This window comes from Bubalus kerabau, chromosome 8, assembly GCF_029407905.1.
Source record: "Bubalus kerabau isolate K-KA32 ecotype Philippines breed swamp buffalo chromosome 8, PCC_UOA_SB_1v2, whole genome shotgun sequence".
Lineage (NCBI taxonomy): Eukaryota > Metazoa > Chordata > Mammalia > Artiodactyla > Bovidae > Bubalus > Bubalus kerabau.
Window position 1 is genome coordinate 40,270,677 of NC_073631.1, and position 574,691 is coordinate 40,845,367.

General features: G+C 36.9%; 1 protein-coding gene and 1 long non-coding RNA gene across 3 annotated transcripts; one reads left to right on the top strand and one right to left on the bottom strand.

Annotated features, from left to right (window-relative positions):
• Nucleotides 1-88,747: 88,747 nt before the first annotated feature.
• PCLO (piccolo presynaptic cytomatrix protein) lies at nucleotides 88,748-485,559 on the top strand. Of its 2 annotated transcripts, XM_055590106.1 has the most exons (25): nucleotides 88,748-89,353; nucleotides 95,605-97,198; nucleotides 111,976-113,373; nucleotides 285,293-286,072; nucleotides 295,390-300,478; nucleotides 300,848-302,862; nucleotides 326,678-328,865; nucleotides 334,496-334,632; nucleotides 343,932-344,022; nucleotides 371,752-371,877; nucleotides 400,549-400,657; nucleotides 401,192-401,259; nucleotides 402,302-402,516; nucleotides 408,605-408,655; nucleotides 412,663-412,787; nucleotides 426,761-426,854; nucleotides 428,087-428,158; nucleotides 429,740-429,920; nucleotides 431,527-431,721; nucleotides 432,916-433,098; nucleotides 447,916-448,057; nucleotides 452,043-452,116; nucleotides 482,565-482,699; nucleotides 483,146-483,291; nucleotides 485,195-485,559. In XM_055590106.1, the coding sequence occupies exons 1-25, from the start codon at nucleotides 89,100-89,102 to the stop codon at nucleotides 485,333-485,335; spliced, it is 15,603 nt and encodes a 5,200-aa protein (XP_055446081.1). In that variant the 5' UTR covers nucleotides 88,748-89,099; the 3' UTR covers nucleotides 485,336-485,559. The 2 variants fall into 2 exon arrangements, with proteins under 2 accessions (XP_055446081.1, XP_055446082.1); XM_055590107.1 differs by lacking the exons at nucleotides 447,916-448,057; nucleotides 452,043-452,116; nucleotides 482,565-482,699; nucleotides 483,146-483,291; nucleotides 485,195-485,559 and having other exon boundaries at nucleotides 431,527-433,784.
• LOC129659055 (uncharacterized) lies at nucleotides 401,749-403,816 on the bottom strand. Its single transcript, XR_008717769.1, has 3 exons — nucleotides 403,781-403,816; nucleotides 403,419-403,494; nucleotides 401,749-402,482 (listed from the first exon to the last, which is right to left on the bottom strand). It is a non-coding gene; the product is annotated as an uncharacterized LOC129659055 (long non-coding RNA).
• Nucleotides 485,560-574,691: the final 89,132 nt, after the last annotated feature.

Sequence of the window (574,691 nt, forward strand, 5' to 3'; positions counted from 1 at the left end):
GGGCCACTGGGTCCTGCTCCATCAGTATCAGCTTGTGAGTGTCATTACTGATACCAGTGACAGTGGTGATTTACAACTTTTCTCAGAAACCTGGAGGGCTCTGTCATCAAGACTGGTTGTATAATAGGAATATGCCTATGGGCTATAAGAAAACCTAACTGAGACTCCATTTGAGCTTCCTGGTTTTCAGGTGTTTGGTACACATACCAGTGATTCCTGATGTATGAGTGAAAGTGTATCCAGAGTGATTTTTATGAAGGAAGATAGTTGGAGCTTACACTTCTAAATTGGAGCTTGGCCTCTCTAGATTCATTGCTGTAAGACAGCCATTAATTACAATGCATATCCTTATTTTAATGATGTTACTGAATTATACCATTTTCTTGTGATAAACTGTAGACTTGTAAACATCGCATCAGATCTTCTTTAGTGGTTGAGTACAGTCTTGTTAGCATGGATAATTTCAAAAGTTGTGATCATGTTGGTTAGCTTTCTGTGATTGTGGTTTTCATCTGGAGGCCTTGGGACTGTAGTTCTTCTTCTCTCTGTCCTCTGATGGATGAGGAGAAGAGGCTTGTACAAGCTTCCTGCACAGGAAGGAGAGACTGGCTGTGGGGACTGTTAACTAAAAACATAATTAAACCATAATTATTTAGAAATAAAAATGATGATTATGTAAAGGGACTGAAATGAACTATTGATACTAAAGGTTTTAGTATCAATTACTCATAATAAAACATTCCATTAGAACCTGGACATGGTAAGCATGAGCAACAGGAACTATCAAAATGGATTAAGAAAAACTTCCAACTGATAGCAAATTGGCTAAAAAATCTGATTCCAGTCTATGGTTATTTCTTTAAGCACAATTCAAAGCAGATGTAAGCTTAAATCTTTTAGTTGAGATTTGTCCTTTCAGGCAGGTGGGACTCCAACCAAAAAATCTTGAAAAGCTGCATTTTATAAATTAACTATGCCTATGAGACTAATTATAACTAAAATGACAGTTAAAGTGAGGAAAGTTGATAACAAAAGGGGGGAAAAGGCATGAACAAGAGGAACAATAGAGTAAAGCAATAAATCACCTCGTAGATCATTACAAGCACCTCTCTGATGAACCCAGAACTGCCTGTGAGTGTTTGAGGGTCTCCTGTGGAGGTGTGGGTCAACAGTGGCTTGCCGTGGGGACAGGGCCACTGGCAGCAGCAGTCGTGGGAGGTGGAGGCACATGTTGGTATGAGTCCTCTCGGAAGTTGCCAAAAGCCTTACCATACAGCCTTCAGACTCCAGGACTGGTGGCCTCAAACCATACAACTCACAAGGAGGGAGCACAGCCCCACCTATCAGCATAGAGTTAGATTAAAATTTTACTGATCATGGCCCTGCCCACCAGAGCAAGACCCAGTTTTCCCCACAGCCAGTCTCTCGTATCAGGAAGCTTGCACAAGCCTCTTCTCATCCATCAGAGGACAGAGAGAAGTGAGAACTACAGTCCTAAGGTCTCCAGATGAAAACCACAGTCACAGAAAGCTAACCAACATGATCACATGGATCAGAGTCTTGTGTAACTCAGTGAAGCTATAAGCCATGCCTTGCAGGGTCACCTAAGACATTTGGATCAGGGTGGAGAGTTCTGGCAAAATGTGATTCTTAGCGTAGAGCGTCTAAAACCCTTGGAATTCCCTAAGGGATGAGAACAAGCATTGTGTCTTTTGCTATGTTAATAAGGTGACTTTGGGAATGTCTAAGGATGGGTGCTGGTTGCCAGGAACATCATATAACTGAATGGTTAGGACTTTCGGTCCCACTCACCCTCACTCCAACCTCTAGGGAGAGGAAAGGAGCAGGAGATTGAGTTTAGTCACCAAAGGTTTAATCAGTCACACTGATGTGATTGCTGCTGCTAAGTCGCTTCAATAGTGTCTGACTATGTGAGACCCCATAGATGGCAGCCCACCAGGCTCCACCGTCCCTGGGATTCTCCAAGCAAGAACACTGGAGTGGGTTGCCATTTCCTTCTCCAATGCGTGAAAGTGAAAAGTGAAAGCAAAGTCACTCAGTCGTGTCTGACTCTTCATGACCCCATGGACCACAGCCTACCAGGCTCCTCCATCCATGGGATTCTCCAGGCAAGAGTACTGGAGTGGAGTGCCATTGCCTTCTCCTACTGATGTGAAGAAACCTCCATAAAAATCTGTCTGGGCGTGTGTAATTTCCTCAGTTCTGTCTCACAGCAAAGATTTGAAATGGGATCACTGTTACAGCTCCCTTATACCTCAGTTTTATTTGGCAAGCAAAGGATGGTACACTCTCAAGGCATGAGGGCAGGCTGACCCAAAGGGAAAGGCCCAATCTTGGCTCCTCTTTTTATATATTTTATCTCCTCCCCCTGAGCCTGCCCTGTGTAAATTGGGCTAGCCAGGAGAGCTGTTTGTTTCACCTGAGGTTCTAACACCGGTTCTCGGATATTCTTTTGTTCCATTTTCACAGGCTTTTCCCTTTCTTTGACTTTTAGCCACTGCCATTTTCCTATTCTAACTACCCAACATTCCCCCCCTCAAGAGATGGGAGGCCCAGTTATTTGGGAATAGGGGCATCGAGGTCCCTCTGTCTACTTTCTGTTGAGCTGAGACAGCAAGGGGCATTGGGCCTACCCCTTTTGCTAGTCTAAAGCTTCAGAGTCCTTATAGCGGTGTCTCTCTAATGATGAGCCATATTTTCCATGGTCAGGTGTAGTTTTATATATCCTTGTTGAACTGGCACTGTATGTTGTAGCTTGTTGACCTGGGCAGAGACAAAATGGGTTAGACAGTTGGTAATACATGGAGCAATCATAAACAGCATCAATATGGTGATAACAGGGATTCGGCAGGGTGTTAGCCAACTCCAAATTCCCCTTCACCAGGAGAAGGATCCCCCAAAGAGAGAAAGTAGTCACCCTGAGGACTCTCCAGCTCATTCTTTGAGATCCTGTAGGATCTGAATGATTTTCTTGAGGGCTGTGAGATTTTCTTTAACTTGGCTGGAGGTATTTACCCAGAAATGACACATCTCATTCAAGATCTCTCATGCCCCCCCTTGTTCAGGGATCAGGAGATCTATCTCCTGTCTATTTTGGAGTACAACCTCTGCCAAGCTGTGTTGGCTCTTTAGAGCTCTCCTGAGAAAGCTTATCCCCAGAAACTCAATTTTGGGGGTGTTCATTAGAATGACAGTCATTTGTAGTCCTGAATAGGTATCTGAGATCTCCCAGGCCCTCACAGGTGGATTGAACGTCCTCTTTTGTTTTCTTTCATGGCTTGACTCATGAGTAGTGACTCTAGGAGTTGTGTCCTGGTACCTTGACTGCTGTGGGGGTAGAAAGTATTACAGGGTTGGGGCCCTTCCATGTGGGCTGGAGCTGAGCCTTTGGGGACCCATCTTTCCAGACTTTAATTAGGACTTGAGTCCCTGGAGCATATAGTGGTGGCTCTTTAGAATTTTGGGGGTCTGGTTGACACCCCATAAATGCATATCTTGTTGGAATTGCTCAATGATCATGGTATAAGACCAGAGGGTCTGAGCCTCTGGATCTAGGAAGAGGTCATTGACATAAACGAAAGGTCTCTCATATAGCATCTCATAAGGACTAAGACCAACCTGTTCCTTAGGGGCAATATGGGTGCAGAGGAGAGCTATTGGTAAAGCCCCCTTTCTTCTGAGAGAGATCTCCTGGGTTATCTTTTATTATCACTGATTTTAAGAATTGGTTGGCTCTTTCTACTTTCCCTGAAGACTGAGGCCCCAGGCACAATGAAGGTAATAAGTGATGCCCAATGCTTTAGAAACCCCTTGGTTGACCTTAGAAGTAAATGATGTCCTGTTGTTACTTTGTAATGACCTGGGCAAACCAAATCTCGGAATGATTTCATGGAGCAGTTTACTACCTCCTCAGCCTTCTCAATCTGGGTGGGAAAGCCTTCAATCCATCCTGCGAATGTATCTATCATGACTAATAGGTATTTATACCCTTGAGAAATCTGGGTGAAGTCCATCTACCAGTCCTCTCCTGGGTAGGTCCCATGTTGTTGGATGGGCTGGGCCAGCTGGGGTCTTCGAGCTCCTTGGGAGTTGTTTAACTGGCAAGTGGGACAAGAGGAGACCACTTACCTTATAGTCACTTGGAGGCCTCTTCCTCTGAAGGATCTTTCAAGTCATCTTTGGAGGGCCTTCTCCCCTAAATGTGTGGTCTCACGTAAGGAGTTAACCAACTTCCATTGGAGGTTCCCAGGCAGAAAAAGGAGTCCCTCCTTTTGAAACCACCCCCTATGATCTTCTTGAAAGTCCTCACTCTTAGCTTTAAGATTCTCACCTTCCGTATATGGAGTTTATGGCAAATTAGTCTGTGGAACTAAAGTGGCAACCCCTATTAGGTCATTGTTCTGTAATGCTGCTCTCTTAGCTGTCTGATCATCTGCTAGGTTCCCTCATGCCACTTGTTGCTCCCTTTTTGATGTCCTTTACAATGGGAGACTGAAATCTCAGTGGGCAGATGGACTGTCTCCAAGAGCCTAAGAATTTAATCACCATACTTGATTGGGGACCCTCGGGTGATCAAGTGTCCTCTTTCTTTCCAAATAGCAGCATATGCATGTAGCACCAGAAAGGCATGCTTAGAGTCAGTGTAAATGGCTACTCTTTTTCCTTTTCCCAGCTCTAAAGCTCGAGTCAGAGCTATGAGCTCAGCCAATTGGGCTGAAGTACCTGGAGGCAAAGGCTGAGCCTCTATAGTCTCGAAATTAGAGACTACTGCATATCTGGCTCTTTCTTTTCTATCTAAGACAAAGTTGCTTCCATAAATGTACCAGATTTTCTTAGGATTGGTCAGAGGATCTTCTGACAATACCTTTCAAGGTTTTGTCCAATGGTCCAAAGTTTCTAGGCAAGAGTGAAAGGGGAGAGAGACCTTGGGGGTATGCAGGAGGGTGGCTGGGTTAAGAACCTCACAAGGGGATATAGTCAGGCCTGGATTTTCCATCAGCACTACTTGATATCTGAGGATCCTTTGATCAGACATCCATAAATGGCCTCTCCCATTCAGGAGTTGTTTCACCTGGTGGCTGGTAAAAATAGTTTGCCCTAAGAGAGAATTTTAAAGCATCTTCTGTCAGGACTGAAATAGCTGCAAGATTTCAAAGGCAGGGAGAGATCTCTTTCCAATAAGGGAGTAGGACACTCAGGGCCCACCAGAAACTGGTGGGAAAATATTCATCCATCCCAGCAACAAAAAAGTGCTCAGGTGAATCTTTCTGTAATTGTTTTTCCTATAGCACCCAAAATGGTACCTGTTTGGGAGGAGAAGGTCAGGAGGTCAGTAGGAGGTCAGGAGAGAGTAGGTAGCCCCTGTGACGACCAAGAAATTATCGGACCTACTTGCCACATCCAGTTGTACCCTTGGCTCCAGCCCCGTGATGGTTATCTGTGACAGGCGGGCTGGCTGGAGCGGGCCGCTTCAGTCCTGTTGAACCATCATGAGGGAAGGCTTGGCGCCTGACCTTGAGGCTGTTGGGTCCCGAGGGCAGAGTGATGCCCGTTGTCCCAATTGATGGCATTTGCAGCAAGCCATTTTAGGAGACTTGTCATGGTTTGGTCACTCTTTGGCCCAATGTCCCACCTGTCTACAGATTGTTTACCTCCTGCCTTGTCCTTCAAGGACTCAGGGTTTGCAATAGGGCTTCCCTGGAGGGTGGCCAGCATCCAGGCATACATTGTCTCTTTCCTTGTCTCCCTTTCCTGAGCCTTGGCCTCTCTCTCCTGTTCTCTGTTATAAAAGGTATTGGTAGCTGTCTGGACCATCTCATTTAAAGAGGCAGCAGGGTAGCTGTTGGGGCAGCAGAGGCAGCTACTTCTGTAGCTGTTGTAACTTTATCCTGATATCTGATATCTGATGCAAATTGGGACAGGAATTTGTCCTTTAAAGTCACCTGTCCCTTGTAAGAGTCTAAGTCCAAATTGGTAAACTTTTGCAGGGCCACTTTTAGACTTTCCAGAAAGACAATGGGGTTCTCATTGAACTCCTGAGTTATTGCTGAGACCAGACACAGTACCACAACTAATAGGCTTCCTTCTATTTCCATGGGTGACTTCCTTAGGGGTGAGTCTTTCTGAACCTTATCCTACCCAGTACTGTTGCAACCTGAGAGCTGGGCATTTCCAGGTCAGGGTGCAGATTCCCAGGCAGGTTGAGGTGTGACAACCTCCTGGAGATCGAATCCCCAGTCAGGTTGAGGCATGTCAGCCTCCTGGGACCCCCAGGATGGAGTTGGACATCAAGGTCTGACCAGTGCTGGGTAGGATTAAGGGGTTGTAATCTTAACTCATTGCTGATTTGTCCACCGTGGATGGGAATAGATACCATGATGTAAAGCACTCTAAGCCCGTGCCCTGAGACTGGGAACCTGGTGAAATAGCCATAAGCCTTATCCTCTATTGCTCTGAGGGAATGTAAGTCACTGGTTTCCTCCCCTAGTCCTCCATAAGAGCAGTTTAGGGTATTTCCAATGGTGAACATTACATTGTCATAAACCCACTTTAGGTAATAATAGAAGTAATGATGAAGTAGTGGGTTATCTGGTCCTGTTAGGGGCATTAAGAGTATTTTAATAATAAGCGGGTGGAGTGATGTTGCCTACATGGGGGCAGGGTCCTGGTTGTATGAGTTAGTAAGTGGCTTAAGAACAAATTGATAAGAGGCAACAGACCAGATGTTCCATAAAAGTGGAGTGGAGGTTTGATCTATGGGTATGTTTGTAACTTTAGGAGAGGGGTGGTAAGGGTTTAGACCCAAACGGCCCGCAGGGGTAACTCCAAACATGGCAAAAATTATCTCTGGAAGCCCAATTGCCCTTGAAGGGGTGCCACCAACAGATGGACTTCTAGCAGGCATTGTATGCCTGTCACCCACCTTAGTGGGTTCTCTGAGAAATTTTGTTGTTGCGCATGTTGTAGGAAACATGGAAGGTGAAGGCCTGAATATCTAGAGGGATTGGATATTATACAGTATTTCCCTCCCAAGGGCCAGCTGTTTTCTGGTTGTCCCTCCAGAAGATTGTAGAGGCAACACTGTGGGCCCAGACCAGGCTCAGGAAGAGTATTAAACAGGAGGGAAGAGGGCGGGGCACAACTTTTGAAAGAATGACATAGCCCAAGGGCACAACACAAACTGATCAAACCCAAATGGGTCCAAGATGGCAGACAAGCCAAAGCTAACCAAACGTTGATCCTCAATCTGCAAGCCAAATGACACAGTTCTGAGGCACTATCAAAAGACCAAGGAGTGGGTGGTTCCCCAATTGTTGGAATGATCCTCCTGCTCATTAACATATGAAATCACCCAGCCCACAAAAACTAACCACACATTTCATGGCTGCCACGTTCACCTTCTGTGATTGCACACACTCTGTGGACTGTGCTTCTCTTTGAATCTGAATAAATCTACCTCTTACCTATCTCTGTGTCTCTCGCTGAATTCTTTTTGCAATTAGACATCAAGAACCTGAGCTTCATTAGGTCCTGAAACCAGGCACCATGGGTTTTGGCAGGACTCAAGTCCCAGTTGAACACGACTGAGTTACTAAGCATAGCACAGAGTCCCTGCCACATGGGTTTGAGTCCCAATCTTAGGTAAACAGTTTCAAACACAACTTTCAGAAGTGGAAAGCTGATGACCTGCCCAACCAAACAGTGGCATAGATGAAGAGAGGAGCTGAAGGACAGGAGGGAAAAGCAGTGGGAAAAATGTGCCAAGGAATCCCCTTAATAACCTGCCAGGAAATCTGCTAAATACCTGACCTGTGCTCATAGTTTTCATTGGCCTGAACCTTGGCACAAAGAAAATTAAGGACAGAAGAATCCTCACCCACTTGGGCAAAAGCTACTAAGGTGCAGCAGATGGTGGAGCCTTTGGGGCACACTGGGGAGTAGCCCCTGCCAGAGTCCCTCAGTTGCACCCACTGCCACTCGCCTGTTTGCAGGGGGTTCCAGGAAACAAACGAGAGGTTATAAAGGAATTGAGATTTTGTAGCCATATGTCCTTCCAGCCGTAGGAGTGAGGACCTCCTACCTTAACCAGAGGTCTTCCGGAATCTGAGGCTGAGCCTTGTGAGTTTTCTGCTGAGTTTGTTTCTGCTTTCCTGGTTTTCAGCTAGGCTTCTTGTCACCTCAACTGTGCTGGGTTTCCTTCACGTTCAGCTTCCACCACATGAGCTTTTGCTAAGTTGGGCTTCTGCTGTGCTTGGTCTCCGCCTCACTGGGGCCGAGCTGAGGTTGTTTCAGCCAGGTTAAATCTGAGACAAGGCGCCAGCTATGTCAGCTGCTGCTGCTGCTGCTAAGTCGCTTCAGTCGTGTCCGACTCTGTGCAACCCCATAGACGGCAGCCCACCAGGCTCCCCCGTCCCTGGGATTAAGCGTCAGGGGAGTGTGTAATTTCCTCAGTTCTGTCTTGCCACAGCAAAGATTCAAAGTGGTGGACCAGTGTTACAGCTCTGTTCCAGCTTGGTTTTATTTGGCAAGTAAAAGATATTACCCCTCGAGCCGTGAATACGGGCTGACCCAAAAGGAGAGGCCCAATCTTGGCTCCTCTTTTTATATGTTTTGTCTCCTCCTCCTGAGCCTGCCCTATGTAAACTGGGCTAGCCAGGAGGGCTGTTTGTTTCACCTGAGGTTCTCAGTCTGGTTCTTGGATTTTCTTTTGTTCCATTTTCGCAGGCTTTTTCCTTTCTTTGTCTTTGAGCCACTGCCACTTTGGACTCCTTTTTCCTATTCTAACTACCTAACAAACCCAAAAGGACAGGGTTTGGAAAGCATCTGGATAGGTGAACACATGGAGATTTGGAAAGAGTGGCATGCTTTAAGAAAGCATACTCTGTGTATTTTCTCCCTCCCTTGTGCTCTGTATCTCTTCTATATCACTCTTCCTGAGCTATGTCCTTATATAATAAATTGGTCTAGTAAGTAAAATGTTTCTCTGAGTTCTCTGAGTTCTCCTCTAGCAAATTAATCAAACTCAAACCCAAACTGAGGGTCATGGAACCTCTGACCTATAGCTGGTAGGTCAGAAGCACAGGTGAAGGCCTGAACTTACAATTGATATCTGAAAAGTGGGGTTAGTGAGGAAAGACTTGTAGGACTAAACTTATGGATGTTATCTTTTCATAGATAATGTCAGAATTGAATTATAGGATAACCAGCTGGTATCAGAGAATTGCTTGATAGTATGGGGAAAAATCCTTATCTACTGAAAACTGGTGGTCGAAATTGTAATGGTCCTGGTTACATTACATTTCATTACAATTTGAATGGTCACAGAGATGCTCCCAGTTTATTGGGATGGATTAAGACAAGGGGACATCTTTTATATCCAAAGAAGTGCAATTGTCTTATCTCTCCCTTGTCATGTAGATGAACATGGATTCTGTCTTCCTGTGAGAAGGCTTGAGAAGGAGAACAAAGAAGTAAAGTATCCATATATTGCAACAAAGTAGAACCTCAAGCAAAATTTATATCATCCAGATTATCCTTCAGGATTTTGAAAAATAAGGACTCAGTGAAACCCTCAGGCATTACTATTCAGATGAATTGGTTTGTTTTGTTTTGTTTTTCTTCCCCCCAAGTGAAGGCAAAAAGATATTGGCTAGCTTCATCAACTGGAATACTAAAGAATGCACTGCATAAATCAATTACAATAAAAAATTTGTTTCCTGTGGGAATGAATGTTAGTAACCTATGAGATTTAGAGAAAACAGAATATCTAGGGATAATAATGCTATTTATTGTTCAGAGTTCCTGGAGAGACCTCTATACTCTGTTTTCTCACCAATAAAATGGGAATGCTTTTGAGGCTAGTATGAAGAATATGGTGCATTGAGCCCTGTAATCTTCTATTATGGGCTTTATGCCTTGATGGGTTTCTTTACTCATAGGATGTTGATTAATTCCAGGAATATGTTTTGAGGGATCTATGTGAAATTTAATGGGAGGTGTGCTGTGAATTTTGTCCATAAGCAGTGTGGTGACTGATTCAATAGAGACAAAATGATTACTGTTTTCAGAATCTGTTAATACTATCAGAGACCAAATAAACATTATATAATATGTCAAAGGGTCATTTAATTCACCGGGTGAGTTACTTTGATGATTACTATCAATTTCTAGAATTATTTCCCCCTTTTGGGAGAAAGAAATTCTGTCATAATTCTTCTCTAAGAATTCTCAGCCTAATAAATGGGTAGGGGCAGACAAAATAAGGAGAAAAGAGGTAGGGAGCTCTCAAAGGGTCTAAACAAAAGGGAATATGTTCAGAGACAGGAATCTCTTGAAACTCATTAGAGATTCCCATTATTTGAACTAGTTTAGTATTCTAATACAGGGTAGGGGTGGGGTGTTTTCACAGTGGGGCTGAGAACGAAGAATGTGGCACCAATGTCAGTTAGGACTGGAAGAGAGTCATCCCCAAGCTGGAAAAATGTTTCTCCAAGATGATTAAAAGGGAAAATTGGGAAGAGCCCTGTAGTTACTCAGAGCTCATCTTTAAAAATTGGGAAAATGTTGGAAAGAGATGGCTGAAGGTGTGGAAAGCATTTAAATTTGTAACAATCTCATTTCCAACATCCTGGATATTTTTAATAACAGCAGTAAGTAGGTGGTTTTGGTTTTATTCAGGGGTTTTCATTTGCTGAAGCTGAAAGCTAAAAATTGTGTCTGCCTTTCTTAAAGGTCACATCTAGAGAATGGAAAACTGATTTGCCAGGTTAACTAAATTTGGAGTGAACAGTTCCCCATTCTATTCTGATTTTTTCTTTTCTTTTCTTTTTTTTCTAGATGGGAAAGGTCCTGGTTCAGTTTCTTTTTAAACATAGGGTTAAAAACTGCCTAGGTTGACTCAACATCTGAAGGAAGACCAGAATTTTCTTTAAAAACAATCTGAGGTTGATATTCCTGAACAGGTTTGTCAGATTTTTGTGTGCAAGTCTGAATTTTGTTCCAATAACAGGCTTTAGAAAATCTCTAAGAATTTCTGGATATATAAAGTCTCATAGTGATTGTCTGTACCTGATCTTAAAAAAAAAGTTAGACTGATTTCCTGGTTATAATTCTGGAGATCTTTCAGGACTTTCCCAATTAATGGTTTTTATCCATTGCTGGTTCTGACCTTGACCAACAAGTACAGGAACTAGGTTATTAAGTTTGAATGTCTATATCAAATTCCTCAGTCAATCTGTGAGCATCTTCAGTTACTTTGGAAATGTCTTTGACCATTGCTAACAGTTGCAGGAGGAAAAGGGGACAACAGAGGATGAGATGGCTGGATGGCATCACTGACTCGATGGACATGAGTTTGGGTGAACTCTGGGAGTTGGTGATGGACAGGGAGGCCTGGCGTGCTGCAATTTATGGGGTCACAAAGAGTCGGACACGACTGAGCAACTGAACTGAACTGAACTGAACAGTTGAGTTTTAGTCCAGGGAGTATAAGAAATTAAGCTTATAGGTTCTCAGAAGACTTAATTAAAAAGACGTGGGTTCTGACAAGCTCAAAAGAGAAGGGAGTGGGGAGAATTTCAGAGAAAAGGAAAAGTTTGGTGAGAGAATTAGTATGGGTGACTTGTGGATATAGAGGAGGAAGATGGCGCAGGAGGTGGCATTGGGTCTAAGGAGCCGAGGGAGAGACAGGATGGCACTTGAGACAGAGCCTGAGATAAAGAAGGCAAGGAAGAACCCGAGGCTTTGGGGGCATTTTACATTTCTTTAATCATTTGTTTGTTTTAGCCTTAAAATCTTATTTTGCAGAGAGGCAATCTTACACTTCTGATAATGTTGGAAAGCCTCAAAATACCAATCAAAACAAGCTTCCATTCAGTTGTAGAAATTTTTGAGCTATTGTAGTCTAATGTGACTTTAAGAGAAGGATTTTTGAAGTTTCCCCATAATGGCCATTGATAGTCAAAGCTGCCTTTGGTCACGTAGTTGTGCTTCCATTTAGTTAGAAATGCACGTAGTGGAGGTTCTCTGTTGGCTCACTGGTAAAGAATCAGTCTGCCAATGCAGGAGACATGGGTTCCATCCCTGATCCAGGAAGATCCCACATGACGTGAAGGAACCAAGCCTGTGCAACTACTGAGCCTGTGCTCTAGAGCCCAGAAGCCACAACTGCTGAGGCCCTCTTGCCCTAGAACCTGTGCTCCACAACAAGAGAAGCCATCTCAGTGAGAAGCCCACGCACCACATCTAGAGAGTAGGTCCCACTCACTGCAACTAGAGGAAATCCCACATAGCAATGAAGACCCAGCACAGCCAAAAATTAAAAAAAAAAATTAATATATTTGAAAAAAGTACACATAAGAAAGGGCTGAAGTATTTAAACACAAAATCAGCCTTGAGTCCCTCTGGTGGTCAACTAGGATCACCATTAAGATAGCTAGGATCCCATTTCCTAGAGTAAAAAACAATTTTTCCTCTCAAGAACAATTTTCAAACAGCTTAAACAACCTACAGCACAAATGGCGTGATTCAAACAGCTTGCAAGCCTGTATACCAGCCCGTTGAAAGGAAACAGCTTCATCCCAGAAAATCTGGGTCAAAGGGTTTTGTAACCAGTTTCTAGAGACCAGCCCTTTCCAAACGAGTAGGCCAATGGCTAGATCAGCACACTTTCATTTGAAGCAGCCCTTTCCCAAAGAAATTGGGTCGAGGGCATTTTCAGCCAGCTTCCATTGAAATAATCTGATCTCAAGATCAGACCAAAGTACCAAATAAGTGTTCATCTACAGTACTTAACTAGAAGATGAAACCTTTAAATAAATCTCAAATAAAATCTGAAGTGAAGTGAAGTGAAGTGAAAGTTGCTCAGTCGTGTCTGACTCTTTGTGACCCCATGGACTACAGAGTCCATGGAATTCTCTAGGCCAGAATACTGGAGTGGGTAGCCTTTCCCTTCTCCAGGGGATCTTCCCAACCCAGGGATCGAACCCAGGTCTCCCACATTGCAAGTGGATTCTTTACCAACTGAGCCACAAGGGAAGATAAAACCTGGAGAGCTTCCAACACAAACAGGGCATAAACTCAGATCCAGGTGAAAGACTTACTTTCAGTCTCTAGGGTCAGCAAGGAAAGCAGTGAGTGACAATAGACTGAATTTGTGAGTTCTGCACATGTTCACTCACCAGCCTTGGAGCTGTAAGGAGTCTGTTCTGGTTCTACTATGGGCCACCAAAGTGTTGACCTGAAGTAAATAGACTGGCAGATATTTCTCCAGCAAAGATGGACATACTTGGGATCAGCAGAGAATATCAATCATGGTCTGCAACTTGGGCAAGCCACATGCAAGTCACTGCACAGCATGGGAAGGATACTTCTAAAAAAGGGAGAAGGAAATTGGAAGGGCTATAGTGAATAAAGAGTCTATGGTTTTTCATTGGCCAAGTCCTTGCCAGAAAAAATAGGTATGAGAGCTCCCCTCTTTGGTCTCTCAATTCCATTTAATTGGGGTTTCTGTTTGTTAACTTTTTTTTTTTTTTTTTTACAATATATTGCAAATGCTTCCAGACAGATTCAGTTCAGTTCAGTTCAGTTCAGTCACTCAGTCGTGTCCGACTCTTTGTGACCCCATGAATCGCAGCACGCCAGGCCTCCCTGTCCATCACCATCTCCCAGAGTTCACTCAAACTCACGTCCATCAAGTCGGTGATGCCATCCAGCCATCTCATCCTCTGTAGTCCCCTCTTCCTCCTGCCCCCAATCCCTCCCAGCATCAGATTCTTTTCCAATGAGTCAACTCTTTGCATGAGGTGGCCAAAGTACTGGAGTTTCAGCTTTAGCATCATTCCTTCCAAAGAAATCTCAGGGCTGATCTCCTTCAGAATGGACTGGTTGGATCTCCTTGCAGTCCGAGGGATTCTCAAGAGTCTTCTCCAACACCACAGTTCAAAAGCATCAGTTCTTCGGCACTCAGCCTTCTTCACAGTCCAACTCTCACATCCATACATGACCACAGGAAAAACCATAGCCTTGACTAGACGAACCTTTGTTGGCAAAGTAATGTCTCTGCTTTTGAATATGCTATCTAGGTTGGTCATAACTTTCCTTCCAAGGAGTAAGCGTCTTTTAATTTCATGGCTGCAGTCACCATCTGCAGTGATTTTGGAGCCCAGAAAAATAAAGTCTGACACTGTTTCCACTGTTTCCCCATCTATTTCCCATGAAGTGATGGGACCGCATGCCATGACCTTCGTTTTCTGAATGTTGAGCTTTAAGCCAACTTTTTCACTCTCCACTTTCACTTTCATCAAGAGGCTTTTTAGTTCTTCTTCGCTTTCTGCCATAAGGGTGGTGTCATCTGCATATCTGAGGTTATTGATATTTCTCCCAGAAATCTTGCTTGTGCTTCTTCCAGCCCAGCATTTCTCATGATGTACTCTGCATATAAGTTAAATAAGCAGGGTGACAATATACAGCCTTGATGTACTCCTTTTCCTATTTTGAACCAGACAGATTAGCCACAATAATTCCTAGGTTCTTGGTTCTCCCTTTAGTCTTTTACTATTTTCAGTTCTGTATGCAATTCCTCACCTAGAGATAATGTGTCAGCTTAAGTCTAGCCTTTCTATGCTCTTGCATCATTTCTGTCTGCTGCTTTACTTATCTCAAGGATGTTCCACTCCAAGTTCATTTAACGTCTTCCAGTTCTATCATTTTTGAGCACACATTATGTTTTGAAAGCTCTGTATCTGCATGAAGTCCTTAACTACTCACTGGTAGGAACCACCATTTTCAGAAAGCAAAAATACTGCAAGACTTCTGTCTCTGAAAATAGACTAGATACGTGGAGATAAACTCCTGGTATAAAACATCTAAATATCAAAAGGATAATTTTAAAAGCATGACTGAGAGAGAAGAAAAGTAAAGAATATAATGAAAAGTGAGCAATGGCAAGGTGCTAAGCCAGAAAATTAAGAAAGTGAAGAATACACATTGTCTTCTTTGAGAGAATGTAAGTATTCTTGGAGGCTGAGATAATGGATTTTAATGGAGTTGTTTCATGAAACACAGGCCTGAAAACAAGGCCTATGCCTATGTTAGACGCACTGCAATAAAGCCTTAGAAAAAGTCCTTCGTAAAATTCACACAGAGAGTTTGAAAGTTGAGACCCATCAATCAGAGGGACTTGGACTTTTCACAGATTCAGTTTCAATAAGTCATAAAACCAAGCTGTTTCAAGTTCAAGGTGATCCACTGTAAGTGAAATTCCTACTAATATTGCATCAGAGTCTTTACAGTGTGTTATCCACAGTATCCAAATTTTTCAATCAGTTATCAGTAGACATATAAGGGAAACAAGAACCAATCAATAAAAACCGAATCCAAGATGGCACAGATGTTTGACTTGGCAGACAAACTTCAAATTCTCTCATCTCTTTGTCTTGGTGTATCACATGAGTTTTGGAGCCAAGTCTCTTTTTTCCTGTAAAGCCATTTTATTGCTAGAATACCACTTTTATTAAAGGAAAAGTTCTGTACTCTCAAGAAGCAGCAATAAATTTGATTTGTTTGTAAAAGACTAGAGTACAGAGTGTATGATCACACTGAGGAATGAGGATTTTGAAAGCCCACTAGCAAAAAACCCCAAAAACATGAAACAGAGTTTATCCCCCAAATATTTTTGCACAGAAATAATTGGCTTAAGCAATATCCATTTTGTAAGATTGTTCAAGATGTTAAGTGAGTTTGTTGTTTAATTAATGAACCAGTCCTAACAGGAAATATGAGATCTATTGAACAGAAAGCATAACTTGTACTCATAGAGCATCTTAACAGTGTCATGCCCCCAGTTCACCATACACAGTGCAATGCAAGTCTGATGGCATTTGTGCCCACAATGTGGTTTGCATCACCTCAAATTTCTGAGACTTGGCCCTTTTGTAAGAAGACTGAGAGAGAGACAGAGTGAGGGAGTAAAGGAGACAGAGAGAAAGAGAAAGGAAACAGGAAAGGAGGAGGGGAAGAGAGAGGGAGTAGAGATGGTAAGAGAGGCTTTTTCTCTATATAAAGCAGCATCCCCCAACCTTTTAGGCACCAGGGACCAGTTTCACTGAAGACAATTTTTCCATAAATTGGGGGCATGGTGGGGATAGCTCAGGCAGTAAGGCGAGTGGTAGCAGATGAAGCTCTGCTCCTGACCTGCCGTTTACCTCCTACTATGAGGCCAAGACCAGTACTGGTCTGTGGAGGGAATTGGGGACCCCTGCTCTAAAGGTCAGAGAAGGCAATGGCACCCCACTCCAGTACTCTTGCCTAGAAAATCCCATGGATGGAGGAGCCTGGTAGGCTGCAGTCCATGGGGTCGCTAAGAGTTGGGCACGACTGAGCAACTTCACTTTCACTTTTCACTTTCATGCATTGGAGAAGGAAATGGCAACCCACTCCAGTGTTCTTGCCTGGAGAATCCCAGGGACGGGGGAGCCTGGTGGGCTGCCGTCTATGGGGTGGCATAGTCGGACACGACTGAAAGCACGCAGCAGCAGCAGCAGCTCTAAAGGTATAATGTGACAAATCCTATGCAGGGAATAGGAGGCCACAACTGTCCTGGAAGTGAGCAAAAACCTTTGAGGAAGAGGAAAAAGGCATCTCAATGTAAGCAGACAGCTTTGCGAGATATGCCTTAACATCTTTCCAGAGCAATTCTTTATCTTTAACTTCCAAGACTTGTTTACTATTCAATTATCCTTTCACCCATGCTGTCAGTAGTCTGCTCAGAAAGTCCAGATTGCACAGAATATGGAAATGACTCATGGAGAACTGTTTTCCTAACAAAGACTGGTTGCAAGTGAGTTGACCAATAGGTATCTAGTTAGGAATGTGCTTAGCATTTACGTTTCTACAATATTATCTAGATACAGATCACTCCAGTGGGGATGAAGAGGGTGAAGTAGATATTAGAAGCATATTTTACAGAAAACTTGCAAGACTTGGTTGAATAAATATTAAGGAAAATGCGAATGATGAGTTAAAATTAGTATGTACTTTCGGTTAGATGGTAGGAAAATTAATAGAAAACTTTTTCAATAGAGAGAATTAGGAATGGATTTGAATATAAGATGTCTGAAATGTTGCGAATAGAATTGGAGCAGCAAATCAGACTTCACTCTTTTAAGCACCGTTAGAGTTAAGGAACTTCTGAGGTGGAAGTGTATGGTGTACATAGGTGGAGAAGAGGATCTAGAAGGCAAAGACTTGTCAATGAAATAGAATAATAAAATAAAATTTGCTGAAACAATATAGGGTCATGTGTTCCAAAGAAGAGGCCATCCTGAGAAGCAGATTGCACATGGCACAAAGAATGCTGAGACAGATTATAAATAAAAGCTGTTTAACTTAGCAATAGGGAGGCCGTCAGCGACTATGTGACAAAATTTAATTAGAGTGACTGAGTCTGAAGCCAGTTACATGATTAGAGGAAGAGGTGAGTAGAAAAGAAATGAAAAGATAAATGCTTATAATTCCATTAAGCAGGGACCTCTCTCCAATTAGTATAAATGAAATAATTCCTCATGGTTCTGACATTTTTGGCTTTGCTTCTCCCTTTCTCTCAAGGGAAAGGCTACTCACTGCAGTATTCTGGCCTGGAGAATTCCATGGACTGTATAGTCCATGGTGTTGCAAAGAGTCGGACACAACTGAGCGACTTTCACTTTTCTTTCAGTGACTGCTTCTCCCTTACTCTCAATGACTTTACTCTGTTTCCCTCTGTGACCCCAAAATACGAGTGCATTTAGCAAACGTCTGTATTGAGTCAAAAGACCAGCATTTTCTTTAAATAGACTTACTGTGTTTTAGGATGAGCACTTCTGAGATTGTATCTGGTCTTCAAGATTATTTTTTATTAGTTGCATTATTAAAACAGTTACAATGAGCCACATTCCAGGACATGGTAATAGCCCCAGCAAACAAAAAATATACATTTCACATGAATTAGTTTTAAATATAATTTTACCTGCAAAAATATAAATATGAAGATACACACTTTTTATACTTTTCCTGTGACTGTTGCATTATTATATTTAAAATTTCTTAACTTTCACAAAAATGATTTCATGAGAATCTTCTGGTAACTTTTAGACATAGGAAAAATGAAGATTATCTGTGAGTGTAATTATTAAAAAATAACCCCTTATGTTGAAGCAGGGAATTAACATTCAGCCTGAAATTAAAAATCTAAACAGTTGATAAGTGGTAGCAGTGCCAGGCTAAAGTATTAAACAGCCATCTGGTCATCCCCTGGGGAGAGAGGAACATTAAAGTCTGTCTTGGCTCCATGCTTGGTTCTGTTCTTTACATTAATAAGTACTCTATCTTGATTCCTGAGAAATCTAATGATAAAGAAGTCTTGTCAAAAGCATTCAACTCCGCTTGCAGTTTAAAATTTTATTAAAATAACCAGCAAAACCTTTGTAATTCATTCAGATGTCAAAAATAAGTATAATATTTGGGTTTTCTCTGCCAACTAACCCATTCTGTCCAGCAAGTTTTCAGGAGGAAGTTCAAAAGGTTCCAATGTTTCTAGATTGGAAGAAACATAAAGAAGCACATTTCTATATGGCTATGTAATGCAGCTAAGTGATTTCCATGCAATTTTGCCCAGTTCTTTTGTCAAAATAAAAGAAAGCAGGAAAGGAACTGGCATCCATTATCATTAAAAAAATAAATGTTTTCTTCTGAACAATGGCATGTATTTTGTCTTCTAAATAGTGTCAGACTATTAAAGATATGTTACCCTTTAAGAAAAAAATTCCAAACAGATGTTATTTTATACATCACACTAGAAAAGATTTACACATAGTATGCCACTAATATTATTTCCATGAAGAATTTTGAGAGTAAATCATACATAATCTGAGTTTGTACAGAAGACATTTAGCAAGTCACTATGTCATGATTTAGTGAAAGGCAAAAGAGAAAAAGAAAGACATATCCATCTGAATGCAGAGTTCCAAAGAATAGAAAGGAGACATAAGAAAATTTCCTCAGTGATCAATGCAAAGAAATAGAGGAAAACAACAGAATGGGAAAGACTAGAGATCTCTTCAAGAAAATTAGAGATACCAAGGGAACATTTCATGCAAAGATGGGCACAATAAAGGACATAAATGATATGGACCTAACAAGAGCAGAAGATATTAAGAAGAGGTGGCAAGAATACACAGAAGAGCTACACAAAAATGATCTTAATGACCCAGATAGCCACGATGTTGTGATCACTCAACTAGAGCCAGATATCCTGGACTGCAAAGTCAAGTGGGCCTTAGGAAGCATCACGACCAACAAAGCTAGTGGAGGTGATGGAATTCCAGCTAAGCTATTTCAAATCCTAAAAGATGGTGCTGTGAAAATGCTGCACTCAATATGCCAGCAAATTTGGAAAACTCAGTAGTGACCACAGGACTGGAAAAGGATAGTTTTCATACCAATCTCAAAGAAAGGCAATGCCAAAGAATGTTCAAACTACTGCACAATTGCACTCCTCTCACATGCTAGCAAAGGAATGCTCAAAATTCTCAAAATTCAACACTGTGTGAACCGAGAACTTCCAGATGTTCAAGCTGGATTTAGAAAAGGCAGAGGGACCAGAGATCAAATTGCCAACATCTGTTGGATCATAGAATAAGCAAGAATATTCCCTGAAAACATCTACTTCTGCTTCATTGACTATGTAGATCCTTTGACTGTGTAGATCACAACAGACTGTGGACAATTCTTAAAAAGATGGAAATACCAGACCACCTTACCTGCCTCCTGAGAAACTTGTATGCAGGTCAAGAAGCAACAGTTAGAAATGGACATGGAACGACAGACTGGTTCCAAATTGGGAAAGAAGTACGTCAAGGCTGTATATTGTCATCCTGCTTATTTAACTTATATGTAGATTACATCATGCAAAATGCCACACTGGATGAAGGACAAGCTGGAATCAAGATTGCCAGGAGAAATATCAATAACCTTAGAAATGAAGATGACACCACCCATATGTCAGAAAGTGAAGAGGAACTAAAGAGCTTCTTGGTAAAAGTTAAAGAAGAGAGTGAAAAGGCTTGCTTGACTCAACATTCAAAAAATGAAGATCATGGCAAACAGATGGAGAAACAATGGAAACAGTGACAGACTTTATTTTCTTGGGGTCCAAAATCACTGCAGATGGTGATTGCAGCCATGAAATTAGAAGACACTTACTCCTTGGAAGAAAAGCTGCAAGAAGCCTAAACAGCCATATTAAAAAGTAGAGATTACTTTGCCAACAAAGGTCCATCTAGTCAAAGTTGTGGTTTTTCCAGTGGTTATGTATGGATATGAGAGACTGTAAAGAAAACTGAGCATTGAAGAATTGATGCTGTTGAACTGTGGTGTTGGAGAAGACTCTTGAGAGTCCCTTGGACTGCAAGGAGATCCAACCAGTCAATCCTAAAGGAAATCAGTCCTGAATATTCATTGGAAGGACTGATGCTGAAGCTGAAGCTTCAGTACTTTGGTCACCTGATGCAAAGAATTGACTCAGTGGGAAAGATCATGATGCTGGGAAAGATTGAAGGCAGGAGGAGAAGGGGTTGACAGAGGATGAGACGGTTGGATGGCATCACTGACTCAATGAACCTGAGTTTGCGCAAGCTCTGGGAGTTGGTGATGGACAGGGAAGCCTTGCTGCAGTCCATGGGATCTCAAAGAGTTGGACACAACAGAGCAACTGAAGTGAACTGACTGACGTCTCGTTACCACTAAGGTGGAAATCTCCCAATTATACATCTGTACTGCCTCAGGTCCATCAGATACTGTCAGAATCTTTCATAGTAGTTTGTGACAGCAGTCTAATGCCCATGGCTAACCCTGGTTTCTCTTCAGGCTTGGGAGCACTGCCATTGCCCGATTGTCAACTGGTAAGAAGTTAACTGGTATTGAAGGCAGGAGGAGAAGGGGACGACAGAGGAGGAGACGGTTGGATGATATTACCGACTCATTGGACATGAGTTTGAGTAAGAATTGGGATGCACAGGGAGGTCTGGCATGCTGCAGTCCATGGGGTCACAGAGTCAAACAAGACTGAGCGACTGAACTGAACTGAAAAAGTACTCATAGTAAGAGTTTGTGCTGAATAATTTTATTAATCAGGCTGCATTTTGTATGTTTTATACATATTAATTCATTTATTCTAAAACATCCTGACCTGTCCTTAACAATTTTTATAGGACAGTGGGGTACTTCTAAAACATGGAGATTATTTGCTCTGTCTCCTCAAATCACTATCTCCCTGGGTTTTTCTCTTCTTTCCCATAATCTGGAAACTCTCTCAAGGCAGTAAGCTAGGGCAGTCCATCCTAGGGATCTGTTTGTTTTCCTCTTCTAAAAGCTTTGTCTTTAAATGTCTAACATCTTGACACCTAGTGCTTTGTGGGGTTTTTTTTTTCTGCTTTTTGGTTATTTAAGACAATAGTGTAAACCTGATCCTTATCCTTCATCTTGATCAGAAATAGATGACCTCTTGAATTTTAAAAAGTATTGTAATCTCTGTTGTTATGGAATCAAAGATCTCCACTCAGTACCTAAACACACAAGACCACCACTCAATATCTAAAATAAAAAGATTGTTGAATTTATTGATTGTTTTTATGAAGGACAAATATACTAGTCAGATGCAGTGTCTCTGATCAGAACAGATGGTGATCTTATATGCAAAGTTTGGGGGAAAGTGTGAAATTTATAGTCAAGTTTCAAACCATTTTTGGTGGCTATGTGATCCCACTGGTATTGGATAATCAATTGTTACCTGGGAGAGTGAGAACTTCTATTTGTCATTGGATACACTGAAGTAGATAGCACTGAAATACAAAACAAAACAAAACAAAAAATTGAGAGCATTACTAGCTCATCAGAAACTCTACCTTGTGCTCTCACCCAGTTCCTCTTCCTCTCTTGAGAAAAGCTATTATTCTGACTTCTAACAACACAGATTAGCTTTGCCCATTTTTGCTCTTTACATAAATGGAATTAGTATACATTTTTTCTTCTTCTTCTTTTTTTTTTTTTTGCAGAACATTAGGTTTGTCTGGTCCTGTTCCCCCACACCCGCCCCGCCCAGAACATTAGGTTTGTAAGACTGAAATATATATGAAAGTAAAGGCAATGCCAAAGAATGCTCAAACTACCGCACAATTGCACTCATCTCACACACTAGTAAAGTAATGCTCAAAATTCTCCAAGCCAGGCTTCAGCAATATGTGAACTGTGAACTTCCTGATGTTCAAGCTGGTTTTAGAAAAGGCAGAGGAACCAGAGATCAAATTGCCAACATCCGCTGGATCATCGAAAAAGCAAGAGAGTTCCAGAAAAACATCTATTTCTGCTTTATTGACTATGCCAAAGCCTTTGACTGTGTAGATCACAATAAACTGTGGAAAATTCTGAGAGAGATGGGAATACCAGACCACCTGATCTGCCTCTTGAGAAATCTGTATGCAGGTCAGGAAGCAATAGTTAGAACTAGACATGGAACAACAGACTGGTTCCAAATAGGAAAAGGAGTACGTCAAGGCTGTATATTATCACCCTGTATATTTAACTTATATGCAGAGTACATCATGAGAAATGCTGGACTGGAAGAAACATAAGCTCGAATCAAGATTGCCAGGAGAAATATCAAAAACCTCAGATATGCAGACAACACCACCCTTATGGCAGAAAGTGAAGAAGAACTAAAAAGGCTCTTGATGAAAGTGAAAGTGGAGAGTGAAAAAGTTGGCTTAAAGCTCAACATTCAGAAAACGAAGGTCATGGCATGCGGTCCCATCACTTCATGGGAAATAGATGGGGAAACAGTGGAAACAGTGTCAGACTTTATTTTTTTGGGCTCCAAAATCACTGCAGATGGTGACTGCAGCCATGAGAGTAAAAGACGCTTTCTCCTTGGAAGGAAAGTTATGACCAACCTAGATAGCATATTCAAAAGCAGAGACATTACTTTGCCAACAAAGGTTTGTCTAGTCAAGGCTATGGTTTTTCCTGTGGTCATGTATGGATGTGAGAGTTGGACTGTGAAGAAGGCTGAGCGCCAAAGAACTGATGCTTTTGAACTGTGGTGTTGGAGAAGACTCTTGAGAATCCCTTGGACTGCAAGGAGATCCAACCAGTCCATTGTGAAGGAGATCAGCCCTGGGATTTCTTTGGAAGGAATGATGCTAAAGCTGAAACTCCAGTACTTTGGCCACCTCATGCGAAGAGTTGACTCATTGGAAAAGACTCTGATGCTGGGAGGGATTGGGGGCAAGAGGAGAAGGGGACAACAGAGGATGAGATGGCTGGATGGCATCACTGACTCGATGGATGTGAGTCTGAGTGAACTCCGGGAGTTGGTGATGGACAGGGAGGCCTGGCGTGCTGCGATTCATGGGGTGGCAAAGAGTCGGACACGACTGAGCGACTGATCTGATCTGATCTGATCTGAATAATGCTTTTGAGTGGGATTGTCGACTCATAGGGTATGCATATATTCCACTTTAGTAGATATTGCTAAACCTTTCTCTAACATGGCTGTGTAAATTCATACTCCCATCTGCATTCATGAGAATTTCAGTTTGTCAGGCGAGTGTATGTTCCTCAGTTCTGTCTCCTCACAACAAGGATTTGTAGTGACGGACATTAAAGCCCTCGGCGTGGCACAGCTCTCGGGTCTTGGACAGACCATGTCATAGCTCTCAGGTCTCGAACAGACCGTGTTACAGCCCTTAGACAAATCAGTGTTACAGCTCTGTGCTACAGTTCTATTTTATTTAGAAAATAGCAGGAAAATCCATCCTAGAGGTTTGATGGCATGTCGACCCAAAGATGCGAGGAGAACGCCCCAGCGCACAGGAGAGAGAAAGAGACCCCCAGCCCTTTGGCTCCTCTTTGTATATGTTTTTTTCTCCCCCTGGGCCTGCCCTTGTAAATTGGGCTAGCCAGGAGTGTTGTTTGTCCTACTTGAGGCCCTCACTCCAGTCCTCAGACCTTCCTTTGTTCTATTTTTGCAGGCTTTTCCCTTCCTTATCTTTTAGTCACCGCCATTCTGGACTCCTGTTTCCTAGTCTAACTACCTAACAAGTTGTTTCTCATCTTCACCAACATATGCTATTATCTGATACATGTGGTCATATCACATCATAATTTTAATTTTCTTTTCCCTGAAAAGAAAATTCATGAGTAATGAGATTGAACAGCTTTCTCCTGCTGATCAGTTACCAACTCTGTCCATCTATTGGATCCCAGTTCCTCAGAAACTAGGTTTATACCCTTTCAACAGGAGATGTGAGAATTATTCTCAAAGAAGTGTAACAGAAAATATTTAAAGATACTGTTATTGTGGTATTCTCCAATATAATCCAGTTATTGTCTACAGTGAAGCTATGTTTGACAAATCTGTCCATGCATACAAAGCTTCCACTCCATATTCTAAAGTGCAACTCTAGACAGCCAGAAGTCATTAAATATTTTAGAAACTTACCTACGTGAATATAGACCCAAATAAAAGAAATAATTTAGAAGCAATAACTTGTCAAATAAAAACATTTATTTTCTTAATAATATAAATGCTAGATACACGTTTAGCCAAAATTATGCTACAATTCTGTTGGGAGGATGTGTGTGCTGGTTGCATATTTGCAGTGGGTATGTGTGTGTGTACTGAGTATATGTAGTGCATGCAGGTGTATGGTGGGTGTGGAGCATTATGAAAATTATCTAAATTGTAAATATTATGAAAACAAAATATATGTGTATATATATTCATGTTTCCCCAGGAAATTCAATTGTGCAGGCAGTATTAAGAACCAAAGATGTCAGCTGAGTTAAAAGATCATTTCATAGTAGAAGGTTTTCTTAAAGAAAAATGACTACCTCATAAAATGGATTACAGCAGAACTCCAAGATCACCACATGTGCATCTAATACATGCAATACTTTCATATGATATAGTGGACATAATGTCCCTTGCAGTTGTCAGGCAGGAGTACTTAGGACTAGAAAGTCAATTTTCTCTTAAAATGCTGCTTGGTTTTTAAAACTTAAAATAGTGAAATTTCAAAATGATCACACCAGATTTTGGCTTAATATGAACATCTCTGGACTAGCTTCAGGAATCTGGCCATTTTCAATCATCCTGTTCATACGATGAATGTTGATGTAATATTTGGGGGTTTGTCTCTTTGTGATGTCTCACTGTCTTATCCAGAACATACAGTTCCCGTCCAACTGGTATTTCATTCTCTCCAGAACATTGGCTTTTAAAATGTGTTCTTATCTTGGGCGCTTACTGAGTGTGTGGCTCTTCACCATAATTAACCATATTTTTCACTGTAATTTACTTCATTTTTGTTAAATCTTATTTGTCAAATGAAATTTGTCAGCTAAATTTCAGATATTTCTTAACATGAAATTAACAGTCCCTTTTTTTAAACTCTTTTTCTGTCAGTGATTATTTCTTGGTTTGACAGTTAACCATTGTGAAAAAATCAAATACATAGAATAATGCAAATGAGTACATAAAACAATGTAAATAATGTATTGATGCACCAACCTCTAAAATTAAGCTATTACTTTATTTCAATGTTTTGTTTATTGTTTTCTTGTTTAATTTCTTTTATGGAAGTGAAAGGTTGTTGCTGAACCATGAAAAGATGCCGGGATTCTTGGCCTCCGGAGAATTCAATCTGGGGCCAGAGACAAGGCTTGATTGTTCAGGGCTTTTGTGTAATGAAGTTTTATTAAATTATAAAGGAGATAGAGAAAGCTTCTGACATAGACATCAGAAGAGGGCAGAAAGAATACTCATCTGCTAGTTTTTAGCTGGATGTTATGTAGTTACTAGCAGTCTGTTAATGAAAGAAAGGAATGTCTTAAAACTCAGAGAATGGCACCAGGCCCCTCATCCATAAGATGTATTTTGTGATAATCTTGGCACCAGATGAGTCATCCCAGGCCATAAAAAAGCTGACTTGAATCTTGTAGAAAGGCAAGTTACCATACAAATAGTTTCATTTACATAGATTAGGGTCTGAGTATTACATACTGGTTTGTCAAGTCAGTTCTGAGCCATTAGACGGAAGGACTTGAAGACAGAGTCTGGGGCAAATGCATAGTATATTAACATAGCTTACAACAAACATTTCCATAAGAAAAATACATTGGTTAACTCAAGATTTGAGTAAAAGTTAAGTTCAGGTGAAACCAGGTATCATTATGGCAACACAGTATTTTAAGAAAAATCTCTTTTAATTTTAATTTTTATTTTATTTTATTTTATTTTTAAAACTTTACATAATTGTATTAGTTTTGCCAAATATCAAAATGAATCTGCCACTCCTATATCTGTTGCATGATTACACTCATGTGGTAGTATACAAAAATATATTTTAGAATTATATAAAAAACTTTGGGGAAAGCAAAAAGGGAAAATGGGAGAAGAGACTTTAGCTACATCTATAGTATCTTACTTCTGAGAGGGTAACAGGCAGGAAGGCCAGGGGTCTCCAAACAGAGGAAATAGGTTGCAAGTATCAGACTTTTTTTTTTTTTAATCTCTCTCTTAAGCATCAGGAGGAAACAAACTAGTGATATTTAGATTTGTATAGAGAAGGGGAAAAAATATATCACTAGTTTGTTTCCTCCTGCTGCTTAAGAGAGAGATTAAAAAAAAAAAAGTCTGATACTTGCAACCTATTTCCTCTGTTTGGAGACCCCTGGCCTTCCTGCCTGTTACCCTCTCAGAAGTAAGATACTATAGATGTAGCTAAAGTCTCTTCTCCCATTTTCCCTTTTTGCTTTCCCCAAAGTTTTTTATATAATTCTAAAATATATTTTTGTATACTACCACATGAGTGTAATCATGCAACAGATATAGGATTTCAAGTAGTATACAAAGTTTTGCAACTGGGTTTCCACCATTACCACCAGATATAATGTGTACATGTTGATACATGTAGAACTAGTTCAGTTACTTTAATTGCCTTATAATAATCTATTGAATGAATAAAGTACAGTTTTTCCTGTTCTCCTGGGGAACAGTTCATTTTTTTAATTAGAAAATTACAATAATAAATACTTTTAAATAAATAAATAATAAATAAAATATTTTTTACAAATAGACACAATGCTTCTGGACTTCCCTGGTGGTTCAGTGGTTGGGATTTTTTGTTCCCACTGCAGGGTTCCCAGGTTTGATCCCTGGTCAGGGAAATAGACTCCACATGCCACAACTAAGAGTTTGCCTGCCACAGTTTAAAAAGATCCTACCTACATGACACAGCAAAGATCAGAGATCCCATGTGCTACGACTTAGACCTGTCACAGCCAAATAAATAATTAAAAAAACACACACACAAAAAACAAAAACAGTACTTCTATTAACATTCATAAAAATGTTTCTGTTCTAATTCAGCCACCCTATTCAATGCTTGGTGGCATCACACTGTGGCTTATAGGGCTCCCCAGGTGGCTCAGTGGGCTTCCCATGTGGCTCAGTGGTGAAAAATCCACCTACCAAGCAGGATATGTGGGTTCAATCCCTGGGTCAGGAAGATCCCCTGGAGAATGAAATAGCTACCCATTCCAGTATTCTTGCCTGAAGAATTCCATGGACAGAGGAGCCTGGTGGGATACAGTCCATGGGGTCCTAAAGAGTCAGGCACAACTTAGCAGCAACTAAACCACAAGAATGAGTAATACTCTACGTGCTTATTGACCATTCAGACAATTATCTTTTGTGAAGTGGCTATTCATGTCTTTTAACTGTTTATTACTGTTGGTGGTGATGGGTTACTTATTTTATCATTCATTTGTAGGAATTCTTTGAATCTGAATATGAACCCTTGTCAGATAGAGGTATTTGGAAGGTTTTCACTCTGTTGATAATGTTTCTGGTAACAAAATTTCTTAATGTTTATGAGATTCAGTTTATCAGTCTTTTTATGGTTTGTGCTTTCTGTCTCCTGTTTGGGACATCTTTCTTTTCCCTAAAGTCATGCACATATTCTCTGTTTTTTCTTGAAATGATTAATGCCTTTTCCCTCCACATGTAAGCTATGTGATTTATTTACTTATTTATTTTTTTTCTTACTGTGTAAGATAGGAGTCAAGATTGATTTTTTTCCCCATTCAGATATCAGTTCCTTTTATTGAAAAGACCATCTTTTCACCACGTGTTTGCATTGGTAATCTTATTATAGATCAGAAGATAACATATGTATACATTTCTTTCTGAACTCTATTCTGTTTCATTGATCTATTTCTCCTTAGAGAAACTGCATTATATGTATACCTTGATCTCAGGTAGTAAAATTCCTTGACCTTGTTCTTACTGATGGCCTTCGATATTTAATCTAGATCCTATGTATTATCATATAATACATATAAACAATTGTCATATAGTTTGTGTATGTGCATTTGTGTGTTTTCATCAGCTGAAAAATTTGGATCATACATATATATATATAATTATATAGTGTTATACATAAATATAATTTATAAATAGCATCATAAAGTATAAAATTATATAATAGTAAATATTTTATATATATTTGTATTTTTAATAGCTACTTGGAATGAATGCTATTGAAGTAGTTTCCTGTTTGTTTGAATTGTGTTCCATTTTTCTGTATAGTAACATTTGGTCATCCTATGGGCAAGGGGTTGTGACAGACTTTGCAACTTACATAGTTTCTGGATTCATTTTCTTCTATTTTTATAGAATAGGACATTTTCTTTAAAATGGTTCATTTTATGTCTTTTTCTCTTCTGATTTTTAGTATTATTTGTTTGAGAACTTTCTGTACATTCAACCTCTTTTTGCCCCTTCACCAATGCATTTCCAAGAAATATGGTGTCTTCCAAGATGCTTTCTCTCCCAGAAGTGTCTGGGACTGTCTTCCTGGGACTGTCACATCAGATCTTGTGCACTTTCCAAGACATTTCCCTTAGGTCCTTGTTATCCAGGGTATCATCTACCAGCTCTTGTAAATGATTCCAGTATTTTTTCTCATAGTCAGTCCTTTCCTTCGGATAATAAAGCCTAACTGATATTATGAGTTCCACCACTGCAGTCATCTGCTATACTTTCCTTTCTTTTGCCTAATCAGAATGCCAAAGTGTACCTTTCAAACAGTTCACTCCAAAATAACGTTACACATAGCATATCTATCTAGATGTCTTATTTCACAATGACCCATTTCATACTCCTCTCCACAGGGATCAGCGTAGGTTTATCTATTATTCAGGACTCCTATATAAATTAGGTCACTATGTCATTCTTTGGACTGATGGTGTTCATACATCAGAATACATAAGGATTACTCCAGCAGCTTTTAAAATACCATATCTGCCTCTAGTTTTTGGTCTGAAATGGTACCCAGTAATCCACTTTTTTAAGAAGCAAGTATTCTGAAACAGTTTGAATAAAAAGCAGTGTTTCTTGACAGTTCTTATATACTATATGATGAGATTTTCTAAGCCAGTGTCTCCTCGGCAATAATCATAACACCTTATACACCTTATAGTCTCTGAAATATCTTTAGCATCAAAATCAGCCCCTGATTTAAGAGAAGGACATATAAAAATAATTCTTTAGGCTCAAAATTATCTGCGGAAAAAATTCAGAATTTCTGCCAGCTAAATGCTCTCTGATCTCATTCCCAGAAATACTCCATGCTGAGAGTCTATTTTCTAAGGACTGATTTAAAAGAGATAAAGTATGATTCAGCAGGTTGTGCTACATGTTCTGAATTATCTGATTTTTCAAAGTTAACAATAGCATGGAGTTATATGATAGCTCATTTGTAATTACTGCTGCTGCTGCTAAGTCGCCTCAGTCGTGTCTGACTCTGTGCGGCCCCATAGACGGCAGCCCACCAGGCTCCCCTGTCCCTGGGACTCTCCAGGCAAGAACACTGGAGTGGGTTGCCATTTCCTTCTCCAATGCATGAAAGTGAAAAGTGAAAGTGAAGTCGCTCAGTCCTGTCCAACTCCTAGAGACCCCATGGACTGCAGCCCACCAGGCCCCTCCATCCATGGGACTTTCCAGGCAACAGTACTGGAGTGGGGTGCCATTGCCTTCTCCTAACTGAAAAAAAAATTGCTCATATCATTTTTAGAAGTCCACCAAGAATTATGACTCAAAAGAATCAAAAAAGGGCTTGGATATTTGAATGTCTTAGCTTAAAGATGTGGGTCATGTTATGATTATAAAATGTATCTCTTCCTTTACTTTAAAAAAAGCTATTTTTTTAAATAAGCTATTTTTTTACAAAAATCCTGCTAATCAGTTTTATGATACAAATTTATTTTTGTACTCATGAATGTAGTAATTTGCTTAAATACAAGCTTTAAAGGCAATTTGTCGTTGATACAGAGTAAGTTGTTTTCATAGAGAAATATGGCTATGTATATGTGCTGTTTTACCTCAAAGGAAAGTGTAGTTTAAATTCAAAGTTAAAAATCTTTAAAAAGGACTTGCCTATGAATTTTGTTCAAATAACTTTATTTTATTTTAAATTAAATTGTTCAGTCTATTTATTTTAGGTTACACTGGATCTTTGTAGCTGCAGGGCCTTTTTCTAGCTGTGGTAAGCAGGGGCTACTCTTTAGTGTGGTGAGCAGGCTTTATGCTGTGGTGGCCTCTCTTGTTGCAGAGCATGGGCTCCAGGGCTTGAGCTTCAGAAGTTGTGGCACACAGGCTTAGTAGCCCTGAGGCATGTGCTATTTTCCTGGAGCAGAGATCAAACCCATTTCCCCTGCATTGGCTGGTGGATTCTTAATGACCGCACCATCAGGGATATCCTCAACTAATTTTGAATATTAGTTGTGTTCATTTATAAGATGATACCAAATATAAGTTAATGCCATATTTTTCTAATTGGACAATCCCCCAAAATATTATGTTATAAATTCTTGTGGATCTAGATAAAATTATTTTTCACTTTTACAAATGTATTTAAAATCCTACTTATATATGCAATGCTTTTCAAATAACATTATTTCCATTTCTGTTCTTTATGAAACTAAAGTCTTCACACACAGTTTTGACACTGATACCTTTGATAATAACTAGAATCACTTTTGAACTCATCTAACAATTTCTAAAAACCTACTGCCTGTACTTCTGGCTGCCTAAATAGTTTAAAATGAGCATTTTTTGAATCAGCATAGAATGATAATTATTGGAAATTTTATACCAACCCAAGGCTATGATTTTTCCAGTAGTCATGTATGGACGTGAGAGTTGGACTGTGAAGAAAGCTGAGCACCAAAGAATTGACGCTTTTGAACTGTGGTGTTGGAGAAGACTCTTGAGAGTCCCTTGGACTGCAAGGAGATCCAACCAGTCTATTCTGAAGGAGATCAGCCCTGGGATTTCTTTGGAAGGAATGATGCTAAAGCTGAAACTCCAGTACTTTGGCCACCTCATGCGAAGAGTTGACTCATTGGAAAAGACTCTGATGCTGGGAGGGATTGTGGGCAGGAGGAGAAGGGGACGACAGAGGATGAGATGGCTGGATGGCATCACCAACTCGATGGACGTGAGTTTGAGTGAACTCCAGGAGTTGGTGATGGACAGGGAGGCCTGGCATGCTGTAATTCATGGGGTCGCAAAGAGTCGGACACGACTGAGCGACTGAACTGAACTGAATTACTTATTCGTATAACCTTAGGGTAGCTTGGGTTTTGGTTTTAACATTGTTTCCTGCGAGTATGTATTGATACTTCTAGAACATAGTACTTAATACATGGCTTTAGAAAGGATCTTTAAAAGGACTTTTTAATATCCATCACTTACAATGTGAGATCATAATTCTTAAAATTACTTGATCTGTGATAAAACCTCTTTTCCACTCTCTCTTTTTTTTTAATTTTATTTTATTTTTAAACTTTACATAATTGTATTAGTTTTGCCAAACTCTCTCTTAATCCACCAGATGTCCTCAATAAGCATTCAAAATACATCAACTAAGGTCATTGCAGCTTCCCTGGTGGCTCAGCAGTAAAGAATTTGACTTCAATGCGGGAGATGTAGGTTCAATCCCTGGTTCCAGAAGATCCACTGAGGAAGGAGACAGCAACCCACTCTGATATTCTTGCCTGGGAAATCCCATAGACAGAGGAGCCTAGTGGGCTAGAGTCCATGGGGACATAAAAGAATTGGATATGACTTAGTTACTAAAAACAACAAAAAGTCATTGCAGGTTAATGTATCATTCTCAAGCAGTACTTTAAAGTAATATATATATATATATATATATATATATATATATGAAAAATTCTTCTACAGTAGAGGCTGTATAAGGACTTAAATATAAAGCAGTTTCTTTCTCAGAGATTATTTTGGAAATGAAGTTTCCCAGTCATGTAATCTACATTTATTATTTGTACCACAATTCATTTCTTCTTAAGATGTTGGTAATATAGCATCAAATATATTTCAATATTTTAAGCTTCCTTAAATTAAAAAAAAAAGATAATTTAGTGCCTTACCTTAGTTTAGAAGTTAATATTATGCCTTTTGATAAGAAATAAGAAGGATTTTTTTTATTATCAGTCATTCAATGTAATATGTGAGAATTTCTTTAGCAATTTCCACTGCTGCTTATCAGGATGTCAGCCTGTAGTGTAGAAGGGGGTTTCTTGATAGCAGCTTGTAGAGGGACCACAACTCATAAAGATTAGGAAATCATCCTACTCTGGTTCTTCCTTGATCCATGCTGCCATCCCCAAAAGAAACAGCTTATATTTTAGATTTTTTTTTTTTTTTGGTAACACCAGTATCCAACTTGAACATTCAAATATTTGACTGTCTTTTTCTGTTCTTACCTGTAATTTTTTAATAATAAGTGAAACATTTTGTACTTTTTTCCAAGTATTTCAATGACTCTTCTTTCCTAGGGAGACTAATGACCATCTTGAGCTTTGTTCTTAATCAAAATATCAAATTGAATAGATAAAATTTTCATATGACTTTGCTTTTACATGCATGTAGAGCTGTCTAAATGAAGTTGGTATGAAAACTATACAGATTGGTACTGAATCCTTCAAAAGCATAGTAAAAGAATATTAGTACATTACCTGAAATTCTCTACAGAAATAAGTGATATGATAATAGTGTCAAACCAGACGCATATCTGTTACATAAAGAAAAGCTTCTCTTTCCATTTATCATTTTTTGACACTGCCAATGAGTCATAACTTAGCAAGCCACTGTATATAGAGGATGCCATGAATGTAAATATAATTTATTTCAAACACATTTCTTGTTCATTATTAAGTGTAAAACACAGAATTTTTCTTTGAATGGCTAACACATTTTATGACCATGTGTATTAAGATAGATAAATAGACCACTTATTTAAAGGTATCATGTTCAGCTTTTGGATGTACAGGCACAGTTAAAGCTTCAGGGTTTAAAGGACAAAAGTAGCCTACTGTAGTGAATTAAGTCCTTCACAGATTTCAATAGTACAATGATTATTTCAGGGATCATTTTAAATGTGTGTATTTAGTAATAATTTAACTACTCAAATCTATTTAACTAATCGAATTTAACTATTCAAGTAGTTAAAATATTACTAAATACACACTTCTACCTCTTTGGTGGGCTTCCCTGGTGGCTCAGATGGTAAAAAAATCTGCCTGCAATGTGGGAGACCTGAGTTGGATTCCTGGGTTGGGAAATCCCCTGGAGGAGGGCATGGCAAACCACTCCAATATTCTTGCCTGGAGAATCCCCATGGACAAAGGAGCCTGGTGGGCTACAGTCCATGGGGTTGCAAAGAGCCAGACACAACTAAACAACTAAGCATACATACATATACCTCTTTCGTATCTGTATTCTAGAAAAGCATGTCTGACTAAAATCCCAGAGAGAAAATGCACCACTCAGGTTTCCCTTCAGCACAGCAGAGAAAGACTTGTCTTTCCTGCTGTGAGTGTCAGTAGGCACCCTTCAACTGTCAGCCCTTCTGGGATTCTGTCAGCTGAATACCACATCACTCACATTCAGTGAATTGTGAATATGACGGTTCAAAGGGCCAGTCGTCTTCCCTCAACTCAATACAACTTTGGAGGACGTTTCGAGCACCAAATCTCCTTCCCTGAGGGATCCACTATGGCTGTGGCCACTGAGTCCTGCTTCTCTCCCCTTTCTTCAACAGATGTTGATCCCAATGTGCTGAGTTGCTCAGTTGTGTACAACTCTTTGCAACCCCGTGGATTGTAGCCACCAGGCTCCTCTGTTCATGGGATTTCTCAGGCAAGAAAACTGGAGTGGGTAGCCATTCTCTTCGCCTCGCCAGGGTATCTTCCCAACCCAGAGATCAAACCTGGGTCTCGTGCATTACAACAAATTCTTTACTGTCTGAGCTACCCATAATAAACATCCAACATGCTCAGTTCTTTCTCAGAATTTGTTTTCTGGTGAACTCAACTTGCGAGAAAAAAAAAAAAAAAAGTTGTGAGATGTATGATTATATAATTTATGAGAGAAAAATTCAGAGGAATAACCTATGTGACTTATATAGAGCAGTATAATGACATTTAAATAATCTAAATTATATAAATGCAAAGACTGTAGCTCACTTGTGAGAAATTGTGTTAGTATATATGCATATGTGTGCATGTGTGATGTAGTAGAGATGAATATTTTAGGTCTCTGGCAAAGTAAATTTTAAGAAATATTGTTTCCTCTGTCTTGTTAACTTACTGAAGTATCACTTTGTTCAGAGAAACACTATTTCTTATTCCAGGCAAAATACTTATTTTTCTTGCTTGTCTTTACTGTATAACATATTTCAGGTTTATGAGATAGAAGCAGCATCCTGCTCCCTTTCTTGTGAAATGGGAAAATAGGATTGGTGTGTCTCTTTTTATCACTGTTTACGCCTAGAGCCCCATTGTGCTATCTGGAGCTCAAGCATTCATCCATTGGCTATCAGGAGAAGGAAAAGAGGGCAAAGTTAGAGAGTCCCAGTATAGTGATCCTTACATCATTGAGTTGCTAAACTAGGCCTTGAATTAAATTTTAATCATAGGATGAATTTCTTGACTCTTAAGGATTATAAGAAAACCATGTTTTGTCATGAAATTTTAAAAATCAATAAATCCCTTTAGCTCTGTTTTAATGTATTAAGAATACATTAGATCATGGCATCTGGTTCCATCACTTCTCCATCACATAGAAGGGAAAACAGTGGAAACAGTGGCTGACTTTATTTTTGGGGTCTCCAAAATCACTGCAGATGGTGATTTCAGCCATGAAATTAAAAGATGCTTACTCCTTGGAAGAAAAGTTATGACCAACCTAGACAGCATATTAAAAAGAGACATTACTTTGTCAACAAAGGTCCATCTAGTCAAGGCTCTGGTTTTTCCAATGGTCATGTATGGATGTGAGAGTTGGACTGTGAAGAAAGCTGAGTGCCAAAGAATTGATGCTTTCAAACTGTGGTGTTGGAGAAGACTCTTGAGAGTCCCTTGGCCTGCAAGGAGATCCAACCAGTCCATTCTGAAGGAGATCAGCCCTGGGTGTTCTTTGGAAGGAATGATGCTAAAGCTGAAACTCCAGTACTTTGGCCACCTGATGCAAAGAGATGACTCATTGGAAAAGACTCTGATGCTGGGAACATTTGAGGGCAGGAGGAGAAGGGGACAACAGAGGATGAGATGGTTGGATGGCATCACTGAGTCAATGGACATGGGTTTGGGTGGACTCTGGGAGCTGGTGATGGAAAGGGAGGCCTGGCGTGCTGCAGTTCATGGGGTTACAAAGAGTCGGACATGATTGAGTGACTGAACTGAACTGAAAGCATCAATTTTTACATAAAGGATAAAGAGAGGAAAGTCAGTCTTAAGTTTTGGTGGGATATTGGGAATTAAAAGAGAGAGTGAGGAAGAGCAAGGATATTAGAAGTCAAAGCTCCCATCCTTCCTCATCCTCTGCCTCCTATACACCTCCAGTTGGGTGGTGTAGAGGTGCACAAATTTAACTGAGGGAGCACAGTGTGAGGGAGTCATCGGTCCTTAGGAAATATCTACTCTTCACATCAGCCATGTCAAAATGCCCCATCAGTACAGACATGAATGTGGCAGAAGAAAGTGGGTAACTAGATGAGTCTGAGTCTATGGCCATGGTTCCTCAAAGCTTATTTGGCATATTGAAAAGAATGGAGTTAAATCCCTGGCCTGGGATCCCTTTCTAGCCTTTAGTGATGGAGGCTCGGGATGCTCCTGGCAAAGAAAACAAGCAGGTACCTGGTCTAATCTTCTTGTAAACATGCTAATAGTACACCTGCTAGAAAATAAACCAGTATTTACCAGGAGTAGAATTTTATCTATTGAATTCTATTAGCAGATGTTCCTTGGTTTAGGATTGCTTATGGTAAACAAATATAGAATCTATGGATTTTTGAAATATGACTTCAAACAGTGTCCTGTAGGCTGTGAAAATACCTGGGTTTAAAATGGAACTGTTTGATAACCTATGATGCATATAAGGGACATCATATGAGAGGTTGACATGTGTATTTTATTAAAGACTTCATGTGTTATTCTGGGCCACAAAGCCCAGTTGTGTGACTGATGTGTGAAGAAGGGACCTGTGACCTAGTGTGTCTAGACTTCTCCCTTCTTCATCTGGTCCTGATTACTTGTATTATTGACATTATTAGTAAAACTTGACAGTGGATAAAATATCTGACTCTTGTATCAGCTGGATTTGACAACCTGATCTTTGTGTTAGCCCACATATACAGGGCCCTACATTGCCTTTGGCAGGCTTCCCAGGTGGCTCAGTGATAAAGAATCTCCCTGCAATGCAGGAGACATGGGTTCGATCCCTGAGTCAAGAAGATCCCCTAGAGAATGAAATAGCTACCCACTCTAGTATTCTTACCTGCGAAATCCCAAGGACAGAGGAGCCTGGCAGGCTACAGTCCACAGAGTTGCAAAGAGTCAGATACAATTCAGTGAGTGAGCATGCACACACACAAATTGTCCTTGAGACCTACAAAGTGCACAAAAGTGCCAAGGGGGTCAGGAAACTTCTAAAGACCTTACAATGGAAAAAAATACTATAGTTCTCAGGGAAAATATATTTGGTATAACCCTGGCAAAGTTAGTGTGAACCAATAATTTCAGTAGAATGAAGCTTTGTAAGAATGGAGAATCCCCACCCACCCCTGGCTCAATCTATTTCTTATATGGGCTTCCGCGGTAGCTCAGACAGTAAAGGATGTGCCTGCAGCGCAGGAGACCCGGGTTCTATCGCTGGGTCTAATATACTTACTGAATACACAGTAGGTTCCCAATACATGTATTAAATAAATGCATGATCCTATATATTTAATAATTTAAATGAACTTTTCAGGTAATTCACCCTCTACTTGAATGTCCCAGGTGTGTGCTCAGTCTTTAAACTCCCCTGTGCTCCTTTCTAGATGATGCCAATGAATATATGGTAGGAGTTTATGTAACCATCTAATGAAGGGGAGTAAAGGAGGTTACTGAATTAATGTTGGGGTCTTTTGAATCTACTGAGGTGTCTGCTGCAGTTAAAGTAGGAGCGATCTCAAGTTTCAGTGTCCTAGCATCAGATGTTGAGAGCTATAGTCCTAACTGTTTGCCTCCTTCCATAATGTCCTTAAATAAATTGGCTTCTTTGTTCACAGTCCATTCAGGCCCATGCTTACCCATTGGTCCTCACAAATTTCTTCACAAAGTTCCATGTTGGAACTTCTAGTTTCCTTGTACACATCACAGAAGTCCAAGAGCATTGCCTTAGTGTAATTTTATTTGGCTTTTAAAAACTTTCTTTTGGCTGTTTCTCCCATGCCTTTTTGCACATGGCATGATAGATACCTATATGCAGGTCAGGAAGCAACAGTTAGAACGGGACATGGAACAACAGACTGGTTCCAAATAGGAAAAGGAGTACATCAAGGCTGTATATTGTCACCCTGTTTATTTAACTTCTATGCAGAGTACATCATGAGAAACGCTGGGCTGGAAGAAGCACAAACTGGAATCAAGATTGCCGGGAGAAATATCAATAACCTCAGATATGCAAATGACACCACCCTTATGGCAAAAAATGAAGAGGAACTAAAGAGCCTCTTGATGAAAGTGAAAGAGGAGAGAGAAAAATTTGGCTTAAAGCTCAACATTCAGAAAACGAAGATCATGGCAACCTGTTCCATGACTTCATGGGAAATAGATGGGGAAACAGTAGAAACAGTATCAGACTTTATTTTTGGGGGCTCCAAAATCACTACAGATGGTGACTGCAGCCTTGAAATTAAAAGATGCTTACTCCTTGGAAGAAAAGTTAAGACCAACCTAGGTAGCATATTCAAAAGCAGAGACATTGCTTTGCCAACAAAGGTCCATCTAGTCAAGGCTATGGTTTTTCCAGTGGTCATGTATAGATGTGAGAGTTGGACTGTGAAGAAAGCTGAGCGCTGAAGAATTGATGCTTTTGAACTGTGGTGTTGGAGAAGACTCTTGAGAGTCCCTTGGGCTGAAAGGAGATCCAACCAGTCCATTCTAAAGGAGTTCAGCCCTGGGCGTTCTTTGGAAGGAATGATGCTAAAGCTGAAACTCCAGTACTTTGGCCACCTCATGCGAAGAGTTGACTCATTGGAAAACACTCTGATGCTGGGAGGGATTGGGGGCAAGAGGAGAAGGGGACGACAGAGGATGAGATGGCTGGATGGCATCACTGACTCGATGGACGTGAGTCTGAGTGAACTCCGGGAATTGGTGATGGACAGGGAGGCCTGGCGTGCTGCAATTCATGGGGTCACAAGGAGTAGGATATGACTGAGCAACTGAACTGAACTGATTACTAAAGCTCAAAATATGCAGGAAGTCAGGGGCTGTGCTGGGGGTTGTCTGCAGACCTCTGACTCTTCTCTCAAAGAAACACACCATTAATTATTATAGATGTGTCTAGGTTTTCTTGTAGTTAATTTGATCTCAACTTGGAAATCCCATTCTATAATTCCTTATTTTTCCTACTTGACTCTTCTTCTTCATGAACCTCTCAAGAGGGAAGGAGGTGTTTTTTGTTTTTTGTTTTTTTTTCTTTTGTGTGATATCCTGCTAGTGTCCTAGAAGCTAGACCTCCTGGATCAGCCATCACATAAGTCGTAACCATCTTGCAGCACTATGGAATAAAACCCATAATCTGAATTATCTAGGCTTGAATATAACATTTTTAATATTAAAGTAATTTAGAGACTGGTCTTTAAGTATTTTTTGGCATTGCTAGCCACTACCAAACTAAAGCTGTAGAGAAATTCATCCTCAGAACTCAAAGTTGACCAATGACCTTTTTGTTCTAGGTGGTCCCTATCTGTTCATTTTTAAATAATACACTATCTGATTAAAACTTGCCTTTGGAAGGTTGAAAGGGAACATGCTTTCGGAGCAAAACAAAATCAGTGTTTTAATACTTGCAAATTATTGCCTCTGTTACCCAGAATCAAAAAAGTCCTCCCACCTTCTCTTGTTTCCCTTCTGCTCTCCTCCACAAATCTGCTGCCTAAAATACACAGCAGCAGAAAATGGTGCTTGGCTCCCATTATAGATTGAAATTCAAAAAGATATTCAAGATACAAAAGAAGCTGATAGAGAAGCTAAGGAAAGTGGTGAATTAAGACATGGAAAAAAATTTGTTGGAGGGATATGAGGTATATAATAAATGACTACTCAAGTAGGAGGCCCCAGGTTGTATGTATAGGTGATCCAGGGGGATAGATCCTCCATCTAGACCAGAGATCTATTTACACAACTTAACAGACAAGGTCTCTTCCTCCACCTTTGATCAATGGCAGATACTTGATCCATCATCGCAGTAAACAACAGAAAAACACAGAGAGCAGATAGTGAAGGTTGGTGAGTGATCAGAGTTGATTAGTAGTGCTGGGTGAAATCTAACGTTTGAAAGGTGAGAAAATCAGTTAGTTCAGAGAAACAGAATGTAGGTAGGCAATGAGTTCGGGATAGTGGGTACAGACTGGTGAGCAAAGCATTGGGGGGAAATCGAGAAAATAAGAGGAAAAATGTAAGTGTTTATATTCCAATGACTATAAAATGAAGACAGAGAAGAACATAGTGGGGATTTAATCAAGTAGTTAAGAGCTTTTTGTGTGCAGCATTAGAAAGAGACGCATGTACAAATGAATTAATCTTCACTGTACTTACAGATAGAGTCACACAGGAACTGGTTAGGCCTATCCTGGGAAATGTCCAGGGAGAATTTGGGAGGGTTTGTGCTGCAAAGAAAGCAAAGTCTGAAAGTAACATATTTGAGTTTCGTTAGCCCTCCCACTGAGAAAGATGCTTTTGTGTGAGACAGGAAGACTACACAATTGCAGGGGAACCTTTGCTGGCTATCTAATAGTATGTATAGAAAACCAAGGATCAGCACAATTTGGGAAATTAACAGCATGAAATAGAAAGACCAAATATAGACAATCAGAACAAATGACATGGGAGAGAACGGATAATTTAGGGAACAAAGGAAAGAAATTTTGATTAGTGTTCTCAGAGGGATTATAGAGGATGCTGATTCTGAAAACAAGACCAGGCTTCTGAAAAAAGGACCAACCAGAGAAGAAGCAAAAGTTTGGGGAATATTAAAAATAGATCAAAAAGTTTTTTAAAAATCCATTAAAGGGCTGGATATTAGAAGTTAAATGACTATAGACAAATTGAATAATCTGGTAAGTAGAGTCAAAAAATGCTGCCTACCTTTCTAAAGAGAATGAAACCTTTCCACACCTTCCTTTAGAGTCACAGATGGAAACAGAACAGAAGATAGAAATAGGGAAAAATCAAAGAAATAAGAAAACTTTTCTTTCCTTGAAGAATAGCATATGTTTTCATATTGAAAGGATCTCTGTGAAATGAGCAACATAACTGAGAAAAACTAGCACTTATATGGGCCCTTGGAAAGTGTTACAACCCCAGGAATATAGAAAGTCATCTAAAATTTTTCTTTTTTATGGGGATAAAAGAATAAGTGGACTTCAGACAGTTCATCTTTAATAGTGGATACAGGGAGAAAAATGAAGTCTGTTTTCAAAATCCTAAAAACGGGTGAGGGAGAAACTTGAATTTATTATCCATGCAAATTGTCATTAATATACGAGGAAAATAAGTATATTTTTAGATGTATAAGGATGCTGATGTTGTGCCTACCATGTTCAGGTGGTGGTGGTGATGTGGTTTAGTCACTAAGTCGTGTCCAACTCTTTGAAGCCCCACATACTATCATCTGCCAGGCTCCTCTGTCCATGGAATTTCCTAGGCAAGAATGCCAGAGTAGGTTGCCATTTCCTTCTCCAGGGGATCTTCCCAAACCAGGGATTGAACCTGCATCTCCTACTTGGCTGGTGATTCTTTACCACTGAGCTACCTGGGAAGCCCACCATGTTCAGACCTTATCAAATCTTAAAAATTTGCTCAAGTGGGTAGTACTGTATGTCAAAAAGTAAGTTCAACAGTGGAGAGAATATAATTGTGAATTAGAAAAGAGAGTGATTATAAAGGAAACTTACCCTTTACTCTGTCTAAAGAGTTTCAGGTCAGGTCAGGTCAGTCGCTCAGTCATGTCCGACTTTGCAACCCCATGAATCACAGCACGCCAGGCCTCCCTGTCCATCACCAACTCACGGAGTTCACTCAACTCACGTCCATTGAGTCAGAAATGTCATCCAGCCATCTCATCCTCTGTCGTCCCCTTCTCCTCCTGCCCCCAATCCCTCCCAGCATCAGAGTCTTTTCCAATGAGGCAACTTTTTGCATGAGGTAGCCAAAGTACTGGAGTTTCTGCTTTAGCATCATTCCTTCCAAAGAACACCCAGGGCTGATCTCCTTCAGAATGGACTGGTTGGATCTCCTTGTAGTTCAAGGGACTCTCAAGAGTCTTCTCCAACACCACAGTTCAAAAACATCAGTTCTTCGGCACTCAGCTTTCTTCACAATCCAACTCTCACATCTATACATGACAACTGGAAAAACCATAGCCTTGACTAGATGGATCTTTGTCGGCAAAGTAATGTCTCTGTTTTCAATATTCTATCTAGGTTGGTCATAACTTTCCTTCCAAGGAGCAAGCATCTTTTAATTTCATGGCTGCAGTCACCATCTGCAGTGATTTTGGAGCCCCCCAAAATAAAGTCTGACACTGTTTCCACTGTTTCCCCATCTATTTCCCATGAAGTGATGGGACTGGATGCCATGATCTTCGTTTTCTGAATGTTGAACTTTAAGCCAACTTTTTCACTCTCCTCCTTTACTTTCATCAAGAGGCTTTTTAGTTTCTCTTTGCTTTCTGCCATAAGGGTGGTGTCATCTGCATATATGAGGTTATTATATTTCTCCTGGCAGTCTTGATTCCAGCTTGTGCTTCTTCCAGCCCAGCGTTTCTCATGATGTACTCTGCATATAAGTTAAATAAGCAGGGTGACAATATACAGCCTTGACATACTCCTTTTCCTCTTTGGAACAAGTCTGTTGTTCCATGTCCAGTTCTAACTGTTGCTTCCTGACCTTCATATAGGTTTCTCAAGAGGCAGGTCAGGTGGTCTGGTATTCCCATCTCTTTCAGAATTTTCCAGTTTATTGTCATCCACACAGTTTAGGAAGACACAAATTTCCAAAAATGAAAGTGATCATGTTAACTGGGAAGGCTTGTCTCTTTCATCTGTGATCATCAGAAAGTTAGATTGCTCAAACATGAAAGGTAGATGAATTTCAATAGGTCTTCCAGGCCTCTGAACAGAGGACATGGTTTGGAGTGTAACAAATGGAGCAGCAACACTTAAAGCAGTGTTGGACAACATTTGGAGATTAGAATGGAAATGTCCATAAGAATCAGAGGATTCTGGATGCTGAAATTAACAATGAACAAATCAAATGTTGGTTTTATCAACATTAGGAAGTTTAGGAACTTCCTAAACTAAACCACATCACTACCACCACCTGAACATGGTAGGCACAACATCAGCATCCTTAGACATCTAAACATATACTTAGTTTCCTCATATATTAATGATAATTTGCATGGATAATAATGTTGATTTTATTTTATTGTTTTTTGGGGCTCCAAAATCACTGCAGATGGTAATTGCAGCCATGAAATTAAAAGACCCTTACTCCTTGGATGGAAAGTTATGACCAACCTAGATAGCATATTCAAAAGCAGAGATATTACTTTGCCAACAAAGGTCCATCTAGTCAAGGCTATGGTTTTTCCTGTGGTCATGTATGGATGTGAGAGTTGGACTGTGAAGAAGGCTGAACACCGAAGAATTGATGCTTTTGAACTGTGGTGTTGGAGAAGACTCTTGAGAGTCCCTTGGAGTGCAAGGAGATCCAACCAGTCCATTCTGAAGGAGATCAGCCCTGGGATTTCTTTGGAAGGAATGATGCTAAAACTGAAACTCCAGTACTTTGGCCACCTCATGCTAAGAGTTTACTCATTGGAAAAGACTCTGATGCTGGGAGGGATTGGGGGCAGGAGGAGAAGGGGATGACAGAGGATGAGATGGCTGGATGGCATCACTGACTCGATGGACGTGAGTCTGAGTGAACTCCGGGAGTTGGTGATGGACAGGGAGGCCTGTCGTGCTGTGATTCATGGGGTCGCAAAGAGTCGGACACGACTGAGCAACTGATCTGATCTGATCTGATCTGATTGTTTCTATTAATTTAAAATAATAGAGTAGATATACAAATACAAGACAGAATTTTAATAACATACTTCAGCTGGCATGTGATGTGCAAAATTTGGTCTTACCTGTATGAAGAATATGTGTATGGGACCCTGATAAATAATAGTGTTACCTTGATAATGTAGCTTTGTGTTACCATGTACTATCATACCAATAGAAAGCCATAAGTGGAAACTTCCTAAAGATGTCTTTAAGAATGATTGCATGTTAGTCATTACCCAGTAGTGATGGGTTTCATTAGATTACATTGGTAGTAGCAACCTTACTTTGGTTGTGTGCCCACTTATAAATAGTCCATCAAACTTAACACCATGAAGGGGTGGTCCCAAGATGGCAGGGGAATAGGACAGGGAGACCACTTTCTCCCCCACCAATTCATCAAAAGATATTTGAATGCTGAGCAACTTCCACAAAACAACTTCTGAATGCTGGCGGAGGACACCAGGCACCCAGAAAGGCAGCCCATTCTCTTCAAAAGGTGTTAGGACAAAATATTAAAGACAGAAAGAGAGACAAAAGATTTAGGGATGGAGACCCATTCTGGGGAGGGAGTCATGAAAGAGAAGTTTCCAAACAGTAGGAAACCCTCTCAGAGGCAGGTCTGTGGAGAAAACAAACAAACAAACAAACAAAACCCACAGAATAGGCGCCTAACCGCAACTGCCAGTGGAGAAGTAGCCCAGAGGCTCGCATCCGCCACCAGCAAGCGGGGGCTAGACAGGGAGGCGCAGGCTACAGGATCAGTCCTTAGGGTAAGGACCAAGCCTGAATACCCTAAGGACAATCTGAGGGAGCTAACATGAGATAGCATCCCAAACTGTGGGATCACCAGAGAGGGAAAAAAAAAAGAGAGAGAGAACTTTTCCATGAAAGGCTCTAATTCTCAGCCTGGTCGCAGAACGAAGGATTGAGCGAATACCAAAGGAGAACTAGTCTGCTGTGTAGAGGCCCCTCCCCGCCATTGGAAACAGCAAGGCAGGTGTGTGACAGCCAGAGCTGGAAGGCAAAGGGCTGCTCCAATCTCAGCCCCAGAGACCAGCATCCTTCACCAAAATGTGAGCAGGCTCTCAGTTGCTCCCACATCTTCCTGAGATCCTGGACAGTTGACATCTGCAAGGGGGCTCGCAGCCTGAGATCAGCTCCCCAGAGGCGACACATGGCACACCTGAGGCGGTGCTCTCCCGGCACACCCGTGAGAACAAGCGGCCAGGACCGGGGAGGCGATTAAGATGCAGGGTCCACCTGGGACAGTGCACTTGCCAAGCACTTGGTCACCTGAGCTGCTTAGACCCGGGAAGGGCACAAAACGCATGTCCAACCAAGCCTGTGCCCTTGTGGAGTACCTGAGAACCTGAACCTGAGTGGCTTAGACCTGGGAAGTGCATGAAACACAGGGCCTGCTTTGGACAGTGCCCTGCAGAGCACCCTGGAGCCTGAGCAGTGTAGACCTGGAAAGCACATGCCGCTGTGAGCTGAGGCAAACCCAGTGTGGTCCATGCACTGGGAGCACTCCCCACATGTGCCAGCGATATTTGTTTGCAGTTTTCCTTCCTCCCCACAACACAACTGAACAAGTGAACCTAAATAAGTGACTACCATCGCCCCCTTGTGTCAGGGCGGAAATTAGACACTGGAGAGACTTGCAAACGGAGGAAGCCAAAATAAACAAAGAGGGAACCGCTCTGGAAGTGACAGGTACAACAGGTTAAAACCCTGTAGTTAACATTAAGTATTGGAGGGGGCCTATAGACCTTGAGGACAAGTACAAGCTGGAACAAGGAACTATCTGAAACTGAACTGACCCCACACTGCCCACAAGAGCTCCAGATAAATTCCTAGATATATTTTTACTATTATTACTTTTTAATTTAAATTCTTTATTACTCCTTTAATTTTCATTTTTATAAGCTACCATTACCTTGAAAAACAAGACCCTGTTTTTAAAGCAAATTTCATATCTATATTTTTTATAATTTTTGTGATTTATTTTGTATTTTCAATATTGTTTTTTTAAGAGTCTAACAATGGCACCCCACTCCAGTATTCTTGCCTGGAAAATCCCATGGACAGAGGAGCCTGGTAGGCTGCAGTCCATGAGGTCGCTGAGGGTTGGACACGACTGAGCGACTTCACTTTCACTTTTCACTTCCATGCATTGGAGAAGGAAATGGCAACCCACTCCAGTGTTCTTGCCTGGAGAATCCCAGGGATGGGGGAGCCTGGTGGGCTGCCGTCTCTTGGGTCGCACAGAGTCAGACATGACTGAAGCGACTCAGCAGCAGCAGCAGCAGCAACCTCTACTATAGATTTTTTAATCTGCTTTTTGGTATTTGTTATCAATTTTGTACCTTTCAGAATCTAATTTTCATTATCCATTTTCACTTAAGGGTGTGATTACTGGCTTGATTGCACTCTTCCCTTTTGACTTTCCATCTTCTCCTCCTGGTTTCTATCTCCCTCCTCACTCTTTTCCTCTCCATGTAACTCTGTGAACCTTTCTGACTGTCCCTTGCTGTGGAAAATTGTTTCACCATTAACCTAGATGTTTTATCACCTGTGCTGTATGGATGGCGAAGTCTTGAGGCTACTGCAAGAATAAGACTGAAAGCCAGAGACAGAAGGCTTAACTCCAAAACTTGAGAACACCAGAGAACTCCTGATTCTAGGGAATATTAATAGACAAGAGCTCATCCAAAAGCCTCCATACCTACACTGAGACTAAGCTCCACCCAAGAGCCAACAAGTTCCAGAGCAAGACATACCATGCTAATTCTCCAACAAAGCAGGAACACAGCTCTGAGCATTAAAAGACAGGCTGCCCAAAGTCACACCAAGCCCATAGATACCCCAAAACTCACTACTGGATACTTCATTGCACTCCAGAGAGAATAAATCCAGCTACACCCACCAGAACACAGACACAGTCTTCCCTAACCAGGAAACCTTGGCAAGCCAGACTAGTCCAACCCCACCCACAGGGAGTAGGCTCCACAATAAAGACAAACCACAAATTTCCAGCCTACAGAAAAGGCACCCCAAACACAGCAATCTAAACAAAATGAAAAGGCAGAGAAATAATCAACAGGTAAAGGAATATGATAAATGCCCACCAAACCAACCAAAAAAGGAGGAGATAGGGAGTCTACCTAAAAAAGAATTCAGAATAGTGACAGTAAAGATGATCCAAAATCTTAAAAACAAAATGGAATTACAGATAAATAGCCTGGAGACAAGGATTGAGAAGATGCAAGAAATGTTTGACAAGGACCTGAAGAGATAAAGAAGAGTCAATTAATAATGGATAATGTAATAACTGTGATCAAAAGCACTCTGGGGGGAACCAACAGTAGAATAATTGAGGCAGAAGATAGGATAAGTGAGGTGGAAGATAGAATAGTGGAAATAAATGAAGCAGAGAGGAAGAAACAAAGAAGAATTAAATGTTTTAAAATAATTAAAACAACTTCAGAGACCTCTGGGACAATGTTAAACACCCCAACATTCGAATCATAGGAATCCCAGAAGAAGACAAAAAGAAAGGGCATGAGAAAATACTTGAGGGGATAATAGTTGGAAACTTCCCCAAAATGGGGAAGGAAATAGCCACCCAAGTCCAAGAAATCCAGCGTCCCAACCAGGATAAACCCAAGACAAAACACCCCAAGACACATATTAATCAAACTAATGAACATCAAACACAAAGAGCAAATTAAAAGCAGCAAGGGGAAAGCAACAAATAACATACAAGGGGGCCCCCAAAAGGATAACAGCTGATCTTTCAATAGAAACTCTTCAGGCCAGAAGGGAATGCAGGATATACATAAAGTGGTGAAAGTGGAAAACCTACAAGCCAGATTACTATACTATCCCAGCAAGAATCTCATTCGAATACGCAAGAGAAACCAAAAGCTTTGCAGACAAGCAAAAGCTGAGAGAATTCAGCACCACCAAACCAGCTCTTCAACAAATGCTTAAGAATCTACTCTAGATAGGAAACACGGAGAAGGTTTATAAACTTGAACCCAAAACAACAAAGTAAATGGCAACAGCATCATACTTATCAATAATTAGCTTAAATGTGAATGGGTTGAATGTCACAAGCAAAAGCCAAAATTGGCTGAATGGATACACAAGCAAGATCCCTATATATGCTGTCTACAAGAGACCTACCTCAAACCAAGGGATACATACAGACTGAAGGTGAAAGGCTGTAAAAAAATATTTCATGCAAATGGAGATCAAAAGAAAACAGGAGTAGCAATACTCATATCAGATAAAATAGACTTTGAAATAAAGGTCGTGAAGAGAGACAAAGAAGGACACTACATAATATTCAGAGGAACAATCCAAGAGAAGGTATAACAATTATAAATATATATGCACTGAACATAGGAGCACCTCAATACGTAAGACAAATGCTAACAAGTATGAAAGGGGAAATTAACAACAGCACAATAATAGTGGGAGACTTTAATACCCCACAGGGGAGCCTGGAGGGCTGCCATCTCTGGGGTTGCACAGAGTCAGACACGACTGAAGTGACTTAGCAGCAGCAGCAGCACACCTGTGGATAGATCAACCAAACAGAAAATTAACAAGGAAACACAAACTTTAAATGATACAATGGACCAGTTAGACCTAATTGATATCTTTAGACATTTCACCCCCAAACAATGAATTTCACCTTTTTCTCAAGTGCACACGGAACATTGTCCAGGATACATCACATCTTGGGCCATAAATGTAGCCTCAGTAAATTCAAAAAAAGTTGAAATCATTTCAAGCATCTTTTCTGATCACAATGAGATAAGATTAGATGTCAACTACAGGGAAAAAGCTATTAAAAATACAAACATATGGAGGCTAAAAAACATGCTTCTGAATAACCGACAAATCATGGAAGAAAACACAAAGGAAACCAAAATATGTATAGAAACAAACAAAAATGAAAACACAACAACTCAAAACCTAAGGGATTCAGTAAAATCAATTTTAAGGGGAAGGTTCATAGCAATACAAGCTTACCTCAAGAAACAAGAGTAAATCAAATAAATAACCTAACTGTACACCTCAAGCAACTAGAAAAAGAAGAAATGAAGAACCCCAGGGTTAGTAGAAGGAAAGAAATCATAAAAATTAGGGCAGAAATAAATAAAAGAGAAAAAAAAGGAAGCTGTGTCAAAAATCAACAAAACTAAAATCTGGTTCTTTGAGAAGATGAATAAAATAGACAAACCATTAGCCAGACTCATAAAGAAAAAAAGGGAGAAGAATCAAATCAACAAAATTAGAAATGAAAGTGGAGAAATCACAACAGACAACACAGAAATACAAAGGATCATAAGAATTACTATCAGGAACTATACACCAATAAAATGGACAACTTGGAAGAAATGGACAAATTCTTAGAAAAGTATAACCTTCCAAAACTGAACCAGGAAGAAATAGAAAATCTTAACAGACCCATCACAAGCACAGAAATCAAAACTGTAATCAAAAATCCTCCAACAGGAAAAAGCCCAGGAACCAGATGGCTTCACAGGTGAATTCTACCAAAAATTTAAGAAGAGCTAACACCTGTCCTACTCAAACTCTTCCAGAAAATTGCAGAGGAAGGTAAAATCCCAAACTCATTCTATGAGGCTACCATCACCCTAATGCCAAAACAAGACAAAGATGCCAGAAAAAAGAAAACTACAGGTCAATATCACTGATATAGATTCAAAAATCCTCAACAAAATTCTAGTAAACAGAATCTGACAACATATTAAAAAGATCATACATCATGACCAAATGGGCTTTCTCCCAGGGATGCAAGGATTCTTCAATATTCACAAATCAATCAATGTGATACACAACATTAACAAATTGAAAGATAAAGTCCATATGATTATCTCAATAGATGCAGAGAAAGCCTTTGACAAAATTCAACACCCATTTATGATAAAAACTCTCCAGAAAGCAGGAATAGAAGGAACATATTTCAACATAATAAAAGCCATATATGATAAACCCACAGCAAACATTATCCTCAATGGTGAAAAATTGAAAGCATTTCCCCTAAAGTCAGGAACAAGACAAGGGTGCCCACTCTCACCACTACTATTTAACATAGTTTTGGAAGTTTTAGCCACAGCAATCAGAGAAGAAAAAGAAATAAGAGGAATCCAGATTGGAAAAGAAGTAAAACTCTCACTGTTTGCAGATGACATGATCCTCTACATAGAAAACCCTAAAGACACCACCAGAAAATTTCTAGAGCTAAACAATGAATATAGTAAGGTTGCAGGATATAAAGTCAATACACAGAAATCCCTGGCATTCCTATACACTAACAATGAGAAAACAGAAAGACAAATTAAGGAAACAATCCCATTCACCATTAAAATACTTAGGAATAAGTCTACCTAAAGAAACAAAAGACCTATATATAGAAAACTACAAAATACTGATGAAAGAAATCAAAGATGATACAAATAGATGGAGAAATATACCATGATAATGGATTGGAAGAATCAATATAGTGAAAATGAGTATACTACCCAAAGCAATCTATAGATTCAATACAATCCCTATCAAGCTACCAATGGTATTTTTCACAGAACTAGAATAAATAATTTCACAATTTGTATAGAAATATCAAAAAAACCTCGAATAGCCAAAGCAATCTTGAGAAAGAAGAATGGAACTGGAGGAACCAACCTGCCTGACTTCAGACTAAACTACAAAGCAATAGTCATCAAGGCAGTATGGTCCTGGCACAAAGACATAAATATAGATCATTGGAAGAAAGCCAAGAGATAAATCCATGCACCTATGGACACCTTATCTTTGACAAAGGAAGCAAAAATATACAATGGAGAAAGGACAATCTCTTTAACAAGTGGTGCTGGGAGAACTGGCCTACCGCCTGTAAAATAGTGAAACTAGAACACTTTCTAACACCATACACAAAAATAAAATCAAAATGAATTAAAGATCTAAATGTAAGACCAGAAAATATAAAACTCTTAGAAGAAAACATAGGCAAAACACTCTCTGACATAAATCACAGCAAGATCCTCTATGGCCCACCTCCTAGAGTATGGAAATAAAAGCAAAAATAAACAAATGGGACATAATTAAACTTAAAAGCTTTTGCACAATGAAGGAAACTATAAGCAAAGTGAAAAGACAGCCTTCAGAGTGGGAGAAAATAATAGCAAATGAAGCAACTGACAAAGAATTAATCTCAAAAATAAACAAACAGCTCATGCAGCTCAATACCAGAAAAATAAATGACCCAATCAAAAAATGGGCCAAAGAACTAAACAGACATTTCTCCAAAGAAGACATACAGATGGCTAACAAACACATGAAAAGATGATCAACATCACCCATTATCAGAGAAATGCAAATCAAAACTACAATGAGGTATCATCTCATGCAGGTCAGAATGGCTGCTATCAAAAAGTCTACAAACAATAAATGCTGGAGAGGGTGTGGAGAAAAGGGAACTCTCTTACACTGTTGATGGGAATACCAACTATTACAGCCACTATGGAGAACAGTGTGGAGATTCCTTAAAAAACTGAAAATAAAACTGCCATTCAGTTCAGTTCAGTTCAGTTCAGTCGCTCAGTCGTGTCTGACTCTTTGCGACCCCATGAATTGCAGCACGCCAGGCCTACCTGTCCATCACCAACTCCCGGAGTTCACTCAGACTCACATCCATTGAGTCAGTGATGCTATCCAGCAATCTCATCCTCTGTCATCCCCTTCTCCTCCTGCCCCCAATCCCTCCCAGCATCAGAGTCTTTTCCAATGAGTCAACTCTTCGCATGAGGAGGCCAAAGTACTGGAGTTTCAGCTTTAGCATCATTCCTTCCAATGAACACCCAGGGCTGATCTCCTTCAGAATGGACTGGTTGGATCTCCTTGCAGTCCAGGGGACTCTCAAGAGTCTTCTCCAACACCACAGTTCAAAAGCATCAATTCTTCGGTGCTCAGCCTTCTTCACAGTCCAACTCTCACATCCATATATGACCACTGGAAGAACCATAGCCTTGACTAGATGGACCTTTGTTGGCAAAGTAATGTCTCTGCTTTTGAATATGCTATCTAGGTTGGTCATGACTTTCCTTCCAAGGAGTAAGCATCTTTTAATTTCATGGCTGCAAATCACCATCTGCAGTGATTTTGGAGCCCCCCAAAATAAAGTCTGACACTGTTTCCACTGTTTCCCCATCTATTTCCCATGAAGTGATGGGACCAGATGCCATGATCTTTGTTTTCTGAATGTTGAGCTTTAAGCCAACTTTTTCACTCTCCTCTTTCACTTTCATCCAGAGGCTTTTTAGTTCCTCTTCACTTTCTGCCATAAGGGTGGTGTCATCTGCATATCTGAGGTTATTGATATTTCTCCTAGCAATCTTGATTCCAGTTTGTGTTTCTTCCAGTCCAGCGTTTCTCATGATGTACTCTGCATAGAAGTTAAATAAGCAGGGTGACAATATACAGCCTTGACGAACTCCTTTTCCTATTTGGAACCAGTCTGTTGTTCCATGTCCAGTTCTAACTGTTGCTTCCTGACCTGCATACAGATTTCTCAAGAGGCAGGTCAGGTGGTCTGGTATTCCCATCTCTCTCAGAATTTTCCACAGTTTATTGTGATCCACACAGTCAAAGTCTTTGGCATAGTCAATAAAGCAGAAATAGATGTTTTTCTGGAACTCTCTTGCTTTTTCAATGATCCAGCAGATGTTGGCAGTTTGATCTCTGGTTCCTCTGCCTTTTCTAAAACCAGTTTGAACATCTGGAAGTTCACAGTTCACATATTGCTGAAGCCTGGCTTGGAGAATTTTGAGCATTACTTTACTAGTGTGTGAGATGAGTGCAATTGTGCGGTAGTTGAGCATTTTTTGGCTTTGTATTTCTTTAGGATTGGAATGAAAACTGACCTTTTCCAGGCCTGTGGTCACTGCTGAGTTTTACAAATGTGCTGGCATATTGAGTGCAGCACTTTCACAGCATCATCTTTCAACCCAGCAATCCCTACTGCTGGGCATACACACTGAGGAAACAAGAATTAAAAGAGACACATGTACCCCAATGTTCATCGCAGCCCTGTTTACAATAGCTAGGACATGAGACAGCAAGAGAGACACAGATATAAAGAACAGACTTTTGGACTCTGTGGGAGAAGGTGAGGGTGGGATGATTTGAGAGAATAACATTGAAACATGTGTATTACCCTAGGTGAAATAGATCACCAGTCCAGGTTCGATGTACAAAACAGGGCACTCAAAGCTGGTGCACTGGGACAACCCAGTGGAATGGGATGGAGAGGAAGGTGGAAGGAGGGTTTGGAATGGGGAACACATGTACACCCATAGCTGGTTCATGTCAATGTATGGCAAAAACCACATTATTATAAAGTACTTAGCCTTCAATTAAAATAAATTAATTAATTAATTAAAAAAAACTTATCACTATAAGTGACATTACAGAGAACACTACAGAAAAGTATTTGCAAGTTTTAAAATCTACAATAAAGAGAATAAAATTTTTGTATAAAATTTCCTTTCCAAGTTTTCCTTTTCAGTTTTTGTCTAAAAACTGAAAGAAAGAAAGGAAGGAAGGAGGGTGCAGGGTAGAAACACCAAAAAAAAAAAAATTGTTCTTTATTCATTAAAGTAAAACATTTCTTCAAATTATAGGTCTTGCTCATTATCCTTAAGTGGCAAGGAGTAAAAATAGTTAATGTAGAAACTTATTTTTCTTCAAGAAAAAGCTGGATATTTTCTGTCATTGACCTTACTTTCTTTGTCATCTTGGGGCCTCTGTAAAGCTGATACCAAGTTGGATCTAGATATGCAAATGATTTATGGCAGAAATGCATGTAAAAGATGAATAGGGGAGAGAGCAATGGGAGACCCCTCAGATGGATGTGTCACTGATGCCTGACACTGGACACACGTGACAGGAGGAAGAGAAGGACGAATTGGGAAGGAGGAACTTTCTACTGCGGTGGAGCCAAAAAAAATCTTGGTCGGGCCTGTCTTTGAGCACTGGTTGCCCATTAGAGAAGTCCTGGGTACAGGCAGAAACGGGCCTGCTCTATACCGGTGTTGTTCCCAGTGAGTGGCCAGGAACCATCCAGTGCACATGTGGCCTTGGCAGTTTGAGCTGAGGAAAGTAAGAAAATGGCTGCTGGAGGCTGTCCTGTCAGCAGGTAGCCACCTTGCAGCACATTCTTTTGAAGAGAGTTCTGAGTCATGTGACTCCATAACTACACCAGTCAATAGGAAATATTTTCTCTTTGTATTTATCTGGCTGAATATTTATAACCTCATCCCTCTTTTGGTTCATTGCTGACAACATAGTGTACTGTAGCACCCAGCCAAAAGGGGGATTTAATGGAAGTGATGTTTTAGACTTCTGACTCATTTAACTTTAGCAATTTGGTGGCTATTTTAATGTGAAAAATGTGATTGATTTACAATTTTCAAACCTTTGTTTCCCATGCCTAGACAGAAATGCTTCTTCTTAACATGGGAATTTATTACCACACACATGTAGGAAGTAAATGGGGACTGACTGTGGTTGAGTTCCCTTAGCCCACATAATTACAGAAAAGCTGTTGAAAACAACTTCAGCCATGAAGTTGAAATAATTATTTTACCTTGATTAAGTCTTAAATTCTTTAGCTTAAAAACATATGGTATAATTTGATAGACGATTGCAATGGGGTTTATAATTGACAAACTTTATGAAGGACTATTAAGGAATATCTCTTTGGTAGAATTGCTGCAGGTTGTTGTAGGGGCTTTAATTTTAGGTAAAAGAAACTATGTATTATAAAAGAATTTATTACACAAGAGCTCTCAACTAAGGACAGTGAAAAATCTTGATGGACCTTAACAGAAAAGCCTATGAAGGTTAAAATACCCATTTAAATAACTTGGGATGATTTGATTTTTAATCATGGAGAAAGAATCAAGAATTGTTTTTTGGTCCAATAAGAGGTTAGCTCTGAGATATGAGAAAAACTACATAAAAATATTGAAACACAAAAATTTTTGCATGTACTTGGAGTATTTTAATTGTTAGACATAAAAATGGATAAGAATAGAGATATGATCGTTTCTGGACAGATGATTCAAAAACTTGTGCTATGCACATGTGAAAAGGATATCATCACAGAGGATATCTCTTTGTTTTCTTGGCAAATGGTGTGAATTTTTTGAGAAAAATATGTTCACTCATCTAGTATTTAGGTCTTAAGTCTTCATCAATATAATATTCAACAAGGTGTAGCCCATAATTCTCTCTCTGTTGCCCTGTTTTCCTCCTACCCTCAATCTTTCCCAGCATCAGGGTCTTTTTCCAAATGATGATGATAGTACTCTAAAATTTGGGGCGGTTGCGTTTTATGGACAAATTACTCAAAATGTTTACAGTATAACAACATGCTCTACCCACTGCAGGATTCTTACTCAGAGAATTCCATGGACAGAGGAGCCTGGTGGGCTACTATGACTCACAAAGAGTTAGACACAACTAAATGACTAACACTCCACCTTTCATAACAAAATGTGCATGTGATATGGGCTATACCTTTACCACTAATGGTAATTTCTTAGGTAAATAGTTAACTTATTACTACAAGATCATTTCGAATGGCAGAATTCATGAATTTTGTTAGACCACCTTTGTATTTTGAGATAAACAAATTAACTTTGAGATTAACAAAAAAATTATCTAAATATATCCCTACTACAGACTTATGAGCCACCAGGCTGGCTCAGACAGTAAAGAGTCTGCCTGCGGTGCAGGGACCAGGGTTCGACCCCTGGGTCAGGAAGATCCCCTGGAGAAGGAAATGGCAACCCACTCCAGGGTTCTTGTCTGGAAAATCCCATGGTTGGAGGAGCCTAGCAGGCTACAGTCCATGGGGTCGCAAAGAGTTGGACAGGACTGAGTGACTTCACTTTCACTTTCACAGACTTCTTTCTTTATTCTGCTTCCTGGTCAGTCAATCATGTACATGAAACTGTTAGAAGTAAGTCTTGTTTAGGGGCATGAAGAGATAAAAACAGGGAATTGACTGTGCTATCTAACTTATAATAGTTTCCAGTAGGTTTTTCATCTATTTTATAATGACAGTTAAAATATGATGTCCTTCTTGCTGTCTGTCTGGTTCACTAAACTGTAAGTTTTTTGAAGACAAGGACTCAGTTTTATATTTAATCACTGAATGATGTTACTTAACTGATTTTCTTGGCTGATGTATAACCTTAAAGAGTCTGTATTTTAATAATCTCAAACATATGAATTAATATTTATAAATATGAAATAACTAGGTTATTAAAATGGTCTAGAGAAACATTTGTTTAGATGATTACAATAGTTCACTAACTCTACTAAATCACAGTTTAAAATATCTATTTGGAAAATGACCAAATATTTTTCAAAATGTGGATTAACTCCCTCAACAAGAGAAGTCATATTAATGTAAGCATTTATTTTGTTAGGAATATCATTCTTAAATTTTCTCTAATTAAAAAAGAAATATTTTGGTAAGACTATTTAAATAAGTTGGGGTAAACAAATATATATATCCACCTCCTGTAACCATTTCTGCTAACAGCTGAAAGTATATCTTCTAAAATCTATTCACACTTAAAGTTGTTTTAAAAATCCAACAATAAAAGAAGATGTTGCACAACATATTGTTTTGCAAATTGTTAAAAAAAATCCTGATACATTTTGTCTTTTCTGACATTATTCATAACTCACTCTCATTCTCAGTTTTGCATGATATTATGTTTAATGAATTTTCATGATTTATTTTAATCAAATTCCTATTTAATGATTTATTGTTTAAATCTCATTTGGTTGAATGTAACTGACATCTGCATGGGGTTGGTTAAGGTAAAAGAATTAATTAGACTGCTCCTGAGATATCACATCTAATCCTAGGAAGAGCTAAAAGAGTCAAATCTAGGAAAATGAAAGGAGAGAACTACTAGCTTTGTTGGTCAGGGTTGCAAAGCAGCAGCGTGATTTATAGCACCCAATCTTCAATGGGCAGTTCTTCCAGAAAAGGGACTCACAAAACACCTGATAGGTGGTTTTTCACAATATTTAAATTGATTGCAATTCTTTAAATTGATTGCAATACTAATACAGGCAATATTATAATCACAGATGCAATGAACATCAGATCAATACCAGCTACATAATTTGCATGGCCCAGTGCAAGCAGAAAACATGAGGCATCTTGTTGAGATGTTAAAAGAATTTCAAAATGGATGACAAGGAAGCATTGACTAAGCCAGTTTCTAAACACAGAGTCCTCTGTGACAGTACAGATACATGCTCATGAAACTAGCCCTGGATCTGAACTGTCTGCCAGAATTACATAAGATATTTTTATAAATCTTACTAAAAATTGAAAAGTAAAGAACAATAAGTAAAATTCATATGAGTTAGTATGCATTTATCTGTCCTCTTCCAAAATTATTTTTCTACACAAGCTTGAAACCATTATACATAGGACACTTTTTCTAGCTATATAGGCTTCACAATGGAAAGTTAATATGGTAAAATAAAAATATTTTTCATTTAAAATTTAAAATTTTATTTTGCTCATGCAGGTCAAAGCATATTTATTCCTAGGAGTAATTATCTCCCCAGTTGAATTCTTATGTCATTATAAATCAATGTTGTCATTTGATAGTAAGTATAGGAGCAATTTTATGGTTGGTTTAGCCGATGAAATATTTAATAGTAAATTATTCAAGGCATGTGGATGTTCTATTGTTAGTAAATAAACACACCTGAGAAAACTAGTTCAATAATCTAGTTACGTTAGCTATTGTGTCTTTTAAATTCAGCCTATTTGTTGACAATCAGAGCTGTTTATTTTACTTGAAAGTCTTATATATCTGTAAATTAAAAGCAAATGTTTATGTAAATCTATGACGTGCTTCTGTTTATTAAAGACTGTTGTGGGGCCATAACTCAGCCAACATCTGGCTCCCCACACTCAAGAGTAGTAGCACACTGACATAGTGGGGAGCTATTAAATAAATGAAGGGCAGCAATCTGGAAACTGACTGAAAAAACGATTTCTAGAGGGTGAATAATTATCCTAATTATCTAGATTTGGAGGGATATGTGTGACTTTCTTTAAAGCATGGAAATTTTTTCAATAGCTTATTTTTAATAACAAAATTATTTTATTTGAATTTTCTTCAGAGAATCTTTGCCTCTTTGTTTTCTTTCCCATGAATTACATTCAGAATTCTCACTGAAAAGTAACAAGGTACTCGAAAGCAATAAATGAAATACTACTTGCTTAACAAGTTATACTTTTAATCAAGTTTAAGGAAATTATATGTAGTATATCTGAACCCTATATGCAATTTAAGTTATGGCAGTCTTATGTCATTTTTCAAAGCCGCTCTTGAGAGGCAAGCAAATTAATACAACTTTGAAAAGCTATATTTTCTCTTTGGTTAGTACAGTGTTTTCTAGATGTGGCTGCTCTCTATGGAGATTATTCATATGCAAAGAAAATTTAGTATAAGTAACAGCGGTTTTACAAAGAAAGAATGGTTTGGGAAAGTAATGAGAAAATAGAGAATTCACTAAGCCACACAACATGGAAACATTGGTGTAAATATTTTAATCAAAGATCTGAAGATCATTTAATTCAGGTATCATTCAGTTCTAGATCTTAGACAACAAAATATCACCTGTTGACTTAAAAATATAACATCATGTACAATCACTGTTTTTATACATAGAATCAGTTCATTGACACCTGGTTCATTGCTACTCCTTCCTTCCCCGGCTTCCCCTCACCACATATATATGTGTGTGAGCTCCTTAGCAGTGCATTAAGGACCCAAACCAAGGCTGCCTTGCATAGTTCCTGGAATATCAAGGTGCTAACAGCCTCTTTCTTTAAAGAAAACATTTTATAGCTGTTAATATAGAGGTTCAGCAAGGGTTAGGGACTTATCCAAAGGTGTGCAAACTATGTCTAACAAATAAATCTAGGGTCACTGCCCACTGTGTCTCACCAAGCTGTCCGCTAGTGTGGAAGTCTTGACAGTTAAACGGTTACCAGTATTATATATGAGTCGAGAAGATAGGAGCTCAACAGCACTAGAGGACTACCAAGCTATCGACCACATAAATTCTGCTCTAGAACATTGTTGTCAGTGTGGATTGAAATCTAAAACTGGTTTTTTTAATTTGCTAATTTGGATGAATATTTTTTTGAAACCTTCATTGAATGCTAAGTATTCCTTAGGTTTTTTTTTTTTTCTAAAGTTAAAGTTCTTTGTATTACCAAATGGAGTTGATATTTCAAAATTAGTTCACTTAATTTAACATAGTCAAGGTCCTAGGAGGTATGTCAGATTTGATTCAGATCATGTCAAGATCATGTCATGATTCAAGATCATGTCAGATTTGATTCAGAAATCTGAATTTAATAAAAAATAAGATAATCTCTAAAACTTCGTTGTATGATTCCAGACAGTATACAGTAGCTACTCTGTCACCAGCTTAGCAAATGTCAACACTTACCTAAATTTATTATGTGAAAGGCTTTTGACATCCTTTGAACCATACTTGAATTTATTATATTATGACAGTAGGAGAGTGTATAGTATACTCAACCACAGCATCATTTTGTACAAGTGTAAACTGAGGAGAAGAAATGGCCATCCACTCTAGTATTCTTGCCTGGGAAATCCCATGGACATTGCTGCCTGGAGGGCATGGGGTCACAAACAACTGGACATGACTTAGCGACTAAACAACAAACTGAGGTTTAAAGGTATAGTTTTGTGGTTAAGAGTGTGAGCTCTGGTTGTGGATGACCTGAGATTAGTCTCAACTCAACTACTTGAGTGGACATGGAGAAGCAAAGTAAACTCAATTTCCAAATCCATAAAGTAAGTCTCTGCTGCTGCTGCTAAGTCACTTCAGTCGTGTCTGACTCTGTGCGACCCCACAGACGTCAGCCCACCAGGCTCCCCCGTCCCTGGGATTCTCCAGGCAAGAACACTGGAGTGGGTTGCCATTTCCTTCTCCAATGCATGAAAGTGAAAAATGAAAGTGAAGTCGTTCAGTCGTGTCCAACTCTTAGTGACCCCATGGACTGCAGCCTACCAGGCTCCTCCGTCCATGGGATTTTCCAGGCAAGAGTACTGGAGTGGGTTGCCATTGCCTTCTCTGAAAGTAAGTCTCTAGTGAAGTTTAAATGACATAGTGGTTTGAATGTGGGAATCCTACACTAGTGCCCTAGGTTGGTTGGCTATTTCTCCTCCTCAGTGATTTGCACAGGTTACAGAGCAGAGCTAGGTTTTGAACCTTTGTGTTGAAGCCCGAGATTGACTGGGCTTCTCTGTTACCGCTACTTCTGTCCCCGTTGTCCCAAGATTCCCAACAGGATTATGTATCTCCAGACATTTGAGGAGCAGGTTTCTGAATACAGAATGAATCTCAGTCTCTTCATTAGAAAGGCACAGGATCTTATGGTCACATAAAACTGTGACCCTTCTATTTTTATTTTTTCTTTTATATATTAACCATTTTTCTTGAAATATATTTATTGACCATTTTTTATTGAAGTACAGTTAATTTACAATGTTTGTTAGTTTCAGATGTACATTCTATTATCCATGTATACACATATTCTTTTTCAGATTCTTTTTCCTTATAGGTTATTATGAAATATTAAGTAGAGTTCCTGTGCTATACAGTATGTTCTTGTTATTTATTTTATGTGTAAGTAGTGTGCATATGTTTAGGCACCCCACTCCAGTACTCTTGCCTGGAAAATCCCATGGATGGAGGAGCCTGGTGGGCTGCAGTCCAGTCCATGGGGTCGCTGAAGAGTCAGACAGGACTTCACTTTCACTTTTCACTTTCATGCATTGGAGAAGGAGATGGCAACCCGTTCCAGTGTTCTTTCCTGGAGAATCCCAGGGACGGGGGAGCCTGGTGGGCTGCCGTCTCTGGGGTTGCACAGAGTCGGACACAACTGACACGACTTAGCAGCAGCAGAAGCAATTTAGAAGCAGCAGCAGCAGCAGTGTGCATGTTAATCCCAGACTCCTAATTTATCCCTTCCCACTCTTTCCCCTTTGGTAACCATTAGTTTGCTTTCTATGTCTGCGGGTGTATTTGTTTTGTATGTAGGTTCACTTTTCTTCTTTTAATTGTTTTATCTGCTTGTAAATAAATGTATGACATAACAATATTGAAAATTCCTGTAAATTCTGGGCAAGGAAACAAGTTACCAAAGTCCACAAAATAAAGCACAGTCATTTAATCTAGAGCTCTATTCAGACTGGTTTGAAATATGACTGTGAACAACCAGAAAATCAGGCTTCTAACTTTGACATTGCAAAATACAGTTCTAAAAAGTATGTCTGATATCTTCTTACAACCCATTAAAAACAGGCATGTGATTTGATGACATCCTTGTTCATTTTTCAGTCTACTATAACTACATTTCTATTATATACTTAAGTAAAAGGATAATGAATATTTCTGACATAGCCATGTTTAAGTAACATATGCTTTTAGAAAAAAAATACATTTAACAGGTTAATTATACTGTATTGGGTAATGACTGAATGTGATATGATGGGATATGTATGAACTTTATAATTAATTATATGATTATTCATTGAGCAGATTTCCTTACAAATAATAACTGGAAGAGTAATCATGTATTCGAAGTTCATTTTATAAATTGTAGAGAAATTTTGTTTGAATAAAACAAACATGAATTTTACATTAAGGATTTATTTCATAATCCATATACAGTATTAAGAGAAAGAATGTATTAATTTGTTCCAGGGAGAATGTAGGGAGACTCGCTAGACCAATGTCTGTTTTACCTGCTTGTACTGAGAATATGCCATGAAAAGAATAATTATGCATCCAATCCTCTTTAGAAAGTTTCACTAAGGAAAATAAAAGTTTTGAATGTGTGAAACCACGGGAATTAATCATATGACATTTTTTCTGCTTATTAAAATATCCCATCTAAATAGAAAGACTTTTAAAAGGCAAGATTAGGAATCCTGCATACCTAGTATTAAGAGACTTGGTAACTAAATCTTAGGTATAGAAGAATGCTACTGACATCACTAAAGCCTTTTTTAATTGTGCTAATGATTTTTCATGCTCTAAATGTAGGAGGAATTAGTAGGAAGTACAGTTACTTATTGTAACTTGCTGTAAAAACAAGACCAGGAGCTGACTGTGGCTCAGATCATGAACTCCTTATTGCCAAACTAAGACTTAAATTGAAGAAAGTGGGGAAAACCACTAGACCATTCAGGTATGACCTAAATATTAATCCCTTATGATTATACAGTGGAAGTGAGAAATAGATTTAAGGGGCTAGATCTGGTAGAGTGCCTGATGAACTATGGATGGAAGTTCGTGACATTGTACAGGAGACAGGAAACAACACCATCACCAAGAAAAAGAAATGCAAAAAGCAAAATGGCTGTCTGAAGAGGCCTTACAAATAGCTGTGAAAAGCAGAGAAGTGAAAAGCAAAGGAGAAAAGAAAAGATATACCCATTTGAATGCAGAGTTCCAAAGAATATCAATAAGAGATAAGAAAGCCTTCCTCAGTGATCAGTGCAAAGAAATAGAGGAAAACAATAGAATGGGAAAGACTAGCGATCTCCGCAAGAAAATTAGAGATATCAAGGGAACATTTCATGCAAAGACGGGCTCAATAAAGGACAGAAATGGTATGGACCTAACAGAAGTAGAAGATATTAAGAAGAGGTGCAAAAATACATACGAGAACTGTACAAAAAGGATCTTCATGACCCAGACAATCACGATGGTGTGACCACTCACCTAGAGCCAGACATTTTGGAATGTGAAGTCAAGTGGACCTTAGGAAGCATCAATACAAACAAAGTGGAGGTGACAGAATTCCAGTTGAGCTATTTCAAATCCTAAAAGATGATGATGTGAAAGTGCTTCACTCAATATGCCAGGAAATTTGGAAAACTCAGCAGTGGCCACAGGACTAGAAATGGTCATACTCACTCCAATCCTAAAGAAAGGCAAGGCCAAAAAATGCTCAACTACCACACAATTGCACTCGTATCACATGCTAGCAAAGTAATGCTCAAAATATTCCAAGCCAGGCTTCAGCAATACATGAACCATGAACTTTCAAATGTTCAAGCTGGTTTTAGAAAAGGAAGAGGAACCAGAGATCAAATTGCAAACACCTGCTGGATTGTCAAAAAAGTAAGAGAGTTCCAGAAAAACATCTATTTCTGCTTTCTTGATTATGCCAATGCCTTTGACTGTATGGATCACAATAAGCTACGGAAAATTCTAAAAGAGATGCAAATACCAGACCACCTGACCTGCCTCTTGAGAAATCTGTATGCGGGTCAGGAAGCAACAGTTAGAACTGGAAATGGAACAACAGACTGGTTCCAATAGGAAAAGGAGTATGTCAAGGCTGTATATTGTCACCCTGATTATTTAACTTCTATGCAGAGTACATCATGAGAAATGCTGGACTGGAAGAAACACAAGCTGGAATCAAGATTGCTGGGAGAAATATCAATAACCTCAGATATGTAGATGACACCACCCTTATGGCAGAAAGCAAAGAAGAACTAAGAACCTCTTGATGAAAGTGAAAGAGGAGAGTGAAAAAATTGGCTTAAAGCTCAACATTCAGAAAACGAAGATCATGGCATCTGGTCCCATCACTTCATGGCAAATAGCGGGGAAACAGCAGAAACAGTGGCAGACTTTACTTTTGGGGGCTCCAAAATCACTGCAGATGGTGATTGCAGCCATGAAATTAAAAGACTCTTACTCCTTGGAAGGAAAGTTATGACCAACCTAGACAGCATATTAAAAAGCAGAGACATTACTTTGCCAACAAAGGTCCACTTAGTTAAGGCTATGGTTTTTCCAGTGGCCATATATGGATGTGAGAGTTGGACTGTGAAGAAAGCTGAGCACAGAAGAATTGATGTTTTTGAACTGTAGTGTTAGAGAAGACTCTTGAGAGTCCCTTGGACTGCAAGGAGATCCAACCAGTCCATCCTAAAGGAAATCAGTCCTGAGTGTTCATTGAAAGACTGATGTTGAAGCTGAGACTCCAATACTTTGACCACCTGATGCAAAGAGCGGACTCAGGAAAAGACCCTGATGCTGGAAAAGATTGAGGGCTGGAGGAGAAAGGGACGACAGAAGATGAGATGTTTGGATGGCATCACTGACTCATGGACATAAGTTTGGGTAAACTCCGGGAGTCCGTGATGGACAGGGAGGCATAGCATGCTGAAGTCCATGGGGTCTCAAAAAGTCGGACACGACTGAGCCACTGAACTGAACTGAAGAGCAATGCATTTCTAATATGAAATTTCTACTCATATGTATTCAGATAATTATAAATCTTTTGTAATGGTTAGTAATGAAAAAGTTACATTGAAAATCACATTAAGCTCAAAATTTTCATCAAATCACTAATTTAGTTATTAACCAGTCAGAAAAGTTTTTATTATAGAAATTGAGTTGTTTAACTTATTTGTGTATTTTATTTGTTAATATTTGATTTCAGAGATAAATAATATTTTATTTTTTTCTCTTAGCATAACCCTTGATGTGTCCCTTATTTTTAACAATAAATTCTAACATGAGAGACTGAGCCATTGGCATACATTTTTAAATCAACCTTCAAAATCTTTCCTTTTTTCCTCAAGGTCTTTTCTAGGGTACTCTATGAATGTTTCATAGTAGCTGGGCATAAAGAGGTTAAAAAACAGCTTCAATGACATGTGAGAAGGATGAGCAGGTAAGTTCCCATTTCCTAAAACTCTTAAGAGTAAGATGATTCAGCTGCTCTAAAGGAAGTGGTAGAGGACTATCCTAGAGTGTTACCAAAATCTCTCTATGATGATTTCACTCACTTTGTTTTCCATAATTCTAATTTATTCTACTGCTCCCTGGATCACCATGTTCTTCATGAGTCCTGGACATTCACTCCTCCTTGTCCAATTTTTTATTACATTTTCATCTACTCCTGGTATCTTTTTTCCCTTACATAGACCTCAACTTTATACTTATAAATGATTAATATAACTGTTAATAACTGCTAATATATTTGGTCAGTCAAAGTATTCATTTGGGTTTTTAAATAAGATCTTTGGCTAACCTAATATAAGCATGAACTTATTTAAGCGTGAACTAATATAAGCATGAACCTAATATAAGAGTGAACTTCCTGATGTTCAAGCTGGTTTTAGAAAAGGCAGAGGAACCAGAGATCAAATTGCCAACATCCGCTGGATCATCAAAAAATCAAGAGAGTTCCAGAAAAACATCTATTTCTGCTTTATTGACTATGCCAAAGCCTTTGACTGTGTGGATCACAATAAACAGTGGACAATTCTGAAAGAGATGGGAATACCAGACCACCTGACCTGCCTCTTGAGAAACCTGTATGCAGGTCAGGAAGCAACAGTTAGAACTGGACATGGAACAACAGACTGGTTGCAAATAGGAAAAGGAGTACGTCAAGGCTGTATATTGTCACCCTGCTTATTTAACTTATATGCAGAGTACATCATGAGAAACGCTGGACTGGAAGAAACATGATCTGGAATCAAGATTGCCGGGAGAAATATCAATAACCTCAGACATGCAGATGACACCACCCTTATGGCAGAAAGTGAAGAGGAACTAAAAAGCCTCTGGATGAAAGTGAAAGAGGAGAGTGAAAAAGTTGGCTTAAAGCTCAACAATCAGAAAACTAAGATCATGGCATGCGGTCCCATCACTTCATGGGAAATAGATGGGGAAACAGTGGAAACAGTGTCAGACTTTATTTTGGGGGGCTCCAAAATCACTACAGATGGTGACTGCAGCCATGAAATTAAAAGATGCTTACTCCTTGGAAGGAAAGTTATGACCAACCTAGATAGCATATTGAAAAGCAGAGACATTACTTTGCCAACAAAGGTCCATCTAGTCAAGGCTATGGTTTTTCCTGTGGTCAGGTATGGATGTGAGAGTTGGACTGTGAAGAAGGCTGAGCGCCGAAGAATTGATGCTTTTGAACTATGGTGTTGGAGAAGACTCTTGAGAGTCCCTTGGACTGCAAGGAGATCCAACCAGTCCCTTCTGAAGGAGATCGGCCCTGGGATTTCTTTGGAAGGAATGATGCTAAAGCTGAAACTCCAGTACTTTGACCACCTCATGCGAAGAGTTGACTCGTTGGAAAAGACTCTGATGCTGGGAGGGATTGGGGACAGGAGGAGAAGGGGATGACAGAGGATGAGATGGCGGGATGGCATCACTGACTCGATGGACGTGAGTCTGGGTCAACTCCGGGAGTTGGTGATGGACAGGGAGGCCTGGCGTGCTGCAATTCATGGGGTCGCAAAGAGTCGGACACCACTGAGTGACTGAACTGAACTGAATATAAGCATGCTTCTCCAGCTTAGTCGAGATTTAGACATTTTATTGGTAGCAGTTCACACACACACACACAAACAAGTTGTATTAAGATGCAACTGAAATGAGAACTGTTTGGGAATAAAGTTTAGGTAGAAGGGGACCTTGAAAAATGTCCCTCAAATTGTCTCCATACAAACAGCTCCCTTCTTTCCTGTTGACTAATAGGACTGGCTGTGACTTATATCAAAAAATAGTTATAATGCTTTCCTATAATATAAGAAAAAAAAGATGGAGGCAGGGTTCAGCTGTAACATTTCATCAGATTTTCTTTAACATTTAAACTCTGAAAGAATTTCAAGTAACTAAGTCAAAAAGTTCTAAACCTCCCAACAGGGCAGCTTCTAAACTCTCCTAGGAAGGTATCCTTTGATCCCTTGACTATAATTTTTCAAAGAAGATGACTCTCTAATTTCTCAGAGTAAAGAGTGCAAGTCTCACAACCATTAGTTTGAAAATATGCTTCCTAAAAAATGTTTGAAATTTAGCAATTTTCCCAAAGCTAATTCAAAACAAAACAGTTGTCCCAGGTAAAGCTCAGTGAAGCAGGATATTTTGATGCAGTCATTCCTATAAAGCCTTTATAAAAGGCAAACTGTGCTTCCCGGCCAAAACTCACTAAATTATTGATTGATTTATATTAAGAAATAAGACAGCTGTTGCCCTGCATCCTTATTTCCTTCCCAGTTTCATTCTCATACAGGAGAAATTTGGTTTTCTACTATGTTTTAAAATCTGAGCCCCATAGGGAAAGGTGAGAATGATGCCATCCTGTGGTTTATATTTTAAATGATGTTTGAGTAACACTATTAGGTATACACAAATCCAGACTGTTGTTGCAGAATCCGCTTGAGAAAGTGAGAATTTCACAACTGCTTAAATAAGAAATCTGCAGAAGGCATATTCTACAATGAAAAAGTAAAAGTGTTAGTCACTCAGTCATGTCTGACTCTTAGCAACCCCATGGACTGTAGCCTGCCAGGCTCCTCTGTCATGGAATTCTCCAGGGAAGAACACTGAAGTGAATAGCCATTGCCTTCTCTAGGGGGTCTTCCCAACCCAGGGATCAGGCCCGGGTCTCCTGCACTTCAGGCAAATTCTTTACTGTCTGAGCCACCAGGGAAGCACATATTTTGGGATAGAGTCAGTAAAAAGAGATTCCAGACTTCCTTGAAATTCAGAGTTTTTCTATGGGACATGGTAGAAAACTGTGTCAGATTATTGAACACTATCTGTTCATGGAAACTGTGTAGGTACATACATATCTACACCACTTCTTACCACTGCTCTTTCCAAACTGGTCCACGCACCACAATGTTTTACCCAGTTTTTTGAAGAACCTTCTAATTGGTCTCCCTGCTTCCATTTTGCTCACTGGAATTTATACACAGCAGGCAAAGTGATCTTGTTCAAATTTAAGTCACATAATGTCACTCCTTTGCTCACAATCCTCCACTGGATTTCCATCTCATCCATAGTAGTCTTCACAATCCAGGAGCTCCTTTGTGTCTGCAGCTCCTATTGTTTTTCTCACTGCATCTCTCACCGCCTCTCCTGCCTGCTCTGTCTGCCCTAACTGCTCTGGCCTCCGTGCTGCTCTGGAACGAGCAAGGCAGCCTGCTGACACAGGATTTTTGAATTTGCTTTTCCTGATTCAGATTCTCTTTCTCCAGTTACATGCATGGCTTGCTCCCTGACTTCCTTCAGATCTTTGCTTAAATACCTTCTCCTCGGTGAAGTTCTCCCTGGCTATCCCTGTTGGAATCCGTCCTTTCCTGTGAAAGTGGGGATTCGTCTTTCATTCATTCATTTATTCAGGAAATTGATTGCTTACTATGCTCAAGAAACTAGGGATAAGTAGACAAAAAATCCTGCATTCAAAGAGCTAATATTCTAAAGCATGGAGATGAAGCAAAATGAAATTAATGAATATGTATGTGTGTATGCATTGAGTGTATTGAGTGCATATCAGATGAGTTTTAAGAGGAAAAAAAGTGGGGAGAAAAGAGTGGAGGTAAAGGGTGCAATTTTACATAGTTAGATGTCTTTGAGCTAGACCTCTTATGCCAATATGCATTACTAACATAATAAAAATAATAAATTATAAAGGTAAACATTTTTTTTAACCTCCCTGGGGTGGGAGGTTAAAATCTTCCCAAGTTATCATTATGTATCAGTGTATATCTATGTTACTGAGAGGTGGTATGCTGCTGCTGCTGCTGCTGCTAAGTTGCTTCAGTCGTGTCCAAATCTGTGTGACCCCATAGATGGCAGCCCACCAGGCTCCACCATCTCTGGGATTCTCCAGGCAAGAACACTGAAGAGGTGGTATATAATAGTTTAAAGGTACATACTTTATAGTCCAGAAGACTGGATTGCCATGTCATCTCTTAAACTTGCTAGCCACATGAACTCAACCTACTTTACTTCATTACCTTACCTTCATACCTTCATCCTCATATTTCATCCCTCATTGTGGTGGTATCTACTGGATTTTTTTCTTTTCAATCTTCTCTAATTTTGAAATAATTTTAGACTTACAGATAAGTGAAAAATAGACACTTCTTATATATTCTTCACTGAGCTTCTGATGTTTGTCTTACAAAACCACCATATATATTGAAACTAAGAAATTAACATTGGTACGATACTATTAAGTAGACTGTAGATTTTATACAGATTTTACCAGTTTTTCCAGTATTCATTTTCTGGTTCAGTATCCAACTAGGATGCCATGCTGCATTTGGTTTTCACATTTCCTGAATTTCTTCCTGTCTGTAACAGCTTTTCAGTCTTTCATTATCTTTTTTGACCTTGATACTTTCGAAGATCATTGGCCAGATACTTTGCAGAATGTCAGTCAATATGGATTGATATCTGGTGTTTTCTCATAACTGGTTTGGGGTTGTCCCTTTTGGGTGAGAGTGCCACAAGTGATCATTCTCATCACTGCAACATGTTAGGCAGGACATGATTCTGATAGGTTATGGTATGTTAACTTCGACCATGTAGTATCTGCTGGGTTTCTCCATTGTAAAGTCACTGTTGTTCCTCCTTGTGATTAATAAATATTGGGAGGGAAATATATTGAGACTAAGAAAATATCCTGTTTCTTCTCAAACTTTTATCCGCCAAATTTAGCATCCATCGATAGATCTTGCCTGCATCATTGCTGTAGTACTTAAGTGGTAAATTTATAATTGATAGAGGTGTTCAGTGGTTTAAATAGGTTAAATAATAAAAGCATAGTAGATTCATAATAATGTTAACTACTTGTATTTTATCAACTAATATTGATATCAGATACTATGTATTGATAGCTTACTCTGTGTACTGTCCTATATATTTTATAAATATCACCTGCTTAATCATCACAGTAACTATATACAGAAAGCATAGTTTGTATCCAGATTTTATACAGAAAAAAAAAAAACTCGTTAAGCAAGAAAAACAAGAAAAGTCTTTTAGCTACTAAAATGAGAAAATATTTGTTGGGAATTTTCTATGCAGTCTGGAACTCAGAACAAAGGACATTGAAAGAATCACATCATTTCTATGGTGTTTTTACCAAAAATGTATAGCCCAAATGTGCTCATGAGAAAATGTCAAACTAAAATTGAGAGTCTGCAGAGTAACTGACCAGCACTCTTGAAAAGACACAGAAAGCCATTTTTGCAACCCTACCTCCTGAGGGTTTGATATTTGCTCACGATCACACAAAGTCAATGTAATCAGGAAACCTAATAATGAGAGATATGTCTGCCTTTGAGTTTCCAATAAAAAAAAAATCTTAATGCCATTAATAACCATGCAACTCTATTTACAAATTGAAACTAGTAAAACCAGTTTTGAGAAAGAAGCGAAATCTGAATAATGGTTTATTTAATATAAAAAGGAACTTTGACAATTTGTACCTTGCTTAAGAATGACCAACCTAGACAGCATATTAAAAAGCAGAGACATCAGTTTGCCAACAAAGGTCCCTCTAGTGAAGACTACAGTTTCTCCAGTGGTCATGTATAGATGTGAGAGTTGGACCATAAACAAAGTTGTGCGCTGAAGAATCGATGCTTTTGAACTGTGGTGTTGAAGACTCTTGAGAGTCCCTTGGACTGCAAGGAGATCCAACCAGTCAATCCTAAAGGAAATCAGTCCTGAATATCCATTGGAAGGACTGATGCTGACGGAAGCTCCAATACTTTGGCCACCTGATGCAAAGAACCGACTCATTGGAAAAGATCCTGATGCTGGGAAAGATTGAAGGCAGGAGGAGGAGGGGACGACCGAGGATGAGATGGTTGGATGGCATCCCTGACTCAATGAATATGAGTTTGCGCAAGCTCTGGGAGTTGGTGATGGACAGGGAAGCCTTGCTGCAGTCCATGGGATCTCAAAGAGTTGGACACAACAGAGCAACTGAAGTGAACTGACTGATGTCTCGTTACCACTAAGGTGGAAATCTCCCAAAGAGATCTATACATCTATACTGCCTGAGGTCCATCAGATACTGTCAGAATCTTTCACAGTAGTTTGTGACAGCAGTCTAATGCCCATGGCTAACTCTGGTTTCTCTTCAGGCTTGGGAGCACTGTCATTCCCTGATTGCTAACTGGTAAGAAGTTAACTGGTATTGAAGGTGGGAGGAGAAGGGGATGACAGAGAGGAGATGGTTGGATGGCATCACTGACGCAATGGATATAGGTTTGAGTAGGCTCCAGGAGATGATGATGAACAGGGAAGACACGTGCCTCAGTCCATTGGGTTGTAAAGAGCTGGACACGAGTGAGTGACTGAACTGAACTGAACCTCCTAAAATGAATAATATTTCAATCTGGAACATGATATATACCAGATGATTGTTTCAGAAAGTAATACAGTAAGCAGGGTTGCTTTCATGAAGGCTATGCATTTGAGAAGGTCCATGAAATTTGGGTAGGATTTGGATAGACTTGCATGGGAATAAGAATACAAGATCAGGGCATGCTTGCACTTCAGTGAAGAAAAGGGGTAATATGAGACATTTTGGAAGGGAAAGTGTTCATGTAGGAGACAAGGAGAAAATAAGTCAGTAAGAGTGTATTTGTTCTAGAGATTTTGCACTATATAATTTAACAACCTTCAGGAAAGGAAGGTGTCTCAAGTGACTCACATATTTTTTACTTGGGTCAGATTTTTTTTGGAAATAAGTTTAAAATGTGTTATGGACTTTAAAGGTTAACTAGAATTTTATTTTAATATCAATTTATGGCCAGATATATGACATGTTAATTTTTCAAATTATCTATAAGAGATTTAAAATATTGCTAACTTCTCCCCAAAGTTAGTAAGTCCTGCAGAATTATGAACTCCAGAGACTAGGGTTCATAAAAGAAGACAGTCAGTGTTAAGTTTTCACCTCAAACAGAGTTTTAGAAATAAGAAGATTTACATGGAAAACAAATTTGTGTCTGACATTTATTATTTTTAGAGGGAAATGTTCTGTGTGGCAAAAGGAAGAGATTCATTACCCAAAAAAATACCTCCAGACACTAAGTTAGGAGGCTGATATTTCTCTCTTATATTGCCATCACTGCTTTTCTACCTAAATGATCATTAATTGCAAATCTGACACATGCAGGTATAAGGGAAGTTCAATCTGTCACTACTTGTAATTCAAGCACACAAACAAATGTGGTCAAAGAAAAATCAATGGCGGAATCAGTAGACATGCAAAGGAGAAAATGTGGTTGATGTCTATAGTGTAATGCAGGTCTCGTTCCTTGTCTTTTAAAATTGTAGTTCACTTGACAGGTTTAAAATCAAATTAGGAATTTCATAAGCCCTAGCTAGTTAACTCTCGGAGAAGGCAATGGCACCCCACTCCAGTACTCTTGCCTGGAAAATCCATGGACAGAGGAGCCTGGTGGGCTGCAGTCCATGGGGTCGCTAAGAGTCGGGCACGACTGAGCGACTTCGCTTTCACTTTTCACTTTCATGCATTGGAGAAGGAAATGGCAACCCACTCCAGTGTTCTTGCCTGGAGAATTCCAGGGACGGGGAAGCCTGGTGGGCTGCTGTCTATGGGGTCACCCAGAGTCGGACACGACTGAAGCGACTTAGCAGCAGCAGCAGCAGCAGCTAGTTAACTCTAATTGGTAGAAAGATTATGTCCTCTTTTGGTAAGAAGTAGAAACTGTGGAATGGTCAAATACAAAATTTCTGTAAGAGGCAGGCTTGGAATATTAAACAACAAGTTAGATGGGAGCAAGTCTGAAGGAGAAACTGCCAGCCCATCACAGTCGGTTTTTGCCAAATAAGATTGGGTTCAGTGCTGTCAGTTTCATTTTTACCTGGAAGCAAGAAATCTGAACTTTTAAATGGGAAATCTCTCAATTAAAAAATGCATAAAAAATCACTGTGTGAGGAAGATAAAATATCTGCGGGCTACACTCAGTCCTCTAGTAATTGGCTTGTCATCATAGCCACTACTGGTAGAGGAAATGGTGTGTGGTCACCATTTCATCCTGACCTATGTCTGGATAAGGGTTCCTGAAGCTTCCCAAAGGTTCTTGCCAAAAACCCAATTCTCAAGATGAATGTAAGCATTTGTTCACTTCCTATTTTTTGTTTGCTTTCACTTAATTTGTTTTCATACTGGCTCTACCATGATAATAAATGTTTTATGAGCAAATTATAATAGTGTTGCCACAGTTTAAAAAAATTGTAAAAGATTTTAATAGCACATCTTCATGCACAGGGGCTTCCTTGGTGGCGCAGACATTAAAGAATCCGCCTGCAGTGCAGGGGACCCGGGTTTGATCCCTGGACTGGGACAATCCCCTGGAGAAGCGAATGGCAACCCACTCCAATATTCTTGCCTGGAGAATTCCATGGACAGAGGAGGCTAGTGGGCTACAATCCATGTCATCACAAAGAGTTGGACATGACTGAGTACTTAACACATACTTTATGCTTAACATTAGAGTTTATCAAGGTAGTATAAAAGTTTCTAATCTTAAAAACATAGTTAAATTATTTTTTGTTTTGTTTTGTCAATTATTTTATGACTACAATCAACTACTGCAAACCATTCTCAGTACAAAGCAACAGAAAATAGGTCCAAAGATCAAGGTACTCCCATAGCAAGGCTGAAGATTTCAGGCTCTGGCATCTGGAATTGAGGCTGAAGTCCTGGCTTTTGGATGAATTATGGTGTGCATGGCACAGTCCATGTTTTTAACCAGATTTGAACAGGTGAATGGCCGCTTGGCCCAGGTAGAAATAAAGTGTTTGATTTCATAACTACCAAAGTTCCTCTTCAGCTGCAGTGCTAAGTAGGGTTGTACTACTTGTCAAACTCTCTGTGGGTCACAACGTCCTCTCTGCTGTGTTTTCCCAACAGCCGAGTAGAGAAATCTGACATATCTGCCCTTTTGATTATGATTTTCAATCTTACATGGTTGCCATTGAACAGGGGCTGGCTGACCACAACAGTCTTTTGGGAAACTTTTTCATATTTAGCTTTGCTTGTCATGCCTTGAAGATTCTGTCCAACATTATGCTCATTATGCTCAGTAGAATGATTACTGGTTCTGGGCTCAAGATACTGAATTCCAGTTACACCCCTACTATAATCAAATAGATGTTATGTCTAAATGCTCACATTCTCTAAGCCAAAGCATTAAGTGCAGGGGAAAAATGAACTTTGGTGATACAACTTCCTTTCCCTGATTAACTTTATGCCACAGGATTTGAAAACGTTGAAACACCATCTTTCCCAGTGCTTATGTTAAAAACTACATGGGCTCTAAAATCAAAATATGTAGCATCCACATTCCCATCAATTTTCTTCTTTCTCTAATAGATTTGCCACTTCATTATTTTTAATGTGCATATGAATCACCTATGGATTTTGTTCAAGTACAGATCCTGATTCAGTAGTTCTGGAGTCAGGCTTGAGAGTCTGTCTTTCCACAGGCTCTTAGATGGTACTAATGTGGAAGGTCCAAGGACAACATGTTGACCAGAAATATCACAGACAGCTGGGCATCTCTTACTACTCAGTGTTTTGTTTTGTTTACCCTTTTTAGTTTCTTTTCCCATTCTTCTCATAAGCTACTCCAGTCTTGAGCTAGATTTCTCCAGCTACCCTGAAATAATCTAAATCTCAGAATCGGACTTCCTCTCTCCCAGGAAGGGCCAAAATTTTTAGAGGTCTAGGGTGAAAATCCCTTCCTCCAGATAAGATCTTTATATGCTTTTGCCTTCCACATAATGATCCTTATAGGCCACTTTAACATTGAAAACATAAAATTTGAGGCTTAAGTTTTCCTATGTAGCTTGGGGAATCGAAAGAGAGAAATGATCCTCTTCTAGTTCACCCCTGCCCTAAAGCCCTTTGGTGTTCCAGCTTATGATTGGGAGGCTCTTATGTCAGACCCTTCACCATATGTAGACTCGGGGCTTTTATTTCAGTCCTCACTGTACAAGGATGCTGAAAGGAAAGTTGAAATTTTTCTGAATCAGCAAATGCTCTCAGCCCTAAAGCAGCTTGCAGGTTCCCCTGTCCCTTGAGTTCAGGCCTGGTAATGCTTCACCATATTTTCAGATCTGTAGTGCATTTTAATATTCTTCTAAATGTATTTTTGTCCGACTTAGTTTTCTTCAGCAAGAGGACTTATCTAGATAATCTAGTTTGCCATTTTTGAAAATAAAATAAGCACTCTTATAATTACTTTAAAAAATATCTGTCTCTCCCTGCTACATGATACACTCTTTAGGCACAGGAAATAGGAAAGCTGCTTGAATCCTTTGTATCACACTGTATTTCTAGCATTAACACATAGTAGCTTATCAGACTGGTTGCTGAATAAAGGAAGTCTGCCCCACTGAGCAAAGCCAGGAGGTCATCACTAGCCAGTAAGGCAGGCAAGCAAGAAAGAAATGATTCCAAGCTGAGCTTCTTGGCCATGTAAAGCAAATGGGTGGGTTGTGAGGTATGACCTTGTTTCTGGTGCCACATCATCTTTTTTCAGAATGCATTTGAGAATGAAATGATACCTACAAAATGACTACAAAGAAACTATACTGTTCTCTTCAGAAGGAGCCTTTCTTTGTGGAAAATCTCTCTAGCAGCTTCTATTTGAGTCTACTATCTATGATTAAAAATAGACACCATTTCCTGCCAAGAGTGGCAAAGAAATCAATAAAAGACCATGATTGTCTATCTTGGAGTGTCATTTATTAGATTGATACAATTAGCTTTTTTCTTTGAAGAGATCAGATTTTGAATTTGTGATTGGTGTGTCTTTGGTCTTATGAGATGGATGCTGATAATAAAATGTGTGAAAAATTAAACTTCTCTAGTGGCAAGTGTAAATAAGTCAAGAGTTAAGCTGGAAACTGGCCCATTGATTCATTTCTGCAGTTTAACCACTTATAAAACAGACCTGTGATGCTTGTTGCAGTATGTATGGCTGTCAGATTTCAAAAGTTGGAGATCCCTGCAGTGAAGGCCATTAGGAAACATGAACTTACTACTATTACTGGCAGATTATGGACCATCTGCCAAAAGTAGACACTGATTTTTTTAAAAATATATATTAGTATGAAGTCGACTGGAGGAAGACATGGGAAGCCTCAGGCAGAACTGTATAAAATCCTTTCCACCCTCTGCTTGCTCATCAATAATTAACCTGGCCAATCTAGAGCTTGGTTGGAATAAAATTAAATGTTCCCTAAATGGCTCCTGAAATGGTGAACAATAAAATTCTTACCATTATTTGTGGCAAAGACATCTGTCATTAAATGCCAAATAAAACATGATAAATTGATAATGATAAAGACAACTTTTAAAATTAAATTATCCTAGAAAATCATAATGAGAAAGTTTTATTACTTCTTTTAAATATATTTTTCCCTATCCTTGGCTATATGGGATATTTCTTTTACAATTAAAATTCTATATGTAATTTTTAAATTATACTTTTTATTAAAGTATATGTATACTTCTAATATACTTAATGCATTAGCCAAGTTCCAAAAGTGGCCGCAAGACACACCATGTCATATAGACCCTTTAGCAGTGACTGGTTTTTCCGTGTAGAAATGGATGATATTTTAATTTAAGTAAAGAAAGCAGTAGTTATGAGATTCAGATTGAGGTAGGTTTGAATTTTCTCTTGTTATTTATTGGTTAATTGACCTTAAGAAATTGAAATAACTTTATTGAATTTCTATTTTTCACTTATAAAATGGACAAAACTGTAGTTAAATGACAAGACTATGAAAAGAATTAACTGAGATAAAAAATAGATAAAATACCTAAGAGAGTACCTTGGTAATATACTAAATATATTATTTATGGATTAAAAACTGTACCATTACAGATGAGGATTTCTTTATCTCATGAAAGTATTTCCTTACCCCCTGCCTTGTAGACATCCTCTGAAAAATAACCTAATGCATTTTTTGAATTATTCACTTTTTAACCTGAAGACTCCTTGCTAAGTAATGTATTTAATGACTGTTGGTTTGAGCATTCACTGTGTGCACTTTACTGACAGGATTGTAAAGAAACAAAAACATTGTTGCATCATTTCAAGACCTCAGTTCTGAAACAGTTAACCAAATAAAGGAAGAACTTATGTAAATAAATGTCAAATAGATAATAAGATTTTCAAATAATAATTGAGAACAATAGCAGTTTCATAACATGAAAAGATCTTATCATGATAAATGGCCCTTGAGCTTGGCCTTGAGAAATCCATTCATGTACAGAGGTGGGAGGACAATTTTGCCAGATTAAAAAAGAACAAAAACTGGAGGAGAGGCGAGCAGAGTGTTTTCAGGGGTCAGTGAAGCACCCAGATTTATCCGTCCTGCTCTTTCAAAAGAAAAATGGAACCATGATCACTGATGTGGAATGGATAAGAGGGGGATGTATTTTATTAATGTTAGTTTCTCCTGTATAGAATTACCTCTTGCTATCATGGTTTAGTTAAGATAATGCTGACTACTTTAAGATCCAAAATGAAAAATGTACTATGGTTCAAATATAATATATATATATTGTCTCCTCATTTACAAAACTGTCCAAGGAAAGTGTAGTTAGTAGTGGAAGGCAAAATTCCACACATGGTCATCAGGAAACCCTACTGGAGCCTACCTGACGGCCCTGTCATCTTCAACCCAAAAGCCTGCTCGAGTAGACCCGTTGTCTCCATCTCCACCAACCACAGGAGGTGGAACACCAGAATCGCTTTGGGCTAGGCCTGGAAGGAGCACATTTTCATTAGGTGCAGCTGCAAGAGACCTTGGCAACGGTGGCTTAACTACTTGCCCCAAAGAGGGAAAAACGGATATTGCCCCAAAGGGGAAAAAAAACATCCATCATCCTAATTTGAGATGTAAATAAAACCCATAAATAAATTATATCCTGTTCCCTCCCCCACCCCCATTTAAGCATGACTTTTCTGTGTATACAAAAAGCCTCTTAGTTTTAGTTTACCAGATTTTGGTGAATATTTCAAATTCATATTCTTCAGTAAGATGCTTCAATCTTACTTGATTCCCCCATTCAGACTTCTAGATTGAAGTGATTAATATTGCTTTTCCTTTAATTTGCTGTACCTTTCTAGCTCTACTATGCATTTTGAAAATGCAGTGGCCAGAACTGTATCTACATTCCAGATGCAGATACACTACCATTTTGAACAGAGTAAAGCTGTGTCTTTTACCTTTTTCTTCAAAATTTATTTCTGACGATGGCAACTATGCTGTGAATGCCTTTGACTGCAGCTTCAAAGAAAAGTCTACATTGATCCCCAAGTGCCTCTTTCTTATCTTCAGTCTTGTAATTCTGATACTAAAACCCACTCTCCTCTCAAAGCAGTAGTTCTCAACTCAGGCTGTATACCACAATCATCTGGGGAGCTTTAAAAAGTATGAATGCCACCCCCTTCCTCAACATTCTGCTTTAATTCGTTAAAAATGAGGTCTAGCTATTGATCTTTCTCAAAATGTCTGTGTAAGATCCTTTCAAGGCTGTGAACCATTGTTGTAAGAGTAGTTTTTCCAGTTAGACTTTACATATTGCTATTGAAATTTCCCTCTTCTTTTCCTCCTTATATACCAACAAGGGCAAAACTTTGCAGTTTTCTTCCGTTAGTTTGGAATGATCACATGGGAAAATTATGGGACTCTACAAACCATCATAAACCTTGTACTTCAGCATGTATGATAATACTGACTGAAACACAGATATCAGATGTCCTTTATCCTTCAGCTCCTGTGTATGCAAATAATATCTTATTGCAGATATGTGTGTGTGTGTGTGTGTGTGTGTGTATTTAGAGATAGTAATGTTTTCTTTAGAAGTTTTAGACAGTTTATCAAGGCTTCACCAGAGGTGCATTACTCAGGTTTTACACATGTATCCAAATCAGTAATGAATAATTTCCTTAAGTATGTAATAAAGAACATTCAACTTCCTTAGTTATATTTAATCTAGGAGTTATTCCTGGAAAGATAATGAACCTTACTGTGTATACTAAATTGATTCACCTATTTATGTATCATATTCCACTAATTGAAAGGCATTTATAAATAAAAATGTCAAGTCAAAGGAAATTATCAAATTCTTTGCCACTCTACATGGATTTGAAAAAAAATATACAATAACTGTTGTATAGTGCCCATATTTTTAGTGTTTCTCAGCTTGGATATAAAGCTTTGCATCTTTTTCTGTGCCATCTCTCACCTCTCAAAGAATCCATGTACAAATGCCTTAGAAACCTGGACTTTTCTGGAATTTATGTGAGAAACAAAGCTAGTACAGTGAGAACATTTCCATTTCTCCTTTCCTTAAAATAAGCGGCATCAAGTCCTTTCCTTCCCTTACGTGTTTCTCTACTTTTGTCTTCTAACCCATGCTCCTCAACCAATTCAAATTGCTCTCTCTTTATTCTGCAGAGTAATTCACATAAGCCCTAGCTGGTCTTCCAGAATGTCTGAACTCCAGTAGGCTAGATAAAAATAAGTATCCTTTAGTTGATGTGATCCCAACTCCTTTAGAAGTTAATGTGAATGTTAACAGGTCTTCCTGGATATATATTAAAGGCATAATTATGTAATGGGTAGTTTATGTATTATATTAACTCTATAAAATCCTAAAAATAACTTTGAACCTCTGATCCCAAGTGTTTAATTCAGGAATCTACACTTCTGTAATCTAGCCACCATTTTGAATGGGACCTTGAGTGTCCTCCACTTCTGGCAATTGCTCAAATAAATACATTGATCTTCCTTCAGATATTCTCATGAATAGGTTTTCCATCTTTTCATATAACTTTACATTATGGTAGCATTACCTAGTTAAAAAATCATCTTCCCACATATTTTCTTGTTTGAGCTTTTCACATTGCAAGCATGTAGGGCTGTTTTAGGGTTTATTGGGTGGCTCAGACAGTAAAGAATCTGCCTGCAATGTGGGAGACCTGGGTTCGATTTCTGGGTTGGGACGCTCCCCTGGAGGAGGGCATGACAACCCACTCCAGTATTCTTGCCTGGAGAATCCCCATGGAACAGAGGAGCCTGGTGGGCTACAGTCCATGGGGTTGCAAAGAGTCAGACACGACTGAGTGACTAAGCACAGCATACAGCAGGGCTATTTTATAGTTTAGAAGGGTAGAATTTGGAAATTTTTAACAAACAGCTCAAGTTCAACTGGACAGTAAATGGGGTAACAGTCAGTAGCATTTAAAGAGTAAAGGAAATACTGTTTATAATAGCCAGGACATGGAAGCAACCTAGATGTCCATCAGCAGATGAATGGATAAGAAAGCTATGGTACATATACACAATAGAGTATTACTCAGCCATTAAAAAGAATACATTTGAATCAGTTCTAATGAGGTGGATGAAACTGGAGCCTATTAGACAGAGTGAAGTAAGCCAGCAAGAAAAACACCAATACAGTATACTAACGCATATATATGGAATTTAGAAAGATGGTAACAATAACCCTGTGTACGAGACAGCAAAAGAGACACTGATGTATAGAACAGTCTTATGGACTCTGTGGGAGAGGGAGAGGGTGGGAAGATTTGGGAGAATGGCATTGAAACATGTAAAATATCATGTATGAAACGAGTTGCCAGTCCAGGTTCGATGCACGATACTGGATGCTTGGGGCTGGTGCACTGGGACGACCCAGAGGGATGGAATGGGGAGGGAGGAGGGAGGAGGGTTCAGGATGGGGAACACATGTATACCTGTGGCGGATTCATTTTGATATTTGGCAAAACTAATACAATTATGTAAAGTTTAAAAATAAAATAAAAAAAATAAAGAGTAAAGGAAATTGAGACATTATACATAATGCTATTGTATAAAAACTGGATGATCAATTAAGTAGTTTAACTACAATCCCCAAAACTTAATGACTTAAGATAATAATGATTATAATAACTATCATTTTGTCTCATGATGCTTAGGTTGATTGGGCAGTTCTTCCGGTTTCACGTGGTTCAATGGGGTGACTTGCTGGCAAAGTGCTCCCGAGGACTCCTAAAACCTTGGTTCAGATGGCTGGAGGTTTGGGCAGCTGGGCTTCTCTCCTTTATGGAGTCTATACCTTCTTGGCTTATTCCAAGCATGGAGGTCTCCTGGTATGAAAAGGGCCAGGTTGGAAGGCTAGTATGGGAAGTTACATGCCACTCCTACAGCATTCTTTTGGTAAAAATAAGGCAGGGGTTCATTTCAAGGGGTGAGGAAACAGACCCTACCTTTGATGGGACGTATGGCAATCCCACTGTAAAGGTCCATGGACACATGGAGATGTGATTTATTGAGGACCAGTGTTGTAACAATCTACAACAGCTGTGCTAATGTGCTTCTTAATTTACAAGTGCATTCACGTCTTTTCTGGTCTTTTCACAAAGACCCTGAGAGGTAGAATATTATCTTCTCTATTTTTACAGTTGACAAACCTCAAGTTCTGGAAAAAGTCAAAGATTTACTAACCCCAAAGTAAGTGTAAGATAGCAGAACAAGGATTTAAAGTCAGACATGGCCAATCCAAAAATCATAAAGTAAAGACATGTATACTCATCTGGATCTTTCAAAGAGTAAGTTCTGAATTTTAAAGCCCATTTATAAAATGGGTGAATAAGTAATACTGAATAATCTGTTATAACCTCATGACTTATTAATTTTCAGTTTACAAAGTAATACTATAAAGTGACATAGAAACTAATTTTATTCTTAATATTTTACACATTTTATGTCTATAAGAACATTTTTTTCAGGAAGATTTATTTTTAAAAATTTTTATTGGAATATAGTTGATTTAAAATTTTGAGTTAGTTTAGGGTATCCAGCAAAGTGAATCTGTTATACAAATACATATATTCACTTTTTAAAAGATTATTTTCCCATATAAGTCAGAGTATTGAGTAGAGTTCCCTGAACTATACATGCAGGCCTTATTAGTTATCTATTTTATACATAGTAGTGTGTATTTGTATATACATTTCCATTTTATACACAAATTGCATATATTTCCAAATTGTATTTATTTGGAAATGTATATATTTCCAAATTGTATTTGTCAATACATTTCCAATTTATTTCTCCTCTCCTATATACCACTCTGTAACCATAAGTTTGTTTTCTACGTCTGAGGTCTATTTCAGTTTCGTAGGTAAGTTCATTTGTAGCCCTTTTTCAGATTCCACATATAATCAATATCATATATTTGTCTTTCTCTGTCTCACTTATTTCACTCAGTATGACAATCTCTTGTTCCATCCATGTTGCTACAAATGACATTATTTTGCTCTGTTTTTTACTTTGGCCACCTGATGAGAAGAGCTGACTCATTGGAAAAGACCCTGATGCTGGGAAAGATTGAAGGCAGGAGGAGAAGGGGACAACAGAGGATGAGATAGCTGGATGGCATCACCAACTCGATGGACATGTGTTTGGATGAACTCTGGGAGTTGGTGATGGACAGGGAGGCCTGGCATGCCGCGGTACATGGGTCAAAAAGAGTCAGACATGACTGAGCAACTGAACTGAATATTCCATTTATATATATGTACCACATCTTCTTCATCCATTCCTCTGTTGATAGACATTTAGGTTACTTTCGTGTCTTGGCTTTTGTAAGCAGTGCTTCAGTGAACACGGGTGCATATATCCTTTCAGATTATGGTTTTCTCTGGATATATGCCCAGGAATGGGATTGCTGGATCATATGTTAGTTCTGTTTTGAGTTTTTAAGGAATCTCCATACTGGTCTCCATAGTGGTTACAACAATTTACATTACCACCAACAGTGTAAGAGGATTCCCTTTTCTCCAAACCTACAGGAACATATATTAAATACAAGCAACTTTCTCATCTAAATTATGGATTTACTTTGGAAAGAAGTATAAAGGGAAGGAAACTGCCTGATATTCCAGATGTCAGAATTCAAAAATATATTTGTCAAACTTTCCTCTAAAAGACTTCTCATGTTTTTTTCTCTCAAAATTGGGAAACCAATTCATAACCAACTGTAATCTCACTTGAATTTCTATCACTCTAGCTACAAATCTCATTTTAAAGCAGAGCTCACAAAAATGACTGAGCACAGCAATTGAGAAAGAACTCAACCATAACAAAAAATAAGGTTGTAACTTAAGCCACTGCATGTTCATCCTCCACTAAATTAACACAATCTTCTCTTGCCTTCTAATAGAGGGAACATTAATATATATATATATATATATATATATATATATATATATATATATATATATATCTGTGTGTGTCTATATAAAAATGTCGTATTTTCTATACTTCAGTTCAGTTCAGTTCAGTCACTCAGTCATGTCCGACTCTTTGCAACCCCATGAACTGAAGCACACCAGGCTTCCCTGTCCATCATCAACTCCCAGAGTCCACCCAAACCCATGTCCATTGACTCAGTGATGCCATCCAACCGTCTCATCCTCTGGCGTCCCCTTCTCCTCCTTCCCTCAAACTTTCCCAGCATCAGGGTCTTTTCAAATGAGTCATCTCTTTGCATCAGGTGGCCAAAGTACTGGAGTTTCAGCTTCAACATCAGTCCTTCCAATGAACACCCAGGACTGATCTCCTTTAGGATGGACTGGTTGGATCTCCTTGCAGTCCAAGGGACTCTCAAGAGTCTTCTCCAACACCACAGTTCAAAGGCATCAATTCTTCTGTGCTCAGATTTCTTTATAGTCCCACTCTCACATCCATACATGACCACTGGAAAAACAATAGCCTTGACTGGACAGACCTTTGTTGGCAAAGTAATGTCTCTGCTTTTTAATATGTTGTCTAGGTCATAACTTTCCTTCCAAGGACTAAGTGTCTTTTAATTTCATGGCTGCAATGACCATCTGCAGTGATTTTGGAGCCCAGAAAGATAAAGTCAGCCACTGTTTCCACTGTTTCCCCATCTATTTGCCATGAAATGATGGGACCGGATGCCATGATCTTAGTTTTCTGAATGTTGAGCTTTAAGCCAACTTTTTCACTCTCCTCTTTCACTTTCATCCAGAGGCTCTTTAGTTCTTCTTCGCTTTCTGCCATAAGGGTGGTGTCATCTGCATATCTGAGGTTATTGATATTTCTCCCAGCAATCTTGATTCCAGCTTGTGCTTCTTCCAGCCCAGTGTTTCTCATGATGTACTCTGCATAGAAGTTAAATAAGTAGGGTGACATATACAGCCTTGACATACTCCTTTCCCTCTTTGGAACTAGTCTGTTGTTCCATGTCCAGTTCTAACTGTTGCTTCCTGATCTGCATACAGGTTTCTCAAGAGGCAGGTCAGGTGGTCTGGTATTCCCGTCTCTTTCAGAATTTCCCACAGTTTATTGTGATCCACACAGTCAAAGCCTTTGGCATAGTCAATAAAGCAGAAATAGATGTTTTTCTGGAACTCTCTTGCTTTTTCAATGATCCAGCGGATGTTGGCAATTTGATCTCTGGTTCCTCTGCCTTTTCTAAAACCAGCTTGAACATCTGGAAGTTCATGGTTCATGTATTGCTGAAGCCTGGCTTGGAGAATTTTGAGCGTTCCTTTACTAGTGTGTGAGATGAGTGCAATTGTGCAGTAGTTTGAGCATTCTTTGGCATTGCCTTTCTTTGGGATTGGAATGAAAACTGACCTTTTCCAGTTCTGTGGCCACTGCTGCATTTTCCAAATTTGCTGGCATATTGAGTGCAGCACTTTTACAGCACCATCTTTCAGGATTTAAAAAAAGTGATTAGTAATAATTACCAGTGCTCTTACACCATAAAAACCCTATACATTCACTTTGGAAAATTTGGAAAATATAGAAAATTCTACAGAAAAAGTAAGATTACCTATGGTCTTGCCATTAAATATATATGGGTTGTGTTCACTGATTTGTTTCCTATTATTTCTATGCATTTTAATGGTTTCATTTTTTGCACATTTGAGTATGTAACTTTATGAAAATTTAACCCATGTACACTTTGAGAAATTTTCCATGTTATACTGAGCTATTTAAAAGCATTATTTTAAGCAAATATCTTCATAAAATACTTTCATCTAGCTGTACCAGATTCTACTTCTCTGTTTTTCTATATCAAGGAGTAATGACTGGTTTACTTTTTGTTGTTGTTGTTCAGTTGCTCAGTCGTGTCTGACTCTGCAATCCTATTGACTGCAGCATGCCAGGCTTCCCTGTCCTTCACTATTTCCCAGAATTTACTCAAACTCATGTCCATGGAATTGATGATGGCATTCAACCATCTCATCCTCTGTCACCTTCTTCTCCTCTCCAGTCTTTCCCAGCATCAGGGTCTTTTCCAGTGAGTCAGCTCTTCGTATCACATGGCCAGAGTATTGGAACTTCAGCTTCAGCATCAGTCCTTCCAATGAATATTCAGGGTTGATTTCCTTTAGACTGATTGGTTTAATCTCCTTGCTGTCCAAGGGACTCTTCAAGAGTCTTCTCCAGCACCACAGTTCAAAGGCATCAATTCTTTGACACTCAGCCTTCTTTATGTTCCAACTCTCACATCCATACATGACTACTGGAAAAAACATAGCTTTGACTATGCAGACCTTTGTTGGCAAAGTGATGTCTCTGCTTTTTACTTTATTGCTAGTGTAAATAATACTACAGTGAACTTTTTTCACAAAATCATTTTTATAGCTCAAATGATCCCTTTAGGACTGGTTTCCAAAAGTGTATCCTAGATTAAGAATCTTTTTAAGGTTCTTGATAAGTACTGCCAAATTATTTTCCAGAAAGGTTGAATCTATTTTTAAACTCAAATTTAGCTCACAAAACACTCACTAGCATTATTATATAGGTCTTAATAGGGAAATAATGGGCATATAATAAATAATCCAATACTCAGATTATGCTTGCTAGAATTTCATACACATACACTTTTTAAATAGGTTTTGTTAAAATTATATGGCTCTTAATTGTATAATAAATTTTTATAAACTAGTGAGACTACATGTTCTACTATATTTGATGAAGATTATTCTAACTTCAATTCTTGAGTCCCTTAACTTATTTGAGTTTTTCACATATAGATACAAGGTATATCTATTTTATTTTATCCCTGTTGAATGATATCTATAAGGACTTGGGTAGACTGGGCCACCCCATTCCAAGGAATCATGACCTACTTATGTTCAGTTGTTAACTCCCACATTTAGATTGATTAAATCTATTGAAATAGAAACTACCTGGAAAATTGAGACAAAAAAATTCAAAAATATCTCACTTTCTGGAGGTGAAAAATCATTTTAGAAAGATATTATGGTGGTATATAACAATGGAAGTTTTCAGAAACTGATTCATTTCATGACCTACCTATCAGGCTGAGTGAATGGGTGCTGAACTATCACTTGTTAAGTTAAATTGAGATTTGAATAAATGATCATTAGAGTAACTATATAATCAATAGGATGCAATAATCAACAGGAAGCTCCTCTGTGGACAGAGGAGCCTGAGGGGGCTAGAATTCATGGAATCACAAGGGTTGGACACAACTTAGCAACTACACTGCCAACCACCATTAGTTAATTTGCAGAATGAAAGTAATTATGATAGTTTTCTGAGTCAACAAAGAGAAACTCCATAAAGTTACCCAACAGCCTTTTTTTTTTTTTTTTTTTTTTTTACTTGTCATCCTCATCCCCTTAGAATTCTGAGGATTCACATAACAGGAATGCACCTGGATTCTGCTCTAGCATTTCTGTTTAAATCAGAAACACCTCTCAACTATTGATACAAGCAACTAAGTCCAAATAAAAGACTGAAAAAAGAAATGTTATTTGAAACTCAACAGTTATAAAGGTTACAAATGCAAAATCCTTTGAAAAAGTCAACAGCCAAAAAATTTCCCAGTGTCACCATTATATCTCTTATTTTCATAGTCCATTTAGTGGTCTCACCATATGTTCCATTTTCACATTTTCTGATGATATTTGCTCCTGGGAGACACAAGGGAAAGAGAAAGTCAATGCATATATTTGCTCAATAGGTTATAACATTCCCATCCTACAAATTACTGCCTATCAACATTACTTTGCATATTGATTATCAATTTTTATTTATTACTTTATAAATTCCATTTCATCTAAATTGACAGATAACATGAAGTTAACAATACATTTCCTTAGTTTAGATATTATTCTGAGGCTTCCCAGGTGGCTCAGTGGTAAAGAATCTGCCTGCCAATGCATAAGACACAGAAGATGCAGGCTACATCCCTGGGTCAGGTAGAGCATGAGAACCCACTCTAGTATTCTTGCCTACGAAATCCCATGCACAGAGGAGCTTTGACGCCTGTAGTCCATGGGGTCACAAAGAGTTGGTCACAACTGAGCACGCAGAGTTTGAAGGGGTATTTATCTTACCAGTTTAAGCCTGTGGTTTATGAGTCTGAATACATTTTATTCTCACAAAACTTGAGCATATTATGAGAAAATAGTCAGCATGTGAATCATCTCCTTCCTCACCTCCATCTAGAGTGTAACTGATTCCTAGGGCAGCCTGGGCTGTGAAGCAGTTACACATTTTGCCAGAGGAGGCATTATGATTCAGAATTGTATACCTAATTATCTCCTTTATTGAAGCAAACTCCTTCCCAGGAGGTATGACAGGGTGTATTTGCCCCCAAATCTAGCCACTAGAATGTCAGGTTGCCTCAGCTTGGTTTGTTTGTATTAAGTGTGAGCATTCTCTTCTTTATTTAAATGAATTATACTCTCTGCAGTTTTGACTTTAAAAGTCACTTCTTAGTATGTTAAATGTTGGTAGGAACTCAACCAATAATATCTAATCTGATGATTAGTCATCTTTCAAAGCAGTAAATTTAGTACAAGCAGTTACAACTGTGCCATTACTTAGTTTTGATATAAGTGGAATGCACAATAACAAGCTTATGATTATTACAAAACCTTGGAAGCTTTCTGAGCAGCTTATTTGTTTGCATATTTATTCCCAGTTGTTAGCTTTTGACTTTATTCTCAACAACTGGGACATTAAGTCCACTTTGTTAGGAAAGGTGGTTTGCAAAATTAGGGCTGCAGATCCAGGGCTAAACTCAAACAGTCCTGTCTAAAGAATGTATTAATAATAGCAAGAAAAAGAGTATGTGAGGGTTGGTGTGAAAGAGTGTTAGTTATACCTCTGCTGCTAACAAGTTCTGTGACTTTATACAAATTATTTTTTCTATTTGGGCCTACAGTTATAGAAAAAAGGGACTGAACTCATGTCCCCAAAATTCACACTATTGTAACATTTTAATATTCGACAATCTGGTTCTTAACTACAGTATCCTAACCACAATTTTCCCAAATCTTTACTTCTGCCTAGTCCCTTTAGGAAACAACACAGTATTCAAAAACATTACCTTCTTACTAATACTGTATCAAAATTCTAAAATAATTGTTCTGGGAAAGTTCTAAATGAAAAGGGCCAGTTTTAGCTCCATTGGGGAAATTTGCCCCAAAGGTATCAGAGGTTTCTTTAGTTAATCTCCAGCTACCTGAAAACATTTCTCTAGTTAATCTCTAGCTACCTGAAAACATTTCTTAGGGTCTTTTAAAAGCTTGCTTAAAAACAAACAAACTACAAATCCCATGAGTCAAAGATGGATTAGAAACGGACACCTCCCCTCCAAACCCTTCCCGGTTCCCTAGAATGTAGTCTGCTAAAACTCAGGTTGAGGCATCCTGAAATATGCCTGAAAGAAACGCCTGCTGTTTCATCCCGGTTTTTAATCTGTGCTCTAGCTTGGCTCCTTTAAATCGGTGCTGAGAAGGAGGAAGGAAAAGGAGCTACGCAGAGCGGGATGGGCGCGGGTGTGAGCATCACCTGTTCTGAAAGGGGCATGCGCACTGTGAGGGCGCGGACGAGGAGGCGGGGCGCGGTGGGAGGGGCCGACGGCGCCTGGCTGGCACCACTCAGATCTGCTTCTGCCCGGCTTGGGGCGCTGAGGCGGCGTCGGGAGTTGCCTTCTGCAAAGGTTGCCTGGCGTTGTCCAACATGGAGGAGGCACTGGCCTCGGGCATCACCTGCAAGAGGGACTAATCTCCGCCTGGCGTTCAGGGCAGCGGTGCCGGAGTTCCCGAGCCCAGGGACTCCGCCTGCACGCCCTGAGCCAGACCCCTGCTCTGGTTGCTCCTCCGGCGGCGGGTTTCCCGGCGGGGACGCAGCCCAAGGAGGGAGCGCGGCGGCTCCAGGTTTCCTTAAGCCATGGGCAACGAGGCGAGCTTGGAAGGGGAAGGGCTCCCCGAAGGGCTGGCGGCGGCTGCAGCGGCAGCAGCCGGAGGAGGGGCTGGCGGGGCGGGGAGCCCCTTGCACACCGTGATCCCGGCCGGCATGGAAGCGGATCTGAGCCAACTGAGCGAAGAGGAGAGGAGACAGATCGCTGCTGTCATGTCAAGGGCGCAGGGGCTGCCCAAAGGAAGCGTTACCCCGGCCGCTGCGGAGCCGCCTTCCATGCACAGGCACGCACAGCATGATGTATATGTTCGGGCATATATGTACAGCTTCTCGTGCACATATGTGCCTGCCCATATGTGCCATCACAGCAGTACATATATGTCGCTTCCGTTCATTTTAGTCTTCCTAATGGGGTGGCTATAAAGAGACCATAAGCATTCTGTTGGGTAGAATAAAAATGATGCATTACAGAGTTTCTAGTGGGATAGTCAAGGGTTGCATTTTTGGAACTGTGATTTTAGGTTGTGATTTCTGGCCTTTTGGAACCTTTTCCCTCTAGGGTGGCGTGGAGAGACGCCCTCCAGTGTTTTACTAATCTGGAAGTCTTCCATTAATACAGAACGGACGTGTTAGGCAATGGATAGAGCTGGGTGTTTACCTGTCTCTGTTTAAACCTCCTCAGTCATTTTGGGGTCTTTTTCTCTTTGAATAATATCTAAATATTTCTGTAACGATACCTTTAATTCCCTTAGAGGTGATTTGTCTTTCCTTCACACCCCACCCGCAGAGGAGAACAGGAGCTGTTTAGGTAGAAGGCATAGAATGAATACACCTTTTATATTCAATGAGAAACCCTAAATTATGTTATGATGTTAAACAGATGATTTGGTCACAGCAGTGCAGGTGCTGTACATGTATTTATGAATTAGCATATACTGTTTTCTAAACCACTGCTGTTTTATGTGGAAAAGGATCTTACAGTTTATGGAAGAATGTGTGAATTTGTGTTATCTTAAAATTAGTTTCCAGTACATACTTTTAAACACAGAGCAAATAACATCTTGCATAGGAAATTAAGAGCTGATTTGTAATATTAATGTATGCGTTTCCCCCTCTAGCTCGCTATTTTCCTACATGCCAATAAACTGGTTGTTTTCTAATTAGAGTACTTAGAGGGTATAATCACTGTGCCTGCCCTGCCTTTATTCTGTAAACAAACCCTTTAACTTCCCACCCTTTCTTACAGAACAGTTCTCTGACCATGGTCCTGAAACCACTCCTGCTTTATGGTAACCTAACAATTTTCATTAAAGATACTGGAATTATGAAAAATCTTGATGTAGGTGTAGGCTTTTATCCTCTTCTTCACAAAATAAATGCACTTTAACTTAGGAGCTATAAGTATATACATATAATTTTGTCAAGTAACTAATACAGGATAACTGTAAAATGTTTTATGGATGATGACAATATTTTTCACATAAAATCTTAAATGCATAAACTATATCAGCTAAAAACCCATTTTCTTGAAGGGAAACCCAACACTACTGGTAAAAACTGGCTTTTTCATATTTAAATGTTTTTCTGTATTTTTAAAATTAGTGATGTACTGGGCTATTCCTTTGGCATTAAGTCTTTCTTATACATTCCCTTAAGAATACAGTTTATGATATGTACTGTTTTTTTCTACTAATTAAAACCTGACTTAGAAAAAAATTGAATGTTCATATAGTAGATTTTTTTTAGGTTAATAATGAGGTACAGTACTTTTATTAACCTTTTAAAAACGTATGCCAGCTCTGCTGCAGTTTTTCCTAAGAGCCACAAGCAACAGGTTTAGCATGCTGGTTACAGATACCAGGAAAAGTGAGAACTTTGATTTCTAAATTCCTTACTTCTATTTAGAGGGTGGCTAAAAAATAATACTTCAGCCTATGAAAGTATAGTGTTTTATGCATTATTTGTATCAGGTAACATAATTTTAAAGCTCTCTACTGATAGTTTTGTTACTGTAGAATTCTTAGCAATAGATTTTCTGAGTCTAAACAGTTAGTGACAAAAGCTTCATTCAAATATATAAACAATATGTGCATGATTTTGGCAAACTGTTTACATTTTACTGAAAGATTTCTATAAAAATCGCTAAGTTTGGAGAGTTATTCCCACGTGTGATAACCAAATAAATACTTGGCTTATGATTTAGATTTTTAGAAACATATTAATTCAAGTATATATAAGAAATTATATCCAAATCATTTCACATTTTAGAAGGTTACATGATGTGAATTAGACATGATGGGGTTTTACTCTTTTTTTTTTTTTAAGAAATAAGGGTTCACAGCCCAAAGACCTTATCTGATTATTTTTAACTGACTCATAGCAAATTATATATATGATTCATAGTCATATATGCCTATGTTTCCTTGCCTCTAAATAAGACAATAATACTTATCTATCTTGTAGAGCCATTGTAAGGATCAATTAAAAATTTACAGGACCATTTCTGCTTGGATTTTAATTTGAAGTAAACTTATACATATAAAAAGTAGTAATATTGCTATCAGCAGTGAATGGCACTGGCAGTGATGGCTGCAGACAAGTTGTTGGTTAAACTATTCATTGTTGTGAGTTATTTTGATATATCTATATGTATATTCTTTTACATACAGAGAAGTCAGTGCAGCGTATTGGAAATCCTGCCCCTCATTGTCCCTACCGGGACTTAGGACTCCAGATCTCTATGACTAACTAGTTTTATAACCTTGAATTAATATCTTTGCCTCTTAAATCCTACTATCCTCTACAGTGTAAAAATGAATAGAGATTTCTAAAGTTGCTTATATTGCCATTATTATAAAATTTTATGACTCAACACTGTCAAGTGTCATTGCTTTTTGTGTTATATTTAAAAATCTTTTAGTATTCCAACTGCTTTTATAGTCTGACTCTTGAATGCATTTTTTTTCTTGTTTGTAGCTGAAACATTTTTTTCTGTTAATATGTGAAAGAAAAATTTGAATATGAGGATGCCAATAGTGAAATGAAAAAGAGAGGTTGTATAAAACTTGAAAAGTTAAAAGCTAGAAGTTAGAGCTTACAAATGAAATAGTCCTGGATTTTTTATTCATTGTTGATCCAGGGAAATGCAGTTTTATTACTTCTTCTACTCATTCTGTTTATACCTGCAGATGTGTCATATAGAGGAACTTTCCTGAAAAATACTTCCGATTAGTAGAATAGTGACAATTCTGACTGAATTGATTATTTTCCTTAGCATTCCTTGAGGCCTCCACTACTGGGTAGACACCTCCACAACTGTTTGTCTTCCTAGAGCAGCAAACTAAAATGAAAATGAAATATTTCCATTTATATCTCAGAAGACCAGTAGAAAAAGTTAAAGTGAAAAGGATTCAATAAACAGTAATCAACAGGGAAATAAAAACCTGATATGTTCATTCATTTGTTCTTTCACATTCATTCATCATTATATTATTATTATAATATATTATTATTATTATATTATTCATTGATTGATTCATCAAACACTAATACTCATCAACTAGTTACGAGCTTTGATTCTGGTGATGCAAAGATGAGTAAAACACTTTCTCTCCCTTGGAGCTCATGATCTAGTACACAAGAAACAGATTGCATTTTAATCATTCTTGTTTTTAACACAACTATTATACCCAACAAAAATTCATCAAAAGACCATAGTTAGCTAAGGCATCTTTTTTTTTTTTTTTTTGCTCAGTATTAAGCCTATATCTTCTCTTAATGATTATTTGTTTCTTACTTCCAGACATCCATATTTTATATTTATATTATCATAGCAACTAAAACTAAATTTAGTTTGTCTATCTGTATAGATGTTCTCTTACAGGGGGCTTCTATTACATAATACTGTTTAATATATATAAGACACATATGCAGTTATAACTTTTAATGCAGGCGGCTTGCTTAACTTTTGGTGTTTATTGTTATCACAGATATTTGGTACTCAACATTTATATTTTGTTTTGTATAAATGAATTAAGTGAAGCAATATCACAGAAACAATGATTATGTTTAATAGTATTTTCAGGGCTTCCCTGCTGGCTCAGATGGTAAAGCGTCTGCCTATAATGCGGGAGACCTGGGTTTGATCCCTGGGTTGGGAAGATCCCCTGGAGTAGGAAATGGCAACCCACTCTGCATAGTATAGTTAAGAATAGATTTTTAAGTACTCTGTTTAGCTATGGATTTCTTCAATAAAATGCCTAAATAATTCTTTATAGGATAATCTCTTAAGTTTGTGCCCCACAAGGGAGTGGTAAATTTTATTAATTGAATAAGTAATATTTCTAGAATAATGTGAAAATATAAACAGTGGAACTTTTAAAATATAATCGATTTTAGATTGTTTACCATGGCTCTTCAGCCAAACCTACTCCACTATTCTTGTCTGGAGAATTCCATGGACAGAGGAGCCTGGCAGGCTACAGTCCATGGGGTCACAAAGAGTTGGACGTGACTGAGCAGTTAACATTCTGCCTTTGTATGGAATGGAGCAAATGGATAATTTTAGTTCCTTTTTTAAGTACAGGCTTCAGAGACAAGTTTTTATAACTTTTTTACCTGGAGGAAATTTCCAGAACTAAGAGTTCTGTTTATTAATCTTTTATTAGAAAATAACTTTGTGGCATACGTTGCCATTTATAGTTTATTTTCTTCTGACTCGTTGCTATCTAGAAGTAATATGTCTGTGTCACTTCCTACCATGCCTTACTTTTTTTTTTGAACAGAGAAATTTTTATTACAGGGTCATGCAAAGAGATGGGTGGCTCATGCCTTAAGGACCCAAAAGTTACTAAAAGCTTTCCACAAAGCCCTTTTATAAGAAAGGTGAGGGAGGGACATGGTTAGTTGCTGCAGACTACTTGGTGTCAAATCCTTTGTTCTTGAAGTCAAGTCATGATCAGTCAACGATGTTCCTATAAATCACTACCAAATGAATGTTATTCTCTGTCATCCTGGTCGTAGCTAACAGAAGGCAGATCTCAGTTGTATGTCTTACATCTTGATCTATCCTCAGATTTCTGTGCCATTAGTTGAAATTAAAAAATGTAATTCATATTAAGTACCAGATGACCTGAAAAGAAAAAGTTATAGTCTGGTCTATTGGCAGGTAAATTTTTGACAAAACAAGTTAAAACCTATACAATGTTGTGATCATCTCGTATTTTAAGTGCTACTGAATCACTGTTTATCTCGTTTTCTTTTAATTAAAAAGAAATCTTTTTGAAAGTTAGAAGTTTACATATATCAAAATACAGCTTGATTTGTCCCATAATTCTGATGCAGCATGTTCTTATTACTTGCGACTTTATCAGTAAATAGCTTATTTGGAGACTAATATACTTGATAAAAGTATATATGAGAAAGAAGTATTTTAATTATTTAACCATCATTTAGAATTGATGTTTCCAATTTTTTTTTAAAAAAACCATCTTGTATATTTGTCTATGAGTTAAAAGAATTTTTGCAAATTACTTTTTAGTTTTTAAGTCATTGTCAATAATAATAGCTAATAATGGTAATAGTAAATGTTATAGAAGACATTAAGTAAGAGATCTTTATTTCTTTTCTTCCTCTGAGTAAAGTAACAGTACTTTTCAAAAGTGGGATGACAACCAGCTTGTTGCTCTTTGTATATCAAGCTGTGTCTCAGGATGCTTTAAACATCTTACTGTTACATTAAGGGACCTCAGATTAATAATGCAATTGGAAAAATAATTGAGTGATATAACACTATTTTTTCACAAGAAAGAAAGGTTTCTCAAAATTTTATAATTAAAGTAGGAATTCTTATTCTACAAATTTAATATGATAATATTTGATGGATATTACATTTTTGACAAAATAGGGTAAAATTGAGTAGATGATCAAGTTTCCAAAAACACCTAAAAACCTCCTTTACCAGATCGTTTGATGTCACATTGTGTGTCTTATGTAGCTAATGTAAATTCTAATATTAGAAAACAGTTGTTTTTAACAATGAATATTTTCACTTCTTGGTATGCTAGTGTTTGGGAGACTAACATTTTTTGACCATAACCTTTGCTTAAAAAGGATATATCCTGTGAACATGAATGTGTGAATGTACTGGAACATGTCTTTGCATGTTTTGTGAGTTAATATATTTGAACAGACTTTAAGTATGGCCAGATTCTATTCTTAACTATTAAGTGTAAATGTGAATTGTTTTTTGTTATAAGTAGTTTCTAACTAGATATTTTAATAGTTCATCACTTATAGTAGCAAGTATTGGATCTTTCCCCCTTCTCTTCACCTCCATGTTGAAAATCTGAACCCATGTAAAGAAAATAACAGACATTAAAAATCTTATGTTACTTACAGGATGATGTAAAAATGGATTTTAGTTATATTTATATGATCAAAATTTTGAAGATGTAAGAAAGTAACAGCTTTTTCATATAATTTTGAGTTGGTATAATTTCCATTATTTTTACTTCTGTTTGTTTCATTCTTCTAGGAAACAAGAGTTGGATAGTAGTCAACCTCCAAAGCAACCAGGAAAACCACCAGACCCTGGGCGTCCAATTCAGCCTGGTCTCAGTAAGAGTAGAACTACAGACACTCTGAGGTCAGAGCAGAAATTGCCTGGAAGAAGTCCTTCCACTATTAGCTTGAAAGAATCGAAATCCAGAACTGATTTTAAGGATGAGCACAAGTCTAGTGTGATGCCTGGCTTCCTCTCAGAGGTTAACCCTTTAAGTGCTGTCTCCTCTGTTGTAAATAAATTCAATCCTTTTGATTTGATATCAGACCCTGATGCCTCCCAGGAGGAAGCCTCCAAGAAACAAAAAATAGCTCAGAAGGAACAAGGAAAACCCGAGGGAGTCACAAAGCCTCCATCACAACAACAGTCTCCCAAGACAGTTCCTAAGCAGCCAGGACCTGTGAGGGCTCCGCTTCATCAGGAAGGTTCTCCAAAATCCGGATCCTCTCAGCCACCAGAAAAAAGTAAATTACAACCTCCAGAAACAGGAAAGCCAGCTCAGGGCTTCCCCCAGGCTCCTCAGACAGACCAGGCAAAATTGCCACTTCAGAGAGATGTATCTAGGCCTCAGACTAAACAGACAGACCCAGGAAGGGGTGAGTCAGCTAAACCCTCACTGCAGAGCCCCTCCAAGCCACCTATTCAGCAAGGAAGTCCTGGAAAATCTCCAGCCCAGCAGCCTGGACCTGAAAAACGTACCATACCACAGCCTGGGCCTGCAAAGCCTCTAGCTCAACAACTGGGAACAGCAAAGCCCCTGGCCCAAGCTCCAGGGGCAGCAAAATCCCTGGTTCACCAACCCGGGCCACAGTCTCCAGCTCAGCCGCCTGGGCCAGCAAAGCATCCTGCTCAGCAGGTTGGGACAACAAAGCCTCAGGCCCAGTTGTCCGGCCTAGGCAAGACGCCACCTCAACAGCCTGGCCCAACGAAACCCCCTCCTCAACAGCCGGGCCCAGTGAAGCCCCCTCCTCAACAGCTGGGCCCAGCGAAGCCCTCTCCTCAACAGCCTGGTCCAGCGAAACCCCCTCCTCAACAGCCTGGTCCACCGAAACCCCCTCCTCAACAGCCTGGTCCAGCGAAGCCCCCTCCTCAACAGCCTGGTCCAGCGAAGCCCCCTCCTCAACAGCTTGGTCCAGCAAAGCCCCCTCCTCAACAGCCAGGCCCAACGAAACCCCTTCCTCAACCTCCAGGTTCAGCAAAGCCCCCTCCTCAACAGCCAGGCCCAACGAAGCCCCCTTCTCAACAGCCTGGTCCAGCGAAGCCCCCTCCTCAACAGCCAGGACCTGCAAAGCCCCCTCCTCAACAGCCAGGACCTGCAAAGCCCTCAGCTCAGCAATCTACAAAACCAGTAAGCCAAACAGGAGCTGGGAAACCTCTGCAGCCACCAACGTTTCCATCTGCAGCACAGACTCCAGTACACGGCCTCCCTAAAACCATCTGCCCTCTTTGCAATACCACTGAACTTCTGTTGCATGTTCCAGAAAAGGCCAATTTTAACACGTGCACTGAGTGTCAGACCACTGTTTGTAGCCTCTGTGGTTTTAATCCCAATCCTCATTTAACTGAGGTAAGTTCAGTTTTTTCATGATGTTCATGCTCTTAAAACATATCACCGTCTTCCACAAACAGTGGTTAGTTTATCACTGATATGATAGGATGGCATTCTTTTTCTATGGTTCTTTTCTTCTTTTCCTCCTCCTTTCCTACTTTCCTCTTTTTCTTCTCTGCCAAATGTAAATTTGAGTTTTTTCAACGTTTCCTTCAGTAATAATATTTCTCTAAAACATTACTATAATTTCTGATAAATTTGACACATAAAGGAAGTATGAATTGATTGAAAAATGCAGAGCATTTACTCATTGCATTCTGGGTATAAAGTCCACACTGGGTATAAAGTCCACACTATTATTATAGTACATTAATATACTACATTAACTTTTAAATTCATGCTCCTACCTACCTATCATATAATACTCTTGATACGATAGTTTTATATGGGATCCCGTTTATGCTTGGAGAAAAAGCAGACAAGGTTTTTAGATTCTAAATACAATTTTAATATAAAACAATACATTTTTTCAAACTACACATCCGCTGCCAGTGATTTTTGCCATAATCTATGAGAGCATGCTTTCCTCTTTAGTTAGAATCATTCATAAAAGTATAAATCACATCATAAAATGAAGTCATTAGAGCAGATTCAACACTGATTGGTGTTTACATAGAAAGATCACAGTTTGTAATTCCAGGTCTTTGGGTAAACGTTCCTGGCAGACTGAGTCATGAACGGGCCAGTTGTGACACAAATGAGTTTAAGATTGTTCAATCAGATTCAGGTTAGAAAAGTTATTCTCAGCAAGCTAGTTAATGTTAACTTAGCACTTAAAGACCCTGGATAAAGTAGCATTTTAATAGGTAGAGATTTGGGTACCTTTTCAGGGAAGGCACACAAAACATAAAACTGCAGAAGAACTTAGAAATTCTCTGGAGTTAAGAAATAATACAGTGAAGTTGATATAATAATACAAACTAAGTGAGAATAAGAGGGGTTAGGATCCAAAAGAAGATGTTTTTAAAAGAAATGCAGTAGTCCCTACCCAATGAGAAAGCACAGAAACCATTTAGTCCATCTGGAGAACAGCTGTTGGTGGGCTGTGTGTGCATGGTGTCTGTGAACAGCCCAAGAAGGGATGGAGGCAGCAGTCATTGAAGGATTGTGTGATTTAAATATCTCCAAGAGTGGAGACTCACGTACTGTCATTCTAACTGAAATCCCTTTTCTGCTAAAAACAACAGTGATGATTATTGGTAGCTGTTAAGTTCATTTGGATACTTACTGTGATGAAAGATGATAATGATGTCCATTTAAAGTATGTCAACCTGTGATTTTTTGCCAAAGTATTCTTTTTACCAGAAGTCATATTGAGTACTCTACCATTTTAGGTAAGGGATTCTTTAATGGTAAAATTGGAATTAACAAGAACATTTATGTTATGGAGGAGATCAGATTATAAATAGTTTGTTTATATATATATTTGTAGCTTTTTTTCATATCTTAAACTTTTCTGCATTCTTTTCTTATTTTTTAAAAAATTTTATTAAAGTATAGTTGATGTATAAAATTGTTACAGGTGTACAACATATCGATTTACAAGTTTAAAGGTTATATTCCATTTATAATTATAAAGTGTTTGCTGTATTCTCCATGGTGTACAATATATTCATATGACTGACTTCATGTATAATAGTTTTATACTTCTTAATCCTTTACCCCCAAGCTGCCCCTCCCCCTTTTCTTCTGCCCACTAGCAACCACTGGTTTGTTCTCTATATCCGTGTGTCTGCTTCTTTTTTGTTATAGTCACTAGTTGTATTTCTTAGATTCTGTGTATAAGTGATAATCATACAGTATTCATCTTTCTCTATCAGACTTATTTCACTTAATGTTCTCCAAGTCCATCCAGATGGTTGCAAATGGCAAAATTTCATTCTTTCTTCTAGCTGAGTAGTATTCCATTGTATATATGTGTGTGTGTATGTATTTATAAATTTTGATGAAGATGTGTTTCTGCCCATAGTATACCATCTTCTTAGGAATGTGTAGTAATAGTGACTTCAAACAGTAGATGGTCATTTTATAAAATATTAGTCATGACTTTGTGACAGTTTGTAAGACAGAAACATGTACTTGGACCTTCAAGCTAAATATATTATTTGAGTACCTACCAAGTGGAAGGTATTTTACTATATGTGTGGTAGGATATAAAGATAAGTAAAACATAATATTGATCTCTACATGATTCAGGTATACTAGGTTGGATAATACATGCACAAGGAAATATAACATGTAGTCAAATAATAAAAGCTGTGAAACACATGAGCAAACATTATGGACTATAGGGCAGGAAGTGACATTAGGGTAGGAAGTCACCCATTCCAGTGGGTGAGATTAAGGACAGATTTGTGTAGAAAATGGCATTTGTGCTAGGTATGTAACAATGGATATTACTTCAACAGGTAAAGGATGTGAAAGGGAGTTATGATTTGGTCTAAGACCTAGAGCCAGAATAATGCAAAGTGTATTTAGAAAATTGGCATGGCTCTAGGTTGGCTGAAGTGATGGGGAGGAAATGAGCAATGAGATTGGAGAGAAGTTGAATTCAGATTTTGGCATTCCACATCAGTAGCAGTGAGCATTCTGCTTTTTGAAACTTACCTTAATTAATGTAGTCATATTTCAAATCCTTCATTAATTTTACAAATGTGTATCAAATGCCTAGTCGTGAAACACTGACACGTACTTTGATAGAATCAAGTATTTGTTAGATATGGTGTTTTCCTTCAATCAGAAAATAGAGGAAATAAAATTTGTAGATAAGAAAGGGGAAAAACAAATATATAAGAAAACTAATTTACTATAGGGCTTTACAGTTCACATAGTTCTTTCCTATTTATTTTATCAAAATTAAATTTCCAAGTAATTCTGTGGTTATATAGTCTGTTTTCTCTGTTATATTTTCTTAATTATAGAGAAAATTGGTTTTCAAGTGGTTATTATGGTTGCTTTACTTGTTAGGATCAACCTGATAGTAAATAACTAGAACCCAAACTAAATCTTCTGATTCCAAATCCATTTACTCATGGTAAGAAGAAAGAAAGGGCTATGATATCAAATGAATCCACAGTTATCCATGACTATCTGTAACAGTATCATAACTTTCTTCATGGAAATACAAGTATTTGACCTGGGAATGTGAAGAATGATAACTTGGACATATTTGACAGAAGCTTGGAATGTGGGGGCAGGTAGAAGATCTCAGTGGCTTAAAAAAAGAAAGCATCCCCATTATTAATGAGATGAGTGTGGGCAAATCATTTACACTTTCTCTATCAGTAACACCATATGAACAATAGAAACAATATGTTCTCTGCTGAACACAGTGAATTGTTAGGATTAACTGAACATTTGTATGAGAAGGTATTTTTCAATATATGAAGTTATTTTGAAGTTGTAATATTATCTGCCATGGATAATCTGATATTTTAAACAGAGTTGATTTTAAAAGTTTACCCTCAATTTATTTTCTACAGATACAATATTATAAATTGTTGGATTCTGTGATAGCAATCAAGAGCCATTTGATCTACAGTGTTAAAACATTTCATTTTAACTTTAATTTTCAAAAGGAAATGAAAAGAAGTAGCACTCCTCTCCTACCACAGAGTGATATAAAGAAGAAAACAAATAAAACATTTCTCAACCGGGAGTCAAATGCACTAAATCTATTACTCTCCTAGTAAAGCTGTCCTTAATTTGGACACTGACCCTCTGCCATCCTATTTTCTCGTATTCAATGGAGAAGCAGAACAGAAATAAATACAGAAAAAAACTTTGCTGATTACCCATTTTGAATGATGGAGACGTTCATTGTAAATGAGTGGTTTGGAGAGACTCACTTGACATTTTAGCAATACCACCACATGAAGGATATAGAGGAACTAGTGAAAAACAAAACAAAACACCTGACCTCAAAGGAGAGCATCTACTCAGGAAATAAAAAGAACTTGTAAAATTCGTATGATTCATATTCCATCAATAATTAGCATATTCCAATTTCATTGTGCTGACTTGAAGATAAAAATGGACCCAGTTGATGTTTTGGAAAAGAGAGACCCAGAATTTTCCCGTCAAATTATCTAGCTACTTAATTGAGGACGTACTATGTTTCAGGCACTTTCTGGACTGTCCTAGATATAAGAGTGAACAAAATAGCCAAAAAGTGTGTATTGGTCAGAGTGGCAAATAAAACGTATAGAGGGATGGATGGTAATAAGTATTACGGAGAAAAATGAAGTAGCAGAAGGTTATAACACAAACCAAGGGAAGGGGTTGGTGATGTATTGGCGAGGTCCCTTCATTCCCTGTCATTCGGGGATTAGCATGTGGGAGTTGATGGATGACTCAGGAATCTGGAATTTTTAGTGGTGACTAAAGGTCTAATTTATGTGTGTAGTTCTAACTGAGGCTGAGGGTTTGAAGGGGGCTAAATAAGGAAAGGGTGGGAATGTACCCAGAAATGTTTAGAGTTCTGAGATCCCCTCTCATTACTCTTCCCTGTGGGTTGTGGAGGCTGAGAGTAAGCATTTTATCTCCAGTACAGGGAGCTCTTTCTAAGCACCTTCCCATGGAATTGTAGACATTTTGAGGAGGTGGTTATCTGAAATTCTGAGGTTCCCTTGGGACTCTGAGAGCTCTGGGGCTCTAAGAGAAATATTTAAAAATTATGGAAATTATATCTAAGAGCTTATTATTTCTAAGAGTTCCAGCTTATTATTTCTAAGAAATTATATCGAAGAGTTTCAGAAAGAAAGAATCAAGGCTACGGAGTCAAGCTCTAGAAAAAAGGAAGTCTTCAGATTTTGATCCACCAGTAGTCAAGCATGATTAACAAAATGCCTGATAAATATATCCTGGTGAAATGATGTGATTTCCAAGGATAAGGAGAACATTTGAAAGACTTCTACAGAGAAAAAAAAAATATCATCTGCAAAAAGATGAAAAATAAAAAAAAAAAGATGAAAAATCAGGCATCAGTATAATAGTCATTATCAATACAGATGACAGCAGAGAGGGAACAATTTCTTTACATTTCTAGAGATTGTGATATGATGAATTCTCTAAGTAAGCAATCAAGAGGGGGTATGCGAGCAGCTTAAGAATTTTTTCATATTTAAGAGTCCATAAAAATCCTTAGCAGTCCATGTAAGTATATGTATACTTCCCTCATAGCTCAGTTGGTAAATCATCTATCTCCAATACTGGAGACCCGGGTTCGATTCCTGGGTCGGGAAGATACCCTGGAGAAGGAAATGGCAATTCACTCCAGTGTTCTTGCCTGGAGAATCCCATAGACAGAGGAGCCTGGCGGGCTCCAGTCAGTGGGATCTCAAGAGTCAGACACGACCTAAAGACTAAACCACCACACACGTGTACACAGGTGCACACATGTATATATCACAGTCACTTCTATTAAAATGGAAAATGAAGAGAGTGGGATGGAGTAGCTGACCCCAGAAATGAAGAAAACTAGAAAGACATTATCATTTTTTCGAAAATGTAATTGTATAATAGTAGTGGAATGTGAGATGATATTAGATGGTATTCAAATCAAAGTAAAATGCATTATTTAACTGTGTGTTAAAATATTTAATTAATATATCAATTATATTTTTTTGGACTTTGCTTAGTGATGTGAAAGTCGCTTAGCTGTGTCTGACTCTTTGCCACCCCAAGCACTATACAGTCCATGGAATTCCCCAGGCCAGAATACTGGAGTTGGTAGCCTTTCCCTTCTCCAGGGAATCTTCCCAACCCAGGAATCGAACCAGTGTCTCCTGCTTTGCAGGCGGATTCCTTACCAACCGAGCTATCAGGGAAGCCCTGTCATTGCTAAAGACAGTCCTAAAATAGGTGGTAATAAATAAGATTGTTTTTTGAAAAAATGTAGCTTTTAAAGGAGAAAATATACATCTTAAATTTATAAACCACAACTTATTATTTGATATTATAATGGCAGCTACAAGAAAACGTCAAAGCAAAAGTTGACACTGATCAATTCTAAAGAGTAAGACTTGGTGACCTAGAGACAGGCTTTTACTTTTAATGTCATATCTTTTTGTGTTATTTTTTAGCCTTATAAATCCATCTTATAATGAACACTTCAGTAATTTAAAATTTTCTCATTTATCACATGATTGGTTAAACAGTTTATATAAGGTGAAGGAAAGGGTAAATTAGATTTTCAATTTTCACATCTTTAGCCTTGGCATCTACTTGGTGAAATGACAAGAATTTTTAGTTCTAAATAACAGTGATGATTTAAAATGCTTTATGCCTGTCATGCCAAATTTGGTCAGTTTTTTTCATTTGTTCTTTGCTTGTCACAGCCATGACAAGCAAAAACTGGTACCATTTTTATATGAACCCAATAAAGATAAATACAAGTCCCTTGATTCTAAGCATAAAATTTTTATTTAATAGAAGATAAAGAATATTTTGGTTTTTTTGCTACTCTGTAATAATGCTTATGATACCTTTCATAGTATGTAATACAAAAATACCCTAACTATAAGAAACTTAATTTCTCTATCTAAAGTAGTTTTCTCATGAATTTAGAGGAATAGAAATAATAATTTAAAAATCTGTATTACTTAAATATGTTCACAAATGTCATGTTTGTTTAGCTCGCATTTTCCATGAGGTCCAGTGTACAGCATTTTCCTCATGACTTGGGTGTTCCTCATGTAAAATAAATATGTATTCCTCACGCTCTACCTGTAAGTTTAATCTTTAGCACCAAAGCCTCTTTTTCACTTGGAGCTTTTAAATTACGAGATGTTTCAGGTGTCCTTCTGCATGTCCAGCTTTTATATATACTAAGCCAATTGCTAAATATCACAACTAGTATGATGATCTGTATAGCTTAGTAAGAACAGATGTTCTGCCATGAAAGTAGATACCCACAACTAACAGAATCATTTACTGGATCAGTAAACTTAATACAGTGATGGGATAACTTGCTCATTGTTCATATCCCTTGAGAAAGCACACATACAGAACACTGTCTGTCCCCTGTTACCATATCTGAATTAGCTTAGATAAAAATGGACCCTTCACACATTTCAAAAGTACTGTATTGAAGGCAAGATGTAAAAAATCTATTCAGTTCAGTTTAGATGCTCAGTCATGTCCGACTCTTTGCAACCCCATGAACAGCAGCACGCCAGGCCTCCCTGTGCATCAGTAACTCCCGGAGTTTACCCAAACTCATGTCCATCGTGTCGGTGTTGTCATCCAGCCATCTCATCCTCTGTTGTTCCCTTCTCTTCCTGCCCCCAATCTCCGCCCGCTCCCCCCCCTCCCCGCCTCCCCCACCAGTATCAGGGTCTTTTCCAATGACTCAACTATTTGCATGAGGTGGCCAAAGTACTGGAGTTTCAGCTTCAACATCAGTCCTTCCAATGAACACCCAGGACTGATCTTCTTTAGGATGGACTGGCTGGATCTCCTTGCAGTCCAAGGGACTCTCAAGAGTCTTCTCCAACACCACAGTTCAACAGCGTCAAATCTTCAGCACTCAGCTTTCTTCACAGTTGAACTCTCACATCCATACATGACCACTGGAAAAACCATAGCCTTGACTAGACGAAATTTTGTTGGCAAAGTAATGTCTCTGCTTTTGAATATGCTATCTAGGTTGGTTATAACTTTCCTTCCAAGGAGTAAGGGTCTTTTAATTTCATGGCTGCAGTCACCATCTGCAGTGATTTTGGAGCCCAGAAAAATAAAGTCTGACACTGTTTCCCCATCTATTTCCCATGAAGTGATGGGACCAGATGCCATGAGCTTCATTTTTTGAATGTTGAACATTAAGCCAACATTTTCACTCTCCTCCTTCACTTTCATCAAGAGGCTTTTTAGTTTCTCTTCACTTTCTGCCATAAGGATGGTGTCATCTGCATATCTGAGGTTATTGATATTTCTCCCGGCAATCTTGATTCCAGCTTGTGCTTCTTCCAGTCCAGCGTTTCTCGTGATGTACTCTGCATAGAAGTTAAATAAGCAGGGTAACAATATACAGCCTTGACGTACTCCTTTTCCTATTTGGAACCAATCTGTTGTTCCATGTCCAGTTCTAACTGTTGCTTCCTGACCTGCATATAGGTTTCTCAAGAGGCAGGTCAGGTGGTCTTGTATTCCCATCTCTTTCAGAATTTTCCACAGTTTATTGTGATCCACACAGTCAAAGGCTTTGGCATAGTCAATAAAGCAGAAATAGATGTTTTTCTGGAACTCTCTTGCTTTTTCGATGATCCAGCGGATGTTGGCAATTTGATCTCTGGTTCCTCTGGGACGGCAGAGGATGAGATGGCTGGATGGCATCACGGACTCGATGGATGTGAGTTCAGTGAATTCTGGGAGTTGGTGATGGAAAGGGAGGCCTTGCGTGCTGCAATTCATGGGGTCGCAAAGAGTCGGACACGACTGAGCGACTGAACTGAACTGAAAATTTACTTGGTATCTAATACAGAGGTAAGAGTCATCATAAGAAGTGGTTACTTTTTTAAAGAGTATGTGAGGATAGGTGAAAAGAAGAATTAATTGGAAAAGAAAAGCAATATGTGGGTCTAAATGCTGTGGTTAAACTATAGTTGGGATAGTTGAGAAGGGGCCGACCTTATAATGGATAATGGAATACTAAGTTATAAGGCCGAGAAGTCATCGTGGATCATAAAGGTTAGGAAGCATTTAGGTAAATGGAGGAGGAGTACAAATTTTGAATCATAACTCATGTAAGAGATAATGAGAACACTGCCTTGATGGAGTAAATGATACATTTAGATATTACAGTTTGCAGAAAAGTTTAGTTGTGATGCATCGAGAAGTAAGGACCTAACAGATTTTAGTAGAAGGGCAGGATGAATGTATAATTGAAGAAAATATATTCATAATTTGAATAGTATGAGAACACTACAAATATAAATTCCTAATATTGCGTTCATCTTTTTGTTTTTTAGCTGACTTCAAAAAACTCTAAAGTTTCCTTATTTTTTAAAAATATTTATTGGATTATAGTTACTTTACAATATTGTGTGAGTCTGCTGTACATCAACGTGAATCAGCTGTACATATACATATATTCCCTCTTTTTTGGATCTCTTTCCCACTTAGGTCACCACAGAGCATTGAGTAGTGTTTGCTGTGCTATAAAATATTAGCTATCTATTTTATACATACTATCAATAGTCTATATAAAAACTATAGTGTATATATCCCAGTCTCCCAACTCATGCCACCTCCCCTTCCCCCCTTGGTATCCATACTTTTATTTTCTACATCTGTGTCTATTTCTGCTTTGTAAATAAGATCATCTATTCCACAATTTTCAGATTCTACATGCTATGTTGTTGAGCAGAGATTTCATTATAAACTTTATATAGATTTTGTGTTTAAAATTTTCAGTTCGGGGCACACTAAAGGGTGGATGTTAGTCACTATGCCTTCTGGACACTTTTTTTTTTTTTTGAGAAACTTGCATTCTCTTTTGACGCTAAATAGATTAATAGTAGTTCCAAGTAGGAATATGCTTTAATTCTGGAACCCCAACATTTGCCAACTCACCTTATTTGTTAGATGTATTGTGTTAACTATCTTGACTTATTATTAAAGACATACACGTAAAAATCAGTATCTATTTTTCAGTACTTTTTTGATAGTGGCACCAATAATTGAAGGTTTATGTGAAATTCACAATTAAACTTTCAAGTGGTACCTCTTGAAACATTTAATAATATTTTTATGATTATCCAGCAAAAGCCTTAGTCAGTGAAGTTTTATTACTATATTTTATATGACTCAGCTCTGATACATAACTCACCAGAAGGCTCAGAAAAAGGGAACCCTGGGAGATTGGATTTAACAGGGAGGTGTGTTAATAATTATCAGCATTCACCTTAGAATACACAGTGACCTCCGCAGAAATCCTGGTTGAGTCCTTTCTTACCCCTATTTATGTAGCATATTAAGTCAGAAGACTGAATGAACAATTTTATGCCTTTTTTGTTCCTTTCCATACAGCTAATTGAATTAGAGTAGTTCATTAAACAGTTGTGTCTCCAGTTCTTGAATTCCATTTATTCACTTGCTGTAAGCAATGTGGGGAAAGGAAGAAATGACAATTTTTTTTAATCATTTGTCATATAAAATCTAGAATTTAGGAATAGTTAAAGCATGGCATACTTATCTAACACAAATACTTTCATTTTAGTGCCTGTATATTGAAGGTAAGCTCTAATGTTCACATTGCAAAGAGACTTAAAAATTTACTGATAAAACCAATGCATCTAAAGAAATTGGTTGAAGGCAGGTTGAGGGGTAACTTGCAGGAAGAAAAGGTAAAAAAAGGATTCATGAAAGGCCAGATCAGAGACAGTGGCTTTGGAAATACTGATATAGTAGAAGGCTCCCCTGGTATTATTTATTGCCTTTCCCTATTTGTTGAATGGATGTGGGTGAATAGAGAAAGTAAGTACTATGCGTGTCAGGGAACCGGGAAGTCCTTTATGAAATGTTGGTGAAAGGCTTCTTCTCAGTTAGGCTTGTCCATGGATATTGTCTGACTTCTTTAGCATAGGGAAGAGGGATAAGGACTAAAGTCTTGTAAGATCCACATTCATGGCTGCAGTGGAATGAAGACCCAATGATGCAGAACTAGGGGAACTAGCTGTATTATAGTTATGGGTACCAAGTGGAATGGGCATCAGAGGTTTGAGCCAAGGATGGTAGTAAATTCGGGTTCGTCTCTGCTCATAGTTACAGATAAAAATGTAATTTTAGAAGTTAAACAAGACAGTAATTATCTCCAAGCCCTGAAAATATGTATGGTTAGCAGGCAAGTTAGTTATGGGTGTTCCTTCAGTTTGAATCAAAATGGGAATATATGGTCCATGGCCAAGGTATAGCATACGGAGAATGGCATGCCACCAGAAAATGAAGGCAGAAGCTTGTCATTCAGGCTAGATTAACAATGGGTATTAACAGAGTAAACACAGAAATATTGTAGCTTGAAGAGCATGAACATCTTAATTTATTTAATTCCGACAACCTCAAAAAATATTTGTGAACATCTATGATGATTAAAGGGGCTTCTCTGGTGGCTCAGAGGATAAAGTGTCTGCCTGCAATGCAGGAGACCTGGGTTCGATCCCTGGGTTGGGAAGATCCCCTGGAGAAGGAAATGGCAACCCACTCCAGTATTCTTGCCTGGAGAATCCCATGTACAGAGGAGCCTGGCGGGCTACAGTCCACAGAGTTGCAAAGAGTCGGACACGACTGAGTGACTTTACTCACTTATGATGACTGAAAGGTCAGACCATACACGTAGTGTTTATAATTGTTGCTGACAGTCTTTGGGGAGATATAGAGCTGGAGATATCAGAATTAGGTAAGTGCTAACATAAGGACAGTAACAAAACTATAGATTTTAATTTCCTGCAAAAAATGAACTATTCACAGCTATTGGAGAGTATTGAGTTTTGACGGGAGATAGAGTCAACCTCTTCTGTGGTGGTTTGTTTTAAACAGGTTAAATTTGGTGGAGATACAAAATATTTTGGAAATGGCAAGGGCCAAATGAGGGACAGTGGCTTTGGAAATATGAACAAGTGTGAAATTAACTTTCACAAGCAACACAGACCTTGAAGAGTAACTGAATATGCAGTAAAGATATTACAGGATTTTTAACTCAGATGACTGAGAGGGCAAAGGTGCTATTACTACTTGTAACTCTCCCTCTGTGCATTGTGGAATATTAGATGGTGATTCATGATGTTAATGTTGGGGTGAGTTGTGGACTTTGTCATTTTCTCAGTGTAATAAGAAAGATTTTTTGTTGTTGTTTTCAACTGAATCAGGCAATTGGAAACACTGCTGTGTTCAGTAGTAGATTAGGTTCTGCGATAAAACTCATTTCTATTTTCAACAGATTTGGCCAGTAGAATTAAAAAGAGGCTCTTTCTGAAAAACCCTAAGAGGATAAAAAGCTTTTCACATTGTGAAAGCTATAGACAATGATTTTAACCTGTATTTTCACAGTGAGGAGGAACATTGAGGGATCAGATGTCTTTTATGTGTTGTTTATCAAAGTGAAGAAAATGCGGTCATGAAAAGGACAAAAGTAGGGCCAGTGGAGTCTGTTCAGAAACACAGTGTGTTAAGAGCAAAGCAGAATTATGTCCCTATGAAAAAGCAATGACCTGTGTTTTCCACCCCTCTTTTCCTAAGTCCCCCCTTGTCTACATATTTAGAGTCTTGGTCATATACGTTTATAAACTACAAGGAAACATTTGCTTTTGGAATGAGGACAGTACAGAATATGTGTCCCAGTGTTGATATAAATCGTATATTAGATATGCCATGGTAGTGTTCTAATTTTGCAGTGGTTCAGAGATGGAGTGAAAGCCTACCAGCCAGCTGTGCATGAAGCTCCAGTGTTCACATGGCAAACAGACTTAAAATTTTACTGATAAAACCAAATGCATCCAAAGAAATTGGAAGGATGAGAGTTGAGAGAGAACTTTCAGAGGAAAGGAAAAGAGGACTTATGACAGTATCATCATCAGATACTTATTTTATAAGTAAAGAATTATCATTTTAATTATATTTTCTTCTTTCATCTTGTCCGACTGCATGATTATAAGGTGACATGGTATCATTTAAGATTGAAAACAAGTGAGAAAAAATAAATAGTAGAAGAGCAGAATTGACATTGGCATTAGGAGAGATGGTTGAGTGGATAGATGCATGTTTATGGAGAAATTTCCTTCCATCAAGAAAGGGACATGATGGAGTGGATTTCCTTACATTCAAGCTAACCCTTTAGTCATACAACTTATATTAGTAACAGTGGATTCATTATGTTTTGCAATTCAAATATCTGTATGTTTAAAAAGTTATTTTGTGAAATGCCTCAAACATATAAAAAGGTAAACATAAGTACTTAATACTCATATTGCAAATGAATGTAATAAAAACCCAAGTGCCTCTTAACCTGTAGGTAACAAATGTTTTAATTTTGCTTTTTGATTCAGATTTTTAAACAAATATAACTTGTCAGTTAGAGTTGAAAATCTCCTTCAACCTTCTCCAAACAAAAGTTTGCTTTCCATGAGATTATAAAATAAGCCCTGTTATACTGATACCTTAGGCTTCCCACGTGGTGTCAGTGGTAAAGAACTCAACTGCAAATGCAGGAGACATAAGAGATGCAGGTTCAACCCCTGGGTCAGGAAGATCCCCTAGAGGAGGGCATGGCAACCCACTACAGTATTCTTGCCTGGTGAATCCCATGGACAGAGGAGCCTGGCAGGCTATGGTCCATAGGGTCGCAAAGAGTTGGACACGACTGAAGCAACTTAGCACACATGCATACTGGTACCTGAGTTTAAATAATTTCAATATCCTTTCTTTAAATTTTAAATTCATTTTAATGATTCAGAAAAAGACACAGGAGTTTTGTTTTTTTTTTTAATTAACTGTTAACAGTGTAAACTGTCAAGTGGAAAAATAGTTTTTAAAAGTTAGGAATGCTTAGTTTAGTTTTTTTTACAAAAGGGAATTATTTCAAGTAAGAGTATGTTGTTTGCCCACCTAATACTTTACAATTTTGTATTCTAGAGAACTTTTTTGGTACTTATGCACCATATATTTAGTTTTGCATTGTGTAGAATTTTGAACAAAGAACTTCAGTGCTAAACTGGTAACATTGGTTACTTTGGGAGTTAAAGATTAGGTCGTATAAAATTTACCCTTCTAGATTACTTTGTTAATATTTAAAATTTTGTATAATGAGCGTATATTATTTTAGAATAAAATAGGTAAATGTTGAATATACATTTTTTAAGATTATCTTCTAAAATATATTAGTACCAATTTCACCTTCTCCTTTTAACAATAAATGTGATGTTAAAGAAGAAATGCATTTACACCTATACATGATATATACATATATATACACACACATAAATATATACATATATATACACACACAATGTGTGTCTCACACATATACATATCTCACCAGTCAGGTAAATATATTGTATACATATATTGCTCTTTCCATTTATAAAAATTATGAGGAAGTAACTTTTCTCTTTTTGATCATGCTATATCTATAATAATTTCAGGGGATGCCATTATTTTTTCTTTGTTTTCTTAAGAGAGAATGTTTTCTTTCTAACCCACAGTGATTAATAGTTATGATTTTCTCACATTTGATTATGTTGCCTTGGAGGGGAGATGTGATTCTCTTGCTAATTTAAGAAATTAGCAATGTGCTACTAATTTTGACAAGCATACTCTGGGTTATATAACTGAAACCTGTTTATGAGCCATCAACAGAGAAAATATCCAACATAACTGATTATGGAATCTAATATGTTATATTAATAATCATTTTATTTTATTGTACATGGTTTTCTATTTCTGGGAGTAATCAAACTTTGAGTAAATCAAAGGCAAAGAATAAAGCTAATGTTTACAAGAAAATTTTCTGTGTTAATTTTATATTGCTTAAAATAAAGTGCTTACATCTCTGAGTTTCATTAGTTATATTTTTGTATACTTAACTATATATAAATATATAAATTAACTAAAATTGTTTGATCTAGATTTTATGGTTTGCATGATGAGAGACATAATTTCAAAAGCTACCAATGCAGTTTTAAAAATGCTTTTGTTTCTACCTTGTTATTGCCTTACTGACTGTTATTTTATGTTACTTCTAGATGAAAGAGTGGCTCTGTTTAAACTGTCAGATGCAGAGAGCTCTAGGAGGTAACCTGGCTCCAATTCCATCATCACCCCAGCCCAAACCGAAGACTACCCCTGTTCCTGCATCAGCAGTGAGCAAGCCACCCACTCCGTCACAGCAGGTTTCTCCAAAGAAAGACACTACCCCCAAACAGGATGTCTCAAAGGTAGCTGAGTCTAAAAAGCCCCCACCACTAGTGAAACAACCAACCCTTCACAGTCCCCACCCAGTCACATCCCAGCAGCCTCCTGAGGCAGAGTCCTCATCCAAGCCAGTCCCTCCCAAAGAGCCTTCCGTCTCATCTGAACCGGCCAAGGTCTCCACGGCTGATGATAAACCAGAGCAGCCCAAGGCAGGAAAGCCAGCCACAGACATTGCGTCTTCATCATCAACAGCAACAAGACCGGACATTCCAAGCTCCAAAATACCATCAAAGGATCAAGAGAAAACAACTCCTCCTCTAAAACCAGACTCTGCCAAACCTTCTCAGAGTTTTCCACCAACAGGAGAAAAAGTTACCCCAGTAGATTCTAAAGTCATACCTCGACCTGCATCAGATACAAAAATTATTTCACATCCTGGACCTACTCCAGAGAGCAAAGATCAAAAACAAGTTGATCCAATTCAGAAAAAGGACGAACCCAAGAAAGCACAAACCAAAATGAGTCCTAAGCCAGACACCAAGCCGATGCCAAAAGGGGCACTGACACCCCAAGGTCCACGACCCCCCACTGGACAAACTGCCCCTCTATCTCCACAGCCCCCAAAGCCTCAGGAACAGTCGAGACGTTTTAGCCTAAATCTTGGAAGTATTACTGATGCCCCTAAATCACAGCCTACAACTCCTCAAGAAACAGTGACTGGGAAACTCTTTGGATTTGGAGCATCCATCTTTAGCCAGGCATCAAATCTGATCTCCACAGCAGGCCAGCCTGGGTCTCATTCACAGGGTGGGCCAGCGGCCCCAACAAAACAAGTCCCTCCTCCTTCACAACCACCTACTTCTCAAGGGCCACCCAAATCCACAGCACCGCCAGCACCTGCAAAGGTTCTACCTGTGAAAAAGGAAATCAAAGCTCCAGTAATTGAAAAACTAGAGCCCAAAGCTGAACAAGTTTCAACAGTAAAAAGAACAGAAACAGAAAAGAAGCCTCTGCCTACTAAGGACAGCAAACCTTCCACGGCTGAACCTCAAAAGGTTGTTCTTCCCCCCAAACTGGAAGAAACCCCCAAACCAGAATCAGCCTGTCCTCTCTGCAAAACTGAACTCAACATAAGTTCTAAGGATCCTGCTAACTTCAACACTTGCACTGAATGTAAGAAACAAGTGTGTAATCGCTGTGGATTTAACCCTACACCACACTTGACCGAGGTAAGCAATAGTGGTATCACATATGAATGTGAGTATATGGTGTTAATTCAGAAATGTTTTGGTAGTCAGTTTTCCTGGAAAAAAATACATTTCTGAGTAAATAAAAACTGATATTGTTATCTTTGAAGGAGCTTTAATTACTTATTAGGCTTATGCTTTCTTATTAAACATTCATGTAATTTATACTTTTCTGGCTTAATGTATCAAAAAGAAAGAAGATGAAATGAGCTGATAACTTAAAATAATGACTATCCCATTCTTTTATGAATTAACATCCTATGGTTTTCACCTGAAAACACAAAATAAGTATTGTAATTTACTGTTCCCACTGTCTCTCATCCTTCCAGTCTCTTTCATACATTAAAAAGAGAAGCTTGATTGATTGCAAACCCATAAACTACATGAGATCTGTTATTTTACAAAAGTTATGAGCTTAGTGTAAGTTAATAATTTTGTCTGCTAGAAAATATTGGTTCAAATATATAATACTTAGACTTTTTGTAATCCTGTTTAAGCTGTTATCTGGCATAAATATAATAGAGTACTTTATTAGGAACTGTGGAAAGAAAAAGGAATTATATGGATTTCAGTGACTAACGTTAAGGATTTTTTTTTTTTTTTAATGGGAAGACCAAAACACTTCTTCCACAGTGTAAAAAGCAGATAACAATTTTCTACCTAATATAGTTATAGAAGAATGAATCAATAAGCATTAAGACTGTGTTAAGGCTGTTAGAGTATTTGGATCTTAGGAGATTGAGGGGTTGAATGATTGCTGCTTAGGTAAGTAACAGTGATATTTTACTAAACATTTTGGGATTGAACTTAAATCATGCTCATTATATTTATGCAAATCAGTAATACTTAAGGATTATTTTATTTCCCCTCCTTGATTTTGTAATTTATTGGAATGCAAAAAAAAAAAATTGTATAGTTGGATTTAACAACTATACAAAAGAAGCTTTAGAGATTCTTGTTTTTGAGTTAAACTTTTTAACTTTTAAACTTTTTTCACTTTTGAAAATATTTGATTGCTTTGACATATTTAACACCATATAAAAGTATTGTCCCTATAGACTTAAGTTGATTTTTATCTTCTTTAACTGTGATGAATAATGTTAACCAGGATCTGTTTTAAAGGTAAAAAAAAAATATGGTTTCTCTCAGCACCTCTTGAATGGTTACAAGTGTAATTATTACTTACAGTATTTGGAATTCAGTGCAAGACCAAAACAACTTTAAATTTCTTCCATAGTGTTAGAATTGTTTTTCATTGTATATTTATGAAGAGGGGAATTTCAGTTTTTCCAGGACAATTGTATTAATTTCATACATTTGAGAAGTTGTACCTTTTAATGAAGAGCTTTATGATATCAGTATTTAAATGGGTATAAAACAAACTGCAACACTAAAAACTAAAATACCCTGAAGAAGTGTATTTTGTACACACTGAAGGAAGGGCTATAACGTGTGTATGTGTGTAAACACCTATATATGTGTATGCATTTGGGTCATAGTGATTGTTAGAATTCTGTAAGTGTTTGGAGGTGTGAAGTGAGAGTTCTTGAGAAGAGGGACAATAAATCTCTCAGGAAAATCTTTGATTTTCTGTGTTGGCAAATTATGTTTCAGAAGTGGTAATTTTGAAAGATTTCTTGAATCAATCAGAGAATTATTATCTAGGATGTGTGTGGAATTTCAATAGTTTGAAAATATAAGTGGTTTTAAGTTTTCAAATGGTGCATGAGAACTCTATTTTAAATACATCAGTGGAATTTAGATAATCTGTCATTGTTCAGATTGTTTTTTTCTTTGGCCATTTCTTTGAATGTGGAAGATCATATTTCAAAGGAGAGAAAAATATGATGTAACAAAAGCAGTTGACTCATGTTCTTGTCTCCACTTGACTGTGTTAATCTGAGGGAAGTTTTTAGCTGGTCTAAGACCTTAATGCCCTCTGATCTTTAGGTAAAGTCCTTGATGTCTAGCTACCCTGACATCAAGGGAGTGAATGAAGGTTACTGGAGTTAATCTGTGTTCCTATATGTAGCTCCTGCTCTTTCACCTAGAAGACTTTGGAGGACTGGCAGAAGAGACTGGTTGAAAAAGACACCCTGTGTTTGCATGTATGTGTGTGTATGTGTACATGTACTTGTATATTCAGGAAATTCTAAATTAAATGTATACGCTTTATTTGTTGTGCTGTCCCAGTGTTTATATTACTTACTAATCTCCCCTCATTTTGAATGGTTGGAAAATATCTCATCCTTGATCCTTGTTTCCTTGCTTTGTTTCTATGATTTCTTTGTTCTGCTTGTGATAATTTTCTTGTAATCCAGTATTTTCTGCTGGGCTGGCACTGTACTTTGATTCTAGTTTGAGAGAGCACATAGTAAAAATACTTAGAATTTAAGCCTACAATGCAGAGAAATGGTATTCCTCAAGAAAGAATTCAACTACATATTTCCATTTATTTTTCTAGTAAAGCACATATAACACAGTATGCAGCCTCTGCTTCTCCCCCTCCCTTCTTATGAGACAGGATGTCTTGTCCTCCTGATGCCTCTCTGCCCTCCCCTTCTGTTCTGTTTTAGTGGTGAGAAGAGCCGGTCCTGGTTTTTCATGGGTTGGAAACTATAAACAGTATCTCCCCACTTCGCCATCCATTCATCAAACACACCTGTCTCTAAGGTTGTTTGCTGTATGTCCTTCTCAGCATCTCCCACAGCACCCGAAGAGTGCCAAGGCTGCCTGCAGGGCCCTGGGGTGATGCCAGGCTTCAGCCTAAGCCTTATGGTTTAACTGTTCTGTGCCCAGTGTGTACACATAGTACTATCATCCATTAACCTCTGATAGTAAGGAATGGTTTTTAGGCTTTAATTTCTGCCAAATCAAGAAATATTTTGTCTTTGAAGGAGTTTTATGAGGCAGCAAGGCTTTCTGAAAGAGCTAGTCTTATAGAATTTGGAAGCATGTTGAGAAAAACAGTGTAAATTGGCAATAAAATTACCTAGTGAATTTTAATTATTCCGGGTCAGTTTAAGTGCAGAAAGAAGTCTACTCATAGTGGGTATTTTATTGTTTGTGTTGCTCTTTTGTAAAGGAAATTCTTACTATGAAAATACAACTTAAATTTGTTTCCACATGCTTCAAGGAGTCCTAGAGTCATATTTCTGCTTCCTTAGTAAGATAATTATGCATGGCTTGAATGAGGTTGAAATAGCCAGCATATATTTGTCACCAGGCAATAAATGGGCCTTTTGAGCTGATTAAGATCCAGTAATGTACCTGAGTTCCCTTTAGATCTTTACTCTGTAGCCAAGGAGACTTCTGCATTCTCTCTCAGACCCTCTCTTGTACCCTTCTCTCTCAGAAGGTCTGGTGGGGGTGTGCTTCATTTCTTAGTTTAGTAAACAGGTAATGTCTTTGTTTAACTTTAAAGACCATTGCTTAAAGTTTAAAAAATATATCTATTACTAAAATATTACAATTTTATAGTAATATCTATTACTAAAATAGATATATATACACATACACATACATACGTATATGAGCAAAAAAACTAAAAGAATGATCAGAACTCAATAAGGAGAAAATAATTCTACCAATAATCAGTTTTTAAAGAATTCCACGACAGAGATAAATACACATTCTGTGTAAAAATTTCTGGCATCCCAAGAAAAGAGGGACATCTGTTTGCACTTTATGGCTAACATAAGAGAACTGATAAGTTTGTAGAAATAAAATTTTTGCCTAATAGTCTTTAGAAGAAATTTGATATTACCTTTTTATTAAGTGATATCTAGTTGAAGAAAAATCCAAAAATGGGTTTAAAATAGAGATATTTTGGTAAAGAAATTGAAACAAAAAGTAGATTCTTCATTAGTCTTTTTATCTATGCATTTTTAAGTATTTAGCATTCTGCTCTATGTGGTAGTTCTATTAAGATATTCCATTTTTAATGTGATTAAACACTTCTTAAATATTATATAAAATGATTACATATTATTCAGTTCTATGGTTCTTTTGTTGTATGTTTTTTTCATACACATTGTCCTAGTATTAAGGACTTAATACCTTAGGTTTTTCATTTTTTGTTATGAAAAATAATAAACATTTATTTTAGGTTGTTTTCATTTTTTATTATAAATAAAGTGAATGTTTTGGAGTATAAATATTTGCATTTTAACTGTTTTTCAGAGAAAGCTTAGTGGTACTAAGGTTACTAAATCAAAGAATAAGAACCCTGAAGTTATCAAATTTTTTTTGGAAATATGATAGCAGTTGACATTACCACTAGCATCTGTGATGCCTTTCTGAATGCAGCCTCTCCAAATTTGAATACTATCATTTATAATAAAATTGGTTAATTTGGAAGTTTAAAAATGCTATCATATGATTCCTTTGATTTGTATCTCTTGGATTACCAGAACTTTTATTTATTTATTTTGTGTGTGTGTGTGTTGATTATACATTTTTTTAATTTAATTTTATTTAACTTTAAAATATTGTATTGGTTTTGCCATATATCAAAATGAATCTGCCACAGGTATACATGTGTTCCCCATCCTGAACCCTCCTCCCTCCTCCCTCCCCATACCATCCCTCTAGGTCATCCCAGTGCACCAGCCCCAAGCATCCAGTATCGTGCATCGAACCTGGACTGGCGACAAGTCGCCAGTCCAGGTTCGATGCACGATACTGGAATACATTGAAATATGTATAATATCATATATGAAACAGAACTTTTATTTAGATGTTAAATGTATAACAGTTCACTTCAGTTCAGTCACTCAGTCATGTCCGACTCTTTGCGACCCCATGAATCGCAGCATGCCAGGCCTCCCTGTCCATCACCAACTCCCAGAGTTCACTCAAACTCATGTCCATCGAGTCGGTGATGCCATCCAGCCATCTCATCCTCTGTCATCCCCTTTTCCTCCTGTCCCCAATCCTTCCCAGCATCAGAGTCTTTTCCAATGAGTCAACTCTTCACATGAGGTGGCCAAAGTACTGGAGTTTCAGCCTCAGCATCATTCCTTCCAAGGAAATCCCAGGGCTGATGTCCTTCAGAATGGACTGGTTGGATCTCCTTGCAGTCCAAGGGACTCTCAAGAGTCTTCTCCAACACCACAGTTCAAAAGCATCAATTCTTCAGCACTTAGCTTTCTTCACAGTCCAACTCTCACATCCATACATGACTACTGGAAAAACCATAGCCTTGACTAGACGGACCTTTGTTGACAAAGTAATGTCTCTGCTTTTTTTTTTTTTTTTTCTTCTACCTTGATTTATTTATTTTTTATTTTTTTAATATAAATTTATTTATTTTAATTGTAGGTTAATTACAATATTGTATTGGTTTTGCCATACATCAGTGTAAATCCGCCACAGGTATACACGTGTTCCCCATCCCGAACCCCCCTATCTCCCCGTACCATCCCTCTGGGTTGTCCCAGTGCACCAGCCCCAAGCAACCAGTATCATGCATCGAACTTGGACTGGTGATTCGTTTCATATATGATATTATACATGTTTCAATGCCATTCTCCCAAATCATCCCACTCTTTTCCTCTCTGCTTTGAATATACTATCTAGGTTAGTCATAACTTTCCTTCCAAGGAATAAGTGTCTTTTAATTTCATGGCTGCAGTCACCATCTGCAATGATTTTGGAGCCCAAAAAATAAAGTTTGACACTGTTTCCACTGTTTCCTCATCTATTTGCCATGAAGTGATGGGACCAGATGCTATGATCTTCATTTTCTGAATGTCGAGCTTTAAGCCAACCTTTTCACTCTCCTCCTTCACTTTCTTTTTTTTTTTTTTAATTTAATTTTATTTTTAAACTTTACATAACTGTGTTAGTTTTGCCAAATATCGGCTTTTGAGTTCCTCTTCACTTTCTGCCACGAGGGTGGTGTCATCTGCATATCTGAGGTTATTGATATTTCTCCTGGCAATCTTGATTCCAGCTTGTGCTTCTTCCAGTCCAGCGTTTCTCATGATGTACTCTGCATATAAGTTAAATAAACAGGGTGACAATATACAGCCTTGATGTACTCCTTTTCCTATTTGGAACCAGTCTGTTGTTCCGTGTCCACTTCTAACTGTTGCTTCCTGACCTGCATATAGGTATATAGATGGTTCTAATTACAATTCAGACATAACATTGTTCAGACATTGTAGGAAAAAGTAAACTGGTATTTGACTAATTCTATGTGACACCCTTCTCAGGTGGCACAGTGGTAAAGAATCCTCCTGCCAATGCAGGAGATTCAGGTTCGATCCCTTGGTTGGGAAGATCCCCTGGAGAAGGAAATAGCAAGCCACTCTAGTATTCTTGCCTATAAGGATTTTCATGGACAGAGGAGCCTGGCAGGCTACAGTCCATGGATCACAAAGAGTCAGATATGACTTAGTGACTAAACAACTACAATATGTGAAACACGTTGTATCAGGCATTTTTTCACAACAACCCTGTAGAGTAGATTTTAGAGCTGCTTTAGAGATCAGGAGAATGAAGATCAGACAGGTAGTTACCAAGCCACCGAGGTATCATTCAGAGGCTGAAACAATGCTTGATCCCCTAGACCATGTTTAAGTAACATGGAGAGGGAGATGGTGGTTCTTTAGTTGCTAAGTCGTGTCCGACTCTTATGACGTCATGGAGTAGCCTGCCAGGCTCTTCTGTCCCTGGGGAACTAGATAACAAATGTCATTTCTTCTGTGCTTGTATTGTGTCATTTGGTAATTACTAAGACTTTGATATCAACAAATTTGCTGAAATGTGCATCAAATCAGGTAACATTCGGGGCCCACAGAATACTGGTGGTTGTATTATATGGCTGAATTTAGAAGCATGTGTAGATTGAGAACTTCAGAAGCATAGAGGCTAGCATCATCCCTTTCTTTCTGCATAAGCCTTTCAACAACTTTTATTTAGGTGAAAGCATATGACTTAATCATGAAATGATGTCCCTGCTTTCATGTATAGCACACGTGAGGTCAGAAAAGATAGTTGCTCCAACTGTAAGAAATACTGTCAATATTATATTCCTGTCAATGCATGCAAAGACTTTACTCCATGAAAATAATGTAAGTGTTCCATTGGTGATAGTGGTGGTGATTAATCTTTGCTTCTACCAACATTTTTGTATAGCCTCCTTTGTTACATTCCCAGGAGTGGTATTGCTGGAGCATGGGTTTTATATACATATGCGTGTGTTAGTTAATTGTGTCTGACTCTTTGCAACTCCATGGACTATAGCCCTCCAGGTTCCTCTGTCCATGGAATTCTCCAGGCAAGACTACTGGAGTGGATTGCCATTGCCATGTATATGTATCTTAAACTGATTCTCCACCGTAGTTTTATCCATTTTTAGTTTGATTAACTTTGCATATATGCTACTGTTGTTCTAAAGATGCATTGCCTGATAAGATAGTCACTGGACAAACATGGCTATTGAGCACCATGGGTCAAATTACGATTAATCAAAGTACAAAAACCACATTAGATTTTGAAACTTTAGTATGGAAACTAAAATATCACACTGATAATTTTAATTTGGTTACTATTGTGTAAGACTTATCCTTAAATATTGCTGTTATGACTGCCTTTTCACATGTCACTTTGCAGTTGCGTATGCACGCACTACAGTATACTTCTATGTAGGATATATGTTTTTCTCTTTATACAAGAAAACACTATTACTATATTTATTGCTTCCAGAGCTTATTTTCTCTTTCAGAGCTTAATTTCCTCATATTATACAACATATCTGGTTCTCTTTCTGTGCTCTACTGAGCAAATAGTTCTTGGGGCTCTCATCATCAGGAGATAAACTACTGATACCTAGCCTGGCCCAGCCCAGCCTGATGATCACTGTTCTAGGCCCTGCTAATCATCAGTATGAGATATCAGTACTATTGATAAGTGTACTATGGTCCTACCAACCTTTAGGTCAAGATGTCTTTTCTACTGACTCTTCTGGTTTCCTCTATTCTATTTTTCCAAATATTTCCTCTATTCTTTTTTTCCCCCAGAACTCTTGGACCTGTTTATATTCTTCCTGTAGCTTTGGGTGAAAAATCATACATTTTGAGGTCAATTGCTTCTAGAAGTCTCAGCAATACATTATGTTAGAATTTGAATGTGTTGTCTGCTTTTTCTTCCTTCCATTTCTTCATGGCCATTCATTTTCTTTTAAAACTCTATTCCAATAATTTGTATTATAAAAGCATTATTCCTTATAACAATCCACAGAGTACTAAAGTATCTGAAGAAGCATGAAAAGCTTCCTCTTCCCCTTGTATGTCATGTTAATGCTTTAGTATCTCTTTAGCCTTTTTTTTTTTTGCTTTTTGTTTATTTATATAATGTTTATACAAACAGTGAAATGTAGACAGATTTCAGATCTTTGAAAAAAGTTTTATGAGTTTGTGTTTTCAGAAATAATGTATTTATTTTGAAATGAACATGTGTTCTTACTATACTTGTTTTCATTGAGTTTCTTTTTCACAAAATTTTGTACATTTGACATTCTTTCAAGTGAACTCTCATTGACTTGCCTAATTCTACTTATGAGGGAAATAACTCTGCAGAATCTCAATATTGATGCACATTCTCCTCATGAAAACTGAGAAATTTAAGATGTTTTGAGTTTCTATTAATGTGCAAACAAGGCCACAGTAAAACATCTACACATATATTTTCCCGTTATATCTTGATATATTAGATAAATTCCTTGAAACAGGTGGGCAAAGTTAAGACAAGTGATGTTTAACAGAGTTGCCATATTACCTTGTTTAAAAGAGTAGTAATCATAGTCCTGCCAACAAACTATTAGTGTGTCTAATTTCCACACTGACTAGTAGTCCATAATTATTGGTTTCAAGAGTCAGAAACTAAGCAGTATTGTTGTATAATATTAAATTTCCATGCCTATTTTGAGAGTAAACATTATATATGTGAACATCATGAGCTTATCAACTACTTGTATTTTTCCTTTTTGAAGTTGCCCATTTATACCCATTGGTCATATTTTCATGTGTCTATGTCTGTGTATTTCTTAAAATATTTTAAATTATTGAATTCTTTGTCATCTTATCTTGAAATGATTTTCCATATTGATCACTTGGGTTTTTTATGCAAAAAAAGTTTATGAAATTTTCTTCTGTACATGAAATTAAAAAAAAAAACTTATGCAATCAAATCTTTTAATTTTCCCTTGATTGCTTATTTTGCTAAAGAAGGCCTTTTCACATTTTTATTATAAAAATAGCCTTCTGCATTTATTCCTAAACATCTGTAGTTTTATTTTTTACTTCTAATCACATATTTATCTGTAATTCATTTTTTTTGGTACCATATGAGGTGAAGTGCCTAACTTTATATGTTCAAAATGTATAGCCACTTGCCTCTGTGTTATTTATTAAGCAGCAATTCATCATTTTCACTCTGGTTTTTCGTGTCATGTTTCACGTAATAAATTTCCATTAAGACACAGTTTGCTTTTCTAGATTCTTTCATTTGTACTGTTAGTTATATATCTAATTTAGAATATTAGTGCTTTATTATTTTTATTAGTATAGTTTTAATATTTAAAAATATTAAATATGCACAAAAACCTTAGCAAGAGTCTAGTAATATGGCATTGTCCTAGCTAGAATTTGACTTTACTGCTTACAAACTACTACTATTCTACTTATAAGCTAATAAACTAACTTGTTACAGTTTCATAGGTGCCACTAGTAGACACGACACTCCAAGGTCAGAGACAAAGAACGTTAATACTCATACCACAGGAGGCAGCATGAATGTCAGCATATTTGCATCCACTCTGCTTGTCCCCCACTCTTGGGGGATCACATGAGACATGGACCTAGATTGACATTACACATGCAGGTGTGAATCGCAGGTAAGGAGCACTGAGCTTGTGGAAGCCACCTCTTTTATGACAAGCAGTAGGCCAGTTTGCTCTTTGCCCTGTGGAGTTATTACCTGATCCCTAAGGTTTCCTGTTGCACACAGAAGTTGAAGAATGGCCAAGGTGAAGAGCAGCCAGGGTCTTGTATTGTTGGCAAAGCCTTTTACGGATGAAGGTGCAGGAGAGTCCCATTGAGGATTGTCTTTCCCAAAGGGATTAATAAACCAATGGTTTTAAAGCTTAAAATATTGTGAATTTCTCCTCCAAATAACATTAAATGTAGAAACCATGCAATGCAGGAGACCGGGTTTGATCCTTGAGTCAGGAAAATCCTCTGTAGAAGGAAATGGCAACGCACTTCAGTATTCTTGCCTGGAGAATTTCATGGACAGAGAAGCCTGGCAGGCTACAGTCCATGGGGTCACAAAGAGTCTAATGTGACTGAGCAACTAACACACACACACACACACACACGCACATAGAGACCATGTGTAGAAAAAAAGTGGAACTGTAGATAAAAGTGGAAGTATGCTGGTTGAGGCCAGCTTCCTCTGCTTAACTTGGGGCTGGAAGCTGCTCATTTGGCTGCCTCTCTTATTCTTGGACCTGATTCTTGCCTCTGATCTGAAACTCTCATGAAAAAAAGCTGCTTCTCAAACCTCATACTTTAAAAATGAAGCAAATTAGACTCAGGTAACTGAAGTTTTCTGCTTACAGTTGGGATCATACAGTAGTGCTTGTAGTACTAAATAAAAATAACCTTTTCATTGTTTGTCTTCTGCATCTCCTTTTAAAACTTCTTTCCTTTCTTAAACTTTGTAAACAAAAGAAACAGGAAAACTTCCTAAAACAAACAACTCAATTTTATATTCAAACAAGAATTGCTCTGGAAGAAAATACACACTCCATTATTTAATTTATATTAACATTTTCTTTCCATATTCTATGTAGGTTATATACCCCCCATATATTAATATGATTTAAAAATAAATTCAATGGCATTTCTACTACACAGAGTTGTGGGCCTGACTTTGAGATTACTCCTTGATTAAATTATAAAAATCAACCTAATCAGATTCAAAATAATTCTAATTATGACAGTCTGTAATAATTGAGACTGTTTTGTTTTAATGTTAATATTGGAAGATAATATGTGTGTATATATATACATGTATGTTGTTTTAGTTGCTAACTAAAGAGTCATGTCCGACTCTTCTGTGACCCCATAGACTGTAGCCCACCAGGCTCCTTTGTTGTGGGATTTTCCAGGCAAAAATGTTGGAATGGATTGCCATTTCCTTCTCCAGGAGACCTTCCAGATCCAGGGGTTGAACCCCTGTGATCAAGTCCACATCTCCTGCATTGCAGGTGGATTTCTTTACCACTGAGCCACCAACAAAGCCTGTATACATATGCCTGTGTACCTATTTTAGATCTAAAATTAGAAATTTCCCTGGGAAGAAATTAGGACTTAAAATACCATGGGGTTTAAGTTTGGGAAATAACATACATGAAGTGTTGTGTATTAACATGTAGAACTGTGAATTACATCTACCAAGTTTAAAAATGTATAAGGTCAGGTAGAAGTATGATCAGAAGAAATAAAAAATATGCCTTGCACATAGAAATAACCATTGGAATAAAAATAACCTCATATATCTGTGTGTGGAATGCCTAAACTTATATTTAAATACTTTTGTTTCTCTTTTGTATTTTTTAAAATTCCATGAGAAAAAAATGAACAATCAAATGTTTGAAGATATGTCATTTTAACTTATCAATTTGGTAAACCACAGAAAGAAGGGATACTCATTTAAAGCATTTTTAGTTTTTTTTCTTTATATGACCATGAGAAGGGTTTTATAACAGCTATTAAAGATCACAGGAAAGATGGTTATGAGTTTATCTTAATTGTTTTTAAATATTTAGATTAGATTTGTATTTACTTAGATTGCCATTTAAGCATGTCACAATAATTAAATTAATGAATTTCACCCAGTTTATCTCATTATTGCATAATTTATTAAATAGAATAATTTTTTTTCAACATACCACACATTGTCATTGCTTTCATCAGCTCAGAATACCATCACAGGCAGTTTTATTTTGCATCTGCTAAAAATAGAACCTTTCTACCTGAGCCACAGTTCTAAAGCAAAGCTAATTAAAGCATTCAGTAAACAATATACCTTTTCACTGAATAAATGGTATGCAGGAATGTCTGTCAATTTCTTTTGCTATTTACTCAGCTTTCTTGAAACTGTGGACTTCTGGCATCTATTAAGTGTCACGTATTTATTCTTACATTCTTGCTTAATTCATTGACATACTGCAATACATGAGTAACCAGTGGAAAAGTAACTACTCTTCACTTTAAAAAGAAAAACTCGTATTCATACAGAAGTATTACGTAAGTATTATCTAAGTATATGAAAATCTTAATAATAGACTTAAAGTCTTAAATAGAAGTGAAGTGTCAGCTGAGCCTCATAAAAAGAATCATCGTCGATTTAAAAGCCTCACTCATTTATGAAGTTCTAGATGACCTAGTGTCAGTGTTCTCAAGGCATTGTAATATAATGTAAAGATGTAAACTAAATGTCACACCTGACACATTCCAATAATACACCTGTTTGAATAATCTTCGATGAGTTTTTTTTTCTTTTTCAAAAATGCATTTTATGTGAGTCCCATAAGATGCTACCCTAAAAACATATCCCTCAAGAAAATTTGCAAATGCTTCATATTTAATCTCTTTTAAAGATATAAATTTCATATATTACTTCTATGACAAGCTTTTTTTATAAAGAACCTTGTTAAACCAAGTATTCAAAAATATTACCACATAGTCTTTTTACCTACTGGGCAGAACTAGTATTCTAAATGACACACATTGCTCAAGAAATAGTATTTTAAATAGATTTTAATTAATACCTTCATTTTCATATTCCTAGAATTCTTTATTTTGCTTCCAGAGACATAAATGACTCTGTGTAGGGAAGTTTTCCTACAAGGTGTGTGACACTCCCTTCACATTCAACATGCCCCATGTTGGAGTCATCCTTTTTTACCCCGTGTTCTTCTTCATGTGTTCCCTGTCAGACTGAAATGCATCACAAACCCAGAGAGTCATTTCAGACTTTTCCTTGTCTATCACTCACCCAGAATGGTAGCTTTCAACTATTGTCAGTTTTATTAATACTTGCTAAAAGGATCACTGTTCTTTCATCTTCTTCTTAGCCTCACCATGAGAGGCTTGTTTGAGCTCTTGTTTGTCATCTCTGCTAATGCAATAGGCCCAGAATATTTCATTTGGGGAAACTCAGTTTTTTGAATTTCATTCTCCTACAAGTTTCTGTATGTTTGTGCAGTTTCCTTTTTTGTCATGTTCTGCTGAATCCCTTAGACTTCTCTCGTGTAGGACTAAATGCCACAAACTGTATATACAAGTGTATACTTGGAATCCTCTTTGTACCTCAGTACTATGCATATGCCCTTCGCATGTGCCCCAGGATTCTCCACTTTCCCACATCTTTATCACCTGTCTGTTCTTTGAGATTCATCTCAGATACCTTTTCCTCCTGATTTCTGCTTCCGGCTATAATACTCCAGTCAGGCCTCTTAAATATTTTGCAGTTGTCTGTTCCTGTCGACCCATAGGACTGTGACTCCTGAGTACCATCAGTGCTATCAAAATACCATGCGGTGCTAGGCAATCAACACATGTTTGTTCAGGGAAGGAAACACAGAATTTAGGGAAAGGACACAGAGTAAAAGGCATGCTTTGTGTTAATAGCATCATAATCATAGTTAAAAATAGTGTGAAACTTTGTTATTTAGTTCTGTATTGGCTGCAAGTATTTTTAAAGCTCTCTTTAAAAGTTTACATACTAATATACATATATATATATATCTTTGCATATGTTCTTAAAGTACAGAAGTATTAGAAAGAAGATGAGCTTTTTCTGCATGAAAAAATAAGAAATTTCTATCTTAAAATTATTTATTTAAATAGTGAAGTTAACCTAGACCACTCTATTTAATACTGTAACCTGCCTCCCACCTCCCATAATGCAAAAATTCCTTGCCCTACTCTCTTTTTCTTCTGTCCATAGCACCTCCTACTTTGTTACATAATAGTTCATTATTAATTTACCATGTTTTTTAAAAATTATCTCTTTGCCTTACTAACTACAAGTTCTATGAGTACCAGTTCTTTGGCATACAGTAGACACAGATCCAGGTGATTGGCGTATAGTAGACTCTCATTAAATCTTTACCCAATGAATGTGTTCAGTTCAGTTCAGTTCAGTGGCTCAGTTGTGTCCAACTCTTTGCGACCCCATGAATCGCAGCATTCCAGGCCTTCCTGTCCATCACCAACTCCCAGAGTTCACTCAGACTCATGTCTGTTGAGTCGGTGATGCCATCCAGCCATCTCATCCTCCGTTGTCCCCTTCTACTCCTGCCCCCAATCCCTCCCAGCATCAGGGTCTTTTCCAATGAGTCAACTGTTCGCATGAGGTGGCCAAAGTATTGGAGTTTCAGCTTCAACATCAGTCCTTCCAATGAACACCCAAGACTGATCTCCTTTAGGATGGACTGGTTGGATCTCCTTGCAGTCCAAGGGACTCTCAAGAGTCTTCTCCAACACCACAGTTCAAAAGCATCAATTCTTCAGCGCTCAGCTTTCTTCACAGTCCAACTCTCACATCCATACATGGCTACTGGAAAAACCATAGCCTTGACTAGATGGACCTTTGTTGGCAAAGTAGTGTCTCTGCTTTTGAATATGCTATCTAGGTTGGTCATAACTTTCCTTCCAAGGAGTAAGCGTCTTTTAATTTCATGGCTGCGGTCACCATCTGCAGTAATTTTGGAGCCCCCAAAAATAAAGTCTGACACTGCTTCCACTGTTTCTCCATCTATTTCCCATGAAGTGATGGGACTGGATGCCATGATCTTCGTTTTCTGAATGTTGAGCTTTAAGCCAATCTTTTCACTCTCCTCTTTCACTTTCATCAAGAGGCTCTTTAGCTTCTCTTCACTTTCTGCCATAAGGGTGGTGTCATCTGCATGTCTGAGCTTATTGATATTTCTCCCAGCAATCTTGATTCCAGCTTGTGCTTCTTCCAGCCCAGCATTTCTCATGATGTATTCTGCATATAAGTTAAAGAAACAGGGTGACAATATACAGCCTTGACGTACTCCTTTCCCTCTTTGGAACCAGTCTGTTGTTCCATGTTCAGTTCTAACTGTTGCTTCCTGACCTGCATATAGGTTTCTCAAGAGGCAGGTCAGGTGGTCTTGTATTCCCATCTCTTTCAGAATTTCCCACAGTTTATTGTGATCCACACAGTCAAAGGCTTTAGCATAGTCAAGAAAGCAGAAATAGATGTTTTTCTGGAACTCTCTTGCTTTTTCCATGATCCAGCGGATGTTGGCAGTTTAATCTCTAGTTCCTCTGCCTTTTCTAAAACCAGCTTGAACAGTCCTATATATATGGTTACTACAGATGCAGTATCTGATACAATATCCAATACTTGGATATCGGTTCACAATGCTGAGATCTAGTCACCCTCATATCTGGCTAGCTGCAAATATTTTTAATGACTTTCTCACCTCAAGTTTTCCCACTATGCCTCATTGAAAAGAAGACAGATATACCACATATTTGGAAAACTTTCTAAATATAAAGTCTCATTAGAAAATTAAGTTCATAAGGGATAGTATATCTTCTGTTATGGCTGAAGATAAGTGAATAAAAGTGAGCTTCATGGGAAAGATCAATGAATTTGATGATCCACAGAGAGGCAGCATAGCAGGGTGTCAAGATGACGCTTATGCCACTTCCTAGTGACTTGGTTTGCTCACCTCTAGAATGGTAATGATGATGACAGGACCTACCTCATGGGGCTGCTGTGAAGATGAGAAGAGTGGATGTCTGTTAAGCTCTCGGAACAGTTCATGATGCTGCACTTGGTAAAGCTCAATAAATAATAGTTTTCTTCTCACATTTGGCCAATCTAGAAGGACTGTTATATCAACATGTCCTTTTTGCTGAATAGGCAAGATAAACATGATTCCTTTCTAAATGAAACTTCACTTCTAAGAAGAGTTAAGCTGCTTAATGAAATGTGGTTTTATGCTAAATAGCATTTGTGGGCCTTTACTGCAAGCTTGAAAGATTATTTCAAGTTATTTATATTACTTGGTAAAAAATAATGGGCCCTGACTAAAAGGAAACACATGCATTGCTGTGTTCTTTTATTTGTTGTCAACAGTGCTTTTATTTTTACTTTTTTACTTATTTAGTGAGAATTTCTCTGTGATTATGGAGTGTTAATATGAATTCATTCTTTACATATGAAAAGAAGCAAAGTATCTGTAAGATTTTTGAAAAGATTCTCATTGGGAGAAGCTATAGCATGAATTTTCTTAAAATGCGTATATTTGTAAAGCCTTAGAAAATTGCTGAGTGTATATTACCAACAAGAATATCTTAACATGAGAAATGCTTGCTGAAAATTATGGCCAAATGGCTTAATTCATGTCAACTGTGGCTGAGATTTATTTTCTTTCCTGATATTTAAACGAGTTCACATTTTTGTATTTGTAAAGAATTTGAATTAAATGAAGGCTTTATTTCAGATGATTTTTTACTAAATTAAGCCCAGTATCCAGAATTGTTATAATGATTTACCTTACTTCATAAAAAACAAGTGTGTATATCCTGATTAAAACACTCTGTCACCCTCAGGGAAATTATAAATATACTTTTTGACAGATAGAATGTTACTTAAGTTACACAGAAATAAGCAATCATATCATTTGTAGTTATAAAAATGATGTTATATACTCTATTTTTTTGTTAAAAATATGTAACATTGAAACGAAATCTAAATATAGAATCTATTTAAAGGTGACATTAGTCTAAAGTCAAGCCCTAAAGACTGTTTCTTTTCCTGCATGGGTATTAGTTTTCTATTGCTTTGTAACAAGTTGCCACAAACTTTGCAGCTTAAAACAATACTCATGGATTAGCTCACAGTTTTGTAGCTCAGAAGTTTGGTATGGCATAGTTGGCTTCTCAGAGCAGATCTTAAAAGACTAAATTAAGATGTTGGAAGGCCTGTGTTCTTATGTGGGGCTCTGCCAGAGAACCTGCTTCGAAGTTTGTTCAGGTTGGTTGCAGAATTCAATTCTTTGTGGTTGCAGGATGATGTCTCTGTTTCCTTAGCAGCTATCCCCTGGGGCCGCTGTTGGTTTTTGCAGGTTGATGGCCTTTCTTGTTTCAGAGCTTCTCCACCTTCAAAGCCAGTAACAAAGAATTTCACTCATGTGGAATTCATCTCACACTTTGTTTTTGGCTTGAAGAAGGACCCAGGCTTTCCCAAAAGATCACCTGGTTGAATTGAGCCTGACTGGGTATCATCTCATTAGATTTACTCAAAAGTCAACTGATTAGTAACCTAATCATTGAGAGATGCTCCATCATATGTACCATTTCCACCTATACTAAAGGGGAGGGGATTAAATAAGATGTGTAAACCAGACAGCAGAAACTTTAAGAGATCCTTCTTAGAATTCTGTGTAGCAAAGCAACTGAGTTATTGGACTTATAAAAGGTAGAATGTTTTGTAAAGAACACACCTATTTATTTGATTTTTGTCATGGAGCGTGGATACTTAATTATACATGGGTACTTAAGTGACATCTGCATGTAAAGCAGAATTGTTGTTGTTCAGTCACCAAGCCATGTCCAACTCACTGTGACCCCATGGAGCCCACCAGGCTCCCCTGTCCATCAGATTCTCCAGTCAAGGGTACTGGAGTGGATTGTCATTTCCTTCTCCAGGGGATCTTCCCAGATCAGGGATTAAATCCATGTCTATTGCATTGGCAGGTGGATTATTTACCTCTGAATCACCAGGGAAGTCCTAAAACAGAATTAATTTATCTCAAATCCCATTGCAGGAAGGAGAGTGAGTTAGAGCAGCTTCAGAAGTAATTTTTATGGTGTCAGCTCTCTTTGAAAGCCTTCCCCCATGAAAACAGTGGGGCTTCCCTTATGGCTCAGATGGTAAAGAATTCGCCTGCAATGTGGGAGACCTGGGTTCGATCCCTCGGTTGGAAAGATCCCCTGGAGGAGAGCATGGCAACCTACTCCAGTATTCTTGCCTGGAGAATACCCATGGACAGAGGAGCCTGGCAGGCTACAGTCCATGGGGTTGCAGAGTTGGACACTACTGAGCGACTAAGCATGCATGCGTGGAAATAGTAATGCATCGGACTTTTCCTTGGCAGTCCAGTGGTTCAGACTCTGCACCTCCACTGCAGGAAGCACGGGTCTTATTGCTGGTCAGAAACTAAGTGCTGCGTGGTGCATGCTACATGGTGTGGCCCGGAAAAAAAAAAAAAAAAAAAAGTAGAAATGCTTTATTCTATTTGGGATAGTAATGAGAGGTTTTTATTAATTTACAGTTTAATGCTTGACCTTATTTTGTAATCTTATTGTTAATTTATTAAGTGAACCAGATTACATAGAAAATAAGACTATAGAATTCCTTCTAGGGAAGGAGATGGACTACAGGACTTAGCACCTAGCTGGCTGTGTGGAAGTAGAAGGTAAACATGCCTCTATGGTTTTCATTCTGGGATGTTGAAGCAGCAATTGTAAAATCAAGTAAATATGTAATGTTCAATTACCAGAATGCTGATTTCAGAAGGTAGTTAGATTAGTCAATTTTAGCTCTCAGAAGACATTTAAGAGGTAGTTACCTTGTACTGGATATCATCAGAAGAGATATGATGTCAGAATCAGGAAACTGTTTTATAATGTTGAAGAAAAGAACACAGAAAAGCAGACATAGAGGACTGAGTGCTAGGAAAGACCAAAGTTTGTGGCAAAGGAGGAAAGGAGGCAAAACATAGCATCTTGAGTGATTCAGGAGAAGGGAAAAAGAGGGCATTTCTGAAGACAAGGTAAGAGATTTTTAAGAAGAACAAGTAATTAGGTACAAGCAATGTGGTGATAAAACTGACCTCCTGTGTTATAAATTTGTTAACATATCTTTTTTAAAAAGTCATATCAGAACCAAGGACTTCCCTGTTGGCTCAGACAGTAAAGTGTCTGCCTACAATGCGGGAGACCCGGGTTCAATCTCTAGGTCGGGAAGATCTCCTGGAGAAGGAAATAGCACCCCATTCCAGTACTCTTGCCTGGAAAATCCCATGGATGGAGGAGCCTGGTAGGCTACAGTCCATGGTGTCACAAAGAGTCGGACATGACTGAGTGACTTCACTCACTTCATTCAGAACCAAAGAGCATCTGTGTTCTGAGATATAGTTAATATTCCTTACTGTTTTACCAGACAGATAAATTAACAGATTTATGAAAAGAAAGCCCCAGTGCTTTACTGCACTATTTTCTTTAGTAGTAAAAGCAAACAAACCCCCCAAACAATAAACATCTACATTTCCAGCAATAGATATGGTTACATAGAAAAAACATGGCATGTTATAATTTACATAATACTTATTAAATACCAACTTGTGTGCCAGTAAGTTCCAAATGTAATGTAAGTTGCAGAATTTGCTTCCATATTAGGAAATCTGAATTCACCTGCAAGACCATCTTTCAAAATTGATGGAATGCTGTGAAACCATTGACATAATAACTGAATGCTATTTGGAGAAATCATGTATTTATGATACTAATTAAAATATGCTCTTGATTTTTTATTGTAATCATTTATAAAACTGTAAAGACCATTCTTATGTGAAAATAGGTGAATTGGAATGGTAGATTTACCAGGAATAAAAGTACCATATGACCTAGCAATCCCACTACTGGGCATGTACCCTGAGAAAACCATAATTATAAAAGACACAGGCACCCCAATGTTCATTGCAGCACTATTTGCAATAGTCAGGACATGGAAGCAACCTAGATGTCCATTGACAGATGAATGGGTAAAGAAGTTGTAGTACATATATACACTAGAATATTATTCAGCCATAAAAAGGAACAAATCTGAGTCAGTTCTAGTGAGGTGGATGAACCTAGAGCCTGTTATACAGAATGAAGTAAGTCAGAAAGAGAAAAACAAATATATATTAATGCATATATATGAAATCTAGAAAAATGCTATCGATGGACCTGTAGGGCAGCTACAGAGATGCAGACATAGACAACAGTTGTGGACACTGTAGGGGAAGGAGAGGGTGGGATGAATTAAGAGAGTAGTATGGAAACAAATATATTACCATATGTAAAATAGTGGGAATTTGCTGTATGATGCAGGGAGCTCAGAGCAGAGCTTTGTGACAACCTGGAGGGGTGGGAAGTGGGAGGGAGCTTCAAGATAGAGGGGGCATACGTATGTGTGTATGCCTGCTAAGTTACTTCAGTCATGTCCAACTCTGCAACCCTATGGGCTATAGCTCACCAGGCTCTTCTGTCCCTGGTGATTCTCTAGGCAAGAATTCTGGAGTGAATTGTAATGCCCTCCTCCAGGGGCTCTTCTCAATCCAGGAATCGAACTCTCATTGCTTATGACTCCTTCATTGACAGGCAAGTTCTTTACCACTTGTGCCACCTGGGAAGCCCAGACATGCATATACCTATGACTGATTCCTGTTGAGGAGTGGCAGAAAGCAACACAATGTTGTAAAGCAATTATGCTCCAGTTAGTTTTATTTTTTAAACAATTTTATAAAAGAATGGTAGATTTATCTTCATTTTTTCTTTAAATTTTTTGTCTTTAATCTTTTAAAAGTATATGGAGAGTCTATATAGCATCATGTGACAAAATCATCAGCTGAAACAGACATTCAAGCTGATACAATTTATTCATTATGAGTCCAGACAGCTAGAAAGATAAATTACATTAATATCAAAACCACAGAAAATAGAAATGAAAAGGAGCTGTAAGTTAGGGCTAGAGCTATTGAGAAAGTGTTCAAGGCCTATGGAAATTAGATTCACCCATTGGCAAGATAACTGAATAATCACTTCAGTTCAGTTGCTCAGTTGTGTCCGGCTTTTTGTGACCCCATGGACAGCAGCACACCAGGCTTCCCTGTCCATCACTGACTCCCAGAATTTACTCAAACTCATGTCCATTGAATCAGTGATGCCATCCAACCATCTCATCCTCTGTCGACCCCTTCTCCTCCCACCTTCAATCTTTCCCAGCATCAGGGTCTTTTCCTGTGAGTCAGTTCTTCACATCAGGTGGCCAAAGTATTGGAGTTTCAGCTTCAGCATCAGTCCTTCCAATGAATATTCAAGACTGGTTTCCTTTAGGATGGACTGGTTGGATCTCCTTGCAGTCCAAGGGACTCTCAAGAATCTTTTCCAACACCACAGCTCAAAAGTATCAATTCTTCCATGCTCAGCTTTCTTTATACTCCTACTGTCACATCCATGCATGACTACTGAATAACAAAAAGTTTCAAAAGATGAGAGTGGTTTGTTAGGGAGTGAATAGTGGTTCGAAAGTAGCAATGGAGAGTACAAAATATACAACTTGGGACTTCCCTATAGCTTAGATAGCAAAGAATCTGCCTGCAATGCAGGAGACCTGGGTTTGATCCCTGGGTCAAAAAAATCCCCTGGAGAAGGAAATGGCAATCCGCTCCAGTATTCTTGCCTGGAGAATTCCGTGGACAGAGGAGCTTGATGGGCTACAGTCCATGGGGTCGCACAGAGTCCAACATGACTAAGTGACTAACACAAGCACACACACACACCCACACACACCCCTGACTCCATCACACTCCCATGGGGATATTTTTGGGAATCCATCTAAGAAAAATGTATAATTATGGAAACACTGGCAATTAAGAAAAATAGAGGGAAAAGTTATAGGATTAAAACATGATTTGCTTGGGGTAATATTTCAAGTCTGTGAGAACTGCAGATACCTGTCTAGTCAACTGGGTGAGATATAAGGTTAAGGTCTTTGTATAGCTATGAATATGTGAGTTTGAGAGTTGTGGCAGGTAGATCTATAATTATTATTTATGAGCACAAAGAAGTGAGGGGATGAAAAGAAGTTCAGAGTACTAAGAACAAACTTTCACAGTAGTTACAATAATTACAGTAGAACCATTTCAAGTAACCACAGTTGTTCTAGGTCCAATAATTTAGCTGATAGAACCCTGATTCAGGTAAGAATTAATGAAGGAGGTTGGTTAATAAGCGTGGTCATATATAATAATCAATTCTCCCCATGTAAAAAGCTGAAGAGGAAGAATATATTTTGCAAAATTAAAACAACATAACTCTACCTAAAGTATTGAACATTTATCCCTTTCTGCCTTTATTTATTAAAGGACTACAGATGAGTAGAGTCTGTTTCACAATTATATACTTGAGTAAGTATTCATAAAATATTTTACATCTAATTTGAGTAGAATTTTTAAAAGGTAAAATTTGGGTATGAAATTGTATTTGATTTTTTACAGCACATATAGTGGTAAATGGAACTTTTAAAATGATAGTTTCATGTTAAACTTTCCTATGAAGGTATTTCTGTTTCTCTGATAAATGTCTTATGATTGATAGAATGATAGATAAGAAGGTAGAAAGATAGTGTATAGGCTAGGTTATCATTTGTGATGTGAAAAATGATCAAATAGTTATGGCTGCTGCTGCTGCTTCAGTCGTGTCCAACTCTGTGCAACCCCATGGATGGCAGCCCACCAAGCTCCCCCGTCCCTGGGATTCTCCAGGCAAAAACCCTGGAGTGGGTTGCCATTTCCTTCTCCAATGCATGAAAGTGAAAAGTGAAAGTGAAGTCACTCAGTCGTGTCCGACACTTCGTGACCTCATGGACTGCAGCCCACCAGGCTCCTCTGTCCAAGGGATTTTCCAGGCAAGAGTACTGGAGTAGGGTGCCATTGCCTTCTCCAAAATAATTATGGACTTAGGTTCTAATGTACAAAGAAGAGCAAAGGAAAATAAAATTCACAACTTTCTCTACTAATAGTAATTTTTACTTCTTTAGAATGAGGGACTGTTTTTTTAGAAATGAGTTTTTTCTCTCACTCTTACTATACATACCTACATGCACACATGCTATTTTACATAAATTATATTACTTTTAACTTGTCAAAGAATATCTGAAATCAATTATAATTTGAAACTTTAGTTATTTCTGTATATATATATAATATGAATAATATATATAATTTAATATATATAATACATATAATATATATTATTTACAGATCATTTTATTAATTTGCAAGTTATTTTTGTCTTCCAATGAATAACATTTCTAATGAATTTAACTGGGTATATCCATATACTTGAAAAACTGAAATAAAAACTAAAAGTTATTAATTTTAAAAATGATTAAGGATTGACTTTTTAATAGATAATTTAGAGTTAACATAATTTAGTTAGAGTTAATTTTAATTTAAGTTAATTAAATCTCACTTAAGGCCTAAATAAAGGAAGCATTATTGTATTTTGTGTATTTGACAAATGACAGAATAGTAGGCTTGGGTGAAATGGATTCATGTTAGTCTTGACTGAATATTAAATTTTGTTCTTCACAGCACTAATCTCCAGCAGGTGCTAAATGAAATTCATCCAGGCATGACTGTGGCAGTGTGAAACTACTCACGTCTAGCTGTGTTTTCTTCCTGTTCTCTTGGTCACTGACATAAGTCATAGGTGCATAGTTGCCTGGCTGATGATAGTACAGCTTCTTTAATAATTCCAGCAAACATCCACATATACTTGCAATTGATAGATAGTAAATTTCTTTCTTTTAAATATTGCTTGTATTATTTCTTTTCTTCAAAGTGGGATGGCTTTGGTAAGAAATATATTTAACTGAATTTCAGTGTCATTAGTTCAGTTCAGTCACTCAGTCATGTCCAACTCTTTGCGACCCCATGGACTGCAGCAGGCCAGACTTCCCTGTCCATCACCAACTCCCGGAGCTTACTCAAACTCATGTCCATTGATGCCATCCAACCATCTCATCCTCTATCGCCCCATTCTCCTCCCACCTTCAATCTTTCCCAGCATCAGAGTCTTTTCCAAGGAGTCAGTTCTTCACATTAGATGGCCAAAGTATTGGAGTTTCAGCTTCTGCATCAGCCCTTCAAATGAATATTCAGAACTGATTTCCTTTAGGATGGACTGGTTGGATCTCTTTGTAGTCCAAGGGACTCTCAAGAGTCTTCTCTAACACTACAGTTCAAAAGCATCAATTCTATGGCACTCAGCTTTCTTTATGCTCCAACTCTCACACATCCAAACATAACTACTGGAAAAACCATATGTTTGACTAGACAGACATTTGTTGGCAAAGTAATGTCTCTGCATTTTGACATGCTGTCTAGGTTGGTCATAGCTTTTCTTCCAAGGAGCAAACATCTTTTCATTTCATGGCTGCAATCACCATCTGCAGTGATTTTGGAGCCCCCCAAAATAAAGTCTCTCACTGTTTCCCCATCTGTTTGCCATGAAGTGATGGGATCGGATGCCATGATCTTAGTTTTCTAAATGTTGAGTTTTAAGCTAACTTTTTCCACTCTCCTCTTTCACTTTCATCAAGAGGCTCTTAGGTTCTTCGCTTTCTGCCATTAGGGTGATGTTATCTGCATATCTGCGGTTGTTATATTTTTCCGAGCAACCTTGATTCCAGCTTGTGCTTCATCCAGCCCAGCATTTCTCATGATGTACTCTGCATATAAGTTAAATAAGCAGGGTGACAATATACATCCTTGACATACTCCTTTCGCAATTTGGAACCAGTCTGTTGTTCTATGTCCAGTTCTAACAGTTGCTTCTTGACCTGCATACAGATTTCTCAGGAGGCAGGTAAGGTGGAATGGTATTCAGTGTCATGAATACATACAAATGATGATAAAATAAGTTAGTGAAATTTTTTGAAAAAGTATGGACTTCTAGAGAGTAATGACTAAGAATTTGATCTGTGAACTTTTAGTTCCTTGGTAACTTTTAGTCCTCGGTAACTTCTATTTGTTTTAATTACTGGCTAATATAAGTATAGAAGGTAATATTCACTCAGGATGGAACCTAAATCCCCAAAGAAGAATTTTAAATATTGACTTAGATTGAAAGAAGAAAACTAGGCTCCACTTGATATTAGATTGTTGTTTCTTCACCTAGTTATAGGCAAAATTCCACAGTACTGCAGCAAATGACTGCATACATTAATATGAACTGTGAAGGTTAACAAAAAGAAAAAATCACTTTGAGCACTTAAATCAGTGTATATACATACTGACCACTCCTTTTGTCTTTTCAAATGCAGTGTCTCTGTTTGATGCATGCCATTAGAGTATTTAGGTATATTAACTAACATGTGTTTAGTTCATCAGGTGTGACAGAAGCTGGTAACAATCCTCAGGCTAACAGATGATTTTTAACTGATTCTAAAAAGCTAGGTAAAGTGATAAATCACAGTAATAATAAACACATATGTGTAATAGATTAGATCATCTTGGTTAAAACAAAGTTAAATATTTTCCTTACAATATAGGATACTCAGAATTTTTAATGTGATAGGGTAATACAATAAAGGGATGTTAATGCTTTTCTCATACTTTCTTGACTATGTCTGGGGATTTATGCATGTTATTTGAGACATACTTTTGGAAAAATATTGACCTAGTTAAGTTTATCATAGTCTATTAGAATTGAATAACAATGCTAATTAAACATCTATATTTTCCTTTCTACTTGCATATTTTACTATTTCATATAAAATGAGGTTAAAATTTTAAATGCTTTGGAAGATTTTAGAAAAAAAAAAAGTAGGACATAGCATCTAGCCTCACAGATAATTTAGTCAAACTGGAAAACCTACATAAAAGACCCTTGAAATAGCTATAGCAGAAGTATGAAGAAAAAAAGAGAGGTTGTAAAAAATGTAAAGCAATGGTGGTTTTGATGAGCAGATCAAAGTATTGTCTTTGCCAGAGTGGAATTTGAGCTGTCTTTGAAATTTGGCAGTATTTTTGTGATGATATTTGTTGTGTTATTTTGGTTTTCCATAATCTGAACTTCCTTTCAGTTCGAGATCATGCTTTTTGGTTAATTTGGTGGGAAATGTTGCCTTGGCTGAAACTATAGATGAGGAAGGCCGATTATCCTTCTTCCTACTCCATGCAAGCTAAGGCTTATCTATTGGACTCTCTCCAGTGACTTGGCACCTGGAGGAATGCTAAGATGTGGCAATGTAGAATTCACACTTGGCTTTGGGGGTGGAGGTCAGCCATTACAGTGGTAGAGTTATGTTTGGTGGCAATGCCAGTGTGGCATTCTTACCTGGCTGCTTCTGCATTTTGACTCTGATTCTGGCTTCTGTTGCCTCATCTCCTCATTTTGTGATTTTAGACTGTTTCTCCAGTGTCCTGCTGATTTTATAAACTGAAACATATTATTCCACATAAAATCTTTTGGTGTATATATATGTGTGTGTGTATATATGTGTGTGTATATACATATATATATATATATATATATATTTGCCTGTTTGTCAGAGTTAGATGTTTGTTACTTGCAAAATCCTACTAATTCAACTTTAAAAGTTGAATTTGCAAGAAAGGTTTTATATTGTATTCTGTGGTACAAGTTCTGCAAAGACAAAGATGCAAATATTGTATGTGCATAGGGCTTTGTGGAACCAGGGAGGCAGGTAGATGGTGGGAAATCATTCATTAGTGCAGAGAATTCCAAACTGTCTTGGTTCATGGTACCTTTAATTCTCAGTAATTTTTTTCACAGGACCCCTAGGCCAAACAAAGTATCTAAAAGTTTCTTTTGTTAAGAAATTATTTTCAAAGAACATAATAATAAGTTCATGTGTTGTAAGATGAATGTTGCTGTGATTCTCATGAAAATTTAAAATACTTTTATTGCCCTTTGACTTCATCACAGCTTGCCAGAGTGCCTTAACACACATTTGGGAAACACGGGTCTAAAAGATTCTTGATATTTCACTTATTTTCTAATGCATGTTTCTCACTTTACTCTCGAAATATTCCTAAGGGATTTGCAGGTAGAAAAACTGAGGTTCACTAAAGTTAACTAATTTGACTGAAAGTGAAAGTCATTCAATCGTGCCTAACTCTCTGGGACGCCAGGGAATGTTAGTCAGTGGAATTCTCCAGGCCAGAATATTGGAGTGGATAGCCTTTCCCTTCTCCAGGGGATCTTCCCAACCCAGGGATCGAATCCAGGTCTCCCACATTGCAGGCAGATTCTTTACCAGCTGAGCCACAAGGGAAGCCCAAGAATACTGGAGTGGGTAGTCTATCCCTTCTCCGGTGGATCTTCCCAACCCAGGAATTGAACTGGGGTCTCCTGCATTGCAAGCAGGTTCTTTACCAACTGAGCTATCAGGGAAGCCCCTTAATTAATTTGACTGCTGCTGCTGCTAAGTTGCTTCAGTCATGTCCGACTCTGTGCGACCCCATAAACAGCAGCCCACCAGGCTCTGCTGTCCCTGGGATTCTCCAGGCAAGAACACTGGAGTGGGTTGCCATTTCCTTCTCCAATGTATGAAAGTGAAAAGTGAAAGTGAAGTCCCTCAGTCGTGTCAGACCCTCAGCGATCCCATGGACTGCAGCCTACCAGGCTCCTCCATCCATGGGATTTTCCAGGCAGGAGTACTGGAATGGGTTGCCATTGCTTTCTCCAAATTAATTTGACTAAAGATGTATAAATCACTAAGAGACTTTTGGGAATTGAACCCAAATCCTTATGTCCTTAAGTTATACTGACCATAGCACCTGGACTAGGGAGGGTGTATTTTTATAACCAAGACTATGGAAATGGAAAGTCTTCTAATAAAAATTGTTCAGAGATGTAATTGTCAGGATAAGGAGTTTGTACATTCCATAAGCATCGATACATTTTTTGTAATTGATCTTTTGCTTTCAAATGGTTCTAGGCCATGGATTCCCTAAATGTAAGGACTACATTCTTATCGTCATCATACTTCATACCATAGAACCTATCGTGTACTTGGTATATGCTTGCTTACTTTAAACTTCTATTTGAGTTGAAAATTGATATATAAAGGTTTACACTGATAAGATTTGTGCTATAATAGGAGCTACTGAAGACTAGTCTTGAATTTTGTTTCTTGACAGTTCATTTGCTCATTCACTTATTCAGCTGATAGGTATTTATTGAGTACCTTTCAAAATTCTTCATATTACTGAGAAGGTTGTATGTGTTGTCCAAGACCTAGAAGCCTTTTTCCAGGTCTGTGTTTTGACCTGTGCTATTAGTTATGTCATTCTTTTCTTGATATTAAATCAATAAAAATGTATAGTTTAATAAAATATTAAGAAGTTGATAAATAATCTGGAAGTCATAAGAATTTTTACTGTTTTGCTATGAACTTTAGGATATCCAATTCTAAATTCAGAAAAGAAGTGGATGTATTTTAAGGATAAAGTCAGCATCTTTCCATTGCTTATGAAAATATTAATAATTAGGGTTATGTAACTTCTGTAGTCAGGTGAAAAAGTTTTTCAGCCATGGTATGATTTTGTTTGGGTGCTTCATTAATAGTGTTATGACAATGAATGAAAGCTATCTTAGGTAAAACTAGGTGGAGCTTGGATGATATTTATATCTTAGTGAAGAATCTGGTTCATGGATTCATGTAAGAGAAAACAAACAGCAAGTGAAATATATGTGTATATTGTTAACATTGCCGAAATAATTTTTTTGTTTTGCTTGTGTCTCCTGAAGATATTTTCCTTTAAAACACAATTAGGTATAAGGCCAAATAAACCTTTTGAAGTTACTTATGTATTCAAGTATACACACACATTTCTAGCATATATATAACATGATCGAAACTAATTCTTTCTTGTCTTCTTTTATCTTCCTATAACTAACACTTAACAAGACATTTCCAGATAAATGGAAACTAAAATGTGTGGTTTCTTTTCCAGATTTCCTGTGCTGTTACCGTATTTTCTTAGAATGTGTGTTTGAGTGAACAAAAGGCTTTGAAATTGAGACTCTAAATGTGCCACTCAGTGAAGTAAATGATAACTAACTTCAAAAAAAATATTCTTGGCTCAAAGGGCACAATTCTTTAGATGAGTTTCTGGTATCCACTAGTACTTAAATATATTGGTAATCTTGAGGCTGTAATTTTATTTTTACTAAATATAGTAAATATATTTACTATATAAATATGGTATATAGCAACTGTTTTGTGACTTTATGATAAATAATGATGATGAGGAAGAATTTCTTGAATTTGGTGTTGCTTAATATCTTGTGGTTTAGTCTTTCTTGACTTTTGTATGACAGCATAATTAATACTGTTTTGAAACTTTAGGATCATCATTTTTTTCTGTTACAGTTTGATAAACAAGAAAGAACATAAAAATGAAATATTTATTATGGTTTGGCAGAGTCAGAAACTGACTTGCATTTAGTTGGGATTCCAGTGTTGAAAAAAAATTTCCAGGCTTTCTGTTCTATGGTGTTAAAACAAATCTCATAAACACTGGAATACCTAATGATTTGTACATAAATAGCTTTATTTTTTCCTTAAAATAGAGGTGGCTACTAGAGGAAGCAAGGAGATGATCTTTGAAGGTCTCTCTAGTGAAAATTTTATATTGTGCTTCTTATATTCTGGGCATTATTCTAAGCATTTTATCCACTCATTAAGGTTACTGGCTCTGTAAGTCTTAAAAAAAGATTTGTAGTAACAGAATTAAATTACTAGTGTTTTACAATAGGAGTTCCCACCACTCTAGGTTGTGAGGCGATACAAAATTAATACATTTGAAAATATGAGTTTCAAATGTAGTTAGCCATCAGCTTCTAACTCTAGCGAATAAAGTAGGCAAACACCATCTTGCCATGGCCGTTCCTCTATGAAAAATACAAATACAAGTGAATAAATGAACACTACTAAAACAGAGTGGTTCCCTGAAGGCTTTTTTGAGGTTGGATTGTTTTAGCTGAGACCGGTAAAGTGAGGCCTGTCAAGGGAATGGGGTAGGGCATGCAGGGCAGTTCAAGCAGTGGAGAGGGCCCCTGTAAAGGCCCGGATGTTCGAAGTGCTAGATAGTGATGTAGAGCAGACAGAACCAGAGGGAAGTGGCATGAGACGGCACTCTCCAGATTACAGAGGACTAATATTTGTAGATAACTTTCATAAATCAGTAAATTAATGCAAATTAAAAGTTTACCCTAGATTAACCTCCTTATATGTTTTCTGATATACTTCTTTTGTGAGTAAAAATAGAGATAGAATTATTAACTGGAATAGCAGAAGTTGCACTAAATTTGCTTCCTCTCATTTCTAGTGAGCAAAGGGTGATTTCTTTCCCTTTCATGTTTGTGGCAATTGTGAATTACTGTAATTTTTTTTTAAACCACAAGTAGTTTCTATAGTGTCCATGGAAGCATGAATGTGAATATCACTTCCCACACGTTTTCAGATAGAAATACATTGAGAACTTATTTTTTGGTGGGATTGTGATTCTTAAATCTCCTATCTTGAGCTCCTCAAACATCTCACTACAAATTAGATATTCCTTCACATTGCAATGCTTGCTTGTGCTAAATCTATCATACTCCTTGAAATGAATGATTTTAAAACAATTTTCAAATTAGGTAATATTTCAGATACAAAGAGAAATACCTAATGAACACCCCATCCAATCTTGTCTAATCTTAATACGCAGCCTTATTTGCTATACACAAAGCACCCCGTGTACTCCTCTTTGATTCTGTTATCAACCCTCACTTCTCAGAGAAAACTATGATCCTGTGTTTGCCATTTTTTTTTTTTACCTCAAATAGGATTTTATGTTTTCATTGTATATATATGTGATCATAAGCAATATAAAGTATTGTTTTGCACTTTAATCCATGAGGATACACGTGTCTCTGGTTCATTCATCTTAACTGTTGGCTGGCTTATATTGCATGGATGTTTTTTGAATATTTCATACAATTTATACATTCTCTTCATGATGAAAACAGTTACCTTGTTTCCAAGTTGAATTTTCTCTTAACCTCTGTCTTTGTTCATTGTTTTATTTTCCTCTTCATTATTTCTTCTCTCCAAGATTTTAAAATCTCTTCTTTTTAAAAAATTATTTTTGTGATGATAACATCATAGGCAAACATAAAAATATCTCTTAATTTTGAATTCATTTTTATTTTATTATTAAAATTGACTAGACTAGATTATACTTAGTATATCTTCTCAAAATCAATAATTCTTTTTATAACAATAGTAAGAAAAAGAATACCTGAATGGTCTAGTGGTTTTCCCTACTTTCTTCAATTTAAGTCTGACTTTGGCAATAAGGAGTTCATGATTTGAGCCACAGTCAGCTCCTGGTCTTGTTTTTGCTGACTGTATAGAGCTTTTCCATCTTTGGCTGCAAAGAATATAAGCAATCTGATTTCCGTATTGACCATCTGATGATGTCCATGTATAGAGTCTTCTTTTGTGCTGGTGGAAGTAGGTGTTTGCTATGACCAGTGCATACTCTTGGAAAAACTCTAACAGAAGCAGAAGATATTAAGAATAGGTGGCAAGAACACAGAAAAACTATACAAAAAATGTCTTCACAACCCAGATAATCACCATGGTATGATCACTCACCTAGAGCCAAACATCCTGGAATGTGAAGTCAAGCAGCCCTTAGGAATCATCACTATGAACAAAACTAGTAGAGGTGATGGAATTCCAGTTGAGCTATTTCAAATCCTAAAAGATGATGCTGTGCAAGTGCTGCACTCAATGTGCCAGCAAATCTGGAAAACTCAGCAGTGGCCACAGGACTGGAAAAGGTCAGTTTTCATTCCAATCCCAAAGAAAGGCAATGCCAAAGAATGCTCAAACTACCACACAAAAATGGCAGCCCACTCCAGTGTTCTTGCCTGGAGAATACCAGGGACAGGGGAGCCTCGTGGGCTTCCATCTATGGGGTCACACAGAGTCGGACATGACTGAAGCGTCTTAGCAGCAGCAGCAGCACTCATCTCACACGCTAGTAAAGTAATGCTCAAAGTTCTCCAAGCCAGGCTTCAGCAATACTTGAACCGTGAACTTCCAGATGTTCAAGCTGGTTTTAGAAAAGGCAGAGGAACCAGAGATAGAATTGACAACATTCATTGGATTATCGAAAAAGCAAGAGAGTTCCTGAAAAACATCTACTTCTGCTTTATTGACTATGCCAATGCTTTTGACTATGTAGATCACAACAAACTGTGAAAAATTCTGAAAGAAATGGGAATACCAGACTACCTTCCCTGCCCCCTGAGAAATCTGTACGCAGGTTAGGAAGCAACCGTTAGAACTGGGCATGGAACAACAGACTGGTTCCGAACAGGGAACGGAGTACATCAAGCCTGTATATTGTCACCCTGCTTATTTAACTTATATGCAGAGTAAATCATGAGAAATGCTGGACTGGATGAAGCACAAGCTGGAATCAAGATTGCCAGGAGAAATATCAATAACCTGAGATATGCAGATGACACCACACTTATGCCAGTAAGTGAAGAAGAACTAAAGAGCCTCTTGAAAATGAAAGAGGAGAGTGGAAAAGCTGACTGAAAGCTCAACATTCAGAAAATAAGATGATGGCATCCGGTCCCATCTGTTCATGGCAAATAGATGGGGAAACAGTGGAAACAGTGACAGACTTTGTTTCTGGGGCTCCAAAATCACTGCAGATGGTGACTGCAGCCATGGAATTAAAAGACGCTTGCTCCTTGGAAGAAAAGTTATAACCAACCTGGACAGCGTATTAAAAAGCAGAGACGTTACTTTGCCAACAAAGGTCCATCTAGTCAAAGCTATGGTTTTTCCAGTAGTTGTGTATGGAAGTTAGAGATGGAGTATAAAGAAAGCTGAGCACCGAAGAATTGATGCTTTTGAACTGTGGTGTTGGAGAAGACTCTTGAGAGCCCCTTGGACTGCAAGGAGATACAACCAGTCCATCTTAAAGAAATCAGTTCTGAATATTCACTGGAAGGAGTGATGCTGAAACTAAAACTCCAATACTTTGGCCACCTGATGTGAAGAACTGATTCATTTGAAAAGACCCTGATGCTGGGAAAGATTTAAGGCAGGAGGAGAAGGGGGTGACAGAGGATGAGATGGTTGGATGGCATCACCGACTCCATGGACATGAGTTTGAGTCAACTCTGGGAGCTGGTGATGGACAGGGAAGCCTGCAGTCCATGGGGTCACAAAGAGTCGGACACAACTGAGTGACTGAACGGAACTGAACTGAAGAAAAAGAATAACTATGTTTTATAAACCTGTAATCTTTACAAAGACAATGGTGGTGCGTTTTTCTGAGGATAGCCAATCAGTATTCCTTATTATCACCTTAAAAATTTTTCAATATAATAAAGATTTCAGATGCTATATTTTAATAGGCATATTCAATTTATGAATACTATATGATTATGTTTATAAGGCATTTAGTTGCTTAATAAAATTGAAAATGCCTTTTTGATATATGAATTAATAAAACATATGAGTTTTATTGAAATAGTAGTTTGTATCTTCTCTTCTACAAGAAACACCACACTCGTAACTCAGATGGATTAAGAAGCTGCTATACAGTGTGCAATCAGTAGTAAATAATTATTCTATGTGATTAGAAAAATCATAATAAACTATTTGAGGCTGAATTTACAAGACACATAACAATACTTCATTTCTAACAAAAGCTTCCCTCTCCAGTTCTTAAAGTACCAAATGCACTTCTTAGAACTGTTTCAGGTCTACTCATTTGCTTGATTAAAATCATTGTTCTTTTAGTTCTGAGTCACAAAAACTGGTGACATTATCTTCTCAGAAAATAAAGTGTGGGTTTGAGTTTTATTTGAGTTTTATCTTTTATCAGTGAAGCACTTAAATATCTGCTAAGAAATGTAAGATTTCAGGATAGTTCTGGGAAAGATGATCCCTAAATAAATAAACTTGAAATCTTTGAATGTGAGGTAGGATTGCCTCGTGATTGGCAAAGTTAATTTTAGAAGATTTATTCTTAGAAACAACAGATTTCAGCCATTACTGCATTGAAATGTCAGTTTCCTGTGCCAAAAGTAAGACATGTATCATTCAAATTATCCTTTACTTCCACATGTATTAGATAACTAACATCCATCAACAGTGTGCCAATTAGTAGTCTTTGTGTTGATAATTATATTTTCAATTTAAAGTTATATTTGCATACAGATATATTCTGTCTTGTGATTCAGAGTTCTAAAGGAAATTTAAGTAGGGTATTTAGCTTAACATTATGTAACACACATGAACGATTTCCTGTTTTATGTGGCGCAAGATAATAATCAAGGAAATAAACTATTGAGATGAGGAAAGATTTATCCGTGGATGTGATTTAAACTAAACCAAATCTGTCAAATAAAAGAGAGCTGAAAAAGTATGAAATTATTTAACTTTATGAAAGCAAAAGTAATATTTTAGCCAGAGATTAAAAATTTCCTGAGTTTTATAAGTAATAAATCTATATAGGTTTCAGTAAGAGATGTATTCAATGTATGTTGATTATGTGCTTACTTTAGAACAATTACCTTAGGCATAGTTTAAAATAATATTATGAGTATTGCTGTTTCAATTGTAGAATGTCAAAGATTTTTAAATAACTTGCTTGATATCACAAAGTGATAGAAATAGAATTCAAACCCAGATCTTTCTAACTCCAGAGTCTCATATTGTTTCCTTTGAGTCCTCAGTTTGTGTGTGTTCAGGGTGGGGCAAAGGGGCAGGGAAAGTTATATAAAAGTTAACAAACTGACTATTCCAATAAAATGCAGTACTTGACTGGAGCCAAATCACACGTGTAATTTACATTGAGTGGTGGATGACTCGAGTTTAGAATATGAAAAAGTTTTTGTACAATTATGATTTTTTCAGTTATGTAGATATTGATAAATATATGCCTCCTTACAGTGAAGTCGCTCAGTCGTGTCCAACTCTTTGCGACCCCATGGACTGTAGCCTACCATGCTCCTCCATCCATGGGATTTTCCAAGCAAGAGTACTGGAGTGGGTTGCCATTTCCTTCTCCAGAGGATCTTACTGACCCAGGGATCGAACCCTCATTGTAGGCAGACGGTTTACTGTCTGAACCACCATGGATGTCCTTGATATTGATAAATATATGCCTCCTTTTAGTTCAAAGTAAAATATGTAAATAATTCCAGTGGTTGACAAGTCTGATCCTAAAAGCATTTTGGAATCTGTAATTATCATAGCTAATAGCTATATCTGTTTCATAGGTAATATATGCTAAATAGGTTTATTTATTTATTTATTACATTTATTTATTGTATGTTTTTCTGCTTCAGTTCATGCTGAAATCAGTTGAGCTTTAGCATACCTAAAATATGTTCTTTTACTGTCTGATTTATATTTTACAGTTTAAAGAAGTAAGAATGAAAAGTGTCATTTGTTGTTGTACAGACTTGATATATTAGCAAGGTGATTATAGTTTTTTATTTTTTCTGAGACATTAAAAAGGAGCCAGTAAGTTCACATTCTACTGTACTTTAATTCATAAGATTATATTTCAATCCTGTGTGAATTTCATGTATAGATTTTAGATAGACTATTTCACATAAGAGTCAAGACATCAGTAATAGGTATGTACATATTGCTACATAGAACTAGCTTTTATTTCTTGAGTGCTAAGCAAAGTAGAATGTGACTTTGGTATATATTTATCTGACAAAATTTTTAAAAGAAAATTCATTCTTAACTCTAGAGCAAATTCTTGAACACTATGATGCCCCAAATGTGGACTCATTGTATATATATCATTGTCAACAGGAGCATAAATTTATAACCTTGTATTAAGAAAAAAATAATGCTAATGGTCTTGTGTGGTAACAGAATTTACCATGAGGCTAATGCCAGAGATGAGACAGATGACTTGCAGGTTCCTTTTTAAACATGACATCTGGATCAGCCCAGATATGAGCTTTTCTCTCTTCTGAGCTCTCAGAAAGTGCTGTCTTTGCTACATCAAAGACTTGGTTACATTTTCAAGATTGGTTCTTTGGTATTTACTTCAGAAGCATATCTAAATCTATCACTTGAAGGTCTCAATCCTTTTTTGACAACATACACAAATTTAATCTCTGAGCTACCCTCATACCTTGTATATTCCCTCCATAGTAGAATTCTGCTCAAGTCTAGAACAGAGATTCCATTCAGCTCAGAAACAAAACAATGATGGTTTCTGAATAAAAACAAAATTTTTGGTCCAGATGGGAATTTTGCTTATCACTGATTTTTGAAAAGAGTCTGACGCTTTCCATGGAACTTTATGATTTTCGTAGCAATGTTAAGGAGGCTGTTAATTCCCTCAGACACTGACAGTTACATAAAAGAGGGAAAAACACATCTTCCTCCTACTTTTCTTGGCTGCACAAGCAAGCAGAAATCACAGTACTCTAAGAAAGATAGTTTATTACTTAAAATAAATGGTAATAGAATGTTAAACATGATACTGTGTGTGCCTTTCTTGTGGAGTAGAAGAGAGGAGGATTTTTCAAATTACTTCTGGATCTAGCATGAAAGTCTAAATATAACTTCATCACCACCTTACTGTGCATCTGTAACCACACCTGACTGACATTTTTGTCTTCTAAGTACTGCTTCCGTGACATTCTTACATGCTGCTGTACAATAGCCTCTCCCCTACCAGAATATAAATTCAGTAGGGAGAAGAACCTTAATATCCTTTCCTTTTTTTTTAAATCCTGGGCAGAACAAGAGTGGACCTCTTTTTTGAAGAATAGATACCATTCCTGTTGTTGAAATAAACCAAAGTGAAATCTGTGTATGTCACCAAAGTTTAGAAAAACAAGCCTAGGGCTTTGTTGAGACACAGCTGTTGTGTTTGACACCATGGTGTCAGTATGTATGAACACAACTCCTCTGTCCTCATCCCTTACCTTCTGCGTTCAGTTGCATTGAACTTCAGGGACCTGCTTTGGATGCCCGGTGCTATAAAGACTGGTCAAATATTCTTCAGCCTCCATGCCACAGAAAATATGTGTGTGTGCTGTATAGGACTGTCAAGTAGAAAAAAAGGAAGAGATGGAGGGATAAATTAGAATAAAAACTGGAGTTTCCCCCTCATTTTTGGCAAAAGAACCTCTTAACTGATGTAATTGTGTTAATTTTGGTTATACAGTCAAAGAAGAATGTCTCAGAATAATCGAGTCACTGTTAAAAAACTTCCAACTATTTACTATTTCTTATCAACAGTTCAGAGTTAAGTTAGTTATTCACTGTTGGATAGTGAAATGTCAACATAGTTGTTATTGAGTGATCGTGGTCATAAAAATCCTAATATTGAGAAATAGAAGGGACATAGGTCGACTGATCCATCCATTTAATATTTCCTTCTGTTATTATGCTCTTTGCTTCTTCAGAGTGGAAATCTGAAGAGTGTAGAGGGTCGGAAATGAAAAGGCCCTACCTTTATCTCAAGATTATCTTAACTGAGCTCAAACTGTGATACCTATTTAATGATCTGCCTGTGTTTCTTTGATTACCTATACTGATCCCATATGACCCTCCTCTCCAGACATCCAAGTGAGAGGGACATCCTTCTCGGGTTCTCTTTGAATCCTATAGAACACTGGAAACTGTTTCTGATGGTTATGGTAAGACTTTTGTATAATTAATCCTGCCTTCTATCCTTGTAGAAGGGTTTGTTCTGATAAATGATGAGCTAAACCTCAAAGCTAGGGTTACAAAGGCATGGGGCATGCCCAAGTCAGTGTTAAATATAGTGCAAAGGGAAAAACTCATAGGATAATGTCTGTGGTCTTAGGAGACATACTAGTAGAAAGAATGCATGCTGTCTTTATATTCAGGATCCAGTTGTCACATTCTTCCATGGCTGTTCTATTTTATACCACTTCCTGTTATATCAGGAAAAAAAATATCAGAATTTTCCAGCCTTTGTCTCAATAACTGAAGAGAGTCTTTGCCTCAGTCCTTCCTTGAGGCATAAAAACAGATAATAGCAATTTAAAGCTGTGCCTCCCAAAAAATGAAGTCCAAGAAAAGTAATTTTAGCAAAATAGAGCCAGTTTTGTGAAAATAATTTTTATTCTATTAATCATATTCTATCTAGTTTTGTTCTTTGTTTTTCCATTAATAGTGAGTATCCAACTAAGTAGAATTACTGACTAGGTAAATTGCTGACAAGGAAAGGAATAACCAAGAAATAAAAAGAGGTATTACATAAATGAATTTTAATAACTGGAAAAATCTATTTTTATTGTTTAATAAAGTAAAAAAAATAGCTATAAAACAACACTAAAATGTCTGCTTATTGATGCCCCTATAAATGACAAAATATTATCTTCATAAAGTTACCCACACATTTTACTTTTAGTTAAAAGAATTCAAAACTATTGTAAAATGTGGTGAGTAAAATTTATATGTTTATGTATTGTCTTTTTGTTTTAGACTAGTTTTAATATTTAAAATGTATGAAGTAACTAAAGCATATAGTCAGTTGATATAAAGGTTATATTATGTATGAGAAATTCATAGTTTCTAAATACCATGTATTTACATATATGTGTGTGTGTGTGTGTGTACATGCACGTGTGTGTGCATGCAGTCACTCCAGTCATGTCCGACTCTTTGCATACCTGTGGACTATAGCCCATCAGGCTCCTCTGTCCATGGGGTTCTCTGGGCAAGAATCCTGGAGTGGGTTCCATATCCTCCTCCAGGGGATTTTCCCAGCCCAGAGACCAAATCCGGGTCTCCTGCAGCTCCTGCAGTAATGTCGATCCTTACTGCTGAGTCACCAGGGAATCCTATATGTATGTGTATATATTCATATGTAAAACATAAAATAAACAATTGTATTTAATATAGTAAGTGTAGTAGAGTTTAGTCTAGTGTGTGTTGTATGTGAATGTGAATGTTAAAGTCTCTCAGTCATGTCTGATTTTTTAGGACCCCATGGACTGTAGCCTGCTAGGCTCCTCTGTCCATGAAATTCTCCAGGCAAGAATACTGGAGTGAGGTTGCCATTTCGTTCTCCAGGGGATCCTCCCATCCCAGGGATCGAACCCAAGTCTCCCGCATTGCAAGCAGATTCTTTACCATTTGAGCTACCAGGGAATGATCTGTTGTATGAGTACCTTGAAAAAGATAGTATGCTTTCTAATAAACTTCCTCACAATGGCTTTAGTATGTTCACACTTCTAGCATTGTCTCAACCAATTTATGGATTTATTGACTATAGTAGAAGGAGGAAGAATGGTTAGGAGTATTTTATAAAGATTATATAATTTTTAGACCTGTATTTAATTAATATATACCTAAAACATTTGTAATCCTAGCAGACTTACAAGTACATTATACCTAGAGTAACCACCATTCTACTCTCTGCTTCTGTTCAACTATTTTAGGTTCTGATTATAATTTTCACATTGTATACATTATATATACATGATTTTATTTGTGAATTCTGTCTCAGTAGAGCTAGAAAAATTAATAAGTATTAATAAAAAAAGTTTTAAAAATTTCTGTTAACTGTAAGTCACAACATACTGTTTGCTTCTTTTATATTTTTTTTTTCAAGTTTTTTTTTTTTTTTTTTCCTTTCATAATTGTTGCTTGGAGCCTTCCTACCTCCAGCCAGATTTCTTGTATACTCCCTTTGTTTTTAATGCTTTGTTTGCTCTGGTCACCACTACTGTCCCTCCCACCCTTCCCTCTAAATGCCACCATCAGAACAAAGCATTGCAGGTAAACATACATGGCTTTCCTTTGTCTGTAGAAGATATTTGAAATTTATTAGCCTGATAGGTTGTCTATTATATTTCTATTTAATTTATATGCTTAGTATTTTTTGTAAGCTATTCAACTGATCTGATTTACCACCCCAACCTTCCAGGTGTACTTCATTGGCCTTCAGAGGTGTCTTGTGCTTTCCCACCTGTAGGCCTTTGTTCACACTCCTCTTGATGTCTTAAATTCTTCTCTATATCCTTCAAGACCCAACTTGAATCCCTCTTCTGTGCAATAATTGCAGACTAGTACAGCTCATCATTGCCTTTTCCTGTGCTGGTCTCCTAAAATCTATGTCACCTAAAAGACATAGCATTATATCAAGTCAGCAACAAAGTAAGGTGACATGTTTACTGGAACATGGGAGAATGTTTTCTCCAGAGAATGAAAGACAACTTCATCGGGATAACTGTCTCATTATGAGAATGTGGAAAGATGATCATGGGAAGAGGATAGGAGATACTGATGCTTTTATGGATACATGCTAAGGCAAACAATAGGAACAATTGCTTGGGACTATTTTTTATTTCCTTTATGCCATCCAAAGTTCTAATATTCAAAGATGTTCGACTGGTTTATTAGAATTCATGGTTATGACCTGTGGTTGTCACTTTTGTTAGACTATAAACTTGGGGGGCAAGAATTTAGCTTTCATATGCTGTCCAGCAAAAGACTTTATGTGTTCAGTTCAGTTCAGTTCAGTTGCTCAGTCGTGTCCGACTCTTTGCGACCCCATGAATCGCAGCACGCCAGGCCTCCCTGTCCATCACCAACTCCCGGAGTTCACTGAGACTCACGTCCATTGAGTCAGTGATGCCATCCAGCCATCTCATCCTCTGTCATCCCCTTCTCCTCCTGCCCCCAATCCCTCCCAGCATCAGAGTCTTTTCCAATGAGTCAACTCTTCACATAAGGTGGCCAAAGTACTGGAGTTTCAGCTTTAGCATCATTCCTTCCCAAGAAATCCCAGGGCTGATCTCCTTCAGAATGGACTGGTTGGATTTTCTTGCAGTCCAAGGGACTCTCAAGAGTCTTCTCCAACACCACAGTTCAAAAGCATCAATTCTTCGGCACTCAGCTTTCTTCACAGTCCAACTCTCACATCCATACATGACCACAGGAAAAGCCATAGCCTTGACTAGACGGACCTTTGTTGGCAAAGTAATGTCTCTGCTTTTGAATATGCTATCTAGGTTGGTCATAACTTTCCTTCCAAGGAGTAAGCGTCTTTTAACCTCATGGCTGCAGTCACCATCTGCAGTGATTTTGGAGCCCCAAAAAATAAAGCACATGCTTAACTAATTTCTATTTTAGTGATTTGATTATGAACAACACCATTTATATGGCTGTACGTGATGCACTTGAAAGAAGGTACCTTTTATACCTTGTATAAAAGGATGCAATATTTATCAAAAAGGATGGTATTTCTTCCCCAAATTAGATATCTACTTTTAAATAAATTACTTTCAAGGGTGGATATGAATGATCTTTATTCTGATTATTTTAATTATTAAATTAGTAAACATCCAGAGAAGCTTTGATTCTCCAGACAATTTAGGTCATGACATGTCCCTAACCCCCTTGAAATTAGAAGGATTGTATTTAAATTCATATGCAATATGGAGAGACATTTCCCTTAGCTTAATAAACCTAATCTGTCTGCCTTGCATTTACTTTTACAAATACCTTCATTCATTTCTTTAATAACAATGTGGAAATATGAGGCAATCTAAAATATCACTTTTTAATATTTATTTGGTTTTTTAATATTATTTTATCAGCAAATGATTAATCTGTGTCATTTATTACAAATACTGAGAGTGGGGGAAAGCATATTTATCAACCACCAAATAGTCAGAGCCGTGGAGAAATTTTTGTTTGTTAAACAAAGAAGAACTTTCCCACATCTCATGGAGCATAGTATGTATAGTAAAGATGTTGAATTTTTCATGTTATACCAGAGCAGTTTTCAAAAGATGATCATGCTCTTAAACTTCTGTTGTTTCTTGAAGTCATGAACTCCTTATTACCAAATTCAGACTTAAATTGAAAAAAGTAAGGAAAACCACTAGGCCATTCAGATATGACCTATTTCAAATCCCTTACTATTATACAGTAGAAGCTACGAATAGATTCAACAGATTTGATCTGATAGAAAGAGTGCCTGAAGAACTATGGATGGGGGTTCATGACATTGTACAGGAGGCAGTGATCAGGACCCTCCCCAAGAAAAAGAAATGCAAAAAAACAAAATGGTTGTCTGAGGAGGCCTTACAATTAGCTGTGAAAAGAACAGAAATGAAAGGCAAAGGAGAAAAGAAAAGATATACCCATTTTACTGCAGAGTTCCAAAGAATAGCCAGCAGAGATAAGAAAGCCTTCCTCAATGATCAATGCAAAGAAATAGAGGAAAACAATAGAATGGGAAAGATAAGAGATCTCTTCAAGAAAATGACAGATACCAAGGGAACATTTCATGCAAAGATGGGCACAAAAAAAAACCCAGAAATAGTATGGACCTAAAGAAGCAGAATATATCAAGAAGAGGTGGCAAGAATACACAGAAGGACTATACAAAAAATATCTTCATGACCCAGATAACCACCCAGAAGCAGACATCCTGGAATGTGATGTCATGTGGGCCTTAGGAAACATCATTACCAACAAAGCTAGTGGAGGTGATGGAATTCAGTTGAGCTAGTTCAAATCCTAAAAGATGATCCTGTGAAAGTGCTGCACTCAATATGCCAGCAAATTTGGAAAACTCATCTGTGGCCACAGGACTGGAAAAGGTCAGTTTTCATTCTAATCCCAAAGAAAGGCAATGCCAAAGAATGCTAAAACTACCGCACAATTGCACTCATCTAACAGATTAGCAAAGTAATGCTCAAAATTCTACAAGCCAGGCTTCAACAGTACATGAAACATGAACTTCCAGATATTCAAGCTAGTTTTAGAAAAGGCAGAGGAACCAGAGATCGAATTGCCATCATCCATTGGATCATCAAAAAAGCAAGAGAGTTCCAGAAGAACATCTAGTTCTGCTTCACTGACTATGCCAAAGCCTTTGACTGTGTGTATCACCACAAACTGTGGAAAATTCTTCAGGATATGGGAATACCAGTCCACCTGACCTGCCTCTTGAGAAATCTGTGTGCAGGTCAAGAAGCAACAGCTAGAACTGGACATGGAACAACAGACTGGTTCCAAAGAGGGAGAGGAGTACGTCAAGGCTGTATATTGTCACCCAGCTTATTTAATTTATATGCAGAGTATATCATGAAAAAGGCTGAGCTGGATGAAGCCCAAGCTGCAGTCAAGATTGCCAGGAGAAATATCATTAACCTGAGATATGCAGATGATGCCACCCTAATGGCAGAAAGTGAAGAAGAACTAAAGAGCCTCTTGATGAAAGTGAAAGAGGAGAGTGAAAAAGTTAGCTTAAAACTCGACATTCAGAAAACAAAGTTCATGGCATCCGGTCCCATCTATTCATGGCAAATAGATGGGGAAACATTGGAAACAGTGACAGACTTTATTTTGGGGGGCTCCAAAATCACTGCAGATGGTGACTGCAGCCATGAAATTAAAAAACACTTACTCCTTGGAAGAAAAGTTATGACCAACCTAGACAGCATATTAAAAAAGCAGAGTCATTACTTTGCCAACAAAATCCATCTAGTCAAAGCTATGGTTTTTCCAGTAGCCATGTATGGAAGTGAGAGTTGGAGTATAAAGAAAGCTGAATGTTATAGAATTGAGGCTTTTGATCTGTGGTGTTGGAGAAGACTCTTGAGAGTCCCTTGGACTGCAAGGAGATCCAACCAGTCCATCCTAAAGGAAATCAGTCCTGAATATTCATTGGAAGGACTGATGCTGAAGCTGAAACTCCAATACTTTGCCCACCTGATGGGAAGAACTGACTCATTTGAAAAGAGCCTGATGCTGTAAAAGATTGAAGGCAGGAGGAGAAGGGAATGTCAGTGGATGAGATGGTTGGATGGCATCACCGACTCGATGGACGTGAGTTTGAGTGAACTCCGGGAGTTGGTGATGGACAGGGAGGCGTGGAATGCTGCAATCCACAGGGTGTCAAAGAGTTGGACACAACTGCGTGACTGAACTGAGCTCAACTGAAGCATATATTTTTAATAAGAACAAACTTCTCCGTTCCACAGTTTTCTAAAGCAGTTTAAGTTTACGGTGTTGAAATATGAAATGTGTTATTTAGACCCAAGTCCATTTAGCCGTGTTATTCTGGGTCACAGTTTATAAACCATGGTGGTGAAAAAACAGGGATAAGCACTTCAGACTATGAAAAAAAAGTAGTTTTTAAGTACCAACGCTAACCAGGCCTTTGAGTTTACCTTTTTAAGTTTATTTATCTTGCTGTTTTACTTTTATTACCTTTAAAATAGTGACAATGTAAGTCAAATTCGAGGATATTGACCTGCTGAATTGCATTGACTGTTTTCCCTTTTTTTCCCATCATAGGCAATATGCAATCATAGCCAGCACAGGTAGCACATATATTCTGTCCCAGGCCCTGATACATAAGCTCACTACTAGTATTAACTCTTTCACCACTTACAGAACCCTTTGAGGTCCATAGTGCCTAATTCCCATTTTAAAGATAAGGAAACTGATTTAAAGGATTAGCTAACTAGTCCAAGTTACTCAATAGTACTTATCAGAATCAGATTTCAAATCCAATCACTCTCCTATAGTAACTCAGACAGCAACTAAATTTCTGCAGTGCAGAATGTGAACCTGCAATTGCCTATATTGATTTTGCCTTAGTTGCATCAGCTTAATCAGCAAGAAAAAGGAGATGTCAATCATACCAGCAACATTCCAGAGAGATGGTGTAAGGATCCTGTTAATTACTATATAGGAAAGCACTCTAAAACTTGTGTGTCAGTCTTTTCACAAATTAATAATGTATAAAGTTGGAGAGAATAGAGTTAGAAGTTTAAGATATATTCAATACCATTAATTTTTTTTTAAACAAATGTATCTGGGAGGGAAGTGATGTAGAACCCCTGCCATTTAAGGGTGTGTATTATTGATGGAGAGCAGATTTGTTTGGGGATTTTATAATGAGAATCTGATAAATTCTGTTAAGCCACACCAGAATCTACCTTTTTTTTCAAGTGATGATAAAACATATTCTGAAATATGCCATATCATGGGTCATAAAACAAATGTCAACAAATTCAGGAAAAATAAATAATATAGAGTATGTTTTTTGACCATGTGAAAACAAACTAACAATTAATATAAAAATGATGAAATATCTCCAAACATTTTGAAATTAAACAATACATATATAAGTAATTCATGTGTCAAAGTAGAAGCCTCAGGGAAACTTTTAAAAACACATAGTAATGAATATGAAAATATAGCATATCAGTGTTTATAGAACCTTTGTAATACTGAGTGCATGCTGGTACTGCTAGGGGAAAAAGTCAGAGTAGATCTCAGATCAGATTAGATCAATAACCTAAACTTGCACCTCAGGATTCAAGAATAATAGAGCAAAATAAACCCAAAACAAGAATAAGGGGGAAAAAAAAGAACAGAAATCCATGAGACTGAAAATAGAGAAAATGAAACCAAGACTTGTTACTTTTAAAGTAACTTTGTCAAGATTGACAAACCTTTAGCAAGACTGACAAGAGAGAAGAGACAAATTGCTGATAAAAGCAATGAAGCAGAGGATATCAATACAAATCATGCAGATACCAAAAAAGACAATAAAGGATTGATACAACTTCACACGTATAGATTTGATAACACTGACAGAATAGATTAATTCATCGAAAAGTACAACCAACCATAACTCATTCAATATAAAATAGATAATTTGAATAGCTGTTTAACTATTAAGGAAAATGAATTTTGCAATTTTGAAACTTTCAGAAAGGAAATTTCCAAGTCCAGATGGTTTCTCTGAGAACTTGAACAACAATTAACACCAATTCTAAACAGTCTTTTCCGGAAAGTATTACAGAAGGGAGTGCTTGCTAATTCATTTTGTGAAGTTAGTATTCAGTTCAGTTCAGTTCAGTCACTCTGTCATGTCTGACTCTTTGTGACCCCATGAATCGCAGCACACCAGGCCTCCCTGTCCATCACCAACTCCCGGAGTTCACTCAGACTCACGTCCATCGAGTCAGTGATGCCATCCAGCCATCTCATCCTCTGTCGTCCCTTCTCCTTCTGCCCCCAATCCCTCCCAGCTTCAGAGTCTTTTCCAATGAGTCAACTCTTCACATGAGGTAGCCAAAGTACTGGAGTTTCAGCTTTAGCATCAGTCCTTCCCAAGAAATCCCAGGGCTGATCTCCTTCAGAATGGACTGGTTGGATCTCCTTGCAGTCCAAGGGACTCTCAAGAGTCTTCTCCAACATCACAGTTCAAAAGCATCAGTTCTTCGGCGCTCAGCTTTCTTTATAGTCCAACTGTAACAGCCATACATGACCACTGGAAAAACCATAGCCTTGACTAGACGGACCTTTGTTGGCAAAGTAATGTCTCTGCTTTTCAATATGCTATCTAGGTTGGTCATAACTTTTCTTCCAAAGAGTAAGCGTCTTTTAATTTCATGGCTGCAGTCACCATCTGCACTGATTTTGGAGCCCCCCAAAATAAAGTCTGACACTGTTTCCACTGTTTCCCCATCTATTTCCCATGAAGTGATGGGACCGGATGCCATGATCTTCGTTTTCTGAATGTTGGGCTTTAAGCCAACTTTTTCACTCTCCTCTTTCACCTTCATCAAGAGGCTTTTCAGTTCCTCTTCACTTTCTGCCATAAAGGTGGTGTCATCTGCATATCTGAGGTTATTGATATTTCTCCCGGCAATCTTGATTCCAGCTTGGGCTTCTTCCAGTCCAGCGTTTCTCATGATGTACTCTGCATAGAAGTTAAATAAGCAGAGTGACAATATACAGCCTTGACGTTCTCCTTTTCCTTTTTGGAAACAGTCTGTTGTTCCATGTCCAGTTCTAACTGTTGCTTCCTGACCTGCATACAAATTTCTCAAGAGGCAGGTCAGGTGGTCTGGTATTCCCATCTATTTCAGAATTTTCCACAGTTTATTGTGATCCACACAGTCAAAGGCTTTGGCATAGTCAATAAAGCGGAAATAGATGTTTTTCTGGAACTCTCTTGCTTTTTCGATGATCCAGCGGATGTTGGCAATTTGGTCTCTGGTTCCTCTGCCTTTTCTAAAACCAGCTTGAACATCTGGAAGTTCACGGTACACGTATTGCTGAAGCCTGGCTTGGAGAATTTTGAGCATTACTTTACTAGCGTGTGAGATGAGTGCAATTGTACAGTAGTTTGAGCATTCTTTGGCATTGCCTTTCTTTGGGATTGAAGTGAAAACTGACCTTTTCCAGTCCTATGGCCACTCCTGAGTTTTTCAAATTTGCTGTCATATTACCCTACATCAAAACAAAATACAAGAAAATAAAATGACAAACCAATATACCTCATCAGTGTCCCCAGTGTAGACACTGAAATCCTTAAAAATATATTAACAAAAATAATTCAGCAACACATAAATAGGAATTATATCATCTGGAAAAAGTTTGACAGTCTTAAAGTAAGTAAACATGTAATCACTGTTGAACCCAATAGTTGTACTCTTGAGCCCTTAGTACAGTAAAATGAAAACTTATGGTCATACAATTATCTGTACACAAATATTTATAGTATTTTTTTCATAATAACCCCAAATGGGAAACAACCCAGATGTCCTTTAGTGCATAAATGGCTCAACAAACCATGATACATCATACCATTGAATATTCAGAAAATGTGAACACCAAAATCCAAAAGTTGGTACAAACAACCTGAATACATCTCCAGAGAATTATGCAAAACAACTCAAAATGTTCCATACTATATGATTCCATTCATATAACATTCTTGAAATGCCAGATTATAGAAATGGATAATGGATCCTCTTTTGCTTGGATTTGAATGTCCTGAACATTAGCCTGAGAATGTGCCCTTGGCTCTGTTTGAATGCTGTCAGTAGATTTGGGAATTAAATTTGGAGGCTGACCCCAGGCTAAGTGGTAAAATAGATAAATCCTATGTTTGATGCCACTCCACTTCCCTTTTCCTGAGCTTCTCCTTGTCCTAGTTCCTATTGTCTCTTTTTTCCCCAACCCTGTGAATCTTGGCTCTCAAGTGGTTGCCAACTCTGAGATATATGTGAATTAGAGATCATGGCTTATGGTGTTTCATCTTCAAGTGTGTTCAAGTTTAGTTGAGAACTCAAGACTGAAAAGCTTTAGGATTCTGATGGCAGATAATGAAGAGGGCCTTTTGCTCAGGAGGCCTCCATGGTGACTCAAATCATGTTAGAGGTGCAGCTGCCAACTCTGGGGTATCCTAAATTATTCCTGACCTAGTACCTTTCACATGTTGCATCAGAGTTTTCTAAGTTAATTTATTTTAAATGAATGCATTGCTTTATTCCCACATTCAAAGGTAATCTTCAATATCATATTAAATTCAGGTGGGGAGCAAAAAGATTTTTAACAAGCAAATAAGAAAATTGAAAGTGATGAGTTACATATTACTACAATTCAAGTGGTAACTTCAGAGTGATTTTCTATTACAGCATGTAGAAACTTCTGTCAATTTAAGTACATTTTCTGAAGTTGTTTTCTTCATTGAATCAAAAGCATTTGTTTTAATATGGCACATGGTTAAAATCTTCCAGATGTTTTTACAGGACTTGGTAGTACAATTGAATGGCTTTACTTCTTATATTATTGAAACACATTTTTCTTCAAGCTCTGGCCTTGTTTTTTCAAAATGTAAAATCAGTTGAGTATTTGTTACAAGCAAATCCAAGATCTATATTAGTAGCTGAGGAGCAGAAATGAAGAGAAGAAATTTTGTAGCAATTTCTTCCCAAGCAAAACTCACACAAATTGGCAGCTGATTAGAGGTTTTAGGTCTTGTAATCACTTCAGTCCTTACTTGTGAGATTATACCATTCTTATTCCATAATTCTCAAAATCAGAGTTTTATTCCTCCTAAGCCCTCATAATAGTGGCAAAGTACTAGGGGGAAAAGTCCATTTTCTTCAATTGGCTAGAGAGAATGATTCTATTTTCAGTTGCTATTTTTGTCTCATCATTCTTTTGATACTTTGAAATGAGAGTTGTTTTTCATTCAGATATTCAGTTGGCAAGTTATTTTCTAGCTTTCAGACATGAATTGGTATTAAAAAGATGAACTTTTTTTCTTTTTAAAATCTCTTCATTCTTCATTGTTTAGTGGTGAGGACTACATGTATATATGTATATTTGCACTCTTTTCAGAGTCAAGATTCTATATTAAAAAATATATATATTTTCTGGGGAACTAAAACTGAGTTACTTGAATCAGCCTATTTCATTGTTCATTAAACACCATTAGGCAAGTGACTTACATTATATACAGATTGTTTCTCTAATTGGTCACAAAAACATACTGTGAACATAAATTTATTCCTCATAAACTAAAATCTAACTGTCTGTGACTCCATTCCTGTGAAAGACAGGAGACAATGATAGGAGGGTAAAATATTTTGCATGTAGTATAGGGTTAATACAACTATTATTTATTTACTTGGATAAAAAAGCTATTTTCCTGAAAGCCTAACTAAATGCTCCAGTTCCAAGTTTATCAGAAAATACGGAAGTTTTTAAAACAGCTTTCAAGATATTTTAGTCTGAAAATAATTGTCTGTTTGTAGGCTGTCTTGGTTCCTCCGGAAATACATGTTTTTCCTTTGTACCCATCACAGGGCTCTGTGTGTTATTAAATTATGAGATTTTAGATCTGGGAAAGAACCTTAATGAAAAGCAAGTTCCTTTAATACTGAGGAAGCCAAGACTCACAGAGTTTAAATAGCATGCCTGGTTCGCACAGATTATTCAGAACTCCTGATTTGAGGCTGATGATATTTTATGTGAATGCAGAATGTTTATTGTTGGTGGAAGACTTTTTGGAATGTAGTCATGCTAGTGGCTTCCTAATTGATGAACTGTTTGAGGGGAATTAAATTTATATTGTTTGGGGAGGTGACAGATCAGTTCAGTTTAGTTCAGTTGCTCAGTCGTGTCCAACTCTTTGCAACCCCATGGACTGCTGCACGCTAGGCTTCCCTGTCCATCACCAACTCCTGGAGCTTACTCAAACTCATGTCCATGGAGTCAGAGATGCCATCCAACCATCTCATCCTCTGTCATCCCCTTCTCCTCCCACCTTCAGTCTTTCCCAGCATCAGGGTCTTTTCCAATGAGTCAGTTTTTTGCATCAGTTATTGGAGTTTCAGCTTCAGCATCAGTCCTTCCAATGAATATTCAGGACTGATTTCCTTTAGGATGAACTGGTTGGATCTCCTTTGGAGTCCAAGGGATTCTCAAGAGTCTTCTCCAACACTGCAGTTCAAAAGCATCAAATAAATGACACCTTTTAACTTTTTCTGCTTCCTAGATTTTCTAACTATGTGGATTTAAAAATCTTTGTCTTCAGCACATACCAACCAATAAATCTACATCAGTTTACATAGCTAGTGTCAATGGTTTTACTTTCTCTGTTAATTTGGGTAAGTTAGTTGCATGGTTTACATGAACACAAAGTTCTGAATATTCAGGAGCTGAAAGAACTACTGAATTCAGAGTAAAGTCCCTATACTCTGATCCTAACAAAGTGAGAGTAGGTGATATAGATGGCTAGGGGGCATTGAGGCAAGTCAGGGTAAATGACTGATGTGCTGTGGGACCCCGGCACACCAGGTTCAGCCTCAGTGATCTCCGGAGAGTACTCTTGTAAGGAGGGTCATGTAGCAGATTGGTTCGTGTAAATTGTTGAACTGGGGCATGCATGAACTGTACATCATTATTAGTGTATAGTTTTAGGATCTTTAGGCCAACTGTGGTAAGCATGCAAGGGAGACAAATGAGATTTCTTTCCTCTTCTTGGGCCAAGTTATTCTAGACGATTTCCCCAGTATGTTATAAAAAAGTTATAATGAATCAATTTCAAGGCAGAATGTCTGCTTTGGTCTCTCAAATCCCATTTTAGTGTGCTTTGTTGCTGTAGTTTTGATAGGGAAATAGGTATATCTCCATGGGTTGTCAACATAGGTTAAAGCCAGCCCAAACCTTATTCCTGGTGTTAATTGGAGATGTGCCAGTATGTGCAAAATTGGTTAAGAGGAATACATGAGTAAATACTTTAAAATCTCCTCAGTTATCTTTAAAGTGTATGTGTGTGAGAGAGATGATATTCTGGAAAACAAGAATAAACACAAATGTAACTATAACTCAGGGGTTACATTGAAATTGACAGTATTTTCTTGTCATAGTTAACAACATAACTGTACTTATGGGGCTTCTGGTCTTTGAAAAAATATGGTTTAATTCTTGGATGCTACAAAATGTAGACTTTAATTATTATTTAATATTAATTTGGTACCAGCATACCTTAACCATAAAATATGCAGAATGAGACATGGTACTTTTAAGTTGGGATGCCAATTAAAAGTAATATAATGTAAGGCAGTTGTGAGTTTTAATGAATTATTTCATTAGTATGTATTTGGAAAGATTCTCCCATTCTTCTACTACAGGGCCTCAAAGACTGACTGAACAATGGAGTTTTAAAACAGGTATTTCATTATATTAATTATATATTACTATATATAATTATATATATATATATATATATATATTTACCAGCTGAGCTTATAGCTTATAGCTCAGCTGGTAAAGAATCCACCTGCAATGTGGGAGACCTGGGTTCGATCCCTGGGTTGGGAAGATCCCATGGAAAAGGGAAAGGCTACCCACTCCAGTATTCTGGCCTGGAGAATTCCATGGACTGTATAGTCCATGGGGTCACAAAGAGTCGGACACGACTGAGTGACTTTGATCATCATTCATCGTCATCAATATATATATAATGTACATAATATAATGTTATAGCTATTCTTCTGGTCTCCTTCTAGGGTGCTTTCACACTACCTCCAATTCAGGCTCCCAAATTCATAAGTATATTTGATAGCAAACATAAAATTCACATTGTGCTATGCTTAGTTGCGTCCAACTCTTTGTGACCCCATGAACTGTAGCCTGCCAGGCTCCTCTGTCCATGGGGATTCTCCAGGCAAAAATATTGGAGTGAGTTACCATGCCCTCCTCTAGGGGATCTTCCTACCCCAGGGTTTGAACCCAGGTCTCCTGCATTGCAGGTGGGTTCTTTACTGTCTGAGCTACCAGGGAAGCCCATGAATACTGGAGTAGGTAGCCTATCTCTTCTCCACTCCAGGAGAGTGCCCTAACCCAGGAATTGAACCGGGGTCTCCTGCATTACAGGTGGATTATCTACCAGCTGAGCTACCATAGAAGCCCCAAATTCACCCTAGTAGCAAGAATATCATTATACATGGATTCCTGTCATTGAAAGTTTGGTCCCATGCCTTTTCAGGATCTGTAATTCACAAAGTTGAATATTTGGAAAAGAGTGTCTTAATTATTCTAATCTCTTCCTCCAGGCTTCATCCTTCCCCTTAACCAGGCTGCTCTGACTTATGTTCCTCCCATAGAGGAGGTTCTCATGTTAACCCTGCCCTACTCCTCTTTACAACTTGTTCTCAGGAAGAATTTGAAAATTATATTCGCCGGGACGGAGGAGCCTGGTGGGCTGCTATCTATGGGGTCGCACAGAGTCGGACACGACTGAAGTGACTTAGCAGCAGCAGCAGCAGCATATTCTTACAAGTGACTGATGAAAGTTAAATGTGCTCCTTACTTCTAAAGATCTTTTCTTTTTTAAAGAGAAGCAATTTGAAATCAAAGAAACACATCTTTATTGGTGGAATTTAAAGAATCTGTTCCAGTTGCTGGAAATACTTTTGAGGAGGTAGGATCATCACTAGCACTGTGTGAAATCGTGACATAGAACTGAATTTCTGCCTTCTCTACATGTAGACTTGGAGCACATACTTTTTCTTTTTATCATTTACTTTAACCTATTCACAAGAAACAGATGGAGTGATTTTCCATCTGATTAAAATGGTGGGATCCAGCTGTCACAAAGGTGATTATAATTTATCCATGCAAATTTCTCTGTCAACCTGGGAATAATCAGAAAACATACAGAAGTACAGGTTAACAAAGAGTTAGGGAAAACAGATTGTCCAGATTAATTTTGTATATGCTCTTTGGTATAGGAGACCTCATAATATTTAATTCTTTTTGCTCGATGTAAAGAGAAATGCTCAAAACACAAAAAGGCTAACATTTCATATCCACAGATAATTAACATTTTTGTTGAACTTTGCTCACTTTCTATACATACTGTTTAGTAAAACTGAGATTATATTTCATTTTGTGTGTTGCTTTTAAAACATTCAGGTATTTCTATGTTAATAAAGTTTTTAAGCATGATAGTTATTTATCATATTATTTAGTTATAACATACTTCACATTATAATAAATATATGATTGTTATTTATTTAAACTGCTTCTAATATAAGATAAACATATTTCTCATTAAAAAATGGTTGTTTCTAAGATTTTTAACATTCACCACATTAATTATCTGATTTATTTGTGTATAGAATATAAAATGAAATTATAGTGACTTTTTCAAATAGTTGATTGCATCTGTATTCATTTTAAAATAGCATTTTTTTTACCCAAATGATTTATGAAAATCCTTTATCATACATGAACATACATCAGACTTTTTGATTTTTTTCTCAATATTCTATTTTGTTCTTTTTGATACATTTGACTCTGTTATTCATGTTTAGTATAGGTTTTAGGAAACAGTAAATTAAATTAAAAATTAATATATTAACTAAACTATGGCTAGTTCAAATATCTAGATACTCACAAAGATCCATCTTGTCAAAGCTATGGTTTTTCCAGTAGTCATGTATGGATGTGAGAGTTGGACTATAAAGAAAGCTGAATGCCAAAGAATTGAACTGTGGTGTTGGAGAAGACTCTTGAGAGTCCCTTGGACAGCAAGGAGATCAAACCGGTCCATCCTAAAGGAAATCAGTCCTGAATATTAATTGGAAGGACTGATGCTGAAGCTGAAAACTCCAATACTTTGGCCACCTGATGCGAAGAACTGACTCATTGGAAAAGACCCTCATGCTGGGAAAGATTGAAGGTGGGAGAAGGGGACGACAGAGGATGAGATGGTTGGATGGCATCACTGACTCTATGGACATAAGTTTGAGCAAGCTCCAGGAGTTGGTGGTGGACAGGGAATCCTGGCATGCTGTAGTCTATGGGGTCACAAAAACTCGGGCATGACTGAGTGACTGAACTGAATTGAACCCTTTAGTAGCTCTAAATGATCTGTAATTGTAAGCCCATCACAATTTCACAGGAAAAATTGTAAATCTAAGTTAATGTATTTTCCCTGTCACTTCACAGCAGTAGATAGTAAAAAGTGGAAGCAGTGACAGATTTTATTTTCCTGGGCTCCAAAATCACTGTGGACGGTGTCTGAAGCCATGAAATTAAAAGGCGCTTGCTCCTTGGAAGGAAAGCTGCGACAAAGCTAGACATCATATTAAAAAGCAGGACATCATTTTGCTGACAAAGGTCCGTATAATCAAAGCTATTGTTTTTCCAGTAGTCATGTACGGATGTGAGAGTTGGACCATGAAGAAGGCTGAGTGCTGAAGATTTGATGCTGTTGAACTGTGGTATTGGAGAAGACTCCTAAGAGTCCCTTGGGCTGTAAGGAGATACAACCTGTCAATCCTGAACAAAATCAGTCCTGAATATTCATTGGAAGGACTGATACTGAAGCTGAAACTCAAACACTTTGGTTACCTGATGTGAAGAGCCAACTCATCGGATAAGACCTTGATGCTGGGAAAGATTGAGGCAAAAGGAGAAGTGCGCGGCAGAGAATGAGATGGTTAGATAGCATCACCAACTTAATGGACATGGAATCTAGGCAAACTCCAGGAGATAGGGAGATAGTGAAGGATAGGGAAGCCTGGCGTGCTACAGTCCATCGAGTTGCAAAGTGTCGGAGATGACTTAGTGACTGAACAAGAACATAGTGTATAAAGTATAGAACATATATACTGTGTATAGAAAATATGGTTGGATTTATTTAACAAAATTTTGCATAGTATGTGAATATAAAGGCATCAGTTTAAATTTTTTCATATTTTTATATTACTGATTTTCAAATAGTTGAATATAGGTCTTGCTGTTTTCCATTTTCACTCAAATGATCTGACACCATGGTGATATGATTCTCAGGCTTTTTAGGATCTACTGTGTAGGTTGTCTAAGCTCACTCAGTCATTGAATTCATCTTTACATTGCCAAATATATTGTTAAATTCCTGTATGAAATACATATACAAAATAATTTACCTCTCACTAATTATAAAATCCATATTTGTCCATCAAAGTAGTTTGAAAACATTGATTTATTATGGGTCCTGGGTTTGTAGTCCAAAGCTTATATGTGTGTGTATGTATGGTTTTCATTGAAAGAAAAGAATACAACATTGCAAAATGTGGAAATTTATCAGTTTTATCTTTTGTCAAATTTACCCTTTAAATCCTCAAAGTAAAAATCAATATAATGCAATATTTTAAGCCTGCATGTATTTCTAAGGATATCCAGAAGAGCATTTAAAAATATGTTAACTAATACTTAATGTTATCCTTATTAAAAATATAACTGGTACAGAGGTAAGAATGAATATATAAGATAGAAGGATGAATTAAGAAGCTAGGACTCATGATATTAGGGAGATCATTCAAATTACTTTGCAAAATAGATTTTTAAATTAGCTTTTATGATGAACAGTTTTGAATTCATCTGTAGGTATATTACTATATTTTGAAGAAAAATTAAGCACTGCATTAGTCATTACATGTAAAAAACGTTGTTGAATCCTCTCTCAGTCATATAGTTTCATTTAGCCTGAGTATGTACTAAAGAGGATATTATATACAGTGAGAAAACAGGTGCAGGCACTAACAAAAAAATGTGTATAAGCATGTGTAAGACCTCCCGAGACCAGCTAGTTATTTTACCTTCAAACTCAACCATGTTTAGAGAAACTTGAAGACTGGGGAGAAGTGCTGAAAGAGAAGTTTGTTTTTGTTCTTCTTCATCTTCATCAATGGTTCTATCAGAGTTATTTCTGCCTTCTGAATGGCAGCATGGTAAGATGGGAGCTGATTATTCATCACCAGTCCTATTTTTATTTCAGTTGACCTGGTTTAGAGATAAGAATAAAAATAATTTCTGGCTTATTTTTATGAGCCATTCTGCGGTTTTCATGTTAGGTTTAAGTTAGCACTGGTTAACAATTTTGATGAATATATTGCTGTAGCTTTTGTCAGTATTATTATGATGTTGCTTCATTGAAATTCAGAAATACATTTTTATTGTTTCCCTAATTATTATGCTATTTTCCTGTATATATGGCTATATTAGCAGCAATATATCAAGTGGCAATGCAAAATAATAATATTTGGCATTTAATTTGGTTTATATCTGTGTATTAACTTTGCCTCTGCTATTTGGCTTGAATTTAGAGAATTCTGATGAAAATCTTCCAAAAATTTGCTTTTTCTGATCATCTCCTATGTATTGTTTAACAGCAGTCATGGTTTTAAGTCAGCCTTATTAGTAAGATTTTATCTTTTACTTTGCTGGTACTAATTTATAAATACCAACTTCTATTAACTAGGTTTGCATTAACAATTAACGCTCACAAAATATGGAGTATTGTTTGACAATTATTTGGACAGACAGGATGGTTTTACACAAACTGCAAGATGAAATGTACTTTCTTGTGTCATTGAATGAAGTTCTCTTTTGGGCGTGCATCTTCACAATTTCTATTTTTAAAAAAATAGGTCAGTAAAGGTTAACTTAGGCTATTTTGGGAATAAATAAGAGTTGGCTCAGAGGTACCAACTTAAAATTCTGTTTGAAGATAACTCCTTTAAAGTAAAGGCTTGAGTGCTTTTTGTATCTTGCAAATCTCTTAGCTAAATGTCATCATTTTGATGTTTTAATAATGTATGTTTGCTGATTATAGGATAACAATGATAGGTTCAGTGTCCACTTATCTGATTATATTTGAGAAAATAAAGATTTATTTCTCTTTGTAGCCATTATTAGGAGGCATGTGAGATTCGAGAGCTCAGAGGGCAGGACAGAGCTTTTCCTGTGCCTGAGTGCTCGGAATGGCTGGGCACGGACTCCTGTAAAATCCATTACCCATCTTGACCTCTGACTGCCCAGTCTTCCTTTTCTGTCAACTGCTGAGGTAATTTGGATCTCTCCCACTAAGTTTTGAAAGCTATTGTGCTTTTTGGTTTACCAGCTCTGCCTCAAACATTTCCACCTGATGGATCTCATGAGCTGTGCTATTATCTCCTTCAGATAAATCTTTTTATCAGATGTTGGCTTCATATGAAAAATAGTAATCCATTTGGGAGACAGATTGATCAAGGTGCAGTTTAATTCTTTGTGAACTGGAATCTACTATAATCAGAACAAAAATGAAAAATTTCTCCTGGTGCTAACAAATAAGTGTTTTTATCTGGTTGAAACTTTGTCTAGGCTTGGTTGTCTTTTTTTTATAAAAATGCATCTATTCCTTATGCATTTTTTCATGGGCAGTGCTAATGAGTATTTGTTTCTTTTTTTTTTAATTTATTTTAATTGGAGGCTAATTACTTTACAATATTGTAGTGGTTTTTGCCATAATTAGCATGAATCAGCCATGGGTATACATGTGTTCCCCATCCTCTTTTTTAAATTTTATTGAAATATAATTGATTTATAGTGTTTGTTGATTTTCTGCTGTATAATAAAGTGATTCTGTTTCTGCTGTATAACGAAGTGATTCTTCTTCATATTCTTTTTCATTGTGGTTTATCACAGCATGTTGAATAGAGTTCCCTGTGCAATACAGTAGGATCTTATTGTTTATCCATTCTTTATATAATAGTTTTCATCTGCTAATCCCAAACTCCCAGTACTCTCCCCCAACCCTCATCCTTATGTATTTTTATCTGGAATTAGAGTTATCAGTTGTTTTTGTGTTTTATAACTTGGCATTGAGTCTGATAGGACCTGGTTCCAGCATCCACATTTCTATTTTTTTTTGATGGTGCAGACACTCAAAAAGCCCAACAATAACAGCCAGGAGTCAAAAATAAGATCCCCTTTGAAACTGAATGCTGTTGTAAATGACTAAAGGGTAGCCTTTTCCTATTCTGTCACTGATCCTTTGCAGTCACACAAGCTGGACAAGAGAAATTATAACAACAGAGTAGCAGAATTGGGGAGAGGTTGCATCTGTTATTAAAAGGTAGCAGGACTCTATAATGTAAAAATAAATGCTACTTCCTTGTTATATTCTATATATGAGATTCTGTAAAGTGGTCTCCTGTGTGAAGAATATAATCATATTTTAGTCCAAAGGAAGGAATATTAGATATCTTAAACTGTTAGTCATATGACACACACATACATGTATGCTCACCAATTAGTGTACTTTTAATTTTAAAATTATTATACTTTTAAGTAGTTTAAAGTATGTATCATGTTCTAGATATAGAAACAGTACATAAAAATACCTTGAGAGTAACCTCTCTTTACTATGTTTTATCTAGACTAGACTCAGATTCAAGAGCTGATTATTAAATAGCTCATTAGCAATAAGAAATTGACACATTCCCCAGTTTTTATTCATTGATGAATAGAGGAGTAGAAATATTAGAGATTTTTGTTTGTTTTGTTTTTACTTTTTTGTGTATTTGGCTTTGTTTTATTCTTTGACCAGAGGAAAATAACATTGAATAGGACACAAATATTTTACATGAAAGTTCTATAAAATTAATTTCTCAACCATTTACTTTTGAAGGATTATTCCTTGGATAAACCAATTGCATGGCAGGGGTAAATTGGAAGGGTATAAGAATCTGTAGATATTTCAGTATAAGCTCGTATAAGAGACTCATGAAAATTATGAGTTTTACAAAAGTCTGAGAAAATCTAGTTTAGACGTGTTTGCAGAGTCCCACTGAATAATGCAATCTTAGTGATATCTTATGCTAGATATTTGGAGAAGGCAGTGGCACCCCACTCCAGTACTCTTGCCTGGAAAATCCCAAGGACAGAGGAGCCTGGTAGGCTGCAGTCCATGGGGTCGCTAAGAGCCAGACACGCCTGAGCAACTTCACTTTCACTTTTCACTTTCATGCATTGGAGAAGGAAATGGCAACCCACTCCAGTGTTCTTGCCTGGAGAATCCCAGGGACGGGGGAGCCTGGTGCTGCCCTCTATGGGGTCGCACAGAGTTGGACACGACTGAAGCGACTTGCAGCAGCAGCATGCTACATATTAATTTTTAAAATTCAGGTTCTATAAATATTTTAATGTGTATTGCAAAACTATGGTTATGATGCATTCAAAATTATATCTGAGATTTAAAAATAGTTTTCTATTCAAAAAATTTCAACCACCTTTTGCTATCTGTTTTTCACTTTTAACTCTTAGCTCCCTGTGAACTACAAAAGATACGTCAAAAAAACAATCTCTTGGATATATCATATGTGTTTATTTACAAGGCATAAATTAGGCTTTTGTGTTAACATTTATAATCATTACAGTTTTCTAATTTAATAGAAGTTTATATATTCATATATACATATGCATTAGGATGATTTCCCAAAACTCTCTTGATACACCAGATTTTAACTTACAGAGAGAAAATCATGGTGACTTACTATTTTGACATGCAGGGTTTAAAAATGTGTTAAAATCTAATGATTATTTTAAAGTAATATACCACTTGAATTCTATCAATTAATATCATTTAATTTACTCTTGATGTAAACAGCATTTGTTATGTTTTAGAATCTTGTTTTTTATTTTACTGTTTATTATATTTTATGCAGCCATTTTATATTAAAAATGTGTGGAATGTACTTTAGAGCTGAGGCTTCTTTGGTGGAACAAAAGTTTAGGTCAACTAGGTGGAACCTGTTATAATTGAAGGGAGAACTGGTATCAAGGCTCACAAATGGACAAACAGCCTAGGAAGCTGACTGACTTCTCTTCCAAATCAATCAAGTTAATAACTGACAGAGAGCAAGAAGTATAGCCATTAGAAGCCTGGCTCTTAGTCCAGAAAAGCCCTTGATACTATTTCACACTCACTCTTGGGGATATCTTTTAATTTTTACTTGTCTTTTTGAAGTATTTTTTAGTTTTAATGAAAAAATGAATGGTATATTGATTTTTAATAATCTCTTTTCTAAGTATGTATGTTCTGTTAAATACCTGTAATTTTGGTAAGGATCTCTGATGGGTTCAAAATACCAACTTAGTGACATGATCAGTGAGCCGTTTCAGATGCAGCCTGTTCAGCTGTTTATTGGATTGATTCTATCTTTCTACTCGGGAGCACTTAGATTTTTGTCTTTCATTTCTTTAGGGAATATTCTGTGATCACCACCTTCTTAAAGTAGCTCACGATATCTGGTTATATTTAAGGTTGCAAGATATGAAAGTATTATTCTTTCATTACATGTGCTTGTTCCTTGTCTTTTTCCTGTGAATACACAAGTAGCAGATGTCAAAATGAGACGAAGTGTGTGTTTCAGGCAGTAGATTAATCGTTTTTTTTCCCCCCTTAGGTGGTGCTTCTTCTTTCAGAAGCATCATCTTTTGTTAGTTCTATGATTTTCAGATACCTAGTGACAGTTCATCTAATTTTCCCACATTGGCCTATGCCATTAAGCACTTAAACAAGAAATTGGTAAATTATTGGTCCATCAAGTTTCCCCATGGTCAAGGCTCTTATAGAATTTTTACATTGCTATGTGACTCAGATCGGTGGTCACTGTGTTGTGTTCTTTGACCATCATTCTAGGTCTTGGAGGTGTTCACACAGCTTATCCCAGCATCTTTTATGGGCCTATTCGCATGTAATTCATCCCTATTCTTACAAGATTTCTATCAGAGGTAATTTCATCTCATTAAAGTTAGTTCAATAATAAGACATCCGATGGGTGTCTCTCTGATCGCTTCTTGGTTCACAAAACTCCTTTCCACATATGATTCTAGGATGTACTAAATTTTTTGTGTACAGAAGGTTAGTTTTACTTGTGAAATTCTCTAGGAATGTTGACAATTCTAGGTGTTAAAATACCTACTAGAGATATCTCTCACTTTCTCTCCCTCCCTCTCTCTCCCCTCCTCTGAATTCTAAAATAAAAGTAATGAATGTGTTGGATGTATTCATAGAAATGTTATGAGGATATAATAGGAACATTATAAAACTAACGGATTGTCTTGAAATTCCATATAGTTTTCTTGCAATTTTAAAGAGCTAACCTAGGCATTTATCTGTTTATAATTGCAAGAAAACTAGACATATTGAGGAAACATAGGTCATTTATCCAGAATTATGTGTTTCATTTGTATTAAATAATATTCTAGATTTAATTCTCTATATCTAGTGCTTCCAGGATTGTATTGAGATTTAATAGTGGCAAGTTTAGAAACAAATATCTAAATGGGATTTGTTTTAATTACTAAGGTTTTTTTAATCTGTCATCTCCACATATAGTTTGATTTAATGATCATAATTTCAATAAATATTTTTCTATTATTGAATTATTTTTAAAGACTATAATTTATTTAAAAATAAAACTCCATTTCAGCTTTCAAAGTTATAATATCACAGTATCTGTGGTTGCATTCCAGTGTTACTGTGTTCTTCTTGAGTATTTTAGAATTAATATGTTTCATTAAATTCTTGTAGCAAAGTAACAGGATAAATACAGGGTAGCTACTTTGTTTGCATTAAAAATGTTCTTCCTTGGTAGTTGAATGGGGGAAAAGCTAAATGCCAGGCATAAAGTGTTTTTCTTCTCCAATATGGGCTTTTGTTCTCTTTATATTGTGATTTATTTTTGTTTACAGTTCTGTCTGCTTTGTACCAAGAGTGAATTCTCCAATGTAGAAAATAGTAATCTCTATGTACTTAATATCTAGCATAATGTCTGCTGCATGAAATATGCTCAACAAGTTCTTATTGGAGTGAGCCATGACTCAGGGCTGAGAAAATATTTGCTTTGTGTCATTTTGTGATGACTTTTAATTCATTCTGTGATACTTTTAATATAAATATAATTTAAATCAGTTTGTGAGATGCTCAAAAGTTTGGGCTAATTGATACCATCTTTAATTCTAAAATATTGCCCCATATACCATGGGGCTCAGAAGTTAGACTGACAGTATCCCTGCTTCCCAGTGATATTTCGTCTGTCATTGGGTGGTGGGGACTCTGTAGGCAGCGAAATTAAGTTGAAACCTTACTAGTTGTCTAGGTGAGTAGCAATAAAAATTAGAAATAGTGTGATGCAAATGGAAAGATACTAGACTGAAAAGAGATAGAGATGAAAATCTCAAGTGAATTTTGCAACTCATTTAATGTTGAAGAAGAAGGGAAGGTTAAGACAAGAATTATGGATTTCCAAGTCTGGGTAGTGGAAATCTTGGCATCCTTACCAGGGGAATCAAGGAATGGCTATGTAAGCAGACCTTTCTCATTAGTTTAAGGGAATTTGAATTTGAAGGAACAGCAAATGGAAAAATGTACAGAACAGGAGAAATACCAGAAAATTTGCAACTAAGGAGATGTGGCAAGATTTGGATATCAGATTTAACAGTTATAAAATGTTGTAGCTGAACAAGAACTGGAACAAAGCTTAATTTGGTAGCTGAAGAAAATGAATCTAAGGCGAATGAAGTAATATGGCCAAGGTCCCAGAGATCCTGTCAAAGTGAAGACTGTAATCCTCACCTCTTTTCTTAATACATTTCCCCCCTTTTTTACCTGCAAATTGAAAATATGTGTAGGAACAAATACCACATTTTTGGTGAGAAGTACAGTGAAAAGAGAGTCCAGAAGGCTATTTTAGATATGAAAAAGAGAAAAGGGACTACCAGAAATGTGGAATGATATTGTTTTAAAAATTAGGAAAGAAGGGGACTTTATCCTAACTTACTAGACTCTGGCAATTTTATGAAATCAATTTTTAAGTATTCAAGCTTAGACTGTGAAATATGTGTTCTTCGTAAAGTGTTGAAGTGCTTTACATAATTGAAATTCTCTAATGGATTTGAATTTTCTCATATGTTTCTCATAATAAGCCATTTTGATGAAAACCATAACAAAAAAAATCACAACATAACCTTTATAATGGACTTATATGAATCTAGAGAGCCATGATAAATTACTTATTGTTTTCTTTCTGAGAAAAGTTGTCCTAAACTTGTATATTAAGCTGTTATTTTAATTCACAAAAATTGACAAAATTAAAGAATTTAAAATATTAAAAAAAAATCACAAATGGATAATTCTCCATACAATATTTAAAAGGTTTCCTATTATGTTCCAGTAGGTCTTAGCAACCAGTTGCAGGATTATATTCTAAATGCAGGTTCAGCTCAGTTCAGTTCAATCGCTCAGTCGTGTCCGACTCTTTGTAACCCCATGAATCACAGCACGCCAGGCCTCCCTGTCCATCACCAGCTCCCGGAGTTCACTCAGACTCACGTCCATCAAGTCAGTGATGCCATCCAGCCATATATGCAATTATTGTGAATATTCTTTTAAAGTGTTTCTTTTACTCATTCCTTTTCCAGTAACAAAGCAAAAAAGTGTTATAGCCTTCATGTATTTCTTTGGAAATTAAAGTGGACAAAATATATATAGCTGTAACTTTTGTTCTTTCTCACTTGTGGGAAGCAATAGATTCCTGATATATTAATTAGTGATATCTCTTGATTGTTATTCAATTAAGAAACTTTTTGTCCCAAATAACTGTCCAAAGAGGGGGGGGGGGACGGAATAAGAGAAGGAAAGAGTAATTGCTTGAGATTAAAATAATTATTTCAGTCTGGGAAATGTGCCATTTGTTTTATTACTGGAAGAGTGATCAACTTAGAAAGAGTTGCCAAATCTTCCTTTCCTGAAGTTGATATATGGTTTCAGATGCAAGAAATACTTCTTTTTAATTTTTTTAAAATATAAATTTATTTAATTGGACGCTAAACTTTACAATATTGTATTGGTTTTGCCATACATCGACATGAATTCGCCACAGGTGTACAGGTGTTCCCCATCCTGAACACCCCTCCCACCTCCCTCCCCATACCATCCCTCTGGGTCATCCCAGTGCACCAGCCCCGAGCATCCTGTATCATGCATTGAACCTGGACTGGCGATTCGTTTCACATATGACATTCTTTTTTAAATGTTCAAAAAGTTTCTAGATTTAACTGTCCTTACATGGAAAGAAAATAATACCAAGCACAAAAATATGTAACTATTGTCACATTTTAGAAATATTTTAAAGTGATTTAAGAAGTTTTATGTAAAATCCAGTTAAAATATAGATATTACCAATAGTGATACTTGCCTTTGTACAGTTGAATAATCCAAGAGATGGGTAGGAAGATGACAGACATTATTAGAGTTTAATAGGAAGGTGGGGTTGAGTAATTCATGAGTAAGGGGCCAGGAAGCTATGCTCCATGATGAAATGGCTGAGTCAAACACAACTCCTGAATACCTGTTTTCTGGTCTGATTCTATCATCATTTCCTTGAATCAGTTTCTTTCATTATTTAAGATGTATATTGTCTATTTCTCCATAATAACTTTTAAATTTACATCTTAGAACAAGTATATATTTCACATAGTTGCTGAGAGTCAAGAATATAGGAATGAGGTGGTTCTTGCTCAAGACCTCTAATGAGATGCTTTCAAGCTATTGGCCAGGGCTTGAAGTTCCAGGCTCACTTATGTTACTACCAGCAGGAGACTTTAGTTCCTTACTCTGTAGGATCCTCCCTGGGGCTTCTCCCAATATGGCTTTCCCTAAAAAGAGGGATCAAAGAGAGAGCAACAGAAAGAAAACCCGAGATGGAAGCCATACTGTTTTCATGATCTAATCTTAGAAGTGACTTCCCTTTACTCCTGCTGTATCCTGTTTTTAGAAGTGAATCACTAAATGCAGCCCACACTCAAGGGGATGGGAATTAAGCTTCACCTCTTGGGTCATCAACAAATCAGTAGACAGACTTTAAAACCACCACAGCACTTGAGAATGTACTTCTCCATTCCCTCTTCTGTAGGGATCTTTTTCCTTCACTGGTTGTTTCTTATCTTCTGTCTGTATGTGTATGCATGTTTGTGTGTATTAAAATCTGTACAGTACTTGGTGAGTAACTCAGGATATAAGTAATGTTGACAGTGATGATGGTGACCATGACTATATATTCATTAAAAGCTTTCTGTCATAGTCACCGAACTAGGCCCTTAAGAATGAAGCATTTTCTTAATTGCCCAACAATCCTATAAAATAGATATTAGTACTCTTATTTTAGATAAACTAAAGCCCAGAAGTTAAGTGACTTGTTTTAAGTTGAATAAATTGTGAGTGGCAGTTTTAGAATCCAAACTCATTCTATGTGATAAAATATATGTATCTATAGGTAAATATACATATTTTACAGAGTTAATACTAATTTTGGAGAAGGCAAGGGCACCCCACCCCAGTACTCTTGCCTGGAAAATCCCATGGACGGAGGAGCCCAGTAGGCTGCAGTCCATGGGGTCGCAAAGAGTCGGACACGACTGGGCGACTTCACTTTCACTTTCATGCATTGGAGAAGGAAATGGCAACCCACTCCAGTGTTCTTGCCTGGAGAATCCCAGGGACGGGGGAGCCTGGTGGGCTGCCGTCTATGGGGTCACACTGAGTTGGACATGACTGAAGCAACTTAGCTGCAGCAATACTGATTTTACAAAGTTAATACTGATTTTAAATTTGTGATTCTTAAATAATACATATTTCATTTTAGAAAAGCTGATTTTCTTCACTTACCCTTTAACTGTGAGCAAACTGCAGGCTCTCTAGTATCTTTCCTTTCTTGCTAACTTGTTATCTATAGCTCTTGGATGTCAGGCCATTTTCTTCATCTCAAAGGGCCTAGTTTTAGGAAGAAATTCCTACTTGGTTGAATGTGGATATTATCTGGAAAATTAGCTGAGTTTTAGTTTTAACTGAAAAAAAATCCACAGTCATATATTATCTAACACTGCTGCAAGGAGAATTCTTAGTAGCTTTTATATAAACCTCTCTTTAAAATATCATCTCTTATTATATTACTTGTTAAACTTAGCAAAAGTAAACAAAAATTAATTTCATTAAAACATAGAGGGGAAATGCTCCTTAGTTTCAGATATGCACACAGAGTCTGTAAGATGTACCTCAGAAGGGTTCCTTATAAATCTTGCATATTGGTTCCTTTAATCTTTCCTTGCACAGGAGGGATATGTTGTATGAATCTTGAATCTCAATGTGATAGACCAACTTCCTACTGAATAGTCTTAGAGCAGAAGAAAAGATACAAAGATGGCACATCTTACTTGGAGAAGAAAACACAATATAACAAAGTGTGTCAAACAAGGAAAGGTACTGAAGAGTAACCAACACAAAGAAAGTTGGTGGCTTAACAGAAGGGTGCTGTGGCGTCAGGCCTCTACCTGACAGTGCTCAGCTGACCTGGAGGGAGCCTCCCTGCTGTGAGGCATTCTCTCTGGCTTAAGCTGGGGGATTCAGATTAAAACAAATTCTCTCGCTCCTCTCCTGTTTCTATTTCAATAGCTACTTCACAATGTGTGCCTGTGGGCACACAGAAGATGTCTGTCCACTGTGGACAGACACAAGAAAAATGAAAACAAAACAAAAACTCCTGCTGGAAAAGAAAAAAATAAATAACTCCCCGCTTTAAAATTTATTTTGAGGAATGTCTCAAGCAACCAATTACTTCAGAGAAAGTTTCTAAAATCTGAATAAAATTAAGAGTGAGAAACGAAGGGAAAGAAGCTCTAACTAGGAAAGCCCCTCAGTTATCTTTTCACAAGTAATCTCATTAATCCTTACATCAACTCAAAGAAGTGTTTAATAGCATGTTATTTTACATATTAGAAAGCTGAAGTGCAGAATACTTGTATATCTCATTTATGAAGAGCAGTGATTCAAACCAAATTTCATAGTTAAGGTCCAGAATATCTCCATTTTCCCTGCTCCCTCATCAAACATGCCTCAGAGCTGAGTTTAGTGTGGCATTTGAGAGAACACAGGTTGTATAACTGAAAATGTAGGGAGGTATATTTGGTTATTTATCAAGCATAATCCAAGTTCAAGAAGTTCAACAGATATTTCAATCATATAAATCCACTAGAAACCTAAGATTCTAAAATTCAGGTATTGACATGTTAAAAGAGTATAAAGATAATCTTAAATTTAACTGTTTGGAAATACAAATAAATTAAAATGGAACGTGAAAATGCAAATGAACAAGGGCCTAGTGTCTTTGGTACTGAGACTTTTTATTCAACTTGTGTTTCAAATTTGTGTGTGTCCATACATATCCATATGAGAGTATAATCATTTCTTCAATAAACAAGTGTTTAAATTCTATTAGGAGTTGGAAAAATGAAATGACCTTAAAAATGGAGAAATTGTATGGTAGGCATAGCAGATAAAATGTAGACATGAGGGCTAGAATGCAATATAATCAATATAAGAATCATAAAGTTTGACAAATCAGACTAACATTAACAAAGTTTGAGTAGTGACTCTTGAAGAGTTTTAAAAGTTTCAACAATTTATTCTTTCATCTATAGAGCTAAAAGTCATTGGGTTAGCAACCACTTTTCATAGAAGAGAAGTTGTACCAACTAGAACATTGTATTTATTCCCAAAAAGTGAAACTAATTCAGGAGACAGAAATCTTCAGAAGAAAATATAAGTGCAAAAGCAACATTCTCTTGATTAGTTCTGTCTCAGAAACATGGGTAAGGCAGGCCAGATACATTTAAGGAAATAGAACTTCCATCATAGTCTGCTGAAGGTATGATGGCAGAACAGACACAAGGAGATTATTAAACTTACCCTTTTTCACCATTGTTAGAGATAGCTTCTCATGACCAAATTTCATGTAACTATGACCCATTTTCAATGTAATTCACCTATAACTATTAATGTTCTGATTTTTGTGTATTTGTTCATTTATCTGGAACACAGGAAAAGCAAATGATAGAGTTGCTACTTTTATTTTTCTCTCTGTTGTATAATAGAGATAATTATAACTGTTTTATAATAATTACATCATAAATAACAATTATTATTTACTTCTAGCTAAACTTATCTCTGTCTTCATTTTATCTTTATATTTATCTAAAAATAATATACTTTCACAGTAAAATATAGTTGATAATAAAATGATATTGCATGGGACAGGAGTTCTCTTTTTTGACTCCCCGGTGTACAGTTGAAGTCTGGAATAGTCAACATTTTTGCTTATTTTTAGCTACATTTTAGGAAAATATTTTCTTAAGAACCCTTGAACTAAGTGTAAACAAACATCTTCAACAGCAAAATAACTTAGGGATTAATAGCCTTACTTCTTTGCTCTCTTTTGAGTAAAATAAAGTTCACCCTTCTGGCAGAAAGTGAAGAGGAACTAAAAAGCCTCTTGATGAAAGTGAAAGTGGAGAGTGAAAAAGTTGGCTTAAAGCTCAACATTCAGAAAATGAAGATCATGGCATCTGGTCCCATCACCTCATGGGAAATAGATGGGGAAACAGTGGAAACAGTGTCAGACTTTATTTTTCTGGGCTCCAAAATCACTGAAGATGGTGATTGCTGCCATGAAATTAAAAGACCTTACCCCTTGGAAGAAAAGTTATGACCAACCTAGATAGCATATTCAAAAGCAGAGACATTACTTTGCCAACAAATGTCCGTCTAGTCAAGGCTATGGTTTTTCCAGTGATCATCTATGGATGTGAGAGTTGGACTGTGAAGAAAGGTGAGTGCTGAAGAATTGACGCTTTTGAACTGTGGTGTTGGAGAAGACTCTTGAGAGTCCCTTGGACTGCAAGGAGATCCAACCAGTCCATTCTGAAGGACATCAGCCCTGGGATTTCTTTGGAAGGAATGATGTTGAAGCTGAAACTCCAGTACTTTGGCCACCTCATGTGAAGAGTTGACTCATTGGAAAAGACCCTGATGCTGGGAGGGATTGGGGGCAGGAGGAGAAGGGGACGACAGAGGATGAGATGGCTGGATGGCATCACTGACTCGATGGACGTGAGTCTGGGTGAACTCCGGGAGTTGGTGATGGACAGGGAGGCCTGGCGTGCTGCGATTCAAGGGGTTGCAAAGAGTCGGACATGACTGAGTGACTGAACTGACTGAAAGTTTAAAAGAACTCCACAAATTGTATATTTGATCCTCTTAGAATATTGGGACATTTTAAGAAAGTTTTGATTTTTTAAATTATTTAGCTAACAAACCACAGGAATATATTAATAGCAGGAGAATATAGCAAGAGAATTACATAGAAAATACTTTAAGTACAGTTAAGTACAAAAATTAAGTACAATATGGAAGAGAGTGAGTAGTGAGATGATTGTTGCTATGGGAAGCTTTTTTGGCCAGGAAGGAGGAAGCAGTCAACCAGTCTTCAAGTGCTTAAGTGTTGGCCTTGGAAATGGGAGACCAAATGGCTCAGGATGGTTGGTTTCCACCTACTTTCTTTCTAGGAGCCAAGAAATTGTAAGGATGATTGGCCGGAAGTAACTGATGTAAAATGATTCCAGTGACGGAAATGAAATGACGAAGATTCTGGAAAGGGCAAGGCAGTTGCATTCTGTGTTGCCAAAAGGATCCATTTCCCACCTTCTTAAGTTTCTTCTTCACTTTGGGAGAGTGGGGAAGAGAGTGAGTTAAAAAGGAAATTCTATTAATCATTTCGATTCTTTTTCCTTTTAACATCTCTCTGAGAGATCATGAATAGCCATGGCATTCAAGGAAAGACAAATTAACTTACACTTTTCTAACTGCTCCTACAAAGGTTTATTGAATGCTCCTGGCCTCAGAGCTTCGCTCTCCTTTCAGGGACACATCAATGGACAGTTTGCTCTCATTGACTCCTTTTGTCCCCATCCTATGCAATCTTGGCAGATTTTTCTGTATCAAGCAAAACTCTGACAGTGAACAATGACAAGGCATCCTTTGGTGAACACCTGTGATTTTGCAGGCCCCACACTGGGTGTTTGACAAACACTATCTTCTTTAATCATTAACAGCAACTCTGTGTGACAATGTGCTACGCTCATTATGAGCTGGTGCTGAAAACCAGGCAGCCGTTCAAACAAAATCCAAAATCCATAGCATGTCATTCAGGTGCTTCCTGTTTTTTTCCATTTATTGTTTTTTATTAATTTCCACTATTTCATTTCCTATTGTATTTTTTGTCAGATAAGTCTATTTCCTCATCCCTGGTAGCTCAGTCAGAAAAGAATCTTCCTGCAGTGCAGGAAACCTGGGTTTAATCCCTTCGTCAGAAAGATCCCCTGGAGTAGGACATGGCAAACCACTCCAGTATCCTTGCCTGGAAAATCCCATGGACAGAGGAGCCTGGTGGGCTGCAGTCCATAGGATCACAAAGAAGTTGGGCATGACTGAGCAGCTAACACTAACAATAAAGTGTATAAACTGTACCTCCCTACTCATATTTGTTCTATCTGTTCCCATGATATGGCATATCACTCAAAATATCATGATTTGACTGAGCCTTTCCTGAGTCTCTCTTATGGTACCTGCCAGTATCTCTCTTGCTGTGGTTATTATGCATGCAAATATACAACAAATAATACTGTGTTTATTCCATAAACTTCACTAGAAATTACTTCATAGCAAGGACTTTCTTTCATGGAACATGTTATTTACTTTTGTGTACCTTACCATTCCCATTGTAGGTGCTTGCTCATGGAAACCTCTTACTAAGTTTTCACTGAATGGGGTACCCACTATCTGCAAAGCACTTTCCTAATGTAAGGTATTATTCTATACACTGTGAAGGCAAGAGAGAGTATAAGGCAGAATCCGTATCCCAAAATACATTATGTTCTTTCAGTAAGTCAGATGTCATAAAGTACAACCAAATAAGTTGAATATCTCCAAAAGACATTTTATAAGTGCAAAAATGAAATAGATATTCAGGAAATTCAAAGGAGAGGATATATCACAATACCCTGGGTGGTCTGAAATGACCTCACTGAAAGGGCTGAACTTGAGATCAGTTTTTAAAAGTAAATCACATCTGAATAGATGGGGAAAGATGGTGTTCCAAATGACAGTAAAAGTCAGTAGTGGGAGTGATCCAATTATATTCAGGGATTAAAGAGAGCAGATTTGAGTTCTAGATTAAAGTCTTCAAACAGCATTCATACTTAGCTTCTTGAGTACTGGGCATTGGTCCAGGTTATTAATTTACATAGGAAGGCAATAGGGGATGATTATAAGTAGCTTTGGAATCAGATACTTAAGTCTGCCTTAGGAGATTTCCTTGGTATTTCTTTTATTAAGGGTTTTTTTCCTGCAAAATGGAGATAAAAAGAGTTCAAGTATATTGTTGCAAGGTTGAAGTTATAAAATGCATATAAAGTTATTAGAAGAAAATCTGACAAATAGCACTCCAATATGCAGAGAACATTAGCTTCCATTAGGTATTTGGGAGTATTAGCCTAGCAGTTTTATATGTTACAGTTTGGAAAGAGTAGTGATACTAGGCAGGGAATCTAGTTCAGTGTGAGAAAGCTAATGTAATCATACAGGATTGTGTATGAAAACTAAAGGTAAACAAATACCACCATTAAAGGAGAATGAAAATTGAGGGATTTGTATGGTGAGTATTATAGTAAAACTATCAACAAGGTTGGTATGGTGAACAGGGGTGACCTGAGGTGTCAAGGAAAATACAAAGTTTTGAGCTTGAACAAGAAAACCCAGGATCGTAGCACTGGTTAAAACAGAGAGAAATGGAAGTTGGATTTAAGATAGTTATGGGGTCGCATAGAGTCGGACACGACTGAAGCGACTTAGCAGCAGCAGCAGCAGCAGCAGCAGTATGGTATTAAATCTGATGTAGCCTCACACTCACAGGTCTCTCAATGAATGTCTGCTGTTGATGGGCAGGACTAGTGGGGTGTTCCACCTTCCCCTGGGTATTGGTGGAACTGTCTTTGCTTTTATTTAAATAAGGGTGATGCTGATCACACACAGTTGTTTTTTATATCCAATTTAGAGATCCTATCATGACAGAAAATGAAAGAAATGTAAATAAACTGATTATTGTCTCACTTCAACACTTCCCTTCAACCCAGACTGTTTGTTCAGTTTCTAATGACTATCATCTGTCCCTTTAATGTGAGCTTAAATACAATTTGCCTTGTACCCAGCGAGACACTGAGTATTATATTTCACAGTATTTTTATTTCACCCATGATGTAGCATATTGGTAAAAACAAATTATATTTTTTATCAGGAGCATTAGTTCTCCATAATTCTAAAATGGCCCCAGTTCTCTGAGAACTTTAGAATCAGATCCAGTTGCAGGTAGACCAGTTGTTTGTGTTTTATAAGGGTGTCATCAAGACAGTCTTCAAGATGGCCTGTGATGAATTGCACATGAAATCAAATCTATATTTGACATATTCAAACACATCCTTCTTAAAGCTTGTGCACATTTCTTTGCTAACCATAAACCTTATGCCATTTGGCACTTAGTCACCAAATGTCATATAGATTCTGATAACTTGAGTAAGGTCATGGAAAAGTCCTCTACCTTCTGTTCACTGTCAAATTAAAAATGCCAAATGTTTAAAATATATGACCTTGATGCCAGAATAGCCTCAAGTTCTCAAGAGTAGGATTGGATTAAGTCATTTTGTAGGTATTCAAAGTACCCTAAAACCTAGAGTGGACACAAATGATTAGAGAGTGAATCCTGAGTTGACTCAGGATCATCCTTACCTTTAAAGCTAATGGCTAATGACTGTGTTCAGTTGACGGGGCATGGGGGGGTAATACAGTTCACAGCTTAGCTGTGGAGGCAGAAGGGGTCTTATTTTCAGCAGGGAAATAAAAATGTACACCCAACTTCCAGAAAAACTGGAAGTTGTATGTTTGGTTAGCACGTGTAGTTAGAATGCCAATTCACCTATGGTAGGAAGAGTTTTCAGATAGTCCCTAAAATCTCTACCCCCAGTGCACATGCCTTGTATAATCTTGTTCCCTTGAGTGCAAGCTGGACTTGTGAACAAGATGGGTTCCACTCCCTTGATTGTATTATGCTATATGGCACATAATATCCTCATTTTATCAATAATTTATATTCTCATTTAATCCAAAATTAGTAAATCAGAAAAAACTTTGGGGAAATAAATGAAAACTTTCCAAAGTTGAATTTTAGACGTATTCAGATATAATAAACCGTGGACCAGCAGTTTGTGGTTGGCAGCAATAATTGTATTGCTCATAAAAAAAAATAATTAAAAAAGGGCTTCCCTAGTGGCTCAGGTGGTAAAGAATGTGCCTTCAATGCAGGAAACCCAGGTTCGATCCCTGGGTTGGGAAGATCCCCTGGAGAAGGGAATGGCAACCCACTCCAGTGTTCTTGCCTGGAGAATTCCATGCACAGAGGAGTCTGGAGAGGTCTATGGGGTCGCAAAGAGTCAGACACAACTGAGTGACTAACACTTTCACTTTCATAAAAAAAAGAAAAACTTTATGGTGATAGAATCATTGTGGAGCTGGACTCAGCAACCTTGACCAAAGGAACAAAAAAATAGTGGTTCAGTCCACCCTGTACCCACCATCTTGCCATAGATGACCTTTGTGCACCTAGGAGAAACACAGACCTTAGTACAATTGGAAGAATTGTGTGACTCTGTCCACCTCATTCCCCAGACAGGCCCTCCAAGAAAGTCGAACTTAGAGGATTGGGTGAGTTGCCTGTTGAGATCAGAAAAGAGAGAATGTTGTGTTGGAGGGTAGAATGATGATGTCACCAGAATGAGGGAAGGGCTGGGCAGTGGCTGGCAGCAGAGGGGCAGGCTGTGAAGAGCAGTCTGGGGCATGTTTCCAGCCCTTAACTGCTGGAAGCTGTAGGAACGAGCATGCAGTAATGAGCAGCAGGTCAGGTGGCATTTCTGGCAGAGCAACTGGCAATTACTTGGAGCATAGTCACAAACAGCAGCTTCAGCACCAGCCAGAGCCAAGCAGGAGCAGCATCCTGATTTTATTTCTAGGAGCATGTGGGGCACTTCTTCATGGGTAGGGCCACAGGTTGTGTGTTGGGCTTATGGAGAGAGTAGCTTAAAAGGGGACTGAAGTCCAACTGTTTCACCAGTGAAGGCTATCCAAGTTTGGGTTTGGATTTTTAAGGTGGTATTTGTAAACCTGCTATCTTTGCAGTGTAGAGGCCCTGGATTGTACTAGTTACCAGGTGATTTTATCAGGACACTTTATTCACATGTTTTTTGTTTCTATGCAGTTCTTTTCTTGCTATAGTGAAGAGGATTTAAATCGTAGTGCAGACGGTTTAAGCCACAGAAAACAAATTTTAATTGCAACTTTCTAGAAGCCGTACAAATCACTGGATCACTTTTATTTCTATTCATATTATCCCAAAGCCAAGAGAACAATGCTACTATCATCTTCTGAACCTCTCCTCTCATACTACTTTAGACTCAGCACATTTCTAAAGGTCTAAATGTTCCTTTATTTATTTTATGTTATTACATAGATTTTCTTTTTTTATCTCTTAGTATTCTGCTGCTATTTCTACTCTTCATTTAATGGGGGAAACTTGATTGCTGTTTCCTTCACTGACTTCTCTGACTTCTTTTCAAGATTTCCATCTTGATACTCCTTTCAGATGGCATAGTTCTTCACTTCCTAACTATTGATCTGAATCAATCCCATGATTCAGTGCTTATCTCAGTTCCATCTCTTTTACCCAGTGCATGCATGCATGCTAAGTCGCTTCAGTCAAGTCCGACTCTTTGTGACCCTATGGACCATAGCCCTCCTGGCTCCTCTGCTCGTGGTATTTTCTAGGCAAGAAAACTAGAGTGGATTGCCATGACCTCCTGCAGGGTATCTTCCTGACCCAGGGACTGAACCCAGCTGTCTTAGGTCTCCTGCATTGGCAGGCGGGTTCTGTTCTACTAGTGTGACCTGGGAAACCCAGTGGGTGTTAGTCACTCAGTCGTGTCCGACTCTTTGCGACCCCACGTACTGTGGCCCACCAGGCTCCTCTGTCCATGGAGTTGTCCAGGCAAGAAAACTGGAATGGTTGCCATTTTCTTCTCCAGGGGATCTTCCTGACTCAGGAATTGAACCCGGGTCTCCAGCATTGCAGGCACACTCTTTACCGACTGAGCCATCAGGGAAGCCCCTGGAAGCCCAATTGCTTATCAAACATGCATAATAGATTGATTAGATGTATCTCTGTCAAGAATGTATTTTAGGCCTTCTCTCATTTTTTTTTTTAATTTAAAAAAGTCAATCAATAGTTCCTCTTGTTAATGCTAACTTGAAAGTTTCTCATGGTTTTTTATTTTTGTGATCTATTCACTTCTGCCTTTTAAAACTGGAATTCCATACAGATCAATGTATGTTAACCAAACCATTCCTTTACTGACTGATCCCTTCTTATTTTAAAATTATAATATTGTATTTAAAATATTAAACATATAATTATTTAAATTATATGTCCTTTAATACATAGTTATTTACTACTATAGATGTGTATATATACACATCTGTCCACATATACACATACTCATATTTTCATAATTTTAAAGAAACTCTAGCTTATAAAACTGTTGATAATTATGCTTATAACAGAATGGAAGTAATGTTTAGGTCTTTCTAACCAGAGGTTGTTTATAGTTTACATCCTTTTAGAGACAGGAAGAAGTCTGCTATTTCTTAAGGTGGGAATGGTAATTTTGCTTATATGAGTATTGTTATTGTTCATGTTTGATAATGTTTGTTTTATAAATGCTAACATTTCATTATTCCTATCATATAATATCCAGGTAAGCCCATCACTGCCTATACACGTGTGACATTTGGAGAGTTGTTAAGAGGGCAGGCTCATCTTGAAGTTTTGACTCCATCCCTTGCTGATGATACAAATCAGGGCATATAACATAACTCTCCCCATCTCTCAGTTTCTTTATTTGTAAGTAGGAAATGATAATAAAGTACTCATGAGGCTTAAATAAATTAATTCATGTAATGTTCTTAGAATTGATGGTATGGTGAGGGAGGAGGGAAGAGGGTTCAGGATGGGGAACACATGTATACCTGTGGTGGAACTGTCAAATCTAAGTCACATGATCGTGGTTCAGAATATACTGCACTTTGAGTTTGCACTTGCAAAGACTGCCGTTTCCTTGGAGGTTACCTTAGGCAAATCACAGAAAAACAACAAACAGTAGATGCCTAAATCCTCAGTAGAACATAAGAGGCAGACTGTTCTGGTTTCAAACAACTTTGATTGTGAGAAAGTTCTTCCAAATAATGAATGCAAGTCTATATTCTTGGTGCTTCCATTCAGAGTTCTAAATTCTAGAGCTGTGTAAAGTAGACCCGAATCTTAAATATATGAGAAGACTTTTGCCAAGCTCCACCATTCATTTCATTAAAGTGGACTTCTCTAGTTAAGCCTCAGAAGCCCCAGACTGCTTGCTTTCTGTTTCCTCAAGACAGTTATTCATTCTCTTTGAAAATGGCAATAGATTCAGGATCCAGATTTTTGGTTTCTCATATTATTATAAAATCAAATTAGCTAATAATATTTTATTCAAAAAATTTAGAATACACTATCTGTATTCTTTTCAGTGTAAGATAATTTTCAAATCTTTCCTGTTTCAGTGACTTGTACATCATACTTTGAGTTTAATTATGTGAAAGCATAAAACATGCAAGTTGTAACTTTCTATTACAATCCTTAGTAAGTTCCAGATCTAATTTTATCTTTCAAGTAGAATATGCTGATTGAAGTTATATAGGTGTGGGATCCCAAGAAAAAAATTTTGAAATCTTAATGATAAGGTTGTGTGGCTTAATGATATAAACATTGGTGAGGTGTTGATGCACATAACATCTCTGTATCTATCGTCAGTTTATGGGATAAACAATCTGGAACTCATGCTAGAAGAATATTCATAGTAGCCCAAAGAAGCAGTTAAAAGGTGTTGAAAGAGAACTTTTATTATTTAAGAAATTATAAGACAGCACTGTAAGAAAGTTGTATGATCTGGACAGCAGTAAAAAGCAATGGACTTAATATCAAAATTTCTGGCTTTTTTGCACCCTTATGTTAACATTTTTGCTGAACTTTGTAAAATGAGGTGACTGGACTAGTGACTCCTGAGCTTGCTTTCAATCTTAATCTCTGTGGTTCTGAAGGCTTCACCTCCCTTTAGCTTGAGTTTGTATAGTTTGGGGATTATAATGATGTTTTAAGGCTGAGAACAGCCTCAGAATATGCATAAAAATGTAGGTAGGAGGTATATTCTCTGGTTAAGTCCCAAGGTAATAGTGGGCTTATAGTTATTTCTAACCACTCAGAACTGAACAGCTATATAAGGATAGGTGCTTTTCTCATTCTCATTCTATGTAGATAATTATTGACTAATCTGAATTACTTAATATTTGACTTAGCACAATTCTATATAAAAATATGTACTTTTTTTCTAAAAACATTTGAGTACAACTTAAACCCAAGATTTGAGAATTCTGATTTCATTTTCTGTCCTTCAGTATAGAAATAACAGATCCTTTTTTCCTTGTGAAATGTGGAGAAAGCCTTTCATGGAGCACACACTGTTGTAATGCAGTCACTCTCAGACTTTCTTTTTAATAAAGATCTCAGTGTTAGATTATGAAATGCAAGAGTAATGAAATCATGAATATCTAGTCCTCACTTGTATACCTGTGGCAGATTCATTTAGATATTTGGCAAAACCAATACAATAGTGTAAAGTTTAAAAATAAAATAAAATAAAAAAAAAGAAATACAAAGACAAAAAAAAATGATTTTGAGATTTAATCTGGAATGTAAGGGTCAGAAAACTACATTTTTTAATGTTCTTTCTTTTTAAATTAAAATATAGTTGATTTGCAATATTTTGTTAATTTCAGGCATACAGAAAAGTGATTTAGTTATTTATATATGCACATATACTTCTGATTCTTTTCCATTATAGATTATTATAAGATTATTGAATATAGTTCCTTGTTTTATACATTAAATCCTTGTTGTTTATCTACTTTATGTTATATGTGTCTGTTGATTCTATACTTCGTTTCCTTTTCCCTTTGGCAACCATAAGTTTGTTTTCTATGTCTGTGAGTCTGTTGCTGTTTTAGAAAAAAAGTTCATTTGTAATATTTCATAAGTGATATCATATAATATTTGTATTTCTCTATCTGGCTTCACTCATGGTGATTTCTAAGTCCATCCATGTGCCTGTAAATGGCAGTATTTCATTCCTATTTATGGCCAAGTAATATTCCTGTGTGTTTGTGTGTGTGTGTGTGTGTGTTTATGTACGCCTTCTTTATCCGGCCATGATGTACACTTAGGTTGCTTCTGTGTCTTAGCTATTGTAAATAATGCTGCTATGAACATTGGGTGCAATAATTTTTTTTATTAGAGTTTTCTTCAGATATATGTCCAGGATCAGATGGTAGCTCTGTTTTTGGTTTTTAAGAAATGACCATATTATTTTCCATAGTGGTTGCACCACTTTACATTTCTACCAACAATGTAGAAGCGATCTCTCCTCCATACTCTATCCAGCATTTATTATTTGTAGATTTTTTTATGATGACCAGTGTAAAGTGATACCTCATTGTAGTTTTGATTTGCATTTCTCTAATAATTGGTGATAATGAATGTCTTTTCATGTGCCTATTGGTTATGTGTTTCTCTTCTTTGGAGAAATGTCTGTTTAGGTCTTCTGCCCATTTATTGATTGAAAGTCACATTTTTAATTAACACTCTAAGTGATTATGATTTAGAAGCCCCATACTCTGAAAAAATACTGTTAAACTTCCCTAGATGGTGAATACAAATTTAGATTGCTCCCTGGTTTCAAATTCACTGCCTGTAAACTATTATATTAAAATATATGTGTGTCAATTGTAACACCTACCCAAGAGAAAGTACATGTTTTCTCACACATGACTTGAAGCATTTCAGTGACTCAACTTCTACAAACATATAATAGCATTTGTATGTGTGTATGTCAGTCACTCAGTTGTGTCCGATTTTTTGCGACCCAATGGACTGTGTCCCACCAGGCTCCTCTGTCTGTGGAATTCTCAAGGCAAGAATGAATACTGGAGTGGGTAGCCATTCCCTTCTCCAGGGGATTTTCCCAACCCAAGAATCAAACCCAGATCTCTTGCCTTGCAGACAGTTTCTTTACCATCTGAGCCACCAGGGAAGCCTAAATATAAATTTGAAAGAAATACTTTATTCACTTTGAATTATCTTTATGTGTTACCATTAATTTTTCCTTGTTGTGTAGAATCAGAACTAAGTAAAACATGTTACAGAGTACTTCTAAACCCCACATTTCTTTTAAATATTCAACAATCCTGTTATTGTTTTCCAGAAAATTCACAAATTTATAAAAGCATTTATATCTGCTGACAGCCTTTTTCACCCTTCATGCCTTCAAATAATTGACTTTGACAGCTTTGCAAATGCCTGCCTTTCAAAAACAAACCCAACAGTGTCTATCCGATGGAGATAATCATAAAAAATCCAGATACACAATGGAAATGCAATGTTGGGAGAAATATATCAACTAAATAATTTTATGCTCATGAATTAAGATTACAATGATTTTTCAGAGGCTCCCTTAGTTCCCCCAAATAAAAGACTTACAATTTTTTAAAAATTTTTTCATAAAGGCTATAGTGAGTCTCCTCAACTGAAATCAATAAGTAATTGTGACAGAATGTCACAGACCATTAAGGATCTCATTCTAAAATTCTTCTCTAGGCCCTTTCTTCTCCACATTCCCTGACTACCCAATGGGTAGGAAGGTGTCCCATTTATTCCAAATTTTTGTGGCCCTCTTTAGGGTTTGAATGTATTTGGGGACGATTAGTGTTAATGGGGGGAAATAGTGTTCAAAAAAGGTCAATATTTTTATTAGCAAACAAACACTCTTTACTGTATTTATGAAATTATGGTGATCATGCAATAAATGCTGAAATCTTCAGGAGACTTTTAGGCTTGGGAGTATTGCATTTACAACTATGATAGTTATAGTTGGCTTTTTTAGCAAATGAAAATAGGATACTGTGTTTAAAAAATCAAATGTGGAAGTGCAGTTGGAAACAATTAAAAATGTTCAGATTTGTCAATTTGCACTTTCATTACTGTGCTTTGGCTGTAACAGTTAAATTCCCTTTGAGGTATTGTACGTACTTATGAAGCTGGTCGACTGATTCAACAAAAATTTAATTCCCAAGCATGAAATCCCTCCTCATTGGCAATTCTTCTATGTTAGCGCACACTTGCCTGCCAATTATTTGTATGAGAATTGTACTCAGTTTTGAGCCAATTGACCTTTGATTTTATGTGGATGAGCTATTATGTAAATTTTAACCTTGATGTTGCTTCCTGGCCACGAGGGAGAATTTTTTGCTCAGCCATTTGGTTCTTTTATATCTGGTTTAATGCTTGATTCCTTGAGTCCTACCTTAGAATTAATATCATTTTTATTTTAATTTGTTTTAAAATAATGTCTGTCAAAATTTATTAAGCATTTCAAAGAATGCTGCAATATTAAAGAAAAATACTTGTGAAAGATTTGATTATTTGGGGGCCTATATGTCTTATGTCATTCCTTGAAAAGGAAGACATAAGGGATGGGGAAGAAACTTTTATCTTTAGGAACTTGGTTGGATTTGCAATATTAGTATGAACTTTATTGTATAGACGCACATCCAGGACTTGGCTTTGCAGCTTTCCTTTTTGCATAGATCTCCTAAAAATTGATTTTACCTATGGTAGAAAGTTTTCTTAAAGTGAAAAGTTAGTCACTCAGTCATGTCTGACTCTTTATTCACACATGGACTATAACCTACCGGGCTCGTCTCTCCATGAAAGTCTCCAGGCAAGAATCCTTGAGTGGGTTACCATTCCCTTCTCCAGGGGATCTTCTCAACCTAGGAACTGAACTCAGGTCTCCTGCATTGCAGGCGGATTCTCTACCATCTGAGCCACCAGGGAAGGTCTTCTCTTGTCTCAGTAGCTTAGAATAATTTGTTATACCTGAACTTGCAAATATTTTTATAGACATTCTGAATCATGTAAAATGTCATGTTTCCCTCTTGGCAGTATTGATTGAAAATTCTAGAGCCAAAATTAAGATTATCCTGTGATTCTCTAATGATATTCACAGACCTGCTGGGTTACAAGCTTAATGTTTCTCTTCCTTTTAGGATGCATAGTGAATGGGTCCATGAAAATTGTGTTCATTTTATACCTATCACCTTGATTTCTATTATAAATCTTTTGGTTTTTTAATTCAATTTTTTTTTCTTCAAGTATAGTTGATGTACAATATTGTGTTAGTTTCAGGTGTACAGCAGAGTGATTCATTTATATGTATATTCTTATAAATCTTTAATTACCTCACTGGATTGGACAAAAAGCACTAATCAGAGACCCTGCAATAATAATTCAGCTCTTCCGTCCTCCCCCATGCCTTCCAAAATTACTTTTAGAATTATTAAAGTATTTTTTAGCAAAAAAGCTTAGCATAGAAAAAATTTAACTCCCTGTATTGTAGTTTCTTTCGGAGAAGGCAATGGCACCCCACTCCAGTACTCTTGCCTGGAAAGTCCCATGGACAGAGGATCCTGTTAGGCTGCAATCCATAGGGTCGCTAAGAGTCGGACACGACTGAGCGACTTCACTTTCACTTTTCGCTTTCATGCATTGGAGAAGGAAATGGCAGCCCACTCCAGTGTTCTTGCCTGGAGAATGCCAGGGACGGGGGAGCCTGGTGGGCTGCCGTCTATGGGGTCGCGCAGAGTTGGACACGACTGAAGTGACTTAGCATAGCATAGATTCTACACTGCATGTTTTTCTCATTTTAAATGGAGATGTATTTTATAATTTGGTTAAAATTTATTTGACACTTCCTTTTCTTTCTCTGGGATATATAAAGTTGTTATTGTTGTTTAGTTGCTAAGTCATGTCTGACTCTTTGTGACCCTGTGGACTGCAGCCCTCTAGGTTCCTCTGTCCATGGAATTTTTCAGACAAGAATACTAGAGTGACTTGCCATTTCCTTCTCCAGGAGATCTTTCCAGACCAGGGATCAAACACACGTTTCCTGCATTGGCAGGCGGGTTCTTTACCACTGAGCCACCAGGGAAGCCCTATACGTGAAGTAGTATAGTTTTAATATAGATGCTGTCTTAGATTCAATGAAATAAACCATTACAGTGGTATTGTAGCTTAGGGAATGCTTATTAGATTGAAAAGAACAGTTATTGAAAACTCAAAATGACTGGGTAGGTTTAAAAGGAATTCCCAGACTTAAATACATATTCAGAAAACTAAAACTTAGCTCTATTTCTTATTTTCTTATGAGACTCACTAATCTTTTATTTTCTCTTTGTGTAAATGATCTTACCAGAATAATATCAGCCATAATTAATCTTCTGTTTCTTCTTCCTTTCATCGCTTCTTACTACCCTCTTACCTTCCATCCTTCTCTCCATTCATTCATTTCTCCACTCTTGTTTGTCAATATTCATAAACATTTTACATTCTAATGACTTGCTACTGGTTAAGATATAATTTTGAGCTCAGTATAATCCTTGATGTCAAGATGTTTATATTGATTTGCAAGACAGATAGAAAAATGACATATAATATTTTACAGGAGTGTTATATAGAGGAAGGTATGTTATTTGTCAGAGTAGGGTGAGAATGGAAATGATTTGCTGAAGATTAATTAGGATCGGAAAGGATAAGAAAAAAAATTGGAGTGAAAAAAAAAGATGCAGTGTGCCATAGGAAGAGGAAATGGCATTGAAGAATAGGGAATGCACAGAAAACTAAGCAGTGTAGGAGGACTGAATATTGAATGTAAATTAGTAATGTTGGCAGCAGAGGCCAAAGAGGTAATAAGACCAGATCATGAAGGACCCTATACATTTTCCTGGGGAAAATGCCATCCAGAACTTTTTCTGTATAGCAAGTGTGCATCCAATTTGAGAATTATTTCTAGGACATTATTTGCCTTTGAAAAAACGACTCAGGCAGCAGCAGGGAGGAATAATAAGTATAAGTGTTAAACTGAAGTCTGAGAGGCCAATCTGAAGGATAATATAATAGATTAGATGACATGAATAATACAGAAAAGTAAATAGAGGAGGGTTAACTGTAAAGCTAATTACATGATACAGTTGAAAAGATCTGATGACCACTGATCTATGTGGAGTCCAGTTGAGAGAAAGGAATCAAGACCATTCCTGTTTGTAGCTGGTACAATTGGACTCAAGGCTGTCTAACATTCAACAAGATAGAGGCGTAACAGGCAGAGCAATTGAACTCGGTGAAATGATTTTACATTCGTTTGGAGTCATGGTAATTTTTTAACACCTCTGGGACATCCATTAAGTATTTTGCAAACAGGAGTTAGAGACAATGTACCAGATATGTAGCATGCATTAGAGAAGGCAATGGCAACCCACTCCAGTACTCTTGCCTGGAAAACCCCATAGATGGAGGAACCTGGTAGGCTGCAGTCCATGGGGTCGCTGAGTTGGACATGACTAAAGCGACTTAGCAGCAGCAGCATGCATAGTATCATTTAAATATCAATATTATTCTAAGTCAGACTGTCAGTGTTCCCTTATTTTACATACACATTGGTAGTCTTAGAGAGGTTAAGTAATACTTGAGTTCAGTTTTCTAGAAAGTAGTGAAGATGGTGTTGAATTTCAAAGTTTCTAACTCTAGAGCCTGTGTGTTTTTTGATTATTTGTTGTTTTGTTTTTTAAGATTTTCTTTTTATAGAAGATTTTAAGGTCCACAGAAAATTTGAGAAGGTACTGAGATTTTCCTTATAGTCTCTGCCCTAATCCATGCAAAGCCTCCCCCATTTTGAGTATTCCCCACCAGAGAGGTACATTTGTTACAATCAAATCTACTTTGACACAAATTATTATAGTTACTTAAAGCCCTTAGTTTGCATTAGAGTTTACTCTTGGTATTGTACTTTCTGTGGTTTGAAAAATGGGCTTCCCTGGTGGCTCAGTTGGTAAAGAATCTGCTTGCAATGCAGGAAATCTTGGTTCAATCCCTGGGTTGGGAAGATCCCCTGGAGAAGGGAATGGCAACCCACCCCAGTATTCTTGCCTGGAGAATTCCATCCATAGAGGAGCCTGGTGGGGCTACAGTCCATGGGGTCTGATAGACTCTGACAAGACTGAGCAATCAGCACTTCCATAATGACATGTATCAGTTATTATGGTGTCATAAAGAGAATTTCAATTACTGTAAAACTCTTCTGAGCTCTCCTCATTTATCCTTCACAGCACCACCTCCAGACAGCCACTTACCATTTTACTGTCTCCATCAGTTTGGTTCAGTTCAGTTCAGTTCAGCCACTCAGTCATGTCTGACTCTTTGCAGCCCCATGGACTACAGCACGCCAGGATTCCCTGTCCATCACCAACTCCTGGAGCTTGCTCAAACTCATGTCCATCGAGTCAGTGATGCCATCCAACCATCTCATTCTCTGTTGTCCCCTTCTCTTCCTGCCCTCAGTCTTTCCCAGAATTAGGGTCTTTTCCAGTAAATCACTTCTTTGCATCAGGTGTCCAGAGTATTGGAGGTTCTGCTTCAGCATCAGTCCTTCCAATAAATATTCAGGACTGATTTCCTTTAGGATGGACTGGTTTGATATCCTTGCAGTCCAAGGGGCTCTCAAGAGTCTTCTCCAACACTGCATTTCAAAAGCATCAGTTCTTCAGCACTCAGCTTTCTTTATAGTCCGACTCTCACATCCGTACATGACCACTGGAAAAACCATAGCTTTGACTAGATGGACCTTTGTCGGCAAAGTAATGTCTCTGCTTTTTAATATGCTGTCTAGGTTGGTCATAGCTTTTCTTCCAAGGAGCAAGTATCTTTTAATTTCATGGCTGCTGTCGCCATCTGCAGTGATTTTGGGGCCCAAGAATTCCTGTGTCCATAGTTTTGTATTTTCCAGTTGGAATTGTATAGTTGGAATTAAGTTGGAATCATGTAATTGTAGCCTTTTCGCATTGACTTCTTTCACTTAGTAATATAGATTTAAGGTTTCTCCATGTCTTTTCATGATTTGATGGCTTACTTCTCTTTGACACTGGGTATTATATATTCCATGTGTGGCTATGCCACTGTTTATTTATCCATTCATCTACTGAATGACATCTTGGTTGCTTCCAAGTTTGAGCAGTTATGAATAAAGCTGCTATAAATGTCTGTGTGCAGATTTTTGGGGTGGACATAAGTTTTCAGCTCATTTGGATAAATACCAAGGAGTGAAGTTGCTGGATTATATAGTAAGAGTATATTTAGTTTTGTAAGAAAACACCAAACTGTCTTCCAAAGTGGCTGTACCATTCTGCATTCCCACTAACAATAAAAGTTCCTATTGCTTTACATCCTCACCAGCATTTGGTCTTGTCAGTGTTTTGAATTTTGTTGTTTTTTTTTAATAAGTACACTTTATTTTTAGAGCAATTTTAGATTTTAAAAAACTATCTGAAATTACATAGAGTTCCCATATTCCCTATCTCAGTTTTCCTACCGTCCTGGTGCCCCAAGTTTCCCCTATAAATGTCTTCCATTATTGTGGTATACTTGTTACAATTGATATATCAATGATAATACATTGTTTTTCTGTCATGAAACTTAATCTGGGTGTTGTATCTAAAAAGTCATCTCAAAATTGAAGATTACCTTATTATCTCCTTTGTTATCATCTAGGAGTTTTATCATTTTGGATTTTACATTTAGGCCTTTGATCTCCATCAGTTCAGTTACTCAGTTGTGTCCGACTCTGTGACCCCCATGGACGGCAGCAGGCCAGGCTTCCCTATCCATCACCAGCTCCCAGAGCTTGCTCAAGCTCACGTCCACTGTCAGTGATGCCATCCACCCATCTCATCCTCTTAATTACCTTCTCTTCCTGTCCTCAATCTCTTCCCGTCCTCAATCTCTTCCCGCATCAGGGTCTTTTCTAATGAGTCAGTTCTTCGCATCAAGTGGCCAAAGTACTGGAGGTTCTGCTTCAGCATAAGTCCTTCCAATGAACTACTTTAAGTTAATTTTTGTGAAGGCTGTAAGGTCAGGATCTAGGTTCATTTCTTACATGGAGATATTCACCTGCTTTAGCACAAGTTATTGAAAAGACTATTCTTTCTCTATTGAATTATTATAACACTTCTTGCATCATATTATCAGACCCTAAAATGCCTTTGTATTGCATTCTGTGAGGTCAGCATTTTTCTTTTATACATTTCATCATTCATGTTGTCTCTGCCAGATTCCATCAAATATTAGAGAGTGACAGAGAAAACTGGAAGTTTCTCATTTTCTTCGTGTTCCTAAAGATGTGAACTTGATGACTCCAAGTGAAATTAAGATAGTGAGTCGTCAGCAGCAGGTAGCTAAGTCAGCTTCATCAAAATACCGAAGGGTACTTTATTGTCATTTGGGAGGACAATCAACCATGACTGTGCCACCTGTTCTAAGAGCTTCCATATGCAAAATACTTAAGTTCCTCAACTGTATTAAAGTTTAAGGTAAGAAATGTGTTATGATTAAAATGTAAGTGACATGTTAGATAGTCAACTAAGTGAATTACAGTCATATCAGAATGGTTTTCTCAACTGTCATTGGAAAAAGCAGACAGAAATATGTCAAGTTCTGCAATACTATGTTCTTTAAGTCATAAGCAGCAGCAGCAGCAGGGTGAGAATGAAGGGTATAGAGAATGTAAAAGCTATCATAAATAAAGGAGGTTGTAAGAATCTCAGAATGTTTCACAAGCTCATAATTCTACATCTAAGAATACTCTGCTATTCACCTACTTAACTGTCTTCTTTGGGAAATACTGCTTTGCTATTAAATAAATTTGCCAAACTGCCTGTGGTTATAGTGTGAAATGGGGGAAGAAAGAAGAAGAAAATATTTTAATTATCTCATAGTTTCAGGAATGTTTTGCTTTCTGGGTGACCTGGGGGCGGGGGATGAAAACCCCAACTAGACTTGGAAGTACCTGACATTGTTTTGGAGCAGAGGATTTTTTTAAAGAAAGAATCTAATTCAACAATAGATTCCTCTTTCTGTTCCAGGTAGCAAGATAACTTATTCTGGGGAATCAAAACTGGTCTTTCCTTGTAGGTACTATCTGCACTATAGATGAAGAACTCAAGCAAACAGCAACATGTTAAGGAACAAGTTATATACAGTTTTCTTTTATGAATCTTATGGACAGATGGCATGGATATAGTGTTATAAGAATGCTAAATACCACATTGCTTATAATCCCAAAGCAATCTAAAATTTAGATTTGAAATAAAGGTAGGAACACAATATAGATACATCTAAAACATCAAAGTAACAAGGAAATATGTGATTCAGTGCTAAAATAAGTGGTTTAGATCATAAAAATAAACTATCAAAATTCAGAAAAGGAAGACATCCCATGGAACGTGATGTGGACCCTGGACTCTGGAACAATATTTGGTTGGGTGGCCTGGTCCTCTCATAAAATATGTTGCTTCAATTCTTGTTATTACCTAAAAGAATTCAATTTAATTCTTGCCACAGTTCTTTTGTGCGTGTGTTCACTGAGGGGTGTATCTGTGTGTGTGTTTTGGGGAGATGAATGGAAGTCAGGCAAACTTGGGTTAATATCATGAAGCAGCTAGTTTTTACATGTGACATTGAGAAAATTAAGTTCTCTAACTCTCATTTTTTCTTATAAGGAGTGAAAGATTTCTTCAAAGGATTTTTTTATTAGGTACAGTGATGTTTAAGTATTTAACATAGTACCTAGAAAATAGTAAATCCCTAATAAATGGGAATTTATTTGTGCTAAAAAAGTTTTAGCACAAAAGTATTTGTGCTAAAAAAGTTCAAGATAGCGATTATTTATATGATTGTGGATTCTTTATTAGTGATCTATCATTATTAATATAAATACCAAGGCAAATGAATTCTGAACTCAATTTGCAAGTCAACTTGACTCTGATAGCGTAAAATATTTTTGGCATCTTCAAAATCAGCAAATATTCACTGGACCTTATAAAAGATAAGGTCATTAATATCTTGATTTCTAATAATGTGTTATATTTAACTTAAGGTGGAAACTGTCTATAGTGCTCCTTTGTAAATTTAATCATATATATTTTCTGATGTTAACAAATGTCATTTCTATACATATACATTCTTTTTTTGTAGATAATAAGCAATTCTTTCATAATCTCTTTCATGTTGAAAATATAGTCACGTAAACACACATTGCTCATTATCATTCTTTCTGAAGATTATAATCATGTTATCTGACAAAAAAAGTAAACAAATGTGATTTATGTAATAGGAAGTTTCTTTGTCCTGCTTTTCTGATTTGGTTTATATATTTTATATATAAGCCCTATATTTAGAGTTTGAGCTGTTTCTATTTTTGCTTTTGCTTAGTACTCAGAGTGAAGTTTTGGTAGCTCCCAAGGTGACAGCTTGGGCTTCCCTGATAGTTCAGTTGGTAAAGAATCCACCTGCAATGAAGGAGACCTGGGTTTGATTCCTGGGTTGGGAAGATCTCCTGGAGAAGTCATAGGCTACGCACTCCAGTATCCTTGGGCTTCCCTTCTGGCTCAGCTGGTAAATAATTTGCCCACAATGCGAGAGACCAGGGTTCAATCCCTGGAGAAGTGAAAGGCTACCCACTCCAGAATTCTGGCTGGAGAATTCCATGGACTGGATAGTCCCTGGGTTTGCAAAGAGTTGGAGATGGCTAAGCAACTTTCACTTTCAACATGAGAAAGCATGTACTTAGCTGGAGCAGCTTTTAAATAAATAACTAGTTATTTTTATTGCTTTAGTGCTGCTTGGACAAGTTTGTTGTCTCACATTGATTTTTCTTCTTATTTTTAAAATAATTGCTCCTGAGAAAAATACAGCCATCCTCTTGCTGTTCCATATTTGTCAACATGTTAAAGCATCAGTTCAGTTCAGTTCAGTTCAGTCACTCAGTCGTTCGTGTCCGACTCTTTGCAACCCCATAGACTGCAGCACACCAGGACTCCCTGTCCATCACCAACTCCTGGAGTTTACTCAAACCCATGTCCATTGAGTCAGTGATGCCATCTAACCATCTCATTCTCTCTCTGTCATCCCCTTCTGCTCCTGTCTTCAATCTTTCCCAGCATCAGGGTCTTTTCAAATGTCAGCTCTTCGCCTCAGGTGGCCAAAGTATTGTAGTGTCAGCTTCAACATCAGTCTTTCCAATGAACATTCAGGACTGATTGCCTTTAGGATGGACTGGTTGGATCTCCTTGCATAGAGATCCAACTCTATGATTTTACTCTATGTTAAGCACAGAGTATAACAAATGCCAAAGATAGCCAGCACACTCATGCTTAAAAATTGATGTCTCAGACACAGAATCAAAAACCTAAGTTGTAAACACACACTTATGTCTGGGGCCATGTATATTCCTTTCTGGAAAGGAGTATTTTTATACAGAATTAATAAGAATGATGGAGAAGGCAATGGCAACCCACTCCAGCACTCTTGCCTGGAAAATCCCATGGACAGAGGAGCCTGGTGGGCTGCAGTCCATGGGGTTGCAAAGAGTCGGACACAACTGAGTGACTTCCCTTTCACTTTTCACTTTCCTGCATTGGAGAAGGAAATGGCAACCCACTCCAGTGTTCTTGCCTGGAGAATCCCAGGGACGGGGGAGCCTGGTGGGCTGCCCTCTATGGGGTTGCACAGAGTTGGACACGACTGAAGCAACTTAGCAGCAGCAACAGCAATAAGAATGAAATAAGAAATCAGGAAATATGGGTGTGAATTCATAGTCTGTGATTTATATTTCAAATCTGGACATATTCAATATTAATATATAAAAATAAAAAAAGCCTAATTTATGAATTTTAAAAGTTATTTAGATAATAGTGTTTATGAAATGCTTTTAGACTCTCCTATTAGGAAAAACTTTTGAGAACTAGAATTATTATCATTCCTTGGAAGATGCTGTTTCTTAAAAATTAGCATTCCTTTACCTATTTATATAATGCAAAGCAGCATAGTAAGTATACATAGAACATACAGTGTATGCATCTGTATTAATTTATGGAGTTTCACATGGGAAATATGAAGAAGGTAACAATGGTATACTTAGTAATTTAGAAATTCAGATAGGCACTATCTTGACTGAATTGTGCCCCCTGCTACCCTCAAATTCATATGTTGAAATCCACGCCTCTAGTACTCTAGAGAGTGACTGTATTAAGAGATTAGACTTTTAAAAAGGTAATTAGATTAAAATGGGGTCAAATGACTGGTGTCCTTATGAGAAGATGTTGGGAAAACACAAACTGAGGAGGGACTAAGTGAGGCCACAGCAAGAAGGTGGCCATCAGCAGATCAAAGGGAGAGGCCTCAGAAGAAACCAAGCCTGTCATTCCCTTGGTCTTGAACTTCTAGCCTCCATAACTGACCAAATAAGCTACTGTTGTTTAAGCCACCAAGTCAAGGTTATTTTGTTACAGCAGCCCTAGGAAACTAATACAGATAGATACCTATGTATCATAGTATTAGTATTTTGGTTCTTAGAATTCCCCCCTGGTAGTATTCCTCCTGAGAAAGGTCTGCCTCGATTGGAATATTGGACAGTTATAATAACCATCATTTCCGTGAATGAGTCAAAGAACATTATTGCTTGAGGTCATCATCTCTCTAGACTTCTAGGAGATTCATTGCCTATGGGCTAGGTGGAAGAAAAATATATTAAACTGTAATTTACTGAATTATTTTTGTGTTCAACAGTCTGGAGGATATAATGATAGTCACTGATGTATCTAAAGAGCATACAAGCTAGTGGTGGGGATAAGCTCTAAAGACAAATAGCTACAATATAATAAACCTGTACTCCATGCTGTAAGAAAGGTCCATGCAGATATAGAAAGTTCTGAGGAAAAGAAAACCCTTAGTCATTTGTACTATCTGTTCCAGAGAGCAGATTAAGGAAGTCTCCTCCTTTGAGCTGTGGGCATTTTAGCTGAATTGTAGAGAAGGCAATGGCACTCCACTCCAGTACTCTTGCCTGGAAAATCCCATGGATGGAGGAGCCTGGTGGGCTGCAGTCCATGGGATCGCTAAGAGTCAGACACGACTAAGCGACTTCACTTTCACTTTTCACTTTCATGCACTGGAGAAGGAAATGGCAACCCACTCCAGTGTTCTTGCCTGGAGAATCCCAGATATGGGGGTGCCTGGTGGGCTGCCATCTATGGGGTTGCACAGAGTCGGACACAACTGAAGCGACTTAGCAGCAGCAGCAGAGGAGGAGTAGAATGTTTGACAGAGGGTTTTTAAGGGTTTTCAAGATCTTTCTGTGTTGTTGGGTGTTGTCATTATAGACATGCCTGAACTGGCTAAGTCTGCTCCTGCCCCTAAAAAGGGCTCTAAAAAAGCTGTGACCAAGGCCCAGAAGAAGGACGGCAAGAAGTGCAAGTGCAGCCGCAAGGAGAGCTACTCAATGTACATGTAGAAGGTGCTAAAGCAAGTCCATCCGGACACCGGCATCTCGTCCAAGGCCATGGGAATCATGAACTCCTTCATCAACGACATTTTCGAGCGCATAGCTGGCGAGGCATCACGCCTGGTGCATTACAACAAGCGCTCGACTATCACATCCAGGGAGATCCAGACCGCCGTGCGCTTGCTGCTACCTGGGGAGCTGGCCAAGCACCCCGTGTCCAAGGGCACTAAGGCTGTCACCAAGTATACCAGCTCCAAGTAAATATAATATGCCTAGCCGCTGTTAACGGAGAAGGCAATGGCACCCCACTCCAGTACTTTTGCCTGGAAAATCCCATGGACGGAAGGCCTGGTGGGCTGTCGTCCATGGGGTGGCTAAGAGTCGGACACAACTGAGCGACTTCACTTTCACTTTCACTTTTAAGAGTAAACCACATTTTATGTATTAACATTGCATAAGCAACTCACTTATGCATTGAAATTAATTCATGGAAAAAGTAGTCTCACTTTTCTCTCCATCCCTAATGTAACAGCATAAGCCTTTTACTGTTATTTTCCTTTTCTTACGTACTGACTTTTCTCTACAAAAGAATATAGGTTGGACTTGAGAAGAAAGTAGATGGTTTAGCCGTCTAAGAACTATTGGCCTAGTATATTAGCTCAGCAGGAAGCTAAATGATGCAATTAAGGTTGAATTGCATCACGCATAGCTTTGCTTCAGAATCATCAGGCCCTGCTCATGTTAAATAACTGCTTTGCTGTTAGATTTGAAAGCTACCATCAGTTATAAGAAACAGTGAATCCTAGGAGTATATGTGGTTTTACAAATATTTTCATTGTGCAGTGTGGTTAGGAAAATTGTTTTAGTTCCATCATTGTTGCTTTTAGCTGGAGCCATGTTAAGTGACAAAAGAAACATTTACCAAAACTTTGAGTTTCAGTCATCCTCTCCAACGAAACCCCACCATTTTAGGCAAGGAATTAGAGTGCATACAGTGTTGTGAAGCTTATTTTTTAGACACGGAAGCAATATCAATATTTGACCACTTCTTATTCTTTTCATACATGTAACCTGTGCAATTTTGTGTTCCAAATTATCAATCAGTAAAATAGTTTTTATACTTCTCCCATTTTATAGAGACTGGTCTTTATTTGTTTTTCTTTATTAATGATCATGCAGCAGGTTCATGTCATACATCATGCAAAAGAAATGTTTAGGGGTCATTTTAATTTTGGTGGTAAGATACACATTTATAATTTACTTTGGCTTAATAATTCTTGTTAAATTATTAAGCATTCAAATAATCAGTTAGTACTTTACTGATCATCTGCTGTATAAAAAGTACTAGGTATTTAACTACTTAGTTTTCTATTTTATAGTTATCAAAACTCTTCAATTTGAAATAACTATGTTATTTACTCAAAATACTTATAGTTGCACACTGTAGGTATATTCATGATATAAAGATATAAGGTTAGAAGATGAAATAATAAAGTTGACTTAAGGCTATATTTTCTGCTTCATGTGAGGAAAATCAAGGTTTCAGTTTCTCTTCTGGAATTGGAAATAAAACCTTTAGCTAAAAATGGATTTGTATGCAGTGCGGATTTGCAGCTGTTTTTGCTGTGCCAGACTTCTGTTCACACCAGTCACAGTCTGAATCTTTAAATTGCTGTTAGAAGTTTTGGGGGCTCCATAGATGCATGTAGTCTGATGTGTGGGATGCAAACGAAAATTGAGGGCAGTTCAAATGGTACATGAGAGAGAAACAAGTCCCACTTCAGTTCTCTGTTAATTTCTCATTTGCAAAACTTATATAAGAAGTTGCCTTATGACTTTTAAATGTAATCTTTTGGCAATTTTTATGCCTTTTTGGAATGCAGTAGGGCACACAGAATCAAATATCCAATACATTTTTCCTGCTGACGATTTTGAAATAATGTCATTTCATACCAGCTTATTTATTGTGTGTCTCTTCAGTACGCAAGAGCTATAAAGGAACAAAACTCAATCAAGTATAATTCTGCATTCAAGGAGCATATATATACTGAAGGTCAAAGAAAATGCAAAGGACTGGAAATCAGATTCCATATATGTATATTTTAACTTCCTTGACTTCTGTGACTCTCTTAAGGTTTTCTCTAGAACTTCAACTTCATTAATTTTAAGAAAGTTGTTGTAAGTTGGGGCAGAATTTGCTCTACCATCCCCAGGGGCTATTTGACAGTCTGCAGACATTTTTGATTGTCACAACTGGGTAAGGGATGCTACTGAACCTAGTGAGTAGAGGCTAAGGACAGCACTCAGCATCCTGCAATGCAGAGAACAGCACCTCTACAACAATTGTGCAGCCCAGAATGTCAATAGGATCGAGTTTACCTGTTTTAAGGAAATAAGTAACTTGAAACAACAGAGTATGACATAGACCATTATTTCCAGTTCTGCCATCTGTTCTGCTTTGAGTGCTCAGTCATCTTAAACAAGTCATTTCCCTACTCTTATTTAGTTCCCCTATAGTGAAGTGAATATTTTGATTATATTATATATCAAGAGCCCTAAGTCTTAAATCTTGCAAAATTCATCTCTACTTTCTCATATTTTGAGAGGGAAAGACATGGGGGTTATTTTAAAAGCTCATTTAAGTTATTCAATTTATAATCATTTTAAAGTTACAGTTGTGCCTAATATATATTCATCAGTGCAGAGATGCCAATGTGATTCACATCAGTCACATTTCCATACACTGCTGCTGCTGCTGCTAAGTCACTTCAGTCGTGTCCGACTCTGTGCAACCCCATAGACGGCAGCCCACCGTCCACCAGGCTCCCCCGTCCCTGGGATTCTCCAGGCAAGAGTACTGGAGTGGGTTGCCACTTCCTTCTCCAGTGCATGAAAGTGAAAAGTGAAGGTGAACTAGCAGTGAACTATTTGGAAAAAAACATGAAGAAAATAATCTCATTTCCAATAGCAACAAAAAGGATAAAATACTTAGAATAAATTAAATCAAGGAGGTGAAAGATCTATAAACTGAAAACTACAAAACATTGATGAATGTAATCAAAGAAGACACAAATAAATATGTTGTATCCTGTTTTCACAGATTAGAAGAATTAATACTGTTAAAACTGTTCGTTCTATGCAAAAAAATCTACAGATTCAAATGTGGTCTCTATCAAAATTCCAAGGACATTTTTTACAGAAATAGAAAAAAGAAATCCTGAAATTTGCATGAAACCACCAAAAACCCCAAATAGCTAAAGCAATCTTTAGCATAAAGAATGATGCTTGTCCGTGGTGCCAATAAAACCAGTAATTAACATAAGACAGTTTATGGGTTAAAAAATATTTATCTATATTTTAATATAGGTAGTGAATTACAAGTTAGGTAGCTTTTATTTATTTTGGGGGATTTTAAAAAATGTTGGAGTATAGAGTTGATTTACAATGTTGTGTTTGTTTCAGGTGTACAAATTCATACATAATATAGATATTCTTTTTCAGATTCTTTTCCCATATTGGTTATTACAGAATGTTGAGTATTTCCTGTCCTGTACAGTACTTCTTTCTTAGTTATCTATTTTATATAGGGCAGTTTATGTGTGTTAATCCCATGCTCCTAACTTGTCCCTACCACCCACATTTCCCTTTTGGTAACCCTAAGTTTGTTTTAACTCTGTAAGTTTGTTACATTTTCCTAAATAAGTTCATTTATATCACTTTTTAGAATTAGATTCCATATATCAATGATATTGTATAATATTTGACTTTCTCTGTCTGACTTTTCACTTAGTATGATAATCTCCGTGTCTACCCATGTTGCTGCAAATGGCATTATTTCATTATTTTATGTGGCTGTATGATATTCTGTCATATATATGTACCACATCTTCTTTATCCATTCCTCTGTTGATGGACATTTAGGCTGCTTCCATGTCTTGCCTATTGTAAATAGTACTGCAGTGAACATTGGGATACATGTGTCTTTTCAAATTATGGTTTTCTCTGGGCATATGCACAAGAGTGGAAGTACTGGTCTGTATGGTGGTTCTAAGGTAGTTTTTAAATAGAAATAAAGAGTGTGACATCATTTTGATAGGTGCAACTCACTTTAGATTTTTGGATGATTCATTTTGAGGGAATATCATGAAAGAAGTCAGAGGAAACTGGGGCCCCCGGATATGCTTTTTCTTTTTTCTTTGCCATGACACAAGTCAGAATTGACATCCTATTTATAAAAGTTAAAACATCCTATTTATGAATTAGAAGTATGATTTTAAAAGTAACTGCTTCTTTCCCTTTGGTCTATTCCTGACCAAAGTCTCTTGCTAATCCTTCTTGCTAGCCATCAGAAACAAGTAGAGAGCTACTTCTGATGACCATTAAGCTTGGTTCTCTAGCTCACAAAATCTAAAAAGAAAATTATATTTCAGTAAGAATCTGTCCAACCTTTCAAACCAGTTTCTATCTAAATGGTATCAACACTTACAGCATCACATACTTTGATCTTATGATATGGTAATAGACTGAGTAGATATTGGAAAATCTTCTAATAAGAAAATGATATGGAAGAAAGCTGTTTTAAAAGGATATTTGCAAGCCAGGCTGCTGTCAATAACATGCATTATTGACATAGGCTTCATGTGGCCTGGCAACCTGTTATAGTTTGATTACAGACAGACTTGCTGAACTGTCAAAAAAAAAAGATTTGATTTGTCAATAAATAATCAATGTTTTTTTCACTTTTGAGTTTCCTTTATTTTTTTTTTTTTTCTCTTTTCATTTTTATTGTTACAAATATTTTCTTTTTTTTTTTTTTTTTTTTTAGTGAAGTTTTTATTTTTATTTATTTATTTTTTTATTTTATTTTTAAACTTTACATAACTGTATTAGATTTGCCAAATATCAAAATGAATCCGCCACAGGTTTACATGTGTTCCCCATCCTGAACCCTCCTCCCTCCTCCCTCCCCATTCCATCCCTCTGGGTCGTCCCAGTGCACCAGCCCCAAGCATCCAGTATCGTGCATCGAACCTGGACTGGCAACTCATTTCATACATGATATTTTACATGTTTCAATGCCATTCTCCCAAATCTTCCCACCCTCTCCCTCTCCCACAGAGTCCATAAGACTGTTCTATACATCGGTGTCTCTTTTGCTCCTTTAAAAAAAAAAAAAATTTTTTTTTCCATTTAGTTTTCTTCAACTCTGGTGGAATAGCGCCAGAGTTGAATATCAAATTTGTTACTCTTCATTTCTTATTACTGTTTAACCAGTATTGCACTGACCCCGTGAATCATCAATGCCAGACCAGGAGGTAACTTTGGAAAAAGGACACCATGCCCATAAAGTTATCTGGCCATGAAAAAGCAGCCTTGGAGCTAGGAAGCAGTAGGGGACAGGTCGGAAGCAATTACAGTAGTAATGGCAGTAGGAACAATGTAATTAGCAGCTGTTTCAAGGGTAGTAATTTGCAGGCATATGACAATGGAGAGTTGGTATCTCAGAGAACTTCATACACCCTCACCACGCCACCAAAATGTTCACTGTCCTATATTCATATTAAGGCAGCCATGACAAGTAGGGCTGTGCACTGGAGCCTTTAGGAGAATCAGTCGCTATGTTTCAAGTCATCCCCACAATACATTTCAGATTATTATATATTGTTGTAACAATATTGCATATGAGAACTAGTGCTTATGTAGTAACAAAAGGAGGTGGAGGTAGAGGGGAGGTGAAACCCATACAGGAAGAGCAGGTGAACCATACAAGTATCATGGTCAAGAAATAGATGATTGTCTAACCCAGATTATTTGGCAGTCATCCTTCAGGGGATTTAGCAACATATGCAAATACAGAGGTTTTCTAAGTGTGGGCTCTAGACAGACCTTGTCAGCATTTCTAGGGAACTTTTTAGAATTGCAAATCCCTTCCTCTGGAGACATACTGAATCAGAAATTTGTGGGATAGGATTCAGTAATTTGTATTTTATCTAGTCTTTCAGGTCGTTCTGATGAATAGTAAAGTTGGCAAATCACTGTACTAAGATGTTTTGTAAGATTTGAGGGTCACCTCACAGACTGGATATTAAACATATCCAATGTTTAATATGTTTTGGAAGCAGTGGGATATGACAGCAGTTGGCAGTGAGTCTCAGAAGGAAAGGAGTTAGGACTGAATCTCCGTTCCCAACAAAAAATGGCATATTGGGTAGGAAGGCATGCATTTCAATACATAGTTATAAATGCATACTTATAATGCATTTATAATTTATATAATATTTATATATATTTATAATACATAGTTATATATATGTATTTATATATATATATTTATAATACATAGTTATAAATGCAGTAAACAGAGTGAAATTAAAATGTTCAGACTCCAAATAGAGAGATATAACCTTTAATAAGCTAGACTCCTTATGCATCACTTCTGTCATCTCAAAATCAGTTTAATAATAGGAGTGATAGCCTTGTAGAGTTGCTTTGAATATTAACTGAGTTAGAGACCAAAACCAGAATGTCTGTCACATAGTAAGAGTAGAATTGATGTTAACTAACATCATGATTTTTATATTATTAAAACTGTGACTTAAGAATTGAAAGTGAAGTCACTCAGTCGTATCAACTCTCTGCGACCCCATGGATGGTAGCTTGCCAGGTTCCTCTGTCCATGGAATTCTCCAGGCCAGAATACTGGAGTGGGTAGCCATTCCTTTTTCAGGGTATTTCCCCAACCCAGGGGTTTGTGATTACTAAATTATAATTTTCTAAAGGCTAAAAACATGGCTCTTGTGTAATATAAAATAAACGTGTCAAAGATTTTTTTTTAATTCATTAATGAAGTAACAGGTAAAATGTCAAAATTGAGTTCAAAAGATGTTTTGAAGGATGCAGTTTATATAATCTGTCAAGAATGCTGAAATTTTTCTAATAGATGTAAAACTGGATGATATCCTACAGAGCAATATATTGTAATGTTTGGAGTTATCATTTTTGACAGACTAAAATCAATTGCATCTCTCCTGGACAATAGTTATTTACATTATTATAGACCTGAATCATTTGCATTACTCTCACAGAAGGATCATTTGAATTGATACCAATTTTGTATAAGATAGCCTCTACACCTACAAAATTATAAAAGAGTCTATCAATAGAGAGTCTTTGATATACAAAGATGTACCCCCACACTTCTCAAAAAGAACATGCAGTAATTGATTTTACCTGTTTTCCAATTCTGGAATAATTTTTATTGATGGATGTCTCACAAGAAACAGTGCAAAAGCCAACCTATTGGAATTGATTTACAGGAACAAGGCAGAACCAGAAACAAAAGTGATATGGCAGTACTTCTAAATCCTGGGCCCACAGATAGCGGTAAAACAACAATAACAAAACAACTCTGAACATTACAGAGTCTTGTGGCCAGAGAGTCTGAGTGAACATTACAGCCTCTAAAAATATATACATTATGAAGAGAAATGCACCCTTAATTTGAAAAATATTTTCATTACAACTAGTCAGGAAACCAGCTGGGACATTATCCTCAGGTGTATGAAACATTTACTTATTCCAAGTAAAACTGTAACCAAAGATATAAGATAAATAAGGATATTATGGTGGTATAGCATTCAGTGCATTTTTCTACAAATAGAATGAGCAATTTGAGACAAAAACCTCAGCAAGAGGCTTTAAATTCTTATCCCATGTTACCTAGAAATACTTGTGGATGCTGTTAAGTACAGTAGGTAGTCCATTTATGTAATTAAGTCACCAGTATATATAGTTTACTTTGAACAGTGATTTTAATACAGCATATACACAAAGAAGAAAACGGAGAAGTACTCTTGCCTGGAAAATCCCATGGATGGAGGAGCCTGGTAGGCTGTAATCCATGGGGTCGCAAAGAGTCGGACACGATTGAGCGACTTCACTTTCACTTTATACACAAAGATTAGACTGATAAATGTGGTATGTTAGAGACTTGGCGGAGGAGAAGCACTACTTAAATTAGGAGATGAGTGGCAGTTTGCTTGTAAAATGTTCCCATAATGCATCATTATGGGAAAGTTATATCTGATTGTTCTTTTTTCTCAAAAGTGTTTTGGAGACAAAAATCTTGGCTCTTCGGGAAAAAATATAAGAAAATGTATTTTTAAATGTTTTCTGATTTTCTGTCATGGAATGAAACGACACATGAAACTAAGATATACTTTTGACTTTTTTCTTAGCTCTCTTGGACTCAGTTTCAATTTATAAGTGTTCAGATTAAACTTATTTAACAAATGTTTATTAAGCAACTTGAATAAGGCTATATGCTATGCACTGAAAACAAGAAAAATATAAATATGATACTGTTTTTTCTAGGAATTTATATTGTATCTGAGAATGAACTAAATATGACTTTAAATAAGGGGGAAAAGAATGTGATAAAATAAAAAATAGTCCAGGTGAGCAATGGCATTACAGCAGGAATATTTTGAGGAATTTGAACATATAGTGGCAAGAGATAGGTCTATGAACAGAGGAAACAAAAATTGAAAAATAAAGGGTAAAAAGTGGCTAAAGTGAAGTGCAAAGCATCATGTGTTTTCAAAAAAGAAAGATTGTACTAGTATGGAATGGTAGTTCATCAGCAAAGGCCTCATGAAGAAAGGACTGTTTAAGTTGGGCATTGAGTGATACATAGACTCTAAGTGGTAGGTGATGGAGGAAATTCAAGGTGTAAGAAGAAACCAGTGCCTCTATATATAGATAGGAACATTTAGATAGTGCTTGAACAATAGGTTACACATACAGAAACGGCATAATAATAGTGATACCATTTGTTTAGGTGGTGTCATACTGTATCCAACTTTCCAAATGCTATTTTGTTTCATCTTCACCTATTAGGCAAAATCTTAACTGTCATCTTTGGATAAGTAAGCAGTGGAGCCAAAATCAGATAGCTCGTGGGGAGTTGGACTGGTATTCTTAAAGTCATTCTGATTGGCTTTAACCCTGTGCTTCCCCCTCGCTCAGCTGCATCTCAGGCATTTGTAGTGTTACAGATGTTAAAATTTCATGATTTGACTCTAGATTATTGGATATAGGGCTTAAAACTAACACAAAAAAAATGTAGTCTAAATAAATGCCATTGTTTCATGCCTGGGTGATTTGGAATATGGTAGCACTGTTAATGAGAAGATTTTTCATGTGGGCATGGTCAAAAGTTATTAGTAGACATGCAAGAAGTTATATCAGATTAGAAAAGGATTTCTCTCTGGTGGAGAGGTCTGAGCTCAAGATAGAGAGGGAAAAAGTAATAAGGGAACAAAATCTTGGAGAACATTCATGTTAAAAATAGAAGAGAAACCAATAGAGAGTGACGATAAGAGGGCCTGGGGAGCCTTGTGTTTTTTTTTCAATAGAAAGAGAAGGAAAAGAGAGTTTGAAGAAGGAGTAATGGGGAAATGTCCAGTACTTGGAGGATAAATGAATTTGTTGATTGAGATACTGACAAAGACTCAAGACACTAGTTAGAGCTGTGCAGCAAAAATAAAAGCATATTGAAAGAGGAATTGGAGTGAATGGCAGGTAGACAAGTGGATGCAAGGGGCATGAGTGAAGAAGGTAAAACAGATCTACTGCATGTCTTAAGTTGATGCCTTGATTTTAGTAGGTAAGAAAAATCAAGGTAAAGACCTTACACTGTTTAAACAACCACATAATAAACCCTGCCACTGAAATGAAGCAAGTAGCTAACTAAATATGAAAACGCTTGGTAGTACAACAAAGAAGAGTGATATATCAGGCATAGCCCTGTAAAGGATATAAGTAAAGGAAGAATGATTGAGAGTTTGTATAAATGTGATAAAAAGCCTACTTAATGTTGGTGATTATCTTTAAAGGGACTTACTTTTTATGTGGATCTGACATAGCCAGCATTTGTGTGTGTGACAAAGAAAGAGGTTGTCTCGAAGTCTCATTCCTTGATGTAGTTTTTTATCCCTTATATAGCTGTTAGATGATTCTTAAAAAAAAAAAAATACAGGTCTTTTGTGTTTAGGATGTGATTCTAATGACTATTCAGAATGCCTTTGCATTTGTTCAAAGATTCCATCTTAAATTTACCATTTCCTTTCTCCTAGTAATTTGGTATGTTGTTAGTGAGGCTGTGACATGGTGCCCACATGGCATCTGGGATGTTAGACACTAACAAAGGAGGATACCTGGAACAAAATTTAAAATGGTAGCTTTTGCCTTGTTGTTTAAAAGTTTCTAAGATCTTTGATCTAACTACTTAGAGACTCTTAAGTAAAAGCCCCTTAGATCCTTTCAGTCTGGTGGTAAAACACCCTTGTCATGCTCAGAGCCCCAGACTGCTGAGGGAAGATTATAGTTGCCTGTTTCTAACAGTGTGATATGAAATAGATGTTTGGAACATGCATGTGATATATGTCTAAATTTCAGTTGATCAGACGTTGCTAAATCGATACAGTAATGAGCTGTAAATTTGATTTACAAAGCCCTTTCAAAGTACTTTCCTCACTGTAGCTCTGTCGTTAGAGCAGTTGCTCTTGTCCTTGTTTGAGTCAGTATGAACATTGCAGCTGGAGGAACTAAGATCCCACAGCCCGTCAGAGCACGGCTGGGAATGGATTCCTGCAGGGCAGTGTCTTCTGGAGCCATATGGAAGCCTGAAGGAGGGAAAAAAAAAATTGTGCCCCTATACATTCCATGGGATTGCAAAAAGTTGGACATGACTGAGAGACTAACACTTTCATTTCACATACACTTATTTAAATGCCTTCCAGTTTTTTGAACAAAGTGTAAAAAATATAAAAACTATATACCAAAAAAAAAAAAGTGTATATGTAAAGCCCGGCCCTGCCCATTGGATTTGCATACCATTATGTTTTCATAAACCCATCCTTTGTAAAGTCAGGAGTAGACCTGAGTAGCCTGTTGCAGACCGGGATCCCTTGGGCTGATTGGAACCACCACCACTTCCATTGTACAATAATGCAAGGTCATGAACAACAACCAACTGTCTTTAATGTTTTTATATTTTATTCATCATAGACTTTTTTGCACTGCTTTTGATTTTTAAAAATATCACATAAGTTCTGGGCTTTTCCAGGCCCCTCTAACCTCCAGTGTATTCTGCACTTACCTCATTCTAATCACAGCCCTGCAGCAATGTTTCTTCTGTTCAGCTTCTCTGCAGCGTAAATTGCATGAAAGCAAAAGGTTCAAAGAAACAGAGGCAGAATAAATCAAGGGCAAAAGATTGATACACAGTTGTTTTAGGAGATAGCTAACATTTCAAAGACTGTTCCAGGTGGACTGGCTTGTCCATGCCTGTGTTGTTGTTGTTCAGTCGCTTAGTCATGTCTCACGCTTTGCAACCCCATGAACTGCAGCACGCCAGGCCTCCCTGTCCATCACCAACTCTGGGAGCTTGCTCAAACTTATGTCCATCAAGTGGGTGATGCCATCCAACCATCTCATCCTCTGTCATCCCCTCGTCTGCCTTCAATCTCTCCCAGCATCAGGGTCTTTTCCAGTGAGTCAGCTTTTCCATCAGGTGGCAAAGTATTGGGAGTTTCAGCTTCAGAACCAGTCCTTCCAATGAATACTCAGGGTTAATTTCCTGTAGGATTGACTGGTTTGATCACCTTGCAGTCCAAGGGACTCTTGAGTCTTCTTCAGTATCACAGTTTGAAAGCATCAGTGCCTTTGCTAGTGACATTTTATATAGCTGCCATAGCTTTTTCCTCTCACTTTGATGAAATTCAAGCACTTTTTTCAAGTCCCAGATCAAAGGTACATCCTCTGTAGAGCTTTTTTCATAATCAGACAAGATTAATTATTTGTAACTCTCTGCTATATACACAGATCCCTGTACAGATCCCAACTGTTGGGCTTATCAAATTGTAGTTTTAAATGTCAGTCTCACACCATCAATTGTGAGACTCTTAAAGCTGAGCTGAGCCTTTTCTTATCTGAGTCTGTTATCATTAACATTTCACATGGTGTCTGACCCACAGCTAGTGAGCAATAATGATCATGGAGTGGCAGAATGGTCATGGTGAGTCAACTCTCAGGGATTACTCCACAGGCAGCTTTTCTGTTCCTTTAGTTTGATATGCATTCCAGAAAATAAAATTTCCAGGAATGCTTATTGAAATGTTAAGATTGGTAAACTATAATATTCTTAGGCACCATTGATTCTTTATCAGTGGTGTGAAGAAATTAGAGAGTTATTCATTTTACTCCCCACCTGTCCCACTCTGGCACAAGTTATGCTAACTTGTTAAAAGCTTTGTCACAAACAGTATTAAGCTTTCCTTAATCTGGAAACCAAGATACATCTCTTTTTCTTTTTTCCAAATGAAATCATTGCTGCTGAAACTTTAATCATTTATCTTGTTACTCAGGGGCACAATCTTTTGTGCTAAAGCAGTTAGGAACTAATACTTAGTACTTTTATGTAGTGATCAGTTTCAGATTCAAAGATATGCCCTATAACTTGAATTTCCAGTCAGAATCTGGCTTGTGAATAGGCTGTGTGAGTAAGGTTTCCGTGGGAAGGTGTATTGAGCAAACCAATAGAATATGTAATAGAATTCTAAATATATTTTAACCACCTTGCCTTCTTGTTCATTTCAAATTGCTTCTGGATTGTCATGGTGTCAATAATAATGCCATAAATAGCTCTATAATATTTTACTTTAAAGAATAATAACTTTTTAATTTTGCTCTTACATTAATTTTTACATTATAATCTGCAAAACCAATACATGAATAGATTTGGAAATTATAAGTTAACTTGTCTGTTTACTAAGATCAGCTTTTTATATGCCATCAATGAATCATGTTTAAAAATTGACATGGCTTATGATAATAAATTTTATAGGTCAAACTAGCTAGCAGTTACAGATTTTGAAAGTGATTTTGTGACTTGGTATATACATGTGATATTTACTTCAAACCAAATAATAAAAATAGGGCCACGTGTCAAATTAGCTTTCTAGTTTTCAACATTTGTTCATAAAAGTTTGAGGAAACAAATAAGAAATACCTTTCTTAAAAATACCTATATCTTACAAATAAGATACAAGATATATAGCCATATATTCAAGTTTTTCAGTTCATTTTTGCCAGCGGCACTAAGGAGCTAGTGTGTGTTTTTTACATAAGGCAAATAAATGTGCTATGAGCTTTTCCAATTGAAAGAATTTGTTCTGTGCAGGCTTAAAACAGACCTGCAGCTAAAGTCAAGTCTAAAAGATGGATATTTCTATTTTGAAAGAAAATCTGGAATCTGACAATAAAAAGTATATAAAACATGAATGATTTGTTTTGATTTATACAACAAATATTTATTGTTTACCCATATATATCTTTTACATATTTATGGAACATAGGATTTACAACAATATTGATGGTGATCCTTAAAATAATCCTATGGGCTTCCAGTGAAGACTCTTGATCCTGAAGAATAATATTGTGGTATATTTTGATCTTTTGTAACATTGCCATTTTTTTTCAGCTACCTTTTCAGAAGTCACCTTGCTTTTTGAAGTAAATCATTGCATATATGATTGACAATTATGTTATATACAGAATTAAAACTTTTAGTTTATATAATTTTATTTTGCTAGAATGCCGACAGGTCCGTATAAACAACTCTATACTGCACATGCTGTAATTCTTTGAAATCTTTAAGAGATCCTTATAAATATATTTTATTTTTCTTATCTGGTGATAGAGATTATAATTTTACCTTTATATATTAACTTATTAGGAAAATTAAATAAAATATGCCAAAGCACTTAAAATGAAGCACCATAAAATTAAGATACCTATTCTTAATCATAATATTATTTTATCTTGTTTTAATGCATGCTAATCTTGTTTCAAATATGCAGAATTGTTTTTATTTCTATGGTGTGATAATTATATCAGGAAATGCATGTGGAAGAGGGGAGGAAAGGAAGGGAGAGGAAAGCAGGGAGGGGAAAGAGAGGGAGTGGGTATCTATTGAATTTGTATTATATTTAGTGTGTTTGGTTTTTCCAGTATGTTTACTCATTTTATTTTTGATATTGATTTAAACAGTATTTTTATCTCTCTTATATAGATGAAAAACTGAAGAACATAAACTTTACATAACTTTTCCAGGATCACATTGCCAGTAAATGATGATATCAGTTTAGATCTAGGACTCTGACCAGTGGCTTCTGGCTCTGTTAAGTCTTCTCATTGTCACATTCAACATGACATTCCTTAGTAACTGTTATACACTCTCAGCAAATTCTTCACCTCTATGAAATATGAAATGTAATAGAATGCAACAGTACAGGAAGCATGAATTTCTTTTTAAATGCTTGCTTCTTTCAAAGAAATCAATCACATAAGCACTTAAGGATCAAACTGGATCTGAGTGATTAAAGTTCTTCTTTGGATGTGCGCCATTTATTTAACAATTTTTCTGTGAAGGGCTATGCTAATGCTTTCCAGGTTGTGAATAATTAAATAAGATGCATTACCTAGGTTAGTTTAAGAGACCTAATTTAAAAGTTCTAACTACTCAGCAGTGGCCACAGGACTGGAAAAGGTCAGTTTTCATTCCAATCCCAAAGAAAGGCAATGCCAAAGAATGCTCAAACTACTACACAATTGCACTTATTTCACATGCTAGTAAAGTAATGCTCAAAATTCTCCAAGCCAGGCTTCAGCAATATGTGAACCGTGAACTTCCAGATGTTCAAGCTGGTTTTAGAAAAGGCAGAGGAACCAGAGATCAAATTGCCAACATCCACTGGATCATGGAAAAAGCAAGAGAGTTCCAGAAAAGCATCTATTTCTGCTTTATTGACTGTGCCAAAGCCTTTGACTGTGTGGATCACAATAAACTGTGGAAAATTCTGAAAGAGATGGGAATACCAGACCACCTGACCTGCCTCTTGAGAAACCTATATGCATGTCCGGAAGCAACAGTTAGAACTGGACATCGAACAACAGATTGGTTCCAAATAGGAAAAGGAGTACGTCAGCGCTGTATATTGTCACCCTGCTTAATTAACTTCTATGCAGAGTACATCATGAGAAACACTGGGCTAGAAGAAGCACAAGCTGGAATCAAGATTGCCAGAAGAAATATCAATAACCTCAGATATGCAGATGACACCACCCTTATGGCAGAAAGTGAAGAGGAACTAAAAAGCCTCTTGATGAAAGTGAAAGAGGAGAGTGAAAAAGTTGGCTTAATCATGGCATCTGGTCCCATCACTTCATGGGAAATAGATGGGGAAACAGTGAAAACACTGTCAGACTTTATTTTTTGGGGCTCCAAAATCACTGCATTTGGTGATTGCAGCCATGAAATTAAAAGACACTTACTTGGAAGGAAAGTTATGACCAACCTAGATAGCATATTCAAAAGCAGAGACATTACTTTGCCAACAAAGATCCGTCTAGTCAAGGCTATGGTTTTTCCAGCGGTCATGTATGGATGTGAGAGTTGGACTGTGAGGAAAGCTGAGCGCTGAAGAATTGATACTTTTGAACTGTGGTGTTGGAGAAGACATGAGAGTCCCTTGCACTGCAAGGAGATCCAACCAGTCCATTCTAAAGGAGATCGGTCCTGGGCGTTCTCTGGAAGGAATGATGCTAAAACTGAAACTCCAATACTTTGGCCACCTCATGTGAAGTGTTGACTCATTGGAAAAGACTCTGATGCTGGGAGGGATTGGGGGCAGGAGGAGAAGGGGACGACAGAGAATGAGATGGCTGGATGGCATCACCGACTCAATGGACGTGAGTTTGAGTGAACTCCAGGAGATGGTGATGGACAGGGAGGCCTGGCGTGCTGCAATTCATTGGGTCGCAAAGAGTCGGACAGGACTGAGTGACTGAACTGAACTGAACTGAATTCATCTAAGAAGATTTGAAACTGAGATTATCATATTACCCTTCCTCTTTTAGATTCTTTCTCATTTACTTCTGAGAGCTACTCATCTCCTAAGTGTTTTTAACTGATGGTGACTTTGAAACACTCTAAGATCATTCTAAAGTACTTCCTTTCTCTGTCTCTTTTAAAATAAGACATTGTATCTTTCTGGTATTTAAATGTTTTTACTGATGCATGTCTTTTCCCAATCTGAATGATTTTCTAGCTATGATATATTGTATAGAAATAGTGATTTGGAATATATTTAAGGAAAAAAACACCCGGCTTCTTAGAGAGTAATAAGGGCCATGTAGTACCTAGTGTCTAAGGGCTTCTTGAGTGGCTCAGACGGTAAAGAATCTGCCTACAATGCAGGAGACCTGGTTTCAATCCCTGGGTCAGGAAGATACCCTGGAGAAAGGCATGGCAACCCACTCCAGTATTCTGCTGGAGAATCTCATAAACAGAGGAGCCTGGCAGGCTATTGTCCATGGAGTTGGACACAAATAAAGTGATTTAGCATGCACAGTACCTAGTGTTTAGAAATTTATACAGGAAAAATGTGACATTGGTTCTCCCACATGATAGCTTTCTATATGTCTATAGTTCGTCAGGTTTTTATATGGTTCTGTCTGTTCACTTAAAAGAGTAATTGATGAGGAACACTTGTCCTTTGAGCTCTTCTGGCAAAATAAATCTGCCTACCAAGAATGTGCCAACCAGTGATATTCCGTGTATGCACACATGCTCAGTCATGTCTGACTTTTTGCAAACCGTAGACTATAGCCCACCAGGCTTCTCTGTCCATGGGATTTTTCAGGCAAGAATACTGGAGCAGGTTGTCCTTTTCTATTCCAGGGCATCTTCCCAACCCAGGAATCCAACCTGCATCTCTTGTGTCTCTTGCATTGGCAGGTGAACTCTTTACCACTGAGCCACCTGGGAAGCCTGATATTCCATGTGTAGCTTTACATTAATTTGTATTTCTCTTACAATTAAATCATGATATGAAGCATTCATGATTTAAAGAAAGCTGATTACAATAAATTAAATGTAATATATTAGATTATAAAATATAGAATTTACATACTTTTTCCTAAATAGGTTTAAAATCAAAACAAAAGAACTTAGTTCTTTATTTCTGCTCCACTTCCTGCCTCACTCTACTCTAAAAGATTTAAAATTCATGTAGTCTACTTAAGCTAAAATAGCTATAAACAAAATAGCTTATTTAGTTTATAAGCAAAACAGTACACACATATGTTGAGGTAAGTAAAAACCCTAAGATTTTTTAACAATTTACATAGAAACTTTGATTCGTTTATTTATTTGCATATTCATTCATATATAAATAATTGATTCCAGGAACATTTATTGGAGTTATATTCCAGGCAAGAATACTGGAGTGGGTAGCCATTTCCTTCTCCAGGGGTTCTTACTGACCAGGGTTCAAGCCCAAGTCTCCTGTGTTGGCAGGCAGATTCTTTACCACTGAGCCACCAGGGAAATCCCATGTTCCATTGTAGGTGTTGTCAAACAAGAGTAAGCAGGAGCTTTCACCTCCTTTGGAGAAGGCAATGGCAACCCACTCCAGTACTCTTGCCTGGAAAATCCCATGGATGGAGGAGCCTGGTAGGCTGCAGTCCATGGGGTCACTAAGAGTTGGGCACTTTGCGACTTCACTTTCGCTTTCACCTCCTTACTGTGTGCCAGCCCTTTTCATTAATTCCATCTCTTTTATTTCACCTTCCAAAGTTGTATTTTCTTCCTAACTCAAACTTTCAAAAAGGAGTTTCCCTCTAATATGCATTCTAATAGAATTCTAAAGAAGGTAATGTTTAAAATGTAGAATACTTTCAATGTTGCCATCAATTGTTTGAAGTTGTAGAATACTTCACTAAGTACACTCCAGTTATCCCCTGGTGTATAGGCGTCCAACCTGAGTTTCTAAAATGAAAGGGAAATTAGTACTATTCTTAAAATACCCATTAATATTTAATATGTATATACTTTCAGGATGATTTTTAGACCCCTACTTAAAATAGGGTTTATAATATTCTTAATATGTACCATATTAGGTACATTCTAAACTAGGTAATTCTGTAACATGTATTACAGCTCAAATGCCAAAATACACAAACTCTTTCAACATATTATCGCAGTTGAACATTTTTTATACTTACTGTTTTTTCTGGTTAAAATAGAAAATTTTATATTTTACAACTTTTACATTTTATCTTTTTTACTTAACAGAGTTGTATGGTAAACATTTTTCTATGGTACCAAAAATACTTTGTAAACATTTTGATGCATAAATTTTATGTCAGTATGTGACAGTTCATGGAGGCCTCGGATTGCTTCCAACTTAGCATTTTTGTAAATAATACTGCTATAAATTTTATGCATTTTGAGGTGTTTCATTAGGAAAGATTCTTATAAATGGAGAGTAAATTCATTTCTAATACAGCATCCCCATTTGAGAGTGCTACTTTGGATTTATTTCTTAGCTTTCTGAAGAATGTTGTCAAGTATTTTTCCCATGAAAATCTAATAGTTAACACTATATCATAATTCTTCATGTATTACATAGTGTATTTCTGTGTCATCATGTAGGAATTATAACTGAGTCGTTTATAGTTTGCTTTTGTAATGTCTGTTTTCTTTGAAAATGTGTAACTTTTTAAAATTTGGTGATGCAAAAGAGTAATCTGATTTTGTACTGTAAATGTAATGTGTGCTTTATTAATGCCTCAAGAAAATTATACTATAATAATAATTAAAAAATAAGAAATCTATGTATACCTCTTTGCACTGATTTTTCTTGGAATTCAGTGAACCCATCTTCATAACCTAGTCCTGTTTCTGCTCTGGAAACATATTGGCAAATGTGTCCAATTGTTATTTTGGTTTTATTCTCTAGAGAACTTGCAATTCTTTCATGTCTTTTCATTGTCTGCCTCCATTTTTCTTTCTTTGTCCTATTCCATTACATTCAAGTAAAGTTCTCCACATTTTTCTTAATGTTTATAGTCTTCTTTTCTAATCTCAAAATATAGTTTAATTTTATGAGTATATTATTTAACTTTAGTTCTTCCTTTGCTTACCCATTCCCACAACCTTATAGAAGATACACTTTCATTTCTAAATCCCCCCTCCTACTTATGCATGAAAGGCATTTTAACATTGTATTAAAATGGCTAAATTGTTTTCTAATTATTTTCTCTGAGTCTTTGTAAATTATTTTTAGATACCTATTTTTCTTCCAAGTCATCAGACAGATTTTCACCTTTCTTGTTCTCCTCTTCACAGAGTCAAAGGTTCTTCCTAAAGGGAATAGAGTATGTGTCACACTTTATTTCTACTTTAATCTCATCTCCAAAGAGTACTGTTTATTCCTAACATGGTGTAAGCCAACAAGTAAAGCACTTGAATTGCTCTGGCCTCTGCTCTCTACCCTGGGATTGCTGGTTAAATCTTTCCGGCAGCCTGAAAGGAAAGTTGATCTGATTTCTCTCAGCCTTCCAATATCTAAAGTACTTTTCAGCTAAGCTCCTGCCCACCTGGATTCTTCTCATTCTGTCTACCCTGTATAACACTTAGATGCATTTTCTTTATGTCATGCTTTACATTTTTCTACTCTGAATCCTGCAGTGATTCCTGTCTTGTTTATGGATGACCTCATGCGCCTGGCATGCAGGACCCTCCATAACACACCTATTTCTCCAACATCAACTTAATTCAACATTACTACCCTCTCTCAATTCCATGGATTGTCCAAAAAATAACTTTTCTTTGAAGCCAGCATCAGAAGACCCATTCTGTAATGGTCCAGACTTCTGTATTTGCTTCTTGGCATAAGCTTCCTAGATAAACAGAAATAAAAATTAAACCATCATTTAAAACACATGTATACCTGTGGCGAATTCATTTTGATATATGGCAAAACCAATACAATATTGTAAAATTAGAAAATAAAATTAAATTAAAAAAAAACAATCAAAAAATAAACAGCCCCCTTTATTCCTTCTTTTAAAACATCTACACATGAACTGAGTTCTTAGAGCAATTGAAATCACGTTTTTAATCTTGCTTCCTTCAACATTGATTCTAATTTCAGGTTCCCATTTTCACACAAATTTTTTTCTCTTTTTCCTCAACCTATGTGTTTTATTTTATTTTATTGTGACATTTCCGGATTTTGGCAGCAGTGCTAATTCTTAGTCAGTCCATCTGTTGTTGGGCCTCTGTTAGTGGGTGTCCAACCTTGTGTCATGTCCTTTCTACAGGAGGAACTCGGTGAGCTGGTGGGAAGGGCGTCCCCCTCCTCCCTGTGTTTGATTTTCCACCCAGGCTGTGCACTGCCATGAAAACAAAGCAGGAGCTGGTCCTTGGGCACTGCCAATTTGCTGCATTTTTTTCAGGAAATAGACATAAGAATGTGTGACATTTAAAAAATTAAGAAGAGTCTGTGATGAACAATTGTGTGAAGGAAAGATGTCTTAACCTTGGCTTTTGGCCATGCGAAAAAGCATATGTTCTTTAGGGTAAAATAAAAGAGTTATAGTCTAGAATCATTTCTAAATACCTGCACTGTTGTGAGATGAAAACAAACTTTAAAAAAAAGAACTAATTCATAATGTGGCAGAAAATTGTAATATATTTCAGTGCTAAGGAAATGGAAAGATAATAATTATGCCTCATTTAATTACTTCAAAATGGTGCATTTATGGGTAACACTATTTTTATCTTTCTTGATTTTCACAATAAAAAATTAAAATGATAATTTGTTTTAGACCATTGCCTATACCATCTGTTTATATCAGGAAGCAGTATCTTATTTACAAATCTCACTATTGTTAATAATAAATCTGTTTATTTCTAAAATATAGTCTTATTTCAGAGATACAAAGTGTTATGTTTTATATATATTTTACATAGAAATAGATGAGAATGTGTGGCTCTTTGGAGAGTATTTGTGCAGATGAATATGAGAAAGAAACTCCTGTTGAGGTCAGTTTTCACGAGGAAGAGGTTAACAGACCACCCAAGAGTGTGATTTTTTAATTTAGATTGGGAGCCCAGACATTTAATGTTCATGGGGTTTAGAACTGGTAGGGAATTTAGAGATACTGATGTATGCCCACCAAACTCACAGAAATTATAATGTCAATTGATAGATCCTATGAGAAGCAGTGTAATATAGTGGTTAAGAAAGATCAAAGACTGAACGAGTCAGATCGCCTGGCTCTGAATCTTGTCTCTGTGGCTTACTGACTGTGTAATCTCAAGCAATAATCATTACCCCTCTGTGCCTCAGTTTCCTCTTCTGCAAAACAAGGATAGTATCTGGGCATAGTTCATAGGATTGTTGTGATGGTTTAAAGAGTTAATTCAGGTAAAACATTTAGGATAGTGTCTGACGCATAGTAATTGCTTAAAATATGTTCCCTACTATAATCGTTTACTGTGAGAAATGCAACTAAAAAGTACAGTTGCATCCTTTTTCTGGCATTTTCCCCTTACTTTCATGTGGGAAGCTACCAGAGAAGCTGTAAGACAATCCAGCCTTTGCTGTTTTAAGCAAGAGATTAGGACAAAGATGTTAGTTGAAGAATTTAACCATCTAGTGCATTTAGTTGGAGAAGGCAATGGCAACCCACTCCAGTCCTTTTGCCTGGAGAATCCAATGGAGGGAGGAGCCTGGTGGGCTACAGTCCATGAGGACACGACTGAGCGAGTTCACTTCCTCTTTCTTTCAGTGCCTTTAGTAGGAAGAGGTAACCTGGTATATCCCTTAGGGAAGGAAATGGCAATCCACTGCAGTATTCCTGCCTGGGGAATCCCATGGAGAAAGGAGCCTGGTGGGCTACAGTGCATGGGGTCCGGAAGAGTCAGACACGACTTAGTGACTAAACAACAATAATCCTGATATATTCACCTTCACAAAGGGTGTAGTTTTGCCTCAGAGAACCAAAGAGTTGGTCAGTCTATGGGACAGGATTCTTCCCAGTTGGTGCTGAGATGAGTACTGTTAATTTTGAGCCTTTGCTATTCTCCTTTTTCTGTTTGCAATATTAAACAGCCATTCCCTCCCCTCCCATATGACTCACACATTCTTTTTATATTTATGATACTTTCAGGAAATTTTGCTCTAAGGACTTCACAAAGAAAGAATTGTATTCATTAATTCATTATGTACTGATTTTATAGTTAAACCTTAGCAGGTGGGACCTGTATTTATTTCCAAGTTCTTTTTTCTTTAATTGACATATAGTTGATGTGCTGCTGCTGCTAAGTCGCTTCAGTCCGACTCTGTGCAACCCCGTAGACAGCAGCCCACCAGGCTCCCCCGTCCCTGGGATTCTCCAGGCAAGAACACTGGAGTGGGTTGCCATTTCCTTCTCCAATGCATGAAAGTGAAAGTGAAGTCACTCAGTCATGTCCGACTCTTCGCGACCCCATGGACTGTAGCTCACCAGGCTCCTCCGTCCATGGGATTCTCCAGGCAAGAGTACTGGAGTGGGGTGCCATTGCTTTCTCCATACAGGTGTACAACACAGAGATTCACAATATTTTTGAAGATTATAGTCCATTTATAGTTATTTTAGAATATTGGCTATATTCCCTGTGTTGTACAATATATCCATGTTGTTTGTTTTATACATGATGGTTTGTATCTCTTAATCTTCTGGACCTCTGTTGCCCCTCCTCCCTTCTCTCTCCCAACTGGTAACTACTAGTTTGTTCTTTACATCTGTAAGTAGATTTCTTGTTATGTTCATTAGTTCATTGTATTTTTAAGATTCCACATATAGGTGAAAAGTCTTTCTCTGACTTATTTCACTTTGCTTAATGCCCTCCAAGTCCATCTGTGTTGTTTCAAATGGGAAAATTTTCTTCTCTTTGGGGCTGAGTAGTATTCCATTGTATATCTAGATTCCACGTATTCTTTATCCATTTGTCTGTTAATTGATACTTAGCTTGCTTCCATATCAACTCCAAGTTCTTGAGGAGAGTTTATTTTTATCATCCCACGTTCTCTATTCAGTACAATGTAAGTGCATAGTTAATCATTTTTGTAAATTCCTGGCAACTCATAAGTACTTCTGTTGAATTTTATAGTAAATCAAGTTAGACTTTTAATTGAAGACCTTTCCAGGCATGACTTGACTTCTCATTTATATAACCCATTCTGGCATTTTTTTCTTTTTTTTTATTGCTAATTTGTTTTGCTTTTTATCTCATATCTTCCTCTTCCTTTCTAGAAAGATAGTAAATTTCTTAAGAGACTGTTTAATACTAATGCCTTTCTTCACAGTGTCAGGCATAAAGCTAGACACAGAATCAATGTTTAATAACTATTTGATTGTTCTCCATGAAACCGTGGATTGTTTCTTCCTGCTTTGCAGGTACTAGTGGTATGGTATGTCAAAACTGACACAAGAATTGCTATACTACAAAGGATACAAGAACAACAGCAACAAAACTTATGACATGTTATGTTTAATAACATACTATGAATATCTAATATATATTTCAAAAGAATGCTTTTATAGTATTTATTACACTGTTTTCCAAAATTAATTTTCCAAATTATTGTTTTCCAAAAACATTAAGTGAATTGTAAATTTGTTGTTACCAATGTTCCATTTTAAATCCATTATAAGACTCTAGAAATATAGTCTCAGAAGTTTCATTTCCATCTATTGTTCTTCATGTAGAAAGTTTGAAAACTTTTTTTTTTAATTTGGATTGGTTAGAACCCAGAAAAAATATCAGGGTCCCCACTGTAAAATCTTCTGAAGCAAGGATGTACCTTACTGAGTATATGGTCAGGCCACTCAAGCTGGCTATTCTCTTATTATCTGTACATTACCCTGACCAAAGTGCATGCTTCACCTATATATCTTAGGCACTTGACTGACCTTCCTACATACTTGTCCCAGACCCCAGCTCATGATTGTTCCTATCAAAGGGGACAGTGAGGGGCGTGCCACTTTATCGGTTTCCCTGGTAATTAATGAGCTCACCTGGTATCAGTTCCCCTATAACTAATGATCTCTCCCCCACTGCACCCCTTACCTCCAGGAACAAAGACTGCCATCATGTCCCTCATGTGTCCATTGCACGCAATGGGATGCCACTCAGGAAACTTGCTTCAGACATGTAAGCACCCACATCGATTAAACCATTGATGTGTCTGTTGCTGACTCTGGATTCTTTCTACTTTTTAAAGCTGGACAAGTACAGGCATTGTAGGTCTGTGGGGTTCAGCCCATGACTAAGGTTGATGTCTCTGGCATCAGGGTTCCAGCTTCTGATTTGAAAAGCATCCATAAAGGTCATTTCAGTTCAGTTCAGTTCAGTTGCTCAGTCGTGTCCGACTCTTTGCAACCCCATGAATCACAGCATACCAAGCCTCCCTGTCCATCACCAACTCTGGAACTCTGGGAGTTCACTCAAACTCACATCCATCGAGTCGGTGATGCCATCCAGCCATCTCATCCTCTGCCGTCCCCTTCTCCTCCTGCCCCCAACCCCTCCCAGCATCAGAGTCTTTTCCAGTGAGTCAGCTCTTCGCATGAGGTGGCCAAAGAACTGGAGTTTTAGCTTCAGCATCATTCCTTCCAAAGAACACCCAGGGCTAATCTCCTTCAGAATGGACTGGTTGGATCTCCTTGCAGTCCAAGGGACTCTCAAGAGTCTTCTCCAACACCACAGTTCAAAAGCATCAATTCTTCAGTGCTCAGCTTTCTTCACAGTCCAACTCTCGCATCCATACATGACTACTGGAAAAACCATAGCCTTGACTAGATGGACCTTTGTTGGTAAAGTAATGTCTCTGCTTTTCAATATGCTATCTAGGTTGGTCATAACTTTCCTTCCAAGGAGTAAGCGTCTTTTAATTTCACGGCTGCAGTCACCATCTGCAGTGATTTTGGAGCCCCCCAAAATAAAGTCTGACACTGTTTCCACTGTTTCCCCATCTATTTCCCATGAAGTGATGGGACCAGATGCCATGATCTTCATTTTCTGAATGTTGAGCTTTAAGTCAACTCTTTCACTCTCCACTTTCACTTTCATCAGGAGGCTTTTTAGTTCCTCTTCACTTTCTGCCATAAGGGTGGTGTCATCTGCATATCTGAGGTTATTGATATTTCTCCCGACAATCTTGATTCCAGCTTGTGCTTCCTCCAGCCCAGCATTTCTCATGATATACTCTGCATAGAAGTTAAATAAGCAGGGTGACAATATACAGCCTTGACGTACTCCTTTTCCTATTTGGAACCAGTCTTTTGTTCCATGTTCGGTTCTAACTGTTCCTTCCTGACCTGCATATAAGTTTCTCAAGAGGCAGGTCAGGTGGTCTGGTATTCCCATCTCTTGAAGAATTTTCCACAGTTTATTGTGAGCCACACAGTCAAAGGCTTTGGCATAGTCAATAAAGCAGAAATAGATGTTTTTCTGGAACTCTTGCTTTTTCGATGATCCAGCGGATGTTGGCAGTTTGATCTCTGATTCCTCTGCCTTTTCTAAAACCAGCTTGAACATCTGGAAGTTCCCTAGTAGTAAACAGATACACCCCTTGTCACATACGGTTGTGAGAGCTGGACTGTAATGAAGGTGGAGCGCTGAAGAATTGATGCCTTCAAACTGTGGTGCTGGAGAAGACTCCTGAGAGTCTCTTGGACTACAAGGAGATCAAACCAGTCAGTCTTAAATGGAAATCAACCATGAATACTCATTGGAAGGACTGATGCTGAAGCTAGTACTTTGGGCTCTTGATACAAAGAGCAGACTCACTGGAAAAGACCCTGATGCTGGGAAAGATTGAGCACAGAAGGAAAAGAGGGCATCAGAGGATGAGATGGCAGGTTGGCATCAATGATGCAATAGACATGAACTTGGGCAAACTTTGGGAGATGGTGAGGAACAGAGAGGCCTGGTATGCTGCAGTCCATTGGGGTTGCAAAGAGTCGGACATGACTGGGCAACTGAACAACAGATACACCTTGTGGTATACATTGTGCTAGGCTTCTGTGCCTGTGCTTTTAATTTTATCCTCATGACAACCACAAGACAGCCATAGTCTTACCACTTTGAAGAGCCTTGGGCGTATAACAATTAAAAGATTAAACTGCTTATGATCACATAGAGGGTGTTTGCTATGATCAGTGCGTTCTCTTGCCAAAACTTGATTAGCCTTTGCCCTGCTTCATTCTGTACTCCAAGGCCAAATTTGCCTTTTACTACAGACATTTGACTTCCTACTTTTGCATTCCAGTCCCCTGTAATGAAAAGGACATCTTTTTGAGGTGTTAGTTTTAGAAGGTCTTGTAGGTCTTCATAGAACTGTTCAACTTCAGCTTCTTCAGCATTACTTGTTGGGGCATAGACTTGAATTACTGTAATATTGAATGGTTTGCCTTGGAAACAAGCAGAGATCATTCTGTTGTTTTTGAGACTGCATCCAAGTACTGCATTTCGGACTCTTTTGTTGGCTCTATGATGGCTACTGCATTTCTTCTAAGGGATTCTTGCCTTAGAAGATAGATATAATGGTCATCTGAATTATATTCACCCATACCAGTCTTTTTCAGTTCACTGATTCCTAAAATGTCTATGTTCACTCTTGCCATCTCCTGTTTGACCACTTCCAATTTACTCTGATTCATGGACCTAACATTCCAGGTTACTATGCAATATTTGTCTTTACTGCATCAGATCATGGCATCTGGTGCCATCACTTCATGGCAGATAGATGGGGAAACAATGGAAAAAGTGATAGACTTTATTTTGGGGGGGCTCCAAAATCACTACAGATGGTGACTGAAGCCATGAAATAAAAAGATGCTTGCTCGTTGGAAGAAAAGTTATGACCAACCTAGACAGCATATTAAAAAGCAGAGACATTACTTTGCCAACAAAGGTCCATCTAGTCAAGGCTATGGTTTTTCCAGTAGTCATGTATGGATGCGAGAGTTGGACTGTGAAGAAAGCTGAGTGCTGAAGAATTGATGCTTTTGAACTGTGGTGTTGGAGAAGGCTCTTGAGAATCTCTTGGACTGAAAGGAGATTCAACCAGTCCATCCTAAAGGACATCAGTCCTGAATATTCGTTGGAAGGACTGATGCTGAAGCTGAAACTCCAATACTTTGGCCACCTGATGGGAAGAACTAACTCATTGGAAAAGACCCTGATGCTGGGAAAGATTGAAGGCAGGAAGAAATGGAGACAAAACAGAGGATGAGATGGTTGGATGGCATCACCGACTTGATGGACATGAGTTGGAGTAAACTCTAGCAGTTGGTGATGGACAGGAGGCCTGGCGTGCTGCAGTCCATGGGGTCGCAGAGAGTTGAACATGACTGAGTGACTGAACTGAACGGATCACATAGAGAATACGTTCTGGAGCAAATATTCTAAGCTGATTTTTGTTATTGTTTTAAACTTCAGTGCTTAAGTTTATCTTTGCCATTTTTCTTATCTACTGGAATCAAATTTTAAATATTTGACTTGTTCACTTCTACTTCATCTATTTAAAAGCTTAAAATACCTATGTTTATTAGTGAAGACTGATTCTTGTTAGAGAATCAGTTAGAAGACTGATTCTTATCTCTTGTTAGAAATTCCACTTATTTTAAATTCTTTCTGAGATCATGAGTTTTCACTGAATCAAGAATTTGAAGTTATATAACTCAAATTTTATTCTCGAGCTGGTCATTCCATCAAGTTGAGAATGTGCTTGAGGTAATGTTAGACATTGGTTTTTCAGGGTTAATATTTGTTTAGGTCTAGTGTTTGAGCTAATTCTGAAATAAGCAAATGTTCCTTAATATTATAAGGGAAAGTTGTGAAGACTGCATTTTAGTAGAATCCAACTAGTTCATCCTCTGAGTTTATCTTCACCTTTGCTTGCCTTTGATTAGGTTATTTTATATCTTCACAGAGCTATAAGTTAAGTTGTTGAAACCTGAGAGTAATATAAATAACTCCTAATTCCTGTCCATAGAAAAGAATTATTTCCTCTCAGTTATTTATCTCAATGTAGATAATGATCAGCAGTTTTGTATCAATTAGTAAACTCATTTCAGCATATTCTTTCTGACTATAAATATATGGTACTCTGAGTTCCCTTTTGAACCAGTTTTAACATGTTAATTAAGTCATTCATTAACAAGCTAATTAAAATCATTGATAAGTGTTCACTTTACATCTCTTATGAGAATGATTTTAGCAGCTTTTATTTTGAAAATTTAAAACTATCTTTTTCTACTGCACTTTGTTTCTGCCTCTGGTTCACCTGTAAGTGTCTAATGAAGTGTGTGTATGTATATGTGTATGGAAGCGTGTGCATGCATACTCAGTTTTGTCCTACTCTTTGCAATCCCATAGACTGTAGCCCACTGGGCTCCTCTGTTCATTGAATTTTCCAGGTAGGAATACTGGAGTGGGTGGCCATTTCCTATTCCAGGTGATCTTCCCAACCTAGAGATCAAACCCTTTTCTCTTGTGTCTGCTGTATTGGGGGCAGATTCTTTACCATTGCACAGTTATGTCTCCCAACACTGCACTGAATTTCACATCTTTTCGTGATTTATAACTGTTAAGAGGCTAGTAAGCAGAAAGAAAAATCCAGGAATATGAGGAGCTATTCAAGCGATGAGAACTTGTATGTTACCAAAATTCCTTACTCTACTAAATTCATATTTTAATATAAGATGGGGATTCCCTGGTGGCTCAGACAGTAAAGAATATGCCTGCAATGCAGGAGACCTGGTTCTCTCCCTGGGTCAGGAAGATCCCCTGGAGAAGGGAATGGCAACCCGCTCCAGTATTCTTGCCTGGAGAATTCCATGGACAAAGGCATCTGGCAGGCTACAGTCCATGGGGCACAATGAGTTGGACACAACTGACCGGCTAACACTCACTTTCACACTAGTATAAGATAAATTTACATGCACACACATGCACACATATATATAATATTTGTACTTCAGAAATGATATTTTAAATGGTATAAGAATTTCCCCCGCAGGCTGGTTTATTATAAAGAGACAAGACACTGAGTGAACATTATCAAGGAGGAAGAGAAAACAGTTTCTAAAATTTGCCTAAAAACCATAATATATTAGAAGGCATATTGATTTCATGAGGCATCATACCACAATATACTATAGTTTAGCAAAGAGAATGTATTGTTAAATCCTGAAATACTTCATTTATATACATATTGTTAAGTGGTGAGATAAAATAGATTACTTGGGTGTTTTGAGTTCTCAACTTATATCAGATCCCTGCATGAAATGTACTCTCTTACCATCATAGAATATTTCACATGTGACTGTTTTTTTTATTTTCATAAATGGCATGTTCCTGTTTATTTATACTTTCTATCTGGAAAATACATGCAAACTGAAGACGGAAGTATAAGAAAACTGACCAACAAGCTACAATACTAAGAGGAGGAAGCATGGGATGAAGGATGAGCATTGAATTCATAGCTAATTTGAAACCCTTCAGCCTTTCTGTAGTAGTGGGACAGCGTGGAAAAGATGACTTTCCTTCTCTGCCTTGGCTCAACTCCAATATGATCTTGTAAACATAAAACTCATTTTGATGGGATGTTGAAAGGAAATATCCATAAGTGAATAGATTGTATTTTATATAAAACTAGAGTTTAACCTTGAGGTGGGATCTAGTGGCCAAGAACCAATCAATAGGGTGTTGTTTTGCTTTATTTTTCTTGAATTATTCTATATTGGTCCCCACAGTGTTTGTTTTTAGAGTGGTTGTAATTATGAATATTTAAACTGCAAGGAGTTTCATATAGAAATCAGAATTTCTGGATTCTCTTTACAAATGTGTTTCAGGCGGCTCTGGGCTAATTCCTTAAGATAACAGTTGGTAAGCTCTCAGCAGTTATTTCCCTCCTTATTTAGAACCCAAATTTTCTAGTTCACAAGAGCCCATACCACTTCCTATTATATCCCTAAACATATCCATAAAACTTCATTATGCTGACATGTTTTTTTCTGTGCCTGATTTGCTTTACTTGTTTGTGTTTTCTGCCTGGACACTTTGAATCTTTGAATTTGCAAACTGTAACTTGTTAAGTGTGAGTTTTTGAATATTGTGACTGACATGCTTTTCTCTGATTCTCAGTGCCTGGCAGAGTCTGTAACTCAGGAGATTCCCAGTGTTTTTTGAATGAATGCTTTCAGTTCAGTTCAGTCACGCAGTATGAACTACTATTGTAATTTTCAGTGCTATCTCTAATCTAGGGATACAGAAACTAATCTAGGGATCTTTAAAGTGCATATCAACCACTATTGATTTGTGGTTGTTTGGCTTTTTAATCTGGTTTAAAGTGAGACAAAAATTTAGTCATGTTTGGGTTTTAAGAAGTCAAGTTTAGAAGAGGTAAATCAGTCATTTAAAACTAAATTTGAAAGATGTATCTTAAATTCTCTTGAACTTTGTTTTTTCAGCTTTAATATTATGTCATACTTTTACATTGTTCAGTGAATTTTTTTGTCTTGTTCTCTGTTATTTAGTAAGTTCCTCAAAATAAAAACATAAAATAAGATTGGTAGAGAATAAAAATACTCTTTAATCTATTCCCAGTATAGAATTTATCCAAGTGTCTGACAAATGCCAAATTAAACAAATAAAATAATGACAAAAATGTTATACAAAAAGTCATATAGAAACAAGAATATAATAGCTATAGATATTTAGGAAAATAATATAAAATTTAGCTAATATACATCTGCATATAAAACATACCGAGTTAATTTTTATAAGTTAAAGATGTTTCTTTTTAAATTGGATACATTTTACATGGTGCCATGGGGAAGATAAGATAAATAAAAGATAAACATTAAAGTGATAAAGCAAATGAGGCTATTAGGAAGAAGATATTAATGACAGAAAATTAAAGATAAAAAAACAACAATGTAGTCAAAAATATAAATTGAGATATAGCAGGAAAAACTTAAAGATTTAAAGTTTGTTGTAGATTTAAAGAGAAAATATGGTTTACTTTTCTTATTTAAAGTATTTGAATATATGGACATACTAATCTTTATATTTTTATTCTTGTATTTTTATATTCTGAAGCCAGAGTATGCTAGGTCCTGTCCTAGGAGCTGAAAAGTAAGACCTAACGGTAAATTCTTCATTGGATAAATTCTTCAAGGATAAAATTCTTCATCCCTGAAAAAGCAAATAGAATATACCATAATATCAGTTTTATAAGACAAGTGTCAGAATTATGCTCAAGAAATTTATGATCAAAAGGGATCACAATTCACTATGTGGAGGCAAGCATCAGGGATAGTTTCAAAGAAGATGCTAAGGCTCCCAGATGCATAGGCTAAGGGTATTAAGCCAGAAAGAAGAGTGTGTAGAGCTGAAACTGTAAAGAGAGAAAATGATATGTTTGAAGTATGGCAAGTATTTGTGTGGGTCTAAATTGGAGTGTGAAGTGAGAGAGGGTGGTAAGAGATAAGGTTGGATAAGATGTAGGGCAAATGATTGAAGGATTTCTTGGACCAAATATTTGGGGATTTATTCTTTACATGGTAGAAGCATGTTCATGCATTGTGGGAGGAGAGTAACATGATAATATTATTGCTTTGACTATATCACTGAGGTACTGTATGAAAGGTAGGTGGTTTGAGCTGCAGATGAGTGATTAACTGGATGAGAGAAGGAAATGGCAACCCACTCCAGTATTCTTGCCTGGAGAATCCCAGGGACGGGGGAGCCTGGTGGGCTGCCGTCTATGGGGTCGCATAGAGTCGGACACGACTGAAGCGACTTAGCAGCAGCAGCAGCAGGGAGAAAAGTAAGGAAGAATGGTGGTGGGGGTACAAGTAAATCAACATTTAGGAAGCAGAATTATCATTTTAGATGGACAAAATATTAATGTTTGTTTAGCCACTAAATCATGTCTGACTCTACGACCCCGTGGATTGTAGCCCGCCAGGCTCCTCTGTCCTTGGAATTTCCCAAGCAAGAATATTGGAGTGGGTTGCCATTTCCTTCTCCCAAATTGTATTGGTACTTAAAAAATGATATTTTCCATTTTTCTATAATTGCATGTCAATCAGCTCTTACATAAATTTTTAATGTAATCTGAATTTTTACTTTAAAAATTAACATTTGTTTTCAGTCTATATTATTTCAGCTGCAGGTAGTTGCTTATACTGAGAAGCCATTTGATTTGATAGAAGCTGTATATTCTTTTTACATTATCAAATGTTGTAGTAATCTCTCAAAATAGTATAAAGTTGGAAAGGATTTTATTATGTGCTTTCAGATCATAGAATGAAAAATGTCTTTGAAAAGAAAGCTATTACCTCTTTTCTATTACACTTAAACCATTTATCTAAAGTTTATAGAATTTATAATTAAATAGAAATTGGAATTCAGAAATTAAATAATTAAATAGAAAGTGGAAATTTTTGTCACAGATGGGATAAATAACCTGCCCACAGATTACAGAGAAAGCATGCCGACTTTGAGCTGCTGTCCTTCTCTAGTGTCAATTTCACAGTACTAAAATGACTTGTTCAAATTATTATTTTCTGTCTTTATATTAAACATTGTGCCATTGAGTTTATTTACTGCTAGTGAAATTATTTATCCCTGAAAATGTTCAGATATTACATAATATTCTAAGTCTGTGGTTGATCCATTAGTTGCTAGTCCAGGAGCTAAGAATGGAGGCAAGAAGGAACCAGTAGACATTATATTTAGAAATTTTAAAATATCTTTTACAGTACCCACTGAAAATGCTATTTTAAGATAAGTTAAAATGATTGTATAAAGGTGATTTTTCTTCTGTATGGGATATTTCTAGATATAGAAATTGTTATAGATATGAATTTTTGTCTTAGCCTTTGTATAAATATCTCAGAAAATTGTAGTCTGGACTCCCCCCAAATCAGTTTTTGAAATATAAAAATCTTAAGAATTTAAAATGCTACCTAATGCTTTTACTTAACGTTGGAATCTGTTTTATATAACAGAGGAGTAGCCATTGTGGTTCTGATTGAATAGTTCCAAGTGACAAGCTATTTTTTAAGGTCACATTCTACATTTTTATTAATCATTGCATATATACTTTTAGGGGGCCATTTTTCTTAACTCCTTTTAAATAATTAGATCCTTTTTTATTTCATTCCTTCCCCTCTCTTTCTTAATATATAAAATGATAGTATCCTGTAGTAAAAGTTTCAAATTTATATAATGTAAGAAACACTACTAAAATTAGGCAGATATTAGCATTTTCCTATACCTTTGAATATGAGTCACACATAGAATAAAATGTTACATATCTATTGAAGTAAATCCTATGTGTATGTTTGTGTGTATATGTGTTATAAATTATTTACATATGGACTCATGAGTTTTATTAATGTTGGATTGGATTGTATTGTGGTCAAATGACATCATTTGCATGATCTTGGTTGCTTGCTGTTTACTGATATTTGCCTTGTATCTTGACATCTAGTCACTTTTTATAAATAACCAATTCTGATTTAAAAAAATATTAATTTTCTTATTTTTGAGTATGGATCATACATCTCATCATTAGATCACACTTGTTCAGTTTTAGTAATTTTTTGGTCAGCTTGAGCTATCAGCAGCTAAGAAGATAGTTAAAATTTCTACCCCATGATTGTGAATTTTCCCATCTTTTCTCCTTTTTTTATTTGTAAGCCAGTATACCATTGGCTTACAACATTATATTAGTTCAGGCATGTATAGCAGTGATTTCAATATTTTTATATATTCTCCATTGAAAGTTATTCCTAGAATGTCGACATTCACTCTTACCATCTCCTGTTTGACCACTTCCAATTTGCCTTGATTCATGGACCTTACATTCAGGTTCCTATGCAATATTGCTCTTTACAGCATCGGACCTTGCTTCCACTACCAGTCACATCCACAACTAGGTATTGTTTTGGCTTTGGCCCCATCCCTTCATTCTTTCTGGAGTTATTTCTCCACTGATCTCCAGTAGCATATTGGGCATCCACCAACCCGGGGAGTTCCCCTTTCAATATCCTATCATTTTGTCTTTTCATACTGTTCATGGGGTTCTCAAGGCAAGAATACGGAAGTGGTTTGCCATTCCCTTCTCCAGTGGACCACATTCTGTCAGACCTCTCCAGCATGACCCTCCCATCTTGGGTAGCCCCACACAGCATGGCTTAGTTTCATTGAGTTAGACAAGGCTGTGGTCCATGTAATCAGATTGGCTAGTTTTCTGTGATTATGGTTTCAGTGTGTCTGCCCTCTGATGCCCTCTCACAACACATACTGTTTTACTTGGGTTTCTCTTACCTTGGATGTGGGGTATCTCTTCACGGCTGCTCCAGCAAAGCACAGCTGCTGCTCTTTACCTTGGACCTGGAACGGGTGAATTTAACTCAGATGACCATTATATCTACTACTATGGGCAGGAATCCCTTAGAAGAAATGGAGTAGCCATCATGGTCAACAAAAGAGTCCGAAATGCAATTACTTGGATGCAATCTCAAAAACGACAAAGTGATCTCTGTTCGTTTCCAAGGCAAACCATTCAATATCACAGTAATCCAAGACTATGCCCCAACCAGTAATGCTGAAGAAGCTGAAGTTGAACAGTTCCATGAAGACCTACAAGACCTCCTGGAATTAACACCCAAAAAAGATGTCCTTTTCATTATAGGGGACTGGAATGCAAAAGTAGAAAGCCAAGAAACACCTAGAGTAACAGGCAAATTTGGCCTTGGAGTATGGAATGAAGCAGGGTAAAGACTAACTCAAAAACTAGAGTTTTGCCGAGAGAACGCACTGGTCATAGCAAACACTCTCTTCCAACAACACAAGAGAAGACTCCACACATGGACATCACCAGATGGTCAACACTGAATCAGATTGATTATATTCTTTGCAGCCAAAGATGGAGAAGCTCTATACAGTCAGCAAAAACAAGACCAGGAGATGAATGTGGCTCAGATCATGAACTCCTTATTGCCAAATTCAGACTTAAATTGAAAAAAGTGGGGAAAACCACTATACCATTCAGGCATGACCTAAATCAAATCCGTTATGATTATACAGTGCAAGTGAGAAATAGATTTAAGGGACTGGATCTGATAGATAGAGTGCCTGATGAACTATGGAATGAGATTCGTGACATTGTACAGGAGACAGGGATCAAGACCATCCCCATGGGAAATAAATGCAAAAAAGCAAAATGGCTCTCTGGAGAGGCCTTACAAATAGCTGTGAAAAGAAGAGAAGCAAAGAGCAAAGGAGAAAAGGAAAGATATAAGCATCTGCATACAGAGTTCCAAAGAATAGCAAGAAGAGATAAGAAAGCCTTCCTCAGCAATCAATGGAAAGAAATAGAGGAAAACAACAGAATGGGAAAGACTAGAGATCTCTTCAAGAAAATTAGAGATACCAAGGGAACATTTCATGCAAAGGTGGGCTCGATAAAGGGCAGAAATGGCATGGACCTAACAGAAGCAGAAGATATTAAGAAGAGGTGGCAAGAATACACAGAAGAACTGTACAAAAAAGATCTTCATGACCAAGATATCACAATGGTATGATCACTGATGTAGAGCCAGACATCCTGGAATGTGAAGTCAAGTGGGCCTTAGAAAACATCACTATGAACAAAGCTAGTGGAGGTGATGGAATTCCAGTTGAGCTATTTCAAATCTGGAAAGATGATGCTGTGAAAGTGCCACACTCAATATGCCAGCAAATTTGGAAAACTCAGCAGTGGCCACAGGACTGGAAAAGGTCAATTTTCATTCCAATCCCAAAGAAAGGCAATGCCAAAGAATGCTCAAACTACTACACAATTGCACTCATCTCACACGCTAGTAAAGTAATGCTCAAAATTCTCCAAGCCAGGCTTCAGCAGTACGTGAACCATGAACTTCCAGATGTTCAAGCTGGATTTAGAAAAGGCAGAGGAACCAGATATCAAATTGCCAACATCAGCTTGACCATTGAAAATGCAAGAGAGTTCCAGAAAAATATCTACTTCTGCTTTATTGACTATGCCAAAGCCTTTGACTGTGTGGATCACAATAAACTGTGGAAAATTCTGAAAGAGATTGGAATACCAGACCACCTGACCTCCTCTTGAGAAACCTATATGCATGTCCGGAAGCAACAGTTAGAACTGGACATGGAACAACAGACTGGTTCCAAATAGGAAAAGGAGTATGTCAAGGCTGTATATTGTCACCCTGCTTATTTAACTTCTATGCAGAGTACGTCATGAGAAACGCTGGGCTGGAAGAAGCACAAGCTGGAATCAAGATTGCCAGGAGAAATATCAATAACCTCAGATATGCAGATGACACCACCCTTATGGCAGAAAGTGAAGAGAAACTAAAAAGCCTCTTGATGAAAGTGAAAGAGGAGAGTGAAAAAGTTGGCTTAAAGCTCAACATTCAGAAAACTAAGATCATGGCATCTGGTCCCATCACTTCATGGGAAATAGATGGGGCAACAGTGAAAACAGTGTCAGACTTTATTTTGGGGGGCTCCAAAATCACTGCAGATGGTGACTGCAGCCATGAAATTAAAAGACGCTTACTCCTTGGAAGGAAAGTTATGACCAAACTAGATAGCATATTGAAAAACAGAGACATTACTTTGCCAACAAAGATCCGTCTAGTCAAGGCTATGGTTTTTCCAGTGGTCATCTATGGATGTGAGAGTTGGACTGTGAAGAAGGCTGAGTGCCACAGAATTGATGCTTTTGAACTGTGGTGTTGGAGAAGACTCTTGAGAGTCCCTTGGACTGCAAGGAAATCCAACCAGTCCATTCTAAAGGAGATCAGTCCTGGGTATTCATTGGAAGGACTGATGCTAAAGCTGAAGCTCCAATACTTTGGCCACCTCATGTGAAGAGTTGACTCATTGGAAAAGACCCTGATGCTTTCAGGGACTGGGGGCAGGAGGAGAAGGGAATGACAGTGGATGAGATGGCTGGATGGCATCACCGACACAATGGACATGAATTTGAGTGAACTCCGGGAGTTGGTGATGGACAGGGAGGCCTGGCGTGCTGTGAATCATGGGGTTGCAAAGAGTCAGACACGACTGAGTGACTGAACTGAACTCAACTGAAATGAACTGATTGAAAGTTATTACAAAATAATAGCTATTAATATGATAATTGTCTCTACTGTACAATATATCCTTGTATCTATTTTTATACATGGTGATTTGTATCTCTTAATCCCATTGTTCTATCCTGCTCTTTCCTCCTTTCCCCAACCTGTAACCACTAGTTTGTTTGCTATATCTGTGAGTCTACTTCTGTTTTGCTATATACATGTTTTATTTTTTGATTCCACATAAAAATGATATCACACAGTATTTGTCTCTCTCTAACTTATTTAACTCAGCATAATATTCTCTAGGCCCATTGATGTTGCTGCAAATGGTAGAATTTCATTCTTTTTATGGCTGAGTAATATTCCATTGTACATATACCCCACATCTTTGTCCATTTGTCTGTTGATGGATACTTGGCTTACTTCTCTACCTTGGCCATTGTAAATGTAGCTGCTATGAACATTGTGGTACATACAATTTTTAAAAGTTTTTTTTTTTCATTTTTCTTCACATATATAACCAGGAATGAAATTGCTGAATTGTACAGTGATTCTATTTTTAGTTTTTTGAAGAACAACCATACTGTTTCCATAGTGATTGCACCAATTTACATTCCTACCAACAGCATTTAAGGATTCCCTTTTCTCCATATCCTCACCAGCAGTTGTAAACTTTTTGATGATGGATATTCTGACAGATGTGAGATGGTATCTCATTGGTAAATGATTGGTAGATTATTGTTTTTATTTTCATTTTCTGGTAATTAACAATCTTACGCATCTTTTCACATGCCTTAATATTTTAAGGTTTTGCTGTGTGTATTTTGAGTCTCTGTTATTTGTTATATGTAAATTCAAAATTGTTATTTATTCATGAAAAGCTTTCTCTTGGCACTGGTATATAATGAGATTATTGTTAAGGTCTCTATTGTTATAGCTTCACAGGCATTTGTTCACTTGATGCTTGATAAAGATTTTTTCCATCCCATTCTTTCTATGCATTTTATTTTGAGTGTGCATCTTATCGAGAGATAAACAGGCTTCATTTTATTTGTTTTTAAATCAGACACAGCTATCTGCATTTAGTTATATAACAGAGCATTAATTAGTCATGATGAATTTTATATGTATGCTAGTGATTATTTTTTCATTATAATATGATATTCCTTCCAATAATTAGTATTCTTTACCGTGGCAGGAACAGCTGCTGCTGCTGCTAAGTCGCGTCAGTCCTGTCCGACTCTGTGTGACTCCATAGATGGCAGCCCACCAGGCTCCCCCGTCCCTGGGATTCTCTAGGCAAGAACACTCGAGTGGGGTGCCATTTCCTTCTCCAATGCATGAAAATGAAAAGTGAAAGTGAAGTCGCTCAGTCTTGTCCAACTCTTAGCAACCCCATGGACTGCAGCCCACCAGGCTCCTCCGTCCATGGAATTGTCCAGGCAAGAGTACTGGAGTGGGGTGCCATTGCCTTCTGATTATTTCACTTTGTGCAATCACACATCTCAGAATCTTCTTACCTAAAACTCCACTAATGTACAATAGGACCATGGTTTCCAGGCTTTTAAAAATCACAAAATATTAAAATTAAAGAGAAGATAGTGTGTCTGAAGTAAATCCGTCAGTTTTTTTTTTTATTTTGTCACCTATAGTCATAGAAAAAAGGAAAAGAAAAAACCTTACTAAATGCTGTCATTATTTTAAAAGGTATGAATATTGTTAAAATCAAAAATGTAGGAAGGACATAATCTCAAAATAGTATCCTCTAGTTGAAAAGTTTGGCTTTATGAAAAATTAACAACTTTAAAATTTTGTTTTCATTATGCCGGAAACAGGTTAAAAGTGGGTAATGAGTTGACAGTAAGCCATGGACCAGTGAATTGATAGCTCTTTAACACTGTTTTGTTGGTTTGCTCCTTCTGTTTCCTTTGTTTTTCCTTATTTTTCTCCTGCTTATGAAAAGCATCATTACTTGGCTGGTTTTCTCTTATAACTAATAGAAAGTGAAGTCAAGTTATGTGTTTGCCCAACTGCTTCAGAGGTAAAAGCTTCCTGTTACTCTCTTAACTGTCATCATCATCATTATCAAATCAGAATTGGTACCGTTGAGGAAAACAACTAAATATTGTTATAACTCTTTATTAAGATCTTGATGATGATCACTGTACTTACTCCTACAACAGTTCCATAAATTAGGTATTATGTTCCATTTTACAGATGAAGAACCTGAGGTTTAGAGAAGTTAACAAGTTGCTTACACTCACTTAGAATGTGGTAGAGCCTGGAATTTGAAATCAAGAGGTATCTGAATCCAGTAACTATGTCCTTTCCAAATTTGCTCTACTGTCTTCTTCTACTGAATGCAAATACATTCCACTAAATATAGGTATGTGTCTGTGAATCACTCATCTGAGAAATTAACCTATTTAATCCTGCCTCATTATATTGGTGAATGACTTGAAACATATTCTTTTGGAAAGATAGTAAAATGATATTTCATAGCATGGGACACTAGAAGTTCCATGGGCTTTTCAATCATATTAACCATATATGTGATGGTTAATTTTATATGTTAGCTTGACTAGGTCACAGTAGCAAGATATTTCATCTTTCACCATCCTGGATGTTAACATGAAAGTGTTTTTAGATGAGATTAACATTAATAGCGCACTTCCCTGGTGGCTCAGCAGTAAAGAATATACCTGCTAGTGCAGGAGACAGAGGTTCGATCCTTGGGTCAGGAAAGATCCCCTGGAAAGGAAATGGCAACCCAGTATCCTTGCCTGGGAAATCCCATGGACAGAGGAGCTTGGCAGATTACAAGCCCATGAGGTCTCAAAGAGTCAGACAAGACTTAGCAAATGAACAGCAACAGCATTAATAGCAGTAGACTGTGAGGAAACCAGCTTAGTCTGTATAGTATTGGTAGTCCTCATCCAATCAGAGAAGACTAAAGTCTCCTAAGGAAGAGCACATTCTGCCTTTAGGCTACTTTGGAAGTCAAGAAACACCACCTCTTCCCTGGGACTTCAGTCTGCTGGCTTGCGCAGCAGGTTTCAGGCCTGCCATCTTCTTTAATAGTGTGGACCAATTCTTTAAGGTAAATCAGTCTCTCTCTCTCTCTCTCTCTCTCTCTCTCTCTCTCTCTCTTTCTCTCTCTCTCTCTCCCTCCCTCACTCCCTCCCTCCCTCTCCCTCCCTCCCTCTCCCTCCACTTCTCCTTCCTCTCCTCATTCTTCCTTTCCCTTTCTCTCCCTCATACTCTCTAATATCTAATACACACACACACTCACACACACACACACACACACACACAGAGTCATATTCTGTTGGTTCTCGTTGGTTGTTTTCTTGAAGACCTCTACGTGACTGAGAGTATGGTCTTTTGAGCCAATCACTCAAATTCTTTGAACCTTAATTTCCTCATATGCAAAAAGGAATTATTTGTGATTATTGAATAACTTAATACATGTGAATTATTTACACTAAATGTGATTACAGTATTTCATACATATCAGCTAATTTTTTTGTTTGTTTTCTTCCGAGTACTTTAACAAAGCCATTTTCTGCCTTGACTTCTAGAAATCTCAGGCAAATGATGTAAGCTTAATCCCTGTGACTCCACTCGACTTGAGTTTATTGTTTTCCTTTCTTCTCCCCTTGTTTTTCACTGTTTCTTTTTTATTTTTTGGTCCTGTGTTGATTATACAGTTTTTTTCATGTTTTGCTTTGGTGTTATTCTGAATCATATTAAGTTCTGAAAGATTCTCAGTGATCTTTCAGAACTTAATATGATTCAGAATAACTGTATTCCTACACAAAGAATCCATCAACTCTGGGTCTTGCCCTCAACTCCCACAGCTTCCCTGAGGAAGGATTTCTTCATGACTACTTATTTAGGCATTTTCCTAGAAAGCATAAGTTAGGGCCCTTCTCTCCCCATCTCCTTTCACTATTCTTCTTAAACTTCTTTTAAACTTTTTTACCACCTGAAGCTAAGAAATCTTTTCATAGTCACAAAGAAATTCTTTATTCTTAAGTTTTAATGTTTTCCTATCTGATGTACTCCCTATACAATGCTGCACACACCAAACATATTCTCCTTTATAAGTTGAAGTTTAGGAAAACACCAATTCAGAGACTACTAGGAAACTAATTTTCTTAAACATGTCCTACCTCTTCCCCATGGCACTCAGTACATGATTAAACCATCTATGGAAATAAAAGGGGAAATTCCATGAGAAAATGGTATTTCAAAAATAACAGCATTTTATCTACAGAGAATATATATCTGATCATTTTTATAAATGTTTTACCTTGTTGGCATTAATGGATTTAATTAAGAAACTAAATATATTCAAATTTTGTTTAAATTTATATGTAAAATGTATAGATCACAGTTAAAAAGCATTAGTTTTTTCTTTTATCAAGAATGCTATATTGTGATTTGAATAAATGATATCATCATAAGGACTAGGAGTATATGCAAATAATTTTAAGTTCTCTAACATATTTTGAAATAAATTTGATTTCAGTATATTATTTGTCTGCCATTAAAGAAAATGGTAGAAGCTTTGAATAGAGGTAATTGATCAGGAAATCCAAGCATTTTCTTTTGAGTTTCTGTACCTCATTGGTTTGCTTTTTGCCCTAAAATTTTTTGCCTTTCTACAAAGAAGAAAAACCTACGCCTTCACCATATAGAAACTAACAGTAATCCCGTTTTTTATTTTTTCATTTAGGAGGATCTATATGTAATTTAGAATTTCAGCCCCTTGAGAAGTACATGCTCCAATAAGAAAACCCTAACTCATCCCATTCAGTATTACACATGGTTTTGTGATAACCCTAAAAACACAATTTAAGAGCTTCCTTGGTGAAACCTGGAAATATTTTCAGTATGTAATAATTGAAAATGGTTAAATGATGTTGATTTTCATAGTAAAATACTATATTGCTATATTTAATGATGTAAGCAAAGATATTAATAAATAGCCTTGTATGCACTTATATTATGAGGTTAAATGAAAGTAGTAGGAAAAACTATATGCAGCAAGTGAGTATATAACTCCTAAATAGTTGATTGATAGATACAGATAAAGTAAATGAGTAATGTATGAGGTCAACTGTATTAAAGCAGAAAAGATTGGAATAAAACAGAAAAAATGATTGAAATAAAAATAGAAAAATATATTGGAATGAAATATAACAAATTACAAGTTCATTTGATTTTTTTTAATCTTCCTTCTAAATTTTCAGTAGAGCCTTGTTTATTGTCTTTAAAATATTAACAGACATTTGTGCTATTTCTTTAGTCTTCTGTCAGAATTGTTAATAATTAAGAGAAACCACCAAACTTCTCAGAAACAAAGGAATAGTAAGATAAGAGACCAGGATAACCTAAATATTGTGTAAAGTCTTTAGTAAAAAGAAAACTGTATAAATAGTGTGTGTGTGTGACTGTGCATGTGTGTGTGTAACCATTCATTTTGCATAGGTATATTATCTACTAAACTTAATTTTTAAGTAATTGATAATGTACTATCTCCAAGTTTTTAAAAACTGTTACATGCCATCTACCATTAGCACATAACATGTGAATGAGTTTACTCTCATTTTATTTTTCTCCTTTTAACACCCACCTTTCATATCTAAGAAGAATAACTGTCTGAATGGGAAGAAAAGCCATGGGGAGGAATAGGCAGGTTCATATCCTCTTTTTAAATTTCATTTTTAAACATTAAAAACATATAAATGTATAAAACAGTTCTGATTATTGGTTGAAACTAATAGATTTCAATATACTGGATGTGAAAACACATATCTGCAACCTTCTTTGTATTAGGATTTTTTCCCTATGAAATTCTAGCATATTCTAGCTTACATCAGCATTATTTAAAATTGTACTTCATTTGCTACTACCTGATAAAGTATTACCAGGCAGAGTTCTGTTCAATACTTGACATTTAATAATAGACTTAATAATATAAGGCCAATATGTCAACCCTAAGTTTTTGCTCTTTTTTTTCTACACACACCAATATGTCTGGCATGTTATTGCCAGTAGTTTTGGAAAAGACTATGTATGTATTACCTCTTTTAACCACAAAGACTCGTGTGATAAGAAACTAAGACAGTTGACTATTTCTCCAAAAATCAAGTCAGTAGTATTTGAAAAAAAAAACAAAAATTTTACTTTGTGTAATATCTCTCCTAGATTATTGGCCACTTTATAATTCTATCTGTAAATCCCCATCAAATTTCCTCAAAATTTTCATCTGCTAAAGTTGATTGATATTTTAAAGTGGGCCACAAATTACTATGTATTATGAATCACCAGTTATAGGATATGTTTAATTTAAATGAAATGGAATACACTTCTGGGTTTTTTTGTATGCATACCTCTTTTGGTATAATATGTATACATATAGATAGCTCATATATATTATATAAAAGTAAGAATATTTTTACTGTTGACCTGTTGCTCTGCCCTTGCAAATTTCCATTTGCCTCTATGAAACATCACAGGCTTATTTAAGGGAATAAATTTCTAGAGCTAATGAAATTCTCAAGTGATCAAAAATGATATTGCAATAATTTGATGGAATATGCCCCATATTAGTTTCTTTAAATCATGCGTTATTGATCAGTCACCCAGTCATGTCTGACTCTTTGTGACCCCCATGGACTACAGCATGCCAGGCCTCCGTGTCTCTCACCATCTCCTAGAGCCCAAGTTCATGTTCATTTATACTCATGAACTGTATGAAAGGCCAAAATCATATGTTAGTAGAGGTTTATTCAAATTTTAATTTGAAAAGTAACACATAGTTTTTCACCAACCCAGTCCCATTTTACATGTAAGAAAATTGAACTTTAAGTTAAATGTACTTTAAATTTTGGTTCTAAAATAATTTAACTCATTTGAATGGATTTTATTCAGGATTTTGTGTTATACATTTGTTTAAAGAACAACACCTGGTTTAGATCTACATTTTAATACTAATAAGTGAAAGTGAAGTCACTCAGTCGTGTCCGACTCTGTGACCCCATGGACTGTAGCCTACCAGGCTCCTCTGTTCATGAGATTTTCCAGGCAAGGGTACTGGAATGGGTTGCCATTAATACTAATAGTAAAATGGAAAATCAGATAAATTAGAATAGGAATTATATTAGTAATTGAAATACAGTAGAGTTAAAAGAATCATTCCTGTGTGTGCCAGTGAAGCTCTCTGTTCACTCAAATATTGTGCAATATATAAGGGGGAAAAAGTTGCTTGTTTAGAACAATTATATTTGGACTTATAAAATAGTGCCATATCTTGTTAATTATGACAGAGCATATTCCTAATTATTTTCATGTATATTTAAATACATATTTGAGAAGAAAGCTATTATAAATCACATATGAATGAATCCATTTGCAGAGAGTGCATACAAAAATCTTTGTAAGTTATTATGGGATTTGATGACAGATTTAAAAGCAAAAACAACCTTTATTTTTCTGATTCCAGTAATCCTCTCACTTGTAGAGTTCTTATGTTTTTTTCTCCTTCTTCCTTCTCAAATATACTCATAACATAATGTGTGACTTTATTAAGTAACTGTAAGAAAAATGTAGTCTCATCAAAATGACTTGCCCTGAATTTATGGTGTATTGGTAGTCAGAATATGAAAAAGTAAGTGAGAAATATGAAGACATTGGTTAAGTATTACATACTGTTTCTTTCAAAGATAACACAAAATGAATACTCTTTTCTAACCTTAACAGACTTTATTCAGACATACAAAAATGTAAAAAGTACACTTGAAAACAGATAGACAACAGTTATTATTATCTCTAGTTTTTAAGTACCTGGCTAAAATGCAGAATGATTGTTTAAGTAACTGTACTGGGCATATTCTATATTTAATAAGTAAAAAACATCAACTTTCTTCTATTATCCATTCTTAAAATGGAGAGTTTTATTTCTCCTGTATTTTGTTTATAATATTTTATTATAGTTCTTGATAATATGTGCACTTTTGGGTTCATGTTGGTTTATTGCACATACATTGACAATTTTAATCAAATATTTGCTTAAGATGTTTTATGAATCTGTGATAGTGAACACTACAGAAAGCAAGTCCAAAAAGACAGCCCTGTCTGCTGAACATATGCCCTTATTCAGCTAATTAGCAGTCACAAGATAATATTGGTACATCACACAGAACCCCAGTTTGGCCAAATACCAAGACACACTTCTCCCCAGCAGCTGGGCATATTAAATAACCACACTGCAGGGGCTTAGCACAGTATAATCCTGTGTTAGCCTCGGGTCAAATTTTTCTAAAACTTTTTCAAACTAAATAGCATTGAAGTTGCTTAAAGAAATGTTAATCTAATGATTCTTCCTGCTTCTCGTAAATAGGCTCTAGAACTGAAACAGAACATCAGAAAGCCATCTGCCTGGACACTATAATCTTGCCTTTTCTGCCTCCAGGCAGTTGTTATCATTAACAATTATAATTGTTTTTCCTAAACTGAACTTTTATCACTATACCATCAGCATTTATTGAGGACATTTCTGTACATATGGTTATGTAATGGGTCAGTGCATGCTCATTGTGAGGATCCATTTCTGGTCTCTTGCAACATTAGCTGGACTTAAATAGTTTCAGTCAGTTATCATAGGGAGAAGCTCCAGGTTTAGGAAAGGAGAGATAGTAACAGTAAATCATTGTAATATTCTTGCAACTTTATCAGTAAAAAGTATTTTCAGCTTCATTCTTGATTTTATACAACATGCTAAGATTATGTCAATTTAATACATGTTGTGTGCTCAAGCATATTTTTCAAATTAAAATGTAATTAAATTTATCACTTAAAATAACACCTGTTATGATAATTAGAATTCCAAAACAGCTTCAAAGGTAGCAAGAGGCATGCACAGACTTTACAGTTTTTTTCAGGGATGAAGGGTCCAAAAATATGTTCTGCTCACAAAGAGAAAAAATATATAGGGCTAAATGTAACTAAGTGAGCAGGAACTTTGATAGCAGGTTGGGAAGACACAATAAACAATCATGTTTAAGTTCATAGGAGAGGCCTTACTATTCAGTCTAGGGTCTTCCCTGGTAGTTCAGATGGTAAAGAATCTGCCTGCAACCCAGGAAACCTGAGTTCAAGCCCAGGGTCAGGAAGATCCCCTGGAGAAGGGAATGGCTACCCGCCACAGTATTCTTTTTTATTTTTTTAAATTTTATTTTATTTTTAAACTTTACATAATTGTATTAGTTTTGCCAAATATCAAAATGAATCCGCCACAGGTATATATGTGTTCCCCATCCTGAACCCTCCTCCCTCCTCCCTCCCCATACCATCCCTCTGGGTCGTCCCAGTGCACCAGCCCCAAGCATCCAGTATCGTGCATCGAACCTGGACTGGCAACTCGTTTCATACATGATATTTTACATGTTTCAATGCCATTCTCCCAAATCTTCCCACCCTCTCCCTCTCTCACAGAGTCCATAAGACTGTTCTATACATCAGTGTCTCTTTTGCTGTCTCCTACACAGGGTTATTGTTACCATCTTTCTAAATTCCATATATATGCGTTAGTATACTGTATTGATGTTTTTCTTTCTGGCTTACTTCACTCTGTATAATAGGCTCCAGTTTCATCCGCCTCATTAGAACTGATTCAAATGTATTCTTTTTAATGGCTGAGTAATACTCCATTGTGTATATGTACCACAGCTTTCTTATCCATTCATTTGCTGATGGGCATCTAGGTTGCTTCCATGTCCTGGCTATTATAAACAGTGCTGCGATGAACATTGGGGTACTCGTGTCTCTTTCCCTTCTGGTTTCCTCAGTGTGTATGCCCAGCAGTGGGATTGTTGGATCATAAGGCAGTTCTATTTCCAGTTTTTGAAGGAATCTCCACACTGTTCTCCATAGTGGCTGTACTAGTTTGCATTCCCACCAACAGTGTAAGAGGGTTCCCTTTTCTCCACACCCTCTCCAGCATTTATTACTTGTAGACTTTAGGATCGCAGCCATTCTGACTGGTGTGAAATGGTACCTCATAGTGGTTTTGATTTGCATTTCTCTGATAATGAGTGATGTTGAGCATCTTTTCATGTGTTTGTTAGCCATCTGTATGTCTTCTTTGGAGAAATGTCTATTTAGTTCTTTGGCCCATTTTTTGATTGGGTCATTTATTTTTCTGGAGTTGAGCTGTAGGAGTTGCTTGTATATTCTTGAGATTAGTTATTTGTCAGTTGCTTCATTTGCTATTATCTTCTCCCATTCTGAAGGCTGTCTTTTCACTTTGCTAATAGTTTCCTTTGATGTGCAGAAGCTTTTAAGGTTAATTAGGTCCCATTTGTTTATTTTTGCTTTTATTTCCAATATTCTGGGAGGTGGGTCATAGAGGATCCTGCTGTGATGTATGTCAGAGAGTGTTTTGCCTATGTTCTCCTCTAGGAGTTTTATAGTTCCTGGTCTTACATTTAGATCTTTAATCCATTTTGAGTTTATTTTTGTGTATGGTGTTAGAAAGTGTTCTAGTTTCATTCTTTTACAAGTGGTTGACCAGAGTTCCCAGCACCACTTGTTAAAGAGATTGTCTTTAATCCATTGTATATTCTTGCCTCCTTTGTCAAAGATAAGGTGTCCACATGTGCGTGGATTTATCTCTGGGCTTTCTGTTTTGTTCCATTGATCTATATTTCTGTCTTTGTGCCAGTACCATACTGTCTTGATAACTGTGGCTTTGTAGTAGAGCCTGAAGTCTGGTAGGTTGATTCCTCCAGTTCCATTCTTCTTTCTCAAGATCACTTTGGCTATTCGAGGTTTTTTGTATTTCCATACAAATTGTGAAATTATTTGTTCTAGCTCTGTGAAGAATGCTGTTGGTAGCTTGATAGGGATTGCATTGAATCTATAGATTGCTTTGGGTAGTATACTCATTTTCACTATATTGATTCTTCCAATCCATGAACACGGTATATTTCTCCATCTGTTAGTGTCCTCTTTGATTTCTTTCACCAGCGTTTTATAGTTTTCTATATATAGGTCTTTAGTTTCTTTAGGTAGATATATTCCTAAGTATTTTATTCTTTCCGTTGCAATGGTGAATGGAATTGTTTCCTTAATTTCTCTTTCTGTTTTCTCATTATTAGTGTATAGGAATGCAAGGGATTTCTGTGTGTTGATTTTATATCCTGCAACTTTACTATAGTCATTGATTAGTTCTAGTAATTTTCTGATGGAGTCTTTAGGATTTTCTATGTAGAGGATCTTGTCATCTGCAAACAGTGAGAGCTTTACTTCTTCTTTTCCAATTTGGATTCCTTTTATTTCTTTTTCTGCTCTGATTGCTGTGGCCAAAACTTCCAAAACTATGTTGAATAGTAATGGTGAAAGTGGGCACCCTTGTCTTGTTCCTGACTTTAGAGGAAATGCTTTCAATTTTTCACCATTGAGGATAATGTTTGCTGTGGGTTTGTCATATATAGCTTTTATTATGTTGAGGTATGTTCCTTCTATTCCTGCTTTCTGGAGAGTTTTTATCATAAATGGATGTTGAATTTTGTCAAAGGCTTTCTCTGCATCTATTGAGATAATCATATGGTTTTTATTTTTCAATTTGTTAATGTGGTGTATTACATTGATTGATTTGCAGATATTGAAGAATCCTTGCATCCCTGGGATAAAGCCCACTTGGTCATGGTGTATGATCTTTTTAATGTGTTGTTGGATTCTGATTGCTAGAATTTTGTTAAGGATTTTTGCATCTATGGTCATCAGTGATATTGGCCTGTAGTTTTCTTTTTTTGTGGGATCTTTGTCAGGTTTTGGTATTAGGGTGATGGTGGCCTCATAGAATGAGTTTGGAAGTTTACCATCCTCTGCAATTTTCTGGAAGAGTTTGAGCAGGATAGGTGTTAGCTCTTCTCTAAATTTTTGGTAGAATTCAGCTGTGAAGCTGTCTGGACCTGGGCTTTTGTTTGCTGGAAGATTTTTGATTACAGTTTCAATTTCCGTGCTTGTGATGGGTCTGTTAAGATTTTCTATTTCTTCCTGGTCGAGTTTTGGAAAGTTGTACTTTTCTAAGAATTTGTCCATTTCTTCCATGTTGTCCATTTTATTGGCATATAATTGTTGATAGTACTCTCTTATGATCCTTTGTATTTCTGTGTTGTCTGTTGTAATCTCTCTGATTTCATTTCTAATTTTATTGATTTGATTTTTTTTTCCTTTGTTTCTTGATGAGTCTGGCTAATGGTTTGTCAATTTTATTTATCCTTTCAAAAAAACAGCTTTTGGCTTTGTTGATTTTTGCTATGGTCTCTTTTGTTTCTTTTGCATTTATTTCTGCTCTAAGTTTTAAGATTTCTTTCCTTCTACTAACCCTAGGGTTCTTCATTTCTTCCTTTTCTAGTTGCTTTAGGTGTAGAGTTAGGTTATTTATTTGACTTTTTTCTTGTTTCTTGAGGTGTGCCTGTATTGCTATGAACTTTCCCCTTAGGACTGCTTTTACCGTGTCCCACAGGTTTTGGGTTATTGTGTTTTCATTTTCATTCGTTTCTATGCAAATTTTGATTTCTTTTTTGATTTCTTCTGTGATTTGTTGGTTATTCAGCAGCGTGTTGTTCAGCCTCCATATGTTGGAATTTTTAATAGTTTTTCTCTTGTAATTGAGATCTAATCTTACTGCATTGTGGTCAGAAAAGATGCTTGGAATGATTTCTATTTTTTTGAATTTACCAAGGCTAGCTTTATGGCCCAGGATGTGATCTATCCTGGAGAAGGTTCCATGTGCTCTTGAGAAAAAGGTGAAATTCATTGTTTTGGGATGAAATGTCCTATAGATATCAATTAGGTCTAACTGGTCTATTGTATCGTTTAAAGTTTGTGTTTCCTTGTTAATTTTCTGTTTAGTTGATCTATCCATAGGTGTGAGTGGGGTATTAAAGTCTCCCACTATTATTGTGTTATTGTTAATTTCTCCTTTCATACTTGTTAGCATTTGTCTTACATACTGTGGTGCTCCTGTGTTGGGTGCATATATATTTATAATTGTTATATCTTCTTGGATTGATCCTTTGATCATTATGTAGTGACCATCTTTGTCTCTTTTCACAGTCTTTGTTTTAAAGTCTATTTTATCTGATATGAGTATTGCTACTCCTGCTTTCTTTTGGTCCCTATTTGCATGGAAAATCTTTTTCCAGCCCTTCACTTTCAGTCTGTATGTGTCCCCTGTTTTGAGGTGGGTCTCTTGTAGACAACATATGTAGGGGTCTTGTTTTTGTATCCATTCAGCCAGTGTTTGTCTTTTGGTTGGGGCATTCAACCCATTTATGTTTAAGGTAATTACTGATAAGTATGATCCTGTTGCCATTTACTTTATTGTTTTGGGTTCGAATTTATACACCATTTTTGTGTTTCCTGTCTAGAGAATATCCTTTAGTATTTGTTGGAGAGCTGGTTTGGTGGTGCAGAATTCTCTGAGCTTTTGCTTGTCTGAAAAGCTTTTGATTTCTCCTTCATACTTGAATGAGATCCTTGCTGGGTACAATAATCTGGGCTGTAGGTTATTTTCTTTCATCATTTTAAGTATGTCTTGCCATTCCCTCCTGGCTTGAAGAGTTTCTATTGAAAGATCAGCTGTTATCCTTATGGGTATTCCCTTGTGTGTTATTTGTTGTTTTTCCCTTGCTGCTTTTAATATTTGTTCTTTGTGTTTGATCTTTGTTAATTTGATTAATATGTGTCTTGGGGTGTTTCGCCTTGGGTTTATCCTGTTTGGGACTCTTTGGGTTTCTTGGACTTGGGTGATTATTTCCTTCCCCATTTTAGGGAAGTTTTCAACTATTATCTCCTCAAGTATTTTCTCATGGTCTTTCTTTTTGTCTTCTTCTTCTGGGACCCCTATGATTCGAATGTTGTAGCGTTTAATATTGTCCTGGAGGTCTCTGAGATTGTCCTCATTTCTTTTAATTCGTTTTTCTTTTATCCTCTCTGATTCATTTATTTCTACCATTCTATCTTCTAATTCACTAATCCTATCTTCTGCCTCTGTTATTCTACTATTTGTTGCCTCCAGAGTGTTTTTAATTTCACTTATTGCATTATTCATTATATATTGAGTATTTTTTATTTCTTCTAAGTCCTTGTTAAACCTTTCTTGCATCTTCTCAATCCTTGCCTCCAGGCTATTTATCTGTGATTCCATTTTAATTTCAAGATTTTGGATCAATTTCACTATCATTATCCGGAATTCTTTATCAGGTAGATTCCCTATCTCTTCCTCTTTGGTTTGGTTTGGTGGGCATTTATCCTGTTCCTTTATCTGCTGGGTATTCCTCTGTCTCTTCATCTTGTTTAAATTGCTGAGTTTGGGGTGTCCTTTCTGTATTCTGGCAGTTTGTGGAGTTCTCTTTATTGTGGCGTTTCCTCACTGTGTGTGGGTTTGTACAGGCGGCTTGTCAAGGTTTCCTGGTTAGGGAAGCTTGTGTCGATGTTCTGGTGAATGGAGCTGTATTTCTTCTCTCTGGAGTGTAATGAAATGTCCAGTAATGAGTTATGAGATGTCTATGGTTTTGGGGTGACTTTGGGCAGCCTGTATCTTGAAGCTCAGGGCTGTGTTCCTTTGTTGCTGGAGAATTTGCTTGGTATGTCTTTCCCTGGAACTTGTTGGCCCTTGTGTGGTGCTTGGTTTCAGTGTCGGTATGGAGGCGTTTGATGAGCTCCTGTCAATTAATGTTCCTTGGAGTCAGGAGTTCCCTGGAGTCAGGGTTTGGACTTAAGCCTCCTACTTCCAGTTATCGGTCTTATTTTTACAGTAGTTTCAAAACTTCTCCTTCTGTACAGCACTATTAATAAAACATCTACGTTAAAGATGAAAAGTTTCTCCACTGTGAGGGTCACTCAGAGAGGTTCACAGCGTTACATGGAGAAGAGAAGAGGGAGGAAGGAGTTAGAGGTGACCCAAATGAGATGAGGTGGAATCAATATTGGAGAAGAGTGGGCTAGCCAGTAGTCACTTTCTTATGTGCACTCCACAACTGGACCGCTCAGAGATGTTCATGGAGTTATACAGAGAAGAGAAGAAGGAGGCAGGAGACAGAGGTGGCCAGAAGGATAAAAGGGGGAAATGAAGAGGAGGGAGACACATCCAGCCAGTAATCAGTTCCCTAAGTGTTCTCCACCGTCTGGAACACACAGAAATTCACAGAGTTGGGTAGAGTAGAGAGGGGTTAGGGAGGAGATACAGGCGACCTGGTGGAGAAAACGGAGAGTCCAAAGGGAGAGAGAGCAGTCAAGCCAGTAATCTCGTTCCCTAGTGAAAAATGGGTCCTGAAGATTGGGTTCTTAAAGGTACAAAATTGGTAACAAATACATAAAAGCAAAAATTAAAAATCTAGAGTAGAGTTTGGAATTTCAAAAATGCGATGTTAATGAAAAGAAGAAGGAAAAGAAAGAGAGAAAAAACGAACAAAGAAAAACAAACAAGGTCGCAAAAATTATAAAGAAACTACAGATACAAAATTGATAACTAATACCAAAAAGCAAAAATTAAAAATCTAGAGTAGAGTTTGGAATTTCAAAAATACAATGTTAAAAAAAAAAAGAAGAAGAAAAATAAAGAGAGAAAACAAACAAACCAACAAAAACAATGTTGCAAAAATTATAAAGAAAATACAGGTACAAAATTGATATCAAATACCAAAAAGCATAAATTAAAAATCTTGAGTAGAGTTTGGAATTGCAGATATACAATGTTATATAAAAGAAGAAGAGAAAGAAACAGAGGGAAAAAAAGAAAAAAAAAGTCACAGAAATTATAAAAAAAACTATAGGTACAAAATTGATAACATATACCAAAAGGCTAAAATTAAAAATCTAGAGTAGAGTTTGGAATTTCAAAAATACGATGTTAAAGAAAAGAAGAAGAAAAAGAGAGAAAAAACGAACAAAGAAAAACAAACAAGGTCGCGAAAATTATAAAGAAACTACAGGTACAAAATTGATAACTAATACCAAAAAGCAAAAGTTAAAAATCTAGAGTAGAGTTTGGAATTTCAAAAATACAATGTTAAAAAAAAGAAGAAGAAAAATAAAGAGAGAAAACAAACAAACCAACAAAACAATGTTGCAAAAATTATAAAGAAAATACAGGTACAAAATTGATATCAAATACCAAAGAGCATAAATTAAAAATCTTGAGTAGAGTTTGGAATTGCAGATATACGATGTTATACAAAAGAAGAAGAGAAAGAAACAGAGGAAAAAAAAAGTCACAGAAATTATGAAAAAAACTATAGGTACAAAATTGATAACATATACCAAAAGGCTAAAATTAAAAATCTAGAGTAGAGTTTGGAATTTCAAAAATACAATGTTAAAGAAAAGAAGAAAAAGAAAAAAAAAAAACAACACGGTCAAAAAATTATAAAATATATATATGAAGTTTGCTGAAGAAGAAAAACAAATAGGGTCTTTTTTTTTTGCAAAGTAATAGTTATAAAAGTGAAAATTAAAATAGAGGACTTTAAATTTAAAAAAAAATTAAAAAAAAAAGAAAGAAAGATTGATCGTAAAAATAGTAAAAATATATCTAGGTCTTTCTCTGGTTTTGTTGTGAGTATTGTGGGTTCAGTTCATTTTTGGCTAGTTCCTTGGTCCGACTTGTATTTCTCAAGATCTATAGGCCTCTTCCTATGTAGTCCGTAGTAACCACAGGGTTTTAATCTATGGCCTGTAGCTTCCAAGGCGTTTCCCTCTGTTATAGCTTCTTCTGTTTGCTGGTCTCTTCAGTGTCTGGTTCCCGCCCTGACACAAAGGGGACGGTGGAGGACACTTTTTTTTTTTTTTTAGGCTCACTTGTTCAGCCGCGCTGTGGGGAGGGAGGGAAGGATGCTGCAAACAGCTAACACTGGCGTGCGCTCGCAGTGCCTCAGCCACACTGGGTCTGCCCCTGCTCACGGCGCGTGTAGCCTCCCTGCCCACAGTGCTCGGGCTCTAGGTTGTTCCGCCGGGCACAATCAGAGGCCGGCCCTGGGCTGAGCTCCCAGGTCCAAGCTGCTCAGGTTCAGGCACTCGGGTAGTCCTCAGAGGTGCACACTCGGTTGGGCCTGCCTTTTGTGCTCTTCCAGATCCGAGCAGCTCAGGTGATGAGGTGTTTGGCGGGCGCCAATGCTGCGACTTATCGCCTCCCCGCCACTCGGTTATCTGGGTGTAAAACCGGCACACCTTCTCAGGCAGATGTTGACTATCCAGACCCCCAAGAAGTTTTAGTTAGCAAAGAAGCCTGCTTACAGTTTTATAGATAGTGTCTCTCTGGGGCTGCGATTGCCCCCTTCCGGCTCTGGCTGCCTGTCACCGGAGGGGGAAGGTCTGCAGCCGGCTATCTCTGTTCAGTCCTTTGTTCTGTGCGCAGGCCTGGCGGTGTCTTAGGTTAGGGCTGGCTTTTCACGTGGTAGATATTCCACAGTCTGGTTTGCTAGCCCAAATTAGTTCGCTCAGATAGCGCTCAGGACATTCCGCCCGATTCTTACTCTAAGCGACACAGCCCGCGCTGCGCTTCCCTGCCCAGCCCCCGCTTGCTAATGCCGTGTGCAGGCGTCTGCGCTGCTTCTCCACTGGGGGAGTTACCGTAGGGCTCACAATCTGCGATTTTTAATTATTTATTTTTTTTCTCCCTTTTATGTTGCCCTCTGTGCTTCCAAAGCTCGGCACAGATTCGGCAGTGAGAAGGTTTCCTAGTGTTTGGAAACTTCTCTCTTTTTAATACTCCCTTCCTGGGACGGAACTCCATCCCTCCCTCTTTTGTCTCTTTTTTTGTCTTTTATATTTTTTCCTACCTCCTTTCGAAGAGTTGGGTTGCTTTTCTGGGTGCCTGATGTCCTCTGCCAGCATTCAGAAGTTGTTTTGTGGAATTTACTCGACGTTTAAATGCTCTCTTGATGAATTGGTGGGGGAGAAAGTGTTCTCCCCGTCCTACTCCTCCACCATCTTGGCTCCTCCCCCACCACAGTATTCTTACCTGGAGTATTCCATGGACAGATGAGCCTGGCGGTCTACAGTCCATGGGGTCACAAAGTGTCAGACACAACTGAACAACTAACACCTTTTCATTCAGTCTAAGAGGATAAAATCATTAGTTGTTTTTATAACTGATGTGATAAAATTACCTTGACTTTTATGCAGAAACAAACAGAACTTATCACCCAAGTGCATTTGGAAAAATGATTCTTCTGAAATAAGAATTGATTGCATCTTTAGCAGTACTGTTTCCTTCATTTCACTCTTTTGCCCAAGATCGCATTCATATGTGCAATGTGATGATACATTTTACTAACTGTAATTGTTTTAAATAATTAATAATATATATGTATCCTAATATAAACATACACATTTAAAAGTTTGGCACTGTGTACTGAAATGTAGCTTTCAGTTAGATCTGTAGTATTTATGCCATGCTATATTGATATATTATTTATAAAAATATTAATATATAGTATTTAGTTTTCCTAATTTCTAAGAAATCAAATAGGGAATCAATAGAATGTGAAGTAAGCATTATAAGCTAAATATGAAGTAGAATATTATTGATATGAAGTATATTTAACTCAGTAAAACCAGAGAGAATATATAGAGATATCTTTTTTAAATCCTATACTTTTGTTGATTGTTATACAAAGATATTTTTAAAACCTAAATCAACTCCTAATAATATATATATATGTGTGTGTGTGTGTATTTAGATGTGTATGTGTGTGTGTGTTAAGCCAAAAAAATCAAAGAGTAGTTTTAGGATTTCCTTAAAACTTCACAGTATAAAATGAGTATAACATTACATTATGATTAACAAATAATATTTTTTTATTAAAGTCAAGAGATTCTCTGAGATTGATGTGAATAAAGAATATATATAATTCCATTAAGAGCATATTTTTTAAATAACCACGAAAGTAATTTTAGGACAATTACAAGTTTATAGACAGCTTACAGATTACCAAGTAACTTTTACCTCGCTATTTTCAAGAGTAAATCAGGAAATTATTGGTAAATAGCATAGGTATGAGTATGATTGTTTTGCAGAAAGAAAATGAAAATATAGAAAGATTAGCTTTTAAAAATCTCATATATTATAAAAGCACATTTTAAATTTTATTATTTTGTTAAAATTTTTATTTAGATCTCCTTTGTATCACTATAAATGGCAGTGTGGAGGCTAGAAGTCAGTTGTGGATCCTGAACTTGTAACAGTTCAGTCAATTAAATATTTTGAAATTCTGTTTTAAGTGCATGGATTGTATCAGAAATTAGTAGTGGTAAAATACAATCAAAATGTTGCATGCCTTAATTTATGAGAAGCTATATATTGGTTAATATTAATTCTATAAATATGCATCTCAATGCTAAATAGCCGGTGTACTTTTATAATATATAATATACACTTTAAGCTAAATGTCAAATTTATGTTTTGCTTTTCTTTTTAAAATCAATGATGCTTTAATATCTGATGTTTGAAATACTTTTTTAGCTTGATCTTCAGAGTAAAGGGTCTATTTTAGGACACATATAATATGGGTATAAGACAACTTATGGAAATACAGGAGAGCAAAATTTGCATTTATTGACATAGTATATATCATAACTTTTGTTTTCAGTAGAAGTGTATATTTAATCACTGGTAAAGCAGTTGTTCACTGTCAGTTATGCAGACCACTTTAGAAAAATCAAAACAATTATTGTAAAAATGAGAGGAACAAAGCAAACAAGAAGGATATATAGAGAGTACTTGGTTCAATTATTAAAAAAGAAAGAGCTAAAAAACATGTCTGTCAATCTTTTTGCAATCTATTATTTAACCTCAGTGCAATATTTGCCAGTGTTACCTATCATTTCCTTGAAGTTCTTACCTTTCTTCCCTTGAGTTTAATAAAACTGCAACTTTCATAAATGATGCTTTTTACTATGCTTTGCTGGTTTTTCTTCCAGTCTCAATGGAGCTCTTCTCCAAGAATCTGCCCTCCGTTTTCTTCTTTTCCATATCATCCCTAGGAAATAGCACCTCTAACTCTGGTTTGTTGGTGGTTTAGTCGCTAAGTTGTATCTGACTCTTGTGACCCCTTGGATGACAGCCCACCAGGCTCTTCTGTCAATGGGATTTCTCAGGCAAGAATACTGAGTGCCATTTGGCAGTGACACAAATAACAATACTGGTTGCTATTTCCTTCTCCAAGGGATCTTCCCTACCCAGGGATTGAACCCAGGTCTCCCACATTGCAGGGAGATTTTCTACCATCTGAGCCACCAGGGAAGCCCTATAACTTTTGTTTAAGTATTCTTTATATTCTTTAAGATCTAAGTCTACAGCTGAGATTTAGATCTGATATCTGCCACTTGTAACTTTAGATATCGAGCACCATGTTACTTCTTAGTTTCTATGTTTGATTTTTTTCATCTGTATAATGAACATAATTATAGATAGCTCAGATGGTAAAGAATTTGCCTACAATGCAGGAGACCTGTGTGGGGAAGATCCCCTGGAGAAGGGAATGGCAACCCACCCTCATATTCTTGCCTTGAGAATCCCATGGACAGACAATGGGGTTGCAAAGAGTCAGACATGACTGATCAACTAATAGTTCACAAGAGTTACAAGAATTAAATGAAATATGTGTATTCATGTTCTCCCAGAACCTGTTTCCCTCCATTTTTAAAACATTTATACTTGTAGATTAGTTTTTCTTAACTACATCAATTCTCTCATTCGATTTCTTCTGTCGCCACCCTAGTCAACTGTGTAGGCTTGTAACCTCTGCATGGCACTGTAATTCCTTCAGGGCAACTTGTCCTCTTCAAATAAATACAAGTAGCCTAGGGAGGAAGTTACATGCTAAATGGAAATATGTTAAAAAATGGGAATTCTATATTATAGTTCTGTTTTTTACCCAAAGTGCACTATGCACACTTAAAAACACAGAAAGCAGTATTTTTTCTCAGGGTAGATTTATTAGGTTCTTTGCAAGATGACATATTCAATCATGCCACTTTTGACTCAGAAGTATTCATTTGATTCAGCTGAGCATTTTAGGCAGTGAGGCTTACAGCTAACTTCCCCATATAGCAGTTCTGCCTCTGCTGTGTTCAAAAGGCCTTAGAACAACTTGTGATCCTGGCATCACCACTGCAACATTGATTCTGGCAGCAATATGAGCAGGTGTGAAAACTAAACATCGCATGTATGTCTGGCCAAACCTTTTCCCTTTTTCTTTCTCTGTTCCTCCCTTCACCTCGGCTCACCTCTGGTGTCACATTCTTACTGTCTGAGAAACACCGAGCAGACTTGATGAGATGAAAATGAAATTCTAGGCAACAGGGATTGACTGAAGTGTCATGGGCTTTTAAACGTGGCTAAGGTATACAGACTCGGGTAGGTCCCCAGGTAGGTCGGTGGTCTTTCTAGTCAATGCTGGTTGTGAGGTTGCAACCTGGACTCTTGTAGGGTCCATTAGTAAATTCCTCTGTTCTTTAGCAGTATAAAAAAAAGAACAATTGTATTTATAATCTTTATTTAAAAGCTGGTATTGCCACCTCATGCAAAGAGTTGACTCATTGGAAAAGACTCTGATGCTGGGAGGGATTGGGGGCAGGAGGAGAAGGGGACGACAGAGGATGAGATGGCTGGATGGCATCACTGACTTGATGGACGTGAGTCTGAGTGAACTCTGGGAGTTGGTGATGGACAGGGAGGCCTGGCGTGCTGCGATTCATGGGGTCGAAAAGAGTGGGACATGACTGAGCAACTGAACTGAACTGATTCACTTTCTGTTATTATATATCCATTAAATTCTAGTGTAGTTCTAGGAATACTGGTGTTTTCATTCCATGAATGAACAGGATAATGGTAATGTTTTTGATGCCTAATATTTAGTAATATTGATATCTTTGCCAGTGTGACTTTCCATACTATCTAGTATCCCGATCTCAATCCCTCATCACCACATATCATCCTTACTAGCCCTAGCACCAGAGACAAGCACATGCGAAAGTTAAACATACCTGAAACGTCTTTCCTTCCCTAGGTCCCATGAGTAACTATAATGAGTCTTCAGATATAGATGGGCTACCTCTGCCTGTTTGCTGGCAGCAAGATAACGCTGAGCAAAAGACTGAACTATGAATGTCTTGAAGGTATAATACACGTTATTGGCATATTGTTGAGTACCAGATAGTGAAACAGATGAGTAATATTTTACATAAGGAATTAGAGAAACTAAACCACTCTCTGCTTCCTTCCTTTGACATTCTGATTTATATTTGCATTGCTGTATTTAAAATATTTTTCTAGTAGAGTGATAGTTAAATAAAATACATCCTTAAAAATATTTAATAAAATCAGAAGGAGAACAAGATGGCAGAGGAGTAGGTGGACGTGGAGTATATCTCTCTCCATGGATACATCAGGAATACACCTTCAGACACAAAAGTGCATGCACAACACCAGCTGAGAGCAAACAGGAGTACCTGACCAATGGAAAAGAATATATAGAACCACACAAAACTCGGTAGGACAAAGGAACCAGGGGGGAAAACAGGAGTGTTAGTAGGACTGGACCTGCCCTTGGACAGAGGGGGAACTGAAGCAGGGGTCCAGTCCCCACATCGGGGCAATTGTCTGAGTCAGAGGAGAAACATTTAAGGCTGAGAGTGAAACAGCTAATCTGTGGCAGCCTAAATGGAATGAGAATCAGACAGTCCTTGCTGCAGCCATACATAGCCCGGACAGGGATGCAAGTCTCCTGGAAGGTGCAGCAGCTGGGAGCGGGAGTTTAGGGATTGTGGAGCAATCCCAGGGCGAGGACTGCTGTTGACTGCAGAGAGATGGATCGAGGGAATGTTAGGGAGGAGATTGTGGTGGTAAATGCCTGTGGAGGAAAGTCGGGCAGCCATGGAAGCAAGGTGATACTGCTGAGTCACGCCTAGGGGGTGGAGCCATCACCATAGCCTCTCTTTCCCCACATGCCAGCATCAGCAGCTGAGCAATAGGGACGCTGGCCCATCAAACATCTGATGCACTGAACTACAGAGTAGGACCCCAGCCAGGGGGTCCCCTCTATGTGCCTGATGCACCGAACAACAGAGAAGGGCCCCAGGCAAGGGAACCCTTTAAGTGCCTGAATGGGCAGAGCTATGGAGAAAGATAGGCCAAAGAGGCCTTCTGATCCCCAGCTGCAAAAGGCTTGAGAAAAGACTCTGATAGGTCCATAAGTCCTGTGGCGGTGGCTAACACTTAGTGCTAACAGGGTACCTGCAAGCCAAGCAGCTGTGCCACCTTCACTCTTAACTCACTGGGGCAAAAAAAAAAAAAAAAAAAAAAAAACTGCCACAGGCAAAAAAAGTCTTGTGGCTATGCACACAGGATCACTTTGGTAGTGTCTGACTCTTTGCAACCCTGTAGACTGTGGCCTGCCAGGCTTCTCTGTCAGGGCTGGGAGTTTTCCAGGCAAGAATAAAGGAGTGTATGGGCTAATCAGATCAGATCAGTTGCTCAGTCGTGTCCGACTCTTTGTGACCCCATGAATCGCAGCACGCCAGGCCTCCCTGTCCATCACCAACTCCCGGAGTTCACTCAGACTCACATCCATCGAATCAGTGATGCCATCCAGCCATCTCATCCTCTGTCGTCCCCTTCTGCTCCTGCCCCCAATCCCTCCCAGCATCAGAGTCTTTTCCAATGAGTCAACTCTTCACATGAGGTGGCCAAAGTACTGGAGTTTCAGCTTTAGCATCATTCCTTCCAAAGAAATTCTAGGGCTGATCTCCTTCAGAATGGACTGGTTGGATCTCCTTGCAGTCCAAGGGACTCTCAAGAGTCTTCTCCAACACCACAGTTCAAAAGCATCGATTCTTCGGCACTCAGCCTTCTTCACAGTCCAACTCTCACATCCATACATGACCACAGGAAAAACCATAGCCTTGACTAGACGAACCTTTATTGGCAAAGTAATGTCTCTGCTTTTGAACATGCCATCTAGGTTGGTCATAACTTTCCTTCCAAGGAGTAAGCGTCTTTTAATTTCATGGCGGCAGTCACCATCTGCAATGATTTTGGATCCCAGAAAAATAAAGTCTGACACTGTCTCCACTGTTTCCCCATCTATTTCCCATGAAGTGGTGGGACTGGATGCCATGATCTTCGTTTTCTGAATGTTGAGCTTTAAGCCAGCTTTTTCACTCTCCACTTTCACTTTCATCAAGAGGCTTTTGAGTTCCTCTTCACTTTCTGCCATAAGGGTGGTGTCATCTGCATATCTGAGGTTATTGATATTTCTCCCGGCAATCTTGATTCCAGTTTGTGTTTCTTCCAGTCCAGCGTTTCTCATGATGTACTCTGCATATAAGTTAAATAAACAGGGTGGCAGTATACAGCCTTGATGAGCTCCTTTTCCTATTTGGAACCAGTCTGTTGTTCCATGTCCAGTTCTAACTGTTGCTTCCTGACCTGCATACAGATTTCTCAAGAGGCAAATCAGGTGGTCTGGTATTCCCATCTCTTTCAGAATTTTCCACAGTTTATTGTGATCCACACAGTCAAAGGCTTTGGCATAGTCAATAAAGCAGAAATAGATGTTTTTCTGGAACTCTCTTGCTTTTCTATTATCCAGCAGATGTTGGCAATTTGATCTCTGGTTCCTCTGCCTTTTCTAAAACCAGCTTGAACATCAGGAAGTACACGGTTCACATATTGCTGAAGCCTGGCTTGAAGAATTTTGAGCATTACTTTACTAGCGTGTGAGATGAGTGCAATTGTGTGGTAGTTTGAGCTTTCTTTGCCATTGCCTTTCTTTGGGATTGGAATGAAAACTACCTTTTCCAGTCCTGTGGCCACTGCTGAGTTCCAAATTTTCTGGCATATTGAGTGCAGCACTGGTTGCCATACCTTTCTACACCACCTGACCTGCCTCCTGAGAAATCTGCTTGCAGGTCAGGAAGCAAAGTTAGAACAGGACATGGAGCAACAGACTGGTTCCAAATCAGGAAAGGAGTACTTCAAGGCTGTATATTGTCACCCTGATTATTTAACTTATATGCAGAGTCATCATGAGAAATGCTGGACTGGATGAAGCACAAACTGGAATCAAGATTGCTGGGAGAAATATCAATAACCTCAGATATACAGATGACACCACATTTGTGGCAGAAAGTGAGAAAGAATTAAAGAGCTTTTTGATGAAAGTGAAAGAGGTGAGTGGAAAAGTTGGCTTAAAACTCAACATTCAGCAAACTAACATCATGGCATCTGGTCCCATCACTTCATGGCAAATAGATGGGAAAACAATGGAAAAAGTGATAGATTTTATTTTCTTGGGCTCCAAAATCACTGCAGATGGTGACTGTAGCCATGAAATTAAAAGACGCTTGCTCCTCAGAAGAACAGTTATGACCAACCTAGACAGCATATTAAAAAGCAGAGACATTACTTTGCCAACGAAAGTCTGTCTGGTCAAAGCTATAGCTTTTCTAGTAGTCATGTATGGATGTGAGAGTTATACTATAAAGAAGGCTGAGCACCAAAGAATTGATGCTTTTGAACTGTGGTGTTTGAGAAGACTTTTGAGAGTTCCTTGGACAGCAAGGACATTCAACCAGTCCATCCTAAAGGAAATTAGTCCTGAATATTCATTGGAAGGACTGATGCTGAAGCTGAAACTCCAAAACTTTGACCACCTGATGCGAAGAACTGACTCATTTGAAAAGACCCTGATGCTGGGAAGGATTGAAGGCAGAAGGAAAAGGGGGTGACAGGATGAGATGGTTGGATGGCATCACCAACTCAATGGGCATGAGTTTGAGTAAACTTCAGGAGTTGGTGATGGACAGGGAATCCTGGTGTACTGCAATCCATGGAGTTGCAAAGAGTCGGACACAACTGAGCGACTGAACTGAACTGAACTGAATACCCGTCTACAGCACTATATTTTCTGCTGCTCTAGCCACCAACTCCTCTGAATACCTGATGCTGCCAGAACCCCTGCAACCCAAACAACTATACCACCTCCACACCTGACCCTCACAGGGCAAACCCAAATCCTCTGGAACAGCCTCAGGAGCAAACCCCAGTGGAAGACCCACATGTAGAGGTGGAAATAAATTCACAATTGAAACCCAGGGGCACTGTGCCTAAGGAGGAAGACTGAAAACCTTCCCACCAGCTGTAAAAGCTACAGATTAAATCTACATAATCAACAAGGCAGACACTGTGTCTATGGAATATATAAAAGGTCATTTGAGAGCTCCCACAAAAGAAAATGCACTAGTTCTGATCGTTGTGGACATTGGAGGCTAGAACAGACAGGAGTAGGACCAGATTATAATCTGAGCTGCTCCCACAGCAGGTCCAGAGATCAGCACAGTATTGGAGGGCACCCTAGGGAGGTGAGGTGGACTGTGACTCCCAGCGAGAGAAAGGACTCTGACAGCAGTAACCGAAGTAAAACATTTATTATTGTGTTTTGACTTGTTTTGGATTTTTTTCTTTTTTTCCCCCTCCACCCGCCCCCCCCCACCCTGCCCCCCACCCTGGCCTGTTGTAGTTGTCAATTTTATTGACACTATGATATCTAATTTAGCTTTTGAGCTATTTTTTTTTCAGTCACATTTCCTATAGTTGTTATAAGCCTCTGCCTCTGCATTGGGCTTTTGCAGGTCTGTGGAGTTTTTCTTTTTTTAATTTAAATTTTTAATTTTTTAAACTTACCATTTCTTCTGCATTTATTCCTTCGTTTGCTTTTCCTACTTTTCTTTTCCCCTTGCAGTTCATCTTTAATGTATATAAATCTTCTTTATCTATCTCTATAAGCTTTGCATATCTATTCTTTCTTTCTTTTCTTTCCTCTTAACACATTTCTTAGTTTTGTTTTCATTGCTTTATTCCCCAATTGGCACCTTGCTTTAATTTTGTTTTCCTATTTGTGCTTTAGTTAGTTTTGTTCTGGTAGATATAATTCTTGGTTTCCTTTGTTCACAGGGTTAATCTATTGTACTTTATTTTTGTTGGACTGTTTTGATTTTCCTTATGAGTGTATATGTATATGTGTTTATTCAGTCACACTTTTTATTGTTATAAACCTCTGCCTCTACCTGGGGCTTTTGCAGTTCTGTGGCGTTTTCCTTTTTTTGTTTGTTTGTTTTCTTCTTCCTTTTTTTATTCTTCTTTTTTTTATAATTTTAATTGTTAAAAACTATTATATATTTTCTACATTTATTCCTTTGTTTGCATTTCCTATTGTTATTTTCCCCTTGCAGTTAATCTTTAATGTATATAAATCTTCTTTATCTCTATTTTAACTTTGCATATCTATTCTTTCTTTCTTTCCTTTCCTTTCAACATATTTGTTCATTTTATTTTCATTGCTTTATTCCCCACTTGGCATCTTGCTGTTGTTTTGTTTTCCAGTTTGTGCTTTAGTTAGTTTTGTTCTTAACTGGTAAATATAATTTTTTATTTCCTTTCTTTGCCAGGTCAATGTACTGTACTTTATTTTTGTTGGACTGTTTTGACTTTGCTCATGGGTGTATATGTGTATGTGCATATTCCATTATTGTAATTATTATTTGCCTGATTTTGTAACTGCCATTTGTCTGGGGTTCATCGTTGGTTTCTTATTTGGGGATATTTGTTTTAATCTCACTTAATGCCATAACAAACCACTTGTGGAATCTTCATTCCTGACCACAGATCAAGCCCTGAGCCTTTGGAATGGGAGCACTGACTCCAAAACCCTAGACTACCAGAGAACTAACCCTAGGGAATATTAAATAGTGAGAACTCACACAAAGGAAACCACTTAAATATAAGACCCAGCATCACCCAACCACCAGTAGCACCTTGTGCAGGACACCTCATCTAAACAACAAACAAAACAAAAATACATACCAAATCATCAGCAGACAGGATTATGACCTCACTCAGCCTTGACCATCAGAGGAAAAACAAACAAATACACACACCAAAAACAAACAAACAAATGAAATACAAAAACAAACAAACAAACCTAAGCTCAGCACAAATCTCACCCTATGCAAACCACTGGACCAACCTCAAGAGGGCAGAAAACCAAAAGGAAGAAAGAAGTCAACCTCGAAGCCTGGGAAAACGAGATCTCAAACACAATAAGTTAAAAAAACAATGAAAGGCAGAGAAATACTAAAACAAATGAAGGGACACACTGAAAACACAGAAGTCCAAGTAAATAAAGAGGAAATAAGCAAACTACCTGAAAAAGAATTCACAATAATGATAGTAAAGATGATCAAAAACCTTGAAAACAAAATGGAGAAAATGCAATAATGAATTAACAAAGACCTAGAAGAATTAAAGAATAAACATAAAAAACACAATTTCTGAAATTAAAAATACTCTAGAAGGAATCAATAGCAGAATGTCTGAAGCAGAAAACGAATCAGTGAGCTGGAAGATAAAATGGTGGAAATAACTTCTGAAGAGCAGAATAAAGTAAAAAGAATGAAAAGAACTGAGGATAGTCTCAGAGACCTCTGGACAAGATCAGACGCACCAACATTTGAATTACAGAGGTCCCGGAAGGAAAAAAAAGAAAGGGTATGAGAAAATTTTTGAAGAGATTATAATTGAAAGTTTCCCCAACATGGAAAAGGAAATAATCAAGTCCAAATGGAACAGAGAGTCCCATACAGGTTAAACTCAAGGAGAAACATGCTAAGACACATGCTAATCAAACTAACAAAGACTGAGCACAAAGAAAGAATATTAAAAGCAGCAAGGGAGGAGCAACAAGTAACATACAACAGAAACCCCATACACTTAACAGCTGATCTTTCAGCAGAAACGCTGCAGGCCAGAAAGGAATGACGGGATATATTTAAAGTACTGAAAAGGAAAAATCTACAACCAAGATTTCTGTACTTGGAAAGGATCTCTTTAAAAACTGATGGAGAAATCAAAAGCTTTTCAGACAAGCAAAAGTTAAGAGAATTCAGTACCACCAAACTAGCTTTACAACAAATGTTAAAGGGACTTAAATAGTCAAGAAATACAAGAAAAGAAAAAATATCTACAAAATCAATGCCAAACAACTGAGAAAATGGCAATAGGAATATATATCAATAATTACTTTAAATGTAAATGGACTAAATGCTCCAACCCAAAGACACAGAGTGGGTGAATGCATACAAAAACAAGACCCATATATATGCTGTCTACAAGAAACCCACTTCAGGCCTAAAGACACATATATACTGAAAGTCAGAGGATGGAAAAATGTATTACATGCAGATGGGAAGCAAAAGAAAGCTGGAGTAGCAGTCCTCATATCAGACAAAACAGACCTTAAAATAAAGGAAGGAAGGACATTACATAATGATCAAGAGATTAATCCAAGAGGAAGACATAACAATTATAAATGTCTATGCACCCAACATAGGAGTACCTCAGTACATAAGACTGACAGACATAAAAGGAGAAATTGATAGTAACACAATAATAGTAGGAGATTTTAACACCCCACTCACAGCAATGGACAGATCATCAAAGTAGAAAATTAATAAGGAAATACAAGTCTTAAATGATACATTAGATGAGATGGATCTCATTGATATCTTCAGGACATTCCATCCAAATGCAGAAGAATACACCTTTTTTTCAAGTGCACATGGAACATTCTCCAGGTTAGACCACATCTTGGGTCACAAATCAAACCTCAGTAAATTTAAGAAAATTGAAATCAAATCAAATCATATCTTCTCCAACCACAACACTATGAGATTAGATATCAATTACAAGAAGAAAACTGTAAGAAACACACACACAGATTAAACAACACATTTCTAAATAACCAACAGGTTACTGAAGAAATCAAAAAGGAAATCAAAAAATTTCTATAAACAAATGACAATGAAAATACAACAACTCAAAACCTATGCAATGCAGAAAAAGCAGTTCTAAGAGGGAAGTTTATAGCAATACAATCCTACCTCAAGAAACAAGAAAAACATCAAATAGACAACCTAACTTTACAGCTAAAACAACTGCAAAAAGAAGAACCAGGAAAAAAAAAAATGAAAATTAGTAGAAGGATAGAAATCATAAAGATCCGAGCAGAAATGAAAGAAACAATAGTAAAAATTGCTAAACTAAAAGCTGGTTCTTTGAGACAATAAACAAGATTGACAAACCTTTAGCCAGACTCATTAAGAAGAAAAAAAAAAAGAAGAATCAAATCAACAAAATTAGAAATGAAAAAGGGGAGGTTACAACAGACAATTCAGAAATACAAAGGATTATAAGAAGCTATGATGAACAACTATATGGCAATAAAATGGATAATCTAGCAGAAATGGACAGATTCTTAGAAAAGTTCAATCTACCAAGACTGAACAGAGAAGAAATAGAAATTATGAACAACCCAATTACAAACACTGAAATTGAAGCTGTGATCAGAAATCTCCCAAAAAGCAAAAGCCCAGTACCAGATGGCATCACAGGAGAATTTTAGCAAACACTTGCTACTGCTACTGCTAAGTCGCTTCAGTCATGTCCGACTCTGTGCGACCCCAGAGATGGCAGCCCACCAGGCTACCCCATCCCTGGGATTCTCCAGGCAAGGACACTGGAGTGGCTTGCCATTTCCTTCTCCAATGCATGAAAGTGAAAAAGTGAAAGTGAAGTCGCTCAGTCGTGTCTGACTCTTAGCGACCCCATGGACTGCAGCCTACCAGGCTCATCCACCCATGGGATTTTCCAGGCAAGAGTACTGGAGTGGGTTGCCATTGCCTTCTCCTATCAAACACTTAGAGGAAAGCTAATGCCTATCCTTCTAAAACTCTTTCAAAAAATTTCAGAGGAAGGAGCACTTCCAAACTCATTCCATGAAGCCAACATCACCCTGATACCAAAACCAGACAAAGACAACAACAAAAAAAGAAAACTACAGGCCAGTATCACTAATGAACATAGATGCAAAAATCCTCAACAAAATTTTAGCAAACAGAATTCAGCAACACCTCAAAAAGCTCATACACCATGATCAAGTTGGGTTTATTCCAGGGATGCAAGTATTCTTCAATATACACAAATCAATCAATGTGATATACCATGTTGAAAAGTTGAAAGATAAAAATCATATGATAATCTCAATAGAAGTATAAAAAGCCTTTGACAAAATTCAGTACCCATTTATGATTAAAACTCTTAAAAAAAATGAGTATAGAGAAACCTTCCTCAACATAGTAAAGCCCATATATGATAAACCTACAGCAAACCTTATTCTCAATGGTGAAAAACTAAAAGCATTCCTGCTAAGAGCAGGAACAAGACAAAGGTGTCCACTTTCACCACAGTTATTCAACATAGTTTTGGAAATCCTAGCTACAGCAATCATAGAAGAAAAAGAAATAAAAGGAATCCAGATCAGAAAAGAAGAAGTAAAGCCTTCACTATTTGCAGATGACGTGATACAGTACATAGAGAGAGCTAAAGATAGTATCCAAAAATCACTAGAGCTAATCAGTGAATTTAGCAAAGTTGCAGGATACAAAATGAATACACAGAAATCACTTGCATTTCTATATACTAACAATGAAAATCAGAAAGAGCAATTAAGGAATTAATCCCATTCACCATTGCAACAGAAAGAATTAAATATCCAGGAATAAACTTACTTAAGGAGACAAAAGAACTGTACACAGAAAATTATAAGACACTAATGAAAGAAATCAAAGATGACATAAACAGATGGAAGGATATTCCATGTTCCTGATAGGAAGAATCAATATTGTGAAAATGACTATACTACCAAATGCAATCTACAGATTCAATGCAGTCCCTATAAATTACCAATGGCGTATTTCACAGAACTGGAACAAAAAATTTCACAATTCATATGGAAACACAAAAGACCCCAAATAGCCAAAGCATTCTTGAGAAAGAAGAATGGATCTGAGGAATCAACCTTTCTGACTTCACATTATACTACAAAGCTACAGTCATCAAGACAGTATGGTACTGGCACAAAAACAGAAATATAGACCAATGGAACAAGATCCAAAGTGCATAAATAAATCCATACACCTATGGGTACCTTATTTTTGACAAAGGAGCCAAGAATATGCAATGGGGCAAAGATAGCCTCTTCAATAAATGGTGCTGGAAAAACTGGAGAGCTGCATGTGAAAGAATGAAGTTAGAATACTACCTAACACCATACACAATGATAAACTCAAAATGGATTAAAGACCTAAATGTAAGACCAGAAGCTATAAAACTGTTAGAGGAAAACACAGACAGAACACTTGATGACATAAATCCAAGCAAGATCCTCTATGACCCACCTCCTACAGTAATGGAAATAAAAACAAAAGTAAACAAGTTGGACCTGATTATGCTTAAAAGCTTTTGCACAACAAAGGAAACTGTAAGCAAAGTGAAAAGACAACTCTCAGAGTGGGAGAAAATAATAGCAAATGAAACAACTGACGAAGGATTAATTTCCAAAATATACAAGCAGCTCATACAATTCAGAGCCAGAAAAACAAACAACCCAAGGAAAAAGTGGGAAAAAGACCTAAACAGACATTTCTCCAAAGAAGACATACAGATGGCCAACAAAAACATGAAAAGATACTCAACATTGCTCATTATTCAGTTCAGTTCAGTTCAGTTCAGTCGCTCAGTCGTGTCTCATTCTTTGCGACCCCATGAATCGGAGCACGCCAGGCCTCCCTGTCCATCACCAACTCCCGGAGCTCACTCAAACTCACGTCCATCGAGTCCGTGATGCCATCCAGCCATCCAGCCATCCTCTGTCGTTCCCTTTTCCTCCTGCCCCCAATCCCTCCCAGCATCAGAGTATTTTCCAATGAGTCAACTCTTCACATGAGGTGGCCAAAGTACTGGAGTTTCAGCTTTAGCATCATTCCTTCCAAAGAACACCCAGGGCTGATCTCCTTCAGAATGGACTGGTTGGATCTCCTTTCAGTCCAAGGGACTCTCAAGAGTCTTCTCCAACACCACAGTTCAAAAGCATCAATTCTTCAGTGCTCAGCTTTCTTCACAGTCCAACTCTCACATCCATACATGACCACTGGAAAAACCATAGCCTTGACTAAACCGACCTTTGTTGGCAAAGTAATGTCTCTGCTTTTCAATATGCTATCTAGGTTGGTCATAACTTTCCTTCCCAGGAGTAAGCGTCTTTTAATTTCACGGCTGCAGTCACCATCTGCAGTGATTTTGGAGCCCAAAAACATTAAGTCGAACGCTGTTTCCACATCTATTTCCCATGAAGTGATGGGACCAGATGCCGTGATCTTCGTTTTCTGAAAGTTGAGCTTTAAGCCAACACTTTCACTCTCCTCTTTCACTTTCATCAAGAGGCTTTTCAGTTCCTCTTCACTTTCTGCCATAAGGGTGGTGCCATCTGCATATCTGAGGTTATTGATATGTCTTCCAGCAATCTTGATTCCAGCTTGTGCTTCCTCCAGCCCAGCATTTCTCATCATGTACTCTGCATATAAGTTAAATAAGCAGGGTGACAATATACAGCCTTGACATACTCCTTTTCCTATTTGGAACCAGTCTGTTGTTCCATGTCCAGTTCTAACTGTTGCTTCCTGACCTGCATACAGGTTTCTCAAGAGGCAGGTCAGGTGGTCTGGTATTCCCATCTCTTTCAGAATTTTCCACAGTTTATTGTGATCCACACAGTCAAAGGCTTTGGCATAGTCAATAAAGCAGAAGTAGATGCTTTTCTGGAACTCATTTTGAGAGAAATGCAAATTAAACTACAATGAGATATTACCTCACACTGGTCGGAATGGCTATCATCAAAAAGTCTACAAACAATAAATGCTGGAGAGGGTATGGAGAAAGGGGAATGCTCTTGCACTATTGGTGGGAATGTAAATTGATACAGCCACTATGGAAGATGGTATGGAGATTCCTTAAAAAACTAGGAATAAAACCACCATATGACCCAGCAATTCCACTCCTAGGCATATACCCTGAGGAAACCAAAATTGAAAGGGACACATGTATCCCATTGTTCATTGCAACCCTATTTATAATAGCTAGAACATGGAAGCAACCTAGATGTCCATCGACAGATGAATGGATAAAGAAGTTCTGGTATATATACACAATAGAATATTAATTGGCCATAAAAGGGAATGCATTTGAGTCAGTTCCGATGAGGTGGATGAACCAAGAACCTATTATACAGAGTGAAGTGAGTCACAAAGAGAAAGATAAATACTGTATTCTAACACTTATATACAAAATCTAGAAGAAAGGTACTGAAGAACTTATTTACAGGTCAGCAATGGAGAAATAGACATAGGGAATAGACTTATGGACATGGGGAGAGGGGAGGAGAGAGTGAGATGTATGGAAAGAGTAACATGGAAACTTACATACCATATGTAAAATAGATAGCCAACAGGAATTTGCTCTATGGCTCAGGAACTCACACATGGGCTCTGTATCAACCTAGAGGGATGGGATGGGGAGGGGAATGGGAGGGAGGTTCAAAAGGGAGGGTATATATGTATACCTATGGCTGATTCATGATGAGGTTTGACAGAAAACAAAAAAATTCTATAAAGTAATTATCCTTCAATAAAAAATAAAATAATAAAATAAGAATATTTAATAATCAATGATTGTTTCAAACCATTCAAAAATTTCCCATGGACAGGCAGGCATTCCTATAAAAAAAGAAAGAGATGTATATGTATATATTTATGTGTATTTGTTTTTTTAATATAAATGGATCTCAGGTTCAACATATTAGACCTCAATCTTAAAGTCTACGAGTGGCTATGGGACAAAGAACAACTTAAATGACTTGCTTTAAAACAGATCCTTCTGGTCACTGCCATATTGAGGAACTAAGTCTTTCTTAAATGTTTGTTTGATTTTGATGTTTTTTATTTATGCCTACTAATTTCAGCCTACACTGTAACAGATAATTATCATCCAGGTGTGAATTGTGTTTGTACTGTCCTTAAAGATTTGGTCTATTTTCCTGTTTTCCATATCTATCTGGCCTGTCATAGGCCACAGTAAATTCTACTCCATTTAGGTTGCTACCTTCCTAATCCTCATTTTATCATCTTACCTTAATTACATCACTTGACTGAATGAGGAGTTATATTTGATTTTATATTATAATGTACTTAAGGGAAGAGAATCCTGGGAAACACAGCTCAGCTTAGAAAAGTTTACATCTTGCAGAATCAACACATTGATTCTTCCCTGCACAAAGAACTTCCAGTACTGCACCATGTTCTGCTGCATTGTATTGATATGAGGGTTTAACACCCATCACCTGTTTTCATTCTCTGTTATCCAGTGGTATAAGTCCTATTCCTGTACATTTCAGGCTCCCTAGCCTGTGAGATTATTCTGTCTTTGAATATTATATTCACAATGATGCTTATGTTTAAAATTGGGATTTATTTTTTATTTATCTTGTAAAATGCTTGATAAAGTTTTATTCAGCTGTGCTAAGTCACTGTCATGTCCGGCTCCCCACGACCCCATAGACTGCAGCCCACCAGGTTCCTCCCTTTATTCAGCTATCGTATGCTTTAAATAACCTGTCTTCCAAATGTGTGTAACTTTGTAATTTTAACATACATAAAACGACTGTATTGAGGTGTATTAAAAATCTTCAAAATAAATCTTATTTTGAAATTCAGTCACACATTTCCTGAAGGGCTGACTAGTGACTAAGTTACACTAAAAAGGAATTTTTTTCATTGATGTAATTATTCACACATACAAAGCAAATAAACACCTCTTGTAATAAATAATAAAATAAACTCTATAAAAGCAGAGGGATAAGAACTGATTAAAAACCTAAATTTGGTATCCATATAAATGATAAATATTTAAACTGTTGCTTATTTTCTATGTTAACCATATAAATATCAACCTAAAGTGTAGTACACTAGAACGATTAATCACAAATAGAAATGCCATGAATCTGCAGGTAAGTTTTATTGAGACTTCCATTTTTTCTAGAGCTGAATTAGCTAAAGTCAACATAAATATGTATGATTACTCTTAACTTCAGTTTATTATTGGTTACCAGTGACAAACCAGCTGTGTCCTTAGAGTTGTCTTTTATACACTTTTAACAGGATACTTGATCACACTGGAAGGTGATCAGGTATACTAATGTTTCTGATTGAACCCAAATCAGGTAACTTACTTAAGTCAAAAACAGTTTTAGTGAGGTCATTCTCTCTCTCTCTCTCTTTGTGTCTCTCTCTCACCAGTTAGAAAAAAAAAGAGAGGAAGAAAGGGAGGGAGGTAGAAAAGGATAGAAAAGAAAAAGAAGAAAGGAAGGAAGATATTGTAAGGAAATTAACCCTGTTTAGTTCTTTTATATTTAATATAAAATACATATTTATTTTCATATATTTCTGAAAGGAAACTAAGCCCCTGATTTCCCTCAACAAGTTCTGTCAAAACTGTATTACTGTAATTATTCAGAAGTATTTTAATTAGTGCATGTGTATTTATATATTATTTATGTAATGGTATTTAAAACGCTGAACACTCAGATTACTTTCTTAGTTTAGGAAAATACTTATTAATTGTAGTGAAAAGGTGACTAGAAAAACGATCCTGCTTTATTCAAAGAAAAATGGACACAGAAAAATGTCAATCAAAGTGTGCAATTATAATCCCAATAATTTTATTTTATAATTTTAAACCCTGGTATAGTATACATGATTTTAGTTGGCATCTTGCTATTTATGGAAATGTTTGTTAATATAGCTTTACATTATACAAAAATGTACATTATATAGAAATTTACAGCAAAAGAGTTAAAATAGACTTCATGCATTTAGATATGGGATTGGGGGGCAGGTCTTACAGATGTAAACATAAAAGTAGAGATGGATAGGACATGCTGCTGCTGCTAAGTTGCTTCAGTCGTGTCCAACTCTATGTGACCCCATAGACGGCAGCCCACCAGACTCCCCCGTCCCTGGGATTCTCCAGGCAAGAACACTGGAGTGGGTTGCCATTTCCTTCTCCAGATAAGGACATGACCACTGATCAATTTAGACCTAAGAATGATAACCCCTATATAGGTTCCTGATTGTACAGATTTTCTACTAGGTTTCATTATTGATTTTCTACCCTACATATCAGTAATTCCATTGAAAATTGATATTTAAATCATCTACTTGGTTTTTTTCTTAGTTTTCATGTAAATATTAATATTCTAATACATTCTGAGAAAGTTCTTATATCTACATATGAAGTAAATGAGGAAGAGCCTCAGCCAGTCAGTTATATATATTGACTATGAGTTACTCTTATTTCAGTGATTATAAAAGGAACAAAAGTAATCCCATTCATTTTTTGGAGGGACAAAGTAATAGAAATATCACAAACACATTATTGCACACACTTGCAAATGCAGTCTTATAAATGATTACAAGTTTTTAATATCCTGACTTTGTAGTCTGAACAATTTATTGTGTAAGCTGAAGGAAAAAAAGTGAATCCACCATGAACTCAATCATTTTCCCTTTTAAAAGTAACAAAAGTAACTAAATTAGAGATTTAATAAGCAAAAAATCTGATTTTTAGAATGTCAAGTTGAAGAGTGTGTGGGCCTTGGGTAAATAAAACACCCTAATGCCAAGACTGTAGGGGGCATAGATAAAAGTGACAAGTTGCAGATGATGTTGTTCGCCAATTTGTGGATTTGTCAGTAAGTAAAATAGTGACTTCTAAACAAGTTATCAGTGTAATTATTTCTCAGCTTTAAAAAAAAAATAACATTCTGGATGACAAACAGATAAGCAGACCAGCAAAAATATGTGTAAATTTTTTGTTGTTGACTCAGAAGCTTCATGGTAGCCAGGAAAGTCAATGGCATTATAGTAGCAATCCCCTTGATTACTTGGTTTTCCTTTACAGAATTTTAAGTGGGGTCACTCAGGATCTACTTAAACACTTCTATTGACAAAAAGTTTATGAGTTTCTGAATCAATCTAGTTGATTCTTTAATGAAAAATTCATATTAAGATAATATTAAGATTTCTCTGACACAAATATGATTGCTCATGTAGATTTGGGGACCATCACTTCTCTACCATTTAAAGTCTAATATCAGACTTTCAACCTGCTGCAGGTCTTATTATCATGCTTCAGAAAAAATACTTAGAAAAATAAATAGGCAAGCCTGAAGTTCTGAGATTTTCCTTAATGGTATTGTTGCTATAGTTACAGCTGAAATGTTATATAAAGCAAATTGCTTATTGATAGAAAAATGCTGAGTAGCACAGCAGAATCCCTTTTTTGGGTAAAACTGCCTTCATTTCCTACTCTTCTCTTAAGATTAAATGGTTTTTTAGAGTGTTGTTTTGAAGCCCTGATGATTTGATGTTAAAATAAATGTATTTTATTAACATGTACTAGGTGGCAAGTGGATATATTTTAATGCATTGTGATCAAAATGGAGTTATTTTTCATATACTTTCTCAGAATTGTTCCTATTTGGATGTGAATTTTGATATTCTGGATATTAACATTAAGGCGCTAAAAAAATGTGATTGGTTTCATAGTATAAATATATATAAATGACATATACAAATACATCCTTCTGAATTTAATACATTTAATAATAATATAGATGAAATAGAAACTTTCATTATATTTATGCCATTAGAAGATACTTACAGTATACTGAAAATAAAATATATTTTTAAAACACAGGAATCCAAAGGGAAATGGTCTGAGAGCATCCATAATAATGACTAGTATGTTTATAAAAAGCCTCCATAGGATCTATTTGTTCTATTTTTCTATGTAATAGACTCAGTAATATAATAGATATGCCTTCAATTTATATGCATATATAATATACAATACATCATATTGTATATAATATACATCTTCTGATTGTCTCACTGTCTTTATAAGGAAGTAGCTCAGAGATAAAACCATAACAGTTGGTATTTAACCTTAAGGCAAAATGGGATTAGTCATGTGTGTCACTGCTCTAACTGCTACAGAAAGAGTTAGTTCTATGGCAAGATCTTTTCAGTTATTAAAACTCATATGTGGCAGTGATATATTATGAATTTTAATATCATTTTAGAAATCTTAACTCTTCAGATTGCTACTGAACTAGGAACATTATGAATATTAAATAATGTTGTATCTAATCATGTATGGCTATTGAGAAACTAAGATTGTAGGTACATATTTTTGAGCCCAGAAAATTCATACTTTTAATTAGGTTCCTGAATACAGTGATTTAAAAAAAGTCTTTGGGATTATTTGTGACTAAAAAAAGCAAAAAAGAAATAATTGTGAAAACCAGATTTTTACATTTTCTTATGTGGTTGTAGAGTATTTTTCCAAAATGTTTTTTTTAAAGAAAATTTTTCTAGTAATTGTGTTTATATGTAATGATGATTGAATAATGATGACCTGTATTGTCCTAAATGAATTTTCTTGTGAAAATTAGTTTTTACTCATTTTCTTCTTTGTCAGAATTTGATCGCTTTTGCTTTTCTCATTTCTAGTTTGGATTTTACCCTAATCTCTGCCTTTTTCTATCTTTTCTTTTAATAAACAAAATTTAAATTTACATGTTTAAAGAAATACATAATTTTTGATGCAACTAATAGTGTTTTTTTTTCTTTTCAATCCTTTATTGAATTTATAACTTCCTCTGCTTGCTGAATTTGTTGGTACTCTAATTTGGGTTCTAAGGGCTTCCCTGGTGTCTCAGAGGTAAAGAATCCGCCTGCCACTGCAGAAGACACGGGTTCAATCCCCTGGTTGGGAAGATCCCCTGTAAAAGGAAATCGCAACTCACACCAGTATTTGTGCCTGGGAAATCCCATGGATAGAGAAGCCTGGTAGGCTATTGTCCATGGGGTTGCAAAGAGTGACACAACTTAGCAACTAAACAACAATCTGAGTTCTAGGGCTGCAGAAAGAAGAGACACACATGTGAGACCACCAGTTCAACGTTTCTAATTGGTGAAAAATTACTCTGTGTGATTTATAATTTATCGAATTCCTTATGTTGTAAATGAATTCATCAGATAATCCTTTTAAACCATAGTATCCTTTCCATCTTCCTTAGTTTTTTCCCCTGCATATTATACTTATATTTAACTCATATCTTTTATCTTCTACTTGAGTGTGAGTTCATGATTGAATAAGCCTTGCATATATAATTTCCCCAGGGTATATGTACTCCATAGATAAAAATAGGCTGGATATCTACAGAATAGCTATATAAGTGAATGTTGTTGTCATAGTTATTTGACATAATACTAGCATCAGTTTCTGAATTAATTTGGTGACAAAGTGTAAGTTAAAAAAAAAATGAGCTTGGCTTTACGATATTCTTCAAAATGCAAATCAATCATGTAACCAAGAGACCAAGTGTGGCAACATCATGTTAAAATTAATTACAGACAGTAACAATTAAAGATACTGGGTGTAGGGAATTCCCTTACAGTCCAGTGGTTAGCATTCCATGCTTTCACTGCAGAAGGCCCAAGTTTAAGCCTTGGTCAGGGAACAAGACCTCTCAAGCTGCATGAACAGACCAAAAAACAAAAAAGATACTAGGTTTAACTGAATCGGGATGGGAATTTGAGCAAAACAGAGATTTGAACCAGCCAATGAGGCTCTCAACAGGTCATTTTTCTCTTAGACTAGTGATATTGCCTTTGCCTTTGATTTTAGTAGGGGTGGGTTATCACTGCTTGTAGGTTTATCAGACATTTTAAATCCGGAAAATGAAGTGTTTTATGTGACATAGTAGATTAAATAGATGAAAACCTTTATCCTCTCATGTAAATTTTCAAATGTATGAAAATAATGAGTATACTACCTTGAAGTAATCACTCTATTTTCTCAACAGATTTTCCTTTAAGTGAGAGCTGTGTACCATTTTGGTATCACATACTGTTAATATAACTAGCAAGAGATGACAACTTTGTAAGAATAATTTGTCCCTAAAACTCAAATAAAGTTATCATGCTTTTATAATTGATAAGAATTTCCAAACATGTATTTCTGGAATGTTAAAAATGTCCTAACTTATTTACATTTGGACCTGCCCTGACAGGAATGCATAGCACACACCTGCATTTGGCTTTTAGAATCCATACGACAAAATAGCACAATGGTACAGCTATTTGTGTCTATTTTTGTTTTTTAAAATGTCAGTCTCTGAATGAAAATATTGTAAGATATGACCCCACCAAGGAGTGGTTTTTAAAACCACAACACTGATTAAGATTGATTTTCTGTTGACATTATGGAAGTACCTCCTCTAGGGATTCTTCAACACAACGACTGGAACTTTTAGAATTGGACATAAGGATCAAATCAGTTTCTTTCATAAGACTTTGTATAAAGTTACTATATAGAGAAGCCACAACTCACTTTATTGCTGCTTAGAGTTGAAATTAAGAAAGAAATTGGTACTAGATGATCATAACACACAAAGTAAAGTGACCCATAATACATACTAATGTTTTACAGACAGCATTTTATCTGAAATTAAATAACTGACTTAGGTCCTTACTGTTTTAGATAATCAAGTAACAATTATAACAGCTTACAAGTTGCAAAACAGTCATTATTATTAAGCAACATTTTTGTTTCTTTAAAGAAATTGAAAACTGAAGAAATGAATCTTAGTTGTCTAATAATATTCTAGGACAATAGTGATTTTTGTCTCTAAATAATTGAAGTTATGCTACTGGAAAGAATGATCCAATATGAAGAGCAATTTGAAATTACCTCTCAGAAAACAGTACAACATATGATCACAATATTGTTTACGTGACTCTCCACCTGTGTACTTTAAAGGATAGGCATTCATTAAATGATAACAGTTAGAAGCTACATGTATAACCTTAATTTCTTACATTTTAATAGGTATAATGTAAGAAAAAGCACACCATACATCAATAAGGAGGAAATTCTGCAACATTATCCATCTAGCAATCTCTCTCCCATGTGATCATTTATGTGTGTTATGAGAGGATATTTCTGTCTTTAGTTTGCAAAAGAATTCATCAATTTATTTAAAAGGTGGATTCTCCTTCTCCTATCCCAGGTTTCTGCTAAAATTATATTGGTACAGTTACTAAAATTTGTATGAGTAAGGACTACTTCAGGAGATTTGGCTCAGGTGGCCCATGGATTCCACTTAGGAACAGAAGTAGTATAAAGTACTATGTTAGTTAGCAATTGAGAAAACTGGGGGAAAAGATATCAAACAGTTTTAATTTGTGAATGCTTCTTGACACAGTTGCATAAAAAGTGTGATTATTATTAAAAATAACATTTTTTAATCTTAAATCAGATGGAGAATTATATACATGTGATTTTTGGAACTTCTACGTGTGCCTTGTCATCTTCTGCTCTGGTAGATAGAATTACATTTGATCCAAAACAAAAGATAGGAGATTATAGGCTAAGTGTTTTAAAACTTACTATTAATTGGCTGTGAAAAGAAAACTACTGTAATTTAATAGCTTTTGAAAAAATTTATGATAGGAACACTAATTTTGAAGGTATGAAGCTTAAAAACATTTGTATTTAGAACAAATGCAGATTTTTCTTTTTTTTACCAAAACAGTCATATTTCCCTGGTCTGTCTTTGATGCGGGCTTCCCTAGCGGCTCAGTGGTAAAGAATCCGCCTGCAATGCAAGAGACCTGGGTTCAATGCCTGGTGTATTTGATCCCTGGAAAAGGAAATGGCACTCCACTCCAGTATTCTTGCCTGGGAAATCCCATAGAGCCTGGAAGGTTACACTCCATGGGCTTGCAAAAGTCAGTTAGGACTTAGCAACTAAACATTTCTGATACATTTTTTATTTTCTTTTTATGATGAGACCAATTAGATGCTAATCCCTAAGGATTCCTCCTATTCTTTAGATTTCAGGCAGTCTTTTTGCAATGCTCTTTTAAAAGTCAGTTCTATTGATCCAGAAAACAATGACCTACCTTCTCCAGATATAAAAAAGCAGCCAGAAATTGTCAAGTGCTCATCTTGGTAAATGTACCAAAGCAGATGTATTATAATATAGTTAATCTTTTAATTTTACTTTATTTACAGATTCAAGAATGGCTTTGTTTAAATTGCCAAACCCAGAGAGCAATATCAGGACAGCTGGGAGACATGGGCAAAATGCCTCCTACACAGGCAGAACCAAAAGCCTCACCTATGCCTGTCCCTGCAGAACAACCATTTCAGGAAACAGCAACGCCTGCCCCAGTAAAAGTGAAAAAGAAGGAGCAAGAAGAAAAACCTGAAACTGAAAAAACCATTTCAGAAAAGGTAAAAGAAACACCTTCAGGTGAAAAAATTCCCCCTAAGGAAACCATAGATCAAATCCGAGAGGAGAGTAAAGGAGAGAAAGACAAAACTTCAGCCCCTCAAGAAAAAAAGTCACCACCTGAAGACAAAAAGCCACCTTCTGAAGACAAAAAGCCACCTTCTGAAGACAAAAAGCCACTCCCTGAAGAAAAAAAGCCACCTCTTGAAGAAAAAAAACCAACCCCTAAAGACAAAAAGCCGGCTCTTGAAGACAAAAAGCCGGCTCTTGAAGACAAAAAGTTAGCCCCAGGAACGAAAGCATTGGTTCTAGAGGAAGAACAGAAACATGACTTACTTAAAACTCAAGTACAAATTGCTGAAGTAAAATCTGAAGGCAGAGTGCCTCCAGAAGCAGTGGAAGAAAAGAAACCGCAACTGATGGAGACGGAAGATTTACCAGCCAGCGCACCTCGGCGTTTGCCTAAAGAAGATGATGGGATGACTCAAAAAATAAAAGTACAGCCACAGGCACCAGGCATGACAAAGCCTGATCGGACGGAATCTGGAAAGGAAAAAACAGTAAGTTATGTTTCTTACCTCATTTTGCAGTTTTACGCCTGTAATTTACTAATGTCTACCTAAATGTACACCAAATGCTTAATGGTGATTTTGTAAGTAAAAGCTTTCAATTAGTAGCATTTTCAAAAAGAGTCAGTAGCATTCAGAAAAAAATACTAACATGAAATCAGTATCCCCCTTTCACGTGAAATAATGTTTGTCTTGAAATTTTTATTTACTTAGCCACTTGGTTAAGCAAAACTCAACAACTTTCTTCTCACTTGAAAATATTTTAAGATGTTTTCAATGATAAAATGATAAAATAATTGTGATTTTTTAAAAAGTACAGCCAAAATTCAGAAGAAACATTTTTTTGAAGTTATTTTAGTATTGGGTGTATGCAATATAATGTATTTAGTTCAGAGTTTTATTCAGTTTGTTAAATATTGAAGGTTTATTTATAATCCAAGCATAATCTGGAATACATATTATTCTTTATATATTCTTTTTCATTTTCTTTAATGGAAACTTTTAAGGGTTAATTGTCCATCCTAACCCAGTTTAGTTGTTGTTTTGTTTATAGTTTTAACACACGGTTACTAATTCATCTCTGGTATATGGTACATAACTCATAAAATAAATCCTGGGCTTCCTTTGTTATTAATTCATACGTTTATCAGAGCTAGAGAAAACAGATGCCTGTGTATTCTCATTCTAATGGCTAGATCTAACTCCCCCCACCCGCACCCACTGCTTCTTCTAGCTAACCACTTTGAAGAAATAGATTCTTTTTACTATTTCTTTTCTTGTGAAGCTGTCCTTGACTTTCATGACTCTTCCCTTTTTGTTCTCTTTTTTGTCTTTCTGATTGTGCTTTATGAGTTCTACTTTGACTATCTCTCTGACTTTCTCTTTTCCCATCTCTATGTAATGAGGTTTTTCTTTGAATTCTGTCTTCTTTCCTCTCAGGGGAGCCACATGAACATTTGTTTCCTGTTTCCTAAATCTTGTTGTGTACCATCTGTCTCTCTTGAGTGTTGGACCTGCATTTTCAAGTACTGAGTAGATCATTTCACTTCAGAAACCCATGGTAAAGTGGAACTCAGTGTGTTCATATCATATCCAACTCTGTAGAAGCAGTTTCTGTTTCTGATAATGGCTTCATCATTCATCAGGTCTTTAGTCTCCCAGTCGCTAATCTTTAGGGTAGTCTGAGGTTTCTTCTTACACACTGGGCTCTCCACATCACGCTTCTGTCTCTCTGCTCCTATTCCTAAGGACGATATCCTACTTATGGCCTTCATAATCTTATATCAATGACTTGAGGAATGTAATTACTAATCAATAGGCCTTCTATTTTTCCTTTCTCTAGTATATAATTATCAAATTATTATTTTCCAGAGTTCAGACAGTATAACTCTGTCACTCAGATATTTCTAATGATTCTCTATTTGGTTTTAATTTAAATAAGAAGTATCCAAATATTTTGTTGATGCTACTTTTTATTTTACAAATTCATTACTTTTAATCATCTCTACTTTTCTTTAACAACCTCAGTATGTATATACTTATTTCTAAATTAAACCTGTGCACTATATTTTCAATATAGATATTCACAAAAATATAAAAAAATCAGTGAAATAAGCTAAATCACCGTTTTTATTATGTTTATTAAATATAGATACACTTGATCATAGTGAAGTATAATTAATAATAATATTTTAGAGAGTGTTGACTGTGCTTTGATGTTTGAAAATCTTGTAAAATGTTTTAATAAGAGCTCTTTGAAATTCAGCTTCTAAGTTATTTATTTTGATATTTTGACATTTAGTGTTGATGACTCTCTAAAATAAAAAAGATAGTCCACAGAATATATCAGAAATGAAAGAAATGTATTAAAGACAGTACTTTCCAAATCTTGCTACCTGTTTTCTAGGTTTGGAATTGAAAACTATTTTTTTTTAAGTTGTGGAATTTCCATAAATAAATGTTAATCTAACTTGATACCAGTCATTTACTCCTGTTATCACAAAATGTGGTGTTCTAAAATGTTTTTTTTTTTTAGCAAATGGGTTGAAAACCCACTGGAGTTCTTTATCTACAAAGTTTATAAACAGATTAAAATATTCTGTCTAAAGTTTGTTTGAAAAGGCAAACATGACAACTTTTTAAAATGATATGTCATTTTATCTAGCATAATCATGTGATGCTTTCCAGTTATCTATCTTCAAAGGATTAGGTACACATCATGATTCTCTTGAAGAGACAGCTTGTGTTTATTTTTTTCTGCATATACTTTCTAGTTATCATACTGATAATCAGAGTTTACTTTCTTCCTAACTATATAACATGTAGCATATTACTAATCACCATTTGTTGTCACCAAAATGTTCAACCACTTTGGGGTTCTTCTACTTTTCTCAAAAAAAAGAAAAAAATCTTTAAAATCTACAACTTTTTAAATTAATTTCTCATGAGATAATCAGCAAACCTCTATGGATAAAATAAATTCTTAGTTATTCTTTATCTCAATACAAAATATTAAAGATATTATTCAAAATATAAAGGTCTCATTACAATATGTACCACATCTGTAAAATCCTGAAGTACTCTGCAATACTGGCTTACTTGTAAAAGATGCAGTAAATGAATTTTGCATGCACTGCTATCTCTGTAACCTTATCCTTTTTTTTTGTAAATTTATTTATTTTAATTGGAGGCTAATTACTTTACAGTATTATAGTGGTTTTTGCCATACATTGACATGAATCAGCCATGGGTGTACATGTGTCCCCTATCCTGAACTTAAAAAATAATTCCAGAGTAGCACTGAAACATATACATTACTATATGTAAAATAGATAACCAGTGGAAATTTGCTGTGTGACACAAGGAACTCAACCCAGTTCTCTGTGACAACCGAGAGGTCTGGGATGGAGTGGAAGGTGAGAGGGGAGTTCAGGGTGGAGAGGACATATGTTTAGCTATGGCTGACTCATGCTGATGTATGGCAGAAACCAACACAACGTTGAAAAGTAATTATCCTCCAATTAAAATAAAGAAATTAAAAATAATAATAATTCCAATCAAAAGAACCACTCCTCAGAATTTAACATACAGTTTTTTTCATTAATATAGATACACCTTTTAAAACAAATCACTCAGTATTGAACCACTTAGTAGCTCACAGTAGTAATGTTGCTATTGAAACAGAAATCATCAATATTATAAACTGAGCATGTTAGAAACATCTGCACTTTGATTTTATTGCCAAACCTTTTGCTATTTACTTTGTGCTAATAATTTCCCCCAAACCTTCCACAGTCATTTCTTTCTTCTTTGCAGTGACACTGGCTAACAAAGAAATGCAGTTTGATTTGTCACCCTATTATTTTCTATGTGTTATTTCAGCCATATTTCCATGGCAGGAAAATCAAGTTTCCCCAAGTGTTACATGATTTTTTTGTCTTTTCCTATTCGATAAGACAGCAGCTCAAAAGAAGATTTTAAGTGTTTATTTCAACTTGTTGAATATTTGTTAAGTACTGGAATGATTATTTGCCAAAAATACTAGAAGTCTGTGATAGTGTTATAGGATCACTTGCTGAAATTAGCCAGCACGTGATGTGTTGAAGCAAGGTTTGTTAATAGCAATAGCATATGCAATATAGATATCAAATAGTTTTCCTAGTTATGGCACATTTTTGACTAACTGTGTCAGATCTGATTTAACTTGATCATCACAGCTTTCACCTTAACATGTTGCTGATGAAAAACTGATAACAATATGAAGAGTGTCAGCTTCTTTATAAATATGCTTGTGTGTTTTCAATGTTATTAACATTATCTTTAACACATGATTTTTTGTGAGAATATCTTGTCTACCACTTACCTATTACAGGAACGTTGGTTTGCTTGAAATTAGGTAATAAAAACTACAACTGAACAATAAGCTTCAATTTAAAGGTGAGCAAATAAAGTAACTGCCTTGCTATGAATTTTTACAGTATAACTCCCAGTTTTCTCCCAGGATTCTTCAGAGAACATATGACCAACTGACATAAGAAATCAAAGAATGCTGGTGTCAATCTATTTATTAAACATTTGTAAAATATGATTTCTATTTGGGGTTTAAAAAGACACAAAAAATCCTACGTATTTACTTCCTAAAAGTATTTACATTTTGCATACCTGGCCTTAACTGAGAACTTCTGCCTAAATACTTAAGTTGGCTTTCCCAGCCCTTTGGACTGTGGCTCCACCCTAACTTGCCAGCAACCTAGTATTCCCCCATCAATGAGAGGTTGAGAAACAGCCAAGAATGCCTTTGTGTGAATCCCAAAGGTGGCTTGTGCCCTCTTCCTTCTGAACCTGAATTCAGTTCTTCTCTGTGCACTGGTGCTGTTTTCCTGTCGGAAAAATCCCACCCGGACCTCTCCCTTGTGGCAATCACTTCTCCTACTGTTCAAACACTCTATAATGATTACTTTTAAATTGCTTTTTATTTTAAATCATAATAATAGTCAATTTATCTCTCACTGTGTTCTGAGCACTGTCTTAGGTGCCTTATCACTTAGTCCACATAACTATTGATGAGTTAAATATTTTATCTGTTTTAAAGAGGAGGAAACTAAATTTGTTATGCTCTAGATCACAAGGCTGAGAAGCAGCAAAGCTAAGATTATAGTCCAGTTCTGCTTATAAAGGCTAGGCTCCTAAATACTATACATAATTCTGCCTCCCCATGACACTTGTCGCACACTGCCTTTTCATTATTATAATTATTCAACTCCCTTAGCAATTCCCCCTCTAATCCCAGACACTTTGTATATTTTTTTACTTTGCCTATATGTTGACATTATTTTATTTATTCATTTGTCACGTGCATCATTTATATTGTTACAGTATGTTGTTTGCATTTCTTTATTGCCACATCATTTTGTCGCTCCACTCATTCCTGTCTTTCAAAATGTGTTAGTCAAATGGAATTAAAATGTATCCTGAAATATAATAAATACTTTGAAAGGTATATTCTTCTTTGTTTTTTTTAGTTTAATATTTAAAAATTATATGTTACACTGAAACAGAATACTGCTTGTCTGCATTTGATATATTACATTGAAAAGTTACAGCTCTCTTGATTTAAAAAAAGAGAAAATTCAAACATCCTTTAGCATAAACTTTTATTTCTAGTTAAAATGACCCAGGAGTTAGTATTTAAGTTATATATAGCCATGGTATATAAAGACAGCATAATTGTATAGGATGGAAAATGATGAGGTTTTCTGCAGTGAAAAGGATTCCCATGTATGCGGGACTATCCAATTTTCTCCCCAAGTCCAGTAAATTTGTGGATTTAATTTTGTTTACACTGTTCAGAATATTCAGACTAGCGATCCATTTTGACAAAACATTGTATAACTGATTAAAGATTATTCATCTGCTGTTTTCCTTTGGCCTGTTAAACTTAAATAACTTGGAGGACATTAAGCAAAAACTTAATATTGCTTCCTTTCTTTGTACAGTCTTATATTTAACCAAGAATTCAGTTCATAACTCCAATAAAAGCTTTTTAAAAAAAAAAAACCTTCCATTTGCCTTCGACATGGAAGCCTAAGAGTTTAACATCTCTGAAAAGGGCAAAACTAAGTTTGGCAGTACAAAAATGTCTTGATACTAGAGAAGGCCTCAAGATACAATGCCATGGGAAGGTTTCAAGTGATTCTTAATTCTTCACTGCCTCTCTCTGACCAGTCTTCAAGTGAATAAAGGGCAGTGGAATATTGAAAGGAAAAGTAATCTTCACTTTCTGCTTTGGGTTAGTAAGAAAATATGAATCTTCATTTCTTAAAATTTTGAATAGTTGTTTCATATACAAAGACTACAAAGACTCAATTACAGAATTTTATACATGGAGAAAAAGTGCAACATATATGAAAAATAAAAGTCAGTGAAATAGAGTCTAATGTTAAATGTACTTAGAAAAATACAGTGAAAATGTGTTCCTCAGGGAACTGAAAAATAACATTGCAATTTTCTTTTAAAAAGTGTGCTTAAATTATGAACACTTAACTTCCCACTGACTTCTCAATCTAAGATTGAGGACTATAAAGGGATTATACCTGGAATTTTATTCTTATGTAATAATTTTAGAGATCATTCTGGATTGTATTTGTGTTGCATGTAATAAATTAAATGCATAATTCCAACTCCTATCAATTCAAATGACAAAAATAATGAGTAAATATGAAAACTCAGTGATATTTAACCACATATGTATATATGTGTTACATATATAATCTATGCATATACTTTAGAATCATTTGAATCTATTCATTTTATTAAATCTTAATGTTCCTAAATTGCTTAATGTTCTTCTCAGTAAAAAGCATACAGCCACACATTTTTGAAGCAACTAAAGGAAAACTCCTAAGGTTTTAGTCCTAGGGAATTAGAAATTTGAAAGAAAATAAGCCTCCTTCACATGACTCCTTTCATCACAGTCTTCTGGAGTTACAGTACTTCAAATATTAATTTGAAGTTTGAATAATTAGAGAAAATCAGACCAAACTTACACACTATGCTGTATATTCTTCTCTTAGTACTGGATACTCTTTCTTTTTTGATCAAATTATTCCCTCCTTAAGACATGTACTCATAAAGCAAGAGTTGGTGGTGTTAAATCTATAATTGACCAGTTAACCTACATGGATACAAATTCCACTATAACTTTAACCCAGATATCTCACAAACAAGAGTGAATAGCCACAGAAAGGATAAGCGGATGGAGAGATAAGCACCTCATTATGCTGATCTCTTGCCTGTAAAGTCCCATGGACGGAGGAGCCTGGTGGGCTGCAGTCCATGGGCTTGCGAAGAGTCCGACACAACTGAGCGACTTCACTTTCATTTTTCACTTTCATGCATTGGAGAAGGAAATGGCAACCCACTCCAGTGTTCTTGCCTGGAGAGTCCCAGGGACGGGGGAGCCTGGTGGGCTGCCGTCTACGGGGTCGCACAGAGTCGGACACGACTGAAGTGACTTAGCATAGCATAGCATAGCATGCTGATCTCTATATGTGAAGAACAACTGTTTTATTGTTTTTGTAGCAGCAGATGAAAAGAGGAATGTACAGGTTTCTTAAAGAGGCAAAGGGGTTAGTTGGTGTGTGATCTGATAGTACACTATTAGTAATGGAGCAGAAGGTTACTCACCTCTGCCAGGAAGTTTACATTTATGCTAGTCAGTATGACAGAAATTGACACTGTGAGTTTTTTCAGTGATCGTGGTATAAGGACATGACCAATTTTTCTTTCTAAACAATTCAGCCAAATGCTCTTTGATCACCTAACTTGATTTCCTTATTAAACACTCCAGACACTTTATCTTAGACCCACAGACCTGTAGAACAGCATCTTTGCAGACATATTCCACCTTATAATATGGAGAGGAAGTCAGTTAGGTGAAAAATCATCATAGCATCATCATAGGTAAATGATGATTGAATCTCATGAGGAATATAGAGGAAAGAAACCAGGAGGGAGAAGTTGGTAGAACATAACACTGAGAAAAGAAGGAAAGCATGAACACATCCAGAAGGGCATATAAGGGGGATTGTAGGGTAGGGATTTTGATATTTATGCATTTCAGTCTTCTGTCCAGTGTATCTTAATTTCCTTTGTTATGTTGTGTATGTCTGATCCAAATCTTATTTTTGTAAAATGCCAATAGAGCCTTCAGAATTCATTGTATAAAATTAAAATCATTCTTTATTATACTCAATAAATTGTTATATATAATCATAGTTGCATTTCCTCCTTATATGTATACTTTTATTACATTGTTATGTATTATAATATGTGCAGACTCACAATAAAGAACACAAATTACACCATCAAAATTATATTATGAAGGATCATTTTCTTGACTTTTTTTTCACAAGGAGCTTAGGTCCCCACCCCTGTGGTTATGTTAGTTAGTGAAAGGTGGAAATATAGGAAAGAAAGATGTAGAAAGCATACTGGATGCAAAATGTTGTGCTCTGGTATTGTGTGAGATGTGAGCAGTCACAATGGAGATCCCTAGAAAAACCATCTAGAAAATTTATGAGAACACTGCTTCACCTGTGATTACCTGTTCAATTTGTAGCTCTTAAGAGAAATGAACTAGTTAGTTGGGTGCTTGTCAGCCCAACTACTATGATCTCACAATGGCAGATAAGTATTCCTTTTCTAGAAAGACATCAAAAATGGTCCAGAGAAGTTAATTTGTAGTAATCCAAAGGGCAGGCATTGTTTTTTGCTTAAAAGTTGTGAAGAATGTATCAGACTATCTTTTTTAATTGTCATGTTTTAAATTCTGCAAAAGCATTTTACCCTATAATATGCTCAAGATACATCTTTATCCATAAAGACAGATATTGAAATGGAAATGAATGTAAAATGACTAGGGTAAGGTGAAGGTAAAATTTCAAGTATATTCAAGTCTGTAGACATTTATAAATAATATTTATTAAATTTCTTTGAGATGGGATGCTGAAGATATGATCTAATAACTGTAGAAAAATAACAGGTATTTCTCTTTGGCTAAAGCTTTCAGTCAGACCAATGATCACATAGCTTTTTTGAATTTTACAATTGCTAAACATTCATTTCAAGTGATACAGAGCTTAACAATTGTGATATAGAGATTAGCAATATTGATATAGAGATTAACAGTCATACCAAGTGAAATATAGCATTTTACATCTTTCAGAGTGTCTTTAAAAGGCAATGCCTTTTTGACCTCTCTATCTCAAAAAAATAAATAAATAAATAAAATCCTTTGCAGTAGGTGAGATGAATATTATTATGGTCATGTTACCTGCTTATTTCTGTTAAGTAAATATATCCCATACAGTTTATAGCCAAGTACAAAGCCCATTCTCTGATTCTTTGTTTGCCTATCCTAATAATCCAAAAGTATTAATTATGTTAAGAGAAACTTACTAAAAATTTCCTTTGGCCATTTGACTTCTTACCCAAATTAAATGTACTGAGAAAGATAATCATGTTTTTGAAGGAAAATGGTTTTGAGATATACAATGATATATCAATGAAATAAAATAAGTTGTGCTTGAGAACTGACATTTGATTAAACTTTAGTTAAATGAAAACTAACCTTAATATGTATCAACTATTTTTATTTTCTGTGCTCATAGATTTTTTTTAAAAATACTGTTATATAGTTGAAAAAGTCCTATAATTTCTCCTCAGTAATACTTATTTGAGAGTAATGGGGAGGCTGTGTTATTAGTTTACCCATGTTAAGTTTTCCTGTATCTTTTCCTCCCTGCTAGGAAAAGGAAGATGACAAATCAGACACTTCAAGTTCTCAGCAGCCGAAAAGCCCACAAGGTCTTAGTGACACAGGATATTCTTCTGATGGAATATCAAGTTCACTTGGTGAAATTCCAAGTCTTATTCCCAGTGATGAAAAGGATTTGCTCAAGGGACTCAAAAAGGACTCCTTTTCACAAGAAAGCAGCCCTTCCAGCCCCTCAGATTTGGCTAAGTTAGAAAGTACAGTCCTATCTATTTTAGAAGCTCAGGCAAGTACACTTGTTGAAGAAAAGTCAGAAAAGAAAACACAGCCCCATGAGGTTTCTCCTGAGCAGCCTAAGGACCAGCAGAAAACTCAGAGTTTAGTGGAAAAACTGGAATCTACAGTTTCAGAGGAGGAGCTCAAAGAGAGTCAAGAAGAAGGAGACACTTTTAAAAAAGAGAGCCAACAAGACATTCCTTCCAGAAAGGACCAAGAAAAGCCTGAATTTGTGGACGAGTTGGCTACAAGGAGACAGCCTTATGATTCAATTGAAGACAGTAGTGAGAGCGAAAACTCACCTGTTCCGCAAAGAAAAGGGAGGACTAGTGTTGGCTCATCAAGCAGTGATGAGTATAAACAGGAAGACAGCCAAGGATCAGGGGAAGAGGAGGACTTCATTCGAAAGCAAATCATAGAAATGAGTGCTGATGAAGATGTTTCAGATTCTGAAGACGATGAGTTCATTAGGAACCAGCTCAAAGAGATTAGCAGTAGTATAGAAAGCCAGAAGAAGGAAGAAACCAGAGGGAAGGGGAAAGGAACAGGAGGGAAACACAGGCGACTGACTCGAAAAAGTAGTGCAAGCTTTGATGACGATGCAGGAAGACGCCATTCCTGGCATGATGAAGATGATGAGACCTTTGATGAAAGTCCTGAGCTTAAATACAGAGAAACTAAAAGTCAGGAGAGTGAAGAACTTGTAGTTGCCGGAGGAGGAGGACTCCGTCGATTTAAAACAATTGAACTCAACAGCACGATAGCCGATAAATACTCTGCAGAGTCATCACAGAAAAAAACAGCTTTGTATTTTGATGACGAGCCAGAATTAGAAATGGAAAGCCTGACAGACTCTCCAGAAGATCGATCAAGGGGGGAAGGATCTTCTAGTCTTCATGCTTCCAGCTTCACTCCTGGCACATCCCCTACATCCGTTTCTTCTCTTGATGAAGACAGTGATAGTAGTCCAAGTCACAAAAAAGGAGAGAGCAAACAACAACGCAAAGCTCGACATAGATCACATGGCCCTCTTTTACCTACCATTGAAGATTCTTCAGAGGAAGAAGAATTGAGAGAAGAAGAAGAATTATTGAAGGAGCAAGAAAAGCAACGGGAATTAGAACAGCAGCAAAGAAAGAGTTCTAGTAAGAAATCAAAGAAAGACAAAGATGAACTTCGAGCTCAGAGAAGGAGGGAAAGACCAAAGACACCACCCAGTAATCTCTCTCCCATCGAAGACGCGTCTCCAACAGAAGAATTACGTCAGGCTGCAGAAATGGAGGAGCTCCATCGATCTTCATGTTCTGAATATTCACCTAGCATAGAGTCAGACCCAGAAGGCTTTGAAATAAGCCCAGAAAAAATAATCGAAGTACAAAAAGTTTATAAATTGCCCACAGCTGTGTCTTTATACTCACCGACAGATGAGCAATCTATTATGCAGAAAGAAGGTGGCCAAAAGGCATTAAAAAGTGCTGAGGAGATGTATGAAGAAATGATGCATAAAAGCCAGAAATATAAAGCTTTTCCAGCTGCAAATGAACGAGATGAAATGTTTGAAAAAGAGCCTTTGTATGGTGGGATGCTAATAGAAGATTATATTTATGAGTCTTTAGTAGAAGACACATACAATGGTTCAGTTGACAGCAGTCTGCTCACAAGGCAAGAAGAAGAAAATGGATTTTTGCAGCAGAGAGGGAGAGAGCAAAAAATGAGACTTCCAGAACAGATTTATGAAGATCCCATGCAGAAAATCACAGACCTCCAGAAAGAGTTTTATGAGTTAGAAAATTTACATGCTGTTTTGCCTCAAGAAGACATCGTTTCAAGTTCTTTTATCATCCCAGAAAGTCATGAGATTGTCGATCTGGGTAGTATGGTAACTTCTACCAGTGAAGAAAAAAAATTATTAGATGCTGATGCTGCCTATGAAGAACTCATGAAAAGACAACAGATGCAGTTAACACCTGGATCTAGTCCAACCCAGCCCCTCATCAGAGATGATATGACAGAGTCCACTGTGGACTTTGATAGGGTACCTGATGCATCTTTGACATCAAGTGTTCTCTCTGGAGCATCTCTTACAGATTCAACCAGCAGCACAACACTCTCCATCCCAGATGTTAAAATAACCCAACATTTTTCAGCAGAAGAAATTGAGGATGAATATGTGACTGATTATACAAGAGAAATTCAAGAGATAATTGCTCATGAATCACTGATTTTGACCTATTCTGAACCTTCAGAATGTGCTACATCAGTGCCACCCTCTGACACACCCTCTCTCACATCATCTGTTTCTTCAGTTTGTACCACAGATAGCTCCTCACCCATTACTACCCTGGATAGCATGACCACAGTTTATACTGAGCCAGTGGACATTGTAGCTAAATTTGAAGATGCTGAGGAAATTTCTTCATCAACATATTTCCCAGGCAGCATTATTGACTATCCAGAAGACATAAATATACCTTTAGATCAGACAACCATACAGGATGGTAGAACTAGTAAAGATCACATTGTGATTTCCTTATCTGATATAGAACCTTCTCTCATAGAATCTGTAGGAACTAAACTCGGGGGGCTAATTGCTGACACTGTTTCTACTGACTTATCTATATCTGAAAAAGATGCAGCGAAGAAGGCCAGAAAGGAAACAGGGGATGGACTTATTCTGGAAGTTTTGGAAGCTTATAGAGATAGTAGGAAGGAGTCTGAGGCTGAACTGACAGAAATTAGCTTACCTGACACTGTGTTTGATCAGACACCTTCTTCTGTAAAAACTCTAACAATGAAGGAGCAGGTTTCAACGACATGCTTTTTACCTGAAGAGGTTTTGGGTCAAGCAAAACCTGCATCTCAGCTACCATCTGGCACTCCTCCCATTTTCTCTCTTCCAACTAAAACTCGTCCATTCCTTCGAAGTTCTTCTTTGGACGTATCAGCCCAACCCCCTCCTCCTCCTCCTCCCCCTCCTCCACCTCCTCCCCCTCCCCCTCCTCCTCCTCCCCCACCTCTTCCTCCACCAACCTCACCTAAACCAACTATTCATCCTAGAAAAAAGTTAGCGGTTACAGCTCCAGTGAGTGCAACTACAGCAGCTACATCTCTAGTAGATTCTGTTACTACAGTGGAGACCACGTCTGCTCCCAGAAGTGATGGGTTACCTATGACAAAAGTGTATACCACTGCACCTCCTCCTGTTCCTCCTAAGCCATCTTTAATTCCATCTGGACTTGTATTTACACATAGACCCGAACCAAGCAAACCTCCACTTGCTCCTAAACCAGCAGTTCCTCAACCTCCAATCACTACCCCAAAACTAACAGATACATACCCCAAACCAACAGGTCTACCTTTAACTACAAGTATGACATTAAATTTAGTGACATCAGCAGACTATAAATTGCCTTCCCCTACCTCTCCACTTTCCCCTCACTCTAACAAGTCCTCGCCAAGATTTTCCAAGTCTCTTATGGAAACTTATGTGGTTATCACATTGCCATCTGAACCTGGCACTCCAACAGATTCTTCACCTAGTCAAGCTATTACCAGTTGGCCATTGGGATCACCCCCCAAAGATCTGATTTCCATGGAACCAGTATTTTCTGTAGTTCCTCCTATGACAGCTGCGGAAATATCAACTTCTTCACAACAGAGCCTGTACATCTCCAGAGCTTTGGAGACCTTTGCTGCTATCCCGGTCACAACACTGTCTTCATTTCAAGCAACTTCAGCTTCAGTTACACAGTTTCACCCAACTGAAGTTTCCAAGGCTGAGGTTCCAACAGCAAGAAGTACAGTCCCTAGTGTTGGTCTCAGCAGTGTCTCTATATCCTTTCCTCCAGAACCTCTTGCTCTAGATCACCTCCGTTTAGAGAAGCAGCAGCATAAAGAAGATGTCCAGTTGCAACTTGTTGGTGATGCCATTGACCTGCGTACAGTACCCAAAGTAGATGTTAAAGTAACTGAAAAATGTATGGATCTTTCTGCCTCTGCAGTGGATGTGAAGAGGCAGACCACAACAAGTGAAATGTATGGGAGACAAATTAGTGCTGTCCAACCCTCAATTATAAATCTCAGTGCAACTTCATCAGGCGTGACTCCTATATCCCTGGTTACCGAGACAGTGACTGTTGTTACGTGCACAGCTACTGCAAGTTACACCACAGGCACAGAAAGCCTAGTGGGTCTAGAACTTGCAACAGCAGCACCACTCCAGCTTACTACATCAAAGCATGTGGAGCCACTATACAGAGTACCAAGTGGCCAGACCTTTCCTACAATTAGGGAGGAAGCACCAATAAACTTATCTTTAAGTACTTCTGCACACCCAGTGACATCAGCTCCTACAAAACCTGTTACCGCACCTCCTGTTGGTGTCACAAATGGATGGACTGATAGCTCCACATCCCAGAGCATCACTGATGGGGAAGTAGTGGATCTCAGTACCTCCAAAACTCATAGAACAGTTGTAACAATGGATGAAGCTTCTTCAAATGTGGTGACTAAAATAATAGAAGATGATGAAAAACCTGTTGATCTGACCGCAGGAAGAAGAGCCGTGTGCTGTGATGTGGTTTATAAGTTACCCTTTGGAAGAAGCTGCACAGCACAGCAGCCTGCAACCACTCTTCCTGAAGATCGTTTTGGTTATAGGGATGATCACTATCAATATGATCGATCAGGGCCATATGGTTATAGAGGGATTGGGGGAATGAAACCTTCCATGTCTGACACTAATTTAGCAGAAGCTGGACATTTTTTCTATAAAAGTAAGAATGCTTTTGATTATTCTGGAGGAACTGATGCAGCAGTAGATCTTACTTCAGGGAGAATTACTACAGGTCAGTATGATGTAGCAACAGACCTTTCTTTGAAATATCATGGTGTTCCTCATCTCATTTCAGGATGACAATGTGGTCTTATTTCCAATTTTGTTATTTTTTATCTTTCTTTGGATGTTTTGGCAATATATTTTGGAGTACATGGGCATTTTTGTTTCTCCACTTTTTTTTTTAAATTTGTTCCACCCAAAGTCGCCTGCATGTGCCTGCATGTTCAACATTGCTTTTATTCTGCACCTGAGTAGGTTAATAACCTGTGGATTTGCATGCAGTCCTGTTCATTATGTTCTTCAAGACTGAGAGGGCTTTCCAACCCCAAAAACATCATTCATTCTAGGAACTGGACTATAACTCTCCCCTGTATTTCAGGTGAGGTAATGGATTATTCAAGCAAGACTACAGGTCCATATCCAGAAACTCGACAAGTCATTTCAGGAGTTGGGATTAGTACCCCACAGTATTCCACAGCAAGAATGACTCCACCTCCAGGACCCCAGTATGGTGTGGGCAGTGTTTTGAGGTCGTCTAATGGGGTTGTCTATTCTTCAGTAGCAACTCCAATTCCTTCCACGTTTGCTATCACCACACAGCCTGGCTCCATTTTCAGCACCACCATGAGGGATTTATCTGGTGTGCACACAAATGATGCCGTGACTTCCTTGTCCGCCCTGCACCAAAGCCAGCCCATGCCTAGATCCTATTTCCTAACAACTGGTGCATCTGAAACAGACATTGAAGTCACTGGTATTGATATCAGTGCCAGTTTGCAGACTATCACTATGGAGACTCTCACAGCTGAGACAATAGACTCAGTTCCCACCCTGACCACAGCGTCTGAAGTATTTTCTGAAGTGGTGGGAGAGGAAAGTGCGCTTTTAATCATCCCCGAGGAAGATAAGCAACAACAACAGCTAGACTTGGAGCGTGAGCTCTTGGAACTGGAAAAGATCAAGCAACAGCGTTTTGCTGAGGAGTTGGAGTGGGAACGGCAGGAGATTCAAAGGTTCCGAGAACAGGAAAAGATCATGGTTCAAAAGAAGCTGGAGGAGCTGCAGTCAATGAAGCAGCACCTCCTCTATCAGCAAGAAGAGGAGCGGCAAGCCCAGTTCATGATGAGGCAGGAGACGTTAGCGCAGCAACAGTTGCAGCTGGAACAGATCCAACAGCTGCAGCAACAGCTTCACCAGCAGCTGGAGGAGCAGAAGATTCGCCAGGTCTACCAGTATAACTATGACCCTTCTGGAACTGCCTCTCCACAGACCACTGCAGACCAGGCCATCCTGGAAGGTCAGTATGTTGCCCCAGAAGGTGGTCAGTTCTGGGCAACCGAAGATGCAACCACCACAGCCTCAGCTGTGGTGGCAATTGAAATACCACAGAGCCAGGGATGGTACACAGTTCAGTCTGATGGGGTGACTCAGTACATTGCCCCACCTGGCATCCTGAGTACTGTTTCAGAAATACCTCTGACAGATGTAATCGTCAAAGAGGAGAAACAACCCAAGAAGAGAAGTTCTGGAGCTAAAGTCCGTGGCCAGTACGACGAGATGGGGGAAAATCTGGCAGATGACCCCCGCTGCTTTAAAAAGATAGTGGACAGTGGGGTACAGACTGATGATGAAGATTCAGCAGATCGGAGTTATGTGAGTAGGAGAAGGAGAACTAAAAAGAGTGTTGATACAAGTGTCCAAACGGATGACGAAGATCAGGATGAATGGGACATGCCTACTAGATCTAGGAGGAAAGCTCGTGTAGGGAAATATGGTGACAGCCCTGCAGAGGCGGACAAGGCCAAAGCCCCTTCCAAAGTCTCCAGCATAGCCGTTCAAACAGTAGCAGAGATATCTGTGCAAACTGAACCAGTTGGAACCATAAGAACACCTTCGATACGGGCACGCGTGGATGCCAAGGTAGAAATAATTAAACACATTTCAGCACCTGAAAAGACTTACAAAGGGGGCAGTTTAGGATGTCAAACAGAAGCAGATTCAGACACACAAAGTCCTCAATATCTGAGTGCCACCTCTCCACCCAAAGACAAGAAACGCCCAACACCTTTAGAAATTGGTTATTCATCTCACCTCCGGGCAGATTCCACACTACAGCTGGCTCCTTCCCCACCCAAATCTCCAAAAGTCCTTTATTCTCCCATCTCACCACTTTCACCAGGCAAAGCCTTAGAATCAGCCTTTGTACCTTATGAGAAACCCCTCCCTGATGATATAAGTCCACAAAAAGTACTGCATCCAGATATGGCTAAAGTTCCCCCAGCAAGTCCTAAGACAGCCAAGATGATGCAGCGCTCCATGTCTGACCCCAAGCCTCTGAGTCCAACAGCAGACGAAAGTTCCAGGGCTCCTTTTCAGTATACCGAGGGCTACACGGTAAGAGTGCTTCTTTTCAGTTAGAAGACAATGGCTGAGTTGATGTTAACTGTGTGTTTGCAGAGTTTAGGAGGCCGTGACACTCCTGGTACCTAATTCTAAATTTCAGTGAGGACTATTTCATTAGAAAATTTAGGGCGGGGGCGGGGGGAGGTGGGGAGTGGTAAGCAGAAAAGTATACATCCATGTAGAAATACAAAGAAAAAAAAAGACAAAATGAGAAAAGTGTGCATTATTTTGTGATAAATGAGATTGAACATTTTGTTCTAATTTTGAAATCTCCCAAGTGTCAATTGTAGGCTGATTTCAGTGAATATAACTAATATTCATATATGATAGAATAAGTATTGAATAAATAGATAAGGCAAAGGATGACCAAAAATTTAAACCCATGGATACTGGAATTCTTAGTGGGAGGATCCTTGAAGATCATTTAATCAATCTATTCTTCCTTCTGCCAGAATGTTAATCTTTGCTGCTCAAAATAAAGCATTTCTAGGACATAAAGTACCCACTCCAGTGTTCTTGCCTGAAGAATCACAGGGACGGGGGAGCCTGGTGGGCTGCCATCTATGGGGTCGCACAGAGTCGAACACGACTGAAGCGACTTAGCAGCAGCAGCAGCAGCAGCAGGGTATAAAGTGTAGTTTAACCTTCATAGTTCATCCACGCTTATTTTGTTTCTGGCAATTTTCTGAATCTAATGTCAGGTAAGCCTTAATCTTAGTGCTTACAGAAGAAAAATTAATTTTTATGTTTCTTCAAATAGGTTTAATTGTTAATTATTTAAGTTTAATAATTTGAGTGTACTTAAAATATGCTTCAAAGTGAAAGGAACATATATAGGAATGTTGGACATATTTGTGAAGATCTCTGTAACTGGGAACAAGGAATGTTAATAATCAGGTAAAAAGCAGGTTATCTACTTCAAGAAAACCTAATATGTATCATTAGAAGGTTATTAATAAAGTAATAGTTCTATTGAAAACAAGATTTATGTTTATATTAAAAGTTCCCCTAATTACACTGCTTTCTAAACTCTAGATCTTAAAACCCTGAAGCTTTTAAATAGGTTTTTCTGAGAAATTACTGTATTGCGACTGACCCAAATGTGTTTAACACTGGCTGTGGGCTGAAAAATGTGCCATTATATGTAACTGTAAGCCAATTTTTAGGTATATAGGCATATTAATAGTTATACTAATAAATTAAAATTCTTATCTAAGTGTTCCAGTTTCGTAGGGGCATTTTGTTATTATGGACTTTCTCAAAAAGAGTGTATAAACTGTCTTCATTGGGGGGGATAGAGGTCATAAATTTTTTTTTTAATTTACTTATCATAACTTGTAAGTCAGGGAACCACTTCTACATTAAGATTTCATTCAGTTTCTGTGTATGGCTTTGTTTCTAGAAATAAATATATTGAGAGAAATATTTTTAACTTAGTTGTAATGTATAGGTATTTATTTTTACATCAGTGACCTATGAATTCACCTAAAGAGTTATCTAGAAATCTTTGAAAATACATTTTTAGCAGTATTTTAAAGTTATACTCAAGACTTCTGTCACAGAAAGAACAGCCTTCTCCACGTGGTGTATTGACCATTAATTTAACATTTCACCCTATACTCTTAATTCAAATGAACACAGGTATAGAAGAGATTCAGGGTGTCAATATTTTTCCTCACAGTATTCTCTTGGGTTTTAGAAGTATGAAATGAAAGATACAATGGGTTGTATGTATTGTATTATTGATTGTAATGGTGATGTTTTTTAACTATCTAATCCTAGAAGAAGTTGGATAGAATTACCAAATAATACTCTGAGCCTGAAAAATCCTAAGTGTATTGAGCTTTGGAACACAACCCAGTAGTTCCTTTTTCTAAGTGGTCACACTCAGTGCAGGCTTCAATATGGAATAATTGTATACCAACTCAAAAATACTGTTTTATTCCATGTGTAAGGTAGACCATTTTATATACAGGCAGTGTTCTTAGCACTTTAGATACTCTGATTTAAGACAGGAATTTTATAATTTATTTCTTGGAAAATTTCTAAACATTCCTTGTGTTCATTTTAAACTAAAACCAGTCTCTCAATTATAAACACAAATTACTAAATATTAGTTGTACTGAAAAGAATAATCTAAGTGATATTCATGGTGATGCAAGTTTGTTTAGCTCAGTAATTTCCATATTGTTAATTTTCTCAAACCAATAAAATTGAAAAAAAAAATTATACCATCCAATCAACATTGAGACAACATAGTAACACATATAATTCAACATGAAAGATCAGTTTTATACAGCAAGACATTCTGTAGTCAGTTCTCTTCCTGAAAGTACCAAGAAATGTTTCAAGGGAGGAAGTTCTCAAACAGGAAGGTGAGATCTCTGTTGGACCATGAAGAACAAAATGGAAGTCATTCTAGAGGAAACAGATATACAAGGGTTCAGACTGATGAACAGACAGAAAACAAAGAGGAGGAGAAAAGGATTTACTGTAAATGAAAGATAAGTAAGGGACAGGTGCCAGGGGATCTAATTTGCTGAGTTCAGGTTTGGTTTTACTTCCCTTGCCTGTGGGGAGCCTAACCCAACCCACCATCATTTTTTATTTACACTATGTCCTAGGCCCTGGACTCCTCCACTCTTGCCTTCCTTACTGCTACTGCTGCTAAGTCGCTTCAGTCGTGTCTGACTCTGTGCGACCTCATACACGGCAGCCCACCGGGCTCCCCCGTCCCTGGGATTTCTCCAGGCAAGAACACTGGAGTGGGTTGCCATTTCCTTCTCCAATGCATGAAAGTGAAAAGTAAAAGTGAAGTCGCTCAGTCATGTCCAACTCTTTGTGACCCCATAGACTGCAGTCTACAAGGCTCCTCTGTCCATGGGATTTTCCAGGCAAGAGTACTGGAGTGGGGTGCCATTGCCTTCTCTGGCCTTCCTTACAGTCTGTTCTCTAAACTGCACCTCTAAACTGATTTTCTAAAGTTTACATCAGATTATTTCACACACTCTCAAGTAGATTCTCAGAAATTCATCAGGGTATATTAGAGATATCTTAGCAAGGACCCTTGTGATCTGGTCTCTGCTTGTCTCACAGCCTCATTGGTCACTCTCCACATTTACCACTCCTTCTCACTCTGCTCCAACCACTGACCTTGCTGGTCTTTGGGTATGCTTCATCCCCACCCAGGAAGCCTGTTAGGAGCTGTCTCTCCCCAGATGGTTGTCTGACTCACTCCTGTGTACAGATTTCTGGTTAAATTTCACTTCCACAGAAAAGCTCTCCTTACTTCAGTCTCTAAATAAACCTATCACCTTGAATTCCTGCACCCTCCAAACATGTATATTAATGTGTTAGTACATATTTAATCAAATCATCTACTCTATCCTGTAGAACATAACCTCTACAAAAGCAGGAACTTTGTTTTGTTAGCTGCTATAATCCAAGAGCCTAGAACAGCACCCAACACAAAGCAAGCCTTCAATATTTGTTGAATAAATGTATTAAAGGAAGGATTGCATGGAAGCAGTGGGTTAAGACATGCATTAAAAGACTCCAGCTGGTTACCTTTCCATTATCACAGTCTAGACCCATCCTGGAGAAGGCAATGGCAACCCACTCCAGTGTTCTTGCCTGCAGAATCCCAGGGATGGTGGAGCCTGTTGGGCTGCCGTCTATGGGGTCGCACAGAGTCAGACATGACTGAAGTGACTTAGCAGACCCATTCTAGCAAGTCCTTTTGATAATCTGTACTGATACTTCCTATACTTAAAGTGTTAGTTCCACTTTGGTTTCATATAGATATTTGCACCGCTGAGCACAAGTTAAACAGTATTTAGCTATTAGACAGTCCAGATGCCTTACAGATGAACAAAGCCCAGAGTAGGCTAGTGCCTTTATCATGATTCCTTAATGAACCTGTAACCTGGCCAACTAATACAGTGTTTCAGGTTTAAAAATAAAATAAAATTTAAAAAAATAAATAAAAAGAATGCTCAACTTGCACTTCGCAGTTATTCTCTATTTGTCTCTTCTGAGGCTTATGGGACATTTTCTGATTTTGTTGTTTTTGTTTGTTTTTTGCTAATTCAGTACCATGCTTTGTGTCTGTCTTTTTATCTTGTCATTTCCTCTGTTCTCCCCCAAATTCTAATTTAAACCCCTGTCAATAAGGTTTATTCATTTTTTAGCTTGCTTGCATTCTCTCATTATCACATTCATCCATTCATTGGTCTTTTTTAAACACTGTGGTAAACTCTGTAAAACATACAGGATAAGGCAGAGTTCATGCCTGACCTCCCACCACTGTGATCATTTTGTTCTCCTTGCCCCACTGTTGTATTCATTTGCTAGGGCTCTTGTAATAAGGTACCACAAACTCGGTAAGTTAAGCCACAAAAATGTGCTGTCACACTTCTAGAGGCTATAAGTCCAAAATCATGGTGTGAGCAGGGTTCGTTCTTTCTGTTGCAGGCCTCTCCTAGCTTCTGCTAGCCTCCAGCATTCTTTGTCTTACAGAAGGTGGTCTGCCTGTGTCTCTTTATATTGTCTTCCCTCTCTGTATGGCTGTCTCTACGTCCAAATTTCCCCTCTTATCAGACGCTGGTCTTATTGATTAGGTCAGCACTAAAGATCTGTTTTAACTTGATTACCTGTAAATATCTTGTGTCTGAGTGGTTTCACATTCTGAGGTACTAAGGATCAGCACTCCAACAAAGCTTGGTGTTTTTGTTTTGCTTTGTTTTTTAACCAATGAGACACATCAAAGCACTGTTTTGCCCTTTTCGTTTCTTCATAGGCAAATGTGGACTGTTCTGTGGTTTGTTTGCTTTTGGTCCTCTTTCCATATGCAGTTATTTTTTTCTTAGCAGCTATCTCACAAGTTTATGGGAGACCTTTCATTATTACAAAATTCTTCCATATGAATAAAATCTCTTTCCCTGGAGTTTCCAAACATTTGTCTTAATTCTGAAATTTGGAACATCAGAGATTTAAATTTATTCCTTTCCCACTCTGTAGGAATCCAAGCATCTGAGATCCTTTAACTGATAGAGTTTTTCCATCATGGAATTGTAGTTACACTTTTGACACAGAAATTCCAAGCCAGGAGCCTGTATCATCTGGTTAGTGTTTCACTGGCACTTTGAGTTCATGCTTAACCCTAAGATATCTTATATATTTAATTGTTTAAATTAGCAAGAATTAACATAAAATCATAAAATAGTACACAGTGGGCCTAACTGGTGCAAGGAGTCATCTGACATATTTTCATTGAGTTATGTAATATTCCCCTATGTCTGCCAGAGGTGAACTGTATCTCTTTTCCAGACTTTGTCATTTTGCTATCAAAGTCACAGCCCCCAAGCTAAATTCTATTTTTGGCAACTTTATATAACCAAACACTTTTATCATGTAGTCTTCTTCCTTTTACAAATATAAAATTTTAACTCTGCGTAAAGATGAAAAAAAAATTGCCACCTTTTTCCTTGAGTTTTTCTGTTCGCTCCTCAGAAAAATTCCCAAAAGATACAACTAAAATATTCAGAAATGTACTCCTTCTCATGGGGTTGAGCTAGCTATTTAGATACCACTTGAAAATAATGTATTTTCATTCTAATTTAGAAAAAGCACAAAAAGAAATAAGCTTTTTGATTAAAAACAGTATGCACACAAAGATTTATTTCTAATTTGTATCAGTGAAACTCTTCAATTAAAATGTTTTATGGGAGCCAAATAGTTAAAAATGAGTGACCACTAGTATAGAGTTATCAAACCATCTGTAATGATTGAAAGTAACACAACCTTCCCATCCCAAGTCTGGCAATTGCAGATATCCAGTAACCTTGATTCCCTTTCCTCATGCAGGAACATTTGGCGATTTCTCTGTTTCCTCAGCAAAAACTTATTATCATTAAAGACCTTTACTTTATGGGATAGTAGAAAAAAATTCTTAAATCTCGTAGTAACTATTTGTCTTTCCTAGTTTATGGAGTATATAATGGTGCTACTCTAGGGATATTAGATTCCTGTTCTTTATAGCCATTTTAAATTTATTCCTTTTGGGTATTGAGGCCATTCTTACGTGACTAGTTGAAAACCACCTACCTTTCTAACACTCTGATCCTCACGCCCTTTGTGGTTTTCTCCATATCACATATTGTCAAAAGTACAGTGTCTTTTCCTTTATTATTTCATTTATTGTCTTTGCTTCCCTAACCAGAATTTATGAGTGGGGATTTTTGTTTTACATGATCACATTTTTATGTTTATTATACCCAGAAAAATGCCTGGCTCACAGTAGGTTCTCTACAACAATATATTAATATGATGAATCAAAAAAATGAACAGACCACTTTTTCCATCAAACTTCTTTTAATTTAGGTGAATTCACCAATTCCTCACTCCCACTTAAAACAAAACAACACCAAAAAAAAAAAAAAGAAAGCAAAACAAATAAATGAGATTTGATTCATACTTTCACTATACCTTTTGTGGAGTTGAGTTTTTCCTTCTGCTTTCTCCTTCTACATTTTTCTTCTTTTGATAAAAAGATGACAGTACACTTTCTAAAATATATTTCAATCCAGCATTTGTGTGTGTGGTGGGGGGAGAAGCAATTATCTCTAGCATCACATGTATGAAATTTTCATAAACCAGAGCAACAAAATGTGTTCCTCATGCCCTTTTTCTTTCACACAGCTCGGTTCAGCCGCTGAGTTGTGTCTTGCATTTTATGACCCCATGGACTGCAGCACACCAGGCTTCCCTGTTCATCACTAACTCCCGAAGCTTGCTCAGACACATATCCTTCAACTCAGTGATGCCATCCAACCGTCTCATCCTCTGTCATCCCCTTCTCCTCCTGCCTTCAATCTTTCCCAACATCGGGGTCTTTTCAAATGAGTCAGTTCTTCCCATCAGGTGGTCAAAGTATTGGAGTTTTGGCTTCAGCATCAGTCCTTCCAATGAATATGCAGGACTGATTTCCTTAGGATGGACTGGTTGGATCTCCTTGCTGTCCAAGGGACTCTCAAGAGTCTTTTCTAACACCACAGTTCAAAAGCATCAATTCTTGGGGCTCAGCTTTCTTTATAGTCCAACTCTCACATCCATACATGACTACTGGAAAAACCATAGCTTTGACTAGATGGACCTTTGTTGGCAAAATAATGTCTCTGCTTTTTAATATGCTGTGTAGGTTGGTCATATCTTTTCTTCCAAGGAGCAAGTGTCTTTTAGTTTCATAGCTGCAGTCACCATCTGCAGTGATTTTGGAGCCCAAGAAAATAGTCTGTCACTGTTTCCATTGTTTCCCCATAAATTTGCCATAAAGTGATGGGACCAGATGCCATGATCTTAGTTTTCTGAAAGTTCACTTTCAAGCCAGCTTTTCCACTCTCCTCTTTCACTTTCATCAAGAGGCTCTTTAGTTCTTCTTCTTCTTCCGTAAGGGTGGTGTCATTGAGAATGAGGTTACTGATATTTCTCCCGGCACTCTTGACTCCAGTTTGTGCTTCATCCACCCGGCATTTTGCATAATGTACTCTGCTTCCATTGTGGCTCAGCTGGTAAGATATCTGCCTGCAGTGCAGGAGACCTGGGTTCAATCCCTGGGTTGGGAAGATTCCCTGGAGAAGAGAAAGGCTATCCACTCCAGTATTCTGGCCTGGAGAATTCTATGGACTGTACAGTCCATGGGGGTCACAAAGAATTGGACATGACTGAGCAACTTTCCCTTTCACTTTTAAGCAGGGTGACAGTATACAACCTTGACTACTCCTTTCCCTATTTGGAACCAGTCTGTTGTTCCTTGTTCAGTTCTAACTGTTGCTTCTTGACCTGCATACAGATTTCTCAGGAGGCAGGTAAGATAATCTGGTATTCCCATCTCTTTAAGAATTTTCTACAGTTTGTTGTGATCTACACAGTCAATGGTTTTGGCTTAGTACTTTTACACAGTGAGACTTTTTGCATCATGACCCCAAATGATCAAGAACACCAAAAAAGAAAATGTAGAATGTTCTCTACAAAATCAGGAGAGAAAGTAACAGCCATTGAAAGACCTAGCAGTGTACTCTCAAAGAATTTTTTCAGAGCTAGACATATCCTTTACAATTTATCTGTCTTAAAAAAAGATTTTTCTATCAAAAAAGAAATATATTTCAGAAATAGCACATGTTTTATCAGTAGTGATACATGCAACTTTTTGCACTAAAATAAGCTACATTTAAAATGTTTCACCTTTATCGGGTCTTAAAAATACAAAACCTGCCAAGTGTTACAGCTGATTTTTCCTACCCTCAGACTTGTTGAACAATTTTAGAACTTTTTGGTAATAGGCAAATTCCTTATTAAAATATTTTTGTTCCAGAGTTTAAGCCAGGATCCTATTGCAAAGCAGATGGTATTCATGAGCTGATTTTTACAAGAATATGTTTTGCTTCACTGATTGCTGTTTTGATAGCTATTTTTAAGATTTTTGGAACCCTTTAATGTCTATTTCAGAGAGTAATTTCCATAACCTAAATTGAGAAATTTTATTTCTGTCAATTTTATTTCTGTCAGAATGTACAGATTTAAGAAACAATGACTGTGATGGCCAAATGTGATTTGAAGAATAATATTTTTTAGTGGTTGTTTTTCATTATTCTCTTTGGAAAGCAACATAAATCAGTCTATTAAAACTGAGTTTGATGAAATAAGCTATTTTATAAAGGTACTATTTACATACATGAGAGAAAAGGTACTCATTTATTAAAGACAGGCTTTCTAAATAGTAGTTCAGTTGAGTTCAGTCACTCAGTCGTGTCTGACTCTTTGCGACCCCATGGACTGCAGCACACCAGGCTTCCTTCCATGCTTCCCTGTCCATCACCAACTCCTGGACAGAGCTTATGCAAACTCATGCCCATTGAGTCTGTGATGCCGTCCAACCATCTCATCCTCCCTCTTCCCCTTCTTCTCCCACCTTCAATCTTTTCCAGCATCAGGGTATTTTCAAGTGAGTCAGTTCTTCACATCAGGAGACCAGACTTTGGAGCTTCAGCATCAGTCCTTCCAATGAATATTCAGGACTGATTTCCTTTAGGATGGACTGGTTGGATCTCCTTGCAGTCCAAGGCACTTTCAAGAGTCTTCTCCAACACCATAGGTCGAAAGCATCAATTATTCAGCACTCAGCTTTCTTTATAGCCCCACTCTCACATCCATACATGACTACCAGAAAAAACACAGCTTTGACTAGATGGACCTTTGTTTGCCAAGTAATGTCTCTGCTTTATAATATGCTGTCTAAGTTGGTCATAGCTTTTCTTCCAAGGAGCAAGCGTCTTTTAGTTTCATAGCTGCAGTCACCATCTGCAGTGATTTTGGAGCCCAAGAAAATAAAATCTGTCACTGTTTCCATTGTTTCCCCATCAATTTGCCATGAAGTGATGGGACCAGATGCCATGATCTTAGTTTTCTGAAAGTTCACTTTCAAGCCAGCTTTTCCACTCTCCTCTTTCACTTTCATCAACAGGCTCTTTAGTTCTTCCTTGCTTTCAGCCATAAGGATAATGTCATCTGCATATCTGAGGTTATTGATATTTCTCCTGGCAATCTTGATTCCAGCTTGTGCTTCATCCAGTCCAGCATTTCTCATGATGTAATCTGAATATAAATTAAATAAGCAGAGTGACAATATATAGCCTTGATGTACTCCTTTTCCTATTTGGAACCAATCTGTTGTTCCATGTCCAGTTCTTTTTGACCTGTTGCTTTTTGACCTGCATACAGATTTCTCAGGAGGCAGGTAAGGTGGTCTGGTATTTCCATCTCTCTAAGAATTTTCCACAGTTTGTTGTAATCCACACAGTCAAGGCTTTGGCATAGTCAATAAAGCAGAAGTAGATGTTTTTCTGGAACTGTCTCACTTTTTCAGTGATCCAACAAATGTTGGCAACTTGATCTCTGGTTCCTCTGCCTTTCTAAAGCCAGCTTGAACATCTGGAAGCTCATGGTTTACATACTGTTGAAGCCTGTCTTGGAGAATTTTGAGCATTACTTTGCCAGCGTGTGAGATGAGTGCAATTGTGTGGTAGTTAGAGCATTCTTTGCCATTGCCTTTCTTTGGAATTGGAATGAACACTGACCTTTTCCAGTCCTATGGCCACTGCTGAGTTTTCCAAATTGGCTGGCATATTGAGTGCAGAACTTTCACGGCATCATCTTTAAGATTTGAACTAGCTCAACTGGAATTCCATCACCTTCACTAGCTTTGTAGTGATGCTTCCTAAGGCTCACTTGACTTCACATTCCAGGACGTCTGGCTCTAGGTGAGTGATCACACCATCGTGATTATCTGGGTCTTAAGGTCTTTTTTGTATAGTTTTTCTGTGTATTCTTGCAACCTCTTCTTAATATCTTCTTCTTCTGTTAGGACCATAACATTTCTGCCTATCTTTCCATAAAATGTTCCTTTGGTATCTGTCATTTCCTTAAAGAAATCTTTAATTGTTCCCATTCTGTTGTTTTCCTCTATTTCTTTACATTAATCACTGAGGAAGGCTTTCTTATCTCTCCTTGCTATTCTTTGGAAATCTGCATTCAGATGGGTATATCTTTCCTTTTCTCCTTTGCCTTTCATTTCTCTTCTTTTCAAAGCTATTTGTAAGGCCTCTTCAGACAACCATTTTGCCTTTTTGTATTGCTTTTTCTTGGGGAAGGTCTTGATCCCTGTCTCCTGTACAATGTCACAAACCTCTGTCCGTAGTTCATCAGGCACTCTATCAGACCTAATCCCTTAAATCTATTTCTCACTTCGACTGTATAATCATAAGGAATTTGATTTAAGTCATACCTGAATGGTCTAGTGGTTTTCCCTACTTTCTTCAATTTAAGTCTAAATTTGGCAATAAGGAGTTCATGATCTGAGCCACAGTCAGCTCACAGTCTTGTTTTTGCTGACTGTATAGAGCTTCTCCATCTTTGGCTGCAAAGAATATAATCAATCTGATTTTGGTATTGATCATCTGGTGATTTCCATATGTAGAGTCTTCTCTTGTGTTGTTAGAAGTGGGTGTTTGCTCTGACCATTGCATTCTCTTGGCAAAACTGAATAGCCTTTGCCCTGCTTCATTCCATACTCCAAGGCCAAATTTGCCTGTTACTCCAGGTATTTCTTGACTTCCTACTTTTGCATTCCAGTCCCCTATAATGAAAAGGACATCTTTTTTGGGTGTTAGTTCTAGAAGGTCTTGTAGATCTTCATAGAACCGTTCAACTTCAGCTTCTTCAGCATTATTGGTTCGGGGCATAGACTTGGATTACTGTGATATTGAATGGCTTGCCTTGGAAACAAGCAGAGATCATTCTGTCATTTTTGAGATTGCATCCAAGTACTGCATTTCAGACTCTTTTGTTAACTGTGATGGCTACTGCATTTCTTCTAAGGGATTCTTGCACACAGAAATAGATATAATGGTCATCTGAGTTAAATTCTAAATAGTAGAAGCCTCATTTTTTTCTATAGTTCTTACTGCTTTATTGCTAGTATACTTTTTTTGCCATAGTTCCTCTCTATGATTAAAATCTTGAATTATTATTATATGTTATTATGCTATATTATTATAAAATAGGAAATAATATTAAAGTATTTTTCAAAAAATAACTAAGATAATACTTTACAGTAATTAACTATTAGGGTTTGGTAAAAATCAAAATGACTTCATATATGTAGACAAATGTCTGTGAAAACCAGAAATCTTTTTAATTGATCTCTTCAATTTGGTGTTTAATAGTTAACCTTTGCTATTTCACCGTGATTAATATATTAGGATTAACTTCAAAACAAATGTTTTCAGACTGAAGGGTGAAAAAATCGTATTATTTGTGTTATAGTTTCTTAACATCTACATTTCAAAATATGTAAATAAGCATAATTATAAGATACATATATATGTTCTTAATGTTCAGTAAAAGACCTTGGATGAAAATTAGCCCTAAATATTAGGATATATTGGTTTAATACAGGGAAGGTCTGAATTAATAGAGCATTGATTATTACTGACCCAGTTTAAGAACACAGAGCATCATTTAATTAGCTTCCTAAGTATTTTATCATAATATTCTTGATTCAGTAGACTACTTATTTTGAATAATTATGCTGTTTATAACTGACTACATAAAGCTACATGCATATTCTCAAAAATATATCCCCTCCCAGTGAACAGGTATGCACTTTCATATATTTGTTTATGTTTTTTAAAATTACTACTTATTTAGGATGCTTTAATCTGCCACGTGTGCTGTTGCTGAAATAAAAAACAAGCAACTAAAGTATAATATAAAAATTTGGAAAAGTTTTGAGGTATAATGTAGATAGTGACATCAAAATGTATTGTAATAGTTGCTTGACTTTTTCTTAACATTATGTTCAACATAAAATACATGTTCATAATAGAAATATATGCCTACATACATATACATATATGCATAAACTAGTTAATACTTTTATACCCTTGTATAACTAATAAAATATTTTCACATGCAGTTGCCTGGCACAAATCCAAACCATTTATTTCTGTAGATTTTACATTTATTTTATTCGTATTTTAAAAATGATAAATCTGAAGTTAGGTAAATATTCTTTGAACCTGCCCATATCCACCCAACATTAATTTCATTTGTAGCAAATGCATTTTCTTCTTTTAACAGGGTTTTTCTTTTTGATCCTCTGTCTTGAATGGTGCATAGAATTTGAATTAAGAAAGCAAAGCACCAGAACAAGCAGAGTGAGGTGAATTGAAACTTAAAAGAACTGTTTAGTTAACTGAGGTAGCTTAGTCTAAAGCTATAAACAATAAAAGGAATTTTTATGTATTTTATTTTCTCCTTAAGAACAGTTTGCTGGAGATTCAAATTAAAGCAGTTAAGAAAAGTGATAGTTGAACACAATGTAAGAAACCCTAGAGCTAACTTATAGAACTGCTGTCTCTATTTTTTTGGTTGAAAAAATGTTATGAAATGGCAAATAAAAGCTTACCTTCATAAAGAACAGTAAATAACCCTTATGAGGGAGTAAGCAGTCAGTCACAGGAGAAGAGTTGAAGCTAAAAGAGAGTATACTCATCATTCTCCTCCTCTTTCCTCAAGTGAAAGAAAAAAATATAGACTAAGTCACTCTTAATAAGTTGGACTGAATTTTAATTTCTAATCTAGAAAGTGGTGTATTTTGACATGATGGGGACAAGGCAAGTACCCACTGTTTTTTTTAATAAAACTCAGCACTAATCACATAGCTCAGTCTCCAGGCATAGAGGCTACTTTTAAAGGGTTAGTCATTAATTTACTTTTTAGAAGGTCGAACTAAAATCAAGATTTAAAGTACTTACTAGTACTAATTGTAGAGAGTTTCATGATAATTCATAAAAGACCCACATCACAACATTAATTCTCCTTTTGACATAAATAAATGTGCATTAATTCATTCAGTGTGAAACAGGAATTAAAATGATAGAAATATTTCTAATAAAATAATATTGAGTTTAGAAAAAGTTTATTTGCTTTCACCCAGTTCTCCCATTTATGGCATGAGCTGATACCTATAAATACTCACTCAAATGCACATCAGTAACCCCAGGTTTTCTTAATAATCCATTTGGAAAATCATCTAATCGCCATCAAAGTATGCCTCTATTCTCATATAACTTAATTTATAGAATTGAAAAGTTAACCTCTTAAAACTATAACATTTAGTAAAAATATTGTATTTATGAAAGTCCATCCATGAGATTTATCATCTTAGATGACTGTATGTTTCTTGACACTTACTTAATCCAATTGCCATCCTTTATCAGTTAGTTCTTAATAGCATTTTCTAAAGAACCAAATACTTCTCCAGTTTGTACAGAAGGACCATGGTCCTACTTTCCAAGGAAATTTTGTTAATTTAATTTAATTTGAAGGAAGCTATTTTGTGACATAGCTTTATGAAGAAGATCTGTTTTTATTTACTGCGAGTATGTTTAGATAAAAGCAACTCTGAACTGTTTTAATATCATGTTCCAAGGTTTTCTAGGCCAAGGATAATCAATCAATGAGAGAGGAATAAAAAACAATAATAGTGATTTCTATGATTTTGTGGTTAGATATTTCAAGAGTCTAAACATAAAATATCTTTATTATCTCAATATAATTTAGTAAAGACTGTGCCACTGTTAAAAGGATCATTATATTCCTCGTGGCTTTAGATAAGTAGTTATTGAATCATTCCTCAAATTGCTAGTGATCTGAAGCTCTGGAAAACGTATAATAGTAATCAATCTTCATTTTAATACTCCATGTACAGAATGTAGTATAATTAGAGATTTACATTTTAAAGCATTTGAAATACAGTTAATTTTGTTATGATGAGAGGTTGCCAATGAGAGATTCAAATGAGGAGGTATTTTATAGAAGTGTTGGAATCACTCCAGTCCCTCTTTGTGGATCAGCAATTTGTTCTCAAAATGAAATAAGTCATGGGCAGACAATATTATAATATTTAGCATGCTGAATGGAGGGAGGAAGAGATGTGTCTTGCTTTTTAATATATATTTATTAATATGTTTTAGGATAAGTTTCCATGTTAATTCTTGGAAATTTGTATTAACTTGATTATTCTACTTCAGATTGCTCGCATAAACTATTAACACATTTTCTGGTAAAGGGATGTAGTCATTATCTCTTGATAGCATATTAGAACTGTAAATGATTTTGCCCTTGAAGAAGGAATCAATGTTAGATAGTTTTTCTTAGCATTCCATATTCTAGTCCAGCAGCACATACAGAAGTTAAATGGTATAGAAATGAGAAAATAGGAAGTATCTGTGTTTATTTTCCAGTGATTTGATCAGATTTTAATTCTTATGCTATCATGTTTTCATAACCTTTAGGTTAAACAAATGCTGTTAAATTACTTTTTTGTTTCTCTTTATGCTCACTGGTTACCATACCTTCTTTCTGCTTAGCTAAGAACATATAGGCAAAATATGTTTTGCTGCCCCAATAAATTTTTGAAGTAGTAACTATAAGAAGAGAGATTTTAAGCCTAGTAATGATTGGATGTTGAGAGATTAAAAGGAAAAAAAAAAAAGGAGGTCATTAGTACCTTTAAGCATTTTGTTTTCTCCTAGGAAAGTGATCAAGAAAATACAATTTTGGATGAAGCAAAAAACTAGCTTAGAAATATATCTGTAGCACACAGCAGTGTGTTTTTCCAATGAAAAAGTAAAATCTAGAAATGACAAAGATAGATAAATGGGAGGGATAGAGGGTAGAAGTGGGGAGGGAGAAATACTTGCACACACATATGTCTAAAAACTGATCACCTTAAAAACTGCTAAGAGGGCTTTCTAGAATACCTTATACTGATTTTAGGAGAAAAGAAATTAATCTGTTTGGGACATTCCAGAAAATAGAAACAATACGTGTTGCCCAGACTGACATCTCTAATGCTTCTGTCCAGTGAGGTAGAAACTAGTTTTCTGCTTGGCTGCCCAGCCCAAGAGCAATGACTTTCAGAAGAAAACAAGACAAACTGGGACAAGAGGTGCATTAAGGCAAAGCGGAAGATGTCTCATGATATATTGAGTGCCACTTTCACAGTATTAATTGGAGAACATTTTTGTCTCTACTACTGGACTTTAAGAAGTAACTTGTGTGTGTGACTTTTAAATATATTCATTTACTTTGTTTTTATTTTCTGACTGTTAAGTTCTTGTGATTTAGTTTCTTGCTTTTTTGATGCTACTAGAATATTACAACAATTAAGGAAGAAGTACTTTTAAAAAACAATTTCAAGTATATTCACAAATGGTAAATTCTCTCCCATGGCCATAGAGTCAAGACTGTTTATTGTTAAAGGTGTCTATATTTTTTTCAATCATTCAGTGATATTTTCAAAGCAATGATGATACTGCTCATTTAGCATTTGATTCATAGAAATAGTTATTAAATTGTTCCACACTACTTTAGTTGAAGAAATTTGATGGCTTTGTTTGTATGTGCCAGGCATTGTGCCATATTGCAATGACTAGTGGATTTTAGATGTTTTATCAGTGTTCAAAGTATTTTTCCAAAATGGTATCATTTAGAATTTCATTTTTCACAGGTCACTCCATGTTATTTTTAATTTTCCTTGTATATCTTCAGTTCAGTTCAGTTCAGTCGCTTAGTTGTGTCCGACTCTTTGCGACCCCATGAATCGCAGCACGCCAGGCCTCCCTGTCCATCACCAACTCCCGGAGTTCACTCAGACTCTACGTCCATCGAGTCAGTGATGCCATCCAACCATCTCATCCTCTGTCGTCCCCTTCTCCTCCTGCCCCCAATCCCTCCCAGCATCAGAGTCTTTTCCAATGAGTCAACTCTTCGCATGAGGTGGCCAGAGTACTGGAGTTTCAAAGCAGTAGAAATAACTGAGCCCTGGCACTCAACATTTAGAATCTATTTTAGCTCTATGTAGGGGTGGGGGTGGAATGTTAAAAATGAGTCTATTTGGGGAATACATTATTAATGATACAATGCATTGAACAGAATGCTGAATATTTTATATTCAACTGCTATTTTGTCTCCAAACTGGAAATTATAGATAGTAGGGTAGAGAGACCCCTTAACGGTGAATTAATGCTTTCATTGGCATTTCAGAGAGTGAAACTCTCCTTATAAGAGCTATTTTGTTTGAAGGGACAAATATCCTAGACATTTCATCTACCTTCCTAATACTTAAAAGGCACAGACATTTATAGAAAGATATTTATACTCTAATGAGAAGGAATGACCAGGTACAGAACAGAAGTAAAAGTATCAGAGAACTTATAATATGTATAAGTAGTATTCTTCTTCCAAAGACAAAGACTTATCTCATAATCAAGTAAATACAGGCCGTGAGTGAGAATTCCAATAAGGCGAGACAAATGACTCTGAGAGCAATTTCTATCCTCCAGTTCTGTATATTATACTGCACAGTTGAAGGACAGTCTTACTCATAATCTCAGTCAGTACAGTAAACAATAAACATGCACTTAGTTTTTTGCACTCAGCTATCAGATATGTGTTTCTGGTTTTTGTTGTTACTGTTTTGATTCTTGTTTTCTTAAATTATTTTTAAGATGGAAAGGATTTATCAATTTTGTTGAGGTCATTTATCCAGTTGATTTCCCTTAGTGATTCGGGTAATTAATTTCTCAAACTAGATAACTGTTGTTTCCTCTAAAGTTTGTAATCCCTTTTTAATTACACCATTGATCTTTTGAACTCAAAATAGCAAGCAACGTTTAACAAAGTTCTAGCATTTACATAATTTTTCATTCAGACTAGGAATTCCGTATCCTCTGATTTTTCCTTAGTTATTGCACCTGCGGAAAATTTCCCAAGATTTTTACGAGGTTAAGCTAGAAAAATTAATCTTCTGCACTGAAAGAGACATTCTCATTAATAGTTTTAAGCATCATTTTTTTTTCTCCATGTTCTCTAATAAAACTGTGTTTTTTAAATCTTGGTTGAATATCTTCTGAGTATTTATTCATGTTAATCCAAAAGGTGCGAATCATCCTATCTAATAAAGGGATTGATTTTAGGATCATAATTGATAACAAGGCAAAATCTAATATGTTCCTCTCCTTATTAATTTGCTTAGATTGTTATCATAGCCTAGAATATCTTTTTCTTTCACCCTTTATCCAAGGAGCTCTATTTTTCAAGTTGTCATCCAAGTTTCTGCTTTTTCCATTCAGACAAAGACACTAAAACGTACAAATACCAGCATTCTCTATAAGCTAAATAACAATAGATTAGGGATCTCGTTCTGAAGATACCATCTTGTATGTCCTGTGACATCTATGATTTTTCAACCAGTGACTGTTTTGCCTCTGTCTTCCCCTAGAGATATCTGACATTGTATAGTGGCATTTTTGATTGACAGGACTAGAATAGGATGTGCTGAGTGGGTAGAGGCCAGAATTGCCACTAAACATTCTACAGTTCACAAAACAGCCCTCCCACTCCCAATATAGAATCATCTAGAAAGAAATGTCAGTAGTGCCAAGGTTAAGAAAGATTCATTACTTACATTGATGCTGGGCCATGAGTAGTCATAGTCTGCATGCAGATCCCTAACAAATTGCCTGACTATTTTTATTGTTACAGCCAAAAGTTGGCAACTGTGTCAAAGGATAATGTAAAATGCTTTGCTGAAGTCCTGTGAGATTGTATCTCCTGTTTCTATGTTATCCATGTGGACTGCCACATTATGATTGGAGGAAATTAAACTGGGCTCTTACAGTTTTCTCTTTAGCAGAGCTATGATGTGTGCCACCCAGTACACTGCATTCCAAGTCATCAACAGTGATTGCACACTTAGAGTTTGATGGTTTTCCTGGTAGTTAACATATTAGAGTTGATTTAAACAGTATGTAATAACCAGGGTTCCCTTTTCCACCAGTAAGAAAAAAGGAAATGGATGAGTGGAGACCTTAATATAGATAAATTTTCAAGGGTTTTATATATTATATATATACATACACATATAAAATACATATTATATATAGCATTTATATTATGTATCACCTATGAATTATATTCTCTCTCTTTATATATATATATATATACACACTGGTGTGTAGGCTTCCCTGGTGGCTCAGATGGTAAAGAATTTGCCTACAATGTAGAAGACATGGGATTGATCCCTGGGTTGAGAAGATCCCCTGGAGAAGGGAATGGCTACCCACTCCAGTATTCTTGCCTGGAGAATTCCATGGACAGTAGAGCCTGGCAAGCTACAGTCCAAGGGATCGCAAAGAGTTGTACACACCTGAGTGACTTTCACTTTCATTTGTGTGTATATATAAATTATATATATATATATGTTTGGTTTTTGCTTCTCCATTTTTCCTCTTTCTGTTTGCATTCAATGACTCTATGTATTACCATCTCACAGAAACTAATGCCTCACCAGGCTGAAGTGCATTTCATCTATCATATAAGATGCATGGTATCAATGGGCCCCTCCAAGAAGTGTTGTTTAAAATATCTTCAGACAGCAAACTTATGCTGGAGTTTGTTTGCTTCCTATCACTATTGCGATTGAAATTAATTTTTCTTCAAGTCTTTTTAAACCTCTATTCTATTCTTAGGACTTCCTTTCCTTTCCCTTGGTGTATTATTTACACAAGTATTTTTAAATATTTGTTTTTAGTACAATTATTTTTCAGATTAAGGGCACCAGATCTGTTTGAAAACTTTGACCAGGCTAGTCATCACGGCAAGAAAATCTTATTAAACACCAAGATTTTTCTAGATTGTTATTATTGTCTCTAATCATGACCTGCAACTGCATCATCCTTAATCATGATAAACTTGTTTTGATACATCTCTTGATCTTTTCTAAGCAATTGCATTGTTTCAGTTCTCTACTTTAGAGTTCTCTACTCTTATTTTGGGCTTCCCAGGTGGTGCTAGTGGTAAAGAATCCACCTGTCAGTGCAGGAGAAGCAAGAGACATAGGTTTGATCCCTGGGTTAGGAAGATCCCCTGGAATAGGAAATGGCAACCTGCTCCCGTATTCCTGCATGAAAAATTCCATGAACAGAGAAGGATGGCGGGCTACAATCCATGGGGTCACAAAGAGTTGGACACCCTGAGCATGCACTCTTATTTTACATTATATTGATTAGAATTAGTCATTTTAGAAGTTATTATCTAGAAAGGCTGTTCTTTTTAAATTATAAGTTAGCAAGACAAAACTTTAAATTCTCTATTTTATTTCTCTCTGTTCTCTAGAATAATAACTAATTTAGGCCCTTTACTTGTTTTAAATGATTTAGTGAAAGTCACTCTGTCATGTCTGACTCTTTGTGACCCCACGTGCTGTAGCCTGCCAGGCTCCTCTGTCCACGGAATTCTCCAAGCCAGGGATCAAACCCAGGTCTCCCACATTGCAGATGGATTCATTACCATCTGAGCTACCAGGGAAGCCCGATTTACTCCTTAGACAAACTGATAATGTAACAATAATCTCAACATATAGGAAAACTGAGTCCCAGGGAGTTTAAGCAACTTGCTGAAGTTCTCACAGCTGGTAATGGCAGGGCCAGGATTGAAACTGAGTCTAGCCTGAGAGACTAAGCTTACAATCACATTACATTTCCTGTCATTTGGGAGGAATGTAGCTAAAATCTTGACAAGTCTCCAAAGGCAATGGCACCCCACTCCAGTACTCTTGCCTGGAAAGTCCCATGGATGGAGGAGCCTGGTAGGCTGCAGTCAATGGGGTCTCTAAGAGTCAGACACGACTGAGCGACTTCACTTGCACGTTTCACTTTCAGGCATTGGAGAAGGAAATGGCAACCCACTCCAGTGTTCTTGTCTGGAGAATCCCAGGGATGGGGGAGCCTGGTGGCTGCCATCTATGGGGTCACACAGAGTCGAACACGACTGAAGTGACTTAGCAGCAGCAGTAGAGAACAACAAAGCTATTTTGCCTTGTGGAGACTGAGTGCTTAGCTAAGCTAGCTCATTAAGTATTGGATTGGCCAAAAAGCTTGTTTGGGTTTTTCCATAAGATGGTGTGAAAAATTCAAACAAACTTTTTGGCCAATCCAATGTCTAGCTACTACCAACCAACTTTGTCACTTGTTTCTATGACTCACATCCCTGGCACACAAAATATTGATAAACAGAAGTCATGTATCATTAAATATTTGCAACCCTGAAGGAAAATTAGAAATCCCTAATACCTGGAATGTTTCTTTAACCTAGGATTATATTTTGAAAATAACCAAAGACTGAGGTTGACTAAGCTCACTCTGTCAAGTGAGAACTATAAACTGTTAAACATATATTAAGGTAAATTATATACACGAATGAGCAATCAACAGTAAGAACTAATATCAGTTTCTAGTTTAGTTCATTATAACCATTACTCTTAACATAGTTGTCTTTTTTGCAGTTCCTCATACTTTTATCTTTCTGGTGATTTCATATATACTCTCATCCCACACAGTGAATTCAGGGAAATTCATTTCTTGATTCAGAGTTTAAAAGTAATTGAACTGGTTCTTGTTTTATCTTTTCATTTATTTATTCTTTCATTTAATGTTTGTGTGTGTGTATATATATATGCACCCATTTAATGGGTGCCTTCAGTATTTTTAAAAATTAATTTTCAAAGTGTGTGTGTTCGCCTCAGAAATTTCTTTCATTCTCTCTCTTCGTTCCATTGCATTGTTACCTTCTCTGTTCTGTGTGCTTTCTCTCTGCCAGGATCCACTTTTTGTGTTACATTAGTTAGTGGGTATTTTTAACCTCCTTTGGTGGGAAATCCTTACTTTGAAATGCTATGCTATTACAATTTCAGAGTAACACAGTGAAACTTTCTTTTTCAAACCATTTCACAACCACAATCATGTAGTACAGATGAACATTTTAAACTTGAAAATTCTTATCCAGATACCAAATCTACTAAATGCAACTCAAGGAAAAGAAATGGTCATTAATTTCAGTCTCCTATTGAATTCCATGATATTCAAAGAACCAAAAAGGTTATTGTGAAAAAACTTTTTTAAAAAATAGAAAACATATATATGTTAGTATTAGGGGAAATTATTAAATAATTATTCATTTATTTACTATTATGGTCAGCACACTCATTTTTTTGCAAAGAAACAGTTTTTTAAATATTTAGAATGTGAATTTATCAAACATCCATAGTTTTCTGTAGAAATGAGAGGATTATGCAAGGAAATGATATGTAATGGATGCCTTATAGTAAGTTCAGAATTGCATGTGGCTCAGTGGTAAGGAATCTGCCTGCCAATGCACTCGATCCCTAGGTTGGGATGATCCCCTGGAGTAGGAAATGGTAATACACTCCAGTTTTTTTGCAGAAAAAATTCCATGGACAGGGGAGCCGGTGGGCTACAGTCCATGGGGGTCACAAAAGAGTTGGCCATGACTTAGCAACTAAAGAACAACTACAGTATGTACCAAACATTTTGCACAGAGGTCTCATTGATTGTTAATAACAGCTCTATGACTTGATTGTAGTAAGTAAAATTAAAAGAAATAAGGATGAGAGAGAATAAATAACACACCAAACAGCTGCTTTTGAGATTCCATTGCCCATATTCCTCAAGATCTCTGTGAGAAGCAAGCTACAGTTTCAAAAACCATACTTGAAAGGCTTATGATGTTTAGTAATTGTGAATTTCATTCAATATTTTAAATTTCAGAAATACATTTAAACCTTTGACCTTTATGATATTGCTTCTGAATATTATTTCTGTTAAACAATGAGGGTAGGTAAGTGGAGAAGACAAAAAAAAAAAAATGACAACAGAGAACAGACTTTAAAACACCTAAGGAAATAAATTTGGAAATAGTAAAAAGACAGTGGAAGTACAGGTCTTGAATGAATATATGTTTTTTTGGTTTTTAATACTTGGTGATTGGGTGAAAGGGAAGAATTAATGTCTTTGGATTATTAGTACGAAAAAGCAAAAAAAGAAGAATTTTGTAAAGAATATGCAACTAGAAGGCCAAAAACCTGAGATCTAGTTGGGGGAATATGCTACTAAATGCTTGGGTAGCTTTGAGTATATCAGTTTAATGATAGTCAAAATGATCTCATGTCTTCCGATATTAAATGATTCTCAAGACCAGTGATTCTTAGAATGCGTTATGACAAATTAACCAAATAAAATGGAAAATATCTGACAGTTTACCTATATGCTTTCTCTGATATTTTTTAAAGATTTCAGCGTGTTTATTTAAATAATTTTATTTATTTATTTATTGGCTATGCTGGATCTTTGTTGCTGCTCAGGCTTTTCTCTAGGTGTAGTGTGCACTCTTCTCATTTAGGCAGTTTCTCTTATTGTAGAGCACGGGCTTTAAGGCACAAAGGCTCAGTAGTTGCGGTCCTGGGTTCAGAACACAGGCTCAGTAGTTGTAGTGCATGGGCTTAGTTGCTCTGTGGCATGTGGGGTCTTCCCAGACCAGGGATTGAACCCATGTCTCCTTCGTTGGCAGGCACATTCTTTACCATTGAGCCACCCAGAAAACCCTCAATGAATTTTTGTACTGTTTGTGGTCACTTCCTTTTGCTTCATATGGTAGTTAATAAAGCATATTAATAAGAAGCTAAAATCACCAAAGAATAGCAACATTGAAAAAAAATTGATTCACATTGTTACAAAAATATTCAAAGAGTAAATAGGAAATTAGTTCAGGTAACTCTTATGGGAGGGAAAAAAGATAGTGGAGAATGAGAGGATTTCATTTCAAAACATTTCATGATTGGTTTAGGACTGACAGACACTTCAAGGGGTGAAAGAGGAATGGTGAGACAGAAGCAAACAATTCTCTTGACAATGAGTATCTTCAACTAATATAACTTAAATTTTAGATAGTTAACACAAATACTCTGGGCATACCTTCAGTAAGTAATAATATGTATAGTAAATATGATGAAAAATTAGTTTTTAGAGTTCTTCCAAGAGTCTAAGTAAAATATAAGCCTGCCTAGCAATGCACTTTGTGCCTGATTTCAAAACTCATTTCTAATGTTAGGTAAGTTGTAATGTGTATCAATTTACTAAGAAGGGGAAAATTATTTCTCAGTTAACTGTTTGTGACTGATACTTGCAATTATAGGTACAATTTTATTATGTGCTCAAAGCTAAAACATATATGAAATCATCTTTATTTAAATGTAAATTATGGGTTTTTTGACCTTTAACTTTTTTCCTTGATAGTTAAGTATTGTATTTTATTTACTTAATTTTAGGCAAAAGGTTCTCAAACCGCAACAACCTCTGGCACTCAGAAAAAAGTGAAGAGAACTCTGCCAAACCCACCACCTGAAGAGACCTCCACAGGAACTCAGTCAGCCTTTAGCACAATGGGCACAGTCTCCAGGAGAAGGATCTGCAGAACCAATACGATGGCCCGAGCCAAGATTCTCCAGGATATAGACAGAGAGCTTGATCTTGTGGAGAGGGAATCTGCCAAGCTTAGGAAGAAACAAGCAGAACTTGATGAGGAAGAAAAGGAGATTGATGCTAAGTTACGGTACCTAGAAATGGGGATTAACAGGAGGAAAGAAGCCTTATTAAAGGAGAGAGAAAAGAGAGAGAGAGCCTATCTCCAGGGAGTAGCTGAGGATCGTGATTACATGTCCGACAGTGAGGTCAGCAGCACCAGACCAACCCGAATTGAAAGTCAGCATGCCATCGAGCGACCAAGAACTGCTCCCCAAACTGAATTCAACCAGTTTATTCCACCACAAACCCAAACAGAATCTCAGCTTGTCCCTCCTACCAGTCCTTATACCCAGTACCAATACTCTTCCCCTGCTCTTCCTACTCAAGCACCCACCCCATACACCCAACAATCCCACTTTCAGCAACAGACTCTGTACCATCAGGAAGTTTCACCTTATCAGACTCAGCCAACCTTCCAAGCTGTGGCAACAATGTCTTTCACACCTCAAGCTCAACCTACACCAACCCCACAACCTTCTTATCAGTTACCATCACAGATGATGGTGATACAACAAAAGCCACGGCAAACTGCATTATATTTGGAGCCCAAGATAACTTCAAACTATGAGGTGATTCGCAACCAACCCCTGATGATAGCACCTGTTTCTACTGATAATACATATGCTGTTTCCCATCTTGGTAGTAAGTACAACAGCTTAGATTTGAGAATAGGATTGGAGGAAAGAAGTAGCATGGCAAGCAGTCCAATATCAAGCATATCTGCAGATTCTTTCTATGCAGATATTGACCATCATACTTCACGAAATTATGTCTTAATTGATGACATGGGTGAGATTACCAAAGGAACAGCAGCTCTAAGCACTGCGTTTAGCCTTCATGAAAAAGATCTGTCAAAAACAGACCGTCTCCTCCGAACCACTGAGACACGTAGGTCTCAAGAAGTGACAGATTTCCTAGCACCTCTGCAGACTTCGTCCAGATTGCATAGCTACGTGAAAGCAGAGGAGGACCCAATGGAGGATCCTTATGAGTTAAAGCTTCTGAAACAACAGATTAAACAAGAATTCCGTAGAGGAGCAGAGAGCTTAGATCACCTTGCTGGTCTTTCCCATTATTACCATGCCGATACTAGTTACAGACATTTTCCAAAATCTGAAAAGTACAGCATTAGTAGACTCACACTTGAAAAACAAGCAGCAAAACAACTACCAGCTGCCATACTGTATCAAAAGCAATCAAAGCATAAGAAATCACTAATTGACCCTAAAATGTCAAAATTCTCACCTATTCAAGAAAGTAGAGACCTTGAACCTGATTATTCGAGCTATATGACTTCAAGCACTTCATCTATTGGTGGCATTTCTTCCAGAGCAAGGCTTCTTCAAGATGATATTACTTTTGGCCTCAGAAAAAATATTACAGACCAACAAAAATTTATGGGATCATCTCTTGGCACAGGACTGGGCACCTTAGGAAATACCATACGGTCAGCTCTGCAGGATGAAGCAGATAAGGCATACAGCAGTGGCAGCAGGTCCAGACCTTCTTCCAGACCTTCCTCTGTCTATGGGCTAGATTTATCAATTAAAAGAGATTCTTCTAGCTCTTCTCTAAGACTGAAAGCTCAAGAGGCTGAAGCTCTAGATGTTTCCTTTAGTCATGCATCACCTTCTGGGAGAACTAAGCCTACTAGTTTGCCTATTAGCCAGAGTAGAGGAAGAATACCAATTGTGGCCCAGAATTCTGAAGAGGAAAGTCCACTCAGTCCTGTTGGACAGCCAATGGGAATGGCCAGGGCTGCTGCTGGACCCCTGCCACCAATATCTGCAGACACCAGGGACCAGTTCGGATCCAGTCACTCTTTGCCTGAAGTTCAGCAACACATGAGAGAAGAATCACGGACTCGAGGCTACGACCGTGACATAGCATTCATCATGGATGACTTCCAACATGCCATGTCAGACAGTGAAGGTAAATTGGGCCTCAAACTACCTTGCTACTCTCAAAACTCAAACTCTTATTTTTCTGCATGTTTGATTTTCCTTCTCCAAGAATGTATTCTATTTTTCTTGGTGTGTCTTTTGCATGTTTACTTCAGTTTTATTTCTTGTAAATGGAAATTCTATCTTGTGTATAGATTTCATAGCATGCTCTTTATTTCTTTTTAATTTATCCTTTTATCGTTGTTTCTTGATTATTTGATTTTTGGGGTGTCTACTTTTCCAAAATCATTATCAAATAATTGTGTCAATAAAATATGGTCATCCTTTAAATCTATAGTTGGAAAGTTTTTTGTTGTATGTTTCTTTTGTTTTCAAAAGTTATTTTTAAAGTTATTAGTTTCTTTCAGTTTGTGAAATGATTAAGGTTTTGAGCCACTGAGTATTCCACTAGACTTTGTAGTAGAAAATTATTTATCATTTGTGAGATCAGTGTTTGTTAATTCAGAGAATGTTTTCTTGAGAACGTTCAGGTGAGTCCCTAATGTTAGCATAATGTACAGTTTTATAATCTACTAAATAAAAGGCTTGTATTTTAATTTCTCTCTCATTGTGAATGCCATAGTTGACAAACATTGTACATTGTACATTTTGTATTACATACTAAAACCTTAGTACCTAATATGATATTGACAGTAAACAACAGTATTAGCCATATGCTGGTCAATATGTATGAAGCACTGTTTAGATCTTAAAATTTGAACTTTGTACATTGCTTTTGTGAATTTAGGTATTTGAGCTGAAGCTTTCCTTGTATGTTCAGTTAGCCTTTTCCATGGGTTTCCTTTTTGCATTATTTCATATTTTTTTGCACTAAATTGTTTTACTAGTTTTTCATATAGAACAAGTGATATATGGCAAGTACATACTTAACTAAAAACTTTATGGTGATTTTTTATTAAATCATATAGAACCAAAAGGATTTTAGAAAATGACCTGACCAAGTCTAAATTAGAGGAAAAGATTGAAGAGGTAAAGAAATGTGACATTTTGCCCATGCCAAGAGTACTTATTACTCTTGGTTCTTTTTTTCCTTCTCTCTCCATGGTTTACATTTGAATATAAGTGTGGCTTGACTCCTAAAAATAAAATATTTCTCATCCAATAAAAATGTATTACTTCATGACTTTGGAGATGGAAAAGCTCTAAGCTAACATCTCTTCTTTTAAATCTAACATTTTCCCTGGGGGCTTGCAGGAAAATATATTTTCACAAAAAGGATTTTCTTTCTTCTGTATCTCGATACCAGTGTGATATTAGAAGTTTAAGTGTAGGTTAGATCAGGACAAAAGTAACCACTGGATCTAAAGGAGAAGAGACTGCTTTTCCTAGTGAAATTCCAATAGACCAGTTACTTTCTGATTTGTTTTATTCTCTATGAGCTGTTGAATTGACCATTTTTATTGATGATTAGCCAATTAAATAAAACACTATTTTTTTTACTTTAGCCAGTTGTTTAAATCAACCATCATAGTTAAGTAAGAGTTATATGGAAACTCTTTTTTTCACAGTCCACATTTAACACACATTATATATGTATATAAATATATAGATATATAATGACTTCTACAGAAGAATAGAAAGGCTCATCAATAATACTATCTGTAAAATAGCAAAATAGAATAAAAACTAACAGGTCAATCATAAAACTAAACACCAAAGGCTTTGTATGCATGATGTACATTTATCTGGAGAGAATTTGACAAATTCATTTATTCAATCATAGATTCTGCCATCATGCTGCAAGACATACAAATGTTTCTAGATATTCTGAAGTATGACAGTTATTTACATACAACCATGTAAAAATAACCAAATTTTTCTCATTTATATGTTAGGATGATATGTACTCATAGTCATCAAAGACTATGAGAAACTTGCTTTGATAAAATATCAAAACACATCAAAAAATACTTATCAAAACATTTGTTAAGTATTGGAAAGATCAGATTTGAAAAAGCATGTTAATCTCCAGCAAATTGTTTAAACTAATTTGGATGAGACATCGTGCAGCACCCAAAATTAAGAAATGTGTAAAGAGGACACCAGAGAAGGAAACAAAATGAAACTTACATGAAGTTAAATTGAGTTAAAATGTTATTTTTAAATTAAGCAGATAGGAAATGTAGTCATGAAAAAGTCATGTTGGTACATAATTATACAAAGAAAACTATAACAAATTGAATTATATATGTAATATTATCTGTGTGAATTGTAGTGATGTGTTTTTAAATGTTCTGTATTTTCTTTGTGTTTGTATCTCATAAACGTATTACTTTTTCTTCTGGTGAACAGTGCTCTGCTCTTTTCTTTTTTTAAATCTTGGGATCCATGAGTAATTAAGAAAAAAGTAAAAAATATTTTTCCCAATCACATAACATATGACATTATAAACTCATGAAGTGTTAGAGATTTTTTTAAATAAAAGTTTGCCACATATATACTATATCTATGTTTGAGTGATACTAAAACAACCTTGAAATATATAACATTCCAGCAGGCTACTTAGTATCATGTAAACAAAGCAAATTTAACTGATTTCAGATTTATTCAGATTTATTGTGTGCTTTCTCTGAATTGAATCAAACTCTTGGTTATAGACAATATATATTTCAGATGTATTCTATATGACTCCAGGTAATTTTGAAATACCTCATCCGAGGTAAAATCTAGGTAGATATAATTTTTTTTTTCTTTTTAATTAATCTGTATTTATTACAGCTTTTAAAGCAGAATGTGACTTGAGGTAGGCACAATTGATGTTGCTTAATAGTTATGACCATCAGCCTAAACTCTACAACTTAATATTCATTCCTGGTTAAGAACAGAACAGGAAGACTAGAGTAGATTGGAGAAAAACTAAACTAGAAACAATCATTATATTTCTGCAACCACAAATAATTTGTTGAAAACATTCTTTTAAAATATACTCATGTTTAAAAAAAATGCATCAGTACATACAGTCTTAAAAAAAATTCCAAGGAATATTTTATACAGAATAGAATTGGACTCCAAAACAGCTTACTTGCATTTTACATTTAAGAGAAGAAGATATCAATAGCCTAAAACAAGGGGATGCTAATCTTCAGTGAATTATTTAATTTGGAAAATGTTGTTATTATTGTAAAATTTCATTTTTAAAATTTGGATCTACCATGGCAGATCTGACAATTGCAATTACAAACATTTAGCATTTATGTCCAACTTGCTATTGGGCTTCCCAGGTGACCCTAGTGGTTAAGAACTTATCTGTCAGTTCAGGAGATGGAAGAGACTTGGGTTCAATCCCTCAGATGGCAAAATTCCCTGGAGAGGGGCATGGAACCCCACTCCAGTATTGTTACCTGGAGAATCCCATGGACAGAGTAGCCTAGCAGGCTACAATCCATAGGGCTGCCAAGATTCAGACGCGATTGAAGCAACCTAGCACACACCAACTTTCTATAAATGGTGAATATGGAATTCGATTTAAGAGAAGACTTACTTAATCTAGTTTCTCTTGATTGATAAATTCCTATGAGAAGCAAGGTAGCTATCCTAACTTAGTTACATATAGAGTTATTATAAACATAACAGACAAAGTATGTCATCAGTATTGGAAATAAATTGACAAAATGTATATCAAGTTGAAATTCTGCCTTATTTGTATAGACACAGCCAAGGAAACATTTTAGAAGATTTTTTATTTTAAGTGCAATTAGCAAAGTATATATTCAAGTGATATCAGGTATAGTATCCAAGGTAGTCATTTATTAAAATCAGTATAGACAATTTTTATGAGAAATGTTATTAAAATATATAAAAATAATATAAAATATTAGTGTGTTTGGTGATCATCTAATAAGTTTTAGACACTAATGATTAAATAATGGATTTGTTTTGTTTACTTATCAAAATTATATTGAATATATCTTTCATAAATTTAGTCCCTTGGTGTCAAGGGAAAACTTGAAAAACCATAGTAAATACCAAATAGACTGTGAGAAAAGACTGTGTAACTGTTAATGAGGTTTATTCGACAAGTATTTTAAAATGTACTTATAATAATTAGGATATTTAACTTTCTTTAGTTGATGACTAATTTTCCTATGTGCCACTCATTTCCCAAATACTTTATTAACATTGTGGCATTTGCAAGGCATTGGTTTTAGTATTAAGGGAGAACAAAAAAACAGAAGACATGAGGCTTACCTTCAAGCAGCTTAGAGTCTTAATAGGGGAGACCAGACAAGTACATATACAACCACAAACCAGGTATGTACCATTGTATTGCCTCAAATCTAAGACTGACTAAATTATGACACATTGTCTATCATTCTGTGTTTATTGAGAGAAAGTTCTGTGGTTAATCAGTGGCATTGACCAAGACCACAGGAGGTGTAGAGGTGAGTAATGCTGTATATGCTGTGGTTTTGCCAGCCCTGCCAGTAAAGAACTAATGGATATTGCTTGGGAAAAAGTGAAAGTAGTGAAAGAGAAGTCAGTGATGCAGACAGAAAGAGAACTGTAATGAGGTTGAGAGGAATACTCAATAGTACGGCATTATCGAAATCAGTTTCAAGAAGATGTAGACTGATAGCATCATCAACAGATCTTTCAGGATAATACCTGAGAAGAGATGCTCCATCTGCCATTTAGGAAGTAACAGTGTACTTCCAGAGACTATTAATTAGGGATCCTTTTACAATGCATAAAACTTTCTATGAAGGCAAATTCTATATAATAGGTAAATAATGATTTGGGATCACTAGATAAGAACTTTAAAATGTCTTTTAAAGTACTAAGAATTTAAAGGGATGAAAAAATTTAAATAGTAGTTATATACTCAAATATAATTATATTTTCAAAAAAGTATTTTAAGATATTAAGCTTTGTCACATTGTAAGTACAGAAAGCAGCCTACCAACTCTTTTAATTCCTAGATCTATGATCCCACAAAAAATAATTGTTTAATTTTTAATGAAAAATTCTAGTAGATATATTTTAAAAATTAGGCTACCAGATGATTATGGCACACATGTTCCTAGCACTGATACCTAGGATCCTCCTAAAAATAAATATTTTCATCTAGTTATGAATGTCATAGATGTGTCATGTTTTCAAAAGATGCTCAATTGATGTCCAAATCTAGCAGCCACATATTGGTACTGGGTTAATATGATAGTGGAAAAATAATTGAATCTTCTGTATCCAAGAAATGTGTTTTCCTTAGATTTTGGTGATATATAGTAGGGAGAAGTGAGGAGGTGGACTGATGGACTGAAGTTGAATAGAATGACTTTTGAGAAATATTCATTTGTTCATTTATTTATTCAATCACTATCTAAATTTATTTTTTCACCTGATTTAAATGTTAATTTTGTCTTACTTTGCTCTGAAAAGTTGACAGGTAGCACATGGGTTTTTTTCTAGGTTATTCCCTCATATAGAATTTTTAACATAATGCAGGAAATGATATTTCTGATCCCACTGGGAATTGGGTTTGAAATGCATGAATGGTTAATAAGCCCCAAAGCATGTTGGTACTGCAGATCATCTACTGCCCTCTATCATCTGTATTAGTTGGAGTTGCAATGTTTGATATTTCCTTGGTCTCCAAAGCCTATCACCTCCGTCGTGAAGAAACAGATTGGTTTGACAAACCCAGAGAGTCTCGTTTGGACAATGGACATGGTCTAGATCGAAAACTGCCAGAAAGATTGGTCCACTCTAGACCACTCAGTCAACACCAAGAGCAAGTAAGTGCTATATTGAGCAATGTCTTTTAGATTTCTCAAAAAAAAAAAGACTCATTTCACCCTAGAATGGTCTCAGTTATCCCAAAATACACAGGACTTTGATCAATCAAGCTCACAAATGACTTTTTTTTTTCAGTATATTAAGGTGGTAATTGCCTTACTTCATCAGCCATGACTGATTGACACTGAAGCATAGCTGTGATGCTTCTTACCAGGCAATTTAAGTGATTTTTTGCCTCTAACAGACAATTAAGCCATATAGCCTACCCAACACTGCCATGCAAAGAAAATGCATGAAACTCCTGAAGAGCTTACAGAATATAGGGTAAAATAGACTTGGATAACTTCAAGGCTTTCCATTAGAATATGCCCAGCTGTCAAGAAATAGCAAATAAGAAGATGACCAAACCAAGCAGCTGGGAACAGAGAAGGCTTCACCTGGGAATAAGGGAACTGATGTTATATGGAAGTGTTATATGGAAGTCTTTTACGTTCATTATTGGATTTTATATTCAGAACAACTTTCATAAAGTAGATTTTATTAGTTAATATCTATAGATTAAAAAAAAACTAAGGGATACTATTAACTATTACATAAATATAATACCATAACCCATGATCTTATTCACTTTAGAATAAAAGAGATGATGTTTTAAATTGAACCTTGATAGATACCAGGGAGATTAACAGTTGGATAACCTGAGGGAGATTCCTCTGCTAGGTCACTGACCTTAAATCAGTTGCCTTAATGGATCAGGTATTTGCAGGTATTTGTATTCATTATGATCATTAAGATACTCACAAAAGAGATAGTTACTTATATCATGTACATTAATTCTTTTATCATCCTGTCTGATTAATGATTAATTGATAAGCTGACAACTATATTTGAACAAAAAAGAACCATATGAATTTACTATAATATAATTCAGTATTTGTCATGTTAAGGAATAAAAGAAAACAAGATTTTTTCATGTAAAAGTGCTGTCTAAAAGATAGGATCTATGGTCATAGATTTGATTTTTTCCTAAGCAATTTCAGTTTTTTTTAGACAAATTTCTAACTGATAAAATATTTTCTCAATTTTATTGTGCTCTTCTAGACGTTCTCATACTTTATAGAAATCTGTTATCCTCTGTTTATTGTAAATATTCTAGATCTAAAATAGATCTAGCTAGGAAATGAGAAAATTTAAAAATTAGAATCATTCTGAATGTGTTTAAAACTTTTAGTTTATCTCTTATTTACAATTACCAAAATAGTCAATTTGTCAACTGAAAATAACTTCCTTGAATTATTTTTTATTATAGGAATCTCTCTGTAATGACTTTTTTGTTGTGCCTTACTCATCTTGTTTGTTTCTCTGAAGTTTAGTATTTCCCACAAACCAAGATCAACATAATGAAAATACAGATCCTTTTAAGGAATCCTGATAGGATGAAATATAAAAACTGAGGAGCTAAAAACATAACTTTGATAGAGTTATTTCCCAACACTTCTGAGTATCCAGAGTAGTCTTGTCCACCTAATTTATCCAACTAATATTCTACAGGATATATTTTAAAATAATCAGTGTCCATCCCCCAAAATTATATTCTAGAATTCTATCTTATTATATGTAAATGAAACATAAATATTCCTAATGAGTTTTTTGTTCATAATTATCTGTTACTAACATCTACAGAATTTATGATTTGATTCACTGAAGACATAACACATTATATTTGAATTTATAAGTATAGAGCAATATAATACCAAAATTAAACAGAGAGGCTATATTTGAGAATGATTTAATGAATTTTTCTTTGTTTAATAACATAGAAAATGTAAGACTCCTTGTAAATTTAATAATGTGTATCTCATTGCTAAAAATTATTTTCACATTTATATTTTGTTATCTAAGCTGTGAAGTGAAAGTTGCTCAGTCATGTCCAACTCTTTGTGACCCAATGGACTATACGTTCCATGGAATTCTCCCGGCCAGAATACTGGAGTGGGTACACCCCTTTCCCCTCTCCAGGGGACCTTTCCAACCCAGGAATCAAACCCTGGTCTCCTGCATTGCAGGCAGATTCTTTACTAGAAAGCCACAAGGGAAACCCAAGAATACTGGAATGGGTAGCCTATCCCTTCTACAGGGGATCATCCCAAACCAGGAATTGATTGCAGGCTCATTCTTTACCAAATGAGCTATCAGGGAAGCCCTTTTAACATATAAACAAAAAATTATGTAATACTCAAAACTTAAAAACATGTAGAATTATAAATTAATCATAAAACAAACAGCCATATAGCCACCACACAAAGAAAGGGAGTGTTTTCTTCCCTTTGAAATCTACAAAGGGGATTGTAATTTTTCACATTGTAATTTTCCCCTTTCCAGATTGTAATTTTCAGCCTCTCTCAAACAAGTAGTGAATATATTGACTTTTGTGTCAGTAATTTATTTTTCTTTATAAATTTCTCTATGTGAAAGCTACATAAGAGATGACATGTTTTAATTACATTTAAATGAAGTTCATGCTTTTTTGTCTTAATATTTATCTTCAAATACTCTCTTCCTATCAAAATTATGTTTTGTTATAGAAAGAATAACAAAGTATCATTCTTGTTTTAGTCATTTATTTAGGGTAAGTGTTGTTTCTGCCAGATAAAAATAGGGACAAGGCCAGAGGATAGGACTGATGTCAATTAATCGCCCTGTTCCTTTCCCCAAGAGCAAGGTTTCTAACATCATAGTCTTTGGATAATTCCCCTTTGACAGAAATATCACTTGTATGCTGCCCAGAAAAAGGGTTCTTCTCTGTTTATAAATATTTCAAAAGAAATTATGAATGCTCCCTTTCTTTCTTTGTGTGGTGGTTATATAGATGTTTGTTTTATTAGTTTATAATTCTACATATTTTTCAGTTTTGAGTATTGCATAGTTTTTTTTTTTGCTTATATGTTAGGTAAAACATATAAACACTAATGTATCTGCTTTAAAAATTATTTAACGTAAAACATAGGTTAGAGAGATAGCAGACTCTGTCTGACTTTAGACTCAAAGTCATTTGAATTATAAAGCCAAATCTGCATAAAGCAAATCTCTATGTGTTTCCTTTTGTATGTTTAACCTCCACACTATTCAGTAGGAATTCAACTCTGCTTTGTGAATTGAAGAGATCACCTGACCTCTTTCTTTTTTTCCTCAGTCACTTCATCAATAAATAGAACTAATACCATTCACAGCATCATTGCAAAGGTCAAAATTTCTCTACTAGGACACAATGCGTTCATTCTGCACTAATGCCCGAGCCTTGTGCACTTCCCATGTGACTGCTATACTGAGGTACCTCGGGCTCCTTTGAAAGAGTCAGTCTTTCTTTATTCTGGGCTTTTGAATGTCTTGTTTCCTCTTCCTGAGCATTCTTCCTCCTCTTTTCTCTTGACTTAACGCTGTTCATCACTCAGGGCTCCATGTGCATGCCTCATCTTGCAAAAAGCCTTCTCTGACATTATCACCACCATCTCCCCACAGATGTTCTTTCTTTGTGCTACAGGAGCACTCCATGCATTGTGTCTTGGGCTGTGAACTTTTAGAGAGCAAGCGCTCCCTATACCATCCACCATGGTGTTTATTCTGTGCCTAACACAGGGCTTGATACTCTGTCTGCTACATCTAGCATACAAGGTATTTAAATAAGGGAAAGAATGAATGTCTGTATAAATACAAGATATGTTAACACAAGAGTTGCTGTTTCATAAATATAAAGGGCCAGTTCATGAACATAATTTCTTTTGAAATACTTGTAAGTTGGGTACATCTTTCCTTTTCTCCTTTGCCTTTCACTTCTCATTTCTCAGCTATAAGGCCTCTTCAGACAACCTCTTTGCCTTCTTGCATTTCTTTTTCTTGGGGATGAATTTGGTCACCGTCTCCTGTACTGTGTCATGAACCTCCGTCCACAGTTCTTCAGGCACTCTGTCTACCAGATCTAATCCTTTGAATCTCTTTGTCACCTCCACTGTATGATCATAAGGGATTTGATTTAGGTCATACCTAAATGGTCTAATGGCTTTCCCTAGTTTCTTCAATTTCAGTCTGAATTTTTCAATAAGCAGCTCATGATCTGAGCCACAGTCAGCTCCAGGTCTTATTTTTGCTGACTGTATAGAACTTCTCCATCTTTGGCTGCAAAGAATATAATCAGTCTGATTTCGGTATTGACCATCTGGTGATGTCCATGTGTCGAGTCGTCTCTTGTGTTGTTGGAAGAGGGTGTTTACTATGACCAGAGTATTCTCTTGGCACAACTGTTAGCCTTTGCCCTGCTTCATTCTGTACTCCAAGGCCAAACTTGCCTGTTACTCCAGGTATCTCTCAACTTTCTGCTTTTGCATTCCAATCCCCTATGACCAAAAGGACATCTTTTTTGGGTATTAGTTCTAGAAGTTCTTATAGGTCTTCAGAGAACCATTAGACTTCAGCTTCTTTGGCATTAATGGTTGGGGCATAGACTTGGATTACTGAGATGCAGAATGGTTTGCCTTGGAAATGAACCAAGATCATTCTATTGATTTTGTGATTACACCATAATATACGTAATGTTAATGAATTACCTATACTAACAAAGCAAATTTGAGTTATATCTGATAGTTTTAAGATTTTCAGTTCACATAATTTAAAATGGAGATTGTTAATGCAGATAGAAGAGTAAGAAAGGAGAGGATGAAGCAAAGTAGAAGAAGGAGAAACGATGAAGAGAGGGAAAGTAAGGAGTCTGGGAGAGAAAGTAAAAGAGAGTGAGACAAAAGAGGGTAGAGTAAGGAAGAAAAAAGGAAAATGCACACTCTTTTGTCATGAACATATACAAGATTCACAATGTTTTACAAAGCCATTGTTATTAATAGTACGAATTATCTAGATTGATTATATGGACCATGATATTTTTATAATCATGCAAATGATATTTTAGTTTTACTTTGCAGAATTCATATAAGATTTTTGGACTTGACAAGATTCTGCTGTTGTCTGGGGACAATTTTTTTGTTCATCAGAGGCCTGATTAAGCTTATTCTTTCCTAAAGAGAATAAAACCTAAAGGCTGGCATTGTTTACATTTTTCAGTGCATTTTTCTTTGAAAATCCACAATTCTAGCAATTTTAAAGATGAATTTTTCAGAGGCACATTAAAATAACATGAATATTCCAGAGAATTTTTCTTCACAAAACAAACACCCTTTTATTGTAAATTCTAGTTAATGTATTATCTTCAGTTCAGTTCAGTTCAGTCGCTCAGTCATGTCCGACTCTTAGCAACCCCATGAATCGCAGCACGCCAGGCCTCCCTGTCCATCACCAACTCCCAGAGTTCACCCAGACTCACGTCCATCGAGTCAGTGATGCCATCCAGCCAGCTCATCCTCTGTCGTCCCCTTCTTCTCCTGCCCCCAATCCCTCCCAGCATCAGAGTCTTTTCCAATGAGTCAACTCTTCGCATGAGGTGGCCAAAGTACTGGAGTTTCAGCTTTAGCATCATTCCTTCCAAAGAAATCCCAGGGCTGATCTCCTTCAGAATGGACTGGTTGGATCTCCTTGCAGTCCAAGGGACTCTCAAGAGTCTTCTCCAACACCACAGTTCAAAAGCATCAATTCTTTGGCACTCAGCCTTCTTCACAGTCCAACTCTCACATCCATACATGACCACAGGAAAAACCATAGCCTTGACTAGATGAACCTTTGTTGGCAAAGTAATGTCTCTGTTTTGAATATGCTATCTAGGTTGGTCATAACTTTCCTTCCAAGGAGTAAGCGTCTTTTGATTTCATGGCTGCAGTCACCATCTGCAGTGATTTTGGAGCCCCCCAAAATAAAGTCTGACACTGTTTCCCCATCTATTTCCCATGAAGGGATGGGACCAGATGCCATGATCTTAGCTTTCTGAACGTTGAGCTTTAAGCCAACTTTTTCACTCTCCACTTTCATCAAGAGGCTTTGTAGTTCCTCTTCACTTTGTGCCATAAGGGTGGTGTCATCTGCATATCTGAGGTTATTGATATTTCTCCTGGCAGTATTGATTCCAGCTTGTGCTTCTTCCAGCCCAGCGTTTCTCATCATGTACTCTGCATATAAGTTAAATAAGCAGAGTGACAATATACAGCCTTGACGTACTCCTTTTCCTATTTGGAACCAGTCTGTTGTTCCATGTCCAGTTCTAACTGTTGCTTCCTTACCTGCATACAGATTTCTCAAGAGGCAGGTCAGGTGGTCTGGTATTCCCATCTCTTTCAGAATTTTCCACTGTTTATTGTGATCCACACAGTCAAAGGCTTTGGCATAGTCAATAAAGCAGAAATAGATGTTTTTTCTGGAACTCTCTTGCTTTTTCCATGATCTAGCGGATGTTGGCAATTTGATCTCTGGCTCCTCTGCCTTTTCTAAAACCAGCTTGAACATCAGGAAGTTCACGGTTCACATATTGCTGAAGCCTGGCTTGGAGAATTTTGAGCATTACTTTACTAGCGTGTGAGATGAATGCAACTGTGCGGTAGTTTGAGCATTCTTTGGCATTGCCTTTCTTTGGGATTGGAATGAAAACTGACCTTTTCCAGTCCTGTGGCCACTGCTGAGTTTTCCAAATTTGCTGGCATATTGAGTGCAGCACTTTCACAGCATCATCTTTCAGGATTTGAAATAGCTCTACTGGAATTCCTTCATCTCCACTAGCTTTGTTTGTAGTGATGCTTTCTAAGGCCCACTTGACTTCACATTCCAGAATGTCTGGCTCTAGGTCAGTGATCACACCATCATGATTATCAGGGTTGTGAAGATCTTTTTTGTACAGTTCTTCTGTGTATTCTTGCCACCTCTTCTTGATATCTTCTGCTTCTGTTAGGTCCATACCATTTCTGTCCTTTATCAAGCCCATCTTTGCATAATATGTTCCCTTGGTATCTCTAATTTTCTTGAAGAAATCTCTAGTCGTTCCCATTCTGTTGTTTTCCTCTATTTCTTTGCATTGATCTCTGAGGAAGGCTTTCTTATCTCTCCTTGCTATTCTTTGGAAATCTGCATTCAGATGTTTATATCTTTCCTTTTCTCCTTTGCTTTTTGCTTCTCTTCTTTTCACAGCTATTTGTAAGGCCTCCCCAGACAGCCATTTTGCTTTTTTGCATTTCTTTTCCATGGGGATGGTCTTGATCCCTGTCTCTGTACAATGTCACGAACCTCATTCCATAGTTCAACAGGCACTCTATCTATCAGAGTGCCTCTGAAATAGAAATAGATCTAGGCCCTTAAATCTATTTCTCACTTCCACTGTATAATCATAAGGGATTTGATTTAGGTCATACCTGACTGGTCTAGTGGTTTTCCCCACTTTCTTCAATTTCAGTCTGAATTTGGTAATCACGACTTCATGATCTGAGCCACAGTCAGCTCCCGGTCTTGTTTTTGCTGACTGTATAGAGTTTCTCCATCTTTGGCTGCAAAGAATATAATCAATCTGATTTTGGTGTTGACCATCTTGTGATGTCCATGTACAGAGTCTTCTCCTGTGTTGGTGGAAGAGGGTGTTTGCTATGACCAGTGCATTTTCTTGGCAAAACTCTATTAGTCTTTGCCCTTCTTCATTCCCTATTCCAAGGCCAAATTTGCCTGTTACTCCAGGTGTTTCTTGACTTCCTACTTTTGCATTCCGGTCCCCTATCATGAAAAGGACATCTATTTTGGGTGTTAGTTCTAAAAGGTCTTGTAGGTCTTCATAGAACTGTTCAACTTCAGCTTCTTCAGCATTACTGGTTGGGGCATAGACTTGGATTACTGTGATATTGAATGGTTTGCCTTGGAAACGAACAGAGATCATTCTGTCGTTTTTGAGATTGCATCCAAGTACTGCATTTTGGACTCTTTTGTTGCCCATGATAGCTACTCCATTTCTTCTGAGGGATTCCTGCCCACAGTAGTAGATATAATGGTCATCTGAGTTAAATTCACCCATTCCAGTCCATTTTAGTTTGCTGATTCCTAGAATGTCGACATTCACTCTTGCCATCTCTTGTTTGACCACTTCCAATTTGCCTTGATTCATGGACCTGACATTCCAGGTTCCTATGCAATATTGCTCTTTACAGCCTCAGACCTTGTTTCTATCACCAGTCACATCCACAGCTGGGTATTGTTTTTGCTTTGGCTCCATCCCTTCATTCTTTCTGGAGTTATTTCTCCACTGATCTCCAGTAGCATATTGGGCACCTACTGACCTGGGGAGTTCCTCTTTCAGTATCCTATCATTTTGCCTTTTCATACATTATCTTAGTAAACCCAAACACTACCTAAACACATTCTGAAATGGGTAGTATTAAATGTCTCTTTACTAAACCTTGTTTTATCTAATTCTAGTTAAAAATTCTCCAAAAGTGATGAATACAAGATTTCATACTATTAAAATCCTATTAATATAGTTTTATAAAGATTTTACTATTTCCGTCTTTCATTATTTCACAAATCTCTTTTGAAAGCCTAATTCCATAAAATATATAGCTGAAGTTTGCATTTGCTAATTTCCTTTATTTCCAAAATCTCATTTTGTCAGGTGGAAACACCGATAACACAGTCTATAGTATTCTCATATTCAAGTCTCAGTAATGAGAATTGAAATCCCAGCCTTGTAACAAAGGCATTGAATGTTGTTTCTTCTAACTGAAGGAGTGTCAGAATTAAATGAGAAATAATACCTTTGCATACAAAGAAGGCTTCAGAAAATAATAAATGAGCAAAGACTTTATTTATTTATGCAGAATTAGTCTCAGCATCAGGTATATCCTAAAACTTCTGGCAAATGTGCTCAGCAGAAGCAAAATTCCACAATGATATCAACATAACAGAAATATGCATTCCTGGTACAGTGATAGAGATGCAGAGTAGGAGGATCTTTGTCTTTTCTCCCTTTGAGCTTGATGGCTGAAAATTAAAAATGCCTTTCTATTTCTAGGCTGTCCAAAAACAAAATCAGCAGAGGTCGATTTTCCATATACATTCTCTATGTAATACCATAGTAATAGATATCCTTATGTGTTAACATATGCTTATTGATTTTCCAAACCCAACAAATCAGTTTGCAAGAGAAACTGGTTGTAAACATGAAGACTATAATAAACTCAGAAAACAGTATATCATTATTTGGTATTAAATGCTTAAAATTGTCATCTTTTGAGAATCTTGTTTTCATTGGTTGAATCACTGTAGTTTGAAGAAAGATAATTATGTATATTGCCCTTTAACATTGCTTTTTCACTATATCTTATGTATGTCTTAGATTATACAGATGGATGGGAAAACTGTTCACTACATCTTTCCACATGCAAGGATAAAAATAACAAGAGACTCTAAGGATCACACAGTTTCAGGTAAAAGAAATCAAATAATCTGGTCCTTTTTACTTTAATGTCTGGTTGAGGTATGTATTTGAATTTGTTTAGGTGACATTAAATTTTTTTTTTTAATGAGGATTTTTTTTAATTTATTTTATTTTTAAACTTTACAAAATTGTATTAGTTTTGCCAAATATCAAAATGAATCCTCACAGGTATACATGTGTTCCCCATCCTGAACCCTCCTCCCTCCTCCCTCCCCATACCATCCCTCTGGTGACATTAAATTTAAGAAAATGCATTTTTCTGTCAAAAACTGTCTATTGGAAATTTTCAAAAAATAATCAGGCTATATATTTAAATATAAAAAAATAATGCCATAATTATTAATATGATACATTACTAAATGATTTATATTTAGATCATTCTATATCTTCATTTTTGATGTGCATAATGGTAAATGCTCCATAATTATTGCACTGTTGAGTAATATGGTCATAGGACCATAAAACATTCTTACACAGAAACTAACTTAAATTTTACTAAGGAATAAATTCCCTTATACCTTGTAAACTTGAACATTATCAGTTTTGCTCAGTTTTTGTTTATTTGTTTGTGTTCTTCTTTAAATTAACCATATGACAGAAAATTTAAACTTGTTATTTTGAAAAAAACTTTGGACTCTCAGAAAATAGAATGATCAGTTCTTTTGCCCACTCTTTACCCAGTTTTACTAATGTTAACATCTAACCACAAAAAGTGATCAAAACCAGAAATCAACATTAATATGATGGTATTAAAATATCTACAAGCCTTATCCAAATTTTGAGTTTCCCAACTGACCCACTAATTTTTTTCTGGTCCAGGATCTAATCCAAATCTCAGATTGCATTTAGATTATTAAAAGTTCTCTTGTTTATATCTGTGAGGTAGAAGTATAAATTTTTTGAAAGTTAATAAATTTTCAGAGTATGCATATTACCTGTTTTCTCACTCAAGTACATTTTCTGTGTTAAATAGACACTGTATATCAACAGAAAATATTCATCAATACATATGAATATATGTCAATGGCATATCTACCATAGCATATATGTTACTTTTTTTTTTCTTTAAGAACTGATATAACAGAGGACAAAAAGTGGTATTTCTTCAGTGTACTTGCTGTTGTTCTTTGCAGATTTTAGACCCTACGGTTTTAGAACAGGTTTTGATTTGAGCAACTTTTTTCCCTTTATTTTCATAGAGAATGAATTGATTAGGAGTGCAATGTTCTCCTTTTAAGATAGGATAGTTTTTCTTCTGCCAGAGACAGATATTTCAAACTTTCATAATTTTATTACATGCAAACTGTATTTTAAGTACTGATGAACAGTCCAGAGGTGAGTCTTAAAATCCAGGGACTCTTTTTGTAGAAATAATTACTTGCTGCAAGCTATTTCAGTTCCCTCCAGCTCATAAAGCAAAACAACATACTTTCTAGCAATGCCAAAATTATGTTTTTCAGCAAAAATCTTCAAACAATTTTTTCTAAATCACCAGGGCTCTATGTCAATATGTTTTCTATTTGTATTAATATTCTGTGTCAAAGTAATTATCCCTTCAACCTTATCATTTTTCTTTTGCAACTTATATCGTTTTTTTTTTTTTTGCTACAGTTAGGGGAAATTTTTGTTTTATTTTACTACAATTAGGAAAAAATTATAATTTTATTTTAAAATATAAGAATAATAGAAATCAGAGCTATTGACTTGTTATAATTATTCTAGTCTGAAAATTTGTTTCTTCTATATGTAGACTTTGCAAAATGAGAAAAGAGGATTATAGTTTTGCATTATATACTAGTAATGTATATTATTATCTCTATGCATGCTCCTTTTCAATGGCACCCCACTCCAGTACTCTTGCCTGGAAAATCCCATGGATGGAGGAGCCTGGTAGGCTGTAGTCCATGGGGTCGCCAAGAGTCGGACACGACTGAGCGACTTCCCTTTCACTTTTCACTTTCATGCATTGGAGAAGGAAATGGCAACCCACTCCAGTATTCTTGCCTGGAGAATCCCAGGGATGGGGGAGCCTGGTGGGCTGCCGTCTATGGGGTCGCACAGAGTTGGACACGACTGAAGTGACTTAGCAGCAGCAAAATAATAATAAACATACTTATTACATTTATCCTGCGTTGCTTCTGAATGTATTTTCTTTGTATCCCAAAGTAGCCTGATCTCATTCTAAACTAAATTTTTTAGAACAATTTGTATTGTCTTCAAATAAATCTTAAGTGCTTCAAAGGGGTTTAAATACATGTATATGGGACTTCCCTGGTAGCTTGTGGGAGGAGGGTTCAGGATCGGGAACACGTGTGCACCCGTGGCGGATTCATGTTGATGTATGGCAAAACAAATACGATATTGTAAAGTAATTAGCCTCCGATTAAAATAAATAAATTTATCTTAAAAAAAAAAGAATCTGCCTAAAATGTGGGAGACCCAGGTTCATTCCCTTGGTCAGGAAGATCCCCTGAAGAAGGGAGTTGCTACCCACTCCAGTATTCTTGCCTGGAGAATCCAATGGACAGAGGTTTCTGGTGGGCTATAGTCCTGGGGGTTGCAGAGTCTGACATGACTGAGCCACTAACAATTTCACACACAAAAAAATTTATATGCAAGATTAGAGCAAGAAATGGCAATATTTGCCAAACAGCATCTAGCAGTTTGAAGTTAGTGGCAGACAAACCCTGGCATAGAAAATTTATACTCCTGGCTAATCTCTGTTATTTGCTGGTCTACCAAAAGCTTAGTTTGAGTGACTAAATATTTGATGATCCTAAGATTTTACTGTTTTTCTAGCTATCATGTCATTTTTATGTTAATATTTTCATGAAAAAATGGAGTATGTTTTTTAGAGATGCATACTAAAATATTTACAGATGAAACAATGTCTTGTGTGGAGTTTGCTTCACAATTAGCTATGTAGAAAGTGGTGAAGAAATAGATGGAACAGAATTGACATAATTTGATTACTTTGGAGCTGAACGATTAACTACACTGGGTTTATTACAGCCTTGTCACTACTTTTTTATATGTATGAAACTTTGCATAACAGAAAATAGTTATGTTAGGTAGTTAGAACAGGAAAAAGGAATCCAGAATGGTGGTGGCTAAAAGACAAGGAAAGGAAAAGCCCGTGAAAATTGAACAAAGGAGGTTTGAGGACTGGAGTGAGGACCTCAGGTAAAACAAACAGCACTCCTGGGGAACACTGTTTGTTCTACCTGAGGTCCTCACTCTGGTCTTCAGACCTTCCTTTGTTCTATTTTTGCAAGCTTCTTCCTTCCTTGTCTTTTAGCCACCACCAATCTAGACTCCTTTTTCCTGTTCTAACTACCTAACAGTTAAATTCCTGTTTGTCTCTCATGTTTAGAGAAAAACAGCAGTGCCCAGTGGCTTCGTCAATAGGGAAAAAGCTATCTAAGCTAATAATTTAACTGCCTTTGTAAAACAAGATGAGGATATAATCAAGGAAGGAGAAAAGAGTAAATTGTAGTATTTCTGCTGTCCCAAACAGAGGGGGAAATGTCATTAGTGAATTTTCATTTTTGTTATAAAAGCTCATTGAAAGGAGAAATAAAATATATCTTTTATAGTGTTTTAATAGACCATTCTGTGTCTAACCTTAAATTATTTTATAAGAATTGTATGAAACATGGACACTTCACAGAAAAAAACATATTTCTATTGATACTTATTGAAAGCAAAATAATTTCAAAATATTAACAACATACAGAAATAGAAAAAAAAATTTTTTTAATTCTTTCTACTATATGGCTGTCAGAGTGTTAAGCTGAGAACCCTCAGGGTTCTTAAGATTGTTTCAGGGGGTTTTCAAGGTCAAAATTATTTTCATAGTAATGCTAAAGGTAACATTTACCTTTTGCACTCTCATTTTTCTGTGAATATACAGTAGATTTTTTCAGAGATTACATGATGTGTGACATCCCAACAGATTGTATACAGAGCAGATAAGAGAATTCAACTGTCTTCTATTTAATTCAAATCAAACATTTTTGCAAAAATGTAAAACAATACCACCTTTCTCTTAAATGTTTTGTTTTTAAAATGCATTTTAAAAAATGATTTGTTTTAACATGGAATGAGTTTATTAATACTTTAAATTCTTTAATAAATAAATTCAGTTTTAGTCTATATATAAAAAATATACAAAATTATAACTGATATAAACGATAGCTCTTTGAGGTCCTCAATAATGTTAAAAATATAAATGGCTCCTTGATGCCAAAATGTTTGTGAAATACTTCTCTAAGAATCTTTATAGAATAAGTGAAAAAAATTCTAAGCTTTTTTTCCTTCCTATACAAAAACTTATTAAAATAAATTATATTTTATAACTGCTTTTAAACTCATATTAAGTACATTTTAAATTTTTATTCATTAATATTCATTCACAGAACACCCGTAGTGTGATTTATATTGTATTAGTTGCTGGGTTACTAGAATGAATCCAGCAAAGACCTTGATATACAGGTTATTCACGCTTTAATAGGAGAATCTGAAATGTGAATAAAACTCCAATACTTTGGCCACCTGATGCAAAGAGCTGACTCACTGGAAAAGACTCACTGGGAAAGATTGAGGGCAGGAGGAGAAGGGGATGACAGAGGATGAGTTGGTTGAATGGCATCTCCAACTCAATGGATGTGGGTTTGGGTGGACTCCAGGAGTTGGTGATGGACAGGGAGGCCTGGCGTGCTGTGGTTCATGGGGTCGCAAAGAGTCGGACACGACTGAGCGACTGAACTGAACTGAACTATAGTAAAACTTAAGGAACAATTGAGACAAAGTAAGGGAATTTACAAAACTCGATTGTTCATAGACATCTGTGTATATGTATAGGTGTGTGCACACATACACATGTGTACCTTTTTTTATACTATTTTATGATGTATGCAGAGGGAAATACATGCATACAGTCTTCTGTTAAGTGGTCAGTAACTTTAAGCAAATAGATCATTTAATTTTGACTGTAAACTTCAAAGATATACTTATAGGTGCTGATCAACAACTGTACAACGGTTCTGAAAACCTTCAGTCACCCAAGCACAAAGCAGTGAAATGGATAAAATAGGACATGAGTTTTAGAATCAGAAAGTCCTGAATTGGAGTTCAGCTCTATCACTTATTTAAATTTTGAGAATGAGTACACTCATCCTTAAAATAAGATCAGCTCTCTATATCTCACATAATTGCAAGTGAACCTGACACAAAATCTTATCCTTAGTGTACAATCAAAAGAATGTTATTTTCTCTTAGAAATTATCAGAAAAAAGATAAAATGTAATACTCAAGAAGTGAGTCTCTTTCTTTTTTATTTAGAACTCCATCTTAACATCTTCAGAAACACAGCTGTTCAAAACAAGTCAGAGAAATTCTTCTGAATTTAAAAAGGATATTTGCTTATATTAAAGTTCCATAATGGACTGGCTCCATCTGCAAGGTTAGAAAGACGAATTAGGAAGTGTAATAGTGAAGAACATTAAGAATGGTTAGTTTCAAAAGATAGCAGGGTCTTCTCTGGATATAGTGGCTCATTTTCTGTACCTCTTTAGGCCACCATCTTCATAAGCTTTTAGAAACAAGAAACAAATGTAACAGATCTCACTGGATCTGAGTTGGTAGGAATACCAAATGTGGACAGCCCTTTTAAAATTATTATTTTAACAATTTATTGTGGTATGGGGCATCCCTGATGGCTCAGATGGTAAAGCATCTGCCTGCAATGGCTGAGACCAGGGCTTGATCCCTGGGTCGGGAAGATCCCCTGGAGAAGGAAATGGCAACCCACTCCAGTACTCTTGCCTGGAAAGTTCCATGGACGGAACTTGGTGGTATAACTTATATCGTGAATGTGCATGTTATAAATGACTTTTATAAATTTGTGGAGTTGTGTGACTGTCAGGACAATCTTGTTTTGGAACATTTCAAACACTACAAAAAGTTCCCTTGAGTGTGATAGCAATAGCCACTTCCAGCATTCCTCTCCTGGCCACAGGGCAGGAAGTTTACTTTCTGTCTCTGAGACTACCCTTTCTGGGTTCTTCATATAAATTAAATTGTACAGTTTCAGTTTTGACATCTGACCCCTTTCAATTACCAGTACTTTTTAGGTTTATATATGTTGTAGCGTGTATCAGATGTTTGTTCTTTTCATTGTTAAGAAGTACTCCATTGTTTGAATTCTCTATATTTATTTATCCATTGGGTTTTTTGTGGTTTCACTTAAAATTTGCCCACAAGTTTTACTTTGAACATATGATATTTTTGTATGATGTCCTAGAAATGGAATTGCTCAGTTACATGGTGAGTTTCTTTTTAACTATTTAAGAAGTTGCCAGATAGTTTTCCAAGGTGAAGGTACCATATTCTATTCTTACCAACAGTGTCTAAGGATTCTACTTTCTCTATGCCTTTGCCAGCACTTGGTAATGTCTGTCTTTTGGGATGAGTGTGGATGATAGTGTGTTGTTTTAACTTGAATTTTCCTAATGACCTATGATGAGAGTGAAAGTGAAAGTTGCTCAGTTGTGTCCAACTCTTTGCGACCCAGTGGGCTATACAGTCCATGGAATTCTCCAGACCAGAGTACTGGAGTGGGCAACCTTTCCCTTCTCCAGGGGATCTCCCCAAACCGGGAATCAAACCCAGGTCTCCTGCATTGCAGGCAGATTCTTTACCAGCTGAGCCACCAGGGAAGCCCAAGAATACTGCATGGAATTCTCCAGACTAGAGTACTGGAGTGGGCAACCTTTCCCTTCTCCAGGAGATCTTCCCAACCCAGGAATCAAACCAGGTTCTCCTGCATTACTGGCGGATTCTTTACCAACTGAGCTATGAGCGTATTTTTAGGTGGTTAAAGTCAAAGCATACATATTCTTTGGTAAAATATTTATTAAGAATTTTTTTCCATTATTCATTTGGATTCTTTGTCTTCATACAGAGTTGTAAGATTTCTTTATATATTTTGAATGTGTCTCTTATAAATTACATGGAGTGCATCTATTTCCTTCTAGTTTTTGTCTTGTCTTTTTATTTTCTTAAAGGTGTATTTTAAAGGAAAAATTTACATTTTAATAGAATTCAATTTATTGTTATTTTTAGTTTGTGAACCATGCTGCTGATAGTGTATTAAGAACTATTCCGAGGTCAAAAAGATTTTCTCTGAGAGGTTTTATACCAGAAAATTTCTCTTATATTTATATACTTTAAAAATTCAGGTCAGTTACCTATTTTGTACCTATTTGTGTATATGGTATGATGTTGATATCCAAGTTCATTTTTTTGAACCACTAATGAATATTTAGTTGTACAAGCACCTTTCGTTAAAGAAAACAAATCCCCCATTGAATTGCCTTGGTTTCTTTATCAAAAATCCATCTACCATTAATACAAGAATTTATTTCTGGAATCTCAATTCTGTTCTGTTTGATTAAATGCCTAACTGTTACACTCTTTTGTGTACTCTGTAGCTTCATATTAAGTTTTGAAATATAATAATATAATTACTCCAAATTTTTTTTAAATTGTTTGGCTACTCTAGATTCTTTTAATTTCCACATTTTTTAGTATCAACTTACTGGGATTATTATAGGGGCCACATTGAAACTACAGATCAATTTGAAAAGAACTGCTATCTTACCAACCCTGAATCTTCTAATTCATGTATGTGTAATATTTCTACCTTTACTGAGGCATCCTTTAATTTTTCAGTACAGTTTTATAGTTTCCAGTACAAAACTAGAATTTCTTTGTTTAATGTCTTCCAAATTATTCTGTTCTTCTTGGTGCTATTGAGAATGGAATTGGTTTTTTTAACAGCTTTATTGAGATATAATTTCCATCTTATAAGTTTCACTCATGATGAGTATAAGATTCAATGATTTTTTTTGCCTTTTTTTAAGCTTTTTATTTTATATTGTAGTATAGCCAGTTAACAATGTAGTGACAGTTTCAGGTGGACGCAAAAGGACTCGGCCATATGTACACATGTATCCAAGAATGGAATTGCTTTCTTAATTTCAGTTTGAGATTATTCACTACCATTTTATAAAAATGCATTTGATTTTTGTACATTGACCTTTTAGTTTATAATCTTACTAGTGTTTTTAGTTCTGATAGGTTTTTTTTGTTGTTGTTGTTTTGTGTGTGGAATCCTTAGGGTTTTCTACAAGCAAGATTATGTTGTCTACAAATAAAGACAGCTTTACTTCTTCCATTCCAATGGGGATACATTTGTATAAATTTCTTGTCCTTATTGTACTTTCTAAAACCTGTGGTATAATACTGAGCAGAGTAGTGAGAGGAGACATCCCTGCTTTGTTCCTGAAGAACATCAGTGACTAGTTGTGAGTGATGCAGGGATTCTACCCTAAGCCTGCCTGTTATAGAATCCCTTCCTCTTCCCCTCTAAAACTCATTGGAAGGATTTTTATTGGCCTAAAATTTCAGAAAGGTGAGCAGAAGTATTTAAGAACAGCTTGTAAAGCAAACACTAGCTGATGAGACTGCACTTTCTTCTCTTCACAAATGGAACTCTCAAATCCTGGCAATATGAAGAGGTATTGAATGAATTATGTTTTCATATTTGAAAGAGGATAAAGAGTTTACATACATGCATACATACCCTCATATTCATTCTGGTTTATATTTCAATAATTTTTTAATGGAAATGGTTACATTTGTGACAATGACCTTATTTACATAGCTTAGGGTTAGGGTCATTATATTGTCCCAATATGCAACCAAAGAAATTATGGCTCTAAAATCCTAAGAAAGGAAATGAAAATCTCAATTAAGTTAGAAAGATATGAACATAGTTATATTGTTCACTGTACTCTTGCATATTTTTTCCTTTGCTTCTGAAATAATTTGAAACTATAACCAATTCCACCAAATACTGATACCATTCTTCTTTTTCTTTCTTACTAACAAGTGTTTGCAATGAAAACCCACAAATTTAAAGTAGAGGTGATTTAGATAGATAGTTGCATTCAGACTCTAGATGGAACCTTCAGATGGTAATAATAGTTCTATCTTGTTTAGTCTTTCTTGAAGATATCATATTATAATCAGCAGATTAGTTTAGAAAAATACCCCCATGGAATATATTCCATAGTCAATAAAAATACTGGAACAAAAATTTAGCTACCTTTTATAACTGTTAAACTTACTTGAAAAATTTTCCAAATAATATAGAATTACAGAAAGCACAATTAAAATAAACAAATCTTTCACTTTCCCACTGTAAAAGTAAATAGCTCATGTTGAATGTAAACTCAACCTCAACCTAGATATGAGGCAGATATGCAAAAAGCCTGGGGTAACAATTCTACTTCCAAGAATTTGCAAGATATTTGAAGAAGTAGAGCTAATCCATAGTGAACATTGAATACATGAGATTGTCTCTTGAAAGTTAAAATAAGTCACAAACCATGGGTACATGTACGTACACACAATTTTTATACTACGTATCTTCATTTGTTCAAAGAATATATTAATGGGAGATAGAGACTATATCTTTCCCCATTTTCTCATGAAGATTTTCATTTCTCTTTCTTCTTAAAAATCTAAAAGGCAAATCTCCCATCTGGTCTTCTAAATACATGTATCATTTTCAACTCTCTTCTTTGTATGTGTATGTGAAATGACTATGTGTGTGTCATGTATATATAGATAGCTGGATGGATGGATGGATGAATAGATAGAGAGATCCTCAGTAAATTATAGGAGTAGTGAAAACTATAAAGATAAAAATGAAAACTGTCATAATCTGAAAATTTACACTCTCTTTCTTTCCTTTCTTCTTTATACCCAGGTACACACAGTAAATGTTAGGAGCATATTGTAAAGTAGTTTACATACGTATTTTGTATATAGGTATAAAAAAGAATACCCAGGTGTGGATGTGACTGGTGGTAAAAGCAAGGTCTGATGCTGTAAAGAGCAATATTGCATAGGAACCTGGAATGTCAGGTCCATGAATCAAGGCAAATTGGAAGTGGTCAAACAAGAGATGGCAAGAGTGAATGTCGACATTCTAGGAATCAGCAAACTGAAATGGACTGGAATGGGTGAATTTAACTCAGATGACCATTGTATCTACTACTGCGGGCAGGAATCCCCTCAGAAGAAATGGAGTAGCCATCATGGGCAACAAGAGTCCAAAATGCAGTACTTGGATGCAGTCTCAAAAACGACAGAATGATCTCTGTTCGTTTCCAAGGCAAACCATTCAATATCACAGTAATCCAAGTCTATGCCCCAACCAGTAACGCTGAAGAAGCTGAAGTTGAACAGTTCTATGAAGACCTACAAGACCTTTTATTTTATTTTATTTTATTTTTAATTTTATTTTATTTTTAAACTTTACATAATTGTATTAGTTTTGCCAAATATCAAAATGAATCTGCCACAGGTATACATGTGTTCCCCATCCTGAACCCTCCTCCCTCCTCCCTCCCCATTCCATCCCTCTGGGTCGTCCCAGTGCACCAGCCCCAAGCATCCAGTATCGTGCATTGAACCTAGACTGTTAGAACTAACACCCAAAATAGATGTCCTTTTCATGATAGGGGACCGGAATGCAAAAGTAGGAAGTCAAGAAACACCTGGAGTAACAGGCAAATTTGGCCTTGGAATAGGGAATGAAGAAGGGCAAAGACTAATAGAGTTTTGCCAAAAAAATGCACTGGTCATAACAAACACCCTCTTCCAACAACACAAGAGAAGACTCTGTACATGGACATCACCAGATGGTCAACACCGAAATCAGATTGATTATATTCTTTGCAGCCAAAGATGGAGAAGCTCTATACAGTCAGCAAAAACAAGACCAGGAGCTGACTGTGGCTCAGACCATGAACTCCTTATTGCCAAATTCAGACTTAAATTGAAGTAGGGAAAACCACTAGACCATTCAGGTATGACCTAAATCAAATCCCTTATGATTATACAGTGGAAGTGAGAAATAGATTTAAGGGCCTAGATCTGATAGATAGAGTGCCTGATGAACTATGGAATGAGGTCGTGACATTGTACAGGAGACAGGGATCAAGACCATCCCCATGGAAAAGAAATGCAAAAAAGCAAAATGGCTGTCTGGGGAGGCCTTACAAATAGCTGTGAAAAGAAGAGAAACAAAAAGCAAAGGAGAAAAGGAAAGATATAAACATCTGAATGCAGAGTTCCAAAGAATAGCAAGAAGAGGTAAGAAAGCCTTCTCCAGCAATCAATGGAAAGAAATAGAGGAAAACAACAGAATGGGAAAGACTAGAGATCTCTTCAAGAAAATCAGAGATACCAAAGGAACATTTCATGCAAAGATGGGCTCGATAAAGGACAGAAATGGTATGGACCTAACAGAAGCAGAAGATATTAAGAAGAGATGGCAAGAATACACAGAAGAACTGTACAAAAAAAGATCTTCATGACCCAGATAATCATGATGGTGTGATCACTCACCTAGAGCCAGACATCCTGGAATGTGAAGTCAAGTGGGCCTTAGAAAGCATCACACATGTAAACCTGTGGCGGATTCATTTGGATATATGGCAAAACCAATACAATATTGTAAAGTTAAAAAATAAAATTAAATTTAAAAAAAAGAAAGCATCACTACGAACAAAGCTAGTGGAGGTGATAGAATTCCAGTTGAGCTATTCCAAATCCTGAAAGATGATGCTGTGAAAGTGCTGCACTCAGTATGCCAGCAAATTTGGAAAACTCAGCAGTGGCCACAGGACTGGAAAAGGTCAGTTTTCATTCCAATCCCAAAGAATGCTCAAACTACCACACAGTTGCACTCATCTCACATGCTAGTAAAGTAATGCTCAAAATTCTCAAGCCAGGCTTCAGTAATATGTGAACTGTGAACTTCCTGATGTTCAAGCTGGTTTTAGAAAAGGCAGAGGAACCAGAGATCAAATTGCCAACATCTGCTGGACCATGGAAAAAGCAAGAGAGTTCCAGAAAAGCATATATTTCTGCTTTGTTGACTATGCCAAAGCCTTTGACTGTGTGGATCACAATAAACTGGAAAATTCTTCAAGAGATGGGAATACCAGACCACCTGTTCTGCCTCTTGAGAAATTTGTATGCAGGTCAGGAAGCAACAGTTAGAACTGGACATGGAACAACAGACTGGTTCCAAATAGGAAAAGGAGTACGTCAAGTCTGTATATCGTCACCCTGCTTATTTAACTTCTATGGAGAGTACATCATGAGAAACGCTGGACTGGAAGAAACACAAGCTGGAATCAAGATTGCTGGGAAAAATATTAATAACCTCAGATATGCAGATGACACCACCCTTATGGCACAAAGTGAAGAGGAACTGAAAAGCCTCTTGATGAAAGTGAAAGAGGAGAGTGAAAAAGTTGGCTTAAAGCTCAACATTCAGAAAACGAAGATCATGGCATCCAGCCCCATCACTTCATGGAAAATAGATGGGGAAACAGTGGAAACAGTGTCAGACTTTATTTTTCTGGGCTCCAAAATCACTGCAGATGGCGACTGCAGCCATGAAATTAAAAGACGCTTACTCCTTGGAAGGAAAGTTATGACCAACCTAGATAGCATATTGAAAAGCAGAGACATTACTTTGCCAACAAAGGTCCGTCTAGTCAAGGCTATGGTTTTTCCTGTGGTCATGTATGGATGTGAGAGTTGGACTGTGAAGAAGGCTGAGCGCCGAAGAATTGATTCTTTTGAACTGTGTTGTTGGACAAGACTCTTGAGAGTCCCTTGGACTGCAAGGAGATCCAACCAGTCCATTCTGAAGGAGATCAGCCCTGGGATTTCTTTGGAAGGAATGGTGCTAAAGCGGAAACTCCAGTACTTTGGCCACCTCATGCGAAGAGTTGACTCATTGAAAAAGACTCTGATGCTGGGAGGGATTGGGGGCAAGAGAAGAAGGGGACGACAGAGGATGAGATGGCTGGATGGCATCACTGACTCAATGGACGTGAGTCTGAGAGAACTCTGGGAGTTGGTGATGGACAGGGAGGCCTGGCGTGCTGCGATTCATGGGGTCGCAAAGAGTCGGACACGACTGAGCGACTGATCTGATCTGATCTGATAAATTACCTAACAAAGACGTTTTCCTGTCACATCAAAAGATCTTCATAAGATAAATTTAATTATTTTTATTATATTTATAGATATTTAATCATCTATATCCACCATTCCTCAGTTGCTAAACATTTGTGCTGACTTCCCATTTTCAATATTATAAACAATACTACAATAGTGAGTTAAGTCGCTCAGTTGTGTCTGACTCTTTGTGACCCTGTGGACTGTAGCCTAGCAGGCTCCTCTGTACATGTGATTTCCCAGGCAATAGTCCTGGAGTGGATTGCCATTTCCTTCTCCAGGGGATCTTCCCAACCCTGGGATTGAACCCGGGTCTCCCGCATTGTAGACAGACGCTTTATCGTCTGTGCCACCAGGGAAGTCCCCTTTTCAATATTATAAACAATACTACAATACCACAGTGAAAAAATGCTGCCATGATGTTCTTTATTTCCCTAAAATATAGAGGCCATATCAGGGTTGTACTCGGGAATAGAATAAACAGTTCTGCAAGGACAGCATTTCAGTATCAAAGTTGGAGTGCCCCCTGGTTCTTTCAGGAAGATGTGATTGGCTTGGTTGAATAATTGTATAGACTTGGAGGAAACTGAGTCCCACCTGCTCAGGGATAAGCAGAAATTGGACTAGATCCCCTTGATGAAAAGTGGAGGTATGAATCGCTCAGTCATATCTGCCTCTTTGCAACCCCATGAACTTTAGCCCACCCAGGCTGCTCTGTCCATGGGGATTCTCCAGGCAAAAATATTGTTGTGGGTTACCATTATGTCTCCAGAGGATCTTCTCAACCTAGGGATTGAACCGGGGTCTCGGGCAGATTCTTTACCATCTAAGCCACCAGGGAAGCCCAGATCACTTTATAAGGAGTGCTATTTGGTGAGGGATCTTTATATCCACCAGAGAGGGAAGGGAGTTTTATGATTAGATCATTAAGAACCTACTAATTAAACTAGATAATGAGGCTGCATATAATATTGAGTCTTGATTTTAGCCATTAGCCCTGATTAGTGTTTTTTATTTCTTTTCAATGATTTTATCATTTCAGAAAGTGGGTTATTTTGAGGGGTTTTTTGTTCTATTTTTTTTTTTTTTTGGCTTATGTTATTTTTTAAAATTTTGTTTTGCTAAAACAGAGTACAAAAAGGGATCAAAGTTAGGAGCAGGTCATAAAAGGAATAAGAGTTAGAGCCAGATCATATTAAATAATCCTGAATTTAATTTGACGGGTAATATGAGCACCAATGGAGAAGGCAATGGCACCCCACTCCAGTACTGTTGCCTGGAAAATCCCATGGATGGAGGAGCCTGGTAGGCTGCAGTCCATGGGGTCGCTAAGAGTCGGACACAACTGAGGGACTTCACTTTCACTTTCCACTTTCCACTTTCATGCATTGGAGAAGGAAATGGCAACCCACTCCAGTGTTCTTGCCTGGAGAATCCCAGGGATGGGGGAGCCTGGTGGGCTGCCATCTATGGGGTCGCACAGAGTCGGACACAACTGAAACGACTTAGCAGCATGAGCACCAATGAAATCACTGAAGCTTCTTTTTGAGATTTTTTTAATGGTTTTGTCTGGTTCAAAGCTGAATTCTGAAAAAAACTTAACCATGATGAAATAAGGTACACCAATTTTTTTAAAAAACATTCTGTAATCTTTATTTGAGATTGCACTCCTGTGCTCACATGTGGTATATCAAATAAAGGGGAACTGCAAAAAGCAAAGGAGAAAAGGAAAGATATATCCATTTGAGTACAGAGTTCCAAAGAATAGCAAGAAGAGAAAAGAAAGCCTTCCTTAGTGATCAGTGCAAGGAAATAGAGGAAAACAATAGAATGGGAAAGATTAGAGGTCTCTTCAAGAAAATTAGAGATACCAAGGGAACATTTCATACAAAGGTGGGCTCGATAAAGGGGAGAAATGGCATGGACCTAACAGAAGCAGAAGATATTAACAAGAGGTGACTAGAATAAACAGAAGAACTGTACAAAAAAGATCCAGATGATCACGATGGTGTGATCACTCACCTAAAACCAGACATTCTGGAATGTGAAGTCAAGTGGGCCGTAGGAAGCATCACTATGAACAAAGCTAGTGGAAATGATAGAATTCCAATTGAGCTAGTTCAAATCCTAAAAGATAATGCTGGGAAAGTGCTGCACTCAATATGCCAGCAAATTTGGAAAACTCAGCAGTGACCACAGGACTAGAAAAGGTCAGTTTTCATTCCAATCCCAAAGAAAGGCAATGGCAAAGAATGTTCAAACTACCACACAATTGCATTCATCTCAGTTCAGTTCAGTTCAGTCGCTCACACATGCTAGCAAATTAATGCTCAACATTTTCCAAGCCAGGCTTCAGCAATATAAGAACTGTGAACTTCCAGATGTTCAAGCTGGTTTTAGAAAAGGCAGAGGAACCAGAGATCAAATTGCTTAACATTGGCTGGATCATCAAAAAAGCAAGTGAGTTCCAGGAAAAAACATCTATATCTGCTTTATGACTATGCCAAAGCCTTTGACTGTGTGGATCACAATAAACAGTGGAAAATTCTTCAAGAGATGGGAATACCAGACCACCTGACCTGCCTCTTGAGAAATCTGTATGCAGGTCAGGAAGCAACAGTTAGAACTGGACATGGGACAACAGACTGGTTCCAAATAGGAAAAGGAGTATGTATATTGTCAAGGCTGTATATTGTCACCCTGCTTATTTAACTTCTATGCAGAGTACATCATGAGAAATGATGTACTAGGCTGGAGGAAGCACAAGCTGGAATCAAGATTGCCGGGAGAAATACAAATAATCTCAGATATCGGATGACACCACCCTTATGGCAGAAAGTAAGAAGAACTAAAGAGCCTCTTGATGTAAGTGAAAGAGAGTGGAAAAGCTGGCTTAAAGCTCAACATTTAGAAAACTAAGATCATGGCATCCAGCCCCATCACTTCATGGCAAATAGATGGGAAAACAGTGGAAACTGACTTTATTTCAATGGCTGACTTTATTTTGGGAGGGAGTCCAAAAATCACTGCAGATGGTGACTGCAAACATGAAATTAAAAGACGCTTACTCCTGGGAAGGAAAGTTATGACCAACCTAGACAACATATTAAAAAGCAGAGACATTACTTTGCTAACAAAGGTCCATCTAGTCAAGGCTATGGTTTTTCCAGTAATCATGTATGGATGTGAGCATTGGACTATAAAGAAAGCTGAGTGCTGAAGCATTGAGGCTTTTGAACTGTGGTGTTGGAGAAGACTCTTGAGAGTCCCTTGGACTGCAAGGAAATCCAGCCAGTCCATCCTAAAGGAGATCAGTCCAGAGTGTTCATTGGAAGGACTCATGTTGAAGCTAAAACTCCAATATTTTGGCCACCTCATGCGAAGAGGTGACTCATTGAAAAGACCCTGATGTTGGGAAAGATTGAAGACAGGAGGAGAAGGGGACGACAGAGGATAGGATGGTTGGATGGCATCACCGACTCAATGGACATGAGTTTGGGTAAACTCCGGGAGTTGGTGATGGACAGGGAGGCCTGGCGTGCTACAGTCCATGGGGTCGCAAAGAGTGGGACACAACTGAGTGACTGAAATGAACTGAGACAAAAATGTGGTGAACTCTACTTCATGCAGTTAGATAAATTGTAGGTAACACACCCTTAACATGTTTCCTACATTGTTTAGGAACACTTAATGAGAAAACATTTTTTTTAAGGTCAGGTGTTTGAAAGTTATGACACTTATTTCATTTGTTCTGTTTCTTGTGGAACACCAAGAGAAAGTATCCATTGTCACTTTGAGAACATATGTTTTTCATCCTAAATGCTGCAAGTTCTGCGAAACTGAACAGATTCTAGCAAGCGGGTCTTGACCCCAAATTTCTCCCTTCCCATTCAGAATGGCTTTTTCTCTTTTACTTTTATTAACTGTCCAAATATGTTGTAAATATATGATATAAATTCTTATTGTAAGCCCCTCAAAGTATCTTAGAAATAAACAGAGTATACAACTATAGAAAAAATCATATTTGAATAGAATCTCTTCTAAAATCATTTCTTCCTCATATATTTCAGTGAAAACTTGCATTCATTTCCTCAGTGACAAAGAAAGTATTTACTGTTCGACTAGTTCCTCATTCACATCATCACTTTTCCTGACATCTGTCAAGATAAATATTGCTTGTAGAAATGGGTTCCTGCCATTAAGTGACATTAATGGCTGTGCTTTTAACTGGGGATGGAGGAACACATTTTTCTGTTTTCCTTAATAAATAAAAGTAAAGGAATTAATAATTGATTCTGTAAGGAGAGGGTAAAGACATTCAAGATGTTTAACCTACAGGTTAAGGAGGGTAATTTGGTGATGTTAATACTAAATATAAGTATATATATATATATATATATATATATATATATCATATGATTTCATCTTGGAAAGTGGATAATAAGAAATGAGATTCAATTAAAAGAGAAAAGACTTCTAGAATATTTTCTAAAATTATCTTCTAGAATTTTTTTGACAATTAGAGTGATGAGCAAAGGTATATAGAAAGAACAAGAATGTGGGACTCAGGAAGAAAAAGGGGCTCTAACCTTGGTTGTTTTACTTACTAGCCAACCTAGCCAAATTTCTAACCTCCTGTAGTCTCAGCTGCTTTGTCCTAAAATGGTATGGACAGTGCCTAACATGGAAAGTTATAGAGATGATTTAAAAATGCAAAGGAAAAACTCTAGAAATGTTAGTTACTTTTTTCCCTTCTATCCCTGAAGATGTTACCGAAGAGACTGAAAACAAGTAATACAATACATATAATATTGGTACAAAGTAGAAACACCAAATAGTGTTCATTAGTTCAAAGTCATATATTTTGAAACATACAACTAAAAGTTCCATAAATCTTATGCAGTAGAAAACTAGATGAAATAAAAGCAGCTCACGTATTGATTAAAGCACAATTTCAGAGGAATGTTTATTCTTAGCCTGGCCACCTAATACCGTATAATATTTATTCTTAATTTCAGATAGTATTATAATAACAGTTTTTAAAAATAGAGTAATGAATATAACCAAAGTAATTATATTAAATAACTCTTTAGTAAAAAATATTCCCTAACATATACTGGATGGTAGAATCTGTTGAACTGTGTTGAATACCTCTTTTACTAAAGCAAATGATTTTGATTAGACCAGGTTTAGCCTGTAGCACAAAAATAATCTGGATACCTGGATTTTATTTATAGTACCCCTAAAGTGACTCGGCAAATTCAGAACTTTTCTCTCCAAATCAGTTTTTCAACTACTCCCCCAAATAATGCTGATTATAATATAATTATGTTATCAGGCCTGTGTATACATCATTCTTTATAGATTTTCATAGTAAGATATATAAGTATTAATATTATGTATTCATTTAATAGATATATATGACATAGTAACACAAATGCTAAAATACAAAACGATAAAATCTTTAATACTGAAAAGGTAACAATTTCACCTTTGTAATGGCTGATAAAGGTATAAATAAGTCATAGACATTTATACATCAATAGAAAAATGGAAACTTTAGTGACAAAACAAGCAGAGACTTTCCCAAGTGATCACTTACAACTTCAGATTGAATGCTATTTAAAACATATGCACTACCATATGTAGATGATCTAGTGGGAAGTTGCTGTATAACACCAGGAGCTCAACCCCATATTCTGTGACAACCTGTAGGGGTGGGATGGAGGGTGGTGGGAAGGTTCAAGAGGGAAGGGATATATGTATACTTACAGCTAATTCACCCATCATTTCATGGGAAATAGATGGGGAAACAGTGAAAACAGTGTCAGACTTTATTTTCTGGGCTTCAAAATCACTGCAGATGGTGACTGCAGCCATGAAATTAAAAGATACTTACTCCTTGGAAGGAAAGTTATGACTGACCTAGACAGCATATTGAAAAGCAGAGACATTACTTAGCCAACAAAGGTCCGTCTAGTCAAGGCTATGGTTTTTCCTGTGGTCATGTATGGATGTGAGAGTTGGACTGTGAAGAAACTGAGCACCGAAGAATTGATGCTTTTGAACTGTGGTGTTGGACAAGACTCTTGAGAGTCCCTCGGACTGCAAGGAGATCCAACCAGTCCATTCTAAAGGAGATCAGTCCTGGGTGTTCTTTGGAAGGACCAATGCTAAAGCTGAAACTCCAGTACTTTGGCCACCTCATGTGAAGAGTTGACTCATTGGAAAAGACTCTGATGGTGGGAGGGATTGGGGGCAGGAGGAAAAGGAGACGACAGAGGATGAAATGGCTGGATGGCATCACCGACTCAATGGACATGAGTTTGAGTGAACTCTGGGAGTTGGTGATGGACAGGGAGGCCTGGCATGCTGCAATTCATGGGGTCGCAAAGAGTCGGACACGACTGAGTGACTGAACTGAACTGAACAGCTAATTCACAGTCTTGTACGGCAGAAACCAACACAACATTGTAAAGCAATTATCCTCCAATTAAAAATAAATTTAAAAACATTAAATGCTGCCATTTAATCCACAAGCTGCCTAAACCCAAAATGTTTCCTCTCCTAGGTATTGACTGACAGATACTGACTCCCCAACATTTTTTACATCCTGGTAGTTTCTCCTTTTAATGGCCTAATTGTAAGGTCTCTCTTCACTCTCCCCTCTGCAACTGAATGAGAAAGGGAAGGGCTTTGTATGCAGCTCCCCAACCCATCCTTTCTCATCCCACACCAGGTCCCCTGGCCCTAGCCTAACAGGAGACTCATCTCTAACCCATTCATTTGGAGTGTGGGCTCCACTCTAGCATTACCGTATATTAGGTGTTGTCTTGAGCAGTTAACCTCACAAAATCTTATTTTATTCATGTAGAATAGAGGGTTTCCTTTTTGTTATTTTTAATTTTAAGATTCATTGTGTTAATATAATTTTACAGACATTTTCTAAGAACAGAGTACAATACAAATCTATTATTTTTAAGATCACTGTAACTGATTCATTAGCCCTCATTTTAGTTCAGTCGCTCAATCATGTCCGACTTTTTGTGACACCATGGATTGCAGCACGCCAGGCATTAAGCCCTATGTAGAGAAAATTAGACACTTCAGAGTTTCAAAACTGAAAATTAGACACTTCAGTTTTCATCCATTCATGATTCATTCATTTACAAATTTAGTGTAGCCTAGATGCCATGTACTTGCTACACACATTATACTAGAACCCCAGCGATGCAGAACTGATACACAGAGCTCTTCCTCTTCATTTATGAAGGACAACAGGCTTTCTGCTCATAGCCTATTTTCCCTTTATCTCCTACCCTCTATCGCTGCTCAATCACTGTGGTTAAGTACTATAAGCACAACTATTCCACTGGTTTTGCTACCAAGATAATATCCCTATATATTGTGTGCACAGAAAACTCAGAATGCAGCTTTCATATTGGTATTAATTTCTGTTGATGAATAACAAGTTCGATTCAATTCAGTTCAGTCGCTCAGTCATGTCCGACTCTTTGCGACCCCATGAATTGCAGCATGCCAGGCCTCCCTGTCCATCACCAACTCCTGGAGTTCACTCAGACTCACATCCATGGAGTCAGTGATGCCATCCAGCCATCTCATCCTCTGTCGTCCCCTTCTCCTCCTGCCCCCAATCCCTCCCAGCATCAGAGTCTTTTCCAGTGAGTCAGCTCTTCGCATGAGGTGGCCAAAGTACTGGAGTTTCAGCTTTAGCATCATTCCTTCCAAAGAAATCCCAAGGCTGATCTCCTTCAGAATGGACTGGTTGAATCTCCTTGCAGTCCATGCCTTAAAACAACACACATTTAGTACTCAATGTTTTTGTAGTTCAAGAATCTCAAGCATGGCTTAACTAGGTCCCCGGGTCAGGAATTCACATAGCTGCAATCAGTGTGTTGTCTGAGAAGGCGGTCATCATGATAACTCTGTTTAACATTCATCACCAAACATAGTTACAAAATTTTTTTCTTGTGATAAAAACTTTTAAGATCTACTCTCAGCAACTATCAAACATGTAAGCTAAAATAAAGAAAAAAACTCTGTGTGAACGAAATGTCCTTTTGATGTGGAAGTCCTGAAAATTTTTTTGGTGAGAATTATTTCTGAAGCATTTCAGAAAGAGGAAATCCTATGCCCTCTTAGTAAAAATACTTTATCAGTTCATACATCATCTGACATTTGAAAGATGTTGCTTAACAAACTCAGAATACCAGTGTCTTTTGAGGTATCATTGTTGTTTAATCGCTCAGTCATGTCCAACTCTTTGCAACCCCATGAACTATATATATAGCCTGCAAAGCTCCTCTGTCCATGGGATTTCCCAGGCAAGAATACTGGAGTGGGTTGCCATTTCCTTCTGCAAGGGATCTTCCCAATCCAGGTATCAAACCCGGGTCTCTAAAGTGCATTCTTTACCACTGTGCCACTTTTGACTTATATCCATGACTTATCTTCCTTATTTCCCATGCCAATGGCCATTTCAGTCCTATGGCAGGTCAACTTGGACCTATCTCATCCAGGATGGTCTAAGTGTGAATAGCATTTTTTACATGCTTTGAAGCCCATGCAACATTTTTACCTTAATATTATTCAAATTACATTAAAAAAAGACAAGTGGTGAACTTTTGTTCATACAAATGTGAAATACAATATTCACTTCAAATTATTTATGAATCTTTACATATTTAAAAGTAGGAAAGAAGATTTTATACAGTAATTGGCTGAATTTTAAAAAAAACTAATGGTTGAAGAGCTGAGTTTGTAATTTGCAAACTGAGTTTGCAAATTGCAAATTTGTCCAGACTTACAGTTGGATTATATTTGGCATGAATATGGCGTTTCCATTTTGAATTTTCTGGAAACAGTCAAGTATGGATTGTTAATAATGCAATTGATGAGCTTTGTTGTGTTTGTAGAAATGTTTTCTTATAATGAACAAAAGTAAGTAAAGTTAAAGAACAAATAGTGAAATATTCTTTAGGTCTTTGTTTTCAAATGTTAATGAATTAATATAGCATTTGATAAGATGCAAAGGAAATCATTATGGTTTTTTAATGTAATTTGATTTTTCTAAATATTTTCTTGGATAATTTATAATAGTAGGTACAACAGCCTTATGCAAGAGTATAATTAAGATGAACTATAAAAATAGATTTAATTGAACTATCCTTTGTGTATTTTTCATTATCCTTAGTATATCATTAGCATTGATTATTTATTGTTTTTGTTGTTCAGTCGCTAAGTCATTTCCAACTCTTTGTAACCCTGTGAACTGCAGCACATCAGGCTTCTCTGTCCGTTATTATCCCCTTGAATTTCATCAAACTCAGGTCCATTGAGTTGGTGATGCCATCCAACCATCTCATCTTCTGTCACTCCCTTCTCCTTTTGCCCTCAATTTTTCCTGGCATCAGGGTATTTTCCAATGAGTCAGATCTTCACATCAGGTGCCCAAAGTATAGGAGTTTCAGCTTCAGCATCTGTCCTTCCAATGAATATATTCATATTAATATAGACAATATATTTATATAGACAATCTTTCTTCTTCTTCAGCCCAACTAATTATATGACTAAACTAAGCAGTATATCTTTGTTCTGTAATAACTTTATTATGAATAATAAATTATTGATGTAAAGACTACTATTCATAAGATAGTATGTTTATTGATGAAAATTTTCCTTTTCCTTGATGCTTAAATATAGCACATGATAGTGATGAAATGAAACAAGTATTGTAATTTTGCCCACATTCAGCACTCTAATTATAACATCATGATATTTTCATGTTATTTAATAATGGAAATGAAAACATTTTTATAATACCTTAAATATCAGAGCATTTAATGTAACATTGATAAACATATAAAAGTAAGGTAGATTTAAACTGCAAATTTAAATTCAAATGTGAGGATGTTTCCTTAGTATGCTCATGTTTATTTTATGTACAGCTTACTTTTTTATTTTTTCATTTCAATTTATTGAGGTACAATGGGCTTATAACATTATAAGATATTTAAGGTGTACATCATGGTGATTTATGAATACATTGTGTTGTGGTTGCTTATAGATTTCCCTTTAAGACTTCCTTAACCACATTTATGCTTATATGTTATAAAATTACTGTAACTTTGATGATCTCTTTTACTAAAGCTCCCATGTTCTTTACGTAATTGTTGGCCTCTCTTCTCTGCCATACTGTGAGCTAAAGAGCAAAACCAGTGTACTTTCATGGCTTCTGAGGAAATATTTTAGCAATGTTTCTAGATGGAATAGAAACAGAGAGGGAAATAAGTTTATGTTGTTAAAAATTTGTAAAAGTTAAAACCAATAGTATCACTTATCAAGGACCACTTAGATTTAAGCATGTCAGGTTAAAAACTAATTTTGCCTCTTAGGCTTATAAAATTATTTTATTGACATTCTGCTTTTTAGATATGAGCTGATGTGTTTTATTTTTATAGAAGTGTTTTTGTTTTTCTGTCTATATTCATAAAATATCAAAGTATAACCATAGAAATGGTAAATAAAAATATCTAGATTTACATTCTTAGAAATTATATAAATTAAATTCATACTCATGGCATCCAAATTAGGATACAGGCAACTACTGTAAAATAAACAATGTTTTCCTTTAGGTCTTTTTATTTTTTAACTTGCTTTTCTTTCACAAACTTTTAATATTTCTATGTTACTTTATTGTATACATGAAAATCAATAGCAGTCAACACAGCAGGATCAAGAAGAAGAAAAGTAACTTTTGAAAATTGCTATGTATTAGAAGTGGTTTCTATATACATTGATCCTTGAACAATATGTGTTTGAACTGCATGGGTTCATTTAAATGGAGATTTTTTTTCAATAGTAAATATATAATGCTACACAATCCACAGTTGGTTGAATCCAGGGATATGGAACTGAGTACACAGAGAAACCTTGTATACAAAGGGCTGAGTATAAGTTTATGAGGATTTTCAACTGCACAGAGGGTCAGCACCTCAACCCCCAGGTTGTGGAAGGGTCAACTGTCTATCAAATCTCATTTTTCACAGTATTTTCATGGCTATGCATTACTCCCATTTTACCAAAGACACTGATTTGTAAACTATATTTAAAAAGTGTCAAATTCATTAGCATGAAACTGTATTTTACAAAATTAAATAATTATTGTGGATATAGTTGTAAGTTCCTATTATAGATCCTTTACTACAGGATTTTAGAATGTACTCAGTCACTAAAAATCAAATGGCACTAAGAACCCAACTACTTATCTTCAAGACAATGTCATTTTTCAAAATGAAAGCATAATCAGTTTTTTTAAGTAGTCACATGTTAATTAATAGATTCTGAAATTCTACTTTTTAGCTATACATTTACAAGGTATAACAATTCTGTTTGTACAGAATTATTTTTATGAACTGTATTTATATGGTATTGTTTCCGTTTTTTAATTTAAATATATTTTTTAAAATTTTAGTGTTGGGTTGGTTTCTGCCATATAACAGTTTTTAAGCTTAAAAAGAAATAAGAGGTGCCATGAGCACTTTACTATACCCTACTATGCTCTGCTATCATCTAGCATAAATATTGATATAAAACTTGGTCTTGAAAATATGCCTTTACTCTAAAGAAATCTCATCAATCATCTTTTGGGATCCCAGATTGACCATGTCTTAAAATTGATACAGATATATTGACCACATTAGAAATTCAGTATAGGTATCTGTTTTATGAAATATTTAACAAGTGATGAATTGCAACTTGTGAGTGATTCAACCATGAAAAATAAAGCCAAATCTTAGATTAAGAATCTGTTTTTATTTTTTCTGGACAAATTCCATAGGAAAATCCTTTAAATATGACCAGCTATTTTTAAATCCTCATTTTGTAATTTCTAAAATGGCTTAACACTATATATATACACACATATATATATAAAATAATTGAATAAATAGTGGCTAATTACTTTTCTTCATCTTCTACTCTTTCTTAGTATCTATCTAACATCTTATTGTAGAATCAGTCCTGGTGAATCTTTAAATGCTAATGTCTAAGAAATCAACTTTTGTTGAGACTGAAAGTCATATATAATACATGCTCTATGTCATATAGTAAATGCTCATCTTCACTGATCCAGTTATGTTCAGTTTGGATCCTCAATTAATCTCTAAGAACAGGAACACTGAGCTAAGAAACTTGTGACAGAAAAGCTCCACAAGTGGGGCCACAGAGAGCTAGGATCTTATTTAACTCTCACCCTTGGCAACCCTTTGTAGAAATATGCAGTTAACTTGTTTTGTTTTTGTTTTGAGGCTAAATCTTCAGAACACTTGCTCTGGTGAAAAAGCAGGTCTCGGGATGAGAGTGGGGAGTGGGGTACTAGGGGAAAAGAGGGAGAGTAGGAAGGGGGAAAGGGGAGGAAGGATGAAAGGGAGGGAGGAGGAAGGAAGAAAAGGAACGAGTAAATTCATTTGGAAGGATCATGTCACCTGGAAATAAACAGTATTTTACCAAAATACACCTCTACTAGATAAATAAAGAAGCAGTCCAGTGTCATCCACCTCATTAGAACTGATTCAAATGTATTCTTTTTAATGGCTGATTAATACTCCATTGTGTACATGTTCCGCAGCTTTCTTATCCATTCATCTACTGATGGACATCTAGGTTGCTTCCATGTCCTGGCTATTATAAACAGTGCTGAGATGACCCTGTATTGCGAGACAGCAAAAAAGACACTAGAACAGTCTTTTGGACTCTGTAGGAGAGGGAGAGGGTGGGATGATTTGGGAGAATGGCATTGAAACATGTATAATATCATATAATAAACGAATCACCAGTCCAGGTTCGATGCAGGATACAGGATGCTTGGGGCTGGTGCACTGGGATGACCCAGAGGGATGGTATGGGGAGGGAAGTGAGAGGGAGGTTCAGGATTGGGAACACGTGTACACCCGTGGCGGATTCATGTTGATGTATGGCAAAACCAATACAATACTGTAAAGTAATTAGCCTCCAATTAAAATAAATAAATTTTAAAAAAAGCAGTGCATAATTCAGCTACTGCTTGTTGAATGTTTGAATTGTGTTGATGCTAACTGATGCTGCTGCTGTTGGTGCTGCTAAGTCGCTTCAGTCGTGTCCGACTCTGTGCGACGCCATAGAGGGCAGCCCACCAGGCTCCCCCGTCCCTGGGATTCTCCAGGCAAGAACACTGGGGTGGGTTGCCATGACCTTCTCCAGTGCATGAAAGTGAAAAGTGAAAGTGAAGTTGCTCAGTCGTGTCCGACTCTTAGTGACCCCATGGACTGCAGCCTACCAGGCTCCTCCACCCATGGGATTTTCCAGGCAAGAGTACTGAAGTGGGGGCCATTGCCTTCTCCGGTTGATGCTAACTAGAGGGATTCTTTTTGAGGAGTTAAGTAGGAAAGTAATAGGATTTGGAAGAGACCTGGCTTTTAATTTTAGAGATTTTGAAAGAGTTGGAAATGGTATTTCAATCACTGAATGAAATGTTTAATTAATTGTGTCTTCAATGGATGCTTGGGGCTAGTGCACTGGGACGACCCAGAGGGATGGTATGGGGAGGGAGGAGGGAGGAGGGTTCAGGGTGGGGAACACATGTATACCTGTGGTGGATTCATTTTGATATTTGGCAAAACTAATACAATTATGTAAAGTTTAAAAATAAAATAAAATTTGAAAAAAAAAATTAAAAAAAAGGAGAATTCTGCTTTCTTTTAGTGCTTTCATTTTAAAATCTTCTTGACATTTGTAACAAAAATATGTGAAGCTGTATACACTAGCTGTTTTTTAGTTTACTCTTTTAAAATAAACTTAAAATGTCAACAGTTTATTTGATTCAATTAGATCTCTCATAATGATCATCACTTCTCAGCCTTTTGGCTAAGATCAAGTATAGTGTGTAGATTTCTCATAATAATCATTTTCCATCTTTTATCTGCGTCGCTAATTATAGAAAAATCTGTTCTGTGGAATAAGGAACAGTTTACCAAGTTGCTCATCAGTAAAGAATGCTTTTATTATCCCTGTATTAAGTGCCATATTAATGCACAAACAATATTAGTTTCTGAATTAAGGCTGAAATGTGAATAATAATTCATAAGTTATGATCATGGTTTCACTTTATCAGTTGGAGTCATTTATGTCTTCTCAATTTATGATAGCCATTACTTCCTTTTTGTAAGTTAAATGCTCATCAATTTCATAAATGAATTTTTTGCTCTGAAATTATTTATACTGGGAACATCGTCATATAAAATTCTTGCAACATATATGATCAAAATGGACAAAACTTTATTATATTATTGAATATGGCTGAAATAAAAAATAAAAATTATTTGTTAATGTCAGATTAATCATTATAGATCCTACCAGATCTCAGATAATTCTCTTTCCTATCAACTACTATGAAATCATAATATTGTTCTTTTGTTATTAGTGTCCAGTTCCAATATTCATTTGGGGTTAACTTCTACATATCAGAACCCATTTTTTCTGCACCTTATCACTTGTGGTAACTGTTGTCCTTTCTTATTGCTAATAATTTGCTAACTTTTCCATACAGGTAACGGATTAGGAATTAGAATTGTGGGTGGTAAAGAAATCCCTGGACATAGCGGAGAAATTGGAGCCTATATTGCCAAGATTCTTCCTGGGGGAAGTGCCGAACAGACAGGGAAACTTGTGGAAGGTAAGAATAAGGATTTCAGAGTAAATTAAAATGAATGTGCTCATATTAAACATATCTTAATTTGATCTGAAAGTTTTCTCTTCTTTTACTGTCTAGGAAAACCTCTCTTTGTGGTTAAAGGTGACATTGTGGTATAGTAAAGGAAGATATGTCCACCACTGTATTTATTTTATTTTCAATTGCATTGTCCTTTTGCATTGCGGAGTATCTTGTTTAAGAAACAGTAATTAGTCAAGATTTTTTTACTGACTGGGACAATATACATTTAAAAAGTACTTTGATTAAAGGGACTAGTGATTCATAAACACCAAGAAAAATCATATTGAAATCAATGCCATAAAAACATCAGATGATTTGATACCTGCTAAAGTCAGGTCAACAAACTGTGGATGACCCACAGGCCAAATCCATCCGCTGTTTGTTTCTGTAAGCATCGTTTTATTGCAATACGGCAAGAATTGTTAATTTACATGTTGAGCATGAGTATTTCCCACTGCACAAACAGTACTGCATTCACAACAAACTATATGATTTGCAAAGCCTAAATATATTCTCTCTGACCCTTTAGAGAAAAAAAAAATTGTCAAATCCTATGTTAGGTACTATTCTATTCAACTTATTACATCATAAGTATTAAAATAATGAACTTTACAAGTCTATATAGTGGGCCATAAAATGATCTTACTTTTAATTTCAGTAAAATGTTACCTTGAGTCTCAAGATGATGTGGTCATTTACATTTTCAAAATTCCAACATAGAGATAGCTTACAAGATTTCAGTGATACTATTTGTCATGAATATTTTTATCATAAAACAGTAGTTTTATCGTAAATCATTTTTTTTGTTTTTATCCTAAATTAGATGCTTATTTAGAAAGTGTTTTGCTGTCACTTCATAATTTAATGTTGCCTGTTATTGTTTAAAACTTAATCATGTTAAAATTATTCACTGCCATATTCTTAAATATATTGGAACCTACCAAAAAGTCCCTGGATATTCTGACAGACTATTAGAATAAACTCAGACTTGAGGCAGTATTTATTTATCACAGTGCTCTGCTGAAACCAGCTTGACCAACTCACTGCGAGAAGCTTTGCACATCTCTTCCCAGCTTCACTTTGTGTCATCATGTTGATAGCTTGAATTGGCCATGGTGAGAGTATTTAAACATGAAAATAGACAAATGCTATAAATCAAACCTTTTTGTTCATTTAGTTGGTTATTGATTTTCAGAAAGCTAGTTTACCAGGATATTGCCAAATATATAACTGGAAGTATATTATTTAAAATATTCTAATTATATTCATACAATAGCAAAAATTGGGAGGGCTAGCTAAATGAAAAAGAAGACTATATGAATCAAAACATAACCATTAGGAACAAACACTGGATCTGTATGAATTTTCAATGACTGTAATCCTATCATGCCTAATACTATTCTCTTGGTACTACAGTCTAGGTAAGATACAAAGGTTGAGGCCCATTTGTAAGTATGGGCATGATATGTTTACTTTCAGATAGCATACTTCAGAAAGAAATGAATATGCTGTTTTTCTTTTAGAATAAAATTTGCAACTTAGTAACTGTGCCTAATATAGTTTGACAAAGATACTTGGATAATTTAAAGATAAAATAGAACAGTCTTATGGACTCTGAGAGAGAGGGAGAGGGTGGGGAGATTTGGGAGAATGGCATTGAAACATGTAAAATATCATGTATGAAACGAGTTGCCAGTCCAGGTTCGATGCACGATACTGGATGCTTGGGGCTGGTGCACTGGGACGACCCAGAGGGATGGAATGGGGAGGGAGGAGGGATGAGGGTTCAGGATGGGGAACACATGTATATCTGTGGCAGATTCATTTTGATATTTGGCAAAACTAATACAATTATGTAAAGTTTAAAAATAAAATAAAATTTAAAAAATAAATAAATAAATAAATAAAAAATAAATAAAGATAAAATTTCATAACCTTTGTCTTAACAACATGAAAATCACCAAATGCTACAAACCAGGATGGTTTTAAGTACAGTTTCAATGAAGTACTCTATGTTGAAGTGACTCTGTCTGTATTTGGTAGCTTATGTGGCTATTTTTAAATTCATGCACCTAAATTAAAAATAGATGTAATGCAAACTCATTCAAGAAAGAAAACTGAAATGAACCTAAAATTACATTTGTGATTTTATAAACTCAGAGACTGCCATTAAAGTCCTCATGTTTTTTTGGAACTGAGAGTTTTGCAGGTTGTTTCATTTGTTTAAGTGGGAACTCATTAAAAGCTATGTGCATATGACTTGGGATTCCCTAGTGGCTCAGAAAAGAATCTGCCTGCAAGGCAAGAGATCCGGGTTTGATCCCTAGGTCAGGAAGATCCCCTGTGACTTAAGATTTTACTTGTATTAATTGTATTATTTATTAATTCTCCCAAAGTTTTACCAAGGTGCCAAGCCAGGCCTTTCTGAGTATACATCCTCTTTAGAGTTCAGTTTTTGCATAACTCATAGCCATAATTTGCTATTTATGATTTCCAGATTTACTTTATTTTCTCATAAAACATAAATCTTTAATACAGTTCTTGGTAGTATTTCTATTAGATTCATGATGATATTGGATTGGCCAAAAAGTTTGTGTTTTTTCCATTAGATGTTATGGGAAAACAAATGAACTTTCTGGCCAGCCTAATATCTTAACTGTCAAAATAAATACTGTATTTGAAACATTAAATATTCTGAGGAGTGATTTTGACATATAAAGGGCTTTCCTGGTGGCTCAGATGGTAAAGAATCTGCCTGCAATGCAGGAGAGCTGGCTTCAGTTAGGGTTGGGAAGATCCCCTGGAGAAGGGAATGGCAACCCACTCCAATATTCTTATCTGGGGAATTCCATGGACATAGGAGCCCTAGTGGGCCATAGTCTATGGGGTCGCAAAGCGTCTGACATGACTGAGTGACTACACTTTCACTTCTGACATAGGATAAGTCATTTACTTTCTCCTATCCAAAGCTATACCTGTGTTCTATGCCACCAGGCTAAAATGATAAAGATTCATTGTTGTTGTTGTTGTTTTTTCAGTCTACAAATGAACTGACTAGAAGGCTATCAGTCCAAGTTAGTATCTACAGACTTACTTTGTTGAGACCAGTCTATTTTCTGACTTTAGTATGTGTGCATGTGCTCAGTGCCATCTGATTCTTTATGACCCCATGGACTTGCAGCCCACCAGCCTCCTCTGTTCATGAGACTTTCCAGGCAAGAATATTAGAGTGGGTTGGCATTTCCCTCTCCAGGGAATCTCTCCAATCCAGGGATTGAACCTGAATCTCTTGCCTCTTCTGCATTGGCAGGCAAATTCTTTACTACCAGCACCACCTGGGATGGCCCTATAATTTGTTTTGTCTACAATTATGTGTTTCATTCATATGTGATATCCTTAGGGAACTCAGCCTCAAGCTGGAATAGATGATCAAAAAATTTCAGAGCAGTAGATTCATTGAAACAGTACTCTTATTTTTATGCCTGATGTGAAATATTATAATAATACCAATTCTCTCTCACTGGAGTTTTGGATTTTTTTTAATTTTTAAAATTGTGTTCATGAATGTTAATTTTTAAAGATTTATTTATTGAAGAGATTGAATTTGGTTAATTTGCCACAGTTTGAAGTTAATTCTTTTCTAAGGAATATTATATGTGTATATGTGTGTGTGAGTGTGTGTGCATAAATAGATGGATGAAATGTTTTTTGTGTTTATGTAATTTAGTTTCTCCATTTTTATGATGAATTCCAGGTGGACATAGGAATTGATTTGATCTCTCCCTGATATGTCTTTCTTTCACATTCTGTATACAGAAGTATATAGACAGTCTTTATGACTCAAATTTGTCTTCCAGTTGATTTAAAATGTGAATGACAATTGATTGACTATAGAATTTTTAGACTGTACTTTTTACCACTCCAAAATATAAAGCTACTGTTCACAGTTTAACTGTCTATTGTTTTCTCTAAATTTGGTCATTTTTCCTATCATAAGTTGTTCAGACTTTTCATGGTTTGACATGTTGACTGACACTCAGAGACATGGACTCTGTGTTGATTTTTCAAATCTCCTCTACTTTATTCTCTGAACTTATGCATTTAAAATATACTGATCGATGATGTAGATTTCTTAATGTTCATATTCTGAAAGTACCCACTTATGTAACTAAATTATTAAATGGAAGAGAAAAAAGTAACCCTAGTATGTTTTCTGAATCACTACTCTGTTTATTTCTTTGAAAAAAGATTTTGATTCAACCTTTTTAAAAAAATCTTTCTGAACAAGGTTGTCTATCATGTTAAATAATGTAAAAGAATTTTATGGTTCAGAATCCTGAGAATTAGCAATAATTTTATTGCAAAATACTTAGGCTATATTCAAGAAATTGGTTTTAAAACACTCCTAATATTACCTCATGTGCCTTAAAATTTAAAAAAACATGCAATAGAAAATATTACTTTAATTTAAAATTTCCTGAACCAATATTTTAGTCAACAGTAGTTTTCTGAAAGAACTCAGGCAGTCAGGTACTTGAAGGATCCTAATCATTCAAAATCTTAAAATTTATCTCCCAGAAACATTTAGTAAACATTCTTAAACAACTACTAGACAAAGAATGATCTTTTTCTGCCTATTATCCTGTTTTTTCACACATAAGTTCAGTCTTTGTTCTGTTGAGAAAATGAAGACAAAAGATCTAGCAGATTAAGTTACAAATCTAATTAAGTTTCTAGAGTGCCAGATTTGCTATTTGCTTTAAGATTAAAATGTTAACAGTTTTAGATCAACAATGTTGGAGCCGTGAAATGCTCACCAGTATTGGGGTTTTAGATAGTGTATAGTTTTCTAATTTTGGTCTTTTTTTTTTTAATTGGAGGATAAATGCTTTACAATATGCTGGTTTCTGCAGTAAAACAATGAGAATGAGTCATAATCCAGGCACACACAGGCACACACACACACACACACACACACACATTTATCCCTTCCCTATTGAGCTGCCCTCCCTGGTCCTTCTTACCCCTCTCCTCCTCCTTTCCCACCCCTCCAGGCTATCACAAGACACTGGGCTGGGCTCCGCATGTTATATAGCAGCTTCCCGCTAGTTATCTGTTTTACATACAATAGAGTATATATGTCAATGCCACTTTCTCTGTTTCTCCTATCCTCTCCTTTCCCTGGGCTTCCCTTGTGACTCAGCTGGTAAAGAATCCACCTGCAATTCTGGAGACCTGGGTTCAATCCCTGGGTTGGGAAGATCCCCTGGAGAAGGGAATGGCTACCTGTTGTGTCCACAAGTTCATTCTCTTCATCTGCATCTCCATTCCTACCCTGCATATAGGTTCATGATATTGTTTCTTTTTTAATTAGTTTGAGCACTTAAAAGTATACTAAATATATGGACTTTGAAAGTATATTTATAACTTGCCACTTTATATCTCAATCCTTAGGCAAGTGATTATAAACCTTATGTATATTAAATAACAATACAGAGTTCCATATAATCAACACTATGATTAACAGCCTCAAAGAATTAGAGGCTTCTTCAGTAATAAACTTACTTTTCTGCGGGCTATTTTACCTATTGAAACCTACATATCATTGAAGTTTTAGGAAGTTTTGAACTCATGGCATGATTTAAAAATGGCATTTTCTTTAAAAATAAATCTTAGAGAATAGCAAGGAAAAATAAGAAAGCCATCTTAAGTGAACAATGCAAAAAGTAGAGGGAAACAATAGAATGGGAAAGACTAGAGATCTCTTCAAGAAAATTGGAGATACCAAGGGAACATTTTCATGCAAAGATGAGCACAATAAAGGACAGACATGGCAAGGACCTAACAGAAACAGAAGAGATTAAGAGAGGTAGCAATAATACACAGAACTATACCAAAAAGTTCTTAATGACCCAGATAACTGTGATGGTGTGGTCACTCACCTAGAGCCAGACATCTGGAGTGTGAAGTCAAGTGGGCCTTAGGAAGCATCACTGTGAATAAAGCTAGCAGAGGTGATGGAATTCCAGTTGAGCTACTTCATATCCTAAAAGATGATGCTATTAATGTGCTACACTCAATATGCCAGTAAATTTGAAAAACTCAGCAATAGCCACAGGACTTTAAAAGTTCAGTTTTCATTCCAATCCCAAGGAAAGGCAATGCCAAAGAATGTTCAAACTACCATGCAATTGGACTTATTCCATATGCTAGCAAAGTAATGCTCAAACTCTTTAAGGTAGGCTTTGCTTCGATAGTACATGAACTAAGAACTTCCAGATGTACAAGCTGGATTTAAAAAAGGGCAGAGGAACCAGAGATCAACTTGCATTATCTGCTGGATCATAAAAAAAGCAATAAAATTCCAAAAAATGTCTACTTCTGCTATATTAACTATACTAAAGCCTTTGACTGTGTAGATAACGACAAACTGTGGAAAATTCTAAAAGAGATGGGAATACCAGACCACCTTACCTGCCTCTTAAGAAACCTGCATGCGGGTCAAGCAACAATTAGAACCAGACATGGAACAATGGACTGGTTCCAGATTGGGAAGGGAGTACATCAAGGCTGTATATTGTCACACTGTTTGTTTGACTTCTGTGTAGAGTGCAAGACTCACAAGCTGGAATCAAGCTTGGGAGAAATACCATCAACAGATAATCAGATGATACTACTCTAATGACAGAAAGCAAAGAGGAACTAAAGAGCCTCTTGATGAGGGTGAAAGAGGAGACTGACAAAGCTGCCTTAAAACTCAGTGTTCAAAAAACTAAGATCATGGTTCCCATAATATCATGGCAAATAGATGGGAAAACAGTGGAAACAGTAACAGATTTAATTTTCTTGGGCTCCAGAATCACTACAGATTGTGACTACAGCCACTAAATTAAAAGACGCTTGCTCCTTGGACGAAAAAGCTATGACAAACATAGCGTATTAAAAAAGCAGAGACATCACTTTGCTGACAAAGGTCCATATAGTCAAAGCTATGGTTTTTCCAGTAGTCGTATATGGATGTGAGATTTGGACGTAAAGGAGGTGGAGCACCCAGGAATTAATGCTTTCTAACTGTGGTGCTGGAAAACACTATTGATAGTCCCTTGGACAGCAAGGAAATCAAACCAGTCAATCGTAAAGGAAATCAACCATGAATATTCATTGAGTGGAATGATACTGAAGCTGAAGCCCTAATATTTTGGCCTTCTGATGCGAAATGTCAACTGATTGGAAAAGAACCTGATGTTGGGAAAGATTGAGGGCAAAAGGAGAAGGGGCAACAGAGGATGACATGGTTGGATGGCATCACCAACTCAATGGACGTGAGTTGGAGCAAATTCCAGGAGATGGGGAAAGACAAGGAAACCTGATGTGCTGCTGGTCATAGAGTCACAAAGAGTCAGACATGAATTAGCAACTGAACAATAAAAACAACTTTATGTATCTTCACAGATCAAAGTTCCAACCATCTCCAAATTTGAGGAGTCTATAACACAATTGTCAGTATTTTATGAACAGGCACAGACTTTGTTCATTTTTTATCTGATAAAGACCAAGTTCAGTTCTTTATGTTCAATACTATTTGTGCCTCTTATCTCTTTTGTCCTTTGACATGGAGTTCTTTTTTCTCCATACCCAGTGCTCAACACAGGTGCCTCATAAAATATTTCAAGCAATATATGTAGAAATGAGTAATGAAGAATTCCTTTTTAATTACAAAATTTGGTACTCACTAATATATCACTTCATACAAGGTTATGTGAAGCAAAAAAAAAATGATATTGAGTTGGCCAAAATGTTCATCCAGGTTTTTCCATAAGATGTTACAGAAAATGAACATTTTGACCAACCCAGTACGTGTACTTACACTCTTACTACTGGTAAAGAATCATGTACATTTAGAACAGCATCTATATTTGTTAGCACAACTTTTGATTATCTTTTAAGAAAGGAAGATCAAAATAGATAGTTTCCTCTGGGCACATGTTCTTATAACTGTGGACTTAGGTGCTCATAAATTTATACATGTTTGCTCTCTCTTTTTTTTTTTTTTCTCTTAGTTTTTATTTGCCCTGAATTTAAATTCAGGTCTCTGGAGTGGAAGTGGGTAATTGGATGGTTCCTGATAGAGAAAAACCTCTCCCAATCTGGAAAATGCAGCACCCTTTCCCTCTGGTGGGTTCTTCTCCAGTCCAGAATCTCCCAATTATCACGTTGGCCCTCTGATGGAGAGAGGGTGAAGGGCACAAAACAGATGAGTTTTAAATTCGAAGTTAAAATCCTAACTCAAAATAACAAGTCCTACGTGGAAGTGTTTGCTGCCTGACACATCTCTTTCTGATTTATTTGCACTTAAATGGTGAGCTTTCAATCCTGGAAAATTTTACTGAAGCAACTCAGTGGCTGCATTTCTCTGTTACATGGTGAAAACAGAAAGTCAGAGTTTGATGTTTACTAATTCATTGAAAATGGATGTGATTTTCCTTAGTCTGAGCTTCTTCCACAATCAGGAAAATTGCTTTGATAGATTTGCCTTTTAAGATTCCTCATGTAGTGGGGTACACAGCTCAACATCCATATCTTCTGTTCTGCCTTCCCTCATGGGAGTGGGGTAGGGGAGCTTCTTCACATTCTGGTTTGATGTATGCAATATAACACTTAATTAGGTACCAGCCTGCAATTTTTGTTGCAAATGTTTGAGCATACAAAAAAAGCTATAGAGAGTAGTATGATAAACACACATGTATTCATCAGACTGTTTTAAGTCTCAATGTTTTGCCTTTTTGCTTCATATTTTTAGGAGAAATAAGTATCTATAAATCAATGAAAGCCTCCTGTAGTTACCTCTCCTCTTCCAAACCTCTTACTAACCCAAAATATATCACGACAGTATGAGAATACCCTTCACTTGCTTTAATTTATTTTTATGTATGCATTCATAAAGTTTATAAGGATTCATTTTGCTAGTTTATGAAATTTTTATAGAAATGATAGCTTACTGTACATGAATTTTTGCCCCTTTTTTTAGTCCCAACATTTATGAGATTTATATAATGTGGTATGTGTAGCCGTAGTTGTTTATTTTAACTGCAGGGCAGAAGATTTTTAAGGAAAGAAAAATTCATTTTTATTATTTTTAAAATATTTTTATTGGGTGTAGTGAATTTACAATGTTGTGTTCATTTCAGGTGTACAACAAAGTGAAACTCTTATAGATTATCTACTCTTTTTTAGATTCTTTTCATATAAAGGCCATTACAGAGTACTGAGTAGAGTTTCCTGTGCTACACAATAGGTCCTTATTAGTTATATATTTTATATGTATAGTAGTATGTATGTGTCAGTCCCAATCTTCCAGTTTATTCACCCCCACCCTCTGATAGCCATAAGTTTATTATCTACATCAGTAACTCTATTTCTGTTTTGTAGATAACTTCATTTGTAGTACAGGGCAGAATTCTATTACTATATGGCTCAACAATGTTTAAATAGTCTCTGGTTATGTATATTACATATGAGGTTTTGATTTTTTGTGTATATTTCAAACAACGCTGTAATTGATTTTCTGAAATCCTTTCCTTTTCCTTTTGCACATATGCAGAAGTTTCTTCTACAGGTTCATTTTCTGGGTGATAATAACTCATATTGATAAATAATGTAAGAGAATATTACGTTGTTTCTTCAACTGTAGCTGATTTTTCCAAATTGTTCTCCAAAGTGTTATACCACTTTTACATTCATCTTTAGTAATTTAGGGTTCTTATTCCTTTATATTCTTGTTCCTCTTACTCTGAGTTTTCTTTTTCAAATACAATATAAAATGATAGCCCATTGTGTTCTTCATTTGCTTGCCTTCAGTAATATTGAATGTGATAGTATTTTATTAATCTTATTACCTTTGGGGTTTTCCTCATCTGTGATTTGCTTGTTTCTTTGGCTTATTCTTTATTGAATTGTTTGTGTATTTTTAAATGAATTTCAGAGAATCTTTATATATTCTGGTTATAAGCATTTGTCGAGTAGGTAGCTGAGTATGTGGCTTGTTTCTTTTGTTTCTTTAGTGTCTGTCTTTTTTTTAAGTTGAAACTGAAACGTAGTCGGCTTATCATTTTGTTTCTCTTTAGCAGTATAAACATTCTATATTATTTGGGAAATTCTCCTTGCTCCGAAGTCCTCAAATATTAGCCTGTATTTTTTTCTAAAACTTTTAAAATCTCACTTTTTATATAATGCCCTTATAGATGTAGAATCAGGTGTTTTTAATCTATCTGTGGTCTCTGAAATTTTAGTTTTCTCCCCCATCAGTATGGATAATCAGTTGCCTGTGCACAATTTATTAAACAGTGTAGCCTTGTTCCACTGATCTACAATACCCATCTGTCATATATTGATTTTTTTATACATGTGTGGGTCTTTTATAATATCTTTGTTCTATGAGATATTGGTCTCTTTGTCTATCCCTACATCAGTGTCACGCTGTTTTAATTATGATGCCTTTATTTTAAGTCCTAACATATGGTAGGTAATCTACCATACTGCTATTCAAAATCAACTTGGGACAGTTCTTGAACTTTGATCTTGCATATGCATTCTAGAACTGGCTTGTTAGTTTCCAGGAAGATCTCTGTTGAAATTTGATAGTAATTATATTGAAGGTATAAATTAATGTAGCAAAAAATTTTATATTGAGTCTTATGTATTTGAGTTTTCCATGGGCTCTCCATGCAGGACCTTTGCTCTTCTTAGAGATTTAATCATTGTGTTCTGAATCAATACAATAAGTTAGGACATTTAAAGAAATTAATATATAACAATTGTTAAACTTATTGAAAAGTTGTATCATTTTATATTAACCTATTACAATATTGTGTCTCCAGAAAAAAGAGTGAAAAATACAAATAAAAATTTGTTTAGGAAGTATAATGGGACAGACCTAATCCTTTATATGCATGTTGTTGGTTCTGAGTTTTATTTAATCACTGGACTTCTGATCTTATTCTCCAAATGATTTTTCCCATAGTATTGTGTATCATAACATCATAATTGTGAAATACATTACCTGTGTAATACTTTTCATATGTCAACAGTTTCCATAAGAGAACAGTAAATCTATAAGAACTAAACATCTTTTAGCCATTGAACCAAAAGCAGTTATTTGTTTATATTGATAGATTGTCCAACTGAAAATTAATTGAAGTATTTTGAAGATAAATTGTATCTTGATTTTTGATAATAAAATCATATTTGTTTGGAGAATGCTGTTTGAAGCTAAGATAGGAATATATGTTAAGTAGGAAGACAGTGTTAAGTTCTAAATGTAGCTTCAAGAAACTTCTTTTTTTTTTTTTTCTCATTAAACTTAAGAAACTTCTTAATAATCAATAGAGGTATAGACTAGGAGAGCAAAAGTTTAAAACCAATAATATTCAATGTTTGCTTATGGATTTAGCCAGAGATATATGGAAAATTAGCTTCTGCAGGCTGCTAGGCCTGTAAAAAAATGAGTTTATCTCAGTTTGTTCATATCCTATTCTGTGAGGAAATGTACCTGTGGTATAAATTCTAATTCATGGATATTTCCAAATTCTCAGTTTCTAGTTGTCTCAGTGAAGGGGATTTGATTCATCTAGCTAGCTCCTTTTAAAGGTGAATCGGTGTGGTTTCTGGCAAAAAAGAAAAATATTGTTGGGTGTATGTTTGAGAATTAGAAATTGGAGTGGAGATGATGTTAGCTGTTTTTGGCATGTGGTTTTGATTTTAGAAGTTGGCCTCTGGAATTCCCTGTACTGAAGAAGTCTATGGTAGGAGAACTAATTTCAGTAGAGGACACACTCCTGTGTGACTTAAAGGAGAATGTTCCGAGGCAAGAAAGTCTCTATTTCTGCTTATGCTTTTTTGGCATATGTTACAGATGGCATGGCAGTGATCAAGGTTGGAGAACAAGAAACACACCACACAGATGAGTGAGCTTCCTTGTACTTGTTCCAGGGGGATTACCAGGTATGGATTGGTCGTTAGCATGAGACTTCTCAGAATTCCTACAAGATAGTATGTCAGGTACACACAGCACAAGATCACATTTCTTGTTGATTCAAAGGTTTTTCTAAAAAAAATTTAAAAATTAGGAAACTATCTTCTGGGAAGAAAAAACACAAATTGTGGATACCTGGATGGGTAGGTTATAATATACTATTTTGAAGATGCAGTGATATCATACTTACATAATAATGATTAGCTGTATTGACTAGATAAAGCAAGGCATTTCTCTTCTTTATCCATTTATTTGGAAACTAATCAGAAGGAATTGTGTTTGAGTCAATACTTCTGATACGGACACAAAGAAAATGAAATAATTGCCCCTTTTCACATTTTTTGGTATGTACAATACTCCATATCCTAATTTGATTAGTTTATCAATAAGAGTGGTATGCCTTGAAATACACGTGTATGTTCAAGTGACACTGTTTAACCATGAACAATTGTCTCTGTTCTTAAATTTCTGGATTTGTCTAATCAGTATATCATAATTGGTTACATTTTATCTGGGTTTGAACTTGGAGTGGTTATTTTGGAAGTAAGGGTGCTGAACTCTGCTTAATACCTATACTGTACCTTCAGACAGCCAATGCCTTAGCATCTTTATTACATAAAGAGAATGTTTTTATTTATTTTTTTAATTTTATTTTATTTTTAAACTTTACATAATTGTATTAGTTTTGCAGAGAATGTTTTTAGAGTCAAAGACATCAGGATTTAGATTGAGCTCTAGCACTTACTGCCTGGAAAATTTGTTTAACTTTTAGTACCTTGTTATTCTCAGTTGGGAAATTGGCATAATAATAGTGTCTGCCATATTGTTATCAGCAAAAATAATATATCAGAAACATTTAATATAGTGTTTGTCACAGTGTTTCGCAGAAGTAGAGGTACTTATTTTGAAAACCTTTGATGGTAAGAGGAGCCTGTGCTATTAAACTTGAATTCGATCCCCTCTATCTGTATGTGCATAGATAATTGACCATATTCAGGTCTGAGCTCTGAACTGAGCTTAGAACACTCCTAATAGACAGAGCACAGACTTGAAGTCAGAAGACTGAATTAACACCATCCTCATGTTGCTAGGCAAGTTGTTTATGTTCTTTGAATCTCCTTTTATCTCATCTGTATGGGTTGGTATTTCAACTAGGAGGCTTCACGACCTATCTCACCAGGTTAACTGAAAGTATAAAAGGAGCTGATACGTTTTTTGTGCTTAAGCGAGTGCTTTGTTAACTATAAATAACTAGACTAGCTGAAGAAGCTATTTTGTTGAAGGTAGACAAAAATCTTTTCATAGATGACGGTTAATCATACAAAGTTCAGGCTTCCTGTAAGAGGGAGCATTGATCTGCTAGAGGTATCTGCTATAATAGAAAATCATTTTAGGTATCCAATCTGAATAATTTTTTTTTAATTTAATGCCTGAAGTGATTAAGTCACGTCTCATGTAAATATCAGAGAAGGCAATGGCAACCCACTCCAGTACTCTTGCCTGGAAAATCCCATGGACGAAGAAGCCTGGTAGGCCAGTCGTGAAGAGTCGGACACAACTGAGTGACTTCACTTTCACTTTTTACTTTCATGCATTGGAGAAGGAAATGGCAACCCACTCCAGTGTTCTTTTCTGGAGAATTCCAGGGACGGGGGAGCCTGGTGGGCTTCCATCTATGGGGTTGCACAGAGTCAGACATGACTGAGGTGACTTAGCAGCAGCAGCAGCAGCATACTGAGTTATACTGAGTGTTGGAAGAAAATTGAATTGCTTTTATTTTCTCTCAAACTACTTTTGTTTGCTTTTACTCCCTAGTTTTTACTAGATCCCATTACTGTCAGATATGGTGCTTGAGTTTTCTAAGTTCTAGCATATATGTATATATGTGTATAAATTTAATATATAATTATGTGTGTGTGTTTAAATATATGCTCTGTAGAGCAACCTCTCTTGGTCCTATGAGATGTAAATGAAGAAAATATAGAACATACATTTTAGTAGGTGAAACTGAAATTAACAAACCTATTCATAAGTATCACATAATAAGTGCTGAGGAGAAAAAGATAACCAGGAGGATGCATACACCATAGGGTGGGGTTGCAATTTCAGATGGAATGGTCAGGGAAAGGTTCACCAAGAAGGCAAAAACTGAGGAAAGCCCCCAAGGAGAGGAAGGAGTCAGCTTACAGTTATTGGTCTTACAGGCAGAGGAAAGAAAAGGGCAAAAGCTCAGAGCAAGAGCTTACCTGGTATGTGCCAGGAACAGTAAGACCACATTGAGGTCAGCATGGCTGGCACTGGGTGAGGATGTGACAGAATATAACAGGAGGTGTGGGCAGGAAAGTAATGGTGGTAACAGAGCAACAGAAGTAGCAGACTAGAATCTTGTAGGTCAGTGTAAGGACTTCAGCCTCTATTAATGTCAAATGAGAAGGCACTGGGCCGACACAAGCTGAATGACGTTTAAATAAAATCATTCCGACTGCTATAAGGATAATAGTTTGAAGGAGTAAAGACTAGGAAAGAGAGCAGTTAGGAAGCTACAGAAATAATCCAGGCATGAAATGTGGCTGTTCAGACCAAAGATGGGAACAGAGGACTTGGGGATAAATGATGCTATATCATGTATCTATAAATACTAATACAACATGTATATTAAATTTCAGCTCAGTGAAAATGACCTCAATATGTTTATTCATTTGTTCCCATACAGAGTATTCAAATTTCACAAGCCAAAAGGTACTATAAGCCCAAGTTTTTTTAAAAGTTAAGTTTTTAAAAAACTTAAATCGCTACATAATGTAAGAAACCTACAGAGCATTTAACATTCAAGTCTTAATCTTATTTTAATTAATACAATAAGTATACATTCTTTAATAGACATCATACAACTTAAAATGTGTAATTGTGTAGTTCTACAGGTGGCATTTCAAATGTTTTTTATTCCTATCACTTTCAAATTGTATCTCACTAAGAGCCACAGTTTTTAATGTTTATGATGAAAACTCATTCTGTAATGCATTTTTATATATGAAAATTATGTGTCTATCAATATCTACTTAGGTGTTGGAGAGGAACAAAAATGAATAAAATCTCTCAGTCTTTTATTTTTTTTATTTAAATAATAGGTTATACTCAGTCTTTTATTGAACTTAAATAGTTTATATTAATGAATTGTGAAAAATGGATTTAAATACTATACTTGAATAACTGATTCTCAGCAATTCCATGTTTTCCTCATCAAAGTATTTTCTGATGATTATGTTAGATATAAAAATGTATAATCCTATCTTCTGCTGAAATTTTGAATTCTTATCTTCTTCAGCAGTCTCCCCATTTCCAGTCTGTCTCTGCCTTCATTCATTCATTCAGTAAACACATGTACAGATGTAGAAATTCACAGGACAGCAGCGGAGACAGTTACACAAATGCATAATGTAAAATAAAGTGTTTTGAGTGTAACAATAGAAATATGTACAAGAGAAAACATGAAAGAGACTGACATTAACATACAAACTGCAGACAGTTATTGAAATGAGAATTTTAAGGCAAATTTTTATTATGTCTTCCATTAGCCTGAGTTTAATGTAATTTACCATGGCTTTCATAACTTATGCCAATCCATTATAATTTATTTTTATACATCACCTTTCTCATTTCTAAGCTTAAGACTGGAGCTGTAATCTTGTTTACTTTTATGAGCATGTGTTCTTGATGCCCCTACTTTTAAGTAGGAGAAATCATGATAGAAATCATGATTAATGATATGACCCAGCATCTCTCTAGTCCTGTCTTTGACACATACAGTACTTTTATCATAAATAAGTACATTTATTCATATTGATTATGCACATAAATCTATGGTTATTAGCTATAAAAATAGCCAAAATCTTATAAGTAGATATTCTGTATGTTTTAAACAAAAATGCTACTAATATTCTTGGGCTTAGATGAAGAGTCAGGAGTCTTGCCTTTTGAACTACCACTCAATGTAATTTCTAAAGATCTGTAAAAACAAGGATAGTTACATTTATTCTACATATTTTACTGAATAGCTGTAAAGTTTAAATGAGGATAAGTGGTCAAAATAACTTTAAAAAAAAATCCCATATTGGTGTGATTAACTTAAGTGAAATGGGTCTAATTTTATTCCTTTTGATCAAAAAAGACTTCTTTATTCCTATTAAACAAAAAAGTTTTGTTTAATTTATCTAAAATATATTGCCATTATATTTATCTAAAATATATTACCATTATCATGTTTGCTTCTGACTTAGGGGAAGTAATTTCTCTATGTAAATTTTAAAGAGCTGGAGGGAAATAATTGAGTTTTGTTCTCTATCATTTGGCAGATATTGCTGTTAACGTGTTGTCTTCTTAGACAACTTTGGTTCATTAGTGGAAAATTCAATTGTTGTAATATGTTTTATATACTAATAATATATATTAAAATTACATTCTGTTTACTAAAAGTGATTGAGAACTTTTTAAACAGAATTCTACCATTGAATGTTATGTATTTAACATTCATCAAGCCAAAGTGAATTATTTGCTAATTCTTCTTCATGATATAAATAATAAAATATTGGCATTTCTTATGAAGTAACACATAATTCATTTTCTTTTTTTAAAGTTTCTCTCATGGTGATAAAATGGTTATTATTGTTTGAAATGACTCCTCTGTTTTATTTCTACCCCTTAAGTCTTTAAATGATAAAAGAACTTCTGTAATTTAAAGTTCACTTTTTAGGTTTTGATTATCCCATTCATAATAATTCTGTAGTATCTTTGGCTCAAAATAAGAAACATATGAAATCCACATTTGTATGCACAAAAATTGATCATGCGATATTTCTAGTGATGAGTACTTAGGTTATGATTTTTTTTGATTCCTTCTGTGAAAAAAAAGTATTTTTTTATACTCTATAATAAGTATATTGGAATCTCTTTTGCTCTTCAATTTTGATTAGGGGATCTCATTTTAGAACTTTAATTTTCAAAATATAAATTTCTTTCTGTCTGATTTTGCACATGATTTAAAGTTACAACTTAGAAATCAAAGTTCTGCATATTTTATCTGTTTCTATAACATTCATAATGTTATGAAACATTCATAATGTTATGAAATAGAATTTGTATCTTATATATATATGTATTCTTGGTGGAGATGATTTTTTTGCAACTGGTTTAAATATTTCTTGTGTTTATTAGGAAACACTTTACCAAATATAAATTGATGATATTTTGTGTTAAACTCCATTCTCTGAGTAGTGGGATATATTTAAATAACTTTATAAATGGAATAATACAGAATACATGAATACCAAAAAAGATTAAGAACATAAAGTTAAAATCCTTGATGTTTCACTAGGGATACTTAAAGCAGAGGAGGCACCAGTTAAGAAAAGCATCTCTCATGCACAATTGTGTGACTTAACCTAGCTTCCTATAACCATTTAACCCAACTCTGTGTCTCTATATAATCATGCTTGCATTTTGGATTAATCTGTTACTGTTAGCTGGTCATGGTATTTGATGATATTAATCTGTTCATGCCATTTAATTAGAAAATAAATAGAAAACATCTACTCTGAGTATTTTGACAAAATAAATTGGGAAATTAAATGGAGAAAAGTTTTTAATTTATGAACTGCAACCTGATTTAAATGAGATGTTAGCATCATGTACCTATCATTGGATATCTCCATGCTGCTGCTGCTGCTGCTAAGTCACTTCAGTCATGTCCGACTCTGTGCGACCCCATTGACGGCAGCCCACCAGGCTCCCCCGTCCCTGGGATTCTCCAGGCAAGAACACTGGAGTGGGTTGCCATTTCCTTCTCCAATGCATGAAAGTGAAAAGTGAAAGTGAAGTCGCTCAGTTGTCATGTGTTATATTATTTTGGAGAGGATATATCAAATTTCAATACCTATAAACTGTTTCCTCCCTTATTCCGCCACATTCTATTTAAGTCTATATGAAGTAACATATCTAATTCTAAACACCTTAAACTGTAGCCACAGAGTAACTTTGGCATCAATACCAAACCTTCCAGGAAATACTGAGCTGGAATAATAGATTATGTTAATAATCATAGTGATTAGAAAAAGAATTCTATAATGATAACCTTCTTCAAGTTGAACCCACAAATCATGGCTAAATACATTTCCCTTTTTACCTTAATTCTGTCTAAAAAGCATGATTTTGCAACACCATCCTAGTGTATAATAAGCACATTACATTTTCTGTAAATCAAATGTGATCAATTCCAATCTTTCTTTCATCTACTGTTGAAAAATTGAATCACATTTATTATTTGATGCTTCTCTCCCCATGAGCGCTGGAGAAATTCCCAGTGAGGGTCTTACACATTCTAGAACAATGAAGGTTGGATCCCTGTACATTGACCTGCACCACAGAGAGAGTGGTGATCTAGCCAGCCCACTTCCTTGAGTGGGTGGTGCCCTTATACTATGACCAAATTTTCATGAAAGTAATTCTGTCTAATCTGAGCCACCAAATCTAAGGTCAGCTTTTCTAAAGGCACCACATAGAAATTTCTCTTTGAAGTAATGCCATCTTCCCTGGATAATATAAGCAAATAGAATGCTGCTCCCTACTGCCTTTGCAACCTCCAACCACCATTGTTAGGGGAGATCTTCTCCCTACAACTCTTTACCTCCCATTCTTTTTATTCATCCTACATTCTTTTTTTCCCCTTTTTAAAATTGCACTTACTACTTTTAACATGAGGCCTAATCTCTTCATGGTTTTTAACATAACATTTAGATAACAATACAGTATTGATATCTAAAGGCACAATGTTATTTCTCAGATATCTAAAGCTTATTTGTCTTGCAAAGCTGAGCTTTCATACAAGTTAATTAGAAATTCCCCATTTCCATTCTATTCTTTGCTCCTATGAGTTTGACTGTTTTAGATACATCATCCAGATGGAATCATGCAGTATTTATCCTCCTGTGACTGGGTTTAATTCATTTAGCATGATATTGTCAAGATTTATCCATGCCTCATATTACAAATTTCCTGAATTCAGGAGCAATAAAGGCCAAATAATATTCTTTAGTATTTCTAAACCGTGTTTTTCTTTATTGATTTATCTGTTAATAGATATTTAGGTTATTTCCACATTTGAGCTATTGTGTATAGCACTGCAGAGAATGTGGGAATGCTGATATCTCTTTAAGATCATCATTTCAATTCTTTTGAATAAATCTCCAGCAGTAGGATTGCTAAATCATGTGGTAATGCTATTTTCAACTTTTAGGAAACTTCAGACTGTTTTCCATAGTGGCTACACCATTTTGCAATGTAACCACCAGAATATACTAGTTCCAATTCCTTCACTTCCTTACCAACACAGAGTCGGACACAACTGAAGTGACTTAGCAGTAGCAGCAGTAGCAGCAGTATATTCTGGTGGGCTATGACATAGTTTTAGTTAGCATAATTTGAATGAGTTTTCTTATTTACTGATACTAGCATTGGCCTGAGAGACAGTTAAACAGAGTTCCTATTTGCATTGCTGCTGCTGCTGCTGCTAAGTCACTTCAGTCGTGTCCAACTCTGTGCGACCCCATAGATGGCAGCCCACCAGGCTCCCCTGTCCCTGGGATTCTCCAGGCAAGAACACTGGAGTGGGTTGCCATTTCCTTCTCCAATGCATGCAAGTGAAAACTGAAAGTGAAGTCACTCAGTCGTGTCCAACTCCTAGCAACCCAATGAACTGCAGCCTACCAGGCTCCTCCGTCCATGAGGTTTTCCAGGCAAGAGTACTGGAGTGGGTGCCATTGCCTCTCCATTACCATTAAGTAAATATGTGGTGTTAGAAAAGTCATATCACTTCATGTTTTACTTCTCAATTGTAAAAAAAACTAAAACTACTATATCTAACAGGATCTTGCTTGCTTTATAATGAGTCTATGAAATAGTTGTGGCATGTTTTTACAAGACATTTTATTCATGCAATCCTCTTTCAGTGACCCTGGTCAATAATAAATTGACCAGTAATACTGCAAAGGAGGTGATAATCTGTTTTCTTTAAAAATTTTGTATGAATGGAGCTAAATCTGTTTTACACCTATAAGTGTAGAAGTCATTAATTCACAATACTTTCAGTAGACACAGAAATAGGAAAAAAAAATGTGAGTAAACTCAGTTTAACAGTTCAGTTCAGTTGCTTAGTCATGTCCAACTCTTTGCGACCCCATGAACCTCAGCACGCCAGGCCTCCCTGTCCATCACCAACTCCTGGAGTCCACCCAAACCCATGTCCATCGAGTCGGTAATGCCATCCAACCATCTCATCCTCTGTCGTCCCCTTCTCCTCCTGCTCTCAATCTTTCCCAGCATCAGGGTCTTTTCCAGTGGTAGTCTTTGATATTTCTTAGATAACTTTTCACATTCAAAATGTGACAATTTTGTAATGTAGATGTTAATTTCATTTGAGAACTTTTGTATGAAAGCCATACTTTCCTGATTTTTTAAGTGTTCAGGTATATGGTATTGAACATCTTGTTATAGATTAGGGCTTCTCCTTTGACCTGTATATTCAGGAAACTATATTCAATTTTTTTTTACCTTTACCTCCCTTCATTCTTTCTTCCCTTTCCTCTTTTCTCTTTGTCCACCTTTTTTTCATTCTTTATGTTAACATATGTTTTGTCGTGAGTCGTGTCCAACTCATTTGCAGCCCAATAGACTTTACCCAATGTTAATATATAAATAGGCTAAAACATTAAATGTAGTTTTGAAAGTAATAAAATATATCTATCTATGCATTTCACTTATATTAACATGGCCTAACTTGAAAATGCGTAAATAACTAGTGTAACTGATGGGATAACTTACTGGACTCCTGAAACTCACTTGCGTGGTTTCTTTGCTATTTAGAAAGCCAAGACAAATAAGCAGTTCAGCTGAGTTTTTCCTGCTGCCGCTAGTTTATCGAGAATTCATGAGCACAGATGTCCAAATTTAGGAAACTAATCTAGAGTCATAGTTAATAATATCAGTGGAAAAGGGGAAAAATATATAGAAATTTTGAATTAATTGTTTGGGGTTTTTTTTCTATTTTTTTTGTTTGTTTTTTTACTCAGCTATATCATATTCTTATCATAGCACATCAACCCCAACCCCACTGGTTCTCATTAGGTTTCCACCTACCTTGTGTGTGTGTAGGGGGCTGTTTGTTTGTTTATTCATTTATTAATTCATTTGTTTAATATCATTTTCTTTACCTATCTGTTCTTACCTCCATGAGCAACCATTATAATTTATGTAATGTCTGTTTATTATTTGTATAATGTATAATGTTAATTTGTGTGGGATATCATCTTAATGAACGTAAATGTCATTGCCCTTAGATCAGATCCTGTTTCTCACATGTTTTGTAAGTCAGATGCTTTTAAGATGGATCCATCTTTTCGTATTAACAACTGGTATGATTTCTTTCTTAAGACTGCTAAGTTTTTCCATCGTAAATATTTAGTGCATTCTCATTGTCCATTTTTCCTGATGCTACCACCTCCCCATAAATCAAAACTCAAGAAGTTTTTTGGGTCCTAGGGTGTACATGTGCTTTATTTAACAACATTCTGCCACATTGTACTCTAGAGTGGTTGCATTTATCTGCATTCCCAATAAAATAATTACATGCTTGTAAATTGTAAACAAGCAGTTGTATTTTTCATCCAGAAATAGTCATAGTATTCTCAGATCATACAGTGGTGATAAAGCTAAACTATGTACTATGTCATGATCCCCTAATCCCATATTCTGGTCAGCACACTGTATTCTCTGGCTTTCAAACATTTTTGGGTATAGTGAGACTTAAGTAATACATCACTATTGCTTTCATTTATACTTTCTAATCTCTCATGAGTCTAGGTTTTTCTTTATATACTTAAAATACTTTAGAATTTCCTTCTCTGTGATTCATCTTCATCTTGCTAATTGCCAATATTTCTGTTTTTTTTCTACTAGATTATTATTTTTATTACTTTTTATAACAGCATAAAACAATAGATACAAAGGTGATAAATTGTGTAGTACCTGCCACTTAAATATTTGTGGAATAGATAAATAAAAATCATGAACTTTTGTGTGATATATATTTTGATATACCTTAATCTATAAAATTTTGATAGGTAATATAATAATTTTAATCCAGTAGTGATAAATATTGATATAAATAGTGATAAATATCACTAAAACTAGTGATAATATAGAGTGTTTTATGGTGACTGATTTTTTTTAATTCAAAAATTTCTTATTAAATTTTGGGGGTTTTAATTACCAAAGTGTAAGATTTTAAGAAGTTAATTTTCTCATTACTCATACAAATCAAAAATCAGATTATCCTAGCATTCATATTAAAAGTTATTAGAATAGGCGCTTTCTATGGATATAATTCGGAGAAGGTAATGGCACCCCACTCCAGTACTCTTGTCTAGAAAATCCCATGGGCGAAGGAGCCTGGTGGGCTGCAGTCCATGGGGTTGCTAAGAGTCGGACATGATTGAGTGACCTCACTTTCACTTTTTCCTTTCATACATTGGAAAGGAAATGGCAACCCACTCCAGTGTTCTTGCCTGGAGAATCCCAGGGACAGGGGGGCCTGGTGGGCTGCCATCTATAGGGTCACACAGAGTCGGACACGACTGAAGTGACTTAGCAGCAGCAGCAGCAGCAGCATGGATATAATTGAAGTACCATCTGTACAGTCTCAAACTTGAATAACTGGTTTGCATACACATTGATATAATTTAAAGGAAATGTGTTTGCTCACAATGCTAAACAGTAGATAAAACCATTCATGTGTTCACTATCTTCTAGGAATTATTTCAAAACCAAAGTCAGAGTAAAAAGTTTCCTTAACGTTGAATATGCCTACATTCAAATCAATTAAGTGATAAAATACTATTTTAGTGAACTTCTGTGTAGTATGATCAAATAATTTTTGCATGCATTTTAAAATAGTTTCTAGGACCTTACAATTAAAGTATTTTCAAGAGAATGTGCAGGTGTCCAGTGGTTAAGACTTCACACTTCCATTCTAGGGGATGCAGGTTCGATCCCTGGTCAGAGAGCTAGGATCCCACAAGCCAGGTGGCACATCCAAAGAAAATAATTTTCAAAACTATTATAAAACACAACAACCCAAAACCTGTGGGACACGGTAAAAGCAGTCCTAAGGGGAAAGTTCATAGCAATACAGGCACACCTCAAGAAACAAGAAAAAAGTCAAATAAATAACCTAACTCTACACCTAAAGCAACTAGAAAAGGAAGAAATGAAGAACCCCAGGGTTAGTAGAAGGAAAGAAATCTTAAAAATTAGAGCAGAAATAAATGCAAAAGAAACAAAAGAGACCATAGCAAAAATCAACAAAACCAAAAGCTGGTTCTTTGAAAGGATAAATAAAATTGACAAACCATTAGCCAGACTCATCAAGAAACAAAGGGAGAAAAATCAAATCAATAAAATTAGAAATGAAAATGGAGAGATCACAACAGACAACACAGAGATACAAAGGATCATAAGAGACTACTATCAACAATTATATGCCAATAAAATGGACAACGAGGAAGAAATGGACAAATTCTTAGAAAAGTACAACTTTCCAAAACTCGATCAGGAAGAAATAGAAAATCTTAACAGACCCATCACAAGCACGGAAATTGAAACTGTAATCAAAAATCTTCCAGCAAACAAAAGCCCAGGTCCAGATGGCTTCACAGCTGAATTCTACCAAAAATTTAGAGAAGAGCTAACACCTATCCTGCTCAAACTCTACCAGAAAATTGCAGAGGATGGTAAATTTCCAAACTCATTCTATGAGGCCACCATCACCCTAATACCAAAACCTGACAAAGATCCCACAAAAAAAGAAAACTACAGGCCAATATCACTGATGAACATAGATGCAAAAATCCTTAACAAAATTCTAGCAATCAGAATCCAACAACACATTAAAAAGATCATACACCATGACCAAGTGGGCTTTATCCCAGGGATGCAAGGATTCTTCAATATCCGCAAATCAATCAATGTAATACACCACATTAACAAATTGAAAAATAAAAACCATATGATTATCTCAATAGATGCAGAGAAAGCCTTTGACAAAATTCAACATCCATTTATGATAAAAACTCTCCAGAAAGCAGGAATAGAAGGAACATACCTCAACATAATCAAAGCTATATATGACAAACCCACAGCAAACATTATCCTCAATGGTGAAAAATTGAAAGCATTTCCTCTAAAGTCAGGAACAAGACAAGGGTGCCCACTTTCACCATTACTATTCAACATAGTTTTGGAAGTTTTGGCCACAGCAATCAGAGCAGAAAAAGAAATAAAAGGAATCCAAATTGGAAAAGAAGAAGTAAAGCTCTCACTGTTTGCAGATGACATGATCCTCTACATAGAAAACCCTAAAGACTCCACCAGAAAATTACTAGAACTAATCAATGACTATAGTAAAGTTGCAGGATATAAAATCAACACACAGAAATCCCTTGCATTCCTATACACTAATAATGAGAAAACAGAAAGAGAAATTAAGGAAACAATTCCATTCACCATTGCAACGGAAAGAATAAAATACTTAGGAATATATCTACCTAAAGAATCTAAAGACCTATATATAGAAAACTATAAAACACTGGTGAAAGAAATCAAAGAGGACACTAACAGATGGAGAAATATACCATGTTCATGGATTGGAAGAATCAATGTAGTGAAAATGAGTATACTACCCAAAGCAATCTATAGATTCAATGCAATCCCTATCAAGCTACCAACAACATTCTTCACAGAGCTAGAACAAATAATTTCACAATTTGTATGGAAAAACAAAAAACCTCGAATAGCCAAAGCGATCTTGAGAAAGAAGAATGGAACTGGAGGAATCAACCTACCTGACTTCAGGCTCTACTACAAAGCCACAGTTATCAAGACAGTATGGTACTGGCACAAAGACAGAAATATAGATCAATGGAACAAAATAGAAAGCCCAGAGATAAATCCACGCACATATGGACACCTTATCTTCGACAAAGGAGGCAAGAATATACAATGGATTAAAGACAATCTCTTTAACAAGTGGTGCTGGGAACTCTGGTCAACCACTTGTAAAAGAATGAAACTAGAACACTTTCTAACACCATACACAAAAATAAACTCAAAATGGATTAAAGATCTAAACGTAAGACCAGAAACTATAAAACTCCTAGAGGAGAACATAGGCAAAACACTCTCTGACATACATCACAGCAGGATCCTCTATGACCCACCTCCCAGAATATTGGAAATAAAAGCAAAAATAAACAAATGGGACCTAATTAACCTTAAAAGCTTCTGCACATCAAAGGAAACTATTAGCAAGGTGAAAAGACAGCCTTCAGAATGGGAGAAGATAATAGCAAATGAAGCAACTGACAAACAACTAATCTCGAGAATATACAAGCAACTCCTACAGCTCAACTCCAGAAAAATAAATGACCCAATCAAAAAATGGGCCAAAGAACTACATAGACATTTCTCCAAAGAAGACATACAGATGGCTAACAAACACATGAAAAGATGCTCAACATCACTCATTATCAAATCAAAACCACTATGAGGTACCATTTCACACCAGTCAGAATGGCTGCAATCCAAAAGTCTACAAGTAATAAATACTGGAGAGGGTGTGGAGAAAAGGGAACCCTCTTACACTGTTGGTGGGAATGCAAACTAGTACAGCCACTATGGAGAACAGTGTGGAGATTCCTTAAAAAACTGGAAATAGACCTGCCTTATGATCCAGCAATCCCACTGCTGGGCATACACACTGAGGAAACCAGAAGGGAAAGAGACACGAGTACCCCAATGTTCATCGCAGCACTGTTTATAATAGCCAGGACATGGAAGCAACCTAGATGTCCATCAGCAGATGAATGGATAAGCAAGCTGTGGTACATATACACAATGGAGTATTACACAGCCATTAAAAAGAATACATTTGAATCAGTTCTAATGAGGTGGATGAAACTGGAGCCTATTATACAGAGTGAAGTAAGCCAGAAAGAAAAACACCAATACAGTATACTAACGCATATATATGGAATTTAGAAAGATGGTAACAATAACCCTGTGTACGAGACAGCAAAAGAGACACTGATGTATAGAACAGTCTTATGGACTCTGTGGGAGAGGGAGAGGGTGGGAAGATTTGGGAGAATGGCATTGAAACATGTAAAATATCATGTATGAAATGAGTTGCCAGTCCAGGTTCGATGCACGATACTGGATGCTTGGGGCTGGTGCACTGGGACAACCCAGAGGGATGGAATGGGGAGGGAGGAGGGAGGAGGGTTCAGGATGGGGAACACATGTAAACCTGTGGCGGATTCATTTTGATATTTGGCAAATCTAATACAGTTATGTAAAGTTTAAAAATAAAATAAAATTAAAAAAAAAAACTATTATATATTTGAAGACACATACTTAATTATTTTTATTCTTACAACTTCTAAAATCATTTTATGAATTTAAAAGGAGTGATTTGTATACTCGTTGATTTTCCTGTGATTCTTGTAGAATTTGTAGGAAGTTGGAGAGACAGAGGAAAGCGAAGTTGTTATTAAGTAACTATGTTCAAGTAGTCCCATTCCCTATAGATTTCATACTCACCATGAAACCAAAACTAAAAGAATTGGCAAAATCTTTTGGACTGCAGTACTGCACCAGTGCTAGTGGGAGACTACTGGGGCAAAGAAGGTTCAACGGGTATATCTTGAGACTGAGAAGATCGTGTAGTTCATGATCTTCGGTATGTATCTAGGTAACATGCTAGTTATCGCTGTATTTTTTCATTAGTTTTATTAATGAGTCTAAACAGCTTTTTCTTTTTTACAACTAGAAGCATTTTTCATTTCACTGAATAACTACATTGTATGAATTTGCCCCTTTAAAATGTGAAAAACTAACAGGTAAATTCAAAACAGGAAGCAAGAAGGTTATGCAGCTATTTCCTTTAATAGAATTTGTTCCTGCAGAAAAGTGGCAATGCAATTTCTGGATTATGACACCATTAATTTGTTTCAATTCAGAATCATCTGGTTATAAATGTACTCTTTCTTGTGACTAAAAGAAGTGTTTTTCAGTGTGTTTTGCCACTTTCAGTGCTAAATTTTTATTTAGAGGTATTATCGCACTCTTTTATGTAATTTTTCTCATTTTATGTGTACAACAGCCTGGGATTGTTGAAATAAACCTAAGGCCCATCTGAAGATAAAGTTTCCTTGGAGTAAGTTATAGAAAAGTCATCATTCTTGTTTGTGTTATTGTAGGCATTTTTATGGACTTCTTTTGCCATTTCTCAATGGTAAAAGAACTTCCCTTACTTGTTACCAATGTATATCAAAATCATTAAAACTTTAAAGACTCAATCATGCCATGTTTAGAATTTCCCGTGCAAGCCAATAGTGAACAATAGGGAATTTCACATTGGCATCTATGAAGCTCATTGAAAACCTAATTGTTCAACAAGTATTTCTTTTTAAATGATGTTCTAGCCATGGCAGGTATTTTTCCTCAGGTAAAGCTGGTAGCATTCACAAATATCTGGCACTATAACTTGGGTAGTTTCACTGAATTTATAAGTAGCTCACATAGCTACATAATATGACCATGTGATTTGTGCTAAACATGCACCCTAAATTATTTGACAGCTCATATAAAAGGGACCAAAAAAACTAAATGTAAAATATTGAAATACTAATAATGTTGCTACTTTTTTTCTGTGAAAATTATCTTTCTAGAAAAAGAGGAAATACAAAATGCTCTGTGACCAGTCCAGCAACATAATTTACAGGACCCAGAGCAAAATGAAAATGTAGGGCTCTTTGTTCAAACAGTATTAAGAATTTCAAGATGGCAGCAGCAAAGATTAAACCAAGTATGGGGCCCTTCTGCGCATAGAGCATACACACACCCATGACGCTGCCCTCTATATAACATCTGTTTCTTCTACTTAGGACTGTCTTGCATGTAGTGAAGTAACAGACACTTAATTGAAATCTTTTTTATCTGAGCAGAGTTGAGGCTATAACAATTTCTTAAAGGAAGCTTCACAACAAAATCCTAACAATTTTTTCTACCACTCCTATTCCATAATATAATAGGAGTTTACACTTTTCTAGTTGCTTGCTGCACATAGAAAATAATATATTGGTGTTTACAATTATTTCTTCCCCATAAAAAATTGGTTTAGTCAAGAATGTTTTCTTCATAACAGTGTGAACAAAATGCATGGGTTTGATAATATTTAATTGTTTTTAAGAGCAACATTTTGCATGTTGTATTAGATGCATTTTATATGTTCAGGTAAGTTGATGAAATCAAGCTACATATGGTTTTGGTATTTATGTTCCAGAGAACTCTGAACTGATGTTCTCTGAAATGGCGTGCTCAGTTGAATGGCTGCTGAAGTGGTTTTTAAATGCAAAGCAATGTCTTCTGTGCCCTGTGGACCCAGATGAGACATAGCATGCCTTTTTTTTATTTTATACTTGAATTTTTCTTTTTAGGCATGCAAGTATTGGAGTGGAATGGAATTCCTTTAACTTCTAAAACATATGAAGAAGTGCAGAGTATCATTAGTCAGCAAAATGGGGAAGCAGAAATATGTGTAAGACTGTGAGTTTTTCCCCATCTTTTTGTTTCCATTTTTTTGGCTATTCATGGCTCTTTTAATTTAAAATTGTTAAGGTGGAACCTTTGCCAGTCAGAAAGATTTCTGGTAATTAGAAAATAAAGTGAATGCAAGTTTATAGATGTCTTGTGTTCAGAATCAAAGTCTAAAGCACAGAAAGAATTCAGCTAATTTTGTTTCTTATTATGTCCCCTTTCATGATTTTCTTGAAACATGCATCATTTAAATGAAAGCTTAAACCCATTTAGATTTCATGGATTTGTACAGTATTTCAAAATGAACTTATATTTAATCCATAAAGATTTCACCTTAAATAATCATTTTTATCAGCTGACTTTTAATAGCATTGCAAATATATATTTGGTTAGAAGGGTGAGCATGCTTTGAAATTGCTTTATATCATTAACCACTTCTCATTTACCTACTGAAAAAAATACTCAGCGTAGTTGGGAAAAGGGACCTTTTGTCTCAGACGTCCTCAATTGCTTTCTTAATTTTTTTTTTGTTTTAATTTTTAGGGACCTCAATATGCTGTCAGATTCTGAAAATCCCCAGCACCTAGAACTCCATGAACCACCAAAAGCTGGTAGGTGAAAGCAGTCTGCTTCCAAGTGTGGTGAAGATGGAGATGGAGAAGCAGTCGTAGAGGCAGATGGAGCTGTAGATGAGGATATAGACACAATCACAGATAGAGGCAAAAATAAATGTATAGACATATGAATGTTTATATATTTATGTAATAGTATGAAAATTGGAAGCATTGTAGTTTCATTTTAGTATTCTAGGGAAACACATATATACATGTTAGAACCATTAAAGAAATTCACATGAAATTCTTGCTGTGTGAATTCACATTTGGAATTCTTTAAAATTAAATTCATCATATGAAAGTAATTCATGGAGTCATTTATTTTGGGTCCTATATACTTTTTGGATAATACTAGATTCTTTTTAGCATAGCTGAGTTTTGGAACCCTACTGAAACATTTGATTGCCTTTTATAATAAATAAAAATCAATATAATATATAAGTACACAGTAAAGTAGATTTAACTCTTTCTTAGATAGCAGATATAGTCTATAAATTTAGCTCATTTATAAGATTAAATATATTGTTGTTCCATGTTCAATAAATATTTACCAAGCACTTCCTATGCTATAGCCAATATCTCTAAGAGTCTGGGTTATGGCACTAAACAGAGCAGACCAAAACCTGTAGAAATTTTCATATGTCTGTAAATGTAAATATATTCTTTGAAATTTCCCCTTAGAAAAATAGATATATAAGATTGCAAGAAATAAAAACAACCGATCATAGAAATTAAATTCCAGTGAATAAAAGAGTATTTTGTCATATATTCAGTTCTCTGTATAAAACATTTACAAGCATTTTTCTAATGATATAATAGGAACCTCAAATTTCCTCTGTAATTCAGTACTCTTTTTCTCTGAACCTTCTAGACTTCCTGAGAAATAGATTTATAAAGGTACACTTGTATGTATTTTCTTTTTAATTTAAATTGTTTTACATAACATTTTGACTTTGTCATCTAGAACTCAGATCTAAGTTCCCTGGTATTAAGTACCTATGAAACTGAGAATATGTGAAGCCATTTGGTTTTGTTGCAGTGGATAAAGCGAAATCCCCAGGGGTTGATCCCAAGCAGTTGGCAGCAGAGCTCCAGAAGGTCTCACTGCAGCAGTCACCACTGGTTCTGTCATCTGTTGTTGAAAAGGGATCTCACGTTCATTCAGGTCCTACATCAGCAGGATCCAGTTCCGTTCCCAGTCCTGGGCAGCCAGGGTCACCCTCAGTGAGCAAAAAGAAACACAGCAGCAGCAAGGTGAGAAATGCCCAATGCAGCCTCTAAACTGCTTATTTTCTACTCCTTATTCAAATTAGGAGATGGGAAATATAGTATCATGTCCTAAAGGTGTTTCTCATGTAATTTCTCCTTTCCTATCAATCTGCTGAAACAAACAAAAAAGGTTTCCATATCTCAGTATAAAACTGATCAAGATGTATCAACATGATGTGTTTCTCTCTTAAAGTATTGTGGCAGTTATTATGAGGGACTTGAAAAAAAAATTCATCTGATGCTTCCTGTTCTTTTTCTATGTGGCTGTTACATAAATCTGAACCTCTTTGTGTATCAAATATAGTCATTGTATCTTTTTGGAAACACAAGGTATAATTACATTATATTTTGTAATTTAAATAAATAGTAAAAAAGACTATGAAATGAGGATAATTTAGGACAACAAGAAACAAAGAAACCCAGTAATACAGTATTGCTATTTTGAAATGTATCCAATTCCATACTAATAAATTTTCTCTTCATGCAGTTCTTCAGTTAGAATAAATGTTTCTAACAGTATTATTTTAGAGTTACTGGGGAATTAAAAGAAAACATAAATTAATTTTAACTTAATAGGATCAGGTGATAATATAGACAATTTGTAATTTTCCCCCCATAGATTGGATTATTAATAGAGAAACTCTCTTCATGATTGATAAATACATTTAAAGGGTTTTTTGTTTGTTTAAACATAAAGGTTTTTCCTTATGTGGTGAAATATATATAGGAAGGACAGGCTATGGTTGGATAAGTTGACTGGACTTCAGAAAATAAAGTTTTTTACGGTTTCATGAGGAATAAGTTCAAAGATAGACTCAATTTCAAAATAAATTTTAACACAACTATATTTTACCACATGCAATTATGTATTAATTTTGAAGAATTACCTCATGGAGGTGCCCTGTCTCCAAAGTTACAGGCTGATATCATTTTCCGATTTCTCAGTATCTCCACACAGATGACCTAAAGACATGACAAATTCTGCTAACAAAGTTTTCACACCAAACACAATAAATTCTATAAGTCTGTCATCCAGATATTTTTTTTATTTCAGCATTTGACATCACCATCCTCCCAGAAAATTAAGTCGAAATATAAAAGCACCGTCTCATCTTTTCTTTTGACTCATTGAATCCTAGTGCTCTGAATTCTAGTTTTTTGATGTCTCTAATAATTTTCTGTCTTTTCTGAACTTGCCAATTTCATTTAGTAAAGCATTATTCTTTTTTAACTGCAGTATTGCACTTACTGCTAGTCACTCCGCTCACCAGTCTCTCTTCCTCCCTCTTAATCTACCCTCCAACTATGGATCTGTGACACAGTGATTGGATTAGGTCCCTATCCTGTTTAAAATTCATCCCTGCTACCTGGAATGTCAGCTTCCCTGCCTCTACCTGGGGAAGGGAGATGTTCCTTGGAAGATTATCACAGTAAACTTAATGTTGTCAGATCTTTACAATAGCCTTGCTACTAAGTACTCTATTTCTTAGGGTTATCAACTCATTCTACTTTCCAAAGACATTTTTAGATGCCACCTTCAGTACCATGAGTCATAATTTGTATGCAAGATACAAAGATGGGTAAAATCCATCCCTGTATACTATGTAGACCAGTGGTTCTTAAAGCCTGCTCAGTCCAGTAGTATCAGCATCAGGCAAGAACTTATTAAAAATGCAAATTCTTGATCCTACCATTATGCCTTCTGAATCAGAAGCTCCAGGGATAAAACCAAGCAACCTGAGTTTTAATAAGTTCTCCAAGTGAGTGTGATACCCCTTGAAGTTTAAGAAGTACTAATTTAAGTATAGATGAAGGATGATATATAAACAAATTCAGTAAAGCTATAATGTTGGTGGTCATTAAAAACTGCAGAGGGCACTGGGACAATGGGGTTAGGAAAGCTGGCATTTAGCTAATGAACCCGTTTGGTAAAGGGGAAAAAGAAACCAACATTGAAGAAGAGAATGCACCACCAAAAAAAAAAAATGAGAAACAGAAAATTGTATGCTTAAGTCATGGTATACAAAAGATATAGGGATAATAAATAGAGGAGAAGCCTAGATAATTGTAAATTGAAAGACATTATATGCCATGCCTTGCTTTTACTCTACAATCTGCAGAAAATGAAGAGTCAATGATAAACAAAAATAACAGAAACCCTTCCTCTACGAAGCCTTTCCATATTCTAATCCTTCCTTAGAGTCATCGTTCTCTCTTCCTTCCCTCCCTCCAAAGTGCCAGATGCTTTATGTATCCAGTAAAACAATTTGTATCTTGATTATGGTTACTTGTTTGCTTATTTTACCCTCCTAAATGGGCTGCACACTCATTAAGAACCAAAAGCCATTTCTTATTTTCTTTATAGCTCCCTAAGCACGTAGCAGAGTAGCTTGCATAGACCATAACAAAATAAATTAAAATTAAATTAAAACATCAATGGTACCTGTGAGTCTTTATAATATTATGGGAGTAAAAAATAGAGGTTTTTTTTTTTCATGTGAACTTTTTTGGTAATGATTGCAAGATGAACACAGGTATTATAGGTATTATAGAACAGGTATTATAGGACACAGGTATTATAGGACAAATATCAGGGAAATGATACTGACACGTTTTATGATATGTGGTAATTCTTTTCTATGCCAAGAATGTGACCTGTGTAGTTTTACAGAGGTTTTGCTGAAACAGCTATAGAGCTTCACTGTCCATGACAGTGGCTGCTAGCCACCTGTGGCAAGTGAACACTTCAGATGTTCTAGTCCTAATTGAGATATGCTGTATATGTGAATTATACAACAGATTTTAAAGACTTAGTATAAAAAAACATGTAAAATAGCTCATTACATTTTTTATATTGATTTCATGGTGAAATGATAGTATTTCTAATAAATTGCATCAAATAAAATATGTCAGTAGAAATTAATTGCACAGGACTTTCCTGATGGTCCAGTGGCTAAAACTTCGTGCTCCCAATGCAGGGGGCCCAGGTTTGACCCCTGGTCAGGGAACTAGACCCCACATGCCACAACTAAAGAGCCAACATACCCAACTAAACCATCCGCATGCTACCGATGCGGTGCAGCTAAGACCTGGTGCAGTCAAATAAACAAAATATATATTTAAAAATTAATTTACCATTTATTTTTACATTTTTAAAGTGACTACTACAGTATTTGAAATAACCTATGTGGCTCACATTATGGTCTACTTGACAGTGAAGGTATATAGATTGCTTTTTAATTCTTATTGATAGTAATAACAATAATCAAATCTGGTTATTGGTGAGATTCTATATATACTTACAGAAATATATAGTGAATAGATGTTAACACTCCTGAAGAAAGGGACTGTTGCCTATTCATCTTTTGGAGAGTTTATTATCATCAACATTTAGCGGAGAGTTTATTATCATCAACATTTAGCTGGTACTGAGTTTCTTAAAATAAATAAACTTAATGATATTTATAGTATGCATCAAAGTCAATACTTATTTTTATTTGTTCTACAAATCCTACAATATTAAAATATTGACATTGAGAGATTAGAGAAATACTGAGCAATGGTCTGAAGCTTACATGTTTCTGAGTCAGGTAATATGTTCAAATATAGCATATGTTCTTCAGTTAATTTAGAAAATTATAATTTTAACATCCTTTTGTTTTTATTAGTTATGAGGCTAACTATATATTAAATTATAAAACATTAGTATTATGGAGTAAATTAAAACAAAAATATTTAAACCATAGCATATTTATACATTAATTATGTATATTTAGAACACCATCTATTAAATGTTTTGAGTGATTATTCATAAGTAATTATTAATCTATTAATAATGTTCCAGTTTAAGTGATTGCTTCTAAGTAAATATAAGTAAAATGTGAATCTAAATTATTTAGACATAGGGTTAAATTATGCTATATATTTACATATGACCATTTTAATTATTTTGTTTACTAATTCAATATGAATTTTTTCCTCCAAAATTTTTATTTTACTGCCACAAGCTGTTTTATTTCTGAAATCTAATCAGATTTTCTTCATATTATCTTTAAAATCTGAATAATTTCTCCCATCATTGTATAAATAAATGTCAACTAAAATGCTTACTAGTTTTAAGTGTTCTAATGAAGTAGGTCCTTGCTCTCCCAGACTTTTCTATCATAGCACACAACAGCTCAGTAATTTTTTCATACTGCCCTTATACCAAAAGAGATACCTAAAACAATTAACATTTATTATATAGTTAGGTCCCAACAATTTAACTAGTATTTATGTCCTAACATCTTAGTAACCATTGGAAAAATAATACATAAAATAAAATAAAATATCTATTTCATAGTTATATACTAAAATTATTTATCAGTGGGATATGTGTGCCTGAAGGGACTGCAAAACTATTCAGATGGTGGAATTGGTTTGGACACTGACATTCGCATTTCCTCTTCCACACTGATCACACTAATTTTCTTGCAGTACATTTTTTTTTAATCACCACAGTCATCAAAAACCAGCTTCACAAGGGTATGACATCACTGAAAAGAAATACTTGTCTCTAATCTTAAACCATAACTACCTGGAGCTGATATGCCCACTGTACACAGATATTGTATCCTTGTGTGCCTTTATGAGTTCATTGCCACACCCCAGAACATTTAAAATTTGTCCATAAGTATATTCTCTGCACTGATTCTAGTTATGTTTGCATGATCGTATTTCAAATGAGTTATAACCATCAAAATGAAATCAAAACAAAATACATTATCAATCATTACTTGGGGTTTTTTTCATCCTATTTTTGACATTTTATCTCTAGTTATCCCTCAGTGTTGCTCATTGAGATTCATGGATATCTAGTTTTAGGAAACTTCCCATCTTTAATTGAGATAGAGTTTCAGGAACTTGTGTATTCCTTCTTTTTCTCGACTCCTTCGCTTTCCTTAAAAGTTAAACATAAAAGAATTAAGTAAACATAATTATTCAATAACTAGCAGTTTATCCTTTGCAGCTAGAGCATAGTTTCAGTGTTAAATGGCCATTCATGTAAATGAGCTTTACTAATAAAGGATATATGGCTTAGAAAATTTAAACCCTTCTCTATAACTTTACCAATGATTACACATAATTTTTAATATTTCACAAAACAAGACCTGGAAGATAACTGTCTTCTTTGATTGCTCTCATTTCTAGCATAAAATAATTTTAAAAAGTAGCAGAAACACACCTAAACATTATAAATTTTCCTTTTCCAGTTAATTATTATTATAAGGCCACTATGATGTATATATAGGGATACAGGGCCTTTGCTGTCTGGTAGTAAGCTTGCCTCCATTTTAGTAAATGTCTCCCTACAGTGATGCCACATTGCCTGAAATTCTGTTGTTGATCTCGAGTCAGGGACATCATTCCTTTTTTTGTACAAATTTGTACATTCTACGAAATGTAACAGATCAGTAATCAGTCATTAAATCAGCAGAATGAATCACTTTATCAGATCACATTCTGAATGGTTTTAAAGGCTTTACTGATATAAGAAAATTATTAAGGAAATGTGAACTTAGATCGAATGTTATGGACTTTTAATTAAAGGGGTATGAAATGCTAAAAAGTGGTTACCTGGGTGTCCCCACTCTAGAAGAGAGTAGGACTGTTCTGAGAACCCAGCAACAGAATATAAGATGGACTTTTATAACTTTTGGCCTCCTAGGCAGTCAAGTAAAAACAATATCTTTTTCATTTTCTTATAGACATTTAAAATGCATTAATACTTAAATTGAATACTTTCAACCAAAAGTGTTCCATTTCTTAAGTAATTGAATGTACATTACTTCAGGTATAAAATTATAGCTTCTAAACAGGCTTCACACAATGAAAAAGAGATTTATGTATCTATAAAATTAAACATGTATTGAGAAGTGTAAGTAGACACCATAATCTGAAGCAACCAAATGGACAAAATGTGCTTTCCAGGCAGTGTGCTCTGACCAAACAGAACTTAACTCAGAGGGAAGTTTAAATGGTAAATCCTGTAAAGGGTTTATCCATTAATCTAATATATGTCTTAACATTGCAGCCTACTGATGCAGCAAAGGTTGTCTCTCATCCAATTACGGGGGAAATTCAGGTATGAATGCTTTTAAAAGATCATTATTATACCATCTTTTGTGGCTCTTTTTCCCACTGGTCTATTGAGATTGTAAGCACTATTAGAACCTTAACTTTTCCTGTTTTATGACATATATAGGTATAAGTATTTTAATACAATATATGTTTTATTAAATCTAATTATACCTCTGGAATTCTGTACTTTGAAATCTACCTAATACCTTAACAGTACCAATGTATTAAGTCTCCTTTACTTTATAGTTGTTGAATGTGTTTCAAACATGACAGATTCTCCTGGAAATTTGAAGGTTTCTCATTGAGACTACTCTTGCCTGGAAAATCCCATGGACGGAGGAGCCTGGTAGGCTGCAGTCCATGGGGTCAAGTCGGACATGACTGAGCGACTTCACTTTCACTTTTCACTTTCATGCATTGGAGAAGGAAATGGCACTCCACTCCAGTGTTCTTGCCTCGAGAATCCCAGGGACAGGGGAGCCTGGTGGGCTGCCGTCTATGGGGTCACACAGAGTTGGACACGACTGAAGCAACCTAGCAGCAACAGCAGCATTGAGAGTTTCATGACTCTAATGCTGTCCTCTTTTCTTCCTCTGGCAAACAATTGCTAAATAATTGCTGAACAGTTACTCTAGAGCAGTGTTTTTCATACTGGAGATCATAACCAATCTATAATTTATCAAATTAATTGAGAGGATTTTGACCAGGAAGATAGAAGAAAATAGTTTAAATCATTATGGTTTTTTTTTTAGTTCTGTGTGCATGTTTCTGTGTTTATATATTGCGTCATAAATGGGCAGATTCAGAAAAGTTAGAAAAATGATACTTTAGATGATACTAAAAAGTAATTTAGGGTAGGTAAGAAATGTCATGTGAAAAGAATTAACAAAATAGAAAATAATAGCTATTTGAAGATAGTGCATTTTTGATAAGAGAAAAGAACAGTGAGTCTTAGTTGCATCTACAGCACATTTTCACAAAGGGTAACAGAGATTTGAAGTAATTTGAGGATAAGCATAGAAAAAGGAGAAGTGTTTTCCTGGAAGAAGAAATGGTACAAGGAGCAATTCTGCTGCCAGAGGGTAATGAAAAGAACAGATCTGCTCTGCTGCAGGAAAATGTTCCTGTAGAGATAAATTAAGACTAAATTAAAAGAACCTTGAACAGAACCCGAAGGATGTTAGCCACAACATAATAGAGGGATCAGGAAATATTTTAGAGTGAGGGAGGGGCTAAATGAAACAAATATGTCATAGAAATTCATAGAGCCACAGCGTCTAGGAAGTATTATAAGAGGAGGACACAAAGACAAAGAAATCAGTTGTCATCCAGGCATACCCGGATTGAAGCAGAGTGGAGAGTGAGAGTGGAAATGAAGAAAAAGCACAGAACATGGGCACCCTAATAAGAAGGACCCAGCAGGATGGAACTGAAATCACCAATGTGTTCTCGATCTTGCTGGCTCACTGCTATTTCTCACTTCTAGAAAGCCAAAGGTGATCTCTTTTAATTTCACATGCAGCAAAGAAAATGCTAGATATTCTGATTCATAATATCTCTTTCTTTGTCTCATTTTTTAAATTTTTTGCTCAAGGGCCAACATGTGCTGTGTTTCTTTTTGGCTTGTTGTAATTTGTTTTTTATTGAAAGGTTTATTTTCTAAAACCTTTTTATTTTAAATTGGAGTATAGCTGACTAACAAACAATATTGTGATAGTTTCAGGTGAACAGCACAGGCACTCAGCCATATATATATGTATACATACATGCATATATATCCACTCTCCCGCTAACCCCCCTCCCATCCAGGCTGCCCCATGACACTGAGCAGAGTTCCATGTGCTGCACAATATGTCCTTGTTGGTTATCCATTTTAAATATAGCAGTGTGTACACGTCCACCACAAATTCCCTAACTATCCCTTCTCCTTCACCCTTCCCCCCTGGCCCCCACCAACAACTGTAAGTTCATTGTCTGTCTGTGAGTCTATTTCTGTTTCGTAAGTAAATTCATTTGTTTTGTTCTTATTTTCTTTTCACTTCAGTGGTAATATTTAATTTTACAGTAGAACTTTGCTCTAATATTTTCAACTCCCAGGATATTTGCTTTGCTTTGCTTTCCTTTTTCTTTTTTTGGGGGGGGGGCGGGGTGGGGGGCAGCAAGGGGAGATACTTTCTTATGACAGTGATTTCATTTTTTAATATTTTATCTTCTGTCTTTTTAGCAAAGCCTTATTCCAGATGAAACCTTGTGTAAACACCCAAACAGTGAATTGCCAGAATGGAATTTGTCTGGTTAAGGGGTACTGGGGGCATCTCATTTTCTCTCACATGTAACATCTGAGCAACTCTAAGTGTTCTCTAAGGCACCAGATTTACAGAGTACACTTTGGAAAGCACTCTCTTAGAGTATCCTGCAAATTTCTGTTTCAATAAGAAATGATTTTGCTGCCTCACCAGTTAAAAATGGACTTTTAGGCTAGCAGAGAAAGGAAAAAAAAGGGGGAAATTTTCTCCTTAAAGATTTGGAAGCTGTTCTAAACCTCAGTGAAATTAATTCAGAATAATTCCTGTATTTTAGTACTCCGTTAAAACACAGTTACTGCAGTCCTAGACTTCTTATTTCTCCTTTTCCTTCATGGCTCTGTGTTTCATGTTTCATATTGTTTTCATGGTGGTCAGTGAGACTCTGGAGCTTTCTGTACTGAGAAAAGTGAACAAAGATTGCTTTTCTGCCACAAAACATAATCAGATCAAAATTATGCTGAAATCAGTAAATCGTTTTAATATTAAATTTTAAATGAAGGCTGACTCATCTAAGTTATTCCATTTTCAACATAAATATAGCATATCTGTTTTGCATGATTATAAAAAGTACGTTCATTTTTTATTTATGGTTTTTCCTTTTCAAAGTATAGATTTCTTCCTTTCTGTTAGGGCTCCCTTGGTGGCTCAGGCAGTAAAGAATCGACCTGCAACGCAGGAGGCCTGGGTTCAAGTTCTGGGTCGGCTAGATCCCTTGGAGAAGGGAATGGCTACCCTCTCCAGTATTCTTTCATGGGAAATCCCATGGACAGAGGAGCCTGGCTGACTACAGTCCATAGGGTCTGCACAATCCATGGGGTCACAAAGAGTCGGACACGACTGAGCAACTAACACTTTCACTTTCCTTTCTGTTATTTGATAAATTGAAACAGCATCAAACAAAATTGTCCTATTCTAAATGATGCCAAAGGAATTTTTCATTTTTGAAGGAGAAAAATTGGTTAATTCAATTATTTTGAATCATGCTGGCTTCTTAAAATTTAGTTTGAATGGTAAGTCTTTTACTATTCAATGACAACTTTACAACAGCCATTAGACATCTATGAGACAGTGCCTCTTCTTTTCTCTTCAGTTTCTGAGATTATAGAACAGTTGTATTTTATTATCTAAACCTCACTCTGTTAAGAAAGCAGGCACAAAAAGAAAAGCTACAGGTTTATCAGCTAGTGTACTATAGAAAGAGATCAAATTGCACATTCTTAAATATCCTGACAATTCAGTACTAACGTATTTGTGTTTAAACAATGATTCTACCCACTGTTAACTATTCGATGAAATGCAAAAGAGATTTTCTATTAAATTTATCAATTAGTTAATTTATTTTCAAAATTCTGGCAACTGTATTCATGAACATTAACATTTCTGATTTTGCTAACAGTGGAAATTTTGTTTAAAAATGTAACTAGCATTCACTGTGTTATTTTCCTTCTAAATGAATTTTAGACAGGCCAGAACTTTCACAGTGGAAAGAATGAACAGCACATTTACTAGTAATTAATGTGTGCCTGGGAGCTCCCAATTAAATTAGACATTAACTGGTCTGTTCAGTTTCAAATAAAATGAAAGTGACAGTTAATGCTTCTTATGAGAATTTTTTTTAAATACTGGCAAAATATTGAACGATAATGTATTATATGCTTTTTTAAAAACAAAATAATGTTCATGGAATATTTGCTGTTTCTTTAAGCTTCAAATCAACTATGATCTTGGAAATCTCATAATACATATTCTCCAAGCAAGAAACCTAGTCCCTCGAGACAACAATGGTTATTCAGACCCCTTTGTTAAAGTGTACCTTCTTCCAGGGCGAGGGTAAGTAAAGTGATGTCTTTGAAGTATCACAAATATTGCCATACGATTTTTTTTTAGTGATAATGTCTTCTGATCTCTAAAGAGCTTTATATCTTTTTCTTAGTTTTATCTATAATACATGTCATACTTATTCATTTCCAATTAGTAAGCAAGATGGAATTAAAAATTTATAATTAAGACTCAATGGGTTTTTGGAGATTCATGATCATAACAAAAGCTGCTTGGATAAGAACGTATTAGTATGTTAGTTCTAGAAACTTCTTGTGCTATGACCAGTCAGGTAGACTATGAAATCATTTCAGGAATTGTCTGTGGCAGATTTAAAGAATTAGTTTACCTTTCAAAATGTATTTGTGAAACCAGTGTTCAAGGACTCACCAGTTACTCTTTTATCTTATAGGACATGTGTATTATTCAATAATTAAATGCTCATTAAATGACTTGATGGATCATTATTTACATGCATATTTTCAAATCACTGTTCTAAAATTATAAAATAAAAAAATAAGAATAATATTTGAAATGTCAACTTTGGTAGATAAATGAAAAAGATCTCTTTAAATCTCTTGTGTAATATATAAACTGTTTATATAAAGCAAGTACTCCTTAGAGATGTTTAATTTTCACATAATAAATGCAAATTGCTGTAATCTTATATATAAATCATAATTCAGGGATGGCTTCAAACCAGTAATTTGGACCCAACAAATCATTACCTTTTATGAAGAATTTATACTAGCCAAATCAGTATGATGGAACCATAAGTAATCAACAATTGGAGGTATAGTTAAAAAAATTAGGGGACGGTTATTGAAGACTCTGGTTTCATTTTTGCTGTGTTTTCATTTAATTTGAAGAGCAACATTTTAATGTAACTTTTTACTGGGAAATTTTCAGTCATTGGAAGTATAAGTAGAAAGAATAATATAATGATCCATCATGCACCCATTACTCAGCTTCAACAATTACCACTTTCTAGCCAATCATGTTTCATTTTTACCCTTGTACACTCCCTCCATGCAGATTATTTTAAAATAGATCTCAACTATTGTAACTTTTTTATGCAAATAGTATATATTTCTAAAAAAAAAATTTTTTTAAGTAATTATAATACCACACATAGCCATAATAATTTTTAATTTTTAAATCTATTTCCCCCAATTGCCTCCTAATATTTTCTTAGCCCGTTTGATGACCTAGTTGATATATATAAAATATTCTGCCCATCAACAGCAGAATATGTATGTGTATATATATATATATATATACACACATATACTTTTCAAGTGCACATGGAACATTAACCATCATAAACTATGTTGTGGGCCATAAAACAAAGCTCAAAAAATGTATAAACACTAAAATCATACCAAGTATGTTCTATAACTATATTTGGTCTGTTTGAACAGGATCTAAATTAGAGTTCATTTGAATGCTGCTTACCAGTTGTCACAACTGTCAAATCATCAATTCTGAGAGATTCACTTTCCTTGTTGATATTGAAAGAGCCATGGTAGAGAGAGCCATAATTTTCAGTTGCTCAGGAAAATCAAATTAGATAATACTCAGAAAATAATTTGAAAATTGCCAAGTGATATATCTAATTCAGTATACAGCCCTTAATTTCATCCTACCCAACAATTTTATTTAGAAACTTAGAGTTGCTGGTATTGTTACTCTAGTTTTAATTCATAGACATTTCAAACTAGCCCTATAGAACATGAAAGGGGAGTTTCTATGTTAGTTTATATCTTTATGTAGTAGTATAACTGCAATGTTTCTACTCTTTTGAAATATAGTTGATTTTCAATGTTGCATTCGTTTCTGTATACAGCAAACTGATTTAATTCAAGATACTGAGTATAGTTTCTGTGCATTACAGTAGAATTTGCTGTTTATCTGTTTTACATGTAGTAGTCTGCAACTGCTAATCTCAAACTCCTAATTAATCCCTCCTCCTCGAGTACTTTATTTTTTTAACATAAATATAACAAACTGATAACTGCATTCTGCCTTTTATTTGGGTCATTTGACCGTTAGTGTTGTTTAATGACAGTATAAGAGGAAATCACTACCAAGGCTATATCTCTAATCAGCATTTGCTAATGAGTGAAAATAGACACTCTCATTTAATTTTCTATCTTCTTTAATACCCTAGAGTGTCACCTTTTGTACTATAAAAGAGTGGTTATCTTTTATTTGTTACAGGATATGTTTTAATCCTATTGCAATCCTGTTGCAAACTTGAATAACTGGAAAGATCAGACAGATGGCATGAATATGGCAGTCCATTCCGGAGTGGGTAACAGAAAGATGGGTGGGAACTATAATGAAATGAAGAGTGAGGCTCCCACCGAAAGCTATCCCCATGCAATTTATCAAACAAAATATGCCTGCTAGATCGGATTTGACCAAAAAGCAAGCTAGTATGCCATTCCTATTCGATTCCTAGCCCTTTCTTTAAATTACTCCTAACTACTATAGTGACCAAGACCTTGGAATGTATTACACTTGGGAAGCATTATTTTCACCTTGGTTCAACGATTATTTTCTACCTCATGTTGTTTGTGTATTATGGTGCAGCTCCTTTAGTTTTTATTCTCACATTTTCTTCCTTACTTCTGTTCCTAACTTTTTTCTTCCTGTCTTTCTTACTTTCCTGCTGTATCCTTCATTCTCGATCTTGGAATCAATGCAGTCAAGTCATGGTTGTCCAGAATGCAAGGTAGAGTTGGTTCTCTTTCAGTGTCGCACTTTGCTGAAATGTCTAGAGTTCTTTTTTTTTTTTTTTTTTTTTTTTTTTGCCTTTCGTGTACATTTACCTGCAGTTATAATTTTTATTTTTCTGTATGTTGGGATCAATTGTGCTAATAGCAGACTGTTCTGATCACATCATTACTAAATATGTTTAGCAGATATGTGCAGAAGAGGAGAGAAAAGTAGAAAATAGTAAAAACATAGAGAAGTATGATAAAGAAATATCATTCTGAAATTAGATATAACTAAAGTTTTTGTTTATAATTTGTCTGCTAAAATTCATTTAGCTTCTCATGCAGTAATCATGGCTTAGGTCCTTCTGAGTCTTCTATGACAAATTAAAAAAATATATACTCGTTTTTCAGAAGAAATTAATTGGCCTTCTGGATGACCAGTACTATGTATATACCCCATCTTAAACATGAGAGTTGTCTCATCTTTTACCCTCACTTAGACCTAATGAGTGACACCCCACTCCAGTACTCTTGCATGGAAAATCCCATGGACGGAGGAGCCTGGTAGGCTGCAGTCCATGGGGTCGCTAAGAGTCGGACACGACTGAGAGATTTCACTTTCACTTTTCACTTTCATGCATTGGAGGAGGAAATGGCACCCCACTCCAGTGTTCTTGCCTGGAGAATCCCAGGGACGGCAGGGCCTGGTGGGCGGTCATCTCTGGGGTCGCACAGAGTCGGACACGACTGAAGCGACTTAGCAGCAGCAGCAGCAATAGCAGACCTAATGATGAAACACTTCCATGCCTTTAGACCTTATGTACCACAAAATTATTGCTGTGCAATTTAGGATGCCATAATCTGCCTGTTCCAGCATGATAACAACTTCCTTTGTCTATTTTCTGCTAGAGGGTGTTGAATCAGTATATTGTTAGTTAAGGGGTTTTCTTAATATATAGCCAAAAGCACTTTTTGCACACCTCATTGCATATAAATTGAATGTGTTATTTAGTGGGGAGGTCAATCTTGTACCATCTGTAGCAACACAGTGATGGGAATTTTAATCCCACCCAGAATATTAATGGTACAGGATTTTTGTCTTTGATAATAAAATTCAGCATCTTTACTAAACCTGACAAACTGTTGAGCAAAACAGGCAGTTTCTGATTTGTTAGAGCTTAAATATTTAAATATTTCAAAGAATAGTATTAGCCACTACAACCTTCTGGTGCCCAGAAGCTGTTTCCTTGCAGCCACATAATTATGGCTACCAGAAAATTTGAAACTGAGAAAGGTCATTTTTTATGACTGGTTTTCTCTACTCAGGCATCATCCAGACCTCTCAGACTGGCAAAATGAGTTTTGTTTCAAAGGGATCATGTCACTTCAGAACAGACATGATCAGTCCCTTTACTCAGAAGCTTTCTCTCTTTTATCAGGAGAAACCAGGGGGAAATTGTCAGAGTGACAGTGCTTGTCTATATTTAATTTAGAAGAGAACATGTTTTTTGTAAATGTAAATAATAGTCAAAATAATCTGAGATGTGCTGGATTACAGTATAGAAGATCTAGAAGTCCCTTCGTCATATCTTTCATAGTGAAGTTATTTTCATCATGTCTTCTAGAACTGTCAGTGTGAAAAGGAATTATACTGATAAAGTATTGACATTGTAAGTTAGGCTGAAGAGGCCAATGAGTAAAGTCCTTAAGAGCTTGAGTTTGAATTTCAGCCCTACCACTTCGAAATTGTGAGGTTTCTCTAAAACTATGTCCTCTTCTACCTAGGAATCTTAATAGCCCCCTCCCAGGATTTTTGTCAAACACATGAAGAATGTACCAAAAATGATAAGCATAATGTCAGGCACATAATAAGCTCTCAATAAATGGCAGTTGCTATTATTTATAGAGATGTATAATAAATTTCATGTTGCCAGTGGTCACTTAACCCTGCAACAGAAAAGAGATAGAGAATGCTTTGGCTACTGAATTACACAAAATTATTTAACAACACTATTTAGAAAATCAGGCAACTTTTCTTCAGTAATAAGTATAATACATCCTTAATGATTAAAAAAAATTTTAATGTCCTGTTAACTAAAAGAATTTCACTGGTCTGGTTTTCTTGTCTCCTTTCATTTCCTCTTCCCATCCTTTGAATAAGATGTTCATAAGCTCTGATAGCCCAGATATCAGCCAAGATGAGGTGAAAGACAGACAATAGCCTAGAGTCCATTAACGCAATACTTGTGCCTAGATAGTTAAGAAATGAAAATGAGCATATCTGAAGGATTTCGTTCTGCTTTCTTGCATTACACTGCTAGACAAAGTGCAGATTTTTTTTTCCACACTGATGAGATTTTGCTCTAATTGAAGCTTATTTTCACTATTCTAGTACCTGGAAGCCCAGTTCCTGGCTGGACTTTCTCTAAACACCCTTGTTAGCATTTCAAACTATTTCCTCTGGAATGAATGTGAAACAGGTATACATGTTGTATATATTTACAATTTGAAGGCCAAAACTTCTTTTATTTCAGTAGATTTTAAAGAAAAAAAGAAGTACAAACATGTTTTAAGGATCCATTCAATAAACATTTATTTAGCAGAAACTACTCCAAACTCTTTGCTGGGGTTGGAATTGAGAACACAGCCATAGTCTCAGACCTCAGGGAGCACAATCAAGTGACAAGTCATATATGCATTCTTTCACACAGAGAAACAGAGCTTGTAAAATGGGATATGCTCTGTGCTTCTTGCTAAATTAAAGGCAATATCCTCAGAGGAGTAAGTTTGAAGAAAACTTGTCTGGTAAAGAATCCGCCTGCAATGCAGGAGACCCTAGTTTAATTCCGAGGTCAGAAAGATCTGCTGAAGAAGGGATAGGCTATCTACTCCAGTATTCTTAGGCTTCCCTGTGGCTCAGCTTGTAAAGAATCCACCTGCAATGCAGGAGACCCCAGTTTAATTCCTGGGTTAGGAAGCTCTGCTGGAAAAGGGGTAGGCTATCGACTCCAGTATTCTTGGTCTTCTCTGTGGCTCAGCTGGTAAAGAATCTGCCTGCAATGCGGGAGACCTGGGTTCAATCCCTGGGTTGAGAAGATCCCCTGGAGAAGGGAAAGGGTACCCACTCCAGTATTCTGGCCTGGAGAATTTCATCGACTGTATAGTCCATGGGGTAAAGAGTCAGACACGACTGAGTGACTTTCACTTCACTTTATGTGTGTGTGTGTGTTTATGTATGTATATGTATATATTTATGTGTATATATATGTATATATGTGACTCATTATATATTTTTCAATAAAGAAATATGTATGTATTTTTCCAATCAAGAGAAAGCAAATAAATGAAGACCTTCAATATTTTATATAATTCTATGAGGGTTAAATATAAATAAGCCATTATATTCCATTCTTCTTTCTCAATTTTTTTTAATTAAAGAGAAACTCAGAGAACTGTTTTATTCTGCTGGTTTAGGAGAAAATAATTGAATTTTAAGTATATTTCCTGTCAGCCTTAAAATCATACCTACTTATGAAAAAGTGACCATACAATAAAAATCAAAGAAAAAAGAAATAAGTCAAAACTTAAAGGAAACAAAGGTTTAGCTTTTTTGATAAGTACCATGTCCCATCTTGATTAATTGGCTTTTTATTTTCACTTATTAAAAAAAGTCTCTGATTATTAGATATGACTTACTTATCCTAAAACAATATTATTTCAGCCTTCCCATTAGAGACCGTAGTGTGTTTATTAGACAAGGTAGGAAAGAAAAATGAGCTCCACTTTTTTCTCCACCTGGATTTCTGCTCACATTCAAGAATTCTGCTTACCTGGCCACCTTCAACTTGTAAATCCACAGATTTTGATATGGTGCTGAGAACTGTGGAGTTTCCAATTGTGTAAAGTCAGAACATAGTCCATTGGCATTTTGCCCAAAATAGTCAGTACATGGTAGCTATAAGACAAGGGTAAATGAAGGCAAACCTTTGTGGCCTTCTCTGCACGTCAGCAAATTCAAGTGTGAAAAGATTGCAAAGGATTTCATTTGCATTTACACTAGTCAACCTGGGCTGGTAGAGGCAAGATCAGGAGTAAGGTGTGTTTACCTTCATTAACCCTAAAGGCAAAGGATACAAACTGGAGAGTCGAACTTATATTGTCTAGTAAATTAAACATCTAAATTTTTCCCAACTAATTGGGGTTATATCTGATTGTATCTGGACAAAAGTTAATATTTATACTAATTATCCTTAGTTCCACAACACTGTCTTACAACATACCATTCATTATTTCCCTAAGCAACTCTAAAACTGTCCTGATTTTCAGTATGTGTATATATATACATGCTGTAAATAATTTATGTTGTATATGTATAAATATATATTTAATTTGAGGTGTATAATTTTAGATTTTAAAATAAGACAAACTAGACACTTCAGCTAATGAAAAATTAAGAAAATTGATAGATTAGTCACATTTTATGATGGGCTTAATTAACTGAGTTCATATAGCCCATGTTCAAGAGCAAGAAATCAGTTTCCTTGTTATTGAAACCTTGTCCTATGAATTAATAACTGCAGCCTTACCTGCTTGCCTTAATTCCTCTGAGCTTCAGTTCTTATCAGCTATAAAATAAGATAATAAATAATACCTGACTCACAGAGTTGCTTTGAGGATTAAATAATTTAACACATGAAAAGCACTTAGACTGCCTGTGAAAAAGCCTTTCATTAACGTTAGCTGTTATTATTTTAATGTGCTGACTTTACAAAGTGTTTCTCATGATATAATGGTATGTCAATACAATTAAAAGTTTTGCAGTTGTACATTTTTATAGAGCATAGTTCCTGACACAAAGTTGGCATTCAGTAATTTTGCTAGATATCAGTGAAAGAATTACTAAAATATACATGTGAAATGTTAATACAATTGTTAATATTTATAAATAAAGGAAAAATAGTGACTAATATATCTTTTGAAGACATTTCAATAGTTTTGGCTGTTTAAATATATATTGGCATATCTAGAATTTTAATAAAAATACATGAGTTTGCATTTGACATTAATTTCCATCTTCAATCTTATTTTAAAATTATATGCTTTCAGTTTTTCAGGATTTGAAAAAAATAACATTTTTACCACTGTTCACTGTATTATGAATCTTATCCCTAATATGTTTTTTCCCATGATCTCACATTATGATAATTAAGTCCAAAACAGAAACTTTAAAACTCATACTACAATGTGCTTTTTTTAAATTCTACTAGAGAACTAGCCATGAATACTAAAGTAGCAACCAAAGTTGACTATTAACTGATAAGTGATCATACTCATTCTTCTTATATCACCCTTAATTTAAAAAGCAAAATCATAAAATATAAAAGGATGTAATTTGCTAAAATAATTTTTGATTTTTGTTATAAAATATTTTAAATTTACTGAATATTATAGAAAATACTGTCACAAGTACTTATATTCTTGATATCCAGTTTTATCAAGTCTTGATATTTTGCTATATTGGCTTCAGGTTTTTTTTTAATAAAAAGTATATTATAGCTACCCCTGAAGCCCTCTGAAACCATTCCCCTGTTTATCTGAGATAACCACTAAATAGAGTGTAACATCTATAAATCCCATGCTGTCTTATGATATTAACATGTTTGTCATACATATATACAAGTAGATGTAAATAATTTATAGTATTATTTCATGTGATTTCAATTTATATCTTGATAACCTACTCTAGGCTTTCTTTTGAAAAGTATTTGCTAAAGATTTTTTTAAATATTTATCCATGTTGATATATAAGGTATTTTCATTCCATTTAACTACTTCTTAAATTTCATTGAATGAATATATTATAATGCCTGTATTTCCTATCTTATTCACATACTATTAGAAAAAATATTGCAATGAATGTTCTTGAACAATTCTTTAGGTACATGTGGGAGAATTCTCTAGAGTAAAATTGGAATAAGTCAAAGTGGAACTTTCTGAATACTTGAGTATATAAACTTCACTAGACAGATTTATCTAAAACATATACATAAAAATTGGAATGAATGATGCTAAAGCTGAAACTCCAGTGCTTTGGCCACCTCATGCAAAGAGTTGACTCATTGGAAAAGACTCTGATGCTGGGAGGGATTGGGGGCAGGAGGAGAAGGGGACGACAGAGGATGAGATGGCTGGATGGCATCACTGACTCGATGGACGTGAGTCTGAGTGAACTCGGGGAGTTGGTGATGGACAGGGAGGCCTGGCGTCCTGCGATTCATGGGGTCGCAGAGTCAGACACGACTGAGCGACTGAACTGAACTGAACTGATACATAAAAATATATACTTTCTGTCCACAGTCTATGAAAGTTGGTGTGTCTTTGAATCATTGCCTATTCATTTCCCCAGAATTCTTTGCACTTTATGCTGAATGACAAAATTGTCACATCGTGTTCTTATTTTTGTATATTCAAATAGGTTGGTTAAAAATGAGAACAGTACTGCTTCATTTCTTAAATTGAATTCAGTTCACAGTGGCTGAAATGTGAAGTCTTTGGAGACATAAACTAGTCAGTTCTCAATCTTGACAACACATTAGATTTACTCATGTCATTTTAAAAATTCTGATGCTCAAGCCTCACTCCAGGACTATTAAATAAGACTATGATAAGGGTTAAAGGGAAGGGAGATGTGGATGCATACTGTTTGCCCCACCCCCCACAGTTGGAACACAGATCCCAGAGTGATTCTAACAGGCAATCAGTGTTGGAGATTATTGCCCTTGTATATGCGATAAGAAAGAGAATAAAGCCAGAGGGAGAAAAAAGATATTTGGCTATAGTTCAGTTCAGTCGCTCAGTCATGTCCGACTCTTTGCGACCTCATGAACCACAGCACGCCAGGCCTCCCTGTCCATCACCAACTCCTGGAGTTCACCCAAACCCATGTCCATCAAGTCGATGATGCCATCCCACCATCTCATCCTCTGTTGTCCGCTTCTCCTCCTGCCTTCAATCTTTCCCAGCATCAGGGTCTTTACAAATGAGTCAGCTTTTTGCATCAGGTGGCCAAACTATTGGAGTTTCAGCTTCAACATCAGTCCTTCCAATGAACACCCAGGATTGATCTCCTTTAGGATGGACTGGTCGGATCTCTTTGCAGTCCAAGGGACTCTCAAGAGTCTTCTCCAACACCACAATTCAAAAGCATCAATTCTTCAATGCTTGGCTTTCTTTATAGTCCAACTCTCACATCCATACATGACCACTGGAAAAACCATAGCCTTGACTAGACAGACCTTTGTTGGCTAAGTAATGTCTCTGCTTTTTATTATGCTGTCTAAGTTGGTCATAACTTTCCTTCCAAGGAGTAAGTGTCTTTTAATTTCATGGCTGCAGTCACCATCTGAGGTGATTTTGGAGCCCAGAAAAATAAAGTCAGCCACTGTTTCCACTGTTTCCCCATCTATTTGCCATGAAGTAATGGGACCAGATGCCATGATCTTAGTTTTCTGAATGTTGAGCTTTGGCTGTAAGACATATCTCTAAAAGTGAGTGGTGAAATGGGAGTTGACTCTCAATATTTCTTTCTAGAATGAATAAACTAGTGTCTGGGGAACAATAGTAGATATTCCAGAATTTAGCAAGGCTTGAGGCCATTAATATAACAAGAGTTAGTCTGTTGTCCATTGCTGGGAACAGAACTGCAGATCCAGGATGAAGATCCACTACTTTCAGGGAAAGGCAATTTATGAATTCCAGGCACAGGAAAGGACCCCAGACAAATATTATGTTGGTGCAAAAGTAATTGCAGTTTTTGCATTGTTGAAATTTGCCATCTGATATTGGAATACATTCTAAATAAATATGGTTGTTCTCACACACTAGGAAAGTAATGCTCAAAATTCTCCAAGCCAGGCTTCAGCAGTATGTGAACCGTGAACTTCCTGATGTTCAAGCTGGTTTTAGAAAAGGCAAAGGAACCAGAGATCAAATTGCCAACATCTGCTGGATCATGGGGAAAAAAAACAAGAGAGTTCCAGAAAAGCATCTATTTCTGCTTTATTGACTATGCCAAAGCCTTTGACTGTGTGGATCACAATAAACTGTGGGAAATTCTTCAAGAGATTGGAATACCAGACCGCCTGATCTGCCTCTTGAGAAATTTGTATGCAGGTCAGGAAGCAACAGTTAGAACTGGACACGGAACAACAGACTGGTTCCAAATAGGAAAAGGAGTACGTCAAGGCTGTATATTGTCACCCTGTTTATTTAACTTACATGCAGAGTACATTATGAGAAACGCTGGACTGGAAGAAACACAAGCTGGAATCAAGATTGCCGGGAGAAATCTCAATAACCTCAGATATGCAGATCACACCACCCTTATGGCAGAAAGTGAAGAGGAACTAAAAAGCCTCTTGATGAACGTGAAAACGGAGAGTGAAAGAGTTGGCTTAAAGCTCAACATTCAGAAAACGAAGATCATGGCATCCAGTCCCATCACTTCATGGGAAATAGATGGGGAAACAGTGGAAACAGTGGCAGACTTTATTTTTCTGGGCTCCAAAATCACTACAGATTTGACTGCAGCCATGAAATTAAAAGACGCTTACTCCTTGGAAGGAAAGTTACAACCAACCTAGATAGCATATTGAAAAGCAGAGACATTACTTTGCCAACAAAGTTTCGTCTAGTCAAGGCTATGGTTTTTCCTGTGGTCATGTATGGATGTGAGAGTTGGACTGTGAAGAAGGCTGAGTGCCGCAGAATTGATGCTTTTGAACTGTGGTGTTGGAGAAGACTCTTGAGAGTCCCTTGGACTGCAAGAAGATCCAACCAGTCCATTCTGAAAGAAATCAGCCCTGGGATTTCTTTGGAAGGACTGATGCTAAAGCTGAAACTCTACCACCTCATGCGAAGAGTTGACTCATTGGAAAAGACTCTGATGCTGGGAGGGACTGGGGGCAGGAGGAGAAGGGGACGACAGAGGATGAGGTGGCTGGATGGCATCACTGACTCGATGGACGTGAGTCTGAGTGAACTCCGGGAGTTGGTGATGGACAGGGAGGCCTGGCATGCTGTGATTCATGGGGTTGCAAAAAGTCAGAGACGACTGAGAGACTGATCTGATCTGATCTGATCTGATACATCATTTTAATGCACATTTCTCACTTAATGTTTTTTGCTAATGACTTATTACTTGCTGTCTATATTCATTTTATACCATTGAAATGATGTTAGACAAAAAGCAAATTCAAGCAATTTTCTTATTTGAGTTCAAAATGGGTCATAAAGTAGCAAAGACAACTCACGAAATCAACAATGCTTTTGGCCCAGGAACTGCTAGTGAACATATTGTACAGTGGTGGTTCAAGAAGTTTTGCAAGGAGACGAGCCTTGAAGATGAGCATAGTGGCCAGCCATCAGAAGTTGACATCAACCAACTGAGAGCATCATCAAAGCTGATCTTCTTACTACTACACAGGATGTTGCCAAAGAACTCAGGGTCAACCATTCTATGGTCATTCAGTATTTGAAGCAAATTGGAAAGATGAAAAAGCTTAATAAGTGGGTTCCTCATGAGCTGGCCAGAAATCAAAAAATCACCATTTTGAAGTGTCATCTTCTCTTGTACTCATTTCAGGAGCACATATATTATAAATAGAAATGTCTTCTTCTCTTATTCCACACAATGGACCATTTCTTAATTGGATTGTGATGTGCAACAAAAAGTGGATTGTACATGACAATCGTCAATGACCAGCTTAGTGACTGGACCAAGAAGAAGCTCTAAAACACTTCCCAAAGCCAAATTTGCACCAATCAAAGGTCATGGTCACTGTTTGGTGGTCTGCTGCTGATCAACTGCCCCTTTCAGAACCCCAATGAAACCATTACATCTGAGAAGTATGCTCAGCAAATCAATGAGATGCACCAAAATCTGCAATGCCTGCAGCCGACACTGGTCAACAGAAAGGGCCCAATTCTCTGCCACAATGCCCAACAGCATGTTGCACAACCAACATTTCAAAAATTGAACAAATTGAGCTACAAAGTTTTGCCTCATACTCCATATTCACCTGACCTGTCACCAACTGACTACCACTTCTCAAGCATCTTGACAAGTTTTTGAGGGGAAATGCTTCCACAACCAGCTGGAGGCAGAAAATGTTTTCCAAGAGTTCATCAAATCCCAAAGCATGGATTTTTATGCTACAGGAATAAACAAACTTCTCGGTGGCAAAAGTGTGTTGATTGTAATGGTTCCTTATTTTGATTAATAAAGATGTATTTGAGCCTACTGATAATTCTTTAGAATTCATAGTCCAAAGCCATAATTACATTTGTACCAACATAATAGGTTTGTTTTCCAGGCTAAAAATTAGGGAAAAGCCAGTGAATGTTAGAGAAAGGTTTGGTCTGTGTGGGTGCCATTGGCTCATAGCAAATAGCAGTGATTCCAACTCCATTGATTGATGCTCAGTATAGATGTTTTGTCAAACTTAATTAAATAAGTTTTAAAAATACTCATGCTTAAACATGTAAAATATAAGCTTCTAACTGTTGATCAGAGGGCATGGAAGAGTCAAGGACAAACTCAAATGCCACAAGTTATAATGAATAAAGAAAAGTTTTGATTTGGTTTATCATTTATAACAAGGTATCGACAGAAACCAAGAATTTATATTTAATTAGGATTGTTTCATAACTATATTACTGTTTTACTAAAAGTGTCAGAATATACTATAAATATAAGAAATGTTCATGAGATCTCAGCTATAGCAACTGCCATTTTTCATCCTTTCCTCAGTCAATACAGTTATTATAGTTTTTTATGGAAAAAAATTGAAAAACCATTTGGCTTTGCTGAAATGATCAGTTGCAAAACTATTGGAAAGTTAAATACCAAATTATTATTTATGGGATAAGAATATACTGACATTACTGTATAGTTCATGTAATTATCTCACACATTCAGGAGAGATTAAGATTTCTAAAATTATATTACAGTTAGAACACCAAAAAGCTTTTCTTTAAAAAAAATTTACCTTAGGGAAAATAAAACTAAAGTATTCTAAGATATTTTAAAATTGTTATTGTGCATTCAACTTAAAATATGGTTTAAGACATCAGTATGATGAGATGATTATATAGTAATTCACAACAAAGTACCTTTAAAAGTCTGCATGCCCTTCAGGTTGACTATGAAGTCATCAGTCAAGGTGAATAATCAAGATAACTTTTTCTTTTCTTCAAATTCAGTGCTGAGTACAAGAGAAGGACTAAATACGTTCAGAAAAGTCTTAATCCTGAGTGGAATCAAACAGTGATTTATAAAAGTATCTCCATGGAACAGGTATGCAGCTATTATTTTCTATATGACAGATTTAGGCTAATATAAAAACAGTGATGATAAAATTATTGAAAGATTGTGATTTATATCAATTTTTCTATATAAACAACAACAACAAAAAATAGGTAAAGTACATATAAGAAATGTAGCCATAAAAGGAACTGGGTGCAGTTCAAAGACACGGTGAAAGAAAATGTGCACATTTTGGCAAAACAGCTAAAAAATAAACACGGTAAATAAGATTGGTAAAACATTTTCCATTGATTATTTCAAAATGAAATATTTAAGTAGAATGGGCTCTATTATATTTTGAGGGAAAATATTTCCAGCTAGGCACATCATGACATTTACAAACAGCATAGAGATACAAAAGAATTGGACACACTGAAATGAATTATCCCATCAGGCAACATTTTGGGGATCATCTTTTTTCTCTAAATTGAGACTTAATAAGGATCTGGCATTGTGGAACTGAATTGTACAAAAGAAAGCATGAAGAAAAGTAATGTAAAGGGTTATCACCAGAAACAGAATGACTCTAGGCAAAACTACATCAATATGTTTGTGAAAATCTTCATAACTATGCATGATTTACAGAAAATAACTGATGGTTTATAAGGATGAATTAAGAGAGAAGAAAATACAAATAAAATAGAAAGAAGACATCCATGGAAACAATTTACAAATGAGTTGTCTTTCAAAGTGGGATTTCTAATTTATCCTCTGGAAGATTTCTAATTTGACTGTGAAATTGAAGCTGGATATCAATTATAATCTGGGTTCTTGAGTTGAAAATAAGTTAAATTCACCTGCAAAAATAAGATAATGCTACTAATGTGTTTTGGCAATTTACTGAGACAAAAAAACTAAAATCCAAATACTTTATCTAAATAACCTAGACATTTTTATGACCTATGAATTTCATGTGTTAAAGAGTATATATAGATTCTGCTTTGTACTTTTAATAATGGGAGGGGGTAGAATAACAGGAAATAAGTAAAAATCACCCTTTTGTTTGCAAAACAGTGAGGTACCTTATGATCAAACACTCGGTTGGACTGCAAAATGATTGACAGTTTACATAATATTTAATGTAAGTATACAGTTTTAGATAAAATTAAAACTATTTTTACATAAATAGAGTACAAGGAATAAAAATAAAAGGCTCTGTTATATGAGTATAATGAAAATTTATGATGAGAATGACGTTAATAACACTTTGATTTGAACTGTAGCTCAAGAAGAAAACACTGGAGGTGACAGTCTGGGATTATGATAGATTTTCTTCCAATGACTTTCTTGGTGAGGTGAGCCTATGGTTTCTTTTATTTTTCATTTGCTTCATTATAAGCCTTTATTTAAATCTTGATGGAAAGGAAATTTCTTAAATGTGTAAAATAACTATTTCTGGATAAAATTCTTTGGTGAATATAATTTATTTTCAAACTGACTCTTTGAATAGATGAATATTTGGAGAAATAATTTTCACTTTACCACTTAATGTACTTTATAATTAGTTTTCAAGGTGAAATATTAATTGTTTGATAGAAAGTTATATAATCATGTTTTGAATCCAAATGACTATGTTAAAGATATGGGATAAATTTATTATAAAATGAGCTGAATTTTTTCAAATGCATTTTGAGGTTATTTAATTGCTGTTCCTCATTGCATGTATGAATGACTTGATGTGACATTTTATATTCTTATTTAAGTGTCTCACAGAAAAACCTCAAAATATTTTAAGAAGCAAAGCTAGAAATAGAAGAAAACAATAAATACAAATTTTTTATAAATCACAAGGAATGTAACCTAATTATGAAATCTGGCAGGATGGTCAGATCTTGTTACTTTTTTTCATCTATAATTTTTTAAAAATAAAAATATGTATTTTTGTTTAGTGATCTTTGCTTAAAGCAGAAGTTATGAATTATTGTTAAAAAAATAAATCCTCTCCAAAAATGTATAATACCTAGAAAATATGATATCCTTTTGATAGAAACAGGAGAAAACAGTTGCACAGTCTTAAGTGACACGAGGTCGTGTTTGGTTCCTACATCTGTACTTCTTTCCCATTTGAACTTCACCTACAGGCTCCATGTGAAATAGCCACTTGGACTAATCTTGGTTTTAGATAGGACTACTCTAGAATGTACTGTTATATCTGATTTATGATCCTATTTCAAAAAGCTGATTTACTGAAGTCCTGATAGTTTATTGTTCACATAAACCTAAGGCATATATCCATTGTGCTGGTTTTTCATTTTTTTTACATTGATCAAATTTAAGATGCCAACTACTGCAAAATGCACCATTGTTTATGTACCACTAAGAAAAAGAAAACGTTGCCAATTAAACCATGACGCAGTGCTTTCTTTTCATAAATTGTTGGTCATATCCCTGTTCCAAATGTGAACTGATATATTTTAAAATAGATGGAATAAGTTAATAATTGAAAACTAACCATTCTTTTCATTTTGTCCCTCTGGTAACTAAAATTAAACAATCTCCAGAAAACTGCTAGCCAAGTTTAGGACTAGAACATGTCCATTCAACAAAAGAAAACTTTATTTCATAAAGAAACTGACTTGTAATCTCTCTTTTTGCATCATTTCCAAACAATTTAATTAATAGTCAGAGATGTAATACAGTTCAATTTAACCAAACATTTGTAAAGCATTTAATATGCACAAGACATTGTTCCCAATGTCATGGATGAAGAAAAATGAGGAAAATTGAAAAATGAAAAAAATTTCATCTCATCATCCTAAAAGATATACTATATCCTTGACTTATGTCCTTGAATAAATTTCAGTATGCAGGAAAAATTAACAAATGAATTATAGATTAATCCATAAATTTAATTCACTTACTGCATTTTTTTTCAGGTACTGATTGATTTATCTAGCACATCTCACCTTGATAACACGCCTAGGTGGTATCCGCTCAAAGAACAGACTGAAAGCATTGATCATGGCAAGTCCCATTCCAGTCAGAGCAGCCAGCAGTCCCCAAAGCCATCTGTCATCAAAAGCAGAAGCCATGGTATCTTCCCTGACCCATCCAAGGGTAGGAAATATTTCAAGTAGCAAAACTTTTGTCTATTTGTTCTCTCAGTATCTTTCTGAATATAAGTGTCTGTATATTTAATATTTTTTGAAAGGTTGGGTTCTACCAGGAAATATTTAATATGATATCATGCAAAAAGTGATGGATATGGAATCTGGAGAAATGGACGTTAGTCTCAGATCAGCCCATAATTAAGTTGATGCCTTTGTGATCTTCACCACTCTGGTTCTCTGTTTTTGAATCTGTAAAATGAAGAAGGTTGCATTATATGAGCTATTGGGTCTTTTCCAGCTCTCAAGATCCAGGATAATATGATTCTATAAAATGTATTGGGATATTTCATAAGGAAAACATAAAAATCCTCAGCAGTACGTTGACTAGATGTAATCATCATTATCATTTTTGCATATTTCTTCTAATTGCTTATATCCCTATTTTTCATACATACATTCTTATTCATTATAAATGTAATATATGGACACATACAACTTTGCATTTTGCTTTTTTAACTATATCAAAAATGTTTTCCTTAGGTCATCAAAACAATTGGTATGCTGAAAATTACTTAAATCTTTCCTAAATAGTGGATTCAAATGAATTCTATGATTTTTTTAACTATTATTTTTTAAATTGCAGCATCATACACTGGGTTTGGCAGTATGCACAGTTTTCTCATTTGAATGAACTTTTCCATTGGGAGGTTCAGTAACCAGTTATCCTACAACACAGCATTAATCTTCATCATAAACTGATTTACTGCCTGTATGAGATAACCATGGAGTATCTTTCCAGGATATGCTGAGCTATTTATAAATATTAAATAAAAATTTTTATATTGGATCTGAGTATTCCTTCCTTTTTTGCCCCTTCTCAGGAAGTACAGCATAATTGAAAAGTGTTTTTTTGCAATTTGGGTCAGAAATACAAATGTTCTACAAGATGGAAAACTGAGATTATGTCCAAAGGCCACTGAGTTAATATGATAAACCACTGATTACAATATATGCTATAGATTGCTTATGAATTTTATTTATCATTTCTGGATTCCATGTAGCCAGATTAACTCTGCCCTGATTGCCATTCTGAAAGATGATCAGTATAAAGACCTCTCTCTCTGTATAGCTGCCATAGTAAATGTGTGATCTTATATGTACATTCTTTAAAATCACCTGAGATGATGATAATACCATCTCCACTTCCAAGTGTCCCAGTGACTCACAGCCCTTCCTCGAGGAATTAACTATCTTTTTTACTTAAAACTCCTCCTGCGGCAGTGTCAGCCTATTGCTTCTTCCCTGGTCTCCGCTAGAATTAGCAGAGTTCCTTGGTAAAATTATAAGTCAGTATATTCATTTACATGAGACTACTTCAAACGCATTCCTCTTCTCAAACCTCTCTTCCCAAGATTATCGTCCTCTTGTCTTTCTTCCCAAAAACTGTCTCCCAAATGTTGAGTCACATTGCTCTATGGTGAGCAGTTGCACAGATGAGCCAAAAAACAAACAGAATTAACATCAATCTTAGACGGTTTCAAATTGTGTGAGCCAAGCTTGACAAGAGGAACGCTGGAGCAACTTTAACTCGTGTTTTACCTTTTTGTAACCAGACATGCAGGTTCCCACCATTGAGAAATCCCATAGTAGTCCCGGTAGCTCGAAATCCTCATCCGAAGGCCATCTCCGCTCTCATGGACCATCTCGCAGTCAAAGCAAAACCAGCGTCACTCAGACCCACCTGGAAGATGCAGGGGCTGCTATAGCCGCTGCCGAAGCCGCTGTGCAACAACTCCGCCTTCAACCAAGTAAAAGACGCAAATAAATTCCTCAGCATGGCAGCTTGATGTTCATCTGTTGCCTTTCTTTCCTGCTGTCTTCCCCCGTTTGCTTTGTTTTTGGCTTTCCCTTCTCCCTCTGTTCTCTGTCCCTTTGTCTGTGTAGGACAGAATCAATACATAAATATGCTCTTTCTTATTTAGTTTTTTTTTTTTTTTTTTAGTTTACATAGACCAAAAATAAAACTGGCTGTTTCTCCTTTGTCTCTGCCATCCGTCCAACCTGGCTCATTGTATTTGGGAGCTGTGTCTGTGATGTTTGCAGGCAAAGCCATGTCGTGTGTCCTTTTTGTGTGCCTGTAAATAGCCTTTAGAATACAGAAATTATAAGCACAAGTGACTGCCAACTTTCCAGGCATTACATCAAAAAAAAAAAAAAAAAAGCACATACACACAACTGTTTGGAGCAGACTAGCAATGAGATTCTCGCCTCTGAAAAACACTAAACAATTTTAGACAGAAGAGTAATGTGACCAACAGTCAACTTCTAGAACCTAGGAGAAATGGAAAAGACATATCAATCTTTAAAAGTTTAATAAATTGTGCATGTGAAATGATGAAGATTTCTGTGTGAGAAACTTTCTAGACTTGTGAAAAAAAAATCTATGAAGAAAATCATGTTTCTTATATTCTCAAAAGTACATAGTATTAATATATGTACAAGCATATGTGATGAGACTATGTCATCGCTTCATTAAGGAGCACAGTTGGGCCCATTCAGTTGGATCACACTTTGTTTATGATTCCAGAAAATTTATAGGGTTATTCTTTTTTTAACCATTGGAAATCCTTTGAAGTCAAGATATCAACTAAAGCATAACAAATCACCCATCTTAACGGCTGTAATTTCAGTTGATAACAATGATACAAGAACTTAGTAAGTACAGAGACTTTGAAAATGCCGGGGCACAGTTACTTCCAAGAGGCATCAGCCAAACAATGGAGATAAATCAATGTTCTCCCCATCTCCCAAAATCATCATTTCCAAAGAAACAGCCAGTTTTAACCCCTTTAGTGCTGTGCATGTGATGTCATTTCGGCATTTGAAAACACAACTTAATTTCAGTAGAACAAAACATCACTTATGTTTGCATGAATGACATTCAAGCTGGTTCCATCTGAGGATACATACTCTGAGTTTCCATTTCACCCACACTACCACAGCAGCACATAAAAGCGGTCAGTCTAATCATGCCAGGAAGCAGCACAGACACAGCATAGCAGGAGTCTTCCCCATTCAAAGAACTCAGTCTGATAATCTGCCTCCACCAGCCAATGGCAACCAAGACCAAAGCCAGCTAGCCCTCAGGAAGGTGATGTCTGATGGACCAGTCAAGCCAGAAGGAGGTGAGCAGAAAGGCGCTATTCAAAGTACACAGCAAGAGCATCCCCCAAATTTAAGGCCCTCATCTTTTAATTTTTAGAAATTGTCTGATGAAGTATGTTTATCCACTTTTTAATGTGCTTTTGTGGGCATGGCATTTCAGGACTTCATCATCACCGTGTAAGTCCCAAGATCAGTTTCATAATATATTGATTATAGTGATTTGTATTTTTCTATGCACTGAGCATCTTTTGACTTTTGTTGGGAAATAGATTAACAGTATTCATATTGCAGAATGGAATGCATGCTACTAACCTAATCTGTTCAAGCATGACTATAAATATGTTGCATTGTGATAAAAATTTAAACCACTCACAATTTGAATTAGCATACCAGTTGGAATGTAGATAAGCTTTTGTTGAATATTATTTTAAGTGTAACTTTTTAAAAAAATTCAGTGAATTTTGGAAATTCCTAGAGGAAAGTAAAGGAAAAATGTTAATGAATTCATTCACCTTTACATGGTAACAGTTCTCTCTTGATCCTACAAACACATTTTCCATTCATGTTTCCGTAGTTGTCAAGTGTATCAGTTGTGTTGGGCATGTGAATATACAAGTGCCTGTGTAATAAATAAAGTATATTTATTTCATTCATAACCTGCTGGGTTCTGAGCGATTGTTATATGATACAGTTTAAAATGAGTGTGTCAGTTTTTGCTTTCTCATTTGATTCCTTGCAATAGAGAATTCAGAGTTTCTGCTTCGTTGCTAGTGAGAGCTATAATGATAGCATATTGGGTTGCAGGACAAAGTTTCATGTTGGAAACATTATAAGATAGATGGGGAATTGTTACCAAATAAACATACCAGAGCTTGCATAAACATGTAAATAAATGATGGGGTTGGGCTATTCTAGTCAATGCTTCCACTTTCTTTCTCCCACATCTGAATAACTTCACAATCTGCTCAGCTTTCTGGATAGAGGAAGACAAATCTGATAAGCCTTGCTCTGGGCAGGTACCTGGACTTGATTCCATGGCTCTGTTAGGAAGGAAAGCAAGTTAATATCAGTTCCTAACTTGACCTCAACATTTGTAAGATTTTCCCCAAGAAAGAATGCCACTCACTGACAGTGACAGGGATCAAACCAGGATGATTATTAAATGATCTTCATTGTAATTCAAATTTAAATTTAATTGTAATTCAAAAACATATATCAAAGAAAGGTTTTAAAAAAAATATTATCTGTCCTTAAGTCCCTCCCAGCCTTAAAACACTTGATTTTATTATTCTGTACTTTCCACAAAAGTAAAATTAGGCCTCATACTTTTCTTTTTGCATTTATTTATATTCTCAGAAAACTTAAAAATTCTATATGCCTTTCTCCCAACTAATCAATATTTAGAAGCAGTGGAAGATTTATGTGGCAGTACAAAGGACATGAACTATGATATTTCTTGAATTAGGGAATTAAGGAAACAGCTTAAATATTAAAAGATGATTCTGAATATACATTTATTCAACCCAGTTTATAGATTATCACCAAAGGACAATTTCCCGTTTCTAGTTAGCCTTACTAGTACCTTCCAAGAGTACTTATAATTCCACCTCTCGCCTTCATCAAATAAATAAATCAATTGATTTCTTACTTCATTTTCTTACTGCAAATATTTCATAATTACAAATGTCACAGTAGTCAAATGCTTCCTTTATTTCACTCCGTTTTTAATTATCTTGATGTAAGTATTTCTATATGATACTTTGAGGGTTTTTTTTAGATACGGGTTTTAAAATTTTTAGCAAAACGTGTTTCTCTTTCTTTGAATAATGCTCGAATGAATATTCTCATATATTTGCAGTAGTTCTTCACATAAAAAGTGCTTCATCACCCATTTTTCTCATTTTATCACGCCTAGTAGATGAGGGATTCATTGCAGATATTCTCATTTCTGTTTTCTGAGTGAGCCGTTGGAGAGTCAGGGGACGACATAACTGATAAAGAGCACTTGGCTAGAAATTGTCAGAATCGGCAATCTAACCCTGGTCTTATAACTGTGCCTAAGCTTTTGCTTTTTAAATACATTGGCTCCTTTGAAATCCACTCTCCTGATTTCACTAAAAACCATGGTCATTTGTTTATTTTCTATTTACACTCAAGTCCTTACCAGTGATTAGAGGTTGCTAGAAATGATGGCGGAATACAATTTAGACTTGCTTACCTACTTGATCCTCTTTTCTGAAGGCTGATAATTAAGCTGCCACCAACCAGGAAAATAAAACCTTCTCACTGCACAAGCCGAGTGCAGCAGTAAGCAGTCTCTGCAGAGGAGGCTGTGTGCACATCTGTAGTCATTTCTATCAAGGGTGGCGAAATTGTCCCTAAAGAGCTTTTCACATATTTTTTGTGAGCTTCTCAGCAGATTTCCGCTTGAAGTAGCATAAAATATGGGTCAAGTATGAACTACAGAGTGAGCCAGAAGGAACTTTTTCTCTCCCTCCGGGGTTTAGTTGCATGCTAGGAAACCTGAAAGGAAGGACTAGACAGATTGTGCCAGCTCATCCTGATACCTAAACAACTCTCTGTTTGTATTTAGAAATCCCTGGAGATGTTTTTTTTCCAAGCCAGTTGGTTTGGTTGAATACAGGCCTGGCCATTTTAGAAGGTAACACCAACCTGGGAAGAGAGTTTTAAAAATAGGTTGTTTTTTAAAACCATACCAAAACTAAAACAAAAATTCTTAAAACCTTGAAAATTAACTTTAGTTTCTATTGAATATATTACATTGTAGGGATATTTTTTAATTCCTGAGCTATTTTTGTTTGATGCTGAGATTTTTAAGTGAGCCTGAAGTTTAGCAACACTGATAAAGGATGGGTAGAAATATCTCTCCACCTTGGGCAGTAAGAACTGCTGGGACAGCTTGGAGACGCTAGCTGAGAAGAGAAATCATTGACTGAGTTGTGTGAGGGAACTATGATTGAGGGTCCCTTGCTGTGGCTGAATTCAGGAGAAAAGCCTGAAGCTACTTCCACAGACCGCTGCTGGAAACTCCACTTTCCATAAGGCTCCTTTGCAGTACCTGTCAAAGAAGAGTTTCCTTTCCTTGTTGCCATGGTGAACTCTGACTAAGCCACCTCTCTTTGAGACCTGCTGTCTTGGGCAAGTGGTAGTGGGCGGCTGGGTTGGGAAACAGGGTGGGCGCTGGGAGTGGAGGGAAGTGTTGGTTACAAGGGCAGCAGCCGATCAGTGGTCCATTCTGTTCTGGCCAGAAGTAGATGGTCACTTTTGGTCAGAAGGAATTTGGCATTCTGTGTTTCTGGAAAGGAAAGGGTCCAAAAGGAAAGTGAAGATCAGAAAAGAAATCAGAATGAGATCATTTGGAGGTGAAATCATCTGGAATGTATGCAAGAGGTTAATAAAAACAGACTTTATATTCTTCAGTTTACTGTGTTTATGCAAAAATAAGAAAGAAAGGCAGAAGAGAAGAGCTTTAAAAATAAAACTTGGGATAGTATAAAGTGAAAAGAAAACAAACTGTACTGATATGAACACAGCAAGTAAGTAGCCAATAGAAATCGAAGAGAATCAAATTAGATTTCAGCTTTCAAATTTTTCGGCCTATTTCTCTTGGGGCAAGGGTTTTCTTTTGTTGTTGTTTGTGAAAATCAAAATGTTCTAAAGCTTTGTGTTTTTTAAGAGTTTTCCATATTTTCTTAGAATGATTGATTATGCATTTTCAAAACTCTGTTAACATTTATTGCCAGAAGTATCTCTGCTGTACTTGCAGAGTCACAGACAGTAAATATATAGCTCTTATCATATGACGCTGCCTCTTGTGGATGGACCTTCCTTACCAAAGGTGAATTCACTGACCTGTCATCACTGCATACTTTTGCTTTTTTCTGGTAGCAGCCATGAGTTCATCAAGACATCCATGTAAAGAATTACTGGTTCATACCGAGGACTTACATGTTCATTTCATCAGAATGAATAGTAAGATCAACTGGCCTAAGTATCAAACTTGGCTTCAGCATTGTGGTGCCTTTGTCACATGATCTAACTATGGGCCTGTTTGATTGAGCAGGACTATTAACATATGATTCAAGAAGAGAAAGGCCTAATTTTTAACATGCCAAAGTCCTTTAAATGCTATTTATGACATGTCTTTTAACAAAGTTAACCTAAGTTTTTTAAATGCAAATTATTTTACTTTAGGTTTGAGCAAATTTATTTTCAAAAAGGGTAATTTATCAAATTACCAGCAGAGAACAGGACCCTGAGGAAATGAGACAGGCAAGTAAATGCTGATGGAGGAAAGAAATGAGAAGCATGGAGCATGAGAAGGCTGATGGGAACACAGTATGAGATCCTGAACAGAGGGTACAATCTGAGCTTGGGGCTGGGAACATATTACCCGGGTAGGTAGGAGGCGTCGTGGAACCAGGGGAGAGGCAGAGGAATGCCAAAGGCACTAGGTAGCTACTTACCAATGTTGCCTAATTCCAGATATCTATCCATGAATTACTTGATACTTGATTTTTTTTCCACTTTTCATCTGAGTATATTATATAAAACATGATATTCCACCCATTCTTGTTATGCAGGATAATCTTTGGGGAGGAGAGGGAAATGAGGATGGGATAGAGGGAAGGAATCTTTACATATAATGAGTCAGACTGTAAAAAGTAGCCTTTTTTATTTTATTACTTTGTTGAATGTGTAAATATATATTTCAGTTATTGAGGTACCAAATAAACACTTTTGGATATTAAATGAAAACATATCAGCAATATTTGATTGGGGTATTGAGGTTTTTACATGCATAATTAGGAATAATGTAGATATAACCATAGCTTTATACCTCAATGTGTTTTAAAATACTGAAAAATAAGTTAGTTGATAATTTGAACAGAAACAAATCAAAATAATATTACAAATCAATCAAGAACAGATAAACTTTTAAGAAGAAAATGTTTGATGAAAGTTAGGAGGTAGGTGTCTATTTTTAAACATGAGAAAGACAATAGAATAAATTTTGCTTTATTCTCAACACAGAAGCAAAATCAACTTTTTCTCATTGAGACATTTCAAACTAAAAACTGCATTTTTTAAAGTTCTTACAGGTAATTTTTTTTTCAGAGTTCTTATAGCTTTTATTTTTATTTAAAAAATTTTGAAGTATAATTAATTTACAATGTTCTGTTAGTTTCTGGTATACAGCAAAGTTATTCAGTTACACAGACAGGTCATATCTGACTATGTGAAATGAGCTTGGAATCTAAAGAGGGAGAGAAAGTGTATTTTTTAATACTGAACAAGTCAAATTTCTTTCTGTGTAGCAATTTATATATTCTTTCTATACTTTTGTTGTGAAGCATTGTCATTGCTACTGACATTTCTTAAATAGCTACTTTGGCTCCATCCAACTATTAATGTACAAGAAAACTGAAGAGACTTTATGTAGAGGAAATCCATCTGGGGAAGAATTTGCATTATTTTATGCCTGCCAAATTTCATTATTTACTCTGGGTTTCTGTGTAACATAAAGTAGATGTTTTTTTTTTTAAAAAAAAAAAGAACTAGAAGAGACAAGCACATTTTTATGACAGATATAGTATTTAACTCAGACCTTATTCCTCTAAAGCTGTGAAGTTCTGGGTGAATAAATTCTGCAAAAGTTTAGAGAAATTAAAAGGATGAAAATATCAATAATAATAAATCTTTTCAAATAAGGTGATACAACTTGATGTTTTTTAGTATAGAAAGTAAAATTAAAAGTCAGCATAGAATGATTGTCATGGGTATACTGGTTTAAGATGATTGTTGAAGAAGGCTTGTGCTAACTGCTTTGTTTCTTTCATTTTCACAGTTCATACTTCATTTGCATCACTATAGATCTAGACCAGTAATTCTCAGTGTGTCCATTGATCACTAGATATTCCAGAGATCTTTTCAGGACTCTACAAGATCAAAAAATTCTTAAGACTATTAAGATGTTACTTGCCTTTTTCACTCTCATTCTTTTTGTAATATGCATGAACTTTTCCTACATTTCCATGACAAGGCACAATATCAATGTGTTGATGGCTAATGGAAAATGTATTTCTCAACTGTTTATGTTAAACTTTTCTTAATTTTGAATATGATAAATATTGATAGATATAACTCACATAAAACAGAGTTCTTTGAGAAATTCAGTAATGTTTAAGAATGTAAAAGTGATCTTGAGACCAAAATGTTTAAGAGCCACTGCTCTATACATGGGCATAATCCTAATTTTTCCAATGGTCAAGAAAGTAGGATAATTAGAAGTTTCTCACAAGATATTATTATCATATTTGTCTCTAAGTTTTCTATGCCTTATATCTCTTATAGTGCATTTCAGAACCCTTACTTTCCTTGCTCATTAATGTTAATTTATAATTTAAGATTGACTATTTTTTATTTTATCTTAATTAATTTATTGGGCATGATTTAGATTAAATTATGATTATATATGCCCATATAATTTTGAAGTTTGATAAGTTGCCTATCACCTTTAATCAAGTTGTTTCTAGACTACGAGTCAGAGTATTGTAAAGGTAAATACATTTTATTTTGTGTCCTTATTTTGATAAACATTGGAAAAAAATGATTTATAAGTAGTTTCTTTTATCTTCTATTGTATCATCTATATCAGTAGTTCTACACATTGAAAATTAATTTGGGGCATTAAATAACAATAGAAACATTGAAGATAATCACTTTGATTCAAATTTAAGTAAAACTTGAGTTTCCTAACCCTTACCTAATCCTTAACCCTTAAGGATATAATTCAGTTTTTTTTTTTAAATAATTAAATCTAAAAAGGGAATTCTGAAATATATATTTATCATTTATAGAAAATATTATCTGGGTAACTCAGATTCCTTGCTCATCATTTATTTTCACTCATACACACTTTTTTTTTTAATTAATAGCATGTTTCAGAAAATCTTCAAAGTGTTAGTGATTTTTAGTGAACACAATAGATAAAAATCACTGTCCCATGAATCTCCCATTGGAGTAATATTTATTGAATAACCAATTAAAGATATATGGGAGAATTTTAAGAATGACAAAAGCATGAGTTTTCTCTATCTTAAACTGAAATTGAAGAACAATGCAGTTAGTCAATTTAAGTTTATATGTAACCAGACAATAGTATTTGTAGAAACAAATATCTGGAAATAGAATATTGTTTTGTTCTGGTCTGGTTCTCTCTCATGATCTTTACAGTTTACTGGCTTCCCAGGTGGAACTAGTGGTAAAGAACCCACCTGCCAATGCAGGAGAAGTAAGAGACACAGGTTCGATCCCTGGGTCAGGAAGATCCCCTGGAGGAGGAAATGGCAACCCACTCCAGTATTTTTGCCTGGAGAATCCCATGGACAGAGGAGCCTGGCAGTCTATAGTCCACAGGGTCACAAAAAGTCAGGCGTGAATGAAGCAACTTAACACACAACCAACTATAGGAGGAGAGAAAACAATCTATTTGGAGAAGGTAGGAATATTAATGGAATTAATTAAAGACTTTAGATTCCATGGGACTGGACATGTATTTATCAGATAGTTGTCCAGATCCCTCTTTATGGCCATTGACTACATTTGAATGATCGTGAAAAATAATGCTGAGGGTTTATTGTAGCATTAGCCATATAAATCAGTATGCTATTATTAATTTCTATTTGTTTGTACTGGAAATGTCTCCTTTGGGCAGGATTTTTATATAAATCAAAATATTTGGATTCTATTTAAGAATAACATCCTTGTTATCCAAGTATTCATGATCTTAGTGATCAGTTTCAGGATTATGAAGAACATTTTTCAAAAGTCACTATGTAATTACTTTTGCAAGCAAACTGCAAGAGAGAGGATATTTAAGTTTCAAAAGAGAATATTGTAAAATAGAGTTGCCCTTGAAAAATTGATGCCCTTGAATATTTTTTCTTTCATATATGATTCTCCTTGCTACGAATCTTTTAAAGATTTGTATTGTGTTATTTAAGGGTAAAGATCTTAATTGTGTTAGCATTTTTTAGCACAAAAACTTGGTCCTTGATAAATTCTGTGTTAATTTTGTTTGGACATAGCTGGAATTATAAACTTATTTAAGATAAGATGAATTAACTTTAATGATGTTTTAATCAAACATTTATCCATTACTTAATCTGAAATTTTGATCCACATTTAAACTTTAAGTAGTTTCTTCCAAAACATGTTCTTAACCAAAAACACCTTTAGAAAGTAAGGCACACTAAAAGGCAACATTATAGCATAAATACAGGAACAATATGGACCATATGGAGAGGGAAGAGTGCAAGCAGGATTAAAAGCTTTAGTATCTTTCTGAAGAAAGAACAGAGGATTCACATCATCTCCCTGTCTGAAAGAAGCTACTATGTGAATAATACGGAATATTTTAAGGGACGTATTTTGATTTTTATAAGCTTGTTATAACTTTCTGATATATGCATACATATATATTTCTGAAGGACCAAACCCAGTGTTAGTGTTAATTTTATCTTCAGCAACCCTGAGAGAGAAGTAATAAAATCACCAATAATTTTTCGTTTAGAAAATATTGCAGTGACATCCTTCCACTGCCCTTATCCAAGAGTTTACAAATGACCAATATAGAAATTAGAGGTGTCTATTTTAAATGCTTTTATTTGTGAAAACTTATAATTTGAAGGTAACAAATGTAAAGAATTACAGTTTGGAGGTTACAAATACAGATAATTGTATTGAAGCCACCTATGCCATTTTTCTAGTGTCTTCTTTTAAATTTTCCCTAATTGGATAATGAATATATTGAAGGTAAGCAGGAAAAAAGCATATTACATTTCTAAGTCCTTATAAGATACAATATCTCTTCTTAAATTAATACTCCTGGATGGTAGTAAAACCTAAAGATGTTACTGGACATAATTCAAGGGAAAACCTACCACTAATGCTGGTAACAGTGGAAATTAAAATCTGACATTTGGTCTCCATCCAAATCCAATCAGCAAATGTGATAAAGCTGCAAGATCTCTTTGGTAAAAATAACAAAAAGGAACAATAATAATAGATAGATAAATAGAGTGAAAGATGAAGGAGATAAAGTAGAAAAGGTCACTAATGTAAATATAATACTAGCTAAAGAACAACAAAGAAAATGCATGCTATAAGTATATAATTTCAGCAATAGGCAGTTATTTCAGTTCCATCATTATACTATTGAAATAAAAGAATTATTGATTGATTTATCTTAATTCCAAACAATTGATCCTAAAGCCCTATACACTGTATCTATGAAGATAATATACTGCATATAGGAATATAATAATAATATATATAATAGGAAATTATAGGCTTACCTACATAATAAATTACTCCTAAAGTATTTAGAAACACCTTTGAGCTAGACCAGGGATTTAAAATCAATGAAAGAATAGCACAGGCTTCATACATTCCACGCACTGAATTCTATAATAGACAACCCTTAATTTGAGAAATTCAGTATTATAGAAAACTGGATGAGCACTTTCATTAATTTTAATTAGTCTTGATTCTCTTTCATTAATGAATGTGTGACCTGGAAAAAATCACTTAAACTTTAAACTTTAAAAAAAAAAAAGGGGAGGGTCTTAGTTTTTCTATCAACAAGATGATGGTTCTGGAACTAGTTAACTTTAGAGTCCATGATTGTGCAATTATAAAGTCACCCACAATTTTGATCTGACACTTTGAACACGGTGCTGCCATCATGTGGTAGGTACAGTGATAGTTCTGCATTTTTTAAAAGATGTATATATAGTAGAGGGGCAAATCAACAGAGCAAGCTAATTGAAGACACATGGGCAGTCAAAGAGACACTACCCTATTTAATAAAGGTTAGCCACAGAGGAGCAATCAAACAGAATGATGTCTGACCACCTAGCAGCCACAGACAGTGAAGAGGTCAGAGAATAATTCAAAACAGATTGCATTGCCTCACAGAAGATAAAATTAATTTACCTGAAATGCCCCCCTCAATAAATGAGTCCCAAAATGATTCAACATGCTAGTATTTATTCTTCTAGACTTAGCAGCAGCAGCAGTGTATATAGAAACCCCCTCCCTAGAAGTAGACTTATACCATCAGATACTTATTTGATACACTCTTTTTACTAGTTGGCTTTTGCAAATACAAGTAAAAATTCAAAAAGAAAATAGGCCTCCCAAAATGTAATTCATTAAGAAAATGGCTCCAAAAACATTTTTCTTATTAAAAAAGTCTCAAATTGAATGTAAAATAAATATTTTCATATGTAATACACAGATGCATAATATATGATTTCTGAAATTCTGTTAAAGAGTTGGAAGAATGAAGAAGAGATTTTTTTAATTGTTAATTTTGAAATCATAAAAGTATGAAAAATCATATTTAGTTTTACTGTTTTCAAGTATTATTTTCTACAAGAAATGTAGAGAGACATTATACTGAAATATAAACCAGAGCTTACCTCCTGTCTGTACACCAAGAGTTGCAGTCATCTTAAGGTCACCCTCTAGTACCTCCCATGGAATGTTACCATATGTATTATTCTTTCACTCCAGTTTAGAAATATATATATGTATGTATATATATGTGTGTGTATATATATAATATTCATGGTCTGTTATGAATTCACAAGGCTATGCTCTCCAATGTTTCATGTGTTATCATTAAATATTTCTTTTAATCAAACCAGTTTGGGGGTATTTGGGATGACAAAACATCTGATCAAGTGATCACATTTTTCTATACAGTTTGACAGATTAAAGTTGAATCTCTGATTTTAAAAGTTAACCAAAAAAAAAAAATAGATTACCCAAAGTTTCATTGACAAAGAATATGGGGTAAATATATATACACACACATATATATACTGTGGTGTTTCTGATATTTTTGATTTGTATCAACACAGAACTAGATTTTTAAAAAGTGAGAAATCTTCTATATCACTCAGATATTTTAAGTTGTTTGGTTAAAGGAAAGAATTATTAATATAATTATCATTATTATAATTTTTACTATCAATTTATTAAATATTGCTTCAGCATAGTTCCAGGATTAAGCTTTTAAGAAGGCTACCATGGAACAAACATAGGTAGGTTCTGCTTCCAATAACCACATGAATCTAACAACTACAATTAAATATAGAAAGTGATTATTGCTGTTAAAGGTATACAAAGTATGTGCTGTGAGAGTCTAGATATAGGAGAGTTCACTTCTGATTATAAAGATGAGGGAAATGTATGAAACAGGTTCTATCTGAACTGAGCCTTTCTAGATGAGTATCATTTAGATAGAGAAAATGACAGGGTCAGAGGAAGGTATAACAAAATTGGAAAGAGACTTGGCTAGAGCTCAGGAGAAGAAAAACCAAATCATAGAGATTCAAAGTGATTGGTCTGAATGGGCTTCAATGAAGAGTATACAAAGGAAAGTCATGGGAGGTACGTGTGGAAAACAACAGACGATAAAGTAAATGAAACAGATTTGATAATGAAAACTAAAGAATTTCACTGAAATCATGAGATATCTTGAAATTATAATCTGGTCTCTAATAGAAAGTCCTTAAAGCACTTTATTCATTGCTTTTAGGACTTACTGTTGGAGGTTTGCAGAAATACAGATTTAGTTCAGTTTAATGTAATTGATGGTTTCTTATGTGGGAACTGATTCAATTAAAGAAAATTAGTAAATAGATGTGTTGTTTCAAGTAACTGAAAAGGAACTATTAAAATATTTGGACTCTTAGCACCAGCTTATCAAAACTGCATTTCTATATTTTTAACCTCTTTTTATGCAATATAGATATAGCCCTGTACAAGGAAGATATATTCTGCATTATAATCGAATTCATTTTCAGAAACTAAATGTCAAGCTATCTCTACATATCAGGTTAAGAAAAAAATACAGTCATGCACAGATGTTTTATTAAATAATGCCAAACATATAGATTCATTTGAGTTATTCACCTAAATACCCAAAATTTTTTTAGATTTAACTTTACATGTAATTTCATTTTACAAAGGTGGACTTAGACTTATTCTGAAATTTGTATATGTTCCCTATATTTAGTTTTCTTTGTTTAAATCTTACTGGTTTGCACTTAAAATATTGGCAATACTTTAATAGGTTTTCCACATGAAATTTCCATTTGCCTAGGCAATATGAAAAAACTGTTTCCTTAAATTTATTTCTAGCCTTTTCCCTTTCCTGTGATTATATTGTTTTACATTCTGTTCACATTTCTCAAATATCCCAGAAGAGGACTAGAGCTAGAAACTGCATCAGGTAAAAATCAAAGTTTGCCAGAGAAAAGATTAGATATTTTGAAATGTAAATAATAAGTCATCATTAGGTATTTTGATGTATTGTGAGATTTGTGAGATTGCTCAGGGATTAAAAAAAAAAGTTTTAAATTAGTAAATTTATTTTAAAAATAATGTCTAATAATTAAGGTTTGTCTTTGAAAATAATATATTGAGATTTTCCAGTTGATGAAATCACTTTCTTACATTCAGTATCATACTAAAAATATTAACAATCTAGTTAGTTAAATTATCTATTGACAATCAAAAAGTGTGATAGCTTTTCCTTGTTTATAATCCATTGACTTGTCTGATTCACTATGCAGTTTATTATACAGTTTAATCTATTTTATTGTGTTCATAATTTTATGTCATATTACCCTTGCATTTTATAACTTTATCTTTTTAAAAAGTCTTTAACACATTAGTTAGATTTCTTCTACATAAGTCAAAGAGAATATTAAGCAAACATTATGATTAGTATTCTTTTCCTGGAAATCTAGTCCTATGTGTTACTCTTAATTCACTGGTGGCTGGTTACTTAACAGCATTCAGGAACTTTTCTAACTAGCTATTCCCAATTTAATACACACCTGCCATTCAACTGACTAATTATCAAATATTTTTTCCTTCTCTATTCTGGAAAAAGAATCCTACTATCACTAAAATAGATGGTATGAACATTTCTGGTGGCTTTAGAGAAACTGGTTGTTCAGAAATGGAAAGGAAGAAGTGGGAAAAAAACTTAAAACCTTTGAAAGACTTGATCCTAGCTAATCTGATAGAGTTTCCTGCCCTCAAATGATTTCCTTCACAGCATCTATGTTTTCTGTTTTTTGGCGGGGTATACTGCTTAAAGCCCCGCCAGATTGCCGCTGTGCTTTTGTACATTTCTTTAAGAAAAATGTTGATAATATAAAATCATTAAAAGATTATCAATTCTACCAAGTGGTGTGGATCCAATCCAACTGCTTAAGAAACTCCTGACTAAACAGTAGAAGAGTATTTATGGAGGAGAGAGAATCTAAATAGTTTTGCAGCTTAAAGTACATCTAAAATTAGAAGAGAATCAAGGTGAATTCATTGTCAGGGACCAGATACTCCCACTTGCTCTGGTCATAGCAGTGCTATGGTCCACAGCATGTGTCCCCTTAGTCGGGTTTGTGCTTTGTCTTCATGTCTCTTTTAAACGGTGTTTTTCCCCCATAGCAGTAAGTTGAATTGGTGTATCACTATGCAGTTACAGGAGAAGGCAATGGCAACCCACTCCAGTACTCTTGCCTGGAAAATTCCATGGGCGGAGGAGCCTGGTAGGCTGCAGTCCATGGGGTCGCACAGAGTCGGACATGACTGAAGCGACTTAGCAGCAGTAGCAGCAGATACTCTCAAAGACTGGGAAACAGCCATTGATGATAAAGCCCTGAAGAAGAGGTCTGACGGGTATAGCAAAGAAAATCACCGTACAAAGTGTGGGTTACTGTATTCCAGCTTTATCTCCCTCCTGATTACCATCATCTTATGAGGGAGGCTTTATTGACTCCATTATTTTCAAATGAGGAAACTGACTTTCTAGAGTTACTTCAGCAGGATTGGGAATTCAAAACCATATTCTGTGAGATCAAAGCTCACACTCCTTAAACTCTGACCACACAGCAGAAGAAAAACGATAGTTTCAAAAATCTGCCTAGAGCATCTCCCCAACCCCCACAAAAAAGAGGAAACTCTTTGTTACTCTTCATTTCTTTGGCATCAAAATTTCCTCCCAAATCTCTAATCTAGAACTCTGCTAACATTACCATTCACTTATTGCATAATTTATAATACAGATTCATAATTCTTCTATGGGAATATGCATTCTTATGTTCAAAAATCAAACTCATGGGTTATTTAAAACAACTCCCACTCATAAACTAGGACATGACTAAGGGGAAATAAATATCTTCAAATTTTAAAACCTGCTGGAGGCAGTTGGTAGAGCTACATACAAACAAGTCCAGAATTTTTAATCATTTCCTGAAATGATCTATTCTATTTTGCACCTTGACTTCTTAATTATTGGTTATTAATATGGAAAGTATTGAAGCAATTTTCATGTATTCTATCACTTCTATCTACCCAAGTCTTCCTAAAGTCTTTTCTCTATGAAATAGCCACAATTCTTATTTGCTTGCCATATTATTATTGTAATACAGTACAAATAAATCACAACAAATAATAATAATATTTAACTCAGTCTAAAAATCTGATGGTTTATCCCTAGAAGTGATTTTGTTTTTCTTTTTTGTCCAACAAAAACAATCAAGGGTTTTTAGTGTTGCCACTGAAAGTTATTGGTTAAAGAAAAGAGAATGAAAGGCAGGTTAAGAAATGCAGAGTTTTTGCCAGAGCTGTTTCTTTATCATGTAAATGAAGAAAAACGTTTAAGTTGCATTTGGAGATCAGTTGGCTTTTCATTGATTGACTGTGGCGTTGACTCTTCCCACACCATGCAGCCAAGCCCACCAATCACCGGCCTGCAGAAAGCTCCGTGTCCACTGGCTCCTCGGGCAGCAGCTTTGGCAGTGGGTATAGCGTGGACAGTGAAGGAAGCAGCAGCACTGCAGGGGAGACTAATCTATTTCCTATTCCAAGGATGTAAGTGGCTCTCTTTTTATTCCACTACAAAGTTAACAGCATCATGAGTAAGCTTTTCTTACCAATGAAAAGGAAATAACTAGATAATTATCCAAGTTTGAGTCAGTGTCTCTGAAGCACTTCCACTCTTTGCGCCAACAGAAAAATAGACTATTCAGGAAAGATTGGATTAATTTAGTGAATTCTTAGGATGAATGCTGGTCACTACTAGGACTACTTAATCAGTACATTCAATATTTAATAGAAAACACTGCTAAAATAATAATTTAGATGTCCATGGGGTCGCAAAGAGTCGGACATGACTGAGCGACTGAACTGGACTGAACTGATGCTGGAGGAAGTTCAGCAGCAGTAGTATGTGGATGCTTTAATCATATAATGTATAGATTAATTTATTTTGAATCAGGAGACATTTAAATATATATAAAGAGCTCATATATTTGAAATAGAAAACACATTGGACTACTAATAACTTTTCAACTATAAATTCTCCTACCATTAAAATGGAATATTTTGAAGTGGAACCATATTTTCTAGAACAAGTAATAAGCTGTATATAGGTCCCCAAATAGATACTCTTGGAATAAAGTTCATTTATAAAATGTTAAGCCTCGAGAAAATCATATTGCAAATAAAATGCAAAACTAGAGCAGATTGTATTTAGAATGTGTTAGAATGGTTTTAGTCATATTGGTGGCAAAATTTAGTAGTATCCAAGATAAATCCAAGATAAATATGTTATCTCTCTTCCAATATCAAAATCTAAACTCCCTGACTTTCTCCAATAACTAGTTAAGTTTTCAAAAATGCCATTGGGCCACAGCTCCAGGATCTAGGCCAGGGTGAATCTAGCCCACTGCCTGGTTTTGTAAGGTCTGGGAAGAACTAAAAATGGCTTTTGCATTTTTAAATGTTTCCCAAAAGCCCAGAAGAATAGCGTTTTGTGATACATGATAATTGTGTGAATTTGAAATTTGTGTCCATATGTTAATTTTCATTGGAATATGGCCCCACCAGCTTGCTTATGTGTTACCTAATATTGTCTGTGCTCAAGGGGCAGAATTGTGTGATTGCAGCAGAGACCATTCAAATCCTTCATTATCTGGCCCTTTACAGAGTGAGTTTGTGAACCACTGGCCTGGGCCCTTATTAAATTTTCTCTGTTGAGTGAAATCTTTTTACTTCTCTTTGTTTTAATGTCAAGGTTTTTTCAAACCTTTCCTTTTGATCCCCAGAAGAGCTCTAATATTTAGATGACGGCTCAAGTTTATAAAAGCAAAATAATAGGGTAAAATAGATTTGTACAGTGGAAAAATATGTTTATTTTGTGATTTTCAGGATATGTTTTTCCTACTTGACTCAGTATTGGATTATCTATCCATCTACTTTTTTAAGATGTAGATTGTGGATTCAATGGACTTATTTGTATTTAATCAGTTCATTTTTATTGGCAATGATTTCTAAAAGGGGTACCATCTCGTAGGTCCACACATGGATGATCCAATTTAACAGAAAAGAATTTCCGTAAAGTCATTGCATTCCTGTCTCCAAGCTGTGAATATCATATGTCAGTAAAGGTTTTGCACCACACATGACTTCCAATTTATCTGTACCTTTCAAGATACATAATTTAACACTGATGACAAAATTATAACTTCAGAGCATAAAGTACATTATTTCCTCAATATCTGGATGTCTAAAGTGGATTGTTTTTTTACTTACAGACCACATTTCAATTTTTTTTCCCCATTTTCCTGTTTCTTTTGTAAATCAAAAGCTTTTAAAAGTGCCTAGGAAGCTATTGTTTTGCCATATGAACACAAAGAAAGTTCTTTTTTCTAAAGCATTACAGGAGATATATAAGAATCAGTATTTGGTGGTTCTTTTATCTCCCTTTGTATCTAACACAATTATTGCTTGGGCTAGCGTAAATGTTCAATAACTACTTGGTGATTGTTTAACAAATAAACATTATCATTTGTGCAGTCAGAATGTTCCGAACTGAAGGTTATTTATTGGGAATTCAAAACAATTGCAACCTTTATATGACCAACAGTTATATTTCCTTTGTACTTCATTTAGCTTTCGCAGTGCTGCAAGTTTTCTGTATAATCTTAGAAATGCACCTAATATATATTTTGACTAAATACCAAATCTTAAAATCAGTTTTCAATAAAAGTAAGTACTGCAGCTGAATAGCATCATTAAAATATTAAATCTAAACCTCAAGGCCAAATAAAAAATTACCCAAAAAATTTTTGTTACAATTACTAAAAATTATACTTATTTTGTTAAAGTCTGGCATAGAATAGAATAGTAATTTTTTAGCACTCTGATCTACTAGATTAGCACTGCTAAAATGTTTCTCACTTTCAACTGAGTATGGCTCAATAACAGGTTGTGTTTTGGCTAGCTCTACTAATATAGGGTACTGCTAAAGGTAAGATTGCTACTATTAGACTTTCTCCCTGGGTAATAGTAGCAGATACAGCAAAGTTAATTTTTTTAACTTATCAACTCTTTGTTGTGATCTCACTGAAGTAATTACACAAGCTGAAGTTTCATACATTGCTTAATCAAGACTTTTGTCCATATTCAGATGCAGATATATATAGATATATATATATAATTTCTAACATTTCTAACTTTATCCTTCACAATATCAATTAATAAAAATGTGTCCTTAAAACTTTGACCTAGCATTGTTATATTGGAACAATATAATGGCTTTCAAGGTAAAATAATTGTTGAATTTACATCAGTTCCTCTTTCATTATGTACAGAACCACTTCAGTAAAATGATAAGAGGATCTTTAGAGCAATTTTCAAGTAAGATAAAATTGGATTCTTAAGAAATAAGTATGGTTACATTTTTGCTGGTTGGGCAAATTAAATATTTTTGTGAGAATAAAAATGAATTGTTAGTAAATACTGCTGTGTTAGAATTATTGTCTGGAAAGTATAATATCAAGACATTTCTTTGATCAAGCACCTTTTTTTAAAACACTTAAACCTTTTTAGTCCGTCTTTTTAGAACATCTTATATAACTACATGTAAGGGCAATTTCAGAATCTTTTGTATGCCATGTAACTTTTTCTCTGAAGGAATAAGAAGTGCCTATAGTCTTTTGGCAGTTACATTATCAATATTCTGAACTCACAGGGCTCAAAGTCTCCTGAGTTTTTCATCTGTTTGACCTTCCAAGAAGTTGAAGGCCAAAACTAAAAATGGTTTGCAGCCATTGGCTGAGTTCTAAAGCCATTATGAATGTAACTACCTATCAGCACTTTATATATATTGAATATTATGCTGTTTCAGTCACTGTGCTAAGCTGATATATATATTTTCCACGTGATTTTCTCATAACCAAAGGGTAACTCATGTTACTATCCTTAAATTACAAAAGAAGAAATAGTCTTCACAAAATAAAGTAGATTTACCTTAAATGACAGCATAAAGTAGTAGAGCCAGAAGTAGAGACCAAGCAGGATGACCTCAAAAGCCAATAAGCTACACTCAGGAAGGATCTGAAAGAAATAAACATCCATATTATTTCAATATTATTTTAAGTTATTCAATTCAAAATTTCCCTTCTCACCAAAAGATCTATACAACTCATCATAATAAAGTGTAGATCTAAAAAACCCTCCTTCTTGAGTTAAAAATGGTAAGGAAAAAAAAAAAATCCCCATTCCAAAACAAAATTAGAAGATTTCATGATAGTCTGATCTTTGATAAATGAATCCATGAATAGAACACTGACTTTTGAGGTATAATGTTTAGCCTAAATAGGAATAATGAACAAATATCCACTTTAAAATTAACATGATGGGAATCCATTTATTATGTTTATATTTGCCATTCAAGTAATTTGTTGCAGGTCTGAATATATAATGTCACATTCTATTTTTTCAAACTTAGACTTCACATTTGCATTTAAGATCATAATTTAAGTATATAAACTTTTATTTCCTTTCTAAACAGAGGAAAGATGGGACAGAATGGGCAAGAGCCTATAAAACAGACAGGAGTAGGCATAGGACTAGCAGACACTGAAGGTAAGTTAAAATTTACTATCCTGGATTTTGGTTGAATCTGTATGCTACACAGATTTGTGTGTTTGTATGTTTTTGTTTTAATATTAATGTTGATTTCTAAGTACTACTTATTGAGCAAGTCAACTTGTTATGAGTTCTGATTTTTTTTAAATCTGTTTTCCTCTTAGTCATTTTTTCTAGTAATGTTTCATCTTCTGTACAACACTGACTCATAAATTTTAATCCTAGAATGAGATTAATTCAGTGTCAGAATGTAAGATCAATCAAAGGTTCTGAAATTCTGATCTAAGTTGTAGTGGAAAATAGTAATTTTTGTGAACTGTTTCTGCTAATGAATGATTGAATGCCCATAGTTTAAGTAAGTGCACAATGGAAAGAGCAAATAAGCACCATGTATGGCACATGACTAATATTCTTTAAATTGTAGCTATTATTAAATTAGAAGTGGATATAAGACAAAGCCATTTAGATCCGATCAAAAAGAGTGATACTCCTCAAGATAAAATATGCACTTCTTGGGAGAGCTTATGCAAGACTACTTTAAAGATTTAGATCAAATCAATTCGACTTTCCAATTGTACTGGTGTTTCCCCAGTTTACCTTGAAAACTTACAATACACTCAAAAGAGACAATTTGGCCCTTTGCCACATTTCTTAAATTTCTAATTGTGTTATTCTTTGCTGGTGGGTATCCATGTACATTACATATAATGACTGACATGACCCATTTATTCTCCTAAACCAGATGTTACAAGCTTTAGCAGGAGGCGTTAGGATCTCAACTCTGTATGAGGCTTCATTTGCCTGGCTGCATGCATTTAAAGAACAAATAACCCTAATAAATTACTTATTCTCTTAAGTATCTTTGAAAGCCTGAATTTGATCACTCAGTTTTCATTTTCAATGGGCCAGCACAAATAAACCTCTACTATTTTAGTAATATACTAAATTCTACTCACAAGTATTTTCAAATAATTGAGTATATAAAGCACATCACCTAAGGATGTCAACCTAAGGATGTGGTGGTGGGGGAAGGGCAGGGGTTTAGGAAAGAGATCAAGACTTGATTTAATATTGGAAGTTTTATTAAGCATAAGGGTTTATATAGAAATAATGCAAATCTCATTTTAACTGGTATCTCATCTCTTTTATACAGGTATCTCTTTTACATGTAACTGTAACAGTGATTAATATGAGTCCTTCTTAGGTGTATGAACACATTTTGCAAAGTCCATGAAGCAAGTGTAGAACAGAAATGAGTTCCTGACCATTGTCTTGTTTTCATAAACACATTCAAAAAAGTGTTTTGTTTTGTTTTGTTTAATTATTTTCTCCAAATATTTTCTCTAATAGGAAAAAGAAAATGGAGTAAATGATAGTTATCCCTCTAGGGGTTTGTAGATTAGAATATACAAGTGCTCTATGTAAAATTTTCATTTAATTTCATTTCCTTGTCCAACTGGGTTGTTTAAAAATTAGCTTGCAGAGACAAAAATACAAAATCATTCTGAAAGACCCCCAACTAGAACAGAGTAGCAGATGTTACTAGGACATCCAAAGAGTCCCTCAGCAAATACTGTTGTTAATGGCACTAGGGTAAGCACTGGGGATGAAGCTTAGATTGTAGCACAATCCCTGGTTGTTCTATCCATGGGTATGAGTAACATCAGTTCAGTTCAGTCGCTCAGTCGTATCCGACTCTTTGTGACCCCATGAATTGCAGCACACCAGGCCTCCCTGTCCATCACCAACTCCCGGAGTTCACTCAGACTCACGTCCGTCAAGTCAGTGATGCCATCCAGCCATCTCATCCTCTGTTGTCCCCTTCTCCTCCTGCCCTCAATCCCTCCCAGCATCAGAGTCTTTTCCAATGAGTCAACTCTTCGCATGAGGTGGCCAAATTACTGGAGTTTCAGCTTTAGCATCATTCCTTCCAAAGAAATCCCAGGGCTGATCTCCTTCAGAATGGACTGGTTGGATCTCCTTGCAGTCCAAGGGACTCTCAAGAGTCTTCTCCAACACCACAGTTCAAAAGCATCAATTCTGCAGCACTCAGCCTTCTTCACAGTCCAACTCTCACATCCATACATGACCACAGGAAAAACCATAGCCTTGACTAGACGAACCTTTGTTGACAAAGTAATGTCTCTGCTCTTCAATAACATAACATAAATGTGAACAAAAGGTGTGTCCAAGCCTTTTAATATGGCAATTTAAATCCCTGACTTTTATTCCTAAACTTATATTCCAAACTATGTGAGATCAAATGTATAATTTTATTTATTTCTTCTTTAATCATTTGCTTGAATATTCTTTTTCCACATGGAGGATACTAGGTACATAATTCTTTCTGTTTTCTCCTAGCTCTTTTGTGGTGTGAAAGGTAATATTGAATTAAGTAAAATTTTTTATCCATGTAATAAGGTGATAAGGTAATAAGCTTTCCTTTCTTAGCTAGTATAAAATACCATAACAATCATATTCAGAGTTTTCAAGAATATTTATGTCTGGTAATGGACTTAATGGAACCTTTTGTTGACCTTTCATTCTATTTGTATCTGTCAGTGCCTGTCTCGTTGTTATTCTTGTTTTATTTTTGGTTTTTCTAAATTAGACTGCTTTTAGCCATTTTTCAATTAAAAAAAAAAAACTCTTTGTTGAGAAGCAAAGAAAGTTCCACATGAATATTTGTTGAAATTATACTATAATTCAAATACTGTTTTGAGGAAATTGACATCTTTACATATAATACTTTCTTACTCATGGACATGGTATATATTTTTAAATGTTAATGTGAACATAACTATTTTTATATGTATAGTATTAGACAAATTACTCAAATTTTCCAAGTCTCTGGTTCCTAGTCTACAAAAGTAAGAGTAAAAATAGTATCTACCATGAGTGTGTGTTGCAAGGATTGATGGAAATAGTTAAGGTACTTGGTACTGTGACTGGCTTATACTCAGTATATGCTAGCTGTCATTGTCCCTGGGGCTTCTCTGGTAGCTCAGCTGGTAAAGAGTCTGCCTGCAGTGCTCCCTATCATCTCCTGTATCCTGTAAGTGATTACTCCTGGTCTGCTTTTTCCCAAGACTTTTAAACTCATGTTTTCTAAAATGGCTTCTCTTTTTTTCCCTTTGGCATTCCAACAGAAAAGATGTTTTCGGGGTCCTACATTTTCCAGTTTGTTTTGAAAAGATTACGTTTATTACAGTGTTTCAAACCATTTTTCTTCCCAGAATAATTCTCACGTGATCGCTTGTATAGTAATGCCTCCTCTCCATGAAGGATGGCTTTCCTAGACCTTATTATGCTTTCCTAAATCACCTGAGTTTAAAAATCAGTGGTAATGGTTTCTAGTCCTCGATTACTCACTGGGAATTTAACATAGAAAGCATATTCTAAAAACAGTCTATTATTGAAATAAAAAATAATTCAGGGTCTTTCCCTGAAACAGATTCATCACTGGAGGTTATTAACTGACCACTAGAAATGAATTAAATTTCTTTAAAATATCTTGACCATTTCCTAGCCATAAGCACAAATTAAAGAATTGGCAATTGCTAAATGTAAGCCCAGAACATTTTAGACTTTCTGAAATTAATATCTGTAATGGCAGTTTTTAATATTTTCTGGAAATGTCTTCATTGCCTAGAAGTCCCTGAAATACTTGCATTGGGAGTTAGTGCTCTGATTTATTTATGAGAGAGGCATTTGAATCAAAATAAGGACTTTAAAACATAGTAAAGGGTACTGAATGAATATAAACCAAGAATATTCTCTTAGCATAGATGTGGAAAATTAACAAAAAAGACATATAAATACTACAGATACATAGTTTTACATTGTTCTAAATGCCTTTAAAACATGAATGCATTTTCTGATTCATTTTCATGAAACAGTAGGGGATGTAAATATAGAATAATGATTTCCACTTTAAAGTTATAGAAACAGAGACCCAGAACAATGAAACCATTCATCGAGCGTCAACTAATTAAATGGCAAAGGTTAAAATCTACTGATATATAATCTAGTATCTCCTGACTTTTGCCCATTGTACTTTCCATCCTTTTGTAATATTAATGGTTGGAGCACTTTTGCATGAATAATATTTTAAATTTATAAAACTGCAATTATTGGAAAGGAAAATAATCAATATTGTTGCTGATTATGGACAGTTAACTAAAATTAATATCAATTACATTATAGGCATTATGCAGCTTATAAAGCAACTTTAAATCTTGTTCTATCTGATTTTAAAAATTTCCACAAAGTTACTGTACTCAAGACAGCAAGAAATATAAAGAAGATTCCAAATGTTTCTATTAACAACTAGTTTATAGTTGTTTAAAATATATTACATAATATATTAAAATACATAACTATGTATTTTACATAGTTAAAATATATTACATACAAAGGAAGAAGGATAAGAATTCATACAGTGTCTCAACAGCAATAATAGACACTTAAAATAAAAGAGAGTCATGGATAATGCCCTTGAAATTCCAAGCAGAAGAGAATATAAACTAAAATTCTATCCACAAACTACCCATTAAGTGTAAGGGTTGAATAAAATCAGTTTGGGATGGCTAGTTCTCAGGTCTCCATGCTACCTGTCTGGAAGTTACTTGGAGATATGTTCCACCAACATAGAGAATAAACCACACTCACGCATATGCTGACCACCCCACGTGCACACACACACACAACTTGGGAACCAAGAGACAAGAAGGGTAGAGAAAAGAATGGTGGGGATATCATTGATGAAATGGAGACTCTAAAGACAGTAGTTATGCAGTGGGCAGAGAGAATACGTGGAAAAAGCTGGTCAAATACTGAGAGTTCTAACTATAGGTGGATGATGAGTGAGGTGTTAGTGTGGAAGGGGAAGAAAGGAATTGACAGGAGTTAGTATCTAGCTAAGTGAAAAATGGCCTTCAGAGGGGTTAATACGCGTGGAAATTTTGGGAACACTTAGGAATAGGCACATAGAAAGCTAAGCAAATTGTAAAACAAAGTAATTAATAATTTTAGGGAAAAAAATTCTTTAAGAACTCCATGAAATAATCACTGGTCTCAGAAGTGAGCAATATAAGTCACATTACTGTGCATGCCAAATATTAGTTCTACCATGATTGTGACATAAATATATTGGAAGGATGAGGGAAGACTAAATCTTGACATATCAAAATTTAAATATAAATAAATTTTAAAGGCAACACAAAATTACTTTGAGAAATAAGAATGTAAAAGAACCAAAGAGACAGATATAAAGAGTTGACAGTAGATTCTTCTCTGTAACTTTATTAAGGGCTGTGTTAGTGCTCATGTCTGACTCTTTGCCATTCCATGGACTGTAGCCTGCCAGGCTTTCTCTGTCCATGATATTCTCCAGGTAAGAATACTGGAGTGGGTTGCCATTTTCTTCTCCTGGGTTATTAAGGGTTAGGGGAAATGAAAAGTTGGGTCAAAGTAAAAAGAGTTGGGCCATGGGAGAATTGATTTTTTTTATGAAGAAGTCATAAAATTATGTAAAATGATTCAATCTCTTGATATATGAGGAAATAAAAATTAGGGATAGTGATCAAACCATATTAATAAGTATGAGGGAAAAAATGGCATTGTTTACAATAAATAACTTCCCAAAGTGATTTGAAGTGTTAGTTGCTCAGTCATGTCTGACTCTTTGTGACCCCAGGGATCCAACCCAAGTCTCCTGCATTGCAGACAGATTTTTTTACTGTCTGTACCACCAGGGAATCCCCAAATAACTTCCTTCTATTAGAGCTTTCCAGGCACTAGTGGTAAAGACCCCGAATGCCAATACAGGAGATATAAGAGATAAGGGTTCAATCACTGGGTTGGGAAAATCACCTGGAGAAGGAAATGGCAGCCCACTCAAGTATTCTTGACTGCAAAATCCCATCGACAGATGAGCCTGGTGGGCTACAGTCCATGGGATGGGCTAGAGTCCATGGAGTGGGCTACAGTCTTTGGGAATGCAAAGACTCAGACATGACTAAAGCAACCTAGCACAAACTACCCTGAATAGTAATGAATATCCATTCTGCTAAAAGTTATGAGTAATAGTAACTTCCTACTATTAACCTAAATAGTAATGAATATCCATTCTCTTGAAAGCTTTTAGTAATAGTTACTACAACTAAGTACTCTATTTTACATACTCACTAAATATATTCTCATAGCACTAATGCTATATACAGCAAGCTTTTTACGTTTAAGACACCTAACTTTAACTGATACCAATAAAGTACAAAATCTCTGTAGACAAAAATGCTGCAGAATTCAAACTACCAAGTAGTTTTAGTATTTTATTCATTTAGCCAGCAAAAAGAAAATTTCAGAGTTTTGGAAAACGCAAAATTCATTGATAATAATTCATTTTTCCACCATTTAGATTATTCGTTACTTTCTCTAATTGAAACATTCTGATTTATTTGATCCAGAGAGTCATTTGGAAATTTATGTAACTTTCTATAGAAAAAAAAAAACAAAAAAACACCTATATTTGAGTAAAAAACAAATAGTAGAACTGACCAAAAAAAAGACTGACATATCACATAAGTAGCCCTTGCTCAACCAAGTGGCACTTTCCCTAAATAAACCAATTTTAAAGATAAAAAAATAACACAGACATGAGATAATATATTCTGAGGAAAGTGCACACTGCTTCTTTACTGTTTGACTGTTAGTTTCTAAAAACATCAATGTATTCTATTATTTTCTTTAAAATAGTACAATTGTAGGAAAGAAGCCATTTGCCTGTTTAAATCTTTTATTTTAAAAAAATGCTTTACTATCTACCCAAGTCATCTTCTGCATTTGAGTATTTTCTTGTATCAAGCAAATGAAATTTTCAACTGTTATCATCAAAAGCAGATACTTTCTTATCCACTAAATAATATACCATTGTGATTTCTGTAATTTGCATTGCTCTCTAAAGCCCAGACAACTGTCATTGGTGTATGAAATACTAAATGACAGTAACAAAGTAACATGGCTTCACCTTACACATTTTATTATGACATCTTTGCTATTGAATTTTATATATATATATCCATTCCACTTGATGACTTATCCTCCAAAACCCCAGCACATTCTCCTTAACATTTATAACCACAGCAACATTACAACTGACATTTATTTGTTAAAGGTTTTGCTGGGATCTTTAAAAATCTGGTGGCCAATTTTTATAATAACCCTCTAAAATTAATAATATTTATGATATTCCCAAGGTCTAGCACAGAAACTTATACAAAATGCCTACAAAATAAACATTTTTGAGTCAAGACATTAAAACTCTGAGAGACTGAAGGATAAATCAAACCTAGTAATACACTTGTGAAATTGAAGTTGATATTTATACAAAATAATCTTAAAACTTAAGAGAGTCTTAAAACTTAAGATTCTTTTAATATACCTGCTATACCCAAATGTCTTAAAAAGTAATGTTAGCCCTGTATGTTGATGGACAAGTTTTTAAGGAGTTTTCTACCCTGGAACCAAAGAAATGATATTGCTTCAATTAAAAACTAGATTATCTACTTGAAAGTATAGTAACTCCTCATTTTTATTGGTTGTGCTTTTTTCACAAAGCCCCATTGACTCGACAGAAGATGGTTAGTGCTGAGTCTCCGCTAGAAACAACCAGTGCCTGCAGCAGACAGATATATTCATGTACAACTGGGCTGAGTTGTGACAGAGGTAGATAAGTGTCAGTATTCTCACTCTGCTTTAGGTTGGATGAGGAAAGCCTCCCTGGCAGGAACTACTTTTTTTTTAGATTCTTCTTGAAATAAAAGTAATGAGTAATCTAATGGGAGAAGGGCTAGCGAGGTTTTTAATAAGAGGGAACTTGCTGTTCAAACCTCTGTAACGTGAGAAAATTGAATTTTTGGTGACTCTGTGGGCACTTCTGTGTGACTATAACAGAGCTCTGTGTTGGAGAGACAAGGCTTGAAAGGTAATCACAGCTCACATAATTTGACAAGTGTCAGACACTGTCAGGAGGGATTTAGACTCTAGGCTGTAGACAGGCAACTGGAAGCAAAGGAAAATTCCATGATCAGATTTGCTGTTCTGAAGGATGGATTACAAGGGATCATGCCTGCAGTCAGGGGACCAGTTAGGAGGCAATTCAGTGGTACAAGTAAGAAAGGACTAGAATACAAAGTCAGCAGTGGGAAAAAAGGGGGATAGACAACTCTGAGACCTCTCTAAAAAGACAAATAGGAATGGATGGTTTTGTTCAAAAAATGATTCAAAATCAAAGTGCGAATAAAACATCTTTGGGCACTAGGATCTTACAGCTACATCACTGTAGCTGAATGTAATGTAGTGATGATCACTGTAAGTGATCAGTAGTTAAACATAATTATGATTTAAAATGAAGAAGTTGAAAAAGTATTAACAGAGGTCAGTGTAAAAAGTGATGAAGGGAAATAATAAAATGCAAACCTATGTTCCACAGAATTTTAAAGAAAGAAATTGGTTATGCTTTAAAGGGCCATCTGGTAAGCACTTCAGAGTACATTTTAAAGATGAATTAAAGAGTAAAATGGAGTTTGAATGAGGGAGAACACAAATTTTACTCATTTAACTTTGTCTATATATAGTGACGTTGGTCTCTTGTTCCAAATGTGGAAAGCTTGATGAATCAGATCCTTCTGCATCCTGATGAGTATGTGAGAGTGTGTACAGGACATACACTAAGGAGGAAAGTAATTATCAGTTCAGTTCAGTCGCTCAGTCGTGTCTGACTCTTTGCGACCCCATGGACTGCAGAACGCCAGGCCTCCCTGTCATTACCAACTCCCTGAGTGTACTTAAACTCATGTCCATTGAGTCAGTGATGCCATCCAACCATCTTATCCTCTATCGTCCCCTTCTCCTCCCGCCTTCAATCTTTCCCAGGATCAGGATCTTTTCAAGTGAGTCAGTTCTTCACATGAGGTGGCCAGGTATTGGAGTTTCAGCTTCAGCATCAGTCCTTCCAAAGAATATTCATGATTGATTTCCTTTAGGATCAACTGGTTGGATCTCCTTGCAGTCCAAGGGAATCTCAAAAGCCTTCCCCAACACCACAGTTCAAAAGCAATTCTTCAGCACTCTTTAGTCCAATTCTAACATCTATATGTGACTACTGGAAAAACCATAGCTTTGACTGCATGGACATTAGTTGGCAAAGTAACGTCTCTGTTTTTTAATATGCTATCTAGGTTGGTCATATTTTTTCTTCCAAAGAGCAATGGCATCAGTCACCATCTGCAGTGATTTTCAGTTCAGTTCAGTTCGGTCGCTCAGTCGTATCTGACTCTTTGCGACCCCATGAATTGCAACACGCCAGGCCTCCCTGTCCATCACCAACTCCCGGAGTTTACTCAAACTCATGTCCATGGAGTCGATGATGCCATCCAGCCATCTCATCCAAAGTCGTCACCGTCTCCTCCTGCCCCCAATCCCTCCCAGCATCAGGGTCTTTTCCAGTGAGTCAACTGTTTGCATGAGGTGGCCAAAGTATTAGAGTTTCAGCTTCAGCATCATTCCCTCCAAAGAAATCCCAGGGCTGATCTCCTTCAGAATGGACTGGTTGGATCTCCTTGCAGTCCAAGGGACTCTCAAGAGTCTTCTCCAACACCACAGTTCAAAAGCATCAATTCTTTAGCACTCAGCTTTCTTCACAATCCAACTCTGACATCCATACATGACCACTGGAAAAACCATAGCCTTGACTAGACGAACCTTTGTTGGCAAAGTAATGTCTCTGCTTTTGAATATGCTATCTAGGTTGGTCATAAATTTCCTTCCAAGGAGTAAGCGTCTTTTAATTTCATGGCTGCAGTCACCATCTGCAGTGATTTTGGAGCCCCCAAAATAAAGTCTGACATTATTTCCACTGTTTCCCCATATATTTGCCATGAATTGATGGGACTGGATGCCATGATCTCAGTTTTCTGAATGCTGAGTTTTAAGTTAGCTTTTTCACTCTCCTCTTTCAGTTTTATCAAGCAGCTCTTTAGTTCTTCTTCACTTTCTGCCATAAGGGTGGTATCATCTGCATATCTGAAGTTAGTGATATTTCTCCCAGCAATCTTGATTCCAGCTTATGCTTTATCCAGCCTGGAATTTTGCATGATGTACCCTGCATAGAAGTTAAATAAGTGAAGTGACAATAAACAGCCTTGACGTACTCCTTTCCCAGTTGGAACCAGTCTGTTGTTCCATGTCCAGTTCTAACTGTTTCTTCCTGACCTACATACAGATTTCTCAGGAGGCAGGTCAGGTGGTCTGGTATTCCCATCTCTTTCAGAATTTTCCACAGTTTGTTGTGATCCACATAGTAAAAGGCTTTGGCATAGTCAATAAAGCAGAAATAGATGTTTTTCTGGAACTCTCTTGCTTCTTCAGTGATCCAACAGATGTTGGCAATTTGATCTCTGGTTCCTCTGGCTTTTCTAAAACCAGCTTGAACATCTGGAATTTCATAGTTCACATACTGTTGAAGCCTGGCTTGGAGAATTTTGAGCATTACTTTGCAAGCATGTGAGATGAATGCAACTGTGCAGTAGTTTGAACATTTTTTGGCATTGCTTTTCTTTGGGATTGGAATGAAAACTGACATTATCCAGTCCTCTGGCCACTGTTGACTTTTCCAAATTTGCTGGCATATTGAATGCAGCACTTTCACAGCATCATCTTTTAGGATTTGAATAATTCAGCTGGAATTCCATCACCTCTACTAGCTTTGTTGGTAGTGATGGTTTGTAAGGCCCACTTGACTTCACATTCCAGGATGTCTGGCTCTAGGTGAGTGATCACACCATCGTGCTTATCTGGGTCGTGAAGATCTTTCTTGTACAGTTCTTCTGTGTATTGTTGCCACCTCTTATTAATATCTTCTGCTTCTGTTAGGTCCATACCATTTCTGTCCTTTATTGTGCTTCCTATATTTTATATTTTAAATTTGGTCACTTTATTCTTCCAGTTGCTGTCTCATTTCCTTATTTGGGCAATTGCCAAATTCTTGAAGATTTTACCTCTTAAGTGTTTTTAAAATGTCTTCCTTCTTTTCCATTCCAGTGACTGCCCAATTTTAGGTTTTCATCACATCTCACCCAGAGAAGTTTCTAGTCTCCTAACTGTTCTCTTCACCTGCAGTATCATCATCTTCAAAATCACCTTTGATAGCACTAATGTGGCTTTTTCACTCTCCAGTGTAAACGTTTCTGTGGACCCCTATTGGCTACCTGACTCTCATTGCTCATATGTGCTCAGTTGTGTCCAACTCTTTTCAACTCTATGAACTGTACCCCACCAGGGGATCTTCCCAAACCAAGGAAGGATCAAACCTGTGTTTCCTGCATTGGCCAGTAGATTCTTTACCACAGAGCTACCTGACTCTAGAAAGAGTCTATTAATAATACAACAAAATAATAATACAACGAGTCCCTCCTTCGACTTCTCCAGTTTATCTCCTGGCATGTCCTACTGCTTGATTGGATATATTACATCCTTTATATTTACATCCTGTTATATGAAGAATTGATGCTTTTGAACTGTGGTGTTGGAGAAAACTCTTGAGAGTCCCTTGGACTGCAAGGAGATCCAACCAGTCCATTCTAAAGGAGATCAGTCCTGGTGTTCATTGGAAAGACTGATGCTAAAGCTGAAACTCCAGTACTTTGGCCACCTCATGAGAACAGTTGACTCATTGGAAAAGACCCTAATGCTGGGAGGGATTGGGGACAGGAGGAGAAGGGGACAACAGAGGATGTGACAGCTGGATGGCATCACTGACTTGATGGACATGAGTTTGAGTAAACTCTGGGAGTTGGTGATGGACAGGGAGGCCTAGCATGCTGCGATTCATGGGATTGCAAAGAGTCAGACACAACTGAGCAACTGAACTGATACTGTATTTGGGCTTCCCATGTAGCACGAGTGGTAAAGAACCTTCCTGCCAATGCAGGAAACATAAGAGAGGCAGGTTCAATCCCTTGGTCAGGAAGATCCCTTGGAGTAGTGCACAGCAATCCACTCCAATATCCTTGCCTGGAGAATCCCATGGACAGAGGAGATTGGTGGGCTACAGTCCAAGGCGTTGCAAAGAGTCAGACACGACTGAAGTGACTTAGCATGTACGCATACCATTTTTATATCTTGTAATACCAAAATTGCTTACATTTGCTCATGCTGTTTACTTTTATGATCTCCCCTTCTCAAATGGCTTTATCTTGGAAAACATATGTTCATCCTTTGAGGCTCAGTCTTCACCTTGACTTTTCTAAGAACCTATGTATGGAGCAAACTCCACCTGACTCTGTTAGGGAAGTCTTCTTTCTGTACCATCAGCACCCCTAAAACTTTTTCCTCTGACTCTGTGAACTACCCCCAGGCCCTTATGACAAGGGCTTTTCTCTCCCTCTTTTTTGCTTAAGTGAGGACCTAGAAATTATTATACTAAGTGAAGTAATTCAGACAAGGACAAATATCATATGATATCACTTAAATGTGTAATCTAAAAAATAATACAAATGAACCTATATACAGAACAGAAATAAAATCAGACACAGAAAACAATTTATGGTTACCAAAGGGGAAAGGCAAGTGGGAGAGGAAAAAATTAAGAGGTTGGGATTAACATATACACACTATTATATAAAATAGATAAACAAAAGGGATTTACTATACAACATAGGGAACTATATCCAATATCTTATAATAACCTATAATGGAAAATAATCTGAAAATATGTATATATGTGTAACTGAATCACAATATTGATTGTGAATTTTGCACAATATTGTGAATTAGGTGATGAAGTTCAAGCAAGTATTTTGGGGCAAAGCAAGGTAAGACTGATAAAAAGGGGAATTGGAGCAGAAAATATATATACATACAGTACAAGTAGGTTGAGAATACAAAGTTGAGGTAGAATTATTGGATATTATTTTGCTTAGCATGCCAGTTAAGGACAAGGGAGACAAAGTGCTTATTGCAAAAACCGAATGAGAAATGGTTTTATAGAATGGAACATTAGTTAAATAAAGTGGGGAATCAGTTGAAACTGACAGGAGGATAAAAATTCCTGTGTGTTAATAGTGGCAGAATTAATCTAAGCACAAAGAAGGCAAAATGATATAAATAACCTCGTGGGCCAGTGTAAGCATATGACTCTCATAATCAACTGTCATTTAGGCAGTTTTCTCAGGTTTTTGCAGAGGTTACCTGACTGCCTGATCACCATCCACTCCTGTGAGAAACTGGAGATTATTCTACAATGGGATGGCAGTTTCACTCTTACCAACAAAACTGTTTTTCTCATAGGAGCTTCTAGTGTCCCTAACATTATGCTATTATCTGATTGTATTTTCTAAAATCATTACATGATGATGTTAAGATTTTTCTGTAAATAGAAAATATACCCACTTCTCCTAAGTGGGTAATCTTCCTGGTTTTAGATCAAAGGTCAGGAGAAGTTTAGATGGGAGGTCTAAACAATGCCTGTCTTCTTAAACTTAATGCATCTCTAGAAAAGAACATTCAGTTCAGTTCAGTTGCTCAGTCGTGCCAACTCTTTGTGACCCCATGGACTGCAGTACACCAGGCTTCCCTGTCCATCACCAACTCCTGGAGCTTGCTCAAACTCATGTCCATCGAGTCCGGGATACCATCCAACCATCTTATCCTCTGTCGTCCCCTTCTCCTCCTGCCTTGAATCTTTCCCAGCATCAGGGTCTTTTCCACTGAGTAAAGAACACTGGAGAAGGAAATGGCAGCCCATCCAGTATTTTTGCCTGGAGAATCCCATGGACAGAGGAGCCTGGTGGGCTATGGTTCATGAGGTTGCAAAGAGTCGGACATGACTGAGCAACTAACACTAATCATACCAGCTCTCCTATTTCATTCCTTTTAGGATTTTTTTTTCCTGATGCACTTGAGAGGTGTTTCATAACTGCAAATATTTAAAATGTAATGTCCTTTTAGGGTTTCAATTTCTATTCCTTAACAGCTAATGTTTTTTGTTGTTTTAGTTTGGTTTGTTTGTTTTTTGGTCTTATACAAGATAATGGATGGGAGGTTTTAATCAAAAGCTGTTTTGTTTTGTTTTGTTTTTAAAGAACTCTGGTTATTTTCAGTCACAGTAAAATGGATGCTAAGGAACATGTACCATAGGGACCAAAAAAATGTCAAAACACTAGAGATCAATCAGAAGAATCTGTGTTTTTCTTTCTAAAATGACATTCTTTCTGGCTTTGTCTCAGAAAGAAAGGCTTTCTTTATGTAAGAAGACGGAAAGAATGTGCAGTCCTGCCCTACTTTCACAAAGCTCTTAAATCACATTAGGCCCAAATGCCTGATTGTTGTATAAAATATCTCCTTGAATCTGGGTTATTTCAAATAAAGCCCTTAATGAAAGCTTACAGAACTCTTCTGCTCTGAAAAAAACATTTAATGAAAACATAACAAAATGCCTCTTTCAGCTGCACTCAGCCTTGAGACATGACCATGTACTAGGATGTCTCTCCCTGACTTAGAGTAACAGAGACTTGTATATGCATATAAACAGAGAATGCAATTAATACATTGACAAAAAGCATTTACTTGGGGAGAAACCATAGGTTTGAAAAAATCCCTGAAGAATCTCCAAATCTATGGTCTCAGCTTAATTAATTTATTTTTTTATATTTTTATTTATTTTTTTTTTTTACTTTACAATATTGTATTGGTTTTGCCATACATCATCATGAATCCGCCATGGGTGTACATGTGTTCCCCATCTTGAACCCCCTCTCCCACCTCCCTCCCCATACCATCCCTCTGGGTCATCCCAGTGCACCAGCCCCAAGCATCCTGTGTCCTGCATCGAACCTGGACTGGCGATTCGTTTCTTACGATATTATACATGTTTTAATGCCATTCTTCCAAATCATCACCCCCCCTCCCTCTCCCACAGAGTCCAAAAGACTGTTCTATACATCTGTGTCTCTTTTGCTGTCTCGCATATAGGGTTGTCATTACCATCTTTCTAAATTCCATATATATGCGTTAGTATACTATATTGGTGTTTTTCTTTCTGGCTTACTTCACTCTGTATAATATGGCCTCAGCTTAATTAATGGGAAGAGCATGGAGTCTCCTTTCTTAACGTACCTCAAGCCTGTTAAGTCACTTTCCAAAGAGCCAAATGAAAATGATACATGTTTTGTAGGTTTGCTGTTAAGATTAGAAAAAATTTTACAGATTCATCCATTAAACATCCAATATATTCTAGGTATCTTTTCTAGGCTAAAAAGACAAGGGTAAATAAGGCACAGTCTACACACTTTAAAGGTGGCAGCAGTCTATAGATTTAATATGCCTGAAATAGGAGAGTTGTTTAATAAATTGAATACATTGTTGATACCATTCAAGTAAATTGTACCTCCCTACATGTAACAAATTGAGAAGTATATGAGTCACAAATTAATACTTTGGAAAGGAATCCTGTCTGTACCTGGTCTTTCCAGTACAACTTCCCCACAAATCTTGAGCCACCCCCCCACCAAAAAAAATCCAAACTTTCCTCCCCTCAACATATACATAGTCACAAGTATACATGTGAATTTGGCACATCATCACTCACATAATAGATAATCAGGATTTTGGCAGTGACCTTGGGGTGTCTTGTTGGAAACATCTTTTTTAGCTATGTGATTTTTGCAAATTAGTCAACCAAGACTCTTGAGAGTCCCTTGGACTGCAAGGAGATCCAACCAGTCCATTCTGAAGGAGATCAGCCCTGGGATTTCTTTGGAAGGAATGATGCTAAAGCTGAAACTCCAGTACTTTGGTCACCTCATGGGAAGAGTTGACTCATTGGAAAAGACTCTGATGCTGGGAGGGATTGGGGGCAGGAGGAGAAGGGGACGACAGAGGATGAGCTGGCTGGATGGCATCACTGACTCGATGGACGTGAGTCTGGGTCAACTCCAGGAGTTGGTGATGGACAGGGAGGCCTGGCGTGCTGCGATTCACGGGGTCGCAAAGAGTCAGACACGACTGAGCAACTGATCTGATCTGATCTGAAACTTTGCAATCTCCTTTCTTTAAAGTGAAGTTAGTGATGCCTCTGTCTACTTCAAATGGTTTAGGACAAATGAGATAATGTGACTAAATTTTACATACGTTACTTTAAAATTATTAACTTTGTATTGCCATCTAAAATATCATAGTAGTATTTATGCACTTGGTTATAAATGAGTGTATACTTAAACTGTGACAGAGTAGAAAATTATATTTCTTTAAATATATTTAGGATGAGGATTCATTTTGTTTGGAAAACCAAATATATTGAATTGCTTTATAAAGAAATTATTTATATCTTTTCATGAAGCATTTACAAATCCTGTCTTGGAAATTCTCTAACACTTTATTAATGGTATGTTTTTGTAAAAAGTACTGGATCCAAGAATTTAGGGTCATCTGTTATATACAGAGGTAGAAAAGGAGTCAGATAATGGAGCTGCTACATGGTGTCATTCTCATTGTATGAGCAAGCTGATTTATGGAGGGTCAGCTTCATGAGGGTACTTGAAATAGAATTTAATGTACTACAGAAGGAAGAAATTAGTTCATTTTGCTTCTTCCCCCTTTCAAACATTAAATTACTAGGATAAGCCTAGTAAAACTATGATTCTTCACTCCTCAGTCCTACATATAAAATGTTCTATGCCTTTGTCCAGAATTCTGAGAACTAAGTTTAAAACATATGAATGGCTTGAATACAGCCTCTAGAAAATAGTGATTTGCTAGGAGATAAAATTCATTACACATAAGATTACCAGACTTGTTAAAAGATCTATAGCTTTCCCCTGCTACTCAAGGACAAGGTGTAAAGAAAAAGGAAGTGCCAATTTTAGATAATTATTGGGTACCACTGTTAAATTAGTGAGTACCATTTGAACTTCTGGAAGAGAGAGGTATAATTTCAGCATTGAAGGTAAAATTTATCATAGACTCTAGGGTAGGGTTGATATACATGGTTGGAAATTATAGAGGACTGTTGAATAGAACAAATTATAGTTAGCTTACTTCCTTTCTCTAACAGGCTCAGTGAAGTAGAAGACCTTTTTAAAGAAATTTCCTTTTACAAAGTATTGATTTATATGACTATGCCAAGACACATTTTTTTGTTTTGTTTTGTTTTCTTGCTTTGAATAGATTGAGCAGTTGGCCTAATGGTATAGATAACACATGCTAGGTCTAAACTGTCAATTACTTCTAGAACTGGTCTTCCTTTGCATTAAATGTTGAGAAATAAGAATTAATGCTTATTGAATAATTACCATTTTAGGCATTATGTTAATTCACCTTTGTTGTAACATTTTTTTAGCTCATCATTTAGACTTGAAACTGATAGGGTAAAAATAAATGAAATGAAAAGCAATATAATTATACATGAGGTAATATGCACCACTACTTTGGTTATTAACAGGTATTAGCACATGATCAAGATTTTCTGTAATGAGTAGATTTAGAATCTCCAAGTAAACAAACAAACTTATCTAGGATGGAAGATGTTTAGAAGAGGGCTAGGACTAAATAATCTTTAGATGACATCAGAAAATGTCTAAAAATATATTATGCTATGAAGTGCACAGTGATATTATAAATAGTCTGTAAATAAGCTTATTACATACTCTACTTTACAATATGAAGAAATACAAAGCAAAAAATATTTGATGACTGGCCTGCCATCTCATGGGGTTAGAAGCCAGAATTCCTAGTATTTAAAATCCATCTTAATTCCATATTAAACTTTTCTTAGGTTTGGAATGAGTGATAGGAGCTAAGAAACAAATTATAAGGTGTTAGACAGTCAGAGCTAAATGTGAATCTTCCTAACACCAATTCATACTGCATTAGCTGACACCAGTAACCTGAAGAATTGTTATGTGGTATTTACTAATGAAAATTTGCAAACGCAAACACTGCCTCTAAAGAGATTGTTGCCTAAAATGGTCTCCTGTTGGCAAAAGGTGCTCAGATTGTAATATAATGCTTACAATTCTGGGGGAGAGTAAACCTCAGAGTGCACTCTATCCAGTTAAGTGTTAAAAATATGAATAACATAGTTAAAAAATATTTTCTTAATGAATTTACTTACTTTAAATTACTTTATATATTCAAGCCAGTTACATATAGAATCTCATATAATTAATGAATATTGCTGGAAGTATTTACTGCTGCTTTGTCCTTTCATATCAATAATCTGCATAACTGATCTAGTGTGTAAAGGAAGACTATAGCTTCCAGCTATTGTTTAACCAACTAAAATAATTGTTTGTTATGCCTCTTTTCTTTCTAAAGTCCTATGTCCAGGTAAGATAAAATAGCAAAAGAACTACTGAAAATTCTTTCATTCTGATAATTTTTTTTAATATTTCATATGAATATTTCCATAAATGAGCCAATGTTTTTAAAAGTATTATTCATAAGAAAACATAAGGTGTTCATGAGAGAATAGAGACCTGTGCTTAAAACCAGAAGTTCAAATAGTTCTGCCTAGCACTTTAAATTTGGCAAGTTACTTAAAATACTCAAGCCACTGTTTTCTCATCTGTAAAACAGGGATTACATCAACCTTATTTCTTGTTGTGAAATGATGATTGTATTTTGTTAATTGCAATGTTTTCTTAAAATATACCTTACTAAAAACACAAATTAGTTGGAGATCTAGATATAAGTATGTATATAAATGTTCCATACAGATGCAAAAAACACAGCTTTTCAAAGATAAAATATATGTAAACTCTTTTTTAAGAAAACAGAAAAGTTGAAAGAACACTGCATATCTTAAAGGAGAATAAATCACAAGAGAGCGTGAAAAAAAAGAAAGCTGTGGAAGATAAAAATAAACCAATTTTACAGTTACACTTACTTCAGTTAACTAAAGAGATAAAGGGACACACACACAATTTTGTTAAAATTGAATTAAATTATTCCTGTTCTTTGTCAAAAATGATTATATTGATTTTTAATCCAAGAAAAATAATATAGTGAAAACAAGACAAGCTTAATCTCAATAAGTATTTTAGACATGTAAAATATTTCAATAAATTTTAGCCATAGTCTATAAAAAATCTCACTAAGTTTAATAAAGTTGAAAATACTTTTTTTTAATTTTATTTTATTTTTAAACTTTACATAATTGTATTAGTTTTGCCAAATATCAAAATGAATCCGCCACAGGTATACATGTGTTCCCCATCCCGAACCCTCCTCCCTCCTCCCTCCCCATTCCATCCCTCTGGCTCGTCCCAGTGCACCAGCCCCAAGCATCCAGTATCGTGCATCGAACCTGGACTGGCAACTCGTTTCATACATGATATTTTACATGTTTCAATGCCATTCTCCCAAATCTCCCCACCCTCTCCCTCTCTCACAGAGTCCATAAGACTGTTCTATACATCAGTGTCTCTTTTGTCTCTTTTTGTCTATACCCTGTCTCGTACACAGGGTTATTGTTACCATCTTTCTAAATTCCATATATATGCGTTAGTATACTGTATTGGTGTTTTTCTTTCTGGCTTACTTCACTCTGTATAATAGGCTCCAGTTTCATCCACCTCATTAGAACTGCTTCAAATGTATTCTTTTTAATGGCTGAGTAGTACTCCATTGTGTATATGTACCACAGCTTTCTTATCCATTCATCTGCTGATGGACATCTAGGTTGCTTCCATGTCCTGGCTATTATAAACAGTGCTGCGATGAACATTGGGGTACACGTGTCTCTTTCCCTTCTGGTTTCCTCAGTGTGTATGCCCAGCAGTGGGATTGCTGGATCATAAGGCAGTTCTATTTCCAGTTTTTTGAGGAATCTCCACACTGTTCTCCAGAGTGGCTGTACTAGTTTGCATTCCCACCAACAGTGTAAGAGGGTTCCCTTTTCTCCACACCCTCTCCAGCATTTATTACTTGTAGACTTTTGGATCGCAGCCATTCTGACTGATGTGAAATGGTACCTCATTGTGGTTTTGATTTGCATTTCTCTGATAATGAGTGATGTTGAGCATCTTTTCATGTGTTTGTTAGCCATCTGTATGTCTTCTTTGGAGAAATGTCTATTTAGTTCTTTGGCCCATTTTTTGATTGGGTCATTTATTTTTCTGGAGTTGAGCTGTAGGAGTTGCTTGTATATTTGTGAGATTAGTTGTTTGTCAGTTGCTTCATTTGCTATTATCTTCTCCCATTCTGAAGGCTGTCTTTTCACCTTGCTAATAGTTTCCTTTGATGTGCAGAAGCTTTTAAGGTTAATTAGGTCCCATTTGTTTATTTTTGCTTTTATTTCCAATATTCTGGGAGGTGGGTCATAGAGGATCCTGCTGTGATGTATGTCAGAGAGTGTTTTGCCTATGTTCTCCTCTAGGAGTTTTATAGTTTCTGGTCTTACGTTGAGATCTTTAATCCATTTTGAGTTTATTTTTGTGTATGGTGTTAGAAAGTGTTCTAGTTTCATTCTTTTACAAGTGGTTGACCAGATTTCCCAGCACCAGAAAATGCTAAGACAGTAATTATGTATTTTAATACTACATTTCAAATTTTAATTGTATTAACTCTCTTCACAAAGGAAATCGATACTTTTATACTTTCTTCCACTTTTCCTCTTCAATTATGTATTGGTCTCCTGGATTTCTTTAAATTTTCCATTCATTCCCTTTCTTCCTCTCTCTTTAATCTCTTTTTCTTTCACTCATTATTACAGGTTTATATCCTTTACACAATCTTTGAAATATTTTAGGAAAGCAGTCTGTTACATTTTGTGGGAACTTAGTTTTTCCCCTGGATTTTTAAAAACACTTTCAGTATACTTGAAGTAGCTTAAGTTGGATATATCAGTATATGAACTTACGATCTCCAGGAATACACAATAGTCTTTTGACCCAGATGTTCACTCTTCTATTGTTTTAGGTAAATACATTTATATATTTTTTTAATTTTATTTTATTTTTAAACTTTACATAACTGTATTAGTTTTGCCAAATATCAAAATGAATCCACCACAGGTTTTAAATAGATCATATTTTCAGTTCTCTTGAATTTAGTTTTTACTTTTTTTCTGGAGCAATTAATTATAACAGATCATATTTTGTGGTTCTAACATATCCATCATTATTTTGAAACTTCTTTACTCTTTATTTTTCTCTGTATCATCCTAAGCCTTTCTTCATTCTGTGACAATAGGATTGATTTCTATCTTACTTCATTTTGTTCCCAGGATGTGTCTAATGTATTAACAGCTTTTAAATGGGATTATTTGCATTTACCTCTCTTATCCCCATTTTCTGGAGAAGGAAATGGCACCCCACTCCAGTACTCTTGCCTGGAAAATCCCATGGACAGAGGAGCCTGGTAGGCTGCAGTCCATGGGGTTGCTAAGAGTCGGGCACAACTGAGTGACTTCACTTTCACTTTTCATTTTCACCCATTGGAGAAGGAAATGGCAACCCACTCCAGTGTTTTTGCCTCGAGAATCCCGGGGATGGGGGAGCCTGGTGGGCTGCCATCTATGGGGTCGCACAGAGTCGGACACGACTGAAGCGACTTAGCAGCAGCAGTAGCAGCATCCCCGTTTTCACCCCACCTATCATTTTGTCATCTCATTTTTTAACTATGCCCTCCATATCCCTCTTCCTTCTATTCCTTTTTTTTTTTAGTTGAAATATTGTTGATTTGCATGTTGTGTTAGTTTCTGGTGTATAGCAAAAATCATATACATGTATATTTATAGTTGTATATACATATTTCTTTTTCATATTATTTTCCATTACGGTTTATTGTTGTTGTTTAATCTCTAAGTTGTGTCCAAGTCTTTTGTGACCCCATGGACGGAAGCCCACCAGGCTTCTCTCTCTAGGGATTTCCCAGGCAAGAATTCTAGAGTGGGTTGCCATTTTTTTCTCCAGGGGTTCTTCTCAACCCAGGGATAGAACCTGCATCTCCTGCTTGGCAGGCAGATTCTTTACCACTGAGTCACCTGGGAAGCCCTTATGTTTTATTACAGGTTATTGAGTATAATTCCTTAAGCTATATGGTAAGACCTTGTTTATTCTTTCATATATAATAGGGTGCATCTGCTAATCCCAATCCATTCCCCTCCCAGACCCCTCCCCTCTGGCAACTACAAGTCATCTCTCTATATCTATGAGTCTGTTTGTGTTTCATAAATAAGCTCATTTGTGTCATATTTTAAATTCTGCAAATAAGTGATATCATATGGTAATTGCCTTTCTCATTCTGACTTTATTTCATATAATAATCTCTAGGTCCATTGTGTTGCTGCAAGGGGCATTATTTCATTCTTTTCATGACTGAGTAATACTCCATTATATATATATTGATCACATCTTCTTTATCTATTCTTCTGTCCATGGACATATAAGTTGTTTCCATGTCTTTTGGCTATTGTAAATAGCACTGATATGAACATTGGAGTGTATGTATCTTTTTGAATCGTAATTTGTCCACAGATAAGCCCAGGAATGGGATTACCATATCATACAGTAACTCTATTGTTAGTTTTTTGAGGAACCTCTGTACTGCTTTCATAGTGGCCGTACCAGTTTACATTCCTATCAACAAAGTAGAAGGGTTTTCTTTTCTTTGCACTTTCTCCAGTATTTGTTATTTGTTGACATTTTAATAGTGGCCTTTCTGTTCAGTGTACTTCTGATTTGCATTTCTTAAATAATTAGCAAGCAGTGTTGAGCATCTTTTCCTGTGTCTATTCAGTTAAGTTCAGTTACTCAGTCATGTCCTACTCTTTGCGATTTCATGGACTGCAGCACACCAGGCTTCCCTGTCTATCACCATCTCCCAGAGCTTACTCAAACTAATGTCCATCAAGTCAGTGATGCCATCCAACCATCTCATCCTTTGTCATCCCCTTCTCCTCCTGCCTTCAGTCTTTTCCAGGATCAAGGTCTCTTCCAGTGAGTCAGTTCTTCGCATCAGGTGGCCAAAGTATTGGAGTTTTAGCTTCAGCATCAGTCCTTCCGATGAGTATTCAGGACTGATTTCCTTTAGGATTGACCGGTTTGATATCCTTGCACTCCAAGGGACTCTCAGGAGTCTTTTCCAACAAGAATTCAAAAGCATGAATTCTTCAGCACTCAGCTTTCTTTATCGTCCAACTCTCACATCCATACATGACTACGGGAAAAACCATAGCTTTGACTAGCCAGACCTTGTTGACAAAGTAATGTCTCTGCTTTATAATATGCTGTCTAGGTTGGCCATAGCTTTTCTTCCAAGGAGCAAACATCTTTTAATTTCATGGCTTCAGTCACCATCTGCAGTGATTTTGGAGCCCAAAAAAATAAAGGCTGTCACTGTCTCCATTGTTTCCCCCTCTATCTGACATGAAGTGATGGGACCAGACGCCATGATCTTAGTTTTCTGAATGTTGTGTTTTAAGACAAATTTTTCACTCTCCTCTTTCACTTTTATCAAGTAACTATTTAGTTCTTCACTTTCTGCCATAAGGGTGGTGTCATCTGCATATCTGAGCATATTGATATTTCTCCCAGTAATCTTGATTCCAACTTGTACTTCATCTAGCTGGCATTTGGTATGATATACCCTGCATAGAAGTTAAATAAGCAAGGTGACAATAAACAGCCTTGACGTGCTCCTTTCCTGGTTTGGAAACAGTCTGTTGTTCCATGTCCAGTTCTAACTGTTGCTTCCTGACCTGCATACAGATTTCTCAGGAGGTAGGTAAGGTGATCTGGTATTCCCATCTCTTTAAGAATTCTCCACAGTTTGTTGTGATCCACACAGTCAAAGGCTTTGGCGTAGTCAATAAAGCAGAAGTAGATGTTTTTATCTTGCTTTTTTAATGATCCAATGGATGTTGGCAATTTGATCTCTGGTTCCTCTGGCTTTTCTAAATCCAGCTTGAACTTCTGGAAGCTCACAGTTCACGTATTGCTGAAGCCTGGCTTTGAGAATTTTGAGCATTACTTTACTAGTGTGTGCTGATCCTGCTGCTAAGTCGCTTCAGTCGTGTCCGACTCTGTGCGACCCCATAGACAGCGGCCAACCAGGCTCCCCCGTCCCTGGGATTCTCCAGGCAAGAACACTGGAGTGGGTTGCCATTTCCTTCTCCAATGCAGGAAAGTGAAAAGTGAAAGTGAAGTCGCTCAGTTGTGTCCGACTCTTAGCGACCCCATGGACTGCAGCCTACCAGGCTCCTCCATCCATGGGATTTTCCAGGCAAGAGTACTGGAGTGGGGTGCCACTGCCTTCTCCTTACTAGCATGTGAGATGAGTGCAATTGTGTGGTAGTTTGAGCATTCTTTGGCATTGCCTTTCTTTGGGATTGGAATGAAAACTGACCTTTTCCAGTCCTATGGACACTGCTGAGTTTTCCAAATTTGCTGGCATATTGAGTGCAGCACTTTCACAGCATCAACTTTCAGGATTTGAAAAAGCTCAACTGGAATTCCATCACCTCCACTAGCTTTGTTCGGAGTGATGCTTTCTAAGGCCCACTTGACTTCACATTCCAGGATGTCTGGCTCTACACCATCGTGATTATCTTGGTCATGAAGATCTTTTTTGTACAGTTCTTCTGTGTATTCCTGCCACCTTTTCTTAAGATCTTCTGCTTCTGTTAGGTCCATACCATTTCTGTCCTTTATTATACCCATCTTTGCATGAAATGTTCCCTTGGTATCTCTAATTTTCTTGAAGCAATCTCTAGTTTTTCCCATTCTATTGTTTCCCTCTATTTCTTTGCATTGATCACTGAAGAAGGCTTTCTTATCTCTCCTAGCTATTCTTTGGAAATCTGCATTCAGATGGGTATATCTTTCCTTTTCTCCTTTGCCTTTCACTTCTCCTTTCTCAGCTATTTGTAATTTGCCTCCTCGGACAACCATTTTGCCTTATTGCCTTACTTTTTCCTGGGTATCTTTTTGATCACTGCCTCCTGTACAATGTCACGAAATTCCATCCATAGTTCTTCAGGCACTCTATCAGATGTAACTCCTTAAATTTATTTGTCACTTATAATCGTAAGGGATTTGATTTAGGTCATACCTGAATGGTCTATTGGTTTCCCCTAGTTTCTTCAATTTAAATCTGAATTCAGCAATAAGGAGTTCATGATCTAAGCCACAGTCAGCTCCTGACCTTGTTTTTGCTGACTGCATAGAGCTTCTTCATCTTTGGCTGCAAAGAATATAATCAGTCTGATTTTGGTATTGACCATCTGGTGATGTCCATGTGTAGAGTCATCTCTTGTGTTGTTGGAAGAGGGTGTTTGCTATGATCAGTGTAATCTCTTGGCAAAACTCTGTTAGCCTTTGCCCTGCTTCATTTTGTACTCCAAGGCCAAATTCGCCTGTTACTCCAGGTATCTCTTGACTTCCTACTTTGCATTCCAGTCCCCTATAATGAAAAGGACATCTTTATTGGTTGTTAGTTCTAGAAAGTCTTGTAGGTCCTCATAGAACTCTTCACCTTCAGCTTCTTCAGCATTACTGGTCGGGGCATAGATTTGGATTACTGTGATATTGAAGGGTTTGCCTTGAAAACGAGCAGAGATCATTCTGTTGTTTTTGAAATTGCACCCAAGTACTGCATTTCAGATTCTTTCATTGACTTTGAGGGCTACTCCATTTCTTCTAAGGGATTCTTACCCATAGTAGTAGATATAATGGTCTAAGTTAAATTCACCCATTCCAGTCCATTTTAGTTCACTGATTCCTAAAATGTCTATGTTCACTCTTGATATCTCCTGTTTCACCACTTCCAATTTGCCTTGATTCATGGACCTAACATTTCAGGTTCCTATGCAATACTGTTCTTTATAGCATTGGACTTACTTCCATCACCAGTCGCATCCACAGCTGGGTGTTGTTTTTACTTTGGCAAATGTATCTGTTCACCGTCTGTATGTCTTCTTTGGAGAAATGTCTACTTATGTCTTCTACTCACTTTTTTATTGGGCTGTTTTGGGCTTTTGTTGTTGTTGTTGTTATTGAGTTGTATGAGCTATTTGTATTTTTTGGAAACTAAACCTTTGTCAGTTGCATCATTTGCAAATATTTTCTCCCAGTCCATAGATTGTCTTTTAATTTTGTTTATGGTTTCATTTGCTGTGCAAAAGCTTGTAAGTATGATTAGGTCTCATTTGCTTATTTTTACTTTTATTTCTATTGCCTTGGGACGCTGTCCTAAGTAAACATTAATGTTATTTATGTCAGAAAATGTTTTGCCTGTGTTTTTTTGTAGGAGTTGTATGGTGTATTTTGAGTTTATTTTTGTGTATGGTGTGGGGGTGTGTTCCAACCTGGTCGATTTACATGTGGCTGTCCCGCTTTCCCAGCAGCACTCCACACAAAAACTACTCGAACTGATAAATGAATTCAGCACGATAGCAAGATACAAGATTAACATACAGAAATCTGTTGCATTTTTTTACACTAGCAATGAATATCAGAAAGAGAAAGTTAAAAAAAATCCCTTTTAAAGTAGAATAAACCTGTTCAAGGAGATTAAAGGCTTATACGCTAAGAACTATAAAACAGTAATAAAGGAAATTGAAGATAATTCAAAGAAATAGAAAAATATTCCATGCTCTTGGATTGGATGAATTAATATTGTTAAAATGATAATGTTGCCCAAAGCAATCTACTGATTTAATGTGATCTCTATCAAATTACCCATGACATTTTTCACAGAGCTAGAGCAAATAATCCCAAATTTATATGGAACCATAAAACACTCAGAATTGCCAAAGCAATCCTGAGGAAAAAGAACAAAGCTAGAGGCATAACCCTCCTCGACATCAGACAATATTACAAAGCTACAGTAATCAAAACAGCATAGTATTGGTACCAAAACAGATATTCAGATAAATGGAACGAATAGAGAGCCCAAAAATAAACCCACACACCTACAATCAGTTCATCTACAGCAATGGAGCCAAGAATATACAGTGGAGAAAAGACAATGTTCTTTCTACTCTTAATCAGAACTATGTGCCATGTTGTATTATAAATATCTTCTCTGGAGTAGGATTAATTTCTATTTTATTAATACAGCTAAAATGGAAGTTTTGGGAAACTAAGAGACCTGGAGGCTGGTCAAAGACATTTTTATTGCTACTTTGCTCTCTATTCCAAACAAGATTACAAAACACCCTCACATGTCCTCTGTGTGTGTGTTGTCTCTCTCCTTTGGTTCAAAGGCTCAAGATGATCTGGCATTACTGTCCCTCCCATCCATCAATCTCCCCCAACCTGTGGAGAGAGTGGACACAGAGGTTTTTGTCATCCATGCATTTGATTTCAATGACAAAGGCATTTTGTAGCTATAAAAGGATAAGCATGATTGATAGTGATAACTCATAATTAATGCATGCATCCTTTGAGACCACCTCAGTAGACATGTCTCTTTTTTACTTTTAGTAGAAACAGTAAAGAACAAGCTGGAACCGTCTTTGAGTAGGAAAAACTTAACAAGAGCTTCACAAGTATCACACTATGGAGCATGTGAATTTAACCTTCCAAGAAAAAAATAGGCAATGTGATGATTTGAGAATGTTAGTTAACAAGTTTTTAATTCCACCTTTCTTCAGAAGTGAGAAAGTGAAAACAACAACAAATTTTATATGCTGGCAAGTTGGAGTTTCTGAACCTACCACCCATAACCATGAATTTTTTCCAGAAAAATTAGTTTTGTTTTTTTCCTTTCATCATGCTAATTGATGTGATCAATTCTGACTTCAGCTCCTATTAGCTTCAAATAGTTGGGGTGTTGTCCTTGACTCCCTCCCTATCATTTAGAATACTCTTTTTTTCCCCTCCATCTCAGTTACAGTTTGAGGAATGGAGCAGTATTAGTTCTGTCTGATTTATTATGGGTTTGGAGGAAAGAAATATAACTGTTTTACAGAAAAAGTTTCTGCCCTGATTGATGAGGTTTTGCTCTCTGTCTTGAGATTTGAATGAAAAATAAATTTTTTGGCAGCATTCACTTAACAAAGTCCATGGTACATTCAGCAGCCATTTTCTAAAAAAATTAACAAAATGAGTTTGTCACTTTAAGAAAACAATGACAGTAGTTGTCGTCAATGACAAAAATCAACTTTTAAGTAAAAATGAAATTTTCAAAAACTTTTATCTGCTTCCCTGAGCTTGACAGCTTTTCATAATTCAGACTTTTTTCATGATATGGGTGGTGATATTAACAAAAGTGTTTTTAATATTGTATGAATTGTGTCAAGTTTTTGAAGACCTACATAACTCAATAGACCATTATTTTACAAAATAAATAGTGTATGATGTTACCAATTCAGGTAAAGTTAAATGATTCATTCAAGGTGCAAGATAGACTATAGTATTTTAAAGTAAAAGTACAAAAAAAGTTTATTGATATGGTTTCAGATTCTACATTTCCATTAATCTTTTAAAAAAACACTGCTTTTCATGTTTTGGTAGTATCAAAGATTTTCCACAGTTATCTGAAAAGGATACTAAAATACTCCTTCCTTTTCCAACTATGTATATATGTAAGACCATCATATATTTCAACTAATACAACATATTGAACTGGATTTAATGTAGAAACAAGTATGAGAATTCAGCCATCCGCTATTAAGCCAAGTACAGATGAAATTTGAAAAAAAAATAAAATAAAATGGCATGCCTCACTGTTTTTTTAAATTATGGTTATTTTTCATTAAAATCCCTACTTACAGGTATATTCTTGTCATTTTAATGGAACCAATGAATAAATATTTGTAAATATATACTTTTACTTTTTAATTAGAAACTTTAATGTTCTTTGAGGACCAGTGTTTTCTTTTTGTAATATAAAGAAAGCCTGAGATTGAAACATATGAGAACAAATGATCTATATCCATGTTAAAGACCTTCACTGGATTTCAATTGTTCTAAAGATAAAATGCAAATTCTAAACATAGTACCACTTAACAGTGTATTATAATCCCATGAATATTTATTTAGTTCCTTGGTCCAGTGATGTTGCCTTTTGTGGACACACTGTTCCTTCTCTCTAGGATGTTCTTCTCCATCCATATCACCTAGTTAATTCTTTCTTATTCTTCTGGTTTCAGCTCATGAAGTTCTTTCCTAGACTTTATTGTAACCATGCTTTTTTTTTTAATTTATTTTTATTTTTAAACTTTACAAAATTGTATTAGTTTTGCCAAATATCAAAATGAATCTGCCACAGGTATACATGTGTTCCCCATCCTGAACCCTCCTCCCTCCTCCCTCCCCATACCATCCCTCTGGGTCGTCCCAGTGCACTAGCCCCAAGCATCCAGTATCATGCATCGAACCTGGACTGGCAACTCGTTTCATACATGATATTATACATGTTTCAATGCCATTCTCCCAAATCTTCCCACCCTCTCCCACTCCCACAGAGTCCAAAAGACTGTTCTATACATCAGTGTCTCTTTTGCTGTCTCGTAACCATGCTTTTATACATCAGAACATCTTCTCTCTTTCTAATTGTATCTTTACTGAAGAAATTATTTCATTGAAGTATTTCTTCCTAATAGACTGAAAAACCATAAAACCAGTAAGCATGTGTATGATGGCTTACCATTGTATCCATTCTTCCTAACAGAGTGCTTATCACAAAGTAGAGTGGGAAATAAAATATTTGTTGGTGAATGAGTAAGTGAATAAATGTGTGAATCAATATAAGAGAGAATATCCATTGAAATCAACATAGAGTTTGACCTAGCATGAATTGCTTCTTCACTAATGTAAAGATCCAAGATAAATACTAGAAGAAGAATATCTTGAATTCATTTAAATCACTCATATTTTTCCCTAGTGCAATTTTACTACTATATATTCTTGTTGGCCACTTCTCTTACAAAGAAAATAGAATGGAAGTATATATAATATACAACAACATTTAGTTGTGTTAGCAAGTGTTCCTTTGTAAGCCTTGTAGGTAGTGAGCAACTGTTGGCAGACAGCTTCTTGTATTTCACTTGACTTAATGTTTGCTATAAATTAGAATTCTATTATTTGTATGTACGACTATCTTTCTACAGTCTCCTATTGTCTCATCTATTACCTCTTTTGGCCTAAAATCTACAGTTGAGTGACACCTACTTGCATTTCCTCCATACCTCTCATGTTACTAGCTTATCATTATACTTAACATACCTCATTTTAAGTTTATAATTTATTAGTTTTCCTGTGAGACTTTCTACTCCTTAAGGGCTTGGACTGTATTCTGTTCATCTGTGTATCCATAGGATATGATAAGGTGTTGAGCTCTTGGTTAACACTCAAAAAATGAATGTACAAAAAACTTATTGAATGAACCAGTTAATAAATGACATGACATATTCCTTAACTTTTTAATTAAATTGTTCCAGTTAAAACTCAGGTAATGGGAGAAATCAAGATTGCATTGAAGAAAGAAATGAAGACAGATGGGGAACAACTAATAGTTGAAATCCTACAGTGTAGAAATATTACCTACAAATTTAAATCTCCTGATCACTTACCAGGTATCTAATTTTATGATAATAAGCAATATAATGTATCTAAGAACTCCTTAGGAGAATGAACTAAATGCCCTAGAAAATGCTAACTAAAATTTGGACTGTGTATCAAATATATCTGAAAAAAAAATATGAAATAAGAATTAATTTATAATCTTATAAATCTAATCTTATATAAAGCAAATTGATATTTTCCTGGTTAAAAATTAGATTTTTTTTCCAATGCAGACTTAGAGTGATATATTTATTATACAAGTAAACATTTAAACTGCTAAGAAAATTGGTGTGTTTTAATTAGGTATATTTTAATTGCTCTATGTTGTCTGAAACAAGTTGTTCACAGTCTACTGGCTTTATGTAAAATGTAAGGAAGCTCTCAGTATACAATTATAATGCTAATTGTATAAATGTATTGTTAGTGGACACTTAACAAGCTGAATTCTTATTTTCAGATTTATATGTGAAACTATATGTGATGAACATATCTACCCAAAAAAAGGTGATCAAGAAAAAAACAAGAGTATGTAGACATGATCGAGAGCCTTCATTCAATGAAACTTTTAGATTCAGCCTAAGTCCTGCTGGACATTCTCTTCAGGTAACTCATACCGTTCCTATTTTTAAATGTTCACCTATACTGTACTTATTTACTATTTAATTATTCAATATTTATATGCCAATCATATACTATGTGACATTTTACAAGTTAATTTTAGAGGTAACTTTCCAGGGGCCCTTGAAAATTCCACAACCCATTCACTCCATCTAATTAGCCTCTATCCTACCTACTCAGTTTCATTTACACAGATTTTTTTTTCACACTCACTGCCACTAATCCTCTTTGGGTCTTCATCTTTATTATGCAAATCATTTCAGCACTATACCTGGCCTACTTGCCATCACTATCTTATGCTTTTAATTCATTTTATCACACTACTGGCAGAGATATCTTTTAAAAACACTGACTAGATGACCCTCCAATGATTCACTGTTAGCCTGACCCATTCAGAATCCTCTAAAGTGAGTTATATTTATTTAATTTAATTGTATTCCATTTAATTTCATCTCTTTGTATACTTTTCCACTCTCTTTACTTCAGTCACACCAGAATCTTCAAATTCTTGGATTGTTTGCTTGTATTTTTCCTCCCCTTCAGTACTCCCTTCTTCATTTCTCTCCATCTCTTGCAATATTCCACATCTTTCAATGTAAAGTCATCTCTTTACTGATGGCTGCGGTATACTTCATCACACCTTATTCACATGTTTTGCTTATCTTATTAGGCCATTACTCCCAGTTTTGTGCAACCATTTCTGTACTTACCTGCCACTGTTTCTGTACTATCAACTTCTCCGGTGCAAAGCTTGATTTTCATTGCTCTCTCTTCTGCAGCCTAGCACAATGCTTATACATAGTATGCCTTTGGTAGATGTAGAGACAAGGAATGAGAAAGGAGAAAGAAGAGGGAGGGTAATGATGAAAAATGTGGGAAGAGAAGACCATGGTTTTGTTACTTAAATGAAGGCCTGTGCTGGAGACTAATGTAAGACATATTATAAAGCAAAAACTGCATTGAGAGGATTAACTGACAGAGTTAAAGGGAATAATAAGATTAAAAGACACTCTGAAGTCTGTGTGAACAGATGTGTCAGGCACAGAGGCTGAGTAGTTAAAGAAGGGATAGAGGGAGAAAAAAATCATGAGTTTGTCTGAAATGTGATAAATTTGATGAGGGCAGGTCCAAATGAAATATATAATTAGGCAATTTGAAATCACAAAATAAAAGGCTTGAAAAGATAGAAGAGTAGATTTTGAAGTCAGAAACATAAAAGTAAATTTTGGCCAGGAATAAAGATGAATTATCTGAAGGAGATTCCAAAAAGAAAGAGAGAGCGTAAGAGAGTTATCAAGGATTAATGGCTGTCTCTACCTTGTCTCTACCTTTCTTTCAACTGATCCCTAAAAAAAAAAAAAAAAAATTATTGAGTTTGAGATCCCATGGAATTTCAACTAATGTAAATTCTACATATGACAAGAAACCACTTTAGAAGAGCTTACTATAGTAAAACCCCCAGTAAATTAAATGGTATTTAAAATCAATGTTATGTTCTATCTGCCTTGTAAACTCTTACTTATTTACTTACCACTCAAATAATTTTGTATTTGAGTTGGTTTTTCATAAACTAGTAAAGTTCTTTTCTGAAACTTTCTATCAATTTAAGCATAAACTGAGTTAGAATTAGCTAATAACACATATCTTATCTAGAATTCTGTCCTTCAGGATAGGTCTCTGCCTTTGGGAAATGTTGATATGAATTAATTAATATTATGCAGATCTTTTGAGGTCATCTTAGTTATTAGTTCTCCTACAAGGATGTCTGCTAATTCCTCTCACCCTCACCCTTTCTTGTCTGTGTTACTTCTTTGATGTGCAAATGTCCATAAAAGAAATTGAAAATGTACACACAAATAGATATATAATTTTGACTATTTTTTTCTAGATTTTACTTTTTTCCAATGGAGGGAAGTTTATGAAAAAGACCTTGATTGGCGAAGCCTGTATCTGGCTTGACAAAGTGGATCTCAGAAAAAGAATAGTCAACTGGCACAAACTTTTGGTCAGTCCTACTCAAACCCACTGAAGAAATGTGTCTGCTCAGGGTATAGAAAGTGCTTTAAATAATCTTAATCATGACTATAGTTGAATACTATTGGTTCTAAGCTGTTTTCAGGGGTAATCATGAGAAGAGGAACAAAAAGCAAAAGCATACTGAAACCTTTGCAAATGTATGGTTGTGGAACATAGAAAAAAACTCAAAAGAAAAAGTCCATATATTGAAGACAAGAAAAAAAAAGAAGTTCTGAAACCTTGGATTTCTTGTGGCTGTCACGAAAAACAGTGAGAGAAATTTTGATTACTTAATGCAAAACATTTTTGAGTAGAGTTGAGCTATAGTGAACTGAAGGCTGAGACTTAAAGATTAATATGGTTTCTAATGCAGGCAAAAGTAATCCTTTATGCAGAAGAGCTTGGTTGAAAGGAAGGAACTGATGTAACAAATCTCAGTTTTCAAAAGTCTTTCTTCTTCATCTTCTCAGATAACTGTTTTGAGATTCTGACATAAGATACACCTACAGTGTGTATCCAGACTAGAAAGAAGTAAGGAGGACCAGAGATTTAGAAATTATAGCTTTTAGATCATGTTGTATAAGTTTTCTCTGTGTCTAAATGTTATAAGGGTGAACAACACCATTTTTGGAGTTCATGTTGTAAAAGCACATTTGTATAATTTGAAATAATGTATACTGAAAATTATACTAAGTAGAAATGGAATTACATGTATCTAGAAGTAAAGCCATGACTGGCTAATGGAAAAGAATATTGTCCCATAAACTGTTGAAACCTTGGTTGAAAACATCAAAATCTCCATAAATAACCCTTAATCCAAGACATTTTCAATCTGCATACCAAAGGACCTAGATTAAATTGATATATTCTAGGAAGCATGATAACTTGTGCTTTGTGAAGTTGCAAATCAATGTACTATCCCACATATTTTCTTTCTCTGAAGTAATAAATGCACAGGGAGAAAGTTCTTCCTCTGGCAAACAAATCATACTAATCTGTGACATTGATTAATTGGTGTCATTTCCTGCTCTTCCACAGTTTCTTTTTTCCTTACTATGTTAACTGATTGTAAAATGAAAACCCTGACACCAAATTCAAGTTCTCCCTAGTGCTCTATTTTCCTACTTTTTAGTGACAGTATCACAGTAATCAAGTTCATCAGTGTTGGGAAAATATGTGAAAAATCAATGTTATATTAAGGTGAAAGTGTTCTTTGAGCTACTTTAATAATATAGAATAAAAGGACCAATGTCTAAGTCATTAAAATGAAACATCCTCTTCCCCATCAACCAACAACATGAACAAGGAAGTTACATGGACTTAGAGGAGATGAACTCAGCTGGGATTCAAAGCCTGGCTTCTGGCCTTCGTTCTGCCACTAACTGTCACCGTGCACATGTCACTTAAACTCAATTTTCCTCAGTTTTCTTATTTGTGGGAAAATAGAATTACATATTCCTAACCTTCCTAATGGGATGTTGAGATGATCAAACTAAGTGATCTATGAGAAAAGATGAAAGCACATTTCCAAATATAGTTTTATACACATAAGTGAGGAATAGGCATTATGCAGTTTTTTCCCCAATTTTGTATGTGAAAAAGCATCTTTGAAACCAATGGTAAGCAAAGACATGCATAAAAGCAGTATATTAACTCCAAAACCAATTTTCTTAAAATATGAACTTATATAAACTTTCATTTAACCAAAAAAGGTTAAAAAAATTTTTTAATGTTAAAAACTTAATAAAAATAATTTACAAATTGGGTTATCATAAATTAAATAAATTATACTGATCTTATACTATTCCCAAACCCACAAAAATAAATTGCTTCTCTGTGAATTCTGAGTTTAAAAGCTGCTTCTTTATTCAAGGGTGAGGTTTTAGTGGAATTAGAGAAATTTTCTAGAAACATATTGGTCAGATATTGAATTTTCTCATTTTTAAAGAAAAACATACTTGAAATCTGACAGACATTGATTAAATTTAAGACATTAAAAATTAAATAATTTATAATAAACTCCATGTTACATATCTTTATTATATATAGAGGTATATAAATTCACTCCTTTCCAGTCTAGAAAAGGTAACAGTCACTTTTCTTCCCTCTACTTTGTAATCTCCCTCCCCTGACAATGCAATTTTATCATTGATTATTGCTGTAAAATGAGCATGTGGTGAGAGGATCACTAAGGATTTGATATTGCTAGAATTTTATTTTTAGAGACATCTAGATCTGCTGGTGGTTGCCATGGATATTTCCAGCAGAATTTAGCACTTTAGGGAGCTTATAATCATCACATAATTGGGGGAGGAAAGGGTTCAGGAAGATCTCCCGCTGACATAAAAAGGCTCTATTGTTTGTCCTTAAAAGGAGACTCACTCCCATGGGTCCTCTTCTGCAGCCACTTACACCAGAAGTATACATGAGAGGTTCATGACCAGTTAGCTTACTTCATTACAGTTGCCATTTCTTTTAAAATACACAAAAGGAGGTGCCACCAAAACAAAGATCATACCTTGGTAGCTATTTGACATGAGAGAGTAGGAATCTTACCATGACAGGTGACCCTCTATTCCAGAACTGGTGATGTGGCCAGGCCAATCAAGAGAGTTCATGACAGGGCTTCTTTTTGTGCACCAGCATCCCTCTTCAGAGAGTCTAAGATCCTGCCAAGCGTGCCAAGTTTGCAGCTGACCAAACACCTACATTGTACTGGAATTATTCTATGCAACACTGAACCTTATACAAATGCATTTCTTCTGATATTGATTACCCTTCTTACAACAAAACTGTTTCTTTTTTAATTGCAAATAGGGCTCGGTGTTTTTTACTTTTTTGTATATATCACAGCACATGATTTTCCACTTTTTATTTCATTTATTTTATTGGGATTAGCTTTTTTTATCCTAATAGAGACAAAGTTTGTAATCTCTAAATAACATGTGATCAATCCAATTACAGCACTTTTATCTTGAAGAGCATCTTAATTTTTCCCACAATTTCATTGAGTCATCAGACACAAGTTGCTTCTTGGTTTAAAATTTGGTCCCCAAGAAACCTTTAGCTGTAAAGCAAAAGCACAGAGTGAATTTTTACACAAGACAGGGATGTCTAGAATGGTCATTACAGACATAGATAATACTAAGAAGTTTGTGTTTCCCTGTTTTACTTAAGGTTAAGGAGACTTTTGGTGACTCTGAACTCTTTATTATTTCAGTTTAAAAGAAGAGTATCCAAGACTAAGGGGAAGTGATTGTCTTTGCTCCTTAATGTTGCCTATATTGTAATTAATCACATTAATAAATGCATATTTTCAGCATATCAGTGGATTTAATTTTATGGATCACACACATTAAAAGAGTCATACTGTGGGAATATTATAGCTGGTAACCAGCTGATACTGATTCTTATTATAGGAACGGTTGTGATGATCATGGTGATAGAGGTAGTGAACTACGTTGGTGGTGATGTGAAGTAAAATGAAATTATATACTATATTGTGCCCAATTTATTAGAAATGATTTGATCAGTGTTTCATTTCATTAAGATATCATAAAGATGTTTATAGTATTTTTTTACTTTATTATTTAAATCATAACTAACAATATTTTTAAAAACTTATTTTCATTGCTACAATGTCTAATATTCCAAAAGCAGCCAACTACAGCTATGTATGTGTTTATAACTCTATGTGTGACAGAGTGATTTCCCCTCTTTTTGAGCTTGAACTGGAAGGTAAAGAAAGCTCAATGAATAATTATGAGCTATCTCTTTAATAATAACTTGCCTTTGATGTGACACAAGAATGAATGAGTGAAACAGATATTCTCATTGAATATGACACATTGATGTTTTCTGTATGTTCCATGTTGTTGTTATTATTCAAGACTCCCTTTAAATAAAAATCATTTAATCAAATGATTCCTTCTCTGATAGGTAGATTGAGAGCATTTTCTTAATTCGTTACCCTGTACATAACTATCCATTTGGTATACTAGACGAAGTTGAAATATTAATTCCCTGTGGCATTCAGCATGTGACTATGATTCTTGTTTGATTGTGTATGTGTATTTGTTGGTGATGTGCTCAGGTGCTCCCACTACCAATTAATGTGTGTGCTGATATCCTAACAAAAACACATCTGATGTTAAAGGAAATAAGTTTCTTGTCTGAAAAGATAAAAACCTAATAAAATTGGTTTAAAAATAAAAAATAGAGTACTTGGAGATATGTCTTGTTTCTAACTACATGTTGCATGCTGTGTTGGTGATTTGCTAATGTGTTCTTTTTTCTGTTCTACCCAAATCTCTCAAAAAATCTAATGAACCAACAAAAATTCTTGGGCTAAAGGTTATATAAATTGAACTGAAATACATGAGAATTGTATAGAAATGCTTGTAAATCTGTCTTGAGTTTTACTCTATGTAAAAATATGTCTTGGTTTTGTGATTGTATACAAGATGTATCTTGATAACTTATGCAAATTGTGCTGTATAAAGGCTGTGGCCTCAGCCTTACTAATAAATACTGAAAATATCAACTTTGGCTGCCTGTTTTTATCAACTTGATATATTGATACTTAACATAGAAATAGAACTTTCTGGAATATTTTTTCTGAAAATTATTTGATGAGTTCATTCACTCAGTTTAAAAAGTATGTTTTAAACAGCACAAATACAGAAAACAGAATTAAATGTGTAACTTAATAAATTACCATATCAGATCAGATCAGATCAGTTGCTCAGTCATGTCCGACTCTTTGCGACCCCATGAATCGCAGCACACCAGGCCTCCCTGTCCGTCACCAACTCGCAGAGTTCACTCAGACTCATGTCCATGGAGTCAGTGATGCCATCCAGCCATCTCATCCTCTGTCGTCCCCTTCTCCTCCTGCCCCCAATCCCTCCCAGCATCAGAGTCTTTTCCAATGAGTCAACTCTTCACATGAGGTGGCCAAAGTACTGGAGTTTCAGCTTTCGCATCAGTCCTTCCAAAGAAATCCCAGGGCTGATCTCCTTCAGAATGGACTGGTTGGATCTCCTTGCAGTCCAAGGGACTCTCAAGAGTCTTCTCCAACACCACAGTTCAAATGCATCAATTCTTCGGCGCTCAGCCTTCTTCACAGTCCAACTCTCACATCCATACATATCAGACACTCTTAAAACAACCACCCAGATCAAGAAATTGAACTTTTAACATATTTGATACATTTTAATTCCTTGAACTTGTTACTCTTATAAAGCCTTAAATTTACCCTTTTGAGCCAGTGGGTCCCTCTTTGAGTGGACTTATATATTTGATAACTTTCTTTCTATGTTAAGGACATTTTATATCATTTCTTTAACCTTAAAACATTATAGGAAATCTACTGAACTTGAATTTTTACTTTTATTTTTCTTCCTATTTATCTCTATAAAAATAATTAAATTTAGGAATACATTGAGTTGATTGATCAACTTTTATGTAATGTGCTATCCTTCTCAACCTTTCACTAACATCAACAGCAGTATATAGTACATTTATGGTAAACTAGAGTATTCTTGGATGAAATATATCTTGGAACTTTTTTTAAATAATTCTAAGTCTAAATGATTATAATTAGATATATGATTAATGAGTTTGACTTTTTGACTATTAATTATCTAGGCTTTTAAGAGCTGAAAATCTATAGTCTACAAATTTTGTAGAAAATTCAGCCAAAAAAGTTCCCTATTAAAAGTAACAGTAGAACTATAATTGGAAAATGTTGAAATTTTTATTTCTGTTCAACTAACTCCAAATAAACTTTTATTTTAATTTTATTTAATATTATATCTTATTTGTAAAAATTAAGGAATATTTGCATTAATTATGCAGTAAAAAATGACTTTCCAACAATTTGATGCTTTGAACATATCAATAAAATTAACAAGCCTATGGCAATTAAAAGAGAAGTAAGGCCAAATTGCCATTTTCACGTACAAAAAATTAACATAAATGCCAATCAGTTCAGTTCAGTTGCTCAGTTGTGTCCGACTCTTTGAGACTCCATGGACTGCAGCACACCAGGCCTCCCTATCACCAACTCCTGAAACTTACTCAAACTCATCCATTGAGTTAGTGATGCCATCCAACCATCTCATCCTCTGTCATCCTCTTCTTCTCCCGCCTTCAATCTTTCCCAGCATCAGGGTCTTTTCTAGTGAGTCAGCTGTTCACATCACAGATGGCCAAAGTATTGGGGCTTCAGCTTCAAAATCAGTCCTACCAATGAACACCCAGGACTGATCTCCTTTAGGATGGACTGGTTGGATCTCCTTGCAGTCCGAGGGACTCTCAAGAGTCTTCTCCAATACCACAGTTCAAAAGCATCAGTTCTTTGGCACTCAGCTTTCTTTATAGTCCAACTAACCTCCTTACATGACTACTGGAAAAACCATAGCTTTGACTAGATGGACCTTTGTTGGCAAAGGAATGCCTCTGCTTTTTAATGTGCTGTCTAGGATGGTCATAGCTTTTCTTCCAAGGAGCAAGCGTCTTTTAATTTCATGGCTTCAGTCACCATCTGCAGTGATTTTGGAGCCCCCCAAAATAAAGTCTGTCACTATTTCCATTGTTTCCCCATCTATCTGCCATGAAGTGATGGGGCCAGATGGCATGATCTTCATTTTCTGAATGCTGAGTTTTAAGCCAACTTTTTCACTCCCATCTCAGTTTCATTAAGAGGCTCTTTCAATATCAAAAGTCAAAACTTAACAAACTCAGTCTAGCAATGTATAAAAGTAATAGACTTATGACCTTGTTCAATTATCCCAGTTATGCAAGATTATTTCATATTGGAAAATGAGTTACATTAGTGTAAAAATCTTAAGATGGTAGAAAACATTTGATAAAATCCAACATGTGTATTTATAAATTGAACAACTGAACATAATAATGAGACAAGTCAACTCACGCAGGAATGGACACTTCATATCTAACAGAGTAGGTAAACCAGAGCTGTAAAAAACAAAGCCTGAACTTCCCAAGCATGCGTCAATTGAATAGCCACTTGGAAAATGTTTTTGCAAAACAAGGTTAATTACAACATGTGTAGGCTGTTTGAGTGGAATGATGGGGCAGAACCAGTTTGCTTGCTTGCTTGTTTATTTATTTATGGCTGTCCTGGATCTTTGTGGCTGTGCATGGGCTTTCTCTAGCTGACCTGAGCAGGAGCTACTTTTTGTTGTGGTTTGCAGGCTTCTCATTGCAGTGGCTTCTCCTGTTGCAGAATGCGGGCTCTAGGAGCGTGAGCTTCAGTAGTTGCATCTCTCGGACACACTCCAGAGCACATGCTCACTAGTGGCACAGGTTGTGGCGACTGTGCTTAGTTGCTCTGTAACTCGTGGAATCTTCCCAAACCAGGGATTGAACCTGTGTCCTCTGCACTGGCAAGCGAATTCTTAACCCCTGGACCACCAGAGAAGTCCTGAACCAGGTGTGGTTATTGTGTGTGTGTGTGTGTGTGTGTGTGTGTGTGTTAATATTTAATTCTTTTCAGACCTCTGGATTGTGTCAAACGTAGGCTGGAAACTCTTGGATGAAAATGGACACTGCAGATCACAGGTAGAATTTCTCCATTTTGGAGCCTAAGCTTTTGAAGTTTTTCAGACTTTCAGCTGATGAAATCAGCCACGCTTACTCAGGTAATTGAGGGTAGTCATGTTAATTACAGTCAGCTGTGTAGAGATGCTAACTATCTCTACAGAATCCATCACAGAAACGTGCCCAGTCATGCTTGGATGCGTAACTGGCTGCCACAGCCTACCTAAGCTGATACAGAAAACTCCTCACCACAGGTATGACGGAGAAATTTTCTTAAGTTTTTTTGTTGCTTGGTTGGTTAGCTGGTTGATCTGGTTTCATTTGGTTTTATTTTTAAGAGGAAAGGAAGTGATTCTCTATACTCCCTCTACATATAGAAAAGAAGGAATGCGTGAATTTGAGTATATGATTTGAGAAGATAGAATCTGAAATTTTTCAAAGATTGATTCCCAACCCTAACTACATTAGAATCATCTGAAGAAATTTAAAAAACATAGTCAAGCTCTAACCCAAACTATTTAAACCACCATCTCTGGTGTTTGAGCCTAGGCAGAAGTATTTTTTTTTTTTTTATTTTATTTTATTTTTAAACTTAACATAACTGTATTAGATTTGCCAAATATCAAAATGAATCCGCCACAGGTATACATGTGTTCCCCATCCTGAACCCTCCTCCCTCCTCCCTCCCCATTCCATCCCTCTGGGTCGTCCCAGTGCACCAGCCCCAAGCATCCAGTATCGTGCATCGAACCTGGACTGGCAACTCATTTCATACATGATATTTTACATGTTTCAATGCCATTCTCCCAAATCTTCCCACCCTCTCCCTCTCCCACAGAGTCCATAAGACTGTTCTATACATCAGTGTCTCTTTTGCTGTCTCGTACACAGGGTTATTGTTACCATCTTTCTAAATTCCATATATATGCGTTAGTATACTGTATTGGTGTTTTTCTTTCTGGCTTACTTCACTCTGTATAATAGGCTCCAGTTTCATCCACCTCATTAGAACTGATTCAAATGTATTCTTTTTAATGGCTGAATAATACTCCATTGTGTATATGTACCACAGCTTTCTTATCCATTCATCTGCTGATGGACATCTAGGTTGCTTCCATGTCCTGGCTATTATAAACAGTGCTGCGATGAACATTGGGGTACACGTGTCTCTTTCCCTTCTGGTTTTCTCAGTGTGTATGCCCAGCAGTGGGATTGCTGGATCATAAGGCATGTCTATTTCCAGTTTTTTAAGGAATCTCCACACTGTTCTCCATAGTGGCTGTACTAGTTTGCATTCCCACCAACAGTGTAAGAGGGTTCCCTTTTCTCCACACCCTCTCCAGCATTTATTACTTGTAGACTTTTGGATCGCAGCCATTCTGACTGGTGTGAAATGGTACCTCATAGTGGTTTTGATTTGCATTTCTCTGATAATGAGTGATGTTGAGCATCTTTTCATGTGTTTGTTAGCCATCTGTATGTCTTCTTTGGAGAAATGTCTATTTAGTTCTTTGGCCCATTTTTTGATTGGGTCATTTATTTTTCTGGAGTTGAGCTGTAGGAGTTGCTTGTATATCCTCGAGATTAGTTGTTTGTCAGTTGCTTCATTTGCTATTATCTTCTCCCATTCTGAAGGCTGTCTTTTCACCTTGCTAATAGTTTCCTTTGATGTGCAGAAGCTTTTAAGGTTAATTAGGTCCCATTTGTTTATTTTTGCTTTTATTTCCAATATTCTGGGAGGTGGGTCATAGAGGATCCTGCTGTGATGTATGTCAGAGAGTGTTTTGCCTATGTTCTCCTCTAGGAGTTTTATAGTTTCTGGTCTTACGTTTAGATCTTTAATCCATTTTGAGTTTATTTTTGTGTATGGTGTTAGAAAGTGTTCTAGTTTCATTCTTTTACAAGTGGTTGACCAGAGTTCCCAGCACCACTTGTTAAAGAGATTGTCTTTAATCCATTGTATATTCTTGCCTCCTTTGTCAAAGATAAGGTGTCCATATGTGCGTGGATTTATCTCTGGGCTTTCTATTTTGTTCCATTGATCTATATTTCTGTCTTTGTGCCAGTTACCATACTGTCTTGATAACTGTGGCTTTGTAGTAGAGCCTGAAGTCAGGTAGGTTAATTCCTCCAGTTCCATTCTTCTTTCTCAAGATCGCTTTGGCTATTCGAGGTTTTTTGTTTTTCCATACAAATTGTGAAATTATTTGTTCTAGCTCTGTGAAGAATGCTGTTGGTAGCTTGATAGGGATTGCATTGAATCTATAGATTGCTTTGGGTAGTATACTCATTTTCACTACATTGATTCTTCCAATCCATGAACATGGTATATTTCTCCATCTGTTAGTGTCCTCTTTGATTTCTTTCACCAGTGTTTTATAGTTTTCTATATATAGGTCTTTAGATTCTTTAGGTAGATATATTCCTAAGTATTTTATTCTTTCCGTTGCAATGGTGAATGGAATTGTTTCCTTAATTTCTCTTTCTGTTTTCTCATTATTAGTGTATAGGAATGCAAGGGATTTCTGTGTGTTGATTTTATATCCTGCAACTTTACTATAGTCATTGATTAGTTCTAGTAATTTTCTGGTGGAGTCTTTAGGGTTTTCTATGTAGAGGATCATGTCATCTGCAAACAGTGAGAGCTTTACTTCTTCTTTTCCAATTTGGATTCCTTTTATTTCTTTTTCTGTTCTGATTGCTGTGGCCAAAACTTCCAAAACTATGTTGAATAGTAATGGTGAAAGTGGGCACCCTTGTCTTGTTCCTGACTTTAGAGGAAATGCTTTCAATTTTTCACCATTGAGGATAATGTTTGCTGTGGGTTTGTCATATATAGCTTTGATTATGTTGAGGTATGTTCCTTCTATTCCTGCTTTCTGGAGAGTTTTGATCATAAATGGATGTTGAATTTTGTCAAAGGCTTTCTCTGCATCTATTGAGATAATCATATGGTTTTTATTTTTCAATTTGTTAATGTGGTGTATTACATTGATTGATTTGCGGATATTGAAGAATCCTTGCATCCCTGGGATAAAGCCCACTTGGTCATGGTGTATGATCTTTTTAATGTGTTGTTGGATTCTGATTGCTAGAATTTTGTTAAGGATTTTTGCGTCTATGTTCATCAGTGATATTGGCCTGTAGTTTTCTTTTTTTGTGGGATCTTTGTCAGGTTTTGGTATTAGGGTGATGGTGGCCTCATAGAATGAGTTTGGAAGTTTACCATCCTCTGCAATTTTCTGGAAGAGCAGAAGTATTTTTTGAAAACTCCCCAGATGCTATTATCAATGTGGAGCCAAAGTTTAAAACTACTACCCTAGTGAAACTAAAGAAAAAGAGATCATTAGTACAGAAGTAGACAGATTGTAAGTTTGATAGGAAGTGGTGATGTTTCCTCCTGGTGGCTGTGTTTTTCTTAGTGAGATATGAGGTTATTTGCTCAAGAGTGAAGAGAAAATGAATAGAGGTTAAATGTTTGAAGATTGAATGAGGTTTATTATAGTCCTGGAAATGAGTGATAGAGGAAGTAGGCAGGGAGAGGAGGAACCAGTATTATATTGAGGGCCCTTTTGAGCTTAGTGACAACCCATAGTGACACCAAACTTCCTTGCCATACAGCTTTCCTCAGCCTTGGCTTATTTGTAAGAGAATAGACTCTGTGTATTTTAATTAGATGAATTAGACAAAAAGACAGACATGCAAGGGAGTGCAGGTCTCAGGCAAGTTGATTTGAAATGCCAGACCTTAGAAGGTATAATTGTTAAGGAGGGAAGTAAAAATGAAAGACGTTTGGATTGGGGAAAAGAAACATGTAATTAACTAAGATAGAATAATTCTTCCTAGGAAAATAAGAGAAATTTTAGGGGCCCATGAGTTAAGTCTTAGAAGGGGAATAGAATTTGCTAGTTGAACTGAGAGACTAAGTGTTAAGGCTAAGGGAATATTGTAAACAAGTATTGTGAAAACACATTGCTTATTTCAAAAATACTGAGAAACTGTATTTCTCAAGCATAGCTTACACCTGTAAAGAAGAGCTGGGAAGACATTGATATCTCTGATTGGTATCAGAATCAGACTGCATGAGCTGCCACAAATTCTGATTTGGTAATAATGATGCTTCTAAAATAAGTATTACGATTCCAGCAGGGCAACATCTGATTCTGTCTTTTATTTACCAATTGAAAATTCTGCAAATAATATATTTCTAAACATATTTTAGTCTCTAGACTTCAAAGAATGTTTCAAAAATAAGAGATTACCATTTTATTCAAAAAGTACAGAATTGCACATAAAAGTTTTTAAAAAAAATATAGCTGAACCAGAGATAATAACTGATTATTTTCAAAATTGACCAATTTTCCTTCATTCCCTGTGTAATACTTTATCAAGCTCAAACTGACCTCATGAGGTTCAGATGACATTTCTGCTTTCAATGAAGAAAATTTTCCTATGTGGGGGCCAGTTTTATTCTCTTGAACTGAAGAATTTAATTTTCTGTTCTACCTCTGAAATTCAAGAAGTTATTATTGTCAATTGATTAGAGCTTTTGAGTGGTTCCAATATTCCCGTAAAGGGACTACTCACATCTGCTATGGATATTTAAAGGAAAGTCATACACTACTGAATTATTTCTTTTTAATAGTTGACTTGTAGACTAAATGAATTATTGCTGCCTAGAATATTTAATTCAGTTATGCCTCATTACACCCTATCACCTCTTATTTGGATTCCCATCGTGGCCTCTTTATGGTTTTCCACCTCCTCTCCTTCAAATGGATCCCTGCACAGTCACCTGGGACCTATCTAAAATCTATATCTGACTGTAACGTGTCCCTTCTGAAACTTCACAGTGGTTCCTATTGCCAAATCATACCACGAAAATGGACAACATCCTTGACAGCATCTTTTCTTATTATCTTTCCCTCAAAATCAGGTCATTGAAAAAAACTCATCCTGTTGTTTTTCAGATTCTCTCTCACACTTGAACTATGGCCAATACTTTTTGTCTGGTTCCCCCACTTGCACAGGGAATTGTTTTTCTATTGGTATAAAGTTTCAGTTGTGCAAGATGAGTAAATTCTAGAAATCTGCTGTACAGTGTAGTACCTACGGTTAATGATACTGAATTGTGCACTTGAAAATATGAGTAGGTAAAGCTCATGTTAGGTGTTCTTATCTCCTAAAAAGGGAGACATGAGGAAATTTTGGAGGCAATGAGTTATGTTTATTACCTTGATTTTGGTGACGGTTCCCATATTTGTATATGTCCAAACTCATTGAATCTTATTCATTAAATATGTATTTTTATATATCAAGATTATATTAAGAAATTAAAATTACGCTCTAAGGAAAGGGAAGTCAGGGGCCTAGAGACAGAAAAGTGAAAGTGAAGTCGCTCAGTCGTGTCTGACTCTTGGCGACCCCATGGACTGTAGCCTACCAGGCTTCTCCGTCCATGGAATTTTCTAGGCAAGAGTAGTGGAGTGGGTTGCCATTTCCTTCTCCAGGGGATCTTCCTGATACAGGGATCAAATCCAGGTCTCCCACATTGCAGGCAGACACTTTACCTTCTGAGCCACAAGGGAAGTTAGAGACAGAAGAAGCCTGTCTAAAGCTTGGTGGAGATGGATGAAATGTTAAGGCCATTTAGGTTACCTACTTACTTCTCACTCCCCCCAATTCCTACACACACAGAGACACACACATGCACATATATATATACACAGACACACAAAGATATGATATACAAAGTCACACACTTGCACACAGATATACATACAAATGCACATATAGAGAGACACAGATACCTACAGAGACACACCTGCAAAAGACATACAGACAGACACAGGCACACAGAGACACACAGAAACACACATACAGAAATACATAGACACACACAGAGATACATGCACACAGCCACATGCATGCACACATAGGCACACATACACACACATAAACACGTGCACACAGATACGCTTTCCTTTTCCCTGGAAAGTGAACAGATAAATACCAGGTGGACTAAAAGGAGAAACAGTGATAGAGAACTACGTCGCTCTCAGACTTTAAAATGAGGAGGGTTAGGAGTGAGTGGGTGGCTTGTCAGAAATTGTGGTGCAGAAAGCAAAAAGGGGAGAAAGGACTTTGAGGCCAGGATGGTGTTGCCATAACAGTAAAAGACTTTCATGAGTATCAGTATTTTAAAGAGTAGGAGAAGGAGGAAATAATTTAAATCTTTTTGGCTTTATGTTAGACTTACTTTCTGGTTCTAGCACTCAGTCAAATCTTAGACAAGTAGGCCTTTTTTCTTACAAATGCTCACTCTTACATGAAATATGTTTTGCATAATAAAAAAATCTTTTACAAAACTATTGAATTTGTAATAGAGAAGGAGAAAATTATTCTCAGACAAACTTTTGTCACCCTATGATCTCCAAATTATCACCTCAGTGATGAAAATACTTGCATTGATGAGGAATCTGAGAAAGAAAAAAAAAATGTTTTAAAAAAAATCAATGTGAAACGCTGATTGGCTAGTGCTCCAGAAATAATCTGAAGTTGAGAATCTGAAATGGAAATAATCCTGAAAGTGAGCTATTGAGTCATTAAACTGACCAAAAGCAAATCAAAATTTTAAATGAAATATTAAGTTTAGGATAGAAAAATCTACAATCTCAAGATGGTGCATGATCATCAAAAAAGAGTGTTTAGGGGTAGAATAGGTTACTTACATTTTGCAGAAAATATTTAGCATTAAATATGTATGAAAATAGCTGGGATAAGTTCATAATTTGGAGAATTTTCAACCTGTCATCACTTTTTGTACAATTATCACCATTTTCTCAAGCTGCATTTTTAATTCTTCTTTTGAATGAAACAAATGCAGGACTTGTTCAGGGCCTTTATTAAGACAGATTAAGAGAGCAGTTATTTCAAGGAATATGAATTTCATGTACATAACCACAATATTTTCAAATAACATTATTCTAAATACAGGAGACTATATGACTTAGTGGAAAAACACTGGACTCTCAGAATAGCTGGATTTTAACCATAGTTTTTATCACTAATTGGTGCCATGATACTGTATCCTTTCTCAAAGCCTTATTTTCCCTCATTCCCTGTTGAATGATATATAATCCACAAGGTTCCCCTCAGATGTAACACAATTGAGAATACAATTGCATTTTAAATAAAACCTTTCTGCTGATTCACTCCCTCCCATTTTATGTAAACCCCCTCCCAAAATCACTATTATTAGCCACATTTTAAAAGATTTTTATGCAAAGTCTGAGTCAATATCTGAATCTAAATAGGTATAATTAATAAAGTAAGAATTCCCTCTCTGTGGAATTTACTGTGTTTCTGGTCAAATCCTATCTTGCTACATAATTTTGGTACCGGTAATTTTCTTGTAAACCTCATGACTTGTTTGTATAATTATTATAATTCTTGGTTTCTGGATTTTAAGCACAATAGAAAGACAAATTAAAAGACATTAAATTAAAATGGGACAATGAAAAGACAAAGCAGTGAGCATAAACATTATTTAATCCCTGCTCATGATCAAGAAGTACCAGTGTGGGCACTGTGGCTCTTCCATTCCATAAAAGCCAGTTCTGGATGGTCACTGACAAAGGGACCAATGTCAGCTGGCCAGATGACTTTGTCTACTTCCTTGTTCAGTGCCTCTTTGGTGGATGCTTTCTGTTAGGCATTAACATATTCAAACATTACACTTGCAGCAGCCAACTCCCACTATCCATCCGCAGCAATCCCAGACCTTCTCATCTCTGATCTTCCGGTCTTTTCCTTTCATACCCCTGACCTTTCTACTAGGCCATTAGCAAATGTACAGAAATAAACATGTATTCTCCCTTAAGGTCAGTTCTACTTCTACAAAGAGTGGGTGATCATATTCCCCATTTGCTCTTCCACCCACTGGAAAGATTTTTCTGTCTCCACTATTATCAAGAAACACTGCCATCCCCACGTTTATCCAGATTCAGTTTGCACACCTATACTGAGCCTACCCATTCAGAAATCAAACTTAGGCCTTTTCCTCCTTTTTTCAATTGCTCATAGAAAATTCATCTACAATGGGGCACTAGTGAATGACATCGAGTCTGGGCCACCTGCTCATGCAGCTTTCCCATACTCTTAATTTCAATCTCAAATGCATCTTTTCTGACTTAAGATGGACACTGCTGAGCTTTCTGCTTTATGATGTTGGGGGTCTAAAATAACTCAACTCATTATGGGCAATTCCCACTTGGTGCCCCTTGGCCAAGTATCATGCCAGAAGATGACTCTCTAATGAAGTGGAATTCTCCGCTGCAGATGACATGGTCTTGTTCCAGAAGCCCAGTAGTAGGCATTAGGATTCTCTCACTAGGGTTTGCTATAAACTTGGATTCCATCTTTTCTCACCACTGACACTTCTAACAATATAGAACCTGTTAGATGATATGGCCCAAGTAGTAGGACCACTAGTACCATAGCCCGCGGCAGCTTCAGAACCCTTTTCTACTCTGGGACTTTATTCAAAACTGGAAGCCTCCCATATCATTGGACTTAAGGGCTCTAACAGTATTTCTATGTGCACAATGTTTTCTAGCCAAACCACCAGAGTCCTACCATGTGTCGTGGTTTCTTCTCTACTATCAGATCAGATCAGTCACTCAGTCGTGTTTGACTCTTTGCGACCCCATGAATCTCAGCACGCCAGGCCTCCCTGTCCATCACCAACTCCCGGAGTTCACTGAGACTGAAGCCTATAGGAATTAGTAATTTTGTCTTTTACCCTTCAGGAGATATTACAAATACCCCTGACCACTAGACCACTAAATGCTTGACAGAAACAGCTGTTCTTTAAAATGTGTCTTAACAAGGCCTCCAATGTACTAGCTACCAGTGTTTCATCAATGTAATGGCATCAGTCCAATAATGCGATAATCTGTGACATGTCCAAATGATTTAGATTCCTTTTGAATATATTATGACAGAGAAGTGGGAGAGTTAATGTAATCCTGGGGAAAAACTATAAGTACATATTTTTGTCTATTCCACACAAATGCAGCTTTTCCCTGATCTTTTCTGATCAAAACAAACAAAAGTTTTTTAAAGTACATTTGCAAAACCCATGTCTGTGTACCATGCCCCTGAATCCTTATTGGTCAGCATTTATCAACAATATCACATGTAGCATAGCAACCATGACCAGAGCTGTTACTTGCCTCGGCTTACATAGGATACAGTCATTCTCCACAATCCGTTCATTTTCTCTGAGGGCCAGAATAAAGAAGTTAGGGCCAGGCTCTCTAATGTGATGCTAATTTCCACTATCTCTTCCTATTCTCCAGGGATGCTTTGATTTACTATCTTGGCTGGGAGGAGGGAGAAGGAAATAATTTTGGAGTCTTCCACTTGGTCTTTCCAATAAAATCAAGGATTCAAAATGAAGAACACTCCAGCCCCCACCTGGCAACTCAATTATATATTTGGAGACAGAGAAATAACAGCCAGTTATGTCTGTTGTCACGGTGGATCCACTCTGAGCCAGACTTGAGCAGGATTCCATTCATTCCATGACTCCTGTGGTTCCCACTGTTCCTGGAGGACCATGATGATACACGGAGTCAACTCAGACTCTGTGTCTTATAGTCCTCTGGTTATTTCCCTCTCCCCAGTACATTCAATCACATGAGTAAATGACTGTAAGTCTCTTTGGGGAAGGATTAGGGGACTCAGAACAGTGTACACCTGCTGCGGTAGTACAGACGTGTTCCTCCTGTGCACGTGGTCATCTCTTCGGTCACAAAGTTCTGGATCTCAGGATTGTTTTAGGTTTGAGAACTGAGCAGAGAATTGTGAGTTTTTATTGAGACAATAGCCCTCAGCTTCCTGTTCCCTTCTAGCCTGCTTCTGATCATAGATATCAAACAGCACACTTCTTGGCTATCTATTTGGCGTGTGTGGGTGTCGTGTTTTACTAGCAATCTCCATAACTCCCTGAAGGTCCAGCCCCTTTTGTCTATGACTCCAGTCCTATGGACCCCTTGTTTCTGGCAGTTAAGCATCACCACCTAGACTCAATTACTTCAGGGCTTGTCATCTTCATGGATACTGATCAGACCAGCTCTGTGAGCACTCCTCCTTGTTTCTGCCCTGTCGCTCTGGGATGAGCTGTCACTGAACTTCTCATGGATGCTTGTACCCCTACCAATGCATTCCTGACTGCCCTGCTGAATGCTGCATCCCCCTAAATGCTGGGATTCTCTATTGGGCCTTCGGATGTCATAAAAATTCCATCAGGCCCACATTCCTGAGTCATCATCTTCTTCCTCTACAACCTGTCAGACAACAGAGGCATTTGCACTTTGTTCAGCATGAATCATCTTGTTCTTAACTTCTGTGAGTTACTCTTAGCAGTGAGTGTTCCTTTTCTGGGGCCCTTACCCAGGTGTAAAGTCAAACATTCCAGGAAAATGCTGCCAAGTCAATATATTGCTTTTGTTCAGTTCTTAATCCTGGCCCCCTTGATCAAACACCCTCAAAACCTCACCCTACAGGTATTCCCTTGGCTACCACTGAAAGCTTCCTCAGTACATAATCTCATTCCTTCTTTGTCAAGTTCACCATGTCTCTCATTACATGGTGCTAGAATTTAATCATAATCAGCACCCTTGTAGCCAGAAGTGGGAGAGAGCCACTCTGGAGCAGGACAGCTGTTGTCTTGCAGCCATTTCCTACAGGAGAAGTGTTAGCTCCTTAATGAAGGGGGCAGCCTCCTCCCCTCGGCCAGCCCCAAGGTCAGAGGGACCTGAAGAGCTACTCTTCTCAGGGATGTTGTTAAAACAAAAAGTTGCACAAGAAGACTTTTTTCAGGGCTACTGAAATAGAGAAGAGGGATCAGAACTCGGTCTAACATCAGCTCTATGGAAACAAATGGTAGGAGGGTTTTCAAGCTCTAGGCTGAGCTATGGACGCATGCTGGAGGATGTCAGGGGCACAGGTTGACCAGTAGGTTGTGTCTAGCACGTTGAGTGATTCCCGAGTTCACATCTGTTTTTCTCTGTTATTAGGCCATCTGTATAATTGGTGCCTATGGAGCTTAGGTTCCTACCCTCCCACAGAGCCTGGGGAATGATGTACTAGCTTTCCTGATGATTATATTCGAAAAGGATGGCTCTCAGGTCATCCCAGAAAGACCTTCCTGAATTGTAAATCAGTCAAGAGGTTTTTAAAAGGATTTACATCTGAAAAGGGCAAAAAATGTATAATTACACATTTTTTAAAGTGAATGTTCCTAAGAAAGTTCAGGAGCTTAGAGACAGGAAGAAGTCTATCTAAAGTTTAATTAAGGTGAGAGGAGCATTAAGGCCATCTCGGTCAGCATTTCCAGGGTTCAGCTTTTCCCAACCACTGCTCTGACCTTAGGGTATCAGTACTGTCTCTGCTGCACTTTTAAACATCTCTAGAGCTCTGCAGTTCTAAATACAAAATCTGGGTCAACTCTCCTGCATCTGCCCTTCCAAAGCAAGAAACAAAGGCCTCTAAGTAGACTACCCTAACAGTCCCCCAGCTGTCACACTTTAATTATTTGTTAACTGCCCTCAATTTACCACTGTCCTTCTATAAGGCCTCAGTTTAATTTAGTACTAAACAGTCGTTTAAAATGCCTTAATCATCATACCAGCAAGGACAGTCCTCTCCATGGGGACATTTTCCTGGGTTGCCACTCATGGAATCATCAGCAGTTGGGCTGCCACTTGACTGCAAGGACTGTGATGGCCCACGTGGTAGAGAATCTGCCTGCAATGCAGGAGATCCAAGTTCGATCCCTGGGTGGGGAAGATCCCTTGGAGAAAGAAGTGGCAACCCACTCCAGTATTCATGCCTAGAAAAATCCCGTGGACAGAGGAGTCTGGTGGGTGCTACAGTTCATGGGGTCGCAAAGACCTGGACACAACTGAGCGACTAACACTTTCACTTTCATATCTTCTTTGCCTGGCACTTCACTCAGGATGAGGTCTCACTTGCCAACTCCAAACCACATCTCTCCACCTGTGCCCTCACAGCACACTGTGTACAATTTGTGTCACTTTGGGTCTTCCAAGAAGAAGATATCTGGTGTAGACCCTCGGGCAAGACCACATATGCCAGGGATCTGGGGTGTTTCCTGTGAAGGATAAGGCAATAGGGAGGAGAAGTAGGCAGGGAAAGCCTTCAGGTTGAGATGGAAGGGTGACAAGTATGAAGACAGAGAAGAAAAGGAAGGCTGGGGAAGGAAGAGAGCCTTAGACCACAGAACAGCTCTGAGAAAATCTTGCACCAGCTGAGGGTAGGCTAAGTAAACAAGCAGAGACCATGTCCCCTGCATTGTCAGGCAGAGTCTTTTCCACTGTACCACCAGGGAAGTCCTTGATGTTCTTTTAAAGGAATGAAAAAAAAAAAAAAATGTTTGAGCCTGGTGTAAACATGTGTTGGTCCCTGAATTTTAATGCTGGCTTTTAATGATGGTGCAGCAGACTTTTAGCAGAGCTTAAAATTTCTCCTTAGTACACTCTTCAAAGGAATGCTGAACCATTGCCTCTGCAATTGTTTGGTACTCTCATAAAATGGAAAGGGAAGGCCATCTGCTCCCAAGGTAAAAGTAAAATCCCAGGACCTAGATACATTCACATACATAACTGTGGTCAGGTCACACAAGACAGCTGTTCTCTTGCTCTCTGTATCGCGTTTGACCAGTGCCTGCTTCCCCTACACCTTACTCACAAGACTGACCTTCCACATGCTTGCCTCAGGCTCCAGCTAGCAACTGTCCTTATCAAACAGGTGGTTCAGTTCAGTTCAGTCACTCAGTCATGTCCGACTCTTTGCGACCCCATGAATCACAACACGCCAGGCCTCCCTGTCCATCACCAACTCCCGGAGCGCACCCAAACTCATGTCCATCGAGTCGGTGATGCCATCCAGCCATTTCATCCTCTGTCGTCCCCTTCTCCTCCTGCCCCCAATCCCTCCCAGCATCAGGGTCTTTTCCAATCAGTCAACTCTTCGCATGTGGCGGCCAAAGTACTGGAGTTTCAGGTTTAGCATCAGTCCTTTCAAAGAACACACAGGACTGATCTTTAGAATGGACTGGTTGGATCTCCTTGCAGTCCAAGGGACTCTCTAAGGATTATCAAATCAGCAGTTTCTTATCAAACTTCTGCTTTCCCTAATGGGCCCTCCTGACTTAAGCTCCCCTAAAATGGGCATTCCCCTCTTCCCCTTGCCCCTGCAGGAAAGAACACTTCCATGATGACCTGTGTTGCACATGGTGGGATGTAGCTTTAGGACCGTGTTTCAGACTTATGAGCTCCCCATCCCTTAAACCAGAGGTCCCCAACCTCTAGGACCATTAGACCATTAGACCATCTAATGCCTGATGATCTGCGGTGGAACTGATATAATAATAAGAGAAACAAAGTATACACTAAATATAGTGTGCTTGAAGGTTCGTCTAGTCAAGGCTATGGTTTTTCCTGTGATCATGTATGGATGTGAGAGTTGGACTGTGAAGAAGGCTGAGGGCCGAAGAATTGATGCTTTTCAACTGTGGTGTTGGAGAAGACTCTTGAGAGTCCCTTGGACTGCAAGGAGATCCAACCAGTCCATTGTGAAGGAGATCAGCCCTGGGATTTCTTTGGAAGGAATGATGCTAAAGCTGAAACTCCAGTACTTTGGCCACCTCATGCGAAGAGTTGACTCATTGGAAAAGACTCTGATGCTGGGAGGGATTGGGGGCAGGAGCAGAAGGGGACGACAGAGGATAAGATGGCTAAATGGCATCAATGACTTGATGGACGTGAGTCTGAGTGAACCCCAGGAGTTGGTGATGGACAGGGAGGCCTGGCGTGCTGCGATTCATGGAGTCACAAAGAGTCGGACACGACTGAGCGACTGATCTGATCTGATCTGAATCATCTTGAAACTATCCCCCCACCCACTTCCGTGGAAAAATTGTCTTCTCCAAAACCAGTCCCTGGTGCCAAAAAGGTTGGGGACTGCTGCCCTAAAGGTAGATGTAACAGACATCTCTATTACAAACTCTGAGCTCTTTCTTCAGTCTTAAAGATGGGCAGATGCAAGAGTTACAGGCCTGCGAGGTGCAACCCCAAATTAGTTGAGATGGATTTTTTTTTTTAATTAAGATCTAGGACCTCAGCTGAAACATATCTAGACTATTGACCTTTCTATTCATTTATTTTTCCTATATTTTTGTTCCTTTTTCTCTTTGCACAGTGTTGTTTTTCATCGTTATCATTAATAGCTTTATCAAAAGTCACTATTAGAAGTACCATTTGCCTTCAATATGTTATATGTTATCCAACCTGAGCTAATATCTGCAGCCTCCTATGTATTAATACAGCAGGACTGATTCAGGGCTAAGGGCCAAATACAAGGTAAAGCCAAAAACTCAAACCCATCTTTTTCAGAAACATCAAAACCAAAAGGTGGGCTCTTGAGTCAGAAAGTGAGAGCTAACAGGGACATTTTTCTTCCAGTTATCATGACATTTAGCCTCACTTGAACCTGGATGTTGGGTGGGGGAGAGGGGGCGGGCTGACTTCACCCACAGAGGGACATTTGTATGGAAACTGCTCTGAGATCAGGAGATTTTGAGGAGATAAAGAAATCCTGCTCATGGACATTGGTCCCTCCATGCCTTCTCCAGTTTCCTCACATTCCTTGAATATTTTGACATCAGGAATATTTTAAACGTTCAACATATATATTTTAAGATACTTGCCTGAGAAGCAAAGCTTATTATTATTCAGTGATTGGGTGTGTGTCTGTGTTTGTGTGTGGTGTTTAGAACTCATTATTAAGAACTCTCATCAAGCTCTGGGTGCTTTCTCACTGCAGTCACTTCTCCTTCCTAAGATAGGTTGCTAACTTGGCATTAAAAAAAATTTGATTTTTCCCCCTACACATTCTGGACTCAATAAGGCAGCTCATATCCATAAAGGAAGAAACATATCCAAGTATTTTAAAGAAAAACAATTTAACAAAAGAATCATTTTTCAGTAAATATTTTAAAACACTTTATTCAATAATTAATCTCCCTGTGGAAAGCCCGCTTCCTGTTCCTCACTGCCATCTTCTAGGGTAAGAAGCATGAAGTATGTTATATTTGCTTGCATTGCCACCTACCAGACTGAGCTCACTACAAAAGGGAAGGGAGCTGAGGTTGAAACAAACTAGAAATTTCAGATCCATCTCTAGATAGATAGATAGACAATAGATCATTAGATAGACAAGTATATAGAAAGGTAGATAGATAGACAGATAGACAACTGAATAAATAGATATAACAGAGAAAACTTCCCCTGCTGCAGGCTTTGTGAATCATGCCCTCTGCTGGAGCCCCACAGCTTCGGTTTAAGGATGTTCGATCAATGCTACATGATTATACTGAGTGCACAAAGAACTTGTTCATCAGTGATGCTCTCGCTAATGGAGAAGATGCTCAAAGTGTATGCTCAGCAGTCTCTCAGAGACGAGTACCTTTTTATTGTGATCTATTTGTGATTTATTTCTTAAATGACTAATGAGACTTAGATTTTTCTGACAGCTTAGGGTCTTCAGCTTTCTGCTTACATCATTTATACTTAATAGCAAAATCTAGATTTAAAGAGCTTTAGTTTTCTCTTCATTCACATATAGTTACACAGGTAAAAGATGTAATCATCCCATATAAATGGACCCTTCCCCACTTCTACCTCTCAATATTTTGTGGAGATTTTTGTCTTTATGCAAGGAGTGTACCTAGAGGGCATGGGAGGAGGAGGTCCCCTGTTTAAAGAAAATTGCATTTAATGTAATTCAAAATCAATACTTTATACCCTTTAACACCACCAATATGCCACTCAGGCTGTCCTAAAACATCCCCAAAGGAGTTCCATGGAAAACAGGAAATAGGCTGTTTGCAGTTCAATAAGGACACCCCAAATACTATTCCACTGTATTTTATGTAAAAAAAAAAAAAAAAAAAAACACAACCTCTATCAATTTGAAATATCTTTTAGAAAATTTGGATATAATAAGATATATTTGTTTTCCTTTTCCAGCTAACCTAAAGCAATAGCAATAGTAATCATTTATTGAGTACTTAGTATGCTATACAAATTATTATCTTTGCAAAACTCCTACGGTGTAGGCATTATAATTTCCATTTTAGAATGAGGAAATTGAAACTCAGAAAGACAACATAATCTGAGCAGTGTTGCACAGTTACTGAGCAGCAGAGCTAATATTTAAATCTGTCTAGTCATGTTCCAAGGCCTATGTCTACAATAAAATAGGAAGACTGTAATTTTCTGATACTCCCGAAAGAATGAAATGTAGAGAATATGAAAATTCCCCCCAAATGAGAAAACTAGTCTAATTTTAAAAAGAAGCATCATGAACAGAATCAGGCAATTAAGTAAAAGGACTTACTCAAGTACACAAATCACTGTGATCATTGAAAACATGTCACTGTCATATGAAAGGCAAAGAGAGGAGAGTAGCATTTACAGTCGTAGGAGAAAATTTCTGTATCTTTAACATATTTTAAAAGGAAAAGAAGTATGATCCCATAATGATAAAGCTAAAGCAACAGTAAGGTTTGTTTCCCTCCTAAGACTTGTCCAAAAGCTGCCGTTAGTACCTTCACTCTAGCTAAGGTGAGGATGCTTAACAGCACCATAATGTAGGTGAAGCTTCGCCTAGGTTGGCTAGGCCAGTGGGGCTTACATTATTTCTTTATGTATATATTTAATTTTAAAGCCATCTATTTATAAATATGATATAGCTTTGTTGCTATATATTCAAGCCATATAAAAAGGCACAGCATTTTGTTTTGGTATAGACTCCCAAATTCTTCTATTTTTACTTCCTTTTCCTTTCCTACCTGTATTTGAGATTGCTATTTACAAAACCTTCTCTAGGGGATCTTCCCAACCCAGGGATCAAACCCAGGTCTCCTGCATTGTGGACGGACTCTTTTGATCACTTTTTGGTTTTGTACAACATTTTAATTTTGAGCTAATATTTTATCTCTTTTGAGTTCTATTTATTCATTTATATACTCTTCACTAACTTAACCCTAATTGCTCCTTCTGTTATATAATAAACTTCTTTTCTCTTCTTACTAAACAATAACTTTCCTGGGATCTTCCAACTTGCTACAATCTGAACTGATTCCTCTCCATGCCCACCTCTGGTCCTGGACACTCTTCACTATCATATTCATTCCCTTTGCCTCTCTTTTGTAGGATCTCCTTTCTTCTGGATCCCATCTTCTGTTTGGGGTGAAGGAAGTATTTATTTCTTTGCCTCCTGCTTGGGTGGGAGTATATCTTCTGTCATATTCCTATGCTTTGCATTTGGAACTCTTTTTGAGAATTTGCATTGTGAATATTCTCTTATTCTATCATCTTTGCACTTAGTAGTTTGGCCACGTATAGAATACTAGATAGGAAATCAGTGCCTTTCAAAATCATTAAGTTATTTCTCCACTGTCTTCTAGGCTCAGAAATGACTAAAATCATTCAAATTCTTGATCCTGTCTTTGAAACCTAACTTCCCCCTTGTCAATACTCCTCTCATTTCACAGGAATGTACTTTGATTGTTTCCATCCATTATGTTAGGCACTCTAAGTGTGAATCCCTTTTGAGTGGGAACTCATGTTCTCTAGATTTGCTAATTTTTTGAAAATTGTTTTATTCATGATTTTATCCTCTCTATGCACTTTTCTTTTTGGAAAATTTTTTCAGCTCTCTTTAACTGCTCCCCCTGCCCCTGCCCATTTCCAATTTATTGGCTTTTGAGCCCTAAGTTATGAGAAAATTGCTGGGCTTCCCTGATAGCTCAACTGGTAAAGAATCTGCCTGCAATGCTGGAGACCCCAGTTAGTTCCTGGGTCAGGAAGATCATGGGGTCGCCAAGAGTCAGACATGACTGAGTGACTAAGCACACACACACAACAGAGAATTGCTAACTATATTCCAAGTCTTGTTTTCAATTTTTCATTTTGCTCTTATGTTTTCAATTGTAAAAATATCTCTTTTAGTCTTTGAATGTTACTTTTTCAAGGCATTCATTTTAGTTTATGAATGCAATAACTTATTTTTGCTCCAATGATATTTATGCTATTTTAATGATTTTTTTTCTTCTCTCTGATTAACTCACATTTTCTTTCTTTTTTCCCTACCTGTTTTTTTGCTTATGTTTTTGCCCATATTTAAGAGTGGTACGTTAAGAACCCAAATGGAAGCTCTGAGAGCTGATGGGGCTCTTCAGCTCTGGCCTGTACATTTGGCTGGAACATTTCCTAGTGGAAATCCTGGTGTTGGCATATTTAGAGCTTTCCTCTGGGGCTGCTCAAATTCCCCAGCAAAGATTCCTCTGTCCTGTTTGGAGGGAATGCTTCTGGCTGCTACTTGGGAAAATTGTTTTTTTCCAAGGTTGCTAACACACATCCAATTCTGTGATTTATTATTAAAATTACATTCTCTCACTTGAACATAATTTATGTAAAAGACACTAAGATTGCCAGGAGACAGAGATGGTGAATGGTTAAAATTTATCTCAATGGAATTTGTCTTTCTAATGATGTCTTTAATATTTTATTGTTTATGTGTTTATGAAGGCTGATTAGAAGGCTGGAACTTTCACTTTCCTCCCTCCATCCCTCAGCCTCCAACATCAGGAAAGAGGATAGGACTGGAGATTGAGTTCAGTCATCAATGGCTAGTGTTTTAATCAATCATATCACAAAGCCTCCATAAAAACTCAAAAGGACAGGTCCCAAGAGTTTTCAGGTTGGTGAACACGTGGAGATATGGGGACAGTGTCTCACCCAAAGAGGGCAGGGACACTCCATGCCCTTTCCCATACCTTGTCCTGGGAATCTCTTTTATATGACTATTTCTGAATCATATCCTTTTATAGTCAACTCAGAACTGGATAAGTAAAAAGTTTCTCTGAGCTCTGTGAACCACTAAAACAAATTAACCTCAAACCAAGAAGGGGTCATTGAAATTGCTTATTGATCTATGGCCAATCAGTGAGAAGCACAGATGATAACCTGGGCTTGTGATTCATGTCTGAAGTGTGTGTGTGTGTGTGTGTGAGAGAGAGAGAGAGAGAGAGAGAGGAGGTGGGGGCCTGTTGGTGGCCATGCAGTGTGGTAGAACTGACCCCATAGCCTGTGGAATCTGGTGCTACTTCCAGGTATGTAGTACCAGAATTGAGTTGAAGTGTAGGACACCCAGTTAGCATTCAGAAAGCAGCTTGGTGGTGGGAAACACCCTCTCTCCACTCATTAGAACTGGAGTGTTCAGAATACCAAATAGTGAGTTTCCAAAAATACAGATCTGACACACCCAAATCCTTCACTGTGTCCCTGAAACTCACTTTATTTAATAGAGCAGGAAGTTTGTCAGTGTATGAGGGGAAGGGAAAAAAGAATACAAACCTCACTGAGTAGAAGTATTTACTCATATTGAATATTTTTGCTGTTTTAGAATAGACAAAAATCTGTGGCTTCAGATATTGAATAAAAAGGTAGCATGTCTGCTGGTAAATTTAAGACGCCATCCTATAGATGACTTAAAAATTACAAGACTACCTAATTTTATTTCCAAGTCAAAATCTATAATAATTTTATGAATCTCATAACTAATTAATGGTTTCTCAGGATAGATCCTCAACCAAATGATAGCTTCTCATATTCCATTCCAATAGTTGGAATATTATTTTTAATTAGTTTAAATTCTTAGGAAAGTAAATCAGTTTGGTCTAGCTAATCCTAATAAGCCTGTTCACCCAGTTCATTGGTCACCTTCCCTCTGAGCAATGAATTTTGGAGGAAAAACAACTGGGGATGGGCTGCAGTTGAAGGAACAACCTGCAGAAAAACTTTTACCTGGAAGGGAACTCTCATCAATTCCTCCCTAAAGTTAAGATCCAATCATTTTCCATTGTTTTTTTACTTTTTATTGGAGCATAGTTGATTTACAATGTTGTATTCATTTCTGCTCTAAAGTGAATCAATTATGCTTATACCTATATCCACTCTTTTTTAGATCCTTTTTACATTTAGGTCATTACAGAGTAGTGAGTAGAGTTCCCTGTGCTATACAGTAGGTCCTTCAGTTCAGGTCAGTCGCTCAGTCGTGTCCGACTCTTTGCAACCCCATGAAGCACAGCACGCCAGGCCTCCCTGTCCATCACCAACTCCCGGAGTTCACTCAGACTCACGTCCATCGAGTCAGTGATGCCATCCAGCCATCTCATCCTCTGTCGTCCCCTTCTCCTCCTGCCCCCAATCCCTCCCAGCATCAGAGTCTTCTCCAGTGAGTCAACTCTTCGCATGAGGTGGCCAAAGTAGGTCCTTATTAGTTATCTATTTTATACATAATAGTGTTTATATGTCGGAGAAGGCAATGGCACCCCACTCCAGTACTCTTGCCTGGAAAATCCCATGGACAGAGGAGCCTGGTGGGCTGCAGTCCATGGGGTCACTAAGAGTCGGACACCACTGAGCGACTTCACTTTCACTTCTCACTTTCATGCATTGGAGAAGGAAATGGCAACCCACTCCAGTGTTCTTGCCTGGAGAATCCCAGGGACGGGGGAGCCTGGTGGGCTACCGTCTATGGGGTCGCACAGAGTCAGACATGACTGAAGCGACTTAGCAGCAGCAGCAGTGTTTATATGTAAATCCCAATCTCCCAATGTATCTCTCCCTCTCTTTGCTATCTGGTAACCATAAGATTGTTTTCTACATCTGTGACTCTCTCTTTTGTAAATAAGCTCGTATGTACCATTTTTTTTTTTAGATTCAACATACGTGATATCACATGATATTTGTTTTTATCTGAGTTATGTCACTTGGTATAATAATCTCTAGGTCCATTCATGGTGCTACAAATAGCATTATTTTGTTCTTTTTATGGCCAAGTAATATCCCACTGAATATATGTGCCATACCTTCTCTGTCAGTAGACATTTAGGTTGCTTCCCTGTCGTGGCTACTGTAAATAGTGCTGCACTGAAGGTTGGCATAGGTGTGTCTTCTTGAATTACAGTTTTCTCTGGGTACATGTCCAGGAGTGGGATTGCTGGATCATATAGTAGCTGTCAGTTCAGTTCAGTTCAGTCACTCAGTCATGTCCTAACTTTGTGATCCCATGGACTGCAGCACGCCAGGCTTCCCTGTCCATCACCAACTCCCAGAGCTTGGTCAAACTCATGTCCATTGACTTGGTGAGGCCATCCAACCATCTCATCCTCTGTCATCCCCTTCCCCTGCCCTCAATATTTCCCAGAATCAGGGTCTTTTCCAATGAGTCAGTTCTTCACATCAGGTGGCTGAAGTATTTAAGTTTCAGTTTCAACATCAGTCCTTTGGATGAATATCCAGGGTTGATTTCATTTAGGATTGACTGGTTGGATCTCCTTGCAGTCCAAGGGACTCTCAAGAGTCTTCTCCAGCACCACAGTTCAAAAGCATCAATTCTTTGGCACTTAGCTTTCTTTATAGTCCAACTCTCACACCCATACATGACTACTGGAAAAAACATAGCTTTGACTAGATGGACCTTTGTTGGCAAAGTAATGTCTCTGCTTTTGAATATGCTACCTAGGTTTATCATAGTTCTACAAGGGAACCCTACTAGAGGGTTAATAGGAATGTAAATCTATATAGGACTGTGCAGAACAGTATGGAGGTTCCCCAAAACAAACGAAAAATTTTGCCTACTAATTTAACTAAGTAAGTAAGTGTTAGTTGCCCAGTCGTGCCCAACTCTTTACGACCCCATGGACTGCAGCCCACCAGTCTCTTCTGTCCATGAGATTTTCCAGGCAAGAATACTGGAGTGGGTTGCCATTTCCTTCTCCAGAGGATTTTCCCAACCCAGGGATCGAACCCAGGTTCCCTGAACTGCAAGAAGATTCTTGACTGAGTGAGCTACAAGGGAAGCAGGAGTGCGATTTCAATCCCTGGTTGGGGAGCTAAGATCCCATATACCTTGTGGCCAAAAAAAAAAAAACAACCAAAAAACAAAAAACACCACCAAAACACAAAACAGAAGCAATATTGTAACAAAATTCAATAAAGACTTTAAAAATAGTCCACATTAAAAAATAATCTTAGAAATGACAGTAACACAATAATAGTAGGAGACTTTAACACCCCACTCACACCAATGGACAGATCATCAAAATAGGAAATTAATAAGGAAACACAAGTGTTAAATGATACATTAAATGAGATGAATCTCATTGATATCTTCAGGACATTCCATCCAAATGCAGAAGAATACGCATTTTTTTCAAGTGCACATGGAACATTCTCCAGGATAGACCACATCTTGGGTCACAAATCAAACCTCAGTAAATTTAAGAAAATAGAAATCATATTAAGCATCTTCTCTGACCACAATGCTATGAGACCAGGTATCAGTTACAAGAAAAAAACTGTAAGAAACACAAACACATGGAGATTAAACAACACATTTCTAAATAACCAACAGGTTACTGAAGAAATCAATATGGAAATCAAAAAATTTCTAGAAACAAATGACAATGAAAACATGACAACTCAAAACCTATGGGATGCAGTAAAAGCTGTCCTAAGAGGGAAGCTTATTGCAATACAATCCTACCTCAAGAAACAAGAAAAACATCGAATAGACAACCTAACTTTACACCTAAACCAACTGGAAAAAGAAGGAAAAAAAAACCCAAAATTAATAGAAAGAAAGAAATCATAAAGATCCAAACAGAAATAAATGAAAAAGAAATGAAAGAAACAATAGTAAAGATTACTAAAACTAAAAGCTGGCTCTTTGAGAAGATAAACAAAATTGGCAAGACTTTAGCCAGACTCATCAAGAAAAAGAGAGAGAAGAATCAAATCAACAAAATTAGAAATGAAAAAGGAGAGGTTACAGCAGACAATGCAGAAATACAAAGGATTATAAGAGACCATTATGAACAACTATATGGCAATAAAATAGATAACTTGGAAGACATAGACAGATTCTTAGAAAAGTTCAATCTTCCAAGACTGAACCAGGAAGAAATAGAAATTATGAACAACTCAATTGCAAGCACTGAAATTGAAGCTGTGATCAAAAATCTCCCAAAAAACAAAAGCCCAGGACCAGATGGCTTCACAGGAGAATTCTATCAAACATTTAGAGAAGAGCTAATGCCTATCCTTCTAAAACTCTTTCAAAAAATTGCAGAGGAAGGAACACTTCCAAATTCATTCTACAAGCCCACCATCATCATGATACCAAAACCAGACAAAGACAACACAGAAAAAGAAAACTATAGGCCAATATCACTGATGAACCTAGATGCAAAAATCCTCAACAAAATTTTAGCAAACAGAATTCAGCAACATGTCAAAAAGCTCATATACCACTATCAAGTTTGTTTTATTCCGGGGATGCAGGGATTCTTCAATATATGGAAATCAATCAGTGTGATACACCATATTAACAAATTGAAAGATAGAAACCATATGATCATCTCAATAGATACAAAAAAGCATTTGACAAAATTCAACACCTATTTATGATTAAGACTCTTCAAAAAATGGGCATATAGGAACCTGCCTCAACATAGTAAAGGCCATAGATGATAAGCCTACAGCAAACGTTATTCTAATGGTGAAAAACTGAAAGCATTCCCCCTAAGATCAGGAACAAGACAAAGGTGTCCACTTTCACCACTATTATTTAACACAGTTTTGGAAGTCCTAGCTACAGCAGTCAGAGAAGGAAAAGAAATAAAAGGAATCCAGATCGGAAAAGAAGTAAAGCTCTCAGTGTTCGCAGATGACATGATACTGTACATAGAAAACCCTAAAGATAGTATCAGAAAATTACTAAAGCTAATTAGTGAATTTAGCAAAGTTGCAGGATACAAAATCAATACACAGAAATCACTTGCATTTCTATATACTAACAATGAAAACTCAGAAAGAGCAATTAAGGAATCAATCCTATTCACCATTGCAACAAAAAGAATTAAATACCTAAGAATAAACTTACCTAAGGAGATGAAAGATCTGTACACAGAAAATTATAAGACACTAATGAAAGAAATCAAGGATGACATAAACAGATGGAGGGATATTCCTTGTTCTTGGGTAGGAAGAATCAATATTGTGAAAAGGACAATACTACCAAATGCAATCTACAGATTCAATGCAATCCCTATCAAATGACCAATGGCATTTGTCACAGAACTACAAAAAAACATTTCACAATTCATATGGAAACACAAAAGACCCCAAATAGCCAAAGCAGTCTTGAGAAAGAAGAATGGAGCTGGAGCAATCAACCTTCCTGACTTCAGGTTATACTACATAGCTACAATCATCACGACAGTATGGTACTGGCACAGAAACAGAAATATAGACCAATGGAACAAGATCCAAAGCCCAGAAATAAACCCATACACCTATGGGTACAAAGGAGTCAAGAATATGCAATGAGGCAAAGACAGCCTCTTCAATAAATGGTGCTGGGAAAACTGAACAGCTACATGTAAAAGAATTAGAACACTTCCTAACACCATACACAAAAGTGAAAGTGAAGTTGCTCAGTCATGTCCAACTCTCTGCAACACCATGGACTGTAGCCTACCAGGCTCCTCTGTCCATGGGATTTTCCAGTCAAGAATACTGGAGTGGGTTGCCATTTCCTTCTCCAGGAGATCGTCCCAACCCAAGGATCAAACCCAGGTCTCCTGCATTGTAGGCAGATACTTTACTTTCTGAGCCACCAGTGAAGTACACCATACACAAAGATAAACTCAAAACAGATTAAAGACCTAAATGTAAAACCAGAAACTATAAAACTCTTAGAGGAAAACATAGGCAGAAAACTCGATGACATAAACCAAAACAAGATCCTCTATGACCCACCTCCTAGAGTAATGGAAATAAAAACAAAAGTAAACAACTGAGATCTGATTAAGCTTAAAAGTTTTTGCACAGCAAAGGAAACTATAAGCAAGGTGAGAAGACAACCCTCAGAATGGGAGAAAATAATAGCAAATGAAACAACTGACAAAGGATTAATTTCCAAAATATACAAGCAGCTCATACAATTCAATACCAGAAAAACAAACAACCCAATCAAAAAGTGGGAAAAGGACCAAAACAGACATTTCTTCAAAGATATACAGATGGCCAACAAACACATGAAAAGATTCTCAACATCGCTCATTATTAGAGAAATGCAAATCAAAACTACAATAAGATATCACCTCACACTGGTCAGAATGGCCCTCATCGAAAAGTCTACAAACAATAAATGCTGGAGAAGGTGTGGAGAAAAGGGAACACTCTTGCACTGTTGGTGGGAATGTAAATTGATAAGCCACTATGGAAGGTGGTATGGAGATTCCTTTAAAAACTAGGAATAAAACCACCATATGACGCAGCAATTCCACTCCTAGGTATATACCCTGAGGAAACCAAAATTGAAAGAGACACATGTATCCTGTTGTTCACTGAAGCACTATTTACAATAGCTAGAACATGGAAGCAACCTAGATGTCCATCGATAGGTGAATGGATAAAGAAGTTGTGGTACACATGCACAATGGAATATTACTCAGCTATTAAAAGGAACACATTTGACTCAGTTCTGATGAGGTGGATGGACTTAGAACCTATTATACAGAGTAAAGTGAGTCAGAAAGAGATAAATACTGTATTCTAACATGTATATACAGAATCTAGAAAAATGATACTGAAGAATTTATTTACAGGGCAACAATAGAGAAACAGACATAGAGGATAGACTTTATGGACATGCGGAAGGGGGAGGAGAGGGTGAGATGTATGGAAAGAGTAACATGGAAACTTACATTACCATATGTAAAATAGATAGCCAACGGGAATTTGCTGTATGGCTCAGGAAACTCAAACAGGGGCTGTGTATCAACCTAGAGGGAGATGGGAGGGAGTTTCAAAAGGGACGGCATGTATGTACACCTATGGCTGATTCATGTTGAGGTTTGACAGGAAACAGCAAAATTCTGTAAAGCAATTATCCTTCAATAAAAAGTAATTAATTAAAAATAATCTTAGAAAAAATAATAAAAATAGAGCTTCCATTGCTTTTAGGAAGGACCCTACAAAGGCTCCTGCAGCTGGGTCCCTGCCTCACCTCTTCTCTCATCACTCCCCCCTCTTTTTCTCAGCTGCAGCCATGCTGACTTTGCAGTATCTCAAATTACCCTTGTTTCCATGTTACCCCCACAGCATTTGCCAAGGCTTTTCCCTTTGCCCACCTAATAATCACCCTGTAGATTTCATCTCAAATCACGTCCTTAGTGTCCTTGAAGACGTGTACAGAACGATATACTTTTGGGAATTAGAGCTGCCAATTAAATGCCATTTTGTTATGAAACTGTGTGAAAATACTGATGGGATTCAGGAAAAGCTAACCCCAAATATGACACCAGGGCATACCGAATATTCTAAGCTGAAGAAATCAGAGAAATAGCATGTGTAGAAGGGACTCTCTGACCTTCCCCTGAAGGAGATGATAAGACCCTTATGTGAGGGGGTGCCCTTTCTATACCTACAGGAAAGGTCCATTCTAGTCTCCAGGATGTCAAGAGAAATTAAACTGAATAGGCTTTGCTTTTTCCCCTAATTTACCATGTTCAATTCACACTCCTTTTTGTCCTATCATATTTTTACAAGACTTTCCTCTCTACTTCTAACCAAACACTCAGATTTTAACCTTAACACTTTCAGGTTTAACTACTTCTTCAGGTTTTCATTTCCTTGTGACGTTTCCAGTGTCACATGAAACTTACAATAGACAAATTTACATGCTTTTTTTTTTTTTTGGTTTGCTTAAAAAAAAAATATTTGGCTGCATCAGGTCTCGGTTGTGGCATGCAAGATCTTCCTTGAAGTGTGCGGGCTTCCCTCTGGTTGGGGTGTGCTGGCTTAGCTGCCCTACTGCGTGGAAGATCACAGTTCCCCAACCAGGAATTGAACCCACATCCCCTGCACTGGTAGGTGGACTCTTCACCACTGGACCACTAGAGAAGTCCTGATTTGTATGCTTTTCTCTTGTCAGCCTGTCTCTTGTCAGAGGAGTCTCAGTCAAGACCTTAGAAGGGTAGAGGAAACAACCGTTTTTCATCCCTATTTCGGTAACCATAGGCTTCCTTTGTGACTTAAATGATAAAGAATCTGCCTACAATGCAGGAGACCTGAGTTTGATCCCTGGGTCAGGAAGATTCCCTGGAGAAGGGAATGGTTACACACTCCAGTATTCTTGCCTGGAGAACACCATGGACAGAGGAGCTTGGTGGGCTACAGTCCACGGGGTCGCAAAGAGTCGGACATGACTGAGTGACTAACAGTACCCAGATAAGAGGCTGTCAATATAGGCAAGAATGAGGAAATTTCTAGACAATCAGAGGGGTCACACTGTGTTGAGTAGTGATTGTCAAGAAGAGATGAGTTAGCAGCAGGGGGTGGCACTACTCTCAAAAGTAACCTCTCCTATCTCTCAATCTCCTCAGAGATGCTACTTACGCACTGAATAGATCCCGTAACGTTTTTTTTTCTCTTCTTATCTGAGAAGCTCATTAAAGACCACATTTCTAAGGTACAACTTGAGCAATATACGTAGATGGCTTAGTGCATTATTATTGAGTAATAAGCTTTGTTGAAGACTTGTTGTTGTCATTTAGTCGCTAAGTCCTGTCCGAGTCTATTGCGACCCCATGGACTGTAGCCCACCAGGTTCTGTCCATGGGATTTCCCAGGCAAGAATACTGCAGTGGGTTGCCATTTCTTCTTCCACGAGATCTTCCCAACCCAGGAATTGAACCCATGTCTCCTGCATTGGCAAGTGAATTATGTACCACTGAGCCACCAGGGAAGCCCTGAAGTCTTATATCATCACATAGCCAAATATAAGAGCTAGGAGTCTTTCATGTTATTTTTAATGTCTGTAATATACTTTTATTTTTATAGACATGTAGTTAATTTACAATGTTGTATTAGTTTCAGGTGTATAGCAGAATGGTTTGGTTTTATATATACATATATTACTATTGTTTTATATATATTTATAAAAGAACATAATACATATGTCCTTTTTCAGATTATTTTCCATTATAGGTTATTATAAGATATTGAATATAGTACCCTATGCGATATAGTCTTTCCTTTTTCATGTTCTTGCTAGGTTTAATCTTCCTGTATTTTACTTTTTAAGATGCATTTTTTAATGAAATACTTTTTTCTAATTATGTTATTCTATGAACTATCATGGTTCTCTAAATTCCAAAATTTATATTAGTAAATGTTCCCTTCCTCATCCCTACATTCATGAGTAATGTTCAGTTAATTATTAGCATGCTAAAGTAAATTAAGGAAGCCATTATTGGGTGTATATGTTAACAGAGTGATAACTGGATAACAGTAGGTGAAAATTAAGTAGGAAATGTCAAGGGGAGTTCAGAGAATTTTCACTAAAGAAAAAAATAGGTAAATGCTGATCTTTCAAGCAGTTGCTTATTTTACACAAAATGGCGTTTTAAAATTAATTTCTTCTAGTCAGAAAAAGTCGCTAAGCAGTAGAAGCTACACTTGAGCTGGTAAAAATTGTCAGAGGAGAAATAAATTGTGATACGTTTCACATTTGTGGAAGATCAGATAAATGTTTGATTTTTCGAACATTCATTTCAAACAGCAAAAGTAAAATAATCTAAATAAACAAAATCTTATGAAAGTTGTGCTGACATTCTAAATCAATTATCCCATCTTTTTGAAAATGGTCAAGATGGGAAGTGGAGGTAGAAAGATAGGCGTGCATGCTTGCTAAGTCGCTTCAGTCATGTCCGACCCTATGTGACCCTACAGACTGTAGCCTGCCAGGCTCCTCTGTCCACGGGATTTTCCAGGCAAGAATACTGGAGTGGGTTGCCATGCGCTTCTCCAGGGGATCTTCTTGACCCAGGGATCAAACCCACATCGCCTGTATTTGCAGGTGGGTTCTTTACCACTAGTGCCACCTGGGAAGCCCCAGAAAGATGGGATTCCATGTCCAATTACTCTGAAATATTTTTGTAAGAGGATTTTAAAAACATTCTTAGGGTTTCAGGAATGTCCTTTCTGTGTATAACATATCTATCTGCAGATGTATATGGTGAGCATCAATTGGCTGGCACACTTGCCCACTGTCCTACCTACAGTGAGTTATCTGAGATGTGGTGGGAGCTGCCTCTAACCTGGACCAGACACCCAGATCCGTGACATTGTCGACTCTTCAAAGCTCGATTTTTGGCTCTTCACTTCGCTCTGTGGGTCCAGCACAACTTGAACATCTGACAAGACAGTAAGTTGGCAGCTTCCTATCTCTAAAGGATTTGCAATTCTCAAGTGAGAATTGTGTTTCTCAATTTTACTTTTATGTTTAAGGATGAGTTTGTTTGTTTGTTCATTTATCCATTCACATATTTACATTTATTGATGAATATTTGTAGAATTACACTCGTTTCTTCACTTTTATAAATAATTTTTTACTCCATGGTGACTAAGGTACAAGCTGGTAAATTGTTGTTTGCTCTACAGTCGTTCTGCCACAAGGTGGTAGTCTAACTCTTTGGAGGAAAAAAAAAAAATTCAAAAAGTGTTCATTAAGTGCAGCTTATTTTTGCTTCACAGTTTAATTTATGTACAGCTTTAATAACTGTAGAAATTAGATATCTATTGGGAATGAATTTCTCTTTTTTTTTTACTATTATTTGAATTTTATTAAGTGATACATAAATTACAAGAATAGAAATCACTCCCTGATAATGATGATAAAACGCAGTTATAACAGCTAAAATTATCTAAGGCCTTATTTTGTGCTAGGCACCATGCAAGGTGTTTTACATACAGTGACTCAGTGCTCACTGTCCTGCCATTCAGTTCAGTTCAGTCACTCGGTCATGTCCAACGCTTTGAGACCCCATGGACTGCAGCAAGCCAGGCTTCGCTGTCCATCACCAACTCGTGGCGCTTACTCAAACTCATGTCTATTGAGCTGGTGATGACATCCAACCATCTCATCCTGTCATCCCCTTCTCCTCCCGCCTTCAATCTTTCCCAGTCTTTTCAAATAAGTTAGTTCTTCACATCAGGTGGCCAAAGTATTGGAATTTCAGCTTCAGCATCAGTCCTTCCAATGAATATTCAGAACTGATTTCCCTTAGGATGGACTGGTTGGATATCCTTGCTGTCCAAGGGACTCTCATGAGTCTTCTCCAACACCTCAGTTCAAAAGCATCAATTCTTCAACGCTCAGCTTTCTTTCTAGTCCAACTCTCACATCCATACATGACCACTGGAAAAACCATAGCTTTGACTAGACAGACCTTTGTTGGCAAAGTAATGTCTCTGCTTTTTAATATGTTGTCTAGGTTAGTCATAACTTTTCTTTCAAGGAGCAAGCGTCTTTTAATTTCATGGCTTCAGTCACCATTTGCAGTGATTTTGTAGCCCCAGAAATAAAGTCTGTCACTGTTTCCATTGTTTCCCCATCTATTTGCCATAAAGTGATGAGACCAGATGTCATGATCTTAGTTTTCTGAATGCTGAGTTTTAAGCCAACTTATACACTCTCCTCTTTTAATTTCATCAAGAGGCCCTTTAGTTCTTCTCTTTCTGCCATTAAGTGTGATGTCATCTGCATATCTGAAGTTATTGATATATCTCCCCGCAATCTTGACTCCAGCTTGTGCTTCATCCAGTCCAGCATTTCTCATGATGTACTCTGCACATAACTTAAATAAGCTGGGTGACAATATAGCCTTGACATACTCCTTTCCCGATTTGGAACCAGTCTGTTGTTCCATGTCCAGTTCTAACTGTTGCTTCTTGACTTGCACACAGATTTCTCAGGAGGCAGGTCAGGTGGTCTGGTATTCCCATCTCTTGAAGAATTTTCCACAGTTTGTTGGGATCCACACAGTCAAAGGCTTTGGAATAGTCATTACTTAAATACAATTACAGCTACCCTCTGCAGATACAAGAACCAACACTTTAGATCAACAGGGATTTTTACTTATCTGATCTTTTAATGGTGTGTCTTTTATTAATTAGGTTTTATACTTGAATTACAGCTACGTTTCATGGGGTAGCAGGATAGTAATCTCTAGGGGGTACATTTTCATAAAAAATAATTTTTCAGAGTCCTAACCTGAAAATTCTAATTCCATGAGTCTAAAATGGGGACTGAGTAAACGGACCCTTTTGATTTTTTACTGTTAAACAATTTTTAAAACTACTGATTGATAGTTTAACTGCTCTGCTTATAAAGATGCTTAAAATCACCTATTTTCAGCACTGCCTCTTTTACCTCAGGATTTTAAAGTCAAGATTCTAAAATTAAAATAAAATGTTCATTCAGGTTCTTCAGTACTACTTTCACCATGATTCTGAGGATTTGGGCAGATGATAAAGAGGTGAATTCTTTCTAATTTTATTGTAAAAAAAACAAATATGTGGAGAATTTATTTTGTGCTCTGTTACAGAAATATCTAAGTGAAATTTAGGCTACACAGTATAGTAAAATGGATATAAAATGCTTTATCAATTTTAAAATATTAAAAATTCTAAGGTATATGTTAGTGATGCATATAAACTATTAACAATTCAAATATTATATGGCAATAGTAAAATCACTTACAAAATAACTGATCTCAACTCTTTAAAAGGCATGTAATATTTCACCTCACCAACTTAACCCCCCTGAAACTTAAACATGAACAAAGTACTAAAGTCTAGGGACAACAGCTACCAGAATATTTTCCTTTATGGCTAAAATGTTTATAGAGCTCTGTGTATTCAGATCTCTCTCATCCTAGATATCGGATATCAGGATTTTCATTTTTGCATTTTTTCAAAACACTTTTTGTTTGCTCTTCTTGTTTTTGCCTCAAGGTGGTGATATAATCTTCTATCTTAAATTCCTTGACACTCCCAAAACCTAACTGGATTAGAATTGCTTAGAGGAAAAATATCCTACTACCTTTGGAATATTTTAACAAACTTTAAGCTGTTTAATTAATTATTATGTGTTGCCAATGCACCTATAATTTCTGTTCCTTTTATACCAGTTTGACAAATGATATTTTCTTGAGAGTCCCTTGGACTACAAGGAGATCCAACCAGTCCATTCTAATGGAGATCAGTCCTGGGTGTTCTTTGGAAGGAATGATGCTAAAGCTGAAACTCCAGTACTTTGACCACCTCATGCGAAGGGTTGACTCACTGGAAAAGACTGATGCTGGGAGGGATTGGGGGCAGGAGATAAAGGGGACGACAGAGGATGAGATGGCTGGATGGCATCACCGACTTGATGGACGTGAGTTTGAGTGAACTCCGGGAGTTGGTGATGGACAGGGAGGCCTGGCGTGCTGCAATTCATGGGGTCGCAAAGAGTCGGACACGACTGAGCGACTGAACTGAACTGAACTAAGATGATAAATCTAGTTTTAAAACTTTTATGTGCTATACCAAGAGATGCCACTAGATGGCGCTAATCACCAGAAAAACTTAACCTAAATCTGGAACTGCTGCTGCTGCTGCTAAGTCGCTTCAGTCGTGTCCGACTCTGTGCGACCCCATAGATGGCAACCCACCAGGCTCCCGCCTCCCTGGAATTCTCCAGGCAAGAACACTGGAGTGGGTTGCCATTTCCTTCTCCAATGCATGAAAGTGAAAAATCAAAGTGAAGTCGCTCAGTCGTGTCCGACTCTCAACGATCCCATGGACTGAAGCCTACCAGGCTCCTCCGCCCATGGGATTTTCCAGGCAAGAGTACTGGAATGGGTTGCCATTGCCTTCTAAATCTGGAACTAGCCAACATTAACGGAGATTCTATAATGGGAGCAGTAGGATGGGGTCTCAGGATGTTTTTCATTGCCTTGAACTTTACTTTTAGAACTTGGTAATTTATCTATTTAACGTTTACTCTGAAATTGGATTTTTCAAAGTTAATTTCTTCTTTTTTTAATACTGATAGCAGCTTTAATCATAAGTGCCTCAGGACTTCTCTGGTGGTCCAGAGGCTAAGACTTTGTACTCCCAATGCAAGGGGCCAGGGTTCCATCCCTGGTCAGGGAACTAGATCCCACATGTGGCAACTAAGAGTGCCACAACTAAAGATCCCGCATGCCGCAGTGAAGATCAAAGATCCCATGTGCTGCAGTTAAGACCCTGTGCAGACAAATGAATGAATGAATGAATAAATAAATAAATAAAATATTTTAAGTAAATAAGTAAGGGCCCCATATGAAACATTTATATATATCCATATTCATCAGGGGTTCAGTTCAGTTCAGTCGCTCAGTCGTGTCCGACTTTTTGCGACCCCATGAATCACAGCCAGGCCTCCATGAAGCACGCCAGGTCTCCCTGTCCATCACCAACTCCCGGAGTTCACTCAGACTCACGTCCATGGAGTCAGTGATGCCATCCAGCCATCTCATCCTCTGTCGTCCCCTTCTCCTCCTGCCCCCAATCCCTCCCAGCATCAGAGTCTTTTCCAATGAGTCAACTCTTCGCATGAGGTGGCCAAAGTACTGGAGTTTCAGCTTTAGCATCATTCCTTCCAAAGAAATCCCAGGGCTGATCTCCTTCAGAATGGACTGGTTGGATCTCCTTGCAGTCCAAGGGACTCTCAAGAGTCTTCTCCAACACCACAGTTCAAAGCATCAATTCTTCGGCGCTCAGCCTTCTCCACAGTCCAACTCTCACATCCGTACATGACCACAGGAAAAACCATAGCCTTGACTAGACGGACCTTTGTTAGCAAAGTAATGTCTCTGCTTTTCAATATGCTATCTAGGTTGGTCATAACTTTTCTCCCAAGGAGTAAGCGTCTTTTAATTTCATGGCTGCAGTCACCATCTGCAGTGATTTTGGAGCCCAAAAAAATAAAGTCTGACACTGTTTCCACTGTTTCCCCATCTATTTCCCATGAAGTGATGGGACTGGATGCCATGATCTTTGTTTTCTGAATGCTGAGTTTTAAGCCAACTTTTTCACTCTCCTCTTTCACTTTCATCAAGAGGCTTTGTAGTTCCTCTTCACTTTCTGCCATAAGGGTGGTGTCATCTGCATATCTGAGGTGATTGATATTTCTCCTGGCAATCTTGATTCCAGCTTGTGCTTCTTCCAGTCCAGCGTTTCTCATGATACACTCTGCATATAAGTTAAATAAGGGTGACAATATACAGCCTTGACGTACTCCTTTTCCTATTGGAACCAGTCTGTTGTTCCATGTCCAGTTCTAACTGTTGCTTCCTGACCTGCATACAGATTTCTCAAGAGGCAGATCAGGTGGTCTGGTATTCCCATCTCTTTCAGAATTTTCCACTGTTTATTGTGATCCACACAGTCAAAGGCTTTGGCATAGTCAGTAAGGCAGAAACTGGAACTCTCTTGCTTTCCGATGATCCAGCAGATATTGGCAATTTGATCTCTGGTTCCTCTGCCTTTTCTAAAACCGGCTTGAACATCAGGAAGTTCACGGTTCACATATTGCTGAAGCCTGGCTTGGAGAATTTTGAGCATTACTTTACTAGCATGTGCGATGAGTGCAATTGTGCGGTAGTTTGAGCATTCTTTGGCATTGCCTTTCTTTGGGATTGGAATGAAAACTGACTGTTTCCAGTCCTGTGGCCACTGCTGAGTTTTCCAAATTTGCTGGCATATTGAGTGCGGCACTTTCACAGCATCATCTTTCAGGATTTGGAATAGCTCAACTGGAATTCCATCACCTCCACTAGCTTTGTTCATAGTGATGCTTTCTAAGGCCCACTTGACTTCACATTCCAGGATGTCTGGCTCGAGATGAGTGATCACACCATCGTGATTATCTGGGTCGTGAAGATCTTTTTTGTACAGTTCTTCTGTGTATTCTTGCCATCTCTTAATATCTTCTGCTTCTGTTATGTCCATACCATTTCTGTCCTTTATCGAGCCCATCTTTGCATGAAATGTTCCCTTGGAAACAAAAAATCTCTAATTTTCTTGAAGAGATCTCTAGTCTTTCTTGGCCTCTAAATTTCTTTCCTTTTAGAGTCCTTATCTGGCTTTAGTATCAGGGTAATCCTGGTGTCATAGAATGAGTTTGGAAGTGTTTCCTCCTCTCTTCTTTTTGGTAAGAGAAAGATTAGTATTAATTTTTCTTTAAATATTTGGTAGAATTCACCAGTGAAACCATCTGGGTGTGGAGTTCTGTTTTGGGAGTGGTGTTTGTTGATTCAATCTCCTTACTAATAATGGTCTGCTCAGATTTTCTATTAATTCATCAATCAGTTAGTAGGTTGTATGTTTCTAGGAATTTATCCATTTCTTCTAGACACTCCAATTTGTTGGCATATAATTTTTGTAGTAGTCTCCTATAAGACTTTGTATCTCTTTAGTATCAATTGTAACATCTTCTCTTTCATTTCTGATTTTTATTTATTCGAATCCTCTTTCTTCCTTATGAGTCTGGCTAAAGGTCTATTTTGTTTAACTTTTCAAAGACCCAACTCTTGGTTTCCTTGATCTTTTCTCTTGTCTTTTTAGTCTCAGTTTCATTTACTTCTATCTGATCTTTGTTATTTTCTTCCTTATACTAACTTTTGTCTTAGTTTCTCCTTTTTCAAGTTCCTTGAGGTGCAAAGTTAGGTTGTTTTCTTGAGATTGTCCATTTTCTTCATGTAGGTGTTTATCCATATAAATTTCCCTCTTAAACTACTACTGCTGCTTCTAATAAGTTTTTGGTATATTGTAGTTCCACTCTCACTTGTCTCAAAATATTTTTTTATTTCTTTTTGACCCACTGGTGGTTCGGTACCATTCTATTTATTTATTTATTTGTTGTTGTTGTTGTTTTTTTTTAATTTTATTTTATTTTTAAACTTTACATAATTGTATTAGTTTTGCCAAATATCAAAATGAATCCGCCACAGGTATACATGTGTTCCCCATCCTGAACCCTCCTCCCTCCTCCCTCCCCATTCCATCCCTCTGGGTCGTCCCAGTGCACCAGCCCCAAGCATCCAGTATCGTGCATCAAACCTGCACTGGCAACTCATTTCATACATGATATTTTACATGTTTCAATGCCATTCTCCCAAATCTTCCCACCCTCTCCCTCTCTCACAGAGTCCATAAGACTGTTCTATACATCAGTGTCTCTTTTGCTGTCTGGTACACAGGGTTATTGTTACCATCTTTCTAAATTCCATATATATGCGTTAGTATACTGTATTGGTGTTTTTCTTTCTGGCTTACTTCACTCTGTATAATAGGCTCCAGTTTCATCCACCTCATTAGAACTGATTCAAATGTATTCTTTTTAATGGCTGAGTAATACTCCATTGTGGATATGTACCACAGCTTTCTTATCCATTCATCTGCTGATGGACATCTAGGTTGCTTCCATGTCCTGGCTATTATAAACAGTGCTGTGATGAACATTGGGGTACACGTGTCTCTTTCCCTTTTGGTTTCCTCAGTGTGTATGCCCAGCAGTGGGATTGCTGGATCATAAGGCAGGTCTATTTCCAGTTTTTTAAGGAATCTCCACACTGTTCTCCATAGTGGCTGTACAAGTTTGCATTCCCACCAACAGTGCAAGCGGGTTCCCTTTTCTCCACACCCTCTCCAGCATTTATTGCTTGTAGGCTTTTGGATCACAGCCATTCTGACTGGTGTGAAATGGGTACCATTCTATTTAGTCTCCACATATTTGTGAATTTTCCAGTTCTCTTCTTGTAGTTGATTTCTAGTTTCACATCATTACTGTTGGGAAAGATGCCTGATACTATTTCAACCTTCTTAAATTCATTAAAATGTGTTTTGTGGCCTAATCCATAATCTATCCTAGAGACTGTTCCATGTGTAAATTAGAAGTATGAGTATTCTATTGCTTTTGGATGGAATAGTGTGTAAATGTATGGTAAGTCCACCTGGTCTACATGTTATTTAAGTCTACTGTTCCCTTGTTGATTTTCTGTTTGGATATTATATATCTATCTGTTAATGAAAGTACGGTATTAAAGTCCCCTACTATTAATGTATTGCTGTCCATTTCCCCTTTGGTTCATTAATATTATATATTTAGTTGCTTCTTTTAGGGTACATAAATATTTACAAATGTTACATCCTCTTGTTGGATTGACCCCTTTGTCATTTTAAATATATAATGGCCTTCAATGTCTCTTATTAGTCTTTGTCTTCAAGTCTATCTTGCCTTTTATAAGTATACTATCTCAGCTTTTGTTTGGTTTCCATTTGGGTGGAGTATCTTTTTTCATCCCTTCACTTTCAGTCTATGTGTGTCCTTAAAAGTGAAGTGAGTCTCTCATAAGCAGCATATAATTGGATCTTGTCCATTTATCTTTTATAACTCCTAACAAGATCCATTTATCATGGAATAACATGTTTAATAATATAAATGCCATTTATCATTAGCATTACTATGAAAAATAAGAAATATCAAAATAATTCCTATGTTCATGTGGCTATTGTTATTCATGGAAGTGAATTTTTAAATAGAAAAATTTGATCAGAGAAGTTATTAACTCTAGAAGCAAACAAGTGAAGAAATCATTTCTATTACTGCTTCCACTCCTCTCTCCTTTGCTCAGTCTGCTCAAGCCACACCAGCTTTCTTGCAAGTTTTCCAACATGCTGAGAATTATCCTTAAACATTTTTCTGGCTGTTTCTTCTGACAAAAAACTCTCTTATGAGATATGACTTTGTCACCAAACACAAGTTAATGCGTCCAACGCACAGTGAAATCAAACCATCTGAAAGGTTGGAGTTGGGAGCAGAGAGAAATTTATTGCAGAACCATACAAGGAGATGGATGCCTTCTGCCCCCAAACCCCCAAACTCCTTGAAGGGTTTCAGTAAAGCATTTTAAAAAGCCAGGTGAAGGAAAGATGTCATAGGACATGTGATCAGCTTGTGCACAAGTCTCTGACTGACAGATGGTGAGGTAACAAGGCAGTGTCTTAGGGGTCAACACTATCAATTCTTGGGTACCAGAAGGCCCAGGGGCTATGTGCTGATGGTCATCACATAGTTCACATCTTCCATCTGAGGGGGGCGGATGTGAGGGGCAGGGTTTTGCCCCTATAAAATAACTCAGGGAGTGTGCAGCAGATACTGTTATCTAGGTGCTTCAGAGAGGAGCTAAAGCAGAAGGTACAGTTTGTCAGATTCTATCTTCTTATAGATGGCTGACCATTTTAATACAGTAACATCTTCCCTCCTATTTCCTCCCACCACCTCATTCCTCTTACCTTTCCTCTACTGTCTTCATTTTACATGCTGACAAAGACTCCCTCTTTGATGAAACTTGAAACAGGCTCTTCCAGGGAATTCCCTGGCAGTCCACTGGTTGAGACTTCATACTTCCACTGCAAGGAGCACAGGTTCAATCCCTAGTCAGGGATCTAAGATCCTATAAGCCATGTGGTGCAGCCAAACACTAAAAGAAAAAAAAGCAGACTCCTGTGAATCCTTTTTTGACTAGGCCCTATTTCCTTAAGAGCCCAATTTTATCAAGAATCCTGTTAAGACAGTTTAGCAAGAATACTCCACCATCAATAACTGATCATCCTCAATATCTGATCAAATTCCTCATCTTCTACCATCCCCCAGATTATATCTGACATCCATGACCTGCCTTCAACAAGAATCCTGTCAAGTTGGTTTCGCCAGAAATCCCCCTTTATCCCTGATATTTCCTCTTCGTAATTTGCCATCCACTGGCACTTCTGCCCCACTACTTGACTATAAATTCCCACTCTCCTTGCAGTACTCAGAATTGTAGCCAGCTTTATAGTGAGGTTTTTTCTTTTCTTCAATTACAATAGTGTCTGTATAAAATCTGTTTTTACTGCTTTAACTACTGTCAAGCTCTTGTTTTTCTCTGACAACAGTTCTTATCACATTCTATCAAGCTACATGTTTTATTATTTTATGTATTTTTTTTTTTGTCTAGGTCTACCTATTAGAAATGTAATCTCCAAGGCAGGGATCTCTTCCCCCTGCCACTGATATATCACAAGCAACTATAAAAGTGACTGGCATTTAATAGGCACATAATCATATCTTTTGAATTTATTTGATTTGTTGACTTGAAATGAATCAACTATTTATTATATACCTATGATGATACTCCGGTGGTTCAGAGGGAAAGAATCCACCTGCAATGCAGGAGATGCAGGTTCAATTCCTGGGCTGGCATTGAATTAAAGCAGTTGATTGCTTCAAATTTGTGACTTATGCTATGTGGGTCTGTTCTTGGCATTTACTGTCCCTTAAACCAGTGGTTAATGTAAATCTCAAGTTACTTTGATATTTTGCTTTGTCCCCGTAATCAAGATATATAGATTACACTTTATGTGCTTGCACTTACTTTCCTGATTAGGAAGGGAAGAAACTGCTTTTCTATGTTTGGTCAGCGAGTGGAAAAGAGAAGTTCCAAAGGAGAGGCAGATAGGGATTTGGTAAAACTGAAAGCTGTAGAACAGAAAGAGGAGCCCCTGCCTTGAATGAAGGCAGCACTGGTTTGCTATTAAGAGGACATAACTTTGACACATTATCACAAGACAATGCATATTGAAAGATTTTTAGTCTTGTTTAGAATTTTTTCAAATGAGATTTTAATTGGTAGGAAATGTCCTACATTGTCAAATAGGCTGTTATTTCAATATGAGAAAATTTTAAGTATAACCATAGGATAGAGGATGTGAGGCTGTTAAATGGTAAGTCTTTAAAATGCTGCCCCTTGGAGGGATTTTTAATAGTATTCCTCAAAAGAAACAGGACATGCGTGCTCTGCCCAGGAAGAAGTGTACTCACAACTCAGATCTTGAGACCAAGATCCTGCCCAAAAAAAGAACAGATTAAGAACTTTTCCTTCGTGTTTCCACCTGCTACATTTTCATAGGACCCTATGATAAAAGTAGGAAATGAAAGAAGTGGAAAGAGATGTAAATACAGGTTAAATACACGGTAACTAGGGTTAGGTCAATCCTCTCTAGCAAGAGAACAGATTGAATCTATGTTAAAAGTGAAATTTGACAGTCCTGTTAAGTGCATCATTACCTACAACTAGCAGTAAGGATCATGATAGAGAGATTTGAAAAATTGAAACCTATTTAATTCCTTGTCCCTCTATTGAATAATACTGAGGACAAGTAAATGCAATTTAGATATTAGATCCTGGAAATATTTGCTCCTAAAAGATAACAAAGAATAAATTAAAATGGCATAATTATCAAAACAAAAAGCTTTGTTCAAGGCTGATTTTAAGAGCTGTGTCTTTTTGTATGTATCAATCCAAAATCACTATGCCATAAACTCAGCCAAGTCCCAAAAAATTCTTCATCTTGCAAGGGCCCCTTTAAAATCACATAGCCAAAGCCCTAAAACCTTGTAAATTTCTTCCCCTAAACTTTTCACTTTAAGATAGTCCTACTCCAGTACTCCTGCCTGGAAAATCCCATGGATGGAGGAGCCTGGTAGGCTGCAGTCCATAGGGTCGCTAGGAGTCAGACAGGACTGAGAGACTTCACTTTCACTTTTCACTTTCATGCATTGGAGAAGGAAATGGCAACCCACTCCAGTGTTCTTGCCTGGAGAATCCCAGGGACAGGGGAGCTTGGTGGGCTGCCATCTATGGGATCACACAGAGTCGGACACGACTGAAGTGACTTAGCAGCAGCAAGATTCTATCAAGCAGGGGTTCTGCAGTAGGACTAACAAACTTGGTTTCATTGTAATCATCAGTAAGTGCCTCTGTTGGTCTTTGGCAGGTCAATGGTCCACTGATAAAAACAGCTCAATACTGAAAGACAGAGGACAAGTGTCAGTGCTTAATAGCCCAAGACAAATACATCTGTGGTTGAACAAATTTGGGGAGGGTTGTAATCTTTGCAACAGGGGAAAATGCACACTAGGGAGAATTGTGGGTATGTTTCAATGAGAATGAGTTTGGAATGCATTATAAAATTGGGGCTTATATTAGGTGATTCAGGACAGCGTGGAGGAAGTGGATCTTTGCTGTAGATTGAATATCGTCATGAATTGGAGGCAGTTCTACAACTGGCTATTGTATTAGCTAGCTAATGCTGAATAACAAATGGCTACAAACTTAACAGCTGAAAACAACACACATTTGTCTCATTATTCTGTGAGTCAGGACTCTAGCCACAGACTGGATGGATTCTCTGTTTTAGAATTTTTTACAGGACTATAATCCAGGTGTCAGCTGGGAATGTGATCTCATCTCAAGGCCTGATAGGGAGAGGGTCCATTTCCATGCTCCTCCTATGGTTGTTGGCGGGATTCAGCTTTTTGTGGGTTGTCATACACTCACCTACAGCCAGACATCCTGGAATGCGAAGTCAAGGGTCATTGGAAGCATCACTATGAACAAAGCTAGTGGAGGTGATGGAATTCCAGTTGAGCTATTTCAAATCCTCAAAGATGATGCTGTGAAAGTGCTGCACTCAATATGCCAGCAAACCTGGAAAACTCAGCAGTGGCCATAGGACTGACAAAGGTCAGTTTTCATTCCAATCCCAAAGAAAGGCAATGCAAAAGAATGTTCAAACTGCCACTCAATTGCACTCATCTCACACGCTAGCAAAGTAATGTTCAAAGTTATCCAAGTCAGCCTTCTAACAGTACATGAACCATGAACTTCTAGATGTTCAAGCTGGATTTAGAAAGGGGAGAGGAACCAGAGATCAAATTGCCAACATCCTTTGGATCATATAGAAAGCAAGAGAATTCTGGAAAAACATCTACTTCTGCTTTACTGACTATGCCAAAGGCTTTGACTGTGGATCACAACAAACTGTGGAAAATTCTTCAAGAGATGGGAATACCAGACCACCTGACCTGCCTCCTGAGAAATCTGTATGCAGGTCAAGAAGCAACAGTTAGAACTGGACATGGAACAACAGACTGTTTCCAAATCGGGAAAGGAGTATGTCAAGGCTGTATATTGTCACCCTGCTTATTTAACTTACATGCAGAGTACATCATGCAAAATGCTGGGCTGGATGAAGCACAAGCTGGAATCAAGATTGCCAGGAGAAATATCAATAACCTCAGATACGCAGAAGACACCATCCTTATGGCAGAAAGTGAAGAACTCAAGAGCCTCTTGATGAAAGTGAAAGAGGCAAGTTAAAAAGCTGGCTTAAAACTCAACATTCAAAAAAATGAAGATCGTGGCATCTGGTTCCATCACTTCATGGGAAATAGATGGGGAAACAATGGAAACAGTGTCAGACTTTATTTTGGGGGGGCTCCAAAATCACTGCAGATGGTGACTGAAGCCATGAAATTAAAAGACCCTTGCTCCTTGGAAGAAAAGTTATGACTAACCTAGACAGCATATTAAAAAGCAGAGACATTACTTTGCCAACAAAGATCTGTCTAGTCAAAGCTATGGTTTTTCCAGTGGTCATGTATGGATGTGAGAGTTGGACTAGAAAGAAAGCTGAGCACTGAAGAATTGATGCTTTTGAACTGTGGTGTTGGAGAAAATTCTTGAGAGTCCCTTGGACAGCAAGGAGATCAGGAAGCTGAAACTCCAATACTTAGGCCACCTGATGTGAAGAACTGACTCATTTGAAAAGACCCTGATGCCAGGAAAGATTGAAGGCGGTAAGAGAAAGGGATGACAGAGGATGAAATGGTTGGACGACATCACTGACTCAATGAACATGAGTTTGCCCAAGCTCCAAGAGTTGGTGATGGACAGGGAAGCCTGGCATGCTGCAGTCCATGGGGTCGCAGAGTCAGACACAACTGAATGACTGAATTGACTGATACTTGAGAGCCTCAGTTCCTTACTGGTTGTCAACTAGAGGCCACCTCAGTTGCTTGCAATGCAGGCTTCTCTGTATGGTGACTTACTTCATCAAAGTCAGCAGGGACGGGTAGTAAATAGAGTCTGCTGGCAAGATGGGGATTTCTACCATCTTATAAAATGTAATCATGAAAATAAAATCTCATTATCTTTATCATATTACACTGGTTAAATGAAAGTTAGGGATTCTGCCTACATTCAAGAGAAGAAATACATAAGGGTGAGAACTAGAAGATAGGATAACTGGGCCATTTTGGAGTGGGTCTGCTATCGGTATTTTAATGAATCTTTTCTGGAATGACGGAAGAGTAGAATGTGGCTAAAATTCTGATTAGTATAGAAGCAGCACTTATTCATGTTACTCAGAAAAGGAGGATATTTGCTCATTTTTGTCCTTTTGATTATGTTCATGTTTTTAGTCTGTGTTTAGACATATGTATGAAATGGTCTTATTTTGTCTTCATCCATTATAGTAACATATGTTAGTGACATCTTTGTCATTGTCTGATTGGTGTCCTATAAAATTGTTTATAATCAGCAGAAGAATACCAAGACATGAGATCAGCAGCTAACAAGACCTGGGTCTAACTGATGGTTCAAGAGCAGCTTCTATCTATCAGAGGCCATGTTTCTCTTTCTCATAAGAAATAAGTTAGGACACATAATAGAGAGATAGGAAAGCTTGGGAAACAAATGAGAAGGAAAAATATACACAAATAAGATCACAGATGATTTTCTAAATAAGCAAGACTAATTATTTTTTTATTTTTTATTTTTATATTTTACTGAAGTATAGTTGATTTAAACTGTTGTGTTAATTTCTGCTGAACAGCAAAACGATTCAGTTATACATGCATATACTCTTTTTACAAATTCTTTTCCATTATGATGAATCACAGTATACTGAATATAGTTCCTTGTGCTATAGAGTAGGACTTTGTTATTTATCCATCCTATATATATGAGTTTGCATCTTCTAATCCCAAATTCCCACTCCTTCCCTCCCCTACCTCCTCCACCTCTTGGCAACCACAAATTTGTTCTTTATGTCTGTGTTTCTGTTTCTGTTTTGTAAATATGTTCATTTATGGCAAGACCAAATATTAAAGTCACATCTTTAATCAAAATGGATTTGAAAATGATCTCTAAGGACTCTTATATACAATGTATAGATGATTATGCATAATTTTACATAAGATACCATTATAAATGAATATAGTTTTATCCAATCATGTGACTATATACCTTTTAACATTTTTTGGGGGGGGGGCTTGGTTTTCTAAAGTCCTAAGCTAAAAGATAATGAGAGATATTTGAAACAAAAGAACTTTATTATTAATTATCAGGTTTCTTTGGCCAAAAATTGGCATAGCAAGAATTTCAACAAAGTTTTTTTTCTTATGTTAGAAAAAAGACTTAAAAAACATGAATTTGAAAATAACAGAAATTATAGTGATTTAAATATAATCAAATAAAAATTTAATGATGTCAGTGGTTATTCCAGGGTTTATGATTGAAGAGGAAAGTGTAGAATGGCGTTAAGCATTCTCCTCTCTTACACTAGAGTCAGATGATGAATTTTTGTTGGGCTATTACCAAGCACACTTGTATATATGATAAAATGCCCCTGTGGAATCTACACGCAAGCCATCAAACTGTAATAGCTGTTCCCGTGGGGAAACCATGACAAGAGAAGTTAATCATAAGTAGTACCAGCACTATTACCTTATGAAAATGGCAAGGTAATATGTGGTCATGAGGTCCAAAATTATTCCCCAGTCGATTACCTTTCCCAAGATACTGGGAGCATTCCTCCTGATATTAAGGCTTTGTTCTTTGTTTTCTATTTGCTCCAGACTTTCTGAGTCGGATTAATCTTTCTATTAAAAAAAAAAAAGTCTGCTTCCCACCCCTGCACATGCTCGTTACTCAGAATAGTTTCTTTTTTACCTGTTTTTTTGGGGGGGTTTTTTTGTCGCATATGTAACACACATCAGCCATTCTAGAATCAAAGGCAGAATATCAATGAATCTATTTATATTCCTGAAGGATCCTTTACTGCCTTGTTACTTGTTTTTCAGATCTCAAGAAAATTGTTCTTAGCATTTCAGCATCTTCCTTAAAAATACCTTTCCTCTTGTCCTGCCGTCCCTTGTTGGTATAGTTTTACTGTGATTTGATAGTAGCTTACTCCTGCCTGCACTAAGTACTGGTCATATTTTAATCTGAGTTACTGATCTCTCATTCCTCTTACTAAGAAAACTATCCAAAACTTATAAATAAAGTAAAGAAATTGCTGTTGTTTTCTTTTGGTGTTTTTGCTGAGCATTATCAGGCCAAGCCAAGGATGATCTGATTTCTTAGAGTACGTGCCTTCATTGAACTTGCTATTGTGCTATTGATTTAGGTAATTTACAACTCTGTAAGGATAGTCATAACTGGTAGACTTATATGATGCTTGTCCTATACCAATGCAGTTTTATTGCCCTATAGGACATTAACCAGGTTTCTACCCAAATAATTAATCTTATTTAAGCATTAACTTTCTTTGACTACTCTGAATACTTCCTTCTTTCTAATTCTTTTTGAACCACCCTTACCATCATGCAAGTTCTATCATTCACTAGTGAATTAAATATTTGACACGTGCTCACTTTATGTTCGTATGAAAGTTATATATTTAACTTCTTGAAAATTCTACTTTGACACCACTATTCTGTTAGAGTCTGTACTTTTCTTTGATCACAGCATTTTGAATATAGCAGATGTTCAGGAAATAGTTATCGAGTATTTGAAGAGAGTATTACAGAAAAAGCAACTGGATTTAGAATAAACACTTGCTTACATTCAAATGGCTTCTGATATAATAGTGAAACTCGATTGAAAAACCTCAATTTCTAGTTCAAGGACATTTTTATTGGCACAGGACAGCCTGAATACCATATATAGGACTAGATATTCAAATACTATGGTTATCACATGCCTGGGACAAAATATTCTGTTACCTGAAATAAAACTGAAAAATGGTATAACTGCTTTAAACATTATTATGATATTCAATCACCTTTATGGATGTCAAAATTATGTATAACTGTAATATAAAGCAGGCAGTTAACATAACAATATCACCCATTGCATATGTAGTGAACAGTTTTACTACTGTAATACCCAGATATTAAAATTTCAATAAGAAAAGGTAATAAATATGAGTTATTTTTAGAAAAAGGAGGACAGGTCAAAAGAGTGCCATATTTTTTCAGTTTTTATGAATCATAATATTTATATTACAGGTTCAAAAATGTGCATTTGTAGAACAAGAGAGAAAAATCACACAATCTGGCACAAACTTACACTTATCTTTCAGAGGATAAATTCTAAAAATCTGGCCAAAATAATACCTTTGTTTTGACTTTATAAAAAGAGAGAAGGAGAGGACTTCCCTGGTGGTCCAGTGGCTAAGGATCCACACTTCCCATACAGGGAGCCTGGGTTTGATCCCTGGTCAGGGAACTAGATTCTACATGCTGCAACTATAGATCCCACATTCTGCAATCAAGACCCAATGCAGCCAAATCAATAAATAAATATTAAAAATAAGTTTTTTTAAAAAAGAGAGAGAAGGAGAAAGAAAGGAAACCTAAGTGGTCATGAAAGAGTCTCGAAAAAGTGACTTTTGAAGAATGATCTAGAGTTTCTTGAAATACATAAACAGACATGCCATCACCATCACTCACAAAAAATATGTGTTGTTGACATGTTTGGTGATGACAAAATAAGATACTAAGGAGATTCCTGTGGATGGAGGAGCCTGGTGGGGTGCCATCTATGGGGTTGCACAGAGTTGGACACAACTGAAGCAACTTAGCATACATGCATGCAAGGAACAATATTTTCCCTAATATGTAAGTTTTGAATACATTAAGTAAGTGTTATACCAGAAATCTTTATGAAAATCTACTCATACAGAAATTTTAAATGGTGCTGTTTATTTTATGGCTTTTTTTTCCCCTCTAGATATCCTCATTTGAGAAAATAATTATTCACAATAAAATTAATGTGTTTGAATTACTGATTTTCATAGGCAGGATTTAATTTGATAGATCATATCCTCCTGATTCAATTCAAATACTTGATAATTTCCTGTATGTAGATTTTCTACCCTGCCCTGAGAAGAGAGCTGTGACATTAACGATAGCATTGCCTCTGCCCTCAAGAAGCTTTTATTTTCATAAGGAAAAATGCATAAATAAATAGCAGTTATCATGAGAAGAAAAATGATACAGAAGTCCCCAAACGGAAGACAGTATTTTGCCATGGAGGCAATTATTGTGAAAAGATATTTGAACAGATTTTGAAACAATGGTTATCAATTCTACATTCATTCAACAAACTTTTAGTGATTTTCTACTCCCTTCATGTAAACTGTGTGTGATTAAAAAAAAAAAAAATGTGTGGGACACAGAGGTAAAGGACCTTGATCTTGACTTCAGAATGTATACCATCTGACAGCAGAGATCAGAAATAGCAAATCGAAGTGTTCTGAGTGTTCTGACCAAACACTCTCCTGTGTGCAGGAGACCGGGGAACGCAAGGAGGCAGTCAGTTCAACCTGGGTTAGGAGGATGACCAGGAAAGAAAAGGATTTAAAAACACAGAAATGGAGAGAAAGTTCAGGAGTTGAAAATGACTAAAAAATGATGACACGGGAAAATGGTCATGATATCATAATTGAAAAAAAAAAAGAGATAGATGGGATGTAACACCTGAGCTTTATGTCAACAATGTTAGATCCACAGATGCTTACAAAGAGAAAAAGAGAAAAACCCATCATGGAAACTAAGCCAAAATGTGAACAATGGTGCTATATGGGTAATAGGATTATGGGTAGATATTTCATTTCTTTGCCTATTCTTTTAATTTTCAAATCTGTTACAATGCATCTATGCAGAAGAAAAAAAACAATAGATGTTATTTTTTAAAGTAATCATAACCTACATCGATCAGAATGACTATCATCAAAAAAATCTATAAATTAAATAAAAGGAAAAAATATGTAAATAAATGCTAAAGAGAATGTGGAGAAAAGGAAACCCTCTTGCACTGTTGGTGGAAATGTAAATTGATGCAACTACTATGGAGAACAGTATGAAGTTTCCTTAAGAAATTGGGAATAAAATTACCATTTGATCCAGCCATCCCACTACTGGGCATATACCCTGAGGAAACCATAATTCAAAAAGACACATATACCCCAATGTTCATTGCAGTACTATCTATAATAGGTAGGACATGGAAGCAATCTAGATATCCATCAGCAGATGAATGGATAATAAAGCTGTGGTACATATACACAATGGAGTATTACTCAGCCATTAAAAAGAATACATTTGAATCAGTTCTAATGAGGTGGATGAAACTGGAGCCTATTATACAGAATGAAGTAAGCCAGAAAGAAAAACACCAATACAGTATACTAACACATATATATGGAATTTAGAAAGATGGTAACAATAACCCTGTATGTGAGACAGCAAAAGAGACACAGATGTATAGAACAGTCTTTTGGACTCTGTGGGAGAGGGCGAGCGGGGGATGATTTTGGAGAATGGCATTGAAACATGTATAATATCATATAAGAAATGAACCAGTCCAGGTTCGATGCAGGATACAGGATGCTTGGGGCTGGTGCATTGGGATGACCCAGAGGGATGGTATGGGGAGGGAGGTGGAGCAGGGGGGGGAGGGGGTCGGGGGTGGGGGGGTCGGGGGTGGTGGGTTTCAGGATGGGGAACACGTGTACACCCGTGGCGGATTCATGTTGATGTATGGCAAAACCAATACAATATTGTAAAGTAATTAGCCTCCAATTAAAGTAAATAAATTTAAATTAAAAAAAAAGAATTTTTAAAAATTAAAAATAAATTTAAAAAAGTAATCTTAAGTCCTCTATTGCCTGTGATAGTAGAGGCTAGTTTAAAAGACTTGTGAGAGGGTGTGGTATTGCTTAGATTAGTCTGCAGCAGACTTAACTTCCTGGATAAGAAATTCTATGTTAATCTCTGAGCTTCCGGGTGCTCTCTGTCGGCATTCAGTGTGGCTGCTAGCCATTCTCCATGAATTAAACAGCTTCTTGTATCTTTTACGTAAATATTGATGAGTCTTGATACTACACTTGATCTTAGCCAAAAGGCCGAGAAACAGTGAGTCTTAGTGTTTAAAAACAATAAGGGAAAGAGCTATTCAGGTAAAGAGGCAAACTCGGCCCTCTGTAAACCACTATCAAATCCAGGAATATACGGAAAAAAACTCTAAACATCCAAGGAGATGGTACAAAGACCTTATAAAATCTCTGAAACTTACCTCATTCATTTTCATACACTTAGAAGTTTATGAGCCTAAAACCATGGGAAAATTCAAGTCCCAGTTTTGCTAAATATTAAAAAGAACAGGAAACTAAAAGAATCTAAATTTTGAGAAATGTCTACAAACATTTTATTCTTGAAGCATTCATTTTTAATTTTTGGAAAACTCACTGAAGGGGAATGGGTCATTTTCTGACAATGTTAGAAAGATTGAATTATTGTATATCCAGCAATAATTTAAAGCAATAGCATTCCTTTTATTACTTCTAGTGTTTTTGTCACATTTTTTATTTGTTTTCATTTGGGACTGGAACATGGTTTTTAAAAAGCACTAGATGTGTAGTAAATTTTAAAGTTGAAGTAGTTTGAGATACTCTCAGTTCAGTTCAGTTCAGTCGCTCAGTCGTGTCCAACTCTTTGCAACCCCATGAATCACAGCACGCCAGGCCTCCCTGTCCATCACCAACTCCTGGAGTTTACCCAAACTCATGTCCATCAAGTCCGTGATGCCATCCAACCATCTCATCCTCTGTCGTCCCCTTCTCCTCCTGCCCCCAATCCCTCCCAGCATCAAAGTATTTTCCAATGAGTCAGCTCTTCGCATGAGGTGGCCAAAGTATTGGAGTTTCAGCTTCAACATCAGTCCTTCCAGTGAACACGCAGGACTGATCTCCTTTAGGATGGACTGGTTGGATTTTCTTGCAGTCCAAGGGACTCTCAAGAGTCTTCTCCAACACCACAGTTCAAATGCATCAATTCTTCAGTGCTCAGCTTTCTTCACAGTCCAACTCTCACATCCATACATGACCACTGAAAAAACCATAGCCTTGACTAGATGAACCTTTGTTGGCAAAGTAATGTCTCTGCTTTTGAATATGCTATCTAGGTTGGTCATAACTTTCCTTCCAAGGAGATACTCTACCCTGGACTATTTTAAGTACCAGCTACGCCTTCTTTTAAAATTTTCCTCATAGGTGTGTGGGAGCTGATTCTGGTCTCTGTGCAGCTCTGCTGAGCAAAAGCATGGGCAACTTCTTTCAGGGATGTTTGGAAAACTGCTCCAAAGCAGGCACCAGGCTGGCTTACATCTCTGGGTAACAAAGCTAAAAGTCTCCCTCCCTAGAGATCATCCAAGATATTGAAAATAATGTCCCCCTTTAGAAGACAGGAGACAGATGCAGGTCTGCCGGTAGCCCCTACACAAGATCAGATCTCCTTAGACTCAAGGTTATTTCCGTCACACATTCTACAATGAGTATAGAATCTACCTCTGCCTGCCTCCGCATTGCCTGGAAGGGACGATGAGACCTGGGAAGGGAACCAAGGGGAGCAGAAGTTTATGCTGCCTGTTGTATCCTTCAAAATGGATGTGTGAAGACGTGGGGGCTTGTTTTATCCTTACCAAACAAATATATGGAAGTGTGGTAAGGTGACCAGCCCACTGCTCCTAAAGAACCACTTGAGTGTTTACGAGATTAAAAATTGAGATTGTAAAAAAAATACAGATTTGGGGACATCACTCATGCCACATGCATTAAATTAATGTCCATGTCTGTTTTAACAAACTCTAGAAGTTTCCTATTTAAATACATATTGCCTCAGAATGGTAAAGAATCCACCTGCAATTGAGGAGACCCAGATTGCATTCCTGGGTCAGGAAGATCCCCTGGAGAAAAGAATGGCAACCCACTCCAGTATTCTTGCCTGGAAAAGTCTGTGGACAGAGAAACCTGGTGGGATACATACCATGGGGTCACAAAGAGTAGGACACAACTAAGCAACTAACACTTAAACTTTTTTCCTCTTTAATTTGCCAAACATTTAATATTATAATTTCTAAAAATATTTTGGAATATCTCTTTTTGAATTATCTTCAACATCTCTTTTTAAAGTGTCCCTGTTATAGTCACATTTTATTTCTCTTATAAACAGTATCATTCACTTTGATTTCATATTTTATTAAGCAGATATATTTTTGAATGGTTTTCCGCTTCTGATATTTTCATAAGTGAGTTTTTTCTAAATAAAAAGAATGCATTTCAGACTCTAATTTCTAAACAAAGTATTATAAGAATATTTTATAATTTTTGACCCATTGTGTTAGTTGAATTAGTAAATGAAAGTTCACAAATATTTTTTAGAAAACAACTAAGAATTCATCACCTTTAAGTGAGATTTTAGAGTAAACACAAATGTTATGAAAAGAAACAAACAAAAAACCAAACCCACATGAAATGTTAAATAGCAATTTTACCTTAATCTCCTTGCTTAAATTCAATGTAGTAGAAGTAGAGTTAAGTTGCCTCAAGGCCCTTGCTGCCGCCGTTGCTGTTCAGTCGCTCAGTCATGTGTGATTATTTGCAACCCCACGGACGGCAGCACACCAGGCTTCCCTGTCCTTCACCATCTCCTGGAGCTTGCTCAAACTCATGTCCATTGAGTCCATTGATCCCATCCAACCATCTCATCCTCTGCCGTCCCTTTCTCCTCCCACCTTCAATCTTTCCCAGCATCAGGGATTTTTTCTAATGAGGTGGCTCTTTGCATTAGGTGGCCAAAGTATTGGAGTTTCAGCTTCAGCATCAGTCTTTCCAATGAATATTCAGGGTTGATTCCCTTCGGGATTGACTGATTTGATCTCCTTGCAGTCCAAGGGACTCTCAAGAGTCTTCTCCAACACCACAGTTCACAGTCAGTTCTTTGGCACTCAGCCTTCTTTATGGTCCAATTCTCACACCCATACGTGACTACTGGAAAAACCATAACTTCGACTATACAGACCTTTGTTGGCAAAATAACATCTCTGCTTTTTAATACACTATCTAGGTTTGTCAGAGCTTTTCTTCCAAGAAGCAAGCATCTTTTAATTTCATGACTGCAGTCACCATCTGCAGTGATTTCGCAGCCCAAGAAAATAAACTCTGTCACTGTTTCCATTGTTCCCCCATCTAGGAACAAAACCAAAATGGATCACTGGCCTTTTAAGAGGATCTCAAGACTAATCCTATCAAAATGTAAGAGTATTAAATACCCTCCTGACAAGAAAGAACTAGCCAGATATTCCAATCTATGCTTCTGCTTCATAATCTGTCCCTATCATCTACATTCCCAATTTTCCTTAACCTCCTTAATTTTACCATTTTTCAACCCGCCAGTCATTCTACCTCATTAATAAAAGACCCTTAGTGTACTCTTTCACTTTAATCCCGCTTCTCTCATAATTTCCCATGACCTCAGTCACGTGAATGACAAAGCCAGCACTCTATGCTCCTCCTTCCTTGACATGCTTGCCCTCCCCCAGAAACACGCCCCTCTGTCTCACCTGTGTCATCCATTCCCAGGGTCACACCTTGTTTCCTGAAGATACTGGTTGGAAGGAAAGAGTTGAGCCACTAGCCTATGGCCAGTTTCTCTTTCTTTACTGGGCGTATGTGGGAGATGTTACCAGAAAAGAAAGATCTCAGATGGTTTTGTCTAAAGTCGGTTAAATATGCAAAGCCTGTGGGCTGCTGTCTATGGGGTCGCACAGAGTCGGACACGACTGAAGCGACTTAGCAGCAGCAGCAGCAGCAATACTTGACTAATGATCAAATCACTGTTGTATTCTAGATGTAAAATCCTTATCTAATGAAGACTTTTGGCAGAATAAGCTTCAGTCTATGACTTTATAAGGCACAGCTTCCTAGAGAATGTTATATAAACTATGTAACCATGCAGTTACACAAATGGGTATATTTCATAGCCTAAAATGCTTCCTGTTGTGTGACGTCACCAGCACAACTTGCTCAGACTGTTCACCTGTTACTCTGGGCTGAAAGGCAGATCTGACATGAAGGAAGAAGCTGAGGACCTATACTCCGGATACCAGAACAATTTCTGCTTTCCCCGTTCTTATTCATTATTTATATGAAGCTTAATAGTAAGATACTTAATTTTAGTGAATCTTATTTGGCAAACCAATTCCTTTCTGTTAGTTCAACCAGCAGCTACTTCCTCTCATAATTTCATGTTTTGTTTTCTGTCCAGTACCTCCCATCCTCCCAGTTAAGCTCTGGAAGTAGTTGAGTTTGTATTACTACAGTATTGTATGAAATCACAATACACTGTATTATATCACTAACAAAAAGTTTTTTAGTCTCTCTCTCTAGGTAAATGTATCGAGTTCTGCTTTAAATAGCATCTACATGTTAATGAATTGCATATTTAAATTTTTAACCCAGACTCTTGCTCTCTGCTCTGTATGTCTTACTTGACATCTCTATTTGAATCCTTTGTGGACATATCAGACTTAGTTAATACTAAATAACCTCTTAAATTTTCCCATCTCTTCTCCTCCAGTGACCCTCTATCTTAAGGAATGGAACCATCAATCATCCAATGGTGCAAGCCACAAATATGTAAGCCATCCTTGTTGTCTCTCTTTTTCTCAACCTCTCTCCCCGAAAGCTAATTTATCAGCAGTTCATGTTGCTCTGCAGCCAAAATGTACCTGGAGGGACTTCCCTGGTGGTCCAGTGGCTAAAACCCCGTGCTTGTATTCAGGAGGCTGCAGTTCAATCTCTGTTGGGGGAACTAGATCTCACATGTGCAGCTAAGACCTGACACAGCCAAATACGTTAATTAATTAAAAATCAATAAATAAAGCATCAAAAAAACAAAAACAAAACAAAATGTACCTGGAATCCATCTGGTTATTCCGTCTTTACGGACAGTGTTCTAATTCAAACAACCATCATATTTAACCAGGACAATTTAAATCCAGGCTGATCTCCTGCTTCCCCTCTTACCTCCTTACATTTCATTCTTCACATGGCACTCAGGGTAAACTCAAATTCTGATCACAACACCTCTCCTACTTAGAAAGCCTCGGTGGCTCCCAAACAGTCTAGAATATTAATACAACCCAACTTCCTTATTATACCTTTACCACAATATGTGTGACTGGGCTCCTGCCATTCCCTCAGATCCCATCTTGTAAAACAATCCTCATTCACAACACTTGAGTCAAACTGGCTTTGGGGGGCTCCCCTGGTGGCTCAGCAGTAAAGAATTCGCCTGCAGTGTAGGAGATGCAGGTTCGATCCCTGGGTTCGGAAAATCCATTGGAGGAGAAAATGACAACCCACTCCAGTATTCTTGCCTGGGAAATCCCATGGGCAAAGGAGCCTTGAGGGCTACAGTCCATGGGGTCACAAAGAGTCAGACATGACTGAGCAGCTAAACGAACTGGCTTTTGGTTACTCAAGCTAGCTAAATACATTTTGGTCTTCATGCAAGCTCTTTATGTAGTCTACTTTTTAATTTTTCAGCTTCTAGACAAATGGCATCTCCTTAGAAAAGCTTTCAGTTCTTGCCTGTCTTCAGCATTTCTTCCATCATTTCTATACGTTATAGAAGAATCACTCAGATCATCTATTTAAATCCTCTTTATTGTTTTACCTGGCTATTATCTCTCTACTCCCTACTGGATATAAACTCCTAGAAGTGAACTATTTTGACTGTTTGGTTCATCACTCTGTCTCTAGGGCCAGGCACATTTTAAACATCTAATAAAGATTAGCTATTATATTTGCTATTTTAAAACAAGCATTTATTAACTGCCTAGAATATTCTGGGTGCTTCAGATATATTATCTCAGATGTCTTTACAACAAATCTATGAGATATAAGCTTTTTGAGATATACATATTCATATATCCATATCTCTTTATATCTAAATACGTATCTATATATAGATATAGACATAATTTTTTTAGTGGGGAACTGAATTATTCCCGAAGTTTTATTCACTATTAAGTAATGACATAGGGGAGCTGGTGTTCAGTCCTCAAGAGTCCTTGGCCAAGTCTACTTTCAGTTGTTGCCTGTAAAATTCTTTATTCCATAATAGTTATTCTTATGTCAGTTTATGGTAAGAAATTAAAATAAAACAATACTGGGCTAAATAGACTTTGGTAAGCAACAAATTATTAATAACAGATAATTATATTCTAAGATATAAAATACTATTAAAAATTCTAATCCTTCAAATTATTCATAGTATTTACACTAGAAGTATAAGTTGGAATCAAGGGAAATAAAAAATACTCAGAAACTCGGTGATGCGTGAATATTCTTTTATTAGAGTTCAACTCAAGTGTTTTTACAGAGACTTGAAACTTTTACTCAAATTGGAAACATACTCAGGAATTATTTTTTGAGAGGGAAGATTTGCCTCATGAAAGATTTATAAAATTATCATATAAATTAATGTCCTATTTGGGGAATTATTGCATTTAGAACATTAGGGAATTATTACTTTTCTGAGGGAGAATTTGGGACAATTTAGATCTGAATTATAACAATGATACTTAGCTCTGAAATGCTCTTGAATATCTCATTGTATTTTCATCTTCTTATCAATGTCTTGAATAATATTCTATGATAGCATTCACTCACAAATTGTGATAAAAACAAAACAACCCAGCACCAATAAAAGTATGATCTAGTTGATGAATATGAATTGAACCCAAACTCATTTTCCAAAGTTCACGCTGGGTATTTATTTCATAAACAAAAGGTCAAAAGAAAATTGTGTTTAGAATATGAGTAAGAAAAATCACAAAAGGAGGTGGCAAAATTTGAATGCCCGTTAATTCAGCTACAGTATCAAAGAATATTTAAGTTCAGTTGACATAGATAAAGGACATGTGAATATAAGTTATTATTTCTGACCTGATTTTACTGAACTCACTATCAGTTCAGTTCAGTTCAGTTGCTCCATTGTGTCCGACTCTTTGTGACCCCATGCAGCACACCAGGCTTCCCTGTCCATCACCAACTTCCAGAGCTTGGTTGAAGTCATGTCCATCAAGTTGGTGATGCCATTCAACCATCTCATCCTCTGTCATCCCCTTTTTCTCCTGCCTTCAGCCTTTCCCAACATCATGGTCTTTTCCAGTGAGTCAGTTCTTTGCATCAGGTGGCCAAAGTATTGGAGTTTCACCTTCAGTACCATTTGCTGATCAACATGAATTAGAAACAAGAGATTAGATACTTATTTTTGCTTCTGTTGCTCAGATAATTATGCCTTATTTTCCCTTTAAAAATAAATGATGACTCAAGATACTTTGGTTGGATACAATTATCTATTAACATAGCAAAAGTGATACCCTAATTTAAATCCAATACTCACCAAGCAGAAATCTATATGAATATACCTTTATTCCCCATTCAAAAATTGTGAAGCTTCCTTTAACAGTTATATTTCTTGTAAATGATACATCAAATACAGTGCACACACAGACACATACATACAGACACACACTTCTGTGAGAATTTGGCTACAATGCGTCAACCTCCAAATTTAATTACTTGCCAAAACTTAATTTTATTTTATTTTTTTTTGAAGGAGTAAACCAGTACATTTTATTTTCTTTAAACAATCTGAATGAGAATTAAACAAGTTACTTTAGTACAGAATGTAATTCATTTAGCAGCACAGGGTTGGAGGAACTAAAGATCCGCAGTGTCTGATAGTTACAGAACAGATGGGAAGTAACATCATCATGGTGTTAATTGATTTCATGTGGATTTGAGAGTTTCTGGCATAGGAAGATCACTACTGTATATGGTTTACATATGATTGGTGTGTAATGCCAGAATGCAGCTCCCTTCCTTCTATCTATTAAGCACGTTTGGCATTGTGAGTCAGGAGTGACATCTTGAATCTTTGGCAAATAGGATTGCCTAATTTCTATTTGTCAAAAAAGTGATACATGTAGTTTATTTTTTTTTAATTTTATTTTATTTTTAAACTTTACAATATTGTATTGGTTCTGCCATATATCGAAATGAACCACAGGCATACATGTGTTCCCCATCCTGAGCCCTCCTCCCTCCTCCCTCCCCATACCATCCCTCTGGGTTGTCCCAGTGCACTAGCCCCAAGCATCCAGTATTGTGCATCGAACCTGCACTGGCAACTCATTTCATACATGATATTTTACATGTTTCAATGCCATTCTCCCAAATCTTCCCACCCTCTCCCTCTCAGAGTCCAAAAGACTGTTCTATATATCAGTGTCTCTTTTGCTGTCTCGTATACAGGGTTATTGTTACCATCTTTCTAAATTCCATATATATGCGTTAGTATACTGTATTGGTGTTTTTCTTTCTGGCTTACTTCACTCTGTATAATAGGCTCCAGTTTCATCCACCTCATTAGAACTGATTCAAATGTATTCTTTTTAATGGCTGAGTAATACTCCATTGTGGATATGTACCACAGCTTTCTTATCCATTCATCTGCTGATGGACATCTAGGTTGCTTCCATGTCCTAGCTATTATAAACAGTGCTGCGATGAACATTGGGGTACATGTGTCTCTTTCCCTTTTGGTTTCCTCAGTGTGTATGCCCAGCAGTGGGATTGCTGGATCATAAGGCAGTTCTATTTCCAGTTTTTTAAGGAATCTCCACACTGTTCTCCATAGTGGCTGTACTAGTTTGCATTCCCACCAACAGTGCAAGAGGATTCCCTTTTCTCCACACCCTCTCCAGCATTTATTGCTTGTAGACTTTTGGATCGCAGCCATTCTGACTGGCGTGAAATGGTACCTCATAGTGGTTTTGATTTGCATTTCTCTGATAATGAGTGATGTTGAGCATCTTTTCATGTGTTTGTTAGCCATCTGTATGTCTTCTTTGGAGAAAATTCCATTTAGTTCTTTGGCCCATTTTTTGATTGGGTCATTTATTTTTCTGAAGGCAATAATACTGGAATGGGTTGCCATTCCCTTCCCCAAGGGATCTTTCTGACCCAGGGATTGAACCCAGGTCTCCTGCATTGCAGGCAGCTTCTTTACTGTCACCAGGGAAGCCCCGTTTTACCTTGAGGGTCGTTGGATTTGTAACAATTCAGTCTAGTCCCCAACTGGAACTACATCATATATCAAAAGGTTCTCTTCCTTGGCAACTTAAGGCTAATTACAGTAACATTGCATTTGCTTCACATCCTCCATTAGGATGTAAAAACTGCCACCATTGCTTTCATTGGACATATTTATATACCATTTTTTCAGTGATTAATTACCCTTTATCTCTTTTTTTATTCTGCTAAGAACTGTTTGCCCAGCTGTTCAAATACAAGCTGTAACTAGAATATAAACTCATTAAAAAAAACTTATTTTTTCAAACTAGTGATAATATCAGTAGATTAATTCATATATTCTAATGTGTTTGACTATTAAAGAAAGTAAGTAAAATGATGCCCAGGAAATGGCCTTTGAGCCTTTTTTATAGTCTTTAAGGGTTTCCCAAGTGGCACAGTGGTAAAGTAGTTGCCTGCCGAGGCAGGAGTCATAAGAGATACGAGTTTGATCCCTGGGTGGGAAAGAGCCCCTGGAGGAAGGCATGGCACCTCACTCCTGGATTCTTGCTTGGAGAATCCCATGAATAGAGTAGCCTGGCGGGCTACAGTCCATAGGGTTGCAAAGAGTTGGACATGACTGAAGCAACTTAGCATGCAGACACAGAGCCTTTGAGCTTCTCCACTACTTTACATTAAAGATGAATCTCAAAAGAAATGTGATAAAATTTTCTGACTTTCTTCAGGCATGGGAAAGACAGTGTTATAGAGCAGATCTACGTCCATATAGACAGGAGTCTGAAATTAGTGAAAGTAGCAGAGAATATAGCCTGCATTCCTGTGTATATATTTACTTACACATGTAAACTAGAGATCTTGTGTTCAACCAGTCTGTGAAATCACAAATGAATTAAATGTTTTTCTGGAAACAGAGCTCCAGAAATTCTGATTGCGAGTAGCATGATATTTTACCAGGTTCCCCTCCTTAAGGATTTGTGGAAATTGCTGAAAAAATTGAATGTATTCCAAAATGCATCAAGATTGGTATTTACCAGTCCAACCAGCTTCCTGCCTCCTGTCATTTGCTCCACGCCACTGCAAGAATATCTCAAATCTTCTGTAATCCAGGGATCTGCTTTACTCAAGTGATAGTTGTAATCTAATACATCACTTTCCCACAATTTCCCATTACTGCTTACAATCCTGTTATGTACTTTCTAGTTCTGCTTTCTGACTTATACTTCGTTGATGGGAACCTTCTCACCACTCCCATGAATCTATAAGCATGCCTTCAGCTACAATCATGTTATTCCTTCTTGTGACAGCAGAGTATACGTTCTTTCATTCAAAGCCTGGTTGCTCTGTATATGTTCAAGATCTCATTTCTTTCCCCATAAATAACTTTGCTTTCTCTTAAACTAACAGATGCTCCTTTGAAAGTCATCTGTCATTTCTAGTCTAGCAGCTTTAAGGATTTTCTACTTTTTTTCCAATTTTTTCATGATGTGTCTAGCTATAGAATTCCTTTCATTACCTGGATTTGGATTTTTTTGCTACTTGATATTGTGAGTTCATCTATCATCAGTACTGGAAAACTCTCAGCTGTTAATTTAAATATTGACTAATTCTATTCTTTCTTTTTTCCTTCGGAGATTCTAATTAAACTCATATTTTCTCCTTATATCCTCTATATCACTTCCCTGCTTTTTTGTATTTTCATTCTTGTGTCTGTGAAATGAAAGTCACTCAGTTGTGTCTGACTCTTTGTGACCCAATGAACTAAACAGTCCATGAAATTCTCCAGGCCAGAATATTGGAGTGGGTAGCCTTTCCCTTCTCCAGGGGATCTTTCCAACCCAGGAGTCAAACCCAGGTCTCCCTCATTGCAGGCAGATTCTTTACCAGCTGAGCCACAAGGGTCTGTACTAAGCTGTGAATATTTAACTCTGATATAAATTTTATTTCACTGATTTTTTCTTTAGCTATGTCTGATCTGTTATTAAACAAAAGTATTATTTTGCTTATTTATTTGTTTATTTAACTGAAGTATAGTTGGTTTACAATATTGTATTATTTTCAGGTGCATAACATAGAGACTCGATATTTTAGGGTTCAGTCCATTTCAGTTGCTCGGTCATGTCCAACTCTTTGCAACCCCCATGCACCTCAGCACACCAGGCCTCCCTTTCCATCACCACCTCCCGGAGCTTACTCAAATTCATGTCCATCAAGTTGGTGATGCCATCCAACCATCTCATCCTCTGTCGTCCCCTTCTCCTTTCACCTTCAATCTTTCCCAGCATCAGGATCTTTTCAAATGAGTCAGTTCTTCTCATCAGGTGGCCAAAGTATTGGAGTTTCATCTTCAGCATCAGTCCTTCCAGTGAATAGTCAGGACTGATTTCCCTTAGGATGGACTGTTTGGATCTCCTTGCAGTCCAAGGGACTCTCAAGAGTCTTCTCCAACACCACAGTTCAAAAGCATCAATTCTTCGGCACTCAGCTTTCTTTATAGTCCAACTCTCACATCCATACATGACCACTGGAAAAACCATAGCTTTGACCAGACAGACCTTTGTTGGTAATGTAATGTCTCTGGTTTTTAATATGCTGTCTAGGTTGGTCATAACTTTTCTTCCAAGGAGCAAGCATCATGGCTTCAGTCACTATCTGCAGTGATTTTGGAGCCCCCCCAAAAAATAAAGTCTGTCACTGTTTCCATTGTTTCCCCATATATTTCCCATGAAGTGACGAGACCAGATGCCATGATCTTAGTTTTCTGAATGTTGAGCTTTTAGCCAACTTTTGCACTCTCCTCTTTCACTTTCATCAAGAGGCTCTTTAGTTCTTTGCTTTCGGCCATAAGGGTGGTTTCATCTGTGTATTCCCACTGGTAACCACTAGTTTCTTTTTTATAGCTGTGAGTCTGTTTGTTTTGTTAAGTACATTCATTTCTTTTATTTTTAGGTTCCATATATCAGTGATAACATAGAGTGTTGTCCCTCTGCCTGACTTCTTTTACTCAGCATAATATCTTCTAGAGTCACCCACTTTGCTGAAGGTGGCACAACTTCATCTGTTTTATACTTAAGTAATATTCCATTGCATATATGTTCCACATCATCTATACCCATTCATCTGTTGGCAGATATTGTTGTTTCCATTACTTGTATTTTGTCAGTGGTGCTGTGATCAATGTTGGGGTTCATGTGTGTTTTCCAGTTATAGTTTTCTCTACGTATATGCTCAGGACTGGGATTGCCAGATCATATGGAACCTTTTCCTTTAGGTTTTTAAAGAACCTCTATGCTGTTCTCCACAGTGACTGTTACTGATTTACAATCCCACCAGTCATGTAGGAGGTTTCCCTTTTCTCCACACCCTTTCCATCATTTATTGTGTGTGGACTTTTGATGGTCATTCTGATGAATAAGAGGTGGTACCTTATTGTAGTGTTGATTTTCATTTCTCTAATAATGAATAAACATGTATGGATGTGAGAGTTGGATCATAAATAAGGCTGAGCACCGAGGAATTGGTGCTTTCAAATTATGGTGCTGGAGAAGACTTTTGAGAGTCCCTTGGACTGCAAGAAAATCAAACCAGTCAATCCAAAAAGAAATCAACCCTGAATATTCATTGGAAGGAGTCATGCTGAAGCTCCAATAGTTTGGCCACCTAATGCGAACAGCTGACTCACTGGAAAAGACCCTGATGCTGGAAAAGATTGAGGGCAGGAGGAGAAGGGGGCGACAGGATGCGATGGTTGGATGGCATCACCGACTCAATGGACATGAGTTTGAGCAGATTCTGGGAGATAGTGAAGGACAGGGAAGCCTGGCGTGCTGCAGTCCATGGGGTCACAAAGAGTTGGACACAACCGGGACTAAACAAAAACAACAATAATGAATGATATTGAGTCTCCTTTCATGTGCTTTAAAAAAAAAAAAAAAGTGTAAGTAAAATATACCTGTTAAAAATGGCTTCTTGAGAAACCTGAATTTTTTTTGAATTCTTATTCAACTGCCTACCCCAGGCCATTTCTTGAGAACAGGTGTCATTTACCTGTTAGCAATGGTTTTAAGGAGCTTCCGGGGTGGCTCAGCGGTAAAGAATTCACCTGTAATGCAGAAGACCAGGGTTTGATCTCTGTTTGAGGATGATACCCTGGAGGAGGGCAAGGCAGCCCACTCCATTGTGCTTGCCTGGAGGATGCCATGGACAGAGGAGCCCGGCAGGCTGCAGTCTATAGGGTCGCAAAGAGTTGGATAGGACTGAAGCAACTGAACACACTCATGCTCCGGTTTTAAAGTTGTAGTTATGGGAAACAGCCACAAGGAGGCAGCATTTCTCCAACCCTGCTCTGGTTACTGTGATAAACAGAGCCTTAGGGAAAGGCATGTTCCTGAGTTGTGAATGAGACTGCAGAGCCACAACAAATGCTCAAGGGCCTATGTCTCATTACTTCTCCATTACACGTCACCCCCAATCCTGAACAAATCACAGTTCCTGCAGGTCTTCTCTGCTGTTGTCTCTGTTCTCTGCTGTTCTCTGAAGGTGATGTCCCTGTGTAGGGCAACTCAAAGTAGGGGGCTAGAGAAAGGAACCCAAGCACCAAGAAATATGGAGACCAGGTTACTTTTCAAAGCCCTTCGGGACCAGAAAGTCCACCATCCTTTGGTGCATAGGCTTGGATTAGCTATTGGAGGTCCGCCTGGATATGGAGATCGCAAGCCTGATGGGCTACAGTCCACAGGGTCACAGAGTCAGACATGACTAAAGCAACTTGGCACCCACCTCTTAGAGGGGAGCAGGCACGAATGGCCCAAGGGCAGCTCATTTGCTGGCACTTCCTTCCGAGCTCCCTCAGGCCCATGACAGTCCTGCCTTGGGAAATGAGTACACTCAGGCTCCAGGGATGACAGCCAAGACAGGAGGAAAATAGGTAGGCCATTTAAAAATTTAATCTTAAATTTATATTACAATATACTTCATTTATGATACAACATTGTAAACGGTTTACACAAAGAGTACACTGATTCATTTATATGTAGATATATATTACTACTTCAGATTATTTTCCCATATGTGTTATTACTCTGTTGAGTAGGGTTTCCTGTACTTTATAGAAAGTCCTTGTTGATTATCTGTTTTATACACCTGAGTGTGTATATGTTAATCCAAACCTCCTAAATTATTCCAACACCCACCAACATTTCCTCTTTAGTCATGATGAGTTTCTAAATCTATGAGTCTGTTTCTGTTTGAAAAATGAAGTTCTTGTGTAGTAATTTTTAGTTTCCTTCTATTAGTGATTTGTTATGACACTGTTTTTCTCTACCTGATCTACTTTAAAAGGTATGTTCATCTGCAAGTGGACTTATGTGGTTGCAAATGGCATTATTTCATTCGTTTTTATTGCAGAGTAATATTCCCTTCTATATATGTATCATTCTGCATCTGACCATGGGCTGTTTGGTGTTTTCCTGTTTTGGCTATCATGAAAGTGAAGTGAAATCACTCAGTCGTGTCCAACTCTTTGAAACCCCATGGACCGCAGCCCACCAGGCTCCTCCATCCATGGGATTTGCCAGGCAAGAATACTGGAGTGGGTTGCCATTTTCTTCTCCAGGAGATCTTCCCAACCCAGGGATTGAACCCGAGTCTCCCACATTGTAGGCAGATGTCTTACCGTCTGAGCCACCAGGAAAGTGGCTATTGTAAACAGTGCTAAAGTGAAACATAGGGTCCTTTGTCTTAACCAACTATGGTTTCCTCTGGATGCACCCATGAGTGGGATGGCCTGATCAGATGGTAGCTCTATTTTTACTTTCTTAAGAAACCTCCATAGTGTTCTCGTAGTCCCTATTACCAATATACAGTCCCATGAAAATCAAGTGATGTTTCTTTTTATCCACATACTCTCCTGTAGTTTTTCTTTGTAGGCTTTCTTATGGTGGCCTTTCAACCAATGACAAGTAACACGTCATTGTTGTTTCAATTTGCATTTCTCTACTGCTAAGTGACCTCAAGCATCTTTCAGTGTCCTTTTTTTTTTTTTTTTTTTGATCAGTGTGTGTGAATTTCACCTTTTGCAGATTGCTTCTTGAAAGTGTGCCCTTTAATTAATTCTGTTTCAATTACCTACTCCCAGGATATTTAAGGTGTCTTTTACATCCCTACGGACTTCCCTGGTGGCTCAGACAGTAAAGCGTCTGTCTACAATGTGAGAGACCTGGGTTCGATCCCTGGGTTGGGAAGATTCCCTGGAGAAGGAAATGGCAACCCACTCCAGTACTCTTGCCTTAAAAATCCCATGGACGGAGGAGCTTGGTGCAGGCTACTATCCATGGGGTGGCAAAGAGTCAGGCACGACTGAGCGACTTCACTTTCTTTCACTTTAAATCCCTATAGGCCTTGTGAATGGAAAATAGCCCAAGGAACTGATTTTCAAATAGTAGTTCCAGAAAAATGTCCACAAAGTGTAAGAATTTTTTCAACCCCACTTCCCATCCCTGGGGTAACCAGAGCCTTTGTGAAAGTCCTCTTGCTGGGCTGTAAAGGAGAATGGACTGTGGTAGAATATATACCCCCCAATCTTGTGTCTCTTTACTTCTTCCCCATTAAAGGACACCCTCTCAACAAGTCCAAGGACTGCCAGTGTCCTGAGGGTGCTTTTGGCCGTAGGTGCAATGAGTCTAAAGGAGGTGGAGGTGGGACCCCCAGCGTCAGGAGTCATAGGCACCAGGTGCCTCTTCAGAGCTCTTTGGGCCTCGAGGGTCCACCATCCTTTGGGTGTACTGTGCTTGGTTTTGCTGCCAGAGATCCCAAATGATCCTGGAAACTGTCACCCATCCAGAGGGGAATAGGCACTACGGTCCAATGGGAGCTCATTTGCTAGCATATCCTGCCCTGCTCCCTCAGCACCATACGCCCTGCCTTGGAAAACAAAGCTGCTCAGGCTCCAAGGATGTGAGCAAGCATGAGTTCCTATGGCCCAAGAAGAATAGAGTGGGCATTCCTATTTTTTTTCATGTAATTTAACTTCATTTTAAAATTGTATTTGACTAGAGTTGTTTTATGGTGTTGTGTTCTAGGATTACAGAAGATTGACTCAGGTATATGGAGACATATTTCTACTGTTTTTTCAGATTCTTTTTTTCAGGTTATTACAGTGTTGAGTCATGTTTTCTATAGCTTGCAATAGGGCATTCTTGATTTTGTATTGTACATAATAGCCTATGTATGTTGATCCAAAACTCCTAATTTCTCCAGACACCCACTTACCTTTCTTTTCTGATCACCATAAATTCATTTTTTGAAATCTGTTTGAAAAATGGAGTTCATTTGTACTAAATTTTAGTTTCCACCTATCATTGATGTCTTACATTATATCTTTCTATACTTGATCTACTTCAATTAGTATGATCGTCAGCAAGTGAATTCATAGGGCTGCAAATGTCATTATTTCATTATTTTTCTGGCTGAGTAATATTCCCTCTAGATATATAATATGTCTCCAAAATGAATCCAGCCATGGATATTGTGCTGCTTGCCTATTATGGCTATTATAAATAGGGCCACAGTGAAGGCTGGCGCCCATGTGACTTTTTCAACTATGGTTTTATTTGGATATATGCCCAAAGGCAGGATATCTGGATCATACGTATCTCTATTTTCAGTTTTTTAAGGAAACTCCATAGTGTTCTCATAGTGCGTGTTACCAATTTCCAGTGCCCCAAATAGCTTGCCAGGATTCCTTTTTTGTCCACATCCCCTCCTGTAATTTTCTTTCTAGACGTTTTTATCATGGCCTCTCTGATCAGTGCCAAGGAATACATGGTTCTCATTTAGATTTGCATTTCTCTGGTAGTTCAGACAGTAAACAATCCATATGAAATGTAGAAGATCTGAGTTCGAACCCTGGGTCGGGAAGATCTTTTGGAGAAGGGAAAGGCTACCCACTCCAGTATTCTTACCTGGAAAATTCCATGGACAGAGGAGCCTGGAGGACTACAGTCCATGGGGTAGCAAAGAGCTGGACAACTGAGCAACATTTTCCCTTTTGCTGCTAAGCAAGCTTAAGCACATTTCTATGTCCATTTTTTAAAAGACAAGGGTATGTAAATCTTGTGATTTGTAGGTGGCTTCTCAAAACTGTGCCCTTTAGTGACTTTTGTTTCGATTATCTACCGCAGGACATTCTTAAATCTCAGGTATAAACTACATTTTCACAGCCTTTCTGAATGGCAAATGCACCTAGACAACGGTTTCCAAGTTGTAGTTCCCACGTATTTCCACAAGGGGACAGCATTTCTAAAACCTCCTCTCCTATTGCAGGGAGACGCAAAGCCCTGCAGACAATCTCCTTTCTGTGTTGTAAACAAGAGAGGACCATGGGAGAACAGCCCCCCCAAAGTCTTTTGGCCCTTTACGTGTTTTCCCTTTAAAAATACACTACTGGTAAGGCCAAGGTGTGCTAAAGATGTCCAGTGGTTTCCTTGTGTCATAGGTTCAATGAGTCAAAAGAGGAGGCCTGAGGTGGGCCACTTAGCACCAAAAGCCCTAAAGACTAGAAGACTTTTCAAAGATCTTAGGGCATAGAGGAACCAGAATCCTCGGATGCACTAGGTTTTATTAGCTCCCAGACTTTCCCACTGATCCCTCAGAGATTGTCACCTGTCCAGAGGGTTCCAGGCCCAACGGGTCCCATGGGATCTCTTTAGTAGAATATCTTGCCAAGGTCCCTCAACCCCATGAGAGTCCTGACTAAGGAAACAAGGCAACTCAGTTGCCAGAGATGGCAACGTTTTTTTAATATACTGGACTATAGTTATTTCACCAATTTGGATTTTTTTTTGGGGGGGGGGGTGGGGTATATAGCAGGTTCATTCACTTATATGGAGACAACGGGTAGTATTTTTTAGATTTTTTTTTCCCAACTAGAATGGTACTGTGTTAGCATTGAGTTTCCTGTGGTTTACAAGAGGGCCTTCTTGTTAAGTATTCCCGGTATATGAGTGTGCATGTCAACAGCAACCTCCCAATTTGTGTGGCACCCACCCGGATTTATTTTGTGCTCACCATGAATTTAATTTCTAATTCAGTGAGTCCCCCGTCTGAAAGATGTACTTCACTGGTACCATATTTAGTTTCTACTTATCAGTGATCATCTTGGGTATTTGTTTTCTCTGCCTGGTGTAAGCCCTTCTGTATGACCATCTGCGTGTGCAGTCATGCTGCTGCAAGTGCCGCTATTTCATTCCTTTCCGTGGCCCAGAAGATTCTTTATCTTACAACGTTTTCTCAATACTTCCCACCATGGACATTCTGGTGTGTCTTAGTGAGTGTAATTAAGGCTGCAGCAAAGGTTGGCGTTCGTGACTTTCCCAACAGTAGTTTCTCTAAATATATCCTCACCCTTGGGATGCGCAGCCAATATGCACCTGTCCGTTTCGTGTCCTGCGGGATACCCGTAGTGGCCTCACACACACTGTGACCAACTTCCAGTGCCTTGAACACAGAGTCAGGATTCACATTTTCCCACACTCACTCTTGGAATTCTTCATCATAGATTTCCTGTGGCTTCTCTGATCAGTGACAATTAATGCCTGGGTTTTGTTTGGATTTGCATGTCTCTACCTGTTAGTGATGCACTGATCCTGGGGAGGTTGTCCCCATGCGCTGTCCATCCCCTGAGAATATACTTGCAGGCATAGTCGTGCCCCGCTTCCCCAAGCCCAAGCCGTTCTTATCTAAGAAAAACAGGCTTCTAAGTCTACAGGACTCACTCAGGCTTCCAGGTCTCCATCAGAAAAGCATGGATTTCCTTAGCTGAAATTTCCTTAGTGAAATTGCTTTATTTCTTTTTTTCTCCTCTTTTACCTAATTTTTCAATGATATTGTCCATGATGACTTCAATGTGTCATATTTCTCTTAGGCATAAAAATAGCTGGATTTAGTTATAAGTAATAAATCTGGAGTATTTTTCAGATTCTTAACCCATATACGTGGGTTAACCCATATACAAGTACTATAGTGACTAGAGTTTCCTGTGGTGTGCAGTAGGTCCTTCTTGATCGTCTATTGTAGCTATTTGAGTGTGTATGGAAATCCAATCTCCTATCTGCCTTTGAACTCAAGTAGATGACTTTTCTAGTCAGCATGAATTTTATTTGTAAATCTGTCAGTCTGTTTTAGTTTGAAAGAGATACATAATTCTGTCTTAATTTTTTTCTTTTTTGAAAAGGACTGTGTGTAAAATTTACCATTTTAGGGTGCCTTTCTCAAACAGATTGGATTACTGAATGTTGTTTAGACTATATAGCAGCAGCTCAAAACTTCAGGACACAAAAATAATTATTTAAATCTTCACAGGCTTTGTGACTAGGGAATGGCCCCAACACTGCTTTCCAAGTTGTAGTTCCCAACCGTGTCCACAAGACGGCAGCAGTTCTTCAACCACACTGCCAGTCCTGGAAGATGCAGACACTTGGAGCCAGTCCTCTTGCTGCATTGGAACTCAGTGGGTGGTGGGAGAACAGCCTCCTGAAGTGCTCTGCGCCGCTATGTGTTTTGGGTCAAAAAGCACACTGCCGATCAATCCTGACCGTGGCAAAAGTGCCCGGGGGTTTCTTTCAGTCTTAAGTTCACTGAGGCTCAAGTAGGCGGCTCGAGGAGGGACCCCTAAGAGAAAAAAATCCTCGAGACCAGGTGACTTTTCCAGGTCTTAGGACGTAAGCATCCGCGATCCCTGGTGCCAAAAGCGTTAGTGGCGGCCTGAGTTCCGCCCCAGGCTGGGGAGAGGTCGTCCGTCCAGCTGGCCCTCCACATCTCCTGGGACCTTCTTAGATGGCACATTCTCTGGCCCAGACCAGTTCTGTCTAAGGAAACAAGGCTGCTCCTTTGCCATGCATGGGTATCATCTCGGATATCCTTGGGCCAGGTTTATCCAGGCGGTCTCCATTCTTTTTTCTTTTTCTTTTTGTCCTTTAAACCACTACTGGGATTATATTGATCACCAGTTATTTCACGATTTTTGGCTTGTTTAGGTGTACAGCAGCCTGCTTCAGTAATATGAGTGAATCTTTGGTGTTTTTCAGATTCTTTCTCCAGGCAGATATTTTCTGTGCCAAGTAGAGGTTCCCATGGTTGACAGAGGTTTGTGGATTCGGTCCTTCAGGTATCGGAGTATGCATGTCCACCCAGCCTCCTCATTTATCCTCATTCCCAGCCAGATGTCCTCCATGGTCACCGCGAATTTGATTTCTCTTTCAGTGAGTCTGTTTCTGTTTGAAGGGTGTATTTTATGTGTACCAAATTTTAGCTTCTGCCTCTCAGTGATGACTTTATGTATTGCTTTCTTTCTCTGCCTGATCGACGTCCTTTCGTATGACCTGGTGCAAGTGAAATCAAGTGTCTGCTAGGATCAATATTCCTTTCCTTTCCATAGATCAGAAGATTCTTTACGTATAGCACGATTTTTCCCGAATTTCACCCCCCGCCCCCCCCGCGGATATTCCGGTGGTTTCCGGTTTCGACAATTGGAATAACTTCCGCACAAAAGGCTGGAGTCTGTGTGTCTCTTCCGACTAGGGATTATTCCGAATTTTTCTTCAACCTCAGTATGCAGATCCTATGTACCAGTCAGTTTCAATTCCTACAGAATAACCGTAGTGGTCTCATACAAGCTGGGACCAAGTCCAGTTCCCTGAACTCCAGTCAGGTGTCCCATTTTCCCACTCCCACTCTGAGAATTCTTCAGTGTAGACATAGTTCACCTGGCCTCTCTGATCAGTGCCAATTAAACCCTGGTTTTTGTTTAGATTTGCATATCTCTACTTGTTAGTGACCCACTGCTGCTGGGCATTTGTCCCCCATGCAGAGGGGACCAGGCACTGTCGATGCCATGGGGCTTTAAGCGGGCATATCCTGACCAGCATCCTCAACCCAATGCCAGTCCTGTGTAGGAAAAATAGGCTTCTAAGCCTACAGGGATCCTAAAGGCTTGGATTTCCTCCCCCAATTTTTAGGAGAGAAAGGCTTTTTTTGGGGGGGGGGGGAGCTTTCACCTCGTTTTTCAATTATATGGTCCTCCAGTGATTAAATTGTTTTATTTCTTGTAGGTGTAACATAGCTGCATTCAGTTATATGTGGTCAACCTGGAGTATCTTAGATTTGATTCCACATAGAATAGTACTATAGAGAATCAACTTTCCTGTGGTTTACAGGTGGTCCTTCCTGATAGTCTGTGGTAGCTGTTTGAGCATGTATGGAAATATCACCACCTAAGCGGTCTTGACACTAGAACAGATTTCTTTTCTGGTCACCTTGAAATTGCTGTATACATCAGAAAGTCGGATTTTGTTTAAAAGAGATATACCTTTCAGTGTGTCCTTTTTCTTTTTTTTCATTTTAAGCAAGTGTGTGAAGTTTCCCCTAGGCACTGGAGCATTTCCAAGTTGTAGTTCCCAAGAGTGTCCACAAGATGGCAGCATTTCTTCCACCTCACTCTCATTCCTGGGAGATGCAGAGACTTGGACACCATCCTCTTCCTGCGTTGGAAATTAGAGTGGATGATGGGAGAACAGCCCCCTGAAGTGCTCTGCACTTTTATGTGTTTTGGGTCAAAAAGCACACTATCAATTAACCTGGCAGTGCCAAAGGTGTCCAGGGGTTTCTTTGGGTCTTAAATTCACTGAAGCTTAAGCAGGCGGCTCAAGGTGGGACCCTTAAAAGAAGAATTCCTCGAGACCAGTTGACTTTTCCAAGGTCTTAGGGCGTAGAGCATCCATGATCCCTTTCTTTAGTAGTGGGGAGAGGTGGGGAGAGGTCCCGTCCAGCCGGCCCTCCATATCTCCTGGGACCTTCTTAGGTGGTACATCCTCAAGCCCAGAGCAGTTCTGTCTAGAGAAATCGGGCTGCTCGTTTGACAGGGATGGCAATCATCTCAGATATCCTTGGCCCAGGTTTATCCAGGTGGCCTCCGTTTTTCTTGTTTGTTTGTTTTGTTTTTGTCCTTTAACCCACTATTGGGATAATATTGATCATCAGTTGTTTCACCTTTTTTGGCTTGTTTAGCTGTACAGCAGCCTGTTTCAATAAAATGAATAAATCTTTGGTGTTTTTCAGATTCTTTCCCCACACATACATTTACTGTGCTGAGTAGAGGTTCCCGTGGTTGTCAGAGGTTTGTGGATTTGGTCCTTCAGGTACAGGAGTGTGCGTGTCCACCCAGCCTCCTCATTTATCCCCATTCTCAACCCAATGTCCTCCACGGTCACCACAAATATGATTCTCCATCAGTGAGTCTGTTTCTGTTTGAAAGGTATATTTTATGTGTACCAAATGTTAGGTTCCGCCTCTCAGTGTGGAGAAGGCAGTGGCACCCCACTCGAGTACTCTTGCCTGCAAAATCCCATGGGCGGAGGAGCCTGGTAGGCTACAGTCCATGGGGTAGCTAAGAGTCCGATATGACTGAGCGACTTCACTTTCACGTTTCACTTTCATGCCTTGGAGAAGGAAAAGGCAACCCACTCTAGTGTTCTTGCCTGGAGAATCCCAGGGATGGCGGAGCTTGGTGGGCTGCCGTCTATGGGGTCGCACAGAGTTGGACACGACTGAAGCAACTTAGCAGCAGCAGCAGCAGCCTCTCAGTGATGACTTTATGTATTGTTTTCTTTCTCTGCCTGATCGACGTCATTTCGTATGACCTGGTGCAAGTAAAATCAAGTGGCTGCCGGTGTCGATATTCCATTCCTTCCCATGAATCAGAAGATTCTTTATGGATTACACATTTTTTTCCTCAATTCATGCCACCATGGACATTCTGATGGTTGTGTGTTTTCAACAATTGCAATTACTTCTGCACAGAAGGCTGGGGTCTGTCTTTTTTGACTATGGTTTTCTCTGAATATTTCCTCCAACTCGGTATGCAGTGATCCTGTGAACCACTCCCTGTTGATGCCTGGGTGTTGAGACCACCTGCAGTGGTCTCATACAACCCAGGACCAAGTCCAATGTTCTGAACTCCAATAGGGGTTCCCATTTTCCCACACCCTCTCTGCGAATTCATCATCTTACCCGTATTTCACTTGGCCTTTCTGATCGGTGCCAGTTAAAACCTGGTTTCTGTTTACATTTGTATGTCTCGAGTTGTTAGTGACCCACTGCTCCTGGACACATTGTCCCACATGCAGAGAGGACCAGGCACTGTCGATGCCCTGGGGCCTTATGTGGGCATATCTTGGCCAGGTTCCTCAGCCTCATGCCAGTTTGTGTAGGAAAAATAGACTTCTCATTCTGCAGGAATCAGAAAAAGGTCTTTTTTCTTGGCCGACTTTTCGGGATGGAATCTTTTTTTGTCTGTTTTCACCTAATGTTTACATTATATTGTTATCCAGTGATTAAAAGTGTTGCATTACTTTTAGGTATAAAATAGCTGAATTCAGGTATATTTATTCAACCTGAATGTCTTTCAGATTTTACTCCATATTAAATAGTAGCATAGTGACTAGAGTTTACTAGTGCAGTTTACAGGAGGTTCTTCCTGTTGTCAGCTGTAGCAATTTGAGTTTGTTGGAACTCTCACTTTGTAATTTGTCTTGTCAGTCAAGTGGATTTCTTCTCTGTTCACCAAAATTTGCTTTAGAAATCAATTAGTCCGTTTTTGTTTGCAAGAAATACTACTTTCTGTGTATCCTTTTTTATTTTATTTTTTATACTTTTTTTTTGGTCAAGTTTACCTTTTCTGGTGGCTTCCCTAATGTGTGTCATTTACTCAGTGTTGTTTGGGTTACCTACCCACGGAACACTCCTTCAGGGCATGTATCATTTGCATCCCCTCTGCTGAGCATGGAAGAATTGATGCTTTTGAACTGTGCTGTTGGAGAAGACTCTTGAGAGTCCCTTGGACTGCAAGGAGATCCAACCAGTCAATCCTAAAAGAAATCAGTTCTGAATATTCATTGGAAGGATTGATGCTGAAGCTGATGCTCCAATACTTTGGCCACCTGATACAAAGAACTGACTCATTTGAAAGACCCTGATGCTGGGAAACATGGAACGCGGGAGGAGAAGGGAATGACAGAGGATGAGATGGTTGGATGTCATCGCCGACTCAATGGGCATGAGTTTGAGTAAACTCGGGGAGTTGGTGATAAGGAGGGAGGCCTGGTGTGCTGCAGTCCATGGGGTCGCAAAGAGTCAGACAGGACTGAGCAACTGAACTGAGCTTGGGAACAGTAAATGCCCCTAGGCATTGGTTAGACAAGGCTGTGGTCCTAGTGTGATTAGATTGACTAGTTTTCTGTGAGTATGGTTTCAGTGTGTCTGCCCTCTGATGCCCTCTTGCAACACCTACCATCTTACTTGGGTTTCTCTTACCTTGGGCGTGGGGTATCTCTTCACAGCTGTTCCAGCAAAGCACAGCCATTGCTCCTTACCTTGGATGAGGGGTATCTCCTCACCACCGCCCTTCTTGACCTTCAACATGGGATAGCTCCTCTAGGCCCTCCTGCACCCGCCCACACACTGCTCCTTGGACATGGGGTTAGTCCTCCCGGCTGCCACCCCTGATCTCGGGCGTGGGGTTGCTCCTCCCAGCCGCTGCCCCTGGCCTCGGATGTGGGGTAGCTCCGGGCGGCTGCGACCGGCACACTAGCCTTGTCTAACTCAATGAAACTAAGCCATGTCCATGGGGCAACCCAAGATAGGAGGGTCATGGTGGAAAGATCTGACAGAATGTGGTCCACTGGAGAAGGGAATGGCAAACCACTTCAGTATTCTTGCCTTGAGAACCCCATGAACAGTATGAAAAGGCAAAATGATAGGATACTGAAAGAGAAACTCCCCAGGTCAGTAGGTGCCCAATATGCTACTGGAGATCAGTGGAGAAATAACTCCAGAAAGAATGAAGGGATGGAGCCAAAGCAAAAACAATACCCAGCTGTGGATGTGACTGGTGATAGAAGCAAGGTCCGATGCTGTAAAGAGCAATATTGCATAGGAACCTGGAATGTCAGGTCCATGAATCAAGGCAAATTAGAAGTGGTCAAACAAGAGACGGCAAGAGTGAACGTCGACATTCTAGGAATCAGCGAACTAAAATGGACTGGAATGGGTGAATTTAACTCAGATGACCATTATATCTACTACTGTGGGCAGGAATCCCTCAGAAGAAATGGAGTAGCCATCATGGGCAACAAAAGAGTCCAAAATGCAGTACTTGGATGCAATCTCAAAAACAACAGAATGATCTGTTTGTTTCCAAGGCAAACCATTCAATATCACAGTAATCCAAGTAGTAACACTGTACAAACTGAAGTTGAACGGTTCCATGAAGACCTACAAGACCTTTTAGAACTAACACCCCAAAACGATGCCCTTTTCATTATGGGGGACTGGAACGCAAAAGTAGGAAGTCAAGAAACACCTGGATTAACAGGCAAATTTGGCCTTGGAATACGGAATGAAGCAGGGCAAAGACTAATAGAGTTTTGCCAAGAAAATGCACTGGTCATAGCAAACACCCTCTTCCAACAACACAAGAGAAGATTCTACACATGGCCAACACCAGATGGTCAACACCGAAATCAGATGGATTATATCCTTTGCGGCCAAAGATGGAGAAGCTCTATACAGTCAACAAAAACAAGACCAGGAGCTGACTGTGGCTCAGATCATGAACTCCCAATTACCAAATTCAGACTCAAATTGAAGAAAGTAGGGACAACCACTAGACCATTCAGGTATGACCTAAATCAAATCCCTTATGATTATACAGTGGAAGTCAGAAATAGATTTAAGGACCTAGATCTGATAGAGTGCCTGATGAACTATGGAATGAGGTTCATGACATTGTACAGGAGACAGGGATCAAGACCATCCCCATGGAAAAGAAATGCAAAAAAGCAAAATGGCTGTCTGGGAAGACCTTACAAATAGCTGTGAAAAGAAGAGAAGCGAAAAGCAAAGGAGAAAAGGAAAGATATAAGCATCTGAATGCAGAGTTCCAAAGAATAGCAAGAAGAGATAAGAAAGCCTTCCTCAGAGATCAATACAAAGAAATAGAGGAAAACAACAGAATGGGAAAGACTAGAGATCTCTTCAAGAAAATTAGAGATACCAAGGGAACATTTCATGCAAAGATGGGCTCAGTAAAGGACAGAAATGGTATGGACCTAACAGAAGCAGAAGATATCAAGAAGAGGTGGCAAGAATACACAGAAGAACTGTACAAAAAAGATCTTCATGACACAGATAAGCACAATGGTGTGATCACTGATCTAGAGCCAGACATCCTGGAATGTGAAGTCAAGTGGGCCTTAGAAAGCATCACTATGAACAAAGCTAGTGGAGGTGATGGAATTCCAGTAAAGCTCTTTCAAATCCTGAAAGATGATGCTGTGAAAGTGTTGCACTCAATATGCCAGCCAATTTGGAAAACTCAGCAGTGGCCACAGGACTGGAAAAGGTCATTTTTCATTCTGATCCCAAAGAAAGACAATGCCAAAGAATGCTCAAACTACCGCACAATTGCACTCATCTCACACACTAGTAAAGTAATGCTCAAAATTCTCCAAGCTAGGCTTCAGCAATATGTGAACCATGAACTTCCTGATGTTCAAGCTGGTTTTAGAAAAGGCAGAGGAACCAGAGATCAAATTGCCAACATCCACTGGATCATGGAAAAAGCAAGAGAGTTCCAGAAAAACATCTATTTCTGCTTTATTGACTACGACAAAGCCTTTGACTATGTGGATCACAATAAACTGTGGAAAATTCTGAAAGAGATGGGAATACCAGACACCTTGATCTGTCTTTTGAGAAACCTGTATGCAGGTCAGGAAGCAACAGTTAGAACTGGACATGGAACAACAGACTTGTTCCAAATAGGAAAAGGAGTACATCAAGGCTGTATATTGTCACCTTGCTTATTTAACTTCTATGCAGAGTACATCATGAGAAACGCTGGGCTAGAAGAAGCACAAGCTAGAATCAAGATTGCCGGGAGAAATATCAATAACCTCAGATATGCAGATGACACCACCCGGCAGATGGCAGAAAGTGAAGAGGAACTAAAAAGCCTCTTGATGAAAGTGAAAGAGGAGAGTGAAAAAGTTGGCTTAAGCTCAACATTCAGAAAATGAAGATCATGTTATCTGGTCCCATCACTTCATGGGAAATAGATGGGGAAACAGTGGAAACAGTGTCAGACTTTATTTTTCTGGGCTCCAGAATCACTGCAGATGGTGACTGCAGCCATGAAATTAAAAGATGTTTACTACTTGGAAGGAAAGTTATGTCCAACCTAGATAGCATATTCGAAAGCATAGACATTACTTTGCCAACAAAGGTCCGTCTAGTCAAGGCTATGGTTTTTCCTGTGGTCATGTATGCACGTGAGAGTTGGACTGTGAAGAAAGCTGAGAACTGAAGAATTGATGCTTTTGAACTGTGATGTTGGAGAAGACTCTTGAGAGTCCCTTGGACTGCAAGGAGATCCAACCAGTCCATTCTGAAGGAGATCAGCCCTGGGATTTCTTTGGAAGGAATGATGCTAAAGCTGAAACTCCAGTACTTTGGCCACCTCATGCGAAGAGTTGACTCATTGGAAAAGACTCTGATGCTGGGAGGGATTGGGGACAGGAGGAGAAGGGGACGACAGAGGATCAGATGGCTGGATGGCATCACTGACTCGATGGACGTGAGTCTGAGTGAACTCCGGGAGTTGGTGATGGACAGGGAGGCCTGGCGTGCTGCGATTCATGGGGTCGCAAAGAGTCGGATACTACTGAGCGACTGAACTGAACTGAGGCGTTGGTTTCTAAGTTGCAGTTCTCAAATATGTCCACTAGGTGGCAGAGTTTCTTCACCCACTCAGGGTGTTGGGTAATCTGAACCTTGGGGACAGTTCTTTTCCAGGATTTTAAATGAGAGTGGAGGGTGAGAGAACAGACACTCGGTATCTTTCGGCTCATTCCATCTTCCCCCTTAAAGTACACCCTTCTATCAAGTCCGAGACCTGCCAATGATGTCCTGAGGTTTCTTTCCGCCATAGGTTCAATGAGTTTTAGGAAAGAGCCTGGAGGTGGGACCCCCAACATCAGGAGTCCTTGGGACCAGGTGACTTTTCAATGCCCTTGGGGCCCGAGCATCCACTATTCTTTGGGTGCATTATGCTTGGTTTAACTGCTATAGGTCCTTAATCATCCTGGAGTGATTTTTGCCCTTTCAGTGGGGACCAGGCACTGCAGGTCCAAGGGGAGCCTATAAACTGGCACAACCTGCCCAGTCCCTCAGCTCCATGGCAGTCCTGCCTTGGAAAGCAAGTCTGATTAGTCTCCAGAATATGAACAAGCCTGGGTTTCCTATGCAGGAAAAATTATTGTAGGCATTCTTTTTGTTGTTGTTTGTTTTAATTTTGTTGTTAACTTCAATTTTATATAATATTGGAGTATACTTTTTTTTTTTTATTAGACATGGTTTAGCACCCCACTACAGTACTCTTGCCTGGAAAATCCCATGGACGGAGGAGCCTGGAAGGCTGCAGTCCGTGGGGTCGCTGAGGGTCGGACATGACTGAGCAACTTAGCTTTCACTTTTCACTTTCCTGCATTGGAGAGGCAATGGCAACCCACTCCAGTGTTCTTGCCTGGAGAATCCCAGGGATGGCGGAGCCTGGTGGGCTGCCGCCTATGGGGTCGCACAGAGTCGGACATGACTGAAGTGACTTAGCAGCAGCAGTAGCAATAACTTTTTGGTCCATTTCAAATACTTTCACAATTTTTTATGACTTTGTTTACTAAATTGAGTAATTTATCAAGAGGCGGGGTAGAAAAAACTACAATCTATCTCATCTTAATTTTTACACTAAAAGTCAAACTTAAGAAAAAGTCAAGAATGACAGTAAATGCAACTCCTACAGCTCAACTCCAGAAAAATAAATGACCCAATCAAAAAATGGGCCAAAGAACTAAATAGACATTTCTCCAAAGAAGACATACAGATGGCTAACAAACACATGAAAAGATGCTCAACATCACTCATTATCAGAGAAATGCAAATCAAAACCACTATGAGGTACCATTTCACACCAGTCAGAATGGCTGTGATCCAAAAGTCTACAAGCAATAAATGCTGGAGAGGGTGTGGAGAAAAGGGAATCCTCTTCCACTGTTGGTGGGAATGCAAACTAGTGCAGCCACTATGGAGAACAGTGTGGAGATTCCTTAAAAAACTGGAAATAGACCTGCCTTATGATCCAGCAATCCCACTGCTGGGCATACACACTGAGGAAACCAGAAGGGAAAGAGACACGAGTACCCCAATGTTCATCACAGCACTGTTTATAATAGCCAGGACATGGAAGCAACCTAGATGTCCATCAGCAGATGAATGGATAAGCAAGCTGTGGTACATATCCACAATGGAGTATTACTCAGCCATTAAAAAGAATACATTTGAATCAGTTCTAATGAGGTGGATGAAACTGGAGCCTATTATACAGAGTGAAGTAAGCCAGAAAGAAAAACACCAATACAGTATACTAACGCATATATATGGAATTTAGAAAGATGGTAACAATAACCCTGTGTACGAGACAGCAAAAGAGACACTGATGTATAGAACAGTCTTATGGACTCTGTGGGAGAGGGAGAGGGTGGGAAGATTTGGGAGAATGGCATTGAAACATGTAAAATATCATGTATGAAACGAGTTGCCAGTCGAGGTTCGATGCACGATACTGGATGCTTGGGGCTGGTGCACTGGGACGACCCAGAGGGATGGAATGGGGAGGGAGGAGGGAGGAGGGTTCAGGATGGGGAACACATGTATACCTGTGGCAGATTCATTTTGATATTTGGCAAAACTAATACAATTATGTAAAGTTTAAAAATAAAATAAAATTAAAAAAAAAAAAAAGAATGACAGTAAATGTAGTATATAAACTTTATGCTTATATACTGTAATTGTAAGGGTAAAATAATAACTAGTTTTGTGTAATGGCTACAAAATTCTACATTTTGCTTTCAGTGATATGATTATGTTTATTTAGTGATTCTGAAAAAGGAAAAATTTTATTCACTTATATCTATATAAGTCCATTATTTTTATTTTAGCTTTTTTCCACAGTGATGAAGATTTTTGCCTTCATTTCCAAACACATCAAAAAGAAACAAAACTTATTACTTCAGAAGAAGTGCATTAATTACTGAAATTAAAAGTATTTTATATAATTATGTTAATTTTTTATTGCGAGTTAGATTTTATTTAAAAGAACTGCTTCACCAGGGTTTGGGGATTAGATTGCATTTGAGCGAGACTAACAAGAACGCACGGAGAAGGCAATGGCACCCCACTCCACTGTTCTTGCCTGGAGAATCCCAGGGATGGCGGAGCCTCGTGGGATGCCGTCTATGGGGTCACACAGAGTCGAACACGACTGACGGGATTTAGCAGCAGCAGCAGCAGCAGCAGGCTTTTGTGGGTTTGTTTTTTTTTTTTTTCCCCAAGTGTATAGCAGCTTGATTTATTTATATGGAGACATATACCTACTTGGAGAAGGCAATGGCACCCCACTCCAGTACTTTTGCCTGGAAAATCCCATGGATGGAGGAGCCTGGTAGGCTGCAATCCATGGGGTCGCTAAGGGTCGGACACGACTGAGCGACTTCACTTTCACTTTTCACTTTCATGCATTGGAGAAGGAAATGGCAACCCACTCCAGTGTTCTTGCCTGGAGAATCCCAGGGACGGGGGAGCCTGGTGGACTGCAGTCTATGGGGTCGCACAGAGTCGGACACGACTGAAGTAACTTAGCATAGCATAGCATAGCATATACCTACTATTTTTCTTTTTTTTTTCCATGTAGCTTATTCCTATATTGAATAGATTTTGCCAGAGGTTTACAGTAGGTCCTGGTTTATTACCTAGGTTAGGTACGTCCATGTGTATTTGTTAGTTGCAACTTCCTTACTTAATATTCTGTCCCCCTTTCTCTGTTGGTCACCCTAAGCCTGTTTCCTAAATCTGTGGGTCTCTTTGTTTTGCAAATGTAGTTCATTTGTATCAATTTTTATTTTTCACATGTCATTTATATCATATGTATTTGTCTTTCTGTAGTTGACTTACTTCACTTACTGTGTTTATTATCTCTAGGTCATTTATGTTTCTTTTAGCAGGAAAATTTTATCCATTTTTATGGCTTTGTAATATACCTCTGTGTGTGTGTATGTGTGTGTATCTAATGTCTTCTTTATCCGTTCATCTTTTGATGGACTCTTAATTTGTTTCCATATATTGGCTGTTGTATATAATGCTGCTATGATCTTTATTGGGCATGTGTTTTTTTCAAAATCTTGTTTTTATTTTCTTCAGTATATAATAAAAAATGGAATTGCTTAACCATGTCATAGTTTTTTGGGTTTGTTTGTTTGTTTGTTTGTTTGTTTTTGTCTTAGTATTCGGAGGAAACTCTATACTGCTTTTCATAGTGGGTGTACCAATTTACATTCTCAACAGGAGTGTACTAGAGTTCCTTTTCTCCACATTTTGGGAACATTTGTTACTTGTAGACTTTTGATGATAGCCATCTTGACAGGTGTGAGATGACATTTTCTTCTGGTTTTCTTTTGCATTTCTTAGATGGTTAATGATGTTGAACATTGTTTCATGTGCCTGTAGGCAATCCCTATATCTCCTTTGGAAAAACATCTATTCATGTCTTCAGCTAAGTTATAATTAGGTTTTTTTTTTGAACAGACTTATGAGCTTCTCATATATTTTGGATATTAACCCCTAATTGGTCATATCATTTGCAAATATTTTCTCCTATTCAATAGGTTGTCTTTTTTTATTTTAATTGATGGTTTCATTGCTGTGTAAAAGCTATTCAGTTTAATTATTTTTGCTTCTGTTTCTATGTTTTTTTTTTTCCTGTTTTTCAATTAAATTTTTTTTTTTTTTTAGCTGTGCTGTGTCTTTGTTGCTGTGGCTGTGCTTTCTCTAGTTGTGGCCCAGGGAGGCTTCTCACTGAGCTGGTTTCCTATGTTGCAGAACATGGACTCTAGAGCTCAGGCTTCAGTAGTTCCAGTGCACATTCCCAGCAATTGTGGCACACGCGCTTAGTTGCTCAGAAGCAAGTAGGGTCTTCCTGGACCAGGAATTGAACCTGTGTTTCCTGCATTGGCTGGTGGAATCTTAACCACTGAATCACCAGGGAAGCCCTGCTTTGTTTTCTAGGTTTTGTTTTGTTTTTTTTTTTTTACCTTAAGAGACTGATCCATAAAGAGAGCCATGAGCTCTCCCCTGGGCCATGGGAGCCCTTACCTCAGTGTGGAACGGTGTTGTGAAGGAAGCAGGGCTAAGGTGGGCACATGACTCAGTTTGCGACATACACCGGGGAAGCTGGCCAGGGACTCAGGACCCAACTTCATCTCTTCTCTTCCCTTCCTACCTGATTCTCTGTGGGTCTTTCTTACAGCCTTCTTTGTTCAAGAGTCCTTCTGCTAGTTGCCAGTTAGTTTTCAGTGAGAATTATTCTACACATAGATGTATTTTTAATGTATTTGTGGTGGGAGGAGAGTTCCATGTCCTCCTGCTCTA

Excerpts from the sequence above, each read along its gene's own strand:
- PCLO (XM_055590106.1), top strand. The coding sequence starts at position 89,100 with ATGGGCAACGAGGCGAGCTTGGAAGGGGAAGGGCTCCCCGAAGGGCTG. Across the intron at positions 428,159-429,739 it reads CCAATGACTTTCTTGGTGAG|GTACTGATTGATTTATCTAG; the intron begins GTGAGCCTATGG and ends ATTTTTTTTCAG. Across the intron at positions 482,700-483,145 it reads ATCTCCTGATCACTTACCAG|ATTTATATGTGAAACTATAT; the intron begins GTATCTAATTTT and ends TCTTATTTTCAG.